The sequence below is a fragment of the Cydia pomonella genome, chromosome 19, assembly GCF_033807575.1.
Source record: "Cydia pomonella isolate Wapato2018A chromosome 19, ilCydPomo1, whole genome shotgun sequence".
NCBI lineage: Eukaryota > Metazoa > Arthropoda > Insecta > Lepidoptera > Tortricidae > Cydia > Cydia pomonella.
Window position 1 is genome coordinate 3,145,348 of NC_084721.1, and position 519,575 is coordinate 3,664,922.

General features: G+C 37.6%; 16 protein-coding genes across 18 annotated transcripts; 9 read left to right on the forward strand and 7 right to left on the reverse strand.

Annotated features, from left to right (window-relative positions):
- Nucleotides 1-24,045: 24,045 nt before the first annotated feature.
- LOC133528369 (uncharacterized) lies at nt 24,046-25,970 on the forward strand. Its single transcript, XM_061865737.1, has 2 exons — nt 24,046-24,269; nt 24,785-25,970. The coding sequence occupies exon 2, from the start codon at nt 24,786-24,788 to the stop codon at nt 25,968-25,970; it is 1,185 nt and encodes a 394-aa protein (XP_061721721.1). The 5' UTR covers nt 24,046-24,269; nt 24,785.
- Nucleotides 25,971-33,029: 7,059 nt separating this feature from the next.
- Nucleotides 33,030-279,942, forward strand: LOC133528081 (hemicentin-1-like). Its single transcript, XM_061865294.1, has 14 exons — nt 33,030-33,292; nt 191,925-192,102; nt 206,747-206,873; nt 221,699-221,895; nt 234,617-234,727; nt 261,775-261,975; nt 266,428-266,591; nt 268,950-269,103; nt 269,982-270,112; nt 270,382-270,541; nt 270,823-271,158; nt 271,649-271,921; nt 272,453-272,632; nt 276,429-279,942. The coding sequence occupies exons 2-14, from the start codon at nt 192,024-192,026 to the stop codon at nt 276,599-276,601; spliced, it is 2,286 nt and encodes a 761-aa protein (XP_061721278.1). The 5' UTR covers nt 33,030-33,292; nt 191,925-192,023; the 3' UTR covers nt 276,602-279,942.
- On the forward strand, nt 229,380-384,170 carry LOC133528077 (melanization protease 1-like). The gene is made up of 9 exons (XM_061865290.1): nt 229,380-229,407; nt 377,596-378,886; nt 379,417-379,547; nt 381,124-381,232; nt 381,322-381,381; nt 381,568-381,737; nt 382,514-382,622; nt 382,975-383,152; nt 383,880-384,170. The coding sequence occupies exons 2-9, from the start codon at nt 378,808-378,810 to the stop codon at nt 384,115-384,117; spliced, it is 1,074 nt and encodes a 357-aa protein (XP_061721274.1). The 5' UTR covers nt 229,380-229,407; nt 377,596-378,807; the 3' UTR covers nt 384,118-384,170.
- On the forward strand, nt 281,202-287,112 carry LOC133528079 (melanization protease 1-like). 2 transcript variants are annotated; one of them, XM_061865292.1, is made up of 7 exons: nt 281,202-281,379; nt 282,216-282,335; nt 283,161-283,220; nt 283,593-283,771; nt 284,593-284,701; nt 285,937-286,114; nt 286,761-287,112. In XM_061865292.1, the coding sequence occupies exons 1-7, from the start codon at nt 281,322-281,324 to the stop codon at nt 287,008-287,010; spliced, it is 954 nt and encodes a 317-aa protein (XP_061721276.1). In that variant the 5' UTR covers nt 281,202-281,321; the 3' UTR covers nt 287,011-287,112. The 2 variants fall into 2 exon arrangements, with proteins under 2 accessions (XP_061721276.1, XP_061721277.1); XM_061865293.1 differs by having other exon boundaries at nt 282,225-282,335.
- On the forward strand, nt 290,152-299,874 carry LOC133528071 (phenoloxidase-activating factor 1-like). Its single transcript, XM_061865281.1, has 8 exons — nt 290,152-290,311; nt 292,533-292,663; nt 294,711-294,831; nt 295,469-295,528; nt 296,240-296,418; nt 297,537-297,645; nt 298,109-298,286; nt 299,313-299,874. Exons 1-8 carry the CDS (start codon nt 290,245-290,247, stop codon nt 299,560-299,562), a joined length of 1,095 nt encoding a protein of 364 aa, XP_061721265.1. The 5' UTR covers nt 290,152-290,244; the 3' UTR covers nt 299,563-299,874.
- LOC133528073 (CLIP domain-containing serine protease B4-like) lies at nt 308,768-316,111 on the reverse strand. Of its 2 annotated transcripts, none has more exons than XM_061865284.1 (8): nt 315,852-316,111; nt 315,186-315,313; nt 314,210-314,327; nt 313,704-313,748; nt 312,371-312,567; nt 311,371-311,485; nt 310,689-310,881; nt 308,768-310,135 (listed from the first exon to the last, which is right to left on the reverse strand). In XM_061865284.1, exons 1-8 carry the CDS (start codon nt 315,919-315,921, stop codon nt 309,886-309,888), a joined length of 1,116 nt encoding a protein of 371 aa, XP_061721268.1. In that variant the 5' UTR covers nt 315,922-316,111; the 3' UTR covers nt 308,768-309,885. The 2 variants fall into 2 exon arrangements, with proteins under 2 accessions (XP_061721268.1, XP_061721267.1); XM_061865283.1 differs by having other exon boundaries at nt 313,704-313,763; nt 315,852-316,109.
- On the reverse strand, nt 318,366-325,203 carry LOC133528078 (CLIP domain-containing serine protease B4-like). Its single transcript, XM_061865291.1, has 7 exons — nt 324,450-325,203; nt 322,803-322,919; nt 322,013-322,072; nt 321,076-321,266; nt 320,258-320,357; nt 319,952-320,141; nt 318,366-318,780 (listed from the first exon to the last, which is right to left on the reverse strand). Exons 1-7 carry the CDS (start codon nt 324,517-324,519, stop codon nt 318,537-318,539), a joined length of 972 nt encoding a protein of 323 aa, XP_061721275.1. The 5' UTR covers nt 324,520-325,203; the 3' UTR covers nt 318,366-318,536.
- Nucleotides 329,977-338,702, forward strand: LOC133528074 (CLIP domain-containing serine protease B4-like). The gene is made up of 8 exons (XM_061865287.1): nt 329,977-330,179; nt 332,176-332,348; nt 332,593-332,722; nt 333,971-334,030; nt 334,307-334,446; nt 334,965-335,073; nt 335,551-335,728; nt 337,116-338,702. The coding sequence occupies exons 1-8, from the start codon at nt 330,107-330,109 to the stop codon at nt 337,360-337,362; spliced, it is 1,110 nt and encodes a 369-aa protein (XP_061721271.1). The 5' UTR covers nt 329,977-330,106; the 3' UTR covers nt 337,363-338,702.
- On the forward strand, nt 340,236-358,985 carry LOC133528075 (CLIP domain-containing serine protease HP8-like). The gene is made up of 8 exons (XM_061865288.1): nt 340,236-340,572; nt 341,513-341,685; nt 343,683-343,812; nt 347,039-347,098; nt 349,409-349,548; nt 349,985-350,093; nt 350,659-350,806; nt 358,716-358,985. Exons 1-8 carry the CDS (start codon nt 340,500-340,502, stop codon nt 358,960-358,962), a joined length of 1,080 nt encoding a protein of 359 aa, XP_061721272.1. The 5' UTR covers nt 340,236-340,499; the 3' UTR covers nt 358,963-358,985.
- On the reverse strand, nt 361,498-375,842 carry LOC133528072 (CLIP domain-containing serine protease B4-like). Its single transcript, XM_061865282.1, has 8 exons — nt 375,514-375,842; nt 374,254-374,375; nt 373,023-373,158; nt 372,179-372,238; nt 371,407-371,570; nt 368,018-368,126; nt 362,587-362,764; nt 361,498-362,177 (listed from the first exon to the last, which is right to left on the reverse strand). Exons 1-8 carry the CDS (start codon nt 375,689-375,691, stop codon nt 361,931-361,933), a joined length of 1,194 nt encoding a protein of 397 aa, XP_061721266.1. The 5' UTR covers nt 375,692-375,842; the 3' UTR covers nt 361,498-361,930.
- Nucleotides 375,940-378,829, forward strand: LOC133528070 (serine protease inhibitor 77Ba-like). The gene has a single exon (XM_061865280.1). The coding sequence runs from the start codon at nt 376,038-376,040 to the stop codon at nt 377,277-377,279; it is 1,242 nt and encodes a 413-aa protein (XP_061721264.1). The 5' UTR covers nt 375,940-376,037; the 3' UTR covers nt 377,280-378,829.
- Nucleotides 384,171-384,411: 241 nt separating the features above from the next.
- On the reverse strand, nt 384,412-391,089 carry LOC133528342 (uncharacterized). Its single transcript, XM_061865698.1, has 2 exons — nt 390,932-391,089; nt 384,412-387,628 (listed from the first exon to the last, which is right to left on the reverse strand). Exons 1-2 carry the CDS (start codon nt 390,950-390,952, stop codon nt 384,476-384,478), a joined length of 3,174 nt encoding a protein of 1,057 aa, XP_061721682.1. The 5' UTR covers nt 390,953-391,089; the 3' UTR covers nt 384,412-384,475.
- Nucleotides 391,090-392,124: 1,035 nt separating this feature from the next.
- Nucleotides 392,125-395,056, reverse strand: LOC133528343 (protein Fer3-like). The gene is made up of 4 exons (XM_061865699.1): nt 394,157-395,056; nt 393,568-393,661; nt 392,591-392,754; nt 392,125-392,437 (listed from the first exon to the last, which is right to left on the reverse strand). Exons 1-4 carry the CDS (start codon nt 394,199-394,201, stop codon nt 392,270-392,272), a joined length of 471 nt encoding a protein of 156 aa, XP_061721683.1. The 5' UTR covers nt 394,202-395,056; the 3' UTR covers nt 392,125-392,269.
- Nucleotides 395,057-405,452: 10,396 nt separating this feature from the next.
- Nucleotides 405,453-409,186, reverse strand: LOC133528076 (dynein axonemal assembly factor 10). The gene is made up of 6 exons (XM_061865289.1): nt 408,679-409,186; nt 408,320-408,447; nt 407,312-407,529; nt 406,685-406,807; nt 406,093-406,205; nt 405,453-405,676 (listed from the first exon to the last, which is right to left on the reverse strand). Exons 1-6 carry the CDS (start codon nt 408,960-408,962, stop codon nt 405,469-405,471), a joined length of 1,074 nt encoding a protein of 357 aa, XP_061721273.1. The 5' UTR covers nt 408,963-409,186; the 3' UTR covers nt 405,453-405,468.
- Nucleotides 409,187-409,461: 275 nt separating this feature from the next.
- On the forward strand, nt 409,462-423,275 carry LOC133528069 (CXXC-type zinc finger protein 1-like). The gene is made up of 10 exons (XM_061865279.1): nt 409,462-409,744; nt 409,824-409,945; nt 410,210-410,373; nt 410,991-411,114; nt 411,592-411,702; nt 412,151-412,340; nt 413,354-413,551; nt 418,836-419,042; nt 421,173-421,420; nt 422,218-423,275. Exons 1-10 carry the CDS (start codon nt 409,718-409,720, stop codon nt 422,312-422,314), a joined length of 1,488 nt encoding a protein of 495 aa, XP_061721263.1. The 5' UTR covers nt 409,462-409,717; the 3' UTR covers nt 422,315-423,275.
- A 4,352-nt stretch (nt 423,276-427,627) lies between these two features.
- Nucleotides 427,628-517,469, reverse strand: LOC133528082 (protein pellino). The gene is made up of 10 exons (XM_061865295.1): nt 516,997-517,469; nt 495,005-495,109; nt 470,123-470,354; nt 435,739-435,933; nt 434,930-435,109; nt 433,500-433,607; nt 432,572-432,728; nt 432,082-432,262; nt 429,042-429,178; nt 427,628-428,887 (listed from the first exon to the last, which is right to left on the reverse strand). Exons 1-9 carry the CDS (start codon nt 517,008-517,010, stop codon nt 429,052-429,054), a joined length of 1,299 nt encoding a protein of 432 aa, XP_061721279.1. The 5' UTR covers nt 517,011-517,469; the 3' UTR covers nt 427,628-428,887; nt 429,042-429,051.
- Nucleotides 517,470-519,575: the final 2,106 nt, after the last annotated feature.

Here is a 519,575-nt window from a genome sequence, read left to right on the forward strand (position 1 = left end):
ATAATACGAGAATTTGTTGCGTTAAGGGCAAAAATGTATGCGTATATATTAGACTCTGATGACAATAACGAAATTAAATGTATAAAAAAAAACAAAGGTGTTAACGCCGCTGCTGTACGTAGGTTAAATTTTAATAAATACTATACCTGTTTAGACTTGAGTAAAACTCTCTATGATAACATGTATAATTTGATTAGTGATAAGCACAATATGTACACTCAAATTAGAAGAAAGAAAATTCTCTGTGGTAAAGATGAAAAGAGATTCATTTTGAACGATGGTAATAAAACCCTTGCATGGGGACATTGTAAAATAGCTAAATGATTGGTAAATAAATAATTACTCATTCACTTTTAAACTTTTTTTTTATTTCAGTATACCTATCTATCTACACACCTGCGCATACATGATCATTTCTCCACATTATTGTTCAACGAGCGATAGGAAATTTCCCATTCCCAATTCAAAAAGCAGTGTATAGGTTTTTAAAGTGTTGGCAATGCGCGTGTAACAATTCTAAAGTTGCAGGCATCCATAGGCTACGGTGACAGTTTATCATCAGGCGGACAGTATTTGCCAACGACGTGGTATAAATAAGTTCACCAGTACCAGGAATCGGAATTAGGTCAGCTAAAAAATACCTATTACATAATATAGAGTGGTTACAACCGGATATAAAAATGTATTTTTCTTGAATACCTGGATATTCGATATTTATTTATTATTCACATACAGATATACTCGACTTTGCTAGTTAACGACATACTTAGGTTTAGAAACTCCCTTTTCTAAAAAGTGTGATGTAAATGTTACCAGATGTAACTAGAAATAGTTACAACTTTTAGATTAACATGAAACATCCCGTAATGTAAGTAAAAACATGTATGTTTAACATTACGACTAGTACCTGGATAAATATCGAATACCCAGGTATTCAAGAAAAATATATTTTTCTATCCGGTTGTAACCACTCTATATTATGTGCTCTTGCAAATATGCCCGTATGCATATTTTAAAACAAACTTATTGGGCAGTTGGAAAAGTACAAAGTCCATATATTTGCTGACCGCAAGCTCCAAAACCAACCGCACCGGGAGCGAGCCGAGGCCATCGACCTCGACCTTGACGCGTACACGTGCTCTGTGGCGTCAGATACATACAAAGTAGCGCCAATATATAAATATATATATGCATATTTTAAATCTAACTTATTCTCTCTCTTATCTCGATCGACCTCGACGCCCACGTAGGAATTTGCAGGTGGCCGTCGGCGCCACGGTGGCGGCTGATGCAACACGTCGGGAGATAAATACCTAAATTGAGCCAAAAACGAGAAATTAGGACCAGTTTCACCGTGACGGGGTGGCCTAGGGGTTCATGACGTTAACTGGCTAAAGACGCCCCCCCCCGGTTAGCTAAAGACGCTGGTTCGAATCCGACCTTCGCCACTGGAGGCCACCTCGTCACTTTTTGTTTGTCGTACACGTACAAAGTGGTGCCATCTATTTTAGCGAAGTTTTCCCTCGGGAGATAAATACCTTAAACATAGAAAGTAGCGCCAACTGGCGAGGATATATACACAACTACCAAGGGGCGCAGGGCCAGGGGCAGCGGCGGGGAGGGGGCGGGGGAGGGCGGGGAGGCGGCGGGAAGGGGGCAAGTGGCGCCCTCTAACGGATCTTTGCCGAACTTTTTAAATTCATCGATAACTAACTTACTTACACGTACAAAGTAACGCCATCTGACGGGGATCAATGAACAACTACCAAGTAGCGCCATCTAACGGATCTTTGCCGAACTACCAAGTGGCGCCCTCTGGCGGATCTTTGCCGAACTACCAAGTGGCGCCATCTAACGGATCTTTGCCGAACTACCAAGTGGCGCCCTCTGGCGGATCTTTGCCGAACTACCAAGTGGCGCCCTCTGGCGGATCTTTGCCGAACTACCAAGTGGCGCCCTCTGGCGGAATAGTTTTGAGATGGAACATACATATTTACACTACTGATAGTTCCATACATTAGAAAGGGACAACATGATCCGTCATTAATCGCTGTCAATCTTCGGTTTTGTAAGAAGTTCCCTTTCTGTACGGTAGCAGTGGGGCGACACTCCTCCTTTCGGTCATTCTCGGGTCCATCCGGCTCAGCATTGCTCCGAGAAATTATTAGGCTTGGCAAAACTTGACGTCCCTATGCGTGCACAACCACAGATAAGATAATCACTTGAATTTTGACAACCCTAAATAGCCGAAAGGAATAGTGCCATACATTAGAAAGAAACAGCACAATTCGACCCTGAATCGCTGTCAAACTTCGGTTTTGTAGGAAGTGTGATTTCTGTACGGTAGTACTGTTAATTATTCTGTGACGGTAGTACTACTTATTATTTATTCTGTGCCCTAAAACCGTCGGTCAATGTCACTGTGCGAGCGGGACAGCAATATACTTATACGCGTGCGATAGAAATAGGAACAAGCGTCTCAATGTACGAAATTCATCGTGATTTCGAGTTATTTGTCCTTTCTTTAATCGAGATTCAGATATAATCTTTATTGGCACACCTCAGTAAAAAGATACAAGAAAAGAAACAATTGATTAAATGTAAAGGCAGATATCTTCCAGACAACCTTTGGGTAGCGGAAACAGAGAAGTTAATCTATTTACATTGGTCTTTGTAAGACAACTGTTTGTAAAGCAGTTGGAATCCATTCCTTTTGAGGCTACACCACAATTTCTTTCCTTTACCTTATCTCCAGTTGTACGTGTTTCAACATTAGGTTCGTTATAAAATATAATAACAAAGTTAGTACAATTGTGAACAAATAATCGTTATGAACATCATAATTATTCCACGTGTATATTAAATCAATAATGTACATAAGTGTACACGTGGACGTTTTCAGTTTCAAACGAAGGTCATTGATGATCACCAGTAACGATTTGTCCTCATAATTGTTCACTGATAATAGGCTAGATGACAAGTTTTTTTTAATGATATCATTCGTTCACGTTTGTTTTGACGATCAAATAAATATTTTTGTACTCGCCGACTGTAATGCTTGAATTAAGATTTCGTATACCAAACTGTAATGGGGTACTTTTCATGTATGGGCTCCCAACTCAACTATAATATTCATTTCGAAACGGTTTAGTCAACTATAATGAAATGGACCAATTACAGCTCGCCGCGGTCAAGAGGACGAAACAAAACGATAGCTCAAATTAATTATTTATTTAGGTTGTATAATAGAAACAATTGCTACATAAGTCATAAACGCACATGTGACACCCTTAATATAGAAATATGTATACACTACGAAAACCGCTTACCATTGCATGGAGACTCCCTAGGCTACGGTGGCCAAAATCGAGAAAAAACTGTCTAAAAATTCAATTTAGCAAGGAGCAAGTACCAGGGCCTCATGAGTTACGAGAAGGTGTTGTCGTTGACCACCCAGCCGGGTCCGGGGGCCGGGGGGGTCGTAATATATATATATATATATTTAAAATATATTCTCCTTAAATCAAAATGGACTGCTCTTCTATAAAACAAAAGAATTGCTTAGGATCCTAATAATTTCGCCAGACAAATAGGACAAGGAGAACTTTTTCCCAATACACGTCAGAAAAAATGCCGTATCCAGTCGCGCAGTCTCTCGATAGGGTGACAATGAGTTATGGCGACAAAGGACCATTCTTCGAACATTAAATTAGTGTGGCCATAAACGGCCAATGAAGCCGCGTGTCCCTAATTAATTAGATGATCGTAAAGATATTAGGGTCATATCCCGCAATTTGGTGCGTGAATGATGGTAAACACAGTTTTTACGGGCTTTAGATTGAGTGGCTGAGGGGGGAGGCTATGTTTTTGTTAGATGACCAAAAAAGGGAGTAATTTGAGATACAACGGAGCTTGATAAGTAAAATAATGTAGAAAGATAAGTACAGTCAACCATAAAAACTAGTGTGTATGGAAAAAGTATAATTTATCAAACTTACTTTTAATACTATGTATATAAGTATGTGTTTATCTATATATGTATTTATATCGTCGCCTATGACCCATAGTACAAGCATTGCTTAGTTTGGGGCTAGGTCGATTGGCGTAAGATTGTCCCCACATATTTATTTATTATGATTTATTTAATACAATATTAGGTGAAGCGTATAGACTTCCGCATATTTGGAATGAGAGCTTAACCTCGATTGTATGGGAGCTTTATGACGGAGGTTTGATATGACTCCTAATAATAATATTAAAATAAGATATTTTCATATCTATATAAGTTTCAATCTTCAACCCCCCCTACACATACACCCGCAACTCGACTGGACAACTCCATTGCGCATCGTGTGACCGCATCTTCAAAACAAAGTTTGGTTTTGCGAGCCACATAAGGGCATTTCATAATCCGGACAAGAATTGTTGATGGAGTCGCCATTGCCGGATACGGCAAGGAAGGAGTATTAGTATTATTAAGTTTCAATTTTCAAACGGTGGTAGCCGAGTGGATATGACGTCCGACTTTCAATCTGGAGGTCGCGGGTTCAAATCCTGGCTCGTACCAATGAGTTTTTCGGAACTTATGTACGAAATGTCATTTGATATTTACCACTAGCTTTTCGGTGAAGGAAAACATCGTGAGAAAACCTGCACACATCTGCGGAGAAATTCAAAGGTGTATTTGAAGTCCCCAATCCGCATTGGGCTAGCGTGGGGACTATAGCCCAGGCCCTATCGCGCATGAGAGGAGGCCTGTGCCCAGCAGTGGGACGTAAATAGGCTGAATTATTATTATTATTTACTACAATATTGTGTTGACCATAACCAGTGGGGCGACACTCCTCCTTTCGGGCATACTCGGCTCCGTGCTAAAAAATTATGATAAAAAATACAAACAACCAATACTAAAATTCTTTAGAGATGTAAAAGTCTCTAAGTGTCAGAGATAAAATATAATTAAAAAAAATCTTAATGCGGTTCATAGAATACATCTACATACCAAGTTTGAACAGTATAGCTCTAATAGTTTCGGGAAAAAGTGGCTGTGACATAAACGGACAGACAGACGGACATGACGAATCTATAAGTACCCGACAAAGTATCTTCTCGGCTCCCTCGGGTACAATTCCTTGGAGGTCAGGCGGAATCACCAACTCCTTGTCATGGCTTGCCGAGCCTTGCGTGGGGAGTCAGACTGTCCCGAAGTTGTTTCTGGTCTCGTGCGCCTGTTTGTTCCAGACGTCCCGAGAATGGCCCTCAGTACAGACCACGACAACGCGACCTGTTGGCCGTATAATAATATAATTAATATATTAATAATATAATTATACCGCCGGCCGTATAATAATAATATAATTATACCGCCGGCGCGCACCGTATCGCGCAGGAACTCGCCGCTGCCCCGCGCCCTCTCGCGCTCCTGGCATCGACGCCTGAATGCGATCTATTTGCTTGGCGATGGGCGGCAGTGTATAGTGAATGCTTGAGATTCTGTGAGGCGATGGATGCTAGGTGCTCAACTGTTTCAATTTAATTCATCAATGTGCCATTATTGTTTTATAATTGTTAATACTTATAATTATTATTGCTGTTAGTCTAAGTTTCGTGACGCATTGGTTCAACTGTAATGTCATGTAAACATTTTTATCAATAAAAATAATAATAATAAGGGTGCAGTTTTTTGCCATTTGGCTACGGAACCCTAAAAAACGATCATTAACTTATCCTTAGAGATATAAAGGGTCTCCAAGACTTGAATTATTATAAAATAATTAAAAGACATGAAATAAATAGTGTTCCTCGAAAACATTATTAAGACTTATACGAGTATTAAGAACAATCACATGAATGGTACAGTCAGCATCAAAAGTAGCGGATGAAACAACGCGCCAAAAGTATCTGATATTCCGTATAACTTTTCCAAATGTAGATAATTTTCTATAATTCGCGTTCAAAAATATATCTTTTACAGTCTTAGTTGTTCTATATTAAAGACATCACTTTTTGTTAAGCTGTTACGGAATGGTAGATACTTATGAAGCGTTATTTGATCCGCTACTTTTGATGCTGACTGTACGAAGTGTCAAGTAAAAAGCTTGATAAGTATGACAAAGCAGTATTTTTGTTGGCTGACATAATAGGTACCTACATACATTTAAGATAACATCATCGTCTCCGGAAATACCGATGACGGGGTTCGAACCGGAACTCAAGTTCAAGAGAATTAACGATATAATTTCTTAGAAAGACTTTTGCGGTTACAGGGGGCCTACCGCGAACCACGTTCGACGTGTTGCGTCCCTGTCACACATACGTACGAATCTACAAGTGCGATAGAGAGGCAACACGTCGAACGTGGTTCGCGGTAGGCCCTTAGATATCGGTAACTACTAGATTTTAAGAATATAAGATTAGTTTTACTTAGAAGTAAATGGAAATATAATTGTTTTCCTATAACAATAAATAGTTTTTTTTTGCGTTCATTGACCAAGCGCTAGCGAAGGTCTGAGTTTCAGCTTGGACAAAAATGTTTTCGTATTTCCTCTGTAGGTCGTATTTCTCAACCGATTCTAGAGAAAATTTATGAGCAGGTTCGGTACCTAGTTAGATATAATTTTCTGTCGTTTTGTTTTGTGGAAAATTTTCAAATTGGTGGAAATTTCTACTACAGCTCACAGTGTCACTAGTCATCATCTCAACCGAAAGACGTCCACAAAAGACAGCCTACCGTGAATACCGAAATTCGCAAATTGCGGGGATCTTTATCTTTTACTCGCTAGTGCGACGAGAAAGATCCCCGCAATTTGCGAAATTCTATTTTTGCGTTAGGCCCCCAGTTTCGTCCCCCTGGTTATAGCCTGAGAAGATTCTATTTGCCCCTGACATCGTAAAGCTACAAGCAGCTTACAATATAGCAACAATGCGCATACGTCATGTAAAGTCGAATAAAATGTCAGAACCGTCATGTAAACGACTAATTACAAAACATTGTATATTGAAATGCTGCGCAATCCTTAGTCTTTTACAAGCTTTTATTTAACTTGCCCTGTTAGTATCTATGTATGTTAGTATTGTTAGTGTGGGTCAAATCTAGGAAGCTAAATTTGACCGATTGAGCTGAAAATTTGCATACAGATGTTAAGTCTGATCTGATGATGGAGACAGGAGGCCATAGGAACTCTGTGCTGAGACAATCCTATCTAGTTGTGTTTGGGGTTTTTAGAATTGTCTCGATGAGTATTAGTTGCCTGTGGTAAGAAAAGTACAGTCAGCGAAAAAAAAAATTTTACTGAATTTTTTTTTCATAAGAAAAAATGTGTTTCAAGATTTTTTTGGTAGCGTAGTAAATAACCTTAACGAACTGAGCTATACGATTCAAAAGTTTCGTGTTCTATTACTACCTTAATTTATGGGCAATAAGGTCGTATATGCATTTTTGTAACGATGTACGTATCGATATTTTCAGTCGTGACTGTGCCTTCCTTTTTATTCTCCCGATTGGAATCGCTTGGGAAATCTACGGGATTCGAGAACGGTAATAATCCAGTATAGAAATGTTAAAAATCGACGACCGGTTTGGCCTAGTGGGTAGTGACCCTGCCTACGAAGCTAATTATGGTCCCGGGTTCAAATCCTGGTAAGGGCATGTATTTGTGTGATGAGCATGGATATTTGTTCCTGAATCATGGGTGTTTTCTATGTATTTAAGTATTTTAGTTGCAGTCGTACAATACAAAAAAACGAAGAATACGGCTTTTGCTGAACCAAAGATTTCCTTTGGCAGGATTGATCTTTGGATCACTAAGATGGGTTTACGAAGTGGAGCCACCTGAATTTTTCATGCAGGTGGGGGGAGGGGGGATTTAGCCTTAACAAAGGCTGAGGTTAATAACTGCGTAGGGTTTAGGTATATAATCGAGTTAGGTATCATTTTTGATTCAATCGAATGTCTTATTGTCAGTTCTGGAATAATATTTAGGTCAATATATAGTAAAAATGGATTTCATTAAAAAAATTGTAATATGAATTTCAAATAATACGTAATTCTATTTAGGTATGTAGGTATATACCAAATTGCCTCGCACTCGCACTGATTGGGCTTTGCAGTGCCGCCCGCGCAGCCATCTCATCCCCCTCACTCGCCTCATACCTCACCCCGCGGCCCGCGTTTGCTCGCTTGCTAGTCGCGCGGAGCGCGGAGCAGGTTGCTGCGTGAGCTCGCGTTCGTTTGCCCTCAATCAGTTGACGCGGGTCGCGACTCTCGCGCGCAACTATTTAACTTGTTTTTTTTTCACAATGGCAAAACGAAAAAAAATGCTAGTGGTTGCTGACCCACAGTCCCTAACCGGAGAGTCTAGCAGTATAGATTGATCGAGGTGTTGTATTTGTCAAAGCTATATAGCTGCGCATGATTTGGCACATCATCTGGATGAAGAGAAAGCAGAAGCCACGAGAGGCTATCATGCAATCACAGGTTGTGCCACCGTTTCTGCGTTCTACTCAAAAGGGAAAACACTAACCTGGAACGCATGACAGCAGTGGCACATCAACTTTTAAAGCTCTTTCTAATCCTTTAAATGAACTGACAGATGACATAGTGATAGCTTGGAAAAGTATGTCATAAAGCTTTACTGTGGTGACAGAGAATTAGTTTCGGTGAATGAAGCTCGCAAGTTTTTGATCACAAAGAATAAGGCTTTACAGAATATCACCCCCCACAAGAGATGCTCTTAAAATGCATACACTTAGGGCAGCCTACCAAGCAGTTTATATATGGGGACAAGCTTTTGACTCCTTACCCGCATTCCCTCCCCATCGAACTGGGGATGGACTGAAAAAGAAGGACAATGGCAGCCAATATAGACAAACCAGCACAGTATCTGGGATGCGGCGCGAGAGCTGGTAAAATGTGGATGTAAGAACAGCTGTAGAGGCCGTTGTTCTTGTGGGCGAGAAGGAATGCCATGCACACTCCTATACAAGACCTGTAATGGCAACTGCGATAATTCCAGGTACATTTATGTTTGAATAACTTTCGGTTTTAGTTTTCTTGCTTGTTTGTTCCGACTTTTTTGGGTAATCATTGTTTTACATTTTGTTACAGTGTAATGGAGCGAAGCACTCATCGAAGATGATATAGAATTGGATCCAGAGGTATTGGAGGACATGGGCTAGGAAGAATCGTGACAACTTTGATTTTTTTGCTATCGATTTTTTAAAAATAAATACTGTAATGTTTACTTATTTTTTATTTATTTTACGTAGTTTAACATCTTTATCGTGCAAATATGAGTCCTAAAATGAATTTGGCATCATTAAGTCATACGAATATGGTACCAAACATGGAATAGTAGCACAATTAATGCCTCTATACAGATTGAGACTCTATTTTCCTCCAGAGCAGTAGATGCCAAAACCTCAAAAAACTAACATCCAAAATCGTGGTGGCTCCACTTCTTAAATCCATCCTTGGACCTTAAGGACCAATCCTACCAAAGGAAATCTTTGGTTCAGCAATAGCCGTATAATTTACCGTACAGATGCAACTATTTATAAATATTTATATATTATATATATCGTTGTCTAAGTACCCTCAACACAAGCCTTATTGAGCTTACTGTGGGACTTAGTCAATTTGTGTAAGTAATAATGTCCTATAATATTTATAAAAAAAAAATATATATGCACACAATACTTTTTTACGAATCATTAAAATAACATTTTTTTACTATAAAACCTAAATAATTAACGAAATTTGGTAAGCATCTCAGTAGACAAAAATGGAGTACATAAGACATTAACGCGCGATTATTTAGTACCACCCCGCGCCCGTTTAGTATTTTCTATGGGAGCGCGGGGGCACGTGATTGGTATTTTTTTGCATAGTTGACTACAGCGTATCGAAATGAATATTATAGTTGAGTAGGAGCCCTTACATAAAAAGTACGCAATTATAGTTTGATATACGAAATCTTAATTCAACCATTACACTACACGAGTAGAAAAATATATTAACAGTACATATGGATAGGCCAGACGACCGGTTTGGCCTAGTGGGTAGTAACCCTGCCTACGAAGCTGATGGTCCCGGGTTCAAATCCTGGTAAGGGCATTTATTCGTGTGATGAGCATGGATATTTGTTCCTGAGTCATGGGTGTTTTCTATGTATTTAAGTATTTATAAATATTTATATATTATAATATATCTTTGTCTAAGTACCCTCAACACAAGCCTTATTGAGCTTACTGTGGGACTTAGACAATTTGTGTAATAATGTTCTATAATATTTATTTATTTATATGGTGCTACTTTACCGCACTAGTGCCAAAATTTGCATATTACGTTACTGTGTCGAACATTTAAAGGGCCATATGTACTGTAAAACGTTGTACAATACATGTGCGAATAGGTAATTCGAAACTCGTGTCGATTTAAAACACTCCCTTCGGTCGTGTTTTAATTGATCGCCACTCGTTTCGGATTTCCTATTTTTCGCACTTGTATCGTAATGTACTATTACACGCCTGTTACACTCTAACCCCCTTATTCATAAAAAATTATGGGCCTGATTTAGTTAAATTCTGTTTTATCCCTCTCTTACAAATACATAAGTCAAAATGATAGATAAAGACAAACGATTCATATATAATTCAGGCCAGTAACGCGTTTATGCATAACGCCATAAGACGGTGTAAATATGTTTTTGTAACGTTGGTTTGTAAAGATGTTTGTGAATTCACGTACCTATAGTTACTCAAATCAAATTTCCAAACGTAAAAAAAAAGTTTTTTGTCCTTTTGAAAATGGTTCTTAAAAAAATCTTTTGCTTTAATAATAACTTCCAAATTTCAAAAAAACCTACGCTATATGCCAAAAATGTCTTACATCATTTTAAGGGCTGATACTCTTTAAACTGCTGGATACATTTCAAAAAAACTTAGCTAAGAACCACCGCAAGAAAACCCGCATTTACGTCAAAAATGTCAGACAGACATTGGCGTCTAACATATAAAGCCCCTCTTTATGGGTCGGGGGTGAAAAATACATATGCAAGTGCTAATGATTACTTTTTTGACATATCTTACCGGGAAAATACCGAACCGGTTCTTACCGGTTTCTTAATACAAACGTAGTTACGCTCACATTTTAAAACGACTAGCTAGATAACTCTGAATTTTTCTGAATATCTAGTCCTGTAATTCATTTGTATAGCTTCAGATACCACAGTTAAAAAATACAGCGAATTTAATTTCATACAAAACTTGTTTTTGCTCTATTTTGTTTGTTTTATAAACTGAAGCTATATAAACGTTTTATAAACTGAAGCTATATAAACGTTTTATAAACTGAAGCTATATAAACGTTTTATAAACTGAAGCTATATAAACGTTTTATAAACTGAAGCTATATAAAGCCTTATTGAGCTTACTGTGGGACTTAGTCAATTTGTGTAATAATGTCCTATAATATTTATTTATAAACTAATTACAGGCATAGATATACCTCATTTCATTATATGTGCAAAGTTTCATTACAATCCAACATGTAGTTTTAAAATGAGAACGACACTCCGTTTGTATGGGAACTAATTTTCCGAAATGCCTTTGACAAAACAAGTTTCGACTAAGTGCTCAAAAATGTATTTCATACAATACTAATTTTGACTGCTTACTTGAATAAAAAATAATTCTACTTTAGAACATTGCTCGTTTAAAATTCTTTCTTTTTACCCATTCTCTTTCGTAATGAACAGCCCCTAAATCACAATTAAGGGCCGTAAGATTTTTCAGGCTGGTAACACCGGAAATGGTGATCAGGATACTGAGGCAACGGCCGGAAATCGAGGGATAAAAAAGCTTTTGAGCCGAAATAAGTGGATGGTTTTGACCGCGGCCGGTTTACTGAAAATTATCGCTTTTCACCGCTATAACGTTTTGTTGGAAAATAAATAAAAAAGCCGATTTTCATTAAAAAATTATATAAGCACCTACCTTCGAGCAACACTGGGGAAGGGAGTCGGCATTCGCACTATTTCCCCTCTGCCGAAGCACATGCCCAACTGGGTATCGCGCGGTGCGTGTTATGACTCGCCCGTGCACAAAAAAGAGATCGAGGTGTGCAAGCTTTGTCTTTGACGTGAGTCATTTTCTATGTATTTATGTCGTCATTACAGATTGGATTTTGTGTGTAGTGAGTGAGAAGTACTATGTGGGAGAAATTTGCACACAGCATAATATCCCGCATAAAAAATGGCAGATATTCGCTTCGGTTTCTTCCTTTCGACGTGTCGGAAGTCGGAAGCCGTCGTTGCTCGAAGATAGCTCAATATTGCCTACTATGCCAATATATGACAATCGTACATCGATAAACGGCAAACAAATATAAAATATATATCGGTGTCGGATAACAGATGCTACGAAAAGTCACGTGAGCTCCATACATCAACTATTTAAATTTCCATTGGCATTTTCTATCAGCGATTATTGTCTTGGCTAGGGTCTCTGTCAACCTTCGCGATAGTATCACGCGCACAAGATAGGCTACCTATCCTTTTCTAATAAATACAGTTAGAAAAAGACGGGTAGTTTATATCGCACGCGAGATACTGTCGCTGTGAACTCGTGCTAAGCCTGCTGGCTTAAAAAACAGCGTTGAGATAAAAGTTACGCCACATACATTGGTGTGCAGGAGAGCGAAAAGATGCAAAAAATATATTTAGGAAATATTCAATTTATGTATCATTTAGGTACTTACATACCTATGTTTACTATATATTAATAGTATCTTGATAGTACCATACAATTATTTGGAATATAGTGGTAATCATGAAATAACAGCATTTTTATTATTGCCTTATCAGTTTTTGACGATTAAATATTAAACGTACAATCTAAAACCTGACACAAGGTTTTGGATCAGCGCTGACCTTCAGGTCAGCATTATGCTGAGGCGAGCCCATTTCGTGGTAAACTATTTCAATAAGTATGTTTTAATCTTATTTTATTGTAATATATTTACTTCTGTATGTAAATTAAGTTTAACCACGAAATAAATGATTTATGATATGATAAGATATGGATATGGCAAAATTTTTGTGATAAATTTTCTGTTAATTATCCAACAAATTTGGATATGGCACAATATTATTCAAAACTTTTTTTTAAGACGATAAGAGTCAATTATAATTTAATAATAATAATAATAATATTTAATTTTATATTTAATTTATTTGTTATTTATGAATTATTAAAAAACTACTTTGCTCAAAAATGGATATGGCATAAACGTATTCTCAGCCAACGCATTATTAGAAATTAGATATAGACTGCTGTTTCGCAGAGAATTGCTGTTTAAAACCAGGCAATGTTGGGAATTTTAGGGTACGAGTAAGTGCATGTAACACCTATGGAGTTGCAGGCGTCCATAAGCTACGGTGATTGCTTACCATCAGGCGGGCCTTATTTTTTTTTTCCACCGACGTAGTATATAAAAAAAGAAAAAATGTTACAATGACATACTTAATCTAAAACGGCAACGTTGACTAAAGGGCAGAGCACACAGACTGCGTGTGCGTAGACATACACGTGCGTCTGCGCTAAAATGTTGATGCATGCAATCACGCAAGCGGTGTGCCGGCTCTCATATGAATCTGTATATTACAATGCGTGCACGCACATACGCACACGCTTTCGATGTGCACAGGCCTAATAAAGCTTCTCTAAAGTGCGTGTCGATTGTAATTATGATGCCAGTTTGAAAGATTTAAAACTAACAATTATAACGCTTGTAAATCCTTATCTACCTATTATAATTTATTTTTCGTAAGAATATAATACATTGAATTAAATAGAATTAAAAATATTGTGGTTGAATTATTTGAATCTGTTATTTGACGAAATATCGAATTCGTAATTAATTTTAGCAGCCCCTTAATGAAGTGGATTGTGACAATTAATTGTGTAAAGTATAGCTTTATTTACTTGTTATATCGAACAAACAAATCCTACCTACTTATTAACATGTCAAGGCTTTTATTTTCGTCACAGTATGTCACGTTTATTAAAAATGGAAGTACGTACGACTTCCGGTTGGAGCGCCATCTTGATGATTAGCCTCGTGATTAATTCCTTTGTTTTTGCTCATTAATAATCTTGTTTAAAGTATGAAGCGCTGGTGGCCTAGCGGTAAGAGCGTGCGACTTGCAATACGGAGGTCGCGGGTTCAAACCCCGGCTCATACCAATGAGTTTTTCGGAACTTATGTACGAAATATCATTTGATATTCACCAGTCGCTTTTCGGTGAAGGAAAACATCGTGAGGAAACCGGACTAATCCCAATAAGGTCTAGTTTTCCCTCTGAGTTGAAAGGTCAGATGGCAGTCGCTTTCGTAAAAACTAGTGCCTACGTCAGTTCTCGGGATTAGTTGCCAAGCGGACCCCAGGCTCCCATGAGCCGTGGCCAAATGCCGGGACAACGCGAGGAAGAAGGAAGGAATCTTGTTTAAAGTATAATATCGATAGCTTATTATACAGTAAACTAATGTGGTGTGTGCAGTGAATGGAGAGTTAATCTTGAAACGCGTTTAGCCACCATTTTGGTGTCAACAGCCGGTTGTCCACGTCATCGTCATCATCATATCAGCCTTTTATCGCCCACTGCTGAGCATATGCCTCTCATCTAGTACGCCACTTATCCCGGTCCTGAGCCAATCTCATCCAGAAGTGACCCGCAATCTTCTTCCACCATTCCGTTAACATTTTGGCCCACCTGGCAACATACGCCTCGACATGCCATGCCATGCGTCATGCCATGGTAGTCCACGTGCTTCTTGTAAAGTCCAGCTATCGCTTTACAATAGCTAATAAAATCACCGTACACTGTCTTGTACTAACCGTACAATTTTAGTCGTATTTAAAGCTCCTAATACCTTGATCCTGGCGAAATAGTCCCACTGGACTGAAGCCATAATTTTAAATGAATGAATTAATGAACGTACGTGCGACGCCACCATAAGCAACTTGCACTGTATAAATAGACAAGGTTTAGTAGATAACTGTAGCAATCTGAAAAAAGTCATATACGGGTAAGAAGTGACCAAGGTCTCCAGTGCCCAGGGCTGGATCGAACCAGCGTCCCCCTGCTATCGCGGCAGATCCGTTTCCAGCCCTGGGCACTGGAGGCTTTGATCACAACTTCTTCGTATATGACGTTCATTTTGGTTTGTAATTTACATACTTAGTAGTATTTCTACTTGAAATACCACAAATTAAAATTTTCAAAATATAATTTAATTTGTTTCTAATAACGGTAGCAATATCGTATACCTGACTGTGAGTAAGTTTAGAATGGACTGTGTCAACAGCAAGTCACCAACATATGGCCAGTTTTTAAATTCAAATATACTCGTAAATTAGTATTTTATACAATCGTAATATAAAAGAGAGAAGCTGAGTTGCCTAAATCAGGTACGATATTGAAAAGCTTGATTATATCACTATGGTATACAATACTTTTTCTACGAGACATCTAAAATAATATTTTGTATACTATAAAACCTAAATAATTAACGAAAATTGGAAGGTATCTCAGTAGACCAAAATTTAGTACAAACTACATAAATGCGCGACTCCGAGCGACCCCGCGCCCTGCGCCCGTCTAGACTTATCTATGGGAGCGCGGCGGAACGTGATTGTTCAATTTTTTTCATAGTTGACTACAGCGTATCGAAATAAATCTTATAACTATAAGCTAGCTTATATTAGAGTGGGAGCCCATACATGAAAAGTACGCACTTATAGTTTGATATACGAAATCTTCATTCAACCATAGAGTAGAAAATGAGAAAAACTGGCACAAATATCATGGCCACCAAACGTAAGCAAGAAAAGCGCACGTCAGTACACACAAGTGCACAAAAAGAGGGTAGATTAAGCGATCAGCACCGGTCGCCCGACGTATGTCCTCTGGGGTATTCCAATCTCGTGACGACGAACCGACTAAAACTAAGCTCTTCGTATACAGTATAACAACGCTTTCAGGGTGCTGACGGGACTACCTCGGTTTTGTAGTGCGTCGGGGATGTTCGCGGAGGCCAGGGTAGACTGTTTCTACACTACAATGAGGAAACGCTGCACATCCCTGGTGCGAAGGGTGCGGGCTAGTTCCAACGGCATCTTGAGGGCGTGTGCGGAGAGGTTTGACTGCCAGAGCCTGAATAAATGCCATATGATTCACGTACTGGTGTCCAAGCCTCTCTAGATTAGGTTATAATATGGGTATATTTGATTTAATTTAATTTAATTTAGTTTAAGTTAAACTTTAATCTTACGTTTTAATATAATAACTTAAATGTAATATGATCCTAAGTTGGTCGAAATAAATGAATTTATTTATTATTTATAAGTAGTCACTGTATGGAAGGTAGGTGGTAGAGGCAAGGAACATAATCTCCATATACCAAAAAGTGTCCGACAAAAAAAACCATAAATAGGTAGCGCTAAAATACCTAGAATACTTAAGAAAAAAATCTAATCATAGACAGCGCACTTCACTCCGTCAATAACGCCTAGGTTCTTAGCTACTCTAGCGCTGGAGAGATTTGGAACTATTATTTATAGCTGACAGCTGGACACTTTTGCAACAGTTCTGCCTAAGGAGATTCTGTTCCTTGCCTCTACCTTCCATAAGGCACTGCTAGTACAAACCATTGGTACCTAATCTTAGTATTTTACTACCTATGTTTGTAAATAAATCGTAGGTATACATAGGCTTATTGCCTAATTATCGTGGATAACCCATGAAATCTGAGAAAATTAAAAAAGTAGAAAAATATATTTATAAGTTAAAAATATTTTAATAAATATTTGTTTATTATGTTGTATTTGTAGTATAAATATCTGCCTAAAATAACTAAAAACCAAAATCTAAGCAAATGTTTGAACATTTCAAGACTATAAAACAAATATATTTTTTTTCACAGAAGTTTGAATAACTCGTGCCCCGTCTGGGCTATCTTAATCGCTTTCAAAACCTTGAATAACGGTGTAGGGTATACGAGTATTAAAAAAACCGCCCTACATGGTTAGGTATCTATTTATTGCATTTATAAAACATTACGTATATCTGATATTTTTATGATTTTTAACTTGTATTATTTAGGTTATCTAATCTAATTTGGCTATTATATTATAATGTTTACTAAAGAAAGGCTGTTAGGCTGTCTATCGCGATTCAGCGTGGCAACGCGGCGAGCGTGATGGGCACCTTTGCGTCTGGGAGGGCTCGGGACGGTTTGTTTGATTAGTTTTTGTATTTGTGTCTTTCTTTTTGTTTACTTTTACTTCTATGTAGTTTATAATCCATTTTAATGTTTTTTTAGAGTATTTAAGAATGTAATAATTTTTGTATGTCTAAATTGAAAAATATTTATATTATAATTATATTATTATCCTTGGTTGTAGTGAATCGTTAATCAAAAATTGCTTACATATCGTTACATATCTTCAAGTCACTAGTAACTGGTTCTATTGAGGCAATTCGCAAAGGCATCTACATTGGGAACATATTCGGGTTGGCTCGACTGGACAGTAATACGTGTCCTTTCCGTCCTTGGCCGCCTAATTAGGTACGTATGGACATTCCCTTTCGTAATATTGGGACGGTTAACTGACAAGTCGTTAAAGCTTATTGCAAGTGACTTTGGTAATGTGAAATGTCAGTTGAGTCCTACTTTTGCTCGTAAATAAAAGTAGAACAAGTAGTACAATCATTATATTCAAAAAACCGACCCTACCCGTGAATAATCAGTTCTTAGATTTTTTTTTCGTAGGTCCCTCGGGGGGGTCACTGGGAGTGTAAATTCATTGATTTTCTACGAGTTTGGTCCTCACAATATTTCTACTAGGATAGATATTTTGGAAATTAAACCTGAAAAACGCGACAAATTCAAAATATTATCATTATCTCCTATGTTCCACGAATGTTGGAATGTATTTATTTGATATTTCAGGTAATGTCAGAAAGATGAATTTTGGTTTGATACTTATATGTGTTTTTAAGCCATGAATCATAATATTCTTATATTTAAAGAGTATATTATGCTATACGTGCGATTTGATCAAAATTGCTACGAGTACGAGAGTCTAATAGAAAGAGTTTTATTACTATTTTTATACATTTTAATGTAGTCATTGTCACATATGTAAAAAAAATCAATACACTTGTAAGGAAATTAATACATTTTATCTAGATTTACAGTGCGTAGGCAGAAAATGAACAGTTGTCATAACAGTTTCGCCCCTGGCTAGCTACGCTTATTCTTTGGCTTAGTGACAGACATCAAACGCCGAAAATGGCGGACATAATTTGTTCTCGATAGACTGTCTAGTACGTAATACAGTATTGCGCTGGCAAATGCTTTAGAGACAAAATATGAAATATCTTCTAGATGAAATGGAAATTTTTATAATAAAATACTAGAACGTGAATAAAGCTACAATAACCTTACAAGAGCCCGGAGTGTCCTTAACTGAAATTATTTCCTCGGCTAGATTTTCACAGAGTTAAACTTTTTACATTAATACACCGTTTTGTTTCTTGGAGTTTAAAAGCTTGAGCTATTTTCAATTTCGCAGAGCTACCTGCCTCAGGCAAGCGAGTATTGGCTGTGTCAGAAGAAAAACGCGTAAATCCAATATTTGTAAACTCAATGGTCATGTTGTTCGACGCGACGCGAGTGGCTACAGTCTAAGCTCTTCGTTATCGAACAAGTTTCGACTTAAAAAATGAATGACCCGTTTTTGATATTTTCTATTTACATAACTATACAATTTAAGTTATTAAATTTTAATTGTTAATATAACCCACATACTGTGTGAGACGTATAGGTACAACGCGTATTTTAAATCAACCACAAATCGAAAGGCAGAGGTTTCACTGATATGAATCGATTTTTTAATCTAGCCTTAACTCACAGAGTGCAGTCAATTTATGAAAAAAATAACGAGCGGCAATATATTTGTGACAGTTGTGATATCGCGTTACTAAGTGCGACGTTTTGAATAAAAAAATTCTGCATATTGTATAAATAAAAATAAAAGTCGTATATGTAGGAATTTTTTATTATAGCCTTTATTAACCAGTAACTACCCTTACATTATGCGGTCGTATCAAAAATACACGCAGCTTACGATAAGGGCTCCGCTAGCTGGCGCGGGTGCACGGAGCGAGCGGGCGCACGCATGCGGGTGCCATTGTAGGTAAAATCTTTCGCACGCGTCGACGCCAGCTAGCTTTGCTCATACTATTTTTGTAAGCCCGCTCACCCGCTCTGTGTCACCGCGCCAGCTAGCGGATGCCCTAAGGCGATTGCTCTGCGATCAAAGGTAATAGCAGTAGGTACTAGCTGATTCCTCAACTGCGCAAGTAATTTCACTTCAACAAACTGTTTCAAACTTTGGCTGAGTTCCCTTTCATTTTCCCGGCCTAGTCCCGAAAATGCTTATTTTCTTTGACCTTTTTTAAGCGGAAAAAACGAATCGAGTGGTTTTATTGCTAAAGATAATATTATAGCCGTAATATGTAATATTAAAGTCGAACGTCAATCATATGTCTGGAAAATATTAAATATATAATATTGGAGATATTTATTTATGGTTTTTGACATGGGTACTATTAGAGACTTACACATACTTACATTGTCAGTAAAGTTTGTATACATGAAAAATAAGGTAATATGTTACCAATTTCAAAACATGATTACGCATACTTTTATTAACCTAGCTTCACTGCGTATATTTGTATTAAAACTATTGAGAAAGTTGCATTTTATCCACATGTGAATCAGATGCAAATTTTGAGTTATTTCCTTATGTTAGCTAGTTAGACTTTTAAATTATTTTGGATGATACATTTTTATTACGTTCATTTGGATTTAATATTTTTGGTATTTCATTTTTAGTATTTTTCGTTGGTGTGGTGAAAAATTTTGTGTTTCACTCGGAGGCAAAGCTTGTTTAACCCTCGTGCCTTAAAACCTTAAACAACAACTTTGCTTCCCTGTAAAACAAATAACTATTTTTTTATACAAGCTCAACAAATGCCGTATATATCGTTGTTGAAACACAGGCATTATGTTTAACTGAACCAAATAATACATTTAATGGGAAACATACAGCATATAATAAAACAAAATGGTAAAAACTAATCTAAATTAAAATATATCTAAATAAGGCCCCCGCGGCATTGTGCCAAAGATGCTGGCAGCATTCCCTCGCTGAATGGCAATACTTATGCGCTGCGAGAGAAAGCTGCCAGCTCTCTGGTCACCGGTAGAGTCTATGAGCCAAATAATTGAAAACTAATACATATCAATGTCATTTCGAACATCGATAGTCTTATATGGTACTTGCGAATCTTAAGCGTTGCGATTCAAAGCTAGGTTAAACAAATTTTGCCAACGAGTGAAACACAACATTTTTTACCACACCAACGCGACGAGAATAATAAGTGTGAAATATTTAACAAAATCATACCTAATCCAATTCAAATGAAAAGAAAAAATATTTATTATTGAAAATCATCATTTAAAATTCAATTCTACCAGTCAAAATATATAGCGACTGACTGACTTTTTTCCTAATTTTTCTAATTCCCTTACTATTTATGCTAATGTCTTAATTTCAATTTTGTTATTTTTCAATGCTTAGATTTGAAACATTATATTTGCACGTTTGCTTGCAAGCAAAATACACATTTTACCTGAATAGTCCTAACACCTTATGTTACTGTATTTTTGCAAATAAATAAATGATTGATTGATTGAAAATTTGCATCAGATTACTTTGCAACACACGTGGATGAAATGCAACTTTCTCATCAGTTTTTGAACAATCAAGAGAGCCTTTACAAGTTTTCGTGGTAAAAAAAAAAACTTCTATACCTGCAAATCTCAAGAAAATTACCGTCACGATTGACCATTTCCTGGAATGCTACAAAATAAGCGATTGTACCAAAAATGTCTGCCCTTGTGCCTAAAGCAATTTCATCGGCCGACAAAGTTTCATCAAGATCAACTTTACGGCCTAACAATTAACAGGTAATTCTCAATTTTCCGGCCCCGATACGCCCTTCACTGACCTTTTAACAAATTAAACTACAAAACTAACCATATTTAAATTTAGAAACATCAATTAAAATAAGTAAAAAAACTGTAATATTTAGAGCAGGTACATATCGAAACAAAAGAACTTTTACAAGTTTTTCTCTATTATCTCTATGAATAATTAATACAGTTACATACAGTAATTTGGACCCGGGTATGTCATTAAACTACTTCTAATTATTAAGTTTACCATATCTATAATAATTCAATTTTTTTTAGAACAATAATAACTGCATCAATAAATTGCTCTGATATTTAGATTAAGATGGTATTTGTAAAATTCGACGATTTAAAAGTGCTTGTTGCTAGGCCTATTTGAATAAAGAATATTTTGACTTTGACTTTGACTTTACGTCCAAAAGAGAGGTAAGGGCATTGTGAATGTCATCTCGCTTTGTGTGGTAGGGCGCAGCACAGCGGATATCATTCCAGATCTAGAGCAGAGCCCAACTGGGGAAGTACATTACAGAAAACTGAAGCCAAATAACACTAGACCCTACTCATAGTGTTGTGTTCCTGCCGGTGGGTAAGGTTGCCAGAGCTGAACGAGGGTGCGGAGAGTTAGGGTCGGCAACGCGCATCAACTCCTCTGGAGTACATAGGCTACATAGACTGCTTATCATCAGGCAGGCCGTATGCTTGTTTGCCACTGAGGAAGTATAAAAAACAGTTAACATTAGTGTCCATGCAAATGAAAACCGTCCACTCAATGACAATTTCACTACTCAAAAGTCAGTCCTCTTTTAAATTAATTAAATTTACTCGTGTAATTTACCCGTGTACTTACTGATCGTAAGCACTCTCCGTAGCCTATTTATGGACGCCTGCAACTCCAGTGGTTGCACCCTGGTTGAGCTCTGGCAACCTTACTCACCGGCAGGTACACAACACTATGAGTAGGGTCTAGTGTTATTTGGCTGCGGTTCTCTCTAAGGACGTACTACACTACACTGCAAACATTGTAGATTTTCTTATCAGGCACGAAATTACAGCTAATTTAATTTTACGTAATGTGAACCAAGTTAAGTATTTGCCTTAGATCACGTAAATGTGTTTTTTATAGAATTACAAGAAAAAGGTTTTTAATGTTTTCCAATATCAATTGCGGACGCATTTAGACTACATTATTGATGAAATTTCGCTTTGCGTTCAAAGAAAACGCATGTAACAAAACGGACGCAATTATACCAGTTAACCATATTGACGTTTCAATGTTATTTGTCGTATCGAAAGATTTATTTTATATTTATTAAGGAGTTTATTATGTTGATAGCACTTGAACATACTTATTAATTGGCTTTTTGGATGTTACATGCGCGTTGTCGACCCTAAAAGGGCTTATTTCCTTGCTCATGTTAGGGCGCACCCTCAATATTGTTTTTATTTTATTCCAGAACGTTTATTTTCTTTTAGAAAATGGATTAAAGGAAGCCGACAGTATAATTGTTATACCGACTGAACAGTTTAATTGCCTATTTAAAACTTTTCGGCCGTGTCACTCCGATACCCTACCTTGAATCCTTTTAGGACGAAAAATATCAAATGCCAGCATTTTGTTTGTAATTTGTTATTCAGTTATTTCATGTTTGATGTAAGTTTAGGCTAAAATGGGGAAACAAACACATGTAACCCCTCTGGGCATCTACTCTCGCCGATCTAGAACCAATATTGTGCTTGTAAACATTATTTTGAACCGACCTCGCTTGACCTACAATAGTTTGGTTATGTAACGTTTGATGTGTTGGTTACATTATATTTTTACAAGCTTTTGGTACTGACATCTTTATTTATTTATAAGAATTTGTACATATGACTAAGTAAATATTTTCAATCCGGAGGTCGCGGGTTCAAATCCTGGCTCGTACCAATGAGTTTTTCGGAACTTATGTACGAAATATCATTTGATATTTACCACTAGCTTTTCGGTGAAGGAAAACATCATGAGGAAACCTGCATACATCTGCGAAGAAATTCAAAGGTGTATGTGAAGTCCCCAATCCGCATTGGGCTAGCGTGGGGACTATAGCCCGAGCCCTCTCGCACATGAGAGGAGGCCTGTGCCCAGCAGTGGGACGTATATGGGCTGAATTATTATTTATACTTATAAAAACGAAATATAAAATACGTCCCCAAAGCTACCCACTTCTGGAATGCTCCCTAGGATGCTGGCAACGTTGCCCCTTTGCACTGCCAGGCTCAATCTTTTGGGCAAAGCCCGCCCGCTCTTTGGCCGCCCGAGATACCCATTAGTCTGACCAACACTTCTTTTATGAATTGTTTTGTGTCGGTCGACCATGGGCCCAGTGTTTATTTTGTTGTTTTTGTATGCAAAGAAACAGTGGTGGTAAACAGTGAAACATGTGGTTCATACACATTTTATTGTATGTTTAACTCGTTCGCATTTTTCCTGTAGACATCGCAAAGTTAAGGTTATCTAAACCAAATTTTTATTCTGCATCCTTGCACGCGGGATAATTCTGCCTATTCGGAAAAGGGCTTTTTCTTATCTACTAGTAGCACTTTTCTTCCATGCTAGGAGGGATCAAAGTAACTCTTTTCTGTTCTAGGACACTAATTTTATATTTTTTTGCATACTATTTTTTAGTTTAAATAATATTTAGAACCATAATGATTTCCTCATAGGTAATGTCAAAAGCAGTATGTGTCACATGGTAGCAAAATTATTTTCATCTTGGGCGTAACACACTTGAATCCCTTACTACGCTTAGGATTCTATTTTATAATAGCTCGCTACTCTCGGGATTCTATTATAGAATCATTCGCTTCGTTCAGGATTTAATGTAGGCCCTCGCCGTAAATATGTCATTTTGTTCCCTTGTGACACAATCTACTATTTGAGTACTTGAGACTCAAATATGTTAGCCATTTATATTTAATTTTGTTAGTAGCTCGATTGATTCCCGACTTACTAATTTGGCGGTATTGATATTTTAATATAAGAGGTAGTTTGACATTTGTCATGATTCATTACGCTGTTGGATTTTGTAAAGTGAAGTTGGGGAAATAAAACTGTGATTCGTATTCGAGTGTTTTTATTGCAAGTTATCATATCAGAAGTTGGAAACGAGTCCAAAACGCCACAGGTAATTGAAATTTTGTTTTTAAATTCATAGATTTATGTGCATGATTTGGCTTTCTTGACGTTATTAATCGAACATTACAAGTAAAACTAAGAGGTAATTGAGAATATTTTCAATAATTCTGGAGATAAAATAGCTTGATAACAAGGTTTACGTTTATTATTAGAATTAGTAAACAATCTGATTAAAATAGCATATTCGTAATCGTAACCGTAATGCTACAAATTAGAATTTATGTTCACTATTAGATATTTGTTGTGGATGATACTTGATAATATTTAAGGAACTGTACAACTAGTTTTACATGTATTTATGTACCCATTATTCTAATTATGATTGTGATAGATAGTGTACTTCGTAATGTTATTATTTTAAAAGTCTTTTATTGATACTTTCTTACCACAAATAACGTGCATAGTTATCAATATAAAAACTAGTGTTTACTTTAGTTAGACACGTGTAAATACTTAAGGTAGTAAGTAAAACAGTTATGCTTGTGAAAATCATTTTAATTTCAGTATGGATGAACTTGATAGAAGAGTTGTACGGACGCCTCCGCTCCCACGTGACAATCCTGAGGGAGGCCAATCGATGACGCTGCAAGTACAACACAGGAATAGCAGGGCTCGCGACCGGGAACTGGAGAGGCGCAGCCGCGCAAGGCGAAGTCGATCCAGACACAGCCGCGGGAGGAGTAGCCGCATCACCTCTGACGGATCGAGAAGCAGCAGGCGCCGCAGCCGGTCACGTTCGCGTCGAAGCCGGTCGCGGATGCGCCTCAGCCCAGCACATGTACACCGGAGTCCTACACGTTCGCGCCGCAGCCGCTCGCGTCGCAGTAGGACGCGCTCGCGCCGCAGCCGCAGCCGCTCGCAGTCGCGCCGGCACCGCCGAAGTCATACAAGGTATGGTGATAATGAATTACTAGGCACTTTGAAAGATTTATTTAAAGCTGTTAGATCAGAGGACAGGTCAGATCATGTTGAAAGATTCCCCGTAATGAATGTGTTGCCTGAATTTGACCCAGCTAATCGTAGTCAAACTATTGACGTATGGCTAAATAAAGTAAATGAGACCGCAAGTATTTACAATTGGACTGAACGACAAGTTATTCATTATGCGTTACCTAAACTAGCCGGTGTTGCTCTAAAGTGGTACCAAGGCTTGACGAGCTTAAAACACACGTGGCTCGAATGGCAAGTTAAATTAAAAACTGCTTTTCCTAGTAAGGAAAATTATGGTTTATTGTTAACGGAAATGCTTGAAAAACGCGCGAAATATGGAGATTCGTTAGAAGATTATTATTACGAAAAAGTTATGTTACTTAATAGGTGTCGAATCACAGGTACCGATGCAGTTGACTGTATTTTATTAGGGATAGATGACAGAGCAGTAAAAACCAGCGCCGAAGCAGCGCAATTTACAGAACCGGATAAATTGCTAGTTTATTTACGTAGTCAGAAAAATACCAAACCAAGAGTCTCGTCTCGACAGACCAATGATAGCAAACAAGTTAACAGCCGGGGCCCTAAACCGGATAATAAAGTTGTTAAATGTTTTAATTGTGGTGAGGATGGACATCCTCATTTTAAATGTAAACAGCCAATAAAGAAATGCGAAACTTGTTCTAGAATTGGTCATGTTTCATCGGATTGTAACACTAAAAAGAATTTTGACGCGAAAAACGAGAAAACTGTGTCATGACTAGCCGTATCTAATAGTAAAGATCAAAAATTTTATAAAACTGCATACGTAAACAAAGCAAGTCTTTCGTGCTTTATAGATTTTGGCAGTGAGTGTACGCTTTTGAGATTATCTGATGCAAATAATATTTTTGATGATTGGTCTAAAGATAATTTACCTATTTTAAGAGGTTATCCACATTCAGCAACTCAGACATTAGGTAGAGTTTATACAAATATTATAATTGATTCGGCTGAAGCTACTGTAGAGGTATTCATAGTACCTGATAGCCATTTAAGTACATCTTTATTGATTGGACAATCGTTTACTGAACAGGATCACATAGAAACTTATAAAACCAGTAATAATTTAACTTTTTCAAATACATCGAAGGATTATGAATACAAACCTATATCTTTGATCTCTAAAAACACTATTCTAATAAATAATGTTACTGAGGTAGATTTTTATACTAAGCCAGTTTGCAATGGGTTAATATATTTGGAGTATAGTTTGATATCGCAACCTGAAAGAGAATTTGTAACAATACCGGGTTTAATTACTGTAACAGAGGGGCATGGACGAGTTATGGTTAAAGGTTTATCAGTTAACCCTTTTGAGCTAGTACAGGATAGTGTTATTACTCGTGCGTGTATTGCAAGAGAAGCTCAAGCATATACTGTTAATAGAATAGCTTTGAATTCATCACTTACTGTTAATGAAGAGATAACTTTAGCTAGAATCCAAGTGGGGCAGACATTAAGCGTGCAGGAGATGAATGAACTAGTTAAGTTGTTAAACGAACATCGCAAATGTTTTGCATTTAGTACCAAAGAATTAGGTTGTAGTAACTCTACATCTATGAATATTCAACTTAATGATAAAACCCCGGTAGTATACCGTCCTTATCGCCTGTCTTATGCGGAAAGGGAGGTTGTAAGAGACATGGTTAATGAATTGAAGGAATCAGGGATTGTTAGTGAGTCTACTTCCGATTATGCATCACCAATTATATTGGTAAGGAAAAAGACTGGAGGCTATCGTATGTGCATTGATTATAGAGCTCTCAATAAGAGAACAATAAAGGAACATTACCCTTTGCCCCGAATAGACGATCAATTAGACGGGTTAGCTGGATATTCATACTATACTACATTAGATCTGGCATCTGGTTACTACCAGATACCATTAGCTGAACCTTCGAAACATCTCACGGCTTTTATTACACCAGATGGTCATTATCAATTTAATAGAATGCCTTTTGGTTTAAGCAATGCACCTGCCAATTTTCAACGAACCATAAACAATATTCTAGGTAACGCACGTTTTAAACACGCATTTGCATATATGGATGACATAATAATACCATCTAAAGATGTCAATGACGGCCTGCACAAATTAAAACTTACTTTACAATTATTCCATGATGCTGGTATGACCTTAAATTTAGATAAATGTAATTTCTTTAAAAAATCGATAGAGTATTTAGGTTTTGAAGTTGATCAAAATGGTATAAGGCCTGGTGAGAAAAAGATTCAAGCAGTAAAAGACTTCCCTCGTCCTACTGATCAGCATAAGGTTAGGCAATTTTTAGGATTAGCCAGTTTCTTTCGGCGATTCGTGAAAAATTTCTCTATTATTGCGAGACCACTAACTCAGCTTTTAAAGAAAGATACTAAATTTACGTGGGGCGAACAGGAGGAAAATGCATTTATTCGGCTTAAAAATGACTTAACGGACAGACCTATTCTTGCCTTTTTCAATCCATCATATGAAATAGAGTTACATACTGATGCGTCTAAGTTTGGAGTGGCCGGAATTTTACTACAAAGAAAAGATAAGTCAAAACCATTCGAAGCTATTGCATATTACAGCCGACAAACGTCTCCCGAAGAAATGCATTTTACTTCTTACGATTTAGAGACCCTAGCTGTAGTCGCGTCTTTACAACGATTTAGGGTTTATCTACTTGGTATCCATTTCACCATCATCACGGATTGCAATTCTTTGAGGGCTACATTTGAAAAAAGGGATGTCATATCTAGAGTTGCAAGATGGTGGAATGTGATCCAAGAATATGATTTTGCAATTAATTATAAACCTGGAAAATCAATGGCTCACGTAGACGCATTGAGTCGCAACCCAATCAATGAAGTATCCTTTGAAATTAAAAACATTACAGTAGATTGGATAGCCACAGTACAACAAAATGACCCTGAGCTTCAGCGTACAGTTAACGTACTTAAAAATAATGAAACTCCTAATATAATTGAAATATCGAAGAATTTTGTTGTCAAAAGGGGTTTATTATATAGAGTCACTAGTGATGGTAATCGATGGGTTGTGCCTAAAGGTGTCAGATGGCACATCATGAAAAGCAACCATGATGATATAGGTCATTTTAGTTTTGAAAAGACATATGACAAAATTAAAGCCACTTACTGGTTTCCAAAAATGAGAAAATTTATTAAAAAGTATGTAGAATCTTGTTTAGAGTGCGCTCATGCTAAAGTTCCTGTTGCTAAAAAGGCTGGTCAATTACATCCTATACAGAAAATTGCTGTACCCTTTCACACGGTCCACATCGATCATTTAGGGCCGTTTGTCAAAAGTAAACATAAGAATACTCATATTCTGTTAATAATTGATGCGTTTACAAAGTTTATTGTTATTACTCCTGTTAAAAATACGAAGACAGCTAGTAGCATTAAAGCACTAACTGCTTACTTTCATACATTCGGAGTACCCAAAAGAATTATTTCAGATAGGGGTACCTCATTCACGTCACATAAATTTAAGGAATTTTTAAATGATTTAGGAGTTAAGCATATACTTAATGCTGTGTGTACCCCGAGAGCCAATGGACAGGTAGAGAGGTACAACAGGACCTTATTAGCTGCATTGACGGCATGTAACATAGGAAAATCCGAGCGAGTATGGGATGATAGCATATCAAAAATTCAATGGGGTATAAATAATACTTTGAATAAAGGGATTGGTAAGACACCTGCACAAGCTTTATTCGGTACGGAATTATCCGGTATGTCTGATGCGTTATTGCGGTTAGGAGTCGCTTTAGATGAAGATAGCATAGATAGAGATACTGTTAGAAACGAAATGACAGAACACATAGAAGTTGATCAGAAGAAGCAAAAGGATAGGTATGATAGGAAAAGAAAACATGTTGAATATAAAGTTGGTGATTTAGTGAGGATTGAGAGAGAAGTACAGTCTACAGGTCAAAGTAGGAAATTAATTCCAAAATTAAGAGGTCCATACCGCATAACTCGTGTGTTAGGATATGACAGATATGAAGTTGAAGATACGCCACTGTCCAGAAAGGGAAGTAGGCCATTTAAGAGCATATTTGCTGTGGATAAAATTCATCCCTGGCTAGTATTTGAAAGATCTGACTGTCAAAGTGAGAATGAAAATAAAGCTAGTGAAGATTATCTTGAGGTAGAATCTGAAATGTCGGAATGATTTGAGAAAGTGATAATTAATTTGTATTAAAATATGATATTGATACTATAAGTTTGATTAAATTGAATCAGGTACTGAAACAGGTATGAGGTTTTAGTACAAAATAATATATATATGTGTATGTGGAAGATATGAAGGAGGCTTCCATGTACAACATTTGATTTACATGCTAAAACAGGCAGGAGGTTTTAGTATTGAATAGGCGATGACTTGAGAATACATGGAAAATATGAAGGAGGTTTCCATGTGTTTAATTACTTTAAGGTACTAGAAATATGTATGAGGTTCTAGTATTCTTCCAAACTATAATATTGAAGATATGTATGAGGCTTCAATATTGAAATGAAATGTTGTTGATTATACATATAAGCAGTTTATAAATACGAACGAGTTAATATATTGAAACAAAGGATGTATTTGTATAATGATAATATTTACATAGATTAGTAATAATAGCAATTTATATTTAAGTTGTTTTATGTAATAAAGTATCAGTAAAAATTAATAATAAAGTAAATTTTGTTTAATAAATTTATGGTAATATCAAGTAAAATAGAGCTGAGAGATAATATGTTTCTTAATAATAATGATGTATTGACATTAAATTCATAATAACGTATATATTAATTAATTGGCCATGTTATTATGTTTTGTATTACTTAAAATTCAAAATTATTTTGTATGTTTAATTTTAATTCCCGGGGCGGGAATTGATTCAGGACGGCCGAATGTTAGCCATTTATATTTAATTTTGTTAGTAGCTCGATTGATTCCCGACTTACTAATTTGGCGGTATTGATATTTTAATATAAGAGGTAGTTTGACATTTGTCATGATTCATTACGCTGTTGGATTTTGTAAAGTGAAGTTGGGGAAATAAAACTGTGATTCGTATTCGAGTGTTTTTATTGCAAGTTATCAAATATGAAAAACTTTATGCATATTTACACAGGTCGTTTACTTTTATTGTATCATCCACAGATGTGACCTTTTTCTAAAATTTGTGAGCAACTTTGGAGCCCCGATATATCTGACGGCGAGTGTTCAGCGAGCTGCAAAATTGCAAGGACACATAATGAAACAATAGGTACAACGATACAAGTGCGAAAAATAGGAAATTCGAAACGAGTGGTGATAAGTTAAAACACGACTGAAGGGAGTGTTTTTAATCGACATGAGTTGCGAATTACCTATTCTCACATGTATCGTACAACGTTTTACAGTACATATGGCCCTTTAAATGTTCGACACAGTTACGTAATATGCTAATTTTCGCACTAGTGCGGTAAAGTACCACCATATGTACTGTAATAGTACATTACGATACAAGTGCGAAAAATAGGATATTCGAAACGAGTGGCGATAAATTAAAACACGACCGAAGGGAGTGTTTTAAATCGACACGAGTTGCGAATTACCTATTCGCACATGTATCGTACAACGTTTTACAGTACATATGGCCCTATAAATGTTCGACACAGTAACGTAATATGCTAATTTTCGCACTAGTGCTATAAGGTAGCACCATATGTACTGTAAATAGCATTTTTACCTTTCCTTAAAAAACATGTGACATATTTTGATAGCAAGCTGCTTAAAAATTTTAATTATAAATATTGGTACAAATAATCATTAAGTACAGATTACCACGCGCTGGTATCTTATTCAGTTTATGATCAAGGTCATTTATGAACGGTAATGGTTCCGTAAGTTCCATTTAGGTATCCTTTCGTCAGGTTCAAAAACCGTAGGCTTAATTCTTGGTTGAAATCACTTGCTTAACACCTAAAAACAAAAGATATTATTCTTATATAATCCGTATTTTCGTCCGTCGCCCATTCAAGCGACAAATTAGCGACACGCAAGCGACAGCAACCATTAATCACATTACGTCGCCCGTGATCGTAATCGACAGTTTAAAGATTCTTCAGATTGTTAACGGCACGTGGAGTGATTACAGGGTGTCCAGCGGCTGATTTCCGATTTCAAAATTTGTAAAAAAACATATACCTAAACGAAATGTTCATTTTTTATAAAAAGTAGATGAATATGGTTTTTTTTTCACATATTTCTAAATTAATGCAAAACTTACACATTGGGTAACTACATTAGATGAGCTTTTCTTAAAAAAACCACTGTCATAAATTTTGTATTTTTCAATAAACTTTGTATTTTTTCTATTCAGAATCGCGAGCTCTTTCGATCCTAAAGCGATAAAAAATGTCGCAGTTTTTTTTTCTTATTGTGTTACCATTTATTTCCCCTTTAAACTTTTTTTTTATACAGGAGGCAAACGAGCAGACGGATCACCTGATGGTAAGCGATTATCGCCGCCCATGGACACCAGCAACACCAGAGGGGTTGTAAGTGCGATGCCGGAATTTAAGACGGGAGTACGCTTTTTTCTTGAAGGTTTGAAGGTCGTATCTGTCCGGAAATACTGCAGGCGACAGTTCATTTCACAGTTTAGCTGCATGACGCAGGAAGTTTCTGCAGGAGGTTTCTTGTATAGCGGTAACAAAAAGGAAAGTATGAAAAATGTATGGAAATTTTAGAACACTTTTTTATAAGGATGAAAAGAGCTCGCGATCTTGACGAGAAATAACACAAAAGAGACAAAAAGGTCGCAAAAAAAAATGTGGCAAAAAAACGCTCAGATATGCCTCCATAGTATAATTATGCACGCTGCTCTGCTGGTCAACGATCTATTGTTACTAATCAATCCGCTACACTCATGAAATGAAGCACAGTTTTAGAACCGTTGGTACTGACTACTGACAAACATAGTGTATAGTGTGGTATAGTTGAAGAAATATTATTTGCACCAATGAATGTTATCGCTAATAACTTACAATTGGGCAATAAAACAAATAGGACCCTGTTTTGCTTAAAGTATACTTAAGCTAAACAATCTTGATCCCAGTTGATTTTCAACATTTTAATTTATATGTTTTAGTAGTATTCCAACTTTTCAATTTGTAGTCTAAGTATAAAAAAGATGTATGTAAAGAAACATTAATTTCAAAGTAAATATGATTTGTGTCGAAAACAGTTTCATTTAATCACGTGTCAATATTCTCTGAATAAAATGAAATTAAATTGAATTGATATTATCCCAGAAAATCAAAGTATCATAACTAGTTATTCCCACTATGTATGTAGATAGGACGTGTGGCAAAGCACGTTTCACCGCTTTTGTCCTTTAAATTTGTAAAAATAAAGTTTTAAACAATTTATATTTCCTCAACTATACTTATTTTATCTATTATTGTTTAATGTTATGTTGGTAGATGAAATTATTTTGAAAAAGACTCACCACTTATTCAAATTAATCTGCATTAAGTAAACTAATTTTTTTACAGCCAATGCCTTGTTTCGCATTGCCTTTAATATTATAAACAACTTTTGAAGTGTTAAGTACAAATTATACTCGTATCATGATTAGGTATCGCAACATCACAATGTATTTCTTCCACTACAAATACAACACCTACGCCGCAGATGTTCGGACCCATCCAAAATAATTACGGACATAAACATAATAATAAACATAAAAAGAAAACCGCCTTTACTCTATGTCCACGTTTGCTGCGGCTCTGCGGACCAGTCCCGAGAAGTTCGTCACGACCAACGCACGTCTGTAGCGTTCGTTACTCGCCTTCGAAACGAGTCGAAACAACTTTCCGCGTGTGTTTTAGTGACCAGTGGTTCTAATAAAAAAAAGTAGCCAGTGACAATTCGAAATTCGATTTTTAGTGGTTAAATTAAAAAAGTGAACAGTGACAATTTGAAATTGGAATTAGTGATGTGATAAGTGCGTTAACTTTTAAGTGGTTTTGTAAGTGAGCGATTTATTAAAGGTATGTTTATGTAGATAATTTATTCATAATAGCTGATGTCTATATTGGTAGTGGTTTCGATTATGGTGGGTATAATGTTCTACTGCGAAATAATAAATCAGTCTGATAAGTCACTTATAAAAATATACTTTACTTAATTAAGACGGGCGTTATACGATGTTATTTGTTACTTTTTAGATTTTTATTACTTACATAATCAGGTTTATGCAATAAATTTGGAAAATGAAAAAAGTTTTCCGTATTTCCCATGGGTACTTACAATTTTTATGGCTACATTCTAATTAGAAGAGCTATTAAACAGAATGAAAAATTTGTGGTCCCTTATTTGTCAATAAATTAATACATTAGCATCAATGTGAACTTTTTGGTGTAACATCGTGGAATTTAAAAAGTTCATATGATATTAACGCTATTTATTTAAACTTTATTAGACAAAATATATGAAATAATGTACAAATGGCGGACTTAATGTCAAAGGCATTCTATACTAGTCACTCATAAAGTCCAATAGACCAAAAAAAATACTTCTACACTAAAAACTTATCTAAACTCATTGGCAGGCAATTTAAAAAATAAATGAACTTAAGTAACAAAGAAATAAATTTTGCTTGATATCCTAAAACTGATTCCGAAACAGGTAGTTCGTACTTAACAAAATAATTTGCTACTGTTACGCGAAACATTACATTCAGTGTAATAGAAAAACCTTAAAGAACCGTGTCCCGGATAGTATGGGTCCTGGGCCATAACGAGTCCCGAAGTCACTTATAAATTATTAGATAGTGCATAGCCTATATCGATAGAATATATCGTTTTTATGAGCGTATTTGGTGGGCATACCTTGTTAGTAAAAAAGTCAACTGCGTTATATTAGGGTGGCATAAACCCATTTCATTTGTAAAAATATCGCCTATAATTTATCTGTGAAATATTAGAGGGCACTGTAATTCTCCTTGCAACCAGAGAATCTCTTAGTGGTGACACTGGTAGCGGTCAAAATATAAACTTTGACCGGCCAAGTCTCTGGAAACATGGCAAGGAAATTTGGTGATTTAATGCGTTCTGATGCCTCTGGAGTGCATCTTGGACAGGAAGACATGTGTACGACGGATGTATATCGAGGCCATCGAGGTGTTCATGCCAGCTCTTGGTACGGGATCAATCCAAAGATGACACTGGCATCCATAATAATCTGAAATGTTGTTTGTCTGCAATGTCACTGACAAGACACAAGAAAGCTGTAAGAAAATATGCTTTAACTGGTTCTCATTTTATTAGGAACTGGTATTTAGGGTATGCAAGGTATCTTCTCTTCTTACAGACCAATAACACCTCCATCAACACACATGGGAGACATATTTATAAGGTTTGAGAGTACTGATGAAGAATCTTCATAGATATAAATGTCCATTAAGTCACCAGTGTTGGGTTGCCTATAATAACAACCCACCCCACTTAGAATAACAATGAAACTATTTTTCCGTGAATGCACTCGTTAACCCCTACCTGTTAGTATGCGATTCATTAATGGACGCACCATGGCCCAAATCGGGACACGGTTCTTTCTCAATTACAAAAAGTGACTGATATATATATTTTTTTACAATAAAAAAAATAGAAAATACATTCATTATCGGCTCGGTAAGCTCTCGTATTACATGGGAAAAAATATTCAAATGGTTTCTTTGAAGTAACAAAAAGTCGTTATCGTTAACATTTTCCTAATGATCATAAACCTTGGGAAATTTTTAGCAATTTTCGGCAACGAAAAATATGCATATTTTATGTGTTTGAAAAGGCAAGCCAGTTTTGCTGGAAAACCCTATATTGTGTTTAACCCTACCAATTTCAAACCTTTGAAACTTGCATACGTGAAATGAATATTAAATGCCTAATATTACTGTGAGGCTTTTGTGTTGAAAAAAATAATAATTCGACGGACGTGTTTCATTGTATATTCTTTGTTTCTATACTAAAAAAAAAAACAGTTTTTTTATTAATATTTCGTCGGCAAATAATATTCTTGACCAATCTTTTTTTTAATGATTGATGATAATCGGTTTAAAAAGAATATTTTTCAAAAGTTTATCCGCCATTTACTATAGGATAATTTAAACTCTAAACAGAAAATTATCACAAAAATTGTGACATATCCAAAACGATGTGTCATGTCATATATTGTACGTTTAACATGCATATACTCATCAAAACGATATGACAAAAATATAAAAGTTTTTATTTCATGACTACTATATTCAAAATATTTATGACACTATAAATAGTAAGCATATGAGCCTAAATGATAAATATGTTGAATATGTCCTAAATATAAAAGAAAATCTAAAAATATATTTTTTTTTTCTTTTTGCTCTTATGCAAACCAATTTAAGTTGCGCATGGCACAAACGTATTCTCAACAGCGCGCAACTTCAGAGGTGTCACAATGGTGTTGTTGACGCTGTATGAAAATTAATTTGCTGTGACCACATACAAAAATATTTCGGTTTAAAGAATTTTATTCCTCATAAGAATTTTTTACAATTCTCTATATTTCGGTTTAAAGAATTTTATTCCTCATAAGATTTTTTTTACAATTCATTATATTTCGGTTTTAAGAATTTTATTCCTCATAAGAATTTTTTAACAATTCACTTACATGAGAATTAGAAGTAAATAAGTTATCATTGTACGGGTGAGCGTATGCATGCGTATTTACATTCACACAATGCAAACAAGTGCCTTAAACTAACTTAAAATATATACATATTTCTACAGTTTTCATTTAGTGTAACTAGTGTATTTTAGACAAAATAACTTAATGGTAAAGACACGGTTATAAAAATCGTTAGTCAACATGTGTCACTTTAGCATCAATATGCGAAAAAGAGCTTACATAAACAGGTACAATAAAAAGATTTCATTTGTGACACATTTCGGACCTTGTCACAGTGACAATAGTATGATTTTTTAGTGACTTTCATGTTATCACTGTGATAAGCATACATCGTTATCGCGGGAGCAAAAACAATCCTGTAACAGAATGTCTGTTTTGTATAAACGGAATATTCTGCCTACGCATTCTAAGCCTCTTAGATGTGCTTCATACCTAGCATGAAGTTTTCGTTTGAATCTAACTCGTATTTCAGTATGTAAAAGCTTATGAGTCTACGTGTCAACTTGAATAATAAGTCACTAAAGTATTTAATTTAGATTTTCATAATAGATGACCAATATTGTTCTAAATTTTCTACTACTACATTTTGAACTCCAATATGTACCCATGTACATATTAACGTATCTCGATAGAAGTGTCACCTTTGTTATTGTTTATTTGTCACGATCTATCAGTACTGTCAAATCGTTGTTACTCCCGTGATAACGATGTATGGCTGATAACTGATAAGGTACCAAATGGGTTACCAATTAAATCATTTGATTGTACCTGTTTATGTAAGCTCTTTTTCTATATGAATTGTTTTGAGTTGTGATGTGATAAGTTCCCATTTATCGCACAGTCAAAACAATTCACATATTTATGTTTAGGCCCCTGTAGCCTCATTCATGATTGCGTATTTTAAGTCTCTAAATTATACCGAAATTATATTGTTTCTATTCAAATATGGAAACACAGTCAAGTAACAATAAAAACCGGACAAGTGCGAGTCGGACTCGCCCACCGAGGGTTACGTACTTTTTCGTATTTGTTGTTGTAGCAGCAACAGAAATACATCATCTGTGAAAATTTCAGATGTCTAGTAATCACGGAACATGAGATACAGCCTGATGACAGACGGACAGACAGACAGACAAACGGACAGCGGAGTCTTAATAATAGGGTCACGTTTTACCCTTTGGGTACGAAACCCTAATTAATAATTATGAAAACCACTAAATATTTCATATTATTATGTTGACGCAAAAATGACGAAATTTAACATACAGGCAGTTTTTTTACAACACTACAAATTTAGATAAATTACTTTGACGCGTAGAAAAATAAATATTTGTTACGTGAAATACGCTGTTAAAATACAAAAAGATGAAAGTCAGTTAGACGTTTCTGTACTGATTGTCAAGTATATGTATCAGCTAACCAGAGAGGTTAACAAATGATTAATTATTACGAAAATACTAATTGGAATCATACTCTATGTAGCGTGACGTCATTTATCTGTCAACAGCATGAAATGTACTGGCTCTGATTATCACCGTGATAAGGTACAGAAATCATATTCCTTGACCGTACAATTGGTATTACATTTGTCTTAAATTTAAGTTTCCGAATGCAGTTAAATCTGTTTGTTTCTGTCATCAATCTCACGATTACACCTACTGGAAACGTGTGGTACGAATATTTCGGTAACCCGCCTACGCCACGAGAACTGTTGCTATCACTCAACTGTCACTTTTGGCACTCCTGAGTTTCTCTCCGAAATGTACTCAATAAACAGACATCGGATTTTAGGGGGTTAAATTTAATGACAGGTTCCTATACCGATGAATCCAACTATCGATGTTTTTCCCACACTGATCGCTTCCAGCTTTGTTTGTGTATTTCATATGTCAGAACTTAAGATAAGATAAGATAAGAAAAATAATTTATTACATTATTACAAGTGAAGGCGGCGGTGGTGGCCTAGTGGATATGACTTCCGACTGTCAATCCAGAGGTCGCGGGTTCAAATCCTGGCCGTACCAATCAGTTTTTCGAAACTTATGTACGGAATATCACTTGATATTCACCACTAGCTTTTCGATGAAGGAAAACATCGTGAGGAAACCTGCGTAGGGAACCAGCCCAGCGTGGGGAATGTAGCCCAAGCCCCCTCGCGCATGACAGGAGACTTGTGCCCAGCAGTGGTACGTTTATAGGCTGAATTAAATATTATATTATATACAAGTCAAGGTAAATAAAAGTGTGTCCTATACGAAATTATAATAAGTTTTTGCTAAAAATTTAATTTTTGGTACAATATTTTGTACATGCCTGTATTTTTCTTACCACAAGCAACTAATACTCATTGAGACAATTCTAAAAACTCCTAACACAATTAGGTTGCGTTGTTTTATCACAGAGTTCATATGGCCACCTTCTGTCTGCATCATCAGATCAGCTCGATGGTGCCATAATATTGCATAGTCCTCCAATTTACATATGTATGAAAATTTTCAGCTAAATCGGAAATCGGGAAGTGGGTCTTTAGTTTCCAATATTTGACACTAACAAAATAACATACATACCTACTAATGGCGTTATTCATAAACGCGTTACTGACCTAAATTAGCTATGAATCGTTACTTTGTCATTTTGACTTATGTATTTGTAAGAAAGGGATAAAACATAATTTAACTAAATCAGGTCCGTACAGTTTTATGAATAAGGGGGTAGGGCAAGTAAAAAAGCGGCCAAGTGCGAGTCGGACTCGCCCATGAAGGGTTCCGTACATTTACGACGTATTAAAAAAAAACTACTAACTAGATCTCGTTTAAACCAATTTTCGGTGGAAGTTTGCATGGTAATGTATATCATATATTTTTTTTAGATTTTTCATTCTGTTATTTTAGAAGTTACAGGGGGGGGGGGACACAATTTTTTTCACTTTCGAAGCGTCTCTCGCGCAAACTATTCAGTTTAAGAAAAAATTATATTAGAAACCTAAATATCATTTTTGAAGACCTATCCCATAGATACCCCACACGTATGGCTTTGATGAAAAAAAATTTTTTTTTTAATTTTATGACGTTTTAAAAAAAAAACTACTTACTTGATCTCGTTCAAACCAATTTTCGGTGGAAGTTTGCATGGCAATGTATATCATATATTTTTTTAGATTTTTCATTCTGTTATTTTAGAAGTTACGGGTGGGGGACACACATTTTGCCACTTTGGAAGTGTCTCTCGCGCAAACTTATCAGTTTAGAAAAAAATTATATAAGAAACCTCAATATCATTTTTAAAGACCTATCCATAGATACCCCACACGTATGGGTTTGATGAAAAAAGTTTTTTTGAGTTTCAGTTCTAAGTATGGGGAACCCCCAAAATTAATTGTTTTTTTTTTTTCTATTTTTGTGTAAAAATCCTAATGCGGTTCATAGAATACATCTACTTACCAAGTTTGAACAGTATAGCTCTTATAGTTTCGGAAAAAAGTGGCGGTGACATAATCGGACAGACAGACGGACATGACGAATCTATAAGGGTTCCGTTTTTTGCCATTTGGCTACGGAACCCTAATAAAAGCTTGTAAAAATCACATTTTACGATTCGGCCAATGTAAATTGTAAACAAGACGTAAACGTAATTAACCTGATGAGTAGGCGCTCATTTGAATTGCAAATTTTCGCACCTTATCTTCTATTCGCGTTTTAAATATTCCAAATACACACTTTGTATTTTGGATACAACCGCAAACTTAAACTAGACGTAGGTATTTAGTGCTACAAAACAATTCGGAAAGATTTGTTAATTTTTGAAAATGTTTTGAGCGGCAATGTATTCCTTACAATATAGTCACTTATGATAATTGGCTACTTGACTGTTTTTTGTAAATAATGTCAAACGATCTTGATTTTCCTGAGGATCAAATGTCTATGTAGGACTCATGGCATTTAAGCAACACAAAGGTCTGAAATGAGAGTTGAAGTCTGACGCTCGCACTCGACGATTAAAACGTCTCTAACAAAATGATAAGGTGATGTGACGTCACATCATATAATCTGTCCTAAATGTATGGAAGTTCAAGGAAATTGCCATTTTGACCCTGAAATATTGCGTTTATGTGTATAGTTGTCATACAATTTATTTTTCAATAAAATGTAAGGAATTGTATGGTACCATTTTCTTTTCTATTTTTGAAAGACAAAAAAAAATTTTTTTTGAGACTTAGGAGCCTTGTATTTTTTTATAATCTCAATAAAAAAAAATTCAATTCCACTTTTTTATAATGAATGGCTCATTTTCGATCCATTTAACTAAATTTTGTTATAATATTCAACATGTGTCAAGTACCCAATTGTGACGTCGCGTCATCAAATGTGATGTCAATAAAGAAAATGTAGGTACTTAAGATAAAGATAAAGTAATATAAGTAGTTTGTTTTTTAAGTCGGCATATTACAATGCGCTTATGAACGTCAAATAAAGCTACGCCTATAAACAAATACCTAATAAAAACCGATCAATCGTGAGTCAGCCGAAAAAAAAAACCTACAAATTTCCGTTCCGTGTTCCGTGAACAAAGTTTTGTACGGGCCATTAAAAATTTAAATATATATATTTTTTAGTTAATGTTTATTGCACAAAACATAAAAATACTGTACAATAGTTGGACTTAATGCCTAATAATATTGTACACAATTGTGTGACGATACGGAACCCTCAGGGCGCCTCCCACTCGCACTTGGACAATTTTTTTATTAACTTGGAAAATAAAGTAATGTTGAAAATAACAAATAGGTATCGATCGTGCCATCCAAGATGACGCGTGGATTTATCAAATCTAACCTTTAATAACATGACATTACGAGTTAAGGCACGCGTCTTTGGGAATGACACGTTCTATATGTATCTACTTATCTGGAAGATCTTTATCTGATGTTCTGTCAAAACCCAGTTTATTATTCTAAACGTCACTCGAATGAATGCTTACACAACTCGTTCGATCCTAAGATAATGGCCTTGAACTCTGGCCAGTATTCAACGAACTTGCAAATCAGCGTTTCCATTCTATTTCATTATTTGGAATGTATAGTCTGCCTTTTAGGGTTCCGTTTCCGTACCCAAAGGGTAAAACGGGACCCTATTACTAAGACTCCGCTGTCCGTCCGTCCGTCCGTCCGTCTGTCTGTCACCAGGCTGTATCTCATGAACCGTGATAGATAGAAGTAGATAGTTAGTAGATAGTTGAAATTTTCACAGATGATGTATTTCTGTTGCCGCTGTAACAACAAATACTAAAAAGTACGGAACCCTCGGTGGGCGAGTCCGGCTCGCACTTGTCCGGTGTTTTTGTTTTATTAGCCTGTTTGAGTGTCCCACTACTGGGCAAAGGACTCTCCCCTTAATTTCCACGACTCCTGATTTGGTATTTCCTAATTTTAATTAAATTTGTTATCTAAAAAAACGAAAATTATTAATTTATTTTACTACTACTACTACTTAATGGCGCAGCGACCCAAAATGAGTCTTGGCCTCCGACACGAGTACACGCCAGGTCTCGATCCTGTGCCATCTCCCGCCAGCCTACCGGGCGTCCCAGGCATGCCCTTTTAGCGCCGCGATCCTCCTCCATTCTCAAGACGTGGCCAAGCCAGCGGCGACGGTGAGCTTTGGTGAGCTTTTAATTTATTTTATTATTAGAAAATTATTTTATTATCAACGAAACCTTTATCGTTTTTCGGTCGGCCTAAGAGGAGATGGCGGGACGACCTGGACGCATTTCTCAGCAACTGGACGGATGCTGCACTTAATCGGCAAAAGTCCAGTGGGTAGGCCAAAGGCCAGCAGTGAGACCCTTTATAGGTTCGTTAAAGAAAAGTTTTAATCGTTTAAATGATAAAAACTATGTTGACACTGCGAGCCCTGATCCCATGAAATTGAGAATCTATAAGTATTTAGCAGGACTTTAAAACTCTTTTAACAACCGGCCCAGTGGGTAGTGTCCTTGCCTATGAAGCTGATGGTCCTGGGTTCGAATCCCGATAAGGGCATTTATTTGTATGAGGAGCACAGATATTTGTTCCTGGGTCATAGATGTTTTCTATGTATTTAAGTATTTATATATTATATATATATCGTTGTCTGAGTACCCACAACACAAGCGTTCTTGAACTTACCGTGGGACTTAGTCAATTTGTGTAAAAATGTCCCTATAATATTTGACTGTGAATTTGTGATAGATACGGGCATAGTTATTAATGTTACCATATAATTTAGTCATGACCTTCATAAAAATTGCCGTAACTTCCATGAATAAAATATAAACCACATTATATTTTATTCATGGAATATTTAATTTGATGTTTAGCCACGTACTCAAATGAGGCTAGGTTCTAAAAGCTGTATAGGTATACTTTAAATAATGACTAGCAACATAGGTAAGAAATTACTCCATTAAATTTATTAATACCTAACACTAGTTTATTACTGGGGTGACTCATTTTAAGAGTCATCAGTAAGCTCAGCCGATTTTCAAATTTCAACTTCCCGCACAAACGGAATTTCGTTCTCATTTTAGAACTACGTGTTGGATTGTAATGAAACTTTGCACATATAATGACATGAGGTATATCTAGGGCCGAAATTAGTTTATTATAGCTTCAGATTATAAAACAATCGAAAGAGAGCAAAACAAGTTTTGTATTAAAAACTTAAAGTCGCTGTATTTTTTTAACAGTTCTGAAGCGACATAAACTAATTACAGGCAATAGATATATATATACCTTATCATATTGTAAGTAAAAATTTTTGGAGAACTGAGCTTTTTGGGGACCTTTAAAACGACATGATTATATTGAGCGCATGAGCTGAAAACGAGCGCGCAATAAGAAAGCCGATGTGTGTAATCACCAATGCACAAGTGTTTTATACGACGTTTTTCAAACTAGCGATAAAAAAAAACATATTAATTAAATTCTAATTATTGAAACATTAAATATCTAAAATCTGTCATACTGCCTGCCAGCCCCTCGACCCTGTAGCTGGCGGGGACCCGGCACCCCCCATTTAGCGTTGTAAAATCTACTCGACCAATTTAAGAAGGCTCCGCTTTCATACATATTAGCAATCAGTTACCTTCTTAAGTCCGTCGGGTTATCATACATTACCGTAGAAGTGCTATAATACACTGAAAAAGCACGCGTGTTTAATATATAGGATTATGAGCCTAAAAGCGGTTCAATAACTTCCACGTTACGAGCAAGTATGTTGAAATAGGACATTATAATACAAGTGCGAAATATAGGAAATTCGCACAAGTATTGTACAACGTTTTACAGTACATTGGCCATTCACATTTTCGACATAGTTACGTAATGTGAAAATTATCGCACTAGTGCAGTAAAGTAGATATGTACTGTACAATTGATATAGAAAGAAAATAGTGCAATCAAAATACCAGACATAGATTTAGATTTAATTATTTCATAATATGAAATTACAATATAAATTATATTAAACTAATCTATATGAATTTATACTATGATCGTCAAAGAAATATTGATTATATACAATTATAAAATGTCTAAAAATATAGGTACATACAAGTCATCATTAAAAATAAATTCTTCGCAACGTCAAATAGTAAAAAATTATGGGAAAATGGCGGCATATATGTATAATATATGTTAGTTGAATGTTTATGTCAGAACTAATGTTATTTGATGACCGGTCTGGCCTAGTGGGTAGTGACCCTGCCTATGAAGCCGATGATAGATAGATAGATAAAGCGTTTATTTATTTGCTGCAAATACACACACTTTAGAAACACATAGGCAAACAGAGCAATACACAATTAACAAAATACATAATCAATTAAAACAATAAACAGAATCTTATATTATAATAAACATAACAGGAATAGTGGAATAGTAGTAGTTACAATGTGTGCATTGCAGTAACAACAAAAGGGTGTCGACTCAGCTATTCGCTTCACTCTTTCGAGCAAAGCACTGGTATAGGGACCGTGCGCGTTGGAGGGGTCTGCCATCTTGTGGCCTGAATCGGAACCATAAACATGCACATTTACACGTCACGTGTTTTCTTGTGCATAGTAGGTTCTGCCATCTTGTGGGCTACATCGGAATAAAAAACATCACATTTACGCCTGCGCCAAAAATCTGACGGCTCCTGTGCTGCCTCCTACAGTTCATGCACGCTCCCTATTCTGTCGGAACCCAGATGTGCGGTATTCGATGGTCCCGGGTTCGAATCACCGTAAGTTCTTCTTTTTCAAATGTAATGTGTTGTGGCATTAATACATTTATTTTCTTTCATTCTTTCTAGCTCGGGGTCGATTTGTGTTAAATTGTCCTCAGTATTTATAATATTACTTTAATTGTGCGGATAGGTTTGTATAACCGTCCTTGTGTAGCATACAAAATTGTTACTTCTACAAAAAAGTTCTGTATACAATTTTAATTCAGCAAGTAGTTAGCATGTCTAACTGTCGACCATTATGTATGTTATTACGTTAAACTCAATAATAATTCAATAGCATTCAAAGATTTCAAAAGTAAAGATAGGCCCGTTAATATAATTCCGACCGAACATTCTCGTTTGGTGTGCCTCGGTGGAATGCTACAAAGCAATGAGGGTTATGTTTAATTTCGTCGCTAGGGGCGCCAGTGTAGACCTGTAGACGGAGGTCTTTCTAAATGTCAAATGCATAGAAAGTTTTGGTGGTTACAAGCTTTTAAATCGCGAATTTTCACTCCTTATTCATATGTGTGGTAAATCTTTTTCGGTTTTTGATTATTCATGGTAAACATACGATATAGGTAGTTCAATAAATGTAGGTGGTTTTGGAAAATCGCCAATTAACATATATCCATAATTACATTAACCAGGTTTAAAAAACGAAACACTTACTAAATACGCAGGCTTGATCCTGCTCACGTCTCCTGAATCATCCTGTATATTACATGCCTACCTAGGGCAGTAAAGTAAGAAATGTCTCAGACCATATGTAATTGTCAGCCGAGGCGAAGTTGAGATCGACAAACATGCGATCAGAGGCTTTATATTTACTGCCCGGGGTTTGTTTGCTATTTTTCTGCTCGACGGAGCTGCAAAGCGGCATATTTGTTAAGCGCAGCGGGCCGAAAGTTGACGCTTTCTGGAGGGCAGCAAAATCATTTCTTTACATAATGTATTTACTATAAGTATTGTCAATGGGAGTAATATTTCTTGCTTTATTAAGCATGGATTTCCGCAAAGTAACGCCTGATTCTATTAATTATATGGGAGTGATAAATTTTGTTTTAAAATCGGGTATTCTCCATATACATTTTTTTCACTTTAGTGAGTATAAAACATGATAAGATAAAAACGTTAAAACCTTTCGGAAGCACCTTACTATCGAAGTTAATAATTTAATCAAAAATATCTATATAAAACCCATTAATTACCAGTGAAGATATTAAAACTCTAGACGCTTGATCTCACCGACACCCAAAGAGATTATTATTTAATGCATACGATCGGGGCTCTATTCCGTTTGTATTATTGACAGCTCATGACATGGCCTATGATAATGCGTGTGAAGCGCATTAAAGGTGACGTTCGAATGTCCAACCCAGTTGCATTTTTGTTGTATCTGTAAATTTCCTTGATAAAATGAGTGACAGAATAAACGTCATAATCGCGGCAGTGATGCGACGAGTATCATTAATTTCAAAGGAAATTGACAAATAGAGCGGCTGCAACAATAAAATCTCAACAGTAATGCCACAGAATAATAGTACAGTCAAGGTATTAAATATCGACACGAACAAAGTGCCAAAAATATGTACACACTACTTTAATGTAAGTAGGCAATAAGGTCGTGTATACATATTTTTGGCACTTTGTCCGTGTCGATATTTAATACCTTGACTGTACTACCGTATAGAAATGACACTTCCTACAAAACCGAAATTTGACAGCGTTTCAGGGACGAATCATGCTGTCGCTTTCTAATGTATGGCACTATCCCTTTCGTCTATTTAGGGTTGTCAAAATTCAAGTCATTATCTTATCTGTGGTCGTGCACGCATAGGGACGTCAAGTTGTGCCAACCGTAATAATTGTTCGTCGCAATGCTGAGCCGAACGGAGCCGAGAATACCCGAAAGGATCATTGTCGAGCCACTCAGTGTTGTCACATCTACCAAATTTTCGGTAGATCTACCTATTTTGCCTGCGTTCTACCTATCTACCTCCCTCAGCCTGAAATCTACCTATTTTTCAAAATGGTACAATTGTAAGCAATTCTCAATACATGAGACGGAACATTACTTAATTTCTACCAAATCTCGATTCGATTTAATGAAAGCTTGCCAAAGAAACAGATTATACAAGCAGGTTTATTACCTACAAACAATGGAAATCCTAACTTTTGTTTAAATTTCTTTAATAAACACGTGTACTAACGTCACAATATTAAAAACTCATAAATAATTTGAAAATTTCTATAAGTACACATTTTTAATCATAAAAACGTACTTGCTATTAAGTGGTACATCTACCTGTTTTTCATTTCAATACCACCCATTTCTACCTATTTTTGCACCCTGTTCTACCACTTCGGCAAAATTGTATGTGACAACACTGGAGCCACTGGTCATGCAGCTAATCAGTTGACATTGACACCCAAACGTCTCTAGTCAAGATTGCACACAAAGTTCTCCTTATAAATAGATAACATTACTTAGTTCGTAGACGTGACTATGAAATTTTTGAATTTCGAATTATAATCGTGCGATGTAACGATGCGACGTTCGAAATATCGGTATACATTAGTGTGTTTAGTTTTATTTACCGTAAAATACCTATGTTACCTACTATATCAAAGAGCTGTTTTCAAATATGTGGAATAAACCCCAGTCGACTAAAATATCCAAGTAAACAATGTTCTCACAAATATCTGAACACGACTATATTAAAGGCGTTAGCGTTAGAGTGTATAATTGTATGTAATAGCCATTAAATTTAATGTCTTCATCTGATGCAGTAAATATCAAATAGGTGACTTTATTTCCACTTTTGAACATTTTTAGGTTAATCGTTTTAATTTATAGAATTATTAAAATGTATTGTAATCGTTCCCTTTAAAGTTATCCGAATGTGTACCCAAGAGGTTCTTAATTTTTTGACGGGCTCTTATGTAGGTACCGACTGGCTGGAGCGCATTTTCAATGTGCCTATACATTATGTATGCCAGAAGCGATGGAGTCCATCCAGAGCCGCCGTACAAATACGAATGTGGAATGCGCTCCAACTCCGCCCGTTCGGAGGGAATCGGTAGTGACCCTGACATGTCTGTGAAGTTGGCATATCAAAGTCTAGCAGATCACATTTTTATTGAAGTTCTAACAGCATGTACCATAATTCTAGAGTTCCTGATACTTCTGGATAGTTCTGGCGTTTTTAACATAAAAACCAGTACTATGGATTTTTACCAAATTATATGTTAACGTCTTCACGATGTCTACGAGTTCGATGTTCGAATCCTGTAAGTCTATGATGGTCGTTGTTGTCTACGCGATAGCGTGATAAAGACAGTGTCTGTCACATTCGATCGCGCGGTGTTAAAAAGGGAAGGTCATTTTATCACTTGGATAAAGCCATCCATCAAAAGCCTGCTTAGGGGTCAATAACGTCAATAAACTTTTAGGCTTATAGACACTTCATTATTCCGCGTTTAATTGGGCGATGGTGTGTTGGTACACACACACGCATCTTGGCCGGCAGACGTAGCCATTTTTAGAGTTCCGTACCCAAATGGTCAAACGGGACCGTATTACTGAGACGTCACTGCCATCCGTCCGTCCGTCCGTCTGTCACCAGGCTGTATCTCATGAACCGTGATTGCTAGACAGTTCAAATTTTCACATATGATGTATTTCTGTTGCCGCTATAACAACAAATACTAAAAACAGAATAAAATAAATATTTAAGGGGCCTCCCATACAAAAACATTTTTTTTGCCGTTTTTATAAATAATGGTACGGAACCCTTCGTGCGCGAGTCCGACTCGCACTTGGCCGGTTTTTTCCACTCCCGCTGCGGGAGCTTTATTTCAAAATTAGCATTTAGCAGTTTTCTACATATTTTCGCATGACGAAATCGAGCGTTCGAAAAACATAAATCGGCCACCTGTCACGATTTATCACAAATATTTGTTCCTTCTATGTATATAAGTATTTAATGTCCGTGTAAAATTATCCTACAATATTTATTTAATAATAACTATTTTTTACTTTTGTTAATAAATTAACATTATTTCTGGTATAATGTTAGAAAATAAGAAACCAATTTAATTGTTAGCATACAATTATGTATACCTAAGAAAAGTATGGTATTATGCCTTACAGTTCCAACACAGGTAAAAGTACATCATTATTCATATACCCTGACATGTACTCACACACACACGTACATACGCACGCACTCACACACACACACACACACAAACACAAATGTAAATTAAATAGTTATTAGCTTAAGTTTTCTGTTCGTTATTTTACTTTAACCTACAACTTGGTGCATTCACAAATTGTAAAACCGCAATACCCATATAATTATATTACATACCCGACTATGACATTAGATATTGAATTTAGTTAGTAACTTGAAATACTGCTTATTGTGGGAAACTGATTTTTATACATAATAAAAGTTCCGGTCGTTTGACGTTTAGTTATTTTATGAATTTGTGTAGTACATGTAAGTTTAATTTTAAATCTCATATTGTGTTGTTACTAACATAGTTGTAAGTTCGTGTAATACTAATAAGTCTATGGATAACAAAAGTCTGAATAAATCAATTTATTTCATAACTTTAAAGATAAACACGGAATTGTAGGAAATCCCAGCTCACCCCGTAGTAGGGGTGAGGAGGGATTTCCTACTAAGGTCAGTTTTGAAAATTGTTGGGTCGACACTTTGGGATTATGAATGCTTGATATTATTATAATAGCTTGATTTCTTATTATAATATATATTTACGTAGCAGTAGCCTGTAAAAACATACTCGCCCCTCTTTCATCCCTCCTCACCCCATTCATAACACAACTGCCCTCGTAATTCCTACTACTAACGGTACATGCTTTTATCGCTGACTGTGCTTTTCTTTCCACAGGCAACTAATACTCGTCGAGACAATTCTAACAACCCCAAATACAATTAGTTTGCGTTGTTTTTATCACAGAGTTCCCATAGCCACCTCCTGTCTCCATCATCATATCAGCTCCATGTCATCATAATATTACATTGACATCCGATTTATATATGTATGCAAAATTTCAGCCCAATCGGAAATCATGAAGTGGGTCTAATTTAGCTTTCAAGATTTGATTCACACTAACATACATATTAACAGGGCAAGTTAAATAAAAGCTTGTCAACATATCACCAACCATCAAATCAAACATACATAGGTACGGTCTCGTGAGGTTATTCGGATCAAAGAGAATTTTATTATGTTATTTATGTTTCATACGGAAAGCCATTTGCCCAAATAGACCCACGTAGTTGTCCCACGAGTTTTGCGAGACTCGTGAAATATGTGGCTAGATTTAAAATAGTATACAATACTGGACTGAAAAGCTCTCTATTATATCACGATTTCAAAAAATACTTATTATAGTTGATTACAGCGTATTGAAATGACTGTTAGAGTTGAGTTGGGAGCACATATATTAAAAGTATGCAATTATAGTTTAGTATACGGAATCTTAACACATTCACTGCCAGACAAAAAACGGCGCACTACCCCAGAAACCGGGAACCCACCTGGTGGGCGCTCGTGAACTTTGTTCAGATGCCGGGCAAAAAACGGCACACTACCCCAGAAACCGGGAACCCACCTGGTGGGCGATCGTGAACTTTGTTCAGATGCCGGACAACCCGCTGAGCGGGTTGTTTTGTACGCAGCTATAGACCACCGGTTTCTGGGGTAGTGCGCCGTTTTTTGTCCGGCATCTGAACAAAGTTCACGAGCGCCCACCAGGTGGGTTCCCGGCAGTGAATGTGTTAATTCAATCATTACAGTCGACGAGTAGAAAAACATAAGTATTTAAATCGCGAATTTATTTTGTTAAATTTATTTCCGACATTTCGATGCAGGTTTCACTGGTCATGGTATAATTATATTTGGTTACGGGTCAAAGTTCGATAATTTACCTAACCGTAGAGCAAACTATGAGTTGCATCACTTTAGAATGTTTTTACATCAACATATTATTATAAATGTGGGCCTACAGTAGTTCAGATGTATCAAGTCGTGTCATCATTTTTATTCACACCCACTGCCCACAATAACCCGCGGTCACATTAATAGGTACATAATATTTATTTATTTATTTATAAATTTATAGGATTCATATTTTATATATTTTTATTTCTTAATTTTTGTTCTTTTATTTTTTATGTTTCAAAGCTTTTATAAAAAGAAAGGGCAATGACCTAATTTCAACTGTTTTTTAAATTAATTTATACTCACAAAATTACCTCAGTTAAAGTTTTATCGGCGCCTCAGAAGTGCCGCAACGAATAGTGTAAAAGTGATTAATAGAAACTAATAGCCTTTAGTATTTTAACCGAAGCTCGTAAAGATAAACAACGGAATTTGATACAGTTTATCTACACAGTTCGCGGCTGATTCTGTATTAACAATTCGATACAGTTTTCATCTCATTTTGATACGACCTTTACGGCTATCACAAGTTCGACATACTTGCTAGCGCCTGCGTAACTTACTTTCTTTGCATCTCGCTTGGAATACAGACGACCTGTCTGGCCTGGTGGGTACCCTGCCTATGAAGCCGATGGTCCCGGGTTCAAATCCTAGTAAGGGCATTTATTCGTGTGATGATCATGGATATTTGTTCTTGGGTCATGGGTATTTTCTTTGTGTTTAAGTGTTTATATATTATATATCGTTATCTAAGTGCCTAAAAGCCTTATTGAGTTTACTGTGGGATTTGTGTAATAATGTCCCATAATATTTATTATTATTTGTATCTCCTTGGATTTCACGGGCCCACAAATCCCGGTCTTTTGATAGGCTTGTGTGGGGATCGGAATAGATCCAATACGTAGAGGCCCCTTGGAGAGCTTTAATCTCATGTAGAACGCATGCTGGAACCCGTTTACAAGCGCAACAATATATTTATTATTGTTTGCGCTTGACGACCGGTTTGGCCTAGTGGGTAGTGACCCTGCCTACGAAGCCGATGGTCCCGGGCTCAAATCCTGGTAAGGACATTTATTCGTGTGATGAGCATGGATATTTCTTTTTTTAAATATTTATTTTATTTATAAATATTTATATATTATATATATCGTTGTCTAAGTACCCTCAACACAAGCCTTATTGAGCTTACTGTGGGACTTAGTCAATTTGTGTAATAATGTCCGTATCATATTTATTTATTTATTATTATTGTATCTCCTTGGATTTCACGGGCCTATAAATCCCGGTCTCTTGATAGGCTTGCGTGGGCATATAGATCCAACACGTAGAGCCCTTGAAGAGCTTTTATTAATATTATTAGTGTGAGCGAGATTTATAGAAAATAAGTTACGTAGACATTAGCGAATATATCTGTTTGAACCTGCTATGGCAGTCGGCTAAGGCTACTTGATGTCACGCGCACCAATAAATGCGAGCGAAATTACGAGACGACTTCTGAATGCGTAGCCAAGATGCCAATCGTTTACGCTCTACAGAGAACGCAACGCAACTGTCTCTGTCGCACTAATATGGAAGAGGAATTAAGAGATAGAGAGAGATTACCTTATCGTTTGCTACGGAGCGAACGATTGTTATCTTGGCTAACTAGCCACTTGATTTCATTTTCAGCACCAACCAACGTGAGCCACTAACGGTAATTGGTGCTCAAGGTCAAGTCCATATCGAGATAAGATGAAAACCAAAACAGTTTTGAATGTTTCACGGTTAGTTTCTCTAGACTTAAATCGACCGGGATATAAAGCGTAGAAAGCGAACGCAGCCGACGCGCACGAATGAGAGTAGACCGAGCGCGGTCTACACAACTTTGACACCCACCCGCTATCTCCAGTTACCCGTGAACAAGATGCGTGTAACTGCGTCGAAATATCGGGACCTCAAAACAATACAAAAGGTAATTACGGTTTATATCCCGGTCGTTTTAAGTCTAAGGTGAAAACCATATCAATTCGTAAAGACAGAATCGACTTTTTATCTACCTTCTTTAATTACTAGTTTACTACAACTTTTTTTACATATGATAGACAAAGTGTGATTAGAATCTATATATAAATTCAGATTTGATGTAAACGATTGGAATGTGACCAGAAAATAGGTGTGTTCTTACAACGGAATAATTTCACCATTTGTTTAACAAATGGCGGTGTAGACTTCAAATTAATAGCATGAAATTTAATATATTATGACATCTGTATACTTAGGTTTTGTTAAAGATGAAATGGTTAAAAAGTAATGCTCATTTATACTTCTGAGTAGATATCATTGTTAAGGAAACGGAAGAAATATTTTCTTGTTTTATAATTTTTCATCGATTTAAGCCTCAATGAATGATATCAAACACCGTGTTTTTTTTTATTTCTGTTAATTTCAAGGGTGCATCCCTGAGCTTAAATTAAGTAACTTTTTCAAAGACACCGGTATTCTAATTAACTCCATTTTGGAGGTAATCAATACTATTTTTTTATCTTATAAGGCTCTTACGAGCGTGTACATTTGCCTAAGGGCCTGTGTTATTTTTTGAAAATTAACTATGCCATTTAGTTTTTTTAAACGTACTTACCGATACCCCGAAGTTAACGTAATTCAATAAAAACACGATGTATCAGTAAGTAAATTGTATGTTCTTTTATTTTTCTTAATGAATTCGTCTTTATTTTCACTAAACGGGACTAAGTCGTACACGTAGCCAAACAGTTTAAGAGTAAATCAATCAAATATTTGTTTAAACGTTATTGCTACAAAAAAAATAGTACAAATGGCGGACTTAACGCTTTAAGGCATTAACTACCATTCAACAGTGTTGACCGAAACGTGAATGCAATTAACCATTAACCATTACAAATTGAACCGTAAACTGTATCCGTCCGTCACGGTTTACGGTTCAATTTGTAATGGTTATTGGTCAATTGCAATCAACGTTCGGCCAACACTGCCAGTCAACCATTGGGCTAAACAATCTGTACCAAACTGTCTCAGTTTGGTGCAGGATTGCAAAGAGTGGGCATGAGAATAGACACAAGAATATATAAATATTGATTATATTTCATAGTTTTTAACCGACTTCAAAAAAAGTGTTTGTCGTTATCTGCTTGTTATTTTGTTGTACAGTCGCATCACATATATCGTATATCGAAGCGGCCTGGGTGCTTAAAAATATCTCGGCCTTTCTACACTTTGCTTTATGTAAGTTTTTAGACACTTTTTCGTAAAATGCATATTTTAGAATACTTGGCTATTACTTTCATTTTCTTATTTGTGATAGAGAAAGAGGCTTATGAGAAAAGTACACTACAAGTATACATAAAGAGAAAACGTTTTTCCACATCTAAATATTTTTCAATCTCCATGATTTTTTTTGTATGTTATTGACACAATAAAAAACTAGGTTTTATAGATTTTCCTTTTTTTTTAAATTTGCAATACATTTTTTTTATAAAAAAAATGCGAAACCTATGAACCTAGAATGTATAATGCTGAAGTAACCGACTTCAAAATCAAAGTGATCTGTTAAGATTTAGCTAGTGGAAAACGTATATAAACGTTATATCTCCCGAAACGGAATTTCATAGAAAAGTACTCTTATTTCGCTAGGATTGCAAAGCTATTCTTCCCTCTTAATTAGGCTATCAATCCCGAAAGCCTAGTTCAATAAATACAGAGCTGTAAATATTCTTAATCACAGTTACTAACTCAGCGGTCCTTGGTTTTCTCCCGATTTGTACGAAATAAGGCGTTTACCACTGGGTTATCATCTTTTTACATTAGTGATTTTTGGTCAGCAAATTACTAACATTTGGCTCAGGTACAATTTGGGAATACAATTTTTTATACACGAATTTAGCTTTGCTTTTTGCACATTTTTTGGCAATAGATGAATGACCTGGCATGAAAAAGTAGAATGAGAAAATGACGCATCTGCACTTGGCTCTAATAAAGTCGCATAGATATATTGCTGGCAACTCCAATATATTTGGTGGCATCTGTACCATTGAAATATAAGCGGGGTACATTATAAAGAAAGATATCAACAATCAAATTATGTTAACTCAAATATAATGACACAGTAATAAGAGAGAAGTAAATACATGTCATACGCAATAATACGTGTAGATTGTTACGTTGCGTAACAATAGAAGAAAACTCCCACGAATAATCGTTTACTATAGAATTTCTGTAATTTGTGTCATAAAGGTAACTACATATTTAGTTACCTATAAATGTGATCGCGGCCGGCAAAACGTCCGACTTTGTCGCTTGCCATAAGGACGAGATTTTCTAGTATTGTCGGCACTAATAGTAGTGGATGAGATTATGTATGAAAAGTATCTAGCAATTGTTTGCTCAAATCCTGGTGAGGACATTTAATTGTTCTCGAGCTATGGATATAATGTGATGTTAATACCAAATTTTCCATTATTATTTACATTTGTATGGTAAAATAGCTTCTCAAATTCTAATTCTTCTTCTTTACGTGTCTTTTTCATTTGATGGATGCCCAGTAGGCAGTAGGAGGCAGCGGCGTTGACAGCCCTGGCACACATTAGGTACATTCTTATTCTATTATATACTTATCTTGACTCCATCTTATTAAGCCTGAAAATTTCTTTAAGGTCTAAACATACGCAAATTTTACGCAAAATTAAAGGTTTTTGGAAAACGAGGTAAAGTGACCCTTGAGCGTCGTAGAGCGTTATTTACCCCCGAAATGTGTTTATGGCAGGAAACAGACGGGGAGGCTTATTTCCTTCGGTTTCATTAATAAAATAAACAGGACAAAAATGAAATTGAAAGGGTGGTGCGAAAATTAAAATGTACCTATCACAGTCTGATCGTAAGTCTTATGACCGGTGCCTTTCTATGTAGTAGATACCTGATTGTTTTACAAAGGGACAAAGTTGTTCGTTAATCGCTTGCGCTAATTGATACCCGAGCAAGCGAAAAAATCGAAAACTGGAATCTTGAGCGTTGCGAGGGTTAAACAAATTTTGCCACCAAGTGAAACACAACATTTTTTACCACAACAATAAACGTTATTAAATATTTATTATTCTGAATCATCATTTAAAAGTTATTTCTACCAGCCAACATAAGGAAACAACTCAAATATTGCATCAGATTACTTTGCCACACACGTGGATAAAAATGTTAGTTTCTCATCAGTTTTTGAACAATCAAGTGAGCCTTTATTTATTTATTTTAACTTTAGTCCACGATATAAAATTGTACAAATGGCGACCTAAGCCTTAAGGCATTCTCTACCAGTCAACCATTGGGGCAAACAAAAACTTGTAGTTACCAGCTTTCCCCGCTGGGGCCCATTTTTCGAACGGTTTTAGACTAATATTATTAGTTCACGAACTGTCAAGTCATACACAACACACTAATAATATTAGACTAATACCGTTTGCGAAATTGGTGTGGTAATTTAACGCATATGCAGCTATATATGGCAGTTATAAAATATTCAACACAGCTATTAAAGTTCAAATTTAAACAAATATTTTTATGATATTCGATAAAGGAGTGTTCAATCTGAATAAAGAAGCGCTTTTTGAATTTTGAAGTCTGTAAAACATGCTCATAGTTATATGTATTTGTTTATATTCACCCGAGTTAACGGCAAAGCGCAACACCTATGTTTCTATAAACCTTAATACCTGATGTTAAATGTGACATTATCTATGAAAAGGGACCTTATTGTCGGTGGCGCTTACGCCATTATCAACGATGCTCCCATATTATAAACAACGCCGCGCTACGCAGTGCGGCGTAAGCGCCATCGACCATAAGGTACCTTTTCATAGATAATATCACAAATAGTACTTAGTTAATTGCAATTGACCATTACATTACATTACAAATTGAACCGTAAACCGTAACGGACGGTTACAGTTTACGGTTCAATTTGTAATGGTTAATTGTCGATTGCATTAACGTTTCGGCCAACACTGGTATAAATATATATATTATATTATATTGTATATATTTTATTAGTGTATTAGGTATTCTTTTAATACTTATATACGAGTAAGTAGTATGTAGTATGTGTGTTTGTGTTTAATAGTCTCTATATTTAGCTCCATATTTACTGGTACTTACAAGCCTTCAGCTCCAGGAACTGTCACTTTGCTCTGTACTCGTGGTTTTTTGACATTGATAAATTATTTTGGGTCCAAAAGAGCCCGTTCTTTACAGCAAAGGAAACCCAAAGGGCTAACCGCTAAACGATTACTCTTGAATTTGTAACTCGCATTTTTTCTGAGAAAGGGTTGAATTGCTTCAATTGTAGATATCTGTCGATTGCTATAGTTTCAGAAGTCATTCAAAAATATTACGGCAGTGGTTAGAGAAGAAACCTTAAACTACGTCCAAAAGAGAGGTATGGGTACTGTGAATGAAATCTCGCTTTGTCTGGTGGAGCTCAGAACAGCGGATATCTTTCCAGATTCAGAGCGAAGCCCAACTGGGGGAGTACCGCAGCCAAATAACACTAGACCCTACTCAAAGTGGTGTGTTCCTGCCGGTGAGAAAGGTTGCCAGAGCTCAGCGGAGGGTTAGGGTCGGTAACGCGCATGTAATATCTCTGGTGTTGCAGGCGTCCATATGCTACGGAGACTGCTTACCATCAGGCGGGTCGCATACTTTTGTTTGCCACCGACGTAGTATAAAATAAAAGTAATTAGGGTTATTATAAAATTATAAAAAGTAATTGAGTTTTTAGACACTTTTTCGTAAAATGCATATTTTAGAATACTTGGCCATTACTTTCATTTTCTTGTTTGTGATGGAGAAAGAGGCTTAACTAGGCTATCAAATCCGATTCAGTTCCACTTAGTTCAGTAAATAACTGCTCTAAATGTAAATGTCAAGCCCTGTATCTGTTTATTTCCGCAATAAAGAAAATAAAATATAACGGGTTAGCAGTAATTCACTAGCAACGTGCTAGTGAATTACTGCTAACCCGTTATATTTTAGTTCAGTAAATAACTGCTCTAAATGTAAATGTCAAGCCCTGTATCTGTTTATTTCCGCAATAAAGAAAATAAAAAATAAAATATAACGGGTTAGCACTAATTCACTAGCACGTTATTATTTCGCGGATTAGCGAAGTAATATTATTGTTTTAATTACTAAGATAGATAAAATACATTTATTCGTGACAATCACAAAACATGTAGGAATATGTACAGACAATAACAACAAGTAAGGAACAAATCATTAAGTGTGCATCAAGAAATGGACCCAATTTGGCATAATGCTGGCTTAACCAGCGCTGGTCATAGGGCCCACATAAACAACTAAGACCTTGCTTACAGTACGGACATTTTGAGAAGTAGCCCACTTTTCAAAATGTCTGGATGATTTATTAATAAACTATCACAGTTAGCCGGCACTGAATTAAATTGCGAGCCACAGATAGTGTACATACTTGATGAGTTGGTAAGGTAAAGTTTTCTCACGTAACCGTGGATACTGTTCCTAGTCTAGGCAAATATCCGTTGCTGAATTTAACTTCATTGAATATTTGAACAGTAGCTGTATTTACACATAGTTTTTGGGGCCTGTTTGACTCATGGTGTTATATGTACCCTTACCACGAGTTTGACACGGACATGTTCGCTAGTACATCTGACGTTGGTGCAAGCAAGATGCATTGCGTTTGAGTTAACACAGTCGCTAGCGTTAAAGGATGCGTAAAACTCACGAGTTTCACCACGGTTAGGGTTTTTATTTTTCATTTGCTTATTTATTTATTATTTTAAGTAACAAATTGCACCTTACAGCTAATGCTAAGCAGCACCAATTGCAACTTAAAGCAACGACACATGAACAGCTAAAACACAGGTATTCATAATGGTATGGTATTCTCAGGCATCTGTCTAATATCCTCTTGGATTTCATTATCGATCGCCCCGTCAAACTCACAAACAAATCGCACTGTGGCTGCGCCTCGACCTTTATACGTGATATCACCATTTTGTCTGATACCGGAAAGTCAATCTTGGCCTATTATTACCTAAATACCGATCAGTAGTCTGCCACCAGTAGAAAAAAGGGGCGCTAGTTGCGCTTTTTTTAAAGATTGACTTTTTATTACATCTTCCTATAAACTCAAAAGATGTTTAAATCATTGACAAATAGTTAGTTTTTAAAGATGATTATAGCACAAATAAGTTATAAGAATACATTTTTTTTTATCTCATTAATACGTCTTTATTGTTAATCTAAACACGTCACGGATTGACTGAATAATAATTAGGCAAACACCCAAAAACCCTTTTTTATTTATTTAAATACTTATGTGGGTCAATTAGTTGTATTCATAATCGTAACTATACTCTTTATAAAGACTTTATAAGTCACAATGCACTCTTTATAAATAGTGGATTAAAAATCTATATCATTTTCGAACATGCTCACAAAATTCACGAGAATCGATTCATAAATGCGACTTTGAAAGGAGTACAATAGGACATACGAAAGCGAAACCTATAAACCTGGAATATATTATGCTGAAGCGATCGACGATTTGTTAAGATTTAGTTAGTGGAAAACGTTTTCTCCCGAAATGGAATTTCATAGAAAAAGTACAGTTATTTCCCTAGGATTGCAAAGCTATTCTTCTCTCTTAACACAACACATTTAATTACAAATGTAAAATTCGATCAAAAGTTGCAATCCTTTCATTTCGTCGGACACTGTTGGTCAATCAGTTGTAACAAAAGGGATGGTGGCTACAATTTTCTTTCAATCAGTTTTTGAGTGGTCACTGTTAATCACAGAGCACTTGCTTTTGGACAATGCATGGTGAAGTCACGCATTGATACAAGATTGCATAAATAAGCGCCGTGGTATTAATTGTAACTTAAAATATTAAATTATTTATAATATTTCATTATGGTCCCGCCATAAAATATTATTATAATATTGTATGGTGGCTCTGGCTGTTATATCATGTTTATATAACATCTTGTGACATGATAATATTGATAGTGTTTTGTTTTTGTGTCTCTGCCACACAATATTAGATAATATTTTATATCACCAAAAACATTTTCATATAAAATGTTGTCAAAAAGTTGTCCGATTTCTTGTAGAGCCAAGCTTTTAACTCAACAAGCCCTTAATTCACAAACTTATATGTACCTTGGCCGATTCGCTCCGGTCACATGGGCATGGCGGTTTTAACGTAAGTATGGGGAACCTTATATTTCCAAAATATTTCATCATTAGAATCTAGGCCCATATGAAAAACACGCACTTTTAGATAAATTGCCAGTTTTGGTAATGATACCGTAAGATTATTAATAATATTTATCAATCTGAAATATTCTTGGCAATTACCCATAACTGTTTTTATTACGTAACTATTTATTATTACTTTATACACAGACTTTTTATTATTACTTTTAAAAAGACTGTGAAAATCACTTACAAATGTACCTACAGATAACTTCTTGAACGAACTCCTTGAATGCAAGTTAGCCGTTTTACTAAGTTTATCTCTAGTAGGAAAGCACTCGGATCGTGGTAAAGTATCGTTACTTCCTAAGAAATCTATCGCACTATCAACTTTGCCAGTATCTGAGTACGATAATCTTGCTGAGTTTTTTACCTGGAGCACGATTCAGATTCAACAACTGGTTTCGGTTTTGATCTTATCTTGACCTTAAGAGGAAATAAGTTTTGGAGGAGGAAAATGTCGAGAACAAAACCGCCTAAGCTACAGTTGTCTTTATCGCAGTTATTTTAGGAGCAGCTGCCGTCAGCAAGATATTTACCTACAATTCTCAAATCAGAGAAGCACCTCAACTGGTATTCTTCTTAAAGATATCTCACGCTGATAGGTGCATGTAAAATGAAGTGAAAGTGGTGCTATAGATGCGCGCCAATTGCCAAGACGATCGCCAAGGTCGTGTCAAAACCAGTTAAATGCTGTAACAAATTGTTAAATTAGAACCGACCTCCTGGAATGAAAGAAATTCAATATAGACATCAACAGTTTTTTTAGGTGGAGTTTCGTGAAAGGTTAAAGTTTTCAAAGGTCAGATATCCGCTCTGAAACATTGTTTGTGAAAAGAATGTTAACGACTGCTTCTTAATATTATAAACGCGAGCTGCCTTTTTATCTTTTGATATTAAATAACATTATATAAAATCGAATCGAAACTGTCGTCAGTCTAGGCACTAAATTAAATACGGTTTAACTCACGTATTTTACTCACTCATGCGATATATTTCGGAGGGTCTGGATCTCTTTTTTCATGCACTAACAGTGGCCGCGCTTCGCGTACTGCTGCACGCTGCGTCGCGCGCTGTGTGCGTGCTGATATAACCGGTTGGGAGAGGTCTTGCCCCGTCATTGTAGGCGGGCATGGTGGTGGGTTTGGTTCACCCAATACTTGTAGCGAATGCCCACTACCCTGTCATACAACACTCACTAGCATGCTGCAATTACAGGCTTCTATCCTGGCGGCACAGCCCAACCGCTATCCTGATTGAAATTAGGGCGCTGCCCGATCTCGATCGCTTCACGTATTTGTATTGAGTTCATGCTGGCCACCATGCCCACTAAGCCATGACTATTTGATAGGAAAACCCGTAGTAGGTGCGTATTTATTCCAAACCACTTCACGAACGTACGAACGAACCTAAAAGGATGAAATTGTAAATACATTCTCACCATTTTCCAATGCAGGTGAAAGCAAATTCAGGACGTATTGCGAAACGAAGCTGTAGTGCCAGTATAATACCAATCAAATGTAAATATGTAGGTACATTGCGCTAACACATGCGAGGATTTCTTTAAGTTACCATGATTTGACAAATTGCCCGTTTTTGCCACTCGTTAACGTTGTTCGTGTATCCTCTGACGAATGGTAGACTAGGGACTGACCAGTTGCAACTAAAATTAAAATTACTTACTTGTACTAATAATAGCACCCGATAAATACCCGTATTTATTCATTTAGGTGAGTAAAAACTAAAAACGATTTATAATAAAGTATTTAAAAAGTGAGATTTAAGAACTAAATTGTTTTTTATTGTTATATTGTTAGCGTGTATTAATTTACAATATAATAATAAGCATATAGGACGCTTAATTTTTGAAAAAATAAGTTAACCATCCGATATGCGTGATAATGCGTAGTCAACAATTATGTTTTAATTAAGAAGGTATTTACTTTAAAATATGGGACTTAATTTCTATCGATGTTCTAGATAACTGCATGTCACGCGATAATAATAACATAACAGATAGGTTATAATAATGGATAGGTATCCCCACTTATTAAAATTAAAATGGTTCTATGTATTTTATTGTTTCTGTATATTTACGTATTATCATAAGATTATAAATAATACCTAATAAGAGCACGAAACCAAAACATTTTCAATATAATTCTGACACGTCTAATGCATCTCGCGCAATAAGGCGTCAGGCAAGCCCATTTTCATGGTACACGATCATAACTTTCGCGGACTTAGGGGTGTCAGTGTTATCATACATTCTGGGGAAATGGGATTTTCTTTTCTCGTAAAAATTCGAGTGAGTGCCAAACCTCATTTTCGTACTTTTAGGTATATCTGTTTCATTTTCGAGTTTTGTTTTGTAATTTACTGATGGAGTTGAAGGTATTTTGAAAGAAAATATTTATTGAATGGCATTCCCAATGTGTTCATGCAATGTTACAGCTGGCTGTACACGCTAACTTTATGGTTTTGATATCACAAGCGATCTTCAAGGTCATATCAAAATACGATCAAAACTGTTACAGATTATTTAATTCTATGCTTTTTTTTATTTGAATGTCCAATTCGTCTTTAACGTTTTTATGTATTTAATGAAAGCTACTGCAATTGGTTTCAATATTATTAACCAATTAAAACTATGGTTTTGTGCTCCACTCATGGGATGTATGACGCCTTTAATTTTCAAACTAACAAATATCAATGAAAAATTAAACTTAAGCAGCTCTTTGGTTTTTGTTTATGGCAAATGTTGCCACAGATTAAAAACTGATGGTAAATACTTGTTTTACAGGATTTTTCTATACCATCCCATTACTGGTGCCTGTTCCATTATAGGGGTGTTTACTATAGCTGTATTTTGATACTGACAGATCATATCCACAACAAATCCCTATCAAATTCGTAGCCTGTTATAGCAATGAGAATCGGTCTCCGGGTGTATCGTCTCACAGACACGTTATGATGATGCTATCTCCTCATTTCCGACCAAACTGTTGTGTTCATTCAATTTACTACAAAATGCTACATTTTTGTAAAAGAATTTTAGTGAAAAGCGAGACTCTGGAGATATCGTGTAGTGGATATCAAATTAAAACGACTTTTTGTAGGTACTTGTCCGCTAAGATGAAAATACTGTAAGAGACTTCAAGCAACACTGCTTCCGACACTTCGAAAGGGAGGAGCCCAAATGTTACCATACAAATAATTCTGCCGTTTTTGCGGGGGAAACGTGCACACAGCCGCACATTTCACTCACTACATACAAAATCCAATCTGAAATGACGACACAAATACATAGAAAATGACACACGTCAAAGACAAATCTTGCACATATTGGGTTTGGAGTGGAATTCTACCAGGATTGAATAGAGTAAAACATTATATTGTCGCAGACAGCAAAACGATACGTGTATTCATTTGTTTGTAAACTGACAAAATAAAAAACCACAGACAAAACAAAATAGCTTCCAGCTAAGGAACATTGGGTTTAAAACCTGTTTGGTTTATATGTTCTAACACCTGCCCTTAAACCGAACAGTTTAAACCAAGATTATAAACACAATTAAAATGTTTGTCTTTGCCTAGAGGCTTTGTCAAAACATCCGCAGGCATTTGATCAGTAGACAAGTATTCTAAGTTAATAATTTTATCACTTACGACTTGCCGCACATAATGATGTCGAATGTCTATATGTTTACTTCTACTATGGTTAATTTGGCTGTTACAAATCTTCTGCGCAAATCTTCTCCTTATGAATGCAGCTTCTTTCGCTCCTTCGCATAACCCCATGTACTCTGATTCGGTTGAAGATAAGGCAATGGTTCTTTGCTTACGACTCTCCCATGACACAGCCGAGTTGCTTATCTTGAACACATAACCTGTATATGAACGTCGGTCCAGCGGGTTAGACGCCCAATCTGCATCTACATACCCTGTAACAGATAACGTTGATTTCTCATATTGCAAGGAATAATCCATAGTTCCTTTTAAATATCGAAGAACACGCTTGGCCGCTTTCCAGTGCGTTTCAGAATAACAGTTGTTGAACTGGCTTAATAGGCTTGCTGCATGGGCAATATCTGGTCTTGTGCACACCGCTAAATACATAATGCATCCAATCAGGCTTCTGAACTTAGAGTCAGGATCAGTCTGTTCTCCCGTTTCAAATTTCAAGCCGGTCTCTACAGGTGTGTTCACAGGCTTGCAGTCCGCCATATTAAATTGTTCTAACACTTTCTGTATGTAATTTTTCTGATCAAGAGTAATTTTATTTTTATCTTGAGTCAATCTCATGCCCAATACATGTGTAGCACGACCAAGATCCTTCATTTCAAATATTCTCATTAGTTCTTCCTTCAGCTTTTTCTTCTCTGGTGTGTCTTTACTGAAAATCAGAATGTCATCAACATATAATGCTAATATAATAAGATTACCACTATCATCCGATTTTATGTAAACACAGGGCTCGCTGAGTGATTTTCTGAACTTGAGGACCTTCAGGGCATTATCAATTTTATCATACCAGGCCTTTGATGCCTTTTTCAGTCCATATACTGCTTTGTTCAGTTTATATACATAGTTTTCTTTACCTTTGACTTTATACCCATCTGGCTGTTCCATATACACAGTCTCCTTTAAATCACCATTGAGGAAGGCTGTCTTCACATCCATGTGATCAACATTCATGTCTAAGTTGATTGCCAGGGCAAGTAAAATACGTACGGTTGAGTACCTTACCACAGGGGAGTAGGTCTCATTGTAGTCTATACCATATTCCTGGGTAAATCCCTTAGCTACTAATCTAGCTTTGTAACGAAGTAACTGACCTTCCAATCCAAGTTTCTTTTTGAAAATCCATTTACATTTTACAGCTTTCTTTCCAGCAGGTAATGTTGTCAATGTCCAGGCTCTGTTCTTTTCAAATGACTTTTACACATCCACAATTGCTTCCTTCCAATGTACTTTATCATGTCCTGACAGCGCTTCATGAATTGTCTTTGGTTCAGCACCTTGACATGCAACTGTCATTGCAATCTCTGCATTAACGGAGACTGTCATTTCCTCATACTCACTAGAGCCTTGATCCGTAGTCATATCAGGATTCCAAGTGACATCATTAGGATCATCTACAAAACTGGAACTAGAAGTGCTTGGTTCAGTTTCAGATACTTTCACAACAGGATCAGCTGACAAAGGATCTGCAGTTAAAGGATCTGCATTTCTAATAGTATTATCTATGCCATCACTAATTAAATGTAACTGGCCATCTGTAGTAGAATTTTGCTGATTCAGTTTTATATCTTTATACATTTTATCTTCAAAGAACTGTACATCTCGAGACTTAATACATTTAGACGGGTTTTCAGGGTCAATTAGTCTATATCCTTTTGATCCATCGCAATATCCCACAAATACATACATTTTGCTCTTTGCATCTAATTTCTTACGTTTTTCACTAGGGATCATTGCATAGGCGACACAGCCAAATACTCTCAAATTAGATAAATTGACTTTATTACCTGACCATAGCTCTTCAGGTGTGGTCCCTCTTACCGCCTTACTTGGTGACTTATTCTTAATGTATATTGCTGTATTCAATGCCTCGGCCCAGAACCTCGGGTCCATTCCAGCATCCTGCAGCATGCAGCGTCCTGCCTGCATAACCGTGCGGTTGGCGCGTTCTGCGACTCCATTCTGGGCTGCACAATATGGTATGGTTGTCTGATGCTGGATGCCGTGCTCTTTCAGAAACATCTGGAACTGTTTATTCAAGTATTCAGTGCCATTATCTGAACGAATCGCTTTTATTTTCAAATCAGTTTGATTCTCAACAAAACTCTTAAAGGTTTTAAATACAGACAATACTTCATCTTTACTTTTAATAAAATATCCAAAAGTCATTCTAGAATAATCATCAATGAAAGTCAAGAGATATCTACTACCACTGAATGATGAAACTGGCATAGGTCCCATTAAATCAGAATGAATCAGACCAAGTTTCTCAGTAGCTCTGGTATAAGACCTTTTGGGGAATGGTAATCGACTTTGTTTCCCTTCAAGACATGCTACGCAGGGAATATGTTTATCATTAGTGTAATCAATTCCACTAGCCATACCTTTTTTTAGTAAATCCATACTCCGTCTGTTTAGATGTGAAAGTCTACGATGCCACAACTCCTGGGATGACTTCATTTCACACAGATTAGCAGCTTCTTGATCCCTTGAAAGAACCGGTTGACTCGCCATGTCCAGTTCATAGACGCCGTTCACCTTCGTAGCACTGGCAATTACTTCTTTGCCGCAATAAATATCGCATTTCTGCTTCTTAAAATGCACTTCGAGTCCTTTGTCTACCATCTTGCCAACGGAAATAAGATTTGTTGACAATCCCGGTACGTAAACAACATCGCTTATTTTCGTAGTTTCACTGTGTCCTTTTAACAACAATTCGACGGTTCCATGTCCCTCACTATGCAACTTTTCTTTATTCGCCACTGTTACTGAACGCGGAGTTTCCAAAACATAATTTTGCAATAACGTTTTATCGTTTGACATATGACAAGTTGAGCCGCTGTCAATGTAAAAGGAGTTTGACTTAACGTCAACTGCCAAAGCGGTTAGCAACGTTCCGTTCCACGCTTTTTCAGTCTTCTCACTGCGTTTCTCACTTTTATTGGCTTTGTTTGGACAGTTTTTCACATAATGATTCGGTTTCTTACATATGAAGCACTTAACCTTCGATGGATGTTTGTTGACACTTTTTGAACTAGAACCCCGGTTTGTAAACATAGAACTTTCTTCGGTCTTATCGTCTCGTCGTAAATTTTCTTGTAGTAATTTACTTTTTACTGTTTCACTGCACAATTTAATGTTAGAATTTTCCAATGCCATAATAACTGACAGGAAATCATCATCTAATGGAGAATTTATGTCTCGTAGTTGTTGATCTAAATCAGTGATCTTCAAGAGATACGCCTCCATATCCTTAAATTGCTCTAGTTTCAATCCAAATAAAGTACGTAGCAGTCCTAGTCTTCTACATAGCCCTTTATCTTCGTAGGCATTTTTCAAATTGTTCCAAGCTTCGTATCCAGTCTTTGCGTTACGTACATGTGAAAACGATGACGGCTGCACCATCAGGCATATTTTTGCAAGCGTTCTCTGTTGTTGACGCTCATCGCTGACCTTGGGAACGCCGATAGACTCTTCCTGTATGCAATCCCATAGATTTTCGTGAATCAAGTACATACGCATCAAAAACTTCCAGTTTCCGTAATTAGCTATGCCACTGAGCTTTTCAAAATTGACTGCGATCCCGGAACTCGACGTGGCAGACGAGGTCGTCGTCGGCAAATTTTCATACGACATTTTCGAATTAATTTTTGAACTTTTTGCCGAAAACTATTTACGTACTAATTATTCACGTATCCTGGGCCCATAACCTATTGGGTTTGGAGTGGAATTCTACCAGGATTGAATAGAGTAAAACATTATATTGTCGCAGACAGCAAAACGATACGTGTATTCATTTGTTTGTAAACTGACAAAATAAAAAACCACAGACAAAACAAAATAGCTTCCAGCTAAGGAACATTGGGTTTAAAACCTGTTTGGTTTATATGTTCTAACAGCACACCTCGATCTCTTTTTGTGTACGGACGAGTCACAACATGCACCACCATAGGTACAGTTGTACCTATGCTTTGGCAGACGGGAAATAGTACGAATGCCTTCTCCCTTCTCGGTGTTGCTCGAAGGTAAGAGATAATTACTTTATTTTTAAAGGCTTAAGAACGTATAGAGAACCTATGTACACTGCGTGTTTCAAATAATTGAAAATCAGGTTTGGCAAAAGTACCTACGGTGATGTTAACTTCTCTGGTGCCCAACTTCACCTTAGTAAAATATTAAAATATTTTTTAATTAATAACAAAAAAAAACAAATAAAATAAATAAATAAATATTATAAGACATTATTACTGAGGGTACTGAGACAACGATGTATATAAATATTTATAAATACTTAAATACATAGAAAACACCCATGACTCAGGAACAAATGTCCTTGCTCATCACACGAACAAATGCCCTTACCAGGATTTGAACCCGGGACCATCAGCTTCGTAGGCAGGGTCACTACCCACTAGGCGAAACCGGACGTCAAAAAAAAAAAAAATATTAGAAATAGATAGGTATCCTCCTAAAATGTATATGTAGTGAGTATATGGAAAATATTACGTAAAATATGTTGATTCCCTAGTTGAATATATATTATTGTGTCTCTGTTTATCTCTATGGTTAGAGAATGCTATTTGGCATTGGCGCCATTGTACATTGTTGTATATATTTTGTGCAATAAAGTTTTAATAAATAAATATCCATCGAGTGTACTATAAAAAGAGCTGCATAGAATAGTTTAAAACTTTATTTATTTATTTCTATGAGCCAAGAGCCCACTGCTGGGCAGAAGCCTCCCTACTGCCTTTCCACGGTATTGACCTATCTCCCACCAGTTCCTGTCGAAGGCGTTAAGATCAAAAGTAAGAAAAGCTTTAGACTCGGGTATGTCCTTAAACTACGTCCAAAAGAGAGGTATGGGCATTGTGAATGTCATCTCGCTTTGTGTGGTAGGGCACAGCACAGGGGATGTCATTCCAGATCTAGAGCAGAGCCCACTTGGGAAGCACCTCCACCTTACAGAAAACCGCAGCCAAATAACACTAGACCCTACTCATAGTGTTGTGCTCCTGCCGGTGAGTAAGGTTGCCAGAGCTCAACGAGGGAAGGGGGGTTTAGGGTCGGCAACGCGCATGTAACTCCTCTGGAGTTGCAGGCGTACATAGGCTACGGAAACTGCTTACCATCAGGCGGGCCGTATGCTTGGTTGCCACCGACGTAGTATTAAAAAAAATGGGTAAAATGACCAACTACGAGTATTCCGCTATTTGCCATCGATATTTAAAATCTTTTTTTTTAAGTTTTTTAAATGTACACTTAGTATGACACTTATATTGTAAGTACATAACTAGATTATGTTATAACATGTGTCGTCATCCTTATAATTATTTAGATCCAACATTACAAACAGCGAACGACAGAACGACACAACGAAATCTAGATATGTTAACGTCAGATTTGACACGGGTTTGGTTAGATTTAGTACTGCCCAAATTTCTTGCTCCGAGTTACTTTGCTAATTTAAACCTAAACCTTATAAAAAGGGAATAAAGTTCAAATTAAACATACAATATTCAAATTTTTTTGTTGCCTCATCTTTGTTAGTGAGAGCTATTTCGTGTTATGTTAAATGGTTAGCCTACGGCGATGAAATAACAGGGGGCATAGCGAAGTGACAGTCGTTTATAGAAAATGTCAATCGAAACTTAAATACTTGTACTTTAGCGTGTAGCTGCGCTCTCTCGGAAAGGTTTCCACGGAAGACCAGCGTCGAGACCCTTAGGTGGTATCTTGACATTAAGCTGAGTGGAGACCTTTTCAGTGACGCTTAATAATAAATTGATTCTGTCGTCTCATGTATTAGGTACCTAAACTTAAGCGTTTTCTGAATAAATTTCTTCTATTCTATTCTATTCTATTCTATTCTATTCTATTCTATTCTATTCTATTCTATTCTATTCTATTCTATTCTATTCTATTCTATTCTATTCTATTCTATTCTATTCTATTCTATTCTATTCTATTCTATTCTATTCTATTCTATTCTATTCTATTCTATTCTATTCTATTCTATTCTATTCTATTCTATTCTATTCTATTCTATTCTATTCTATTCTATTCTATTCTATTCTATTCTATTCTATTCTATTCTATTCTATTCTAAATAATCTATCCGAATAATAAGCCGATGGTCCCGGGTTCAAATCCTGGTAAGGGCATTTATTCGTGTGATGAGCATGGATATTTGTTCCTGAGTCATGGGTGGTTTCTATGTATTTAAGTATTTATATATATCGTTGTCTAAGTACCCTCGACACAAGCCTTATTGAGCTTACTGTGGGACTTAGTCAATTTGTGTAATAATGTCCTATAATATTTATTTATTAATATTCATTATCTATGGAAACGATCAAGTGAGTTTTCGTTCGTATATTATCTTCCAATAATTTATTATAACTCAGGATAGGTTATAGGCGTTCCAAAATTGAAGCGCTTACCTTGTCCCTAATTGTACAAGTTGCCTTTAGTCCCATCTGGGCAAGCGAGTGATGTGCACGTGTTAACGCTAACGAGCTTCTGCTCACAGAAAGAAGAAAAAGAAGAGAAAGCATGAGTACGAGTAGGGTCTAGTGTTATTTCCCCAGTAGCGCTCTTCTTAAGATCTGGAATGACATCCGCTGTGCTGTGTGCCTACCAAACAAAGAGAGATGACATTCAGTGCCCTTACCTCTCTTATGGACGTAGTTTGAGATTCGAGATAGATAGACATTATTGATATTTATTTGACTTTTAAAACTATTAGTATATTTCTGCCAGTGACACGATTATAGTATTTTTTTCAATGAATAATTTACTTAGGTAAAAATTGTGTTATTTATGGAAAGGGCAATTAAATATTAGAATGGAATGACCCAAAAAATCCATTTAAAATCAAATTTTAGTTGCATATCGTAATTAATAAATAAATGAAAAGAACTTACTTGGAAAGTAAAACGCCCAAGAGCAGTAACATAAAACAACAAAGACCCACTTTTAGAGCATGAAACATGAGAAAATATTTAAGGAAAAAAAAATACTCATTCCAGAAATCTCGAAACTTCACCATAACTATGCTACGATTAAAATAAAATGGACACCTACATAAAATTGTACCTATTGTACAAAATTCAGGAGTTTCTAGGTTATTCGTTCAAAGTGACATTGCGTGATGTCTGGCTGATTACGTGATTACGTTTAGTGCATGTCCGCTTGACGGATTATAAAATTAAAGTCAAGTATAGAAAAGTGTTTCAAGGCCATTACAGTTACCTACATCGCCAGCTTTACAAGTATTTTAACTTCAACTGATTAACCCTATGCAAGTGTAAAAATTAGGAGCGAAAAACAGATTTCATAAAAATAATTAAATGCTCCGAAATTTTATAATTATTATAGATTCGAAAAAATCAAATATAGGGGCATAGATGTGGTTGATATACAACAAACTGTGTGAAAATATTGTTAAAATCTAATGTTCATTTCCAGAGAGGATAATGAGGACTACGTTTTTATGAAAAGGCAATTTCGAGCGGCCTCAGTGTATACCCTCAAGGGCTCAATATTAAGCTAATCAAAATATTGAAGAATATTTTTGGTTTATCTTGAGATTGGCAGTTTAACTTGCTAACCGTACGAAAAAAGAACACTATCTAATATCAAAATCTGGCAGTGGTACAATGGTTTTGTTGTTGTGTGCGTGACTTTACCTTCTGGCCATACCTATACAATCTTTAGCTGGATGGCTATCCTTATTTTTTGACCTAGAAATATAGGAATAACCCATTTATAATTTGTTTTTACTTTTTTTCAGGTAACTCACTGATGTTCATGACATGTTCAACCAGGGGGATGTACTGAGAGCAACACTCACAATAATTGATCAATAAACATTAGTAGGTTTTTTTCTTAGTTTTGTATTTATTTCAACACTCGAGACAAATAAATGGATACCTTCATCTGGTAGGCTAAACTTAAGCAGTTAATTTTATCGCATACGCACACATATATAAATTTATTTAATGTAAAGAATATTTACTTACTTATATCAGTTATAATATTCAACTCTATTGACAGCTGTTAAAATTGCTGTGGGGCCCTATCAGGGCCCATGTCAAACAGACTATTATGTAACACCTGTGTACCTACCATGGATACAATAAATATATGAAGATGATAGTTCAAATTTACTATGGCCCCAAATCTCTCCAAGCCATTTAAATTCAAATTTCAATTTCAACAGTAAATCCACAAGAATGTGAAATATTTACGAGGAAAAATACTGGTAACGTTATTTAAACTGTGACTCGTAATTTAGGCATAATGTGTTGTGACAAGGTTCAACTCGCCGTCGATTAAAGGCTTTGACAGATGCGAGTAACGACATGAGTAATGTCTTATTTTCGTCACAAGAGAATAAATGGGTTTTTGAAATGTCTTTATTAGTTTTATTTTACGACGCGAGTTATACAACATTTCCTCGTCAGCCATTTAGTTGGATTTTCATCGTATCGATATAAATGTTTTCATCGTATTTAATGGCTATAAAGCTGCGTTTCTACCAAGCGATGGTATATAATTTTTTTCAAGTTACTTTACCTAAAATATAACTTATGGAATAAACTCATCAATCTTAAAACCTCAATTTGGCATTAATTTACATTACCTTTAATGATAAATAAGTAAGCAAACTCTAATAAATCAATTTTCTATAATATATGCAGTTATGCGTAGAAAATATCGTCAATAAATGACTGATGACAAAATACACACAGACGTTAATTTTATTCACCATTTCTCTAAAAATATTCTGAGAGACGTTAAAGTAAACGCCTGTAAAATGTTTTATAGATCGAGTTTATTTGTACATAACTATTAATATGGCCTTTAATTAATAATTATTAATAAATACAAAAATACAATGACTACTCTGGGCTGTGAGGTTGGGCGTCAAAGGAGAATAACTTGGTCTTGACTATAAATTTATTGTTAAACCTTGATGTTACTTCCTGACTGCGCGCAAATAAGAACAACATCCCAACAGACAAGAATAAGAAAGAAGAAGAAGAGGCAGGACAAGAAGGAACATCAAGGTTGTCAATAGGGCCCGTACATTTAATGCCATTGAAGGAAAAATGACGTCACGGTACATAGGGTGTGATTCCAATTAGTATTTTCATAATAATTAATCATTTGTCAACCTCTTTAGTTAACTGATATAGATACTTGACAATCAGTACAGAAACGTCTAACTGACTTTCATCTTATTGTCACTCAACTAAGTAATAGATTATTAAATAATATATATTTTTGATTTTTAACAGTGTATTTTACGTAACAAGTATTTATGTTTCTACACTTCAATAGGTAAGTTATCACAATACAAGTGTGTTTATGAAATGTTTATGAAAAAAAAAATTGTATTGTTGTAAAAAAACTCCCTGTATGATAAACTACGTCATTTTTGCGTCAACGGCATGAAATGTTCGGGCTCTGGTTGTCAATAAATTTATGCTCAAGATCAACTAGTTCTCCTGCCCAACCTCACAAGCCACTCTCTACTCTCTAGCTACTATTCGCGGGTCATCCGAAATCCGATATCGGATCGGACAATGTGAAATCGGAATATTAGCGGCGTAAATGCGAATAACCTTATTATTTTCTTTAAGCTGTATCGTTTACTGAGGCGTGCCAATAAAGAGCATTCTATCTATCTAATTATATGAACTGACACAATAAAAATTTTCGCCTCAATTTCTTACACTCTCCGACGTTACACTTTGTTAGTAAAACTCTTATCAAAAATTGAATTTTTTCAACACGATTAATCTGAGTGGAGGATAAACCTATTTAATGTAAATGTATTTTTAATGTAAAAAAATGAATTTTATATTTCTTCGAAAGTAACGTTGAATATGAAAATAAATCTTAATCCAGTTAATCTTAAACTCGTTAAGAGGCCTCTGTATAGACGTCCAAATCCGTTTAATTGTAGATTGCCATCGTGGAACAATTGCTAATTACTTAAAATAATTAACGGAGAGTAATTGTAATTATTTAAATTTCATCAAGAAAGGAGGTCTGTAATATTTTATATTTAAATAAATTAACAAATTTAAATAGGTATAATTTTGTTAAAAACTTGGGGTGGAATTTAGTAGTTAGTAATAGATGTTTCATAATTATCAAAACATTATCACCGTTTTAAATATGTATGGCTATAGGTAAAATCGATTTTTGCTTCATATAAGTAATCGATTATTTGGTCACCTGCAATAATTTACGGGGTGAATAGGTCATACTGAGCGACTTTTACTATGGGACCAACCCCGAAATCGTGAAAAAAATAATTGGCTGTTTCATACATTTTGGCTGTCTGACCTTGACATTTTCTATGGGAGAGTAAATTTTTTTTCGCGAATTCATTATTGGTCCCTTAGTAAAAGTTGCTCAATATGACCTATATATTCAGCCCGTAAATTATTGCAGGTGACTAAATAAACATCCTGTATATCCTAAAGAACAGCTGCAAAAGGATTTTTCACGTCAGCAGCTCGAACAAGGGTAATTTTCTGCTTAAAAACAGTGAGAAAAATCGTATTTTGCTCACTGAGTGAGACAAAATAACATTCAAGTGACCTTTATATCGAATGTAATTTCAACGTGCGGAGCCTAATACAAGTTCGAAATATTTGGATTATATTGTCTTTGTCTCTTTCACGTCATTAGCAAAAAGAAAGAGACACAAAAAGTTCATACGTAATTCAACAGTCTATCGACGGTTTATAATAGACCCCTGAAATAAGTCAGACATCGTTCCAAAACATCCTACGAGTCTTCATTCGTAATAATTAATTAATGAACTAAAGGTTTAAAATTTATTAAAAACACAATCAAAACAATGAACTTATACAAATTTACTCAATTGTTACGCAAAGTAAATAATTCTACTTTTAACGATCACTCTAAGGTTGACAAATAGTAGTAAATAAGATAACTTCTGCATTTTCATTTACTTTTCTTCTGCATTTTCCTAACGGAGTAGTTTTGTTGACCTGTGATTTTAATCTCCACCAATGCCAACACTGTGGACCATATAGAAATGTTGGCAAGATAGGAAAGTGTCGATGTAGAAATATTGACGAATCAGAGAACATTTGGCAATTATAACAAGTTAAAAAGTTAATGAAATAGGATTGGAATGAAGTAGGATTGACGAATCGATCCTGAGCCAAAAATTTTAACCTAAAAGATTGATTTGAAGTTGTAGCCTATTTGTATTTTTGTTTAGGTTGAATTTAATTTATTTGAAAATTTAGAAGGCAAAAGAAATGCTCCTTTTTTTAAAGAAGGTTGAAAGTACATTGGAACGGAGTCAACATTGTAATGTACATTGGGCGGCACGTGGCAGACATTGCGTGACCGTGACGCGTGTCGTCACGACTTAGTAGCGACGTCAGGCTAGGTCTAACGTCTTCACGAAACTTTAACTGACTTGTGTCGTAACATGTTTCAAAACATGTCGAGCAAAGTTCGGCAACATTCCGGAGGAAAGTTAATAACCGCTTCTTCACACAAACTTAGTTTGAGATTGACAGTATGGTACATATTTTTTACACAATTTGATGAACATTAACCATAGAATATGCCCCTTCGTTGGATTTTTCGATTGTTTTTTTCAGAGTTCCGTACCTCAAAAGGAAAAAATGGAACCCTTATCGGATCACTTTGTTGTTCGTCCGTCCGTCCGTCCGACCGTCCGTCTGTCTGTCAAGACTCTTTATAAAAAAGACCGCGTTTATGTAGTGGAAATTAAAACCATATACTCAGGTGTACAGTCCCTTAAAACTGTGAAAAAACTGTACTTCTAAGTTAACGTAATAAAGATAACCCAAAACTTTATGCCGCAAAAAACGTATAATTTTGACACTCTCAAGGGACTCAAAATTTAAACGATACCTCCCGTTGACCTAGAACTATGAATGGCAAGTAATATCGTCGCACACTACAAGTACAGGGAAAAATCAAAAACTATAAATTTGTACAGAAATAGTTATATATATATATATATATATATTTTATCATAGGACATCATTACACAAATTGACTAAGTCCCGCAGTAAGCTCAATAAGGCTTGTGTTGAGGGTACTTAGACAACGATATCTATAATATATAAATATGTATAAATACTTAAATACATCGAAAACACCCATGACTCAGGAACAAATATCCATGCTCATCACACGAATAAATGCCCTTACCGGGATTTGAACCCGGGACCATCAGCTTCGTAGCCAGGGTCACTACCCACTAGGCCAAACCGGTCGTCTAATTTTATTATATATTTGTACGGACACCTCGAAGGGCAAGTCCGACTCGCACTTATCTGTTTTTTTTTCGTATTCTAAAAATAAGTTTGCAATCTTTTTTCACTCCTCATTCTTACAATAATTTAAAAAACCGATAAAAAGGGGCGTTTTTTCGTGCCATCCACGATGACGCGCATATTTGTCAAATATAATCTTTAAACACATGACATTACGAGTCAAGGCCTTCGTGAATAACACGGTCTAATGAAATCCTATCCAGAGAGATGTGTAATATCCAGAGAAGATATTGAGGATTACATTTGTATGTAAAGGCAACCTTCCACTTAGCTCTTAAAAGATAATTAGTTCCTTTCAGCTATTTTCTACTGATTATATCCTTATTTTCTTATGTTTTCTCCGAGAAAGCTAGCTCTATTCGCTTGGGGATTTATCCGTAATGTTGCTGTACACAAAATCTTACATTGTACTCCCTCCGCGATTATCCAATAGATTAGCCTTTTAACGTAACGAACTCTGTTGAATTCCAGGAAAAACTATTAGACAAGTAAGGCACTCAGCACACGGCGGGTAAGCGTAGTCGTCGCGTAAGCGTATGGTAATAACGTTACGAGTTCAAGCCACGTAGATTTCTGGGCACCAAGCGTCGCGTAAGCGTAAACTTGTTATAAGTGAAATCCTATTAGTTAAAATCGAGACTAATTAAAGCAAGAAATATTACTTTGCTAATCCGCGAGAAAAAAGCAAAGCGAAAACCTACGTACGGCGGCGGCAGGAGGGACCTGCTGATCCGACCGCAGAGTAGGAAGCAAGCCAGAGTCTTCCTTGAATCACACACCAGCTGACATCAGCGCTTCCCGAGACGTCCCGACGACCGACCCGGGCCCTGCTCGTTCACCTTGCCACGTCAGGGGAGTACCCTACAACGTCAGTGAAACCAGGCAGGTTTATTGATAACTTAACGGACCCTTAACACGACCTCCGCTCAGTTTTTTCTTTATTTTAAAATATATTTAGTAGTTTGAAAGCGTTTGGTGTTTATTTTGAATTTTTCCACACCCTAACCGCTTCATTGCTTTCGCGGATTAGCAAAGTAATATTTCTTGCTTTAATTAGCATGGATTTCCGCAAAGTAACGCCTGATTATATTAATTATTTAAAATCGAGACGTCACTAGCGTCAAATGTCATGTCAATCTTACATTCTCGTCATATGAAGATTTTTTTATTGTTTGATTATGTCAGAAGTTTTGTTTTTTACGCGTGTATTACGCTACGCCTGTTGTAATGACGACAGAAATCTCATACGCTACGCTACGACGACGCTTCGTGTGCGGACTTGTTTGAAGTTTTACGTGCTCGTAGTGTTCTCGTTCTACGCTCGTATTACGATACGCTTACGCGTCTCTTACGCGTACGCGCTATGTGCTGAGGGCCTTAGAGGGCTGGGAGGTCAAACCCGATAAATCAAAATTTTTTTCATTCAAATTAGAACTCCACGTATCACATAATTATAGTTCAAATTTCGAAAACCCTTTCGCTTGAGTTATCGGGTTTGACATCCACCCCTCGACTGTTGCAGTTATTAGACATGGCTTTGCACTGGTTACATAATATTGTAGCAAATGTACCACTCTAAAAACTTGTTTTATCGTATTTAAGACAGGTATGGACACTGTGAATGTCATCTCGCTTTGTGTGGTAGGGCACAGCACAGTGGATATTATTTCAGATCTAGAGCAGAGCCCAACTGGGAAACCTCCACCTTACAGAAAACCGCAGCCAAATAACATTAGACCCTACTGGAAGTGTTTTGTTCCTGCCGGTGAGTAAGGTTGCCAGGCTTCACTAGGGTGCGGATTGTTAGGGTCGGCACTAGCATATCATTTAGTTACAAATGGAATAAAAGAAGGGTCGTCTCAAGAGTCGGCAATGCTTAAGTGGCTCCACCGATGTTGCCTATGTCCATAGGCGACTGTGACCGCTTCCCATCAGGCGGCTCGTCTGCTCGTTTGCTGATTATATGCGTATAATTTACATTATACTTACTCATGTTAGTGCAACGTTAAATTCGCTGACACATACTAATTTACACATACATTAGAAGGTACTGAAATTCAGCCAGGAAGCTTAAGAGCACCCTGATTTTAATTAGGCAAATTATTTGGCACACGAGCTGGTGGTTTCAACAACTACCTAAAGGAAATTTTGTGAAGATCTCCCTATTTCAAAAAGATACTAATTGCTGACCCCCGCCAATTACAATCAACCTTAAACCGCTTCATTTAAGGTTTGATTTTGAAAGTGAGGGGTTTAGCATCAAGATTGGATCGGCTGAATAAATAGCACTTACATAGCGGCAAGATTTCTAATTTAAATATTCGAGCGTATCTTATTTTAGTTCGTTATTCCAAATGTAACTTTATTTAATGGAAAATAGAGTATATTATTAAAAAGCGGAATTAATTGTGATATGAGGTTTTAATAGTAATTCTCGTCGTTTTCTAGTCGGGTTTCGGGAACAAAAGGAAGGCTACATTTGTAGAACTTATTTGCGTAGTTCCAACGCAGCCAAACAATCTTCTACAACTAATTGCAAAAGTATTTTATTGGATTTTGGTAACGGGTCTGCGAATAAGTTTCACTTTAACTACTTTTAGACCGATTCTGTTTTAGCAATTTGATGTGGTTTTGATCTTATTTTCTTACTGTGGCAATGTGTGAACCGTTAAGCCCAGAAAGTCCGTGTTCTTCTCTCACTCTCACTGAGTGTAAGCGTGAAAGAGATGGAAGTGCGTGCCACGGATAAGCGGATATCATTTTTATTTTTTTATTTTTTGTATCAAATATCAAAAATTTATTCAGCAAATATGCCACAGGGGCACTTTTACATGTCCATTTTTTACAAATAATAAAAATTACAGAAAACAATTACAAATATGGAATCGATGAAATAATAAATACTTTATTAGAGATGTATACTGTCTCTAAATGTCAAATTGCACAAAAAAAAACTATGATAAAAAAATAAAACCAACAAATACTAAAATTCTATAGAGATGTATAACTCTCTAAGTGTCATAGATAAAATATAAAAAAAGATAGTAAATTATCCTTAGAGATGTAGAGGGTCTCCAAGGCTTGATTGTACAAGTTTGTGGCAAGGTTTGTACGTTTAGATATCATTATAAGTCATCGATAAGTTCCCTCAAGCATGTTGTTGCCGATTTTTAGAAGTAATTTTCATATTTTTAGCTATTGTGTACAATTTTTTAAAACGTTTTCTGTAACTTAACGCTGATTAGTTGTACGATTTGCAATCAGGAGGTCAATTCTAATTTAACAATATATTATGGTTTTGGTACGACTCGCATCGCACAGTATTTTTACTTATTACTGCAGGGTTTTAGGGTTCCGTGCCGAAAGGGTAAAACGGACCCCATTACTAAGACTCCGCTGTCCGTCCGCCTGTCCATCAGGCTGTATATCATGAACCGTAATAGTTAGACAATTGAAATGTTCACAGATGATGTATTCTGTTGCCGCTATATTGTGCTAATTGTGAAAACAGAATTGGCCTCTGTGGAGTCAGAATGTGAATTTACTGTTTGTGTAAGGGCTTCTAAAAGCAAATATCTCACAATTTATCTTCTCTCGTATTTTACAAACTTGTTCTAGCGCTGTCGAAATGGGTAGTGTACGTACATGTACATACCTAAACTTCGTATCTGAATGAGTTTGATTATTATAACTTCGGTAACAATGTAAAGTTTTGGCGTCTGGGCTATAACCGCGAAAATCAAAGTTCTTTTTCTACTATCTCTGTCACTCGACCTACGCCTTTATTGGAGTAAAAGAGAAAATGCCCGAACATTATAATATGCCGAATATTATTATTATATGCGGGAACTTCTGTGTTCGCGGCAGGCTCTCCTTTAGCTAGTTAGTCTTTTAGTTTGGAGAAAAGTGGACTACGTTACGTGACTGCTTCTCCATACAAACGTACTCTCAATCTACTCTAGATATTAACCTTATAAAAAAAATTGAGTTTAGTTTACATTGGGCATTTCATACTGTTAGTACAGACAACCAAATTAGCTTGAACCTTAAATGGCTCAACAATTAAAATCCTTGACTGTGCCTATATAATAAGAATTAGCGCATTTTAAAATTTAAAATTGTATGGAATTCGTTCTTTGATAGGTTCCAGCAACAAAGTAAGGCTTAAAACGCCTTTTATTTTATGATATCCACAATAAATACACTACTACTGGCCTTAGCGTCTATTTCAGACGATCTATGGTGCAATGTCCAGAGACATTATACCGCCTGGGACGGAGTTAAGGAAAACGCAGGAATGCCTAGCACCTGCGCCACCCTCTCGACCTCACTGGCCAATAAATAAATAATAATAATAAATAACTAAATAAATATTATAAGACATTATTACACAAATTGACTAACTCCCACAGTAAGCTCAATAAGGCTTGTGTTGAGGGTACTTAGACAACGATATATATAATACATAAATATTTATAAATACTTAAATACATAGAAAACACCCATGACTCAGGAACAAATATCTATGCTCATCACACGAATAAATGCCCTTACCAGGATTTGAACCCGGGACCATCGGCTTCGTAGGCAGGGTCACTACCAACTAGGCCAGACCGGTCGTCGTTAATAAATACATATAAATATTAAATTTAAATTATCCCTTGGAGTGGTAGGCCTTCGGCTCCCGACCGATTGGCATTTAAATTTCAAATTTGATTAATTGAAATAAAACTTGAAGAGTTATACTAAAAAAATGTCTTAAATGTTTTATTAACACACAACAAAAAAATGTGTATATAACACTGATACAAAACAGCTGCATTGTATGTCGTTATGTCCCTTTGAAGTCAACTAAAATGATGAACTAAATGTAAAACGCGTCGTCTGTCCATTACCGTCACCATTGAAAGGAAAGAGACAAAAAGCTACGCCTTCATTAATCATCGGCCTAATTGGCGTAAATAATTGTACGTCCATTTTCTTAAAAGCCCGTTTTTGACTCATTGTTTATGCAGGATTGAATATTTGAGTACATTCAGATTGATTAAGCGAATTGCTTTCTGAGTCTTGTTTAATATACTCCCGGTTATTCATTTTTAATCCCCAGGTTAGCTTTTTAACAACATGAATATAAAAATAAAATATAAAAACACATACATAAACAATACAAAAAGTATATAAACACATTATAAAAAGCCTATCTAGGGTGCCGCCAGCAGCGGGACAAGGCCCAAGCTGTCGATGGTCAGGGCCGCAGAGAGAGGAACCGCCGCCGCCGGACTATCCGCGCCGTGTCCAAGATAACTGTCTTCTGCATCTGACCCTTGATCCAACCACCCAGCGAAAGTCGCTCAAGGTGTTGGTCGAGACTCTTCGCTATGAGACCGTTCGCTGAAGCGACTTCCTTCTTCTTTTCCTAGCCTTAATCCCATCATTTGGGGTCGGCTCTCCTAGTAATGCTTCGCCAGGACTAGCGTTGAAAATTTCCGGAAAAAATCCCGTTTCTTTCCAAACGGCTCGTGTTTTTCATTTTTACCGCTTCAAATTTACCGCTTCAATTTATCCGAAAAAAACGTTTTAATCGTTTTTTTCATGAAGGTTTCAATCGGTTATTTTTTCTTAATACTGGTGTGTAGGTAAATGATTATTGACAATATTGACATCGGTGTCAGTTCAGTTCAATTGTCACAATCGTGTGGCTTCATTACGCTTATCAGTTGGATTAATTTGTAATTGAATACGGCACTTAGATTGTTATAGTATCTACCACTTACCTAGTACTCATATTGAAAAACAGTTCTTAGTGATCTTCAAAAGTGCGTTATAATGCCGCGTGCAAAAAGCGGTGTTTGGAGACATTGGGATACAACGGAGGTAAACAACAAAAAAATAGCCAAATGTGTATTTTGCTCTAAAGAGTAATGATATAAGAATAGAAATGATATTAAATAAATTGTAGTGACTTATTGTATTTTTTCTTTAAAAATCTGAAAAAAACGGAAAAATCGTATATTTCATAAATTCCCGAAAGAATCATTTGTTTTTTTCCGACATTTTCAACGCTAGCCAGGACTGTCTGTCCCGGGTCGTCTGGGCTGGTATTTTTGCCTTATTGAAGTCCCTTTTTATAGTGGCCATCCATGTTTGTCGAGATCTTCCTCGCCTCATCGACAGCGGTGGGTATATTTGCAGCGCTGAAGCGACTATAATACACAAATTGACCCACAACAACGTGCAACGTCCCATCGTCTACGAAGTCCCACCCACATCAAGATATTGAATCGGTGAGCTCCATCTTAGGCCCTGGCTTCACTTTCCATGACTATGGTCAATCGACGATCAATTTATTAAAAAAAACCTCAATAAGGCTTGTGTTGTGGGTACTTAGATAACGATATATACAATAAATAAATATTTAAAAATATCCTATAGCAGCATATGTAAATACCTAACAAACCGGGTTGTCGGGAGCTTAAATTGTTTTTAACCCCCGACGCAAAAATGATGATGTTATATGTTTGACGCCAATGTCTGTCTGTCTGTCTGTGGTGTAGTGGCTTTCCAAGGGATAGACCGATTTCCATGCGGTTTTTTAACGTGAAAGCGAGTTTCCTTGCTGTAGTTCTTAGCTATGATGATTGATAAAAATCGATCTAGCAGTCTGAACAGAACGAGTATCAGCTCTTTTCCAAAATGATATAAGGCATTTTTGGCATAAAATTGCTTTTTTAGCATAATGCGTGTTTTAATTTTTTACATGTTTACAATAGTTATATTAAATCTTTGGATTTATGAATCCAGTCTTGTTTGGACAATTTTACTGTACTGATCTAAAAATACGTTGACAAAGATTTTTTAGGAATATTCTTTTTCTAAGTTAAACGTGTTTTACAAAATGTCATTATTAATGAAAATTACATAAAATAAGTATGTTATATTTGAATGGTATACATTTTTTATTTCATATTTTTACACATGTCAAATATTAAAAAATTACAATGTCATAAAAATACAATAATTCATAATAGGTACCTAATGAAAACAAAAGCACAATAAGAAATCCATTAACATAATTAAACATCAATTTAAATCTAGCACAAATCCCAATATAAATAAACAAGTCCATCCGAATAAAACAAAATACATCAGTCATGTTATATCATTTCTTGATACTTAGGTCATACCGTTCCTTTTTTTTATCTTTAAAAAATCCCTTACGTATTAATTTCAAACAGCATTCCTATAATACTAATCATCGCCAAACAAATTGTATCTAAAAATAGACAATAAGTTATATTTTCAACAAATAAACATTTTCATTGCGTGACCTCTAAATGGCTCATTCCAGAACCTTTCAGTATTACCCACGTATATCTATTATACCTCTACCCATTATATTTTATGATAGTTCACCCACTTGCAATGGAGACAGTTTTATGATTAACCAGGTATTTTTTAAAAACTTTATCCCCCGAGACTGCCTGATCAAACCAGGCCTTCCACATGGACCAACTACGTATGCACAACTGGTTGTGCTATTAAAAATATGTATTCCTAATGGCACAACTACGCACAACTGGCACAACTAAGCACAACTAATGTGCTCTCGAACTATTTCTTATAACACAACTACAATCAAAAGAGGAAATAGATAGCTTTCACATTAATATGTGCTCCTCCGATGTTGCTTATGTCCATGGGCGGCGATGACTGCTTCCCATCAGGCGGCTCGTTTGCAGCCTATTACATAAAAAAAAATCCTCTTTAGATATTAACAGTGATAATGGCCACTTTTCTCACTTATCTTTGCATTATAATATTATTAATAATTGAGCGAAATTGGAACAATTTCGTCGAGGCTCCTAATAATTCTCTCAGGTTTAACGAGGAGTACACAAATGATTGATTTAAAGTTGGTAAATTACAGGTAGTTGTGTAATTAGGAACTAAAATTAAATCCTTGATAAACCAGTGGTGTCTATGGGAAGGATTTCGAAAAAATATTCCTTATGGCACAACCAGTTGGTCCATGAGGGAAGCCTGGATCAAATCATTAAACATGTAAACGTTTTTATCGATCTCTTTTAACAATTCCCTTAAACTCATTCATTCTTGTCCTATCTATCGCTCCAGCCAGTGTACGACGCTTGTCACTGACACATGTCAACTGTCACGCCATCGGGATCGATGCCGACAGAGAGATACAGCTTTCCATGGCAGTACATTCCGTTAAGTCAGCGATAAAGAATATCTCGTACCGACCGTTTGCCTTTTTCCGGCATAAATAGACACTTGGTAAAGTTTCCGGAAATAAACGGCCTCGAATAAAATTTCATCTTTATTTTACCCCATAAAGAGCTTGAGCTTAAACACGACCATCAACCTTCCGCGGAACCCATAAAAAAGTCATCGGATGCTCAGACAAATGAAGATGAAACTGTATAAAAATGTTAAGAGGCTCATTTTGTTATCCGATTTCTTACCTTAACATAAAAACCTTAAAGTATTCATTTGCATTTTATCGTCAGCTACGTGGGAATTTTGACAGATTGTGTTTTGTATTGTTTAGTCATTCGCAAAAAAAAGCAAGTAACGGAATATGCGAGTTCCGTGATGATCGGAGTTATGGATATCACGTCATTCGATCGACTGACATGTGTCTGTGATAGGTTTGGCCGCCATTTTTGCTATTCGCCATCTGCCGTGGTGTTTTAGGAAAATGGCCTGTCATTAGTTCGGGAGAATTTAGTGCATTGAATAACAAACATTTTTTTGTTTGTGTAGGTGGGGTAATATTTTTTAGTGTGGGTTGGCACGTAGCATGTAGGTATAGGTATAACATCCTTAATTCGTTTTTAGGGTTTCGTACCCAAAAGGTAAAACGGGAGCCTATTAGTAAGACTCCGCTGTCCGTCGTCATGAACCGAGATAGCTATCTCTTGAAATTTTCACACATAATGTATTTCTGTTGCCGCTATAACAACAAATACTAAAAAGTACGAAACGCTCGGTGGGCGAGTTCGACTCGCACTTATCCGGTTTTTTTAATGATATTTAAGGTAAACGAGCATCAATCGCCTGATGTTAAGCAATTACCGATGCCCATAGACATCTGCAACACTAGAGACTTTGCAAGAGTGCCGGCTTTGAAGATGGGAGTACGCCCTTATTTTAAGGTTTGAATGTCGTATAGGTCCGAAAATACGGCGCCGAAAATACAAGTTCATTTCACAGTTTTGCTGTGCGAGGCAGGAAGTTTCTGGAGAAACGCACGTTTGAGGTGAGGACTGGACGCAAGCGACGAGCGGGGCGGCGAGCGACAAATCAAGGCCATTCATACATTGCGCTCGACTAAATATATGAACGGTCTTCGTTTGCCCCTCTCCGCGCCGCCTGCCGCTTGCGTCCAGTTTGCGACCTGAGGACTGTCAATCATGTAGGCCGTAGACTGGACACGCGGCGCGTGTTGCGGTGAGCGGCAAATCAAGGCCATTTATACATTGTGCTCGACCAAATGTAATAAACGGTCTTGGTCGTTGGTCGTGCGCCGCTTGCGGCCAGTCCACTGATTCAAGTGGTAAAGATATAATTGTTGTCGTGATGAGCGATGGCGGAAAAAAGTGGCAGGGATTAAGTATCTTTCTCTCACATAAGTACTTCTGTCACCCGTCATCTCAACATTAACCTCCTTTTCATGCCGCCTCTCATACAGGCCGTCCACCCGTCCGTATGAAATGCCCAGATGCAACTCAGCGTTTTTCCGATATATTATTTTCTTTTTTCTTCGTCATGTGAGACATCCATCCACCCGTCTTAACATTCTCAACTCCGTCACAAGCAGATCTTTTTTTATCTATTTTAGAATTCTACACTCTGACTTAATAGCAATTGTAAAAGTATATGATAAATAAAGCACACATTTAATGTATTAGGTATACTTACATATGTGTACATTTTGAAGCTTTTTATATTGTTTATGTTTGAAATAAACATGATTAAAGCATGCGCATTAATAAAAACTTATAAAAGAAGTATTTTATTGTTTCTTATTTTCTGAACAAACATAATGTAAATCTTGTGTTTTATTTATGACACAACTAATAATAAAAGGTTTATGAATTTTAATTTATGCTAAATTGGGAAATGTAGTTTAATTCTAATGATTTTACGACTATAATAAAATATAATAGGTCAGAACCATGCGGAGTCGCATCAGATACTTTCCCTCCTTTGGAAATTATTTACGTGGTTAATAGCGAATTTATATTCAAGATTCATAATAAGATTAATTAAAAACGCATACATATTATACTAATAAAATAGCATATGAATTGGCAAATTTATGGTATTTCTTATCGTTGAAACTATCTTAAAGCCCTTCGGAATAGCAGTAACAGATCATCACAAAAAATAAAATTCCGGGCTATCAATAAAAATTTTCTACTATTTAAAAGTCGTAACTTCATTATACTATTTTAATTGGTGAGAGTCTACATTGATAAGTATTTAATAGTTATTTTCGATGCAAGTGCGAAAAATAGGATATTCGAAACGCGTGGCGATAAATTAAAACACGACCGAAGGGAGTGTTTTAAAACGACACGAGTTGCGAATTGCCTATTCGCACATGTATCGTACAACGTTTTACAGTATAGACCCTTTAAATTTTCGACATAGTTACATAATGTGCTAATTTACGCACTAGTGCGGAAAAGTAGCTCCATATGTACTGTAATAGTACATTACGATACAAGTGCAAAAAGTAGGAAATTCGAAACGAGTGGCGATAAATTAAAACACGACCGAAGGGAGTGTTTTAAATCGACACGAATTGTGAATTACCTATTCGCACATGTATCGTACAACGTTTTACAGTACATGTGGCCCTTTAAACGTTCGACACAGTAACGTAATATGCTAATTTTCGCACTAGTGCGGTAAAGTAGCAACATATGTACTGTAATAGTATTTTATGCAACAGTTGTATAAGAAGGGTCAAAAAAGGCGAGTGGCGTGAGTTACAATGTGAGCCGGAGCCGAAGGCGTAGGCGAACATTGTAAAGGAATACGCCACGAGAATTTTTTGACCTACTTATACAACGTTGCATACAATATTTTTCCTACGAGTCAACAAAAATAAATCTTAATTTAGGTAAACAAATTACAGCAAAAGAATATAGCCAAGACGCGCGAGCATACCTTGTTACGCGCCCGGCCCGCCCCGGGCCGCGGCCGGCCGGTCGGCGACACCTCCTCGTAACTCATGAGGCCCTGGTACTTGCTACTTGCTAAATTAATTTTTTGGACAGTTTTTTCTCAATTTTGGCCACCGTAGCCTACGAAGACTAACAAGCAACGCTAAGCGGTCTTCGTAGTCTATGGGTGTTGCTATATTACGGGTGTGACATGCGTGTTTCTGACTTATGAAGTAATTATTTTTACTATGCAACCAAATGAATATTTTGTAAGTTGGCATCAATGCACTTAGTTTAAAACTGTATTCGTTTTGGTTTTGTTAGGTTGGTAGCCATTAATCGCAGTAACGTTATAGCGTATAAAAGCACAAGAGCTTTTATGAGGAATAGACAATATAGACTTTTCTTGAAATCTTTTATGTATGTTCTTATATTCGTGTTAATGAATGCATAAATGACAGATAACAGTAGAGGAGTAGGAAAATACTATTTACAGTACATATGGGGCTACTTTATAGCACTAGTGCGAGAAGTAGCATATTACGTTACTGTGTCGAACATTTAAAGGGCCATATGTACTGTAAAACGTTGTACGATACATGTGCGAATAGGTAATTCGCAACTCGTGTCGATTTAAAACACTCCCTTCGGTCGTGTTTTAATTTATCGCCACTCGTTTCGAATTTCCTATTTTTCGCACTTGTATCGTAATGTACTATTTTGGGCCGTCTAAAAGAGGTGGATTCAACTTGTCCACATTAAAGAGGCCGCAGTTCGCGTACTTGAGGTCACATAATCTATTGCCTTGGGGCAAGATAAAGTCAGCCAATGTCACATAGCGGTGAATCCCTACTCTCTAGGGTGTAGGTAGAAATGCTATGTATTTTTTCTTAGTTTACATTTACAGTAAGAGGGAGTGACCTTTTTACACTAAGCGTCGGTATTTTACGTAGTTAGAAGATATTATAAATTCCAATAACATGAGAAGTCGGCTTTTTAATTAAAACAAAAAAACCAGTTAAGTGCGAGTCAGACTCGCACACGAAGGGTTCCGTACCATTATCCATAATCACTTTTTTGTATGGGACGCCCCTCAAATATTTATTTGATTCTGTTTTTTAGTATTTGTTGTTACAGCGGCAACAGAAATACATAATCTGTAGAAACTTCAACTGGCTAACTATCACGGTTCATGAGATACAGCCTGGTGACAGACGGACTACGAACAGCGGAGTCTCAGTAATAGGGTCCCGTTTGACCCTTTGGGTACGGAACCCTAAAAATATTACTTTGCTAATCCGCGAAAAGATAACGCGCTAGTCCGTGCTAACTCGTTATGCTTACTTATTTATTTTACATGCAATTAATGTTCCCACCCTCATTTTTTGTTCTTTTTTTCTGCAGGTAAAAAAAATAGGATATTTATTTCTTACTTTCACATCTCTATCTGTAATCACTTCACTACACCTTATAAAACTAAGTTTTTCGCCGCGGCTGTCTGTGTGTATGTTCGCGTTAAACTCAAAAACTACTGAATGGATTTTCATGCGGTGTTCACTTATGAATAGAGTTATTCTTAAGGAAGGTTTAGGTGTATAATTTGATCAGACAGGCGAAGCCAGGGCGAGTCGCTAGTAAAAATAAAAACTACCATAATTTAACTAAAACAAAACGTATTTCAACATATTCTCGTCTATATTTGATACATACGAGTAAACACAAATGTTTTTTTTAAGATTATCAAGTATGTGTCGCAGTAGAAAACTTGACAGTTTATTATAAGAGCCATCCTAAAAGGTTTTTTTTTGCAGTTAAATTATTATAAAATAAGGAGGGACTGGGCAGGGCACGTCTGCCGTATGACCTGTGGGCCAAAACAGCCACCTGTTGGGTCCCACAGGTTGTAAGGCGTCACGGTAGACCTCGTCGGAGATGGCGGGACGAACTTGATGCCTTCGACAGAGACTGGTGGGAGACTTCCGAGGATAGGGACACGTGGAAGAATAAGAGGGAGGCCTTTGCCCAGCAGTGGGACAGTGCACAGTGTGGGCTCATAATAATAATAATAAGGAGGTAAAGTAACGTTAAGTAAATTTAGATGTTGCGGGTTTCATATAAAATTGCAATTAGGCCGTATTTTTACAAGCTTTTATTTAACTTACCCTCTTATTGTGCGTAAAATTTTATCCACTTTCCGATTGAGCAAAAAATTTGCATACATATTATGTAAGTCGGATGACGATGCAATATAATTTATTTTTTATTTATTTATTTAAAATTTGATTCAGGCAACAAGGCCCATATTACAAATACCTTACAGACTAACATACATATACATTTTATAAAATTAGGTACTACTAAACACTATTAGGCGACAGAACGGCGTGGCTTCGGCAGTTTGCCCCGGAACCTCCGAAACACGACACCCTTCGGCCAGAAGTCGGCGCATTCGATGGTCCCCTGCAGCGGTCGCGGCACGGCACATAATGGTACCATCGAGCTGATCTGATGATGGAGACAGTAGGTGGCTATAGCGACTCTGTGATGAAACAATGCATCCTAATTGTGTATAGTTTTTTTTAGAAATGTCTCGATGAGTATTAACTAAGTTACATTAGTTATATATAAATTAAGTTAGATTATTTTTTAAACTTGTTTTTAGTGACAATAAAGCATTTTTTCTTTCTTTCTTAATTGCCTGAGGTAAGAAAAGTACAGTCAGCGATAAAACCTTGTACCTTATTTTTAAGCCAAAATTTTTTTAATCCTCTTTCTAATTTCACCAGATTCATAAGCCTTATATCACCATTAGTCTAAAATTAATGTCAAAAGCTGTTTGCCTAAATCACCCCACGTCTTGAGATAATAAGAATCACTTTCTGAATAATAATAAGCCTCAATTAAAGTTGTCACTTCAAAGACAGACTTAATTCCGACTCCTTTGTCTTAGCGTAGGTACTTTTTACGTAAGTTTTTAATAAAAGCCGATTTAGCATCGTTAAGCCTAATGGGTTTATTTCTAAAAAGAAGTCCTCGAAGATATATTAAACGAGCAATTCGAAGAGTCTTTTGAATGAAAACAATGTGGGGAAATGTTACAGGTTGGTATCTACCTAAATATTACGAGTGTAAAATGTTCATGATGATTAAAGTAATAAGTTTTTGGTACAAGCTTTTACCTAGAAACCATAACTTGGATTGTATGGAAACGGCTTTTTGGTGGAGCGTTCGGGAGTATGTCGTTGTTAGATTCTTAAATTTATTCGCAAACATGATCACACCTTATTTTAATAATAGTTTTGCCTTTTAAAACCATAAATCATTGCACAAGAACATTATGACATACGAAACCGCATAATATAGTAATTCCATCTTCCGTTGCCCATTCCTCGTCCATTAACGCAGACGACTAAATATCAAGTTACTTGTCCATCGGTTCCACAGATCTACGATGTACGATATTGCAGACAATACTCATAAATTTCGAAAATTCATTCATAACAGGTTTTCAATTTTAACCTCCAATAGAAAATGTCAAGGTCAGACAGCCAAAATGTATGAAACAGGCAATTTTCCCATAGTAAAAGTTGCTCAGTATGACCTATACATGGTGTTTATTTAGTCACCTGCAATAATTTACGGGCTGAATATTAAGTAGGTCATACTGAGCAACTTTTACTACGGTCCTAACCCCGAAATCGAGAATTTTATTTTTTACTCTCCCATAGAAAAGGTCAGACAGCCAAAATGTATGAAACAGCCATTTTTTTTCGCAATTTCGGGGTTAGTCCTATAGTAAAAGTTGTTCAGTATGTCCTATATATTCACCCAACTAAATAAACATCCGGCTTTTATAAAAAGGTCACTCTGGACAATACAATCAAAGTTAACAACTCTGCTATATAGACATCCCGTTTTTATTATTTGAGTCTCAAGTACTGAAAAAATTTCTTCCGCCTGTAAAGGTGCCCCGTAAATTTTTTTTTAGGTTCCTTTAACTTTGCGATATCTACAGGAAAGACGCGAACGACTTTGCAAAAAATGTGTATGACCCAATTATTTATTACTCAATGTTCACTGTTGACGACTCTCTCATTCTCTCATTTAAGCAAATGCGCAACAAAAAGTTATATCTTTTATCAACGTAACACCAAAATAAAATGTTTGCGTAATTTTTGTATGAAACAGTTTTTCTATCAATTTAACGCAAACTAAAATTCGAAAGTAGATAGATGCGCACATATTTATGTAGTAATAGTGTGTAATGACTTCATAAAACGCAATTCTTTTTTGTATGGAAAGCGAACCACCTTAACATTCGTGTGTTTTGTGCAGAAGCCCTTGTCATTACTTTAAAGCCAATATGACAATCGCTTGCGATACGATAACAAAACGCTTTGTGTCTCTCTATCACTCTCCCACATTAGTGCGATAGTGGCAGTTGCGTTTCGTTCGCTACGGAGCGTAAACGATTGACATGTTAGCTGCACATCCTGGTCACATATTTTGAGCAGCTTGGCCGCTCAGTTTACAATATATGACATTGTCAACATGCGCGTTATAGTTCAGTCTACGGAAGGTGGAGGTAAGGAAATAAATCTTCATGTACCAAATAGTGTCATCAAAAAACCATAAATAGGTGGCGCTACAATACCTAGAATACTTGAATAAAAAATCAAATCATAGACAGCGCACTTTACTCCGTCAATAGCGCCTAGGTTCTTAGCTACTCTAGCGCTACTCTGGACAGATTTGGAACTATTATTTATAGCTGACAGCTGGACACTGCAATAGTTCTACCATAAGAGATGTCACTCCTCTTAATTCCACACTCCATAGTTCAGTCGACAGCGGCACACTTCTTGCGGGGTCATTTTTGAGTTATTTATTATATTTATTACAGTTATTTTATAAGAAGTTAGTTGCTGTTAGTATATTTATCAAGTGTTGAAGTTTACATAATAATTCACGTATAACATAATTGATTAAATAGTTTATGGCTTTGGTTAAACTTGTGCGTTGTGTTAATGTTATGTGGAGTTTACGGGGCAATTCACTCAGAAAAAGACATATTCTAACAGACGGCGCATGTACCTCTATATGAATTTCGGGGTTATGTGTTAAAGATGCGCAAAACACTTCACTTAGTGGAAAGATTGATTCATATTTTTCGCTCGCGGAGATATATATCACTCAATTCGCTCATTTCGCTCAGTGGATCTATATACTATACTGTAAAAGAGATTTATAATACACACAGTCATAAGTGCGACCAAGATGGAGAATCACGACCATCGGCTCACCTGTTGGCTCGGCTTGCTCATTACTTCGGTAATCCGCAAAAAAAAACTACAAATTATTATATATATTTTTTTAAATAATATCTGAAAGTAACGCCTGATTCTATAAATTCGTTTGCAGTTTACTTGTAGCCATGAAAAGGACAGAAAAACAAATAAAGAACTTTCGCATTTGTAGTTTAGTCGTAGAACCTAGTAGATAGTAAAACAAATTACTTGTATGGACAAAACGAAAATAGGTAAAGTAAAAACTATCCCATGTCCTTCCTCGGACCTCAAACTATTCACATAGCAAATTTCATCTAAATCAGTTCAGCAGTTAAAGCGTCAACAGCAGGTAACAGACAGACAGTTACTTTCGCATTATTTTGATTTTAATACAATATGTAACTGCAGTATTAGGTACATATAAAGCTAAAAATAGTGGGGATCCATTTAGTGGCATATTCGGTATCGTATTTTGATTAGGCTAAAATAGCAAAAAAAATTGACGCCAAAAAAGTTTGGCCTTTCTATGAACGATTAGCCGACATGGACGCCCTCCCCATAGAACATAAATTTATTTTTCGCGTATATTTTTTTTTTACTTTCTCTTAATCAAAATACGATACCAAATATGCCAACAACAAAACAAACAAACAATAAACATATCCCGCTATTTTTGTTACATCCTGTATATTATACGTATATGCGAGAGGTGTTTGTGTTATAAATGTATGTCTACATATATGTGTCTGTGGCTCGGCCCCAATGTTGACATTAACAAATAACCGTACCGTAAACATTAACGTTTGGTTAAATATTGAACGCTCCCGTACAGTTCAGCTACTTCCTTTTGGTTCATACGTAACCGAATTGTTAAGACTTTCAACTGGGAGGTGGGAGTAGATGGAATTACTTTAAAAATACGAAAAGTAAGTCTAGCCAGATTTAATAATATAAATATTAACTCACTGCCTGAAATTCCAGAATTAAGAAAAACATATACCAAAACAATATCTTATTAAAAATTCAATATGTTATTATTAAGCAATATGTTATTTTTGGATGTTTAAAATAAAATATATAAATAAATAAAGTTTTATTTTCAGGCATCACGTACATTAGTACACCCATATCACACTTAAAATAAATGCTTAAAACTAAAATAAAAGTAAAACAAGTAAAATAATAAATTATTACTATTTTTTGTTCCCGTTTTCATGCACTGAGAGCCAGTGCCTAAACATATTACAAGTAATGTTGCGGTACACCGACATGAGGATGGTAATGTGGACCTCACACTATTGTCCCTGTGATCATAGAAATGGTAGATTGTCAAAGAAAACCACAGTTCCTGCCATCTTTCGACACATGATTAAAACTTTTAGAACGCCATTTGACTTTGATCCTTATTTGACCGTATTTTTTGACATTTAGATTTTATTCTAGAAAGGTTCTAGACTAGTATTTTTTATACAATTTTGATGTTTGACGATCCTTTTGTGAAATTCTTATTATTAAGTTTACCATATCTATAATAGTTCAATGTTGTTTTTAGAACAATAATAACTGCATCAATAAATTGCTCTGATATTTAGATTAAGATGATATTTGTAAAATTTGACGATTTAAAAGTGCTTGTTGCTAGGCCTATTTGAATAAAGAATATTTTGACTTTGACTTTGACTTATTCTTTCATAGATGTGTGTCAGATTTGTTAAATATCAAAAATTTGCTAATTAACAAAGGCCAAAGTTATGGCGGCATCGTTTCGAGCGATGGCACCACAACCTTTAGCCGATGCTCGGTAAGATGGCGCCAATTTTTGATATTTAACTAATTTAACACATATCAGTGAAATAATAAGAAAACACAGTCAAATGGCATTCTAAAAGTTGTAATCATGTGTCGAAAAATGGCAGTAAAACAGTGGCTACAAAATTTTCTTTGATAATCCACCTCTATTTCAACTTTGCTGTGATAAGGTACGAAATGGTACCTGGTAATGGTACTGGTTTAATTCCATGACCATACCTATAACATAACATAATGATCAGAGTAACTATGTAATTAATATCGCCCCTTCAGACCAATAGGTATTTTGGATGACTGACTTTGAACCTTAAATTGCGAGACATAAAGACGTTTGATGGCCGTGGGAGTTAGTTAGAATTGATTGTTGATTCAATTTAGATTTGACGGTTACTTTAATGGAAAGTTAACTCCATTTTTATTCCTGGTTTTTGTTGGTTTAAGCAACGAAATTGGTTTTTTGCGCTATAATTGTCACGACCTAGTTTTGTATAACCTTAAATTTACTGCAACCAATGTCAACGCAATTATAACGATAAAAATACTTGAAAACATTACCCGGGGGGCTAACTCGATTCGGCCATTTCAACATTTTATGAAAATATTTTAATTTGTGTTATTTAAAGTGTGTTTCAAGTAGACGCTACTATTTAAACTAAAATATGATTATATAATATTATTTCGGTATACCTTCTTACTTATTGACTTTACGCACCGCAAGCCCACATTAACTATTCACAACCTAAACGTATCTATATTCATTCATTATGAATGATTTCATAAATAATTTCGTTTTCGTGTAGACACATAAGAATTAAACTTGTGGTTCTGTGCTGTGAGCTGTAGAGCTCGCGCTAAGTTTTATAAATAAAAAATACTTATTTCCTTAAGTTATTATCACAGCGAAGTCACAGGTACTAAGTGCCATAGACCTTACTGGTACCTACTTAAGTGGCATAGACCATATTACTGGTACCTACTTAAGTGGCATAGACCCTACTGGTACCTACTTAAATGCCATAGACCACTGATATAGTCGTTCGATTTGAAGCTGGCCCGAAGCGGCTAACCTTTTGTCTATTGTTAACTAAAACCGCGCGTGCCACTACCTGCAAAAAAAGGTCGTATTATTCCAAATGGCACCTGAACGCGGGCTAGTCCAACGCTCAGAAAAACCAGTGTAGGTGTGCTCCCCGATAACACGCCTTTGTGACGCATATCGAGGACACATTTTAGACTGGTTCAGTAGCGTTCGACTCGCCGGCACTCAGTAACCGTATAGGGACTACACAAGAAATCGCAAATTATTTTTCCATTTGTTCATTTTGAATCTTATTTCAATTACCATAGGAGTTGTAATTAAATAACCGGTTAAAGTGGCCAGTGGGTGGTAAGAACATCAAGTCACGAAGATGTGTGCCTTGACTCCTATTGTCATGTTATTAAAGGTTAGATTTGACAAATCTGCACGTCATCGTGGATGACACGAACTGTGGAGTGGCTCTGTGAGCTGTAGACCTCTCGAGCATAACTTAAAACTCAATACATGTATGGCTTCGCCATTCAGCAAAAATTTCCTAAAACTTAATCGAAAAAAAAATTATAATCATCGAACCTGCTCACAAAATTTCACGAGAATCGTTTGAGATGATCTGTAGCGAAGAACATCTGGACATATGAAAGCATTTTTGCGACCTTCGCTAATACTTGGTCAATAAATTTGTTTTGCCCTAATCAGCCAGTTTTAGTCTAGGAACTGTCACTGCTAACATGCTTGCAGTTTTTCTTATATGTTGTATTCGAAAGCATGGTTTTATAGTTGTTGGTTTTTGCTTTTTTGGTACTTCGTACAGAAATATCGCCAATGTATCAGATTAGCGCTTAATGTGTTAAAATCTTTCAATTTATTCGAGCAACCTATATACTATATAGTGGTTACATCACGACCAGTAAATTTGATAAATCGAATGGGCCCTCTAGTAGAGTTTAATTTTTTAGAGTACTTGTAAGTAGGTTACAGAATAAATATTTGATTAAGTATTCAACGTAGAACGAAGTCGATATCAAGGTATAGAATTATGTTAAAAGGACACTTTTGACAATAAAGTAAAGCCTTACATAAATATAGCTTTTCCTGGTATTTTACCTTAAACAATATTGAAATTTCCCAATGCCTGTTATTATAATGAAGATTTCTCATTAAACTTTGCTGTTGTTAGAATATAAAGTAATTAATCAAAGATATTGATTATAGCCATTTACAAATTGAGGGTTAAAATGTATAGAAAGTTTTACTACTTTGCCTACTGTCGAGCCTCTTGATGCGGCTAAATCCGTCTGTGGGAAATTCCGTATTTGAGCGCTTTTTTAAAATAATAATTATAATTATGAGCCCGTGGGGCAGCTTGTGGCAAGCTGGCGTTGAGAGGTGACACCGCGGACTCTTATTCTAGAGGGCCCTTTTATCTGGCCCTCGCCTCTGCGCTTGCCTTCGCTGGCCGGCCAGAGTGGAGTCGCAAGTCGACCTATGCTCCAGATTGGAAATGGTTTGCTGTCTGTCTGCTGATCAGATCGCAGCACAAAAGTGCTGCTTCAATAGTCTTTGCACCTGGCGGGCGGGTCGATCTCCGGATGTATCATATTGTGCGCTCGGAGACGGTACACCACGTATATCCTTCTAAGACTAATTTGTCTTAAAGGGCCACTGCGCTGTTGGCTTCGGCTACAAGCACGTTGTCCAGAAATTCCCGCAGACGGATTTGGCCGCATTAACTTGTATCTTACTTACTGGCCTACAAAACACATACTAATAATTGTCAACTTATTTTGATATTCATATAACTAAAACAAAATATTTATACCAATTGCGATACAATGAAATAAGAATAAGTAGAAATTTTACATACCTACAAAACTTCTACTCGCTCTATTTTCTTTATTAAACAACGAAAACTAGTACCGGTACCTATGTACTTAGTGTTCATACCAAGTTTCATATAAATATTTGGAAAACCGAGCTTGGCTCGGAAAACATAAAAACTCAAAAATGCGCGTGTCCTCCGAAAGAAGAACTAGCTGTATCGATTTTTCGCCCCCGAAAACCCCCATGTAACAAATATCAACGAAATCGTTAGAGCCGTTTCCGGGATCCCCGAAATATATAAATATATACAAGGATTTCTCATTTAAATGTACAATAAATATGATAAAAAATCTGGGAGACCACATACAAAAACTCAGGAATGCGCGTTTTCCTCGAGATAGATAGAAGACTTAGGTAGATCGCTTTTGCACCTCCGAAGACACCCGTATACAAAATTTCTTCGAAATCATTATGGGAATTCAATGTGTTTGTAAGTTTAGCTTTTTTGAAAAAATATTTTTTTTTCATTATGTTAATAACATACAAAAAACATGGAGAATGGAAAAACGTTTTTCTTTTTGTATGGACGATCTTCCTTCTTAAATAGACTTCAGCATATTTGGAATGAGAGCTTAACCTCGATTGTATGGGAGCTTTATGACGGAGGTTTGATATGACTCCTAATAATAATATAAAAATAAGATATTTTCATATCTATATAATATAAGCCTCAATTTTCAAGCGGTGGTAGCCGAGTGGATATGACGTCCGACTTTCAATCCGGAGGTCGCGGGTTCAAATCCTGGCTCGTACCAATGAATTTTGCGGAACTTATGTACGAAATGTCATTTGATATTTTCCACTAGCTTTTCGGTGAAGGAAAACATCGTGAGGAAACCTGCATACATCTGCGAAGAAATTCAAAGGTGTATGTGAAGTCCACAATCCGCATTGGGCCAGCGTGGGGACTATAGCCCGAGCCCTCTCGCGTATGAGAGGAGACCTGTGCCCAGCAGTGGGACGTATATAGGCTGAATTATTATTTTTTATTATTATTAAGTATAAGCCTCAACCATAAAACTCCGAGTTTCGTTAAAGTATCGATCAAGTAATTAATTAGCTATCAAAACCTTAAAAGCGCTCCGTCAATCAACTTTGTAGGCGCGTCGTTGCAAAAGAAATACGGACTTTACGTAACTATTGCGTATTGACGAATCGAATGGATTTTACGAGTGCCAATGGATTTCAAGTTTTTATTGCTTAAGATATTTGACGGCAAATAAAAAATGACAATTGAGTGACCTTTTTTGTCTTGTAAATTGAGTTGTGACTATATCGATAATTGATTATTAGTGGCCGACCAATTTTTCGGTTTCGGCCAAAAAACTGCCGAACCATTCGGCCGAAGATTTGCAACGGCTATTCGGTTTCGGCAAAAATTCGATTTCGGTCAGATACATTTACTGCCCTTTATTTTAATATCATAATTTACAGCAGCAGACATGATGAAATAAAGTATTTCAAGATTATAAAATAGTACATTACGATACAAGTGCGAAAAATAGGAAATTCGAAACGAGTGGCGATAAATTAAAACACGACCGAAGGGAGTGTTTTAAATCGACACGAGTTGCGAATTACCTATTCGCACATGTATCGTACAACGTTTTACAGTACATATGGCCCTTTAAATGTTCGACACAGTAACGTAATATGCTACTTCTCGCACTAGTGCTATAAAGTAGCCCCATATGTACTGTAAACAAATATACGAGTCAATAATGTGTCGACAAACGGGTGTCTCCACTGTGAATATTATCGAATTTAACGTTTTGTACACATTTTTCTAAGCCTGTCATCATACCTACAGCTTTTAAGAAGAAGAAGGTTTGAACATGCCTATAAGTAATGGTTCAGCAAAACTATCTTGTTCAGTCGGTCCCTTAATGTTGAGGATCGTGACATCATCTCCTTCTGTTGAATACCAAATTCCTCCATAGGCTTCTATTCCTCGCCAAGCGCATGGCCTCGTGCAGTTTTAATTGCATAGGTGCAGTGATTTGAGCAAAACTATGCATTAGTCCATTAATTTCATGATTTTTTTAATACTACGTCTGTGGCAACTAAGCACACGGACTGCCTGATGGTAAGCAGTCGCCGTAGCATGCAACTCCAGGGGTGTTGCATGTGCGTTACCGACCCTAAATGTTCACAGGAAAGACGCAACTTTAACCTATACTACTTATTTTAGATTTAAGTAATCGCTAGTTATAGTAATCGTCTGTATATATTCATTATGTATATTGCTATTGTAAATAAAATGTTAATATAAAAAAAAACCTATACTTATACACAAAATATTTTTGACTCACATACCTAATGTTGATGGTCACCAACGACCAATTGTTGTCACCAATGTTTAACTACGTACGTTTTCAAATACAACTATTTGACGAAATCGCCAAATATATTAGGAATATTTTCCCCACGAATTAGCTCATTAATCCAAGTCGCTGTTGGTCTAAAGTAAATTACGCGTATCGCCCACCAGTCTCTTAGATGAATTGCACATTTCCCTTCCTCTTTACAAAAAACGTAGTTACCATGCAATCGGAGTCTATTTTTAACCTTAAAACAACAAAATAAGATTCAAATTTCAATGAAGAGGTGCTTAATTTTTGAATCTATGAGGCACATATCGAATCTCAAATGAACTTAGCTTTACATTCAAAATTAAACCTTAGCGTTGTTTTATTAAAATTGAAAATCATTTGTCTTGTTGTGGCTTAATTCAAGTTAGTTTGGTGCGTAAGGTTTTGAAATACACCTTTATTTTACTAACCTAGTTTATTCCAATTTAATATGTACCTACCAATTGTGTTTAGAAAATGTTTGTTTTCATACCTTTATGGCTGCGGCATTTAAAAAGTAAAATAAATACATAATATAATTATGAAATTGCCGTGTTTAAGGGTCCCCAGCAAGCTCGGTTCTCCATACAAACGTAATTACTGTACTGAAACTTTATACTTAAAATAGGATAAGATATATCCTGTAAGTAATTAGTTTATGTAGCTTCATATGCCATATAAAAAAATACAGCGAATTTAAATTTTTCATACAAAACTTGTTTTTGATTTAGTTTGTTTTATAAACTGGAGCTATATAAACTAATTTTAGCCCTAGATTATACCTCGTGTCATTATATATTCAAAGTTTCATTACAATGCCACACCTAGTTTTAAAATGAGAACGAAACTCCATTTTTATGGGAAATTTAAATTCGGCCGAACTTGCCGTGGACTGAAAACATCAAATTTAATAAATGTAAACACAAATCATCAAAATAAAACGGTTAGAGAGAACCCTGAAATTATTCAGTCAATGCGAAATATTATTAGACAATTGAATTAAGACCATTATTTATTAACCTTTAAAACGCCACGCCTATCGTGCGCAGTGCGTTATTGTGAACCTTGTTGGAATGCACGAAGGTTGGCATTGGGCTTCAGCCGCACGCGTCAGTTGATGTCTTTGGCCGTGAAAGGGTTAACAAAGTAACAAAAATATGAGTTATTTGCATTTTGCGTGTCTTTATTTAACAAGATTGCACCTAACCATCTATAATCTAATTACTTTCACTAAGATTGTATTGTGTTTGTGTTTCTCTGTTGATTTATGTTAATCAGTCCGTCTATTCTAATTTGCTACTTGAGTAAATAAGGAAATATTCTTTTCTCCAATATGCTTGGAAATGTTCACCTTATTATAGCAAAAATTGTATGGGAAGTTCTTCATTATGGCCATCTTATACTCGTATTAAAAAATCTCAAACCATTTTCATCTCATGTCTTTTAGCGGACGGGATATTATTACTGTATTGTTTTTTACTTTTTAAAAACATGTATCCACTAAGAAAAACCATTTGCTGTAGTTGCAAACAGCTGAGCTTTTGAGTCGTGCTTCCATACAACCACAACTGCTGGTATAACCTTTTTTGCAGTTACAGTTAGTTCCAAATTTTGAAAACCTTTGAGAAGCCTTAGAAACTATTTGGCTCACTAAGACTATTAAGAATAAGAATAAGAATAAGAAGAATAAGAAACCATTTAGACTATATTGTCAATTAATTGCAAAATTCATCTTCGTGAAAGTGTGCATAGTGACTTTTGCCGTAACTCCGGTTCTCCGTGGATTTGTTTTTACATAAACTGAAAAAGTCCTCAAATTGATTGGATTTTCATGTACTTTACAATGATCCCAAGACCTTTCGAGGTCAAAAACTTGGATTTGTTTTTACTATTTCATCACTACCAACATATTAAAAAAACAGAACTACCTCATTTGATGTTAGGTAAAATGTACCAATTCCATGGACTATATAACTATAAAGCCTAGATTTATTGTAATGAATTATCAGAACCTATTTTAAAATTTGCTTTATTTTGTTACAGGTACTTGTTTCATCGTCAAATAATATCGAGAGGCCTTGACCTAACTCACTGATGAAGGTTTACATATATTGAGGTACTCAAATCACTGCAGCTAGGTGGATAAATAAAACTGATTTGCATAATAAATTGGTTCCCGTCATATATATATACTGTTACATTAGGTACTTGTACTGTAGTACACAACTAAATTGGTAATTTATAATTACGTAATTTACATTTCTTTGTAATTTGTTTTCAAATAAAACAAATTCTTTATTTACAATAACAATATTGGATATGTACAGATGATTACTATAACTAGCTTATATCTAAAATAGGCTCTTGAGGCAAGCATGCTGGAGGAATTTCCTCGTTGTATCGCAATACTGATACGTTGTGCGAGGAAGCAACTCTTCGGTCACCAGTTACGTCAACCAGACTTGTCACGCTGGGACCCCATGGACCTAGAGTTTCAACGCCAAATGGCACAAAATGGTACTCTCTACCGAGGCTCTATTCTTTGAAATAGTTTTCTTAGTACGTAACATAGGAAGCTTTGGGCCTATTTTTAGTTTATTTATGTAAGACATATTTGTAAAAGGCTGTTTGTTTTCTATCTAAATAAAAAAAATCTTAAAAAATTCGTGCAGGTATTATTAATATCATTAGCAATAAAAGGGATTATTTTTTCATAATTATACTTAAAAGGTTAATGTACTCCGCCATTAGTACCGCACGATATGTGACGCTTTTCGTCTAAAGACCCGCCTAAACAATCATACATTTGCATTTGACGTATGATTTATACCTTATGAGTAATTGGCGTTCGTGCCGACAGGGTAGAATTTGCATAAAGACTCTTAAAGTAGCTAGAGTATATGCCTATATGACACATAATATTAAAAATAAACATTAAGTAAGTACGTAATATTTGTAGAAGATTCGAAACTGATCGAAACAGTCGAGCTATGTACGCCCTAATAGCTTCACGGGAGTTCACCATCTAAATCTTAGATAATCAAAGGAAGTTTACATATATTATAAGAATTACTCTCTGATGTTAAGCTAGACGATGAAACGATGAAAATAAAGCTTAAATTGGCAAGCTTTTCGTATATTTAGTTGCCTGTTGCCAGTGTTTGTAATGGTTCCTCTACACTGCCATCATACTGGGCCACTAAGATGGGCCAGCGTGTAGAGAGTAATGGTAATGGTGTCAGATGGCTTATGGCGCGACGGGATGGCGATGGGATGGCCACGGTGTCGGTTTTTCGTCGGCACATCAAAGATAGTAGGCCAGCGATGGTACATACGTATCTAGGTGTATGCTCTCAACCATCGCATGGCCATTTCGCTGGTCCAGCGCTGGATCATTGTGTATAGGCGCCATCATAATATATGATGATGGATGAATAAATGGTTTATCCATTAGGGTGGATCAAAAAAATTTTTTTTTGAATTTTGATTTTGGCTACCACAAGAAACTTGTTACCCACTAACATTATATCAGCTGAGTAAAAATTTTTAATTTATTCCAATGTTTTATACTGCCCCAGACCTGTTAAAGTTTTCTAAAAAAATCCATAAACCGCCACCTGTTAACTGAACTTGTGGGTAAATAAAAAGCAGGAAATCACTGTATATTATACTCTAATCGTTATTAAGGATTACAAAAACAATATGGAATGAAAATAAAGCTCATACTTAATAGTCCATATAAAAAAAAACAATCATGAAAAAACGTTAATTGTAGGTTTTTCACTGTAATTTAAAATCTTTTTTGGAGTTGAGAAATGGAATAATTTCGAGATTTCAACCTCGTTTTGATGAATCCATGCCTTCTGAATGAGCCACAAACTGCTGCAGCTGCCTCAGTGACTATTTTGACGCACCTTTCTGTGGCTTGAGTGTGGTAGCGATATTTTTTTATACGAGGTATAATCTGCGTTTCGACTAACAGTGGGTTTTAAATACAGTCAAGAATCAAATCTTTGCTTTAATTTTTGGTTAGTGATGGTTCTGTCAAAGTAACTTGGTTCCAATTTGTATAGTTTTCCGTGTAGTTTTCAGCTTCTAAATTAAGTTTTGGCAGCACGAAAACTCGCGGAGATGTAGTGACCGATTCTCGTGATTTTACAATACTTTGTAAAGTTTAAACTCTCACTTGCTCTCTTTCATCAGCTAACATGACCAATAAAATATTTTTGGGGTGCCCAAAATAGCCATACCGTTGGATAACACGGTCCACGTTGACTCTCATGTGCTGGGGAAGGTATCGCGATAGCATAATGGTTTTATGTAAATGTTTGGCTCCGTGAATGCAAAGTGGTTCAGTTTTAATCGAAAACCACATAGGGGCATAGAATTTAATTACAAAATTTACTAATAATACCAAATTTTCTGTCGGTGCAGACGTAGAAATATACAACCGCAGAATCCAGTTTCCTATTGTAAGCTCTTGAATGTACTATTTTGCCTGGGTTTTTATTAGCAAGACTTTCACTACAAGATCCCAAACTGAAACAAATAAAGCTGATCCGTACTCAAATCACTTTTATTTGTCATTACAGGCAGAGTACACTCCATTGCCTGAAAGGGCTTCAGTGGAAGTGTCTCACAATCTTTCAACGCTTTCCCTATATCGCCTGAAAAGCTGCGAGGTCCAGTCGTAGTGTCATCAATGGTTTCAAATTTAATAAACGACACAAATTAGTTTTGCGTGTAGTTGGCAAATAAACCATTACAACGGACTTCCCAGTTTTAACTCAAGGCATCTTACAATACCACCTTTGTGTCCGGCGTTTACTGCAGTCCTTTCACAACCAATTAAAATAAGTTTACCACAGTTAATTTCTTTCTGGACCAAGAACTCATGCAGTTTCTTGCTTACGTGTAGAGCTTTTCCGCTTTGCAAAGCTAGGTGACCCATGTATTCAGAGCCGGGTTCTTACAGCAAACTTATGTGTTCTTCTAACACGACCTTCTTGAGTCTTCGTATAATAAGGTTTTGTTTTTGCGTCCATCGCAATAGAGGCCGCACTCGTTATGCTCAAACGTAAAGACCAAATCGAGCACTCTGAACAATAGTTACTATACTCTGTATCTTTAGGTATTTAAATAGAAGTAAGCAAACAATTTGTCCATTTTCGGGTAGTTATAACATTTATTGGTTAACCAGCCAAATACAAAACCGCCTGGATCTGTCACTGAACGACCTGACTTTAACCTACATTATTTGATCATGTAATGTTTTCATCTACCCTGAACTGGCTTAAGGAGCCGTTTACTACGCAACCCGGCGTAGTTGTGAGGTGGGGAGGGGGGAGGGGGGATTTGTAGTGGTACACCACGGTATAATTGACCGATTTATCAACATTCGATGGTAAAATAATCGAATCGTATTAAATAGTGGGTAACAGAAATCACGCCAAATAAGACTATTTTGTAAAAGTTCCGTTAGCTTGGGGCAGTACTAAATATGAATGTAACTCTTTGATATTTTATATTATGAATGTTAGGTAGGTGTAACAACTTTTGCATAGCAGCCGAAAAGGACAGAAGCAAAAATTTTTTTTTTCATACATTGAATGATCCACCCTATTATCCATCTATCTATCATAATGGTAACGTTTGGATGTTTGGGCGTCTGTTTCTGTCAATTTCCTTGATAAAACGAATAACGGAATGAACGTCATAATTAACTACTTTTATCAGATAAAATTTACAGATACAGCGCCGGCATCAATGACGCCGCAACAGTAATGCAACTGACGTTGGCATCTGAACGTTACATTTATTTCACTGAACCGTTAAGTTGCTCCATTCGCTTCTCTCTAATTTGCGGACCAATAAGTCACTCTAAATTCGTTAATAAATCTCAGTACTACATCAACATTACCGTAAATAATAGAATCAGTCGGAAAGCGTAATTCGGGCTAAATCTGTATAATCTGATCCGGTTATCCGGAACCGGCTAATTTCCTCACAGAATTTATAGTTTTGCAATACCTACGCGGAATCTGTGTCAAATATTTACATGTTACATTATCTGGATAGTGGTTAACCAAATCGATTTTAGCAGGTTACCATACCACTACCCATTAATATTAATAGCCCAAACTATGCAAGTGTTATGGTATATTTCGGTACCATATTAGCGCAAAGAACATCGCGTCAAAAATATCTGCCACTACAGGTGGGCTCTGGCATATTCTGCACGCTTTGTGAAGAAACTTTCATAAGCTTTATAATTTTTTAATGAACAGTGTAGATTCAGGAGCAGTGTTACTACCGATTAGGTTAGGGCCAGCAAATTGTTGCGTATGATCCAGTCAGACCACTGTCTCATCGCCAAAATCTACGCCGTTCATTCCACCTTTTCGAATGGATTCATACGGATGACCAGTCAATGTTCCTAAAAGGGTACCGTGTCAAGTCAATAGTAAGATTCCATCCAAGCCGAGTAAATACCATTTCAATTTTGTATCACGCCAAAAACTTTTTAAATTTATTGTTGAATGATAACAGTGGTATAATAAATTTTACTTTATTCTATTCAACAACACACAAATAATACTTTCTAAATATTTCTTCCCGTGACTTTAAGAAACATTTTATACAGAGATACGAGCATTACTTAAATATGGAGGTAGAATTATTGAACATAATAAAAGCCTTCTTACTTATGTATGCTCACGTCGGACATGATCGCGCAAGAACTCGGATAAGTTATGAATAACAATGTTTTATACTCATATAAAAAAGACACGTCTTTTGAAAATTAGCCGATGTCTCTGTTGTTTTACTCGTAATACTAGAATCATATGAACCATGACTATACCCTATAAAGATACAGAAAAAGTAAGGGCAAAACGCCTAGGGTTAGCCAAAGCTAAATTGACAGCGATTTTAATAGCCCAAACTATGCAAGTGTTATTAAAACGTCTTAATTTCATAGAAGTTTGACGTTTAAAATAACACTTGCATAGTCTGGGCTATCAAAATCGTTGCTAACTTAGCTTGGCCTAACTTACACACTACGGGCGTGTGATGCGGAAGAATGAAAGTCAGGTGGCGAGAAATGTATTAGGAAGAAATGTTGGGGAAGTAAGAGGAAAAGCAAACCGAGGAAACGGCGAACTGTGATAAAAATGATATGAGAAAACACAGGTAAGTGATGAGATGACAGGCGACACAAGTCGCTCTAAGTGAATGAGATTAAGATTTAGAATTTATTTTTTCGAAAGTCACTTACAGTAATTATACTTGGTGAGTAGTAAGAATGACACGCATGCCGACTTTAAAAAACTGTAAATTTCTTTGAACCCGATGATACAGCTTGTCAAGAAAACTCCGACAAGGAGTTAATCCTGCAGCCAGACTGTTTACCGAAGTTATCTTTTTGTAACTGATATTATCAATAGAAAACACCAATTCTTCTATTAACTTCAATTTAATGCACATATTACAACATCGTTATTAAAATTATAAGCGCATGCACGCCGCATCGTATCTCTTCTTTCCAGTTCTCCATAGATTCTACAAACGTAGGGAACCACAGACACATCTAAAAGGGCTCTACACCTCGAACAGATTCTAGACAAAAGGGCTCCACATTACACAGTTTCATGACACTTTTATTAGATTTTCTAAATGACTGATGAATTTTACATTGGATGATAGTGAATGAATGTGTTAAGCCTATATTGTGTCTCACTGCTGGTAAAAGTCCATCTCTGTCTCCCGCCACTCGTCACGGCTAGAGTTTGCAATCCGGATCCGAAATAAATTAAATTATCCGGATCAGAGCTATAACCGCGAAAATCGAAGTTAGTCAAATGCGGGCATTTTTCTCCGTCACTCTAATTACGTCTTAGTGAGAGTAAAAGAGAAAGTTTCCCGCAAAATGCGAATTTCGGATTGTTAAATATAAATTTGATCAATGAAATAAAGACGGCAACCCTAGCTAAAGTTGTCTAACGACTTTGATTGTTCTACCGAAATTGAAAAGAATATCAAATAGCGGCAGCATTGTAAATATTAAACAGCCGACAATGGCTGTTTCATACCGCATTAAGGAACAAGCAACAAATGTTTGGATTGAGTCGGCCGAAGTTAATGTAGCGTTTTCGGCACAGCAACAACTTCATAGACAGTAAGCGAGAACTATTAGAGGCATTCCATGAGTATTTTCATACAAATGCATTTTAGTTCGTTTTTAAGAATATTTTTTTCAATGTTTAAGTCGATGATTATTTTACTCAGCATTTTCACATCGATTGTTGCAAAGAAAAAACTCGTATAACTGCAAATCTTATACTTCTATGACTTCTCATTCCGAAAGTAAAGCTTTTTTGAACTAAATGTGTTGGAGTAAAAGTTTTCATAATCGACTAAGACCATACATTTTGATCAAGACGGACTACTGCTAATAACTTTTTACTGTGTCCATTCGGCACCCGAGCAAACACGCCGTCCGATCGATTATGCAACGCCGTTATTATCGTGTGAAGATTTGGATTTGGTCGGTGAACTTATGAATGAATTAAAATGAATGAATAGAAATGTTTTGTCTTCTGGGCGTGGTGGTATCTGACAGTTCGGTAGTGTTCATTCTTTTTGAAGTGCGATAGTATTAAGCAAATGATCCTATCTAATTATACGCTACTACTGCTTGGAGCTCGAAAATTTACAGGTTCCATTGTCTCCTTGTAAAACTTCTCAGACTTACTCACCCACTTTATTTTACTTCACTTCATTTTATTTTAAAAACTGATCAAATCTCATTTTAACTTTTTAAATACATGGCACGCCAAGAATAAGTGTGCATATGGCACGTTTATTCCTAGAACATAGAGGTTGTAGAACGAGTTACCTCGTTCCTTTACGCTACGACATTGGGTTCGTCAAGAACGATTTTCATATTTTAAAACGTTTATAACAATAATATTATTCATTTTGTGGACAGAATACTGAGATTAACTGCATGTCGGCATCGTATTTTAAAGTCTTAATACAGGACCAATTTTACAGCAGCAAACACAATCGGTCGGTTATGTATGAAAAAAATGTCTTATGAATATGCTATATGATCACCCACGCAGAGGTTAATAATATACATAATAGTATAAAATGATTTATTGTTTCTATATCAACGGGGGCACTCTTACAATGTTACGTATAACATCACACATCATGGGGTCGACAGAAAAGGAAATGACACCATTATACGAATAGTATTTGATGGCGGACTGACAGACAATAACGAAAAAGGGGGTTCTTAATGATAATGGAACACATAAAAGCTTATGTTAGTTGGAAGTGAAAATTTCCATTATGCCATGCAAAATGCCAAATTGTAATTACAAATGGCCTCTAAAGGAAAAAAGGGTGAGGTTTATTTTACGCCTGTTTCTTCGACTCGATTAGACATTTTTTTCCACTTATCCTTCTGCTTGTCTAATTCCAAGTGATTTATACTATACGCTATAAAATATTAATGGAGATACCTGAAGAAATGTAAATGGGATAAATTAACTTAGTATGCTGAATTTGCCGGTTGGTCCCGAAAAGAAATTGTTTGGCTATTTATCCACAACAAAGTTAGAAAGAATCTAGTTATTTAATTATAAGGTAATATACGTAGATTTCGATTTTCTTTATTTCATGATAAGAATTAATTTACACGATAAATTTTCATATAATGTCAACATTATGTTTCTTTTCTCATGTTTCGTTAGATATTATGTAATAAAAAATATAAAATCAATTAATTGACTCTCCCAATAAGGATCGTCACGGATTGTACTAAGAAAATGTATAATTAGTTAGCTTAAATTTGTAGTTAGTTAATTATTATGATTAATTAATCATAATAATTGTGTTATACAGTAATTAATAGTAAACCTACACAGGCCACCTCCACTACTAGATTCAATTATGCTACGGCCACAGTATAGATGCTACGGCCGCGAAGATTCGTGGCGCGTTGTCGCGACAAAAACTTGGCGGTACAACGAACACGAACTACATGGCCACATATTGTCGCGATAAAAGCTTCGGGCGAACTAGATCGATCAATGTGGATCTGGTGGCAAGATGGAGGAAGCGTGAACTCTTGAAGTGTAGCCACTTGCACGAACTTTGTCGCGATAAAATTCCTTTGATGTGTGGCAAGAAACCGACAGGACCCCGAACACAGTTCGAGTTCGCCCAAATGATTCGCGCCACAGCGAACTACGTGGCTATACGTGTCGCGACAGGTCGAACATTCGTCGAATCCCGATAATGTGGCCGCAGCATTAGAATGCAACTAAACGCGATGTGTTTTTGTTGTTTTTCGTAAATACTTCAAACTTAGGTGTCTAATTTGTGATTGTAAAATAGCATGCCACCTGCCTGAACTATCAGGCGGGTGGCATGCTATTTTACAATCATTATTACATGATTACTACTAAGTAATAATTATTTTCTAACAACAAAGTACTCTTGTTCGAGCTGCTGAGGTATAAAAACGATAACGACGAAACTGACGATTACCTATTAATTAGAATGATCTAATACGCCTAATATGTTCCCATGCGTAACACGCACGTACATCTATTATGTGAAGTACCTACTTACTTAATACTTAGTGGTCATTGGTCAATGTCTACATAACATCCGTGTAGTTAAATACAATCATGTATGACTAGTCATAATGATGATTTAGTTTGGTTTCACGCCAACGCCAAAAGACGTAATTTAAAAATAATATGGATGACGAAAATCTGTTGTAAGAATTAGATTTATAGTCTAAATGTCAAACAAAAGGAACAGAAGCCTTCAAGAACTTTTGGGAATTAATTTGTTTACGATGAATGAGATTTCTCTTCTTTAAAATTAATTTTTAGCCGGTTATTAATATATCAAAAATTCTTAATTTGTTAAAATAAATAACCCTCGTCTGCAAATGACCCGCGTAGTCAACTTTTTAAACCATATTCAACCTTATAGGATAACACAAGAACTAGGTTTACTATAACATGAATAATTAAAATGTTTTTACTTATAGGTACGAACCTTAAATTATTTTTCTTTCCTAAAAGTTGAAAAAAAGCAAAAACATTTACTTAATACCTACCAAGCTCGGATCTGTCATTATATTAAGGGACCAAATTAGCATTTCCTCTAATGCCGTGTCCAGGGCTTAACGCGAACCTTATTTACGTAAAAAATTCAAAATGAAAGCTTAGATCTCGAAAATGGAATAAGATCGCGCCTTTCTTAATAAGACTAGGCAGAGACCAACGTCGATTTTCATTAAGTGTAGCATTTTCTAAATTACTAGTCATTTCCTGGGATCCGTAGAAAAAACTTTTAGGTCGATTTCAATTTAATAATTTTTGATACGACCGTGTACTGTCTTGGCGCGCATCTCACGTACGACTTTTTCATTCCAGCATACTCCAATCAACGTGAGCGATTATCATGGTCGTATCAAAATAAAATCAAAACCGTAAGAAATCGTGAATTCAGAATCGGGTTCCTGATTCAAACTATTATGCAAAAAATATATATAGTCAAAAATTAAAAATATGAAATAAATATCAGCACAAATATTTGCAGGACTCCTCAAATCATACTAAATGTACGAAAAGTTTGACGGAGATGAGGCTGACCGCAGTCATATAATTTGAGAATGACCCTGCACAGGTGTGAATTATGTACCTACCCCATCACGATACGAGTTGTAACAGACATTGGAAAACAATATTCAATTGTTTACAGTAGGTTACGAGTTTTCGAGCAATGAAATTCAAATTTGGTTTTCCCGTAGTTGCTACGGCTGAAATTTACGGAATTTCCACGTTAAGTTTCCAAATTTTCATAATTACAACATGCGTCAAAGGCACCGCTTTCAGGCTAAAGTGAGTGAAGTACGCTAACATTAACATGACAGCCGCTACAATCACAGAATTGTATTGTAATTCAGGAGATTATCCACAACCCGACGACTGGGGGAGGAGGGGGTCCTGCCATCCCAACTCCTCAAGGCATCCTATCAAACCTTTTATGTTGAGTAGAAGGTCTCTCGGGAATCCGAGATGCGAGATGTTTAGCCCTGTACGCTGCCACTTCGGTGCATTCCAGCTCCACGTGAGAGGCTGTTTCTTCTGTCTCCATGCATCCTCGACATAGGGGACTGCCTGGGATGCCTGTTGTAAAAAAGATATTTGTTAAATAGTCCATAACTCAGTCCAACCTTCCCTAGTTGAAGGAGAGCCCTTGCGAGCTTTCCGTTGATGCCAGGCATAGCTTCTTTGGCCTTTTTTTTTTTTTTTTACGGAGTGGGAATGCATTTACGCACAGTGTGTGGGACTCGCCGCTCCTTTCCCCTCTCCTGGCAAGAGGGGGGGAGAATTGGCCCTACCCACTAAACCCACTCCGGCGTTTCACCCACTTTGCCGTTTATGAGGGCGCACTGGGATCGATGACATTCCACCACGGCGCCCTCCGGCAGCCCCGGCTTATCGCCAAGGCACCCTCATAATGGAGGGGGGGATCAGAAACGCTTGATCCCCCTCCCCCGACAACGTCTATGGGGCCGTGCAGTGCGGGTTTGGTACCCGCTGGCCCTACTAAGGCTCGAGGCGAGCATGGGCTCTTCGCCCTCGACCCTGCCGCCTGCGACGCCTGAGGCGGGAGGTTAGCTTCTTTGGCCTGTCTGCATCCAGTCTGGTTTAGTCTGTGTTCTGTGTGTAGTTTCCCTGTGCGTGCCAGCAGCATTAAGCGTACCTTGCTAAACGGTATCGGGAGAATCGGTTCCGGGCCAATCGCCCCCACACTCGATCTTTGCCTGGTAAGCTCTTACACAGCATCGTTACCCCGGGATCCACTGTGTCCCTTGATGTACTGTAGGGTGATCTTGTTATTATAACATACCCCCATTAGACGTTCGTGGCATTCGTGTATAAATTTGGATGTAACTATATGGCTTTTTAGAGCCATTAAGACTGCTTTCGGAGAGTATGCGGATTGCGGATATATGCTAATATTTTCATATCCTTTTTACTGTGGGACGTACCACATTACAATCTATAAATTGTACACGCTTAATCACAATGAAAAAAATAATGATGATCGACTCTGGCTAACGTGGGACTCGAACCCACATCTGGTCCCACGTTAGCCAGAACTGATCATCGTTATTTTTTTCGTTGTGATTGACAAGTGCATTATTACAACATTAAACCACAAACTTTGCTATTGAGTGAAAACAGTAAAACATTACAAATCAAATCAAAAAGAACGTAATTCAATATGCATTTAAAATTATCACTTAAAAGTCAATTCTACCAGCCACTACGAGGGAATAACTCAAAATTGACATAAAATATTTTACTTAGACACTCCTGTGAATAAAATGTAACTTTTTATCTGTTTTTGAAGAATGAAGAGAGCCTTTACGAGGTAATGTGGTGAAAAAACTGTTTTAATTTGGAAATTCTTTTGTGAAATGAAATTAAGGTTAATAATTATGATGCTCAGTAACGCAGGATACAAATCCGCACGCCGCTCCGGTGTGCGAACGAGACATCACTATATTACGTAAGTAGCACTGTCTCACTCACACACGGGAGTCGCATTAGTGTAGGTAGTAACTGCGTAAGATACACGCGTAACCTCTATTTATATAATTCCATCTAAGACCCCACCTAAATATATATTAGATCCAAAAGATAATTAGCTATTAGTATTCTTGGAACTACGGTTGCGGTACATTATTATATGATAATTATCATACACATGTGAATAGTACTAAGTTGATAGCAACTAAGCTTAATAGGTTTCGGTATATCGACTTTTAATAGCATAAAGCTTAAGGAATATTATTGTGGAATTTCACGTGTACTAATATTTAGCTATCGTTAAACACAATATACGTAAACAGAGAGACGGTAAAGAGTATATAAAAAATACTGCGGCCTCCAGTAGAGTGATGTGAAGAGGTATTAGAAGAGAGGGGTTTTGGGGCATTTTCAGTATATGATTCCATCTCCATCTTCGCACTTAAAAGCTTTGATTTGTCGTCTTGTGCCCCTGACTCTTATGGAGACAGCTCTAATTACGGAAATTTGGAATTAACTTTCAGCCAGAAAATAATTTGTGAATACGCTTTTCCCCATTTATCATTTAACTGTGATGCTGTTTTTTTAAGAAACTATTGTATTCAGTCCCTACAGCTCCGTCTAAATGAGTTGACTAAAGGCGTAAAGGAGGCTCTTAGGTCCTATGTTGCTCTGTCGGTTTTTAGATATTTTTCTCAGCTGTGTCTCTGCGCTATTTTTTGCGAGGTGAGGTTACTGTAAGATGGAGCGGAATATTATTGTGTAATGATCTTGGTGTTATCTTCGCATTTCACATAATAACAATATAACTACAACAACATAACTTTTGCATGTATTCACTAGCCTTAAAGTTTATAGTTTTCCTTAATTATTTCTGTACATAGATAATTCTGCACATTATAATTCTGACTGAACTGATTATTTTTTTCTCAGTTACCCGTTGATCCCAATTGCTGAGTTCGAAACGTCGGGGTGTATTGTAAAATCATTATATGAAATATAATCCGTCTAAATAGTTTTATTTCAAGAATAACTATCGCGGTAACTGAAGACGATATTCGCGGTTCAAAATAAACATATTTCCCTATTTCCGCATTTTCTTAATCAACCTCTTAACTTCACCGAGAAAGGTGAGAGGTTTTCAACTTTATGTATTTGTAGCTAAAGTAGGAAATCGCTAATGTCCTCATAATTGTTTTACGAGGTTTGAGATCACGTCAGTAAATAGATTTTTAAAATTTGAATAGGCATCCAGTCCAGCGTGATAAAACGGTGTCCGTCACTTTCTATCCCGTGGTGTTAAAAAGTGACAGTTATTTTATCACTTGTCGCCACCTGGGCCGAATTTTATTTTAGGTTTTTTCTTTTCAGTTTCCGCAGATTACGATAAAATTTGGCGAATACCATAAAAATCTGCTTTAAGGGAAAACGGGTTTTCCCTAATCAAAACTCGTTTTCCGTATGGCCTTCGAGAAAACTAAAAAATACATAAATCCCCTTTATACGATAATCAATCTAGAACTTTAAAACTTGCATTATCTGACCTCCATCAATGAACTGCTGCCAGATGCCTGGATCCATTTAATACGGATAATCTTAATTTATATTACTGCTTACCATCAGGCGGACCGTATTTTTGTTTCCATTTTCCTCCCTGGATAATGACGTTATAGAAAATACATTTATACAGTTTATTATATACATGAACCATAGTAATTATGCCCCTTCGTTTAACTTTTTTATATTTTTTGATAATTAGGTATAAGAGTTAGGAGCGAAAAGTATACACGGTGCCGTGAGCATTGCGAGAGATTTTAACAGTATATTTCTGATCATATTTACGGATGCTGCAGTTCATCGGGAAGATTGGAAGTCTAGCGGGGAGGCCTTTGCCCAGCAGTGGGACACTTTATAGACTCTTAAAAAAAACATATTTAAAGACTAAAATGTCCTAAAAACGTTTCTGGAATTCGCCTAATTTCAAAGTTAAAGCCACTTGCAACAAATTTTTTTTATTGTTTCTTACTGCAAGACGCCTTTTTGATGGCTATATTGCCACTATGAGACCTAGTCCAAATATCAAAGGATATTTGGACTAGGTCCCATACCTAGTCCAAATATCCTTATTGATAGATGTCAAAAAATGTTTTACAAAAAAAGTTCAAATTCTTTTTGAGTTACAGTTTCAGTAACAGCTAGTGCGGGTGCCGCGGCTAAAGGGGCCGAAAAGCTTAAATTACAAAAGTACAGGGGTCTCGGCCCCGAATACATTTTTATGCCATTTGGGGTCGAGATGCTTGGCCCGTGGGGTCCTAATGCTCTACAACTTTTTAAAGAATTATCTAAAAGGCTGGTCGACTTCACAGGTGGCCGAAGAGCTGGCAGCTTTCTCGCACAACTTATTAGCATCGCTATACAGCGGGGAAATGCTGCCAGCATCTTCGGCACCATGCCAAAGGGGCCAAATTTTTTAGACATATTTTAATTTTATTTACTTTTAATTTAGTTTTATAAAATAATTGTATATTGTAATAAAACTTTATATGTTACAGTTTTATATATATCGTTAACATTTTATGTAAATACAAATACATCCAAAAATATTTTTTTTTTTTTTGTGAATTTGACCAAAAGTATACAACATTTTCTCCTTCTTTTGGCCTCAGGCATGCGCGGTTAAAATCTCTCGGGTTCCTCGTGTGCACCTATAGAAAAAATTTCGTTGCTTTCGAAACCGTGAAGCATTTATCGGGGTAAGCTCGTTCAACAGCTCTTGTTACGAGACGTCCTTATTACCAAGGCAATAGAGTTCACTGAAAAAGAGGTTATAGCAATACGAAGGCAATCCTCTGGCATCCTATTTACACAAATCACCCGGAATTACTCGTTTAAATTGACAGTATGAGACGAATTCATCTATTCCCGCCGGCTGAAAAGCGATAAATTTGGGAGTAGAGGCAATCGATTCAGTTTCTACTTCGAAGGAATTTGGGTAAGAAGTTCTTGCGCAAATCAAAGTCAAATGGCAATTCGAAATAGGTAGAAATAAATAGAAATACTTGATTATCTTACATAGACCTAGCCCTAAACAAATAAATACAACTCCGTATAAGATAAATAAAGTCTAAAAAAAATGTGTCTAGAAAAATCAAGAAAAAAATATGCTCGAATATATGGCAATATCTTGCTCTAAACTAGGCAAAACGTACTTGCTACTATTTGACAACAATATGACGTCAACTAGAGAACAACGCAAAAGTATTTTACAGTACATAATATGGTGCTACTTTACCGCACTAGTGCGAAAATTAGCATATTACGTAACTGTGTCGAATATTTAAAGGGCCATATGTACTGTAAAACGTTGTACGATACATGTGCGAATAGGTAATTCGCAACTCGTGTCGATTTAAAACACTCCCTTCGGTCGTGTTTTAATTTATCGCCACTCGTTTCGAATTTACTATTTTTCGCACTTGTATCGTAATGTACTATTATACAATCGTGATATAATAGAGACATTTTCAGTCAAGTACCGTGTTTAGACAACGACGCTTGCTGAGCTGCCTAAGTAAGGTACGAGATTGGAAAGCTTGATTATATCACTATTGTATTGTATACAATACTTTTTCTTCGAGTCATCTAAAATAATTGGAAAGTATCTCAGTAGACAAAAATGTACTACAAAAGACATAAACACGTAAAGTCCCCCACCCGCCCGTACCTAGTTTAATTTTTTTTTTTTAGTTGACTACAGCGAATCGAAATAAATATTATAGTTGAGTTGGGCCCCCTTACACGAAAAGTACGCAATTATAGTTTGATATACGAAATCTTAATACAACTATTACAGTCGATAAGTAGAATAAATATTTTATTAAATATTTTTTTTTATTTGTTTTTTTTTTTTTATTAGTCACAGGTTTAGGACGCCGGAAAGCTTGATTCATTTTTCATTAAAATTAATATTACACTTAAAGTTTAAAGCTTGTGCAAAACCTATTTATTAACATTATAGCAACATCGCGCACAAGTTTTAAAAAAATACAGTAACTATCCAGTTTGTATTTTAAATTCGAAATTAATTTAATTCCTCGACATTTCCCATAAAAGGTAGCTTTATTACACGCCCACGCTAACTCCGACTTTAAAGGTAATTTTAAATCATTACTTGTTTACTCACAATTATGAGACATACGTTAACGAATTTGTAATTACGAAATTCATTAATTTTATGCTCTCAAGCTGATTAGTGTACGGAAAATATTATCACAGATTAAATGTGTACTTATTTAAATAGAGACACGCTACTCTCATGCAACTTTGCAAACTTCTACAGTAAACGTTTGTCCATGTAACTTATGAAACAATAACCCAAACTACAAAAATAAATATATTTTTTTATATTACGTCGGTGGCAAACAAGCACACGGCCCGCCTGATGGTAAGCAGTCTCCGTAGCCTATGTTCGCCATGCGCGTTGCCGACCCTAACCCCCCTCCTCGTTGAGCTCCGGCAAACTTACTCACTGGCAGGAACACAACAGTAATAATAATTTTCCACTAATATATAATATTCCGCTTTGTTTGCCTTATCTATGGAAAGAAATAAGAATTTAAACGAAAGATTATAAGTAACTTACTGATCGGTGATGAAACGACGATGGTGATTTCAAGACAGTTCCACCAATAACAGCAAATAATCACATCGTCGCCATTTTAAGTCGTACAATTCTTGTGTGCACTCCCTAAATATCTACGAAAAAACTAAAACACGACAATAAAATTGTTGGTAGATAACCGACCGGCCAACCGTTTGACGACTGGTTTGGCCGAGTGGGTAGTGACCCTGCCTATGAAGCCGATGGTCCTGGGTTAGAATCCCGGAAGAGGCATTTATTTGTGTGATGAACATGGGTGTTTTCTATGTATTTAAGTATTTACATATTATATATATCGTTGTCTGAGTATCCACAACATAGGCCATCTTGAGCTTACTGTAGGACTTAGACAATTTTTGTAAGAATGTCCAAACGCTAATCAAAACTTAAATAATGTATTGCATAGCATCTGTCATCACGATACTTTTGTTATTTATGTTTGGCGTTTGTCGAGGTACAATTGTCATCTTGGTTAGCCCCTGGTAGAGAAAACAAACGATAAATAAATATTTTTATATTATAGCGCAACACAGTGCCCGAATCAAAGAACTTATCTCCAATTACGAGGCTGTCTTTTTGGGTCGTGGATGACCAGGGGCCTATTGCATGATAAAATACAAGCTAATACTGTTAGTAATTTTGTATGTAAAATTTATTATGCATTTAGGCCACTGGCAATTTAAAAAATTAGAAACTTTACGTAACGTTTTACCGCGATTGGTATATCTGCATTAGCATATTTTAATCTGTGATATTACTTAAATGAAATAACATCATTTGTCGATAAATGTTCCATTTCATTAATTTTTGTAAGGTGTCATCAACGAAAGTGATCATTATTTAAGTTTTGTCGTTATTTTCATCGTAACGTAACATCAAAGTAATTTTCCTTATTATTTTATAAATATTTGTATATTCCGCCCCGTCACGCATAACAACAGTAAGTGCTTTATAAGTCGGTTTGAAATTGTAATTTATTGCGAGAGCATAAGGTGCACAATTTAATAGAAGATTGTTAACCAGGGGATGATAGTCACCCATTTCTATCGAAGTAGTTTGGCGGCCGAACGCAGTGAGAGCACCAATAGACCGAGACTGAAATGGTGCCTTTCATCCGAATTAAACACTGCTTTTCATGCCCCAACGTTTCAACGCCAAACGCCGCAAACATGTAGCTGCTTCCTAGTGTATATTTGCGGCGCTTGAGGCTTTCGGCCGAGGATGCCGCAGCGCCAGCGGTAACTTTGGTGCTCGGGACATGGGACGGTGCCAGGGTATCAACGCATGTAGCGTCCCAATCTAGCGGCCGACCCATGCTCCAAGGCACCAGTGTCATTCCGTCGGGTCGCTTGCCATCGTCCCTGGCTAAACCGCTGGGCTCAAGTACTGCCGGCACTTTGGCACTAATAAGGGCCCGACGGATGACATCATTGATACCAGCGTGTCGGGGGATTAAAAGTAAAATAAAAGTAAAGTACGTGCGTTTGTTAACAAGACTAAGTAAAATTTTTAGATTCAGATTTATTTATTTCATAACATATTATTACAGTACAAATTACATCAATGTCAATTTATAAGAATCTATATTGTGATCGTCAGAAATAAACTTAACCCTTGTCTAGCGCCCTATTCTTCCTACGCCTCGAAGTTCCATCTTCATCTCTAATAGGCCCTAGAATCTTCCGCCAGATTTTCCTCTCAGCCACTAAGAGTTTGCCCTCTTCTTTCTGAGTCAGAGTCCAAGCTTTACACCCATATATTAAAATTGAAAATGATGATACCTACCACGATGTGGTGTACCAAAAATTGTGCTTATATTATTTATCCTAAGTAAACGTTCGTAAAATCACATCACCAAACAGCAGTAAACACCGCATGATCAATGGGCTACATTGATATGTGCGCCGTATATTTCTGTCACGAGACCCTCAAGAGAATAAAAAGACAAGAAAATACGGGGAAAAATGTTCACATTTAAGTACAAAAAATTTATTGTTACGTGCAAGCGCTCGCAGATATTGTAACACTATGGAAATTTAAAATGTTTTTGTTGTTGACTACACTTTTCAGTTAATAAAATGAATGTAAAATCATGATTCAACATGTTTGGAATCTAATTACTTCATTGAAGTAATTAAGCCAACTTTCGACTTCCTTGTGATGCAGCGTATTGACGAATAAAGAATGCCTCACGCTGGAACGATTCGGGTCCGTGCCGGGGCCTTAAATTGCGTTACTGTCATTGCCGCTTTGCTATTTGGATTAGAACTGGGCCTAGAAGTAAGGAAAACAATCTCTTATGAGAGAACTGTTGATAAAATGTCCAGCAGGCAGCTATAAATAATAGTTCTAAATCTCTCCGGTGGCGCTAGGGTTGCACAAAGACATGAAATTAACTCAGACATTATTGGAGTGAAGTGCGCTGTCAGTGATCTGAATATTTTATCTATGGAGTGTGGATTTAAAAGGAGTGAAATCTCTTATGGTAGAACTGTTGCAAAAGTGTCCAGCTGTCAGCTATAAATAATAGTTCCAAATCTCTCCAGAGTAGCGCTAGAGTAGCTAAGTACCTAGGCGTTATTGACGGAGTGAAGTGCGCTGTCTATGATTTGATTTTTTCGTCAAGTATTCTAGGTATTGTAGTGCCACCTATTTAAAATTTTTTGGCGACACTTTTTGGTACATGGAGATTTAATTCCTTAATTTTATCAATGTCAACTTGTACGCGATGTATTCTGGCGCCACCTAATTAGGTTTTTTGATGGATTCTTTTCATACACATAGATTGTTCTCCTTACCTAATCCGTATTTAGAACGTTCAATCCTTGACAAGAAAGTGACATCATCTTGCATCACTTTAAATTCTGAAGCGATTTAGATGTTTTGTACAAATATAGGTAGTTTTAGTTCAGGGAAAGAACAGAATATTTTAGCACGGAAATCAACATTCCACGCAGACAAAGTTGTGAGCAGAAGCGAAACCTTATCGGAATGAAAGAAGGTCTATATTACACTGTAACTCTGCGCGTCAGTTGACGTCGTTTTAAGTCAAAGGATGAAATGGACATGACTGTAATGAATTACCTGTATAAAAGGTACTTTACTCATATCTAATTCTACCTAAGCACTATCCCCGAGATTAAAGTGATGTTGTATCAGACTCGGTGCCGTCGTTACTTTTCGTCTCATATCTAGTGATGAAAAAGACTCAGTCTTTTAAGTATTTTTAGAAAAAAAAAACACTTATTTTCAAAGCTTTGAGTCATAAGACTCAAAGCTTTGAAAACTCATGTCTAATTTAAGTTTATCTTTTAGCCAAGGTCTTAAAGACTGTGTCTTAACTTAAAGCTTAGTCTAAAAGACGTAAAATAATCACGCGTTTAGTCGCGAGTCGTAAGAGGAAAAGGGATGAACGCTTCTGCATACAAACGTAGTCCCCATTTTTCTCTCTGAATATTGACATTATTGAAAATATGTTTACATATATTTGATGTATAATAGCTATGCCCCTTTGTTTGTCTGTTTAAATTATTATAAGAATTAGGAGCGATAAAATCAATCTGATGATTTTTAAATGCTCCTAACTTTTAAAATAATTAAAAATTCGAAAAAAAAATCAATCGATGAGGTAGGATCAAATTGTGTCAAAATATTTTCAATAATGTTAATCCTAATCCAGAGAGAAAAATGAGGACTGACTGCGACTACGTTTGTATGGAAAGGCGATTTAGCGCAGGACCTCCACTTTCATCTTACGCAGGGGCTTACGTGAGCGTATAACTCGGGAACGCGAAGCGGCGCGGCGCGGCGCGGCGCGGCGCGGCGCGGGTGAAATCAATCCATTGATTCATGTGGAAGTGTCCTACGTAGGCGATCTCGTTGTGAACGCGAATGCCGTCGGCCCACCGCGCCTCGTCGCATTCGCGAGTTATTCGCTCACGTAAGCCGCTGCGTTAAAGCGTATGTGCAATAAATACATAACTGAAAAGTCAAAAAGATTAATAAAAAGTTCAGTGCTGCAAAAGTGCAGTGGAAAATAAATGCTCAGTATTATTTGGGTCTTTTTTATAGGCCTTAAAAGACTGAGGCTCATCACTACTCAAAAAGACTGAGTTTCTTACATCATTGCTCATGTCCCGTGGGACTCGAGACAACCATACAATATACGACGTTCATAAACTTAAAATACAGGGTGACTTGTGTGTGATACAAGCTATGGTGATTTTTTTTATTAATTGAAAATAGTATTTTTTTATGGAGAAGTAGGTGCTCGCAATGTACCAAGTAGGATAATTCGCTTTCTTTATACTACGTCGGTGGCAAACAAGCATACGGCCCGCCTGATGGTAAGCAGTCTCCGTAGCCTATGGACGCCTGTAACTCCAGAGTTACATGCGCGTTGCCGACCCTAACAACCCTCCGTCCCCGCGTTGAGCTCTGTGAAATTAGCTAAATGAAAGTAAGTAAAACAGAATTTAGATCTGGAAAAAATGTACCAATTTTATTTAGTATAAGTAAAGAGTTTTGTGTAAGGAAGCGAAATAATTACTTGAGTGAGCGAGTCGTATGCATTGGCATATTATTGTATCGATTAACATATTAACTTTACTAATAAGTTTTGGTTTCTTTGTTCAGTATATAATATAATAAGTATTAATATTTAAAAATATTAGTGGTAGCACGTTGTAAAAAAAAAACAATCTAGTGCTAACCACCAATTATCTGTTAACCTGTTGCTACCGGTGGGAACCTATAATTGGCTCTTTGTTATTTATATATATAACTATTGTGCAATTTATAGCTGTTAGGTTCTCCGAAATATAAAGAAATAAATAAATAAGTAAGAAACTGGGTACCTAATTAAAATGTAGGTCTGCATCTGTATTACAATATTTAAGATTTTATGAGTTTTTAATTTAATATTATAGGAACTTATTATAATGATTAGCTTATTATTAGGATTTTTTATAACGATTAGCTTAGATTTGTAAGGTATTAGTATATTGTTGTTGTATGTCCTCACAGGGCGTCATGGACTGACTTACTGAATTGTATTGCAAGACCTTAATAATGTATGTACATGACTATACAATTAATAAATGAAATGAACCTGAGATCTGACCTGAGACAGACGAAATCATCAGAAAACAAAGTAATACAAAAAATCGAGGATTCTTTTCATTAATAATGCAAAACTCAAGTTTAAATAACCTGTCTTTTTAAACTCGAGTTTTCTTAGGATGCACTCAAAGTGCCTTCTAAAGGCGCCAAAAAACTGTTTGTATATGATAAGTTTTAGAAATTAGGTTACTTCGTTATACTTAAGCCAAGAACGCTGTTTTTACAGTACTCTTAAATAGCCACCCTGTAATCGTAAAATTTAGAAGTAAATGTAGGTGTCTTGTACTCTTATTATTTCAAAATAACCGCAGATTGCGAAAGGACAATTAATTGTATGAAATATGTGCCTGAATTTCACGACAGGATGCTAAAATTGTTTTTTTTTTAGTAGAAGAGTGAGCTGGAAGGGTTAGATCTCGGCGGACTTTCTCTGATCAAATCGGGGAAATCCTGGAGAAACGCCAGGTCAAGAGCGTATATGAGGAATGTCATGAAAGTGAAGGAAGCGAAAGAGGTATGTCAGGATTGTAACAAGTAGAAATCCATGGTCTCTGCCTACCCCTCCGGGAAATAGGCGTAACTATATGTATGTATGTATTTATAAATGTATGTTATTCAAGGTTTCCTTTTTTAACGTACTGCAAAACAACTCACCTATATTCCAATTAGTACTTTGACCCACAAATTCAACACTTAATTACGTGCCAATAATAATAAACAAATAATAATATAGTTTCTGACTGTTTTCCACCATTTATGAAACGAATATGTTGCCTCAGAATGAAGTAATTCATTTAAACCAATGATATTATAACTCTAGATAGGTTATAGGCGAGACGTTCCAAAATTGAAGCGCTTGACTCACCCAAGTTACCTTTAGTTGCGCAAGCGAGAAATGTGCACGAGCACATCGAAACAGAAAGAGACAAGCTTATATTTAACAGCGAGTATGAAAAAGATTGGAGAAGGCCTTCACCCAAAGAGGGGTCTTTACGAGTAAACTTAAAACATAAATAAATTTTATATCTATTTAACATATACTGAGAAAGATGAATGGTACCTATGCGAAAATTAATCATCAACACACCAGGTTAATTCGTAGGTAATGAAATAAATATGGAAGTATTTTATTTATGTGCTCCTTACGTACGCGTGCGAGTTTAATCTATCTATAGTTATAGAATATCATTGACTGATAAATTTATTGACAATAACAATATACATAATGGATATATACAGATGATTACTATAACTAGCTTATATCTAAAATAGGCCCTTGAGGCATTGTACCAAGGATGCTGGCGGCATTTCCTCGTTGTATCGCAATATTGACTTAAACATAGGTACTATTATTTCTTCTGTGGCCTATGCCAAAACCAAGACATCCGAGTAAGTTATAGACCATGTTAGGAAGATTTTGGACCATAACTGGGTCATTTCACGGTAAATAATAAACTACGGGCCACTCCAGAATTTAACGCAGCGTATATGAAATGACGTGTGTGGTGCGTTTTTGTCATTTTGCTTCGTAAACGTGCGTCAACGTCTTTTGAGCAACGGTATGTCCTATACTATCCTGTCCTATTTTAATTTTTAGAACCCAGCGGCAATCGTTATGCTGTCAGAAGATGACGTCAAAGGCGGTTCCTGGGTTAAACCCACTGGTTCGTTTAAGATAAGTACCTAAGAAATGTAACGAGTGATAGTTTAGTTTAGTTTATTTATCTCTCAATACAATGTTCAAAGTTAATGTAAAAGGATACATAAGCAATTACTTATCGTATAGTGATCGTCGGATACATGTGAAATTTAATATTATTACAATACAATATAATGTTATAGAGGTAGAGGTAGTTATATACAATGGTATATAAATCTATCATATAATATTTGCCATATCAAAATGTCAAAAATAATTAATAGGAATAAAGGATATGATTTGTAATAAGTCTTGTCCAGCAAAGACTATGTGTTGAATATCGTATTACATTGGAAGCCCTCATCATCCACGATTGAACGTTCTTATGTGCTGTTTGTACTATGAAAGGCCCACGATTCGGGAATTGTGGGCACATTGTTATTGCCTTGGTGGAACTACGTCTTCATTAGACGGGTTATACCTTCATTACAAATATTGTAGGTTATTTTTGTTGTCTACCTCGCGTTGTCCCGGCATTTTGCCACGGCTCATGAGAGCCCCAGGCTTGACAACTTATCCCAAGATTGGCGTAACATTAGTTTTTACGAAAGCGACTGCCATCTGACCTTCCAACCCAGAGTGAACTAGGCCTTATTGGGATTAGTCCGGTTTCTTCACGATGTTTTCCTTCACCGAAAATATCAAATGGTATTTCGTACATAAGTTCCGAAAAACTCATTGGTACGAGCCGGAGTTTGAACCCGCAACCTTCGTATTTCAAATCGCATGCTCTTATCACCAGCGCTTTTTATTGAAAATATTGTAGGTATCTATATAAAAAATTGTAAAAATTGCTAACTAATATTCTAGATATGAGTTAGACCAAGCTAAGCTATCAGCGATTTGGATAACACAGACTGCGCAAGTGTTATTTACACGTCACAATAGAAGTTTGATATTTAAAATAACACTTGTACAGTATGGGCTATCAAGATCGCTGCCAATTTAGCTTAGTCTAACTTACTTACTATTGCAAAACTAATTCCCATTCGGGAAATCAATCTCATTAATTTAGCAATGTATAGTTCGTGTCATACACGATGACGCGCAGATTTGTCAAATCTAACCTTTAATAACATGACAATAGGAGTCAAGGCATGCGTCGTCGAGAATGACACGATCTATACCTACATTACGTAAAATAGATACGCAACAGAGATCTGAGGGCCTACCGCGAACCACGTTCCGACTTGTTGCCTCTCTATCGCACTTGTAAATTCGTACATAAGTGTGACAGGGAGGCAACATGTCGAACGTGGTTCGTGGTAGGCCGTCAGATAGATTTCAAACACGTTGCTAACTTATTGGAGTAATTTCTTATCTAAATGTATTAAAGTTTTGGTTACCGATGGAGATACATCCCACATATATATAGAGGATACAGTAGTCAACCTTAATCGTAGATACAACTTGTATCGTTACAAACTTGGGTTATTCGTGATATTAATTCAAACGTTGGTGCAACTGTGACTATAGTAGTACTTGCACATAACATAGATAGACCAAATACGGCGTTATCTGAACAAAGGGTTTCCTTTGGCAGAATTAATCTTTGTGTTCCTAAGATGTATTTAAGATGTGTAGCGACCCAGATTTTTGACGCAGGTGTTTTCAGCGTCTGCGATAAGTTTAGGTTCTGAATCAAGTTTGGTACCATTTTCAACTAAATCAAAGAATGTAAACGTAGATTTCATTTAAACCGGTTCAGTGATTATTGATTTCCCATGCATACTTCCACTTCCTTTTTCACTTTTAAGAGATATTTTTGAGATAAAAACTCTCCTATTTTCTTTCCCGGAACTCTAACTATCTCTATACCAAATTTCGTCTAAATCGGTTCAGCGGTTATAGATTCCCCATACAAACATCCACCTTTCTTTTCACACCCTTAATTAATGACTTTTGCGATAAAAACTATGTTCATCCCCGAGACTCAAATTATATCTATACCAAATTTTAACTCAATTGGTTTAGCGGTCTAAGCGTGAAAAGTATTTTTTCCATATTTTATTTGTTAATACTTTGGAATGGTGTTAATATGATATCATAAATAAATTCGGCATCCCCTATTTATACGAAAACGATACCACACTTGGCCTAGTAGCTTAAATAATAAAGATTTCAAGATAAAGTTAGAGCTGGGAGAGAATGCTTTATAACATTAAGTCCGTTACTTGTACGATTGAATCTTCTTTTGTGAAATGTAGGTAAATAAATAAAATCTCCACTTCTTAAATCTATCCTGGGGTCCTAAGGACCAATCCAGCCAAAGTAAATCTTTTGATCACGAAACGCCGTATTTCATGAGCTACAGGTAGGACTATTACTTGGGGTCGAGAATCGTAATTAACTTTGCAGTTTCTAGTACCATGACGTGGGGTTACTTTGAGTCGCGAGGTAACATTGATCATAGATTTTTAATATGCAGTAGGTTCAGAAAAAATAGTTTTTATAAAGTCGTACCTAACGCTTTTTTGAATCACAAATGGCTGCCATAAATTTACTTAGCAACCTTTTGGCCTTTCTTGAGAAAATATTTTTACGTAATTTAGGAAAACCGAGAAAAAGCTATAATAAAGATGATCTGTATTAATTTTGTATGTGACTTTGATAATAATAGGAAAAACTTTTTACGTAAATAGATTTATTTTAATCTAAGTTATGTTCCTTTGTTTAAGTTTTTTTATTTATTTTAATTTTAAGCGATAGGAGTTTAAAAAAAAATACGGTATTTGGTTTATGTAGTTTCTGAGCATATTCATCATAAATATTGCTTCTTCCGATACAAGTGGGTTTATAATTGAAACAATAATAAAAAGTGGCTGTGACAGAATCGGACAGACAGACGGACATGACGAATCTATAAGGGTTCCGTTTTTTGCCATTTGGCTACGGAACCCTAAAAATGGAATCGAAACTGATTGTCAAAAAGTGGCGCTTATTTTATCACGTGGATAAAGTAATCCATATACGCTTGCAGAGTTCACTAACTTTAAAATTCAATTTGATTTATTTAACCGTTTATTTGTGTATAAATGCCGAAAAATAATATCTATTGAAGTACAATATAGGAGTAATTTTTCCCAATTTATTGACTGTCAAAATGCCTGTTCATAAAATTAATTATGTTATGTTTTGACTATTGTAACATACGAGGAGGTAACTATATGTTTATTGAAAACTGAAATATGATACTGACATATTAATATTATGTTATCATCTTTCTCGCGTTGTCCGGGCATTCTGCCACGGCTCATGGGAGCCTGGGGTCTGCTTGGCAACTAATCCCAAAAATTAACGTAGGCACTAATTTTCATTTCATTTCATTTATTGCATAATCATGAACATAATTACAAAATAAGATGTTAGTCAATTAATTACACCCTGTTAGGACATACAATATTGCTGTATGTAACATACTATCTAATATCTATTAAACCATTTCGTTCATCATTTTTACGAAAGCAACTGCCATCTGACCTTCCAACCCAAAGTGTAAACTAGGCCTTATTGGGATTAGTCTGGAATCTTAACAATGTTTTCCTTCACCGAAAGCGACTGGTAAATATCAAATGGTATTTCGTAAGGTAAGTTCCGAAAAACTCATTGGTACGAGCCGGGGTTTTGAACCCGCGACATCCGAATGGCAAGTTGGCCGCTCTTACCGCTAGGCCGCAAGCGCTTATTTAAAATATGTATATTAGTTTTAGGCTAGTCTGGGAAAAACATATTTTATTGGGCACTTTATGTGTCATAAATGACATTGATATTCTATTTTACGAATTTAGAGGTATGAGCTGTGTGGTCTCTAAAATAGATTTATATTATACGTATTTATATGTATCCACGAAATAATATAGCGAATATTGTCTTTCTATTTGCCGAAGACATATAATTGACCATACATATTCCTCATTACAGCGTAGTAACATCTAAGAGATAAATACTTTTGAGTACGACAGTAGGTACGGTACGAACAGTAGCAGATAAATAACGCATTCAAAAGTATCACACTCTTATTTTACATATAGAGCTGTATGTATTTATGTAATACTATATATAACAGAATAATTAGATAATTTTGACGGATAGTCTGAGGGCAACCCCACACTAGCGTCTTTTGAGCGTCGGCGACTAGTTAGCGCTATGCAGTTGCGCTAACGTTGCGTCGAACAGCAGCCAAAGAGTTGACTAGACGCCGACGCTCGGGAGACGCTAGTTGGTGGCCCTTATCCGCTACTATTAGAATAGAATATAATAGAATTTGTTTTATTCATAAACACACAAACAGTAATAGACATACATAAAAGAGAACATAGTGAGAATAAAGTGTCACGAAATGGCCTCATCTCAGCATATTGCTGGCGACTTCCAGCGCTGATCTTCCGATGAGACCATCCCTACACTATTGATACCTACCTACCTACCTATTAGCTATTGATACCTACTAAAGCACTCGGTTGTTATATGCGATAAACGCAGCATCAATTGCGATGCTTTTGCCGCACACCAATTTTAAATCAAATAATCTAATGACCGTATATTGTTTTACGCGATACACGCAGCGGTAAGCGCATTGTCATCATCACTACATTCCGTGTTCGCATGCGTTTAACGCAACGTCTGTCGCATAAAACAAACGCGAGCTTTATGTACGTATGTTATACGGTCATGGTCATGGTTTATTGCTGAGCCATGGTGTTTTGCCTTTTCCCCGAATTTTTATTGACCGAATTCCACTTGCCAACCAACTTTTCGAAGTAGATTTACTTTGGCAACCAAAATTCGGCAAACTTTCATTATGACAACGATTCACTTGGTAGAATTATTGTTTAACACATTATTATTATGTTATGGCATATAAAATTTGGAATACATTTCTTTGGAAAAATCTTTCATTTGGCAAAAAAATTATAATAAATACGATAACGTTTAACAGAGATAAGATAGGTGTGACGACGAGCGAAGCGAGGAGGAGCGTGTTAGGTGAACTGCGACCTAACAGCGCGCGAAGACAAGTGAGCGAAGCGAGGGTGCGCGTTAGCGACCAGCTAGCACCAGAACCGACTTTTTTTGCATAGAACGATGTTAGATTACAAAAATAAATAATTTCGTATTACTCTTGCAAAGTCATACTGCTACCTAAAACATTGCGTTTAAAAAAATTAATTTTTATGTTGTTGTCCAAAAATATAGTTGCTACCTGTTAGGTTTGGAAACAATACGAATTTGTTTGTGTATTGTTATCAATACGTTATCATTACATTAGGTATTTTTTATTTTCAATTTCAATTTATTCAAGTAACCACAAAATGTAACTATACAGGGCATAAGACATTACATTTCTTATAACTAAGGCCATTATAATTATATATGTTAAAATGTTTTTATGTTTTTAGCCTCCCATACCATCACAAAGGGCTTTAAAAAGCTAAAAATAAACTCTTCCATTGAAGTATCAATTCCAACCAATTGAAGAATACTCGAGACGCTGTTGGGGTGTAATTGGATAAATAATATTGCATTTCTGACACCTACTTGATCTCGTGACCACCCACTCCTAAACAAGGATAACAATAGCAACAGTCAAAAGTTTTGATGAAGTCTGGCAAACCAATTATGTCAGAAAAAAGAGCTGTACTCATATCTACTGCACTTATTACTTATTATTTATTTATTACTGTACTTATTTTATTTGTACTTGACTGCATGTTGTGCATGACATTCAATATTGTACACCATAAATGTGGTAGACTACGGACAAGGACATAAATTACCATTAACATCTTTTATATTTTTACCTGTGGTCTGACAATAAATAATTTCTATTTCTATTTCTTTCTTTTGGGTGCTAGTATGTATTAGCGTAACACAAATACAGTATGATTCTCTTTGTCAAAGTATTTTACAGATAGCGCCAGCATAGGTTTTACCTGTCAATCCTACGAATTGTACCAAAACCTGTCAGGTAAAACTTATGCTGGCGCTACCTGTAAAATACTTTGACGGGCCAACCCCATTTTCTCAACAGTTATAAATGTAATAACGAAATTATACGCTAGATGTCGCTAAGTCAGGTGGTGAGATTCCTGAAATGCGCTATTAAGGATTTTTAGAAATAATGAGCGCCAGCAGGTATTAAATACTGGATACTAAATTTAAAGTGTTGCCAACATTTATTAAGTCAATTTATGACTTTGTTAGTGCATATGCTACTTATATATGCCTACACTAACGGCTAAGTATCATATACATAATGATCACTAACCCTACTTTAATATTATAAATGCTATTGTAACTCCGTATGTCTACCTGTTACCTGTACACGTTTTAACCGCTGAATCTATTTAAATGAAATTTGGTATCTATCAGACTATCAGTAATATCATTATCATCGCAGACAAAGCTGACAAAGTCGCAGGCAAGAGCTAGTAATATAATAATACAATATTGCTAAACTTTTTGCTCCAAGATCCCAAAATTTTCTCATGAATAAAATGCGTGGGATAATATAAAAATTAAGAATGAGAATAAAAGTAAAGTTACAATATTTTTTTGACGGCTTTAATGCGTCTGGTAAATGTTACCACCGGTGGAAATGGTCTAGCAATGTTGAATATCAATTTTTAACAATATTTTCTTAAACATACATAAAAATCAGCCATGAGCATTTAAGAAAAGTTAGCAATATGTTTATCTACCTTTAGCACCTAGTACCGGACAAATCGCCGTCGGGCCAATATAGCAAGTATGCAGACATTAAAAGTACATACCTACTAACACTATGGGTTATTATATTATCTCATATATTTTAGTCGTGAGAAAATAAGTAAGGTCTGGCGGCTCTGGGATCTTGCTATATTTCCTTTGCAGCCTCCGAGTACTTTGAAATTCATTTCACGTTCGAAGTTCAAATCAAAACGCCTATTGTCCCCAGAATTCAAACACTTCTAACAAACTGAACGTTTGTGGCGTGTATCAGCAATTGCTTTTTTCCGGGCACCATGTTAGATTAAAAATAGTTATTTTATATATTTTCTTTTTTTGGTGGTCAAAGGATAGTCATATTTGGAGTAGTCAAACCAGCGATTCTTGTTACAAAAACTGCGATGAATAAAAAAGAATAGCAAGAAAATTACGATGATATCAAATGGCAGCTTGAAAATGTCAGCTTGCATATTTGATAGGCAAAATGTCCGCTTCCATATTTGATAGACAAAATGTCCGCTTGCATATTTGATAGGCAAAATGTCCGCTTGCATATTTGATAGGCAAAATGTCCGCTTCCATATTTGATAGGCAAAATGTCCGCTTCCATATTTGATAGACGAAATGTCCGCTTACATATTTGATAGACAAAATGTCAGCTTGCATATTTGATAGGAAAAATTGTTGAAAAAAAAACCCAAGTACAATCCTTTTAACTCATGATAAATGGAAGCAATTTCTTTTCCGGATATTGATAATTTAGGTTATAAAGGATATGCGGTTGCTTTGGAACCCTGTATCTATTTACGAAAATGATGCTTTATTGATGGTAAATACAGGATCATTCATTATTACCTCTATAGTACAGTCAGCAACAGGAGCAGCCATCAAATGTGGCAGCTACCTTGGAATACTTTGTCATCAAGAAATCTCTACAGTTCGCGTACGAAAGTAACTGTACCCCTAGTGTAAATTTATTCGATAGCAAAACTTGATAATTGCGTTTGCGTTAAGTCTCATTTTCTATGGGAATTTGAGTTTCCAAAACGTCCCGCTTGGCGCGCTATTTCTAAATCCCATACAAAATGAGACTTAACGCAAACGCGGACGTCACGTTTGGCTATCGAATAAATTTACACTAGGGGTACTGAAACATATCATTGTTATACTTACGCAACCTCGTATCTATATATTAGATACGTATATCAGATACGAGTTTTAGTAAGTACAGGGACGATATACAGGGTGTGAGCGTTAAGTGTAACCAGGTGATTATTTGTTCGAAAGTGCGTTACCGAATAAGTAAACTCCATATAAGTAATAACTTTTTTTAATAAAAGCAGAAATATCCCAAACATTAACTTCAAACCCTCCCATACATTAAGTAAGTACGTCGTTAGTTGAAAGACTAATATGGTCTAATCATTTCACCGTTATCAAATGATCATGAATTGTTTTATTTTATCCGCTTATCCATATCCATTTTATTGTTTTATTACAGTTTATTCATGCAAATAATGAATCTCAAGCAGTTTTATCTCTTACGACACCGACGTTCTTTGAGGGGTGAGTCGTCGTACTAAATGTATGGGAGCATTTAAACTTATTTTTTTTACTATTACTACTTTAATCAAAAATAAGTTATCAATGTAATTTTACTCATTGAGTAATGCACTTTCGATATCAGATTGAACTTTTCTGATATCAGTTATATTTACGGAATTATCGACTTACGGCTACACTTAACGATTACACCCTGTATAGACACATATCTTTATATTAAGCTATTAGAGATTTTCAGATACTTTTGATGCTGCGTATCTAACTATACAGTGTGTAAATTCAATACGGGCAAACTTTAAACGGTGTTTAGCATAGGACCTAAGATAGTAGATTGTTAACCAAGGGATGAAAGGCACTCGTTTCTAACAAGGTAGTTTGACGCTCAAACGAAGCGAGAGCGCCAATAGTCCGAGACTGACATGGTGCCTTTCACGCGAGCTGTACACTCTACTTTTCATTTCGAATACGAGGAAAGTAAAATACAAGTGTATTAAAAAAGCATGACTGAGTATAAACTTTTATAGTATTTCGTGAGAATATATTCAAATAAAAAATTAGGCAAAAGAATCGTGATTTAAGGGGGGGGGGGGGGGTTAAATATCACAATGGAAATTGTACAACGAATCCATGTAATATCAAATTTAAATTGCTTATTACACTTAATATAAAATAAGAAAACCTATTGGGAAAGTAAAATACTCTAGTGCCGAAACGTATCATTTTCTGCACACTTCTTAAAACAACAACGACCCACTTTCAAAGCATGAGAAATAAATTAAAAGTATATTGAGATAACTTTTTCGAGAAATACCATGAACATATTAATTGTAAAGCTACATACAAGTTACTAGATACGAGCTTTTTATGGTAAGGTAACTATCAACGCTTCTTGGCAGTTAATATAAAAAACTCGTATCTCGTTATGTCATGTCATGTTAATGTTTGCATGTACTGTTAGGTACATTTTCAAAAAATAATTACTGGGTCATAATTAAGTGTGACGTAAAAAACTTATTAAGAGGGAAGAATAGCTTTTCGAGTCTAACGAAATAACGGTATCTATGAAATTCAATTTTGGAAGAAAACATTTTCCACCAACTAAATCTTAACAAATAACTTTTATTTTGATGTCGGTTGGTTCAGCATAATATAGTTATATTCTAGGTTTATAGGTTTCGCTTTTTAAAACAATTTTTTTTTTGTTTTGCTAATTAAAGAAAAGGAAAACCTATAAACCTATTTTTTCATTGTGTCAATAACATATTAAAAAATAAATTATTTAGAAGTGGAAAAACGTTTTCTCTTTTTGGGCGGTCACGTGGTATATTTCCCTCTAATTCATAATTACACGCGTAAAATCCATGTCTGATATGAATATGATTTATGGCCCGTATTGGATTTACACACTGTATGTTTGAAGTAAACTGGAGAAAAGAAGCCGAAACATTCTTTTATACTGTAGAATTTTCTGCAAATCCTTGGACGCAATTTTCTTTAATCCTGAAGTTTCTCCAGAACGAAATATTAAATTCTTAGACGTATTGTATATTCCCAGACTTCTCTTTGAACTGAAACTTCTTGTAAATCCAACGGAAAACTGTCTAGGAAAAAGTTTTTTAATTGTTTAGGTTAGGTTACCCCTAGTGTAAATTTATTCGATATCGTGACGTGTCGTGCGCGTTTGCGTTAAGTATCATTTTGTATGGAATTTTAAGTTTACAAAACGTCCCGCTCGGTGCGCTGTTTCTAATTTCTGATCTTTTTCTACGAGCTTCGAGGCATATTCTGATTATAATAAAAGGTTATGAATTTTATTTGGGCCTGTTATGGATAAGATCTGTCAGTGAAAAATTAACAGTTTTATTAAGGGGCTCCTCGCGGTTTTCATCGATTTTTGACAAGTTTTGAGACGTTACTCCTACAATTGCACTATAGATATAACTATAAGACAAACGGCTATCGGTTCTTTAATATTTTCTCTCCATTCTTGTCTGCCGGATTTTGAAAGAAATCAACACTCATTTATTTTTTTATTTTTTTAATATTGACTATAAAAACACTTTTTTCGTTACTCGATTGCTGTGAAGGATTTTACATTCAGATTTCGACACATTTAGGGTGGAATATGGCATTTAGGTTCGTATTTAACGTTTCTAAAAACTGGTCAGAGATTTTTAATGAAATATAATTAACTCAAAAGTTATGGTTAGAAAACCAGTTTTTTGGCTGAAAATTGTTCAACTTTTATGTCAAATATCTCGAAGATAATGTTTTTTTAAGTAAATATGGGATACTACATTGAATAAAGCCGTTGCTGTTACTATGATAAGCTACAAAAAACAAATTTAGAAAATTAAGGGATTCAGATCGACGGTCATTGGCGCTAGGGAGCTACTTAAGCCAGGAACGTCATTTTTGACACGGACAAATCATATCCATAAAAACAGCTGATTCAATCATAACCTGTTAATACAATAAAATACACCTTTAGAGGTTGCTTTAACAGATAATATTCAAAAGAATTTAAACTTCATTTTTCCCTTCTAAATACGTACTGCAAAAAAAAATATTTTTCTGAAATAATCGCTCTGAAAGATCAAAAAAATCCTGGTATTTTCTTAAAAATGTGGATCCACACACACACGTCAACGCGGCCCTTTTTCAGTACTCTAAATTGACCTCTAATTTTATCACATGTCGAGTCACCCACTCTAACTGCACGCTTGTAACCTGTCAATATTTTACCCGATATATTTTCAGAATCTTTGGGTCCTATTTCAAGCAAGCTCCTATTCTCCTAGGAGTGAGTGACAGAACCCGGATGGATCAGGGAAATACCGACGTCAGGGGATTCTGTAACGTTTAACCGACGTATGTCAGATTAGCATTGCATTGGTTACGATTTTTCGCTTTAGGAAGAATATTGTGTGAAAACGTACGTACCTACTCTGTACCGACTTTGACAGAACAAAGTAAGGGAGTGACGTTTAACGTTATACACGTCATGTTTTTAGGGAGTCTGCTTGCTGGCGCGGGTTGTCGAAGCGGACGCAAGCACGCGTAGCTAAAATCCGCCGCACGCGTTCGCGCCGTGCCGCGACTGTTAGCGTTACTCGTACAATTTTTCGGTAGTCATTTTTTATATTAAATATGACGCTTTCTGAGCAGAAAAAAATAATAATAATCTACATGATATCAGCAATGATTTCGTTTTCCTGGAAATCTTTTTTAATTTAAATAAGAGATAAAAAAAAATTATGAAGTCACCTCTATTTCTTCCAGTTGTATCCTTATTACTACTGCAATTTTTATCAAAAATATATAAACCTTTACAATCTTTCACACAAAACACTATAAAATGATTTGGTTTTCTTGCTTTTTGCAAATTCATAGAACTATGCCTCAATTCCTAAAAAAACTAGCCCAAATCCCGCCTAGGTTCCTACCATTACCCCTGACTCGTCCTTAAGGTTAAGGGTTCGTGTAATTCCGGATCTTAGCTGAGCTTAAATACAAGGGTAAAAGGGTCGGCGGCGTGTAACATCTCGATATCCGTATGGAGAGCCCTGATATTTATCTACCAATCCGATCATTTATTTTTATTTCACAAGAAACCACCTGTGATGTTTTAAAACAACTGAAGTAAAACAAGTACCTTTTTACAGTAAAAATATCCTTGTACTTATAAATTTTCCGAAAAAGGCAAGAGATTAAAATATCTTAGATAAACGAATAAAATGGACAGTTTCGAAGTGTAAAATATCGATTTCTACTTAACAGTACTTAAGGAGTTTGACCTCTTTCTACAAAGCAATTACCTACAACATTAATGCGATTCCGTACTACCTGTTATCAATTGGTGACGTTTCCTCCATATCAGGATATTTTCTTATCTTCACTTAGTGGTTGGCAGTCCTCAACTGTGCGTTTCTCCAGAAACTTCCTGCCACGCATAGCTAAACTACGGAATTAGCTGTCTCCCGTGGTATTTTCGGACCGATACGACCTTCAAACCTTTAAGAAAAGCGCGTATACCCATCTTAAAGCCGGCAACTCACTCGCAGCCCCTCTGGTGTAATAGGTGATGGTAAATTTTATGATTCATCTGCTCGTGTGCTTTCTATTTTATAAAAAAAACTACTTATTCTATTTCTTATTTTATTTGGGGACAATCTTACACATTGATCTAGCCCCAAAATAATCAAAGCTTGTATTATGGGTACTAGGCGACGTTATGCATACGAATATACATAGATAAACGCATACTTATATACATAGAAAACACCCATGACTCAGGAACAAATATCTGTGTTCATCACACATATACATGCTCTTACCGGGATTCTAACCCAGCTCCATAAGCAGGGTCACTACCCACTTGGCCAGACCAGTCATCATACTTACTTCTACTATTATACATATATTAAGTATAGCATTTGTTTATTCCTATTACAATAGGATGATATCTATCCTGTGTATTTGAATAAGTAATCAATTGGATTTTCAATGTTAAAATTTTACTTGTTTCAGGTACATACTAGCATCAGCAGATTTTATCTTGGAAGCTTTATAATATTTGTAAGACCTGACATTGTAAAGGTAAAGAACGTATTGGGATAACGTCGATTCTATCAATCAATCATTCAGTATAAAGACCCGTGCACCCCGGATTTGTACGCGTAGCGTAAACGTGTACGTTATATTATACTAATCCTTATAAAAACGGCGCACCGCTTGCGTAACCTGTGCGTACACGGCTTCAAAATATTAGCGCATGTATACATCTACGCACACGCATTCAAAACATAGTCGGAGATTTGTCTAAGTGGCCATAACGTCGTGTCACGAACAACCATAGATACAAATCGAACGGCCTAAACGGCTAAAATAGGGTCACGGTGTCCCTTGCGTATCGTAAAATGCGGTAACAGGACCCATTGCGCCGAATGTATTTCCTGGCGGTCACATTTGGCGAGAAGATCGCTGTAAAAAACTTTAATATCCTCCCAACCGTCAATAAAACTGTATTTAAAATAAAAATAGAATAAAACAAACTTTTGCAGTCCAAGAAGCTAATTTTAGTAGGGTTGCCAGAACTCAACGAGGGTGCGAAGTGTTAAGGTCGGCAAGGCGCATGTAACTCCTCTGGAGTTGCAGGCATCCATAGACTACGGAGATTGCTTACCATCGGGCAGACCATTTGCTTGTTTGCCTAGAATATAACCGCCGCCATACAATTGATGTTATGCGCTCTCATTTTATAACAACATTTAAAATTAATATGATTTTTGACAAGAACATTTTTATGGAATTAAAAGAAGTGAAATCTCTTATGGTAGAACTGTTGCAAAATTGTCCAGCTGTCAGCTATAAATAATAGCTCCAAATCTCTCCCGAGTGGCGCTAGAGTAGCTAAGAAAGAGTAGAAAGAAGGCGTTACTGACGGAGTGAAGTGCGCTGTCTATGATTAGATTTTTTTTTCAAGTATTCTAGGTATTGTAGGGCCACCTATTTAAGGTTTTTTGATGAAACTTTTTGGTACATAGAGATTCCATTCCTTACCTCCACCTTCCATACATCTAAGCAATACAAAGTCGATAAGCAAACAGTCTGAACAATAAAACGGCTAAAAAAAATAGTACCTGTCAAAGTTATGGCCTTAACAAACGTCACCGATAATCGCATGCGATTTGCAATACCTACATTGCGGCATTAGATTCGATCGATTGATCGTTGTTCCTATATTGCCGGCAATTTCTAAAATCGTATGTCATTTGTTGCAAGGTGTGTATTAGAAGCCATTAGTTATCGGCTCAGCAGTTTTCCTGTTTCTTTTTCATTTGGTGGTTGGCGGTTTATGTAAACATGCATATGTCTTGAACTTTGCTTCGGCATCTAGCTTTAAGCTGGGGACCCAGCAAGCTCGGTTCTCCATACAAACGTAGTTACGTTCTCATTTCAAAACGATTAGCTAGATTGCTCTGAAACTTTGTACTTACAATAGGATAACGTATATCTAGGGCTGTCATTAGTTTATGTAGCCTTAGATACCATAGTTAATAAAATATAGCGAATTTAAGACTTTTATACAAAACTTGTTTTTTGCTCTATTTCGTTTGTGTTTTATAACGTGGAGCAATATAAACTAATTTTAGTCCTATATATACCGCATGCCATTCTATGTCCAAAGTTTCAGTACAATCCAACAAGTAGTTTAAAAATGAGAACTAAACTCCATATGTATGGGAAGCTGAAATTCGACCGAGCTTGCCGGGGACTCTTAATTGCTTAGAGTAAACATTTTTTTATAAATCCATTTAACATTATATAACAATTTTCAGTCCCCAACTAAACATACGGATAAGATTTATTCCACACACGATTAATAACGCGATTTTCATGTGTCGTTCTCATAACTAAAAAAATCGGCCTTTATTTGTACAAGTCTTAGGTATTTCAAAATATAATGAATTGTATAAAAATGTTAAAAAACAAGTTTTATTCACAATAACAGTATACATAATAGATATAGACAGTGGTGTTCCTATAACTAGGTTAAATCTAAAATAGGCCCTTGAGACATTATACCAAGGATGCTAGCGGCATTTCCTCGTTGTATCGCAATACTGATACACTCGTACGAGGAAGTCGCAAGTTCTTCGGTCACCAATTACGTCAACCAAACGCTTCGAAATTTCTACAAAAAACTTGTGCGTGCTGGGGGCCGACTTTTGAATTTCGACCACTCGATTTCGTGTATTTTGTTCAATAATATCTCCACTACTAGGCATTTAAATTCTCCTAATGGAATTAAAAACGAGTGGTCAATACCTACCACCCGATTCCTAATTTATATCGCTCATATTCAAAAAATAGCCTTTCGCCGTTTTCCACAGATTTTCGAGTGACGAAATCGAGCGCTCGAAATTCAAAGGTCCCTTATGATTCATAGAAATGGTTTTGTACAGATTACATAATATTGTAGTTATCTACTACCACTCTAAAACTTGTTTTATAATGAATTATTTTCATCTTACAATCTCCATAGTAAAAGTAATCTCACCCCCTTCTTATTTAGCAATTTTAGGTAAGCCTTTTCTCGTTCTCAAAAACACACGTTATGACGTTACGTCAAACAGATGTTGAATGTTTACACACACATTGCTATAAATTATAATATTCTAGTATCTAGAAGATTATAAAACGTTTCTTCGGTGTGCCAATATTAGTATGCCACATTGAGGCGTATATACAATTCCGTCTCATTTACCTTTGGCTGCAAAGAGATTGAACACAAATGTTTACCCAACTAGCCTTTACCTAAATTGGCAATTTTAAGGTCTTCGCTTTCGATTGGGATATACATTAACTTGGTTCTTATTCCAGCAAAATAGAATTAAAGGGTTCTTTATTAAATAACATTTAATTGGCTAAGTATGTCTGTTAATAAATAGTACAGTCAGCATCAAAAGTAACGGATCAAACAAGGTGTCCAACCGTGTACCGTTCTGTAACAGCTTAACAAAATGTGATGGTTATATAACTAGAACAATTAAGACTGTAAAACATATACTTATGAACATAAATTTTAGAGATTTATCTTTATTTAGAAAAGTTATCTGGGATATCAGATACTTTTGGCGCGTTGTTTCATCCGCTACTATTGATGCTGACTGTACATTGTGTATTAATTTGAACAAGTGTTAAGTAATTTTAATTAATTAATACGAATTCGTAATTCTTCTACGTATCGCCCGAGGTACACACAAAGTTTTTCATCACTATTGTGAGGAAAAAAAACTAAATTTTAAGCGAAATAATTCTTAAATACGGTTACATTTGAAACATTCGTCCGCAGCATTTATTTACAGCATTATTGCTCCTGCGCTGTCGCGGGCGCAGTCACTGACGATTTCTTTGATGAAATGAGTGACGGATAAAAGGTAATCGCAGTAGTAATGCGTAAATTTCATCAAGGAACTTAGAGCAGTAATGTCGCCATAGTAACGCTACTGCAGTCATTATCCTGTATACATTTAGGAGATCGGCAATGAATGAATATAATCAGACGTTACAATCCATACTAATTAAAATATTACTTTGCAAATCCGCGGAAAAATAACTAGTAGTAATAGTAATTTATGTTCCCACCCTCCCACTGAAACTGAAACAACAGTTCAATTGGGCGTCAGACCTTCAACATCTCCAGGAGAGGATCTCCGGATGAGGAGGCGAAACATGTGTCGAGTTTTGTACTTTTGGTGGTGGGTTGTTATATCGGGAATGATCGTTGACTCAGTAGTTGAGAAAAAGTCGGCGTCCATTGTACGGCGAATGTGGGCGAGCGGAAACGGGATCCTAAAGATGATAGCAGATAGGCTGGACTCTGCCGTCCTTGCCCGGTTCTCTGATCTGCATGTACAAGCTAATCGGAGAGGCGGGCAGGGAGGGAGGGGGCCAAAGAGGTCATTTATTTTATAAGTATAGGCTTAGGTCATAGTTTTAGTTTTTTTTGTAACATAATTATGGACCCTGTGTAACAGTGTTGTCTGAAATAAATGATTTAATTTTTAATTTTTTTAATTTTTAATTTTATATCTATTTGCGTATTTATTTTTGCGGTGGGAGGGTGGGAACATTCGTTTCATGTAAAAATACGCAAGTAAGTATAGCGAGTTAGCACTAATTGACTAGTAAGTTATTTTTTAGCGAATTAGCAAAGTAATATTTTTTGTTTTGATTGATCGGCATTGAGCTATATAACAGCAGAAAATCTCGTCTTTGTACAAAAGTGAAAGGGTAATGCGGTGTCTGTGTAGTGCGTGGACCCAAGTAATATGTGACCGCGGCTGGTAAAACGTCCCACTTTGTTGCTTGCCATAAGGACGAAATTTGCTTGTATCTTTATACGAATAACCTGACAGGGAGTCCTTATGGCAAGCGACAAAGTGGGACGTTTTGCCGACCGCGGTTACATATAACTGTTAGAATATGTTTAGGAGAACGACAGTGTGATAGGTCAGCAATCCGGGTTTAACGTGGTAATGGCATAATCCCTCGTGCCAAAGGTAAGCTCTTGGAAGATTAGCCGGTCGATTCATGACGATCTTGACCGACTGCGGGCGGCTTTCATACTATATGTAGTATATTGTAGATAGCTATAGATATACGTACAGATCAGTCAATCAGATCTGTCTGGTATATATTGCAGGCGGACAAATACGTCAATATATGTCACCTCCTGTGTCCATCGTTAGATCAGCTCGATGATAGAGCGTATAGATATAGATACCTATCGAGTCTGTTCGAAAAGAGAAGAGTCGTGGAATGTATTGGCCAATTTGGGCCCAATACATTCCACGACTCTTCTCTTTCCGCACACTCGATATCTATATCTATACGCTTGAATAGCGATTAGAATTGAGATCTTGACCGCTCGACCTTGCCCTTTTGGAGATTACGATTTGCGGTTTCTGATTTCGACAGAATCTGGTTTTAATGCCGAAAGGGAATGTATTGGGTAAGGTTTAAGTAAAATTGTTTACAATTTACAGATAAATATATATTAGAAGTCAAAAAGTGGTGAGCGCATTCCAAATGTTACCTTAAAGGTACTGTTTGGATTCAGACAACCTACACTAGCATTACTGCAGCAGTATTGCAGCGCGACATTACTGCCGACTGCTTAACCGCCACAAATGTCAAATATGATATAAGTTTCTAATTAAAAATAAATAAATATTATAGGACATTATTATACAAATTGACTAAGTCCCACAGTACAACAATTTATATATAATATATAAATACTTAAATATATAGAAAACACACATGACTCAGGAACAACTATCCGTGCTCATCACACAAATAAATGCCATTACCAGTACCATCGGCTTCGTAGGCAGGGTCACTAGGTTACTACCTAGTTGGTCAGACCGGTCGTCAATTATAAAATAAATTATTTTTAAAATGATTTTTATGACGTTTCTGACGCAGACAGCTGTATTACTGAAGCGGTAATGCAGTGCGACATTACTGCCGGTGTCACTGCAGTACTACCGCCAATTTTAAAATGGATGTTGCTGCCCGGAACATGTTATTTGCGGCAACAATGTAGTCTGCAGTAATGTCGCGCTGCAATGCTGCAGCTGTAGAGCTGGTGTAGTGTGAATATAAACGGCACCTTTACAAAACCGTTATCGATTCAAGCCCATACAGAGTATCCACCAGTATCCAGTATTATATGTTTTAGAGGTTTTTGTGTAAATAGGAAGTACTCACACCTCGGCCACGAAACGCAACATACGCTGACGCCAACATACATTGCAAAAAGTGTCAACAACCTTGTTAACTTTTATTTCTCCGCACTCAATTTAAGTCGTTATGCAAATGTTAGTAGAAAATAAATGGCGTGAGAATGTTAACCCCTTTCTTGGCATTGTATCACCCGTGATACATAACATAAAACATCTAGCAAATTTATTTTAATACCTAACATTAATTATAACTTCTGGAAATATGTCGAGCTATCCTCCATCATTTAAACTAAAAATAATACAAATAAGTGTCATTGTACATTAATTATTAGGTACTTAATATTATAATCAACATGGCGTTGCGCCACGGAAACAACATATATCGTTTGGTTTCGTAAGTTTGCAATTTTTTCGTCTTAAAGTAGATAACTACTTTGCCGAGCGATTAGCATTGTATTAAATATGATACATTGAATTTTATTTCTTATTTATTAATGATCAAATATGCCTATTAGGTGACAAAAAAGTAAAAAGAATGTTCAATGTAAGATATATTTTCCCTTTCCAAGGTAAGGGTTAAATACTAGGTAATAAATATAAGTTTTTTTTTTTCAATTTCTAGTGACATGGTATGCTTATTTATTTTTGTATATTAATGCCAAAGTACTATGTGCACCATTATTAAAGCTTTACTAAATTGAGTTAGGTACAGTCACCTCTGAAAATATCGATACGAACAAAGTCCCAAAAATATGTATACACGACCTTTTTGCCTATGTATTAAGGTGTATACATATTTTTGGCACATTATCGTTCGTATCTATATTTTCAGACGTGACCGTACCGTTGTTTCTGAAAACTCTTTTTAAGCTATTTTCAAACATATTTAAAACCGTGGCCTGTCTTATTTTGTTACCTTTATTTCGGACGTTTCGACGCAGGTTTCACTGGTCGCGGATAACTGACGTCCCAGCAAAATATCAAAACAGAGTTTGTATAACTACCCGACAAAAAGTTTATGAAAAAGTCTGGGGTAGGCAACACAATTTCAACACCACCCACCTACCTATTTGCATATTTAACTTCGTTTCTCTACTTTAAGTTACAAAGGCTATAAATTTGCTCTTTATCCCTCCATTGAATGCCTTAACGTCTAAGAACCGGCCTCAGGCTTTTGTATTTTATACCTAAGTTCCAGCACCTGATACCACTGATTTCTTATTAGACAAGTTAAAGTAAGTAGACGTTTTCTATTTTATTTTGTAGGTAGTCACCTATTATTTTAGATTCGTAGGTGGATTTAAATTTTGATTTTATTTTATTCTAATTTTATTGTTAATTAATTATGTTTTCGGTTTAAACAAAATACCCAAATAAATAGATGATAATTTTTATTTAAATAATTATACACAAAATATAAAGAACGATTTATTTTTTATCAATGAGTACGTTTCAAAAACGTGTGACGCGAATTCTTGTTTTTTAAAAGAACAGATTTCAACGCACAAATAAGATTAAAGTTATTGAAATTTTGCAATAAGGCCGCACCCGACATCAACGACCTCGCGCGTCTTGATGGAGCTTATACCCCTCATCGAACCACCCGCTGCCAAAGATCGAGCGCGCGAACTATACGTTTGAAATAGAATTTTGCTTGCTCGCGCACGCAACGCAGCACAGGTCCGTCTAGCAACACGATTTGCCTCGCATTGACTATTCGGACGAGAGCGGGGTAAAGGTAGGAACCTAGGCGGGATTAAGGCTAATTATTTTAGGAATTGAGGAATAGTTTTTTGAATTTGCATAAAGCAAGAAAACTAAATCATGTTATAGTGTTTTGTATCGATAAAAGTTGCAGTAAGGATACAACTGAAAGAAATAGGGGTGACTTTAAGATTTTTTTCTTGACTTATTTAAATGAAAAATGAATATCATTGCTCATATCTTGTAGATTCTTCTACCTCGCGTTGTCCCGGCATTTTGCCACGGCTCATGAGAGCCTGGGGTCCGCTTGACAATTTCGTTTTACGGTATGTTGCGGGAGGAGGAACCTTTTACCTACACATATTATAAGGTCGCGTCCTCCGTGAGCGATCTTGGCCTGAACGGGAAGCGGTGCGGCGCGGCGCAGCGCGGCGCGATCCCAACGCGTGTCGGCGCGGCGCGGCGTTCGTGTCTCAATCGTTCTCGTAGATATTGTTGCTCCAAACAAAGCTGCAAAAATTGTAGATATCTCAAATCAGAGACTTAGCCTGGCCTTTCAAAGATAGCATAGGTACACCGGAAAATTTGGGACGGGTACCGCCGTGACCGGGTGCTCTAGTGGTTACGACGTTAGCTGCATAATCTCAAGACGTGGGTTCGATGCCGCCTCGGCCACCGGTGGATTTGGTCACTTTTTCTGATATCTATTTCAGTTTATAATTCATATAATAGTAGTTTGCCTACTTGAAAACACAAATCAAAAAATATTGCATAAAATAATTTGACTTATTATAGGACTGTCGAAACGATAGACACTTATATTAAATACACTAAGCAGTAACGTCATTCGTCTGCAAAATTGTGTTAAAAAAATATTACGATTTACGATCTTCCAATAAATTTCTACTGCTTTATATTGTGCATGGGGTGGAATAAATTATTTTATACACAGTCAACATCCCTATTTGCTGAACTACTGTAAATGTACTCCAGCTATATAAATATACGACTGTTATTATTGGCAATAAATCGTTTGCAACGAGTTGTCCGATATACAGTGACTAAATCCAATACGAGCAATAAATTAAACCACACAGAATTTATACGTAATAATCATTAATCAAAGTTTTTTTTAAGTTACACTTCATACGTTACGGTCATAACCCCGTAATTATTGTTTCAAAATTTACCGAGCAACAATACCTTTTCTTACTGCAAACATTACGAGAAGGGTTTGCAATCCGGATCCGAAATATATGAAATTATCCGGATCTGGATCAGGATCCACGGATTTTCCCATACATTTCAGATCCGATCGTGCAAACTCTAATTACGAGACATGACATAACATTACGAGATACGAGCTTTTTTAAGTAATTGTGAACAAGCAAAAGATACTATAAAAACCTCTTACATTCGTATCTGTCTCGTAACATTGCGGGTCGAATTACGAGTATTTTGTATGGTTAATATTTCCATTGTATTTCTAAGCAAAAATCTCAATACACTTCTTAAATCCTATACCAACCACCACTTAAAGATTTGCCCGTATTGAATTTACACACGAATGAATAAAATGTAACATTTAAATATCTCAAAATCAACAGAATTAAAAGAACTGTATTTACTGGGACGTGAAATAACTTCAGCGGTATTTAAATACGGGTATGGACGGTTCTATATTTGGCCCATCCCGACCAGAGTGGCCATCAATTCATTAAAGGACGTGTGATAGTGGCAGGGGGGTCCGTTTCTCTTGTGTATTTCAGGACCAGTTGGTATTGGTAATCGATTCTGTTTTAGAGATTTGATATTGTTTTCATCTAATTTTGACACGACCCGAGTCGTGTTATCAGGGGGCCATTTTGATTGACAGAGCGTTAGCGAAGTCAGTTTCAGCTTGGGCTAAAATGATTTCGTATATCCAGATGTTTTCATCTGCAGGTCGCATCTCTCAACCGATTCTCGTGAAATTTTGTAAGCAGGTTTGGTAGTTGGTGATAATTATTTTATCGTTTCGTTTTTTTGGAAAATGTTGAAAATGGTAAGCTGGCACATAAAGTCTATGCAGTTTAAGACCATGGTAAGTACGCTGTGATAATGTATCAAGTATTTTTGTCTTTACGCTTATGAAGTTATGAATTTTATATTTTGAGAATAAATATCTAAATCTAATAATTTGACGACCGGTGGGTAGTGACCCCGCTTATGAAGCCGATGTTCCCATTCAAATCCTGGTAAGGGCATTTATTCGTGTGATGAGCATGGATATTTGTTCCAGAGTCATAGGTGCTTTCTATGTATTTAAGTATTTATAAATATGTATAAATTATATATATCGTTGCCTAAGTACCCTCAACACAAGCTTTATTGAGCTTACTGTGGGACTTAGTCAATTTGTGTACTAATGTCCGATAATATTTATTTAAATCATACGAAAATTAGTTGGAATTTTTCTGTCGTTTGGTTGTTTGTAAAATGTTTCTACTCGCTACTACTACTACTCGCTTGTTACTATTCGCTGTGATAATGAAGCAACGAAGTAAGTATTTTTACTTTTTTTAAGCTTATGACGCTTATAGCGAGGTCTACAGCTCACAGAGCCGCTAGAAAAAAAAATTAGCACGGTCTTAATCTAGATTTAGTTAGACCTTTAAGATTGCTTTTGTCGTTAAGGTCATGTCAAAACAAGATCAAAACTATAACGAATTTTAAGTCAGAATCTGACTCTAGGTATCTCACGCGGGCCAATGGCGATAACTGCGAGCGAAATGCCTGAGAAAATTCCTGGGTGCCTAGTCAAGATGCCAATCGTTTGCGCTACAGCGAAACTCTTTCTGTCTCACGATCACTCTTACATATTAGTGCGATAGAGACGGCGTTTCGTTGTAACTAGTACCGCATACGATTGGTATCTTGGCTAGGTCCCCTGAATACATTTCGTCAGCGCCAGTTAGCACGAACCTCTAATGCTTTATTGGTGCTCACAGTCCAGTCGTATCAAAATAAGACGGAACATCAAATCATATTTTGAAAACAGAATGTATTCCTTTTCAATTGTTTGTTTTGTTGTATTGTGTGTCAGAAGGTCTTCTATTATGTGTGGCTGTTACCATAGTTTGTTTCATATGCTTAATTTGTATGTCATGTTTCTTTTGATAATGGTGAACAATAAAGAATATTTGTATTGTATTGTATTGTATAAGCTGCCTCAATAGCCAATCGTTGACAAATCTATACGAAATTGCTTTAGGTTCCTACTGATTCATTCCTTTTAAATTCGTGTCCAGAGTTAATAAGAGTAGACTGACCATTAATGGCGTGTATTTTATGACATGTGATAAATCTAATACGTTTTATGATTTGAAATTACTTTTATTTACGTGGTCTCATACCTTCTTAATAGTGTCTGACCCAAGTTTCGGTTTCGACATGCTTCGGCCAAAAACCTGAGCAATCTTTCGGCCGCGCTGAAACTGTATATTTGGTAATAATACCCTACTGAATGCTGCACATTGTGTATCTTGAAGTTATAATATTTTTACGGCCTTAGGTATTTTTAGTCGTTATCCGTGACATATTTGGGTCCTAAATTAATGGAGACCTAGGGGCCGATTTTTGAAATTCGAGCGCTCGAATTCGTCACTCGAAAATCTGTGGAAAACGGCGAATTCATATTTTAGAAATACGTGCAATATAAATTGGGAATCTAGTGGTATTGACCACTCGTTTTCAATTATATTAGTAAATGCCTAGTAGTGGAGACAAATTAAAGGAAATCGAGCACTCGAAATTCAAAAATCGGCCCCTTAGGCTTCCCAAAACACGTCGTGCGTAGTGACCTTAATACGTGAGTAGAACCGTAAAATTATTATAGGATTTGTGTTTATATCGTAAATGACATATAAAAGGTACGGGCTTACCTACACGAAAGATAATCTGACTTTTCGTTCTTGCTGAAATTGAATTCGCCCGAATTTTGCCATTCACCCAGATAATAGTTTAGCTTGACTTACGATTGTACCCGGCTACGTCCTTAAACTACGTCCAAAAGAAAGGTATGGGCATTGTGAATATCATCTCGCTTTGTGTGGTAGGGCACACCACAGCAGATGTCATTCCAGATCTAGAGCAGAGCCCTACTGAAGAAGTATCTCCACCTTATAGTAAACCGCAGCCAAATAACACTAGACCCTACTCATAGTGTTGTGTCGACAACGCGCATGTAACTCCTCTGGAGTTGCAAGCGTATATAGTCTACGGAGACTGATTACCATTAAACGGGCCGTATGCTTGTTTGGCACCGTCGTGGTATTGTTTTATAAGATTTGTAGGTACAGTTACGTGTTACTGAAAATATCGATACGGACAAAGTGCCAGAAATATGTATACATTACCCTAATATATGGGCCATAAAGTCGTGTATACATATTTTTGGCACTTCAATCGTGTCGATCTTTTCAGGCATGACTGTAATATCTAAAATAAACCCTCTTGGGGGCACAATTTTTAAGCGCCTTCAAGCTAGAAAATATATTAAGACCTAGTAAATTCGTATTCTTCTCTCACTCTCACTGAGCGTAAATGTGAGAGAGATATATGTGCTGCCCGGGAGAGCGGATATCATGCTTCTGAATTTAAAGTTTTTGTAGTGTTAAATATTTTAAAAAAAGTTATCGATAAGTTCAAACGTGATAGTGCCGATTTTTAGAAGCTATTTTCATATTTCAGCTTTTGTGCATAAAGTGTTACAAAATTTTAAAGTGCACATCGAACGAATGTCAAAAATTCTGGGTGCGTAACCAACGTGCCAATTGAACGCTCCGCAGCAAACGAAATGCAACTGCCAGTGATAGAGAGAGATGACTACGCTACGCGACGGAACGTTAACGTTTGGCACGTTGCTAAGCACCCAGGATTCGAATTACGGTTCAATTTGTAATGGTTAATTTTCAATATGGTCAATTCTAATTAACGTTCGGCCAACATTGCCTCTTACCCCGGGCTGACCAGTGACCAGAATATTGACTGGACACTGTAAGTTGAACAAACACATGTTTCAAATTGGGAAGAAACAAGACGCGACATGCAGGTTCTGCAAGGAATCAGAGGAGACTGCAATGCACATTCTCTGTTCCTGTGGACCACTAATGTCAAAAAGAAGTACCCACTTAGGGCGGCACGTATTGCAACCCTATGAGGTACAGAACATTACGGCCCAAAGAATCTGGAATTTCCTGGATTCAACGGGCATCAGTAATGAACTTTAAAGGGCTGTCACAATAGATCACGACCTGGTCGACGTGGCACTCAAAGGCCCGAAACCCCAATAATAATAATAAATAATAATACCCCGGGCTGCAATGCCAGTCATTATTAAAAAATTACAACATTTTTTTTGTTAGTTTAATCCAATTCACCTCGGTCTACCCTACATGAGTTTTCCTATTCCTGTTACGGCTGTTGTGCGTAGAGCTCAGTCCTTATGTATTTGCAAACCGCCGTTTACCTCTTAAGTTGCGAAATCGGCTGGGGACTGCCCTCCAGTGCAAAGTAATCATAATGGCGCGTAAAGTGCTATATTACCATAATGATACTGGGCTTTTATGTGCAGTAGCCGGGGGCGGCATTCGCACTTAAGAAATTTATTTTCGATCTGATATAAAAATATAATCCTGAAGAAAGGCCAGGTCAAGAGCACCCTAAACCGACGAGCGTAAAAGTGAAGGAAGCGAATGAGGTATGTCGGGATCGTAGCAAGTGGAAATCCATGGTATCTGCCTACCCCTTCGGAAAATAGGCGTGATTATATGTATGTATGTATGTATAAAAATATAAAAACCGACCAAGTGCCAGTCGGACTCGGCCACCCAGGGATTCGTACTTTTTCGCATTTGTTGTTATAGCAGCAATAGAAATACATCATCTGTGAAAATTTCATCACGGTTCATGAGATACAGCCTGGTAAAAGACGGACAGACGGACAGCGGAATCTTAGTAATAGGGTCCCGTTTTACCCTTTGGGTACGGAACCCAAAAATGCATTGATACGAACGTAATAACATTGTGCCGTATGTCTCTTACCCTGCATCGTCAGTTATAGGCATTTTTTTTTTACTTTGATCCGATTCGATTCGGTACTCGTTTACTCTCAAGTTACGAAATCAATGGGGATGCCCTCTAGTACATAGTAATCATAATGGTACGGTATTATCATAATATTACTGGGAGTTTAAACGTGTTGTAGCCCGCCGTGGTTAAAAGCAATGCACGGATTGCAGAGTTTGCAGGTTCAAATCCTGCCATAAGTGTAAATATATATGTTTTCCTTTATCATAAAAATCCAGTATCAAATCAAGAACAGGTTTGTAAAGTTCGAATGACTCTCAGGTGTTAATTCCCAACGCATATCAAGCGTATTGCGGTATTTCCAATAGGCCAAAGGTCAGAAAACTATTTCAGAAAGTAGGCATTGCGGTAAAAATCGTCAGATTCAAGCATTTCAGAGATGATTTCCTTTACATATAAAATGCTGGTAGTTTTGATATGAGAAGGACCCGCAATCAAGAGCTATATTTTGACTTTGTTCAATTTTTTTTATATAGTATGAGACATGTTTAGAAACTGACTCACTCCTAATCCAACCTAATAAAACCGGCCAAGAGCATGTCGGGCCACGCTCAGTGTAGGGTTCCGTAGTTACTCTTCCGTCACAATAAGCTAAACTGGAGCTTAAAGTATAGTAAATTGTTAACCAAGGAATGAAACGGTACCTTTCACCCGAGTTAAACAAATAGGCAAATTTGCATAATCAGTACCTAATTAAAGTAAGTCTTTTTACTATGAAGGGGAAACTTTTTGCGATAACTCCAAAATAGTGAAACTGATCTTGTCCGCTATAGTTTTCGTTTAATGTGTTTCTTAAGCTCTACTTCCACGATTTTTTTTCATATTGTTTAGACCTATGGTTCAAAAGTTAGAGGGGGGGGACACATTATTTTTTTCTTTCGGCGATTATCTCCGAAGATATTCACTTTATCAAAAAATGTTTGTTGAAGACTCCTATTAGTTTTGAAAGACCTTTCCAACGATACCCCACACTGTAGGGTTGAAGCAAAAAAAAAATTTCACCCCCAATTTACGTGTAGGGGAGGTACCCTAAAAAAATTAAATATTTAGATTTTATTGTACGACTTTGTCGGCTTTATTGATTTATATATCCATGCCAAATTTCAGCTTTCTAGCACTAACGACCACGGAGCAAAGCCTCGGACAGACAGACAGACAGACGGACATGGTGAAACTATAAGGGTTCCTAGTTGACTACGGAACCCTAAAAGCATGATCTAAATTTAGTCAAAACTATAACTAAAACATGGGATACAAAAACATGCACATCAAGTTATTGTATAGCATTAAGTTAAATTTATATTCTCATTTTAAGTGAATACTTAAAATGAGAACTTAAATTTAACTTAATTATAAATTTAACTTAATAAGTTAAATTTAAATTTAACTTAAACCGTAAACTACAATGTCTTTAGTGTACAGTCAAGGTATTAAATATCGACACGAAGAAAGTGCCAAAAATATGTATACACGACCTTATTACCTATGCACTGAGGTAGTGTGTATATATTTTTGGCACTTTGTTCGGGTCTATATTTAATACCTTGACTGTACACAATCCTGCCAGCATATGTTAGTGACATATTCGTAAGCATTGATTGAAAATTCCTACATAGTTAACAAAGATACTTTTTTCATGGTAACGTATTGTATAAGAAAAATACACATGGGTTGAAATAGATTTTCGTTCTTATTTTACTAGTCATAGCTGTTCAGATCGCAAATCCACTGCTTGGTAAATAAATAATTATTTAATTTTGTAACTGTCAGTAACTTTCTCAAAGAAACCGGTATTCCAATTAGCTCCATTTTGGAGATAATCAATGATTTATTTTTATTTAAGAAGAGATTAAGTATTAAGTATGAGTTTATACATTTGCTACCAAATGGAAGTACTCTCGGATTATCGATATTCGAAATGTCGTTGATAATTATATGATAATTTTAAATTGTTTGGTGGATTTCAATATAATGTCGGTGTTAGAGTTATAACAATGCCATTATTTACTTTTTACGAAAGATTTAAAACAAAATAACAATACTATTCAGTTTCCTTAAATGTACTTAACCATACCTCGAAGTTAACGGAGTTTAAAAAATGTTCAAACGTGCAATGAGAGTTACTTACAGTTTTAAGAATTCTCAGCGTCACCGTTTCTTCAAAAAAGGTTTTCAATCGGACCGTAAACTGGTTTAGCATAATAATAACGGGTTCCATACGTGCATAAATATACCCAAGATCAATTCTTATGTAAAATATAACCCTATCACGCCTATCGTTCGCGGTGCGTCATCGTTAGGGTTGCCATAATTATTCGGAACAGTTACGGGACATTGGGATAGTAATGGCGCTATGCTATCCCATAACTTTGACTCACATAGGTATAGAAACAATGTGGTTAACCAGAGATAATTGTAACAATTTCTATACGTCAGAGCTCAACGAGGGGGGTGGGGTTAGGGTCGGCAACGCGCATGCAACTCCTCTGGAGTTGCACGTGTACATAGGCTACGGAGACTGCTTACCATCAGGCAGGCCGTATGCTTGTTTGCCACCGACGTAGTATAAAAAAAAAATACGTATTCTACAGTGGTATTAATATACGGGAAAAAACGGGACGGGTAAAAATACGGGACGCGACACTCAAATACGGTGATAGTCCCGTATATACGGGATGTATGGCAAGTTGGCAACCCTAGCCATCGTGAACCTTGTCGGAATGCACGAAGGTCGTTATTGGGTTGTAGCCGTGCGTATCAGTTGACTTCTTTGGCGGCCTAAGGGCTAACAAGGTATCGAATGGTAAATAAAAAGAGAAGCTGTTTATTATATACACAGTATGGGTGTATTTAACAATATATCAAAATCAATTGTGGCGTTCGTAGTGACAGAATAGTATTTTATACAATCGTGATATAATAGAGAGCTTTTCAGTCGAGTACCGTGTTTAGATAACGAAGCTTGCTGAGTACGTACGAGATTGAGAAGCTTGATTATATCACCATTGTATACAATAATTTTTCTAAGAGTCATCTAAAATAATATTTTTTTTACTATAAAACCTAAATAATTCATGAAAATTGGAATGTATCTCACGCGCGCCCCCTGCCCTGCGCCCCGCGCTCTTTTAGTCTTTTTCCTACTCCTCTACTGTTATCTGTCATTTATGCATTCATTAACACGAATATAAGAACATACATAAAAGATTTCAAGAAAAGTCTATATTGTCTATTCCTCATAAAAGCTCTTGTGCTTTTATAAGCTATAACGTTACTGCGATTAATGGCTACCAACCTAACAAAATCAAAACGAATACAGTTTTAAACTAAGTGCATTGCTGCCAACTTACAAAATATTCATTTGCTTGCATAGTAAAAACAATTACTTCATAAGTCAGAAACACGCATGTGACACCCGTAATATAGCAACGCCCATCGACTACGAAGACCGCTTAGCGTTGCTTGTTAGTCTCCGTAGGCTACGGTGGCCAAAATCGAGAAAAAACTGTCCAAAAATTTAATTTAGCAAGTAGCAAGTACCAGGGCCTCATGAGTTACGAGAAAGTGTCGCTGACCGGCCGGCCGCGGCCCGGGGCGGGCTGGGCGCGTAACAAGGTATGCTCGCGCGTCTTGGCTATATACTTTTACTTTGTTTACCTAAATTAAGATTTATTTTTTGTCATAGGAATAGTATTGTATGCAACGTTGTATAAGTAGGTCAAAAAAGGCGAGTGGCGTGAGTTACAGTACAGTGTAAAGGAATACGCCACGAGCTTCTTATACAACTGTTGCATAAAATACTATTCTATGGGAGCGTGGCGGCACATGATTGGTCATTGTTTTTATAGTTGATTACAGCGTATCGAAATGAATCGTATAGCTGAGTAGGAGCCCATACATGAAAAATACGCAATTAAAGTTTGGTATACGAAATCTTAATTCAACCAGTACAGTCGGCGAGTCAAAAAACTTAGTTAATACGTTCAAATCTGCCCCGGAATTTTATTATTAATTGAGCAAATTTTACCTGAATATTTTTTGTATAGTTTAGGTCTTAATATTAAACTAACTTTGAAACTATAATAAATATACCTAAATACAAAATATCTAAAAGTATTGTTGGTAACAAAAGTTAAGCTGTGGCCTTGCCCACAAAGCTGCCGGACGTTGCCGAAACAAGAGAACGTCGTTATGAGCATTAAACATGTATGGAATATTACGGGACGCCTTGCACTACATTAGTACATTACGATACAAGTGCGAAAAATAGGAAATTCGAAACGAGTGGCGATAAATTAAAACACGACCGAAGGGAGTGTTTTAAATCGACACGAGTTGCGAATTACCTATTCGCACATGTATCGTACAACGTTTTACAGTACATATGGCCCTTTAAATGTTCGACACAGTAACGTAATATGCTACTTCTCGCACAAGTGCTATAAAGTAGCCCCATATGTACTGTAAAATATGTTTTACGTGGCATTTGTTAAGCTTTAGACAGATACATACATATTTATAATCAGACAGAATTTTTTGTGGCAAGAACGAGTGCTTGCAAAAAATGAAACATCGACAAATAATAACATCGATAAGTCAGTCATAGACTAATAATTACAAGATGTACATTCTACTTGCTGTAAATTACCGGGAAGATTTGCGATTTCAAATTCAAATAATTTTCGAACACGAATTAAATTTTGCATTAAGTAATTTCGAAATAACTAAGTAACTAATAACATCCGGTCGATTAAATTCTAATTTCGAAATATCCGAAAAAGATCGGAGGAGTGCGTAGTAGGTCGTGTAAGGTCGATATTTAGAAAATGTGATTATCATAAAATGAAATCCGGGGTCATTTTCTTTTCATAAAAATAAATAGGTTTATGTTATATATTTTTTAATAAAATTTTGAAATCGGAAATATGCCGCCGGGCAACCTGTGTATTGGAGACGAATCTTCTTACCATTTCGTGGAACACGATATTTACGTGACAACCTGTGTCATTTTGTACCTTGTCACAGTCAATCAATCAATCATTTTATTTGTCGCAATCATGGTTTTACAGATTAATTGTCACTGTCACAAGTCACGTAAAAATTCAAAATTCGTTTATTATATATATAAGAATTTACTTATTTATTTATTTTACTTACTTACATCATGGGTTACATACAAAGTCAGTTTAATGAAATGAAAATCTTTATTTTAAGGCAAACTATTGACCCATAGATAAATACCTTATAAACTAGCATACATATTAGTTTAGGTAATAGGTCCATGGTCCATGGTGTGCCTTTCGGCGAACGACATAAAAACATAATTTTACTACCTACTAAAATCAAAATACCTAAAAGTACACGTTAAAATAATCTTAAAATAACTATAATGCACTTATAATACAAGGCCAAACTCACACGCATGAAATTAATCTAGAAATAAAACACATGTCCGAGGTGTGTTTCAAAATAAGTAGTTGCACATGAATCAAATTCTTTGACCATACAGCATAATTCATTATTGTGGTGTAGGTATTTTAAAATTACTTAGCTAATAAGATTCACAAAAAGCTTGGTGTCATGGCCACAATTTTATTCTAATAAAAACTAAAACCAGTGGATCCTGTTTCTATAATTTGCTCCGGTCGAAACCATAAATATTTTATGTAACTTATTTCTAAAACCAACTATATGACATTGAAATAACGTAGATAATTCAATACCTGTTAATGTTTTTCTGTGTTCGGGTGTGCTTTACTGATCATTAGCTGATTCATGCAAAAACTTACACGGTTTAATTTAGAATTAAGTGTCATACATATTGTTCTAACCTACACAGTTTCTAAATCCGTGTCAATACGGGCGATAAATTAAACCAGGTAGGTATACAATTAATCCGTGCAATAATTAATTAATTTTTTTTAGTAATATTATTTGTGACCCCGCCCGTAATTATTTTTGAAGTAAAAACTTCTTTAGCGGCGCTGTCCACTTTTTGTGATGGGGAAAAAAATGTTAAACTCGCGACAGGTCACGTGACCGACAGATTCGTCAGATTGAAAATTCGTAAGACGGTCACGTGATTTGATCGAATAACTCCATGATGGTTCTAGTAATGATGATCGTGTAAGAATCGTTGAAATTATGGATGGCAGTTGATTTTTCTGAGAGATTAACTTTTTATTCTACCACATAAATGATAGTACTTTTATACTGAAAATTAAAGCAATTCGTGCAAAATTATTCCCTAACCATTCCAAAATATCAAAAATGCACAACGTTAATATTCCAGTTTTTACTTCTGCCGGCACTGAGCAGCAATGTACCGCAAACATTACGAGATACGAGCTTTTTTAAAGTAACTGCCAACAAGCGTCGACAGTTACTTTAAAAAGCTTGTATCTCGTAATTATTGTATGTTACTTTACAATGCGGGCTTAATTATTTTGTTTGTTAATATTTTCATTGTATATCTAAGCAAAATTTATCTAAATACAGGTACTTCTTAGGTCCTATGCCAACCACCATTTAAATATTCGCCCTTATTGAATTTACACACTGTAGAAATCTGTCTTACATATTTTTTGTAATTTATTATTACTAAATATATCAGGTATGTCACAAGTTTGTATCCAAGGTTTTCAGCCATTGAGCTACGTCAGGAGTAAGTGAGAACAGGTCATCGGGGCTTCCAGGATAGGCTCTGAGGGGGCACTCCTGTACCACGTGTTGGACAGTTTGAGATTCAGCGCCACAATCGCATCTGGGGGATGAATGTTGCTCACGTCCGCAGGAAGAATACCCTTAGTCGCCCTGCACGTGTCCCCTGGGTGGTGCCAAACGAGCAACAACTCTTGGCCGCTGCACATTGTTTTCTCTAGAAGGACCTCGCAGCGCTTCACACGAATCGAAGATATACATGCAATCGGAATGTTACCATATGCGAACGGCTCTTTACAGAGCCACTCGACAAAAGACATCGGCCCATCAATCCGGATATGTCAGCTAAACGTGGAAGGAATTAGTAAAGCTAAGTCGGACTACTTGTAATTTATTATTCTTATTAATTACTTTTATATTCCAATTTCGATTGCCAAAAATGTGTCTGTAAGTTCATATATAATGTATTGACATATATTTTCATCTTATTTTTAAATTTCGGAATAATATTTGTTTCCACCATATTTTGCATGCCAGATGTTCGTAAATTGTGTGAACCTGTAAATATCTTTTAGATAATTACTTTTACACGTACGTAAAAGTAATCAAAATATGTGGAGTAATTATTAGGTATTTATTAATTACTTGTTGTTTTTTTTTAACATTGTATAAGTGCTTATCAACTAAGTTTAAGTTAGAAATGTAGACAAATGGCATATTATCCAACGGCCATCTTATGCAGCAAATCGTTTAACGATAAGTATATTGCTGTCAAAAGTGGAAAAGACGTCAAATCAGTAAAAACTGGATTAAATATATTACTATTGTTATTCTAACATTTCATTCAGTGTATCTAAAACCTTTTTACAAGAATTGGAAGTTTACTTCCGCCTGCCTTTCAGTATTACAATTTCAGTAATACCTCTTAAATATAATTGTATTATTAAAAAAAATTGAAGAACAAATCCTAGAGCCATTTTATTGACAAACCGCACCTATTGGAAAACTTTTTAATGCGTTCACACTATACTCTATATCTTTAAGTATTTAAATAAAAGTAAACAAACAATTTGTACATTTTCGGGTAGTTTTAACATTTATTAGTTATCCAACCAAATACAAATCCTGGATCTGTCACTGAACGACCTGACTAACATACATTATTTGATCATGTTTTCATCTACCCTCAACTGGTTTAAGGACCCGTTTGAAGTTTTGAAGGTAGTTTTGTTTACTTTTATTTAAATACCTGCTGATTTCTGTGGTTATACTCTGTAGAGTATAACCACAGAAATCAATACAATCGTGTCTGTTAAATAAGACTGACATAATATTGCCTACGGCTAGATACATGGAATATGTGTACATAATGTAATGTATCTTAAACGAGACAAGCCAGGTTTATGTTAGCCGTCAATCAATGTAACATGATGCTAAGGCCTAAGGCAATTAATTACTAATAATAATTGCTAATGAAATAGCCGTCATCTATAACATGCCTTTCATCTTGAACGGTATTGAAATTAAAGTTTCTCAAACTATAAAATAATAAGTTATGATTAAGGTAGCATTGTTATTACCTAATACTTCAATACATGGCGACCCTTACTTATTAGCACTAAAGGTACTGTTATGGTACTGTTACACATGCTGATTACTAGCACGAAAGCATGCCACTATTGAGCAATTGCTACTTAGTAGTATGTGTGTCGAAACAATGCTAATAATGAGCATGTTTATCTCGAGTTTCGAAAATCGAGGGTCGTGTGATTTTTGGGCATGCTACCTGCAGCGCAGGTGGAAGGGGGCGTGCTTTAGCGCGTATGAACAGGTTTGCTTATTGAGCATGCTTGTATCGTAGTAGTAAAATGTTAAAACTAGCATGCTTATTGCTAGCAAATGTAAACTGTTCATGAGCATGCTCATATTAAGCATACTGATATAACGCTCTTTAGCATGCTGTTGTAATAGTAGCTTTACACATACTACCTACCAGTGTTGGGCATAATGCAATTTATTTGTAGCATTACGCATAAATTTTTTTTTTTTAGTAATATGATTTTAACAATTTTAAATGTAAATCTTCGAATGGTAATGTACAGTCAACTGCAAAAGTGTACATATATGTGTCAGTCCTAAACAAAAGGGACCTTGTGGCGGAAATGGAGTTATCTAATGGATATAAATCTAGAAACTTATACCTAACTATATGAATACAACAATCAACCCACCTAAAAATACCGCCATACGGTCCCTTTTGTAAGACTGACACAAATAGCGTTCAAAGTTGAATGTAAGAACTAAAACACGTGCTAAAAAACTTACACAAGTATGTAAAAAAAGTAGTTGAAAATTTTGAGGATAACTTCCTTAAAATTGAGTTGCAAAATTTGGCTTTAACATATTATTTTAAAACACAAACCCACAAACACGTATAGCATGCTATATAAAAACAATGAAAAAGTTATACTAAGTGAGTGTAATTTGTAATGCATGAAGTAATGCATTACGAATTAAAATTACAAAATGTAATTCGCAATGCAGTGAAATTTTAATGCAATTAGAAATTACATTTCCGTAATTTCAATTCATAATTCATAATGCAATTACTTTTTGCCCAACACTGCTAGCTACTAACATGAAAGCATGCTACTATTGAGCAAATGCTACCACATCGGTGCATCCCCGCTACAGCCATCGCAGCCTAACGGCGGAAACGGGCTCTCATACCTCCCGTTAGGGAGGTATAGAACGACATCCAGTCTTAAAGAAACTTCGACCGGCCAACTCCATTAGGGCGATTACAGACTAGCGTTTTATACGAGCGTGTAACCTCGTATAGACCAAATGTAGAAAAAGCAACGCGCGTAAAAATACGGTAGTCTGAAACCACCTTAAATGCATTCTTGTTATTCTATGCTTAATCCAAGTACCTAAGTATATATGTGTAAGTAGCTCAAGGTGATTTTATTGCAACGTATTACTTTGTATCTAATGTATTCACAATATTTACACCCCGAGTAGCTATGTAAACTTCTTAAACTAGAGTTAGACCAAGCTAAGTTGGTAGCGATTTTGATAGCCCAGACGGGACGGGGCACGTTTATTTTAAACGTCAAGCTTCTATGACATTATGACGTTTACTTAACACTTTAACGTCTGAGCTATCAAAATCGCTGCCAACTTGTCTTGGTCTGACTATAGTAGTGGTGCTATGAGCTGTAGACCTCGTGTATGGTTCCGCCATGTACAAAACTGAAATGAAATGAAATGAAATGAAATCGTTTATTCACAATGAACATATGGTAACATAAGATCTCAAATTACAAGCATTGTGTCCCATGATATATTCAATCCATGTAGACATGTGAACAGTTGTCAGTGATAACTTGATTAGATCACTCGGTCAATTAAAATGAATTATATTTATATGATTAAATATAATTTAACATCAACTAATAAGAAATAATTTAATGAGGAGTCAATAGCATGAAAATATTAAAATTAAAAAAATAATAATAATAATAAATAGGATGCATTAATTATAAAAGATTTTCAGATATCAATTAACATTTAAAACGTATACAATAAAAATTCGTTTATACCGTAAAAACAATTGTCAATTAGTATTTTATACAATGTCTTTTTGAATTCATTAATAGGCAATATCTTTATTTCAGCTGGTATTTTATGAAGCGATAAAAACACCCTATATAGTTTGTGTCTTCGAGCAACACCGGCTTCTGCCACGTCGGAAGGGAGGAGCCTAAGCGATATCTTACCGAACAAATCATTCTGCCATTTTTTGCGGGGGGAAACGTGCACACAGTCGCACTTTTCACTCACTACATACAAAATCCAATCTGTAATGACGACACAAATACATAGAAAATGACACACGTCAAAGACAAATCTTGCACACCTCGATCTCTTTCTGTGTACGGACGAGTCGCAACATGGACCACCATAGGTACAGTTGTACCTATGCTTTGGCACAGGGGAAATAATATGAATGCCGTCTCCCTTCCCGGTGTTGGTCGAAGGTTTATGTCATTCACGATGACGCGCAGATTTGTTAAATATAACCTTTAATAACATTAGAATACAAGTCAAGGCATGCGTCTTCATGAATGACATGATCTATAATCGCTTCAGAAGTGGGAGCTTTAGAGGAAAACAGTCGGAAGACATACGTCAACATATTTGCCCAAGCTGAAACGGAAATTTTTGCTTGCTACTTGCTCATTCCACCAATAAAATGTCAGAAATAGTCGTATATCGTATATTTCTTACCTTAATTTAACAAAGAGAGAAATACTACGCAAGTAGAGTTAGACCATGACAAGTCTGCAACGATTTTGATAGCACACCACAGAACTATATAGCACACGCAGTGCAAGTGTTATTAATACGATACGTCATAATTTCATTAAAGGTTTGACGTTTAAAATAACACGTACACTGCGTATGCTATCAAAATCAATGCAGACTTATCATGGTCTATCTCAGTCTTCCGCTCGACTCAGACGTGACTCCGTAACGTACAGGCTAATCTATGAATCATTTAGTGGGGGTGTGGTGTAACAGTTATTTCTATACATAATTTAGGTACAGTCAAGGAATTGTATTTCTGGGTCACTTCGGCGGCCCTTTCCCTTTCACATCAGTGAATCTCAAAGCTAGGGATTTCATATTACTATCTTTTTCTCATATAATAATATTTTTTTGAACAATATAAATTAGGTCTACGCAAGGTAGACTTAGTCAGGTGGTTCCAACCATAAATAAACGGGTGTCGTCATTACACACAAACAAAAAAGCTTTGTTATTTTCCTTTATGCTAGTTATTCTAATACAAAGTCATTTAATATTATAATTACTGTGACTAGTACCCGTACCATGAGTCACTGACAGTATCAAAACTGACATATACGCTAAGCTAGACGCTAGAATGTAATTTACTTTCTATACATAAGGTACTGTTACACATGCTCCAGAATAGCATACTAAAAAGCGTGCTATTTATCAGTATGCTTAATATGAGCATGCTTATGAACTGTTTACATTTGCTAACAATAAGAATGTTAGTATTAACATTATATACCTACTACGATACTAGCATGCTCAATAAGCAAACCTGTTCACATATGCTAAATGTTCACACGGGCTGCAGGTAGCATGCCCAAAAATCACACGACCGTTGATTTTTGAGCAAACTCGAAATGAGCATGCTCATTATTAGCAATGTTTTGTCACACATACGACTACGTAGCAATTGCTCAATAGTGGCATGCTTGCGTGCTAGTAATCAGCATGTGTAACAGTAGCAATACATACTTTGGATGTGTTTCACGACAGTGAAGCCTCATTTAAAAACAGATTATTATCTGTTGACAACCTCAGCTAGCTCGGCGAACATAGTTATTTTTGTATGGAAATTTTATTTGTTAGTATTAAGTAGATGTTTTGTTAATTAGTATCATTTGTACTTATTCAAATTTATATTAAACCCTTATTCTAAATCTTAACTTAAATAATGCATGCTGTGATTGCTTTTAAGTGGGAGATCAATTATAAATGCCTCAAGGGCCTATTTTAGACATAAGCTAGTTATAGTTATCATCTGTATATATATACTTATTGTTATATAAAAAAGTGCCCTTTCAGTATGTAAATTATAGTATGTGAATTGTATCTTCTGTTGGTGATCCTAATAAACAAATACATCTCGCTCGCACTTATATCCAAGTACGAGCGAGATGCATAGAAAGCAAGTTACCTTCTCGATAGCGTTTATGTTACTGCCGAACTGGTGGTACTCGTAGCCACAAAGATATAATATGGTACAGTGAACAAAACTTTTTACCGTACTCATATTATCGCGATTCGGTTTGAGAAATTAAAACAAAAAATATTACTTTGCTTATCCGCGAAAAGATAACATGCTAGTCAATCAGTGCTAACCCGTTATACTTACTTGCGTATTTTACGCAATTAATAACGCATTTAATACGCAAGTAAGTATAACGGATTAGCACTGATTGACTAGCACGTTATCTTTTCGTGGGCAAGCAAAGTAATATTTTTTGTTTTAATTAATATAGATTTCCGCAACGTAACGCCTGATTCTATTAACTATTAAATTGCTCCTCTACATGATGGCCCAGCGTAGGCCAGTCCTAGGGACGCATTTATGCGTTAGAGGGAGCAAGTGATATTGCCATCTCACTTTACCGCATAGCTGCGTCCCTTGGACTGGCCTACGCTGGGCCATCGTGTAGAGGAGCCCTAAAATCGTTTTGAGAAGTTATCGCTATCTATGGCACTTATATAGAACGTGTAAGCGCATACACTAAAAACAGATCGTATAATATGTATGTATGTAAGCGCATACACAGAAGCAAGCTCATCGCATAATATACTATACTGGTTATGCGAGTCAGAAGCTTTTATGACTGTTATCGTACACAAGTAAGTGCTAGAAAGACAAATGTTTTATAGTCACGACAAACGCTGGAACACGACATTGTTCAAACTCAGTATTAGCATTCTATCCGTACTGCCACGTACAGTAAGGGCCACCCCACACTCCGAGCGTCAGCGTCTAGTCAATGATGTTAGCTCAACGGCACAGCGACGCCATTTTCCATAGCGTTGACTATGTCAATCATGTTTGCTGCTGCTTGCTGTATGTACTATTTATTTATTTTTTGCGACAATAAATTACTTTTTATTTTATTTTTATTCAATAGAAATTGCAAATAACGTAACTAATTTACCTTCAATACTTCGTAACCACGCGCTGTTTGACGGCAATCATGATCTTATCAACCATTTGGTACTTAAATATGTTATTTGTATTTTTTTTTGTAAAAATATAACTTCGTTAATAATATTTCAGTGTAATGAACCTCCATCAAAATTTTAGGTTAGATGACAAATGCCAACAAAAGCTGCCATATTTGTTTACATTATTTACTATTTCAATTGGACTTCGGTATAAACAACCCTATGATAGCACCAGTAATGGGATGTATACCATAAATCCTGGAATCATCTGTAATCAATATATCATCGCTTTTTAAATATCGGAAACATTTTACCATAATCAAGAGCTGGTTAAGTTTGACGTTTCATTATTTTTTAATTGACTTAAAATAAATGCCATCATACTGCCCATGACTGAAAAAAAAACCTAGTTTACATTTTGTGAATTATGTTAAATTCAACTGCAGTTTCATTAAGAGGATTCAATTAGTCCCCATTTTCTCCCTGGATATTGACATTATTATGAAATGATTTAATGTATATTAACCTCTAAATTTAATTTTTTTAGATTTTTTGATTATTGAAAAATTTAGGAGCAAAACCCGATTTGATTTTTTTTTAAGTGCTTCTAACTTGTGTAATAATAAAAAAAAACGAGAAAAATCAAACGTAAGGTCAAATTTTTTCAATAAAATTAATATCCAGAGAGGAAAATGAGGACTAAATAGTATAAGTACCTTAATATAGTCGGGCGACGCCTCATACAGGTATGTGGCGCAGACATTTATTTGTATTTGGTTTTGAGTTAAGTATATTAAGTCTAACATGAGGTTAAATTATTACTATTTAAAAATCGTGTGATTTAAAAACCCTTGGAACGCGAGTCCGACTAGCACTTGGCCGGTTTATTTCTCATGTAACATGAACGGTGGTGCAGTTTACTATAGACATCGACGCTCAAAATACGCCAGTGTGGGGTGGCACTAAAATATGATAAATATTTGCTTGCTGCATGCTGACCGTAAACATGCTCAAATATTGAAGATTCTCTCAAGATGGCGACGGCGGTAACGTAACAGCAAAGGTCGTTGGCAAATTAAATCGAGATGTTCTTCTATTTTTATTGGGCCGTGTTGCCAAATATGGATATGGCGGATATGGAAAAAATACGGTCCAGTGTGAGTTGCACTTAAACACCGAGGGTTCTGCGCCACATATTTGATTATCTGTATGTATGTAAACATTTTATTGTACATAAGACAGATTAGAAATTACAATAAAACAAAATATATATAACGTACAAAGGCGAACTTATCTCTTTAAGGGATCTCTTCCAGACAACCTTTGAGCAATCGAGAGTGAAAAAATAAATAAATCTAGATAGACAAACGAAAGCCTGATTACAAATACAAAACCATATCGTTTCAATTGAAAACACAAAAATCCAAAACCAATGTGCCATGTTTTATGTGGCATTTTTGCTACTTTTACGTTCTTTCTAGTCAGGATCGCGAGCCCTTTCATTCTTATAGGAGAAAAAAAGTGTCCCAAAATTTCCATACATTTTTCAAAGTTTCCTTTTTGTTACCACCATACAAAGTATATGGGGAAATGGTAACACAATGGAAAAAACTGGCACGTTTTTTAATCCATTAGGATCGAAAGAGCTCGTGTTTTTTAGTAGAAAAAAACACAAAATTTATAAAAAAAAAAAAACAATTTTTTCATTAGTAAACCATTACATCTGTACCCCTAGTGTAAATTTGATCGACATCATAACGTGACGAAAACGTTTGCGTTAAGTCTCATTTTGTATAGGATTTTGAGTTTCCAAAACGTCCCGCTTGGCGCGCTCTTTCTAAATCCAATACAAAATGAGACTAAACGCAAACGCGTACGTCACGTTTCGAAATCGAATTTATTTACACTAGGGGTACTGATATATTTTAAATTTAAACAGACAGTCATAGACAGTGTCTCGCTAGACAAAACAATGTATAGGTAAACTCAAGAAGCAAATAAACAAAATTTCGATATACTTAATGTTCGCTATGAAATAGACGAACTAACAATCAATGTCTCATATACATATAAAGACCTATTCAATAGAAATGGCAAATAATTAAAACAAATATGACAGATTTTGTTAGCTTATGACATGTAACCTAACATCTTTACGAAGGCTATTTTCACAGAAATATTAATAATAATCATATATTTTAACAAGGAATTGATATAAATAAATGTTTTAAATGTATAAACTGTTGATAGGATCATGATTTTGTAGGTAAATTGGATTGTTTACATTATTTACAATTTCTGTTGAACTCCGCTTTAGTATCGAGTATAGATTTCGGCATCTTTGAACTATAGACGGAAGCCTAAAATGTTCTCAATATTATCGACCGTCGCGTGGAAGTATTGGAAGACTATTTTCGTGACCTGCGTAAAATGTATAAAAACTTTTAGCAGACTGCTTTTGTTTCCTAGGTATTGTGTGGAGCGTTGCGTGTCAATATTAGTGTTAACAAATTAACAAGTTCGAAGAATAACACGTTTTTCTTTCTTTGTTTTGATTTGGGGAGTTTTATTAGAGGGTTTAACCCGGCGGCGATTTGTCGACCAACATTTTACACCTAGTATAGGCTTGAATCAAGATTGGTTTTCTAATAAATCGGCCTTGAAATTTATGATCTCATCATGTGTCTGATATTTTATTTATAATTGTTTTATCAAACGAACGTATTCTATTACTAAAACTTTGAATAATAAAATCGCATAGTTCACACTTACAAGGTTATGTTAATATTCAAAAAAGCTTACCTATCAACTATTTCGCTGACGATGACGGACCGGTTAAATAATGAGCTCATAATGTTATAGATGAACTGGTCTAAAATGTTATAATAGTGTCGCTCGTATTATTATAATAAACTCGCAGCGGCGGTATCGATTCCATTTTTATCACTTGTCACTATGCCCGTCACTTTCGCGCTTACATACTTATTAGAACGTGACAGGCATGGCGACAAATGATAAAGAGCCGACCATCTTAGCCCTACAGTGGCGGTATTATGGTTCCATTTTTATCACTTGTCACTATGTCCGTCACTTTCGCGCTTACATATTTGTTAGAACGTGACAGGCATGGTGACAAATGATAAAGAGCCAACCATCTTAGCCCAGCAGGTCAACTTATATAGGATACAACTGACAGATGTGTATAAATACTTTGTTGATAGTCAGTTTCGTCACAGATTAATGAATACCTATGGTAATCATAGTTACGCCGCCTGTCATTAATTCTACCTACGTTTTTATCATTGTCTGTGAAATTACTTTTCATTTCTCATGCTGTGAAAGTAGGCCGTTGTTGTTCTAAAAAGTGTGCAGAAATTTATAGTTTTCTGCTCTAACGCACTTTCTAAGTACGTGTTTTCTCTTTTTTTTGATAAGCAATTACAATTTTGGTTTTAAATTAAATGCATTTGCTATACAATTTCCCTTCTGATAATGAGCTCATCATTCCATAAATAACGATATTTTTACCTAAATTGTCAAATTAAAGTACCCTCAAGAAACGGCTAAGTATAAACTTCTGTAGTAACAGAAGTTTATACTTAGCCGTGTTTTTTAAATGCACATGTATTTTCTTCCTTGTATTCGAAATGAAAAGTAGTGTTTAACTTGGGTGAAAGGCACCATTTCATCCCTATCTATTGTTTCTAGTCTGTCTCTTGCAAGTAAAATTAAACATATGCCGTATGTCGAGACCTAATTAATAATCATCATCATCAAATTGCACAACACGCGGCGATGGTGCGGGAAAAAAATGATTAGAGGCAGATTGAGTCAAGAATAACATAATATTTCTAATTTCCTGGTACCGAATAGGGTAAACCGTCTATTACTGGCCACTTTCCAATAACTTGCCATCTTATAAAAGGGCTAACATAAGAATTATATTTATTTATTCACACATTAGTTCTAATATAGTAAATATTAAAAAGATTCCTTTTTAGTATAAGGTGGCCAGTTATTGGAAGGTCGCCAGTAATACCCTATGTAACTATTTTAGATAACTCGTAGAAAAAGTATTGTATACAATAGTGATAAAATCAAACTTTTCAATCTCGTACCTTACTCAGGCAACTCAGCAAGCTTTGTTGCTTAAGTATGGTACGAGACTATACCATATACTCGACTGAAAAGCTCTCTATTATATCACGATTGTATGAAATACTATTATCGTTATTGCTAAATTGTGTTATTTAAATATATACCTTAATCTATCTATTTTTATATAGACTCGTCTCGTACGACTGTTTACACCTAAAATTTCAAAATCGCTTTTGTAGTTCTTTAACCAACACTTACTAACTTTATCATAGAGAAGCATGTCATTCAACATCGTGTAACATGCCAGTACCTCTCCTTGCCTGTTACATATATGAACATAGTATTGATCTTTTTTAAGTCGGTTAAATAAACTTCCTTGTTTGGGTCTCACGGTAATAAATTTCTTTCATAACTGACATCGGTCATATCGTCTGAAATCTTAAACGCTTATTTGGAGGGCTCAGTGCTGAATAGTAAACCAATATAATAAGAAACTTGTTTATAAAATAATTTGAACTTTATTTCAATGTCGTAAAGCTTTTGCATTATAAAAATTTGTCCAAACAATATACTGGGAACCATTAGTTCAAGTGTTAGTTTTAAATATCAGCTCGAACCTTACGTCATCATAAAATGAAATGAAATATGTTTGCTATGGATAAAAATATTCTTAGCTAAATTGAACCATATTATAAAGAAATAAGAAAGGGCGGATCTCTAAACGATGTGCTCATATAGAAAAACAAAGGTGGTTAGAATTAAAAACTATATTGACATCCTACATGCATAGAGAAATAGTTTAAACCACACCCAAAAGTAGGTCAAATTTGGACCTTATGTTAATTAGGAAATAAAGTGTAATTTGTGTAAAATTGTATGAAGTTATAAATTTCAGTCTTGGTTTAAAGAACTACCAATGAGGTGCATTGAAACTGGGAGCGCGGGATTTTCAGGATCTCTGGTGGGGATGCATAAAACCGCTTGCACGAGGATTTCTCGTGGCCATTCGCAGTGACTGTTAGACAACGCTCTATAGTGGGTATTTAGGTTATCTAGGTTACCTGTATTGTGACCTGACCTAGACTTTGCTAGTATTTCCTGATACTGGTAGAGTTTGGATTGGGGCATAGTATAAGGTAATTTGTTTTGGGGTTTTATTTAAATAATTTTAAAGAAGTTCATTTAGTTTGTGTTAATTTATGTAAATTTTAGCTATTTGATTGTTTATTGATTTGTGGTTCAGACTAGCGCTAGTGTTTGAAATTATACTGGTGAACTCTGATTTATAAATCAATAGACTTATAAAGATTGTACAGTTTTGTTTTGGTTATAGTGTCATTTATAATTTTAGTGAATTTTAATTGTTTGATTATTGCTTTGTGATCCAGACCAGCGCTAGTGTTTAAGATTATACTAGTGAAGTCTAGGTTACAAAACAATAGATGTTTTAAAGGTTGTAAAGTTTTGTTTTGTTCACAGTGGAATTTATTAGTTGTGTTTTAATTGTGTTTAATATACATAGTGTTTTGGCTGGGATTATTTTAGTGATTATAACACTGAAATGATTTTGGTTGGAGAACTTTATATATTAATTTAGTTATATATTTCGTAGGTTCTTTCACAAATTATGGGGTAGAAGAGGTTGTCTTCTTCAGCATAGTGCTGGCGACTTAGTGATTCTGAGCGGGTAACCTAGCGGTGGATAACTACAGCTCTAATTCACTAAGTTGAGTCATAGGATCATACCAGGTGGGTCCTGGCAGTTACCTGCGTCTATTAAGACAGGTTTTTACCCCTGGAACTTGGACGATTTGGGTTGTCAACTAGACTTCTTAAAAAAGCCAAGTTCTAGACCAAATTCCGTATCTATATAATTATATATTCACTTTTATATTTACCTTTCCGACTTTACACTTGCTGTCCCAATCCCAAGCGTGAGTGTATTGTCAGCACACGGGGAACTAGGAAGTAGGACTAAATCGGAGTGTCCCCATCCGTCGTACTTAGCTTTAGTCTAGGAGTTTTCCATTGCACATCGGAAAACTACGCGAGTAAATTAAATGTGCAACCCGGGTTGCTAGCTTGCAATTATATCGGTAGAATAGTTGGATAGTTTAGCTGTTAGGGCTAGGGTTTTTATTTGTTTGGTCTAGGGAATTGTAGGATTAATACAGGTTTATAATTTTATCACATCAAAGCCATTAGATATTTGCAGTAGTTAGCTAGGTTACCTTTTGATACTTTATGGCTATTTTAATTACATATTTTGAGTTTAATTATGGGTTTAAGGGTTAGATTTAAAGTATAATTAGCTAGGATGTAGTTGGGGTTAGGGATTGTTAGGATTTTATTACATATATTTATTTATGACTTATTGACAAACCTGACATATTTACTTATGACTTTGAATATATTTTGATCCCTTGCAACACTACTGGTAGAAAATATATTGTGGGGAAAATACAATCCAATAACCACAATATAATGTAGTGCTGTAGAGTCAATTTGCTCATGAAAAGAAAATATTTGTTTTGCCTGTCTCTAGCAGTCAGTATGACGATTTCATTCTGTTTTCGACAGATCTGTAATTTTCACACCCGACCTTAAAAATACAAGGTCTTACTATCATAAAACCTTATTGAAATTATAACCCAATGAGTGATTTACCCGAACTGGATCGAGGCAGATGCAAGATCGTGGTTTATTTTGGTCCGAAAGGTGATTCAAAATGACTACAACTACAGTTTGGATATTATCATTTCATTGAATACTAAAATGTATTACTGAATTACAGTATTCTGGAGAATTAGAGTGGATCAAATACTGCTGCTCTACTACCAGTATTTTGTTATGTTAAATTGTCCCTTTGGATTCCTCTCATTTATGACGAAAATGTCACAACATAATGACATGGACAAATGAAAAAGAGTCCTGTTGTTATGAAAAGATGTCCCTTCAGGACCACAAATATAGTTCCTTCAGAACTGGGGTCGGAAGCCTGTCCAAAGCAACTGGGTGATGGCTACGGATATCGCGGAGGAGCGGGCGATGTCTATAACCCCAAAACCAAAATATTGTGACATTTGTTAGTAATTGACCTTTGACCAACTGACTATTACATTTGACAGACTTTACTTAGACAAACTTTACTGACATATTAACTATGACATTCTACTGACATGTTGAATTATGACATATCTACTATTGCCTTATCAATTACAACTTATTAATTATATACTTTATCTGCCAATAAACTTACAATTACCTTATTTTTACTCTGACACACTAAATACTGTTATATTTTACGTTTTATTAATTATTTGACATATTAGGTTTAATAGGCGTATACATTACATAACTCTTTCCTATATGCGAAAAGGATTTTGGTTACTATTAGCGGTTACAAAGTTGGGTCCTACATAAACACTAAACGATCATTTGGCCAATTTACTGATCCAATTCAAGATATTAACTTATTTAGTTAGAGTTGTTTTAGGTTATTACTTTATTTAATAAAATTAGTAAAGGTAATTACGAATTGCGGTATTTTAAAGGGTTTAGAATTTTCAATGTTTCTTATTGGAATTTTTAGGAAATAGGTATTTTAGTATTTTAGGCAAGTCTAGGTTTAGCTAGGTAAAGTAAATAGGGTTTATTAGAGGTAGACAGACAGTGATAGAGGAGAGGGGGGGGAGTGTTACAATTGCTGCCGTAGTGACCAGGATAATTCTTAATTTATATAATTTGTAATCTCTGTTTATTACATCAATTGATATATTAATATTATTTGTAGTGCCATTGTATTATTTAGACTACATTGGGATCAGAGTTTATTTAATTTGGTTTTATTATTTTGATTGACGTTACTACTTTCATTTATAACTTAATTTTGAGTTACATGTCTTGTTTTGGATCAAAGTTGTTGTTATAGTTGATTTGTATCGACGGTCGATTATAACAACACAATTGTTGCTGTGAAGACGGATAGCATATTATGGAATAGAGTTGTGCGTCAATTAGGAAACATTATTATGATTACTTGAAAAACTTATTTTATGCGTACGTATTCAATGCCAAGTTAGTAATAGATAATTTATATTTTAATGCGATTAAATATTAACTCTTATAAAAATTGTATGTAATGATTAAAGATTTTTATTCGAAAGTAGTTAGCTAAAGGTATTAAAGTTGTATATACGGGGAGGCGTACATAGTAATACTCTAAATTTAATTTTATATTAGATAGCTAATATTATTAAAGTTGTATACATGGGGAGGCGTAAATAACAATGCTAAAAATAGTGTACAAATGCGGTCATGTTATTCGTTTCTGATTTGAATTTTACTAGTGTGATGTAGATTTAGAAATTAGAGGCATAAGTCTATATATTTATTCTAACTTAGTTATTTTGTCTAATATAAATTAAATGTAAAAAGTTTCATTTTGTGTAAAATGATCTCAAGTTTAGTTTTGCCAGTTCTAGTAAATCAGTAAACTGTAATTAAATCAATTTTACGTTTAGTTACATTTTTACGTCAGTTTATATTAGTGTGCCTTATTTTATGTTGAATTTGTCTAGAAGTCGGTTGCGTAATTTCATGCGTAAATATAACTAGTTAAGGAGTAATTTAAGATGTTAGGCATACATGAAAGTACGTATACTTTAGTACATTTACTTGGCAATGATAATGTTTGTCTTTTGCAGTTTTCAGAACATGTGTCCAAAATTACGGTTTCATTAGTACAATGCTATAGGTTTTGTAGTATCAGTCACTTACTAAAAGTGGAAAAAAAAATACTGGTAATTTTATTCTGATAGAATTGCGTTTGAATATACTTAGGAAATGTACATTTACTCTTTTTGTAGTGGAAGCTAGGCGGCATTATTCTGTCATTTTATTTGCTTAGATAACTTAATCATAAATAAAAGTTTTTCCTAATAAAATACGACAGTAGTAACTACAGAAATAATAATTACAGGATATAATTAAATTAGGTATCAATCAAAGTTATATATATATATATATATATATATATCGGGTTTATTATTCAGGGTTAAATTGCCTTTATTGTACGAAGTACTTTACTCTGTAATTTTGTATCTCGTATTTCTATTTGTATGTAAAATAAATAAATCAATCACATACACACATACATTATTTAGTACACTTTTATTAATGCATTGTTTGGCATAGGTCCATGAATAAAGCGTAGTATTATAAAGCTTTAAAATTATACAAGAGTTAGTCATCCAGTGGCATTACTAGTTTACCTATCACATAGTTAATAGTACTTATTAGGAGACCAAAGGTTAGGATAGTGTGTTATGAAACGGATTAAATGTAAATACTGCAGAGTCCGTAAAATAGTCATGAGAAAATAAGTTATAACAAAGAACATTATAAATTTCAATGTTTATGGTCTCATTTGGCATTGGCGTCACTTCACGTCACTCGAGACATTCTTAAAAGTTACCACGAATAGTAAGATTGGTTTACAAAAACATGTCACGATGGCCACTTAACTGAGTTTGAGTTTGTTATGGTTTCAGGTTAAAGTCATTCGTAGAAGCAACAAAAAGTGTTTCGCCAGCTAGCCACTTGAGTGTAACATGAGTGTGTTTTTGTATAACAACGTTATCGCCCGAAGTTAAAGTTTGAACGTTTTAATTTTGTATCGTGTAGGGAATAACTTTTAGTGTGAGGTCAAATAAATATTAAGATTACTTACATGTTTATGTGCCCATATTTTGTTTAGTACTGTAGTCTAACATTATTTTATTAGGTTTACTAATATTGGCTACAATAAAAATAAGTAAAAGAGTAGGTAAATAAAAAATAACGTTAACAGCTTTATTCATCAAGGTATAATAATAATGTTGTATAATTGAACGTTAGTATGAATTATTTAGTTTACAAAATACAATAGGTCACTCATACTCAATCATGTTAATTTTGCGTAATTAAAAGAATTAGTATTAATAAAGTCCGGGTAGTAATTAGGTTTAGGAATGTGCAAGTTCCTCAGTCGCGTTTAAACAATTGTTTTATTTTATCTAGTGTTGGTTAAATTGGCAGTTTTGGTAGTTTTTGTTGAAGTAACTTGTTATTTTTTGTAATGAGCTCTAACTTCACTGTTTTTGATAATTATATATCGATCTACCATCTATTGTTTTCTGTATAGCTTGCGCACTTTCACTTTAAATATTACTTGGTTTTATTAATAATATATCTGTATAATATATTGCAACTTACGAGTAACTGTTATTGGCCTACTACTATGTAAAAATACCTATTTATGTAAGTTGTATATTTACGGCTGTTGTTGTTCTGAATACCAATACAATTAAATAAATTAAACTTCCTACGCGTAGACAAAGGATGTTAAGAATATTTCAATTTATAGACTAGAAATATTGAATACGTTGGACTATAATGGTATGTAAGAATTAGGTTACATCGTAGGTCGAATATACAATTACATATTCATTTACTTTGATAATTTATCTTTTCAGTTGTACATACATTTACAACATACATACATATTTACATATTAAACTATATATGGTTGATATTTATGAGTAGTAGTACAGCAACAACATTTTTTTTCTATAAGCCATATTGTTGTATTTGACTTAAATAGTTTCAGATTTATGATTTTTAAACGTTCACCTAATTTGTTACAATTTGTGATACATATAATGGGATCGGTTTTTGCAGTAAGTGATAAGTTTATATAGGGCTTAGGTAAACAGTCTGTATTTATGTCTATATTACGTGGGAACTTTATAAGTTTTGGCTAAAATCAAGATATATAATAAAATTTAAAAAGATAATTAATTTAACAGTAAGTAGATTAGTCTAAAAAATTTTATATTAACGTTTTATTGCACAAAAAGTAAGTTAGTCTAAAATAATAATTAATTTCAATTATAACTACAATATATTAGAATTTATTCACGATTAAAATTTCTAGATTCAAATAGAACGATTTTATTTTTGTAGTTGGTACTTGTACTTCATTACAACGTTAAATAGTTTTTTTTCATGTTTATGACATACATTTTTAATTTTATTTTGTTGATTTTAAATAATTGCTAAATTTTACATGTTTATTATTATTTTGCTGGGCTCTCCATACTTAGTTATTTTTTATAAAAATCAGGTGCTCTATAAGAGTAGTTGTTTTATTACAAGATAGTTTAAATATCAAAACTTTGATTTGGTAATTTTATTTGAAAATGGGTAAAAGAGTCGTTAAAAAAAAAAGCTAGTTTTTTTTTATATTAGATGTATTGATGGTATGTTTGCTAACAGTAAATTTTCATAAAAGATTGACGCATAATTAATACATTTTATTTCCTTTCAATTTTTTTATTCGCGAAAGTTTTGTTCGATTTTCAGGGGTGTATGAAAGTGAGAATGTTGATGCATAAATATGATTAATGGGTGTTGAAACAAAAAAAAATGCATGTAGGGCCCTGAGAAAATAACAAAACTAAAATGAAAACACTCTTTTTTTTTGACATTCTGACTGAAACACTACACTACACAAAGGAGGTAACACGGTAGTTTGGAGTTAGGTTAGGCTCGCTAAAAAACAACAAGAGCATATTTGCAGATTTATAAACTGCCGCCGTGTTACTTCTACACTACACACAACATCAGATCTAGAAATCACACACCTATCATTAATGTGACGTCATAGTGCTTTCTTCATATGGAAAAGCATAATGCGAAGTGAGTTTAGAAAAATATTAAAATATGATATGTATTATTTAGCTCATTTCGAATCAGATTAATGATTAGTTGTGCTTTTTTATTGGTCAGCACTATTTAGGAAATTTATTATATACAAAATAATGTCAATAATAAATCAATTTATTTTTTGCTTCATTTTAAAAGCAAAGGGGTTAAGCAGAGCTTAATCTTTTAATTATAACGTCCCGTTAATGATGTACATGCTCCAGACTGGGAAAGGCTTTTTGGAGATATAAGTTATGAGTTACGGTGTTGGAATTAAATCTTTTAAAGATGAAAGATAGCGACCCCTCGAGTGGCATCAAATGCTCCTTGGTCCAAAGGTTCAATCTTGTCTTAAAAAGAAATACGTTTGATTCCTTTCTTGGTCGCTAAAATATAGACTCAAGTCGGAAACTCTCGTATGTATCATTAGGATCGGTAGAAGGGTAGGACACTGGACTACAAGCACAACTTCTATTTTCTTGTTGAGGCAAGATTAACTGGTTGCGCCTTTGATTGTTTATTTTTAACATGGCTGAACTTGTAAACTTATTCTTTCAGAAATGTTCATTCTTTTGTTTGGTTTAAACACACACTACACACAGCCGCAACAAAAAAAAAGGCACACACAGAAGGGAAGAATGTTAAAAGGGGGTCTTATTAGAGTCCGTTTGCAATATTTTGATAACAATTATTTTTCTTATTTTGATTTGATTCGAAAATTTACTTTCGCAAATATATTATTAATATATTTAAGCTACAGCAAATTTTGGGAGGCGATTGTAACATGCCAGTACCTCTCCTTGCCTGTTACATATATGAACATAGTATTGATCTTTTTTAAGTCGGTTAAATAAACTTCCTTGTTTGGGTCTCACGGTAATAAATTTCTTTCATAACTGACATCGGTCATATCGTCTGAAATCTTAAACGCTTATTTGGAGGGCTCAGTGCTGAATAGTAAACCAATATAATAAGAAACTTGTTTATAAAATAATTTGAACTTTATTTCAATGTCGTAAAGCTTTTGCATTATAAAAATTTGTCCAAACAATATACTGGGAACCATTAGTTCAAGTGTTAGTTTTAAATATCAGCTCGAACCTTACGTCATCATAAAATGAAATGAAATATGTTTGCTATGGATAAAAATATTCTTAGCTAAATTGAACCATATTATAAAGAAATAAGAAAGGGCGGATCTCTAAACGATGTGCTCATATAGAAAAACAAAGGTGGTTAGAATTAAAAACTATATTGACATCCTACATGCATAGAGAAATAGTTTAAACCACACCCAAAAGTAGGTCAAATTTGGACCTTATGTTAATTAGGAAATAAAGTGTAATTTGTGTAAAATTGTATGAAGTTATAAATTTCAGTCTTGGTTTAAAGAACTACCAATGAGGTGCATTGAAACTGGGAGCGCGGGATTTTCAGGATCTCTGGTGGGGATGCATAAAACCGCTTGCACGAGGATTTCTCGTGGCCATTCGCAGTGACTGTTAGACAACGCTCTATAGTGGGTATTTAGGTTATCTAGGTTACCTGTATTGTGACCTGACCTAGACTTTGCTAGTATTTCCTGATACTGGTAGAGTTTGGATTGGGGCATAGTATAAGGTAATTTGTTTTGGGGTTTTATTTAAATAATTTTAAAGAAGTTCATTTAGTTTGTGTTAATTTATGTAAATTTTAGCTATTTGATTGTTTATTGATTTGTGGTTCAGACTAGCGCTAGTGTTTGAAATTATACTGGTGAACTCTGATTTATAAATCAATAGACTTATAAAGATTGTACAGTTTTGTTTTGGTTATAGTGTCATTTATAATTTTAGTGAATTTTAATTGTTTGATTATTGCTTTGTGATCCAGACCAGCGCTAGTGTTTAAGATTATACTAGTGAAGTCTAGGTTACAAAACAATAGATGTTTTAAAGGTTGTAAAGTTTTGTTTTGTTCACAGTGGAATTTATTAGTTGTGTTTTAATTGTGTTTAATATACATAGTGTTTTGGCTGGGATTATTTTAGTGATTATAACACTGAAATGATTTTGGTTGGAGAACTTTATATATTAATTTAGTTATATATTTCGTAGGTTCTTTCACAAATTATGGGGTAGAAGAGGTTGTCTTCTTCAGCATAGTGCTGGCGACTTAGTGATTCTGAGCGGGTAACCTAGCGGTGGATAACTACAGCTCTAATTCACTAAGTTGAGTCATAGGATCATACCAGGTGGGTCCTGGCAGTTACCTGCGTCTATTAAGACAGGTTTTTACCCCTGGAACTTGGACGATTTGGGTTGTCAACTAGACTTCTTAAAAAAGCCAAGTTCTAGACCAAATTCCGTATCTATATAATTATATATTCACTTTTATATTTACCTTTCCGACTTTACACTTGCTGTCCCAATCCCAAGCGTGAGTGTATTGTCAGCACACGGGGAACTAGGAAGTAGGACTAAATCGGAGTGTCCCCATCCGTCGTACTTAGCTTTAGTCTAGGAGTTTTCCATTGCACATCGGAAAACTACGCGAGTAAATTAAATGTGCAACCCGGGTTGCTAGCTTGCAATTATATCGGTAGAATAGTTGGATAGTTTAGCTGTTAGGGCTAGGGTTTTTATTTGTTTGGTCTAGGGAATTGTAGGATTAATACAGGTTTATAATTTTATCACATCAAAGCCATTAGATATTTGCAGTAGTTAGCTAGGTTACCTTTTGATACTTTATGGCTATTTTAATTACATATTTTGAGTTTAATTATGGGTTTAAGGGTTAGATTTAAAGTATAATTAGCTAGGATGTAGTTGGGGTTAGGGATTGTTAGGATTTTATTACATATATTTATTTATGACTTATTGACAAACCTGACATATTTACTTATGACTTTGAATATATTTTGATCCCTTGCAACACTACTGGTAGAAAATATATTGTGGGGAAAATACAATCCAATAACCACAATATAATGTAGTGCTGTAGAGTCAATTTGCTCATGAAAAGAAAATATTTGTTTTGCCTGTCTCTAGCAGTCAGTATGACGATTTCATTCTGTTTTCGACAGATCTGTAATTTTCACACCCGACCTTAAAAATACAAGGTCTTACTATCATAAAACCTTATTGAAATTATAACCCAATGAGTGATTTACCCGAACTGGATCGAGGCAGATGCAAGATCGTGGTTTATTTTGGTCCGAAAGGTGATTCAAAATGACTACAACTACAGTTTGGATATTATCATTTCATTGAATACTAAAATGTATTACTGAATTACAGTATTCTGGAGAATTAGAGTGGATCAAATACTGCTGCTCTACTACCAGTATTTTGTTATGTTAAATTGTCCCTTTGGATTCCTCTCATTTATGACGAAAATGTCACAACATAATGACATGGACAAATGAAAAAGAGTCCTGTTGTTATGAAAAGATGTCCCTTCAGGACCACAAATATAGTTCCTTCAGAACTGGGGTCGGAAGCCTGTCCAAAGCAACTGGGTGATGGCTACGGATATCGCGGAGGAGCGGGCGATGTCTATAACCCCAAAACCAAAATATTGTGACATTTGTTAGTAATTGACCTTTGACCAACTGACTATTACATTTGACAGACTTTACTTAGACAAACTTTACTGACATATTAACTATGACATTCTACTGACATGTTGAATTATGACATATCTACTATTGCCTTATCAATTACAACTTATTAATTATATACTTTATCTGCCAATAAACTTACAATTACCTTATTTTTACTCTGACACACTAAATACTGTTATATTTTACGTTTTATTAATTATTTGACATATTAGGTTTAATAGGCGTATACATTACATAACTCTTTCCTATATGCGAAAAGGATTTTGGTTACTATTAGCGGTTACAAAGTTGGGTCCTACATAAACACTAAACGATCATTTGGCCAATTTACTGATCCAATTCAAGATATTAACTTATTTAGTTAGAGTTGTTTTAGGTTATTACTTTATTTAATAAAATTAGTAAAGGTAATTACGAATTGCGGTATTTTAAAGGGTTTAGAATTTTCAATGTTTCTTATTGGAATTTTTAGGAAATAGGTATTTTAGTATTTTAGGCAAGTCTAGGTTTAGCTAGGTAAAGTAAATAGGGTTTATTAGAGGTAGACAGACAGTGATAGAGGAGAGGGGGGGGAGTGTTACAATCGACGTCAAAAGTTCACAGTTCTGTTGTGTGGCTATTATGAAATATTTTTTGATTAGTGGACTTGATCACTTTTTCTTTAGTTGTATTTCAGATTATAAGAATATGTATACTTTTCAAGTTAACATCTGTTATGGTTTTACGTAATCTATGACTATGCTGGGTGAAGTCAGACCATTTATCAACGTGTCGTCCGCAACAAATGTTAATTAAGTCACTCATAGTCCACTCTGGACTCCTATATTCTCGTTGGTTGAGCTTATATGGACCAGTTGAGATTTTTGGGATGACCAATATAACTTGAACTCAGTCTGTAGTTACGTGATAAAAATAATTCAAGAATGTTCGATTTATTTACAGAATTGACATTATCATGACGTATGTAAGGTCAGTGTAGGGAAGACCGACATATAAAACGTATTACAGGGCCGTCATAAGGCAAAAACTCTCATATTTGTCTATGTTATGTATCTACGTTGCTCAGACACAGTCAGGAAGGAAGAGCTTCACTCCATCTGCTCTACCGACCTTCTGTAAGTGGAGTATGTGTAGAAACGCAGGAGTTAAAATCGACGAGAGCGGTCTTCTCGTGTAGACGTTCTTGTCCACATTGACGTTACATAAATTAATTTTTGAACTTGGGTAACTCCCGCTAGGAAAATTACAGCCAACTAGAACAAAAGAAAAAAAAATTATTTGAGGTCCCCGTGGAACGCTTATCTAAGATTTGGAAGCAGCCTTAAGAGGAAAGTGGACGACTGCTTCTCGTATTCTCTCTCTCTCTCTCTCTCTGACTGACATTATTGAGAATATTTTTACACAACAAAGGGGTATGCTTTATAGTTAGTCCCATTTTCATTAAGTCAGAATCTGTTGAGGTAATCGTGAAGAAATCGAGAGAACTCTCTAAACATAATTTGAATATTTTTTTAAGGAAACCCGTTACTCTCGACCACAAAAACAAGGCTGTTTTGTGAATTTATTAATTTATTATTCCTATTTTTATTGAGGTGTGCAATAAAGGATATTTTATGTTACATCATACATCACTCTATGTTTCTGTTGTTAATAATGGCTATGAAAAAACTCCGAACTATCAACTTGCCCGTGCTCCTAGCGGTTGTAATAACATAGATACAATGTAAGCGGTCATAACAATATGGAAATCAAAACTATTGTTCCCGCTTATGAATTTATGGCCCCGACAGATTCACTCCAACGTCTCCAATATGTTAAGCCTGTCCACGTTCATGTGTTTATTTGTTCAATTACGGGCGGTATATATAATTCTGTTTTTAAAATCTGTCAAGATGCAGTGAGTTCAGTTCAGGTCCGGCCGTGCATGCCCGTGATCGCGAATATAATTGTTCTTGAATTATTATTTTTAACAAAAAAGTAATCAATACATTAAAAATATTACGGATTTTGAGAAGCAAATTGTTAATGGTGCGTTTTAGACCTACATATATTCGTGATTTTTTTCTGACACGCGCGAAAGTTGTTTATAGTTTCGAAACAAAAAAGTGATCAGAGAAAGCGGTATTGAACCTTTAAGTCTAAGGACTGAGGACTTGTTTGACATGATGCCAAAGGCCACTTTCTATCACCGCACCGCTCGCCGTCGGCAGGATGTTCATCCTCACACCCTAGAACCTAAATGGTCGCGTACTTGCGGTTAAAGAGGAATTTCCTCCCGCGGACACTCCGGCTATGGAATGAGCTCCCTTCCGAGTTTTTCCCGAGGGTCTACAGTATGGGGTTCTTCAAAAAAGGAGTGTACAGGTTTTTAAGGATCGGCAACGCGCATGTAACACCTCTGGAGTTGCAGGCGTCCACATGCTGCGGTGACTGCTTACCATCAGGCGGGCCGTATGCTTGTTTGCCACCTCCGTGGTATAAAAAAAGGCCTCAAAATTGCTTTTGATATACATATTTGGCAACCGTAATATGATCTAAATAAAAAAGCTCTGCTGTCTGAAGGCCACCCCATACTAGCGGCTTTTGAGCGCCGGCGTCTAGTCAGCGCTGTGGATGTGGAAATGGCGTCACTGCGCAGTTGCGCCAACGTTGCGTCGAGCAGCAGCCATAGAGTTGACTATATGCCGACGCAAGGGAGACGCTAGTGTAGGGTGGCTCTGAACCACCTTAAGATTCTGATATTGATCGCTCGTGTATTTGCGCGCTAAATGCACATATCGTAACAACAAACTGTAAAATAGAATATATAATTTTCATTAACAAATTTGTCATTACAAAATTGCCTTTTACAACACGCATTTGGGCGCAAGGTTGCTTTGAGAGAATAAATTCCACATGTGATAGTCGGAAATTGCCTTCAGAGTACGGCCAAGGCGCCAAGCTTTTCAGGATTACATACACTCAAGAAATTACGGCGGCCTCCGTCCCGCCGTGACCGGGTGGAATTGAGGATATGACGTCAGCCGCGACTGCACAATAGTTATTTGTGTCCCAAGGGAGGAAAAGTAGGCCATTGCGCGCCGCGTGTAAAATTGTCACCCGAACCGAAGGCGAGCGTGGTAAACACGCGGGATAGAATGTGTTACGATTCCTCCCGTGGTGCGCATACTATTTTTCTGCTCAACGGAGGCGGAAAGCGGCAACTTCGTTTAGCGCAGCGGGAGCAAAGTATATGTAATACGCCAGCTTGAATACATTGCAGGGCAGTATAGGGACAGGTTAACGCCTATTATAAATCGTGTCATTCATACGCGTGCCTAGACTCTTATTGTCATGGTATTTAAGGTTAAATTTGACAAATCTACGCGTCATCGTGGATGACACGAAATAAAGGTAAGCAAATCACAACTTCAACTTTAACATTTATTCAGCAAATAGGCCACAAGAGCATTTTTACACGTCAGCATGGATTTTATATACAAGCAAAAAAGAGCACATCAACAATTATAAAATAAAAATAAATTAATTGAAAATATTAATGCAAACTAAAGTATTATTGTTTAAAGAAAAAGTAAGTAAGATATTATTATTACTTTTTTTTTTATGTTTATTATTCTATTTATTGACAATAACAATATACATAATGGATATATACCGATGATTACTATAACGTGACGTCTGTGTAAACAGTCTCAGCTACGCTGACGACATGGTGCTGCTCAGCCCCTCCATCAAGGGTCTGAGAAAGCTGATATCAGTCTGTGAAAATTATGTATGTTCTCACGGGCTGATTTACAACGTAGCTAAGACAGAACTGATGGTTTTTAGGGCTGGAAGGGGTCCGGATAACATACCGGAAGTCAAACTGAATGGAGAGAATTTGCGTATTGTGCAACGGTTCAAATATCTTGGCCATATAATGACGGATGACATGAGAGACGACAGTGACATGGAACGAGAGAGAAGGGCTCTGGCTGTCCGTGGCAACATGATAGCCCGCAGGTTTGCCAGGTGTAGCAGGGGGGTCAAATGTACATTATTTAATGCATATTGTCTCTCCTTCTACACTTGTCAACTGTGGGTTAGGTACAGCAAGAAATCGTACAGCGCCATCCGTGTGCAGTATAATAATATATTCCGGACACTGATGGGGCTGCCGCGTTCCTGCAGTGCCTCCACCATGTTCGCAGAAGCCAGAATCCCTGACTTCTTCGCGGTGGTACGCGCGCGCATTGCTTCCTTCTGGGAGGGGATGCGCCGCTCGCAAAACACCATCCTCATGTCGGTGTATCGCAACATTACCTGTAATATGTTTAGGCACTGGCTTTCCGTGCACCAAAACGGGAACAAAAAATAGCGTGATACTATTTTAATTGTTCAACCTTTAGTTTATTTTATTATTAAGTATTCTTTTGGCATTGTAATTTGTAAATGTTTTCTGATATGGGTGTACAACTGTACGTGTTGCCTGAAATAAAACTTTATTTATTTATTTTTATTTTATAACTAGCTTATATCTAAAATATTATTACTTAGAGATGTATAAAGTCTCCAAATGTCGAATTACAAAAAAAAACTATAATAATAATAATAAAAAACACAAACGGATACAAAAAAAAAACTAAAATTATCCACTCCGCTCCAGTACAGTCCAGGCACGAGACAACCGTCCAGTTAGCGCCGGACATGTCCGTCCCAATGAATTCAATCTCTTTAGACTTGGAGCGGAATCTAAATCGAACAAACGAAGTGGTTTGTGGTCTGTTTGTTTATGTGATTCGATTTAGACGACTAGATTGAGTCTGCTGGCGTTTGTGTTCATTTTACAGTAGCTAATAGAATCAGGCGTTACTTTGCGGAAATACATATCTATTAATTAAAACACAAAATATTACTTTGCGAATCCACGAAAAGATAACGTGCTAGTCAATCAGTGCTAACCCGTTATACTTACTTGCGTATTTTTACATACAATTAATGTACCCACCCTCCCACCGCAAAAATAAATACGCAAATAAATATACAATCCACCACCTAAAGTATAAACTCGACACGTGTTTCGCCTCTCTACGAGGCATCCCCAGGAGATGTTGACGGTCCGACGACTGTTTTCAGGTGGTGGATTGTTATATTTTTTTGCGGTGGGAGGGTAGGAATATTAATTGCGTGTAAAAATACGTAAGTAAGTATAACGGGTTAGCACTGATTGACTAGCACGTTATCTTTTCACATCAAAGTAATATTCTGTGTTTTAATTAATATGGATTTTCGCATAGTAACGCCTGATTCTATTCGTTGTATGTGTCTACTATAAACTTATTGATTTATTTGACATTGACCACTCTATGTAGGTAAAAGTGATATTTGTTTACATATACTATGGTGTTATTATTGCATCTTGTTTTTAAGAACGAATAGTATAGGTATAAATATGGTAAAAAAAATATCCGACGCCAATTTGGAACTTTTACAAATGTCTTAACAAAACTGTTATACAATTATTTTCGTTTTTTTAAACTTATAACACTGTTTGTAGTAAATCTACTGTTTTTACATAAAGTGACATTAATATTGTGGCACGCTGACGACGAAAAGCGACCCAAGAGGTTTACTTAAGTCTGATTAGTCTCATTCTTGAGGCAACTGCTAATTAGTATGCATTGCAAGAGGAAACCACTTTAATGTCACATGAATTCAAATACATAATTCAATTATCCAAGTTCCTTGTCTCATGCGTACGTAAATTAGTTTTGCTACTAAGTACTTAACGGAATTTTGCTTTTGAAAAATTAATAAAAGGTTCGGTTTAACTCAAAAAATATATTTATGTTTAATATATCAGAAAAAAAAGAAGTTAGGTTCTATAGAAAAAAAAACCGGACAAGTGCGAGTCGGACTCGCCCACCGAGGGCTCCGTACTTTTTAGTATTTGTTGTTATCAACAGAAATACTTCATCTGTGAAAATTTCAACTAATTATCACGGTTCATGACACAAACAAGCCTGGTGGCAGACGAACAAACGGACGGACAGCGGAGTCTTAGTAATAGGGTCCCGTTTTACCCTTTGGGTACGAAACTCTAATTAAATTAATTAAGGCGTGTTCCCCGACTGATTTGCCCAAGGCACAATATCTGTGCATTTCGTGGAAGTTTTCGTTATGCTGCCACGAAGTGCTGGAACAACCTCCCTCCTCCCATTTGGGAGAGCACAACTGTTAGTAGCTTCATATCTAAACGGAAAACACACTTAATAGCTCAACAGGGTATTGCTGCCTAAGGGCATCATTCTACATAGCCTCATGTATAATATGTGTATCTTTATAGCTGAGTTTTATATTTATGAGTATTTTTATTTGATATTTCCTATTGATAACTGATTATTTATTATTATCTGTCACACAAGTCGCGCAGTATGCCGTTCCGCACACCTCGCGGGCTCCACAGAAAACCAGCGCCCTTGACAACGCTTAATCGTGCCAAGTGCAATGCTGAGTGGAGACCATTTCAGCCTCACATCCTTAATTTGATTAAATTTTCGGGCTTTACCCAAAAAGCTTGGGTAATACTAATTATACCCGGGTAAACTTTAGTTTAATTAAATGTTATTGCATGTCTTAGCAATAAGTTAAAAACTGTTTAACTAGTTAAGTCTCATACAAAATGAGACTTAACGCAAACGCGTACGTCACGTCTCGCTATCGAATAAATTTACACTAGGGGTACAGAACGAGTTTTAGGTTCGATAGTTTTAAATATAATGTTTGTAGGGTTTTTTATTTATTATTTATTTATTTATTTACACTAGGGCCTTAGCCAACGTGCCAATCGCTAACTCTCCGTAGCGTAGCGTGGTCATCTCTCTCGACAGTTGCGTTTCATTCGCTACGGAGCGTCAACGGTTAGCACATTGGCTACGCACCCTGAAATGTCATCTTTAATTTTTCCCTTGAAATTGATCATTATTTATTTTCAGTATCACTCGAAAGCTAGTGATGAATCATTGATATTTTTTCGTCGCACAAAAATCGAAAAAGTAAATGTCTGCTAATTAACACACGTAAAAAACTAGCCTTTTATATTTTCGCTAGTAAATGCCATTAAAAAACCTTTTACGAACTGACAGGGGCTGAACAGTCTCAACTCCCGCTGAGTTACCAAATTCCCCCAACTCGTTTTTCATTACATTTTCCTCGAAGTCTAAATAACCTTCAATATGTTCTAATTATCTGTTTTTCCCAGAAAAAGTACCTATACTGGGTGATTATGGCTTCGTGATCTCGAATGTCAAAAATGTATTAAGGGTACACATCAAGAAGGGTACAAAGTTCATCCTCACTTTCTCTACACGTGGCAAACCAAGAACAAGCGGGCATCTCGCTCGTTGGAATGAATGAATGCATTAATTAAATTGTTTATTATACAATAAATATTTTGAAACTGTTTATGAGATGTTAACAACTAAAGTTTTTTCTACATTGAAATGATTTTAAATTTTTGGTAATATAAATAAATTACAAGGAACGTAACATATGTTGGTATACATAAAAAGTATCAGGTACGTCCTTATTTTTTACGAAATCTTAATTTATTTTATAAGTTTATATTTTAGTACTTAGTCAGGTCACAAGTTTTACAAATAATAGTCACATACACAATTTTTAAATACACACAAGTAACATGCATTAATTAAAACAAGAAATATTACTTTGCTAATCCGCGAGAAAATAACGTGTTAGTCAACCGTTATACTTACTTGCGTATTTTTACATGCAATTAATGTTCCCACCCTCGCACCGCAAAAATAAATATAACAACCCACCACCAAAAGTACAAAACTCGACACGTGTTTCGCCTCTCTACAAGGCATCCTCAGGAGATGCTGGAGATGTTGACGGTCTGACACCCGACAACTGACTGAGCTGTCTAGAACGGTCGGCCATATTTATACCTTGACCAGTCCCCCTACTGTGCAAGTGTGAGTGAGATGGAAAAAATCGTAATAACGGCGATGACGCAACATTCAACTGTTCGTTAAGAATCGTCCCCCTATTGTTGTACCTAATTATAATTGTTGGACTTAAAATCCATAATTATTTTCACCAATCACATACTAAAATGCAATATTACAGGACTAGATATATCTCATGTCTTGTATGTGAGAACGCAACTCCGTTTGTATGGGAAGGTGAAATTCGGTCAAGCTTGCCAGGGTCTCTTAAGTTGGTCATACTGAACAATGTTTCCCATTGGACCGATAGGATAACCATGAAACAACCATCTAAATCATTTTTTTTAATTCAGTATCGCGATCCCAAAATCACCCGGTAAAATGTTGTAACGAACCTTTTAAATATGAAGCAGCAATTTTCCTAATTAGGACGACAAACATAACCCAAATTAACTCGTTAATTAAATATTTAATAATGAATAGATACTCGTACTGTGACAGCGGTTGTAGGTAATTACTGTCAATATTGCGTTACTGAAATTAGGCTACTTTGATTGATTATGAGCTGATTAGATGTGTGCAAAATGGCCGAACATGAAGTCTCGCTCGCGCTTTATTTCTTTCTCTTTCATTCATGCTGTAAATATTTATACTCTTCTCAATAGAGTCCATTATTAGGGCTTTAAAAGAATACTACGTCGGTGGCAAGGAAGCATACGGCGGGTAAGCAGTCTTCGTAGCCTATGTACTCCTGCAACTCCAGAGGAGTTACATGCGCGTTGTTACTAACACTCCGCACCGTCGTTGAACTCGGACACCCTTACTCGACAGGAACACAATAGGTACTATGATTAGGGTCTAGTGTTATTTGGCTGCGGGTTTCTGTAAGGTGGAGATACTTCCCCAGTTGGACTAAGAGCTATTGCAAACGGAGTTGAGTTGGACAAGGATGTTAACAAACAATACCATGTCGTAGTAGTGAGTGGATAAAATAAAAATAAAATAAAAAATAAATAAATATTATAGGACATTATTACACAAATTGACTAAGTCCCACAGTAAGCTCAATAAGGCTTGTATTGAGGGTACTTAGACAACGATATATATAATATATAAATATTTATAAATACTTAAATACATAGAAAACACCCATGACTCAGGAACAAATATCCATGCTCATCACACGAATAAATGCCCTTACCAGGATTTGAACCCAGGACCATCAGCTTCGTAGGCAGAAAACATAAAATAAAACAAAATAAGAATAAGATATACAAAGCCTATACAAGCTGATGTACATATAATTAATTAATTCATAACTGTATTTTGCACCAGTAATAAAATTAAACATGACCTATATGATAAATGTATTTTATACAGTGTTCACTACTCATAGATGACCTCACATAAGAATGTGTCACAATTATTCCGAAATCGCCTATAATTAATTTACATAAGTTTCTATAACCGTTACATTTTTACCACTATAACGTCTCAAAACTTTAGGAAAATCCTGTCGCTTAAGACCTTTTATATGAATGTATATGCTAAACAGCATTTTACAAACAATAGTCATGCTCGTGACTCGATAATCTAATTTGATCTGTGTCGTAATGCGGGTATAATCTGTATAAAGCCGTGTACAATGTTTTTTGAGCGTGTAACTTTGCTAATCTTAGATTATAAATGGGCAAAAAGGGTTCCGTAGAGTAGAGTAAAGACAAATATTAATGACGTGTTTTCAATGTAAACCTCAAGGAAAATAAGATCAACATCTTAAAATAAAGTAATAGTATAAAAAACACTAGAAAAACACGCTTTTATAAATGTGAAACCTGATCGTGTTCAAAGTCCATTACGTGACCTTTCTCACAAGTGCAAACACGACTATGATACGTATTCCATCATGGAATGCTAGTGCATATCTTCCGACTTCATCATCAGACCTTGAAACCTAATCTTGGTCAAAGTTCATTACAAGACTTTTCTAACAAATCCAAACACAGCTATGATACGATGTTCCATCATGAAGTTCCAGTTCATATCTTCCGGCTCCATCATCAGATCAGTTCAACAGTACCATATTATTGTATTGTCATCAGAACTACAAACAGCTGCCAATTTTCATGACGCTACGATTTTTGGAAGATGTTTAAATTAGTTACCTTAGATTCCATTACATATGTAGTTAGTTACATACAGGTCGACCTAATAAAAGCGTGTTAATTACAAAAACATTAAGTTGGTAAGTTTATGTTAACGGCACCAATCATGGGATATTTAAAAAGAAAAAAAAAATGAGTATTTTTGATATTTCACCGACATCTGTAAAATTCCTACCGCTTTATGCTTTTAAAGTTGAATGTCCAATTCGTCCTATATGTTTTCTATGTATTTAATGAAAGCTACTGCAATTTGTTTCAATAATATTAACAAATTAAAACTAACTACCATTAATTTTCAAACTAACAAATATCAATGAAAAATTAAACTTAAGCAGCGCTTTGGCTCTTGTTTATGGTAAAATGTTGTCAGCGTTTAAAAACTGATGGTAAATACTTATTTTACAGGATTTGTCTATACCATCCCATTACTAGTGCCTGTTTAATTATAGGAGTGTTTACTATCTTGTATTCCTCAATCGATAAAACTATTGTTAAAAATTCTTCTTCATTTTTTGTCATACAATATAAATATCGTCTTCAATGCCCGTTAACATTGTTTGATGTTACTTGTTACGCTTTAAACATAACAAAATTCGCTACTCGTTGCGTCTTAGAATAAATTATAAAGTGTACTAAAAATCAAAACACAAGTTCGCTGAACAAATGTTGGACAGTTTGAGGAGTACAGCTAGAGTGTAATTTATTGATCCTGTTAGTCCTATTACAGGCCACACCCGGTATATTATTACATATTAGGTACAAGTAGATGCAAAACAGGTATAATCTGTTTACCTATGTACAATGTTTTTGAACATGGTGTTTTGCTAATCTTAGATTACAAATGGACGTGAAATGGGCAAAAACAGTATTGAGAAGTACTCGGTTCCGTGGGGACAAATAAATAATAATTCCAAATAGGTCTCATGGGAAATAAATTGGTATTAGTTATGCAAAATATACTAAGTATTCGTCTGCGTAAAAATGCTAAAAGAAGTATTCATCAGCGCAAAATGATGATTACTGTGATAAAAAACCATCTTCAAACTATACTTTCAAAATTATAAAATTGTCTTGTTTTATCTTAAAAACGAAGAAGAGTATATTGAGTTATTATTTGATTATTATTATTACTTTTAATAAAAACGTATTTTTACAAGCAAACCCTTGAGTAATCACTAGTATATAGAACTAGCATCGATAGTCGAGTTTATCGATACAGGAACTCCCTACTTGTCAAACAATCTTGCCCCGCGGATTCCTATGTCTGGTTATGAACTAATGATATAGGTTTTTTTTTTATATTCCTTTCTACCTTTATTCCTTTTACCTAGAATTAATACAAAACGAGGCTCGTTATCAGCAATGGTTGTGTAATGAACCCTAAAAATATTAGTATGTAAATCCGTTAAACTGTTTATCACGTGTTAAAAGTTTTGATCATTATCGCTAGTAATCCTTCATCCAGACATGGTTATTAAGTTTAAGTGGGTGGACAAATGAGACTACTGTATTAGTTCGATTATTTGTTAAGATTATTTTTTACCCCCGTTGGAACGCAAACGATATATTTTAATACTTATAAATTTAGAGTAAACGCTTTTGATCTAATGAATAGAATCAGGCGTTATTTTGCGGACTAGTACCTCAATAATAATTAAAACAAAATATATTAGTCTGCTAATCCGCGAAAAGATAGCATGCTAGTTAATCAGTGCTAACCCGTTATACTTACTTGCGTATTTTTACACGCAATTAATGTTCCCACCCTGCCACCGCAAAAATAAATACGCAAATAAATATAACAACCCACCACCAAAAGTACAAAACTCGATACAATAGAACATAACATAAAATAGAAGATAACATGCTAGTCAATCAGTGCGACCCCGTTATACTCGTATTACCTACTTATTTTTTACATGCAATTCATTAATTGCATGTAATAAATAAGTAGGTAATACGAGTATAACGGGGTCGCACTGATTGACTAGCATGTTATCTTTTAGTGGATTAGCAAAGTATTCTTTTTTTATTGACTTTTGATCTGTTGGGCTTATTTATGATCATTAGAGTAATACGTTTTAGGTTTGATTTAAGGAAAATAAATAATTTATTTTATAATAAAATAAAGATATCTTATCTTATCTTTATCTTATATTTTTGTGCATACAAAATAATGTGTTTGTTTATCCTAAACGCGGCTTGGCAACTGGGTTGAGGTTTTTGGTAAAATGATTTGATATTTTTGTACAAAACTAACCAGCATAATTTCTTTACAGACCGCATCTCCTATCAAACAATGCTCAAAAGTACGTAGCACAACTTGTGCTAGATGCGCCCTCGGCGTCGACCAATGAGAGGCAGCCGCGGGAGCATGGATGGACCATAGGATGCGCGTCTCGGCGCTCATACTTCTGCTGATCTCTAATACATACACATTCTCACCTGAAATAGATGGTAAGTGTATATCCTTATTTATTAGCTGTATATTTAATACAATATATACCGGTTAATACGATCGCCAGACCTTCGTTCTCGTGCGCGACTCCATACATCTAGCGCGACTTGTACTAAGTACCTATGGGCTTGCGCGCGAGAACGCAACTTATGCTAGGTCAGACAGCAAATTTTTGAGGCAAAATTAAAAAGCAAACGGGGAGTTCCTGCATCGATAAACTCAATTATCGATCCATATCCTTACTAGTGATTACTGATGAGTCTAATTTAATCTATTGTAAAGATTTGAGGTTACTTGAAGGTATCTGAGGATACCGAATATGCCCTTAAAAGGATCCCCAGTATTTATGTTACACCTTGTAGTAATAATCATTCAATGCCATTACGACGAAGAAGGATACAAGCGAAGTTGCTGAAAAAAACTAGTGCTTGTTGAACTTTTGCATGCGATTTTTTCCGTTAGGGATTCTGTTTGATCGTAGAATTAATTATCATATTTTCTAGAATGTCCACCGTATTTCATTCAGTACGTATTTAAACCATTCATATGTGAAAAAAAATTGGTACAATAAAGAATCGTGTTGACAGATGGATAGGCTTTTTTCCTTAAACGTAGCGCTGCTCGCACTGTTAATGCTTGAGAAAAGAGACCTAGGCTCACCGAAAAATGTCGCACGAGTGACTAAAAAGTAGAATTAATTTAATGTTAGTATGTCTCACGAGACTTTAAATTCGATTAAACGGAGTGTTTCTATAGCTCATAGCCAAATTCTAAATATATCAAGGAGGCAAACGAGCAGAAAAAATTGAATGATGCATGGTAAGCAATACCGTCGCCATTGATTTGATATTATATCGAAGGACTGTCTTTACAGGCACTAAGAATGGTGATAATTCAGCGGTGTCACTCACGAATTCAAGCCAACCGTGCAGTCAAACGCAACTAGTTGCGACCAATCGCGCGCGTTATGCGAACTCATTAATTAATCGCGTTGTGGCGTTAGACTGAACGATTGGGTCGAATTCGTGCGCGTGACACCGCTGTACTGGACCCATTCTTATTGCCCCTGAGGCTAGTCCTTAGATATATGTCAATCTTCGCCCATGGAGATATTATGCAAAACTAGTGGGATTACAAGTGCGTAGCCGGTCGTTAAGTAAGAGTAAGGTAAGATGAGACTTACTTTTTTTCAGAAGGTTTGAAGGTAGAATCTGTCTGGAAATCTAAGTGGTGAGCGTACATTTTCTACTCGTACAGAACAATAGGTATCTGTATCTGATATTGACGACCGATGTGGCCAAGTGGGTAGTGCCCTGCCTATGAAGCCGATGATGGTCCTGGGTTCGAATCCCGGTAAGGGCATTTATTTGAGTGATGAGCACAGATATTTGTTCCTAAGTCGTGGATGTTTTCTATGTATTTAAGTATTCGTATTTTAAAAATATGGTTGTCTGTGTACCCACTGTTTTTTTTTCAGAAGGTTTGAAGGTAGAATCTGTCTGGAAATCTATGTGGTGAACGTACATTTTCTACTCGTACAGAACAATATGTATCTGTATCTGATATTGACGACCGATTTTTTTCAGAAGGTTTGAAGGTAGAATCTGTCTGGAAATCTAAGTGGTGAGCGTACATTTTCTACTCGTACAGAACAATAGGTATCTGTATCTGATATTGACGACCGATGTGGCCAAGTGGGTAGTGCCCTGCCTATGAAGCCGATGATGGTCCTGGGTTCGAATCCCGGTAAGGGCATTTATTTGAGTGATGAGCACAGATATTTGTTCCTAAGTCGTGGATGTTTTCTATGTATTTAAGTATTCGTATTTTAAAAATATGGTTGTCTGTGTACCCACTGTTTTTTTTTCAGAAGGTTTGAAGGTAGAATCTGTCTGGAAATCTATGTGGTGAACGTACATTTTCTACTCGTACAGAACAATATGTATCTGTATCTGATATTGACGACCGATTTTTTTCAGAAGGTTTGAAGGTAGAATCTGTCTGGAAATCTAAGTGGTGAGCGTACATTTTCTACTCGTACAGAACAATAGGTATATGTATCTGATATTGACGACCGATGTGGCCAAGTGGGTAGTGCCCTGCCTATGAAGCCGATGATGGTCCTAGGTTCGAATCCCGGTAAGGGCATTTATTTGAGTGATGAGCACAGATATTTGTTCCTGAGTCGTGGATGTTTTCTATGTATTTAAGTATTCGTATTTTAAAAATATTGTTGTCTGTGTACCCACAACACAAGTCTTCTTAGCTTACCATAAGACTTAGTCAATTTGTGTAAGAATGTCCATGTAATATTTATTATTATATTAGTTTTTGTTGCTAAAAATTGTTGTTAAGTATTATGAACGTCGTTTTTAAATGATAATTTCAATTATATGGCAGCGCTTTGATTAGTGTGACTCTCAATAGATCCACGATATAATACTGTATTCGTAACACGTCAAAACTAAAGTTTGAGAACCTAAGTCGATAGCCGAAAAAGTTCCAGAAAACAAAGAACGAGGGTTTGTTTCAAGTGGCTCCTTCAACTATTTGCATATCACTTGATACTCGTATTAGATCGGTTTATGAGAAACCTGTATTTAAGAAGCAATACTTATAAGCAGTTTGGTCAAAGGCCTTTTTTCGTTTTTAGGTACTGAAATCATAAATCGTTGACCGATACGACAAACTAACAGTTAAGTATAGGCAACTAAAAAAAAATATTATCAAATTTTCCGTCGATCCATTTCTCTTGTTTATTTCAGCGCTGGTCCTAGCGGTTAAGAGCGTGTAACATTCAATCCGGAGGTCGCACGTTCAAACCCCGGCTCGTGCCCGTGAGTTTTTCGTAACTTATGGACGTAATATCATTTGATATTCACCAGTCGCTTTTCGATAAAGGATTCATCGTGCGGAAACCGGACTAATCCCAATAACGCCTAGTTTAGCCTCTGAGTTAGCAAGACAGAGAGCAGTCGCTTTCGTAAAACTAGTCTCTACGCCAATTCTGGGGGTTAGTCAAGCGGACCCCAGGCTCCCATAAGCTGTGGAAAAATGCCGGGTCAACGCGAGGAAGATGATGTAAGCGTCTTTTTCAATGCTGGGTTGACCTCCGTCTGTTTAGGATGCCACAAAGCAATACCCTTGCGGCATATATTCCCGGCGCAAATATTCGACGGTCCCAAGCAGGTTGTACCACAGCCGACGTATAGAGCCAATGCTCGACGTAAGTATAGATTGTTTCAAATTCCGTCAAAAATGTTGTAACTGACACAACCAACATTGTATATTTAAAAAAGATAAGCATATTTAAAAAATAAAGAGAAAATAAGTTTTTGGCGAAAATTTCATTTTTGGTACAAGCTTTTATCGCTGACTGTACTTTTCTTTCCACAGGCATCTAATACTCATCGAGCAAATTCTAAAAACCCCAAACCCCCACAATTAGGTTGCGTTGTTTTATCACAGAGTTCCTATGTCCACCTCTTGTCTCCATCATCAGATCAGCTCGATGGTACCATAATATTGCATTGTCACCCGACTTACATATGTATGCAAGTTTTCAGCTCAATCGGAAACCGGGAAGTGGATCAAATTTAACTTGCAAGATTTGATTACAAACAGACAACGGTCAGGTGAAAGTAAATAAAAGCTTGTAATAGACTCATACTGAGTCTTAAGTAAGTTATAAACCACATAAAATAAGAAACAAGAAAAATGTTTTTTTTTTAGGTAAGTGTAACATGTGGCATATACGACGCTTTGGACTTGCTTCGTGTCCCTTCAATAAATTCAGTACTGTCACAACTGACATTATTAAACGGCATGATGTTCTAAAATCACACTTGGTTATCTTGGATTTCTCGGAAAAATAATGAAAAACTGAAAATTTGAAAATGTCTAATACGAACCGCACAAATTTAGTCGTATTTAAAGCTCCTAATACCTTGACACTGTGGAAATTGTCCCATTGGACTGAAGCCATTTAATTTTAAAATCATGATTGAATGAATGCAATATATTCCATTTAGACATTTGATCCTCAAAATAAACCTGATCGATTTATAACCATTAATAAAACTTGTCATCAACCCCATTTATCAATATAAGTCTTAGTAAACAAAGAGAGGGTTGGATTGAAGTGCCTTCAACTACTCGTATTTGCATATCACTCAAAGTTGAATGCGATCGATCCGTGTACGAGAAACGTGTGTTTTAGGAGCTGTTTCAGTTTGGTGCTTATTGATTCCGATTTAATGTTGGCAATACTGTGAGCGTTACAGATTTTAACCACCCGTGCAACAAAAGGGAGGTAGTGTGTTTACAATACATAGTATATCTACAATGATTGGTTCTACTAGTCAATTGAATCTCATTTTGCTTTAAAATTTACTAATACAAGAGAAGGTTAAAGGTTAAGGTTACTGGACAAGTGCGAGTCGGACTCGCCCGCCGAGGGTTATTATATTATAGCGGCAACAGAAATACATCATCTGTAAAAATTTAATTATCGCGGTTGATGAGATACAGCAATTCAATTCAATTCAAAATATACTTTATTCATGTAGGCCTAGCAACAAGCACTTACACCGAAAAAAATATTTTTCTACAATACTACCAGAACGTATAGTAGTTAAAAATATAGTTATACCTACTAAAATCCGGTAGTAATAACAAAAAATGTTGTATCGTGTATAACTTGTTTTTTAAACATCACTGTTTAATTCTAGTTAAATGCAATTTAGTACTGCTTACAATTTCGTTGTATATGTAAAGATGCAAGTGTTGTAAATATTAAACGTTTGTCTCGTTTAATATATGCATCGTAACACTAACTATTGATATGTAAAAATAAAGATACGAGTGTACACGTTACAAGTTATTATGTTATGGCTACTATAATGCATTGTATTCTGAACGAATCAAAAAGTTGTGCCAACACCATGGTGTATGCGCCGGTGGCGGGGGAGGGAGAAAGGAATTGCGCAAGTCACAGAACAGCCATTGCCCCAGCGTCTTTCGTTGCGACGGTCGGTGTTTTTATTTACTTAGATCCTGTCCATAATTTAACTGTAAACTAGTACAAGTGTATAGTATAAGTGTGCTTAAAAACTTGCCTGTTTTGTGAGCATGGACGAAGATCTAAGAAACCATCTAATAACGTGGAACCTGGAGGAATATACGGAAATTTTCGAAAGTAAGTAAAAAGCTGATGTTATGGTCGAAATTAATGTTTGTCATCACTCGCTTGTATTCATTATTAATAAATAATTATGAATGCTTTGTATTCAATTCCGCTGTAAAATAGTTTTAGCCATATACTCGAGGTGTGGTGTGTGGTTGTACTTACCTAGTTTGTGTTTGATACCTTTATAGTTATTTCGCGTGACGACATATTTATTGTAACAAAATGGCGTCATTTGATGGCTTTGCATTTTATCCATGTCATTTATCGACGAGAGTGATATTATAACTCATGTATTCATAAATCAAGTAGCTTGAGCAGTTCTTTTGCCTTTTCTAACTAGGTTGTTGCACATTAGGATTGACGCATATATACGTATTTACTAAGTCAAATACAAAAACTATGTTTTAAATTAATTATTTATTTGTTCTCAGGTGCAGCCACTACATTAAAAGTATAACCAAATCCCTCGTGGGGGCCAGTCATGTTAACCTAGCCTGCTAGACCCTTTTATTCATACTGTTCTTGTTATACTTTAAATAATTTGAAGATGCTTTATAATTATCATTATTTAGAAAACCAATAATAAAGCGTTTGATTTTATTTCTCGTATTATTTTACTTTTAAATTGTCTACGATTTGTGCGGTGTACTGGTTATACGAGGGTCATGCCAAAAGAAGTTAGATACTCTATGGTCATTTGATCGATACTGGCCAGTTATACACCATTGTAAAGGTAGGTTATTTGCTAATAAATTCAAATATGGAACACTCGGAAAATGTTAGGATTCCTTTTTTAATTATTTTTTTTCTGGGTAATTTTGGAGGGAAATTTTCGCAACAATGGAGCTCACTCGACGTGATTTTCGTGTTATGATTTATTATGATTTTAAAAAAGGTTTAAAACCTCAAGAGTGTTTTGAACTTTTAGTTTCAACTTTTGGCGAGTCTGCTTGTTCACGTGCAACTGTTTTTAATTGGTTTGCTGAATTTAAAAGGGGACGAGAGACCTTTGAAGATGAGGCGAAGACCGGACGGCCGCCAACCGCAGTCACTCAAGAAAACGTACAGGCTGTGGAAAAAAATGTTCGTGCGAACCGACGAATTACATATGCAGAGCTCGAGCGTGAGCTGGGTATTGGATCAGCAGCATTGCAAACTATAATTCATTATCATCTGGCCCTTCATAAGCGTTGTTCAAGATGGGTGCCGCACAAACTCACCGATTTGCAAAAAGACCGCCGCGTAGATTGGTGCAAATTTATGATAGATAAATTCGACGCTGGCGAGAAAAAAAATGTATATGATATACTTACAGGTGACGAAACATGGCTATATAACTACGACCCCGAAACAAAGCGGCAGTCCACAGTATGGTGTTTTGAAGATGAGCCGACGCCAACAAAATGTCGCCGAACCCGAAGTACACAAAAACAAATGATTGCCTCATTTTTCTGCAAGACGGGACATATTGCTACGATAGTGCTAGAAGATCAAAGGACAGTCAACTCTGAATGGTATGTGACAGTTTGTGCCCCCAGAGTACTGTCAGCTTGGTGTGACAAGCGGCCGAAATCGGGAACTCAGCACCTGCTCTGGCACCATGACAACGCTGCCCCTCACACTTCTGCTAGAACACTTGACTATTTCAGCTCAAAAAACGTGACTATCTTGCCCCACCCGCCATATTCCCCCGACCTAGCCCCTTGCGATTTTTACTTATTTCCCAAAATTAAAGAAAAATTAAAAGGAAGGCGATTTGAGAACAAAGAAGATGCCCTGGCTGCGTATAATTATGAAATTTCTGAGGTATCTAAAGAAGAGTGGTCATCGGTATTTTCTAAGTGGTTTAGACGGATGGAAAAGTGTATACGTGTTCACGGTGACTACTTCGAAAAAATAGATAGCTGTAATAAAGAATAAAGTCGGTAACTTTTGAGTATCTAATTTCTTTTGGCATGACCCTCGTATATTGTTCACGTAACCAGAACCCACTGTGCTGAAGGGACTTCTAAACGGGCCATATTTTTACTGCAATATGTGTCCGGCAACTATTAGTGTCCCTTTCTAACATGTGAGAGAGGACACCAATAGTTGCTGGCCACATATTGCAGTGAACATATGGCCCGTTTAGAAGCCCCATTAGCACAGTGCGTTCTGGTAACGTGAACAATATAAAACCAGTACACCGCACAAATCGTTCAGTTACACATACCAAATACCTTGTTATAACAACAGGATAGGAACGTATATGTTACTGTATTATTTAGTAACCATTAACAGACCGGCTAATTGGGTTTACTAAAAGTATTATACCCACTACTAGGGTGCATGAGTATACATTACATTTCTGCACTTTATGAATTACTATACGCTTCATAGAGTTAACAAATTTAATTTAACCAGAATGGTCTGGTTATGTTTACAAAGTGTCCTGTCGTCACATATACAACAAGACAAAATAGTACAGCTAACCAGATTCTGGTTACCAGTACCAGGTTTTTTTTTCAGTGTATGAATAGTAAGACGGTATTACATATAATTATCTTAATCTAATTATCAGAGCAATTTATTGATGTTGTATATATTATTCCATATATTATAATACAAATGAATATAATTCATAGATCAAATTTAATACAAAAAATTTCACAAAATATAGTCATACAAAAAAAAAATGTGCCAGCGTGGTAACAGACGGATAGAGGGACGGTCGGATGGACAGTGGAGTCTTAGTTTTACCCTTTGGGTACGGAACTCTAAAACCCGCGCAATATTTTTTTTTTTCAGTAATAAAATTGTTTTTTACCCCAGCAGCGGACCCCAGGCTCCTATGAGCCGTGGCAAAATGCCGGGACAACGCGAGGAAGAAGAAGAATAAAATTGTATTTTTATTTTCCAAATTGACCAAAACTGATATAACATAGTGTTGTGTTTCTCCCGGTGAGTAAGGTTGCCAGAGCTCAACGAGACGAGAGAGGGTTGTTAGGGTCGGCAACGCGCATGTAACTCCTCTGGAATTGCAGTCATACATAGGCGGGCCGTTGGCCGTATGCTTTTTTGCCATCGACGTAGTATAAAAAAAAAAACATATTTTGCTCCTTATGACCCCAGGAATGCGTGGAAAAATCTGTCATGTTTTACACTCGGTGTATATTTAAATTTGTATAGTATCGCTCGAAAACCTACTAATATAATGATTGATAAAAAGTTTACTGTTATTTTTCACAAACAAAATCATAGTAGGAGGCTAGTTACATATTTAATAATTTACATTACGTAATCATGAGCCACTGTCTAGACAATGCTTGACTAACCTAATGACCTAGCTTGTATTTTAGTTTAGTCCAAGGCACGCGATATTTAAATTACTTACTACATACCATTGACATATATCTAAGGACGGGCCTTACGGGCACTAAGAATGGTGCTAGTTCAGTGGTGTCACTCACGAATTTGAGCCAAGCGTGCAGTCTAACGCAACTAGTTGCGAATTGCGACCAATCGCGCGCGTGATGCGAACTCATCAACCAATCGCGTCGTGGCGTTAGACTGCACGATTGGCTCGGATTCGTGTGCGTGACATCGCTGTACTGGCCCCATTATTATGGCCCAGTAAGGCCCGTCCTTAATTATAATGTCAATCCAATGTACTTTTATACATCAACCTCATATATCAGTTACGTTTTATATTATGATCATAGCCCGGTTTTTCAGTGGCAAAAACGTACCAGTGCTAGTGATTAAATACATATCGATGTAAGTGTTATCAATATGAATATTAATTGGCAGCAAGCAATTTTTAAATCATAACAAAAAATGTGAGTAGAAAATAAGAGCAACTTTCAATCCGGAGGTCACGGGTTCAAATTCAAACCCCGGCTCATACCTCACTACTACTCACAAGTTTTTTCGGAACTTATGTACGAAATATCATTTTATAATACCAGTTGCTTTTCGATGAAGGAAAACACCGTGAAGAAAGCGGACTAATCCCAATAAGGCCTAGTTTACCCTCTTGGAAGATAAGATGCCAGTAGTTGCCAAGCGGACCCCAGGCTCCCATGAGCCATGGCAAAATACTGTCTTACGTCGTAATTTTATCGTCATTGACTTATAGTAAGTTTCACTTGTCCTTGAACTTTTAAGACGTCAAACCAAATTGCACCCGTCAAACCGGGTCGTGCTTCTAAGGCAGTGACATAATATATATAAGGACGGGCATTACGGGCAATAAGAATGGGGCCAGTTTAGTGGTATCACTTACGAATTATAGCCAATCGTGCAGTCTAACGCCACAAAGCGATTGGGCGATAAGTTCGCATCATACGCGCGAATGGTCGCAACTAGTTGCGTTAGACTGCACGATTGGCTCGAATTCATGAGTGACACCACTGAACTAGCACCATTATTAGTGCCCGTAAGATCCGTCCTTAGACATGTCAATGTTCTGCGGTTTTTACTCCTATTTTCTACTAAGCACAGAAGCTCTTACTTACCCAACCAATCACAACGATCACCCATTGACCGGCCTAAACCGTTACTATCCTCGCAGATTCATATCAATAGATACCGCAAGACTATAAGAACCTCGCAGATCTTATCACAATGCATTAATTAACAATCATTTTGCCTTGTTTTCAAAATCTCAAATATCATAGAAAAACAAGTCAATAAAATGAACGGTATCAGAATGTATAATTCAAACTGGAGGCCGATTGTGATTTAAATATAATAAAATAAATAAAGATACGGGAAAAATCTTACAGAGTCACCTAGCCCCAAACTTAGCAAACTTGTATTGTGGGTACCAGGGCGCGTAGCCAACCTGCCAATCTTTAACGCTCCGTAGCGAACAAAACGCAACTGTCACTCTCGCTCTTGCATTAATATAGAAGAGTGATAGAGAGAGATAAATACGCTACGATTTGCATGCTGGCTCAGCACCCAGGCGACGATATAAATATTTATATTGATAAACGCATACTTATATACATGAAACACTCATAACAGTCATAACTCAGGAACAAATATTTGTGATAAACATACAAATAAGTGCCCTTACCAGGATTCGAACCCGATACCTCCTGCTTCATAGGCAGGGTCACTACCGACTAGGCTAGAAGACTGTTGAATATATATAAGTACTTATATTGATGTCCTAATGTATCATTTTTAGGGTTGCGTACCCAAAGGGTAAAACGGGACCCTATTACTAAGACACCGCTGTCCGTCTGTCTGGCTATCTGTCACCAGGCTGTACCTCATGAACCGTGATAACGAGACAGTTGAAATTTTCACAAATGATGTATTTCTGTTGCCCTATAATAACAAATACAAAAAAGTACGGAACCCTCCCTCGGTGGGTGAGTCCGACTCGCACTTATCCGGTATTTATAAAAAAAAATGCAAATATTAACCCCTTCAACCAAGACCTTTCGGAACACCGCTCCGATAGCTCTTAACCGACTGACTTACTGAAGCTTACCAGGATCATGCGAACCTTTCCATTCTTTCCTTTTTTGTTGACGCGCCTTGGGGAGGCGCATAGCGACATCTACCGTAAGAATATTTTATCTTAACGGCACCGGAGTCCCAAGATATTTTGAGCATTCAGTAGCAATTGTAGTATCGCTCACAGACGTATCTTTTTTTTTATCTGCTCGATAAAACTTTGTTTGTCATAAGGCATCTCACCCACACCATAAAGAAGAAACATTAGTGGTCATTTTAGTGGCTGGGATGGTTAGAGTAGCGCTACCTCAATTTTCACGCAAAATATGCACAATGGTTGTCGATTTGCGGAAAATTCCCAGAAGCACTAACTAGTGGTCACTTTCCAATCAAACGTTTTCCACATTTTCCTTTCTGTATTTGGGCCCTAGATGATTTTTTATATAAGTTCAATATTACTATTACCTTTGTCTGTATTGAAAAACCCTAGTTTAGGCTATTTAGCAGAATAGTGGAGCTGATAGTTAAAACACTAGTTCTCGTGGCGAATATTATATTGCATGTGATTGACATCAGACAGCTGTACAAAAATATAACAAATTCAAACGGGTGTCATATATGTGTCGTAATAAGTTTACTATTGTGCCATAGATAATTTAAAATTTGTTAAGTTTTGGAGGAGGCAAATGTCGACAATGAAACCTCGATTTCTAAGATTTTTACGCAGGGTTTTGCGCCTAAGCTGCAGTTGTCCTTATCGCACTAATTTTAGGAGCTGCCCCCGTCAAAACGTCGGAGATATTTACCTAAAATTCTCAAATCTACGTCAAAAATAAGTGCGAGCGAGAGGTCTAGTTACACAGACTTGCGTATTTTGCGCACACAAATCAGCGTGATCATCAACAAATAATTATCTTTGTCAACAAGGTGGTATAGGTTAGGTTAGTACCGTGCGCGTTGGAGGGCCTACCATCTTGTGGCCTAACTCGGAAATATAAACATGTACATTGACACTTCACGCCAGCAAGTGCTGTCATCTACCGTTCTCGTACATTTTCTTGTGCATAGTAGGTTCTACCATCTTGTGGGCTACATCTGAAGCATAAACTTCACATTTACACCACGCGCCATAAATCTGACGTCTCCTGTGCTGCCCCTACAATTTGTGCACGCTCCATATCAACACAAGATCAAAACCTTAACAAATTATATTACAGAATCAGCCTCACGAATTAAATCTCGTGATTTTAATGAGCTTTGCGATTTCAATCTAAACAATTAAGGCTACGTCGACTCGGCTAATTGGTGTATTGATAGAATTGTGGCCATTGACACGAATATTAATGTAAATACTGATGAATGACGAAACAATTAAAATAGTTATTCGTGCAACAAGAGACCAAAGTTTGATATTTCTTCGAGTGCTTATTTTGAGTCCCGTGCAAGTGAAAGATTCTATAATTTACAAGGTTGAGTGTAGTAAGGGGCTCAAAAGCGCATAAGATGTAAATAACTTACTCTGTAACTGTGTTTTTCGTGTTTTTATTTCTATGTACAATAAAGAATATACATACATACATATAACTTTGATCTCGTGTAGTACACAAAATCTCGAATATTATTATTTATTAAAATACAGTGATATTCTTAAAAACAGTTGTAGCCCCACAAAACTCAACTATGAGTTGACTGTGGGATCGCCAGTCTCTAGTTATATAACTAAAAATAACTTATAGTAGGTAATTAATGACTACAATCTATGAAAATGATTTTTAACATAGATTTAAATTTAGTTTTATTATTTTCACGTCTTATGGCTTCAGGCAAACTTTAAATAAGTACGGAATTCTTTTCCCAAGGGTTCTATCCCCGTAGTAGTTATTAATTCTAGGAACGGATAGTTTGCCTGAAGTCACAGCCTTTGTGATGTAAGCATGATTAACTGGTGTTAAGGAATCCGCTGAGTTAAGCTCTAGGCAGTTATGGTTATTTATCGCAAGTAGGTATTTATTAGGAAGGTACTTGTTTCGGTTGCTACAAAATGTAATACAAATAAATTAGAGCGTAAGTACATAGTTCAACTCCCTCTATTAGGTTCGTTTGATTCTTAATCGAATAGAAGACGTTAAAAAAAATTAATCGAACAACATTACGGGACACTTAGTCAATTTGTGTAATAATGTCCTATAATATTTATTTATTTATTATTTATTACAAAAATGTTACAAAATATCGCGAAGCGTCTGGTTGACGTAACAGAGGGCCTACCGCGAACGACGTTCAACGTGTTGGCTCTCTATCGCACTTGTAAATTTGTATGTAAGTGTCACAGGGAGGCAACACGTCGAACGTGGTTCGCTGTAGGCCCACTGGTGACCGAAGAGCTGGCGATGGCGGCTTCCTCGCACAGCGTATCAGCAATGCGATACAACGAGGGAATGCCCCCAGCATCCTTGGTACAATGCCTCATTTCATTCTAGATTTAAGCTAGTTGTACACTGTATTATCTCTGTATATATCTATTATGTAAATAACTCATAGTAATTTTACAAAATATTGAGGATTTATAATTTTTGTATTGATTTGGTGTTGTTGAACGTGTTCAATGAAGAAACGTAAATAAATTATTTAGGTGACAGTCCATTTCCGACCGCACCTGCACTACTGCTCGGACACTACTGCAGCGGCCTGAACGCGTCGGTATTATTGTCAATTTCCATAGTAAAATGAATGACTTACTTCTTATATCTATGGACGATACCGTCTGCACGTAATCTGGTGATTTTAACGTATTTCCGACCGCAGCTGCACTACTGCACCGACACTACTGCAGCCGCATGAACGCGTTGGTGTAAATGTCGATTATACATACAAGGTGTAACAACAATAGTGGGGATCCGTTTAAGGGCATATTCAGTATCGCGTTCTAATTAGAAAGCAGTAGAAGAAAAATGGTTTTGACGCAAAAAAAAAAGAGAATTGGAGGCTTGGCCGTCTTGAACGACTTGCCCCATAAAAAAAAGAGGTTTTCCCGAGGGTCTACAGTATGAGGTTCTACAAAAATGGAGTGTACAGATTTTTAAACGGTCGGCAACGCGCATGTAACATCTCTGGAGTTGCAGGCGTCCATAGGCTACGGTGACTGCTTACCATCAGGCGGGCCTTATGCTTGCTTGCCACCGTCGTGGTATAAAAAAAATCGTGACTATAAATCCTAGCGACCGTCTAGAAAATGTCATTTTTAGGGTGAATTCAGGACTTTTGTCAGGATATTTAATTTTTTCATCTATCAACCCTGCGTACAAACTAAAAGCGCAATTTTAGGCACCTACATGGTTAACGACTACACGATGAAAGACTAGAATAATAATTCTGGAATAACGTGAAGACCCATATTTACATTAAACTTTGGCGTTCCGACTCAGTTATGCAGTTTGGATTACGGACGGTTAAATTAAGCTTAAACCGTAGAATCCACAGTTTAACCCAGAGCGCAGGGCGTAGACGCTTCGCAGTTTTGCAAAGTGTAGCAATGACGTACAGCTTACACTTTCTAAAGCTTATGGTCAGTCTCTTTATGCTTGCAGCCTTTGGACCGGCTTCTGGTAGCGATGGTACAATGCCCTGCGCGTGCAATATAATAATGCGTTCAGGACACTGATGGGTCTGCCTCGGAACTGCTGCGGTACGTCGGCAATGTTCGCCGATGGCCGTACGGATGACTTTTACGCTATTAAGCGTTAAAGAGCGGCATCCCTATTGCACAGATTGCAGGGTAGCACGGTTTCCTAAGCGCATTTGTCCTCACAGTGAACTGCCCACTGATGGGGCGTTGGAACCAATTATGGACATGGAACTAACGCATCATGGCAATAAATAGTATTCGTTAGTTTTGGGTATACGGGATTGGTACCTGAATTAAAAAACTTCAATTTCAATTAAACCGTATATTTCGGGTTAAATTGTATTTTAAATTACAATACAAAAATCTTAACATTTTGCAGGCCCGGTAGTGAGCCAAGAAGCCATCGAAGGCCGCAACACCTCGCTCCACTGCGACACCTCACTCGAGACATCCACCGACGAGCTGATGCTGCTTGTGTGGTACAAGAATGACGTACCCATTTACAGGTATGTATTAGAAATAAGTGCTCCCTGAGACGTTTTTAAGCAGTGCTAAAAAAAGTACATCCTAGGCCTTGTTGCATAACATTCAGGCGCACAGTTTGCACTCACTGTTAATTATTTAGCGTCCCTTTAGTTACGGTCACAATGGGTTTTTGGGAAGGCTCTACATTTTTATAACAAGTTACAAAATGACGCAGTTTTTTTAACTTACCTATATTGAAGTTCGATAATTCTTCGATCGAATGGAATGATCAACGATGAATCAGTTTGTAAAATCAAATAAAATCTAAAACTTTTAGGCTCTTTCCGTTAGCTTACCTCCATTCCCCTACTGTTAAAAATAGAGCGTTCACAATACATCAGGTACGGTCGCCATCAGATATATCGGAGCGGCTGAGTTGCTCACAAATATCAAAACACGCCTCTATTGTCAAGGCGTTGAAGTGCGTGTTCAGATATTTTTGAGCAGCTCGGCCGCTCCGCTATATCTGATGGTGACTTTACGCCACTGACTGTTAAGTTTTGCTAGAAAACGAGGTATTTAGTCCGTTACTAATAATGAATATGCGCTAAATATGAACGACATATTTGTGTTCGTACTAGAGTTTAGTGTTGGGTGACCCAAACTCGCCGCCTACAACGACAGCGCAAGACCTCCCCCAACCGGTTGTCTTAATGCGCGAAGCGCGCGGCTCAACGCGCAGCAGTACGCAGCGCGCGGCTTTCGTGAACGCTACTCATCACTGCTAGTGCTTGAAAATGGAGACCTAGCTAGGCTCTCCGAAACATGTCGCGCGAGTAAATAAAAATAAGTAAGTTAAACCGTTTTATCAGCTTAAATTAGTGACTCACGACGGTTAAAATTCGATTAAATGTGAACGACCCGTAGAGGGACACTAGGATCAATCTACCTAGTTTTCCTTCGATATTGCAACCTATTTTAGATCCCAAGAATGCCTTAAACAATTTCACGCCATGTTACCCGGGCATGTTTATTATGCAACCGGGAAAATCTTACGTTGCACAGATTTTTGAATCGATATAACGTCGACTTAAGTGTATTTAGATTATTACGTAGTATACTACGTAGAATATATTGAATGTGCCATTATATGATGAAAAATGTCTACATAAAAAGCAGTTTCTTTGATATTAATCCAGGGGTGAAAATTGGGTTGCAATTGTTTAATACCTTCTACGCAATCGTCACGTCGGTCGTGCAGTAACTGTTTGCAAAAATGAAGACAGATCAAACCGTCAAATTTGGCATTTTTATTACAAGTTACAAACGAGATTAAGTTAGCATAAATAGTGTACACGACACATGCAAACCACTAACGACTCAAACAAACAACAAAAACACTCGAAAATATTTTGTGTTTAGCCATAAACCACACTGAATAACAACAATTAAGCAGAACAGTTGCTTAATTAAACGTATAAAAACTAAATTAACCGTCTCTCAAAAGTGGAATAGGTTATAAATTCAATTTTGCAAGCAGTAATCGAAATCAAATATAGTAAATAACAAACACATTCTTCATTTAATCAAAATTAAGCATTGGACAAATTCATATCCACAACGCAGGCTTCGTCAGGAGGGTACAACCATAAATCAGCAACAGACGTCGTCTTTGCGCACAAACAATAAAGCTATCGGCAACAGGCTTCGTCATTTTTAATAGTAAATTGATGTTTACGTTTGCATAATTCATGAGATAACAACGTTATGGTATTTAAAAATCAAATACATTTTATGAGTTAAATGGTCTTGCACTACTTATTTATATAGTACCTAAGGAAAAAATGCCGGAATCACAAAATATATTTTAAAAGTGCCAAGTCTTCTTCCTCGCGTTGCACGTTGTCCTGGCATTTTTGCCACGGCTCATGGGAGCCTGATTGGGTCCGCTTGCATTTATATTTTCAGTTAATTGTATTTTATAATTGTTGATGTGCTTGTTTTTGCTTGTATGTAAATTCCATGTTGACGTGTAAAAGTGCCCTTGTGGCCTATTTGCTGAATAAATGTTGATGTTTCTTGGCAACTAATCCCTAGAATTGGCGTAGGCTCTATTAGTTTTTATGAAAGCGACTGCCATCTGACCTTCCAAACCCAGAGGGTAAACTAGGCCTTATTGGGATTAGTCCGGGTTCCACACGATAGTTTCCTTCACAGAAAAGCGACTGGTAAATATCAAATGATATTTCGTACATAAGTTCCAAAAAACTCATGGGTCCGAGTTCCGGGTTAAAAGTAGCTCGCTCTTACCGCTAGGCCACCAGCGCTTATTTAAAAGTAGCTCGCTCTTACCGCTAGGCCACCAGCGCTTATTTAAAAGTAGCTCGCTCTTACCGCTAGGCCACCAGCGCTTATTTAAAAGTAGCTCGCTCTTACCGCTAGGCCACCAGCGCTTATTTAAAAGTAGCTCGCTCTTACCGCTAGGCCACCAGCGCTTATTTAAAAGTAGCACGCTCTTACCGCTAGGCCACCAGCGCTTATTTAAAAGTACCTCGCTCTTACCGCTAGGTCACCAGCGCTTATTTAAAAGTACCTCGCTCTTACCGCTAGGCCACCAGCGCTTATTTAAAAGTGACAAGTAAATTTTAATAGGTACTAAGGTGTATAACTATATTGTAAGTTTATATACATTTTATTAGTATAACCATAATACTTAAATCGTAATGAAGCAAGAAAAAAAGTCGGTTTTACTCTTATTCTCGTTTGATATTCCATTATGAGTACAACTACCTACTTATTCCCAATCTCTATATTTATCCATTACTGAAATCTTCAATCTTTAGATATACAGGGTGACCTTAGCCATTGGACAAACCCTGAAATCCCACGAAGGGTTACTTCTCAGGAATGCTCTGACGTTAATATTTTTTTAATTAGAACAAAAGATAAAAAATAGATATTTCGAACAAAAGTTATTTGCAATAATCGACAACAAAAAGAATCACACTGTGTTAATCTTTGGCAGTGTTTTTGACAATTTGTTCGAAATATTTGATAATGATGACATTTTTCAAAAGTCAGTAGCTTATTAGTGTCATAAATAAAAAAGATAATCAAAAAGGTTGTAGAAGGTTCCATATTATTCTTTGAGGATATTACCTTAGGAGCTACTAACACATACAGGCTGCTCCAAAGTAAAAATTGGTAAATTGTTAATTTCTTCGAAACCGCTACACCGGCTGTTATAATAGTTTGTGCACTAGTTCTAAATACCTTTGCATATGTACATTTCGGCTTTGTCCAATGGCTAGGGACACACTGTATAAATCTAAACAACACGCCGTCTAATTATATTATTATTGTCGTAACATTTATTTCAAATATTGTCTTGAATTGATTGAATATCACAAGGTCATATCAATAAGTTTTGTTTTCTATTTTATTTTTCTTTGGGCCGTTAGCTCTCATTTAGTTTTGATATCTATTTAATTGTGAACTAATTGTAGTTAATAGTAATTTAATTTATACTTGGTTTTTTCAATTTTTTTTTTATATATTCGTCTCAATAAAGACACACTTAGATATCAGATATAAAATCTAATGTCTAAAATCCATTGTTCGTTGTAGGACTTGTATGGATGGGTGAACAAAATTACAAATAGGTGTGTATTACCTATTAAATACAAGCTCTTCCTTCCACGAAGATGCAACGAAGTGTATAGCACAACAATATCATATTTTCCCAGCAAAGCACCTCCAGAATTTGCCTCGACGGAAACCGGCGGGGCCTGAAATACGAGTCAGGCAATTCTTTACTTTCCGGAGTGTGCAGTAATGTACAATACAAACACTTTATTGGACGCGTCGTAAGGAAAATTAGACGTAAAAAATGTGTATACTTGCTTGAAATGATGTTTATTTGAGCATCTTAGGCCTTAATGTAACTTGTGTTATGTGACGATCCTCTTGAGAAATGGAAGTGAATTTCTTAACAAAATGTTTTCCATCCTCATTTATTTGAGCGGATGTATAACATAAATTAATAAGTCTAGGAGTTAGCTTTAAGAAAGCATTTAATGTTTGAATAAATGTATATTGAATAACCTGTTGAGTGAGTAACCAAATGTCAAAAAACGGAACCCTTATGGATTCGTCATGTCCATCTGTCTGTTTATGTCACAGTCACTTTTTTCCGAAACTATAAGAACTATACTGTTCAAACTTGGTAAGTAGATGTCTTCTATGAACCGCATTAAGATTTTCACACAAAAATAGAAAAAAAAACAATAAATTTTGGGGATTCCCCATACTTAGATCTGAAACTCAATTTTTTTTTCATCAAACCCATACGTGTAGGATAGGTCTTCAAAAATGATATTGAGGTTTCTAATATTTTTTTTTCTAAACTGAATAGTTTGCGCGAGAGACACTTCCAAAATGGTAAAATGTGTCCCCCCCCCCCCCCCCCCCTGTAACTTCTAAAATAACAGAATGATACAACTAACAAAAAACAAAAATTGGTTTGAAGTTGAACGAGATCTAGTAAGTAGTTTTTTTTTAATACATCATAAATGGTACGGAACCCTTCATGGGCGAGTTCGACGACTCGCACTTGGCCGCTTTTTTTGGAACACTGAGCACGCGTTATGGCTCAGTTTCATTCGTCGATAGGGCCCGCATTCGGGAAACTGTTTTCATTGGGGACCCCGCATACGGGGTCCGGGATATTTCTAAAACGCATGCCATTATGAGTTTCATAGTCGGTACACCACCTTACCGCCTACGGGGAGTCCCCGCATGATTTATTTCGACTGAGTTATCGATCAATGAAACTGAGCCATTAAGGAAAATAACACTTCAATGAAACTAATGTTCTTAATAGTACAAAAAGCTAAAACACATAATTATAGGCTATTAATGTTACCATAAAAAAAAATTATTCATTGTATGAATATTTTAGTAAGCGAACATACAACGTTGTTCATACCTAATCATCAGAACAACTATCAAACCATTTTTGTTTTTAATGTGCTAGTTGACTTACAAAGTTACTTTATTTGTGTATTTAAACTTAAACTTATTGATAGACAAAACGAGCCCCGATTTTTATTTTTTTGAGGTTTTCCTATTTGTACAAAAATAACGTGTTTTTCACAAAATCACTTATGTTTAATGTTAATACTAATGTAGTTTAATTTTATATGGAAATATTTTACAATAACTAAATCCAAATATAAGAAATACCATTTGCACCAAATAACGTTTTTTTTTTTGTTTTTTCGGGTACGAAAATAAAACATGTGAAAGCCCTTTTACCGAATAAAGCAACCTGGCTCCGCCAATATACTGCAAATTAAATATAATGCTTTGAGCTCATGCATGCAAGTGCTGTAGGAGAGTAGAACATTTATTTAAGGTTCTTTTTTTCACTATATAAAATTTTTTTTTTTTTTAAAAGCAATGTCTAGCGCGAGTAATCCTTAAAGGTGACATTTGGATAACGGCAGCAGCTGCGTTACCGTTGCGGCATTATCTCTTGGATAAATTGAGTGACGGATTGAAAGTTCTAATCTCTTCAGAAATCGGGTAACGACTGACAATCATCTTAAAATTCCTGCATAATATCAATACTGCAGCAGCAGCGGCTGCATTCGTCATCCAAATATCACCATGTAGGGAATCGCAATCATGGAGGGTAGAGACACAGTATAAGGTAGGTGTATTTTTAGACCCAGTAGCCCAACTTCGATCATTTTATTTTCGTCGTTCGAAATTCAAATTCACGGACGCATTCGCTCGCCGGCGACGGTCCGCCCGGGCGCGCCGCTTAGCAAACATGCTCACTTTTTTTAACCCGAAATCCGCTTTTTTTTCGAGGATTACTTGGTTATCGGTGTACACTGGTAGAGGGTAAGGAGAAAACTCTCTTATGGGAGAAGAGTTGCAAGTGTCCAGTTGTCAGCTATAAATAACAGTTCCAAATCTCTCTAGAGTGGAGCTAGAGTACCCGTTATTGACGGAGTGAAGTGTGCTGCCGATGATTTGAGCTCTGGCAACCTTACTCACCGGCATAGTATCTAGTGTTATTTGGCTGGGGTAAGGTGAAGGTACTTCCCCAGTTGGGCTCTGCTCTAAATCTGGAATGACATCCGCTGTGCTGTGCCCTACCACATAAAGCGACATGAAATTCACAATGCCCATACCTCTCTTGTGGACGTAGTTTAAGGACGTACCCGGGTCCAAAAAGTCTATACATTTTATTCGTGCTGCTCGAAACCGGGCGGCGCGAGCGGTGATTCGCGCGGTACGATCAAAAAGTATTTATTTTCACCAAACCTCCATAGTAAGTGGGCTAAATCGTTCTATTTAAAGGCCTTTCTTTACCCACTTCCGCCATTCCTGAGATCTGGAAGACATCAAGCCGACAACCGATCTGTATCGGGGCTTTTCTTTATTTCTTATTGATAGAGGTATTCCTTTTACTTCTTTTACACTCACGGGCAAATAAAATGGAAGTCCAATAATAAAGTAAAGTAAATTTCTTTATTTGCGTTAAATGTGGTTAACAAAAGATCAAAAAAACGGCGTGGAAATACTATACTTCGATTATATTGTCTATTGATTTCATTTTTATATTGTTATTGATTCTATTGTTTGTTGTATGACGACCGGTCTGGCCTAGTGGGTACTGACAGTGACCCTGCTTATGAAGCCGATGGGCCTGGGCAGTGTTGGCCGAACGTTAATTGCAATTGAATATTAACCATTAGTAAATAAACCGTAAACAATAACAGACGGTTACAGTTTACTGTTCAATTTGTAATGGTTATGGTCAATAGCGTTAACAATTCGGCCAACACTGGTCCCGGGTTCAAATCCTGGTCAGGACATTTATTATGGTGATGCGCATGAATATCCGTCCCATGAGGATGTTTGCTATGTATTTAAGTATTTATTAATATGTATATGTGGTATATATATCGTTGATTAAGTACCCACAATAGAAGCTTTATTGCGCTTACTGTGGAAATTAGTTAATCTGTGTAATAATGTCCTTTAATATGTATTTATTGTCAACACTAACAATAGAAATTATGAATTAAGTATTTCGGTTAATTATCATTTTAGGTAAAATATATTTTGTTCCACTTTACACCCAGTAGGTATAACGATAAATGAAATCACTTAGGATTATTCACTTATTAATGTATTTACTTACTTTTTACCGTTTTATCAGCAGCCAATTTTTATTGCCCCGCAGTGTACACTCAAGCTATCTTTGATCTCGTCGCTTGACACTGCCCTAAGTAGTTTATAGCCGCCAGACCTGATGGCGAAACCCGTATTATTGAGATATATGTAAACGGGAAACAAGTTATTTACAGGTTAACTTGGACACATTTTATAATTAAGAAGATGTTTTATAGAAAGGCAAAAAAGAACACGATATTTTTTTTAAATACTACCTAAACTAACTAAATAACAAGTTACATGTACATATAAATTAATACTAAAATCGCAATATTCGAAAGTTTACAATACAATACGATACAAATACTTTTTATTGCACACCTGAATAATAAACGTTAATACAGAAATAAAACAACAAAAAAAGTAGAGGTAAACAACAGGCGGTCATATCGCTAAAAAGCGATCTCTTCCAGACTACCGTTACGTAAGTTGAATGAAAAAAAGTTTGTACACAATGCTTATTTATTTTTTATTTATTAAATTGCCAAGCCAAGTTAGTAATTACGTAGCCAAAAATACTTAAAAATAAGAATACATTTTAAAATCCAATCATTATAAAAAATCTAAATTAGATACACTTAAGTTTATAGCTTCTGATGGCGAAACCCATATCACTGAGATATATGTATACTAACGCGAAACGAGTTTCACAGGTTCATGTTAATATTCCAGCATAATTAACTTGATAAGCTAAAGGACTAACGGTTGTTGAACTCCAAGGATAAGTTTGCGGCAGTTCTTATACGAGATAGTAGTAATGCAGTTATTTTTACTACTTATCGTGGTAATTAAAGGCGGCAAAGATTTAAAGTAGTAATGCACCGTATGGCAAAATTATCTGAATGTTTAAAAATGTCCAGTTGAGTTCGTAAATATCTTTAAGACAGTGACAATAAGGTTGTGTAAGTATATTTTTTAACTTTGGCTTGTTATGGATGTTTGGGAGCCCGAACGTACTAATCGGTGTTTTCAAAAGCGGCCAAGTGCGAGTCGGACTCGCCCATGAAGGGTTCCGTACCATTTATGACGTATTAAAAAAAAAAACTACTTACTAGATCTCGTTCAAACCAATTTTCAGTGGCAGTTTGCATGGTAATGTATATCATATATATATATTTTTTTAATATTCATTATGTTATTTTAGAAGTTACAGGGGGGGAAACACATATTATACCACTTTGGAAGTGTCTCTCGCGCAAACTATTCAGTTTAGAAAAAAAAATGATATTAGAAACCTAAATATCATTTTTAAAGACCTATCCATAGCCCCAGATACCCCACACGTATGGGTTTCCGGAATTTTTATTTTTTTTAATTTTATGACGTGTTAAAAAAAACTACTTACTAGATCTCGTTCAATATCAACTACAATACTGGCCCAGCCCCACAATGCATAACAGCAGCAATAGAGAATTTGCAAGAATACTTGTACCTAACAATTGAATGAGTTCTCCAATGGCTGTTAAGGCTGTTATGCGTAGTGGGGCGTAATAATAGATATAGATACTGCACAACGAAGCGCGCTAAAATGTCCGACACAATCTTATCTGTAAAGCCATAAGAGCGTATCATATCCTCGTAAGGCCGTGGACTGGACGCAAGCGGCGCGCGGCGCAGCGAGTGACAAATTAAAGCCATTCATACATTGCGCGTTTGCGCTCTACCAAGTGTATAAACGGTCTTGATTTGCCGCTCGCCGCGCTGCGCGCCGCTTGCTTCAAGTCCGCAGCTTAAGAGCGTTTTAACATTAATCGAAAAGTAAACTATCAAAGAAATTTAACTTACTAAAATAAATCGAAAAAGATTTATATAAAACTCAACAATACACATTTTCCCATAGCTAGACCGATTTTTCGTCCCCGAAAACCCCCATATAGCAAATTTAATCGTAATCGTTAGAGCCGTTTCCGAGATCCCCGAAATATATAAATATGTATACAAGAATTGTTCGTTTTAAGCTATAAATAAATAAATATCTGGGAGACCAAGCTTTGTTTGGAAAACATACTACTACATACTTAATATTCCAGCACAATTAACTTGATAAGCTAAAGGACTACTCCTCTCTTTGTCTCCATATAGCAAATTTAATCGAAATCATTAGAGCCGTTTTCGAGATCCCCGAAATATATAAATATGTATACAAGAATTGTTCGTTTTAAGCTATAAATAAATAAATATCTGGGAGACCGAGCTTTGCTCGAAAACATAAAAATGAATGCGCATTTTCCCAGAGATCTTTTTTTGCCCCTGGAAACCCTGATATAGCAAATTACATCGAAATCCTTCATTTCCGAGATCCCCGGAATACGAGTATATATAAATTGTTCGTTTAAAGGTATAAAATATATATCTGGGAGACCGAGCTTTGCTCGGAAAATATATAAAAACACAAAAATGCGCGTTTTCCCATAGATAAGATTTAATATCCGAAATCTCCGAAATATATAATTATATAAGATAATAATTGTTCGTTTAGGTATAAGATAAAACAAGGAGAACTAAGGGTATAAAAAAATATTCTGTATTTTCCACGCTGCGTGCAAGAATTGCACATTGTACCTCAAGTAAGTAAAATTGACAAGTATAATGCGTCTAATAAATCTTGGCTTACGGTCGAATAAATCTTGTTCGACGATAGAATATTCTGAATGAGGGATGAAATAATAATGAACTATCGCTTGACGTAATGTCGCCAGGACACTTACCCATTTTAAATATTCTAGGCAGAGAATTTAGCTCAAAGGAAGTTTTAAGCCTTTGACGTTTAGCTTCGTTTACATTATGTGCTGTGTGCATTACTGCTTAGTGCTAGCAGTGTTGCAGGTTGAGGTAAGACCCTTTATACGCCAGGTGACAAGGTTAAGTGATTCTCCAAATTTTATGTTATAGGAAAAAATAGAAAAAGTTACGCTTTCGGCAGGACTTGAACCTGCAACCTCCGCAATCCGTGCGTTTGCTCTTAACCAATTGAGCTACGAAAGTCTACCAGGATCTCGCAAATCTATCTATTCCTTCCTTTATGTATACACGCCTTAAGGTCACAGATTAATAAATAGTTACTACGTAAGGTGTTCAGGTGGCGTATTTTTTTTGTAATATAAAATTTGGAGTATCGCTTGCAGACGTATCTAGGTGTTAATTACTTTAAGTTTAAGTGAAGTATAAATTGCGTGTGCAATAAATATTTTTAAATTCTCTTGCTCTGAAAGTGAGTCATTGTTGTTTTATAAAGTGTGCAGTATGTGATACGTTTCTGATCTAGAGCATTTTACTTTCCAAGTACGTTTAATAAAAATTAAGATGAGCAATTAAAAGTAGGTGTTAGATTTGTTGTACAACATCCATTACTTTACTTTTTCTTAAATTTTTAATTGAAAGTACCCTCAAGAAATACTATAAAAGTTTATATTTATTAAAAAAACCGGCCAAGTGGGAGTTGGACTCGCGTTGCAAGGGTTCCGTACATCATACAATTTTTCTCCCTCTGCATCTACGTCCGACTCCGAATCTAAAAAAAATCCGCGCCACGTATTATATGAGGCGTCGCCCGACTATGTTAGGTACATACTACGAGACGAGCGAATCGGATCTGGAGCAGAGCGCCCTGTAAGTTGCCCTGTTAATATGAGGGTGCCTTTGATGCCCAGGACTTTACGTCGGCCTTCGCCCGCCTCTTTGAGTAGGTATGAGGACGCCGTAGGTGCCTGACACTGGTCTGCACTGAAACGCGCGCCCCAGGACAGGAGCACTCGCAGCGGGCTTAGTTCAACACTGTAGCATGTGGGCGCCGCGCCGCACAGTAGGCCAAGAAGTAGCTATATATGCGCCAGCGGCCCGTGGTTGGAAGACAATATCAATATTAAAACATGTAAAACATGCTACGTTTAATTATATAGCTGTAAACAAAAACCATAATACTTATTTTGCTTTATCAAAATCGGATTACGCGTATAGGTATGGTACAGGAACTTTACTACGACGATTGCGGATTCAAAATCAGTATGATTCTTTAATTATTAGAGTCCATTTGAAATAATTTTGCACCGTCTTTAATATCACATAGAGTGGGAGTGTTATTATACCTAAACATCATATTTTCTTTAAAAAAATGCCATACGGAGTTATCTTGGTCCGACTTTGTTTTCTTATTCATGACAGACTTAGGATATCAGAAGGGCAAGAATTGTTCAATGACGTTATTTATTTAGCTACAATCAGGGGGGCGACACTAAGAAATGTAGTTAACAATAGTAAAGATGGCAGCGGTTTCTATTAATGGGATCCGATAACCTACTTTTGCGTAAAGTTGACTACTGATTGTGCAAACTACATCACCAGATTTCACTATAAGATAGGTACAATTTAAAGGCATTTATACAACATTAAGAAGGTTGCACATACCTCATATCAATCAAGACCTATCTTTATTCATAATGTTGTTTACTGTCAAAAAATGTATGCAGATATAATTGATATGAACTTATTATTTCTCTATTAATTTAAAAGTGCAGAGCAGAGCAGATTAAATTAGAGCAAGCGTTAAACACAAGTCAAATTCAAATAGGTAAATTAGAATCCCAATAGTTCCTATGTTACAAAACCTGGAGGTTTAAAATTTAACAGTGTTCAAGGCAATGCCGGGATGTTCACATATTTTAGAAGGTAAAAAGAAAATACAATCCTCCTTAGCGCTCAAGCAGCGATGCAAAAAAGCGATGATTATTTTAATTTTGTTTACGACAAAGATGGCGCTGACACTCTGCCAAGGTTTGTACAATTTGATTCCGCTAAGTTAGACGAGATAGAGTGCATCTATGGAGGTACGTGCGTAGACAAGACATACGTCCTATGCCTGAAATTCATTAGTACAAGAAGGACCCGAACCACCATATCATTACGTCCCGGATATTCCTCGAGTGTTCTTGAGGCCGCGAACGCGTCCACTGTTGGCCGTACCGGCGGCGCGCACAGTATCGCGCAGGAACTCGCCACTCCTCCGCGCTTTATCGCTGCTCAATGCACTCTTGACATCAGCACCAGAGTGTGACTTGTTTGCGGGGAGATGGGCGAATGTGTGCCAGGAGGTTCTGTGAGATGATGGATGATAGGCTTTCCAGCACTTGCATTTGATTATTAATGAATATCTGTTTTTTATTTTATATGTTTTGTATTTGTAGTCTAATTATTCGGTGTGTTGGCATATGCTGTAATGCCGTGTAAATATTTGAAAAAGTAAATAAATAAATTACTCATGTGTTTATTTTAAAGAATATCTGGAGCGAATTGTTTACGGAGCTACAGAGCGAGACGAAATTACCAGGAATTATCCTAATGTGCGCTTTACCTGTCCTTACTTTACCTCCGGAATATCTTGAATTCAAGTCCAGTTGGATGTTAAGGTCAAAGAAGAAACGCTCAGTTGAGAACTAGGCAATTTAGTTATGCGCACATGAAAGAGTTCTAGGTCAGACTGAGACACAAGTCACAGAAGACGAAGCAAATGCAGCTTTGTACACAAAGATGAACAAACGTAAAAAGAAGAACAATTCAAGTACTTACAACACCTAGTCTATTAAGGTTGATGTAGACGGAGACTATTTTGAGACGCCTAAATTACGGCGCCAGTGTCTCCTGACAGCACATCTTCAGGCCGTTTACACAATGACTATTTTAAGCCGCCTAAATCTTTTCCAGTGACCAGCAAACCGACACTATTTACTATATAGGTACTGTGATTAGGAAATAAAAAAGTAATATGACTGCAGTAAGACAACGTTCTGCGACGATGATTTTTTTATGTACCGCCATATTTAGTTTTAATTTAGTTTGTTTATCGTGTCGGTATTTTGTAATCTACATTTGATGTGTGACTTGTCACTCGTTTAGTTTTAGTTTAGTTCTAGCTTACTCACAGTTTTATTTCACTTTATTCGAAACAGGTTTGGACTATTAATAGTCTTGCTTACTTATAGTTTTAAGTCAGGTGCCCACTGAAAATCAGCGCCATGGCTTGCCACTGGTCTAGTTTGTGTTGTATGTGTTTAATTTTATAATATTGTAGCCAAATTATGATGTTAATAAAAGTATTTTGTTTCTTTCTTTCAGTATGAAAAAAAATTGCAATTCAGACAATTAAGGTAATCTCAATATTATTGTGCCTAAATTCCCTCGTATTTGCGAGAAGATTTTTTTTACAATTACATACAATTCGTACAATCGTATAATGGGGTGACGTAATCTGGATTCCCAACTAATGAACTGTTTTGTATGTGTTTGAAAGGGGCTCTGCACTGGCTGCATATAATTGGATCCAGTGGAAGCGCGCATTTAGGATTTCAATAGTGGAGTCCTAAACGGGTCCTCAGCAATTAAGTTCCAAGTCTCTCATGTAGGCATCAATTATCAAACTGATCTTATCCGCTGAAAGTGGTATTTCTTTCTATTAATATATTTTATTTAAAAAATACCTTTAATTATACACCGTGGGCTCGAATAACCTGACAGATTTTAAAGGTGTATTCTTGACTCCATTTAGAGACTAAAATGTCATACAAAGTTTTTTGAAATAGGCCTTGTTTTAGATATATACAATTCATGTGAAAATTTGTTTTTGTAATAACTCAGTGAAAAATGTCTTTTTGACTGTGACACTGCCACTATGTTAGACATACCTACCTGCTGAGTGCTGACAGAGAATAAAGTTTTATAGGAAAAACAAAATTTAGCTGTGTACTAAAAAATTACTTTACTTATAAGTTGTAATGTAATTCGACATAAAAAAAATAAACATGTTTTGCTTTTCATGATCTCAGGCGTTGCGTGATTAAAATCTGTCGGGTACTCGAGCCCACGATGTATGTACGTACAAGCTGTCCGCGGGAATGACAACTTTTGTTTTTAATTTATAATATGTCTATAAATCTTACTGTATGGATATTATAATTTTTTTGCATCTAAGTGGGTTTTATTCATAACACATTTGACTATTCAACTCAATTTATTTGCATCAGACGTCCATAGAATTGCATATGTACTCTCCAGACACTACTCCAGACGGCTACTGTGACACCAGATTCACGAGGCTGTTGGTGCTCTACAGCACGCAGGACCTTTATGGCCTATAGGTATATTATGTCCCGCTGCTGGGTAAAGGCATCCCCTATCTTCCATCATTCATCACGGCTTTATGCATACTCCTGCTCCATTTTCGAATTTCAAGTCCTCGATTTCGTCACTTAAAAATCTGTAGAAAACGGCAAAATGCTACCTACGTTTTAAATAGCGATAGGAATTAGGAATCTAGTGGGATTGACGACTTGTTTGCAAGTCTATTAGTAGAATTGAAATGCCTAATAGTGGAGATATTATTAAAGGGAGGACACGAAATCGAACGATCGAAATTCAAAAATCACACCCCCAGGTCGTCTCGCCATCTCCTTTTTGGCCTGCCTGTGCCTCGGGTGATCTGTGGTGCTGTGACGCAGGAGTTAACAGGAAAAAGAAAGAGGTTATTCTCGATGGGCCGGTATCCCAAAGCTGCAAGAAAATAACATCTCGTTTCCATTCTTCTTTCATGTCCAAATCTCCATCTCATCTAATCTGTTTGTTTCAGTTTCGACTACCGTTCCCGCTCCGAATGGTCCAACGACCTATTTAACAGCACCGGCCGACTTAAGGCTGATCTTGAGCATCAGCCAACCATCCTGACAGTGTCGGCCCTGAGGGAAGATGACCAGGCCCTGTATCACTGCCGGGTGGACTTCCTTCAGGCTCCCACGAGGAATGTTGGAGTCAATTTAACTATAGTTGGTGAGTTGAATGCTTTAGCTTCCTTCACTTTGTCTGCCATGTGAATGTGTCTACCAGAGTGACTATAAAAGTAGGGTAAGTAAGTATATAAAGGCGACCTCGAAAAAGTGTTGTCCGACGTTTTATTTCGCAACAATTTAATTTGACCGAACCCGACCTCGGTTAAATTATTTTTAATAACTATTAAATTACCAAAAACCTCCTACGCTATGCGATATAAAATAAAAGTATGCCAAAAATGACTTAGAACATTTTGGAAGCTGTTGTATTGATTTCTCTCAAACATAGCTAAGAACCACCGCAAGGAAACTCGCTTTCAGTTTAAGAAAACGCATCGAAATCGGTCCATCTGTTGGAGAGCTACGATGCCAAAGACAGACAAACAAGACAGACAGACATGAAACATATAACACTCCTCTTTTTCGTTGGGGGTAAAAAAAGACATCCTGCAGAAGCCATGAGGTTAGCTTAAATTTATCCCGAGGTTGTGATGAGTAATAGCAAAATTTAGAAAGTTTACATAGCTTTTGTAAAAGTTTTGACATTTTTCTTAAATAAGTTTTAGTTTCTTTGTATGTACTAGTGTCCAACTGATTTTTTTTACCAAAAACGTCTGAAACAAAAATCAGGCCAAATTTTTTTAAGGTGCGGTAAGTTCAGAAAACGGGTTTATAAAAGTCGTAGCACTTTTTGGAACACAATACGACTGCCATAAATTTAATAAGCAATCTTGAGGGATTTCTCTAGGGACTTCAGCGATTCGAATCTTGAGTTATTGACTTCCGTTGGATAGAGAAAAATCACGAACATAATTATACGAGTAATCAATTTTGCACAAAAGCTATAGATAGGTACATATGAAAATTATTTTTTAAATGAACAATAGTATGCTTGATCGAACTCAGCGATAACTTTTTTATTTTTAAAACACACAAACAAAAATCAAAAACATGATAATAATATCCGCGTTCCCGGGCACGCGAGTATTTCTTTTCGCAGAGCCTACGCTACGCCGTGTTAATGCAGTTCACATACAAGTTTACAGAAGACCATATTTCAATAATAAGTACGAATGTTTTCTCAAAGTTATAGGATATTCAGGCTCCGAAAATATCCCTTTTTGTAAAACTTATGCTGTTTAAAATGTTGAAATATTATAACTTTAACGGCTTCTTAGTCTACTAATAGTTACTCAAGCATGAATCACAGTATACATAAAACGCGAAAGCTATTCTGTTCAAGAACATATGAAATATGAATGAAACTTAAACTTTATGATCCATAGCATGAATAAGCAAGAGCTCTCCTGGAATATTCCAGACAAATAAATCAGTTTTGGTGATAACTAATTGTATTTTATGTAGCAGTTACCGCTAAGGATTCTTACACCACGACCACATCAATGATATAATTATTCGCTCCGTGTACTCTCTTAATGTGTCGACACCAACGGCTGCCCGGCATCGGCACCCAAGCCTTCGGGCATAGATTACTATGATTTTCAAGAAGGGACCTAGATAATAAGCATCATTACGGAATTCTATTTACAGACGGATACAACTACACATCAGATATTCCGGATTATGATCGGTGACAATACAAATAACTTATTGCTTATTTGCAACAGCAGTTGTTGTCTCCGGATTACGGAGACAACAGCTGCCGTTAACACGTGGCACTTGAAAGGATATACTAACACTATTAACTGATCACTATGGCCGCTGAAGGCAAAATGGCCGAGCGCTTGGTTGTGCCGGAAATTAAAAGTATTCTCCTACCCTAGATATTATTGATTCTGGTTGCGGCTTACTTAGAGATGCTCTGGAAACAGTGAAAACATTAATCAACATTAGTTGGTCGATTTTATTGATGCACGAATTTAAAGCTTCATTGTACCGTTTAACGTTTGTTTCATATTCAACCAGTGTACCAGACAATATAATTATAGTGTTTTCGATATGCGGCGGCAGTGTGACAACCACCTTATTGTGTAGATCCCGTACCACAATGAAGTTGGGCACATTTTATTGCTGGAGAATAAAAACGCTTTTAAATAAATAAATATTATAGGACATTATTACACAAACTGACTAAGTCCCACAGTAAGCTCAATAAGGCTTGTCTTCTCAACGATATATTTATATAATATATAAATATTTATAAATACTTAAATACATAGAAAACAGACATGACTCAGGAGTCAAATATCCATTGCTCATTACCAGGATTTGAACCCGGGACCATCTGCTTCGTAGGCAGGGTTACTACCCACTAGGCCAAACCGGTCGTCAAACTTTTGATATTCTACAATTTTGTTTAATCAATACATATTTAATTGCATGCCTGGATCCTAGAAGTGAGTGTTGTTGACACTCCAATAATAATAAATCACGACAAAAATATGAATGAATTCTATTCTTTTATATTTTTTTGTTCTCATCTGACATTTCCGCAACATGTTTAATTTCTTTTTGTTGTTATTACGCAGCGGTTTTTGTAATTACGTTTAACAAAAACTGTGTTGATTAATATTAGACCATCTTTACAAGTCATGCTTATTCTGATGCCGCATGATTTAGAGAGATATATTTAGATATTTATTCTCATAAAAAATACACTATAAACTATAGACTTCTACATGAATTTAACAAATCAGTACCCCTAGTGTAAATATTTTCGACAGCGAAACGTGACGTACGCGTTTGCGTTAAGTCTCATTTTGTATGGGTTTTTGAACAGCGCGCCGAGCGGGACGTTTTGGAAAGTTAAAAATCTCATACAAAATGACACTTAACACAAACGCATACGTCACGTTTCGCTGTCGAAAATATTTACACTAGGGGTACTGATCCGTATTTGCAATAGGTATGTTGCTTGAATTTCAAATAAATTATTCCACCCCATGCACGAAATAAAGCACCAGAAAATTATAAGAAAATTGTAGACAGCGGTTACGTTTTAATACAATTTCTATATAATAAATCGGATAGACATAAAAAGCTAGGCGACTTGACCGTGACGTCACTTACACATGCTCTAAAATAGCATGCTAAAAAGCGTGCTACTGAGTATGCTCAATACGAGCATGCTTATGGGCAGTTTACATTTGCCAGCAATGAGCATGCTAGTTTTAACATTTTACTACTACGATACTAGCATGCTCAATAAGCAAACCTGTTCACACGCGCTAAAAGCACGCCCTCCTCCACCCGCGCTGCAGGTAGCATGACCAAAAATCGCACGACCGTTGATTTTTGAGCAAACTCAAAATGAGCATGCTGATTATTAGCAATGTTTAGACACACATGCTACTAAGTAGCAATTGCTCAATAGTAGCATGCTTTCGTGCTAGTAATCAGCATGTGTAAGTAGTACCTTCATCTCTACTCTGTACTCTGTTTTCATATAAATTCCATAGTGGCTAATCGTTATGACAGTTCGAAAAAAGATACTGAATTGAATAGCAGCACGGAACATGCAGGCAAGTTTCTGCTATGTGAATAGGTATAGCTAACCGGTTTTTTTTGTAATTTGTCCGAATTAGTACAGATATCAATAATGAATAAAGAAGAAACATGTATTCGTATCATTGACAATTCACATACAATATAATTATACATATATGTCGGTGGCTAATCGTCAGATTAGGCAGGTCGGGAAATTCTTAGGCATATCGTGAAACGAAAGATATTTGTCTCGTTCCCAGAGTCGACGAAGAGAATTCTGGAAAGTTTGCCCTTCGGGCATCTGAGGCAACCCAACGAACCTATCCCACCTATCTATTGGTTTAATGTGATCGTTAAAACATTACACAGGAACATTACGATTTGATCTTACGATTAGCCGCCAACATATTCAACAATTAACAAAAAAAAATTTTAGCTAGTATATTCCTCCGCAATGCCTACCTAATCACTACTAATATAATACATAAATGCGATAGGTAGTAACTTTGTCTATCTGTTACCTCTTCACGCTTAAACCGCTGAACCGATTTATATAAAATTTGGTATTGAGATACGTGTTGGTTGAGGCCCCGGGAAAGACGTGGGATAGTTTTATCATATCAATTATTATCATCATTTTACGAAGACGAAAACGCGGACAGAAGCTTAGTATATACATAATACAGCAAAACAGAATTCATTCACCCAAAAAATGTGTATCCGTGACATTCTTGTTACTTAATGACAGCATTGACAGCCTGTAGGGCTAAGATGGTCGGCTCTTTATCATTTGTCACCATGCCTGTCACGTTCCAATAAGTAAGTAAGTGCGAAAGTGACGGGAATAGTGACAAGCGATAAAAATGGAACCATGCTGCCACTGCTGGGCTAATCATAATGCTTATCCATTTTCGCTCCATAAATACAATGCAGTTTATATGTAACTTTACTTTTTGCATACTTTTATGGACATAAGGGTAATAGTTACAGTGGATAGGTAGGACGTCTTTGAAGAATAGAATGTTATGTAAAAAGATTTTGATTGAATCAGATTTAATCGGTTTTTATCAGATTTGAAACTGCTCAATTAGGCTTATTCGGGGTCATCGGGTTTGTTGACCTACTGCTAGTGATTAATCATTTATTAAGTTATTTATGGCTTACTGATGATTAATTTACAATTTTATAATTAAATTTGCATTAAGCGGTAGTGGTTTACTTCTTAGGACGAATAGATCTTCAAATAGGCCTTTGGATGTTTTTGAGCCAATTTTTATTTCGTAATCATTTTATTCCGTTAGCTTATTATAAAATCTGGTAGGTTTGAAGGGCTCGTCATTTTAGGCGGAATAAATGTACATAATTCCGTTGATCACAAAAATTCAATTCGTAGCTCAAAAGATATATTCGATACGATAGACATACGATGAAATTGCACTTAACTGTATTGAATACTTGTAGAATAGTGAACTCTTTCTATCCACCATATTTTATCAAAATCTGACGAAAAAGAACATAATAACGCGTTAGTAGCGTTTCGTAAACAAGCGACAGCATCGCTACAAAAAGTCGCCGTGGACGAGCGGCCTAAGTAGTTGTATTTTTTCTTATTTAATGCATGGCGAGATGTGTCCCACCGAGTTTCTTGCCGGTCCACATTGGGATACCCTCCTCCAATTGAGGAGGCATTTAAATATTCTCGGGTCAGACCCCACAGGGTTAGAGCCGGTGTGGCTTTATTGACGTTCATAAACGCATTGTAATATGACTACTTAAATAATAAACTTTATCTTAACCGAATTAGTATTGAATCGTTGTTAATAATAGCGTAAGTGCCAACCGCCATAAGGTACCTTTACCTGTGGAACGTCACATTATCCCCATTTGGATGATTATTGGCGTGACAGGGTATTTAATTTTGGGAGTTAAAATACAAACAACATAGCGGTGTTTGATGCTGGCTTTAACTTTAGATAGCAATTCTAAATTAAATATCGTTTCCGCTAAAAGCCTTTTGTATCATTGCGTCACAAAGTTTAATCAGACATCCCTTTTGACAAAAACCATTAATTCATTTCCCTATTGTTTAATTATTAATTCAAACCAACTCTATAACACCGGTAGGCTTCCCACACATTTATTGCGTAGAATGGATTAAAAGTTTTAATTAATAAACAGTTTCTTACCTGAACGTTATTATAATTCCCTTTGGTTTCGTTTTAAGTACGGTACGGGTATACAAGGGTAATGTTATTTAAAGTTGTAAGGCCAGTCTAGAAGGAGCAATTTTTCGCCCAGCCCGCCCAGGTGGTGTGGACGGAAAAATGAAATTATGAAATTGTGTATGTGGGGACGCTAATTTTATCTGATCAAATTTGTGAATTTGGTCATCCTTTCACACACGCCACTTTTTTATTATATTTAAATAAATCTGTCACGTATTTTTTTTCCATTACGCTCCAATTTTCAATAACTCTGTATGACGGGAACATGACGGAATAGATGGTACGAAGCATGTATGAAAAATTTAGAGTTTTTTTTTCTTATTAAGATCAAAAGACCTCTTAATTCATAGTAAAAAATAATAATAATAATTCAGCCTATATACGCCCCACTGCTGGGCACAGGCCTCCTCTCATATGCGAGAGGGCTCGGGCTATAGTCCCCACGCTAGCCCAATGCGGATTGGGAACTTCACACACACCTTTGAATTTCTTCGCAGATGTATGCAGGTTTCCTCACGATGTTTTCCTTCACCGAAAAAAAATATATTAAAAAAATGAAGTCAACTTTAAATAAATTGGCTCACATAACAACGTACCTACAATTTTAATACCGGTGACGTTTGAAGTTTTAAAATTGAGGTGTTTTAAAATTACATAAGAGTTTCGCGGATATTGCTTGTTATGCAATCAATTACCTTCTTAACTCAGTCGGATAATATAATGAAAAAGCACGAGTGTTATAATATACTGAAAAAGCACGCGTGTTTCATATCTAGGATTATGAGCCAAAAATCGGTGGAATAAATACGCCGTTTTGAGCAAGTGTGTTGAAAAGAAAATTAAAACGAGAATTATTATCGGGAAATCGAGCAAACAATAACTTCGTCTATCGCTATACTTCAATCCATCAACATATCTCCTAATAGGACAATATTACCAAAAAAGCTTACCTAAAAAAGTTTAAACATAATCCGTAGCACTCACGAAAGCTTCAATTACGCGCGGCGCGAAAAACATTAATCGTACAAACCAAACACATACTGCAAACAAACATCAGTCACATGGATGGATCCAATCAGTTTCCGAGCATTCCGACACCTGCCCGTTTAAATGCGGCCGCACATGAACGACTAAGGGCCGATACAGACGGAATGCAATCCGACTGCAATTGTAAGGGAACTGCTCGCTGACTGCACGCCAACTTCAACGTCAGCGTGCAGTCGAGTGGCAGGCCGTCTGTGCCCGTCCTAAAGAGTCACACGAAGCAGGTGTAGGCTTATAATCAGTACCCCTAGTGTAAATTTATTCCATTGCGAAACGTGACGTACGCGTTTACGTTAAGTCTCATTTTACATGGGATTTTGAGTTTCGAAAACGTCCCGCTTGGCGCGCTGTTTCTAAATACCATACAAAAAGAGACTTAACGCAAACGCGTACGTCACGTCACACTATCGAATGAATTTACATAGAGGTTCTGTTCACACATGATATCGAAGATACACGCTCATTTGAAAACGAAATTGGTATTTAAATTATATAAAAGTTGGCATGAACATTTACGAAACCTAGCTGCTTTGACCTTTGACATAATTATTGAAAGTCATAATGTAATGATAGATTATTATTAGTCATAACTCTGAAATCGTTAACTTTTCAGGATTTTCGTAAGGTTAGCTTAGGTTAGGTTTGTTTCGTGCCAATGAAAAGTTACGCGTTTATAAGAAAACCAAATTATGACTAAGGAAAATGCGGACATAGCGGACAAACAATACAATACAAATATACTTTATTGCACACCTCAATACAGAAACAGTACAAATAATACAACACATAAAGAAGAGGTAAACAACAGGCGGTCTTATCGCTAAAAAGCGATCTCTTCCAGACAACCTTTAGGTAAAGGAATTAAAAAAAAAAATGTTATGTCAGTAGCATACATGTACATACATTACATTATGACTTAAAACTTTATGGGAAACAATAGAGACCCGTACCTGCTACTAGTTTTCGTTGCTATATATATATTTTTTTTTTTTCAAAAATAGAGCGACTACAAGTTTTGTATGAAAAACTAGATACTGCTCGCTCTAAATTCTCTGTATTAAAATCACGATTTTATTTTGCGTTTGCATTTCGTTTCAACGAAGCATGTGGCAGATTACCTTTGTTTGATTATGAATAAAATCTTTTTGTCTTTTCCAATTTTTTGGAAGATTTCCAATCACCTAGGTATTTTTTTAAACTATGTCAGTGGCAAACAAGCATACGGCCCGCCTGATGGTAAGCAGTCTCCGTAGCCTATGTACGCCTGCAACTCCAGAGGAGTTACATGCGCGTTGCCGACCCTAACATCATAGGTAGAACATCAGTCAATCGCAAGATATTAGTCGCCAAAAAAAAAGTATGCGAAAGCCTAAAAAGTTGATATTATCAATATAGATAATAACTTCCGAGAACGGTATAATTATGAGATTACAAATGAGCTATTACAGTAAATTTGACGGTTAATTGGATGTTTGGACGTATGTTAAACGGTACATTTTATCTTTAATATTTAAAGCCCTAAGCGACGATAGCCCTTATTGCATTGAAATAAGCTCGAATTTATCGATATTTATATGCATAGAAGCGTTTTGGTGGTCCACCTTTGTTAGCGACTATAGTGGCTGACATTATAACAGTTAATTATATGTATATTCAAAGTAATAAATGAGAGAATCGAGGAAATGTGACACATTCATTTGGTGATAGTTGTGATGATATGCGTCGACCTTTATTTCTAAGAACTATGTTATTGATTATGGTAATCTGATTACGATTATAAACGTAAAAGTTGCAATTGCTTGCTCTTGTTCAATTTAAAATTAAGATTAACAGTAAAAAAATCTTAAAATTTGCCAAATATATAAAATTAACCATTTCATTTTTGATACAAGCTTTTATCGCTGACTGTACTTTTCTTACCGCGTGCAACTCATCATTAGGTTGCGTTGTTTCATCACAGAGTTCTTATGGCCACCTCCTGTCTCCGTCATCAGATCCACTCGATAGTACTATAATAAAGGAAGAATAAAGAATAAAGAATATTGCATTGTCATCCGGCTTACGAGTATATTAATTTTCATCTCAATCGGAAATCAGAACTGGAAGTGGTGAAATTTAACACTATCAAAACGACATATATATACTCGTATTAACAGGGTAAGTTATTTAACTTTTATTTAAAAGCTTTTAAAAGTCACTTGTAGCAGTTCTGAAAACAATGATGATTATACACCGTGTTTTTATTGAATTCCGTTAACTTCGGGGTATCGGTAAGTACGTTTAAGGAAACTAAATGGCATAGTTAATTAAAAAAAAAATGTTTTTTGTTTTTTTTTTTACTATTTTTTTTTATAAAAAGTAACTAAATGTTGCATATAGCGTTGTTGTAACACGGGCATTACATTTAACTCAACCAAACAATTGAAAACTGTGACATATCAATATCATTTAGTACTTACGTTGAAAATAAATCTATTTATTGACAATAACAATATACATAATGGATATATACAGATGAATACTATAACTAGCTTATATCTAAAATAGGCCCTTGAGGCATTGTACCAAGGATGCTGGCGGCATTTCCTTACGTTTAGTAGCAAATGTATGAACTCGCACTAAACACTAATCAATAAGTAAACAGGCCCTAAGGCAAGTGTACACGCTCGTAAGGGCCTTATAGGGTAAAAATTAATGATTGATTATCTCCGAAATGGGGTTAATTAGAATATCGGTGTCTTTGAGAAAGTTACTTAATTTAAGCTCAGGAGCACCTTTGAAATTAACGCAAATAAAAAAAAACACGGTGTATAATTGAGATACAAAACCAAGAAATGATAATAATACAATTAAAGACAAAGGACTTTACAACTATGTTAGCGAGCTAATAATAATACGTAGCATTTTTGTTGTTTTTGAAAACAAAAATAACCATTTCAATTACGATTTAACTTTACCAACTACACTTACAAAAAAAAAAAACCATTTACAGCTTAAATGTATTTACATTACTTTCAAAGCTTGGCAAATTTACCCGAATTGGTGGCCAATTCTGTTTTAACAATTGGATATGGTTTCATCTTATTTTGTTACTGTTAGCGTCAGCGACTCATTCACTGACGAAATCCAATTAGAAGTCATCTTATACGCTCGTATTGGAGTGCGTATCCCTTTTCTTGGCAAATGAAAAAACGTACGGTCAAGCCTCGTTTGCGCCTTATATAACAAAAAAATGCATTTAGAAAAAAATACAAAAATAAGGTGTAAAATTATGTATCTTATAAGAAACATTGCCAAGAAAAGGGGTATGCTGTCTTATACAGATGACATTGACTTATTCACGGTTAAAACTCGAGTGTCTTTTAGTCATTCGCGCGACATGTTTCGGAGAGCCTAGGTCTCCTTTCTCACGCACTAACAGTGCGAGCAACGTTCACGTCGGCCGTGCTTTGTGTATTATTGTGCGCTGTGCTGAGAGAACCGGTTGAGAGAGGTCTTGCGCTGTCGTTGTGGGCGGGCATAGTGGTATGTGTCGGCGCGCAACAGTATGCGAAGCAGTATTAGTGCTTGTGAAAGGAGACCTAGGCTCTCCGAGTGACTAAAAGACACATACATTAGGATGTCTCAAAACAGTTTAAATTCGACTTTGACACGACTTAAGATCGTATCAAAATAAGATAAAAACCATATCAAATTGTTTAGACAAAATCAGCCTCCCGAATTAGAGTATTTTTACACATACGGATTTGCATTTTGTACCGAAATGTTCTAAAACTTTAAAGGACGGTGGAAATGTTTTGCATTTTAAAACATCTGAAAATTGAAATGTCCGGTTTCGTTACGAGTCTGCGGATTTTAATATGTATTTTAGAGTTTTGTTACTTTAAATATTTGATTCTGTGAAGTTTGGTGTATTTTTTATTTTATTTCCCTGGATGGGAGGCAGATGAGAGTTCATTTAGGGCCCGATCACACTGACGATTTCCGAGCGAGTTGAAAGTGACTTCATTTGAGTGTTTTTGAATTTGGAATTTTCTATTATTTTTATAAAAGATTATGACACATGTTGAATTGTATAACCTAATCTAGTTTTATTTTATTTTAAGTCTAGTTTTATTTATTTTTAGATCTAGGTTTTAAGTTTTGTAGTTTAGTTTTTAGTATATTTATCAAATTTAATAGCTGTTAAATTAATCAAATTAAATTTTAGCTATTTTATCTAGTAAAATAGATAGCAAATGAGCAATTTATCACAATAATATGGATATTTATATGATATATGGAATTGCTAAAAAAAATACAGGACCGGTAAGTTACAAAATGTAAGGTTTTGTTTAATTTCCAAAAAGGAATAAACTAAAAGGGTAATATTCGATTCCTTACATTTTATCCAATAAAAAGATTGTATAGCAAATGTATACAAACGAAATATTATCCCGACAAAATCGTATTTTCTTATTTTCCATACTTCAAGATGGGCTCTCAGTGACCGTGACGTCACGTTCACTTATCGTTTTGTTAGAAGAGTTGCGCGAGTGAAATACGACTGTCGGACTTTGCCTATCATTTCTGACTTTTGTATTGCTTTAATGCAATGTGTCTTATATACATTTGATCCTTAAAACATACCTGATCGATTGATACCATTAATAAATGTCAGATAGCTTATTGTCCTGGGTTTTACAAGGCTGTAGTATGTATTTAAACAGTTGCCCGAGAGCCCGAGCCACCGGTAAAATCGGATATTATACTTGCAGCCAATTAAACCAATTACGAATATGAATGTTCGAAATATAAATATTCCGAGTTGCGCTGAAAATATTATTTGAATTCATACGCTGATTGATTCATTAATATGAGGGCAGTATTTTTACCTTTTTACAGGATATTTCATATAAAGCTTAATTATGAAAGTTGTCTTCGAAATTAGAAAAATATATTTTTTATTTATTATTGTTGGTATAATATATGATTGGGCTGAAATATATCTTTTTTTTTGTCGACCTGTTTGTCCTAGTCGGTAGTGACCCTGCCTACTAAGCTTTTTTTCTTGTGATGGATATTTGTTCCTGAGTCATAGATGTTTTCTATGTATTTAAGTATTTATAAATATTTATATATTATATATATCGTTGTCTAAGTATCCTCAACACAAGCCTTATTTATCTTACTGTGGGGCTTAGTCAATTTGTGTAATAATGTCCTATAATATTTATTTATTTATTATTATTAATTTGTAAAAGAAACAGTGACAATGCAACCTGCGCAGCGCTTTTTTACGTTTTTTTTACTAAAAAAGGAAGACAATAACGCAAAAACAGCTGGATCGATCATTTTCGCTACAGTTTTAATTGAAAGTATTTATTAAGCTTTTGTTTTATAATTTTTTTTTCTTCATATTTTTGGGTTTAAGAAGGGAGGTTGTTGGAGACTTTATTTGTTTTGAAAGACCTCTCCAACGATACCCCACACCACTGGGTTAAACCGAAAAAAAAACATTATGTATGGGATGGGAGGTAACCTAAAAAAAATGGTTTTTATTTTATCGTTCTGTCACCATGCATGATTTATGTCTCTATGCCAAATTACAGCTTTCTAGCACTAACGACCACGGAGCAAAGCTGCAAACAGACAGATGGACATGGCGAAACTAGGAAGTTGACTACGAAACCCTAAAAAGTGTAGTGTATAGCTATAAGAAAGGACCCATCAACTCCTATAATAAAATAAAACAACGCAACCTCATTTAATTGGGGCTAGTTTGAATTGAATCGATAAAGTGGGCTTACCGCTAAAACCGAAATTCGCAAATTGCGGGGATCTTTCTCTTTTACTCTCATTAAGACGTAATTAGAGTGACAGAGAAAAATACCCGTAATTGACGAACCTCGATTTTCGCGGTTATAACCCACCTGTTAGTCGATGGTTGTACAGTCGGTAATAAAAGCTTATACCTACTTATTATATTTTTACATATAAATTAACGAAAAATAATTTTGGTTTCAGTGCTGCCAAGCAAACCGTTCTTCTTCGATGAGTTGGACAACAAGGTGGAAGATAAAATCGGGCCCTACCACGAAGGAGACACGCTGGTGCTAAAGTGTCTCGTCATCGGAGGTAAATCTTTTTTTTATACTTACTACGTCGGTGGCAAAAAAGCATACGGCCCGCCTGATGGTAAGCCGTGTCCGTAGCCTATGTAAGCCTGCAACTCCAGAGAAGTTACATGCGCGTTACCAACCCTAACACTCCGCACCCTCGTTGAGGCAACCTTACTCACCGGCAGGAACACAACACTATGAGTAGGGTCTAGTGTTTGCATTCATCATTCATTTGCAAAAATATATTCCTAATTATCTTTGAAACCAACCAATTTAGCTGCGGTTTTCTGGAAAGGATTTGTTATATAAGCAATACTTTTGAAACAAGTCAATAGTCAATTATGTTTACTTCTTGTCAGGGGTTCGTGAATTAAAAATATAGAATTATTTAAATGCTTTTTGTTACTTCCTTTCTTTCCATCCAGTCAAACGAGTCTTTCAATCCAGTCAAAAATCAATTTTAGAGATAAAAACAATATATGTACAGTATATATTGTTTTTATCTCTAAAATTTATGAAGTAGCTTCTTAGAACTATTTTTCTTGGTTCTTGTAATTTACAGAGCTCACTTCTTGCAAATTATACTTATACATATTGATGGGTCGTTAGTCGTTGTCGTTACTCAAGTTGACCGAATATTGATCGACTGTTGTGACATTTATTATTGAAATATCATCACATACGGCCTCAACACACGTTCCAAGACTTTCATTCATAAAGTCACAGCGGGTGGTCTGAACTCAACCGGTTTTGTAGATATCATTAGTCATTCACTAGCAAAAACATTCTCATTATTTCAATCATCAAGATATTGTTATATTGTTGTAGATTTAGTATTTATAAATATTTTCTTTAGAGCTATGTAGTTTCCAATTTAGTTTTTTTTGCACCTTCTGAATAGTTTAATTAATATTATAATTTCTCCACTACCTAAAGGTTGTCTGGTAGAGATCATTCTTTAGCCTGTTGTCACCTCTCTCTTCATGTATTATATATGTCTCTCTCTGTGTCAATGGTATTTTGAGGTTGTAAGAGGATGTGTATTGTATTGCATAAAACCATTATGAGATTTCTGTTCTGATTTCAACAATTTCATTATTTTAATGTATTTTGTATACTTTTCTCTTAGTCGTTTCACTCTTGACAGAGTGGTCGTGGACATAATCGGATGGTTACGTGGTTCACAACACGCAACCATTCGTCTCTGTTGTATACTTTATAGATCGTTCTTTAGCCTGTTGTCACCTCTGTCTTCATATATTTTATGTGTCTCTCTCTGTGTCATTGGTATTTTGGGGTTGTGAGAGGATTTGTAATGTATTGCATAAATAAAACCATTATGAGATTTCTGTTCTGATTTCAATAATTTCATTATTTTAATGTATTTTGTATACTTTTCTCTGAGTCGTTTCACCCTTGACAGAGTGGTCGTGGACATAATCGGATGGTTACGTGGTTCACAACACGCACCCAGTCTCTGTTGTATACTTTATAGATCGTTCTTTAGCCTGTTGTCGCCTCTGTCTTCATGTATTATATATGTCTCTCTCTGTGTCAATGGTATTTTGAGGTTGTAAGAGGATTTGTATTGTATTGCATAAAACCATTATGAGATTTCTGTTCTGATTTCAATAATATCATTATTTTTATGTATTTTGTATACTTTTCTCTTAGTCGTGTCACTCTTGACAGAGTGGTGGTGGACATAATCGGACGGTGACGTGGCTCACAAGTTTCACAACACGCAACCATTCGTCTCTGTTGTATACTTTATGCATAGTTCTTTTTGAGCAGTTAGCCATATTTAATATGTCAGTATAGATCAGCAGTACAACACATTTTTGAAAACAAAAGTTGTGCTTGACTAAATTTTAATATTTTTTGTGTGCTAATAAACACTTCAAATACATTTTTCTAGACATAATTACGACTCTAATGAAGAATCAGACATTTTTTTAGGAGTAACATCTCTATTTCTCACCGTTTTCAGTTCGTAGTAGACCAAAGTTTGGCAACAAGAAACAACACTATCAATTAACTCTTGTATTGTATTGTAAGGGTATCTGGAAGAGATCGCTTTTTAGCGATAAGACCGCCTGTTGTTTACCTCTTCTTTATGTGTTGTATTATTTGTAATGTTTCTGTATTGAGGTGTGCAATAAAGTGTATTTGTATTGTATTGTATTAACGATAATTTGTCAACTACTTCACTGTCACTGTCACTGTGTGTGTGTGTTTTTTAGTTTACTTTACACTAATTACAGTTCTAATCAAAGTCGTCCTATTGGAAATAGGGAAGTAGTGAATTTTGTATAGCCACTGTTTCAAGAACCTACAAGTAACTTTGCAGCTTTGTCACATATTAAGGAGTTCAGTTGTGTTAGTTTAAAACTTGAGGTCCTATTTAATAAGTTGCTGGAAACTTATACGGGTGCCGCGATGCCGCTGTAACCGAGTGGCCTAGAGGATGTGACGTAAGTTGATTAAAACATATGTACCTACGGATATTTCTTATGCCATTGATTCTAAAATCTAATTTTTGAAGTTGGTCGTGGATTGTAAGACAAGTGAACTAGTAGTGTTTCGTAAAAAACTAGTGTCCGTGAGATTAGGCAGCTGATCAGCATTGGGATGCAAGATGCAAGCTTATAGTGGTTAAGGAATGTACAGGTTTCTAATGAGTCCGCAACGAGCATATAAGATCTCTTGGGTGTAGGGTGTGCTTGTTTTTCACCAACATGGTTACCAAACACTTCAAATAGGGGTCATTTTAGCTCCAAATGCGTCGTTTCTAGCGCAGAATCAGCGCTCACTCTGTCAGCTGCACAAGTAGTTCCATAAAGGCTACTTTCCTCTATACATTGACATCACAATTATATATTTATTTATTTATTGTTACGTACAAAATTTGTACAGCACTACAGTGAAAACTAAGGCACTATACAAATTAATTAATAGAAGACAAAGTATATACAAGAAATAACAGGAACATAATAAAATCAAGTGACATCCAGAGTTTCACAATACATCTGACATGTCCGAGATATATTTGCCCAGGGAGTTGCAAAAATATCACTTTCTGGTGCCCATGACAGAAGCGAGTTCAAGAGTCTTAGTGCTCGCACGGCCTGAGAGTTTCTGTGCGCTACAGTTCGTGTGGTTGGGACTGCCAAGAGATTGTAAGTTCGCGGCCTCGGGAGAGTCTTGGGCACAAATGGGATGGCAATCTGAACAATTCGGATAGTCAGCGTCAGCACATAAGACACTGCACGTTATACGGAGGAGGCTGGAATTCCGCCGTACCTCAAGGGAGTTGAACCCAAGCGATCCTAACAGATATTTGGTCGGATTTAGGAAGGGATAGTACGTATGATTTTTTTTGTAGAGGTACCTGAAAAGTTTTATGGACTTTTTCCAGAAGCAGAGCGTAAGTATATATAGGTATTGTAGTTGCAAAGATATAAGCTACCGCGCCATAACACTTTCCGTTATATCTAGTTTTTGGTCCAATCCCCCTTCTACGGGTTTTTAAACACTTCACAACAACGTTTCACGTCAAAAGACAATAACAAGTGCAAAGACAATAACAAGAAACTGCGTTTATTAATTGACGTGGGTAACTTAAACATTAGGTGAAAATGATTTCTAAAATTTCGCTTTGAAATTCTGAGTCGTCTCATTTTTAAGCTTTAGCCTAGTCGATCTTTTATTCCACTTGTTAGTGGAAGTGTTTGTTAAAAGACCCGTTCGAAAACTTTGCTTTAAAATGGCCGCGTATTCTCCTTGGTTGCGCGAGGGGAGGCGACACTAGTTTTAGGGCTCCAGGGTGCCTAGCCAACAAGACAATCTTATATCGAGAAACGCCAAATAAAAAAAAATGTATCGAGATGACAGATGCAAAAGAAAGAAAAGTCCCGTGTTTCGTACATTATTTACAATTAAATAAATAAATATTTGGGGACAATCTTACACAGATTAACCTAGCCCCAATCTAAATAAAGCTTGTACTATGGGTACTAGGCGACGATAAACATCTATATACATAGAAAATACCCATGACTTAGGAACAAATATCTGTGTTCATCACACAAATAAATGCCCTTAACAGGATTCAAACCCGGGACCATCGGCTTCATAGGCAGAGTCACTATCAACTAGGCCAGACCGGTTGTGTGGTTCGACTAGAGAAGAATTGGAGATCCTTAGCAAATAAATACGTAAATGGTACGCTCTTAATGTCTGTGTGCTCTACTGTGGGGCCCGCTGAGCAGCTATGAGCTTTGATACACATTTTGTCATCTCCTATGTCGTTGCAGGTCACTCCGACAACACCGACAACATATGGGCCGAAGGTATATATCGTCCAATCCAGTAAAGACACTATCGCTAAAAAGCGATCTCTTCCAGACGACCTTCAGATATCGATTCAGTGGCTAGAAATAAAGTTATTGGGCAGTACAAAACCACAAAAATGTAAAGTTTAAAAATTAAGTAAATGGAAACTACAAACAATGAGAAATAAACTACATAAACTACATATATAATTTAAGCAACACTAATACACCTCATGTACCTGCACAAAATACATACATAAATATATAGTGAGAATTCAAGTAAGAGAGAAATAAGAACCAAGTAGCCAACAAAAAGGAAAATATATGAGTAAAAGGCAAATAAATATTGATACTAAGTATCACCGGTATTTTTTTTTCCCTAGCCTGTTTTAGTGTCCCACAGCTGAGCAAAGGCCTCTCCCCTTGATCTCCACGAATACTGATCTAGCGGCTCTTCCGGCCACTTGCTAGGGAAGGTGTCTAGGTCGTCCCACCATCTCCGTCTGGGCCTACCGCGTCTGCGCCCATCTTCTGGCTTCCAGACATCGGCTTCGTTACATATCGACCTAGAAATGGATAGGAAATTGTCGGTTAGATGTCAATTGTCATCCCGGTGAAACTGACTCCTGTTCCAACTGACATATCAACTCGGCAAGCGATTGAAATTAACATTACCCCAGAAATGAATGCCTTCATTACTCACTCTGGCAAAGGCTATGTGTAGTGAAACAACTTTTTGTAACAGGAAAGTTTACGTTCAGTGTTTTAGCTTCGTTAAAGGATTCTAGGGAATCCTCGTTTAAACTTGTATGTCGCTATTGACAGCGATAAATGTGACATATGCCTTATTTGTATTGAGTTAAAGTTAAAAATGCTGTAACTGTGTGTGGTCGTTTCTAGTTATAGATTAAGGCTCACAAGATCCCACATTTAACATGTACGAATCAAATGCTAGTAATATGCGACATGCGTTGCAAATGTGGTTAGGTCCTAATACCTATGCAATGCATCTTTCGGTATGCAATGATAAACTTGATTATTATAGGGTGTCTAGCCAACATGCCAATCGTTTATTTGCGCCCCGTAGCGAACGATACGCTAAGTCGCACTAATATGGGAGAGTAATAGAGAGGGACCAAATCTATTTATTTTTACAAAAAGAATATGAATTGTTTTTTTGAAAATCACATTCTAAATTCTAAATGTTAACCTTTGCTGTGTAAGTACGCACTCCTACAACATTTTCCGCATAGTCTGAAGTTAATGCAAAACTTAATGAAAAGCCGTTGGATAGGCCTCTATAGCATATGCAGGCTGCTCTGCTGTCCAACGATCCGTTGCCACTAATCAATCCACAACACTGACGAAACTAAAACACCCCCTCGCGTCACGTCGCATTCGAAAATGATTTGAATTTGAAATCGGTAATCCGCCGCTGGACGTCCTGCATATCAAACTTGTTAATTGGGTAAATCAACTTTTTTTGTTTTGTTATCCTGTCCCGTTGTCCAAGGGACAACAGTGGCACAGTTTGTTTGAAGAGACGTTGTATGCCGTTCTATTAATATGCTTAGTAGGGGGCCCATTATGGACATTGGTTATAACGACCACAAAAACGCAAGTTTAATACATTTAAGTACCATAAAATCAGTATTTCAATGAACTTTTGTCCCCTGGACAACTAATCCTAACCGTGGCAACGAGTGACGCTAAAAAGTTGATTCTCCCAATTGCATCCAGACTATTCATACGGATTCTAAAGCTACATACAGTTCTAGGGAAAATGTGTAGGGTGCAACTGGTAAAGAACACATCACATCCACGATAATGATGGAACACGTTGAACACGTCATCTGACATTAGAAATCGACAACACCTCTGGTTAAGAGCCCTTAATCCTTGGAGCGTTCTCCGATTTCACGAAATAACGCTCGATAGATGGCGTTGGCGCTCGGTACGCGAGCGCCGGCAACGCGACGCGCGTTTCAATGCAGACTAGAATAATCTTGATAGTTTTCAATATAATTTCAAGCAACATTAATTTTAGTGTCATATGATATCATATGGGCACTCTTTATTTTATTGTATATGCACAGTAGTTTTTTTTTTATGTACACTACTACTAAGTGTACAGACTACAGAGTGTACTATAACCCTTGCTCTTTATTCTGTCTCTTTCACACCAATGGAAAATGAAGAAGTTACTAAATGACTGCAGGTATAAATAAAGTATATTAGTGCGATAGAGAGACAGATAGTGTTTCGTTGTCGTATCGTAAACGATTGGCATGTTGGCCACACACTTGCTTAGTGCCTAGCCAAAATACCAATCGTTTGCGTATATTAGTGCGATAGAGAGAGAGTAGTGTTTCGTTGTCGTATCGTAAACGATTGGCATGTTGGCTACGCACCCATGATACCTAGCCAAGAAGCCAATCGATTGCGCATATTAGTGCGATAGAGAGACAGATAGTGTTTCCTTGTCGTATCGTAAACGTTTGGCATGTTGGCTACGCACCCATGCTGCCCAGCCAAGATGCCAATCGTTTGTGCATATTAGTACGAGAGAGAGACAGATAGTGTTTCGTTGTCTTATCGATTAGCATGGTGGCTACGCACCCATGCTGCGTAGTCAAGATGCCAATCGTTTGCGCACATTAGTGCTATAGAGTTTCAGTGTTATTTGAAATCACGTTAGGGTTTGTATTATTATTTTTGACCCGAATGAAGTCCATCCAGGTTCTTATGATGGAGTCAGGAGTTGGTCACCAGAACTCCTAATCTACTCATTATAATTCCATCGTGCTTGGGCTCAAAAGATTTGCCCTGACGAACACCATCGATCTAGATGAGGTCCAGGGTCTCATGACGGAGTCAGGAGTTGGTCACCAGAACTCCCCAGAACTCCTAATCTACTCATCATAACTCCATCGAGTTTGGGCTCAATAGATTTACCCTGATGAGCACCATCAATCTAGATGAAGTCCAGGGTCTCATGATGGAGTCAGGAGTAGGTCACTAGAACTCCTAATCTACTCATTATAATTCCATCGTATTCGAGCTCAATAGATTTGCCCTGACGAGTACCATCGATCTAAATGAAGTCCAGGGTCTCATGATGGAGTCAGGAGTTGGTCACCAGAACTCCTAATCTACTCATTATAATTCCATCGTGTTTGGGCTCAAAAGATTTGCCCTGACGAGTACCATCGATCTAGATGAAGTCCAGGGTCTCATGATGGAGTCAGGAGTTGGTCACCATAATTCCTAATCTACTCATCATAACTCCATCGTGTTTGGGCTCAATAGATTTGCCCTCACGAGCACCATCAATCTAGATGATGTTCAGGGTCTCATGATGGAGTCAGGAGTTGGTCACTAGAACTCCTAATCTACTCATTATAATTCCATCGTGTTTGGGCTCAAAAGATTTGCCCTGAAGAGTACCATCGATCTAGATGAAGTCCAGGGTCTCATGATGGAGTCAGGAGTTGGTCACCAGAACTCCTAATCTACTCATTATAATTCCATCGTGTTTGGGCTCAAAAGATTTGCCCTGACGAGTACCATCGATCTAAATGAAGTCCAGGGTCTCATGATGGAGTCAGGAGTTGGTCACTAGAACTCCTAATCTACTCATTATAATTCCATCGTGTTTGGGCTCAAAAGATTTGCCCTGACGAGTACCATCGATCTAGATGAAGTCCAGGGTCTCATGATGGAGTCAGGAGTTGGTCACCATAATTCCTAATCTACTCATCATAACTCCATCGTGTTTGGGCTCAATAGATTTGCCCTCACGAGCACCATCAATCTAGATGATGTTCAGGGTCTCATGATGGAGTCAGGAGTTGGTCACTAGAACTCCTAATCTACTCATTATAATTCCATCGAGTTTGGGCTCAAAAGATTTGCCCTGACGAGTACCATCGATCTAGATGAAGTCCAGGGTCTCATGATGGAGTCAGGAGTTGGTCACCAGAACTCGTAATCTATTTATCATTACTCCATCGTGTTTGGGCTCAATAGATTTACTCCGACAAGCACCATCAAATTAACAACTACTGAGTCCATCATGAGACCCTCGACTTAATCTAGATCGATGGTACTCGTCAGGGCAAATCTTTTGAGCCCAAACACGATGGAGTTATGATGAATAGACTAGGAGTTCTGGTGATCAACTCCTGAGTCCATCATGAGACCCTGGACCTGATCTAGATTGATGGTGCTCGTCAGGGCAACTCTATTGAGCCCATACACGATGGAGTTATGATGAGTAGATTAGGAGTTCTGGTGACCAACTCCTGACTCCATCATGAGACCCTGGACCTCATCTAGATCGATGGTGCTCGTCAGGGCAAATCTTTTGAGCCCAAACACGTTGGAATTATAATGAGTAGATTAGGAGTTCTAGTGACCAACTCCTGACTCCATCATGAGACCCTGGACTTTATCTAGATTGATGATGCTCGTCAGGGCAAATCTATTGAGCCCAAACACGATGAGGTTATGATGAGTAGTTTAGGAGTTCTGGTGACCAACTCCTGACTCCATCATGAGACCCTGGACCTCATCTAGATCGATGGTGTTCATCAGGGCAAATCTATTGAGCCCAAACACGATGGAGTTATGATGAGTAGATTAGGAGTTCTGGTGACCAACTCCTGACTCCATCATGAGACCCTGGACCTCATCTAGATCGATGGTGCTCATCAGGGCAAATCTTTTGAGCCCAAACACGTTGGAATTATAATGAGTAGATTAGGAGTTCTAGTGACCAACTCCTGACTCCATCATGAGACCCTGGACTTTATCTAGATTGATGATGCTCGTCAGGGCAAATCTATTGAGCCCGAACACGATGAGGTTATGATGAGTACATTAGGAGTTCTGGTGACCAACTCCTGACTCCATCATGAGACCCTGGGCCTCATCTAGATCGATGGTGTTCATCAGGGCAAATCTATTGAGCCCAAACACGATGGAGTTATGATGAGTAGATTAGGAGTTCTGGTGACCAGCTCCTGACTCCAACATGAGACCCTGGACCTCATCTAGATTGATGGTGCTCGTCAGGGCAACTCTATTGAACCCAAACACGATGGAGTTATGATGAGTAGATTAGGAGTTCTGGTGACCAGCTCCTGACTCCATCATGAGACCCTGGACCTCATCTAGATTGAAGGTGCTCGTCAGGGCAACTCTATTGAGCCCAAACACGATGGAGTTATGATGAGTAGAGTAGGAGTTCTGGTGACCAACTCCTGACTCCATCATGAGACCCTGGACCTCATCTAGATCGATGGTGCTCATCAGGGCAAATCTTTTGAGCCCAAACACGTTGGAATTATAACGAGTAGATTAGGAGTTCTAGTGACCAACTCCTGACTCCATCATGAGACCCTGGACTTTATCTAGATTGATGATACTCGTCAGGGCAAATCTATTGAGCCCGAACACGATGAGGTTATGATGAGTAGTTTAGGAGTTCTGGTGACCAACTCCTGACTCCATCATGAGACCCTGGGCCTCATCTAGATCGATGGTGTTCATCAGGGCAAATCTATTGAGCCCAAACACGATGGAGTTATGATGAGTAGATTAGGAGTTCTGGTGACCAGCTCCTGACTCCATCATGAGACCCTGGACCTCATCTAGATTGATGGTGCTCGTCAGGGCAACTCTATTGAACCCAAACACGATGGAGTTATGATGAGTAGATTAGGAGTTCTGGTGACCAGCTCCTGACTCCATCATGAGACCCTGGACCTCATCTAGATTGAAGGTGCTCATCAGGGCAACTCTGTTGAGCCCAAACACGATGGAATTATAATGAGTAGATTAGGAGTTCTAGTGACCAACTCCTGACTCCATCATGAGACCCTGGACCTCATCTAGATCGATGGTGTTCGTCAGGGCAAATCTTTTGAGCCCAAACACGATGGGATTATAATTAGTAGATTAGGAGTTCTGGTGACCAACTCCTGACTCCATCATGAGAACTTGGACTTCATCCGGGTCAAAAATAATAATGCAAACCCTAACGTAATTTCAAGTGAAAATGCGTTTTTCAGAAAATCGCAGCCAAATAACACTAGACCTTACTCATAGTGTTGTGTTCCTGCCGGTGAGTAAGGTTGCCAGAGCTCAACGAGGGGTGGGAGGGGGTTAGGGTCGGCAACGCGCATGTAACTCCTCTGGAGTTGCAGGCGTACATATGCGGGCCGTATGCTTGTTTGCCACCGACTTAGTATTAAAAAAAAAGTAACACTGAAAATCCATCAATAAGCGAGTCTGTTAGGCATACTGTAAAAAATGAACTTTTATTAAGATTTTCTAATCGCAGTATGTAGCACTTCTCGGAACTCCGTAGCTGATTACGATCGCAACGAATGCCTGACAATCGAGCACAGGTCCGTCCTCTAAGCGCGCTCCGCGCGGACTGAGAGCGGGGCGTCGCTGCTGCGTGATTTATACGTGTTTTAAAAAAATATAAATTTACGGCAATGTAGGTCCCATAGTTACGATTTTTTTTTTATAGGTTAACATAAAGTTACAGTTTGCTATAATATTATTTTTAAAGCAAAATATGCGTACAATTTGCGGAAATAAAATATAATAAAACCCTGTTTTCGCCAAAAAAATGAAGAAAACTCGGAAGGTATTTTATCAGTTTTTTCAAATGAATCTTCGATTGTTAATCATTCCAGCCCCTCGTACGAGATATGTTGAATCAAATTGTAGTCATTCATGTACCAAATGATTCTTGTTTATAGCAAAATTGAGAACCGAAACGCCACATCTCACTGCAAAATTTGGAAAAGACTCCCAAAAAACCTCATTAAAAAAGAGGTTTAAAAGAGAAAATGAAAATTTGAACTGTTGGAGCCGCTAGTTTAGGAAACGATTATTTAAGTACGTTACCAGTTTTTGAATAAATACTAATAGTTACGTCGTAATCTTTAATGAAAAAGGAAGCATTTTACAAAATACGCTCGTCTGTAGGAATAAGGACTCTTAACTGTTTATAAGGCACGCTTGGATGTTATACGGCAAAAATTACCATTCACTAACATACTCTTGTTATATTTTTTCTTATGCATTTTTTTTTTGTATTTTTTAAATAGTCGATGAGGCTTGAATCGTGTATTATTTTTTAATCTGGACCGTTAAAGAGTTAAAGTAAGTCAAAACGCACCAGCAATATTTTACAGCTGACAGCATTATCATGTCATGTCAGAATCAATGTCGATCATTGACATATATCTAAGGACGGGCCTTACAGGCAATAACAATGGGGCCAATACAGTGGTGTCACGCACACGAGCCAATTGTGCAGTCTAACGCCACAACGTGATTGATTGATGAGTTCACATCACTGGCGCGATTGGTCGCAACAAGTTGCGTTAGACTGCACGATTATCTCGAATTCGTGAGTTACACCACTGAACCAATACCATTCTTAGTGCCCGTAAGACCCGTTCCTAAATATAAGTCAATGATGTCGGCCTTTATTTAGATGATTTGCCGTAACAGTAGATCGCAACACTGCAGCATTCATTTTGAATAAGATTTATATATTTTTTTTTTTTGACGTTTCCTGCAGCAATGCAGTTTGAAGTATTGCTGTGCGGCATTACTGTTTATACTATTTTATAATATTAATCAAATAATTGCTACATTACTATTTTTTGGTTAAAATACGGCTAAAGCATGGAATGCGCTCCTGCCATCTGTATTCCCTGATAAATATGACCTCGGTCTCTTTAAGACAAGAGTGAATAGGCTACTACTGAACCGGTGAGCTCAATCTTAGGCCCTGTCTTCACTTTACATCAGGTGTGACTAGACCCAATCGCCGATCAGTTTTTTATAAAAAAACCTATAAAACTAATTCGCTAAGCGCCACTTGCACCATGTCACTAACCAAGTTAACAGATTAAACTTGGAGTTTCCACGGTTACCAGTACAATTTTTACACTGGGTTAACGATTTAACCGGTTAATCTCGGGTTAGTGGGATAGTGCAAGTGGCCTAAGGAAACCAGGTTTAATTTCATTATCATATATTTCTGTACCGTAGATGTAAACAACCGTTTGTTTCTAAATAAACAACTTTATTATACACCATCTAGTGGAAAGTAATCTATGCCTTGCTGCACTGGCTACCAGTTTAGGAATGTCACTGCGCTTAAAGAATAATCACTATTTATTACAGAATGACGCATCCTGACGAAGATTGAAGTTAATTACTTCTGAAATGGACAGTTGGTCATCTGTGGTCACAGCCAATTAAAAAGTTGTGTAAATGTTTTCTAGCGGTCATTTTTGATCTTAAATGCACTTACAAGCAATGGATTCTTATAATTAGGGACCAGTTTTAATTGTATTTAAGTGTAAATGTAATGTTTGAGAATTTATAATATGCGACATAGGAAATTACGTTTCCTACAATATATTATAATGTAATATACTCTTCACGCTTAAAACGCTGAACCGATTTAAATGAAATTTAATATATTATGGAGATATATGGGAGATATGTATTTTGAGTCCCGGGGAAGGAGATAGGATAGTTTTTATGAATCATCATGATCATCATCACGCAGACAAAGTCGCGGGTAAATGCTAGTTATAGATATAGTGGCCTGGCCTTTTCTCGAAGTCTCCTAGAAATCTATTTTCGCTCATGTCGTCTCGGTATATTTGGTATCAGTGCAGTATGATGTCCAGCGGTGGCATCATGGTTCCATTTTTATCACTTGTCACTATGTCCATCACTTTCGCGCTTACGTGACAGCCGACCATCTTAGCCCTACTGAACACAAATATATGAGATGACAAACGAGAAAGTGGTGAGGGTAGTTGCTGTGACGTTATAAAATCTTCAGTAGAAACTTTTTTTTTTCTTTTAAACATACCATGAAAGTTGTGTGTATTATACTGAATGCATTAACACCAAATTTACCCATATCCGAGATAGACCGCGGGCTAAATAGTATAATATAATATAATAAGTAGTAGTATATAAGTATAATATATATCGTCCGACATCGCCTCCCGGCTGACGATTTTTTTATTAGCAAAAGCATCTGAACTATCATCTGACAAAGTATCAAACGGGAGGCGATGACTACTTTTTTTACATGTTTCGGTGGCTGCCATTGTAATAGGCAGAGCGCCGGGGTTGGAGGGGCTGAATCACTTAACACAGTATACAGGTTAACAGATGTATTGTGTCCCAACTTGTACACTTGAATCTGCTAAATACTTGCTATTCTATCATTATATGTAATTATTGTACGTGACAGAAGAGGAAATCCCTTATCGAGTGGAGGCGCAAGATCTATATTAAATGTGCTGATCACTCAATATGCACTGACGTGCCAATATGAGTGTCTGCCTATCGCACCTCCCCTGAAAAGGTAGGGGTTCCCTCCCCTGAAAAGAACACTATTGGTAATACAACTTTACTCTATTCTTATGTCCTAAATAATCTATATTATTTTTAATTACCTTTAAATTTGAACCTATTATGTCTTTTATTTTATATGGTCCTAAATATAGGTCATTTAATTTATTGTAACATTCATTCTTAATTAATACCAAATCACCTTAAAATTAACAATGCTTGATTTACAATTTCCTTTTAAAATTAAATTATTTTTAACACCACCATTGCATTTCACAAGTAATATTTCACATTTAAAAGTTACAGCATATTTATATCATGTTTTATCCAAGTCCAACTAATCTAAAAGTTCCTCCTCAACAGATGCTGTAGCTGTGATAGGTAGTTATAAATTATAACCATAATTATTACCTTCCGCTTGCTAAACTTCTGCTCCTGACAATCTTTACATCGTTTTACATAATTCAGTTTTCCCAATAATACTCGTACCTCTTCTGGATACCGTTAATCATTCTAGTTCTACCAGTATATCCACTAGTTAGTAACAGTAATAATCCTTTAAATCATTTCCCGATCGGTAATTTCGTTTATAAGTAGGTAAAAACTAGATAGTTCCTACATAACCTAGGTAATTCCTCATGTCCCGCGCGATAGACATTAATTAATCAACATTGTAACATCCTTTTTACTTGTGCTCATTTTAATATAGAACAACTCTACTATATTTAATCTTTTCCACAAAGAGCCATAAATAATCCTAATGTCTACTTTGGGACCTTTCCATACCATGATCAAGTCTCGTAACGATACGTCTATGCGTGCCTTCGTTCATGGAGAATCTTGATTCATATAAATTGTAGAGTTCACACAACAGCATTATCAGTATCATATTTTAAACTTCTGCACTGTATAACCAAGTCTCGTAACGATACGTCTAAGCGTGCCTTCGTTAATAGAGAATCTTGATTTATGCAAATTGCAGAATTTACGTAACAACATCATCAGTGTCATTTTTACCGGGTCGTTCCGAATATTCTATCCATCTTATCATTATTTACTCGACCAAATTATTAATTCTGTAACTTCCTGCGTCATTTTCATGATATCTACTACTCTAGGCTGGGTAAGCTCCAAAGACGTAGTATCATAGTGTCGTGTCCAGTTTATTTGTTTAAGTATAATCCGTTAGATTCCTCAACCAGTAATCCTTATCTATTTATAATCCGTAAAAAAAACAAAACTTGATAATTCTCTTTCTAAACAAGTTACATCTATGTGATAACTAGTATTATAATACCAAATATTTACATAATCTTCGTTAGACACGAAAAAAAACAAATTCATTACCTACATATGTCATCCTCCTAAATCACGTGCTGACTAAGATTGACATTACACTATCCGTCTAACGTACAGAAACTACATGATTTCTGCCTACTCGCGAAAACACCCGTCCTCGACCTTGCTGACTCGCACTAATCGCACCGCGATTATAGTTTGAGTGTGCAGAAATAAATTCGATACAATCATTTTTAGAATGCACAGAAAGAGGCATCTCTAAATAAACATCGGTAATTTTCGATACTCGTACCGTATCCGACCTTAATAAATTAAAAATCCCCGATTTGCTAATCGCCGAGAATATCCGCTCACCTCAACATCAAAATCCACAGCTGCAACTTCTTTTCCTTACAATATTGCTCTACTAAGGACTCCAACTTTTAACACTTGGCCCCCCTAATAACTTATCTAGACTACTCATTAAACAAAATAAACACATATATAACACATGAATATAAAAAAAAACTAATCATAAACATATCACCTAAACATTTTCACGAAGAATCGCTCGCAGTACCGCACAATCCAGCACCCGGCCGCAATGCGAACCAGACGCGTAGCCGACGACATCCCGAACCTCCAACAAATCCAAACCCGCCGAAGCCAATGAAGCAATACTGATACTGGCAGCGGTTACCATAACATTGTCCTTCCTTTATTATTATGATCTCATTCTCCGTTTCAGACCACCCATCTTGGTACGTTGATTACCCAAATTAACAAAACAATAAATCACTGGGTAAGCTCGACGCCGCCGACTCGTCCTCAAAGTCCTCTTCATTGTCGTCGTCCATGATGATTTTATATCCGCAGTATCCTCACACAGGATTCATGTCCACGGTCGCCATGTAATAGGCAGAGCGCCGGGGTTGGAGGGGCTGAATCACTTAACACAGTATACAGGTTAACAGATGTATTGTGTCCCAACTTGTACACTTGAATCTGCTAAATACTTGCTATTCTATCATTATATGTAATTATTGTACGTGACAGAAGAGGAAATCCCTTATCGAGTGGAGGCGCAAGATCTATATTAAATGTGCTGATCACTCAATATGCACTGACGTGCCAATACGAGTGTCTGCCTATCGCACCATTCCTCAACTCACCAACGGAGCGGTAACTGACGTCCACGAGGGTTCATCATACATAGCCATAGGTTAACCACTATACGAGTTTTCGCCCGGGAGGCGATTGATCATGGAAATCTGTTCCTGGCTCGCGGTCTAAGATGACATGAACGAAAACTAACCTAAAACCTGTTCCGCCGCCATACTAATACAACAATACTTGCTATCATAGATAATATAACAAATATTGTTGAATAATGTTACATAAATCTATTTATTGACAATAACAATATACATAATGGATATATACAGATGAATACTATAACTAGCTTATATCTAAAATAGGCCCTTGAGGCATTGTACCAAGGATGCTGGCGGCATTTCCTCGTTGTATCGCAATACTGATACGTTGTGCGAGGAAGCCGCCAGCTCTTCGGTCACCAGTTACGTCAACCAGACGTTTCGCGATTTCTCCAAAAAACTTGTGCGCGCTGGGACCCCATGGACCTAGAGTTTCAACGCCAAAAGGTACAAAATGGTACTCTCTACCGAGGCTCTTATATTTATTACGTTTCAAAATTTCGGCGCTTTCCGCCGCTGCGCCCGCTTTTACATTAGTCCGTTGGAGGTGGGAAGGTGCCAGTGTGTCTACGCAGGTAGCATCCCACACTAACATCCGTCCCAAGCTCCAAGGAACCAAGGACACCCCATCAGGCCTCTTGCCATCATCCCTGATAATGCCAGTTGGCTCAAGAAGAGCAGGCACATTGATGGTGGCAAGAGATCGACGGATTATGTCATTAAGCGACGCATGTCTTGAAAAACGACCTGCACTTTTTTGACAAGATAATCCGTGGTGTCCCAGTCGGTCCACGTCCGTGCCACAAGAGCATATATGTGGCGTACATACCGAAACCCCGAGTCGCAAACCAGTCGCCAGTCTTAGGGAGGTCGGATCCAAGAAAGTACCAGTATTAGGTGAAGGATGGGCATGTAGCCAGTAGCCGGCTTCCCGGGCTCCGACCGCCAAAAGTCTCGCGTGATCTGGACCCGTACAGTTGTTTAGAAGAGTATTGTAAGTTAAATCACAGTAAATATTATCCCAGCTCCTTTGTGATTTTGGGTTGTCTGGAAATTGTTTGCCCGGGCAAGCAATTTTAAAAGCATTTTTAGCATCCTCAAAGCCCGTAATCTCATAGTTTGTGGGCAAAGCCCTTAAGATATTTCCTATGAGACCAGACGTGCTATTAATGGATGCCAAAAAGGCTGGGGAAGCCACACTGGAAATTTTGCGAATTCCTAAACCTCCGAACCGAATAGGGAGGGACGCTTGAGACCAGGAAGGCTCACTCAGCTGAATGTTTAGAATCGTCTCTATACTAATTTTGATCAAATCGTCTATAGGCGACAATAAATTTTGATGTTTCCAAAAAGGACAGCAGCGGAGCACATATGTAAATTTAGGGACAAAAAGACAGAATTTCAGAATCACAAGAGCATAATGAGGGCTAATTTCGAGTAAACTATTCGTGTGACTTTTGAATTTAGATATAGAGTTAGAAACATAATCAGGAAAAGATTCTTCAAATATAGGAGAACCCAGGAGGCAAAGAGAATCCTTGTCTACCAATTTTATATTAGGAGCCAGATCGTCAAATTTGGGTTTTAAGTCGGTCAAAGTACAAGAAGATTTGTGAATAAAGAGTTTGCATTTGCTGAAATTCAAATCTAAACCAATATTTTCGAAACTGCTCCTAACAAAAGACAAATCAGAGAGCACAGTATTCACGTCACCTCCTAGGGTTCCGTCGTCTAAGTACCAGACGTTGAATTTTGATTTTAAATTTTTAATAATTGGATTTATAGCCAAACTAAAAATTGCTGGCCCGAGAGGGTCACCCTGCTGACAACCAACCTCAGAAGATAATTCATGTGATTTGTACATTAATTTAGACGAGTCTGAATAACAAAAGAAAAGGTAATTGTACAGTTCCGGAATTTTGTCCTTAACTTCTGTCAGCAAAGTGTCCCTATTAACCGAATTAATAAGCATTTTTAACGTCAATTTTGACTACAATTTCACAATCATCGAATGAAAGGTAGGTCCTTAGGGCATGGACGGCTGCCTCGCACCCACCTTTCGTGCCAAAACCTAGCTGTACTGGTTCAAAAAGGGACTGCAATTTTGATCTAAAGTGTCTAACCGCAATTTTTGATGCCAGACGTCGTAAAGTAGACCCCACCGCAATGGGTCTCACCCCTCCGTCCTTTTTGGTTAGGGCAATCAGGTTTGCACCGTATAGGATAGGAACAATTTCGGTGTTAATTTTGCCTGAAAACATAAAGTTTATTAATTTAGTAAGGGAACAGATAAGCTGCTCACCTGAGTCGCCCACCGAATGACAAATTAGGTCCTTCAAATGTTGGGGCGAGATCCCATCCAGGCCAGCCGCCGAACCGGTTTTGAATGACATTATAGCGTCAATAATGTCCTTGCCTCCGATTTGGAGGCAGGCCTGGTCAGCCGTAGGTAGGGCAAATGAGTGTGGTGTTGAAGGAGCCGGGGGATGTTTAGAACGTAAGGCCGAGAGGGTATCAGGTGTATCTGGCGATAGCACATCGTTTGTGAAAAGAATACGAGCGGCACCTTTAAGATCGCCGTCGCTAATTTTACTTTCAATTAATTTGGTTCTATTGAAGGGGGATGGGGCGCACCCTTTAGAAGGTCGATAAATGTGTGGAGTTGTATTCGAAACACAATTGTTTTTGATTTTTTGTGTTAAAGAAATTGCCCCATCCTTTTTGGCATGAAGGGTATTGAAAGAAAAAAGGAAAAGTTTATGCCAATCATCAATTTGATTATTTTCCACACATTTTGTAATTAGTCCTGAAAGGTGGTTAGCGACTGTGATCCTAGCGCCGCGCGGAACTCTTTTAACAACGGGAACATTATTTTTAAGTTCGCTGAGGTATAAATGGAAAGGGATAGAATTAGGTGGATAATTATGATTATGATATGAAGGAAGTAATATTTTGGCAAACACGAAAACGATTGAATATAAAAATTGATCCGCTTGTATTTTTACCAGTTCTAAAAATAGACGGCCATTTTACGAGCATAAGGTTATAAATCTTATAGGAAAGTGCTTGATAAGCAGTCGTAAAATTGCAATGCCTTTGTCTGGATTCAGTGACCTACATGGAAAATGGGAAAGGCTTTTATTCGATTGTCTGGCACGGGATTAGATTTAAGAAACGATATCTACGATCAATTTTGTTAAATAACGTTTTCTGGGATCATAAATATTTATTGTATAAACAAGATTTCCGGCCTCTGATAATTAGACTTAAGCTTACTTTCACCTCGTTTCATATACCCACATTCTTTATGTAGCAGGCACATTTTTTTGAATATTTATACTACGTCGGTGGCAAATAAGCATACTGCCCGCCTGATTTGTGCCATGCGTAATAATAACTTTATTTAAAGCCTATTGTCAAGTTTTCTACACGTGCAGCTGGTAGACTAGTTCTACGCAGAAGACCATCAGTTCCTTGCGTGTCCAATATAATACTGGTTTCGGGATGTTGTTGGGGCTGCCCCGTTTCTGCAGCGCAATAGGCATGTTAGCACAAGCTCGCACGGATGACTACTATGCCATAATACGAAAGAGGATTGCCTCGTTGCTCTGCAGAGTGCGGGCCAGCTCCAACCCCATCCTGGCTACTGTAGCGGGCCGGTACGAATCACTCAATCACCTGTTGTGCGACATTTTGAGTGTATCATGACCGCTACCTACGCTACGTGTTTTTTTTTTTTTGCTGTACTGTTCGCTTTTTGTATTTGTTCTACTAACGCTTAGTTTTAAATCTTAAATGTTACTAACCATTATGGACGTTGTCTATTAAAATAAATAAATTGAATTGAAATTGAAATTGTATTGTCCACCGTTGCCGATCCTAATACTCCGCGCCCTCGTTGAGCTCTGGCAAGGTTAGGTAACCTTACTCACCGGCAGGAACTCAACACTATGAGTAGGGTCAGTGTTATTTGGTTGTACTATTTCGGGACAACATGTTTCGTGAAATCACAGTAAGAACCTTTACGTAGTTCTATTATATTATTATTCTGTGACCGTATCCTATCCCGCCGATCCCGCGCGGTTCGGGGATAAGGACTTGTAAGTAAGTAAGTAAGTAAATATTCTTTATTGCACCACAAAGAAGACAAATTAAAAAAAAACAGACTTACAATGTAAAGAAAGGTAGCAACAGGCGGTCTTATCGCTGTAAGCGATCTCTTCCAGTCTTTTTTTTTTGTAGATAATGCCTCACGGCATTAAGAGGGAAGGATACCTTAGCGATCCTATCGAAATAACAGTATTTTTTCTAAGAAATTTCCATTTCTGGTAAAAATTATTTCCACTAACTAAATCTTAACAAATCACTTTGATTTTGATGTCGATTGCTTCAGCATAATATATTCTAGATTAAAAATAAATTATTTCGCTTTTAAAAATTCTGCCGCCTCTTAAGAGGGTAGTATACCACGGTCGCCCATGCAAAAAATAGAAAACGTTTATCCACTTCAAAATATCTTCCATTCTCCATGATTTTTTTGTATGTTAATTACAAAATTAAAAACTAGGTTTATAGGTTTTCCTTTTTTATGTGTCTTTGTGAAAACTCATATGTGACGATCTACGGTAAAAGGTACCTTATGGCGGTTGGCGCTTACGTTGCATAGCATGGCATTAGTATTGGAGCGTCGTAAATAACAGCGTAAGCGCCAACCGCCATAAGGTACCTTTTACCGTGGATCGTCACATATTAGTCAGTACAAAATTATGAAATCTAATCCTAGGTCAACTTCTAAATTCCATGGACTCAATATCAGTTACCCATGTCATAACTCTGCTCATTTTGAAAAATCTATTTTTTTCATGTCTGTCAAAATCTTCAACCACTTGCCAAATGACCTAAAATCCCTGGATTGTCAAGGATTCAAAACCAAATTATTTAAGTGGTGTTTACAAAAAATGTTCTGCTCAGTTAATGAATACTTTGTATGGCCACCAATGGTTAAAAAAATATTACTTAAATATTATAAAAAAAAGGTATCTGCCACTTTTCTATATGCATGACACTAACCTATTGTTTTTTTTTTCTTTTTTTACAATTAGTATTCTCTTTTTTATAATTAATACTTTTTTTGTTTGATATCATTATACTTTTATTCTTAATTGGTTTTAATGACATGCATATTGAGAGTCCGAGTATTGTACGCCAAATTCTGGCTGATTGTGATGTAACCAAATATTAAACCTGTGGTAGGTTTATAACCACTCACATTCAAACAATAAATAATTTGTATTTGTATTTGTAAAATAGGCCCTTGAGGCATTGTACCAAGAATGCTGGCGGCATTTCATTTGTTAAGATTAGTTAGTGGAAACAGTTCTCTCCCGAAATGGAATTTCTTAGAAAATGTACCGTTATTTCGCTAGGATCGCCAAGCTATTCTTCCCTCTTAAGGTGGCGACTGACTTGTAACATTTCGGTGTAATGTAACGTGATACAACCCGAGCATTACAACAGTCAGTGCAGCGAGCCGAGCCGCTCGACGCGAGCACCGCGTGCTCCACTCGGCTGTCGGTTTTTACGCGAATCCCTTTGAGTGTTACAAAGGTGGCGACTGACTTGTAACGATCGCCGTGAACGATACATTACAAGCAAATGTTACAAGTCAGTCGCCACCTTTAAGTACGCTTTTTGTACGATAAGATTTTCTATTATGCAATAAATATTAAACAAACTTCCATAAAGCCAACCAAAATTGTCAAGTTATGATTATCTTCTGACATAAATCAATGCGCCTCAATCATTTGTGCGCTACACCACTCATCATTCATGTATCCATAATCACTGTCAGATTAGATTTGAAGAACCAATAAAAGTCACGACTAGAATAAGTAATGGTTAGAAAGAATTACTGACGAGTCGAATATTCGTAAGCCACGACCCACCAGCAAGCCCATTTGGGCATTGTATATGATTGGATGTAATAATATACAACCATAGAGGGAATACGTGTATGAAACCGTGTCGTTGTAATTGAGGACACTGATGACCAAAGATGGTAAGGTGGCATGGGGTAAGACGAACACCGGGACAAGAACAACACTTTATGTAATCGTCATTGTGTTTGTCTTGCTTCGAGCAAATAAACTATCCTATTCTAACACCAACAAAACCTTGTGTCACTTCAACTCTCTAGAATGAATAACCGAGAAGCTATATATGACGTTGACACTTTGTGCAGTGAGCAAGGACATCCTTTAAACACTTCCAAAGTTACTGCCGGAGGCGGTTTTTTAGATAACCTTAAAAAACTGATAGACAGGCCAGACGCTGCTGCCGCTAGCTTACCGCAGCATGATTCGATTTGCAAGTAAACACTCACTGCTAGCTGTTCCTGACCTCAGACCAATTCAGAGAACCGCAGCCAAATAACACTATACCCTACTCATAGTGATCTCATAGTGATGTGTTCCTGCCGGTGAGTAAGGTTGCCAGAGCTCAACAAGAGGGTGGGGGGGTGTTGGGGTTTAGGGTCAGCAACGCGCATGTAAGTCCTCTGTAATTTATAATAGACAAATAAGAAAAATAAGCCTGATGCTGCAAAGAGTGTGCAATAATAAGTATCGTTTATGTTATGATTCAACATTTCGGGCAGTTTTCCTACCGATAACACCATGAGCAATGGCATGAACATAGGTTTAATTAAACCACATAGTATTTCGCCCTTTAATATTACACGATAAACACATTACAAGCACCGGATTACTTAGAATACTTTGATGCCCTAAGCATTTCTATACCATAGTGCCCCTCTCGCTAGGGTTATCCAGATTAGCTACGACTCACATTACCCTGTGCATCGCGCAGTCTAGTAGTAAAATTGATTTGTGTCTTGTAATACCTGTTGTCATCGTTTTTGGTTATTCATACTCGTATATGTCACAGCCAACACACATTATTCAACCTACTCAATGGGTAACTGAAAAAGATCCCATAAAGGGATAAGCACGTTTTTACACCCCAAACATCTATAAAATGTGTTTAATGTTTATGTGCCTCAAGTGATAAAATGTTAACGGACATTTAGCAGCGATGTAATGTCGACGGAGTAAGCGCAACAAATATAAAATGTAGGCCTTTAAGGTTATGCGACAATTATGACGTGTGGCAGAGTGCCTTGGTAATAATGGAACATTTCTCGGTATGCCTTTAATTTAATATAAACCCAGGAACGAGGCCGCCTACACTTTTAACATATGTACACTTAAATAACACGCTGAATGTTGCTTGAAATAAATACAATACAATACGATACAAAGCAATACAATACAATACAATATAATACAATACAATACAATGCAATACAAATACAATTTAATACGCGCGGGTTCGCACCTGGTGCAAAGGTTGGCCATCGCTATCCAGCGTAGTAACACTAGTAACGCGGCAAGTGTGATTGGCACCTTTGCACCTAGTACAGCTCGCGGAGGTCTTTTAGAATAAGATAGTTTATTTAGCATTGTACTCGTAGTTTATTTATATGTTATTTTTTTGTGTGGTTTTTTTCCAATTGTATATTTTATATAATACATATTTTAAATATACATATATTAAAATTAGATTTTCTTAACCTATTAATAAATTATCTTATTCCTATAAATAATTTGTTACATACTAATTTCATTGCTCAATTCTTTAGTGTCAGTCAGCTTACAATACCGGGCTGGCCTAGTGTAGGGGTGTTTTTGTGTTTTTTTTACTTTATTGTATGTTTTTATACATAATAAATTCATGTTCATGTGCCCCCTATTCTACTCTCTCTAGTTTGGTGACCAAGAACAAACCTAAGCAACGTACGTGAAAAGCTATAGAGACGCTATCCACATACTTTCCGACAGAAGAGCAGTCTTAATGGCTCTAATAAACCATATAGTTATATCAAGACTTATACATGAATACCACGAACGACTAACGGAAACCATTGAAGGGTAACCTTGTTATTATGACACATCGAGGGATACAGGGGATCCCGGGGTCACGACGCTTCCAACGAGCTTGCCAGGCAAGGATCAGGTTCGGGAGTTATTGGCCCGGAACCACCCCGATAGCCTGTAGAAAGTTACGCTCATAATGCTTCTAGGACGTACAGGCAAACAACACACATACTGGCTAAACCAGACTGGATGTAGACAGGCCAAACAGGTCTTGCTTCGCATCAACGAAAAACTCACGAAGTCGCTACAATTCAATACAAGCTACGGTGACCGCGTAACATTAGGCGAGCTGTATGCTTCTTCTTTTTCTTCAACCTAGAGTATTCCCGGTCTAGCGCCAGGGTCCACTTTCCTACTTAATCTTCTCTTCTTTACCCGGTCTTAGGCATCCTCAGGTGTGAGATTGTTCCATTCCATGTCCGCTGCCACGACGTCCAGCCAGCGCTTCTTAGGCCTACCGCGGCCGCGTGATCTAGGAAAAAAATACAGAACCAAAAACACAGTAGAATGACGCACGACGCATTCCTATCATCACGTATGACTTTTCAACAATTGGTTTAATCTTTTATTTGTATCTAAGGTGTGAAAGTGAAATATCGATCATATAGTTAGAACAATGGACCGAGAACGTACGATAACGATCAGAAGATTGCCTTCAATATGTGCTTCATCATTGAAGCTCGAGTATCGATACAATCAATCAACCTGACTCTTAGGCCGGTTGCCCACACACCTGCCGCAGCCGCAGTGCCGATATAAGGGTTTATGTCTATCCTATTCCTATCGCTGGACGCTTTCGGATGAGAGTGATGTAAAAAATCCGTAGATATAGGGCGTGCGTCGGTAAAACAAATTTGGGATATCTGTACACAAACACACATAGCAACACGCTTAACCCACCATTACCACAGAATAAATAATAGTACCACGCTACAGAATAATACATTACGATACAAGTGCGAAAAATAGGAAATTCGAAACGAGTGGCGATAAATTAAAACACGACCAAAGGAAGTGTTTTAAATCGACACGAGTTGCGAATTACCTATTTGCACATGTATCGTACAACGTTTTACAGTACATATGACCCTTTAAATTTTCGACATAGTTACGTAATGTGCTAATTATCGCACTAGTGCGGTAAAGTAGCGCCATATGTACTGTAAATGACATTTACACTTTATTCGCTAATTTCCTATTTTTCGCACTTGTATCGTAATGTACTATTCCTACAAAACCGAAGTTTGGCAGCGATTCAGGGGCGAATTATGCTGTCCCTTTCTAATGATGGCACTATCCCTTTCGGCTATTTAGGGTTGTCAAAATTCAAGTCATTATCTTATCTGTGGTCGTGCGTTGATAGAACGTGCGAAGATAGGACGTCAAGTTGTGCCAACCCTAATAATTACTCGGAGCAATACTGCGCCGTACGGAACCGGGAAAACCAGACCTTACAGAAAACCGCAGCCAAATAACACTAGACCCTACTCATAGTGTTGTGTTGCTGCCGGTGAGTAAGGTTGCCAGACGCGCATGTAACTCCTCTAGAGATTCAGGCGTACATAAGGATGCCACCGACGTAGTATAAAAAAGCCAAGAGGAGGAGTGTCGCCCCACTGTCATTACTATCAAGATTGCCAAGTCGATGTCTTGCGCTTCTGTCATAGGGCCGATCTAGGAAATGGCCACTGTCTACACACATTCCAATTAATGAGACGATCTAGCGTCGACTTCTCAAACTGTCTACACACATCCCAATTAATGAGACGATATAGCGTCGACTTCTCAAATCGCCGCTAAAACAGTTGTGTGAGTAGCCGGCATTACAGACGATATGAATTTGAACTTTACATTAGTTACTGACAGGTCAAAGTAGGTTAAACTTTGTTCAAAACTTTCAAAAGGTTCTCCTTTGAAACAATGAGATGCTGAAAATAGAAGTTGGTTAAGTAAAAAAGTTTACCTAAGGGCCTACGCTAGCTGGCGCGGACGCCCGCCGCGTGCGGTTTTTGTAGGTGAAATCCGCCGCACGCGTCCGCTTCAGTTAGCGTTGCTCATACTATTTTTCGTTAACCCGCTCGTCCGCTGCGTGCACCCGCGTCAGCTAGCGTAGGCCGTAGGCAGGAGGATAATGTGTTGATTTTGTTAAATACTGTTCACAACAATGGGTGTTATTTTTATAACGGTATACTAAACAAAAGAAACTGATTAAGTACACTTAAGTGAATGATGATTTATGTTACGTTATATACAAATCACCTAATACCCTAGCAAGTATAAAAGTATGAAACGTAGCCCTTCTTTTAAATCCCTATATACATGTTCTTATACTAGTCTATTATTTTTATCGACGTTGATTCTTAATTACTTCCCCCTGTTTTTAGGGTTCCCTTATAGTTTCGCCATATATATCTGTCTGTCCGCGGCTTTTTCAGGGTGGCCACGAAAAGTTGGGATTTTTAGTTTCGCTTCAACCCTATCGTGTGCGGTGTCGTGTCGTTGGATAGGTCAACAAAAAGAACATGGGTTTACAAGAACTATTTTTTGATAAACGTAACATTTTCGGAAATAATAGATAAATGATTGTGCGCCCCAGCCCTCGAACTTTTAAACCATGGGTCCAAAATATGAAAAAAAAAGTGAAAGTAAAGTTTAGTTATACTTTTAATGAAAAGTATAGCGAACCTGATCGGTTCGACCGTTTTTGAGTTTTTGCCAAAAGGCAAACCCTACACTGAGCATGGCCCGACATGCTCTTGGCCGTTTTTTTTTAAAGATTTCCTTGCTCAGGACTGTGAAATGTATACAATAAACTTTGTTTGTTTTTTACAGGAAGCCCTCCACCCCGTATCAGCTGGTACTCCGGCGAGACGCTCATCGACGCGTCAGACGAGGACAGCGACATCCCGTTGATGAGGGAGAACGAGCTATATCTGCCTCTCACTCGGGACAACGCCGCAGGGCTGTCTTGTCGCGCGACAAATACAAAACTCGCGGCGCCTGTCGTCGCGACATTGCAAGTCAAGTTGTATTGTAAGTTGGACAGTCATTAACTTAACTGTCTAGTTAAGTCCACCGTATTCTCGGTATATACTGGCCTGAGAAGTTTTCTGATGCCGACCTTTGGAGATGCTGCAATGAGACCCCGGTTGACCAGCAGATCAAGCGCCAGCGATTGGGCATACACTCGGAAGAGATCCTGACTACATACCGAGGCAAGCCCTAGACTGGAATCCCCAAGGAAAGAGGAAACGTTACCGTCCAAAGCAGATCTGGCGCCGGACTGTTATTGCAGAGGCGAAGGCTATTGGGAAGACTTGGAACGAACTCAAGCACAAAGCTCAAGACCGATCCAGATGGCAGCGCACTGTGGTCGCCCTCTGCCTAATTCTATTAGGATTCAAGTCCTAATTCAAAACTTTCATCAAAGAACCTAAATATGATTTTTAGTGTTCCGTACGAAACCGAGTTTAATGCGTTTTTTCCCAAGAATTTCATAATTCATAATTCATACATTTACTGCATCCATGGTTGTTACATTAGGTGCTACATAGTAATAGTAAGTTTCATATGGACCCTGATAGGGCATAGCAATAGTCTTAAGAGGAATTCCTAGTTGCGATTTTTCCATACAAACGCTCTCGACTGATTCCTCCCTGGATTTTTAACCTAGAGCAGTGATTTTTTCAAATAAGATCAATATCATCAATATCTGTGCCGCTATGTTTTGCTTTTTTGGATTATTTTATTTTGAAGAAAGATACAGCGCCTAGAAAATCGCAAAAACGGCTAAATTGAATTGGCTGTAAAAAAAGGCACAGTATACAAATATGACAAAAAATATCCAAAAAATCAAAACATAGCGGCATAGATTATTTCTTCCTCTTGCAATTTCCAAAATTTCATAATGATTAGTTGCGTTTTGGAGGAGGAAACAGTCGAGAGCGAAACCTCGATTTTTGAGTTTTTTGCGAGTGAATTTCGGTCCGAGCTGCAGTTGTCCTTATCGCACGAATTGGAGGCGGAGACAGTTTCTAAATATACGTACACAGAAGGAATAGTGATGGGCATAACATCCTTATTAGGGATTGCAGAACCGGTACTGTTTTAAAGAACCGGGATTTCCCGGTACTTTCGGAACTGGTCTAATTATTTCATTATTTTAAATAAAACGACAGCATTTTGCGATTTGACCACCTTTCGTATTATAATTTAATAATCACATTTTCTTTTATTACGTAGTAGGCAATTTTTTTTTAGAAATATAGTATTTTACATTGCCCACACTTGTGCGTCACAAGTAAAAGATAACTACTTTGATGTTTACCACTAGATAGCAAATTTAATGAAATTACATTGACGAGGAGATTTATATATAAGTATCGCAGTCGTATTGTATAATCCGCCGTATTACATTACGGCTAGCCGATATTAAACTAAGGGCCATTTTGAAATGCGGCGGTTCAACGATTAAGGTATGTTGGGTAAATACCGGATGCGGGTGAAGAACGTAGGACATTCATTTCCCCCTAATTTGGCTTTATTTTTTAATGTTGGCAACATTGTGTGAGACGCCATTTCATTGCGCCTCGACTGTCAGTGTCCCCGCGTCGCTCAGGGAGTCGGGCTTGTGCTATGTGCAATCACAGAGAGCAAGGTAAATTTCGCGAATATTCCTTCTATCCGATCTTCGCTCTGTAATTTATTTTGCGTATTGTGATGAAACTGTGTTTGTTTTTGTAATTATGTTAACAGACCTAGCACTGCTGTAGACCGATATCCGATCTTGACCCTTCCAGGTAAAGATCGGACCAGAAACAATCAGATCTTTACCTATTTAAAAAACAGCAGTGATTATCAAACTTTAAATTTTCTTCAATTTACCTACTGACCTTAATTATCACATTTATTGTTTTCTTGATCACACTTTCGTACCATTATTTTTATCCAGTACCACTACCAGCGCGACGGTTACTGACAATGTAATTTTTTTAATTTCCGCAACCCAAAAGTTGCCTTTTAGCGATAAGACCGCATGTTGTTTACCTATGCTTATGTGTATGTTTTCTTTTTTATTGTTTTCTTTTATTGAGGTGTGCAATAAAGAGTATTTATATTGTATAGGGATGATGATACATGTTGAAATTTATAACAAAATCGAGTAAAATAAATAGCAAATGAGCAATTTTTCGCAATAAAGTACCTACACATACGGATGCATATGTAGATGTGCACGCATACATACATTGCTAGTTTCGGATAAAAAAAAGAGATAGGGCTTCGAAATTAGTTTCCTTAAAATGCTTCAAGAGGGCTCTCTTTTACTATATATTTACTTTACTCTTTACATACGATCCTTACATTTTATAAAAAAAAAGATTGTATATCAACTATATATATATACATGCAAAATTAAACTAACAATATCGCAATTTTAATTATTTTCCATACTTCAAGATGGGCTCTCAGTGACCTTGACCTTTTTAAAGAACTACTTAGTCTTTTTGATTTCTAAGTTTGATTCTTATTTTTTTGGTGACCTTCATTAAAAATGACTGGGCACGATTATTTTTTATTTTGATTTTTGTCCCTCCTACTTAAGTACTTCATATCTTCCAGTACATTCCATTCAATAAACAATACATTTACACTTTCCCTAAACCTGCACAGTTCACGAAATCTTAAATTGTCAAAACTACGCAACGTATCTATTATTTTAGTGTTTTTTTTTATTACTTCGGGTAAACCTTACAATAAGAGGTTTCTTAGCACATTGTTTACTTATCAAATTGCCTTATGACATAGGTATCAATGTTTGAGAGCCACAATTTTACCAATTTTTGTATCCGGGTTAAGATCGGATACAAAAGGGTAGACACCGGTACCCCTAGTGTAAATAAATTCGATTTTGAAACGTGACGTACGCGTTTGCGTTTAGTCTCATTTTGTATTGGATTTAGAAAGAGCGCGCCAAGCGGGACGTTTTGGAAACTCAAAATCCTATAAGTACAAAATGAGACTTAACGCAAACGCGTTCGTCACGTTATGATGTCGATAAAATTTACACTAGGGGTACAGACCTATTTCTTTGTGATACCTTATTCTCTTTCCATTAGAAGCAAGTTTTTTTCACCATCCAATGTTCTCCCTTGATGGCAAAACACTCGTTACCCTAAAAAAAAGTATGTCTCATCTTTACACAGGTACAAAACTAAAACCGTTCTATATTGAAGATTACCAAAATTCAGGTCGAATCTACGGTTATTATTTAACGATTCGCTACGTACTTCAAGAATCTGTCACGTGTTGAGATCTCGAAAAAATATTTTTTCACGAGTTCTCTCAATTGGTTCCAAAATTGTCCGGCATTATCCCAACATACTTTACCCAGATTGTCATTGCGATACGTTCTTCAATAAGGCGGCCCAAGTTTAGCCCCATCGTACTACAAGTTAAATAGATTGTAGTTGAACCATAGGTATATTTATACCTACTTACAAAATTTCACAACACACCATGATCACTCCCAACTTACTGGTACAGTCAAGTGTAAAAATATGGGTGTACACATCTTACTCAAAAATATGTCCCATAGCATCTTATTCCAGTGTAATAAGAGCGTAGTACCATATTTATGAGACGATTCTTTCGATACATATTTTTGCACTTGACTGTACGACGACAACCGAAGCTGAGACATCATTCTTTTTTGCAGTTTTTACCTATATGGTAATTAATATCAATCAATCAATCATTTATTATTTCGTCATCATAGGTGTAAAATACATTTAGTACAGGTGATAGGGTGTTTGGTATTAGGGTATAATAGATACAGTATAATATAAAAATGAAAAACAATATTACGTGGTAACAACAAAAACAACTTGCGTCGGGCAGCGCAGAATAAATTCCGTCTGGCTCGCGGGCGATGTCGACGGAACGGCGCGCAATGAGCGAGCGCACGAGTCTCGCGTCTGTGTGCGCGCACTCACACTTAGATAGCTCCGGCTCCCGCCCACCGCAGCGCGACAGAAACATAGCTTCAAAAATTCGAGATTTGAAAAGTTGCTCAGCTAGGAATTGCTCTTAAATCTAAATTATGCTAGGTATTAATATTAATAAAAAATAGATCTAATAATATAATAATGGTTAGGCAATTTCCTGAATATTGAGTCAAGCTCAGTTCTTGATGGTCATCCCTACTCTTCACAACCTTAGCTCTCTGACAGTGGCGTAGTTAGGAGTGGACGAACCTGCCCCTCTCTCACGGCCTCGCATGAAAGGTAGGCCCTTTTTTTTCCTTGGCAATAAACATGGCAAGAAAAGGGCCTCGTAAATGCGACTTTGCTCACGGCTAGATTAGTTCACGCTACACAACTGCTCTGACACTAAAGATAACAACTCTTAATTTTTCCTGTGGTATTTATGTTGAGCAGTATATCAATAAGATTCATTACATAAAATGTATATTTATTCTCATTCCAGTGTCAGCCTACAACGTGTCAATCCACTGGGTATCAGGCACCCTTGGTGACGCATTACAAGCAGGCCGACCAGCTATAGTCCAATGTACTGCCCATGGCTCCAACCCACCCGCGGACCTAGCCTGGTGGTTGGACCATAAGCATCTCACACAGCATAGTAATCATGTAAGTTCAGTCAGGCACTCTTGGCGACGCGTTACAAGCAGGCAGGCTAGCTCCAACCCACTCGCCGATTTAGCCTGGTGGTTAGACCATATGCTTCTCACACAGCAATCAGATAATCTCAATCAGATAAGTCCAGGTAGTTTCAGGCTGGTCAGTGTACTGCTCATGGTTCCAACCCACCTGCTGACTTAGCCTGGTGGTTGGATCATTAATATCTACCCTAATATGCCTACATCATATTAATTCGCTTCAACCGTATTTCTACCCCCGAGACTGAACAGGTGCCGAAGTAAGAAGGATGATACAATATTTTTCCTAATAGGCACTTAAATTCTACTGACAAATGTCCGGGTGAGTGAAAAGTACTCAAAAATTAAAAATTACCGTCCAGATAATATAAGTCAATAATCAAAAAAGCATGAAAGTAAAAAAATATTCCGAGTAACTTTCACTCATAAAAGGTAAATCTGAACGGGTGCACTGCTTGCAAATTAAACTACCATGCGTTTTAAAATTATATAATACGAGATAGTTAGTACCTAGGATAAGTTATTAAGTAGTAATTATGATCTATATTATAATAAGAAAAGTAGCAAGCAAATTTTTGGTACAAAAACCTTTTTTTAATCCCATCTACCTTTTTGTGGTAGTTCCCCGAATATCTTACACGTTTCAAAGAAGAACAACGTTTCTACGAAAGCCAGGAAATGTAGAACCTTACAAAAATCCTTTGAATAGAATAGGGGGCGTGTATGAACTGTAGGAGGCAGTACAGGAGCCGTCAGATTTTTGGCGCGAGGCGTAAATGTGATGTTTATTGTTCCGATGTAGCCCACAAGATGGCAGAATCTACTATGCACAAGAATACACGTGACGTGTAAATGTACATGTTTATGGTTCCGATTCAGGCCACAAAATGGTAGACCCTCCATCCCTCCAACGCGCACGGTCCCTATATTCATTCGAATCTTTCTATAATCGCTTAATTGTGCCACCTAGCGCAAAAATAAGGAACTACTTTCAGAGCGTGTCAGGAACTTCGCAACTCCCCATAGAAGTCATAGAACTACACTTAACTCTGCGACTTCCCCACAGATGGCGTGCCTAACGAAACACATGGTCGTAGGTTTTTATTATAAGTTGTTCATCTTTTATTATTATCCATTAGCACTATGATAATTAATGTCTAATAATTTGTGTCAAATACTAACTACCTACTTACTACATGATTTATTGTTTGTTTCCTAATGGATCATCATAAAATACTTACTCCCACTGAACACTTTTGTAATAGATCAAATAAGTATAACAAATGACGTGTTTTTATCTTGTCTGGCGCTGTGTAATATTGCATAGGATGTAATAAAATATTTAAAAGTTATTTAAGTACTTACTACGGATACAGAGGGCCTACCGCGAGCACCAAATCGCAAATTGCAGGCATTCTCTGTCACTCTAATTACACTTTAATTGGAGTAAAAGAGAAAGCCCGCAATTTGCGAAGTTCGATGTTGGCCGTAGGCCCTCAGTTAATATTTCGCACCTTGTTGACGTCCGTAAGTACCCATAGGGCCTTTATTTTAATTAATTAATTATTTATTTTTTGTAGCACACAGTGCCTGAACAACATTCTAGATGTGCCCGACTAAACTTTAAAAAATGCATTGAACTAAAAACTACAAGGTTTTTTTGAAAAAACACTGGTGTACCTGGGGGTATATTATGAAAATAAAGATCTGTTAAATCTTGTCGTATGTTTTTATTGAAAACACTTTTGGTAAATAAGTCACAGTAAATCTGTAACAATAATAAATAATATACGATTATTAACATTATTTTGCTATTTTTAAACTACCTAATTTTTAAAATGCGTCTTCTTGCGCAATATTTCTCAATAAAAACACAAATCAAAAATCTCACCAAGTTTACCTTTTAATGCAAAAATATATATAATTCAGTAACTAAAGACACGAAGGCAGGCACGTTAGAGATACGTACCCCTAGTGTACATTTATTCGATAGCGAAACGTGACGTACGCGTTTGCGTTAACTGTATGGGATTTAGAAACAGCGCGCCAAGCGGAACGTTTTGGAAACTCAAAATCCCATACAAAATGAGACTTAACGCAAACGCGTACGTCACGATTTGCTATCGAATAAATTTACACTAGGGGTTAAGTATACGTATAAGTATAAGGATACGTACAGCAATACATAGAAGATACAGTCTTCTATGTATTGCTGCGTTCCTGTTCCCTGTCGTTAGTTATCTACAGTATTAAGCAAGGTGACTGCCTTGGTACCTGTGTATTAGTTTAGTAGGTACTTACCTAATATTTGTATTATTTACGTCCACAGACCTTAATAAACTCGACGGGCACCGCGATATCTTTTCTGCAGCTTTCGCCCGGAGTTTTAGACGACGGCGCCACTCTCGCCTGCGTGGCGACGAACGTCGCGATGGCACCTAGTCGAGGCGCCAAGGCCGATTTAGTCAAGCTCAACGTCACTTGTGAGTAGACAGTGTCAAATAGACAGTTAGAGAGAGATATAATTTCTGCAACTTTCGCCCGGAGTTTTAGACGACCGCGCCACTCTGGCCTGCGTGGCGACGAACGTCGCGATGGCACCTAGTCGAGGCGCCAAGGCCGATTTAGTCAAGCTCAACGTTACTTGTGAGTACACAGAGTCAAATAGACTGTTAGAGAGAGATATAATTTCTGCAACTTTCGCCCGGAGATTTAGACGACGGCGCCACTCTGGCCTGCGTGGCGACGAACGTCGCGATGGCACCTAGTCGAGGCGCCAAGGCCGATTTAGTCAAGCTCAACGTCACTTGTGAGTAGACAGACAAATAGACAGTTAGAGAGAGATATCATTTCTGCAACTTTCGCCCGGAGATTTAGACGACCGCGCCACTCTGGCCTGGGTGGCGACGAACGTCGCGATGGCATCTAGTCGAGGCGCCAAGGCCAATTTAGTCAAGCTCAACGTCACTTGTGTGTAGACAGAGTCAAATAGACAGTTAGAGAGAGATATAATTTCTGCAACTTTCGCCCGGAGTTTTAGACGACCGCGCCACTCTGGCCTGCGTGGCGACGAACGTCGCGATGGCACCTAGTCGAGGCGCCAAGGCCGATTTAGTCAAGCTCAACGTCACTTGTGAGTAGACAGAGTCAAATAGACAGTTAGAAAGAGATATAATTTCTGCAACTTTTTGAAAACGAGTGGTAATTGCCACTGGATTTTCAATTTCTATCGCTCCTACTTCAAAAATATCATTTCGCCATTTTCTACAGATTTTCGAGTGACGAAATCGAGCGCTCGAAATTCAAAAATCGCCCCCTGGTTCTCTAACTGCCGCTATTTCTATCGATCTTTCTATTACAGATAGCCCAATCGTAGAAGTGTCAATGGCAGGCGACGAGAACGGCAACAGAGTAGTAGAGCTAGACCCCTTGCATTTAGAGTGCGAGGTCAAAGCCAACCCGCCCGTAGAGCGGTTCCTATGGTATTTTGACGTAAGTATACCTGTAGCACTTGTAAATTCGTACGTAAGTGTCACAGGGAGGCAACACGTCGAACGTGGTTCGCGGTAGCCATATCATAAACGTTTCATAACAAGAAATTCAAATTTGAATCTAGCTGCTGATAAATAATTCTTAGACACAATCGGCCATCCCGTTCGTGGCCAGACCCTTTGTCATTCCTTAGCATTAAATAAACTCGATTCAATCTACCTCTTCTATCTACCTCTTCTTTTAAACAAATTTTTCTTTTTCCATTTCAGGATGTGGAAATTCAACCTGGTGATATTTGGGGTACAAACACATCGTCACCGACTCTACTGGTGGAGGAGGTTTCGAGACACCATGCCGGGCGATACGCGTGCGAGGCCGTCAACAGTGTTGGCCGGACAAGGGCACAACATATCACAGTTATTGTACACTGTAAGTATGATTGCACCAAGTGATACTTTGTCTCTGCTAGTGGAGGTTTTGAGGCACCACGCCAATAGTATTTGTTCGACCAGTGCACAACATGTCATAGTCATAGGATTTTTTAAAGAAACAAGACGCCATTGGTACGGCGGTAAAATAGATGCACATTTTAGACACAACTTACTTCCAGTTGTCTAAGATCTAGATTGGTCAACTCTCCAGGCCTGATATTTTCACCCGCATCCTTATTTGTCGAGACGCAACTAATGAAAATCTTTTCTCCCTTCTAGACCCACCAGAATGCGATAACGGCGTCGTCGTTGTCAAAGAAACCCTCCACTGCAGCGTCAAAGCGCTCCCCACTCCAGACACATACTTCTGGCACATCTACCCCACCGGCTTCGATATCCAGCAGCTCACGACCGGCTCGGCCATCCTTCCACTTTCCCAAGTCACGGCCCCACTGTCCGGGACAGTGCGGGCGACGTGTGAGGCGAGCAATGGGGTGGCGTCGCAAGAGCTGCCGTGTGAGAGGGTGCTGAGCTTGGAGCATTTGAGGCCGCAACAGCCGCAGCAATGTGATCTGGCTTATGAATATGAGGAGTTTCAGATGAGATGTGTGCCAGGTGAGTTAAATGCCTCTTTATTTATCTAAACATTGACTGGATTTAAAATACACGTAATATACTAACAACATATAAATTTTGATTTGACTTAGCTATTCCTTGGTCGTTAGAGAAGTAGTACGAATCTTTGATTTTCGTTCTGATAATAAAAAAACTCTAATGCCTTTAATTTAGATAACAGATAGAAAGATACAAAATATACAGTAGTGTAAAACTACAGCGAAAGAAATGAAAAATCCTCGTTTACACATTGCAATAACTCGTATATGATTTTCGTTACCTCGCCGACTACTGAGGTGCAACGAACCCGATAAATCTATCAAATGCCCTAATGTATTTGAGTTCGCGCAACGTCTACAGTGGAATTGGTTCACAAAATGTTAATGATTTTTATTCACAACCAATTATATAATAGCCAAAATTAACTTAAGTATTCACTACCCAGTTCAGATGGATATCCATGTAACAGTGTCCTTCTATTAATTTCCAGTGGAAAATGCCACTCACTATGAAGTATCCGTCTGGCGTATGTCCACCTCCAATACTTCCCTCGTCCTTGAGCACCGAGCGGCCATGGGTTTCGGCTCAGGCCAGGCCATGGCCCAGGGCGAGGCTCCCTGGCTGCTCCGCGGGGCCCTGGGCAAGCTGAAGGCGGGGGATGAGGCCGGGGCTTCGGCGTGTAATCGCTATGGATGCTCGAGGGCGCTGCTGTTGAGGCCGACGGAGAATCTTCTGACGGCGTCCGCGCCGCCTTGGTGGGAATGTAAGTTATATACCAAAATTTTAGGATTAAGACACAAGGTCACATCTCAGCTTACATGTTACATCACACACAGCTTAGCTTAGTCAAAACACCTTGGTAGTGAAAACGCCCGGTCGGCTCGGTTACTTGAGACCTTTAGAAGTTGAAGTTAGGGTATTCAACTTTAGATACCTTAGAGAAAATGTACGTATTACTAGGATTTGTAAAATATAGAATTCTTACTATTCTATGTTATAGTTAAATCTGGCTTATCAACATTTGCACAATTAAAGTATATACGTTATCTAAAAAACGGGCTTTTGTTTTTGTTTTAACTACAAGGGGGCAACGTTGTTGTTTGATTCCCGAAAAAGCGAAAGATCCCAAAATTGAAAAAGAATACTTGAGCGTTGTGAGGTTTCAAGGCACGAGGGTTAAACAAAGTTTCTACCGATTGAAACTAGGAATAAACTGGTGTGGTGAAAATGAAATTACATAACTCTGGCCTCTCAGGTCTTAACTGTTTATAAACAACCTTCTGTTTTTTTCCAGTCCTCGTTGAAAAAGACGTAGCCATATCCGTCGGCGCAGTGGTCCTGGTCGCCGCGTTTCTCATCTCCACATTCCTCGTGGTCCGGCTGGCGCGGCGCACGCGCAGCAAGCCGCCGGCGCCTGTCATTCAGGTGCTACAGCTGGACGACATAGCGAGGGACTATCTGGATACTATTGGAGGTTAGGAGTTGACTGGCGATGGCGTTGTGTTACGAAGACGTTCCACGAGCGGAGATCAGAGATTTGTGGGAATCAAACAATAGTGATGGTTCTTTTCATCGCTCCGTTGGTGTACAAGTATTACAACCAATGCTATGCGGTAGTTGATTTCACGTGTGTTCTATAGTTGTAGCGTTCTCGAGAACGGTCACAGTTTACATACAAAACTGAACGTTCTCGAGGGGCGCCATTCATTTATTACGTAAGACAATTTTTACCAGTTTTTACCCCCTCCCTTCCCTAACTCCTGGTTGGCGCTTATGTCGCGTAGCACCGCATTAGTATTGGAGCGTCGTTAATAAGAGCGTAAGCGCCGACCGCCATAAGGTACCGTTACCTGTGGGACGTCACATTTATCACGTAAGAATCTAAATCAACTTTTATTTTTTGGTAATAATCATTTTTTTGTATATTTTTTCCATATCATTCATCTTTACATACGATGTCGATCAATCCCACTCAAACCCTCTTGGAAAGTGGGATTTGAGCCCCTGGACTGATTAAAATATCACTGTATCTGTAGGTTTTCAAAGTATAATATTAACTTTGTCCATCTTTGTGATCTTACGTAAGAACCATCAATACTCCCTCCCACCCCCTTGTTAGAAAAAAATAAGACATGGTCGTACCCCCTCCTCCCCTACATCGTCTTAAGTAATGAATGGCGCCTGAACGACACAACTATACGCACGTCTTCTCTCATCTCCGTGGAAAGGCAGCCTTAGAGATTGCAGAGAATAATAAATGAGTGAATCAACTTTTTCAGTTATTGTTCTGTCCCGTCAGCCAGGGGACAATAGTTACACAGTAAATTTAGTAGCCCATTATGGAGGACATATTACATACAACTACAAAAAAACATGCATGGAGATTTTAAATACCATAAAACCAGGATTTTAATAGTGACCCAGGAACGTAAACGTAACCATGGCAACAAGGAACAAGAACAAGTTGATTCATCTTAATACAAACATTGATATATTAATAGCCTCACGTATGTAAAGTCGATGATTGTTGATCATGTTTCGCTCCATCGTCTGCGTCGGACCAAAGCTCCATGAAAATGCTCCACGTTATGGAGCGAAACATATCGAGCAATCATCGACTTTATACACGTGAGTGACCGAGTTATAAGAAATCCGGTTTAATATATTTATTATATCAGTGTCTCTCTGAATTTTACTCATATTATATGTAGCGAAAAGGTTCGTTCGTAAGTCCAAATACACCTTGGACTCGAGGCACTATGTTTTTTCGACCACGTGATTCGTAAGAAAATAAAAAAGTACTATTGTACTCAAGAAAATAGAAAGATATGTGTTAATCAATTGGCAGATTTAACCCCATTGATAATATTATCATCTCAAAAACAATATTTAACACACTATTATCTATAATAGTTTCATAATGAACTTGAAGCAATAGTTATAATTGATTCTGTGATTCAGGTTCATGGTGTATATGTGACTTCGACTTATGTTATATGTATAATGGCTGTCATACAACACATTGCCAGTTGAGAACCTAATGCTAACATGACTAATATGTCAAAATGTCCCAAAATCGGGCATGGTGCTGTTTCATATCATATAATTTATTCATGTATCATAGAATTATGCTTGTGTTAATACAGTATTTATAAATCATGCTCTAGTTTCATTGGCTTTCGTACAGTTCATAATCGTTTACATTTATTTTATTCCATTGGAATAAAGTCGAGAATTGATACGTTTATGATAGCTGTACGACGCTTTTTCTTACCCATTGCACGATCTGGTCTTAAAATATGTGTGTACTATTTTCAATCTCTTTCCATGTTAAATAAGGTCAAAAATGCATGCATATTATCAGACAAGGTTGCATTGCCCGCTTCCGTGTTCATCCTTCATACACCAATTCATCAAAAAGAAATAAAAATTTAGAGAATTATCAAGGAAAAATGCTTATACGCACCCAGGGATCGGAAACCGGTATTTTTTGTATGGGAACGAAAACGGTATTTTTTCGTTCTTTGTTAATTATTTCATTCCTAATCGGGCAATCTAATAATACGAAGTCGTTATCTAAAAACACAACTGACTCCTACATTTTGAGTATAAAATAAACCGAAATATATGGTTATTTCGATTTTGCAAAAAACCGGTTCCGATCCCTGTACGCACCTAGTTTTAAACCCCTAAGTCAACATCCCGACAAAAAGCGCACGTTTTGCGGTGGATTAACTATTTCTTGCTGTTATTCAATCATGTTAGCCAGGAGACATAAGTAACACAGTTTTTTAGAAAAAATGTTGCATCTCGTTTTACCAACGTGCTTGGTAGATGGCCCACGCAAAAGGAGCTTATAACTACCACAGTAATGAATAGTTTCATTTGAATACTAAAAACCCGGGTTTTAAGAGTGACCCAGGCGAATGTAACCATGGCAACGAGTTATAAGAAATCGTTAATTCACCCTTTTTTTCAGAAACATGGGGGCGATTTATGAATTTTTAGTGCTTGTCACACCAAAATCTATGGCAAACGGCAAAAAGCTAGTTTTGAAATACGAGCCAAAATAAACTGGGAATTTTAACTCGTTCGAGTAGTGATGTAATTTGCGCTATTTTCCTTGAAATGAATCAATAAAAAGTTATTATTATTACCTACTCGTATTTACGTACGAAAAATTCCATGCAGATAAAATTTACTTTGAAACTTACACATAAATAATGAATAAATACTAATGGTGCAGTTAACTAATGGCGGTAATAAATCCACATACGTCAACAGCTGCTTGGCTAATATTATCCGTTTATAGATCGTGTGATTCACGAAGACGTGTGCCTTGACTTGTATTTTCATATTATTAAAGGTTAGATTTGACAAATCTGCGCGTCATCGTGGATGACACGAACTATAGTTCAGAATAATTGAAAGTATTCAAACATCGTCGTAATCGTATATGTTTTGTAACTGGTAAATTATTTCTACCTAATGTAATAGATAGATGGATTTCATACATTTGATCATAGTATTTATAAATATTTATATATTATATATATCGTTGTCTAAGTACCCTCAACACAAGCCTTATTGAGCTTACTGTGGGACTTAGTCAATTTGTGTAATAATGTCCTACAAAAAAAAAAAAAAAAATTAAATACCTTGAGACGAATATGGAGGATCCATACGAAATCGCAAAAGTTCTCATTTTCCTTTCTGGATATTAACATTATTACAGATATTTTAACACAATTAGTTGTATATTAACCACAGCATGCGCCTACGTTTGATTTTTGTAGAATTTTTAATTATTATAAGATTTAGGAGCATTTCAAAAAACGTATGAAATCCGCTCTTAATTTTTATAATAATCAAAAAATCTAAAAATTCTAACGTAGGAGCATAGTTATGGTTAATATTCATCAAATTATGTAGAACTATTGTCCATAATGTCAATATCCATAGAGGAAAATGGGGACTACTTTTATATAGAGAAGCGGTTGTCCCTTTTCATCTTTAGTCAAACAGTATTACCTAAGTGTATATTTACAAAAAAATTAACACAATACTACAACATGTTGCCACATAGTATAATAGAAAATAAAATCATCTTTCACTCACAAACTATAGTTCTTGATTTGAATTAAAGGTATAAAATTTTCATCCCCTCATCTCTTTTAGAATCATCTAGACTCTTTGACATAAAGTAATAATATTTATTGTTCTTGCTTATCTAAACTCCATCGTCCTATAAAACCCAATGTCCTTCTCAGAGAACAAAGTCCGAGCATCCTGCAGCCTGCGTTCCTGCTCCAGCGTCTACTCCGAGGGTTCTGAAGCGAGCGCCCCCACAATCGACCGGAGAAGAAAACCTCTGTGGATAACTCAATATGAAGCCCCACCGCCAGATGTCACTTTAACGTTGCATAGGGAAAGTGCCGTCTGAAATGAACTGTCAAAGTATTTTCTAGTTTTAAATGCAGTTAGTGGGTTGTCGTTGAGATTCAAGATGGCGAACACGTCTCTAGATTTTTTTTTTGTGTTTTGCTCATTCATGTAGTTTAAAGTGTAATATTGATAGCTTATTATGCAGTGAACTATCGTAGAAGTGTGCAGCTAATGAAAAACTAAACTTGAAACGCGTTTAACCATATTTTAATCAACACCCGGCAATCCATCGTGGCTTTTAGTAAAGTCCAGCTATCTCTTTACTAAAAGCAACTACCGAACAACGTCATGCTCTACGAGCACACTTAAAACTTACAACGAAACTTGACATTGGCAAAATCATCATAGATTTGATGGAAGCCATACTTTAAAAGAAGAAGAAATGCAGTTAGTAAATCAGCAAGATCGTTTAGCTAGTGGTATTTATCATTGATAAGCGTGTGTTTTGACGCAAGAGCCCCAACAGTCATTCGAAAAGGAAATCCTTTATGGATATACAAATATAAAGCCCTACCACGATGTCACTTTAAACGCTACATAGGAAAATTGCTGCCTAAGATTGTCAATAGTCCAAAGCTTAATTAAGTCCTTATCAGACAAAATAATCTACCAAATGTTACGGCCCTATTCGAAGAATGATTAAGACACGTTTAAGATCCCGGAAAGATCTTTAAAAGATCGATAACTAAATGTCATATCAAAATTGACGTTTATTTCGATTCCGCTGTGATCCCTATAAGATCTATCTATGATATTTCTAATGTCAATGTGACATTGGTTGCCCGAATCGAGCTGCTTCTGTCAATTATACGACATACGAACGATATTTTAATGAGAACTTATCTAAACCAGAACTTATCGTTATCGTATCTCATTCTTCGAATCGGGCCGTTAATTCCACCGAACAGTAGACCAAATGGAAGCCGTTGTGAATACAGCAAGCTCCACCAAAAAATGACATTTCGGAGCGCAGTTAAAAAATATTCAGAACGAAATATTCTAGTTATCTTTTAACGCAGTTGGCAAAGCAGCGAGATTGGATCAGTGAATCATATCGATAATAGAATTTACATAAGTAAGAAAAAAAGCCCGAAAAATTGGAAAAACTTATATGGAGGATCAAATAATAGAAAAGTATCGCGTGTTACTTAATTTCAGTACAAATTCATGATACGCAACGTTATTAGAATTTATAAAACAGCTTTTTATCGTGCCAATTTTAGACGCATTCACACAAAAAAACATAGAAAAGACCTAAAACTCTTATGGAAAATTCGTGAACTATGACATGTTTCCCACATTTCCCCTGTCCCCTAATATTTATTCTATGACATTTCCCATTCCAAAATATTAGTGGATATTGTAGTTATAATTCTAATTATAATGATTATACTTATTTTAAGATACTTGACACTATCACGTCGAATTCTTACCAAAGTGTCCAAAAGCTCGAATTAGGTGTTTTAGATCCAAACTTACAGGTCACCTCTAGTAGCCCACCATACAAGAAAAATTGTCAGAGAAATTTGAATCAACGATATTATATAATAGAGTTGAATTTGTAATGTTTTAAAATCAAAAAAAGGAAAACAAAAGCAAGTCTGTTCCATTTAATTTTGGTACAAATTTTATTGGGGGTATTTTGTACTAGTATCAGGACTTTGAACCCTAAGAGGATAAATAAAAGAGTTAGTCAAGAAATGTGTCGGGCGCGTGAAGATATTTTTAAGAGATGCAATAAATAGTGGCTTGGCCGAATACCGAATATCCGGCAGAATATTCGGCCGAATAGCCGAATATTCAGCCGCCGAATATTCAGATAGAAGTTTTACCTGAAATGAAGTAAATTCGAACGCGCGTTTCTCGCTGTCTTGGATAGAAATTGCGCATATTCTGCACGCAATGCGTATTGAATTGCGGACATTGCGATGCGTTCGTTTTAGTCGTGTGTAAAAAAAAATAGTATTATTTTTCTCATGGTTTTGTACTATCTATAAATGTAAAGGTAGTCTAAAGGATTATACTGATTTTAATAATTGATTACTTGTAGTTTGTTACTTTGAATACACCTCGTTTACCGTTATCTACGTGTTAACTTACTATTCGGTATTCGGCCGAATTTTATGCCACTATCCGGTATTCGGCCGAATAGTGAAAATGTAGCCGAATAGGCCGAATACCGAATTGTGGCCGAGTATTTGTTGCACCTCTAATATTTTTTAACACTGCTTATCAGAAAGCTATTAAGCTAAGAAGATATTTCGCGTAATAACGTTTGGTAACTTACCTTTAAATTTAACAATACGAGTATATAATAGGGACCGTGCACGTTGGAGGGTCTGCCATCTTGTGGCCTGAATCGGAACCATAAATAATAATAAATATGTACATTTACACGTCACGTGTTTTGTTGTGCATAGTAGGTTCTGCCATCTTGTGGGCTACATCGGAACAATAAACATCACATTTACGCCTCGCGCCAAAAATCTGACGGCTCCTGTGCTGCCTTCTACCGTTTATGCACGCTCCCTAGGGTGCCATGTGTTTCTATAATTTAAATGTAATAACTATGTACCATGGCTCGCAATAAACGATTTCTGATTTCTATACTTACAGAGTTCTGTAGGTTATTGAGCATCCGCAGCAAGCTCGGCCGATCATCATACAAACGGAGTTTTGTTCTCATTTTAACACATTGAGTACCAGGAACCAGCTCGGCGGGTTCTCTGTTCGTAATCGCTTTCCTCTACAAAGCGGGAAAACGCTGGGATCGGATACGAGCGTAGCGCTACGAAAACGTTTGGTAGCGAATGTGTTGGGTTGTATTGAAACTTTGCTTATATAATTATACGAGTTATATTTATGCCTGTAATTAGTTTATACAGCCCCAGCTTATAAAACAGAAAAAATAAAGCAAATACAAGTTTTCAAACTTCAATGCGCTGTGTTTTTTAACCAAAAACAAGTTTTGTATGAAAAACTTTTTAATTATGGTATCTGAAGCTACATAAACTAATTACAGGCATAGATATACCTTATCCTGTTGTAAGTACAAAGTTTCAGAGCAATCTAGCTAGTCATTTTAAAATGAGGGTAACTACATTTGTATGGAGAACCGAGTTTGCAGCGGACTCTTAAGGTCACGTGACCGACAAAGTAGACCTTTTTAGGAATTCCCCAAAATTTGAAATTTATTTTAAGGCAGTTTGACTGAGCCAGCGGAAAATGCATGATTTCGTTAATTTTGTCATGTTAAAATTAATATGATGTAAATTCTATATTTTGAATCTATGAAATGAATACGTGTGTTGATTTAATAAATTGGATGAATTAAATAAAGTTTATTTCATTGTTATACCATAGGGGCTGTCCATTAATCACGTCTAAAAATCACCAATGATCACCATGGGGGGACAGAGGTCTAAGGAAATATCACGTGTATTTTTTTCTTATATTGGGCCAACCTAAAAGTGTACAATAAACATACGTTTAGCGGTATTATTAGGTAAAAATATTACACGTCATATTGGATGGACGCAGAATATCACCTGGGGTGACAAAAACTAGCTAAAAAAGTATGACTTGATTAGTGGAAAACCCCATATTCCTTTTAACACGCCTATTACATATAATAATAAATAAATAATTTCTTTATTCAGACAAAGTGGTCCACATTTGTTAATTTGAGTATCTTATAAGCTATAGTTATTTACTACTTGTACAAAAAAAATAAACACTAAAAATAAAAATAAAACGACTACAACATTTTAATTTTAATAATAAACAACCCCAGAATGGGGGTTTATTAATGCGGACATCCAATGTCTTTGCAAAAGACTGTCTGGCCTATCCGCTAACATACTTAGTATGCTGTTGGGACTACCCTGGATTCTGCTTCTTATGGACATGATTTTTTTGCGCATTATGGCGTGGAAATCCTCTACGTGGGCGTCGGCAAACGCGCTATACTCGTATAACCGTATCGTAATCTTTATTGAAATGCAAGATTCATAATTATAGATCATGTAGAATTTGTATTTCATAAACTTGATAAATTTATTTTGAAATTTATTATTGTAGAAAAATATTGTAAGGAAACTTGCATAGAAGTAGGTATCAAAGAAAAAAATTGGGTGCATATATAAAGTACAAATCGCGTATAAATAAATAAATCTTGGACTTCAATGCAAAAGTCAAGACGAAATTGACGCATAACACGCAGACAGACAAAAAAAAACATGGTAAGTTCGCAAAAAAAAAAAAACAACTATACTAACTACTACGGGATGAACACTCATCAAAACATGATTATTCTGGAACAAAAAAAACCTTGCGACTTTTGTACCTATTACAAACAACTTCTAGATACTTAGGATGTCTCAAGACATAAGCAATTAGTAGAGGGACGCCACGCCGGTCTATATGTGCGTATTGATAGCAAATACTTCGCCCGATCACAGTCTAGAAACTATACACCGTAGAACTTTGTTGCTGTAACGCTTAATATGCGACGGCATGTTAATTACGTAGGTTGAAAATAAGACAAAGTTCTAAATTGTCCAGCGGCTTGAGATTAACCGTAGGTAGCTATATTACATGGAGCCGGTTGAACTGACCAGTCGCGAGACGCGAAACGGCTAATGCGGACGTATTTTTAGTGTTCCATACAACACTGTTCACGGAACACTTATTTTAAGGAAAATTATATCAATAACAAAATGCATGCACTTTGTGTAGTGTTTGCTTGTTTAAGCTGTGCTCTGGCTAATCAAAAACGTACGTTTTATATTATTATTTCGAATTTCTTAAGTTTTAGTTTGTAAAGCTCTTTGCACACTCTCGTGCAATGACGCTAAAGTCCGCCATAGAGCAAAGGGTGCCTGCCGCCCGGCTCAAGTAAAGTCCTTTAAAAAAAAAAGATGGCAAGTAATGAGCATGAATACAATTAAGGGATGAATCGTGCTAGACCGGGCCGAGACCGGGTTGGAGCGTCCGACACGTCATTTTCTATGAAGGCTGATCGGTGATAACGTGGTGCTTTCATAGAAAACGAAGCGGCAGAAGCTTCGGTTCGGCCCCGGCCCGGTATAGCGTGAGACATCCTTAAGGATGTTTTTTGGTAGTATTTAGGTAAACAAGATTTTTATGTGAATGATGATCTTCACGGGTTTGGCTATAATATTAAAGTTCTTGCTATAGTAATAGTCTAATTAAATTCCTGGATTAGGCATTTAATTAGACTATTACTAACTTTAATTGATTAGATCATTAAATGTGAATCACTATCTGTATCAATGGGCTTCACTTGCCTGATATTTTTTTGTTTATTAAATGTTTTTTGGAAAACTTGAGGCTTCTAATTGCGTTAAATAACAGTTTAATGCTAAAACTGAAAAACTATTCTGCTCTTATTATTAACCAAACCATTGAATCACGACCTAATAGAACAATATCCCAGAGCCGCCAGACCTTACTTATTTTCTCGTGAATAAAATGTATGGGATAATATAGTGTTAGTATGTACTTTTAATACCCATACATTTTATTTATGAGAAAATACATAAGGTCTGGCGGCTCTGGGATCTTGGAGTATATTCGACTAAATACTATAGTTATCTTAGAGTTCAACTTGACGGCAACAACACCTAACAGCGTGGAAAGCGTGGAAAACCACCCAAATCTCGGCCTGCTTCCGGACACTTGTGGAATGATCAAAGAGACAAAGCTCTTAGGTAGGTATTGCCTGAACATACATCAGAGATCCTTAGCAGGACTATTTGAGAGCTAGCCATTTTGTGTTTATATGGTTCCGTACCAAAAAGGTACAAAAGGAACCCTTATGGTGCGACTCTGTCCGTCCATCCGTCCGTGTGTCTGTCTGTCTGTCACATCGCTAAATATCTCGAGAATCACTTAAGCTATCGATTTGAAATTTGGAATAGTTATGAAAAACGCTAACTCAGACACATAGAAAGTATTTTTTTTTTATTAAGTATGGAAAATGACCAATTTGAAGAGGGGGCAAAATTTCAAAGTCTAGTGACTAGGTCAAGTGACCCCACTTCATCATTTAAAAGTGCTCAAATCGTACATTCCAAAACATTTTTAATTAGATAATTTGCCGATAGATGGCTCTGTACACAAATATACTTACTAGGTACACGAGATAATTAAAAGTTTGTACGGAACCCTCGGTGCGCGAGTAAAACGAACTCGCACTTGACCGGTTTTTTAAATACGTGGGTCGCGATGTGGATAATCGAAACTTCTAAGGTGAGGGTGGGTAAACGAACATAGTTTATTTTGCTCGGGGAAAAACAAATAGCATGACGATTCCATACACGTGTTTGTCTTGCCCCGGTGATAGTTTAAAAGGTAAGGTATCACTCTTCCATATACGTCCGACAGTGACAGGTACCTATTGTCACTGTCGGACGTATATGGAAGAGTGATAGAGTGATAACTACGCTACGCTACGGAGCGTAAGCGATTGGCATGTTGCCTTAGCACCCGGTTTATCTCTAGGTACTTATTATAGTTAATTAATGTATTCACAGGAGGCCGTTCCGCGGAACTTTACGCGTATCCTTGGATGGCGCTAATCTCTTACAAAACACGTAAGTTAAAATAGCACACACACTATAAAATATAATTTATAGTGTGTGTGTGTAGTGTTCTGCTTCCGAAGTTTTCAGAAATCAGAAGAAATTCAAAGTTTTGTAAAATGTGTTCAAGTTACTTTGTACAAATATTTTTTTTTTCTAATACCAGTGGGGGAACTCCAGCACTCCCTTTACGTGCATAGCCACAGATAAGAAAATGACTTGAATTTTGACAACCCTAAATAGCCGAAAGGGAAAGTGCCATACATTAGAAGGGGACAACACAGGGACAACATGATTCGACCCTGAATCGCCGTCAAACTACTGTTTTACTGGGAAGTTTTCTTTCGGTACGGGAGTACTATTACTTATTCTGTGCTAATACAGGACTGGGGCCTCAGTTCGAATGCAGCGGCAGCCTCATCAATGAACGCTACGTGCTGACAGCAGCTCACTGCATCTCCAACTTGGAGCTGCTCGGCGTGAGGATAGGAGAGCACGATGTGGACACCACCTCGGACTGCCAGGGAGAGCCTCCCACTCTCACTTGCGAATCTAAGATACAGGTAAGATCTTCTGTTCCTTTCTTGCGCTCCGTGTTGAAGCAGTTCACTTCATCTCCAACTTAAAGATTCTTCGTGTGAAGATAGAAAAGAACGATGTGGACACCATCATGGACTGCCAAGAAGAGCCGCCCACTAAGATCTTCTGTTCCTTTCTTGCGCTTCGTGTTGACAGCGGTTCACTGCATCTCCATTTGAAGCTGATTGGCGTGAGTATTGGAAAGAACGATGTGGACTCCACCAAGAACTGCCCAGGAGAGCCTCCCACTCTTACTTGCAAATCTAAGATACAGGTGACCTCTCTATATATTCAGTACATGATGATGATGATGACTTTCTACACTTGACTGTAAGTATTTACCCCGATTTTCTGCAGTTTTCCTCCAACCTACGGCTTAGCCGAGTTGCGCATGAACGAAGCATTCGTTCCTTGTTCATTTTCTACTCAGATATACCAACCTTTTTTTTATCAACTTTTTTTTTGTATACTGTTATTTATAAATGGATAATTTTCTAGTACTGTAAAATAATATAGTGTAGATAATTTAAGGCGATTTTTGTAAATCTAAACATACGCATGCATACGCTCACCATATCATAGTTAAATTAGTGTTAATTTCTCATGTAAGTGAATTGTAAATATTCTTATGAGAAAAATTAATTTCTTTAAACCGAAACCGATATATTTAACCATATGTGTTCCTGGATAATTTAGTAAGGCTATCCATAGGTGATAAAATGGAATATAAATTATCGATTTTTTTTCATCAACAGGATATTCATATTGAGAGAAAATTTCTTACCTTTTCATCATTTATTTGTAGGATATTCGTATCGAAGAGGCCATACCCCATCCAGAATACCACGGCAAACCCAACATCAAAAACGATATCGGTATTATCAGGCTTAAAAAGCCAGTGGACTTATCCTTCAGTAAGTACATCCTACTTCTTTCGAGCCCACATTTAGGCTCTCCAACTTAATTCAACAGTTTATGTTTTTACACATTGCAGTATTCAATAATAAAAATTTTGTCTTAACTTTTGATAGTTTTGCGTTACATATACCATTTCCTGATTCTTGTAATAATACGAGTATAGGATACGGATACAGGATGAGGCCACCGACACTTATTTTTCTATGGCAGGTGATTGGTGATTATGTTGATGCTTTCTATAGGAAACTGAAGTGTCGGGCTCTTCGGCCCGGGTTGTAGCATAACCAGCGTGAGTCATTCTTATCAAGCAGAAAAAGGAAAAGTAAAAGCCAGCCATTAATCAGTCCGAAGCTTGTTTGCCGCCAATGTTCTACGTAGTTGCCAATGTTCAGCTTTCTTAACCGTCATACTTTTTACAATCTTTTATTTAACATGCAATGTATGTATGTTCTAGTCAAATATATTATTGCAAGCTAGATACACTTACCACATTCGACTGTTGTCGCAAGTTGGGCGACAATGCAATATTATGGTACCGTCGAGCTGATCTGATTATTGACACAAGAGGTGGCCACAGGAAATCTATGATAATATAACTGAATTGTGTTTGTTTTTTTAGGGCTTTTTTTTTATACTACGTCGGTGACAAACAAGCATACGGCCCGCCTGATGGTAAGCAGTCTCCGTAACCTATGTACGCCTGCAACTCCAGAGGAGTTACATGCGCGTTACCGACCCTAAACCCGCCCCCCCTCGTTGAGCTCTGGCAACCTTATTCACCGGCAGGAACACAACACTATGAGTAGGGTCTAGTGTTATTTGGCTGCTGTTTTCTGTAAGGTGGAGGTACTTCCCCAGTTGGGCTCTGCTCTAGATCTGGAATGACATCCACTGGCTGTGCCCTACCACACAAAGCGAGATGACATTCACAATGCCCATACCTCTCTTTTGGACGTAGTTTAAGGACGTATCCGGGTCCAGAACAGACCCGGCTAGAGTCAGACCAAGATAAATTGGCAGGGAATTTGATAGCCCAGAAAGTGCAAATGTTATTTGAAACGTCGAACATCTATGAAATAATGACGTTTACTTAATATTTGCACAGGCTGGCCTATCAAAATCGCTGCGAACTTAGCTTGGTATGACTAGTTGCCTATTGAAAGAAAAATACAGTCAGTGTTAAAAGCTTGCATTAAAAATGAAATTTCTGACAAAAACCTTATTTTTACAGAGAACGCCGGTATAATCTGCCTGCCGGTATCCAAAGACCTACAGAGCCGTAACCTCGGAGGACAGCACGCCACCGTCGCTGGCTGGGGCTACACGGAGAAAGGCTATGTCTCATCTAAGCTGCTTGCAGTAGATGTGCTAATACACACTGCTGAATCTTGTCTGGAATTGTTCAACAGGTAAATTAACGTGAGGAACTTAGAATTATCAAGGCAAACCATGAAGGAAGTACTCTCACGACGTACCAATGCCGATCTGAGGGCCGGTTTTTGAATTTCGAGCGCTTGATTTTGTGTGGCTCCCGTCAATTTATTTCCACTACTAGGCATTTAAGCTCTACTAATAGAATTGAAAACCACCACTAGTGCTATACCACTAGATTCCCAATTTTATTTCCGAACTATTACTCGTATTTCAAAAATGTCAATTCGCCGTTTTCCACAGATTTTCGAAAGACTCTGTGCCTGTATAAGACATGTGTTAAAAGTAGAAAATATCTGACTTTGGCATTTTGTTTTCACTGGGTTTAATTTGCCCAAATGGCTCATTAAGACATTTATATTACGACATTTTTGGTCATAATGTAGTAATGGAAAATGTAAAGGAAGCCTTATTCAAGTTCGAGCCCTGTCTATTTAATCCTTCATGGAGTAATAGTAAGGGTTGACCCTTAGCACGTCATTCTTTGCAAAACCAGTGAAATATTTTTTCTATGAACTCCAACTGTGATTTCCATAGTAAAATATATTTCTTACACTCATACCTACATGTACGAAGTCCTACTAACTAGTCTTCCCGTAATAATAATTTAAATTCTTACTGTAGAGGCCGAAAACCAGGTGAAGAAGACGAGACCATCAACAAGATTTGCGCCGGTGAGATCGGCAAGAACTCATGCATAGGGGACTTAGGAGGCCCATTGATGGTCAGAGGGGCCTACAAGAACAACGAAAAACGCTTCATTCAGCACGGCATCATGTCCTATGGACCCAGGCTTTGTGCGTCTGGCTTTCCTGGAGTGTACACCGATGTTCCGAAGTACATGAAGTGGATATTGGATAATATAAGGCCGTGAGCATATAATGGTGGTGGGTAGAGTTAAGTCTAACCGCGCGCCCTATGGCGCCATCATTTTTGTAACCGTTTCTTTAGTCCGGTAATAAACCCATGTACTAACGCACGGTCTTCTAATTTACACTTCCAAGAACCCTCCGTATCACCCCTTGGCGCTTATACTGTATAAGTATAAGTATAAGTTATACATACCAGTAATAACTCCTCATCTCGAGCGTTATAGAAGCCACTAACTAAACTGAAGACCAGGGTCATATCATTATATCTCTCGCTCTACCACGACCACGCGAGTATGAATGAGAAGTTATACAAACCCGGTCGTCAGTTTGGTTTGCGGATAGTATATGTAGTTGAAGCGTTATACCTATGTCATAATATGCTTTTGGACCTGACCACTATTAGTAAGACAGTATATTAAGTTTAGTAGCAATAAATCGCTTGAACCATCAACACGTCTTCAACCTTATCCTATCCTTACAGGACGGTGACAAACTATCAATGGTTAGTACTGTTAATAGACTTCAGAGAATAGGTAGGTAATTACCTGCCGGTAGTACCGGCTCCGGAACTGCGGCTCTACAAGGAATGGTAGAGTGACAAAACTTTAACGCAACAAATGTTAGGTCAAAAGAACTTGTCTGCGACAAATTATTAGCCGTCGCACATGAGTTCGACGAACGTTAATGCGACAGTCGAAGTAACATTTGTGGAAAATGTAACATAACAGATTTGGGAGCGCAGCAAACGGCCGGGACGAGGACGGGTATGGAGACGGTCACCGAGACTAGATAGGAATAGGGAGAATATGGGTAGATAGGAATGGGGATGGAGACGGAGACAGAGTCGGAGTCGATCACAAGGACGCGGATTGAGGACGGGGAAGGAGACGGAGCCGAGACTGGGATGGGAGTGGGGATTGGTATGGGGATGAAGACGGAGACGGGGATGTGGACGAGAACGGAGACGGGGGCCGGGGCTGAGATGGCGGCGGCGATGGGTATAGGAACGGAGATGGAGACGGGAACAAGGACGGGGATGAAGGCTCTTGGGAGTAGGAGATGAGGCATATCGCACGGTATATTTTGTGTATTCACATGATGGTTTCAAATGAACGATTTTTGCCATGGCTGTGTAAAGAAGCCATATAATAGTCAAGTCTCAAATTTCGTTTTAATGGGAGGCTCAAGTTTCGAAAAAAAAATACGGTAAGTGCGGTTTTCAGGAGTGGCTCAAACTTCAGTACAGTGGCAGTCTTATCACCGAACCTTATGTGCTGACTGCTGCTCATTATATCCTTGGACAGGAGCTGTCGGGCGTGAGGATCGGAGAGCACGATGTGGACTCTGACACAGACTGCGAAGGCTTGGTGGAACATGGCTGCGAGTTTAAAATACAGGTACTTCTCTTCTACACCATGTTTCCACCTAGGGATCCTAGCCAAGATGAATAGTTGAAAAAAAACTCCAATGCCATTATGGGCACTTCTACCGGAACTGAACTACAAGCTCACCAAAATACTACTCAAAACACCTAGACACCAACTACGTAAAATAGTAGGATTAATTACAGGACATAACACACTAAACAAACACCTACACAATATGGGTAAAACAGACAGCCCCATGTGCAGAGCGTGCATGGAAGAAGAGGAAACAACAAAACACATTCTCCTAGACTACAAACAGTTATAAGTATACAGCAAATACTTAGGGACTCCGTGCACACTAAATGAGGCAGTTAGCAACCCGAAAACATTGCTAGGCTTCGTGAAGGAGCTGAGGAGTACGGGGTTCTTCAAAAAAGGAGTGTACAGGTTTTTAAAGGGTCGGCAACGCGCATCCTGGCGTCCATAGGCTACGGTAACTGCTTACCATCAGGCGGGCCGTATGCTAGTTTGCCACCGTCGTGGTATAAAAAAAAGTATAGCGCTACCTCGTTTCACGCAAAATAGGCACAACTGTTGTCGACTTGCGGAAAATGTCCAGAAGCACTAACTAACATGGGCACTATTGCATATTTATTTATTTGTAATCGATGTACTATGTAAATAGGTATCTTTATTATTCAAAAAAACGTTAATCGAAAGTTAAATTAATGTATGGAAATAATCACGTCAGTTTTAAAAAACCAATGTATTTTGACCCACTGTGTCTAATTGTTATACTTACCTACTACCTACTTCAGGGGGCAAAAAATAATGGCAAGTTAACCGCACTTCCTGTGCCTTATATTTGACTAGTTAAATCCTTACATTAGTTGGCGTTACATAATATTTCACAAGTATGTAAAATTTAGAAATTCCATCATGTATGAGGAAAACCGGCGGTTTCCCCAAGTTATTTCTATAATACCGGTCATCCAGTTATAGTCTGGTAGCCGATCGTAAAATTTACCTAGATCATAAGATAAAAGCTGCAGTTAAGTGGATATAAATATTTTTATGTAGATACTGCATAACATATTGATTGAAATTAGACCAAAATTCAATATGTACCACTAGCTTATCAGTGTAGGAAAATATTGTGAGGAAACCTAAATAAAAGTACGTATATCAGAGAAAAAAATAAGATCCTTGATTATGTTCACTTGTACAGTCAGCAATACAATTAGCTTAGCCCCTTTGCATACAAATTTCTATGCAGGGGGGGAGGTACCTTTTCTCCGAGACAGCGTGTAAATTACAGACAAAATCAAATCCTGGATCATGTTGGACTTCACTGGAAATGACATGTCTAAATGAACACATTTTACTTATTTGAAAACCTGATCGTACTTAGGCAAATAGATGACAGAAAACACGCTAAGTTCGCAAAAATAAATAACGACTATTCTAACAGCTACGGCCGGAACAATCATCAAAACATTTATTATTCTAGAACCAAAAAAGCCTTGTGATATTTTTAACTTATCACAAACAACTTGTATATAGGTGTCTCAAGACGTAGCAATGAAGCAGCGGGACGCCGGTCTACAAGTGTTGTTATTTATTATATTAGCAAACCTTTCATACGATTATACACCTTAGTAGTTTGTTGCAATAACGCTCAATATGCAACGACATCTTAATGACGTAGGTTGAAAATAAGACAAGGTTTTAAATTGTCCAGCGGCTTGAAGTTGACCATAGGTATATTATATGGAACCGGTCGAACTGACCAGTCGCGAGTCGCGAGCCGCCAAACGGCAGACGCGGACGTATATAATTTTTAAAGGAAAATATATAAATAATAACAAAATGCGTGCAAAAATTACCCTTTGTATTGTGCTTGCTTGGTTAAGCTGTGCTGTGGCTTATCAAAGACGTAAGTTTTAAGTGCATTTTTAATTTTAATTGTAACGAAAGATGAGTTTAATCGCCATATTTATGACATGTGTTTTTTTCGTAGTAAACAAGCTTTTAATGTGAATTGTGATCTTCACGGTGTTTGCACTAATATATGCAATAATGTCGTCTAATATATTGTTGTCGTAGGTATAAGAATCCGTACTTAATGTTAGTATTCAATAAGACTTACTAAGCTAACGACATGCAGAACTCTCTGTATCTAATGTCCTTAACGGGCCTAACGTGATTCATATTCATAATTTTACCTTTTATCCGAGGATGCAGCTGTGGTCACGGAAGACAGACGTCTCAGCAAAATGTCAATGGAGATATTGGCCGTTAATTACATTGAATAAAAGGACATTAAATGTACATGTTTTAAAATGTTTGTTTGTGTATGTTTAAAAACCTATATGTGTATAAAATTTCAAAATATTAAATCAATATAAATTTAATTTGGAACTAAAAAATTGGCCTAGAATCTAACGAACATATATGTAGGTACCTACAAACTTTTTAACCTTTAAACAAATGTATTCCGAGCGTGTTAAATAATTACAACAATTAGAAATAAGGGACACCAGCGGTAGCAGCATGGTTCCATTTTGATCACCTGTCACTATGCCTGTCACTTTCGCATTTACACACTTACATACTTAGAACGTGACAGGCATGGTGACAAATGATAAAAAGGCGACCATCTTATGCCTACAGTAGTAGATACTTTGATTCGATGGAAAGACATAGCATGAAGTCAAGTATAACTAAAGCAAACAAACGTAGATACGGTTAATAATTATCGCTTGAAATTAACATACCGACACGTGTTTGCTAATTTTAGGAAAATCCATATTGGACATACTTACTCGTTAAATCATTATCACATTATATTTTTCCTAGAAATAAAATATCTGCAAAAATAAAACACATACCCAGTATTTATTATGGACTTATACAGCGTGTATTCTTGATACGACCGCATGATCAAAGGGTAACTAGTTTATGCTTTAATGAACTCACTTTCATAGCTTTTATAAAAAATAGACCACTTTTATTTTTCCATATAAAATAATTGAGCAAGCAATGTATCACTACTTTGTTTTAACTCAAAACATCGCAGTCAGTGACCATGATGTACGAAATACATTGCCTCTGATGCATTGCATCGAAATATTTTCAAAAATTAATTATGCCTTGGTTAAGACTAAATTTTAAAAAATCCATTTTAGATAGCACTAAAATCTTCGTCAAAAATACAAACTGTATAAAATGTTGTTTAATGTTTCTGTTAATTTAATTTCTAACACCGACAACAACAATTGTAAATACTTATATCAAAAACTAAAGTACAAATGAAAACCAAACAAATTCGTTACGTAATTTTAGTAATTTTACACTATTTAGTGTTGGTAATAATACGAACAGGAAAAACGACAAAATAATCCAGGTAAATGATATGCAGTCACTGTGTGAGTCAGCGTAGTATCCAACTGTGATTTAAATTTGATTGATTAAGTCATTAAATCTTTAAAAAAGAGCTCTAGGCTTCTATTTGCGTTAAATTATATATATGTGCTAAATCCTTTTATCAGTGCTAGAACCTATTAACCAAACCATTGAACCACAATTTAATGAATATGAAATGAAATGAACGAATTATTTTATTTTATAGATACCGCTGCCTTTTCAGAATAAAATTTAACACAACTATTATATTAAAAAAATGAAAAGGCATACGCGTAGGGTAGCCATATCGTGCGAAAAATGCCTTACATCATTTGGGAGAAGAGCTTATACTCTTCAAACTGCTGGATATATTTCTATCACACATAACTAAGAACCACCGTAAGGAAATTCGCTTTCACGTCAAAACAACCTCATCGAAATCGGTACATCCGTTGGAGAGCTACAATGCCACAGACAGACAGACATTGGCGTCAAACATATACCCTTCTTTTGCGTCGGGGATTCAAAACAAACTTAAGTTAAATTATGATCCATATTTTTTTTTTATTCCTTAAAGTTAAGAGTAGTTTCAAGTTGTTACAACCCAAACTACGATGGGAGTGGTTTTGGGACTAGAAATCTAGCAATCTCTGCTCTGACTTTCAGTGAACAAGAAACACTACTATTTTCTTAGTTTAGGTATATTACCCACATAAGTTTACACGTTCCGTAAAATGTTGTCTATTTTGCAGAGAGCTGTAGTGACTGCGTCGGCTACCGTTCTTGTGACGCTGCCGTGGCCCTTCTTAACACGAAGACGAAAGCAGCAGATGAAAAGTTCAAGAGCGCTTTCTGTGGTTTTGATGGAGCCAAGCTACCAATGGTTAGTATCTCATCATCCTAGTCGGCTTCGACCATGGCGGCATCGCGATTTAGCGTCGTTTGTGAGCTGACAAACCTTTTTTTACTCTTCCGGCAAAATGGCAGTTGATGACCGCAGGGGGTTGGGTGAGATTTCTTGTCGAGTTCCATGAGCTCCAGAACTGAGAATACTTGCACTTTGTTCCTCACTCAAATATCAAAAATCATCAAACATTTATTCAGCAAATAAGCCACAGGGACACTTTTACATGTAAATTTTTTACAAGTTACAATAACAATCACCAAAAAATACAAAATACAATTACAATTATGGTATCAATGGAGTATAAGATACTTTATTAAAGATGTTTACAGACTCTAAATATCGAATTACACAAAAAAAAAACTATGTTAAAAATGAGTGCTAATGAGTTTCTAAACATACCAGTTAGATTACTAAAAATGAGTGCTCCACTACACTAATGAGAAACCTCATAAACAGACAATGGGGACGATATCCATTAGTAAAATAAGTACTCGTATTACCTACGTACTAAGGTACATATTTGATGATGATGAAATCCTGTTATCCCTCATTAGGGACGTAGGACTCGCAGAATTTTTATTCCATTAGTCGTGATCCTGAGCAGCTACTTCCAGCTCTTTCCAGCCGAGTCCAGTTGAGCCAGCCTCCTTCTCAATTGGTTTCCTCGATGTGGTACGAGGCCGCTCAGACCGGCATATATTTATTTTTGTTTTTCTTCGTGTTTATGTTTTACAAAGCTGCTATATCACATCAATCACATCAATGAGGTTTCCGGACGCGGTGTCCCTGTGATAATAGCTTTATATATAGATCTAGGTGTATTATATAGCCCTATCTAAGGATTTTCGGATTTCATAAAACCGTGAAAAAGAATCTGTAGAATAGTTTCCCCATAGACATAATATACCTAGTGTTGGAGTCTAAGCCAGCTGTCACCATAGCCTCACATCGAAAGATATCGAAGCTTCAATTAATCGCTATTCGGTTCCGCTGTGTAGAGATTATCGATATATGTATAACATGATTAAAATCGACAAGTCCACATCCCTAAAAACGTGCTTAAAACACACACATATACATTTATACGCACACATACAAGGCTTGCCCGCCACCAAAAAGACTACGGCTTGAATATTAAATTGTGTACTGAGAACAGACAACGGGGGGCTCTAGTTTCCCTGTATTTTACGCAGTCGATAATTTAATAGTTTTAATACGCAATGGCGGACAACCGGTCCGTTCGAGGAAAGGTCACTGCATCCTTAAACGCTGTTTAAGTTGTTTGTGTTGTATTTATTGACAATACTGTCTGTATATTAGTGTAGGCAGAATAATCGGCTACATCCTTCTGATTCGATTACAACTTATACTCCGGCACATCAACTTTGTCAGTAGCAAAAGGCGTGAAATTCAAATTTTCTATGGGAGGTCCACCCATCGCGCCTTTTTTTCAAGTTTGCCGCCTTTTTAGGGTTCCGTAGTCAACTAGGAACCCTTATAGCTTCGCCATGTCCGTCTGTCTGTCCGTCCGCGGCTTTACTCCATGATCAGTATTGTCAATAAATACAACACCAATAACTTAAACAGCGTTTAAGGGTGCAGTGACCTTTCCTCGAACGGACCGGTTGCCCGCCATTGCGTATTAAAACTATTAAATTATCGACTGCGTAAAATACAGGGAAACTAGAGCCCCCCGTTGTCTGTTCTCAGTACAAAATTTAATATTCAAGCCGTAGCCTTTTTGGTAGCGGGCAAGCCCTGTATGTGTGCGTATAAAATGTGTATGTGTGTGTTTTTAGCACGTTTTTAGGGATGTGGACTTGTCCTGGGATGTGGACTATAAGGAAACTATAAGGGGTTCCTAGCTGACTCCTGAACCCTAAAAATAACCCTAACGGAAATAAAGAAGGCAACCGTATGTGAAACATAAAATCATTCGTTTAGGTTTTGATAATAAAGCTGCTATTTATTAAAAGAGCTTCATCTGAATGAACTTTGTGTTACAATAAAATATCTTGCCCAGGTGTGCTGCTCTCAACTCTTGACGACATCAACACCCGATAAAGTGGAAAACGTGGAAAACCACCCAAACCTTCACCTGCTTCCGGACGCGTGTGGAAAGATCAACGGAGACAAGATTATAGGTAGGTGTTGCCTTCACTAACCTGGAGAGTTACCAAAATTGCGAAATTTTCCATTTCCAAAAAGAAGCTTTCCTTTGAGTCTGACGTCCTAGCCTAGTGGGTAGTGTAGTGCTCTTGCCTTTGAAGCCGATGGTCCTGGGTTGGAATCCCGATAAGGGAATTTATTTGTGCGATGACCATAAATATTTTGTTCCTGAGTCATGGGTATTTTCTATGTATTTAAGTATTTATACACAACACAAGCCTTCTTGAGTTTTATGTGTGAGTTAGTCAATCTGTGTAAGAATATCCTCATTTATATGTTTCCTGTGATTTTTTCTGATATTCCCGAGAACTTTTCCAACTTTTAGGAAACATCCGCACATCTGCACTTGCATCAGTGTTTTAATATGTTGGTCGCGAGCTCCTGGAAGCCTCTGTAAATGGGTCTGGGTCAGGAAACCATACTAAAAAACAAAACAGCGCACAGCCCTCATACACAGCCTAAGCAGCTGGAGGGGGGACTTGGAGGTTTCAATTGCTATTTTTCTCATGCCATTTCATTCAAGGTCATGAAAAACATTAAAAAAGCACTAACGTACGTGAATGTCAATGAAGTGTTCAAGTAGGTACTTATGATGATTGATTTTATTCACAGGAGGCCGAACCGCGGGACTTTACGAGTATCCGTGGATGACGCTCATCTCTTACAAGACTCGTAAGTATAAACGTTTCCTTCACCTAAAATAATTACAAGTTCTCCCCGGTACCTACCTAAATTCAATTTTAAAGTTAAGTCATCACACGGTGAAATTTCAATTTAAGGATGATTCACGTTGGAACGGCCTGGGTCCGAGCCGTGGCAACCGATACTTCATTTTCTATGACTGGTGTCGGATGCCTCGGCCCAACCCGAGCCGTTTTAGCGTGAGTCAAACTTTATTCATGTTGGGACCTTATTGAAAGACATGTGGGGACCTCATTGACACACACTTGATCACGTTACGTTTGCGGAAATCCAAAGCAATTTATCCTACAATCATATTTCTTTGTCAATTCGTTAAATGCTATAGTATAAGTAACTAACATTGCCCGATTCAATTTTCTTTTATGTAAAAGTGTTCTGCTTCCAAAATTACCCTTGAATGGGAAATTTCCACTATAGCGATAGCGTTCTTATAGAAACATTCAATAAATAAATGTAAATTGTGTTCATATAATTTGCGCAAATGTTTAGGTCCCGTCTAATCTAACTTGGCACCGAATTGAACAGTACAAAGTGAGATAGTGTCGTTATAAACGTCATATAATCATAGAAATTTGACATTGATGATGATATGTCCAAACCTTGTCATTGTAAATCCCATACAGAATTAGCTTGGTCCAACTCCAAATTTTTTTCTATGAACCTAACCAGAAACTATTCCAGGACTGGGGCCCCAGTTCGAATGCGGCGGCAGCCTTATCAATGAACGTTACGTACTCACTGCGGCCCACTGCATCTCCAACTTGAAGCTGCTGGGCGTGAGGATAGGAGAGAACGATGTGGATACCACCACGGACTGTCAAGGAGATCCTCCGACTCTTACCTGCGAATCTAAGATACAGGTAAGTCCACACTCCCTTTTCTACAAAGTCTAGTACCTATTAGATTTGCTGTAGTTCGCCCCCAGCCCCAGACTGGCCCTGAAGGTCTCATCAATGAACGCTACGTACTCATTACGGCCCACTGTCTAACTTCAAGCTCCTCAGCATGAGGATAGGAGAGAATGATATTGGTACCACCAGGGACTGCCAAGGAGAACCTCCCACTCTTACCTGCGTGTCTAAGATACAGGTATGTCCACACTCCCTTTTCTGCAAAGTATAGTGTCTATTAGATTTGCTGTTCACCCCCAGGCTGGCTATGAAGGCAGTCTCATCAATGAACTTTGCGCACTGGCTGCAGTCCACTGCATCTCCAACTTGAAGGTGCTTGGAGTGAGGGTAGGAGAGAATGATGTGTATACCACCACGGACTGCCAAGAAGAAGCTCCCACACTTACCCGCGAAACTAAAATTTAGGCAAGATCTTCTGATCCTTTCTTGCGTATTGACAGCAGTTCACTGCATCTCCAACTTAAAGCTACTTCGTGTGATAGAACATGTGGATACCACCACGGACTGTCAAGGAGAATCTCCCACTCTTACTTGGGAATCTTAAGATTCAGATCTCTCTTTTCAGCCCTGTCGCACTTATGTCTATTCGCCTCTAAATTGCTGCTGGTATGTTGTTTGGATAGATAGGCAAAAAAGATGTGGTTACTACCAAGAACTGCCAATGAGATACAATATTATAAAATACGACAGAGATACAGATAAAGGTAAAATACAGAGTATTGTCTTCTCTTTCTTTTCTGAAATGTGGGTACATTTAGCTCGAATTGCTATAGTTCACTACCAGACTCGTCTTGAAGGTTTGCCGACTTATTATATGAATAAATTGACAAATATGTGAATTCTACGAGGCAATGCCAAGAACAGAATCCCATTAAGATACAGATACTGTGTCAAGTATCTATTACATATTGGAACTTTACTTTTTTGAGACAAAATGATCAAAACTCGAGCTAGTTAGTTGCTTAGACAATCGATTTACATAAAGTAGATTAAATTGTCCCTTTGAGTTATCCAAGAAGTTATTATTTAGTTCATAGAAGTTATTCTTTTTCATTTTTTATTTTTAGGATATTCGTATTGAGGAGGCCATACCCCATCCAGAATACCACGGCAAACCCAACGTCAGAAATGATATCGGTCTTCTCAGGCTTAAAAAGCCAGTGGACTTATCCTTCAGTAAGTACATCCTTCTTCTTTAATACCCACATTTATGGCTCTTTTTACACATTTTACTAATGTCACTATTACATCTAATTACATTACGTTACAAGTGCGAAAAGTAGAAAATTCGAAACGAGTGGCGATAAATTACCGGACTAGGGCGGTAGTAATAGAAAGAAGTAGGCGGTAGAAGTACAAAGTAGCACCATATGTACTGTAAAATGTTGTTAACCTTTAGTTTTGCGTCAATTCCCGTTTCTTGTAAAAACACAAGTACCACACAGTAAAAAGAAAAATAAAAGCCATCAGCCAGTCTGAAGCTTATTTGCCACCGATGTTCTTAACGTAATGAGACTAATGAGTTATACTCGTTGACCGATGAAATATATAATAATATATATAAAGATATAAAGGTATAAAGAAATTCTTTTTGCAACAGCTTCCTTATAAACCTCTTTCAATCGAACTTTTTTTACAGAGAACGCCGGTATAATCTGCCTGCCGGTATCCAAAGACCTACAGAGCCGTATCCTCGGAGGACAGCACGCCACCGTCGCGGGCTGGGGCTACACGGAGAAAGGCTATATCTCAGCTAAGCTACTTGCCGTAGATGTGCCAATACATACTGCTGATTCGTGCCGAGAATTGTACAACAGGTAAAAAAGGAACTTGATTTACGAAGCCAAATTTAGATCCTCTCCAGTAAAGGATGACGCTCGGTAACTCCCAATCGTTAATACGTGCTGGGGTCACGTCAACTAAAAAAGAGAATGAAAGAGATGAGAGAACGTGTTATGTGGAAGGGGCAACACATTTCTTACAGCGCTTTTTGTTTCGCAAGTAGAATTGCATAGACGACACATTTGTCGCGAACGTATTGCGAACCAGCTAATATTTGCCAACGTCATGGAGTAGATGGCGCTAGTAGTCACGTTTAACTTAAGTAACCGCTTCTAGGTTATTGGGATTTTTTGAGGGAAGTTGAGAGGGTAGATGAGAACGACAGTAGGAAAAAAGGAGGTTGTGTGCGAACAGATCGACGCGGAAGTGATATTTGCTTTTAGATCAAGTCAAGAACGTTCTTATGGTGTTATTAGAATAATGATGTGTCTCTGGTATATTGTGACCAACGTTATCAGTACTCAGAGTGAACAGTGATCCAGTGAGGCTAAATGAACTTAAGGTAAACTTTGTGTGAGGAATGGGGTCGCTATAAGGGGAGGTTTGGAGGCGACAATTAAGCTCAAGAAACCAGGTGGATAATCATGTGATACTCATGTTATATGTAGGTAATAAAGTCGGACACCAGCACAACTCATATCGTCATCTCACTAACATCCAGGCCTCGTATAGGTATGTAGTACATTTACATATCGCTTTCCAGTATCCGTAAAAGCATTAGCTCATAGGTTAATAAGTATGGTGAGCTTGACGACAACATTGTCAAAAATAAACAGATGACTGTTTTACTAACATTTTATTTTTTTACTTTGCATTCCAGTAGGCGTGTTTAAACCCACGGGTGGGCTCGGTATATAATAGTACACTACACTAACCAGAAAAATCTGTCATGTTCAGGATCCATCATGATCCATATACCTAGGTAGTAAAAGATATCTCTAACAAGTATGGTACCACACTTAGAATGGTAGAATTGATTACAGTTCACATTCTTATTTCAGAGGCCAAAAACCAGGTGAAGAAGACGAGACGATCAACAAGATCTGCGCCGGAGAGAACGGCAAGGACTCCTGCGGCGGGGACTCCGGGGGCCCACTGATGGTCAAAGGGGCCTACAGGAACAGCGGTGAACGCTTCATTCAACACGGTATCGTGTCGTACGGACCTAGGCTTTGCGGGTCTGACTTTCCGGGAGTGTACACCGATGTTTCGAAGTATATGAAATGGATATTGGATAATATTAGGCCTTGATTTAAGATCGTATTAACTCCTCGTCATCTCGAACGTTACTTGAAATTTTTTACGCCATTATATACTTTTGAAGATGACCACTTAAGATATACAGCCTTCCTTAAATTCATGGTAAAAGCTAAGTTCATAATATATATCGGACTGACAGTAATGATACTCATTCACTTTATCCTTTGTAGTGATTAATAATTAGGATGTGATTATTTGCTAAGATAAGATACTTAATGTTACTAAGTGCCTAATACTTAGATAAGAAATACTCTGTAATGGTGTTGTAAATAAATAAGTACGTATAGTACTACTTCAATTTTATTCTTGTTTTTTTTTAAGATGTCCGAAGATAACCCAGACTTAAACGCCTTAGGGCATAATTACTCAAGTAAATATGAAGCCTTCCCTTCTCAAGAAAAGAAGGGTTCGTAGTCAGTTTCAGATATAGTTTTACCGATTGTTCTGTGATCTAATTTCCTACCGTAAGTAAGTCCATAAGACAGTCGGGGCCTTATTCGAGATGCACAACTGTCAAATTTCGCGTCCACATCAAATCAACACTTGATTCTATCGCATGTTGATTGTATCAAGTGTTGATTCTATCAACTGTGGATATTATCATTTGGAACAATCAAAACTCATTCATAGAAAAAATTATCAAACAAAAATCAACTTTGTTTATTACTACTATATAGTTTGAAATGGCTCTGAACTCGAAGTGGTTCGGTTTGATTTGTTTGTCACCTGACTGTGGATTGCTAATGTCAAATTTTGACAAGTGTTGATTTTATTGCTAGACTTTATTGTCCATGGGCTTGGGCACCATCTTGGATTTTTTGACGTACGACAGGGAATACCCTTCCTTTCCTACAATATATGGCATAGAGTAAAGCGTCTTTTTTTTTTAAACAGGAATCAGCGACATCTTGTATTCGATAGGATAAGTAATGCGCTATGAACAATGCGGCGGCGAGTAGTGAAACTGTACCTGACAACGTCAATCAATTAAAAAGTGACCACACAGTTGATGGTCGATAAAGGCGATTATTAATTGAATTTTAACGACAATAAAGAACTATTGACATGCGATCTTTTTGTTGAACCCACACCTACACGTCGAATAATGCTCGCTCCACATATTCTCCTATAAACGCTCAAAATTGTAAAAAAAATTGATGCAATTTACTCCGCACCCAATCTCAAGTTGCTTCTAAACCACGTTCACGAACCAAGTTGTAACCTAACACATCTGTAAATATAAGGCATATGATTTAGAGATAAAGTCCGTTTTTATTAAATTACGAGATGGTTCATGAATAACCTTTATTACTATAAAAATAATACTACATTTGTCAATTTTTTTTTTCTGTATTGCGCTATTACATAATGCATAAAATTGATATAAAGATAGGTACCATAGTAGCTCGCTCACTTGGTCTATCAACAACTATTTTAATGCTCTTTGTACTCGTATACGCGACCCCATTGTATGTACAGTCGCCATCAGATATATTACTTACCAAGACCTAAGTACCTATTATTTATATGTACCTACACAAAGAGAATTCCTATGTTAAAAGGAGATTAAATACATATTTTGTTATTCAACTACAAATAAAATAAAATTTATCTTTTTCAGTTAACACATTTTTTTACCGATTTCTTTAATAAAATAAAACATTAAAATATTATGTGACTATATTTCATTGTCTTCGGTGTAGATTATTTACTGATGTTCCAATTTCCTGTATCAGTTTGGTACCAGGAAATATAAAAACTACACCTCTTCAAAAACTTTGCTGGTAGTTCGACATCTGTAAGTTTAAATATAAAACATGATAAAAACACTTAAGTCAAAAACGTATACATAATATATTTGCCCTATATTCTGGTCGCTCGGTAGGGTGCTCAGAAGGCTGGGTGCATTTCCGCGCTGGTTAACAATGCTGATCCTCTGGTCACCAGAAGCCTATATAAGGCGCTCTCATAGAGCCACACTAGTGCCCTAGAGTTTCAAATTCAACCCCAAGTGCCACAAATATGTAGTAAAGGGCTTAAATTCTGGATCAAGAACATGGAATACTGTTCGCTAGTAAGGCCATAGGTATTAGAAAAAAATAATAGTAGGACACGGCCGTGGTCATGGTAGGTGGTACAGGTGGGCCAGGCAAGCTCTGAAATTATGCACCTATTTTACTATAACTTTGTTCACCTGTGTATATTTACTGTTTCCATGATAATCATTTTTAATATGTAGCCCGTGTAATCGGGCTGTATCATTGGTCTCATATTTTTTAACACAAAATCATAATATTAATTCAATAATTAATGGTGTTTTACATATTAATCATTAATGTACCTATTTTGCAAAATTTTCTTGCATATAATAATATTGTTTACTTCAATTGACGTGTTTATTATTTTCGTTACTATGTCAACGTTAATACTTAAAAAAATATAACGTGAAGGTTGAGTCCGCAGTACAGTTACAGTTTACGTACATAGTGGCATTAGCACAGTCGGATTAGGACCAAACTCGAAATGTCTGAACAGTCATGAAATTTGGTATGTATATACGTTAAAGGCTCCTTTTTCATGCCCACACCATTTGACATTTGGGGACGTCGAGGAACCGCAGCCATCTTGGAAAATGTGGACCATCCAGGAGAAATTAGCGTTTTACTCTAAATCTACGTTCTTTATTCAATAATCGTGTAAGGCAACATTCAAGCTTATAAAATTCTACATAAAATAGTTTTAGACATCTTTGCGAAAAAAAATGATCTTGCTTTAAAAAATACTTACTAAACCCAGATTTAGCCCTTATACCCTTTCATGGGATATTCTCTTAATAGGAAACTTGGAAGAATAAAAATTCCACTTTTAACTATACATTGGTACATAATCTACCCCAATATCAATATTTTACTTGACTGCAACTTAACCAGAAAGTAGGGTTATGGGTATAAGTACTGAGGATTCAGGACACCCTGTAGCTTAGGATACTGGACGGATTTTTTAAATGACGTATTATTTAGCCCTAAACCTTTTTCTTCCGTTAATTTTAGTAACTTTGTATTGCATAGCACTTGTATACTAACTGTGGATCTACTGATGTCTGTTTTACTGTACTCCGCTCAATAGTTTAGGCGCTAGAAGAAAAAATATGATTTAATATTCGGAGTCCTCTCAAGGCGGCTGTATTGATTGTAAAGTAGGTTGTGAATGGCAAGAGGAATCTAACGATACGTCATTTAAAAAAATCCGTCCAGTATCCTAATACCTAGCTACTGGGTGTACTGAATCATCAGTACTTACACCCATAACCTTCTTTCTGGTTTAGTCACAGTAGAGTAAAATGTTAATATTGGGGTAGACCACGTACAAATGTATAGTTAAAAATAGAATTCATATTCCTCCGAGTTTCCTTTTAAGAGAATGTCCCCTGGAAGTGTATAAGCGTTAAACTTAGATTCAGCAAGTATTCTCTATAACAAGATGTATTGTTCTGCAAATATATCGAGGACTTTTTTGTGTAGAATTTAATAATTTATTAATAAGTTTTAATGTTGACTGTTGTGTTGATGGTACACATTTTCCAAGATGGCTCGGATTCCTCGAGGTCCCCAAATGTTAAATGGTTTGGGCATGAAAAAGGGGCCTTTAATTTATATACATAATAAATTTCATGACTGTTACAGAGATTTCGAGGTTGGTCCTAATCCGATTATGCTACATTGTGCGTCCGCAGCAAATTCGGTTCTCCATACAAATGTAGTTACGCTCTCATTTTAAAATGACTTGCTAGATTGCTCTGAAACTTTGTACTTACAATAGGATATGGTATGTCTATGCCTATAATTAATTTAAAACATAAATGTGAAATGAGAGCCAATTAAGTTCAATATTAAGAATATGTGTCGTTGTTGACTCGCCGACAACGGAATTGAGATCTATATGGGTGCCATGTTCTGTGCTGTGTAGAAAATCCTGAAATTATAAAGGATTTGTCTTGGCTAGTTTTTACGTATAGGTTACGTATCACCGAAACGTCACAAACACCACGAAGGTTCGGCTTGTACGGGCCCTCGTTTTTCCTATATTCTTATACGCTGCGGAGACCTGGACTATCCGAAAGACAGGAGAAGACGATAGACGCCCTAGAAATATGGTGCTGGAGGAAAATGCTGGGGATATCCTGGACCGAGTTTCGGACTAATGTCTCCATCCTTAAAGAACTCCGTATCAAGCAGCGCCTTTCGACTCTCGTAAAGACCCGCATACTCAGTTTTTTCGGTCACGTCTCGAGGAGGAACAAGGACTCCATAGAGCGTCTAGTGGTGCAGGGTAGAGCAAACGGAAAAAGACCGCGCAAAAGGCCACCTATGCGATGGACTGACCAAATCAAATCTGCCATGAAGGGTCCCCTGAACGCATTTGCCAGAATGGCCCCCAACCGCGAAAAATGGCGAGAAATCGTACGGCAAGCAACATCTGCGCCTGATATCAGCAGTTGACCACGACGCTCTGCAAAGAGTACAACGACAAAGAAGAAGAAGACGTATCATATTTGTCTAAAATTTGGTTTGTTGGTACACACACAAGGGATAGTCTCTAGCTAGGTACGGGGTGCCACACTCGTCAGCGCGACGGCGATATTTTTTACCTTTTACCTAAAAATTTCAAATTTGTGTACGGGCTCAGCTCCTGTTTCGTCTTAAGCCTGAATTTAACAGATTCTGACTCACAGGGGGCTTTGAGCATGCTGTTGCGTTCGTTTTCAAATTTTGAAAAAAAAAAGAACTAGCCTAACAACACAATAAATGCTTGTTTTTCCGCATTCTTCACTATATCTCCCTGTCTCACTACTATCTGACCTTCTAACCCAGAGGGGAAAATATACCTTATTGGGCCTACTCCATCTTCCTCATGATAATATATTTTACTTTACTGAAAAGCAATCGGTACATGTTACAAGATGCACATTGTTAAGAGCCGGGGTTAGAACCCACGACCATTGGTTTTAAAATGAAGCTTTGTATATAATTTGTATTTTTATAATAAATCTGTTTTCTTGTTGTCATTTTGTGGTATTGTATTGCTTTATGTTAATTGTCAAGATATTTCTTTCATCCTGGACAATTGTCACATGCGTCACATGTACGTTTTTATGATAGATCTACATCGACGCAACTGCATGTCATTGTCAAAGAGCATATAATCACTACGTTTTAAGAGACGGGACTTCCATACTAGCGAGTGGAATCAGTTTGTTTCGCAAATCATTACCAAAATGTACGACAAAGAACTGTCAAAGAATCATAGTACCAACATAAGCGATTTAAATAGTGTAGTACGCTACACGCTTACGATTCTTATCGATATCGATAAAATGGGGAGGGTTGAAACATAGGCTCCTGTCTACAAATTTTGTACTCGAAATCAGGTTAGCATCGAGTCCACATTTAAGTTGTATGTTATATAGTGGATAGTTCTTAATTGGACTACTATCTGGTCGGGCTTAATGTGGACCCGAATTATTTTAATACAGTTTTTAAGTCGTGTTTTTTTATTTTATTAAATGCTTGATTTTCATAATGATGTGCACATACATGTTGAATAAATGTAACTTTTCTATGGGAAGATGTATCAGGTCTTCGTTCCCAACAAATTTGGCCCACTGCCTGCATCTGAAAACATACAGCCTTGGAAAAACATGACTTTATCTACAGTTTATATTCCATGTGTTTGCTAATGAGATGATCAACTGATTATTTCGCGCTAATATGCATCTATAAATCATGTTTTTCGGCATCCAGTTATCAACAACCCTTTATCAATGCTTTAACTTTTTATGTATTTATATGTCTGTTAATCAAGAGAACGGGTCTGGCCTTGTTGGCAGCGACCCTGCCTATGAAGCCGATGGTCCCAGGTTCAAATCCTGGAACGGGCATTTATTAGTGTGATGAGCATGAATATTTGTTCCTGAGACATGGGTATTTTCTATGTATTTATAAATACTTATAAATTAGGTCTATGTACATATATATATATATACATTATTGCACAAACTGACTTAGTGTGTTGTGGGTATATATATATATATATATATATATCGTTGTCTAAGTACCCACAACACATGCCATTCATACTTTAGTACTAAGTCAGTTTTTGTAATAATGTCCTATAATTGACAAAAGATGTTAACTAATGACCATTAATGCATAAGTAATAGATAATTTATGCATTATTAATCTTCGACGAATTAATTATGGTCATATTGCATGCTAGTTCTAAGGAAATTTCACATATTTAATTTAATTATTTACACTGATATACAAATAAAACTACAGTTATCGATAGTTATAGTATATCCCTAGTTTACAACAAAAAATAACGTAAAATATCTAATTTTCGATGTGTTTATAGCCTGCTGACCCAAAATAAGGTCAAAAGTATCTAAAGCAATACTTACCAGTCTTCATCCAAGGGAAATTTCGCCATAAAATCCCTTTTTTCGTGATTTTCTCGAGTGGCTCGCTTGCCACATATTTCACACTTAGTAAACCGTTTTCTCGCTGGCATTGTAACAAACTCGCTCTTTACTCTGATCACGGTTGACTATTTTCGATTTTTGCACTAAATAATAAAGAAATTACACGAAATACCCGAACAAAACATTGAAGCCTTCAAAACAAACAAAGCAATTAGGCTGACAGTAGACTTGATGTAAACTTGACAGAATAAATAGCACTGACGTTTTCTTTTTCTTCGTTGGCAATGATTTGCGAAACAAATTCCATACAAAACTTTTTTCTTCCTAGTTGAGTCAGCCTGATCGGAATTTGGCAGCTAACTCCATCTTGCGTCCAGTAGAAGAATCAAAATCGTACAGGTAAAACTACTCTCTGCCTTAGGATCCCCTTTTAAATGTCATAAATCCAAACATGGCAGCCATACCCATCGACAAAAAAGTCTACCGTTGATCTAATTTCATTTGACAGTTAACTAATACGTATTCGACACGCTTATATTTGACAACTAGAATCCTGACTAGAGCTGGGACTGCGTACCAAAAGTACGTCTCTGTTACTCGTACCAAAAGTACGTCTAAAATACCAGTTTTACGAGTATGACCCCCAATAGGCAGTTTACGTATTTGCCGTGCTTAGGCGTCTTACAAATAAGGATTATTTATACAAATATCGACTTATTATTTCGGTAAGGGTCGGAAATATGGTGTCGTTTTGAGTGAAGGCTATGAATCTATTGTCATATTTTTGTTATACAGGGTGATTCATGAGACGTGAGCTGGACTAAGCCTACACAATCAGTAAATGTTAATGAATCGTTCACCATCATATTTAAGTAAAACAATCACGCTTTTTATCTGTTATTTAACTTTTTCTTAAGCACAAATTTGATTTTCTACAATCATGGACACCCTACAACACTTAATTAACAAAGATAAAACCTCTTTAACCGTTATGACAGCACTTTGATTATGAAGAAAATAAAATGTCACACTTGAGTGAGATACGATTTTATAAAAGTAACCAGACTCCGATGACATTCAATTTGTCACTAATTATGGATAAAACAAAGAGGGTGACCATAAATATCGTAAATAAAATAAAACTCTTTTTTTTGAACAGTAAAAATTAAATTAACGTTAATCTCACAAATACTGGTACGAAACAGTTGCTGATAATTTACCGAATATGCAGGCTTGATCCTGCTCACGTCTCCTGAATCATCCTGTATATTATTACATTATTTTTAGATACAACAGACACCCAGACGACCATCTGTTAACAAAATTTTATTTTACCTAAAGTAACGGTAAGAATGGAGGTACGAGGTGATAAAAGTTTCATATTTGTTTTATTTCAGAAATCAAAGTCCGTACTTTTAAATACTCGACAAGCTAAAAGTAGTCTATTACAAATAACCTGTTCCAAAAACTATTCCGGTACAACGCCCCGCCTCTAGTGTGGATATTGTTCACTGACAGGTGGAGATAATAGCAATTCGACAAGTCACAATATTTCTCACATCAAATGGAAATCAACACGAAACGTCACTTTTAGCATGTCGAATAAGGGCCCTGGTCTGGCACATATGGTAAGATATTTAGTTTATGTCTTCAATATTTTGATAGTGCAATACAAGATCTATGAAACGGCCAAGCCATAGTTTTTAAACCAAAGTGTATTGTTAGTAAAGTCAGAGCTCAAGCCCCTAGGTTTGGCTTTTGCTGAGACCTGATAACTATTTTACAGTAAAAGCTAGTGAGTCTTGGCCGCCAATTTTACACGAAATGGTGCGAACCTATATCTTTACATTATTTATAAACACCAAATAATATTGTACCACAAACGGGAAAGGCACTTAATTTGTTTAAACTAATTAAGGGCACCACTGAAGTAAGCAGACAACTATCATACCCAATCGAATATCATCTGTGATTTTAACCAATGCTGTGGAAGCACTGTGACCTGATCGGAATCCAGACTGAAATGGATTAAAAAAAATTTACATACCGTTTTATTAGGCAGGCGTCCGGTTTTATATCCCATAGCCCAGTATTTGGTCCATCGCTTTCACCCAATAGCCGAGTTCATTTTAGATTACATCAACTCTCAAATAGTCCTTACACCCTGGCGGGTGCTGCCTCTGCGTGCGTCCCATGACACGGGCAAGGGCAACATCCGCTCGGTATACTCCTTACATTTCATTAAAATGTCCCTTTTGACATTCTACGTGTCGCGTCTCTACGTGTTGGCTTCGGCTCCGCGCACGCCTCCCAAAGGTCCGGAACACCATTGTTCCGTGATGGGAAAGACATACAGTATACATAATGGATATGGATGGATACAGAGGATTACTATAACTAGCTTAAATCTAAAATAGGCTTTTGAGGCATTGTACCTTTGTACCAAGAATGCTGGCGGCATTTCCTCGTTGTATCGCAAATGTATTATGTTGTGTGCATTTATTTATTTGTTCGGTTAATGTGATCGTGCAGTAAAGAACTAAAAAACATATTATGATTATGATAGTCAACTCACATCACAGATTGTTTCCATGCCATGCGATTAAATAAATAAAATGAGAAAAGTTGAGCCTCGAGTTACCACAGACGATATTTGTAACATGTTAAGAGATGATAAGACATATAAGGTAGGTTAAAATGAAATAAACAAGAGGGTCAATGGACCATTACCATGGTATTTTCTTTACACTTTATTGCGCAAAACAATTAGGTACATAACACCGAGAAGATACAGTAAATATGTACAAAAGCGAACTTATCCCCTTAAGGGATCTCTTCCAGCTAACTTTTAAGCAACTGAAAGAGATACATACGAAATGGTATTCAAACTAAGAACCTAAAAAAACAATTAAGAATTTCATATCTAGATAAAACGGGTAAGTAAAACTAAATAATCATTAAAGAATAACAGAGACCTGTTTTAAAAAGAACGGGAACTTAAGCAAAGTAAGGGTAGTCTAATAGACACTGAAACACATTTAGTTATGGTAAATATTATAATCATTATCTTGCAAGTAAACACAGAATTTACCTACAAAAAATATAACTAAACCTTTTGCTAAACACTTTTCATCCATAATTATAACAAAGATCTCTAATAACGGCTTTGCAGGAGACGAATCGAGCACAAGTTGTAAAATTAACAAAATACGTTTGACCGAATCAGAAATACTACGGGCTATAAAAAACTCGACAATTAAAAAGGGGCATACCGCCCATTTTTGTGAAACAGTGTAGTCCGGCTTTGACTCTACCGCTCTATCTTATATTTAATCGGTCACTCACTGAGGGCTGCTTTCCTGATGAAGGCTCGCCTGAAAAAGTCTCGAGTTGTGCCAGTTTACAAGAAAAGCGCGAAGCCGATGTACAAAACTATCATTCGAGTCCGATAAGGGTGCACATATTCAAGTTGATAAGGGTGCGCAAGTTGACACTATATACACCGATTTCAGTAGTGCGTTCGATAAAGTTGACCATGCAGTCCTATTGCGAAAGCTCAGCCTTTTTGGTGTAGGCTATACTTGGTTAAAGTGGTTCGAGTCGTATCTTGCTAAGTGACCGCAAAGTGTCACTGTCCACGGCTACAAATCGCTAACATATTACGCCGAATCGGGAGTCACACGAGGGTTGCATATGGGACCGGTGCCTTTCCTAATATTCAATAATGATATCACCGACCACATAAAACATTAACTATTTTACGCAGATGATCTAAAGATCTACAAATCAGACGTTCTAACTACATCGCTTGTTTCTTCATTAGTGATTCTGACTCAAGGTCTGATTGTATCCAGAATCCAGGTCATGTATTTAGTGACATCTGTGTAGATTTCGGGAAGTGACAATTTTCCACAGCCTTTTGGTCCGTACGACTGGACCCCGTACTGGACGAAGCGATCGCGGTCCCCGAACAGACTCTGCACCATCAAGGGGCTTCCTGCAACGGGGCAGGTGTCTGCGCCGTCTGGATAGGAGGCGCAGATCTTGTTGTGCACGTCATCGTCTGTGTAATTTGTTTTTAGTCTGCGGGAAAAAGGACACCATTGTATTGCATGTATATATGGTTGTATCCTTGTATTACATATATATTCGACATTGTATGTTCGAACAGTATTATAGACTAGCAAAAGGAGCAACCTAGTTCAATAACAGTTTGATAAAAATTAAGCCAAAGTATACGACTTTCAATGCTCTTTCGGAGCGTTCGACGTCATTTTCTATGACGACTGATGGGTCATAACGTGGTGCTTTCCATAGAAAACGAAGCTCCGAAAGCTCTGTCCCGGCCCTGGCCCATTCTAGCGCGAGGAGAGCGTTTAATCTCCTGAGATCCAGATTTGTTTTATCGTGGAATATTTATTTACAATTAGGATTACGCAGGATTTTAGGAGGATGAATTTGAAGCTGTCAAATTTCCGTTCAGTACAGTTGAGGCGCTCGTGGCACAATTCCCGTGGGGTCATTATTGAGCTCTAGTCAGATCTATAGTTATAATAATAAAAATCATATCGTTCTTAGGTGGTAGTTTAGTTATACTAGTTCGATGATTTCAAATAAGAATGTCGCCTATACTTACGTAATTGTGTACTTATTGTACTGCTCCTTGCAGTACTCAGCATCTCTTATTTTAACATCCGCATATAGCATTTTGGAAAAGGCGTAATAGCCATCCCGCGAAACTCTCCAATGAGTGACGGTGGCACCCAAATTAACGAGGTCCCGCGTTCGCAAATAGCGGGTCACTGGCAGGCAAACTGTACCAGCATTCTCTACAAAAATATACGAATTAATGATGTTGATTAAACACCATTTAAAATAGGGACCGTGCGCGTTGGAGGGTCTGCCATCTTGTGGCCTGAATCGGAAACATAAACATGTATATCGACACTTCACGCCAAAGGAAGTGGTTCTGCTATCTTGTGGGCTACATTGGAAGCATAAACTTCACATTTACAACTCGCACCAAAAATGTAACGTCTCCTGTGCTGCCCCCTACAGTTTAAGCACGCTCCCTATAGCATAAATAGGAGCAGATGAGACTACGCGTCCAAAGTAGAAGAAAAGTATCTACACTTTTGAGGATTGATGTGAAAGTGGCAGAATGTTTAAAAAAGTTGTAAAATTTTCAGAAATTTCAGAAAAAAATAGGAAATTAAGGAGTTTCTTTGCAATTTTGTTCCTCGTACAAAAATTCGAAATTGTCCAACGGCACAGTAATAGAATTCAGCCTATAGTAAGCCGAGAGTTACAATACATACTTAAAAACAAATTCACGGGAGTTTTCAGCCTAATGAGCCCGATGCTATTATCATAGGGGTATTTGTCTTGATGGGCATCGATTACCTTGACAAAGACTTCTTCAATGCCTATGTCCTGAAATAATAACAAAACATTATTTTACTTATAGATAATTTTGCCTACGTAAAATCGCGCAGCGCTTATGGGGAATTTCGTTACGCAATTTGCGTCATACGAGTATCATCATATGTGATCACGTTTCTTACTTGACTGCCCTAGGTACGTAAAATATACTATACAGTTTCTCTGTAAATTGTGAACCGTTATTCCATCAACAGCGCCCTATCAATTTAAGTTAGGTATATTTTCACGAAAGCAACACGTTATCCAGTGTCGGATTAGCCACGTGGCAAAAGTGGCAAATGCCACGGGCCCCGCGCACTAACGCATTGTTGTCGTAAATAGTATATTAATACAGAGGCCGAGAAGTAAGGAATTGCCGGCCAAGCGTATAAGCAAGACTGGATAGTTATGAGACCTGGAGGCCTACCGCGAACCACGTTCGATGTGTTGCCTCTCTGTCGCACTTGTAAATTCGTACGTAAGCGTGATAGGGAGGTAACACGTCGAACGTGATTCGCGGTAGGCCCTCTGGGCTATAACCGCGATAATCGATGTTCGCAAATTGCGGGCATTTTTCTCTGTCATTCTAATTCCGCCTTCATTGGAGTAAAAGAGAAAGATCGGTAGGCTCTCAGCGACCCCTTTTGACGCCGATATATGTAGGTATAATGCTTTCCCCAAGCGTGCAATTAAATAAATAACAAAAAATTCAAAACTTAAGCTTAGAATAAATTTAAAAGTAGAAAAAATTTGACTGCGACTTGAACTCACGGCCTCTGGAACCTGTTTCTTTTCGTTCGACAAAATTAAAGCAATCCAAGGGCCCCTTGATAGAATTTGCCACCGGCCCCGCGCTGGCTTAATCCGGCACTGACGTTATCCGAGTGTTTCCCTTACCTGTACATAAGATTCACACTTGGGAGGATCTCCCACACAATCCGTAGTCGTATCCACGTCATATTCACCCACTCTCACGCTGAGCAGCCTCCTGCGAGCGCCGCCGGAGACACAGTGGGCCGCGGTCATCACGTAACGCTCGTTGATAAGGCTTCCACCGCAATTAAATGTGGAATCCTCTTCGCTGTTGGAAAATCCTGTTGGGATTAGAACGCTCAATGTTCAATTCGTCATTTATTTTACACCATACGCATAATCCACACCAGGGATGTTGCGAATATTCGCATCCGCATTATTTTCCGCAAAAATCCGCATCTGCATAAAATAGATGAGGATCTTAATGCGAATGCGGATGTGGAACAGGTCGGTACAGGAACGTGTTAGCGGCGGCGTCTAGGTAATTTCATCATTAGTCAATAGGAATCTCGTTTCCTTAGCCTATGACGGACAGCGACAAGAAGTGACGAGTTTCACTGGATTTAAATTGACCAAGATGTGGACCATGATTACCTTTTGTATTTTTTGAGCTCCCCATATTTCGACGCAGTTACATGCATCTTGTTCAAGGGTAACTGGAGATAGCGGATAGCTCTGCTATATTACCCGTTTATAAAATGAAATATTTGAAGTTTCATGTACCTAATCTTGACATCCGCATCCGCGAAGCCTTTAAATATCCGGATGTCAAAGATCGAAATCTTCAACATTCCTGACCCACACATAAACAGACACACACATGCCATTTTAAATTGTAGGTAGTAATAAAAACGTTTAACGTTATTTGGGCTCGAGCACTACCAGTCTACCAGTTCTTTGCAAAGCTGCAAGAGCATCGCAAATTAATTATTTAAAGACCATTAATTGCCATTAATTGCTATTATTGGTTTAAAGACTTTAGATCTTAGGACTACAATAGTTATTTGTTTTACAAGGGGGCAAAGTTGTTGTTTAACCGCTCGTGATAATATTGATATCCGAGCAAGCGAAAGATACCAAAATTGAACCAGTGGAATGTTGAGCATTGGGAGGGTTCAAGGCACGTGGGTTAAACGGATTTTGCCACCAAGTGAAACACAAAAATTTTCACCACACCAACGGGAGGAAAATATTTACAGTAAAATATCAAATAAAATCAAAACCAAATCAAATCCAAAAGAACGTTATTAAATATTTATCGTTGAAAATCATCAATTAAGTCAATTCTATAAGCCAAAATGAGTAAGCAACCCATAATTGGCAATAAATTACTTTACAACATTCTTATCCGTTTTTGAAGTAGGTACAAGCTGGTGTAGTAAAAATATACAAAATAAATAAAAATGACAAAACTCACGCGACAGGTAGGAAATGAGCACCATCCAGGGATACTCGTAGAGACCTGGGACCGGAAACGCTATAAACATTATTTTTTATCAAACAAGTTAAATAATAGAACATACGAGTGCGAAAAATAGGAAATTTAATTTATATATTAGCACACGTATCGTACAAACCTTTAAATTTTCGACATACTTACGTAATGTGCTAATTTTCATACTAGTGCGGTAAAGTAGCACCATATTATTATGTACTGTAAAAGTTATTTTCCACTGAATAAACACAACATTTTTATCACACCAACGCGAGGAAAATACTTGCTAACTGTAAACATCACAAATCAAAATTTTCTGTAATAATGTCCTGTAATATTTATTTATTATTTATTCTGTCAGCCAACACCAGAAAATTAGGTACTCAAAAATTGCATCAAGTAACTTCGCCACGCCACTCTGTGGATTTAATGCAGCTTTCCCATTATTCATTTTTGAACGATCTGGTGAGGTGAAATATCAATTTTACCTCCTGCAAGCCTGAATCCATAGTCCTCCCCTCCAACGCCGCAGTTGTCCGGCAACAGGCGAAGATTTGGATGGTTATCGGCGGCGTACCCCAGCTCAGTCAACTCGGAGCAGCATACCTGGAAATTGTAATAGAGAATATGACCAAAATTTATTTATATGATTTTATTTGTATAATCTATAGGGAGTAAAATTAAATGCCATCAAAAACATAACTTGTAAAAAAAAAACAAGTTTCGCAACTCAGTTCTTCTACCGTAAAAAGTATTGTATTGTATTTGTATTTGTATTGTATTTATTTATTGTATACATGTACAGTAATGCATCAGGATACATGGTGTTAAATATAATTTCTTAGGAATAGTACATGCTACCCTGTGAGGGCATTACAATGTCTTACTTCTATACTTATAGAGTAGTAGTGAGATCCATGTAATACCACGTCAGTTAGTCTATTCAGACCCTACTTATGGGACCTTCTGTCTTAAGTTATCAAGTAATTAGCTAACCTAACAATAGCTTATAGTGACCATATGAATATTAAAAATCTTTTAATGTTTTAAATAAATAGATTGACTTGGCATAGGTACTGTATTTATACAATGCCTGTTTGGTTACTGAAAATTCAGGCTTCCAGTTTTATCCACAACGAATTTATAGGGGAGGGGAGGTCGAAAATGGCCTGAACTGCTTCGAGAAAAGGATGGTACGGCCGTGCCGCTTTAACGCTCGACTTGGCGGATAATACAGATAATAAGCTCATACTACTAGGTACTTCCAAAATAAAACTTTTCATAAAAGAAAATACAATTATTAATGTATATTTCAGTTAAGAAAATTTCATCGTAACGATGTTTGAGATGAGTAGAGCACACTCTGAAGCGGAATCTGATTGTAATTTTTCCGGTAAGGAGCCCTGAAAACCTTCCAATTTCGTAACTGACTGTCCTCAAAAAAAATTACGAAATTCTACTAACCATTGGTCGCCCGCTCTCGAACCCGCAGAAGGCATTGTTGAGCTGGGTGTCGATGGCTGGATCATTCTTTTCAATGGGCTCTACAGCAGCATCACATGATTTGTAGGCAATGCAGTCCGTACAGTTTTCTGTAAATACACACATTATTGACGTTTCACTCGTATGGCCTAGGAATTTCACCAAGGATTTTCACTGCGACAAGGTACGAAGTGGCTCGAAATGAAATTCCTTGACTCTATAAAACCTGTATGTACTTCTACTAAAGAGTACACGGCGAGAGTTATAACCACCTTTTATTTTGTAAATGTATATTTCATCGAAATATAGGTTAATTTTGAACAACGAAGATTTTTCTGTATTCGAACTTAATCCTTGTCACTTTGACATAAAGTGCCCATGTCGGTGACTAGTGCAGCATCGAGCACTAGTACTTCTACCTTATATATGGGCAATAAAGTCGTGTATACCTATTTTTTGACACTTTTTCGTATCGATATTTTCAGACGTGACTGTATGAAGGGACTTGGACGACTGTCCCATAGAAAAAACAAACGCGTAAAAATGTTTCTTCGACTTTTCCTAATCAAAACTCGATACTGTTTATGCCCTTAAACGGATCCCCCGCTATTTTTGTTACATTCTGTATGTGTAAACATAAAAACTTACTTATTTCCGCGTAAACCGATGTACAACTTAACACAATAAACGTAAATAAAGAAATAACTATGTCGCACATATTATTGTTATTTGAAATATAATACTCGAAACACTGATGCGTGGAAGCCGATCCTCGGATGACTAACAACTGGCTCTTTATCCGGTTTGAGAAGTTTGTATTAAAACTGGTGGCTCTATGAGCTGTTGACCAGAGATAGGTGCAATTTAGTATTTTATACAATCGTGATATAATAGAAAGCTTTTCAGTCGAGTACAGTGTTTAGGTAACAAAGCTTGCTGAGTTGCCTAAGTGTGGTACGAAATTGAAAAGCTTGATTATACGAGTATCACTATAGTATACAATGTTTTTTATACGAGTTATCAAAAATAATATATTTTTTACCATATAACCTAAATAAGTAATGAAAATTGGTAATTATCTAAGTAGACAAAAAGACATTAAGCGCGCGAGCCCTCGCCCACCCGTCCCCTGTTCTATGGATTAGATGATTTGAATTTAAACTAACCGCTACGACAACATTCCTATTTAACAACCAGCCGGCTCCATTCCTATTTTAGGCGATCCTACAATCGCGGCGGGTCATTGATAATGGTGAAACATAATTTAAAAAGTAGACAGCGTGAAGATAATGTTGACATGTCTGTGGAACACTTATGTAGAACTTTCTTGTGTTGAGTTGGAACAATTGTATGCGTGTTCAGGCCCCCATCGGCGGACTATAACTTATTTGAATCGGTCATAGATGAAGTACTTAGTAGTGTTATTAGAACTAATAATATATAACAGAATAATAAATGGTGTGTGGCGATTTTAATATTAACTTGCTTGAAAATTTGCCATTAAGTGGAAGGTTGCTAAATACTTTTATATCCTTTCATTAAATCAATTTATTTTGTGAGCTGACTCGAATCACAGCAACCCGTTCTACATGGGGCCATATGTACTGTAAAACGTTGTACGACACACGTGCGAATAGGTAATTCGCAACTCGTGTTTTAATATATCGCCACTCGTTTCGAATTTCCTATTTTTTGCACTTGTATCGTAATGTACTATTATATACCATATATGGAATAGAGGGACTAACTTTAAATTAGTTTTTGGCAAAAATTTCATGTTTGGTACAAGCTTTTATCGCTGACTGCACTTTTCTTTCCACAGGCAACTAATACTCATCGAGCAAATTCTAAAAACCCCAAACACAATTAATTTGCGTTGTTTTATCACAGAGTTCCTATGTCAACCTCTTGTCTCCATCATCAGATCAGCTCGATGGTACCATAATATTGCATTGTCACCCGACTTACATATGTATGCAAATTTTCAGCTCAATCGGAAACCGGAAAGTGGATCAAATTTAACTTGCAAGATATGATTACAAACAGACAACGGTCGGTGAAAGTAAATAAAAGAGCTAGAACTGCAGAAAAGTGATTGGAATCTAATGTTCGTAGACAATGAAACTCAATTGATTTGGTGAAAATATATTGCAAGTCACAACACAGAATGTAGGTATATACAGAAATTTTAAATCTCAACGAAACAAAAAAAACATCGCTTTTAAAAATATAATAAATTCGGGTAACAATGAACACGACCATATCATCTGTCAACGATTGCTTGTTGCAGCTAGCGCCAACGGCAACTTGTGTAACTAAAACTGATTTTCTGATTTTCATAAATATAATCCACTAAACACTTCTACCTCATAAGGCCAAACCAGTTCAGCCACTAGTTTTAAGTTTTATACACGGTGTACCATGAGAAAACCGAAAGATTTTAACAGTGTATTCCTGATCACATTTAGAGACTAAAATGTCATATAAACATTTTCTGGATTTCGCCTAGTTTCAGAGTTAATACCAATAAAAAAAAACTTATTGTAACTTAGTGTAAAACGCCTTTTTGATGGCGATAATGCCATTATCGTTGCATCTTAATACATATGTATGTTCGGAAAAACATCCACAAATTCAACCTTCCTTCCGAGGTTTTCCCGAGGGTCTACAGTATGGGGTTCTTCAAAAAAAGAGTGTACAGGTTTTTAAAGGGTCGGCAACGCGCATGTAACACCTCTGGAGTTGCAGGCGTCCATAGGCTGCGATGACTGCTTACCATCAGGCGGGCCGTATGCCTTTTTGCCACCGTCGTGGTATAAAAAAAATATGGGGCGTAATCTCAATATCCATATTGAAAGATGTCAAAAAGTGACAAGTAACCTTTTTTAAAGCTATGGAGTGTGGAATTAAAACGATTTAAATCTCTTATGGTAGAACTATTGCAAAAGTGCCCAGCTGCTAACTATAAATAATAGTTCCAAATCTCTCCAGAGTAGCGCTAGAGTAGCTAAGAACCTAGGCGTTATTGACGGAGTGAAGGGCGCTGTATATGATTTGATTCTTTTTTTCAAAGGTTTTTTGATGACTCTTTTTCCATTGTTAAAACTAGGTTTTACAAAAATTCATTTTCAGTGCCAGTTTCATCATAACATTAACTTTTTGTGTACTATCAGTACATTCAAAAATTTAAAAAAAAATGTTTTTTAGCAAAATTTACTTCAACTCGTATACATAACATTTTTTCCTTCTGTTGGTCTCGAAAGTGTGTGGTTACAATTTTTCGGGTTCCTCGTATTACATCGTGTAGTTATGAGTTCGCCCAGTGAGTTTGACTCAAGGTCTTATTGTATCCAGAATCCACGTCATGTATTTAGTGACATCAGTATAGATTTCAGGACGTGATAATATTCCACAGCCTATTGGTCCGTGCGACTGGACCCCGTACTGGACGAAGCGGTCGCGGTCCCCGAACAGACTCTGTACCATCAAGGGGCTGCCTGCGACGGGGCAGGTGTCCGAGCCGTCTGGATAGGAGGCGCAGATCTTGTTGAGCATGTTATCTTCTGTGTAATTTATTCTGTTAATGAAAAAGGACAACATTCGTGTAATATACTGATGTGCAAGTTGCAAAAAGCTTCCGAAAAATTGGTAAAGTTCGCACAACTTTCCGGAAAAGTTCGCAAAAAATAAAGGAAACTGTCATGTTGGAAATAGAATTTTTCAATTCCTATTCAAAAATATGAGAACATTCCGAAATTTTTACAAACTTTCCGACAGCACATCCTCCCCATTAATTAAGACTATATTCGAAGAGTAATATAGACTAGCAAGAGTAGCAACCTAGTTCCATAACAGTTTGTTGCAAAATTAAGCTAAAGTTCGTACTTGACGAGCGGTCTGGCTTATTGGGTAGTGACTCTGCCTATGAATGCCGATGCTGATGATCCCGGTTTCAAATCCTGGTAAGGGCATTTACCTATTCATAAAACGTCATATTTTCAAAAGAATTTAACATTCAACCACATAAGTACAATTAGAGAATGTTTTCACTGCAAAATTAGTACAGATTAACTTGGTCCCTGTCAGACATGTATTAAAAACAGCGACTGATTGTATATTATACAGACAAAGCTCTCAGTACATTTTTGACTTCGAAAGACGGACCATATGACTGACACTTATGTGACACAGTATATCACGGAAAGCTATCGCTTCTCAATACCACACCATTATCCCTATTTAAAAACGAGTTGTGATTGTCAATTTCATTATTAATTTACTTATTATTCGGAGAACCTAATAGAGCTATCAATTGCATATAATTGCAATTTTGGTCTCTTGACACAAGTGTCATGTACGCTTACAAAGAGGCACCAGCACGGTACGTTTGTTTGTGCTAACTCAATAAATCATTATTTTATTTTATTTTATTATTATTATTTATTTAATTTCACAACCTACAACTTAGGAGGGATTTAAATCTTCCTTGGTTAGAGGTGTAGGGTTAGAGCCGGCGTAGATTTATTTCACGTTCATAAGCGCATTGTAATATGCCTACTTTACTTGGAGCTAAAATAAAATACATAATGGATATATACAGATGATTACTATAACTAGTTTATATCTAAAATAGGCCAAATAAAATTATATATGTTAAACCATTTTCGCGACATTAGGGTAGAATATTTGACATTGTAGGCATGCGTTCAGTACAGTTCAGTACGTTGATTCCAAATAGAAATACTTACTTGGTCGCGTTCTTATAGTACTGCTCCTTGCAGTGCTGAGCATTATTTATTGTAACATCCGCATATAGCATTTTAGAAATCGCGTAGCCATCCTCCGAATACCTCCAATGAGTGACGGTGGCATCCAAGTTGTCGATGTCCCGGGTTCGCAAATAGCGAGTCACTGGTAGGCAAACTGTGCCAGCATTCTCTACAAAACAAAAATACTTTATAAAGGGATCCAGTCAGCATCAATGAGACTGCCCGTCACCGGTAGATACGGTAGAGATTTGAGCCCATGGTGAGCAAAAAGTATGAATTACATACTTAAAAACAAATTTACAGGAGTTTTCAGTCTAATGAGCCCGATGTCGTTCTTAAAAGCTTGATGGTCTGGATGGGTATGGACCTCTTCTATGCGTATGTCCTGAAATAATAACAAAACATTATATTACTTACTAATGGATAATTACCTACATAAAATCGTTCAGTGCTTATGGAGAATAGGTATTGTATCATTCCGCAATTTGCAACGTAGCGAGATCCATTGATAAGCTGCCAGTTGATCCCGGGTACGTCCTTAAACTACGTCCAAAAGAGAGGTATGGGCAATGTTAATGTCATCTCGCTTTGTGTGGTAGGGCACAGCACAGCGATATCATTCCAGATCTAGACCGGAGCCCAACTGGGGAAGTACCTCCACCCTACAGAAAACCGCAGCCAAAAATCTCGTCTAGCTTAGTGTGGTAGGGCACAGCACAGCGGATGTCATTCCAGATCTAGAGCAGAGGCCAACTGGGGAAGTACCTCCACCTTACAGAAAACTAAAGCCAAATAACACTAGACCCTACTCATAGTGTTGTGTTCCTGCCGGTGAGTAAGGTTGCCAGAGCTCAACGAGAGTGCGGAACGTTAGGGTCGGCAACGCGCATGTAACTCCTCTGGAGTTGCAGGCGTACATAGGCTACGGAGGCTGCTTACCATCAGGCGGGCCGTATGCTTGTTTGCCACCAACGTAGTATAAATAAAAAAATAAAAAGTTTTCCTAATCCAGTAACAATGATAGTAAGGTACAGTAGCTGGATTTAGTTGCTCCGTTATTCCATGTTATTCCGTGGACAGCGGTCAGCGGATGTTTCCCTTACCTGTACATGAGATTCACACCTGGGAGGATCTCCCACACAATCCGTAGTCATATCCACGTCATAATCGCCCACTCTCACGCCGAGCAGTCTCCTGCGAACGCTTGCGGAGAGACAGTTGGCCGTGGTTATCACGTAACGCTCGTTGATCAGGCTTCCACCACAGTTGAAGCTGCGACCCTGCTCAGGATTTCCTGTCGAGATTTAGTAAGCTCAATGTTCAATCCCTCACTCATTTTATCACACCATAGGCATAATCCACACACACCCATTTTAAATTGTAGTTAGCACGTAGTTAGATACTGGGCCCCAAAAGTTCACACTCCCCATGAACAGCGAAATTGAAGACCTAATGGCTGAACCTAACATCTTGGAGGAGACTAAAGCTCACAGACTCCGTTGATTAGGCGATCTTGAAAGAATGGATGAAGATCGAAGTGTGAAAAGAGCGTACCTGGGCTGCCTAGCGGTAAGACGTCCTGTTGAGCGCCCCAGGTATTGCTGGAGCGACATAGTGGAGGCGGATCTGTGCGAACTCCGAGTCAACAATTGGCGAGAAATAGCGAAGGACCGAGAAAAGTGGCGCTCTCTTTTTTTGGAGGCCAAGTCTCATTTTGGGTCACTGAGTAAGTAAATAAGTTAGTAATGAAAATGTTTAACGTGACCTGGGTTCCAGCAGAATACCAGTGCTTTGCTCTTTTGTTTTGCATAGCTGCTGCAGTCGTTATTAATCGGTCTAAAGATGTTAGATGTTAGGACTACACATATACTTAATAAAAAATTTCATCAACAAATCAAGCATTAAAAACACAACAATATAATACATATAAAACTTAAAATCTAAATCTAAAAATAAATAAAACTAATCTTAAAAAAATAAAAAAATAAATAATTTAGAATTGAATACCTTAATAAAAAAATTGTCAGTCACAATACTCACTCGTCTTATAGGAAATGAGTACCATCCAGGGATACTCGTAGAGTCCTGGGACCGGGAACGCTATAAACATAACTTTTCGTCACAATTTTAAACACACTTTTCTAACAAGTTAATATTTATTTTCCACAAAAATGTTCATCGCACCAACGCGAGGAAAATACTAACAGTAGGTAATACATCACAAATCAAATCGAAATTAACGTTATGAAATATGTATCATTTAAAATAATAAGTTTTAAAGTCAATTCCATCAGCCAACACCAGAAAACTACTCGAAAATTGCATCAAAAAACTTCGCCACATAACTAGCAAACATCAAACATTTATTCAGCAAACAGGGCACAGGGGCAATTTTACATGTAAAATTTTTACAAACAATAATATAACCAAAATTACAAAATACAATTACAAATATCGAATCAATGGAATATTAGATAATTTATTAGAGATACAGTCTCTAAATGTCGAATTACACAAAAAAAAACTATGATAAAAAAGTACAAACAACAAATAGGTACTAAAATTATTTAGATAGTTTTCTGTAGAAAGTTCTCTAAGTATCAGAGAAAAATATAATTTAAAAAAACGATCATTAAATTATCCTTAGATATGTGAAAAATAATTAAATTTAAAGACTGGAAATTAAATCAGAACAACAGATAAGAACCGAATGAAGTGTCTCACTAGCAAAGTTACATACTTATAACATAACATGTATCCCATGTAAAAGCTTAAACAGACCGGTCGGTTTCGTCTTTAGGTGCTGGTGAGGTGAAAATATCAATTTTACCTCCTGCAAGCCTTTGTCCAATGTCTTCCCCTCCAACGCCGCAGTTGTCCGGCAACAGGCGAAGATTTGGATGACCATCGACGTCTATACCAGCACAGTCAACTTTGAACACCAACCCTGGAACGTACGTCTGGTTGACGTAACTGGTGACCAAAGAGCTGGCGGCTTCCTCGCATAACGTATCAGTATTGCGATACGAGGAAATGCCGCCAGCATCCTCGGTACAATGCCTCAAGGGTCTATTTTAGATTTATGCTATAGTAATCCTCTGTATATATCCATTATGTATATTGTTATTGTAAATAAATCCATTGAATAAATCCAATGATGATTCACATAATCTTTTTTGAATAAAAGAAAATACATCACAAAAGGCGGAATTGAAGTCATAAGGCATTCTCTTAAAGTCAACCAATCCGGTAAGTTTTAAGCGGAGTAACATCATGCTGTATTTATAAATAAAAATAAGATAATAGTATTTTAAAATAATATCGTGATATTAGAGAGCTTTTCAGTCAGTACCGTGTTTAGACAACGAAGCCTGCTGAGTTGCATAAGTAGGTAAGGTACGAGATCAAAAAGCTTGATTATGATTATAATCACTATTGTATACAATACTTTTTCTACGAGTCATCTAAAATAATACTTTTTTTACTATAAAACCTACATAATGAATGCAAATTGGTAAGTAGGTATTTCAGCCCTTTAAATTATGAGATGGAATGGGTGATTTGCTAAAAATCCTGACATATGTAATAAAGAGTCCGTGTCCATTTTCAGACCCCTTGCATCAAAATTTGTGGAAGTCTCATACAAACTTTCATCCCCTAGTTTAAGTGATTGGGTAGTTTCATACTAGCTTACAAACCAAATTTTGGCTTTCTAGGACTTTAGGAAGTACCCTAGAATTTTGACGATCATCGGTGAGTGAGTGAGTGAGTCAATGATGAAATCGGATTATTTTAGATGTCAATAAAATCTAAAGAATAAGAGCTATGCAATTGAAACTTTTTGTGTTTAATAAATCCATTATCGACATCATATACCGAGAATTTAGTTTATCTGGTATAATCCAAACCCAAGTTATGAGGGTTCAAAGAAACAACAACAAGTGCTTCGAGAATAGATATATAGTACAGCACACGCACACAAGTAACACGCTATAAACGTCACATTTTCACAGGGATTTTACTGTTATAAATAAATAAATAAATAATAAATAAATAAATTTTATAGGACATTATTACACAAATTGACTAAGTCCCCCAGTAAGCTCAATAAGGCTTGTGTTGAGGGTACTTAGACAACGATATATATAATATATAAATATTTATAAATACTTAAATACATAGAAAACAACCATGACTCAGGAACAAATATCCATGCTCATCACACGAATACATGCCCTTACCAGGATTTGAACCCGGGACCATCAGCTTCGTAGGCAGGGTCACTACCCACTAGGCCAAACCGGTCGTCAAATGTTGTGCACTTCCACACTCTGTCCTGTACCAAAACTGTGCACCGTTAGCTTTGATGGATTGTTCCAAATAATACCTATTTACGCGATAATCTTATTCAATACACGCCCACAAATATATAAAATAATAATACTAATAGTCTTAATCTATACACATAAAAACTTACTTTCTTCTGTGTAAGCCGATGTAAAACTGAACACATTAAGCAGAAATAAAGAAGTAACTGTGTCACACATATTATTGTAATATTTAAAATGTATTATTTTATTACAAATATTGACGCGTGAATGCAGATCATCTGATGACTAACAAGTGGCTTTTATATCCGGTTTGAGAAGTTTTTATCAAAAATATAGCAAAAGTTATATGACGTGCCCGAATAAGAAGGATATTTAGTCCGGTATCATATCACGTATTCGGAGCTTAAAACGCCATATAAAGTTTTTTGAATTAGATTTACTTTCAGACATACCTAATGCCAACTTTTTCAAAACATTTTACTTAGTAATTATTAGGCTCAGGACTTTGGTATTATATTGGTATTATACCGTGGTTCTAGAATCCATGGAGTCGCAAAACATTTTTTTTTTTCAAAGTCAAAGTAAATATTACATTTATATTTATAAATTAAGTTAATGCTGGTAAACTAAATTAACAGTTGGGGTATGGGGTAGGGGTCAGGTTTGGGATAGAACTTTTTTGATGAAAATTTGTTATTTTTCACTTTTACCATCGTAAAGAATGTGTTTTGTTCACATATGTTCGCCAATGAATATTTACCGAGATATACTTAAGAAGCCCAATATTTTATTAAATATTGATTTGAGAAAAAAAGAGTATCTAACAAAACACACTTATTTAAACACATTCTTTATGATGGTAAAAAAAAATCATCAAATATTTTATGTTTCAAAAACGACGAAGTTACAGGGGGGGGGGGACACTTTTTTTCACTTTGGAAGTGTCTCTCGCGCAAACTATTCAGTTTATAAAAAAATGATATTAGAAACCTAAATATCATTTTTGAAAACCTATCCGTAGATACCCCACACGTATGGGTTTGATGAAAAATTTTTTTTTTAATTTATGACGTATTAAAAAAAACTACTTGCTAGATCTCGTGGAAGTTTGCATGGTAATGTATATCATATATTTTTTTTTTGATTTTTCATTCTGTTATTTTAGAAGTTACAGGGGGGGGGGGGCACACATTTTATTTAGTCACCTGCAATAGTCAAAGTCAAATATTCTTTATTCAAATAGGCCTAGCAACAAGCACTTTTAAATCGTCAAATTTTACAAATATCATCTTAATCTAAATATCAGAGCAATTTATTGATGCAGTTATTATTGTTCTAAAAAAAACATTGAACTATTATAGATATGGTAAACTTAATAGTAAGAATTTCACAAAAAGATCGTCAAACATCAAAATTGTATAAAAATACTAGTCTAGAACCTTTCTAGAATAAAATCTAAATGTCAAAAAATACGGTATATATATACATTGAATTATCAATTTCATCATTAATAACATAACAATAAATAATTCATTCTTTACAATCACACTTAATCCCACGGTGTTTCATCATTCATGTAGTCTTGTGTGCTATAATAGGCTTTAGAGATAAGCTTACGTTTTACATAATTTTTAAATTTACTAACAGACAATTCAGTTATAATATTAGGAAGTTTATTGTAAAATCTTACACAATTACCCATGAATGATTTCTTAATTTTATGGAGCCTAGTGAAGGGCACTGCGAGCTTATGCTTATTTCTAGTATTAATATTATGTATTTCACAGTTTTTCTTAAAACTGGCAATGTTTTTATGTACATACAGAATATTCTCATAAATATATTGACAGTGCACTGTCATTATGTTAATGTCCTTAAACTTATCTCTAAGTGTGTCTCTATGGTACATTTTATATATTGCACGAATAGCGAATAATTTACGGAATGAATATATAGGTCATACTGAGGAACTTTTACTATGGGACCAACCCCGAAATCATTGTCACGTGTCGTGTCTTTCTCAATCAATGGTCGTTTATGGATTCCGAGATAACGATAATTTTATAAACCAAGACGAAACTGACGAACTTTTGTTTTGTTCAAAAACAGCCTCTAGACACTTAAAATAATATGTGTATTGTACAAAAGTTGCAATTTCCAGCGGTAACAAAAAAAACACGCATAAAGTTTAATAACTAGGGTACCTCATTGTCGATCATCTGTGCGAAATTTTGAGTTTCAGTTGTAAGTATGGGGAACCTCCAAAATGTATTGTCGAGGGTTCCGTACAAACTTTGAATTATCTCGTGTACTTAACTATAAAGGCTAAAGACTCTTGAACAAAAGTACCTATACTAAGTATAATTGTGTACAGCGCCATCTGTTGGGATATAGTCTAACTAATTTGCGCGATGTAATGCACGTATGTTGGTATTTCGAGGATAATTCTCATGGAACGTGTCACATGAAACGGATTTTTTTCACATTTTCCTTCATTAATCCATTTTTTCTTTATGAAAAAAAAAATGTTTTGGTATGTACAATTTAAGTTCTTTCAAATGATACCCTACTTGACCTAGTCTCTTGACTTTGAAATTTTGCCCCCTGTTCATATTGGGCATTTTCTATAGTTAATAAAAAAAAAAAAATACTTTCAATGCGTCTGGATTAGCGTTGTTCATAACTATTCCAAATTTCAAATCCATAGCTTAAGTGGTTCTCGACATATTTGCCGTTGTGACAGACGGACGGACGGACAGAGTCGCACCATAAGGGTTCTTTTTTACCTTTTTGGTACGGCACCCTAAAAACGTTCTGAGTATAAAATAGTATACAAAGTGAACATTATTCCGGTTGTCATTAAAATACATTATTATGCTATACTAAACTATAATTACTTTCCAAATTATGCAATTCTTTTTTATTTTATTTATTTTTTCTGCATTTCTATATTATACTATTCAAATTATGCAAAATGAAATTCCGCAAAGAAAATCTCGGAATCCATAAGCAACAATGTGGCACCTCTTGATTGAGAATGACACATAACCTTATAGAATACAGAGACGAGTTTTAAAAAGAACTGGAACTACAGCAAAGTAATGGTAATCTGATAGACAATGGAACACATTTTGTTGGTAAATATTATATTCATTATCTTTCAAGACGCCGAATGTACCTACAAAACATATAAATAAAATTCAAATGGACAACAAACGACTGACATAGTATCGTAATGAGATCATCATTATTATTTTTAAAAACCGACCAAGTGCGAGTCGTACTCGCGCACGAAGTGTTCCGTACCATTATCTATAAAATCGGCAATAAAAATCATGTCTGTTGTATAGGAGCCCCCTTAATTTTTTTTCTGTGTTTTAGTATTTGTTGTTATAGCGGCAACATAAATACATCATCTGTGAAAATTTCAATTGTCTATCACGGTTCATGAGATACAGCTCGTGTGAGGCACGACGGACGGACAGCGTTTTACCCTTTGGGTACGGAACCCTAAAACCAATATCTGAATAATGAGTCAGGTCAAATTTCTGTCGAATCTTCTCGAAATTGTTGTGTAGGTTAGAACCGGTAATTTTTGCCATCCGCAAGTGCATTACGTAAGTAAATTATAATATACCCAAATAGAAAAAACTAATATAAACCACTAAATACTTGTATTTCATTTAGGACAGAGTCAGATATTCTGACTCAAGGTCTTATTGTATCCAGAATCCATGTCATGTATTTAGTGACATCTGTGTAGATTTCGGGAAGTGACAAATGTTCCACAGAGTTTTGGTCCGTACGACTCGACCCCGTACTAGACGAAGCGGTCGCGGTCCCCAAACAGACTCCGCACCATCAAGGGGCTTCCTGCGACGGGGCAGGTGTCCGAACCGGTGGGATATGAGCCGCAGATCTTGTTGAGCATGTTATCTTCTCTTGCATTTTTTCTGATAGAGAAAAATATCGTATCGTGGTCGCATTATGAATTCCTGCCCGCGTAGGCAACGTGCCGAACGAAGCGCAACTGTCACAGTCGCACTAATACGGAAGAGTGATAGAGAGAGATGACTACGCTACGCTGCGGAGCGTTAACGATTGTAACGTTGGCTACACGGCCTGTTCCTGAAAAGTGAAGCGCTTTTCCTTTCACCTTATAACCTTTTTGACAGATACTCTGTCAAATTGACATAGTTAAAATGGATTTAGGGACTCATCTAGGCTTTATCTTTTAATTCCAATGGGGTTAGCCGTTCGAAGTATTTTACAGATGGCAACAGCATAGCTTGACCTGTCAATTGTGGATGGTAGGCATAAGGAGAACAATCTCTTATGGGAGAACTGTTGCTAAAGTGTGTGTGTGTGTGTGTGTGTGTGTGTGTGTGTGTGTGTGTGAGAGAGAGTGTGTGCAGCTGGCAGCTGTAAATAATAGTTGGAAATATCTCGGGTGACGCTAAGGTAGCACAAGGACATGACATGAACTTAGACGTTATTGACGAAGTGAAGTGCGCTGTCAGTGATTTGAAATGTCTTATCTATGGAACCTTCCAGAGGCAAGGAACAGAATCTCCATATACCAAAAAGTGTCCGACAAGAAACCATAAATAGGTGGCGCTACAAAACCTAGAATACTTGAGAAAAAAATCTAATCATGGACAGCGTACTTCACTCCAGTGTTGTCACATACAATTTTGCCTAAGTGGTAGAACAGGGTGCAAAAATAGGTAGAAATGGGTGGTTTTAAAATGAAAAACAGGTAGATGTACCACTCAATAGCAAGTACGTTTTTATGATTAATAATGTGTATAGAAATTTTCAAATTATTTATGAGTATTTAATATTGTGATGTTAGTACACGAGTTTATTAAAGAAATCGAAACAAAAATGAGGATTGCCATTGTTTGTAGGTAATGAATCTGCTTGTATAATCTGTTTCTTTGGCAAGTTTTCATTACATCGAATCTAAATTCGGTAGAAATTAAGTAATGTTCCGTCACATGTATTGAGAATTACTTACAATTGTACCATTTTGAAAAATAGGTAGATTTCAGGCCGAGGGAGGTAGATAGGTAGAACGCAGGCAAAATAGGTAGATCTACCCAAAAGTTGGTAGATGTGACAACACTGCTTCACTCCGTTAATAACGCCTAGGTTCTTAGCTACTCTAGCGCTACTCTGGAGGGATTTGGAACTATTATTTATAGCTGACAGCTGGACACTTGCAACAGTTCTGCCTAAGGAGATTCTGTTCCTTGCCTCTACCTTCCATAGTTTTATCAAAGTAAAAAAATTGTTCGCGATGTATTGTGGCGTCACCTATCGGGGGTTTTTTGATGGACAATTTCACACACATATATTATTCTCCTTACTTCTGCCTAATTTTATGTCCTGGACGCCAGATCTTCAAGCCAAATCTCATAGAACAAAGCTAGAAACGGGAAAACTATGATGACGCCATCTATGCAAACGTTTGACAGTCGCCAACCCCATTTAAATATTTGGGTATTTAGAAGCACAAAATTCTGTATTTTTACAGCCCATGGACGGTAAGACGGACATGGTGAAACCAAGTATAATCAACTATAATTTAACCATGATTCATAAACAAATACTGTCTTCTCAAACATGCGCGTAATTTTGCTATACCTACGTATTTATAAACGCATAAACGCAAAACCGGATCTGCTCCACGACGGGACACTCTGACCAGTTACAACAACACAACTGACATCTACACATCTACACTGAAGTAGTACCTAATTAAGTGCAGATTATAATAAAGTATAATATAATTAAGAAAATGAATGCCAAAGTTAGTATTTTATGTGTACTCAGTTTGTTAAGTTGGAGTCCCTCTTACACATCAGCTATAAGTAAGTTTTACGATTTATTTGAAAATTTAGCCTCTGCCGATTATTTGTTCTATTTAATCTATACCTAGAGATTTTCCTAGCACGAACATCGTGTTGTTAGTGCTTGACAAAATAAAAACATCGACAATCCTGTTATCTATAAGTAACCCTACAACCCTAATCATTTTCGCTATTCCCGCATTTATTTATTTATTCATATGGCTTCCGGTGTACTCCCATTACATCAGTGGAAGTTGAAAAATCTTTTTTTAGTAAATAAAAGTGGATGTTTTCAAAGACTCAACGCAGTTTCACGTCTGAAAATATAAAACAAATTGATAGATTACCTCGAGAAACCTGGATGGCCATTTGGAGGGCAATTTCGTTATATTTGTGTGTCATGGATTTTCTTTTAAATATAAAGTATGTACTTACGTACATTATTACTTATAGCTTATGCTTATACTTATACTTATAGCTGGCATTTATTATATATATATATATATATAGCTCGTCTACAATGCCTTAGTAAGAAGTAAGCTAGAAACTTCCTCAATCGTTTGGCATCCCTTTGAGTCGACGTATGCACTGCTACTTGAAAAGGTTCAAAAAGCCTTCTTGAGATTTTTTTACCGTAGAACGCATGGGTACTACCCCTTCCTATACCCGACGAAGTACCTTCTAGGGACTCTAGGGTACAACTCATTGGAGGTAAGACGCAACTATAATTTGTTGACGTTTGCGTGTAAGGTGCTGCGCGGTGAGTCGGACTGTCCGGAACTGGTGAGTCGTCTGGTGCGCCTGCATGTTCCGGACGTTCCTAGGCAATCACTAAGACCGCGGCGACGCGATCTGTTGGCGGTGCCGGCGGCGCGCACCCTGTCGCGCATGAATTCGCCATTGCTTCGCTCTCTCTCACAATTGAATGCGCTCTTGACATTAGCACCGGAGTGCGACTTGATTGCGTGGCGATGGGAGGCTGTGAGAAGGGAATGCCTGAGATTCTGTGAGATGATGGATGCTAGGCCCTCAACTGTTGTTGTGTAGTTTTACGCTTTTAATTTATATAATTTCATGACGTATTGGTTGCGACTGTAATGTTATGAAAATATGTTTGAAATAAAATAAATAAAATAAAATAAATATATATATATAATATGTATTTTAATATATGTATGTATATGTATTTATATATCTTTTTTATTTATATTTGTATATGATATATTGTTTAGTTTTGTGTTTATTCTGTGCTAGACTTCTTCTATTGCATCTGGAACACCTACTGACATAACATTTTTTTTTTTTTAATTCCGGTACCTAAAGGTTGTCTGGAAGAGATCGATCGATTTTTAGCGATAAGACCGCCTGTTGTTTACCTCTTCTTTATGTGTTGTATTATTTGTACTGTTTCTGTATTGAGGTATGCAATAAAGTGTATTTGTATTGTATTGTATTGTATTATTCATAAATTGGTAGTTTCGTAATTCTTGTTCATTTATTTCCAAACATGCCACATTTGTTTAAGACATATTATTATGACAGTTATAAGATATTGATAATAAAATATATCGATAAACTAAATAACGGAGGGAAGTTTCTTGCGTTGCCTTGTTCGTGCTACAAAAATCTCTAGGTCTATATTACACTATCAACACTAAAGTAAAAAAAAAAATTAAAATAGTTTTACAGATTGTCTACTGTTAAAGAAACTACTGAGGCCTTAAGATCCGTGAAGTAATTTAAATTAAATTAAATTACTGAACGATACGTTCCGTGTCTAAAAAAAATGTATGACCAACAGTTGCCATATATTAATGTCTAAGTATACCTATAAAAAAAATCTACAACATCTGTTCTGATCCTCATAAGCCTTAGATATTAGATCGACCTGGTCACCGGACCCTTTCTCCTAAGACAGAGGAAGGTATAGGTTATTTCTCTGTCGCACTTATTAGCAAGATAGCAGAAGTAGCCGGATAAATCTAATAACCCCTTAAATAAAAATTAATCGTTACAGAAAACTGTACCGATTGTACTAGTTTCAACGCATGTGCTGCCGTCGCAACAGCATCAGAAAATCTGTCAGCGTGCGGGGCAAAGCTGCCATCTTGCGTTCCAGGGATTGACTTCCAAATTAATGATCAGCTCTTGAGCAACGCCTGCGGGCTCGACGATGCCGGGTTAGGAATGGTTAGTATTTTTTTTTTTCATAGCCTATTCTGATGCCCATATTATACAGTGTGTCCCCAGCCATTGGACATACCATTTTTTACTTTGGAGCAGCCTGTATGTGTTAGTAGCTCCTAACCTACCCACGATATAAGTACCTTTGATTTTGAAGCCTCCTCACCGTTACCAGGAGAAGTTAATATCCAATGCTTGAAAGTCAGCATAACAGAAACATAATTATTTATACCTAATATATAATTTCCAGATTTGTTGCGCCGAGCTGACAGCTGGACTAGAGAGCGTATTAGCGTCCGCTGACCATCCAAATCTTCGCTTGTTACCGGACAACTGCGGTATCGGAGAGGATGACCATATTAGATACCGAATAGCAGGCGGTACATAGATGGTTCTTTAACAAATTTGAATCCCTGCCGCTTCTTTCCGCCATCGCTTTACCCGACAACATTTCCATCTTCATCACTTAGATGGTTGGCACTTGGCAGTCCTTAACTGTGCGTTTCTCCAGAAACTTCGAACGCTATGGATTGATCTTGCCTTCCTTCTGTACCGATACCTTCAATAAAAGAGCGTACTCTCATCTTATAGGCCGGCAACACGCTTGCAACCCCTCTGGTACTGCAAGTGTCCATGGGCGACGACAATTGCTTAACATTAGGCGATTCATCTGCTCATTTCCCTCCTATGTTATCGTCGGCTGAGAATACGTTTTTGCCATATCCATTATTGAGCAAAATCGTTTTTTAATTATTCCTAAAATAAAATAAAATGCTATAAATTGACACTAATCGCTTTTTAAAAAAACTTTTTTTTAATTTTGTGCCATATCCGCATCCGTATTTTATAGGATGATAAAGTTAGCTGGAAGAGATCCCTTTTAGGGATAAGTTCGCCTTTGTACATTGTCAACATTATTATTTTTTCCTTTTATTGTATCTTTAACTGTCCCTTATGTACAATAAAGTGTTTACATAAATACATACATTAATGGATAACTTTAGAGGAATAATAATATACTTGGTCCCTCTGAGAAAGCTCAATTCTGTTGAAGCAATTGAGAGTCAACAGTAAAACATAAAAGACAAACGAACACTATGTACAAAAAAGTAAACTATGGTTCAATCATTACACACGTAAATAATTGAAACATGTAGCCTATATAATAATATTACATATGTGACATTATCTATGAAAAGGGACCTTATTGTCGATGGCGCTTACGCCGCACTGCGTAGCGCGGCGTTGTTTATAATATGGGAGCATCGTTGATAATGTAAGCGCCACCGACAATAAGGTCCCTTTTCATACATAATGTCACATATAATAAATATATACATTATCACAATTAAATAAGAAATACTTAGTACTCAACCAGAACACAAGTCATTGGAGAGCCATAACTTATGCATGTTTATCTTAAGTGATGCTACCGACTGTGACTGTCTAAGGGATAATGGCAACTTGTTCCACAACTGTACAGCACGCACTGTGAAAGACTTAGAATATGACCGGGCCTTGTTACACGCTACTAAAAGAGTCAGGTTCGCACTCGATCTCAAGCGATGAGCGACGATTTATATCGATTTATATTTAATTACGTACTTAGACACTTTTTTTGTTTTCAGCGGTCCCAGTTTTAGGATTCAACGACTATCCGTGGATGATCTTCATTTCTTACCAGACTCGTGAGTTTTCGAGACGTTTTATTACTAATTAATGACCCATAATTTTTATAATGATTCGAGCGTTTCTTCCAAATCACTTTCATGAACACATTTTTGTAGAAGTAATAGATTTTTCACCAATAAAAAGACGTAAATTTTAGCGTGGTCGGTAAGTAATCGGAAATGTCATCTAGACATTTAAGAATATAGCCAATTCACCAAAAAAGTGTCGACGGAAGTGCGGCGTAAGTAGCGTAAGGAACCAAACACTTGAATGACCTTTAATTTGTATTATAGAGGCAGGACCCCGATTTCAATGTGGTGGTAGTCTCATAAGCCAGCGCTATGTACTGACCGCGGCCCACTGTATCAAGGTTGCGCTTCCGCTTACTGTGAGGATACGAGAGTACGATGTGGAGACTACTGGGCCCCCAACAGTGAGTAACAATTAGGATATCAATGAATGATGATCTTAAATAAGCCGGGCGCCGCGCATTCACTGCCGGTGAAGCTCCTGTTGCGATCCTCGAAACAAAATGGAACTGTTGGAACATACATACATACAAATACATATACATCGACGACGTCGTGTTCGACATAGAAACAGTGAAATTGGCACTCTAAGAAACAGTGACGTTTGCTCTGACGAGAGCAGTTTCGAGTTTGCCCTGACAAGGGAAATTTATTCATATCCGGAGCATCCTCCTCGTGTTTTCTACCAGCGAGCATCATGCAGCGGAGCGGGATACGGCGCACCAACGACACGATGTGCACCCTACGGAGGCCAGCCGAGAAAAGGACGAGCGCCGTCGGCGCGCTTTATTTTATAGCTGCGCGAATGCCGAATTTAGTGCCATTTTAAAATGTTGAAGTCTCTTGGAAGTTTTATAGTTGGTGATTGAAAATATATTGTCGTTTTAATCAATTTAAGGAATCTAACTTCTTGTAATTTCAGGATATACCCATCGAAGAGGCCATTCTGCATCCGGGGTACCGCCGTAAACCGATCGTCACAGATGACATCGGACTTCTGAGGCTGAAAAATCCTGTAAACTTATATTCCAGTATGTAATTCATGGTCTTAGAGAATACATATTTAGTTTTTGTTGAACAGCACTTGTTTGACAGAACCTCTTTAGTATGTTCATCATAGTTTTACAAACCATCTGGCATCTATGTTTCTAACAGGCGTTTAACTTAGGCTATATAAGGGTGGAAAGAAAATAATTCTGATTTTATCCTTTCACGAGGACGGCATTCGAAACATGGGAGGTAATTTAATTGTACGCGATCGAAATCCCGTTTTAAACAGTAAATAATAATAATGTAATAAGAAAATGACTGTGTTTGTCTAAAGCATGCAAAGAAGGTACGCAAAGTCAGTGCAAATCTATAATAACTTAGAATGCCTCTTGTTGTGAAAATGAATAAGATCAGGACTAAGTAAAGAAAATAGCAAAAGTCGGCATTTACCTATATGCTACTTTTTGGGTACTACTGAAGACTTTCCACGTGTTCACATTTATTTTATTTTTTTCTAGAAAACGCTGGTACAATTTGCCTGCCTGTGACCCGGGACTCACAGAACCAGAATATAATCGCACTGGGCGCCACCATCGCACAAAGGAGGAAAGCAGAGGAAAACTACGAATCTGCGACACTGCTATATGTCGATGTGTACATACACAGTGTCGAGCATTGCCGTGAGCAGTACAACAAGTATGCAATCAAATTTGTATAGTCGATTTTTTACAAGCTTTTAACTAGCAATATTTGTATATACTCGTATGTTCGAGTTTAATCTTGCAAGCTACATTAGATTAAACCACTTCCCATTATTTATTAAGCTGAAACTCTAGGTCCATGGGGTCCCAGCGCGCACAAGTTTTTTGGAGAAATCGCGAAACGTCTGGTTGACGTAACTGGTGACCGAAGAGCTGGCGGCTTCCTCGCACAACGTATCAGTATTGCGATACAACGAGGAAATGCCGCCAGCATCCTTGGTACAATGCCTCAAGGGCCTATTTTAGATATAAGCTAGTTATAGTAATCATCTGTATATATCCATTATGTATATTGTTATTGTCAATAAAAATATTATTACAGCTGAAACTCCACATAAATATTATTATGTAAATTGGGTGACAAGAAAATGGAAAATTACAGTACCTATCATTGAACTGATTCGTGATAGAAACTAACAACCTAATTGTTAGTGTTCGGGTTCGGGTTTGCGTTGAATGATAAAAGTCGAGAGAAAGCAGCGAAAATGTTTATTAATGTTATATGAATGTTAATGTTATATGTGACATTATCTATGAAAAGGGACCCTATTGTCGGTGGCACTTACGCACGCCATTATCAACGATGCTTCCAAACAACGCCGCGCTACGCAGTGCGGAGTAAGCGCCATCGACAATAAGGTCCCTTTTCATAGATTATGTCACATATAATCATTATCTCAATGAGTATTAGTTGCCCGTTTAAAAAAAGTACAGTTACTTTCTTTCGGAGCGCGATTTTTTTTCTGAATGAGCCTAGGGTCCGCTTTTGGTAATGTGCTGAGAATTAGGGCATTAAGACACTAAACAAAGTGGAGGACCAGTGCGAAATCACCATTGCATATAAACGTAGTCGATATTGACATTATTGAAAATATTTCGACACAATTTGTTGTATATCTACCACAGCTACGCCCTACATTTGATTTTTTTAAATTTTTGTCTTATTATAAGAGTTAGGAGCATTTAAAAAAATGTATGAAATCTGTTTTTCGCTTCAAATTTTTACAATAATCAAAAAATCGAATAAAGTCGACGTTGGGGCATAGCTATGGTTAATGTACATCAAATTACGTAAAAATATTTTGTATAATGTCAATATCCGAAGAGGAAAATGGGAACTGCGTTTGATTGTGAAGCGGCTGTCTGCTTTCGCCTTAAGCTACTGCCATTTCTTATTGCCTTATTTGCCTTTCTGAGCACAGCATGTTTACAAAGGGGTCATCATTTGGGCAATCTTTTTAGAAAAAGAAGTTGTCATTTCTAGTTAATTGATAGTAGACCTCTAATATGAATGACCCAAATACATTTAGTATTTATTTCAGACACAGAACGCATGGCGAAGAAGACAAGATGATCAACAAGATTTGCTCCGACTCCAATATCAAAGGTGCTTGTCGAGGGGTCTCTGGAGGCCCCTTGATGGTGTGGGTCCCTTTTGGCGATCACAAGCGCTTTATCCAGTACGGACTCGTATCGTATGGACCAAACCGTTGTGGCTCCCTTTTACCTGAAGTTTACACTGACGTCACGAAATATATGACATGGATTTTAAATACAATAAGACCTTGAGTGTATAATTAATATAATTATGATTTAATTTATTTTGTGTACTTACCTAGGATGTAGATGTAAAGGAACTGTAAAACTTTTTTTTTTATATATACAACAATGTACAAATGGCGGACTTAATGCCAAATGGCATTCTCTAGCAGTCAACCGTAGGGTCAAACAGAGATACCTAGAATTGGTGCAGAGAAATAAAATATATTTAATGAATAAAAAAGCAAACTATACTTATAAACTACATAAATAAATAATAACAATAAACTACCACATATTTATAGAATACATACTGTAAATATTATAATGATGGATATTATTCGAGCTCTTGTTTTAGCAAATGCTTACGTAACATTCGCTTGAAAGAAAACTTACTTGGAGCTTGTCTAATATTTAGAGGGAATGAATTCCAAAGACGACTAGCCTGGACGGCGAAAGAGTTAGTTATAAAACCAGTACGGTGTAATGGTACGGTAAGTTTGAGAATGCGGGAGGTACGCAGCTCTCATCCTAGACGAGGAGTATCGAAGACGAATTTACTTTTTAGATAGCCAGGAGCAGAAGGCTCAAACAGGATAGAAAATAGGGCACAAAGGATCCGGAAGGACCTACGACGACGGATGGAAAGCCAGTTGAGCTGCCGGCGATAGAAGGAGACACGATCATATTTACGAAGTCCAAATATAAATCTAATGCAGTTATTGAGGAGACGGTCTAGTTCATTGAGTGATTCCTGAGTGATATTGATAGTGCACACATCCCCGTAATCAATTATTGTAAAAACTAAGGACTGCACTAACATCTTTTTCGTGTTTACAGGTAGAAAGTTTTTAAGTTTATAAAGAGTTCTAAGTGTTCCAATGACCTTCCGACTTGTCTCCGATAGCTGACCGACCCAGGAAAGGTTGGAATCTAAACTTAACCCAAGATTCTTAACACGACTGCTCAGCGGAATTAGAGTATCCTCAAAAAGGATTGGATCAACAGGTACTGAACTCAACTTAGACAATTGCCGCTGGCTACCTAAAATGAAGAAGGCGAAGGCTGCGTTCGCTCAATTAAAGGCTGTTTGGGAGTCGAATGTGCTCACGCGACGAGTTAAACTTTCCCTCTTCGAATCCACTGTGAAATCTGTGTTGCTTTTTGAAACGTGGAGAGTGACTAAAGGCCTAACTAATAAACTTCAGGCATTCGTCAACAAGTCCCTTAGGTCGATCATTCGCGTTTTCTGGCCAAAAACCATTCGAAATGAAGACCTATGGAGTATATGCCGGCAAACACCCATTGACGAAGAAATTCCGACACGGAAATGGAGATGGATAGGACATACTATTCGAAGAGGGGAAACGAATAATGCTAATAATGCTAATAATTTCCACGCGAAATATGCTTTCGCGTGGAAACCGCCGGACGGAAGCCGTGGCTCCGGGCGTCCTGTACACTCTTGGCAACGGTCCGTCCTAAGAGAGTTACGAGCGGTCGGGTTGAGCTGGAGCGAGGCCAGAGGACGAGCTGAAGATAGGAAGGCGTGGCGCGAGCTTGTGAAGGCCCTTTCCACCTCTGGGGTGCTTTAGGACAACAACAACCTAAAATGAGGGCTTGGCATTTCATCATATCATCTTAGAGAGAGATTATTTTATAAAATATTATAAATAAACGATGATTGCTCTTATTTTTGTATTATTTTATTGACACTTTTAGCTGCAATTGTGGCTCATACATTTTGGAAACGTACTAATTCACAATTTCCAAGTAAAGTTCTGAATTTAAGCTACTTGCCACTTATCTGACGAATAAAGTCATCGTTGGCGTTTCACAATCTTCAAATTAGCTTAACCTTTACAACTTAAGGTATTTTTATCTAGCAGTTAATTTATTAATTAATTAGATATCCAATACATTCCTTGTGAAACAGGCTCGGGACTGTAGGGCTTATTTAGACGATGCGAGAACTTACATGCGAGTTTCATTCATTACATTGCGTTATTTGATCGGTCGGCTGAATTGAGGTTACCTCAATAGTCCGCAATGTAACAAAAATCGCATGCGAGTTCGCGTGCCGTCTAAATCGGCCCTTATTATACTCTTTGGGGCCGTCTAAATGAGCCCTTAGTAGATTAGAACCAAAGAGTAAAGTAATTATAAGTCAAATTTCTATAACGAAACGTTGCTACTGGATGTAATTGCATGATTTGTATAGTAATCTGAATTGCATTTTTTTTTCTTATTTAATGCATGTTTAATCTTTATTTACAATAACAATATACAGAATGGATATATACAGATGATTACAATAACTAGCTTATATCTAAAATAGGCCCTTGAGGCATTGTACCAAGGATGTTGTGCGAGGAAGCCGCCAGCTCTTCGGTCGCCAGTTACGTCAACCAGACGTTTCGCAATTTCTCCAAAGAACTTGTGCGCGCTGGGACCCCATGGACCTAGAGTTTCAACGCCAAATGGTACAAAATTGTACTCTCTAACGAGGCTCTTATATTTATTCTTGCCATCATCCCTGATAATGCCAGTCTGCTCAAGAAGAGCAGGCACATTGATGGTGGCAAGAGATCGACGGATTATGTCATTAAGCGACGCATCTCTTGAAAAACCGAGCAACTGCGAGTCAGACTCGCGCACGAAGGGTTTCGTACCATTATTTATAAATACGGCAAAAAAAAATTGTTTGTTGTATGGGAACCCCCCTTAATATTTATTTTATTCTGTTTTTAGTATTTGCTGTTATAGCGGCAACAGAAATACATCATCTGTGAAAATTTCAACTGTCTAGCTATCACGGTTCATGAGATACAGCCTGGTGACAGACGGACGGACGGACAGCGAAGTCTCAGTAATAGGGTCCCATTTGACCCTTTCGGTAAAAACGACCTGCACTTTTATGGCTAAATCTATTACTTATATGGCTTTGTTTAAGACGTAAGTTATAATAAGGATCATTCATAGCAAATATAATGTTTCCTCAAACATGCGCGCGCGTAATATTACTATACGTATTTTTAAACACAAAACCGGATCTGATCCACGACTTACCACTCTGACCAGTTACAACAACACAACTGTCATCTACACATCTACACTGAAGTAGTAATTAAGTGCAGATTATAATTAAGCATAATAAAATTAAGAAAATGAATGCCAAAGTTAGTATTTTATGTGTACTCAGTGTGTTACGTTGGAGTCCCTCCTACACAGCAGCTATGAGTAAGTTATATGATTTATTTGAACATTTAGCCTCTGTCGATTATTTAGTTTTATTTATAATTACAGCTTTGTCAACACTAAACTAAAGAAAAGCGGCCAAGTGCGAATCGGCCTCGCCCATGAAGGGTTTCGTACCATTTGTCACATATTAAAATAAAACTACTTACTAGATCTCGTTCAAACCAATTTTCGGTGGAAGTTTGTAATGTAATGTACATCATATATTTTTTTAGTTTTGTCATACTCTTATTTTAGAAGTTGCAGGGGGGGGGGGCACATTTAAGCAAGTTGGAAGTGTCTCTCGCGCAAACTATTCAGTTTAGAAAAAAATGATATTAGAAACCTCAATATCATTTCTGAAGACCTATCCTAAATTTTGAGTTTCAGTTCTAAGATAAAATATTAATGCGGTTCACAGAATACATCTACTTACCAAGTTTCAACAGTATATAGTTTTTATACTTTCGGAAAAAAGTGTCTGTGACATACGGACGGACAGACAGACAGACATGACGAATCCATAAGGGTTCCGTTTTTTGCCATTTAGCTACGGAACCCTAAAAACTTAGAATAGTTTTACAGATGGTCTGGGGTTAAAGAAACTACTGATAACTTAAGATCCGTAGAAGTAATTAAAATTAAATTAAATTACTGAACGATATATTCATTGTCCATAAAAATTTATGACCAGTAGTCATATATTAATAAAATAAATATTGCTGTAAGTATATAAAAAAAATCTGCAACATCTGTTTTGAACTGCATTAGCTTCACCTTATATTATACGTAGATATTAAATCGATCTGTTCGCCGGACCCTTTTTTTTTTAGCACAGAGGAAGGTATAGGTAATGTCTCTGTCACACTTAGCTTAGCAACAAGATAGCAGAAGGAGCCGGATAGATATAATAACCCCTTAAATAAAACATTAATCGTTGCAGAAAACTGTAGCGATTGTACTAGTTTCAACGCATGTGCTGCCGCCGCGACAGCAACAGAAAATCTGTCAGCGTGCGCGGAAAAGCTGCCATCTTGCGTTCCAGGGGTTGAGATCCAAATGGTTGATCAGCTCTCGAGCAACGCCTGCGGGCTCGACGATGCCGGGTTAGGAATGGTTAGTATATTTTATTAATAATAAGTATCACTATTAGGGATCGGAATAGAACGAATCTCGAAATCTTTGGGACAGTCCTGAAATTTGGTATGTATGTAAATTAAAGGCCCCTTTTTATGTCCACATCATTTGACATATGGGGACCTCGAGGAATCGCAGCCATCTTGGAAAATGTGTACATTCCTGGAGAAATTCGAATTTACTCAAAATCTACGTTCTCTATGAAAATATGGTGTAAGACAACATTAAAGCTTATTAAATTCTACACAAAAAAGTCTTACATTCTTTTAATAGGAAACTCGGAGGAATATGACTTCCACTTTTATCTTTACATTTGTACATGATCTACTCCAATATCAATATTTTACTCGACTGTGACTTCACCAGAAAGTAGGGTTATGGGTTTAAATACTGATGATTCAGGACACCCTGAAGCAAAGGATACTGGCCGGATTTTTTAAAATGACATATTGAAATGTGTCAAATTTGATTACTGTCACTATTGTTTGAACCCCATTTAAGACCTAAAATCTGTTTATGCAATCACAATATTTTGCCCTAAACATTTTTCCTCCGTTAATTTTAATAGCACTCGTGTACCAATTATGGATCTACTGAAATCCGCTCAATAATTTAGGCGCTAGAAGAAATAATATGATTTAATATTCGGCGTCCTCTCAAGGCGGCTGTACTGATTTTTCTTTAATAAAATAATTGTAAACAGGAATCTACCGATATGTCATTTTAAAAAATTCGGCCTGTATCCTAAGCTACAGGCTGTTCTGAATCATCAGTACTTAAACCCATAACCCTACTTTCTGGTGAAGTCGCAGTCGAGTAAAATGTTGATATTGGGGTAGATCATGTACAAATGTATAGACAAAAGTGGAATTCAAATTCCTCCGAGTTTTCTATTATGGCCTTACCTGTAAACTTAATTTTTTCATTTTAATTTTATTTTTAATTTATTTTATTCCTTAAATTAACACTTCCAGTCAAGCTACACATGTTAAAAGGAGTGACATTATTTATTATTGTCGTGTTTATTAAATACGTTTTGTTTTTTTATTTTAAAGTTAGCTGAATCTGCTAACAGTCAGTCAGTAAAAGTCAAATGTCATCTATTTGTGGCCAGTGGCAATTAGCTGTCAGAAAGTTCGAATATAAAAAGGGTTTAGCCGAGGAGTCAGGGGTAAGGTTTTTCTCCAAGGTTTTCCCTTACCACAAGCTGTATCCAACCGCTTTGTGAGGATCGTAGCCATAGGCACGACCTGCGCGGATGGTTTGGACACGAGCTACCTAGAATAAGGCTGACTGTAGGAGCCTGGAATAGGTAGGAGACTGTAGTTAGGGTAGAATAGGATAGATTATCAGAAATCTACCTTGATCGTTTACATTCCCCACCTCAGATAGACCGTACTCTTTACAGTACACATTTTCCGAGATGACTGCGATTCCTCGAGTTCCTCAAATGTCAAATGGTGTAGACATGAAAATGGGGCCTTTTATTTACATACATACTAAATTTCAGGACTGTTCCAGAAACTTCGATTCTGCTATATAGTGTCATAGTTTACCGCTAAGAAAACCCCATTTACTGTGGTCCCACAGTTCCAAGTCACAGCCCTTACCATGTCAGGGAGTATTGGGATCCTCGGTGTCGCCATCTCCAGTCACGTCCAATTCCGTAGCCACCTGGAAGGGAAGGCTACGCTGGCATCCAAAAAACTCGGTGTGCTCAATAAAGCGAGGCGATACCTTACTTTAAATTAGTTTTTTTCTAATAATTAATTCTCAGCAAGCTAGAAATCGTTTTAATACCTTCATTTGGTCCTCAAAGCATGTAACCCGTGTTTGCGCAATCCCAGGAGCATTGCACCAAATTAAGGTATTTAAACGATTTCCAGCTTGCTGGGAATTAATTCCTCAAAACGCTTTTTTGGATCTATGTAATTTAATTGGCCTACGGAAACATAATTATAATTTATAATTTCCAGACGTGTTGCGCCGAGCTGACAGCTGGAGTAGAGAGCGTATTAGCGTCCGCCGACAATCCAAACCTTTCCCTGTTACCGGACAACTGCGGTATCGGAGAGGAAGACGATATTGAATATCGAATAGCAGGAGGTACATTTGATTCGTTAGGAATAAATCTGGGGGCACGGTAGTACGGGCGAGGTTGGAAATCGAATAGCAGGCGGTACTTACATTTGATTCATTTAGAATAAATGTTTTTTTACCGAGTAGAGAGCGTATTATCGTCTGTCGACTACCATCTGAACCTTCCCTTGCTACCGGACATGATGTGCGGTGTCAGAGAGGACGACATTGGAAACCGAATAGCAGGGGTAGATACATGGATCATGAACAAAATTGAATCCCTACCGCTCTACGCGAGAACAGTTCCATCTTCATCACTTAGATGGTTGGCAGTCCTCAACTATGCGTTTCTCCAGAAGCTTCCTGCCTAGCACAGCTTAACTGTGGAAGTGGAATACACTTTTATGGATCATTATAATGCGATATTTACTTCAAAATCGGTCGTAGTTAGTGGTGCATCAGTTTTTAGTGAGTGGGCTACTGCGGACTTACATCAACGAAGACGTGAACTGTATGCCTTGTATGAGGAACGGCGGTTTAACACGAGTGATGAATTTAAAGAACATGTCAAGCAATATTCGAAAAAGTTTAAAATAGATTGTCATATAGCTAAGCGAAATTATCTAAGTCAAAGAATAAAAAATAGTCCCAACATTATTAAAGCAACCTGGAAAGTAATCAATGTGGAGACTGGTCGCTCGAAACACAGAGTGAATGATTTTAAACTAAATATTGATAACAAAATTATAGATTCCAATTTAGAAGTAGCTACAGAATTTGAAAATTTTTTCACTGACGTACCAGTTTTCACAACTAAGGATTTAAATTCATCACCCTCATCCGCTGTTACTCTATTAAAAGATAACGCTCCAGAGTGTTGTGGAGATTTTCATTTTGAACGTGTTTGTACCTCCGATGTAGTAAAGGCGTTTAATTCGGTTAATGTCAAAAAAACGAATGACCTCTGGGGAGTCTCTGTCCATGCTGTCAAATCCTTAGTAGAAATTATAGCGCCTGACTTAGTAATTATATTTAACAACAGTGTTGATTGCGGCGAGTTTCCTGATTTAATGAAACATAGTAAAATAACTCCTTTATTTAAATCGGGTAGCAACTCTGACCCCACTAACTTTAGACCGATATCTGTGCTACCAACGTTCAGTAAGATTTTTGAAAAATTAATTCTTTCTCAATTAGTACGACATTTTAACGTCAATAATTTAATGCATAATAAGCAGTTTGGTTTTACACAGGGTCGCTCGACAACCGATGCTGGTGTTGAGCTAATTAAGCATATCTTCGATGCCTGGGAGGAGTCACGAGATGCTATAGGTATCTTCTGTGATTTGTCTAAGGCCTTCGACTGCGTTTGTCATGAAACATTAATCAGGAAACTACACTATTATGGAGTTAGAGGAGCGGCACTGGATTTACTTAAGTCCTACTTAAATGGTAGAATACAAAGGGTCGATGTGAATGGACAGCGATCACCGGGGTCATTGGTCTCTATGGGTGTACCACAGGGGTCAATATTGGGACCTTTCCTGTTCCTTATCTACATAAATGACTTGCCATTCCTTGTAAAGACCCACCATGATATAGTATTGTTTGCAGACGACACTTCACTTATTTTCAAAGTCAAACGACAGCAACAAGCTTACAATGATGTAAACGATGCTATTTCAAAAGTAGTAAATTGGTTCAATGTTAATAATTTATTGTTAAATGAGAATAAGACTAAATGTATTAAGTTTGTCACTAGTAATGTAAGGCATGTAAAAACAAGTGTCATTGTGAAGGATGAGGAATTGGAATTAGTTGATAGTACAGTTTTTCTTGGTATAACTTTAGATTCTAAACTCCAGTGGGGTCCCCATATTGCTACTCTTTCGAATAGACTGAGTTCTGCAGCTTTTGCAGTAAGCAAAATCCGTCAGTTAACTGATGTCAAAACAGCTCGATTAGTATATTTTAGTTACTTCCATAGCATTATGTCATATGGTATTTTACTGTGGGGTGGTGCTTCAGATATAAATACCATTTTTGTTCTGCAGAAGAGGGCTATTCGAGCAATATATAAAATGAACCATAGAGACTCACTGAGAGATAAATTTAAGGAAATTGACATCATGACAGTGCACTGTCAATACATTTATGAGAATATTCTGTATGTGCATAAAAATATTGCCGATTTTAAGAAAAATTGTGACATTCATAATATTAATACTAGAAATAAACATAAGTTCGCCGTGCCCTTCACTCGGCTCCATAAAATTAAAAAATCATTCATGGGTAATTGTGTGAGATTTTATAATAAACTTCCAAACCATATTACTGAGTTACCAATTAATAAATTTAAGAATCATGTAAAGCGTAAACTTATTTCTAAAGCTTATTATACCACACAAGACTACATGAATGATAAAACAACGTGGGATTAATTGTGATTCGAAATGATTAATTATTTATTATATTTGAATAATGATGATGAAATGGATATTCCAATGCATGTATTTCCTTTGTTGTTTTTATTATATTTGTTTGACATTTAGAATTTATTCTAGAAACAATCTAGACTAGTATTTTTTATACATTTTTTTTTTTGCATGACTATATTTTGTGAAAGTTTTAGTATTAAATTTGATCTATGAATTATATTCATTAGTATTATATATGGAATAATATTTACAACATCAATAAATTGCTCTGATAATTAGATTAAGATAATTATATGTAATACTGTCTTACTATTCATAAGTGCTTGTTGCTAGGCCTACATGAATAAAGTATATTTGAATTGAATTGAATTGAATTGACACTGTCGCCTGCGGTACCGTTTCCGGACCGATCGATACCTTCAAGATTCTACTCCTATCTTATAGGCCGGCAACGCACTCCTCTCCGCAACTCCTCTGGTATTGCAAGTGTCCATGGGCGACGGCAATTGCGTGTCATCAGGCATTTTCCTATTTTGCTTCCTATGATCATCTTCCTCGCGTTATCCCGGCATTTTGCCACGGCTCATGGGAGCCTGGGGTCCGCTTGGCAATTTTCCTCCTATATCATAAAATGATATAACTGTCATAAACCAGTCTAAAATGCCACGCCATTTTATTGTCTTCAGTACCAGATCAGTAGAAGCTTCAACAGAATTGAGCTTTCTCAGAGAGTCCAAGTATATTTGTCTAAGGTCATCCATTAATATCGATTTATATTTAATTACGTTGTATGTAGACGCTTTTTTTATTTTCAGGGGACCCAGTTTTAGGATTCAACGACTTTCCGTGGTTGATCTTCATTTCTTACCAGACTCGTGAGTTTTTGAGACGTTTTATTAAGTAAGTAATGTAATGGCCCACATTTTTTATAAGAGCCGGGTACGATGCAGGGTGGAGGCGCATATTAGATTAACGACACATAGTTACTAGTTCTTAGTTAGTTTAATTTATTATTTTCTATTTATACAAAACTATGTTTATCAAACACAATTAATACCTATATGATCATAAATCTAATCCTAAATTAGCCTGAGGCATGGTTCCCAGAACACTGGCCGCGTCCCCCCTCTGATGAAAACTATATTGTATATATTTGTGATGTAATTTAACTTATAAAATAAATAATTTATTCGTTTTTATAATGATTCGAGCGTTTCATCCAAATCACTTTCATGAACACATTTTTTTAGAAGTAGTAGATTTCATAGCGTTTCTAACTATGCGGTAGAGTCCGACCACATTAAGAATACATGCCAAGTGCTACATCAAAACTCCTAGGGGATATGCATGCGTTGTCAATGCCAGATCGATGAAAATTTAACGTGGTCGATAAGTAATCGGAAATATCAGAGACATTTAAGAATATAGCCAATTCACCAAAAAAGTGTCGACGGAAGTAAAGCGTAAGTCGCGAGCTGAACCAAACACTTTAATGACCTTTAAAACCCTGAAAGTTGCAGGGATATTTCTCGATTTGACAAAGGCCTTCGACACCGTAGACCACGCATTACTTCTAAAACAGTTGGAAATATACGGTGTCAGGGGTCAAAGCGGAGAATTAATCAAATCATTCTTATCAAATAGAAAACAATCAGTTGAACTAAAAATTAATGGAATGCGAAGAAGATCTTCCGCTAAGGATATTGCGATTGGCGTACCACAGGGATCCGCATTGGGAAATACACTATTCCTCATATTCGTCAATGATTTATTAGTTTTGAATATTGATGGTAAGATGATGTTATATGCTGATGACACATCGATCACAGTGAGTGCTGAAACATATGAAGAACTAGAAATTAAGATCGCTAAAGCCATATATCTGTGTGAAGATTAGTTTACTGCAAATGGCCTAAAACTGAACTCCGATAAAACGAACGTAATGTTATTCCAGCCCAGAAGACCAACATCATCAATTAAAGTTACTCTAGGAAATAATAGACTCCTGCAGACAGTAAATGAAGTTAAATTACTGGGTTTTCAGTTAGACTCTGAACTAAAGTGGAATAAACACATAGAAATGGTGTGTAATAAAATGGCAAAGGGTGTTTATGCATTGCGACAGTTGAAAACTTTGGTATCGGATGATAGCTTAAAAGAGACCTACTATGCTTACGTTCACTCAATAATATCATATGGAATAATTCTGTGGGGGAGCTCTTCTAATAATGAACGCATCCTGAAGATGCAAAAACGAGCAATCAGAGTACTTGTTGGTGCAAAGTTTAGAGATTCTTGTAAACAACATTTTAAAGAAATGAGTATTTTAACATCTATCTCAGTTTACATAATGGAGGTAATCATGTATATGAGAAAGAATATCCACGAATTCAAGATACGGTCTCAATGCAACCCTCGCCATACCAAACGATCCCTTGATATTATACCGAATGCGAATAGGCTAAAACTTGCAAAACGCTAGCCAAATGCAATGGGCTGTGAACTTTACAATAAACTGCCTTACCATATGAAGAATATCGAAAGTGAGAATTCTTTCCGCAAACGCTTGAAAATGCTGCTATTATCTCGCACACTGTATAGCGTTAAAGAATACCTCACTAATGACTACTCTGAATTTAACGTTGATATAATAAATGAAAAACAATATAAATCAAATGAAAGAATGTAAATTTTATTGTAATATTCAATGTAAATATGTACATAATTATAATGTTTGACGATAATTATTTAAAATACGTATAAGTTTGAAGTGCAAATTTATATTGTGTTTTTATAATGAATAAACTATTCTATTCTATTCTATTCTATTCTATTCTATTAATTATTATTACAAGCTTTTTATTAACTTGCAATGTACCTATGTATGTTGGGTCAAATCTTGCAATTTCAATTTGACCCACTTCCCGGTTTCCGCTTAAGCTGAAAATTTGCATACATATGTAAGTCGGGTGACAATGCAATATTATGGTACCATCGAGCAGATCTGACAATGGAAACAGGAGGTGGCCATAGGAACTCTGTGGTAAAACAATGCAACCTAATTGTGTATAGGGATTTTAGAATTGGCTCGATGAGTATTAGTTGCCTGTGGAAAGAAAAGTACAGTCAGCGATAAAAGCTTGCACCTAAAATGATTATTTGCCAAAAACTTATATGTATTTTAGAGGCAGGACCACGATTCCAATGCGGTGGAAGTCTGATAAGCGAGCGCTACGCACTGACAGCGGCTCACTGCATCAAGGTCGCGCTCCCGCTCAGTGTGAGGATACGAGAGACCGATGTGGACACTACAGGGCCCCTAACAGTAAGTAACAATTATGACATTAATTAATGATGCTCTTAGATAAGCCGAGCGCCGCGCATTCACTGCAGGTGATGCTCCTGATGCGATCCTCGAAACAAAATGAAACTGCAGAAAGAAACAACAAGGTCAGTTGTATGTTGCCATGAGAAGGGCAGTTTATTCATATCCGGAGCCTGAAACATCCTCATCGTGTCTTCTACCAGCGAGCATCAAGCAGCGGAACGGGATACGGCGCACCAACGACACGATGTGCACCCTACGGAGGCCAGCCGAGAAAAGGACGAGCGCCGTCGGCGCGCTTTATTTTATAGCTGCGCGAATGCCGAATTTAGTGCCATTTTAAAATGTTAGAGTCTCTTGGGAGTTTTATAGTTGGTGATTGAAAATATATGGTCGTTTTAATCAATTTAAAGAATCTAACTTCTTGTAATTTCAGGATATACCCATAGAAGAGGCCATTCTGCATCCGGGGTACCGACGTAAACCGGTCGTCACAGATGACATCGGACTTCTGAGGCTGAAAAATCCTATAAACTTATATTTCAGTATGTAATTCATGGTCTAAGAGAATTCATATTTAGTTTTTGATGAACAGCACTTCAACTACTTAGGAAACAAATTTAATCATTTTTATAAACAGCACTTGTTTGGAAAAGGGTGGAAGGAAAATTATTCTGATTCGAAACATGGGAGGTAATTTAATTAATACGCGATCAAATCCCGTTTTAGTAAATAATAATGTAATAAGAAAATAATTGTCTTTGACTAAAGCATGCAAAAGAAGGTACGCAAAGTCAGTGCAAATCTACAATAACTTAGAATGCCTCTTGTTGTGAAAATGAATAAGATCAGGACTAAGTAAAGAAAATAGAAAATCTCAAACACCCCGCTACTTTTTTGGGTGCTACTTCTTTTGAAGACTTCAAAAGAAAAGAGCGTACTCCTATCTTAAAGGCCGGCAACGCACTTACAACCCCTCTGGTGTTGCAGGTGTCCATGGGCGGCGGTAATCGCTTACCATCAGATGATCCGTCTGCTCGTTTACCTCCTGTATCATAAAAAAAAAGTTTCCACGTGTTAACATTAAAAGTATTTTTCTTTTTTTTCTAGGGAACGCTGGTACAATTTGCCTGCCAGTGACCCGGGACTTACAGAACCAGGATATAATCGCACTGGGCGCCGTAATCGCACAAAGGAGGCTGCTATATGTCGGTGTGTCTATACACAGTGTCGAGCATTGCCGTGAGCAGTACAACAAGTATGCAGTCAAATTTGTATAGTCGATTTTTACAAGCTTTTAACTTGCAATGTTTGTAATAATAATATAATATAAATTATTTATTCACGACCAACTTGGATCATTATGTGTTAGTGACAAATTTTATCTTAATGCTAATGTTAATATATAAATATGTATTTAATTATAGCAAACTATATACTATATTTGAGTTTCTTATAAATAAATAAATAAGCGGATTCAAGAAAATCCGCCTAGGTACTCACTTATTTGTAATGTTCGGGTTTAATCTTGCAAGCTGAATTAGACCCACTTCCCGTTATTTGATTGAGCTGACACTCGACATAAATATTATTATGTAAGTTGGGTGACAATGCAAAATTATAGTATCATCGAACTGATTGGTCATATAAACTATCAACCTAATTGTTAGAATTATCCCAATGAGTAATAGTTGCCAGTTGAAAAAAGCCCAGTTACGCAGCGGCTTACTGCTTAATAGTTATTACTCGCGAACGCGAAACGGCGCGGCGCGGCGCGGGTGAATCAATCCTTTGATACCTATGGAAGTGTCCTACGTGGGCGATCTCGTTGCGAACGCGAATGACGTGGGCGTCTGCGCCGCGCCGCGACGCTTCGCGTTCGCGAATTATTCTCAGGTAAGCCGCTGCGTTAGCGATAAAACCTTGTATCAAAAGTTTTATTTTTGACAAAAAAACTTGTTACATTTCATTCCGAGCGGGTTTTGACTGGAACTCGTGTCAGGAAGCCTTAATAATGTGTAGCAATGAGCAACCCATTCGAATCATAAAAATAAAATTAAACCATCTTCCTCCTCGTCCTAAGTGATTTCTACAGTAAACACCCCTATGATGGGACTGGCACCAGTAATGGGATGATATGGCGCCATACATCCCATGGCTGGAGCAAAAAAACATAGTTTTAATTTGTTAATAATATAGAAACCAATTGCAGCAGCTTTGATTAAATACATGGAAAACATAAAGGACGAATAGGACATTAAACTTTTAACGCATAAAGCGTTAGAAATTTTACAGCTATCGGTGAAATATCAAAAATACTCCCTTTTTTTCTTAAATGTCCCATGATTGGTACCATTAACATAGTTGCGTTCTGAATGAGCCTAGGGTCCGCTTTTGGTAATGTGCTGTGAATTGGGGCATTAAGACGAAAATGGCGGACTCGTGCGAAATCGCCTTTGCATATAAACGTAGTCGATATTGACATTATTGAAAATATTTTGACACAATTTGTTGTATATCTACCACAGCTATGCCCCTACGTTTGATTTTCTTAGAATTTTTAGTTATTAAAAGAGTTAGTAGCATTAAATTTTTCTTATGAAATCTGTTTTTCGCTCCTAATTTTTACAATAATCAAAAAATCGAAAAAAGTCAAACGTAGCTATGGTTAATATATGTTCGCGATGCAAAATACTGTCTCATTAACAGCGTCAATGAATGTGTAAGAGCTGAGAGAGGTGCGGGGAGCAGGGGTGCATCTATTGCATGTCCGAACAAACCCGATTTGGTTCCGAATTCGATTCCGCGCCAGCCGCACGTCTCTTGCGCTCATTTTTTTTATATGTGTACCTACTTTCCGTTTTTATTTCGAAAAATATAATTCTTGTGCATTTTTCGGACTTTTCACTAGTGTTTTGACTCCCAGCCGTTACAAAAGCTGGTCCTTCGAACCGGATCGTTTATGTTCCGTACGCCTATTAAGATGTCAAACGTTAAAACACGCAGTGTTGCTAAGCGGGAACAATTGCAACAGGAAGGTACCGCCAACGAAGAAGCAAACAAAGAAGCGACCAGTACCGATGTGCCGCAGGATAATGAAACTAAAGAAGAACAAAATGAACCTTCAACATCACACAAGCAGATATTGGATACGACATCAGTGATTGCGAGTACCGTCAAGACAAAAAAATCTCGCAAATCTGAGCGCGCCGTTAGTGTGTCGAAAACGAAGAAATCTTCTGTATCTTCTATAGAAGCGCGCAGAAAAAAACTGGAGCTAGAAGCGGCGGAAGAGAAAGCGCGAATTACGATGGAGTTAATTGACAAGCGTTTGGAAGCCGAGATAGCGGAATTAAATAAAGATTACAGTCCACATTCATCGGAGACCGACAGTTTAGTTTCCAAACAGAGTGAGGTTGCTAAATGGGTGGAGCGAAGTCAGCAAGAATTGGAGTCACGGCCAGTCACTGAGCGGAACGAGGGTACCGAGGGACCAGGCTTGCCGTGCCCGCCAGCGTTACAGAACGACGCTAGCACCGACGGTCCAATTCACCAGCTCGCTAACGTACTTAAAGATTTCCTCACAACTAGCATCACTGAAAAACAGAACTCCAAGCTTTTAAGCCGTATCAGTACACCCAAGGACCTACCACTATTCACTGGTGACGCAATGGAATGGCTACAGTTCAAGATGGCATACGAAGAATCGACTCGATTGTGTCAATTTAGTGATTCCGAGAACTTGTGGCGGTTGCGAAAATGTCTCCGTGGCGCAGCTAAAGACGCGGTCCAGGCGTTACTCATCACGGCTACTTCTCCCGAAATATTAATGTCTACGCTGGAACTGCAGTTCGGCAACCCAGACAATATTTTGTCGCGTATAAAACAAGAAATAAAAAAATTAAATTCAGTGGCTCCAGAATACCATAAAGACATTGTTATGTTTTCAAATAAAATTAAAAATTACGTTGCCGCTGTACTCGCACTTAACCGTCAAAACCACCTCGAAGACTCGAGTCTAATCACAGTTGTGTTATCTAAACTGCCTACTATTCTTTTGTCTAAATGGGCGGACTACCGGTATTCACACAACACGGCAAGTACCACGACTAGACTCGATCAACTATCGGATTTCCTCAACGAAGAAGCTATCAAAATATCAAAGTGCAGTGTTACGTTAATTAATGCTCCAAAAGACAATTTTAAGCGTAAATACACGGACAATACTATGAACGCTAAGACTATTCTACTACAAAGTGAACAAAGTTATAGTAAGTGTCGTTATTGTCACGGATCTAATCACAATCTCACAGACTGTAAGAAATTTAAAAAATCGTTAAGAAAAGATCGCTGGAGCTATGTAAAACGGTCTGGACTTTGTTACAAGTGCCTATTACGTCATCATGATAAACAGCTGTGCCCGGCGCCGGTATGTGATATTGATAACTGCGGCGGAGCACATCACCGCTTACTGCATTTCGTTCCGCATAATCGTAATATATCAAACAGCAACCCCGTAGTAGAAGAACCGCCCGAGACTGAAAATACGGAAACTCAAGTCGTTACTCATATTGACTGTACCTCCGATAGTGTTGTGTTAATAAAAGTCGTGCCAATACATGTACACGGCCCTAATGGAACAATTATAAACACGACCGCGGTCCTTGATGACGGTGCTAGTGTGTCGATGATAACAGCGGGTCTGGCCGCCCGGGCCGGGCTGCAGGGACGACGCAAGTGCATGCGTGTGCGTGGTGCATGGCACAATTCTGAGTTAGTGTGCGAAACGGAGCAGATAGATAACATTACGGTGTCTAATTGTGACAAAAAACTGTTTACTTTGAGCGCGCGCAGTGTGAATGAACTTAATTTACCTAAACAAAATATGAACTTAGTTAATTGTGAAAAGTTTGCGCATGTGCAAAAGTATAAAAAATATTTGAGTAACGGACAGTATAAAAAACCGGAAATATTAATTGGACAAGATAATTATCATTTGATATTACCTTTAGAAGTCATAGGTGGGAGTACATACGACGAACCATATGTGACTCGTACTCCGCTGGGCTACTGTGTACACGGCAGGGTTCCCTCTGGTGCGACTCCATCGCACCGCGCACTGTTTACAACCCTGCATTTAACTACTTATGACGACGACGCTGACGTCACCGAGAACAAACGGTTGCTTAATGACTTACACGAGAAGGTTCGACGTAACTTTGCAGTGGATTCTATGGGAATTTCTACAAAACCGCGGCTGAATAGCGAAGATGAACGAGCTCGTGAACTGCTGGAGCAAACTTCTACTCTCGTTGACGGCAAGTGGCACGTCGGCTTGCCCTGGAAGGACGTGAACTGTGTTATGCCCGATTCACTCCCCCTTGCGATGTCACGCTTAAAAAGTGTCGAACAGAAGATGTCAAAGAACAGCGCATTCAAACAGAGATATATGGAACGATTTCAACACTTGTTCGAAAACGATTATGCGCACGAACTACTCGATACTCAAGTTACTCCAAAAACTTGGTACTTAGGACATTTTGGAGTTGACAATCCAAATAAGTCAAAACTGCGGCTTGTTTTTGACGGCGCAGCTACCACGAATGGTTTTTCTCTAAACGACTATTTACTAAAAGGACCCGACCTACTTATGTCTCTCTTCGGGATAATGCTCAGATTCCGTGAGCACCCTATCGCCATATCTGGTGACATAAAAGACATGTTTTTACGCATAAAAATAAGAACCGAGGATCAAAATGCTTTCCGATTCTTATACAGAAAGGAACCCGAAGAACCCGTGAGAACTTATGTGATGTCTTCCTTAGTATTTGGAGCCAGCTGTTCGCCATTCATTGCTCAGTTTATCAAAAACAAAAATGCTCAACGCTTTGAGTCATCATATCCGTCAGCCACGGAAGCGATATATAAGCAACATTATATGGATGACTGGATTGACAGCGTGCCAGATGAAGAAACAGCCATCAAGTTGATACGTGAAGTAAAAATGATTCATAAACAGGGAAACTTCGAAATACGCAACTTTATGTGCAACAGCCCAGCGGTACTCGATAGCCTACCGAAAGAAGCCTTAGGTGAGACGGCCGTAAAGTTCAAAACCGGCGAGCAGTACGAAGGCGAGCGAACTCTCGGCCTATTGTGGCGTCCAGATGATGATACCTTGGGGTTTGACGTATCGTTTAAAAAAATACCGGAATGTATTATAAATGGACAACAAAGGCCAACAAAGCGTGCCATGCTGCGGGTTGTGATGTCAATTTTCGATGTTTACGGATTTTTATCGCCTATTACTATCATAGGAAAACTGATTATTCGTGATACCTGGCGATTAAATATATCTTGGGATGAAGGTGTACCTGACGATATATACGACGAATGGTGCAAGTGGACGAATCTACTTAAATCACTAGATAATGTGAGACTGCCCAGGTACTATAACCACGCCGCTGCAACGAGCCCCGCCAGCGCAACGCACACCGAATCGGTACGGAGTCAGCCGTTGCTAGGAGGCGACGCGCCCGCCACGGCCTTATCGTTATCTATGCTTGCGCCGCCGCTGCAATTGAATGATAATAATAAATATACAAACCTGCAGTTGCATGTATTTTGCGACAGTTCATCTATAGCTATGTGCGCGGTGGCTTACTGGAGATGGGAATGTAATGGATTAATACACGTTGCATTTATAGCTAGCAGAAGTCGTGTGATGCCAAATAAAACCTTATCAATTCCTAGGGCGGAATTACAAGCTGCTGTTTTATCTGCTCGCTTAGCGGATACTATCACAAAAGAACATAAGATAAAGTCCGAGCGACGAACCTTTTGGAGTGATTCAAGTTGTACCTTGCATTGGATAAGAAATGCCGCGCGTACCTATAAACCGTACATAGCACATCGTTTAGGCGAGATTGACGAGATGTCGCTCATTAGTGAATGGAGGTACGTGCCTACAAAATTAAACATAGCGGACTTGGGCACGCGAAAAAACTATGACTGCCGCATTTTGGAAAACGAATGGCTCCATGGACCTACCTTTCTCCGACTTGATGAGTGTGACTGGCCAGCCGATGTACTGAACCCTGAAATAAAAAATACAGATGATTTAGAGTGTGTAAATATGATACAAAATAATGAAATTTACTTACCTGTGCCGGACCCAACAAGGTTTTCGTCGTGGCTGCGCCTACTTAGGTCTGCTAATATGGTACTTACCTTTATAAACAAATGTAGAAAACATACCGTTGAGAAAGATGTTACTATCGAGCAAGCTGAAAATTTACTTTTAAGAAATTCTCAAGCTGAAAGTTTTGGACAAGAAATAAGTGACCTTGAACAAGGAAAACACATTAATAAAAATAGTAAAATACTTACTTTGTCTCCATTCCTCGACGAATTTGGAGTCTTGCGCGCAGCGGGCCGCATCGATGAAGCTGCAGATGTTTCGCCGGCAACACGGAGACCTGCAATCCTAGATGGTCAGAATTATACGGCGCGCCTGATTGTGAAGTATTATCATACTAACGCTGCGCATGGATATCAGGAAATGGTTGTAAATAATATAAAACAAAAATACTGGATTACAAAATTGAGACCGACCGTTAAAAACGTTGTGTCAAAGTGCATGACCTGCAGACTTAAAAAATGTAAACCAGAGATACCCAGAATGGGAGACCTACCTAGTGCTAGATTGGCTCACCATCAGCGTCCCTTTACCTTTTGTGGCGTAGATCTGTTCGGTCCCATGGAGGTAACTATCGGCCGACGACGAGAAAAAAGATATGGCGTTCTTTTTACCTGCTTAACGGTAAGAGCTATACACATGGAAACCGTCGCATCACTTACCTCAGATTCCTTCATCATGGCTCTGCGCCGCATGGCAGCAAGACGAGGCTGGCCTCAGCAATTGTTTTCGGACAATGGGACGAATTTGCGAGGTGCCGATACTGAACTTAGAAGGTCGATTCAGGAATTGGACGAGGAGAAACTCAAAGATGGAGCGATGAACCACGGGGCAAAATGGACTTTTATTCCCCCTGCTAGCCCGCACTGGGGAGGTGCATGGGAGCGTCTAATACGAAGTGTGAAGGTGTCTCTAAAAACCATACTAAAAGAGCGAGCTCCTAGAGAGGAGACCTTAAATACTTTACTTGCCGAAGTTGAAAATATAGTTAACAGCCGACCACTAACCCATGTTTCTGTCGATCCAAATAGCCAGGAAACTCTGACGCCTAACCACTTTCTTGTGGGTACCTCATGCAATCTACCACACATTGGAGTCTTTGACGGATCAGAGTTTTTTCTACGAAAACAATGGAGAATAGCTCAGCTCCTTGCTGACCAATACTGGAGGCGTTGGGTGAAGGAAGTTTTGCCTGACCTGGTGCCGCGAAAGAAATGGCAAGCCGAGGCGAGGCCATTGCAAATTGGAGACCTCGTACTTATTGTAGAGCCAGACGGGCCTCGCAATGTATGGCCCAAGGGCATCATTCAAGAAGTTATACCAGGAAAAGATGGGCGGATCCGAATGGTGAGGATTAAAACCAGAACGGGGATACTTACCAGATCCGCCACACGCGTCGCTCACCTTCCGATAGGCGATGAGTGCTGCTAGTGCAGCACTAGGGGGGGGTATGTTCGCGATGCAAAATACTGTCTCATTAACAGCGTCAATGAATGTGTAAGAGCTGAGAGAGGTGCGGGGAGCAGGGGTGCATCTATTGCATGTCCGAACAAACCCGATTTGGTTCCGAATTCGATTCCGCGCCAGCCGCACGTCTCTTGCGCTCATTTTTTTTATATGTGTACCTACTTTCCGTTTTTATTTCGAAAAATATAATTCTTGTGCATTTTTCGGACTTTTCACTAGTGTTTTGACTCCCAGCCGTTACAATATACATCAAATTACGTAAAAATATTTTCTATAATGTCAATATCCAAAGAGGAAAATGGGAACTACGTTTTTATGGTGTAAGCAGCTGTCCGCTTTCGTCTTAAGCTACTGCCATTTCTTATTGCCTTATTTGCCTTTCTGAGCACATCATGTTTACAAAGGGGTCATCATTCGGGCAATCTTTTTAGAAAAAGAAGTTGTCATTTCTAGTTAATTGATAGTAGACCTGTAATATAAATACAATAAGTATTTATTTCAGATACAGAACGCATGGCGAAGAAGACAAGATGATCAACAAGATCTGCTCCGATTCCAATATCAAGGGTAATTGTCGAGGGGTCTCCGGAGGCCCCTTGATGGTGTGGGGCCCTTTTGGGGACCACAAGCGCTTTATCCAGTACGGACTCGTATCGTATGGACCAAGCCGTTGTGGCTCCCTTTTACCTGAAGTTTACACTGACGTCACGAAATATATGACATGGATTTTAAATACAATAAGACCTTGAGTGTATAATTATGATTTAATTTATTTTGTTCTTACCTGTGTTGATGTGAATGAACTATGAATCTTAACCCTTAATAATAATAATAAGTGTAAGTATATTGGCAGAGATTATTTTATAAAATATTATAAATAAATGAGGATTGCTCTTATTTTTCTATTATTCTATTGACACTTTTAGCTGCAATTGTGTTGTGTAGGTAAGCTCCAAAATGGTAACAACCAGGGTTTGAACCCGCGACTTCCAAATTGAAAGTAGCACGTTCAGAATACTGCTAGGCTACCAGCTTCGCACGAGAGCGGTTCCACAGTATCTCACGTGCGAGATATTATCGCGGCGCTTTCATCTCGTGTTGATATGTTATACCTATTTATACTCTGGTAATTCACAACATTAATTAAACTTATTTTATTAACATCAAATTGAACTAAGAAGTGAAATGGAGTGTCCATGTATTCATAAAATTCCAGGGCCTTTTGACGCCAGTCGTGGAGTTGGAAATATTTCTTTCATTTTTTTGTTAGTTTGTTCAAGTTTTTACTTTAGTGTCCCACTTCCCACTGCTGGGCTAGGCTGCTGCTGGAAATTAAAATACACAAACAATATATTGTATAATTTAATAAAATCACTTTATTATTTTTGTATTTTATTTTACTATCACTGTTTCTTTTAATAATTATCTATGTATACATATAAGCCACTAATAAGATGGTGTTTATTGACTTCCTTCCTTCATATCAAATTCAGTGTTGATTGACGTTTTTAATCGTACTCAAAATTCATGTCAGTACTTAGAGACGTCGGTGAAAAAAAAAAAAAAAAAAATTGAGAAAAGGGTGCCGCAATGATTCGGTCCTTACGACACGATGCCATACTTGATAAATCTGTTGCTGTCTTCAAATCAATCCTACACCATTATAGAGGCTCCGGAGAACCCAATCCAATCCGATGGATCATGGATTGGATCAATGTTTTTACTCACTTTCAGAACACTATAATAACTGTAGGGCTAAGATGGTCGGCTCTTTATCATTTGTCACCATGCCTGTCACGTTCTAACAAGAATGTAAGCGTGAAAGTAACGGGTATAGAATAGAATAGATTTATAGTGACAAGTGATAAAAATGGAACCATGCTATAGTAGATACCCCTATAATGGAACTGGAACCGGTAATGGGACATAAAACTTTTTGTAAAATAAGTAACTAAAACTAGTTTATAAACACTGGCAACATTTTACCATAAACAAGGGTCATAGAGCTTCTTATGTTTGATGTTTCATTAAATTTGCTTTTTTCTAAAGAAATTGACGCCCAGCCAAAAGTTGTCGGGAAACTGAAAGACTAATCAGTAAGAATTCTTAACAACTCCGCTAAGAGAGGAGAGTACGTATTTTAATTATTTTAAATTATAATAAATTATTTACTTCGTGTAAATTAGAATGTGTTTTGTTAATTGCATTTACCATGAGATTAAATAGGTATACAACACATTATATATTATGTTGTTACTCCAGAGATGTAAAAAATTAATATTTTGCCCAATCCCATTATAGGAGCTGTAAAACTGCATATCTCCTATGATGGGACACACATACGTAAAATTTAGTTAACAAACATGTCAACTATTTTAAAATTTCACGGTCTTGTTTAGACGGGGCGGAAACCCGCATCGAATTTTAGCTACATTACGGAATATTGAGGATATAGTACACTGAATTCTGCCGACCGATCAAATACCGCAATGTAATGAACCTCGTATGCGACTTCTCTCATAGTCTAAATGAGCCCTAATATATTGAATTGTTGAATTAAATACATTTATTTTAAATTAATATCGATGCTCCCTATTCTCATTCTAATATTTCAGATCGCTAGGGTCACCGGTTCCTTTCCTTTCCATTACCGGGGTTCCATCACTGGAGCTTTGTGATCCATGACTGGAGATAAAAAACAAAGTTTTAATTTGTTGATTATGTGGAAACGAATTGCAGTAAGTATCTTTTGTATAATATGTCTGAAACATAAAAGACGGATAGAGGACATTCAACTTTTAACACGCTAAGGAGTAGAAGTTTTACCTGTATCGGGGAAATGTCACAAATGCTACAAATTTGCTCTTAAATGTCCCATGACTGGTGCCGTTACCCTAGGTACCATCGCTTGATAGCAGCAATATAGACCATCAACTTATGTGCCTAAGATAAAATTTAATAAAGTTCACCTATTAACTTATTAACAAAATCGTGTGTACAAATACTTCATTACCTCCCTCGTCATCCTTTTACCTACGGTTTTATCGTGTTCAAAATCCATACCATATACTTGGCGTCGTCAGTGTACACTTCAGGAAAAAGGGTGCCGCACCGATTGAATCCATACGACACGATACCATACTGGATAAACTCGGTTACGGCCTCCAAACCGATCCCACTATTCTCCGGTGAAGCCAATATCCGATCCTCCGTGGATCATAGATTAGATTTATACTTTTACTCAATTTCAGAATACTACAAAAACTGGACAGTAAAATACATCATCAATTTATGCTTAATTTAATAAAATTCACCATTTCTGTTTTTAACAATACTTATTTTGCCATTAACAATAGTGTCTATAAAAAAAATATTGCCTTCCTCACCTTCCCTCCAAAATTTGTGCTGATTTACGGTTTTATCATATTCAAAACCAAGCCATCTACTTAGTGACGTCAGTGTACACTTCGTTCGGTCCATACGACAAAATTCCATACTGGATAAATCCGTTAGAATGTCCAAATCTATGCCACACCATTAAAGAGGCTCCGTAGAACCCAATCCGATCCATCCATTGATCGTGGATTGGATCTATATTTTTTCTCATTTTCAATATATATAATATAAAATACACCATCAACTTGTGTATAATTTAATTAAACTATTAACAAAATCGTGTTTATAAATAATTCATTTCCTTCCTGGCCATCCTTTTATCTATGGTTTTATCGTGTTCAAAACCCATGCCATGTACTTGGTGACGTCAGTGTACACCTCAGGAAAAGGAGTGCCGCAACGGTTTGGTCCGTACGACACGATGCCATATTGGATAAATCGGTTGCGATCCCCAAATCGATCCCACACCATTAAAGGGGCTCCGGAGAACCCTCGACAGGAACCCTTACTGTTGGAGTCAGAGCAGATCTTGTTGATCATGTCGTCTTCTTCGCCATGTTTTCTGTTACTGAAATAAAGGACATCATGAAAACATTGCACGGCAAACGACTTTATCATATTTATATTTTTACTACATAATGGATCCACATGGGGACGTTAATGTACATGGTAGAAATATGTTTCTGGTACCTAGGTACAATGTACGATACAATATACACTCCATTTTAATGAAATGAAAGCTTTCTCATATGAATAAATAACCAAACCCTCTAAGTAATACGTGAGACTGGATTTGGATCAGCGCCTACGTTTCAATTTCGGCGCATCCGTTTCAATTTCTCGAATATATGCAATCTTTGGTAAAATCACATATCACCTAACATACATGTAAGGTTCTATAATTCTTGAAAATTTTGCCAGTAACATCTTACTTCGAGAGGAAAAATCGACTTCACGAGTTAGTTGCTCAATATTACCTGTTGTACTGCTCCTGGCAGTACTGGGCAGTGTAAATGGACACGTTGACATAGAGCAGTGTTGCTGACTCGTAGCTTTTCTCCGAGCGCTCCCTGTGGGTGACGGTAGCTGGCAATCCGACAATATTCCGGCGTCGCATGGACCGGGTCACTGGCAGGCAGACTGTGCCAGCGTTGTCTATAAAAATAGAAAAGAAAAACGTTTATTTAACCGTTCGTCACCGGCCAGTGCGCGCGGTGACTGCACCATGCAGGTTTGTCATGTTACAGAATAAGCAGTACAAATGTAGTACAGTGTACAGTACATTGGAGAAGGGTTCTTATTGATGATCAAACGAACTTCTTGAAGTGAAGTTCGATCGATATTATATGAGTCACTTCATTTGAAGATATAATTTTATATTAACCATGTATTTTCCCTATTGTACAGATAGCATCGCACACATTTAAGAGTAACTATTTTGATTAAAACTGTGAAAACCAATTTCCGCCCACTTCCGCTTACTGGTTACCTGCGTGCGGCGACCGCTGCGCTCTTCATTATTTTTAGAGAAGGCAGGAACCAAAACTTATATCAGGGCTCTAGGGTGGGTGGGACCTTATATTATATCTTCAAATGAAGTGACTCATATAATATCGATCGAACTTCACTTCAAGAAGTTCGTTTGATCATCAATTATATTTCGTCACTTCATTTTTCAGATATAATTTTATATTAACCATGTAGATGTTTAGAGATATAAGTTTTGGTTGAAATAAGCCGAAAGCTTTGGCTGTCTGAGTATCTGGTTTAAGTTAAGACGTTCCTCCTAACTAGCACATGGACGCCGGGACGTCCCAAAGAGAGAGAAAAAACTTCCCAATTTATATGCCATGCCAATGACCGCAGGATTTTATTTTATTTACTGTACGTTACGTATACACCGTACTAACATTAGAAATATATTATTAAAAAACATCATAGTGAGACACTAAAAACATATATCTATCTTAGTCCGAAGTAAAATAAGTCATTCGGGTGAAAATTATTTGTTAATGTTAACCATGGTGATAAAACGAAATATTTAGTATTTTTATTTATTTTTTATTTATCTGAACTACTGTATTTGCAGTTAGGCCGTTACTCATATAAAGTATCCTTGGTATGAGATATTCATATTATAGTTTAATGTTTCAAATTATTAGATTATAAGTTAATCGCCATCTATATATGGCTAGAATTTATTTATTTTCAGGTGCTAAAGATTTATTTTGATCAGAATTTATTTATTTTCAATTTCTAGAGATTTATTTTCATCAGTTGTATTAAGTTAGTGTCCCAAATATACCATATTTTGATGTTTTGAGTTATATTATTTAAAATCGTATTTCAGTCGTTTAACTTTAACCAATTCTATAATAAAAGAAAACGATCTGATGATCCTTTTTTATGAAAACACATGATACTATTTTAATTGACTGCTAAAGAAATCCAGAAGTATGGTAAATGAAACTGAACCAAAATTAAATCAATGTTTAGCGAACAACTGTGTAATGGGTTGTGTTTTAAGCCATCAAGTAATTGAAGTTATTATCACTGTATCGAACGCAGAGTAGCCCACCTGCGTAGACTGCAGACCAAGTTCAGGACATAATATGTGTACACAAGTATACTGTGGCAATTGAGTTATGAAGCCTTGTTTAAAAGCATAAAGAAAGTTTAGGTATGTAGGTTCAAAATAAAAAGTACATATTAGGTATGTACACATGATACATATATATATGTATATATATATATATATATATATATATATATTTTTTTTAATACACCTTTTAGGATATCAAAACAAAGCCTAATAATCCCGTTTCAATTTGTTGTTCACAATGAAACATAATTCACTAAGATTCTATACACTTTGTGGTCTCCTTTACATTCAGTTTAATTCGATTTCAAAAAGTAGAATTGATTCATAAAACGTCCATTTATGAATGTATGAAAGTTCACTAGCGGTCCTTGTCCGCGATACGGAATTAAAGAAGACAGGCGGTACTACTATTGATATCAACTTCAGACTCGTCTAAGAGTAATAATAACTAAAATAAGACGTAATTTATGTCAACGATACAACCCAGCGTTACCTCCAGACAGGGTAGGATACGTTGTATTCATTGAGCAGATGGCGACAATGAGAAAATTCAGTTATTAGGCTCATGCACACGCATGTCGGCTTACAGCAGCTCCTGCTGAACGAATAGTGACACAACGAGTCTTTGTAGATACAAAGACTCACGCGGCCTAGCGCGTTTTAAGATTTTTAATTTAAAAATAATAGTTTTTTATTTTATTTTCTCCAAAACGTGTCTAACGTCATTAAAATGCATTAAAATCTCTGATCTATTCAAGAAGAAATATATTTTGGATTTTATCAAATGCAAAAATCCATCATGTTCTTGAAATATAAGAAATATATGAACGTGCATAAATCCATATGCTTTCGGTTAAGATATGAAAAAATAAATTTATAAGGCTACTATAACTACTACTCAACTTTCGAAGTTATTTCTTATATAACATTATAATTTACCCAAATTGAAATGTTTATTATTGCGCTCATATTGCATATAATAAATAGGGCAAGGGCCAAGGCCCATTAATGACATCGGAATATATTTATAAATTAATTTTATATACCTAATGTATATTCGAGCTACTCGTATTACGGTGCTAAGTTAATAATAACCAGTTAAACCTGAGTAGGTAAAGTCAGCGTACAACATACATGATCAGTAATTAGCTTAATAAACATATGTACATGACTCCATGTGACAAGTCTTTTCATTCGAATAAAGATAAATAAGATGACCTTTTTTCTTTTATTAAATATTAATGACAGCATGACACGATTGACCATATTTGCACAAATATCGGTGCTGTAGCTTCTATTCTCTCAGCGCAAACTAAACTAGCACAGCAATCAACCACGATAACAATCCATAGTTTTTCACGTATTAAGCATCAAATCTCAAATGCCCTCTATTTTTATTTTATCCAAATATTCGCTCTGTCGGTAACGAAAGACATAGACGTAATGTTGTATATTTTTATAATGTATAAAAAATACACTTATAGAATAACTGGCATAATAAAATAAAAAAATGTATTGCTACTGTGGTTGTATTGCGAGTTTAGAAAACAAATATTATATTTAGTGATTCGGTCTTAATTTTATGAATGACTATATTAATTATACAGTAGTATAATTAGATTACAGATACTAAATGTATATGTACATATATTTCAAACTTAGCAAAAACATATTGCATAACCGTTTTGCGTGTTTTAAGTCTAGTGAACGTATTGCATAGTACCATCGCAATGGCTGAAAGAGTACCGCGACAGACACATGAGAGTTGAACCATACATTTATTTATTTATTTTAGGTATACGATTTCTATTACCTAATTAATTATTTAGTTATTTAAGTAGTAATCTGAGGGGTAATCCTTTAAAGGATAATCAGAGGGTAATCGTCTTGTTGTTTTAATACAATTAAATAAATATATGAATAGGTATTTACCTAGTTACCGATTATTTACAACCATAAAAATAAACACTCAATGTCTGTGAGAGATGCGAACAAAATATCTTAATATGTGCAACTCGCCAAAATGAAGAGAAAACCATATTCTGATTAACTCGGATGGATGGTACTCTAGTGGTGCTTGACACTGAGCTCTTGCAAATTGTTCTACTAAATTGTCCTCTAATTCAATTGAAGTAAGTGTACTTATTAACAGATAATAAGTACTTACTGGCATCGCCAATAAGCGACCATGACAATTACTCATTTATATCAAGTTTTGTTATATCTTATTTTGAGAAATAAAGATTCTTAAAACTGATATTATAAATAGGTATATTTTGATATAAGTATTCATTTGGTTGACTCTTTTTTATGCGATTTAATATAGGAGTAAACCAAAGTTGCCCATAACATTATTGACGTACGTAGCCATATTTTTATAGTTCGATTTATGAATGTTTCTGCATATCATAATGATTTAAAAATCGACACCAAAAAGTATGCACTGTCAGGGCACCACTATACATATTAACAAGATATTTTATCAAGATTAAGTTTAGAAATTGCTTTCAAATCCATTACAGGTCTTTTATGACATATAAGAGTTTAAATATTGTACGTCAGAAAGAATATACTTTAAATAATACTGTGACGTGATGTAGGTACACGTAGCAATTCCCACTTTTAGAGACAAGTTATACCTACCCAATGTATTAATATTATATTTATGTGGGTAGTGTAGTATAAAAACAATGTACTATTGTGTTAAATACAACATTTGTGAGTCGCTTGTTGATTTACATTCAACCTATGGGCGGGGCTTCTTTTTTCATTTAATACCGTACTATGGGTTAGGTGTGAGTAAAATTTGGATATATTCTAAGTGTTGGGCCGTCTAAAACCAAATAAAAAGAAAGCCTCCCTCGGCTTTATAACACAACATTATTCCCATTTTTAAGGCAATAAATTTCCCACAAAATATATGGGTATTATGAAAAATGCACCAATATGAATGTCTAGGCCCTTTGTTTCGTTGTGCGTTGTGCATTATCCGATCTTTTGGTTCACGACCAATCGCCGCGCCGGGCGAAATCGGTGTTCGAAATACGAACAGACTTTCCTTCGTGTTGGTTCACGACCAACCCCCAGGATGATTTTTTTTATGCCTTTGTTTCGTTGTGCGTTATCCGATCTTATACCTCCGTGTTGGTTCACGACCAACCCCCAGGCGAAATCGGTGTTCGAAATACGAACAGACTTTCCTTCGTGTTGGTTCACGACCAACCTCCAGGATGATTTTTTCCATCGTGTTAGTTCTCGACTAACCTCCAGGATGTATGTATGTCCTTCAAGTTGAAGGATTGCACAACGATTTTAAAAACAAATATATGTATATTGCACAACGAATTCAATGAAATCTCACAGCTAACACCATAGTAGGCAACGAAGATCGTTATAAAAAATGTGGTCTTGTGCCGAAGTGTTCGGCAACTAGACCGAGGTGTGGACGCTACCACGCACAAATAAAGAATGAAGAGCGCAGCGGTCGCCGCACGCAGGTAACCAGTAAGCGGAAGTGGGCGGAAATTGGTTTTCACAGTTTTAATCAAAATAGTTACTCTTAAATGTGTGCGATGCTATCTGTACAATAGGGAAACTACATGGTTAATATAAAATTATATCTGAAAAATGAAGTGACGAAATATAATCCACATGGAGCATAAGGACTCTTTACAGAGATAGAACGCTACTAAATAATCTTCCTGTAAATACAAAATTAAATATGATCCTCGAAACTGAAAAAGGTAAACGCTTTTCTCTAGGTTTTTCGAAATGACACACATAATTTTAGAGAGCATGATACATACTGAATAATATATTTACAGGATTTGTCAGCCTCAGGAGTCCGATGTCATTTCGTATGACTGGTTTGTAATCGTAACCTGGATGAAGAATAGCTTCTTCTATGAGTATATCCTGAAATAAGATAAAAATTGAGAAGTTAATTTACTGACAAAATTAAAAGTATAATCATATCGTGATAATCGTGTAAAATGTAAATAGATCTCGTATAGGTACTTCACCATAGAGATAAGCTTCACACGCGACAACAGTCATAAGCGATCATGACTATCAGCGCCTTTTTGAATTATGACAAATTCGTCCCCTAATTAACGTAAACACAGCTATTAACGACCCATCGAAAATCTGCAGGTACTACCGATCTATTATAGTATTTTATGCAACAGTTGTATAAGAAGGGTCAAAAAAGGCGAGTGGCGTGAGTTACAATGTGAGCCGGAGCCGAAGGCGTAGGCGAACATTGTAAAGGAATACGCCACGAGCATTTTTTGACCTACTTATACAACGTTGCATACAATATTTTTCCTACGAGTCAACAAAAATAAATCTTAATTTAGGTAAACAAATTACAGCAAAAGTATATAGCCAAGACGCGCGAGCATACCTTGTTACGCGCCCGGCCTGCCCCGGGCCGCGGCCGGCCGGTCAGCGACTCCTCGTAACTCATGAGGCCCTGGTACTTGCTACTTGTAAATTAAATTTTTTGACAGTTTTTTCTCAATTTTGGCCACCGTAGCCTACGGAGACTAACAAGCAACGCTAAGCGGTCTTCGTAGTCTATGGGTGTTGCTATATTACGGGTGTCACATGCGTGATTCTGACTTATGAAGTAATTATTTTTACTATGCAACCAAATGAATATTTTGTAAGTTGGCAGCAATGCACTTAGTTTAAAACTGTATTAGTTTTGGTTTTGTTAGGTTGGTAGCCATTAATCGCAGTAACGTTATAGCGATTAAAAGCACTAGAGCTTTTATGAGGAATAGACAATATAGAGTTTTCTTGAAACCTTTTATGTATGTTCTTATATTCGTGTTAATGAATGCATAAATGCCAGATAACAGTAGAGGAGTAGGAAAAAGTAATTTGATATGTTTTGGTGACCAGAACCACTTAAGAGGTAGGTTGATAATGTTCCACAAGCGTTTGTTCCTTGAGTACCGGGTACTTTTACGTTAGTTTGAGTGGTATTTCGAAAAAAGATAAAAATCACCAAACAAGGCGCGGATGGCGTGGACGCAGTTCATTCTCAGTTCAGTACATGACTTAGCTGTTTAGAGCATTTACTTTAATAATTGATTACAGACTTTACCTTTCATTACTAAAAGTATTCATTAAATTGTAAAATTCTGATTTTGTATCACAATTTATTAAAAAATTGTAATTTTAACCATTAAACATTAAATTAAAATAGGACGGCGATAGCTTCATTTCGTTTAGTTGTAGTACCTATCAACGACCCGTAAGTCGCTAATGACCACAACGTAATGTTTAGTTTTTCTTTACTTTATATTATCATATACTAGTTAGTATGACTAGTTAGTATTTACTCGTAGTTTTAGCCTAGATTAAGTTACCTATAGATTAAGTAAAATACGCTCCTATCACTTTTTATATCAATTCGCGCCAAATTGTGAAACTCGGATGTAAGCTGGTTTCCTACGGGACAGGCCTCGCCTAGTGTATAGGAAGCAGGCCAACTGGAAGGCACACACCCTGTTCTTTCAAATTATGTACTGTAGGATAGTTCTTTATTGTTATGTGTAAGCGTCAACTTGAATAAAAAAAAATATCATGGCACCATAAGCATTTTTATGGACCCATTTAAACTCAAATAATAAATCTTTTTAAAAAACTATTACCGACCTATTATGTATGTCGTCGTCTAGTTTTCTTCTTTTAACGTTGTAAAAGTACCCACAGTTATGATATTTCTGGAGGACCGATGTTGTGTAGTAACAACATTTATGAATATTTTTTTATTACTTAAAACTGTGTGAATTGCTGTGTAGTCACAAGGTCAATTAAATAAAAATAATGTTTTTTTTTATAAGTCGGTAATACATTTTATGTTCATACTTACATATTGTATCACCGACTCATAGGAATCGGTAATACAAACCATAAGAAGGTATAACCGATCGTAGGTATATGATTTCAATGCATACTTACTTTTGTAATATGTATACGTTTCACTGCTGGGCACAGACCTTCTCTTACATACGATCGGAAATAGCTGCTTAAAAATCGTTAATAGCTTCACAGCCATTATTATCGGTCGGTAATAGTAACAATAGACTCAGTAACTTTATTAATTATTTTTTACATCAAAATCCTTTATTTTTAGTACAGGTACCTTTTATAAGTAAATTTGAGGGCAACCTGTATGCTTAAAAACTATATTTACCTTATATTGTTCAGTTCAGAACTATGAATGAAGCTGGTATTCAACAGAAAGTCCTTTTGGGCATGATGTCACGATCACGTCACACCAGCAGCTAGCATTGAGTTTACGAATCAAGAGGAACTCTTCATATTTATCCGTGTGTCCCATTCATTCATCTATCATTCTATTTGCCTCTTTAAATTTCAAGACCTATCCTGCGTTCTATTCGAGCGTGTCCAGAGGTACTAACAGAGATTACAATTGTTGATAGATAAAACCAATCAAGAGTTAAATGATGTATGGACATATTCACGTCACTTTTCTCTCATCCCGATACATTTTTCTTTTCGTTTAGCGTTTGTTGATATAAGATTGTCATCTAGACCTCCAGAATACAAAAATATTCGCCAAGCAATACCAAAACTAATTAGGAATTCGACATTCATGCTACTACCGCACTTTGTCGCTTGTCAAGACTGCCTGGACTAACTCATTCAATTTGGAATCGTATAAAGTTATCTTCTTCCTCAACCTAGCGTTTTCCCGGCCTGGTGGTCGAGTCCGCTTTCCTACTAAGTTTTCTCCACTTTGCCCGGTCTTCGGCATCCTCAGGTGTGAGATTGTTTCCTTCCATGACCGCTTTCAAGACATCCAGCTAGCGCTTCTTAGGCCTACCGCTTGAGCTTTATAAAGTTATACATATTAATAATCAAGTTATACATATAAAGTACACTATATAAAGTCAGGCTCACTCATATATATACCGGTATATTTAGTAGCTTCATATCCGAACGAAGCTCCCTAGCAATCCATGTCCTCATAAACTTGTATCCTTAGCCCGACCACCTCCAGGCCTGAGAGACAGTGGGCCGCGGTCAACACGTAACGATCATTGATAAGACTACCAGCGTACACAATCACAGTCAAGCATACATTCAGTACCTTGGTTTTCAATGAATACTATATAAATAAATAAATAAGTAGCTGTGAGTGTCAGTAATTCTTTACCTGTATAGTAGCTTCACATCCGAATGAAGCTCCCTGGCAGTCCGTGTCTTCGTAAATTCGTATTCTCACGCCGACCACCTCCAGACCAGAGAGACAATGGGCCGCAGTCAACACGTAACGATCATTGATAAGACTACCAGCACACTGAAACTGGATACCCTCCGCTGGAATGAAGGGTTGGAGATCGGTTAGTGGTCAAACTCCCAGTAAGCAGTATTGTCAACAAAGTGGAGTGTCATTACAAATGTCATATTTCAGATATATTCATAGACATTTGATATTAATGATGACATAATTCTCACACTGTTTACATTTTACACACTTTTCTTTAGTAGCACACTTTTGTATATTATAGATGTATGAAAACATATGTTCAAAAAATACCAACTTTAGCTGATGATTAAGTATGGTTGACGAATAAAGACGTCACTCCTAATTCATTTCTAGTGCAAAGGCACTTCGTGGCCGCGCTGAAACTCAATGGCCAGCCTCTGCACTAAGAATGAATAGGTGAGAGGATCAACCTCTCTGCTGAAAACGACAGTCCACTTCCCCAGGGAAGGTACTTCCCCCTAACCTGAAGTTATAATATAACTCATATAATCTGAAGTTAAAAGTTGGTATTCATTGGATGTGTTTATTATTACAATGTATTCATTATGCCTAATGTTTGTGTGAAGTTTTGTGTACCTATGCATTCATGTCTTCAAAATGAAGTTTAAGACCTACTACTACCTACAGCTTATCTTCGTATATTTAGTACATAACTCACTTGTCTTATAAGATATGAAGACCATCCATGGATATTCGTAAAGCGCCAGGACGGGAACTCCTGCAAATAAATAGAGTAACAATGATGGATAGATGGATGGATGTGTGGATGGTTTTCAGACTATATTGCGGAAAAATAATATAGTCTTATTACTAAGTCGTATGAGATGTAGTCCCAACAGCATTTTAAAGGAAATTGCTAATATATTCGATTGTCCGATCATAAGGCACTTGACCGAGCAAATTAAAAGTGTATCGCAATTTATAATATGGATACTATGCTGTAGTAGCTTGAGAATGTGTATATAAATTAGCACGACAAATCTAATTTCTATTTATAAATACTAACACTAGTTTAAGAAATTTTCCTGCTGTACTAACACTCTATGGATACATTGTTTGTCGGAAATAAAGAAAATTTATTTATTTATTTAATATAAAATGGAAAATATTATGTGCCAAAAAAAATGAAAATAGTCAATTGTCCGATCAGTCGCAAAACTCCTCTGGTAATGAAAATGAACAATGTCTGTCAAAGAAGGTACTTGCGGATAGATTAAGCTACCCGATAAAATGGTAGCTTTTAAGTTAATGTAACTAACAAATTATGGTTCAAATCAAATTTGCGGCCTGCGATTTTGCCTGCATAACCGTCTTCCTTCTCGATGCCACAGTTGTCCAGTAACAGTAGAATGTTTTGGATGGTAATGATGGGTGTTGGCTAATGCGGTTACCGGTTATCCGGTAACAGTAGAACGTTCGGATAGTAATGAAGGGTGTTGTCTGATGTGGTTTCCACGCCAGCTGTCATCTCAGAACTACAAATATGTTCATATTAACTTTACCGCCTGCGATTCTGTTCGCATAACCGTCCTCCTCCCCGATGCCACAGTTATCCGGTAACAAGAGAACGTTTGGATGGTAATGAAGGCTGTTAGCCATTATGGTTTCCACTCCAGCTGTCAGCTTAGCGCAGCATACCTGGAAATTATAGGCAACATGGGAAAATAATACTATTAACCGTAATTGCCTTTGAGGGTAATTCATCAATTGAAACAAATATGTATAAGTACATCTCACTCTGACTCGTGTAGTAGGTGATATGCACAAATCTCATTTTGCTCTTGACAGTAGTTTAATGCGTGGCGACACTTAGAGATGACTCGCGCTGGATCGGCCCGGGTCCGGGCCGAAACAACTGACACTTCATTTTCTATGACGACCGGTGATCACGTGATGCTTTCTATTGAAAACGAAGTGTCGGATGCCCCGGCCCGGGCCCGAGCTGTTCTAACGTGAGTCATCCTTATACTTGACAAAGTTGACGGTTTTACTGTAAGAGTATAGATGAAAATGAAAAATGATTTATTTGGGTATCTAAATTACAGTTTGTTAATGTAAATAATATATGTGTAATCTTTAGGTAGAGTCGATTGTCATATTCTGCGCTCCTTCGTTGGTTACCTGCCGAGGTTTTCCCCAAAACTATTTTTCAAGGCTTTGTATCGATATATGACACCCCGGTTATTGCACAGCTCGTCATCCACAGGCTTACAGCTTTTTTTATATTAGGAAAAGGTAAGCATTTGACCACAATCGCACCTAATGGTAAGTGCCGATGCAGTCTAGGATGGAACATGCTTACCAAAAAGATGTATATTCACTCTTGATTTAAAAAGATTCAAATTATAGAAGACTGGGAATAGATTTTCAGGAAGTCAATTCCACACTCCTTAGCCTTTGGCATGATACAGCTGGATGCATAACGTTTAGTGTGAATCAGCGTCAGAGTAATGACGTAAGGGTGAAACGCAACTCCACGTCCACTCCCATGGTAGCAGAACGGAGATGGGGGATTAGGTTATGTAATCCCATCGCACACTCCCCGAAATGTATCCTGTACAATACCGATAAACAGGCTACCTTTTTACGGTGTTCTAGGCTCTGTAGTCTAGCCTCTACCAATCTCGCATCTCCATAAGGTTCCTAGTGCGTTTGTCTATTGAAGCTTTACATCAGGTGGGCCGTGTGTTCGTTCCACTGTCTGTACTATATAAAATACCTACTTAAACTAACCTTCCGTAGCCTGACGTCGTCTAACCCGCAGTCGGCGCTCCGGAGCTGGGTGTACAGAGACATGTCTGTGGCTACCACAGCAGCGGTACATGATTTGTAGCCAATGCAATCGCTACAATTATCTGAAACGATAAGTATTCAATAATACAATTAGATGACCGATCTGGCCTAGTGGGTAGTGACCCTGCCTATGAAGCCGATGGTTCCGGGTTCAAATCCTGGTACGGGCATTTATTCGTGTGATGAGCATGGATATTTGTTCCTGAGTCATGGGTGTTTTCTATGTATTTAAGTATTTATAAATATTTATATATTATATATATCGTTGTCTAAGTACAGTCAGCATCAATAGTAGCGTATGAAACAACGCGCCAAAAGTATCTGATATTGCGAATAACTTTTCCAAATATAGATAAATCTCTCAAATTTACGTTCAAAAGTATATCATTTATAGTCTTAATTGTTCTACACATAGAACTATCACTTTTTATTAAGCTTATACAGAATGGTAGATACTTTTGAAACCTTGTTTGATCCGCTTCTTTTGATACTGACTGTACCCTCAACACAAGCCTTATTGAGCTTACTGTGGGACTTAGTCAAAGTGTGTAATAATGTCCTATAATATTTATTTATTTAATACAAATAAGTGTGTAGGTATCCGTATTGCACATTTCGCGCCTCGTTCTCGAATTCTTGTCGTTTTTATATCCTGTGATAAAAATAGTGAAAACTCTACTATCATGTAATTGTTATCGCCCCTTCATTAGTTCGTTCGTGTCTGTTGCCGCATGATTCACGGTGCTTTTGAGATATCAAGATATAATAAACATTTCTGTAGGGCTAAGATGGTCGGCTCTTTATCATTTGTCACCATGCCTGTCACGTTCTAACAAGTATGTAAGCGCGAAAGTGACGGGCATAGTGACAAGTGATAAAAATGGAACCATGCTGCCACCTCTGTTCATCAGTATTTATTTCAAAAGTGATAACAACCTCAATCATAATTAGCATTTTAAATTAGAATCATATACAAATAAAATATACATTTACAGAAAAAAAAAACTTATTACACTTTAGAAACTATTAGGTGACGTGTACCTACATTAAGAGAAACATTTACACAACAGGGAAAATAACTCAATATTCATCGCAAACAAAACAGTATCAGTAAATATTATAACATTGTGATGCAATCGTATACTCGTAATCCAATGACAATTAAATGATTAACATTAAGCCATAAATGTTAAAACTTACTTCTTATAACTACTGTGTACACTAGATCACAAATAAAACAAATAAACACATATAAAAAAGCAACTTTGGCGCACATTTTCTTAACAAGTAGCGCCAGTAGCAGTGTATCGAGTCGATCGTCTTTTTCGAACTGGTTAGTATCTGATCCGGTTTTCAATCTATAAATATAGTCATACATGTAATACGAGTATGATATTGGCAAGGCCGATATTGATGTTCAAATTGCATGATAATCTGCAAATAGGTAAAAACTGATTTCACGAGAGTTTAAAATGCCATAAAAATAAAATAACTGCTTTTCTCATGCTTTTCTTGACGACTTAACGATTAGCCCAAATATGCGTAGGATATACCTATACTTCATTATTGTTTTTATGATATCATTTTCCTCCTAGCTCATATGCGAAGCGCCAATGTGTGACTCAGTCGCCTCTTTTGTTGACCCGCGACAAAAACTGTAACAAAATATACCGTTTAAAAAAATGGTAAATATATACTTTTAAACAGAGTTTAATGTAGTCAATATGATTCTTTTTGTGCTCGAATTGTGCGCGTGTTTTGTGCTGTGTTTAGGGCAGAATCATGGAGTTAAAGAACCGGTATATCGAATGAATTTAGCTAAATTCAGTGAGTCGACGGGCAATTTTACAATAGAGTTGTTATATCACGTGGCAAAACGACAACCGGACCAAAACTTCGTTGTGTCCCCGTTCGCAGCGTGGACAATGCTAGCGGTGACTTATGAGGGCGCAGTGGGTAATACCAATGAAGAACTGCTCTCGGCCTTACGATTTCCCCGAAAAAGCCCTCGAACAACAGTTAGATATTACTATCAAGAAATCGCGCAATGGCTTGTCGTCAACAGAACCACGGCCCAATTTACAAAATTCAGCGGAATATTCATGGACAGGGTATGGACTGGAATGCATATTGACTTCCGTCAAATTGCGGAAGAGATTTATAATACAGAAGCAGTTGACTTACCGTTCAAAAACAAAGCAGCAGCGGCCACCATCAACCGAGCAGTATCTCTAACTACCGAAGACAGGATTCCCACATTAATTGATGAAAGTCATTTGAATAACACACAGCTGATTATCGCCAGTGCTGTATATTTTAATGGGCAGTGGACTGCACCATTTAATGTTATTACAGTTAAACGAGATTTCTATAACAGTATTGGGGAGAAAATTGGTGAAGTGAATATGATGTATAATAGATACACATACCCGTTTGCGAATATTAGTGAACTTCAAGCAAGTGTGATCGAGCTGCCTTATGGTGTTGAAAACCATATGTCTATGATATTAATTCTGCCAAACCCTGGTATGACTCTAAAAGATATGTTCTTAAACTTCCTCAAAGCGAATCTTAAGACAGTATTTCAAGAGCTGAAAGTCTCTCAAAAAGACCGTGGTGATGTTGAAATTGATTGTTTCATCCCACGCTTCAAAATTGTATCAAATATTGAATTAAACGAAATTTTAAAAAATGGTATGAGAATACATGACCTTTTTGACCCAAAGAATGTCTTCTTGCCTCGCATGTCCCGGTGGCCCATTCGTGGTACAAGGGTCATACATAAAACCGAGATTGACGTAACTGAAGAAAGCAGCACACCATCGGGAAATATAGCTCCAGAATTTGCAAATGACAGTAAAGTTCTAATTTTTGAAGCTAATCGGCCATTTAGTTATTTTATTGTGGAAAAACACACAGACACTGTTATTTTGGCAGGAGTTTACCGAAAGCCTATTTTATATTGAGTTGTGAAAAGAATTGATTATCAAAAATACCCAAATAGTCATATTAGTATATATATTAGTCTAATTATAAAAGAACACCACTGATATATTTTACTGTACGATGTTTAATCACACATGTATAATGAGTTAATGAGAATAACACTCACACATAAATATAAAGTGTGCTAACAAATTAGTTACCATATATTTACAGCTGATAGTATTCGGGTCCTGGAGTATATTAAGTATGAAACATTACAATACAATACAAATACTCTTTATTGCACACCTCAATACAGAAACAGTACAAATAATATACCTAACATATAAAGAAGAGGTAAACAACAGGCGGTCTTATCGCTAAAAAGCGATCTCTTCCAGACAACCTTTAGGTAGCGGAATAAAAAAAAAATCAAACAAACATTATAGGTTTTATGATGTTCTTTTTTGGAGAAAATTGGCAAACAAATTTCTTACGTAACAGGGTGTCTGTTAATCAGTTATCTGATTTAAATGAGACCTCATTTAACAGATTCTGCAACCTTTTTTGCCTAATGTTTAACTGGCCACTTCACGTTGATACGTTAAACTACTACTTGACTGACGGACTACGTGACTATGTGTTATAAACAATGTTAAACACGGTTAACATCTTGTCAGTTAAATCATAGTTAAATAAATGCACATGATTATAAAACTAATTCTACGGATTCCACTCACGTGTTTAGTCACTCGCGCGACATGTTTCGGAGAGCTTAGGTCTCCTTTCTCTAGCACTAATGGCTCCTCTACATGATGGCCCAGCGTAGGCCAGTCCTAGGGACGCATTTATGCGTTAGAGGGAGCAAGTGATATTGCTATCTCATTTCACCGCATAGCTGCGTCCCTTGGACTGGCCTACGCTGGGCCATCGTGTAGAGGAGCCCTAACAGTGCGAGCAGCGTTCACGACGGCCATGAGTGGAATCCTTAGAATTACCTAGTTTAATGTTAATATGTCTCACGACAGTTTACCTACAATTTATTTTGTTGTTTGGTAAATTAAAACAAAAAATATGAAAAGTTTTCTTAATTTATATTTGAAGTTAAATTAAATTAGTTTGAAGTTAATATATTTAATGTTAATTACCATGTCTTAAAATATCGGTAACTAATTTCATAGCAACTTAAGTACATATAATGGGAGTGGGTAGGTAATTTTTAGATATTTGAGACTTTTAAAATGTTACCGCATTTTGACCTGTTATCACATTTTTTTATTTTAATAATTTAAATTGTTACCGCATTTTTAGATATAACTAAAACAGCTTAACGAATATTGAAGTCATGTTCCAATTTCTTTGGTTATTTATATACCTACCTAACAGGTATCGAGGTATATCCGCATTGCTCGGGGTTCCCCAGCTTTTAAACTTTTATGGAATTTCACATGAATCAACTGCCCAGTATGCTTTTTTCATTTAAATTCGACATAACATTCGGGCCCACATTTCTTTGGTCAGTTTCTATCAGAGCTCAGTTTGCACGGATACTTTCAAGAAAATAATAAAATGATAAAAACTATTGCACAAATAAGTGTTTATTTAGTGATTAGTTTCTCTTCTTTTGCATCACCTGCCACATTAAGAAGTAAGTAATAATGTTTATAACTAAACATGGAGCCACGGGTATAATTTAAATTAACAAATTACTTACAGTTTTCTTGGCTCGGTATATTCTTGTAGATTATTTACGCCTAAAAACCACAAAAAAGTCCTAACCCTTGATATGTTCTGTTTCCCTTTTTTTAACTCCAATATTTTTTATCATTTAATGACATCGGTCTCATTTTGTAAGTTTGTTTAAACTAATTATAAGGACAATTACCCTGTCGGGGTCCATGTGGAACTTTCCAAATTATTTGTAACACCTATGTACAGTCACCATCAGTTACATCCAAGCGGCCGAAGTGTTCAAAAATATCTGAACACACAGCGCCTTGACAATAGAGGCGTGTTCAGATATTTATGAGCAACTTGGCCGCTCCGATATATCTGATGGCGCCTATACATACCATGGTTTGGAATAAAGATTTACTTACTTAAATACCCGTGGTTCCATCCTGAGAAATAATATAGGTACACAAATATATTAACGATGGTTATGTATATTTATCATAGGGAATTGCAACGATTGCGTTGTCTACAACTCATGTGATACTGCCGTGATGCTCCTCAAGAAGAGAGACCCAGCAGCGGACGCTCAGCTCAAGAGTGCTTTTTGCGGGTTTGATTATAATAAACTACCTATGGTAAGTAAATACAAGGTGTCCGCGAGTAAACGGAAAAAAATAACCACGTATTTCTGAGGTCATAAGAAGGAAAAAATGAATCGAAAATCAAATAAATTTAAGTCAATTCCCTATTATTATTTTTTAATTTTGTATGTTTTTATACCTACATAACAAGATATTCTATTTATTGACAATAACAATATACATAATGGATATATACAGATGATTACTATAACTATAGCTTATATCTAAAATATAATAAATAATATAATATCATAACAAGTACATGTTCTTAGAAAATGTATGGATTAATACGAATTGGTACATTTTTGTCTCTAAATATGATCCGGACTATACTGTTAAAATCTTTCAGTTTCCTCGGTGCCCTTGTATAAAACAAATATCATTGATTTTTGAGGATTTATTTTGTTGCTATTTACTGTAGTGTAGGCATTCTGATATAGCTACAAATTGACTTACCCATCTGAAACATTATTTTCACGCGTATGGCGAATAAATTTGCTCTCTACACCTGTGCAATCTACAAAATTATACAAGGTGTAACAAAAATGGTGGGGATCTGTTTAAGATCTGGAGCAGAGCCCAGCTGGGGAAGTGCCTCCATCTTACAGAAAATCGCAGCCAAATAACACTAGACCCTAATCATAGTGTTGTGTTCCCGCCGGTGAGTAAGGTTGCCAGAGCTCAACGAGAGAGGGGATGCTAGGGTCGGCGACGCGCATGTGGCTCCTCTGGAGTTGCAGGCGTGCATGGGCTGCGGAAGCTTCTTGCCATCGGGCGGGCCGTGTGCTTGTTTGCCACCCACGTAGTATATAAAAAGCGGCCAAGTGCGAGTCGGACTCGCCCATGAAGGGTTCCGTACCATTTATGACGTATTAAAAAAACTACTTACTAGATCTGGTTCAAACCAATTTTCGTTGGAAGTTTGCATGGTAATGTATATCATATATTTTTTTTAGATTTTTCATTCCGTTATTTTAGAAGTTACAGGGGGGGGCGACACACTTTTTTTCACTTTGGAAGTGTCTCTCGCGCAAGCTATTCAGTTTAGAAAAAAATGATATTAGAAACCTAAATATCATTTTTGAAGACCTATCCATAGATACCCCACACGTATGGGTTTGATGAAAAAAGATTTTTTGAGTTTCAGTTCTAAGTATGGGGAACCCCTAAAATTTATTGTTTTTTTTTCTATTTTTGTGTAAACATCTTAATGCGGTTCATAGAATACATCTACTTACCAAGTTTAAACAGTTATAGCTCTTATAGTTTCGGAAAAAAGTGGCTGTGACATAATCGGACAGACAGACGGACATGACGAATCTATAAGGGTTCCGTTTTTTGCCATTTGGCTACGGAACCCTAAAAAGGGCATATTCGCATATTCGGTATCATGCTCTTATTAAGAAAAAGTAGAAGAATAAAATTTTGACGCTTAAAATTTTTGGCCTTTGTTGTTATTGAATATATCCCCGCCATCTAAGAGTAAACTATCCGTGGCTCCAGTGCTGCAGTATAATTAATTACAATCCGGTAGGTAAGCCTTTAAAATGTCCAATTATTCCCTTCGCAGGTATGTTGTTCCGAGCTGACAACGGAGCAGGCACCGGAAGCCGTCGAGAACCATCCTAATCTGCTCCTAATCCCGGAGATTTGCAGAAACAACAAGAAAAAGATAGGCGGTAAATGTATTGAAATATTAACATTAACATATTTGGAAGGAAAATATGTTCCTAAATACATATCTAAATTTAATACCTGTATCCCACAGGTGGCCGGCCGGCGAAGCGATATGAGTTTCCGTGGATGGTGCTTCTTGCCTATGAAACACGTGAGTTTTAAATACCTTTATCGTTAACCATCTTGTTGAACATAATGATAATGAAGTATTTCTTGGGTACGCATGTTTCATATGGTTAATAAAACTTCATAGCAAAAATACGCCTATATACGCTTAAACAAGAAATCATAATCATAAAGACAATCTAAATTTAAGTTCTAACTTCTTCCGTTTCAGCCTTGGGACCCCAATTTAAGTGCGGTGGCAGTCTCATAAATGAGCGTTACGTGCTCACCGCAGCCCACTGCCTCTCCGACTTGAAACTCATCGGCGTGCGAGTCGGAGAGTTTGACATAGACGCCACCACAGCTTGTGCTGAGCTAGATAACTGCAGTGATGAGATACAGGTATAAAATTATTGATATAAACTTACGTCTTGATCATTGAACCCATGGGCGTAGGCAGGTATTGGCAGGGGGGGAACTGAAACTAAAATTTTACATACAATTTATGCTCCTCTGCCCCCCTAGTTCACTGGCTGGCTACGCCCTTGATTAATCCCGCTAAACTTGACGTGAGCTCGTGAGACCCTGAACACGATTATGGTGTTCTTGAGATGACAACAACCTTGCCGGGATGTGTTGAATGAGAGTTGGCAGCGTCTTCTGCAAAATCCATCATCCCATCCAGTATCAGCCAACATAGCATCAGTGTTTGGTCGCTGTGGTACTCCAATTTGGACACACATTTCACATCTGGTTAAAATACTAAAAGGGGCTCCTTTAGAATCAGGATATTTCTGCAAGCCACTACAGATATTTTTACAAGCGTTTATTTAGTTTCACCTGTTCCGTTGTTTGTATTCAAATCTTGCAAGTTAAATTTGACCCACTTCCCCAGTTCCGATGAAGCTGAAGCATACATATGTAAGTCAGGTGACAATGCAATATTAAGTATGGTACCATTAAGCTGATCTCGAGATGGAGACAGGTGGTGGTCATAGGAACTCTGTGATAGAACAACGGAACCTAATTGTGTTTGGGTTTTTAGAATTGTCTTGATGAGTATTAATTGCCTGTGGAAAGAAAAGTACAGTCATGATAAAATCTTGTACCAAAAATGTCTTTTTTGCCACAAACTTATATATACAAGGATTTGTAGGAAGGAAAATTTATATTTGTAGGACTTGCGCGTTGAAGAAGCCATATCTCATCCTGAATACCGTGGCAGGCCTAATGTTAGAAACGATATCGGGCTCCTAAGGCTCAGGAAACCTGTAGACTTGTCTCCAAGTAAGTATCTCACTATTTAGATCAATTATAAGTACGTTCAACTCTTAGTGTTTGGTTCAGCATATTATTTATTTATTGAACGATATAAAATTTTACAAATGGTGGACATAAGGCATTCTGTCAACCATTGGGTCAAACAGAAACAAGTAAGTGCAGTGCATAAATTATCGATAAATTGGGTCATTTTTTGAAAAAGTACTAAGGATGGATTTTCATAACAGGTGCTACTTTCACTTGATCCACACTACGTAGTAGCTGCCATACGACCTTTGTACTTTATAATCTTTATATCTTATTTGTGTTCTCCAGATTCCATAATATTCTCACTAGGCCATTATTTTTTTGTCACCAGAAAACACCGGCGTAGTTTGTCTGCCAGCTACCAGACAGCAGCAGAATCTTGATCTTGGTAGACAGGTCGCTACGCTTGCTGGGTGGGGCTACACGGATCAGGGCTCCACTTCAGCTATACTGCGCACCGTTGTGGTTCCAGTATACACCGTCGAGAACTGCCGGCAGCTGTATAATAGGTTGGTTATCAAGCAATGTCTACAGTTCGAGCAGAATTTCCTAGCAGGCGCGGATACAAGGGGGGGGCCATAGGGGCAATGGCCCCCCCCTAAAACCCTGGCTCTCACATTACTAAATTGAGTAACATTTTTTTTTACCTTATTTTCTGTGCAAAAATATATGATTTTCTCAAAATGGCCCCCCCCTAAGCCAAATCTTGTATCCGCGCCTGTTTCCTAGGCAGTGTAGAGGGGCCCCTCTTGCCCCTACGCCTCCGCCCCCCTCATTTTCCTTTTGACTCATAACTTCTGAGCAAAATATAAATAGTAAGCATACCTTACAAGATTATCGAACTCATATTCCTGTAAAAACTGGAACAACTGCAACTGGGATATCACCATCAGGTAGGCAATCCAGACTCTTTAAAGTAACTTATAACGAAATATATTATACTTAAATACTCTATGGAGCACAGTTAGCAGCGCACACGTAGATGCCATCTTTTCATCACTGTATCAGGCATCATCAACAAACTGAGAGATACATAAAACTTTATTTTTAAGTAGTGATGGATTTCGTTAATTAAGAAAAAATTAATAGAAAAGGAAGCAGGAGATCCTCGGACATAGGTAAATATTCTTTATAACTCTTATGCAGATCAGTTATCCAATACAATAAATATTCTCAGTAAAGTAGACAGGTATTTGCAAGTATGCTGTTCCATTTATCATTGGTCTTCTATTCCAGAGGCAGGAAACCAGGTGAAGAAGACGAGACGATCAACAAACTCTGCGCCGGGCAGAAAGGCATGGGATCGTGCGAAGGAGATTCTGGCGGGCCCTTGATGCTTATGGATCAAGCAGGCCACTTCGTGCAGTATGGTGTGGATTCGTATGGACCTACACTCTGCGGCGCTGACTTCCCTACTGCTTACACCGATGTTACTAAATATATGAAATGGATCCTTGATACTATTAGACCTTGACTCCTGTTTTTTTAGTAAGTTGGATTTTATTGCATATTAAATGATAAGGGACATTCGTTTATTTGTATTTTACAATATAAAAACATTTTAATGAACCTCTACTTCATCTTAGTAATTTGTTGTTTAGATACAAATACAAGAGTACATGCTAACTTCGCAACCAAATTAATAAGCCTCAGGGTAATAATAAGAAGTTGTTTGAATTGATTATTTCAACGAAACTCATATGCAAGTTAAAACTAATGTAAGCTGAAAAATAAAAATAGGTAAGGAATTTTAAACAAAAACCAGAAATAAAATAAATATGATTTAATTTAAACGAAGATCACATTACAAATAAAACACCTTATCATTCTAATCACTCGCCCTCAGGAATGTCTCCTCTATGTACAACAGGTTTCTTTTTTCTAACAATGCGTCTCCGAATCGGTTTGGCATGGCCTGACACAGGACCTTCCTCTACTGCAGGTGCAGGCGTAGCTTCTTGCAACACTTGCGTTCCAGGTGGATAGTTGTCTATTCCCGACATTGTTGGTTCTTGACTTACTGCTTCAGTCCTGGTCGCGTTCTCAAGCTGCACAGCTATGCTGTTGTGCCCGTCATCCTTAAGTGTTATAGTTGACCCATCAGGATTGCTTGACTTGAACGAGAAAGTCGAACCGGGAGTGGAATCTGGTATTATAATCGGGTTGTTGGCTAAGGTATCCTGGCTGTTGAAAGTCGGCCCAGGTGAAAATGGCATAGGGTTTGATCGCACTGGCATTGGAATTGTGGGATTTGGCGTAGCGATTGTTGGGCTTGGCATAACGTTTGTTGGGGTAGACATAGGACTCGAAGGCATTGGCACAGCTGACGGCTTCTGGTCGATGTGGACATCCCCAAGGTTCTCTTGCGGATTCACTGCGCTTGGAGAAAGATTAGTCTTAACGCCGTTTGGAAACTCATCAGAGTATTCATATACGCCGTCGTTTGTTACTTGCTTGTACGAGAAGGAAGAAGGGGCGTTGTCCTTTTGAACTTCTGGCTTTTGCAAGTTAATCATCGGAGCTGAAGGCCTAGTATGTCTGTGCTCCATGAAGTTAACGGTTGGCTGAGTGGGCACAAGAAGCTGATTTTCTTGGCTTGTAACTTGCTTGTAAGAGAAGGAAGAAGGTACCGTGTTCTCATGAATTTGTGGCGTTCGCGAGTTGATCATTGGAGGTGGAGCTGATCGCCCAGTATTGCTGTGTTCCATAAAGTTGAGGGTTGGCTCTGAAGGTAAATGAGGCTGATGTTCTTGACTTGTAACTTGCTTGTAAGAAAAAGATGAAGGTGGCGATGCTTCTATTGCTGCTTGTGGTGTTGCCATGGGCATAATTGGGGCTGGTACAAATGGTGCCGGCTTTAATTTAGTTGGCTTGTGTTCTACCACGTTGATAGAAGCAGATGGCAGATGAGAAGACGTTTGATCCATCGAGCTGACTTTTTTTACATCTCTTACGGGATCTTCAACATTGACAACTACGAATGGATTAGGATTGCTATGACTGATTTGTTTGTATGAATAAGTCAGTGGCACGGGCGCAAGTGGATCTACTACGGTAAAAGGACTATCAATGTGTACTGCGGGATGAGCACTATCTTCATCAATGCACCCTTGTACCGGGACTGGGGCTCGCATGGCTAATGGCGGAGGAGGAGCGAATGTGTCCACAACTCGCTCATCAACAGGTCCAACTGGAGGATGGCTTCCCTGCCTGCTGTTCGAAATCTTGTATGAATATGAACCAGAAACAGGCGTCGAAGGCTTGACAGCATTAAGGTTTACCGGATTCATGGGGAAAGGACCACTGTACATCGGAGATTCAAATACGCGAACTTTGCCTTGTGGGAATGGCATTGCCATGTTAGCAGAAGGAGGTAGATGTGGTTTACCTTGTTCAGTGGTTAAACTAGAGCCACCGTAACTTGTAACGGAACCGTCGCTATGAACATGTTTATAGTTAAACGAATCCGCTCCTGGTGCTGTCAGTACATTCACTGGCTGAATTGGTGGAATGCTTACAAATTCATTTGGAACTGGAACGGCAAGAAGAGGTGGTCTGTTATATTTTGCTCCTGCGGCCACTTTCTCTATTCTGTCGGTAATGTGCGGTGGTGGGATCGGGTGGGGCATTCCATGCACAATGACTGCAGGACTCGAACTGCGTTCTTCAAACATACTCGATCCAGTGTACGTAGTCATTTTTCCGGCTCCAATTTGTTTGTATGAAAATGAACTGGGAGGAGGCGGTACACCTGGCGAAACAGAAATAGGCACAGGATTATATTCAACTACATTAACCGATTCAGCTGGAACACCTGCATCAATGTTCATTCTGCCGTCGGCATATGAATGGCTAAAAGAATACGCTCCTTGACCAGTTGGATGTCTAAAGGGATTTTTCTCTGGTAAACTGGGAACGTTAATTGGGGCGGTGGATATTCCATTATCCGTGACTATCACAGCGCCATTTGCTCCAGATGATAAATGCGTAGTAATTCCGCCATTGACGTCCATTTGTGAATAAGAATACCCTGTAGGTACTGGTGGTACAGGCTTTACCACTGCGGCATTAATTTTGACTGGTGTTGGTGCAACATTTAGATAGGGACCTCTAGGATTAGATGCGATTGCAGCTACTTTCTCAATTCTGTCCATTAGAAACATAGGGGACGGAGGGATTCCTGTCTCAGTTACCACCACTGGTCCTCGTTTCATAAATATAGGAGACAATCCCATGTAAGACGTCATTCTACCATCTTGTATTTGCTGATAAGCGTAAGTAACGGGTTGAGCTACTTCTGAAACAATAATTTTCGATACTTCTGGCAATACTGGAACTGGTAAGCGCACAGGAATTTTTCTAACTCTATCAATGATGAATGGCAGCGTCTTGCCGCTCTCTGTCACTCTCACGCCGTTCCCTAACTCAAGGGAGCTGGTGTACGTCGTCAGTGATCCGTCTTGGTTTACCTGCTTGTACGAATATTGGGTTGGAAAAACTGGGACCTTTGGGGGCTGTACCAGGACTGGAACTGGTTGAATAGGCAGGCTGACAGGAGGCGCTAAGCAAGGCTTTATTGGTTTAGCGATGAATTGAGCCTTAGAGGGTAGTAGACCTACTTCTTTTAGCACTTCTGCTTTTCCGTTCAGAATTCCCGATGTTAATAGATTCTTAACTCCTAAGAGCGCGTTGTAGGTTTCGTTTAAAGTGTTGGTGCCCAGATAAGACCCGACGATGCCTATATGTGAATTAGGCGGTATTTTCTCGTAGACAGCTGGTTCGAGGGTTCCTTTAGGAACAGCTTTGATGACAACGTCGTTGAAGCCAGGAATGCTGTAGAACTTAACATCAGGGGCTTCGGGCTGGATGCAGTTGGGCTCATTGCATCTGAACAGCTTGTTAATGATCATGTCTTTGATCTGGTGGAGGTGACGACGCGGTCGGTCTTCCGCCAGTGCTGTGGCTAACCATGCCAGAAATATGCACTGAAAATAAATACCACCATTAGATTTAGGTACATGAATAGATAAAAACCTATATACTTAATATCAATGATACGATCAATGATGTTTACCAACGAACATGAAAGAAATAAAGAAGTATCTATCTATACCTATAGGTAAGTAAGTAAAATTCATAGATGAAATAATATAGGTTACCCACCCACTTATTGACTGAGCGTTACTGAAGGTCTAAGTTTCAGCTTCGTTCAATGATTAAATAGTTTTTTATCGATTCAATTTTGTTTTTTTTTTCAATATGGCGGATCTATACAATTATTTAGTTTAAAGCCCTAGCTTTAAGCTTAATAAATGTATTAATCCGCCATATACCTATATCCTCGCGAGGTCTACCTACAACTCACAGAGCCACTAATGTGGTTTTGGTACCGTCAACGTGTTAAATATCGATTCGAACAAAGTACCAAAAATGTGTACACACTACCTTAATGTATGGGCAATAAGGGCGTGTATACATATTTTTGGCACTTTGTCAGCATCGATATTTAATACCTTGACTGTACAATATATTACAGTACTCTTTACTGTACAAGCTTTAATATGAATCTAGTCCATGATTGTTTCCGCATTTTTGACGAGGTAGGTAATTACGTATCTAAGCCTGACAAAAGGTCTATGTCAAAAAATGCCTGTTTCCAGCGATGTATACCTACATACTATACATATATATAGTGCTTTTCTCAAACGTGAGGAAATACTAAAAAATAGCAGAAAATAGGAAATTCGCAACGTGTGGTGATAAATTAAAACACGACCGAAGGGAGTGTTTTAAATCGACACGAGTTGCGAATAACCTATTCGCACGTGTGTCGTACAACGTTTTACAGTACATATGGCTCTTTAAAGATTCGACATATGCACGGAAAGTGCTCATTCCCGCACACTTGCGGGTAAGTAGCACCATATGTACTGTAATATATAAGGGGTGTTTATTTAGTCACCTGCATTAATTTACGGGGTGTGTATTAGGTACTAAGCAAATTTTTGTATGGGACCAACCCCGAAAACGCGAAAAAAAATTTAATCTCACATACAAAATGTCAAGGTCACACAGCCAAGATGTATGAAACAGACAATTTTTTTTCACGTTTTTGGTGTTGGTCCCATAGTAAAAGTTGCTCAGTATGACCTATAATATACACCCCGTAAATTATTGCAGGTGACTAAATAAACACCGTATTTAGCGAATTTCGTATACGGAAAATACCTTAAATATCGTAGATAGGATATTTTGCTGAACGAAGACTTAACGTTATTTTTAAAAGTCAGTAATTCTGCATTTAAAGATTTTCTAAGAATTACTTGCTTCCTGCTTGCTTCATCTGGGAATCGTACCGTCTTAATAATTTTCTTGAAATTTGACTCAAATATTTTACGTTGTTCCTTTCTTTTAAAATACTATATTACTTAAGAAGAATTATTATTTTTTGTCTATTCTTTCGATTGGCATCATAAAAATAGGGGTGATTATTTTTTCACATTTCAGTGGGTTCGATACCCAGACGAAGCAAGTAATTCTTAGAAAATCTTTAAATGCAGAATTACTGTCTTTTAAAAATAACATAAAGTCTTCTTTCAGAAAAATATCCTATCTTCGATATTTAAGGTACTTTCCCTTGATGTCCCATAGTCTTGGGACGCCCTGTATGTACAAGTACCTTCCGCGATATTGCACGCACCCAGGCTCTCGTGCAGTTCCCCTTTAATTTACAATTTGCATCAAAATGCGACCATCTCTGAGCATGTTTGAGAAGAAACAATATCTACTACATTAAATAATTTACTTAAAAATAAATACACAAATCTGTTGTCAAAAAAAACCTTTAGGTAGTTTCGTGGCAATATATAAGGATCATTAGCTTTCGCCGATTATTCACCACAACTTAACATAATGTTAAGTAATTAAATGGAATTTACGTAATTAGTTTACTTGGCAACAACTATTTTTTTTTAATTTAATGTAATGTATTGGCCTTATATGCATTATTTGATTGTTTGTATCGACATACAATGTAATGCACATATTACTTTATGATGAATAAATAAAATAAAAAAACAACTGTTATGTTAATGCGAAACGTATATAAAATCACAATACAGATTTTTGTTTTTGACTCAATTACCCATATTTTACAGGTAAATATGAATACGATGGCTATACGTCCCGTATGTAAGTATCGCATCCCGTATTTTCATCCGTCCCGTTTTTATCCGGCATACCTATGTGAGTTAAAGTTATGGATATATGTAGGTATTTCCTCTTTACTACAACATCCCCCCCCCCCCATCATGCCGTATCCTTCCCGAATAGAGTCAGACCAAGCTTCGTGAATGACACGATCTACAGTCCATCTTAGGTGACATTTCTATGCAAATAAAATATGACGTTTATAATGGCACTGCCTCACTTTATCCTGTTCAAGACGGTGCAAAGTCAGCTTACACTCTGTCCCGGCAATATTCCCGGATCGGATTCCCAGAGAAAACGATATCAGGGTGCGTAGCCAACGTGCCAATCGTTAACGCTCCAGCGTAGCGTCATCTCTCTCTATCACTCTTCCGTATTAGTGCGACAGTGACAGTTGCGTTGCGTTCGCTACGGAGCGTTAACGATTGGTACGTTGCCTATGTCATTGGTCAAGTTAAATTTCCAAAACAGCCAATGTTTTTCGCGATCCCGAAGTTGATCCCATGGTAACTGTTGTTCAATATCACCTAAATAGGTATTCACCTCGCAGTATATAAGCTAAGGGTTGAAAAAACCCTGTATAAGTGTAGGCATAGGTCTATATAATAAAGAGGTTAATTCTGTCGGGCAAAGTTGAAGGCACCACAGGCCCTCACCCTACTAAGATGGTGTGCTCAAATCACTGCACCTATGCAATTAAAACTGCACGAGACCATACGCTTAGCGAAAAATAGAAGCCTATGGAGGAACCTGCTCTTCGACAGTAGGACACGATGCCTCGATCCTAAGCATTGAGGGACCGACTGAACAAGAAGAGTAAGCAATACAATAAAAGTTAACGACTCCAGTCCATATAACCTAAATATATCCTGTTTTTATTACTTGACATTCAAATTTACCCCGCCTGTAAGGGTGCACGTAAAAATAAGCTTTATGTTCCCCGAACTTTGCCATATCTACACAGGAAAGATGCGAACGAGTTAAGCATACTATAAAATGTGCATGTCCCAGGTCACCCAGGTGATATATCCATGCCGGTAATTTGAATCGGTAAAATCAATTGATTTATTTTTACTTACATTGATCACCATCAACCGCATGATGCCACTTGTCACTGTTCACTGACCCCTCGCTCAACACAAACTAACTAAATAATTTACCGACCGCCCCTTTTGTACCGAAGAAAGCTACTAAAATAAATTAACTAATCGCATATTATAATCACTTATGATTCAACGCTCAATACATCCGATCTCATCTAATTAGAAGGAATTCCAGTAATGAGTTCTTGCGAAGAATAATACGAGATATGGTTCAATATTTATTTATTTATCATTCTTAGAATTAAGTTATGATTAATGGAAGACTGGTATACATGACTAGATTTTTACATGAAATCAACATAATATTGTGTTGCAATATTTTCTTAAGTTATAATAATAAATATTAAACTTATGACTAAAGTTATGAATAGATTTTAAGACGAATGTGGAGGACACTCGCGAAATCGCTTTTTCATACAAACGTAGTCCTCATTTGCTCTCTGGATTTTAATATTATTAAAAATATTTTAACACAATTTGTTGTATATCAACCACAGCTATTCCCCTAGGTTTGATTTTTATCGAATTTTTAATGATCATAAGATTCAGGAGCATTTAACATTTGTTTGTTTTCCGCTCCTAATTTTTAAAATTATCAAAAAATCTAAAAAGTCAAACGTAGGGGCATAGACGGCATAGTGATGGTTAAATTATGGAAAATATTTATTACAATGTCAATATCCAGAATGGGAACTGCGTTTGTATGGCGGCCGTCGTCTTTTCTCTTAACACGAAAGAATCACGCTTTTATGGGTTAATGCTAATAATATCTTAAACCTAAAATGCTTTCATTTAACTATTTCAGTCTATAAGTAACTAAAAATATGCTGAGAGAGTTATACAATTTTCAAATCAAATCAAAGTAATTTTTATATGCGGATCTGCATTGCCATCCGGGCACCCTACCGAGCGACTTTGACTTAGGCCAAAATTTATATTTCTAAGTTTTTAAGTGTTTTTATTTATTATGTTTTACATAAATCGTTTATTTGCCTGTTGGCTCATAGTAGATATCTAATTTAATTTAGGTAGATATGCCATTTATGGTAAGGTCCTAAGTTAAGTTATCTTGGTTATAAAATAACTTTAATATGCAAAATATATCCTCAGGGTTCTAACAGCATTATAGTATAGAACCATACTATGATTAACATTTACTGAATACGTGCTTCTATACAGGTTAATCATAGTATGGTTTTCTAGAGACCCAGTTCACGTATATTTTAAGCTATGTGAACCTTCCGTATGCTCTTAGTTACATACTGGTATATACACAGACACGATACTGATACAGAAAACTAACTTCTCGATATTTTAACCGCACCAAGGCACATCTCCATCAAAGACGTGCCTCTGAATAGGCGGCGCATGGTGTGGTTGCGGAGATCCGTGCAGCAGTTCGCACATGAAGCTGATGTATGTGATGGCAAGCCGGAGTGTCTCGATGCGGGAAAGCCGTTTTTCGTAGGCAAAGGTCGGGACCTGGGGGAGGAAAATGTTAAGAGAAAATGTTGCGTATCAAAAGTTTCACTCGGGATGAACATGCTTATCCTTTCCCGTAAGTTTGCCGCGCGGTGTTACGCGACTGACGCGATACCACGAGTTCTTTATCATAAGGTCATATCGAACGCCTACCTTTCTCCTCAACTTGTCAAAAGCCTCATTCAGGTTGAACATGCGACGCCTCTCCCGTATATTTGCCGCGCGACGTTGCGCGACTGACGCGACGCGACGCCGCGGCTTCTTGCCGCCGGAGGACGAGCGCGACGGGCCACGTCCACATCCCGCCGCCGACCACACTGTTATTAGAATTAACACTCGATTAGCATACATATTTAAAAGTTGCAAAGTGAACCAGACCTTTCCCTTCTCAAAGTATTTGATAGGCTACATAGAGAACCAAGGGTGGTTATACATACTTAGTTATGTCACCCCTTTGACTTGAAATAGTTAATACTTTCGGAAAACGCCCTTGCCCTAGAAAACGAACTAACAGGCTTAAACCTTTGCGGAAATCGAATATGTATAGCAGGGCTGAGCAGAGGACAGTGACTTGATCACTGTTGTGGCCACTACCCACTACTATGTGTCATAACGTTTGTAATATCATGTCTTATCTTACCCAGGTCGGCCGGCGGGAACACCAGGATGTCGGGGTAATGCACCGGCGGGGGTGGTGCGTCCCACAGCGGGCAGTGACTTGAACATTGTCTGCTTTGTGTAGTGTCTTGTCTTATCTTAGCTTAGCCAGGTCGGCCGGCGAGAACACCAGGATGTCGGGGTAATGCACCGGCGGGGGTGGTGCGTCCCACAGCGGGCAGTGACTTGAACATTGTCTGCTGTGTGTAGTGTCTTGTCTTATCTTAGCTTAGCCAGGTCGGCCGGCGAGAACACCAGGATGTCGGGGTAATGCACCGGCGGGGGTGGTGCGTCCCTCAGCGGGCAGTGACTTGAACATCGTCTGCTGGTTGTAATGTCTTGTCTTATCTTACCCAGGTCGGCCGGCGGGAACGCCAGGATGTCGGGGTAATGCACCGGCGGGGGTGGTGCGTCCCTCAGCGGGCAGTGACTTGAACATCGTCTGCTGGTTGTAATGTCTTGTCTTATCTTACCCAGGTCGGCCGGCGGGAACGCCAGGATGTCGGGGTAGGGCACCGGCGCGGGTGGTGCGTCCCACAGCGGACCGTATGGGGACACCTCACTGCCCTGAAAAGCATAATCCCTTTAAACATTCACCAACATCCGAACACCAGTTTTAACTCATGTTTCTAGTGTCTGAGTCATTTTTATGCTCAGATTCTCTATGTAGAAGACTAAGACTTACCTAAACAGGTATTTCTACCTAACAGTCGAGGCGCGTCAAGCATCCCTGTTGGGTAAGCTGAGGCTAAAGTTCGGTTAAGTTACACCAAAATGTAAATTTTGTTATAGTTATGAGAAGTTTCACAGTTATTTCTGAAGTGACAATGATTAGTCCATCGATTATGTTGATGCAACTGGCCCTTTACCTGTACAATAATGAGCTTAATCCCCTAAAATTATAGACATTAGGAAACGAGTTCTGCGCGCCGCTACTAGTAATGTTTGTGTGAGAATTCCCGTTTCTCACTCCAGTAACATTAATCTAGTTTAGTGTGACAGTCTCATCTAATTTCTAACAACTGACAAATAAATAACTAAAGAATTAGCTAAAATACGTACTGCAGATCCGCTCCAAACGTGCGACGTGTCGCTGCCGTAGGACATCAGCGGGAAATGAATCTTGATACCTGGCACCCTCACTTATCTAGAAAACAGCCCCTGCTACCACAGCACAAGCTTTTAGAACCACTAGCACACTCTGATCAGAACCAGAACCAACCGCGTCACGAACTATACTAAATCAAAATACACATTCATATTTTCATGCTAACATTTTATTAAATTTACTCACCTCTCAAAACCCAACCCTCATACACCCTATTTAAGTCCATTTTTCAGTATCTGTTGAAAAGCGCACCCCTAACCATAGTGTCGCCAGGTTTCTGATCGCTGATTGGTCGGGGTAAGGGTAACCCGAGGGTGGCTGGCTGTGATTGGCTGCAGCGGGTGCATGGGCGGGAGTATTGACTGAAAATGTCTGATCTCGAAATTAAGATTTCTGAAATCAGGTTGCCGTACAAATAAAAATATAATGACATATTTTGTTAAGATATTCGCGCTATAATATTCATTAAAGACTTTTGAAATTAAAATGGTTTAATCCTGTTAAATCCATAAATACCTGTAAAATACTGAAACTCATTCCTCTAGCTTCGGTATCAACATAATACTTCTGTCTCTTATCTGTCAGTTATTTTTGGGAGAAAGCATTTCTGTCGTCGTGTTCCATCTTCTATTCTACAAAAAAATTAACATTTGCGTGGAAACTGGAAAGACATAAATTGTAGTTAGTTACATTTTTGACTGATGACATATACCTATCGGCAGACCTACGATGGTCTCCCTATCTATTGGCAGACTGATTTACAAAGGTATCTTGATTCGACTTGATTTACTAATATTATAAGTTATGACTCTTGGTGTGTGTTACTTAAGCACCCATTAAATCATGAGCTAACATAAACAATAATAAACATAAGCTGGAATAACCTTAATTATACCTACCTAATTTTTTTCTTGGGATGTAAATAGGGGTAAACTTAGTACTGACCGTACCGTAATACCTACACCCGTACCCGTACCTACCTGTATCCGTCAGTACGGGACACTACAAGTTGAACCAACACATGTTTCAAAATGGAAAGACAGAAGACGCGACATGCAGGTTCTGCCAGGAGTCAGAGGAGACACGAATGCATATTCTCTGTTCCTGTGGACCACTAATGTCACAAAGAAGTACCACTTACCTTTAGGGCGGCACGTATTGCAACGTTATGAGGTACAGAACATTACGGCCCAAAGAATATGGAATTTCCTAGATTCAACGGGCATAATAATAGTGAATATTAAAGGGCCGCCACAATAGACTGCTTGGTTGACCAAGCAGTCTATTGTGGCGGCCCGTGGCACTCATAAAAGCCCACAATTACAACAATAATAAAAATGATAGTGAGAATCTCGTGAAAGCCGAGAAGGACAAGTCCAGTAAGTACCTAGACTTGGCTCACGAGATAACCGCCATGTGGGATGTTGATTCGACGATCATTGTCCCGATAGTCGTTTCAGCGAATGGTCTCATAGCGAAGAGTCTCGACCAGCACCTTGAGAGACTCTCGCTAGGTGGTTGCATCAAGGGTCAGATGCAGAACGTACATCTGTAACGAGAATATAATCGCGGTCCAAAGACTTTTATAAAATGGCACGTTTAATTTGTGGGGCTACCTACATTGAACTTCGAGTGTTCACTATACCTGATCGAGCTACAGTTATTACATCATCTAAGTGACTATAAGTGCGTAGTATCTCCTGGCAGAGCCAAGCCTCTGATACAGCAAGGCTGTAGGTAAATTAATTTTCACCACACCAACTGGTAAAGGGCCTCTTGATTGTTCAAAAACTAATGAGAAAGTTGCATTTTATCCACACGTGGGGCAAAGTAATCAGATGCAAATTTTGAGTTGTTTCCTTATTTTAGCTGGTCGAATTGACTTTTAAATGATGATTTTCAATAATAAATTTATTATTAAGTTCATTTAGATTTGTTTTTTTGGTAGGTATTTCATATTTTCTTCGCATTGGTGTGGTGAAAAATAATGTGTTTCACTCGGAGGCAAAGTTTGTTTAACCCTTTGCATTGAAATCCTCGCAACGCTCAATATTCTACTGCTCGAACCACTCGCTACGCTCGTGGTTCAATTTTGGAATCTTTCGCTTGCTCGGGTATCAATATCAGCACGAGCGGTTAAAAACCAACTTTGCTCCCTTGTAAAACAAATAACTAATATTGTTCTTTGCCATGCGCCATGTGCCTAAAGTCAGCCACTCAATCGTTTAATCGTTATGAGGAGTATATGGCTGTTCTTATATTCATAAATATGGTAACTAACACTTTGCCAACTTTGATAACAAATCTGTAATACACGTCCATATGGTCCATAACGAGCAATGTATTTTCGAAACATGATGTCTACTGTCTGCTGGTTTCGTATAACTTATAACTTGCTGTTGTAGCATTTAATGATAAAAAATCATACGTAGGGAGGAATTTTCCTCCTGAAATCGTATTTTGTTAGTGCCCTATTTATTTATTACAAAATGAAATTAAATGTGTCTATATAGATAATATAGGTACAGTCAGCGTCAAATACTTTGTAGCAACCAAAGTAGCCAAATAGTTCGGTACACCCTATATTTAGTATTACTGTACTGTACTTATGGCTTCTACTAGAAAATAAAGTTACCTACTTGTTTCATATCCAGAAAATAAGCAAAATCCCAAAAATCAGACCTTTTACCATCAGCAAACCGCTTCTAAATGACCATATCCCGACAAAACCATGCACCTGCAAACCGTGGCAGATCGCTAATCTGAAATTGATCGCGTCACAGCATACAGGGTAAGGCGGGACAGATGCCTCATTCGATGCACATTGCGCCGAATTAGGGCGAATCCGTCAAATTGACAGAAATCAGCGCCGATGAGGTAAAGTGGGGTAGCGACCCCATTTGACAATGTAATTAACACTTTGCAATAAGTTCGTAAATAAATTTGTCGCGGCAATAATAACTTTATTACAAATAGTGAAAGCGTATATTTTGTTGTCGGTCTGTATCTGTATGTTGTTGTGAAACAGATTGTACACTTGCAGCTGCTGACTAAGTAATAACACACCTGACGTTTTTGTATGACATTACAGAATTAATCTCTAATTGTCGCTAATCTAACAAAATATTGACAGATAGACGAGTAGACCTCGCGTTAATTCATAAGGTTAAAAAAAAATATTGTAGAAGCTTTTATCGCTGACTGTGGGTACTTTTCTTACCACAGGCAACTGATACTCATCGAGACAATTTCTAAAAACCCCAAAAACATTAGGTTGCGTTGTTTCATCACAGAGTTCCTATGGCCACATTCTGACTCCATCATCATTAGGTGGTCAATGATAATATTGCATTGTCACCCGACTTACGTATATAAATTTTCAGCTCAATCGGAAATCGGGAAATAATAAGCGTTTTGGTACCAAAATCATCGAAAACGGACGCATGGAGTGAGCACCCTATGTACTTTTTATTTCTCCATTATTTTACAGAATAGAAAACTTTATCAAAATAAATCGTTAACAAAATGAATCATTCTAAGTATCAATTTTGCACAAACTCTACATGATGAATAGTTAAAATTAGTTACTAAAAGGCTAAGCTAGAAAATGATATAATTACTTAATTGTCAGTAACTGCATTGTTACATGCCTGATATATAGGTAAATAGACACAATTATCAACAAAGTTAACAGACCAGCAGGCGTCAAATTAACTAATGGGTCGGTGACTAATCCAAATGGAACGGAACATCGGAAACTAAGAATATGTAGTAGGTTGTTAAACACTCTACTTTTCATTTCTAATACGAGGAAAGTAAAATACATGTATTATCAAAAACATGACATTTTTTATCACTTTTACGCACGCAATGTTCTACTTTTCCTCACTTGGGACACAAATAACTATTACTAATCAAAAATCAAATTTAAGAAACCTTATTATTGATTTGAAAGTGTTAATTGACCGAGCGTTAGCGAAGGTCTCCGTTTCTGCTTGGTCAAGAATCCTTTCGTATGTCCGGATATTCTCCTCTACATAATTCTCAATCGATTTTTGAAATCAGAAATCAAAAATCATAGCATATACAATATATATGTATCTATAGCATATATATGTGTTTTGGTGACACTTATAGTCCGTTTAGCATTAAAAAGAAGGTAGGTAAGCGATTTTCACGTGTCTTTTTATTGAAAAACACTTTTGATAGATAAGTCAAGGCAAATATATAAAAAATATAAATCATATATGATCATTCACAATCTTTTGCTTTCATTAAGTAATAGTTACTGATGTTTAAAAAGCGTTCAACAAAAAGACATGTCAAGATTGTTTGACGACCGGTTTGACCTAGTGGGTAGTGACCCTGCCTACGAAGCTGATGGTACCGGGTTCAAATCCTGGTAAGGGCATTTATTCTTGTGATGAGCATGGATATTTGTTCCTGAGTCATGGGTGTTTTCTATGTATTTAAGTATTTATAAATATTTATATATTATATATATCGTTGTCTAAGTACCCTCAACACAAGCCTTATTAAGCTTACTGTGGGACTTAGTCAATTTGTGTAATAATGTCCTATAATATTTATTTATTATTTATTTATCATATCAGCCCTTTATCGCCCACAACGGAGCCTCTTTGTAGTACGCCATTTGTCCCGATTTAATATCATCCAGAAGTCGTAGTCTAAGTACCCTCAACATAAGCCTTATTGAGCTTACTGTGGGACTTAGTCAATTTGTGTAATGATGTCCTATAATATTTATATTTATTTTTTTAATATTTATTATTTACCTTTTTAAGGTTCTGTACCCAAAGGGTCAAACGGGACCCTATTACTGAGACTTCGCTGTCCGTCCGTCCGTCCGTCCGTCTGTCACCAGGCTGTATCTCATGAACCGAGATAGTTGAAATTTTCACAGATGATGTATTTCTGTTGCCGCTATAACAATAAATACTAAAAACAGAATAAAATAAATATACGAGTATGAGTTGTATAACGATATCCCATACAACAAACATATTTTTTTGCGGTTTTTATAAATAATGGTACGGAACCCTTCGTGCGCGAGTCCGACTCGCACTTGGCCGGTTTTTTCTAATCCTAAAAACAAACATAATTAGATTTTTTTCTTTAATCTGTATATGTATTATTTTCAAAATGGCGGTGCCTCACTTTTATTCAGTTTTAAGCTATGCTCACAAGGTCTACAGCTCTCAGAGCCACTAGTAATAAAGGATACGTAATTTAGTATTGCTACGCATCTTGACTTCAAAGCTTAAAATGGCTTAAATCATTCCAAAATAAACGAGGGGTCTTTATCCCCGTCAAATTATGAGATTTAGCAAAACATGTCAACTAAATTACACGCTTCAATTACGAGGGGCACAATGGGGGCATAACCGTGCCCCTACGGGGGCTGACCGCACGTGGCGACGCAATATGCTTCGTATGATAACTGATGCTAAAATCTTATTGTTCTTTAATTGTTTTATAATAAAACCTTTTTTTTAAGCGGGACGAATAAATAAAAGGGTGTTTTGATTTGGATAATGTCGTTTAGCATAATTTTAATCGGTAATAGAGAGGAGACAAGTGCAAGTGCATAATAACATGTTGCTCATATGGTACCATTTCATAAGCATATTTGTAACTTATATATCAGTACATTCAAATCATTCGTCTATCAACGATTAAAAAACTCCAAAAAAATCTAAATATTCCCAAGTTTTCGAAAAACATCATATTCACTTCTTTTATCCGCTTCAGTCCTTTTGGACGTTCTAGTATTTTGCTACTTGGTAGTACTCTCTACAAACAATAAACATGTGCTGCGGAGGTTGTGGTTGCCGTGGAGGCTGCTGCGGTGGATGCTGCTGCCCTTGCATCACCATCTACACATGCTGCACCAAGATCTGCTGAGTAGTCGCCGCAGAGGTGCCGGCAGCCGTGCCAGCGCTTCTGATGCTTCTACCAAAACCCGTGTTGTGTGGATGTCATATTCTCACAAGTGTTGTTGCGTGAAATAAATTATGTATTATGTATTTTCTCGACTTTACGTAGGCATATTTATTTATTACGATACAAGTGAAAAAATAGGAAATTCGCAACGACTGGCGATCAATTAAATACGACCGAAGGGAGTGTTTTAAATTGACTCGAGTTGCGAATTACCTATTCGCACATGCATCGTACAAAGTTCTACAGTACATATGACCTTTTAAATTTTAGACATAGTTACGCAAAGTGCTAATTATCGCACTAGTGCGGTAAAATAGCACCAGATATACTGTAAAACATTTAAATTTATAGCTTAGGAAAGTACCTACGTATCTCATAATACTTAATTTTTACTAAAATTTAATTCCTAATTTTTTTTAAATGAGAACCAAGTGTAACGGTAACTTTATTCTAGGAAAAACTACAAGAAATAACCTAGTGGATTGTACAAGGTATCTGTTACCACATGGCTTATTTCACGAAATAGTCTAGTTATCGCTACAAGTAATTCGAAAAAAGTTACCAAAACTAAGCTAAGATATAGTAAATTTTCTGAATACCTATTTTACATTAGAAAATAATATCAGCTCCAGTGTGTGATTGAAATTGAATTTATTATTCCGTGTTAGACACGCTCTAACACTTGCGTCGGCGGCAAACAATATCAAGTTTGAGCGACGAAGAGTGACCATGCGACTTGTCGCAAAGACGGATTTTATTTTTTTAAATCATTTACTTCTAGTAACTTTTAGACGCATACATGTTAGTTTGCACTTATAGCTATGTTAATATGTACAAACTTATCACTTAATAATTACTCAGACAACTATGTTTCTAGAAGTACCTAATTACTAATTAGTGATTAGACATAATAAGTACTCCTAGAAACATTTGATGATATCACAATGCCTCAAATATGGGCAGTCGATCCTCTACGCAATCGAACGTAGGATTGGGTATTGTATATCTGGTGCTATTCAAAACTAACGTAAACTAAACTGAAGTATACGGGCTTTTATTTAATGACAATACCTATCAGTAACAGGTTATGTAAAACCGAGTTTCATGCCGGTCCCATATTGGGATACCCTCCTACAATTTAGGAGGGATTTAAATCTTCTCGGGTCAGACGTGTAGGGTAAAGGCCGGCGTAGCTTTATTTGACGTTCAAAAGCGCATTGTATTACATATGCCTACTTGAAAAATAAACTTTATGGTGGTGTTAATCTTTTTTTTCCTAATTCAATCTTTATTCAAAAACATCTTTTTAACGAATTAATTTTTTAGGGTTCCGTACCTCAAAAGGAAAAACAGAACGCTTATAGGATCACTTTCTTGTCCGTCTGTATATTCGTCCGTCGGTCTATTTGTCAAGACCCTTTATTTCGGGAACGCGTGGAGGTATCGAGTTGAAATTAAATCCATATACTCAGGTCTACGAGCCCTTGAAGCTGTGAAAAAATAAAACTTCTAAGTTAACGTAAAAAATAGATATGGCCGATTAAGCCGCAAAAAATGTATATTTCCACACTCTCAAGGAAATCAAAAATTTTAGAGTACTCTCCGTTGACCTAGATCTATGAAATTTGGCAAGTAATACCGTCTTATAATACAAGTATAGGGAAAAATCTGAACACTATACATTTGTAATTAAATCATAAATTCCTAAACTATTTATAATATGTAAAATAAATAAATATGTACCTACAAATTTGTACGGAACCCTCGGCGAGCGAGTCCGACACGTACTTGTCCAGTTTTTTTCATGGTTCTAATCCTCTTCATTTATATTCCTAAGAAAATGTCTATATAACAAAACAGTTTTCTTTAGTTAATCCTGAATACGACCAATGACTAGGTTACCGTATAACTTATTCATATAAGCTTCATTGAACATCTCGGTGAAGCTATCACTGACCGCTGGAACAGATCCCTAAGTATCGTAAATGGCTGGCTTAGATAAAAAATCGCAATTTCCATAATAAGAGCCACAAGCATGAGCATTCGTAAAAAAATCCTAGGCTTTTACGACGAGGCAGCCCTGCCCCAGAATCCCAACATGTATTGCTGTTCCCCTTTTTGGTTTTCCTATTTTGGTTCATAAACTTACTGCGACATGTTACATTTCTAAATAAACAAACCTATTCATTTAAGTACTAATACAATTAAAAGTACTAACATAAACTTTATGAATCGATAATAATGATAATGACTTACTCATTTATTATGATAATTGACAAGTTATTTTCAAGTTTTGGCACGTAACGCTTTCTCCAGTAATGAAATAGATACTTAATATTGTATCCATTAGCGGAATTTGCAATTAGTGCAACAAACGGTTTTTATCTACAGTATTTACTATGATTCATGATACTAAAAATAACATTAATTTTAAACGTGTGACAAATTAATTTATATTTAATAGGTATTGAATAATTCGGTGTGTAAAAGTTAGTAACTAGTGTAACTGCTTACACGAGAAAGTAAAAGTGTACAGTTTGCAGAATTTTTTTAATCTGTACAATCTAATGTTAAAGTAAATACACACTGTCGCAGTCGTTATTGTCGTTAATTTAGTATATAAGAAAATATGCCCTAACAGTGTATCATTTACTGACTATAATTTATATATCATCTGTATACAATGCACATGATTGCAATAAATAAATTGAATTGAATCGAATAAGTTCTCGATTCGCCAGATTCGTGTTTTATCCGATTTTTTAAATTTAAGTACAGAAAATGTCCCATTGTGCAACAACAATATGGCATACACTAATAAAATATAACCAAACGGTTCTATACCAAATTGATTTTATTGTATATATAAATATTTCCGACTGATTAATAATCCAGTGAAACGGGATCGAAGGCAAATTTCAACAAAATAACAAAGATACTTGAACTACTAACTAGATTTAAATCACAATATACCTATACAATACAAGGCAACCTAAATAAAATCGTTTATTTTAAAAATAAAAATGTTTTAAAGCGTGGTCATCCCACACCAATGACACCCTAAATTTTGCACACAAGGGAGCTAAACGGCGCGTTATCTTCGGTTCCGTTTCATTAAAAACGTATTAGCTGTTGCAGTCGGAAATATTCAGAGTGTGACTGTCCACTGTTTAGTTCCTTTTGTACAATGATTGTAATATTTCTCACAAAGATTAACAATTTTAAGTGAGCGTTATTAAATTACTTTCTTGATAGTTTTTAAACACTTATGTCCTCGTAAGTTCTGGGCTATAACCGCGAAAATCGAAGTTCGTCAATTGCGGGCATTTTTCTCTCGTCACTCTAATTACATCTCAGAAAGAGTAAAAGAGAAAGATCCCCGCAATTTGCGAATTCCGGTTTTCGTGGTAGACCCCCTGGAGTACTTGTGCAGTCAACGTCAAAAATATGTTTGCATTTTTCGCCTTATTGGAAAGGAGTAAGGTGCAAAATTTGTAAACATATCTTTGACGTCGACTATACAAGTACAAATTAAATTCGAGTTTTGAACTCTTATAGAAATGAAAGAAAGCTCCAAATTCAGTGAGAGTCAGAATGGCGGGTGTACCTAAACAAAATTAAATGAAAACCATACCATATTTTTGTACCTACTTTGTACTATTTAGTACCTCCTTTAAAAAAATTGTACCTCACGGTACTTAAAGTTATCACCATAAAACAGGTCACCCGCCATCCTGACAGTCAGAATGGCGGGTGTACTTTATTACGCTATGTTCCCGTGGTTATTGATAAATTCTATAAAAGCCTAATTTTTGTACCTTTTTTGTACCTTCATATTCAATTATAATACGAGTCATTTTATTTTTGGTTTCCAAGTTTTACTCATTTTATATTTTGCTTGCTATTACAATTTTGCAGGCGTCAAATCATGTCTTAAAAAAGGCTAGGCGCCAATTCAAAGAAATCTTCCTAAGAAAAATCATTTTTAAGACATGATTTTCTGAGCTATTAGAACTTAACAGATTAAACATTAAAGGTACTAAATCCTGGCGTAATAAAAATAATTGTACCTTAGCGTGTAAAAAGGCTAGGCGCCAATTCAAAGAAATCTTCCTAAGAAAAATCATTTTTAAGATATGATTTTCTGAGTTATATAAACTTAACAGATTAAACATTAAAGGTACTAAATCCTGGCGTAATAAAAATAATTGTACCTTAGCGTTTTTTCTTAAAAATTAAATCGATAACTTGAAAAATTATAACGCCTGCAAAATTGTAATAGCAAGCAAAATATAAAATGAGTAAAACTTGGAAAGCACAAATAAAATGACTCATATTATAATTGAATATGAAGGTACAAAAAAGGTACAAAAATTTGGCTTTTATAGAATTTATCGTAATAAAGTACACCCGCCATTCTGACAGTCAGAATGGCGGGTGACCTGTTTTTTGGTGATAACTTTACGTACCGTGAGGTACAAATTTTTTTAAACGAGGTACTAAATAGTACAAATTAGGTACGAAAATATGGTATGCTTTTCATTTGATTTTATTTAGGTACACCCGCCATTCTGACTCTCACCAAATTCAAAAGTGCAATTTGTGTTTGCTGCACACCCATTTTAAAATCAGATAATCTAATTTCATTTAATCATTTATTTCAGATAACAAGACCCATACATTACTAATTACATAATATAATAATAATAAAAAAGAAACACTTAAAAATTAATAATAAAAAAATAATCATGAAGTAATTAATTAATTAATGACGGGTCATCTTTTTACGCGGTAAACGCAGCGGCAGCGGCAAGCGCATTGTCATTTTACCTACATTCCGTGATCCCATGCGTTCAACGCTGCGTCTATCACCGCTTCAGACTGGCTACATAACTTGCGCTCTTGTAACTTGGGTTCTCGTGGTGGGTAAGTCACGCTAGGTGTATGGATTCGCGCGAGTACTCAACTCATGGTATCAGAGACTCCGGTAATCCCGGCGCAGCGGCTACAGGTAAACGACGCACAAGGGATAGGCAAGCTCACGCTAACCCCGTGTCACTAACGTCAGGTGTGAACTGCAGCTATATTCGAATTCCAGCATACCACTGATCCTACGTGACCCCACACTAGCGTCTTCCGAGCGCCGGCTTCTAATCAAATCTATGGCTCGACACAACGTCGCATAGCGACGCCATTTTGTGTGCCGCTGACTAGACGCCGACGCTCAAAAGACGATAGTGTAGAGCGTCTCTAGTTTTTCTACTAGCGGGGTAACAAAAACAACAATGAAATAATAAATAGTTTATTGTATATTGAGCTTAGTCGTCACAATAACGCGCACGTATTGGTCGTAGGCTGTAGCCACGGCCAGGCCAAGATGGTCGCGATTCCAGTCCAGTGAGTTGATCGGCTGAGTGCTTACTACCATGCGTTGCAGTCGCTTCAGGGTCCCGGGGACCCCGACGGACACGCCTTGCTGGTCCATGCGGAACCTCTGCTCTGGGTATTCGCTGAAAATTATTACTTCTCTTGAGTCACTTTTGTCGACGCGACTCCGGATTAGCTTGTTTCATCGGAACGGAAATCGCATTGAATTGAACGAATGTGTTCCTTGACTTAATCCAGCATTATTAGGCCCCGAATGTCAAATTCACTCGATAAATATCTAGACTCTGACCACCCTAACTTTGCACAAACTTGGCAGTTAGAATGCATGCATATCCCCATATAATAAAATAGGTAAGCTCCATACTTGTCGTAGCACTTGACATGAAAACTTAGCGTGGTCCGACTTTATTAACCCTTTGAATGCTTTTTGTCATGAACACAAACATCATACATATACCTAGTTTAAATCGATTTCTAAAATATAAACTGTATATAGGTAGGTACTCAAATACTTATTGCCACAAGAATTAAAACTTACTATTTCCAGAGAGTCGCTTGGCCGTTTCCACAACACGTCACAAACAGGTCCCGATTTTGTGGCAGATGTCGCGCCACCCAAATTGTACCGCTTTTCACTGCATTTTCTAATACCTGGAAATGTGTAACTATTATAAAATGTGGACCCGGGTATGTCCTTAAACTACGTCCAAAAAAAAAAAGTATGGGCAATGTGAATGTCATCTCGCCTTGTGTGGTAGGGCACAGCACAGCAGATGTCATTCCAGATCTAGAGCAGAGCCCAACTGGGGAAGTACCTCCACCTTACAGAAAACCGCAGCCAAATAACACTTGACCCTACTCATAGTGTTGTGTTCCTGCCGGTGAGTAAGGTTGCCAGAGCTCAACGAGGGGGGTGGGGTTAGGGTCGGCAACGCGCATGTAACTCCTCTGGAGTTGCAGGTGTACATAGGCTACGGAGACCGCTTACCATCAGGCAGGCCGTATGCTTGTTTGCCACCGACGTAGTATATAAAAAAAAAAAAGACGGTAGCTACCTAATTACCTATAGGTATTACAATAATAATAATATAAGTTCTGTAAAAGCCTCATAGAAATCAGAGAAAAATTACCTGCGCAAATCCCTTAGTAGGATTTTGAGTGCGCACGTCAAACACGTGGAACTTCCCCTCCAACGTGGTGGCTACCAGCTTGTTCATGGGGATGTCCTTACGATCAAACTCTGCGTGGCATACCTGAAATAAAACACAACGATGCAATTATAATTCCAAAGGTGCAAGTAACTTGTGCAAGATAAGGAACTTGCGCAGATTTTATGAATAATGTAAACAAATGTATAAATACCCAGCAACTCATGCATATACCATCGCAAGCTACTTGCGCACGTAACTTGCGTGTGTGCGACGCGCAAGTCCGTGTTATTTGCGCATTACCAGCGCGAGTGGGGCGAGGAACAGGCGCGTTCTGTCTACGCACGCAAGTAACTAGCAGCAACTCATGCATATACCATCGCAAGGTATTTGCGCACGTAACTTGCGTGTCTGCGACGCGCATGTCCGTGTTATTTGCGCATTACCATCGCGACTGGAGCAAGAAACTGGCGCGTTCTGTCTACGCACGCAATTTGCACACGCAAGTAACTAGCGCATCTTGCCTAAGCACTCTACACGCGCAAGGAACTTACTCTATTCAGTTTATGTCTTAATATATCATATCAAACAAAGAAGTCTGTATCTCACCCCATTCTTCAAGTTACATTCCCATCTGAGTGACATGGTCCTCAGATCAAACATCTTCAGGTCTCCATTATCATAACCGGCGACAACAATGCGCTCCGAGTCGTTGAATGAGTTCCCAAAGCAAACAGACCAGCAGTCCCGTTTGCCCTCACCTTTCACCGGCTGCATGTTTGCCACGGGCTTGCCCCGCTGTCTTTGATCCCAAACTTTTACTGTGCCTGTTACACGAAAGGATAATTTGAGGTCTACCAATTCAGCATTGTCCAAATACATGGAAGGATGGGTTGTGAAAGTTGTGATATATAACCAACTAAAGTCAAAATGCAAGCCAAAGTTATACTTTAGAGGAATAAGAAGACAAGTAATTTAAGTACTTTGGTTTCATTGCACCTAAATATCATCTGTCTTTATTTGTCCTATATTTCATAACAACTTTGGCCCAAAGTGCTGAAATTACAAATTGTTTTTTTCTTCAAATAGTGGAATCCCATATAGACTCTTATTCATATCGTCCAAGTCTCCAAAAGTATGTTAAGTAATGCCGAGTTTCCGATGGGATTTCTTTTTTAAATATGTTAACCCTTGTAGTGGTAGGCCGTTGACTCCCGACCGATATTGTCATTTAAATTTCATATTTGATTAATAAAATTCCAATAACTTAAAACGAAATATACCATTTAAAGAGTTAAGTTAGCTATGTCTTAAGTGCAATTTTATAAACTTCTTAGCATTAATTATTATTTTTTAACAGTTTGCTGGAACTAAAGATGACAATATTGGATAAAATAGCACTCGATAATTTAGGTATTTTGAGATTAAGTAATTATGACACCACGTCGATTTGAACTTTTAGAATTGTGGGAGTATGGTACTTTGAGAAAGAAAAATTGGCATGTAAACAGGTCATGACGTATAAAATTACAAACATTTCATTACTCCTGAATAAATTAGACAGTGTAACATTTAGAGGTTTAAAATTAGACATAATACAATGTTCACAAGTTGTACCATCTCTGCTGCCGGTGACAATTTCTGGCGCCCCACAGCCAACTGTGTTGCCGCCCATGCCATCTATCGAGTTTATGATATCTGTGTGCTCCTTTGTTATGTACACTTGACAGCTCTTCTCCATATCCCTGAGAAAAAAAAATTATTTAATATTACAGTTTTATATTTGGTTGTTCAGCTGATAATAGTTTCAAGTACCCGAAAATGTAAAAAAAAAATTATTTCAATTTATTTAACTACCTAAAGATACAGACTTTATAGTCAATGCTGCGATTTACACGCATCAACTCCAAGAGCTGCTAGTGTATCAAATAAAATAATAATAATAATGACGGTGATAGTTTTCTGAGCATTCTTACCATATTTCCAAAGTACCCTTAAAATCGCCTGTAGCCAATCTTCTCTCTACATCGCTGGTCGCACCGAACGTTCCACATTTAAAAGAATTCGGCCTTTCAATCTCCTTTATTTTTTTCACTTCACCTGCAGTTATTTCGAAGATTTCAATCGTTCCATGCCCTTTGGGTATGCAACCAATAACAACAAACTTTGCAGAACACGGAATCCATTTGCAATCAAATATGGAGTGATTGATATTGTGTTCAATGTGTGTTATAATTTGAGGAGTATCTAAGCTTTCCATTTTAACAGATTTATTATATAGTTTTCCTTGACCCCAATCACTTATTTAACGAATAAAAACAACCTCAAATTCCACCAATCTACCATCGAATAAACACATTTCAGTTGTCATGGTAACAAAAGTGACGTTTAACGTGTTTTTTTAATTATCTGGCACTTTAGATTGAAATATTTGCCAGCAAAGTCATCGAATAAAAAAAAGGTTTTACAAATTTGCATGCAGTTTTACTATTAGTACATCTCAGCAAGTTATTAATCTTAACGATTATTTTTATGGTGTTTATATCAGAAACAATTATATTTTTCTTAATTTACCTTCGTATATTATCTATAATTTATTGTCTATGATTTGACAGCACTTTGACGTATATAGTGATGTACTCTTAACGCATAATTTGGAATGTCGATAAAGTAAAAGACGGCAGTGGAAATTAAATATTCATTAAACTCAATAAACCCTTAAATTAATTATATGACGCTGATAGAATTGATAGTACAAAAGTGTTGTAGTTAAATGATTGACGACTTAGAGTAATATCTATTCGTTTTCGTTATTTCGTCTCGTGCTATAAACCAATAGTGCTATTGTATTATCGATAAAAGATCTTAACGCTGACGCTGCTAAAGGCATCCTTAATCATTGCATTATAAAAAAAGATTATTGTAAATGCGTGCAAAATAAGAAATTAATGAATTTAATCGTATATTTAGTGATATCATTTTATTCATTGCAAAAATAACCTATAATTGTTCAAAATGAGCGAAAGGAAGAGCAAGAAAAGCGTACGTTTGTGATCCAAATCTGTTCATGATAACCTTTTTTGTTCTTATCCTCTTTACCACTAATTACTTGTATTTACAGAAAGCGGACATCGCGAAGCAGTTTGACTTGCCAGAGAGGCAGTCGAAGATCACATCGCTGCTGAACCAGGCCGGGCAGGCGTATTGCATATGCCGGTCTTCAGACAGTTCGCGATTTATGATGTTCGTATTTTGGTCACCTTTTAATCTTGATTAGAAACTAAACTTGCTATAATTATCTGTCAGTAAGAAAGTTTTATATGGTACCTGTACGTTGAATACTATTCAATATAAATAAGCAATACTTCTCTGTCTACATTTCTGAATTTAACGTTCAGGATGGCACTTCCACATTCATTTGCCGAGTTGGTTCCGATTTCACAAAGACAAAAATGGTTAGTAATAGACAACCATCAACAAATTTAAACTGTGGTACGTCTATTTCAGAGCCTGTGATGCCTGTGAAGAGTGGTACCACGGAGATTGCATAAACATATCGGAGCGAGAAGCAAAGTACATAAAGAACTATTTCTGCGAGCGCTGCCGGGAGGAAGACCCTACTTTAAAGACTCGCTTCAGGCCGCAGAAGAGGGAGAATGATGATGAGCCGGGTAGGCATGCTATAGTAAATTGACATGTCTAATTTTCTTTAGTTGTTTGATTAGGCATTTGCAGAAGTGCATTTTTGCTCTCGTTAAACCTTAGACTAAGGGGTTTGATTATGATCAGAGTGGTATGCTCACTCTGTGTGGACCCGCCTAATAATGTTTATACTAATATCCAGATTTACTGCATTATGATATGCAGATTTTAAATTTTATGAATTAAACTTCCTTTTTTGTTACATGTTTCTGTATCTTCTGTCATATTTTTGCATAAATAAGCTGGGCTCAAAGAAAAGTATAGGCTAAAAGTATGCAGCTACTTTATGCTCTTAATAGGTACTTGTGTTAGCCACTGAAACAAATACTATAAGCAAAGAGAAAGTCTACGAAAAAAAAAGGTACCCCTTAGTTTGACATCCACAACAGATAGCACTGTACAGCGCCATATGTTTTGCGTTCACTGAATTGTCTAAATGTCAACTTCAAAATTTATAGACCTGTACAGTTTTTTACCTGTCTAATTCGAAGCACGAAATTGTGTTAGATTTTAAGCATGTGAATCAATGTATCTTTGCTTTAATAACTCATTTCTACTATACACCATAATTTGTTTTTACCACCAGTTCGAGATGACAGAAAGAAGAAACGCAAGGAGAAGGACCACTCGGAGAACAAGTCCAAAAGAACAAGCAACAAAGATGGCTGCGGGGACTGCCCAGGATGCTTGCAGTTACAGGATTGTGGACAGTATGTTTTTCAAGCCAAGTTTTTACTGTTCTGAACAGCAAAGCAATCATTCGTTTGGTAAAAGGGCAATTGTTTGTTTGGTATATTGGAAACATTTGCTCCATTAGTAAATGGGAAGAGCAAATGTTTCCTCAAAACAAAATGCTTGCTCAGAACACTAAATGAAAACACTGTTTTCACATATCTTTCTTGTTCTATACATTAATAAATAAAATGCTTTGGAGATGAGTAATCTTAAACATTTCCGTTTATATAGAGCCCTAAAACTTTTGCCATTTGCAATTTTATTTCAGTACTTGTGATATAAAGAAAGATGGAATATTACTGCTTTGAGCATGATAAGACATCAAAGGTTTGAAATATTACCCCCTCCCCCCCCCACCCATGTCACGCAAAATAGGCGCCAGTCGTCGAGTTGCGGAAAATTGCAATACAATGATTAGACTTCCAAAAGTTAGAATACTTCTTGAATTGCAGCTGTGAAGCATGTGAGGACATGTTCAAATTCGGAGGCAGCAACAAGCTGAAGATGAAATGTAGGCAACGGGTCTGCATACTCAAGAGTAAGAAGCCATCACGGCAATCCAGGTAATTTGTGTTAATAACTGAATTTAAACTATGGTCAATTTACATCAGTCTTTCGTGTGTTTGCATGATGTTCACAGACCCGAATTGACAATCATAGTATTATTATGTGGATATAATACTTCATAGACATATTAGTAGAATGCGAACTCTGCTCCAAAAAACATGCCAAGCGAGATAGCTTCAGGGAGAACTGTCCCTTTCTTTGAATATACGTACATTTTACTTATACTTTTTGGCAGTACAAAATTGCCTAGTAGTATCAAAAAGAATTCGAAATAAAGGTTGATTGTCAAAATAAATTTTGTAGCCACAGTAAATTTACTGCCATCTTTCTACACATGACAAAAACTTTTAGAACGCCATTTTAGTTTGATCCTTATTCTCTCACTGATTGGTGTTAAATTAGTTAAATATCAAAAAGTGTTAATTATTATTATTTTCCCTACAGCAGCAGCAACAGAGTGAAAAAGAAGCATCACGAACGAGAAACCTACGAGCCTGAAGAATCTATAGCGCACTTGCAGACCATGGAACCCAGACAATGCTACGGACCCCAATGCACCCGAGCGGCGCTGTATGGGTCCAAGTATTGCTCGTCGCAGTGCGGCATCAGGCTGGCCACAGCTAGGATTTATCAAGTGAGTAATATTGAATCTATTCGCTATGAGCACGACTGTCACGCAACCTAGCGTCCGCAAATCTAGGGGAAAACGTTAATTCACATCTTATAAAACTACTCCAAAACTAAAAACTACTGAACGTATTTTCATACGACTTTCATCTATCAATAGAGTGATTCTTGAGGAAAGTTGAGGTTATACAAAAGTTATACTACTTGCTAAGGTTTTGTGTAAATTCTAGAAAAAGATCACATAATATGTGTCATTTGCAAAGCTATTTACACAGTATTAATAATTATCAAATTAAATATGTTAGTTATATTAAGCATTTCATACAAATTACGATGGTCCCTTACACCATACAATTTAAATGAATATTTCAGAAGTAGTCGTAAATTAAAGTTTCATTTCGAGTTCTATAAATTCTAATGTTTACCACCTTATGCGCTGGGATCGCTTTACTTCCACCATGCACTTCGCTCGGTCCCAATAGCCCCATTGCACATGGAGTCTAGGCAATGCTATGGACCCCAAGGCACTCGAGCGGCGTCGTACGGGTCGAAGTACTGCTCATCGCTGTGTTGGATCAGGTTGGCTACAGCTCGGATTTTTTAGGATGAACTACTATCCTGTCCTCAATAACTTGTCTTTTAGTCCAGGAAGCTCCCCATGCGCTTCACCCAACTTTTATATTAGGTACATAACTAATTGAGGCTTGTAAAGTTTTATGAATAAAGGGGTAAATTTGGAGCCTTTCGCAGCGCCCCCCATGGAATCACTACGCCCCCAAGGGCGTGCCTGCCTGGGACGCGCCTCACTTGTTGAGAAAGAAGTGTAAAAATTTCTATTAAAGTACTTATAGTTATGCAAATGTTTTGTAATTTCTTCGCAGTAATCACGAAAAGCACTATGTAATGAGTCGGTCGGAAACGCTAAAGATGGACTGACGTGTCTCAAACTCACTCCTCCATCTTTGAGCGGTTTTCCAGCCTCTCCTAGAATGTACTATTAGACCTATATCGTATCGGCAGGTGCTCCCCCAGCGCATCCAGGAGTGGTCGCTGTCCAGCTGCGTGGCCGAGCAGCGCAACCGCAAGGCGCTGGAGGTGGTCCGCGGCGGGCTGGCGCGCGCGCAGGCGGCGCTGCGGGCGCTGGACCAGCAGCACGCCGCGCTGGACGCCGCCGTGCACCGGGCGCGGCGCGCCGCCGTGCAGGACCAGCCCGAGAAGGTGAGAGGCGCAGGCGGCCCTCAGGGCGCTGGACCAGCAGCACGCCGCGCTGGACGCCGCCGTGCACCGGGCGCGGCGCGCCGCCGTGCAGGACCAGCCCGAGAAGGTGAGAGGCGCAGGCGGCCCTCAGGGCGCTGGACCAGCAGCACGCCGCGCTGGACGCCGCCGTGCACCGGGCGCGGCGCGCCGCCGTGCAGGACCAGCCCGAGAAGGTGAGAGGCGCAGGCGGCCCTCAGGGCGCTGGACCAGCAGCACGCCGCGCTGGACGCCGCCGTGCACCGGGCGCGGCGCGCCGCCGTGCAGGACCAGCCCGAGAAGGTGAGAGGCGCAGGCGGCCCTCAGGGCGCTGGACCAGCAGCACGCCGCGCTGGACGCCGCCGTGCACCGGGCGCGGCGCGCCGCCGTGCAGGACCAGCCCGAGAAGGTGAGAGGCGCAGGCGGCCCTCAGGGCGCTGGACCAGCAGCACGCCGCGCTGGACGCCGCCGTGCACCGGGCGCGGCGCGCCGCCGTGCAGGACCAGCCCGAGAAGGTGAGAGGCGCAGGCGGCCCTCAGGGCGCTGGACCAGCAGCACGCCGCGCTGGACGCCGCCGTGCACCGGGCGCGGCGCGCCGCCGTGCAGGACCAGCCCGAGAAGGTGAGAGGCGCAGGCGGCCCTCAGGGCGCTGGACCAGCAGCACGCCGCGCTGGACGCCGCCGTGCACCGGGCGCGGCGCGCCGCCGTGCAGGACCAGCCCGAGAAGGTGAGAGGCGCAGGCGGCCCTCAGGGCGCTGGACCAGCAGCACGCCGCGCTGGACGCCGCCGTGCACCGGGCGCGGCGCGCCGCCGTGCAGGACCAGCCCGAGAAGGTGAGAGGCGCAGGCGGCCCTCAGGGCGCTGGACCAGCAGCACGCCGCGCTGGACGCCGCCGTGCACCGGGCGCGGCGCGCCGCCGTGCAGGACCAGCCCGAGAAGGTGAGAGGCGCAGGCGGCCCTCAGGGCGCTGGACCAGCAGCACGCCGCGCTGGACGCCGCCGTGCACCGGGCGCGGCGCGCCGCCGTGCAGGACCAGCCCGAGAAGGTGAGAGGCGCAGGCGGCCCTCAGGGCGCTGGACCAGCAGCACGCCGCGCTGGACGCCGCCGTGCACCGGGCGCGGCGCGCCGCCGTGCAGGACCAGCCCGAGAAGGTGAGAGGCGCAGGCGGCCCTCAGGGCGCTGGACCAGCAGCACGCCGCGCTGGACGCCGCCGTGCACCGGGCGCGGCGCGCCGCCGTGCAGGACCAGCCCGAGAAGGTGAGAGGCGCAGGCGGCCCTCAGGGCGCTGGACCAGCAGCACGCCGCGCTGGACGCCGCCGTGCACCGGGCGCGGCGCGCCGCCGTGCAGGACCAGCCCGAGAAGGTGAGAGGCGCAGGCGGCCCTCAGGGCGCTGGACCAGCAGCACGCCGCGCTGGACGCCGCCGTGCACCGGGCGCGGCGCGCCGCCGTGCAGGACCAGCCCGAGAAGGTGAGAGGCGCAGGCGGCCCTCAGGGCGCTGGACCAGCAGCACGCCGCGCTGGACGCCGCCGTGCACCGGGCGCGGCGCGCCGCCGTGCAGGACCAGCCCGAGAAGGTGAGAGGCGCAGGCGGCCCTCAGGGCGCTGGACCAGCAGCACGCCGCGCTGGACGCCGCCGTGCACCGGGCGCGGCGCGCCGCCGTGCAGGACCAGCCCGAGAAGGTGAGAGGCGCAGGCGGCCCTCAGGGCGCTGGACCAGCAGCACGCCGCGCTGGACGCCGCCGTGCACCGGGCGCGGCGCGCCGCCGTGCAGGACCAGCCCGAGAAGGTGAGAGGCGCAGGCGGCCCTCAGGGCGCTGGACCAGCAGCACGCCGCGCTGGACGCCGCCGTGCACCGGGCGCGGCGCGCCGCCGTGCAGGACCAGCCCGAGAAGGTGAGAGGCGCAGGCGGCCCTCAGGGCGCTGGACCAGCAGCACGCCGCGCTGGACGCCGCCGTGCACCGGGCGCGGCGCGCCGCCGTGCAGGACCAGCCCGAGAAGGTGAGAGGCGCAGGCGGCCCTCAGGGCGCTGGACCAGCAGCACGCCGCGCTGGACGCCGCCGTGCACCGGGCGCGGCGCGCCGCCGTGCAGGACCAGCCCGAGAAGGTGAGAGGCGCAGGCGGCCCTCAGGGCGCTGGACCAGCAGCACGCCGCGCTGGACGCCGCCGTGCACCGGGCGCGGCGCGCCGCCGTGCAGGACCAGCCCGAGAAGGTGAGAGGCGCAGGCGGCCCTCAGGGCGCTGGACCAGCAGCACGCCGCGCTGGACGCCGCCGTGCACCGGGCGCGGCGCGCCGCCGTGCAGGACCAGCCCGAGAAGGTGAGAGGCGCAGGCGGCCCTCAGGGCGCTGGACCAGCAGCACGCCGCGCTGGACGCCGCCGTGCACCGGGCGCGGCGCGCCGCCGTGCAGGACCAGCCCGAGAAGGTGAGAGGCGCAGGCGGCCCTCAGGGCGCTGGACCAGCAGCACGCCGCGCTGGACGCCGCCGTGCACCGGGCGCGGCGCGCCGCCGTGCAGGACCAGCCCGAGAAGGTGAGAGGCGCAGGCGGCCCTCAGGGCGCTGGACCAGCAGCACGCCGCGCTGGACGCCGCCGTGCACCGGGCGCGGCGCGCCGCCGTGCAGGACCAGCCCGAGAAGGTGAGAGGCGCAGGCGGCCCTCAGGGCGCTGGACCAGCAGCACGCCGCGCTGGACGCCGCCGCGCTCCGGGCCCGGCGCGCCGCCGTGCAGGACCAGCCCGAGAAGGTGAGAGGCGCAGGCGGCCCTCAGGGCGCTGGACCAGCAGCACGCCGCGCTGGACGCCGCCGCGCTCCGGGCCCGGCGCGCCGCCGTGCAGGACCAGCCCGAGAAGGTGAGAGGCGCAGGCGGCCCTCAGGGCGCTGGACCAGCAGCACGCCGCGCTGGACGCCGCCGCGCTCCGGGCCCGGCGCGCCGCCGTGCAGGACCAGCCCGAGAAGGTGAGAGGCGCAGGCGGCCCTCAGGGCGCTGGACCAGCAGCACGCCGCGCTGGACGCCGCCGCGCTCCGGGCCCGGCGCGCCGCCGTGCAGGACCAGCCCGAGAAGGTGAGAGGCGCAGGCGGCCCTCAGGGCGCTGGACCAGCAGCACGCCGCGCTGGACGCCGCCGCGCTCCGGGCCCGGCGCGCCGCCGTGCAGGACCAGCCCGAGAAGGTGAGAGGCGCAGGCGGCCCTCAGGGCGCTGGACCAGCAGCACGCCGCGCTGGACGCCGCCGCGCTCCGGGCCCGGCGCGCTGCCGTGCAGGACCAGCCCGAGAAGGTGAGAGGCGCAGGCGGCCCTCAGGGCGCTGGACCAGCAGCACGCCGCGCTGGACGCCGCCGCGCTCCGGGCCCGGCGCGCCGCCGTGCAGGACCAGCCCGAGAAGGTGAGAGGCGCAGGCGGCCCTCAGGGCGCTGGACCAGCAGCACGCCGCGCTGGACGCCGCCGCGCTCCGGGCCCGGCGCGCCGCCGTGCAGGACCAGCCCGAGAAGGTGAGAGGCGCAGGCGGCCCTCAGGGCGCTGGACCAGCAGCACGCCGCGCTGGACGCCGCCGCGCTCCGGGCCCGGCGCGCCGCCGTGCAGGACCAGCCCGAGAAGGTGAGAGCCGGGAGCCCCGGGTATGTCCTTAAATTACGTCCAAAAGAGAGGTATGGCCATTGTGAATGTCATCTCGCAGGATGCAGCACTGCGAATGTCATTCCAGATCTAGAGCAGAGCCGAACTGGGTATACTTCCCCAGAAAACCGCAGCCAAATATCACTAGACTCTACTCATGGTGTTGTGTTCCTGCCGGTGAGTAAGGTTGCCAGAGCTCAACGAGAGTGCGCAGTGTTAGGGTCGGCAACGCGCATGTAACTCCTCTGGAGTTGCAGGCGTCCATAGGCTACGGAGACTGCTTACCAACGAGCGGGCCATATGCTTGTTTGCCACCGACGTAGTATTTAAAAAAGGGTAGGAGAGTAAAAAAATACTTTTCCAAGGATCAATGCTATTGCATAAACGTGTGTCTTAGAGGAAATTGTACCCCCAAATTTGACAACCGAGAAAAATGGTGATGTACGACGCCTTACGTTTTATGTTAGGTAAACTAGTGAATGGTCAAACGTAAACTTTTGTCAACCAGAGTTCACGCAATGTACGGAGGAGGTAAGTATTAAGCAGTCAAGGTTGAAACACGAATTTATCTTAGACTCTAGATACACATTTAATACAATATATGAATATCAATCAATAATTTATTCAGCAAATACACCATAGGGACACTTTTAAATGTCAAAGTTTAACAATAAATGAAAATAGAAAAATACAAATATGGAATCAATTAAATATTAGATACTTTACTGAAGATGTATACAGTCTCTAAATGTCGAATAACACAAAAGAACTATGATAAAAAAAAATACAAACAACAAATTAGAGATGCAAAAGTCTGTAAGTGTCGGAGACAAAATATAATTTTAAAAAAATCGTTAAATTATCCTTAGAAATGTAAAGGCTCTCCAAGACTTATTTATTTAATCGTGGCAGCTTAGGCCGGTATAGTCACATAGGCAAAATTATACATATACACATACAGTATTATTTATAAGGCAACATCCAAGGTTTGCAACCATTGCACAGCATCGGGCGTCAAGTCTAATAGATCATCCGGGCTACCCGAGTATGCGCGGAGTGGGCACCGCTGGATGATGTGCTCCATAGTCTGGTCCTCGATGCCGCAGTCGCTTAGCGCGGAGTCTCTCCTACCCCACTTATGCCGGATCATCGTTGCATCGTCCGTGCCCGGTTCTTAAGCGGTTTAAGCGACACCATAGTTTCCTAGGAAGGTCGGTCCCCTTGTTCATCATAGTCGGGTCGATATTCCCGGCCGGGGTGCCGTCAGCTTGCCTCATCCATTCTTGTTTCCAGAGCTGCTGTACATCGAAGGAATTTTATGTGAGTGTTGCAGCGGCTGCGTATGCCGGGCGACGGGACTTAAGTCTCGCCATAGGCGGGTTGGTAAACTCCTGATGCATTGGGAGAGAAGGACATGCTCTAATTTTGTTATTCTCCCTTAGCAGTGCTCTCCAAGACTTGAATTCTTATATAAATAATTAAAAAACAAGAAATTAAATCAGAAAAACAAATAAGAACTGAAAGTAGTGTCTCACAATATGTGCCTAAATATGATTGTTATAAATGCCATCATAGATTTGAGAAAATCTAATTTTCACCAACCAATCTCGGAAACCGACTTTACACAAACCATAACATAAACATAAACTGTTCCACCAACAGGAGGCCGACGACGAAACCTCCATGTACTGCATCACGTGCGGCCACGAGATCCACTCGCGCACCGCCGTCAAACATATGGAGAAGTGCTTCATCAAGTACGAGGCGCAGGCCTCCTTCGGCTCCAGGCATCGGACTCGCATCGACGGACAGAGCATGTTCTGCGACTACTACAACCCTGCTAATGGGACCTACTGCAAGAGGTTACGGGTAAGTTCTTATATTAACCGCCTGCGGAATTTGCTATAGTAAACCTATTGAGATGCATCGTCAAACATTATGGACAAGTGCTTCATCAAGTGCGAGGCGCGGGCCTCCTTCGGTTCAAGGGGGGCTACCGCGAACCACGTTCGACTTGTTGCCTCTCTGTCGCACTTGTAAATTCGTACGTAAGTGTGACAGGAAGGCAACACGTCGAACTTAGTTCGCGGTAGGCCCTCAGGCATCGGACTCGCATAGACAGACAGAGCATGTTCTATGACTACTACAAACCTGCTAATGGGACCTACTGCAAGAGGTTACGGGTAAGTTTTTATATTAAGAGGCCGATTTAGCCGATGAAATTGTACATCTTTTGTTAACTATTAGAAATAACGATTTGTTAGATGAGTTTCCCAAACGCAGTTATTCCTTGCAGCTAATTTTCTTTTCGCCGTTATTCATAGTCGCAAATTTTCCCACTTTTTAAATTTCCCTGTCTTACTATTTTCCAGTAGCGACTTTCATGACCGCATTTGTTCATAAACGCATTTTTTCAGATTCGTTTTATTACTCTGTAGTTTATTTATTGCTCGCAATATTTCCCTAAAGCAATTTTTAACATGCTTGCATTTGTTTACAAACGTGTTTTGTTTTATTCGTTTTGTTATAATTCCTTAGAACATATATTAAGTAAGTTTCTCGGTAAATATAAAGTTATTTAGTTATTTTGTCCGGAATCCTAATAGAATAATTAGATCAAGATTATCTAACTGCAAATATCATAACCTGTATACCTATCTAAAAGTTTTGTTCAACTTTTCACATTTGTATTTCCACAACAATGATGTGTTGTTAAATATATTTATTTTCATAACAAAAATCAAATCCTGTACGGTCAGCTGCAAATGTTATATCGATACAAAATATCGACGTGTCAAAAATACACTACCTTAATGAGGACAATGAGGTTGTGTATACATATTTATAGCGTTCTGATTGTATCCATATTTTTGTAATTGACCATACCTCTTGTTCTTGTCCGCAACAACATACATTAGAAAATTAATACTTATGGATTCTAAACAAATTAAAAATAATGATTCCCTTCCCTTTATTCATTTAAAGTATTATGATTATTTTTAACATTTTCAAATCGACTATTCGACCCCACACACCTCTGGTGGGAGAAAACGTTTAGGAAATATAGCTACGGAAAAAAACACAACAAGGAAAAAAAAGAATTCAGAAATTAACTGCAGGTTAAAATTCAGACAAAAAAATATCAGAAAGAGAAGCAAAGCGACTGTAAAAATAAGCTGCCGGACAAAAAAGTGACTAGGATAATCGCTTTCGGGAAAAAATGCGAAAAGAAAATTAGCTGCAAGGAATAACTGCGTTTGGGAAACTCATCTAACAAAGTACTGGTTTCTAGCACGTCTTGTTATCTTTCATTTTAATAAATAAATTTTTAGAAAACAGACTCTTAATTAGTAATGTTTTTTTTTTCTGATGGACGTTTAGTCAAACGCGTGTAAAGCAGTGATTTTATTTGTAAATTTCGTAAAGTTTGGACTGCTAAAAATGGTAATTTCGTATTACACATATCCTGTACTTCAACTTTAATAAACTACATTTTTGTTATTTTAATTTTGAAGTAGTGTAAATGAAAGTTAGACGAAATCAATTTTCTCCAGAAATTATTAGATTAGATTATTTTATTTCATGATATAAATTTCAATACAATTTTTTTTTTTCGAAATAAGTGAAATTTTTTCTGAAAATCGACTTAACTTCAACGTAATTTTTATACATAACAATCTTCAACATTCGCTGAAACTGTTCTTATACATCATTTTGTATAATTTACCCCCATCATTTTTTGATGAATTTTTAAAAACTGTCCCTTCTCACATATTACCGGGGACGCACGCTTGCTACATCATTATTATAAAGCAAGATGAGAAGACGTGCTAAAAGAAACTAATACTTGTTATCTAGATATTACGTAACAAAAGGTGTACAATTTCAACGACTAAATCTATCAATTTTAAATTTTTTCTCTTAAATCGTTACCGGATTCTCCGCATTTTCAGTTAAATTCGCAATAGTAAAAATCATCGAATCATATCGTAATTCCAGGTAATGTGCCCCGAGCACTTCAAAGACCCCAAAGTGAGCGACACGGACGTGTGCGGCTGCCCGCTCGTGCGGCGCCTGTTCGAGCCCACCGGGGACTTCTGCCGCGCGCCCAAGAAGGCCTGCCTCAAGCACTACCAGTGGGAGAAGCTCAGGAGGGCGGAGATCGACATGGAGAGAGTCCGGCAGTGGCTGCGCGCTGACGAGCTGGTGGAACAGGAGAGGAGCATCAGGCATGCCATGGCTTCTAGGTATGTTTTTATACGGTGTTTTAAGAAATCCTGTCTCAAACATGACCATGAGATGCTTAGGAGGGCGGAGATTGACATGGAGACAGTCAGACAATGGTTGAGGGCTGATGAATTAGTGGAACAGGAGGGGAGCATCAAGCATGCCATGACGTGTAGGTGAGAACTTTATATTGATTTCTGAAAGTATTTTAAGAAGTCTTCTTAAAAACCAGTGGGCAGAAATTGACGATAGAGTGATTATCAGGAGGTGGTTGATGGCTAAGGAGTTAGTGGAACAGAAAAGGAGCATCAGGTATTCTTTAACTTATTAAATAGAGTTAAAATATCCATACTCGGTTATTACCAATTTAGAGAAGGTGAGGACCTAGCTGAGGAACTGGGACGAGAGTGGAGCCTCAGGCACGCTTGTTGCCAGGTGAAAATGACAGGTTGAGCAATTGATCCCCATAAAATAAAATGGTAAATATCGAAGTTGAAACACTAGTTCCTCGCTACAGATTCCTTAAATAAAGAACCATTAAAAATTATACTGCATTCACACACACACAAACAAACAAACAGTAAATATTCTCTCAGCCATCCCATTGAATGAATGAATTTATTTCATAATCACATAAATGATAAATGACAGTCTTAAAGACAGCAATATTTGCCCCAAAATACTAATTTAATTGGAGAAATAGGGGATACTTGCCCCACACATGACATTTGTCCTAGCAGCGAATTAACTCGCAATAAAGATAAGGATGTGGATTAACATTAGACATTTATCGAAAAAAAATTGTAATATTGTACAGAGCGGGCGTGCTGGGGCTGATGCTGCACTCCACCTACAACCACGAGGTGATGGAGCGCATCACGGGCAAGGTCAACGACAAGCCCAAGGACTCCTGACACAGGACAAGGCACAAGAGGAGGAAACCGATCGAATCATTAGAAACCACCACTACTAATGCGAATGTAAAGTAATTTATTTTTCTCAAATTTGTAATGAAATTTTCTTTTTTGACTCTTGACTTACTTCAAATTAGGTCCGGAAATACGATGACATGACATCAGGTGCGATGAGTGAAGATGATATGTAAAGGAATTTCATACAGCCTTACACACCTAGGCCTGTAAAGCAACCTTTTGTTTTTAAATGTCAAATTGTGACACGTCTTGGCATTCAACCATCAAAAAAACCTATAAGCAATATTTTTGGTTTGACTACTTCCCTAGAGAAAAAAAAAGAAATCTTTATAGGGCTGTATCTCCTAAAGTATACGTCGTAGCGCAAAATTAAGCAAATTTGTATTCCCCATGGACACCCCACGCCCTGAATAATGTATCACATTACGATATGAAACAATCATCATCATCATCATATTTTTATTATTATTTCATTGCAAGTTTAAGAAAAGCACTACAAATCTCGGCGAGAAACAGGGTTGCCGACCGCGCATCCCTGCCTGACCGCGCTGCGCTCGGCCGCCTATATCTATTTGGCCTGCAACCTATCGTTTCCCGGCCTCTATAGTAATGTACTATTGTTGTAATTTTCTACTTTCATTTTTAGAAATAAGGTACAAGTAAATGTGTAAAGAAAGCATTAAAAACTGACTGCATCGTCACGTTACGCAACCAGTAACGTGACGATGATTTTGAGAGCCAGATGAATTTGAAAGAGATTAAAGCAATACCTTTACAGTTTTCATAATATCTTATGATATTATAAATAAGTATAGAAAATAATAATTGTAAAATACTTTTATACCTAAGTGAAAATTGACAAATTCAAAATTCTTCCATTAATACTTACAAATCCAAACTGTATAAATAATCTGGTTAATAAAATAAATTGTGTATCAATGTACCTAGTTTGTTTTATTATGTTCGTTTATTAACTATTTTGGCAAAGTTATAGTGTTCCTGTATATTCTGTCACTGGCTGTAACCTGTATCTATAGATCGTGTCATTCACAAAGACGCGTGTCTTGACTCCTATTGTCATGTTATTAAAGGTTAGATTTGACAAATCTGCCCTTCATTATTTGATGCTGACACATCTTGCTACCAGCAGAGAATTTGAAATAGAGGTGGATTGTCAAAGAAAATTTTGTAGCCGCAATAAATTTTACTGCCATCTTTCTACACAGGATAAAAACTTTTAGAACGCCATTTGACTTTGATCCTTATTCGTTCATCGATGTTATATCGATGTGTTAAATATCTAAAAGTGGCGCCATCTAATAGTTCAAAGGCCAAACGTATGGCGGCATCGTTTCGGGTGATGGCGCCACAACCTTTAGCCGATACTCGGTAAGATGGCGCCACTTTTTGATCAAAGTCAAATGGCGTTCTAAAAGTTTTAACCGTGTGTTGAAAGATGGCGTTCAAGTTACTGTCGCTACAAAATTTGCTTTGACAATCCACCTCTATTTCAAATTCTCTTGCTACGAGTCAGTCATAAGACATCGCGGAGTAGATCAAATAAAACAACAAATCAATTTTCTAACTCAAAAGAGCGATTTATTATTATCCTAGCACTTATTATAAATAAAATTAAGGCTAGCATTCAGTTCTTATTACCACTAGTATAGTAATGTTAGAACGATTTAGTAATTTGTGCACTTCACTAAAGCCTCGGCGTGTGTCTCTTATTTCTGATGTACTTACGCCCTTTTCACGGCATCGTTATGCAAGTCTCCGATTTCTTGGTCCAATGTGCATTTGCATCTCACGTTTTGCTTAATGAGAGAGTGAAACGCAATGCACATTGGACAGGTGGAATACCATCCTTAGCCCCGTTTCTTAAAAATACAAGTGGTAGTATTTTCCAAAAAGTATGTACTTTCAGATTGCTGTACATACATTTTGATTTTTTTGTATATAATAAATTGATCAAATGATTTAAAAGGCGATACAGGCTTCATAGTGAAGTGCAGTCAATAAGCGTCTCTACTCTCCATAACCATCTCCTAAACAATGCGTACGGGCGCGTCAACGCGCAGTATTGTCACAACATATACCGTAGCTATTTGTGGCAGTTCAATACTAAAGGGACCTTAAATCGCCTAAGCAAGACATAATTACAGCTTAGTTCATAAATATCTATACATTTATTCGCCTAATTGCAATAGATAAAGGTGAAGAAATGTATACATATTTATGAACTAGACTGTACGTGTACAAGCCTTCACAATACCTTCACTAGTTGTATCTAAAGCGAAAATAATCATTCGAATATCAGTATAACTTACGTCCTGCGTATTTATAAGGTTTTACCGTAATTCTTTCGACACAAATCCATTTTTTTTTCAAACAGCATGATATCATTCGGTCAAAATATTAGCTTATCGTTTTAAGGTCCCGTTAGGTTTGAACCGCCATTTGAGTTACAATAGAGGGTAAGAAAAAGTGCAGGTCTTAACGGGTTACTCATAACGCTATACTACGGGTGTTAAGCGATATTCAACTCATGTCGGATCTACACTGTAACTACCTACGTATTCGAAACAATTTGATATCTTACCCGAGTTGTATGTTAACCCTTCAAACGTCACAGACTTGTTAAAATGCGTTGACGTCTTGCGAAAGGGTTAATACTAAAATAAATATAATATTACGTGCACTTACTTGCATTAATTAATTAAATAAGAATTATCTTTGTAAATCTGTCTTGCACTTTGTCGATTCGAAAGGCAATATTAAGTGTAATCACTAACTAGTGAATTCGAATTGTACAAAAACTAAATTTCATAGTATCGTAAGCTTATAATCGTTACGTTTACAAAATTACATTATTTTTACAACACTCCCGAGGACAGGGTTTATTATAGAACATACCTACGCTACACGACCAAGTCACATCTAATGTTTTTATCGTGCGTTATACAACCAGCCAAAGCGCATAATACATACACGTGTTCAAATGAGTTTCTATGAAAGTGGTTACTTTTCTCTGCAACTGACTGCAAAGTAGCAGAATGAAAAGATTGTCACTCTTGGACTTTAATGTTAAAGAAATAAAGTCGATTTTTTTTTCATTGCTTGACTTAACTCACTGTAACTCTTAATTATACAACACACCGCACTGCATCATACATTAGATGTAACAAAGCCTTTAAAACTGGTTGTACACGAAAGATATTTGAAAGAGAGGTAGAAACATGGGCCTATTCCTATTTGTCCCCACTCTTAATTCCCAGTTGTAACCACTCACAATTATTACTTCCTAGTTGTCCCCAGTAGGAAGGGACTTTTTTTGCATTATTTCCCACTATGAACTAATGAGAATAGGCCGAATATTTTCGAGTATTTTACGTTTTTCGCTGATCTGTCAAACATCTATAATAAACAACCATTTTTAATCAGAAACTACGTTCGAAAAAGCTACTTCTATTTCGTCAGATATATTCAATTCGAATACAGTCCAAAATAACTTCCGACGCAACTAAAGAGACTTTTTTTAACACAAAAAGCGATAGTTGAATCGTGTGCCAGCAGGTTCGGGACTTACATTTACTATATAAATGGCATGTCTAATCACTCGTGTGATAACCGTCAAATCGTCAGTTTACAACCAAATACCTGATTAGGATAATTTACTAAAATGTAGACAATACTAACAAAAGAAAATTGAGTATAGAGGCTTATTCTCAAAGTTACTTTTGTAGTCATATTTTAATGCTATCTTTCAACACGACTAAAACTCTTAGAATGACATATGGCTATTTGACCCATGTTCTTTCACTGATATGTGTTAAATATCAGTGTCGCCATCTACTCGAGTAAAGGCCTACGGTATATCGTCATCAATTAAAGGATACATTTTTCTTGATTTGTCGAAGCACGTTTTTTTTCTTAAGACTTTATTTATCTTATACGGAGTCATATATATCTTTGATATTATTAACCAATACGGTTACGTAAACGTTTTGCACGGGATCATGAGGAAAATATGTTTTCAAAAGAATTATCTCTAAATCTCAGCCGAATCCAGACAACATTATGTATTTTCGGATTCCTCGCGACCAGCCTATTTCGATTTGGATCTATATGTATAGATTGATCAATTGGTGCACAAGCAAATTAAATACCAACTAAAACCAAGTATTATAGTATCAATATCGAGATACAAGTTTTGGTTGTAAACGGACGAATTATCTAAGTTTAACCTGTAAATGAGACCACTGTATGTGCAGGGTTCCAATAAGCCGATACGAACTCACACTATGGCCTATGCTACCGCTATGGCTCTTAGGTATACAAGCAACCCACACTACAAAACATAAATTACTTAACATTACAAAGTAATCAGTATTTACAATCATAACACAAATTAGAACTTAGGTTAGTTACATCAATATAATGATAGTTATAGCTGCGTTTCTGGGCCGATTTTTTATTTTATTGACTTTTTTTTTGCATTACATTGGGCGGAAACCTAAATCCCAGGGTAATTTGTATCGTTTTTAATTTGCCACCTTTTATTCCAGTTCGGAATTTAATTTCATTTTGTCCTTTTAAAATGTAATTTTCTGGTGGGTCACGAAACCATACTTTGAGTTACGAAACCATACGTTGGGTTACGTAACTATACATTGAGATAACTATACGTATAGTTACGTAAACATACGTTGAGTTACGTAACCATACGTTGAGTTACGTAACCATACGTTGAGTTACGTAACCATGCGTTGTGTTACGTAACTATACGTTGAGTTTCGTAACCATCTAAATCACGCTTATATTGTACAAAATAAGGAACTCTATCCAACAAATTTTAACGAAATCTGACGAAAAACATAAGTCGAAGACAAAATAAAAATCAGCCCTTCTATGGACTAACATAGGTTAGTCTTGCCAAAGATTAGTAATGATAAAGACTGGAAGTTTCCTTTGTTATAACCTTATAACACTATGCAATGAAACTCGCAATAACTTTTACGTCATACACGATAAACGTTTCATTAGATTAGTAGTCTTTATCCTTTACTTGTCTCTAGTCTAACATAGATTGATATTTCAGTTATACAATAGAATGTGTCGATTGAGTTAGCCTCAGGTATATGCTCAAATATAAGGATTTTTTTCTTCTATTGCTGTACTGTTGTTCCATTATAATCTTTCTTATATATTCCATTCATAATCATTTTAAAATAATAGACAGAGCAATGTACAAAGCATTAAATACTTTTTTTGTAGTTTCTCGTTTTCTCTGCATTATTATCATACATCTTGACATTAACAAATAAATATTCTTCATTAGCCGAACATTTTATAATACCTATTTGTGACGCTTTCAGGCAAAAAGTAGCACTTTCTCGGATGCCAGTAAGGACTATTTCACATTGCATGTTTCTTTTAAGCCTTTTTGGCAGTTGACAAAGTGGTACCTTAAGGACGACACATTAAACATACAGACACCATCAACACATCGATTTATAAACGTAACACACTTTATAAATATTTATTTTGAACAAATTAAATCATTTGATTTTACACAGTTTTACATTAATTCATGTAGCGTTTTTGCAGAAACGATTAAATAATAAAGACCGCTAACTCTCTACCGTATGTAGAGACCTCAAAAGACCTTCCCCATAATCGAGTACTAGAATTTGATTGAGATTGACAGTCTTTTATTCATCTCGTCTCTGATTTGAGTAAAGCTGCGTTACAGCTATGTCGAAATATGGAAAAAGATAAAAGTGAGATTCCATTTAAAAAAAACAGCGTATTAGGTATAAGTGCATAATTTAAAGATCATGAAAACATTCTCAACTCATCGAGGAGCACATAACCTTGCTCGGCCTCAGGTCATAAATATGTGTAAACGCCGGTTCCTATCTCTATGGCTCGCAGCCGCCCGCTCGCCAGCATCACCGGCGGGACAGGAAATTAAAAGGAAAATTTTGTAGCCACAATAAATTCACTGCCATATTTCGACAAATGATTAAAACTTTTAGAACGCCATTTGACTTTGATCCTTATTCTCTTACTGATATGTGTTAAATTTGTTAAATATCAAAAAGATGCCATTGTATTGCGTGTGGCGCCATCTAATTATAGGCCAAAGGCGCCACAACCTTTAGCCGATGGCGCCACTTTATGATATTTAACACATATCAGTGAAAGAATAAGGATCAAAGTCAAACGGCGTTCTAAAAGTTTTAATCATGTATCGAAAGATGGCAGTAAATTTACTGTGCCCACAAAATTTTCTTTAACAATCCACTTCTATTTCAAATTGTCTTTGCAGCAATAAAATTATGTGCGTGCGATAGAGACAGGAAATGGCAGCTCCATGTACAAAATTGTCTTTACTTTAGGTACATTGTAAACATATTTATGACCTCTGTGACCGCTCATCTATATAACTTCCTCGCGGCCTGACGTCGATGCCTGCCGCTCCGTATCATATTTGTTAATTATTAAATAAAAGGCCCTTTTATTTATAATCAAAAACGCCTGCTGCAGGACCTGTAACAAGATAAAGGAAAATTAGTACTTAAGTAAAGATTTCTTATTTGATTATACTGAATGATTTTGGGGTCGTTATCCCGAATGTCAAAAATGTCCACGCTCGCCCAGCATCTGTACCTAGTAGCTGAACACATAACTAGTGAAGCAGTACCTGTGCAGGTTCAGTCGAGGTTGTCCTGGAAGATGAGGCGCACGTAGCCCGGCGTGCCCTGCAGCGGCGCGGCGCAGAACGGGCAGATGGCGTGGAAGCCGTTCGTGCCGTGCGGGATGTCCACGCTCGCCCAGTATCTGTACACATTACATTATAACTTGAAACTATCTCAATCGGTCACACGAACTGAGAACGAATTAAGACGTTCAAATTAGTTACCACATCACGGCGTCATTCGTTAAAGAAGTAAGAACAATACATTAAGAGTTGTGTTTGACGCATCCGCAAGTACTGTACGGTGTACTAAAAATACCGTAGACATAAAAATAGTCGTGTAATGCAACGGTCAGTATCATTCTAAAGATTAGCATCACATTTATTTGGAAATCTTCTGTTGTTATTAAAATTTATAGGTGTTTTAGAGGTCTATTATTTTGCGCACGGGCCGTTTAAATATTTGGATTCCATTATAGTGGCACAAAACCAAGATAGCCCGTCGCTGAGCGAGACGAATTGAGTGAAAACTACTCATAACATGGAAGGACGATATCCGTCAATAAAGCTAGCAAAAGACTGGATGCCCCGGATCGGCAGGCGTGAAGAAATGGAAAGAAACACAGCGCTCTAAACGCTTCTATAGATATATTTCGTCAACTGCCAGAATTCACCCCGGTTGACGTGACGTACAAATGACAGATGTCGTTCCGCATCCTCGCTTGTGATGGGCGGGCCGGGACTCACTTGACGGTGCGCTCGGAGGCCATGTGTCCGCAGGGGTTGAAGGCGTAGGTGGGCGGCTCGGCGTCCACGTAGAAGGCGGGCTCGATGCCCATGCACACGTGATGGGCGGGCCGGGACTCACTTGACGGTGCGCTCGGAGGCCATGTGTCCGCAGGGGTTGAAGGCGTAGGTGGGCGGCTCGGCGTCCACGTAGAAGGCGGGCTCGATGCCCATGCACACGTGATGGGCGGGCCGGGACTCACTTGACGGTGCGCTCGGAGGCCATGTGTCCGCAGGGGTTGAAGGCGTAGGTGGGCGGCTCGGCGTCCACGTAGAAGGCGGGCTCGATGCCCATGCACACGTGATGGGCGGGCCGGTACTCACTTGACGGTGCGCTCGGAGGCCATGTGTCCGCAGGGGTTGAAGGCGTAGGTGGGCGGCTCGGCGTCCACGTAGAAGGCGGGCTCGATGCCCATGCACACGTGATGGGCGGGCCGGTACTCACTTGACGGTGCGCTCGGAGGCCATGTGTCCGCAGGGGTTGAAGGCGTAGGTGGGCGGCTCGGCGTCCACGTAGAAGGCGGGCTCGATGCCCATGCACACGTGATGGGCGGGCCGGTACTCACTTGACGGTGCGCTCGGAGGCCATGTGTCCGCAGGGGTTGAAGGCGTAGGTGGGCGGCTCGGCGTCCACGTAGAAGGCGGGCTCGATGCCCATGCACACGTGATGGGCGGGCCGGTACTCACTTGACGGTGCGCTCGGAGGCCATGTGTCCGCAGGGGTTGAAGGCGTAGGTGGGCGGCTCGGCGTCCACGTAGAAGGCGGGCTCGATGCCCATGCACACGTGATGGGCGGGCCGGTACTCACTTGACGGTGCGCTCGGAGGCCATGTGTCCGCAGGGGTTGAAGGCGTAGGTGGGCGGCTCGGCGTCCACGTAGAAGGCGGGCTCGATGCCCATGCACACGTGATGGGCGGGCCGGTACTCACTTGACGGTGCGCTCGGAGGCCATGTGTCCGCAGGGGTTGAAGGCGTAGGTGGGCGGCTCGGCGTCCACGTAGAAGGCGGGCTCGATGCCCATGCACACGTGATGGGCGGGCCGGTACTCACTTGACGGTGCGCTCGGAGGCCATGTGTCCGCAGGGGTTGAAGGCGTAGGTGGGCGGCTCGGCGTCCACGTAGAAGGCGGGCTCGATGCCCATGCACACGTGATGGGCGGGCCGGTACTCACTTGACGGTGCGCTCGGAGGCCATGTGTCCGCAGGGGTTGAAGGCGTAGGTGGGCGGCTCGGCGTCCACGTAGAAGGCGGGCTCGATGCCCATGCACACGTGATGGGCGGGCCGGTACTCACTTGACGGTGCGCTCGGAGGCCATGTGTCCGCAGGGGTTGAAGGCGTAGGTGGGCGGCTCGGCGTCCACGTAGAAGGCGGGCTCGATGCCCATGCACACGTGATGGGCGGGCCGGTACTCACTTGACGGTGCGCTCGGAGGCCATGTGTCCGCAGGGGTTGAAGGCGTAGGTGGGCGGCTCGGCGTCCACGTAGAAGGCGGGCTCGATGCCCATGCACACGTGATGGGCGGGCCGGTACTCACTTGACGGTGCGCTCGGAGGCCATGTGTCCGCAGGGGTTGAAGGCGTAGGTGGGCGGCTCGGCGTCCACGTAGAAGGCGGGCTCGATGCCCATGCACACGTGATGGGCGGGCCGGTACTCACTTGACGGTGCGCTCGGAGGCCATGTGTCCGCAGGGGTTGAAGGCGTAGGTGGGCGGCTCGGCGTCCACGTAGAAGGCGGGCTCGATGCCCATGCACACGTGATGGGCGGGCCGGTACTCACTTGACGGTGCGCTCGGAGGCCATGTGTCCGCAGGGGTTGAAGGCGTAGGTGGGCGGCTCGGCGTCCACGTAGAAGGCGGGCTCGATGCCCATGCACACGTGATGGGCGGGCCGGTACTCACTTGACGGTGCGCTCGGAGGCCATGTGTCCGCAGGGGTTGAAGGCGTAGGTGGGCGGCTCGGCGTCCACGTAGAAGGCGGGCTCGATGCCCATGCACACGTGATGGGCGGGCCGGTACTCACTTGACGGTGCGCTCGGAGGCCATGTGTCCGCAGGGGTTGAAGGCGTAGGTGGGCGGCTCGGCGTCCACGTAGAAGGCGGGCTCGATGCCCATGCACACGTGATGGGCGGGCCGGTACTCACTTGACGGTGCGCTCGGAGGCCATGTGTCCGCAGGGGTTGAAGGCGTAGGTGGGCGGCTCGGCGTCCACGTAGAAGGCGGGCTCGATGCCCATGCACACGTGATGGGCGGGCCGGTACTCACTTGACGGTGCGCTCGGAGGCCATGTGTCCGCAGGGGTTGAAGGCGTAGGTGGGCGGCTCGGCGTCCACGTAGAAGGCGGGCTCGATGCCCATGCACACGCGCACCACCAGCCCCGGCGTCATGCACATGGGGCACTTGCGCAGCCCCGTCTCGCTGCTCTCCGCGCCCCACGAGTGCTCGCCTGGAGTTACGATATCACGGATTAAAACAGAAATACTCGAACCTTTTTCAAAGGTGCCATAATAGGACATGTACATAAAACATAAATAAAATATAATAATCATTTTTTAAGCAGACCCCACTACCTTGGTTGACCTTCACAGTCTTTTTTATGCGACCTCTTTCTTTAACTTGGTATTATAACTTTAATGCGAACCAACCACATTGACATCATACTATCCGCCGTGTGCAGCTGCAGCGCTTGGCATTTTACCGCATTCGTCCTAAACTGAGCGTCCGTTTAGTTTCTAATAGTAGTTCTAATACTGACCTTGCACATGCCCACAGTTGAGGTACACGTAGGGTTGATTGAGATCCTGTTGAGCTGAAGACAACTTGCGTGGAATGACCAGTGTGTTCAACCCTACAGGACACTGTGGCCGACCCGCGTTCAATGCGTCTACTAATGCTTCCAGGTCACGTTTTGTCTGTAAACGAACATTGGTTTTTCAGTATTTCAAGTGCACTATCTATTTTAATAATACTAGATCCTGTAGTCTTTCGTTAGAGACACACATATACATAGTAATAAATATAGGCACATAGTGCTGAGAACAAATAACAAAGAAATAGGAGACCGAATTTAAATGGTGGATTTTGCACCCATCAGTCACACTTAACAATCCTTGTTGAAAATATGAACAGACTCGAGTATGTCCTGTTTACAAGGGAAAAGGTGAAAAAACTGCTGTGGACAACCATAATCTAGTCTTTTATAGTTTCCAACATCTCTAAATTAGTTGAATAAATTGAGTCTAATAGTTTAATGCATCACTTGGGACCAGTTGTACCAACCACCGTTGACAGACTGACTAACGTCACTCATCAGTGAACTATGAAACTTCTCATATAATTAAAAGTGAACTCTTTAACAGTGACAGGCGGTTTCGTGCAAATGACGCCCCACGGTCCTACTATATGTAGATATAGTAGTACTTATTCAGGCCGATGAAATTTAAATCATAGTCAATTGGAACAAAGTTGCATTTCTTTTGTTTCGTTCAGTTTAAAGAAAAATACAACTATTCCCTACAAATAAATTTTGGATTTTTTATTTGTATGGCTGGGCCGCAGGAGCTTAAAGACGAATGAACAGAACGGAACAGACACAACTGGACCGAGATCAGTGGAGAAATTAGGTGTGGCCCTTTATCCAAAAGTGAGGCACGACAGGATCTAAATAATGATGAGATTCTTACAGGTGAATTCTTGAGTCCCTCGGCGCTCCTCCATAGCAGCGTGGCTCCGCACAAGTCGATCATGGTCCCGTCCCGGAGCACGTTGCTTTCTGATTGGCATGGGAGACCCTGGAAAACACGATGGTTTTAAATTACATGCGTATGATCAATCGGAGGGAAAGGACCAACTTAGTACTTATGTCTTTTTTTTTTTTTTTAAAGACAAACGAGCGTACGAATTGCCTAATGATAAGGAATTATCATCGCCCATGGACCTCTGAAACGCCAGAGGGGTTACAAGTGCGTTGACAGCCTTTAAGATCGGAGTACGCTCTTTTCTCTCAGGTTTCAAAGCCGGTTGGGTCCGGTAATACCGCGAGCGATATGTTATCTATTTGTTTTGTGCAATAAAGTTTTTTGGAAACAGACAATGTCTTTTATAGAGTATACGCTATTAGCAGAGCGAACAGTACGAAGGAGCAATATAATAAAATACAGTCAGAAATTTTGTTTCAATAACGCAAGCTAGAATTCACAAAGTGGTCAGTCTAACTTTTTTGTGCAACCAATTACTTAAGAAACAAATTTCTAGAATCTTCAAATTTCATGACAGCGGTCTAGCACAAAAATATAGCGCAATTGCAAGACATTACGTGAGTACTCAACAGCATACGGAGCGTTAATAATGTTAATATAATACTTCAGCATATGCCACATGCAACGACGCAGGTTGCAAACCAGATGGTATTGCGTATATTGAAAATTGAAATTGCGTTATCTGTCTCTCTATCGCTCTTGCATATTCGAGCGATAGAGGCAAATAGACGGAGGAACGAAGTGATTCGTGGTAGGCCTTCTGATTACGGTAATGAAATATGGTTCCACTGCACTGAGTTTCTTGGTCAACCGATTCACATCATGAGTTATGTGATTGTGTTTTTTACGAGTTGGCAACTGTACTTGCTTGTACATCATTGGTAGAGCGACCTTGCATGGCGTTCTTAGATAAGTTTACTTAACGTCGAGGACACACAGTTTTTATTTCCTAGGTTAACTAATAACGGAATAATCTAATATGTAAGTATCTATTTCTAACAGCAATACTCTTAACTAACCAACCGTTATTTGTCAGTTAACAGTACTTCCCCTCCTCGTCTGGTACGATTATCCAAGAACATAACATGCAGAAAGATTTGAGCGAATTCACAAGGGCCACGCTGTATATATTGTGTTACTGTAGTTTGTAATACTTAATCTATGTACTGTATACCTATGTAATTATTTGATTTTGTGTGTCAAATTCCATACTGTCGAATTAGGATATCCTGTAACGATGGTTGTGTGTATGTAATAAATAAAAAAATAAAATAAAGAAGTCTCCGCGTGGGTGGATCATAAGCGTCATCACACATCAGACCATCGACCTGGTGATTCTAGGTTGTACAGCTCACCTTCTGCTGCGCGGAGCGACTCTCCCTGAGCGAGAACACTGCGCCGCCGACTGAAGTCTCGCGCCACGGGCCGCAGGTGGCGCTGCCACCGCAGAAGTCACCGCGCGGGTGCATCATGAGAACGCCGTTCGTCGTCAGACCGTCGATCTCGTGGTTCTCTGTCCATTTGGTTGCTTTTTCCTGAAATTAATGTATCGGTGGTTAGCATTTCCCGTTGTGTGATGTTGGTATTTATTTATGTGTTTTCCTGGTTAGGTTGTTTTAAGGAAACCTAAAATGTTATCCGCGATTAAATAACATAAAAACCGTTTTTATATTGTGGTTTTGAGTTTGAAATGTAAGTGGTGAATTGCAACTATGGAAAACACTACATGAAAAATATAATGATGCATCGATAAAGTCAATTTGTGTTAAATTGTCCTTTGAATATTTATTTATTCATTTGTAGTTTTACATGTATGTAAAATGTATAATTGTTGGTGCAATAAAGAATATTTACTTACTTACTTACTTACTTATTATTTTATTATCATATTTACTATAAACAGCAATATACATTGCATCAGAGGAAAACCGATATTCCTGCTGAAATATTTAATCTAAATAAAAGAATCGCTGCTGGAAATAAACCCTTCCATGTTGCACGACAAGTAAAGCGTCATAACTTGGTCAAGATAAAGTTGAAGTCGTTCAACAACTTTTTACGATGATATATACCGCGAGTTTCTGTTAAAGCTAATAAAACGCATAGCTATAAAAGCATAGGTATTGGTAAGTTAACTTATAAAAAATAAACATAGTAGACATACCCCAAGGAATATATTTCTAGAAGAATCGAACCCAGCAGCATATATGCGACAGTTGTTGACGTCCTCTCTGTCGGCGATGATGCGACACGCGAACCGCGATATAGTGCTCTGTAGCACTTTCGTGTCGCCACTTTTGTCGCCTGCCACTGTGTCCATTACCACGAAGTCGATCGGCGATTCTGACGACCTACCGATCTGTGAACAAAGATAATCTCGGTTAGTGAACGAATAGAGGAATCGGACGCTTTTCAGGTTGTAGTAAAGCGAGTACCTATCTATTGGATGAGGCAATAAGACCTTTTATTGAACCTCGCGATGGCAGTATTTCCTATTCTAAATATAAATTGTACGACGAAAATTCACTCAACAAGTATGGGTAGTATGGGCAAAGTTACAAGTTTACACTTGAAGAGAATGAACTGGTAACAAATATATCTGAAACCTTACCATTAAATCGGGCATTCATTTACAATTAAATATATAATAATTTAATATATATTTGAATATTCATCATCATTGGGTTGTAAATCTTTACAAAAGAACAGCCTTGATCATTTTATCACGGTTCACAACATAACAACAATTGCAATTCCCACCGAGAGCTTATCGAATCAATTACGTACGCTACACCTCTAATTCATTTCAATATCATTGATATCGTACTTAAATACAAGTTTAATAAAATTTTACTCTTAATAATGATCAATTTCAGGTTATTTCCCCGATATGGACTAACGGAAAATGGATTTACGTTGACTGCAAAGGTATGTTTGGCGCTTCGCCACGTAGCTATTTATGTTTAGGAATGGGAATGTACGCAAATTCAATCATATATCTGTTATTGGATCATGCCCAGATTCATTCCTAATAAAATCAAAATCAATCGGAATGGCATCACGAATCTCTAATAAACAAAATTATTTGCATTCCGAAGCTAATCAGGGAAATTGTTAAGATCAGCTTAGTAAACGCCAATAAGTTCCAAGGGCACGAAAGTAGAGTATTAGTAACGCTATTCACTATTCAGTTCAGTTGAACTTGACCGGTGACGTCAACAGTTATGCTAAATACCAAGCTGTACAGCGAGCTGCTTAAGTACACCTTTGCAGTTGTGATTGAAGTTGAGATTAGAGTTCCAGACAGCTAAATATCAATTCCCTTTCGCTAGCTTTGAGATTCGCGTTGCAAGAGCCCATTGCCGTTCTTTTAATATCATTCTACTACCCTATGTATGAAGTCAGGAAATATGACTTGCAGTTTATACCACAGACACGTGTTCTTGTAATCTAATTTCGTACGTGATCACCGGTGACCGGTGGTCGCGAGTGTAACTTTAGCGTAAGCACTCATTGCCCTTCGTAAGCTTTAAAATCAGTCGAGGTAAAGCTGGTAAAGATATGTTCCCGTACCTAATCTAGACTCGTACGTGACCATTAGTGATCGCGAGGTGTGTGAGTTGTGTAGCTTAGGAACCACCTATTTCCATTCGCAAGTTTCAAGATCACAGGGTAGTCGTTAATGAGATGTGCTCGTAACTCTTTAAAGAAGTACGTGAATGGTAATCGCGAGGTGTGTAACTAACGTAAGCACCCATTGCCCTTCGCAATTATCAAGATCAGTCGGGGTAATATACATATGTTCTCATAATCTAGACTCGTACGTAGGAACCTCCCATTGCCATTCGTAAGTTTCAAGATCACAGGGTAGACAACGAGATGTTCTCGTAACTCGTAAAGGAGTACGTGAGCGGTGGTCGTGAGGTGTGAAGGCTGCGTTACGTCACCGTTCCGCGGCGCGCCCGCGACGCTCTGATTGCTTATCGCCGTCCCTGTCGCTTCTACACTTCAAGAGTGTTGCTACAGCTATTGGTTTTCAAATTATTTGAGGATTGGTGGCTTCTGGTGACTGATGTGAAGGCGGTGTTGTCTGAGAACTACGTCTACTATGGCGACCTTTTAGTTCTTCCCTTTTTAACCCTTTGAACGCCACGTCTATAGTGCGCGGCGCATCATCGTGAACCTTGTTGGAATTCACAAAGGTTGATTATTGGGCTGTAGCCGCGCGGGTCACCTGGGCTATAACCGCGAAAATCGAAGTTCGTCAATGGCGGGCATTTTTCTCTGTCCCTCTAATTACGTCTTAGTAAGAGTAAAAGAGAAAGAACCCCGCAATTTGCGAATTTCGGTTTTCGCGGTAGGCCCCCTGACGTCTTTGTCGGAAACGTTTTTGTGGCATTAAGTAAAAGAGCAAGCAGACCTAGTAGCAGACCTAGAACAAGTCGGTTCTGTGCAAGTCGGCAAGTGGAATTGCAAATGCATCAAATGTGTAATAAACTCGACGAGTATATACCTCAATACTAGTAAATCTAATTCCAATAATCCAGCAGAATATAATTTACTCAAAAGATTCCCAATCTAACAGGCAACAGCGAAGACATACACAACAAGGTTGTACAACTTCAGTTCAACTGAATCTTTGATTTCATATCGCAATTTAGTGTTTAAAATAACTGTTTCGAGAGGGAATTCGTACAAATGATCTTGGAATTAATTTTGAGAGTACGTAAGCATGGCTGGATTTCAATGGCTTTCGAAGGTTAAGGGGGACCGCGAAATTAAAGCGGGCCTATAGAAATCTCCCTGTGGACACACGTGAATAATTCCAAGGATTAGATGTCTTTAAAGATTTGTTGGTACGTGGAGCGCATTATTAGTAATGCTTTTGAGCAGGTTGTTGGGTTGCGCCATACATAATGTTAAGACTTGCATAAACATGTCACGCTGTCTTGTTGGCCATGTCGATCACTGATCAATCTTATTGTTGGGATTATGAATACATAACTACCTACAATATGTGGCGACATTGGTGACTGGTGATTGTGATTATATGTACAGTCAGCGTCAAATACTTTGTAGCAGTCAAAGTGGCCAAATAGTTCGGTACACCATACTAAATATATGGTGTACCGAACTATTTGACTACTTTGGTTGTTACAAAGTATTTGACGCTGACTGTACTTCAGAAAAAGAGTAGAAATAAGCAATAGGAATACGAGTGTGCCATTTTCTACCATTTGGCGTTGAAGGTCCATGTCCCAGCGCGCACAAGTTTTTTGCACAAATCGCAAAGCGTCTAGTTGACGTTATTGCTGACCGAAGAGCTGGCGGCTTCCATACAACGAGGAAATGCCACCAGCATCCTTGGCAAGTACAAATAGTACAATGCCTCAAGGGCCTATTTTAGAATGAAGCTAGTTATTAATTTAGTTTAGTATTTGTTGTACAGCACATAGCTAAAAGTTAGCATTTGATCTGTATACATAGGAAGATTAGGTATGTATATACCTATTATTTTTTGAGCAAACACAAGAGCCTCAGTTACGCCTCAAAAGAACAGCATACCACGGTTTTCAGATTGGAACTCACCTTACGGTAACCGTAGCATCGAAGAGGTTTATTTTGCTTTTAATTTAGATAAGGATGCCAACATGCTTTGCCGAAGTAGCTAAGAGCAAGAATTGCTAAATTTACTATCTGAAGATCATTGCTGCGGGGAAAGGTCTCACGTTGCAGAAAGGAAACCAACACGAAACTTCATCGCTCAAGCCCTTGATCCTCCCAAATATAGCGCCAAAACATTACGATCAATTCTGGCTGGAAAGGCCTCAAGTCGCCAAGTTTAAATGGCAGGCTTAGTGCGGATTAGCGTGTCCGAGGCCGCATTGCCGTGGTTGGGTAACGTGACGCGTCGAGCTTGCGTCACGACGTCATACAGTTGCAAGGGCATTGGTGCATGCCCTGCTGCGTTCCCACTGCCCCGGCAGACCAAGGATCAAAACCAGTTTAACTAGGGCCATAAGATCGGTTGCAACGGAGTGTGCACTGGTTTACTGGTTTCGCCTGAGCACTTTGTAAGCCATAGCAATAATAATGCTAAGATGTTATTAACCATCGCTCACGGACCGCAGGCGAAGAATTGCTTATGGCAGAGTTGTTACGAATCACGCCACATCTAAGGTCAATGTGGATCTATCAGGTAAGACCGTCTACCAGCTCTTTCTTCACTTCTAACTCTTGCGTTTGTACATACTCCAATTATAGAAGGTCGGTAGCAGAAGGAGCGAAGCACTTCCTTTCTGACTGTGTCTGAACGACATATACGTATGTACACTCTCTTCCCAACCAAAACTTTTACATCTTCCTTCCTTCCGAACTTCTCCAGATTGATCTTATATTGTTCGTCCGAGTTGAACACACGCCGGCACTTGGTAAGCCATACGAACAACCCGCACCGTTCGTGCCATAACCGTGTACCGTCCACATGTTTGTGGTCTTGATACCGCTGCCGTATGCTTAAATATACCATCTTCATATCCTAATCCAAATACGAGTAGCTTAGTTATTCGTGGTCTAGACGCTCTGACGTAGCTTTACTTTCCGCATCGTGCAATGAAATGATAATCGCGCTTGGCTGTAAAGGTCAAAGACGCGACAAAACGTTGTCGCCACCGAATGTGAACATTATTTATGAACCCGACTTTAAGTAGGTTTCTAAGAAGGACATTTTCATTTTAAGTCAATTCAACCTTAGTAGGGTTTTCTAAAGGTATCAAAAATGGATTTCATCTGTCTTACGAATGTAGTCCACACGAGCTGGAATATTTGCCGCATATAGAAGATCAGAAGAATATTTACAGTCATTACCGCGTTTCCGATAAAATGAGAATCTCGGTCATCACCGTGTATGCTTTGGCATGATAAGTACTGTAATAGATTTTTTTGTACTTGAATTTGAAATGACAGTGACTCTCCCCGTTTTTAGTCGGGGTTATTATTTAAGTACAGAGACGACCCGGGCTGTGTTGAGTGCGAGTGCGAGGTTATTTCATTTTATTTATTTATTTCATTAAACAATACAAGATTGTGTTTGATATTATATAACACAGAACACATAACAATAACAATAAAAGACAAAGTTTATACAGAGTTTATCAAACTACTGTTTAACAAGTACAGAAATATCCAATTCAAATAAAAAAACAGGTCACAAGTAAGAATTAACATATTAATATTCAAATTTAAGCATGCACAAATTACACTAGATTTATATAATTACTCAAATTCAATGAAACCTACAAATTTAGATAATCACTTAATATTAACATAAAATGTAAAAGTTGCTATGGCATGTCAATCATTTGCACTAGTCATAACTTCCTCTACTGAATACAAGCACTGGTTTAGAAGGATTTTTTAAAGTTTATTACCAAATATATATGAATTTGCTACAGACTTTAGGTCTAACGGCAACTTATTGAAAAGAGCTATTCCCTGATATGTTTCAGCTTGTTTCACAACTTTTAGTCGAGTTACAATAGAATTAGGCAAGTTTTTACGTCTTGTGGCCAGTCTTAGATCCCTTTCCACAGGAGATTCTATTTCATATAATTGTTAAGGGTTTAACCTTTATAAAATTTCTCCGGCGCTCGAGAGTCCCCCTAATAAAGCGACCCTTTACCTTTAGCCTCTTTGAAATATTGAATGGTTAGTCCAAGTGGCTTAGGACGGAAAAATAAATCGCCATGACCTTTGGTAGAATTATGCGAGCGGAGATGCCCAAGTATAATTTATGTAATATTCAAACCTATATAAACAACGTATTTCCCAGTAAAAATACGATAATATAACAACGAATGTCGTTTATTTTCTTTAATTATTTTAAACAAATATTTTGAATCGAGGCTTGTATTAAACTATGATGTAATAGAAACGTGTTTTTTCACGGAACTATTATATGTCAAAGTATTGTTGGAAGCAAGTCATACCTAAGAATAATTCTTTATGTCATTGTCAAAATCTTGTAGAGTGCTTGTAGATGCTCCGTTAAAATGATACGTACCAAAATATATTTTAAAAATGGTAAACATATTTTAAATGTTTGATGTATTTATATAAGTAATTCAAGAATCGAAATAGCTCTAGTGGTTCAAAATAATAACTCACACATCCGCATCACACAGCAGTACTGATAAGTGATAAGAAGTAGGTACCTATTAAATATTTTATAGCATACGAAATACAATCAAGACGTCATTTTAGATCTATTGCGTAAGATCAATCTACGAAGCGACAATAAACCCATTTCGAAATAGCAGCAGTAACCGGAGATTTTTTCTAAACCACAGAATTGGGGCAGAGACCGTGACGAAGGCAAAGATGGCCGAGATTACACGCTAACCGATTGCGTCCCACAGAATACAAGTTGACATCAGTAATCAGACAGACAGTAAGTAGACATCAGAGCTCAACGCATGTAGCTCCTCAGGCGGTTGCAGACGTACATAGGCTACGGAGACTGCACACCTAATGTGTGTATGTCACGCCTTCGCCAGAAAAAGAATGAAGGACTTTGAAGCAGGCTATCTGGAACCAAAGGATTTCAAAGCAAGGGTAGCCTTGAGCTCCATTATCTGACACATGGGGTTGGTTGAAAAAGCTCTTGAATAGGCAAAAGGTTGATCTTAAGGGGGATTGCAAAAAAGATCCTAATGGATCGAAGCAAGGGCCAAATTTTATAAGTTCTATACAAACTAGTAAATAAAATGCTAGTCTCTTAATTATTCATTTGCACATCATGTTTTACCAGATAAATCTTTTTCACCAATTCACAAGAAATGTCTGATAAAGTGAGCCCACAACACAACACCAAGCATAATTTTAATTAATTATTCATTATTCTTACTGGAAATATCCAGAAAATGCTACTGCAGCTTCCTTTGAATATACAAGCTGCATTTGATTTGTTTGTCCACCAACCACCTATGGTTTTATTGACGCGGTAATGCGATTACTTACTACAGCCTGCCTAATAGTTTTTCTGATGACTGTCCAACTGTCCATATACATATAGTCTGGCAAACACAACTCATCCCTTTCTTTTGCATGCTAGTATCGTAAGACAAAGACATTATGATTAACTCTGTCTCTATTTGAAATGAGACAGTCCAGGGCCAAACTGTAAGTACCGCTTAAATTAAATAAGACAATGGTTTGACTAATATTACGCGCTGTTTTAACACGGGTGCTGTATGCTGTCCCGTTATTCACGCGGTTACGTTCCTTTAAACCGCGTTTATCAAACTACATATGCTACCTGCATGTATGCGTAGAAAAGCGATCACGCTACGCTGCCCGAAATACGCTGGCTTCAATTTCTAAAAGCATAACTCGCGGATTTCAGTTTTGTTAAGATTCAATAACGTAGCGTTTATGTGCCAGTTATTATGCAAATATGCACTTTAATTAATGAAACTATACCGCGCATATTAATGTGTGCAAAGTAGATACCTAATTCGGAAGTAATTTGGGTGTAGAGAGAGAAATATACATAAGACTATCCCGTCCGGGCATTTTCCCCCACCGCTCATGCCTGATCCAGTTATACTAGACTCATGTTTATACCTAATTTCGGCAGACACGGCATTATTTTTGACCTAGCTGTCAAACTCAGTGTCGTTTCGTCAACTTTTGTATGTTAGTTACTTTTTGAGGTTAGTAAAAATGAATGTCTCTGATCTGATATAAATCTCACGCCTGCTCTTAAGGAAAAAACTTAAATTGCCTACGTGTTGGAATTTCAAGGGAATGTAGATTATATTTCGGGATATCATCGTTAGAATTGAACGATATTGCTTTGCCACTAAACTCAAGCGTGATATGGATGGCAATAAACATTTTTCAGTGCTGTAAAAATATGAATTAGTGCAATTGATGAAGTTCGCATACTTTCCATTGGAGTGGGTATGTTCGGTATCCAGAAGCGTGAAGCCAACTTGATAATTGTTTGCGATAAATCTGGGTATTAGGATACCTATAGGCGTTAAATAATCATTACGAGGAGAAAAATACCTGACGGTCGTTAGGAAGTGCTCCAGCTTTGTTAACGCTAGGTCACGGTTACGGACGAACCTCAAAGAAAAACTTTTTTCATCATAAAAAGTCTGAAGTTCAGTAGAATAATGTAGCATAAAAGTGGCAAGTATTTTAGTTTTCAAAATTAATATAATATCTTCAGAAAACAACAAACTTGGAAATACCGATACATCCAAGCTTCTCTGTACATCTAAACCAGCGGTGAAGCGTCTCTAGAAACCGAATCCCCTATCACCACAGGTCCCAAAAAATTCGAACGGTGTGCCAAACGCATAATTTTTAATTTCGATGCACCGTCACTGTTTTTATCGCCAAAGAGAACTCATGTTATTTTGAATTAATGCAAGTTCCAGAGGCCTTCATAGGGGAGAACGTATCTATGTCGACCTCCTATGCGTGTTGTATCAACATACGAATCGTTACGTACGTGTTTACGTTTACGGCATTTAAAGTCGGTTATATTCCCATTTCATTAGATGTGACCCGGTAACGAGCAGAAACTAATTGAAGCGATGCACCCGGCTAACGAATGCCTGGAATTATTCAAGCACGTTTACTTAGAGGATCACGGCCGTACGTGGGAGGCGGAACACATGGCGCGCATATTTGTTTTGGTGCTCGAAGAAGTGCACAATACGTTGCCTCATGCCTCTTACTGAATTATCGAAGCTTTTAATGTTATGGATCCCATGGAAGGAGGGTCGTCACCATCACATTATTTTCAAACGATGTGTATCTACAGTCCATACTATTGGACTGATCTTTAGTCCTTGTAACCCTATATTCCGCCGCAAACGTATTTGACTCCTGTATGCGTTTGTCGAAGCTGCATTAGCAATGTGACGGCATGTAACGGAATATGGCGGTAGTCGCAACTCCAACCGCAGGTGCAAGATGATCGTTCTGAGGGCGCCGGACCGCTTCTGCGATACAACATAGTACACTTCTGGGTTTGCATTGCAGCCCGTAAATTTAGGGTTCCTTTTGTAGTCTATGTTTATTATTCTACCGGCTTCTTTTCTTAACTTAACTTGTTTTCTATTCAAGTATTCATCTTGTTAATTTAACACTTGGTATTCCAAATCTATTATTTATAGGCCGTACCAAAGATCATATTCAACAAAAACACGTTCCGCTTCGACAAAAACGATCTTATACATTTTTCAACGCCCGGAGGAGAATTTTCGAGAGTTGCTTTTAAATTCCGAACGTATCTCGTAAAATCTGTAACGTACAAATGCCGGAGGGTTTCAATGTGCTTAAATCTGGATACAGGGGTGCCGTTGAAATCGCTTACCGAACGCGGGCGAGTCAAACTATCTGCGGATCCAAAATATAATTGTATTACGGATCACGAAAATATGACAATTCATAAAAGGGTTTATTTTAGTAACTTGGCGTAGTGTCTATTAACTATGGCACAGTTTAACATTTGCCCCATCTTTGGCTGAGTACGTTTTTCGTAACGGGAAAGTTAGAGAAAAGTTAAAACTGCACCATTTGCACCAATTAACGAAGAATGGCTTTGATTGACTGAATGAGAATTTGCGAGAAATGAGGTGCTGTCTTAATCCTATATCTAAAATACCTAATGACCACCGTAAGGACCACCCCACCCTAGCGCTAACGTCTTTTGAGCGTCGGCGTCTAGTCTTCAGCGCTATGGAAAATGGCGTGGCTACGCTGCGTATAGCAGCAGCCATAGAATTGACTAGACGCCGACGCTCGGGAGACGCTAGTGTGGGGTGGTCCTTAAAGTGAAACGGACGAAGAAAAAGTTACGGATCACGAAGTCACGTTATGCTGGTTCTATCATAATTCCGACTCTCCCGCGCACGCGAAGCTAGTACGAACTCACGGCCTACGGTATTCTCACCACAATTTCCGACACCCAATACCCCTTTTATTATACTGTATTTGTAACAAATACTTTTAGCCTGGGCCGCCTGGCTGGCGCCTTACCTGCTGAACAATATGGTGTTCATTGTGCTCGACGGTTTCCTGTTATTTGGAAAGCGGGATACAAAGCAAACAATTTTTTCAAGTGCCGGCACTTGTATTGTGTGGTCCATGGAAACAGTGCGCGCGTATAAAATTTGCGTGCACGCACATTCGAAAGCTCTGGTTTAAAAACTTTATCGCATCTATGCGAAGTATGCGGTAGTATTTAAATATTAGAAGAACATTTAAACGATTGGTGTAACTTTCAGAAACTATTACCTACGAAGCTTCCCATTGTTTTAATACCTAACAAAATTCTGTTGTGTTTAAAAGTCTAACCCGTATTTGATTATTGCATGGTATTTAAATACTTTCGTGCAATTGACGGTTTTGTTGCAGTATCACGACATTTTGGTTTAATTTTGAGTAGCAGATTTTGATAAACAAGCAAATAAATCAAAACATAATTACGTTTTGTCATTAAATAATCCCCCCAAATGATCGAACATGACGGCAGAGGTCGCAGAACAAGACAGAACCTTATTTATCTCACTGGCGGTTCTATATTTTTGGATATGCTTTTACAGAGTCTCGTATTTTCACTGACTTAAAAATCCCATTCAATATTTTCTACGAGTAGTGTTATCTTTGTGGGTGAAAAGACGACCAGCTTTCGTATATCTCGTTTCTAAATAGGCAGAGCAGGAGGGAGTCATATAGAAAGTTTTTGTTGGATTGCTTTGGCACTGTACCCTAGTTTACAAAGGACTCTTTTTAAGATGAATGTTGCACCGCTGAATGGTTTATAACATCGTCGATGCTTTTAACTACTATATTGAAATGTGATTAGCGATGCGTTATATTATATCATTAATTTTTATTGTACACTTTCTCATTCACATTTGTACGATTACGGCACACTGCTGCCACGTTTGTTTTAATTCAATTGCGACTACTGCTTGTAAGGTTATTTAAGTCCAATTGTCTTGAAACAATATTTTCGTTGAGACATGTAAAAGAATCTCAATGGGTTCCCCAGTTTCTAGCAGCCTGGCGGATATAATTACCAAGAGTAAAATAGCCAAATGAATCCTTAGAACTTAGAAGCATCAGTATCAGTGATTGCGCGAAAATCTGCCATAATACATGAATGTTCACGCTAAGTACATCTTCAGTAATAGGTACACCAACAGGAGCGTCAACAAAGACCAGACCGTCCAACAGGGCATCGACACAAGCTGTCGCAGAACCGAGATGAATGTGGTGCTCGCGTGACAGCGACCAAGATTAATTTTGGGTCACCGAGTAATTAAGTAAAGTGGTGACTGTGCTTTGATCGGGCTACAGCGTTAAAAGGGAGTTAATAGTTATGATGCAGGTTGGCGTTCGTCTTTTGTTCCTCCGCGTCTTCCGCTTTGTCCCCGCTGTTGCAGTTGTGTTTGGATTTTGCACCTTATTCTATTGTAATAAGCCGAAATGCGTACATATATTTGACGTTTACTGTACGCCGCGGATTCAAGTGCCGCTCTCTGCTCTTTCGGCTTTTGTTGAACGACGACAGCGACAAGCAATTCAATAGCACACAGGAGAAGGGTAATATACTGCGGGTTTATTATGGTCGCGTCTTTGTCGTTTATAGCTGTGGTTAATATATGGGTCACTCTCGCACTTGTCAAGATGAACCGTATCTTATACCCAGCGATAAAAGGGCACGTAGGAAATTAAGGAGTAAAAGCCAGTAGACTATATACCTGGAGTATATATACCTAATCGAGTCAAAACAGAATAAGGATAAGAGAATTGTATGTAACTTAAAACAATTCCATTCAATAATTCTGGTAAAGAACGTACGGTTCCAGATAATTCAATAGAACTTTCGCCATGGCATAACTGAAAGTATAACTATGTAAATCCAACATAGACGTTAGACAGCCAGCCTCTTATCAATTTACATATGTAACGACATGGCACTCTGACAATTTGCTCGACCTTGAAATAATCGGCAATGGGGGCGGAGACCCAAAATTCTCTGCACATCTTACAACTGAAAAGTCTTAAGTGTATGGGAATTTTAAAGGACGTAGTCTATTGTAGCTACTGTAGGAGTGTAGGCGTAGCGTGGGTGAGATTGAAAGCCTAGGTGAACTAATTCTCATCGCTGAACTAGCACACGTCTCACGAGCCAGTACAGCTTAGGTCTCTGAATACGCATATTTGTTATTGATGTAGGTTATTCTAACGTTGGATGATGCTTGGTAAGTGATGTGAAGAACATTAACAAACGTTTGCCAAGTTATACACTTTGAGCGAGTCTAATAAAGTACAGTTAGTACAATTAATGTTATCGAGCACTGATACGTTTATGGTTGCTTCTAGTGTTTTATTGAGGTTTTTGTGTTAGTATGTTCTCATTTATTAATAATGACTGATTTGGATTTTGCAATAAGTATATTCAGGCACTATAGCAGAAGACTTAATTTATTAGGGTATCTGAGCTATATATGTATTTATGAATGACATTTTCTTTGGTTCGCCATAGGTTACAACTTAAAACTTATGAGATATAGTATAATAATATGAGTAGTATACTTAGTTGAAGAATAAGGGTATCCGATTTTTAATTTCGAGCGCCTGATTTCGTCACTAAAAAAATCTTTGGAAAACGCCGATATCCTATTTTTAAAATACGAGTGCTAGAAATTGGGAATCTAGTGGTATGCCCCAGTCGTTTTCAATTCTATTAGTAGAATTTAAAAATTGAATGCCTAGTAGTGGAATAGAGCTTATGCGGAAAGAGAAGAGTCGTAGAATGTACGGCCTCCCTTACATTCCACGACTCTTCTCTTTCCGCACAGACTCTAGTATTGAAGGGAGCCACATAAGTGTTCGATATTCAAAAATCGGTCCCCCATGGTGACATTTGTTTACAACAGGGACCGTGCGCGTTGGAGGGTCTGCCATCTTGTGGTCTGAATCGGAACCATAAACATGCACATTTACACGCCACGTGCTTTCTTGTGCATAGTAGGTTCTGCCATCTTGTGGGCTACATCGGAACAAAAAACATCACATTTACGCCTCGCGCCAAAAATCTGACGGCTCCTGTGCTGCCTCCTACAGTTCATGCACGATGCACGCTCCCTATCACACGACTTATTATAGTCGACGAAATTGCGTCTTTGATTCTAAGTAGGTAGTTGAACAACGGGCATTTCACGGTTACATTCAATTGTGCGTTTGTCCTTTATTTTTTGTGTTTTGTGACAAAGAAACAGCTATTTCCCACGGCACTGGACCTTGATTGACTGACTAACTGTGTCTAATAAAACTACACGCCTGTCGACGGCTTACTTGTATTGGTTTAAGTCCGGAAGTAAAAAGGAAAGGTATTCATTTCGTTATTAAAATCGTAAATATTCAAAAAGTTCGACCACGCTAATGCTAATACTCGGCTCGGGTATTTTGTGATGGATGAGTACTCGGCCGAGGGCATTCTCTCGCCACTGAACTTGGTACGTGTAATCAAGGTATAAGTTGCAGGTACTTCACATAAAATAGGCAGTCGATTACTAAATCGAAACTAATCTTCAGACTCTAAGTAGTTCTAAGCCAATATACCAAAGAGGAATAATTATCAGGGGCCTAGCCGAGATTCAATCGTACATCGACCAACCAATGCCAAACGAAAAGATACAATGTGTCGGGATGACAGAAGCTACGAAAAGTCACGTGGCCATGCATTATTAAGTTTCGATTAGCTTTCTATCGATTGTCATCTTGACTAAGCCCTTTGAAGCGCTCGTAGCCTTATCCAACAATTTACGCACTGCTAGCTGCAAAAACCTTCTTGCTAGATTTGATCGTGTTTGTCTATGAAAATAATCGTGATACTTTCAAGCTCGAAAACTTTAAACACTGAAGTTGTTTGCTCGCTTCAAAAAGTCACTTCCTACCTAAATACGGTTGCTTCCATAACATAACTATCACAGCTCTTTCTCCAAGCAACACTACTCAGCCCAGAAAGAGCCAATGATGATCGTCATTCAATAAATTACAGCTATACTCATCGAAAGGCCGGTTGTAGGTAATTATTATAAGCATTATAACTTTAGTGTATCGGCCGGCACTTATAATCCAATAATGGGTATTGAAAAAACCGATAGTATCATTAGGTTGTACTCAATCTAAAAGCTCTTGTGAATGACTTACATAATTATACAAAATAGAATACACTTAGATCATGAAGAGTAATTTTAGTGTAACATACGGTTTCAGAGATACGCCCTTTTTAGTTTTATACAATTAAGTAGATTTGGTTCAACACCCAATTATGTCACTAATTACTTAGAGCACACATCCTACATTGGCGTAAACGTTGACGAGGATTTGCGACGCTTTGGCATTCAGTTACGGGACAGCTATTCCTAACGAGCGCAGACAAGCGTTTACGTAAGTTTCAAGAGAACCACTAAAATTGAGTTCTCTAATTCTGATCTCTTGTCAAAAAGACCCTCCTAAGTTCTTAATCCATGACATAGATAATGTCACACAAAAAAACATCTTTCATGCATTTTCAGAATTAGAAAATTTACAAGAGTAACCGTTCGTAATTACAACTTGTGGAATGCTCACAAAATACCAAGATGCTAAAATGTCATAAATGTCATAATTCTATGTGTTGCATTCGATCGGAGTAATAAAATAAGGTTTATACATAGAGCTACTCCAAAAAGTTCTTAAATCCTTTAAAAATGGAACTTTAGCCTTTTTTATTCTTTACAATCCGCAGCAATTAGGCCGAATTTCACAAGCTCCAGCTTATAAAACAAACGAAATTTTGTATAAAAAACTTAAATTCGTTGTATTTTTTAACTATGATATTGGTATCTGAAGCTACATAAACTAATTACAGGCATGGATATACCTTATCCTATTGTAAGTACAAAGATTCAGAGCAATCTAGCTAGTTGTTTTAAAATGAGAGCCTAACTACGTTTGTATGGAGAACCGAGCTTGCTGTGGACTATCTGTTGTCTGCCTCTACTTTTAATCAATTGTTTCTTTTCTTTTCTTGTATCTTTTTACTGAGGTGTGCCAATAACGAGTATTCTATCTATCTATCGAGTCCCCTAAGAAATGTAGAAAGTACAAGCGGCACGAGCAGAAAAATCAAAACATATCGCAATAAGAATATCGAGTTAACAACTATACTGGTGGGTAGCCGAGTCCGAAATGCGTTGGGAAGGTTATGAGTTCTGACAGAAAACATACCCATGTTTTATGTCGCCTGTCGATATGAGTGCCACGGATACGCGTTGAAAAGGTCGACGGAATTGGAATGACTACACTTGTCGTTTGCCGTTGACATATCTTTATTTACCCGCTACGTGTCCCGCAGACGGCTTCCTACAGTGGAGGTGGAGTGGGTACTTGTAGTTTAGAAATAGGTTCAGGACTATTCAGGTCGGGGTATACAGCCCTCGAGTGGGACACTGGGGAAAAAATCGTAACAAAGTAGTGTACAGTTCAGGGACTTTAATTGTTGAGCCATTTAGGGTTCACTTTACATTAGAAATGTCATAGCGTTAGTCTTCTTCCTTGCGTTATCCCGGCATTTTAGGCCATGGCCACGGCTCATGGGAGCCTGGGGCCCGCTTGACAACTATGAACTTGTCAATTAGTATATTAGCTTGACCGTGACCGTACCTTGGAGATTGGCTCTTAAACAGTTATTACAAGGAAGCATTCTCATTCACTGGGTATCTAAAGATTATAAAGATATATAGATAATTATTGCAAATTAGCAAAGACAAGGCCAGTTACATAACAAATGTCCGCATTTTTGTATGTTAGTTAGTGTGGGTTAAATCTTGGAAGTTAAATTTGATCCACTTCCGAATTTCGCATATGTAAATCAGATGGCAATGCAATATTATGACGACATGGAGCTGATCTGATGACGCGAGACAAGAGGTGGCCACTGGAGCTTTGTGATAAAACAACGCAAACTAATTTTGTTTGTGGTGGTTAGAATTATATCGACGAGTATTAGTTGCCTGTGGAAAGAAGAGTACAGTCAGCGATAAAAGCTTCTACCAAAAATTACTTTATACCAAAAAAAAAATTTGAAATGTCACATCATAACTACGACACTCAATGACTCGTCTATTCGTAGTATTCGTTAAACTTTTTTCTCATTAACATAAAGTAAATGTGTTGCTGTTACTTAAGCATGAAGTCTTTTCAAATATTGAATTGCGCAGTTGGCAAGGCAAATATAATCAATTAAGTATTATTGAAGCAAAACACGGTGCTTTAAACTACGTACCCTTCAACCGTATGACCCAAACGAACTATCAAAGACGAACGAAGTTTGTATTTGATTTATTAACGATCAAAGAGAATTTATAAAATATTTATTTTGCAGTTTAATAACATTTAGACGTTTCAAAAGCTCGTCGATTCAGAGAACTCATAGTAGATAAAAAAAAATATAAATATTCGGGTAATTCAGAAAAGAAAAAAAAACACTTCAAAAAGTGGCGGATGTTCCGAAAAGGCACTCTTATTACAACGGAACATGAGTGGTTGTTTTTTAATGATTTTCGGGATTAACCAATTTCTTGTATGAAAGAATATCAGCCTCCGAATTTTTGATAAATGCATCTCGTGTGTGATGCGTCTAAAAAGGACAAAAGACACCTATGATGTTATACACATATACTTAAGGTAACTAGTGTAACTACAGTAGCTAAGGTACTACGGGGATAGAACCTTTAGGGAAATAATTCCAAAATTAACAGTTTGCTTGAAGCCATAAAACGTGAAAATAAAAAGTCTAAATTTAAATCTAGGTTAAAAGAAACATTACCATACATTGTAGTAATTAATTACCTACTATAAGTTATTTTAGTTACATAACTGGAGACTGATATAACCCCACAGTCAAAATCATTGTTGAGTTTTACGGGGCTATTTTGACTATATTGAATAAAATAAAATAAATAACTAATGTAACTATGTTGTCAATCACACGTGAACCGGTACGCAATAGGTACAATTATTACATATTCATAATTTATTTATATTTACTTAGTTTTTTTAGAATCGGAAACAACTTCGTAGAAGTAAGCTTGTTCTGCTTGTTGTTTCAAATCGGGCACATTTTGCGGTAACGTTTTGCAGTAAATTATAAGTACTGTACTGACATAGATAATTTCATTATTACTTACAATTAAAGAGCCAGATAATTACTGCACGCTTACTTCTATGGAGTTATTCCTAATGCTAAAAAACTAAATTTTATAGCAGGTAGCCCAGATAGGTAATAATTCCTTGCTTATTTTAGGACAATGAATTTATTTTTTTGCACTTTATCCAGATTACCTAAGTCAAATTAGTTTTATCTTACGTCTATACTATGCCTTAGCTTAGAGTATGAGTACCTACTTTTAAATATCTTTTAGTTATTGCTTAATGTCAAAGCTGGTTAAATGTAAAATTATAAGAAAATATTCTAAGCGTTTCCTACGTACACAAATTTAATATCGTGATCTTATTGAATAACCAGGGCTGCTCATTAGCTTTAATGTGCACTCAATACCTTAAAAAATACGGAACTAAAAGTCGTTAATAAGTTTAATAACCAAACACCGTTTATCCAAGTTACACTACACTGTAATACAAATTTATCGCAACTTCCTTCCCTGAGGAACTGCTGCCCTATTTCTTGGTCCTATAAAATTTATTACTTGGCTAAACGGGCTCCTATGTTGTCTTTGTTTATAACTTTGGAAATTAAACATTACGCGAGTAACACATTACTTATAGGCCTTCCAGCAGTCATTATCACTTGGAATTTATGCTAAAAGACTTTAAAACACAGTAAGTTGGGTGACCATTGAATAAAACTCAATCCCTAGGTGTGGAATTTGTAAAATTTAATAACCTTAGCCGTCGGAATTTTCAATCGCTCCCGGACTCGCATAACAGTGGTGACAGTGGTGTGGTGTCCGGTAAAATAGGAATTTCACTATCTGCCTCTCTATCGATCGAATATACAAGAATCTCTGGACAAAGACCCAACCCAAAATTTCCAAGTTATCCATTTGATGCAAACACATCTCTTATTCATTCTCTATCAGTTATTGCTCGTTTAAAACTGGACATCGGTCTCTTATTATTCTTTGTGCGAGGTTGTCAAATAAATTCGTCACAATAACACCATTAATATAATACCTTGCCGAAACTAATTTAAAAATGATGTTATCGCACGTATCGAAATGGAAATCAGATATAAAAAACAAAACATATTTGATACACGTTTTAGAAATGTACATTTGTGTACATTCCTGTCAGTCACGTGGTTATGGAAGAGCACTAAGCATATAAGAAAATATGGACCTGTATCGGATGGCAAGAATATTCGAACAATGTAAAACTTATTGAATATCTTTGAAAAGTTTGTTCCTGAACTTGCTCCATATGTTTGTATATAAACTTCGAAATGTAGCGTTGCGAACACAGAGATTAATACACACGTTTGATTTTGAGTCCGAAAAAAAGAGGATCACCATCACTAAATATGATCCATGTATTCATACAAAAGGCGGAGCCAACAATGATCACTGAGTTAGGTAGGTACTCTTATTTCCATTAGGCCTGATTTTTCAAATATCAGATAAAGCTATCTGTCAGATATATATAACACGCTCCCTTTCTTTCACATGCAAGAAGAAAAAGAGTGACATATTTATCAAACAGATAACTTTATCTGATATTTGAAAAATCAGACCTTAGTTAGGTATTTAACTAAACTATCTTAAGTTAAGCTTAATTGTGCCCTTTCTCAATTAAAACACAGCAAAGTTAAGCGAGAACCAGGTTCTCAAGATAAACATTTTAATCAAAACATCAAGTGTGGGAATTCTATATGAACCAAAAAGTAGAATGACCCAATATATGTTATCATAATCTTATCACTATACTTATGTACGTATTTTTTAGGGTTCCCTATCCAATACAGATATGATCACTACCTAACGGTTGTTTTATAAAATGACATTGTGTAAACGGGAATCCACACTTCTCGCTGGGAAAGCCCGATGTGAGTAATTCATAGAACTAAGTATTCCCGGATCGAGAAAGAGGAAAGTGTAGCAGGAAAATATAGCCACAACATGCTTTGATTTTTTTATAATGAGTTTATTGTTACAAAAATTTTCAGTGTTTTTTCCGGAAAAAACAAGTAGGTCCGCGATTAAAAGCAATTACTGAAGATAATAAGCTGAAACATATTAGCAAGAGAATATTTACGAATATCTTGTCTAGTCTGTCCAGAGGGCATACCGCAAAAAAACGAAATATCGTTATCTGCCTCTCTCTTCGATATCCTATCTATCGCTCTTGCAGAATTGCAGATACGAGCGACAAAGAGGTAGATAGGGAATTTTAAGATTTTCGTTTTTCGCAGCAGGGTCTCAGATAGCTTTTTACCATGATAATTAACGTCACCTAAAGAAGATAATGTTAACATATGAATATTCAATTGTTCTTATGTTATCCCATTGTATCGCGTAAGTACGGGCGGATTCACACCGTGTTGTCAATCGCCTATCCCAATTTCGGCCCATTGTTGGTAGAACAAAAGGACTTTCGCTACTGAACATGGACAAACACTACAGACGCTATTTAGATAGATGTCAGTGTCACTACAAATTATTAATGGATATTAAAAACTTCGGACAAAAATATCTGTCCGAGTGGGTTTATGCATGAGGTGTTATGCAGTCCGTTCCTTCTGATATACATATATTAATATTCAGGAGGAATAGTCATTTGCATTAGCTTTAACGCAATTCTTAAACTAGTCTACATCATTGGGGAATAATTGAACAGTCGGGTAGTCTAGTTCCACATAAGTCTGTGTTTATGAGCGTTGACAAAATAAACACGCATTTATACTTTTGTTTACCGTCGTAGCGAATTTAAAAAGTTGAAGAACTTCGTGACATCGTGACCCAATTGAATGTCACTGAGGCGCCAAATAGCGTCGTTTTCGGATATGATTCGCTCCGGGCCGCAAAGGAATTGCGATTTAAACCACTTTGGCTGTCTTTCGAAAGCTTTCATGCATTGCTTACTTGATTTTCAGATTTCCATCGCGCTGGCAGCGAGGGATGACATAGGTGACATAGGTCTTACAAAAGACCGAGATGCTGCAGACCGTGGGAAGTAGAGGAAAAAAGTAAGAAAACGGATTTTGGACTCCGATGCAAGAGCTGGGAAGGCTAAGATGAGAGATAGAAAGAGATGCTTATTGGACGCAGACGCATTTTACTGGTTTCTAAACAAATAATACAAAATTCGTCGAGTAAGGTACGTCAAATCCTACCTAGGTATGCGTGTACTGTGAGAAATGTAAGAAATTAAGAAGATTATTCATTAAAAAGTTGATTAGTCCAATCAACATATTACGTTATTAACCCCGTGTGGTAAATGAAGCCGCAAGCAGGTCACGCCATCTAACGGTGTTATAATGGGTAACGTGCCGTGAATACATTACGGAATGTCGCCGTTTAATGATATATTGGTCGTATATGGGGTTACATTCGGATGTAGGAGCTACCGAATGTAACACGGAAGACATCCGTCTAAACAAACTGGCTGCTATGCTAAGTTGGTGGAATAGATACCTGTGCGGCCAGCACGACACCCTAGTAAATAATGTTAGAATACATGAAGCTAACACTAAGAATACCTGAACATATGTATACCTACATGGAGATCATCTCTATAGCTTACCTAAGGTTTTTTCGCCATCGCCGATGTATTACTGTTGGGTTTAGAATAGGTATTTCTTTTTTACACAGTAACAGTTAATATTCATTGAGCGACAAGAGAAGAAATGTCTTCAGACATGGAATATATTGCCTGGGGTATTTCCGATTGAAATTTAAATTCGTGGTCGTTGAGCGGGCTTGACCGTCTGACCTTGCGTGAAAGATCTTCTTAGTCGCGAAAGGCAATCGACCACGCGTTTACTGCCGTAAGCAAAACATTTGCATGATTCGCATCCGGAGACCGTATCGTGAAACGACTAATCAGTGATCACGCGCATTTTTATCATCCATTTAAAAGACAAGAATATTTCGTTGAAAAAAAGACCTTAGGGAGATGGGAGTTCATTTACGAAGCCTGGTTTTGTATTGGATATCGTCGAAGAGACACAGCAGCTCGCCTGAAGATAGGAAATGTAATTAATGTTCTATGGAGTCTTTCAAATATGTATAATTTATTAAGGAACAGCTTTTAATTCATTCCGATCATAGATAATAAGATGGTTTTTTGTGTTTGATTGTAAATAATTGTAAATTTAATTTTTATCTTATAATCGGTACAAAAAATGATTTAAAAAGATAAGAGTCAGCTGAGTCAGCCGACATACTTTAATTTCCTTCGCCCATCACGATAATAACGTGACGACACATTTGTCACTCGCAAACTACAACAAATCGCAGGTATTACATGCGTCAGCTTAGTTTAATGTTATTGAAGACTATCGACGGAAACAACACTCAATACTCGACACATGTTGCTTGTCGGAAGTGCGCCGAGTTCAACACGGTGTCAGTGCTGAAACTATACAAGTTAGTAGAACGCGTGTCAGAGTTAGTTTATCTCATAATGAGTTCTAGGGATGTGCATGTACGGGGGCACACTGAGAAATTATTGATTTGTTGGAAATGAGGCAACATTACAAGTAACGCGGGGATTGACATCTGCTTTTATGTGCTCGTAATATATCTTTAGAAGGTGAGAATTAACAAATTTTTAATTTCTTAGCCCATCGCTAAAACATCGTAGACTCATTTGTCACTCAAAAATGTCAACAAATGGCAGACTATTTACGGTAACAACGTTCAATATTAGACACTCGATACATTTTGCTTGCCAAAAGTGCGCTAAGTTCAAACCCGTATTTATCTTGTGTGAGGAAAACTTAGCAATAATCATAATATTGTTCCTTACCACCCGTTACCAAGAGCTACGCAGATATTGATAGACATTTGCAGCGCGACATGGCATTTATCTATTTGAATCAAAAGTTACGGCTACACGGTTAAAATTGTAAGCCTTTTTGCAATTGGTATTCCAAGTTTTCTATTTTGTATTTAAAATTATCACATTATCTCATAAAAAATTACGCGGCTTCTGAAATTTCCATCATTTTCGCGATTGGTTTCTATTCTGTAATTTAAAATTAGCACAATTCAAAATACGCGGGCTTCTTTTGAATCAAAAGTTACGCAGTTACTGTTAAAATTTGGAAATTTTAACAGTAACTGCGTAAATTTTGATTCAAAAGAAGTTTTCGCGATTGGTTTCTAGTCTGTATTTAAAATGATCACAATTCGTTATTTATCTTTTTTTGCCGGCAACATTAAATGGCCACAAATTGCTGCCATCAGCCGATAAATGGGAACACTGTTAACGGCACGTCACTAATACGTCTTGTCGTTATCTTCCCGTGGCAACGTACCGTACAAGAGCATGCAAATTGGAAGTGAAATGTCGTGACAGCGTAATTTTAGGCACATTCATCTTGTCTGAGACGGGTGTATTGATTATACAATACATTAAAATCGGTTTAGCATAATGTGTCTGTCGAGCGAGAAGAAAAACACGCTGTATAAGTCTGCTACACTATGAACACATTACGAGACAATCCAAGTAACTCATTTTGTCTTATTTTCTCGTAGAAAGATTTATTAATTCCATATTCATATTGAGGGTAATTTTGTACGAAACCATGGCAACACGAACGTCTAGACTTAATAAGTAGCTGGAATCTCGGATCGTGTCTCAACCATAACTCCGGGGACCGATGAACTGTCTCGACTCCCCCTCCCTGAGCCCTAGTGGGCCCTGGGGAGTCAACCAAATAAGTTTGCGGTACTTAACTAAATGGGCGCAAAATAATGCCTTCAAGCGTTTCCTGGACTTTGAACGGTAACTAACGTTTTTTGAGAAATCCTTTGTGGAAGAGATCCGTTACAGCCTTCGTTAATAGATAAAAGGGAAAGTTTAGTATCTGTTAAAGTTTCCTACTTTCGACAACGCGAAAGCAAACTTCAATTTCCTTTGTCGAATTTGCTTTGGCGAAGACGTTAATAATCATCATCATATCAGCCTTTTATCGCCCACTGCTGAGCGCAGGCCTCTCTTCTTATATGCCAATTGCCACTTATCCCGGTCCTGAGCCAATTTAATCCAGAAGTGACCCGCAATTTTCCCAATGTCGTCCACCCAACGAGCCAACGGACGCCAGGCACTCCTTTCGCCTGAGAGCGGTCACCATTCCGTCAACATTTTGGCCTACCATTTGGGTTAATAATGTGGAGTAATATGGTACCGCCGCGTTGCGGTTAGCTGGTAATATTTGGCAAAGGCTCCAAAGAGCAATGGTTAAAGTTACATATTTATAACAGGACAAACAGGATATCGATTTGAGCGTAAGCGTGAGCGAGATGGAAGTGCGTGCCCGGGAGCGCGGATATTTTTTTTTTTTTAATTTTGATATTTTGTACGTTTAAATAAATGAAAAAGTAATCGATACGTTTCCTCAAACCAACTCAAACATAATACTGCCGATTTTAGAAGCACTAAGCAAGCTAAAGCTTTTGTGCATAATTTGTAACAAATTTTTAAAGTACATTTTAAACCAATGTTCGTGATTTTTTCCATCGAGCGAAAATGAAACACTCAAGATTCGAATCTATACAGTCCCTCGAGAAAAGCTTCAAGATTGCTAATTAAACTTATGGTAGCCGTTTTGTGATGTGATTAAAAACGCGCTTCGACGTTTTAAAAACTCATTCTCACTCACTTTCTGTACCTACTGCACCTTAATTCGCATAAATATACGTGTTCTTCGCCTAATTAGAACAACGGAAGTTCAATTTTTCCTGGAATATAACACAAAATTTAATGATTCAATCTCGACACGTATCTTCACAAGAAACCGCCCGGATAAGACTTATTTTCGCAGATCCACGTCAAAACAGATGTCACTTCCTCCTCCGCGGTGGTCTCGTAAAACAGTATAAAAATATCGTTCTTAAAATTATGCGGCACAAAAATTCACAACAAACAATTAGAATTTAAAATACTTTCGCTCTGGTATTTGCATGCAAAAGAAGGATATTTCGTTGGAGTTCAGCCAGCACTTTGGGGAAATAGCTACTGGTTTCCGGGGCCTGTACCTATTGCAGTTTTTTTGTTCGCTACACAGCACGATATACAGCAGCACACAAAAGCTAGATCGATACCTGTTCCACGATCCGAGCAAAACGACAGAACTAAACATTACATCGGGGTTAGTAAAAACGAATACATCCCTGCAATGTTGCGTTGGTTATGAAATGTCATTATGACTCTAGCTATGTGGGAAGTTGCGCAAGAAAGATAAAAGAAACCGGGTTATCGCCAGGACTATGTGTGTCTACAGCTACAGGGCTTGTCGACGAACAAATAAAGCACGGTGAGAAATTTTGCAATAACTGTTATTGTCACCAATAATTTCTGGTACGTATTAGCGATCACACATATCTCTGATACGGTTTATGAATCAAATAACGTCGTATTAGATATTTTTGCGCGTTTTGTCGAATTATTACAGACTTTTCACTGTTGTTTTGAATATTTAATCATTTTTATTACAACTTTAGACGGTTCTCTAAGTAGATGCCAAAAGTTTTCAGTACTTTGTCTCCGGGTGTTTTAGTTCCCCCGGCTTTATAGCGTTGGGTAAAGCGAGGAATATGAAACTATTTCGACTAACTTTTCATAAATAAAGTCCCTATTTTTTAAGACAAACATTTGTATTCTCTACCTAACTGACACAATATCCAGCGGCAGTAATTAACAGTGCCAGTTAATTTGCCACTCGTACTTATCAAAAATAATAATAGTAAATTCATGAATTGTAAAAGTTCTGCCTCACCGTCAGAAAAAGCAGAATTTTCATTAAATGGGTAGTAAATGCAACTCAAGTCTCACTAATTCCAAAATTGGCCTTTACGAATATATAATAAACAATAGACTTACGCCTGTTTCCCAAAGATGAAATCATAAACTTTTTAGATCCTTAAGTAGATAAGGTACCTAAAATTTTTCATGCAAGTTTGTTAGATTAGGATACTCATGAAGTCATGACCTAGCTTTTCCTTAGCTAGGTTGTCCCCGATTTGGCCGGAGTTCGTTCACTAAAGCACTTTCCAACTTTCCGATCCCCACTCGATACATCATCCACTTTACACTCCCTTGATTCTATCTATGTCGCAGGTTTTAGTTTATACGTTTCAACCAGAATCACTCATTTGTTTTCCTCGCTCAGCGTGCAGTGAGTCTATTGGTTCTTAAAAACACATCCCTCGCAACGCATCCTCGCACATCGGTTGAAACGCACCTTTATGGTAGTTATGTGGTAGTTAATGGTTCCGATAAGAGATACAAAGTATCTGTCACTTTCTGCCAAATAAATTGTCAGCTATGACCTAAGTTTCATTGTCTTTGTCACGCGATAAAAACGCTTATCACTTACGTGACTGCAGTTAACACTATCATCAAAAATATTCTCAGAGTTAGCTACTTTATGATTGATACCTGCACGGTGTACCATATTACACGATTAACATGATAGACCATCGTAGTATATTGTTGTTTCGCCTGGCAGCGTCTGTAGTCATACCAGGATAAGTTGGCAGCGATTTTGACAGCCCAGAAAAATTATGACGTTTACTTAACACAGACTGCGCTATCAAAATCGTTGCCAACTTAGATTGGTCTGACTCTGCGAACCTAGCTTATACCAGTGACTTTGTCAGCGAAGAGCTCGTTATTTGCAATATTTACATATCAATATTTAACCCATTATTTTCCAAAAGAGACTGTATATTTGTACTTTTTTTAGTAAAACGTGTTTAATAATGGCAGTCCTAGTCTAGATCAGCAGGCGGTTGTCAGGCAACCGTATTGATTGTTCGGGTGTTGCGGGGCGGTCGGCCCGGCGACGTCCTTGGCCCGAGCCGTCTCGTCTCCCTCTGACGTCACGGCCCCGTGACGTCGCGGACCCCGGTGCAACGAGGTAAACGAACGAGACGAGCCAATTAAAATGGGATGCAGTGGCGATTACGTGTCCAGTGGAAAATTGACGGTTTCGTTAGGGATTTTGGGCAAGCGTAGAAATATATGATCAGCTTGCATAACCGGTACCTACCTTAGCTTCTAATTGACGCCGTACGCTATCATCTTGCCCTATCTAGGCCGACTTTTTATTGTTGTTGACTCTTATTTTCGTTAGTTTAGATAAAATTTGGCTGGTTTGAAGAGCTCCTTATTTTGGGTAGAATAAATACGAAATACTATTTGGGATAAAAAAGTACCTAAATATTACATAGTAATTTTCCATCGAGTTGGGAAAACACCAAACGTTTTTGTAAGCAAAATAGAAACGGGCCCATCTATCATATCTAGCAGCACGTCTTAACTGACGCGACTCCATATGTCAAGTCGTGCTTGAGGGCGACTTTTAAAAAGATGTTTGACGCTGAGTGACAAACGAAGCAACGTGACGATATGCACTCTACAAAGACCTGTCTATGTCACTTGTCCTACATATCCAATACCCGCTTAGGTTATAAGCATTCCTCACGCCGCACATAAAGTCTGCATTCTCGCTCTATAAGTACCTACTGGCTTCTTAGGGCGGTTTCAGACTAGCGTGATTTTCTGCGCGTATACCTACGGTCGTTTCAGCGCTGTGAGCTTACACGCGCGTTTTATTTCCCTACATTTGGTTTTACGCGCGTTACATTTCCCTGCATTTAATCTATACGATTGTACTCGATACGACGTATACTCGTACGCTCGTATAAAACGCTAGATTAAAACCGCCTTTACTCATCTCAAAAATCTACCGCCCCTAAAAGGTGATCTCCTGACATATGTAATATATTAACCACTGTTTATAAATGCATAGGTCGCATCATTACGAGTATCTTCTCTCAATGAGGGAAAGACGGAAGCACATAACGGCGCTCAATACGCACAATTGGGTCGATTGTACCTTTCAAGCGCACCGTAGAAGAATCAATTTCCATTTTAATCCAAACCGAATTTGAATTTATGTATCTCAGCTGCTCCGCAATGGTTCCGGTTTGCAGACAGTTACAGAGCGATAAAAAAGCACTTTTAGCCGGAAATAAACTGCTAAAGAAAGGAAAGACAGGGGTGCCATTTAGATATCTCTTCCGTCTCTAGGATTACAATTTACAGGCAGTGGTGGTTCTCCTACCTGTGTCAGTCCTCTCGTTGATAATTGATCGTTTTTCGTTTTCGGTTCTAAATCAATACCTTTTATTTTATTTGATCACAAAACCCAATTTTTATGTGTCCCATAAAAATGAATTTTCTGGCGATTATTGGTAGTAAGCGTCAACTTTCGGCCTGCTGGGCTAAACGAAGTTGCCGCTTTCCGGCTCCGCCGTACAGAAAAAAAGTATACATACCTCGATCAGTAAATAAGAAAGCCTGACATATGTAATATACTGTTTACGGGCCAAATCTAAAAATGCTTACAAACTAATCAGCAGCTTATAATGAAGAAACACACACTATAGTATTTTTTAAACTCGATGGGTACGCTGACACACCTGTCATCATATAATTTATAACCTAAAAACGCAACCCATTTCAATACAATTTTGCGAGATTACTACAGTACAGGGCAGCGCAAGCTTTTAGTATGCAAACAGTAACAGTGCCTTTGTTGCAAACAGTAACTGAAATATCGCGACCACATAGTTAGACTATACCTATACCTACAGTGCAATTTGCGGACTCTACGACCAGCGAACGTGTCGCATCAACCGCGTTTTGTGCATCAGTGCAAATCTAATAGCTCATCCTGCACTTAATAAGTGATTTGCAAAAGCAATCTCGATATATGGGAATAAGGATGACATTTGTAAAGAATGAAATGATGGGATAAGAGGTTCCGGAGGTTAGTTGGGACGCATTGAACCAAACAGTCCTCAATGAATGCGGAAACGGAGGCATATAACGGTACATACCTATTTGAATAGGCGATCGTTCAGTAAACGCTCGTTGATATTTTTGTTTTAAAGTTGATGAGCAATGCAATAGGCACCAATTAGGTGATGAACATCAAAATATTGAGGGTAAAAATGACTGATAAATTACTCAATATATAACATCAAGTCAACTCATATGAAGGCGATAAGATTGTGTATCAAATTTGAAAATCTAACCTCATCAACGCATAACGAGTTCTGTATGTTACATTTAAAAGTCATCGAACCCATCAGCCCCTAAAACACCCCTGATTGAATCAATATGTATAGCAGTGAGGTCAGTAGGTCAGGCTCTTCGCGTTGATCCATTCATCAGCCGCACCATTCAACTCCACCTTATAAAACGTATTTGCATATAAATCAGATCCTAGGTCAATAACCGAGGTCACCTCAATATTTAATGGCATCACCATTGATGACAAGTTTGTTTTGAGATTTAAATTATTTTCGTTTTGAAAGTGACTTCAAAGTAACCTTTATGACTTTTTAAACTGACAGGTGTTTTGATTTATGAAATTTGGCGAGCCGCCTCTTGAGACTTTGTGTTTCGCGTTTAGAAACTTGCGATCGATAAAAGGTGACTGACATTTGTGCATTCCCCTATGACGACACAGAATGTCTATTTATAACCTGACAATAGACCCAATTACTACATCAATCCTATAACCAAACATGGCCTACTGTGATGGCTGGTGTAGAATTTTAAGTAGGGAGCTGGCAGAGGTGTGAAAACTGGGCTGGTAAAATTGTGACCCAAAACGGGTTTCATTATCAATAAAACCTTTTGCTTATCAATTTTAATTTGTAGTCGGTCCTTTGAATATTTTTGCATTTTCACCTTGCATTTTCAGACCAAGCTGTCGTTTTAATTTCCTGGTACCTACGAACTTTCATGGACTGTTTTCTCCGGAGTTTTTTTTTTAACTTTTTTGCTTATGCCAGAAAATGATAAGATTCCTAGAGCAGTTTTAACCGATTTTTATTATACACGCACCACAAGCCCGCAAACCCCTCTACGGTCTATAAATACCGAAATTGGGTTATTTGTAGGAAACACCTCGTCTGAATCGGTCAGACATTTATCTCCTGCCCGATAATGTATAAATCGTGGCAAAACGTCCGATACCGACTATACCAAGGCCTTACAAAGACGCAAAAGCTGCGAGCAATTTATTTTTTGTTTACGAGTTTATTGTTGTATATCATTCAATGCATAGTTTATAGTGGATATGAATTATTATGAATGAGAAACAAAGATCGTGCTTTGTGGCTACGAGAGACATTAAAATTCATCACAAAGCTGTCGCCGAAAATGCTAATAGGTGCTTCTTGTTTCGTTGCTTCCGTTGTTGTTACGTTTGAATTAAATGTTTATTTAGGCGAATATGATAGAGTTGGCGTGTGTGCGTAAGTGAAAACAATGAAATGGCGTCCGAAACAGGATGTGGAGTGGAGTGCGCGTCGGCCGGCGGCAACGAACTTGCCTCCCCATAGGAACTGCCAGCAATTGAGCAAAAAGCTAATAACTCCAACGCATATATGCGCGCTTAGCGTTTACCTATACTTTCCAGCAAGTTAGAGAACATTGGTAAATGTTAATACATCGATTTCTATACCCCACGCGGTCATGCTAAATTTAGACAAGAAGACTAACGTTAGACGATCCTAGTAAAATTCCGCGTAAAAGTAACGTATCAATTAGCGTTCAGCATACCAATCATATCTCTCTCGTTCATTAGCTCTCGGGCAACCTTTATTTGATAAGGGCGTTTTTGTTGTTGTATTTGTATACCCCGCAAGGTAATGGTACAAGCAGACAATAAAGCAAATGCTTGACGAACCTTGTTAAATTCTGCGTAGAAATGTACCTGTACGGAATAAGTTCAATGGCTTCAAAGCGTCCTTTATCAGATAAACAGATGTGATAAGAGTCATTCGTTTGCAGCCGCGCTTGTTGTTGTTTCTGTACACCACGTGGTAAAGTGAATGCTAAAAGCAGACAAACAAGCGCTAGACGATTTTAAATTCTGCGTAATAGTGGCATTTGTCCCGTTCAATGGCTTTCGGGCATTCTTTATCAGATAAGTCAACAGATGTGATAAGTCATTGGCTGTGTAGCTGGGAAGGGACCAACGCATTGTTCTCGCCGGGGGGCAGTCACCCAGCCGATTAGATACGGGCGGCGCCGGGACGCCGGGTAAACACTCGTTGTACGATGCTGCACTGGGAAACATTTACAGCAATCTTGAACCTTGAGCCACTTGAGAAGTTTGCTAGTTTAAAACGTGACCGGAAAAAACATCACAAAGTTGAGGTTTACTTGAGAAGCCTGCTTTACTTGTTTTAGACATGTCACGAAATTTTGAAGTCAAAATAAATATTGAAGTCTAAGAATTTACAACGATCTTGAGAATTGAAACCATTTGAAGTTTACTCCTTAACCTCCTGAGTCCTGGATATAAAATGAGTACGCTCGCATAAAAGCCGAGAGTCCTTTTTAACACCATCAGCGTCAAGTCCTGGATAAAAAACGAGTCCGCTCGCATAAAAGCCGGGAGTCCTTTATAACACCATCAGTGTTGAGTCCTGAACCTTCTGTTGCTTATTTTAAGGTTTAAAATGAGTTTGTCAGATTTTCGTTGGAACAAAGTTGATTATAGACTGTAAGAGGAATACTTTAAGCATATTTTTTTTTACAAATTATTTGGGCATTATAAAGGCCTCTCGGCTATAATTATGAAAAATAACAAAAAACACAGAACCATTCTGTTAAAAAAAAACATAAAAACCTTTATTTTAAAATCCAATTCAATACAAAACTGTTGTAGTTAAATGAGTCTACTTCTCACATCACAATAGTTTCCTTATAAAGTAACTTACTTACGTATTTTAACAACAATTGTGATAAATCTTTTGTAACATTATATAACTTATTAATTTCTCAATACAAAATAATGTCTTTGTGCGCGTAACTATATAATTAGAAAATATTCATCTATGTGTTTCAAGGAACCAACTTCAAGTAGCCACTTTGATACACACGGTTCAAACAGAGTACCTCTCCTTTTTAGAAGTCGGTTTAAGTACTAAAACCTTCTTAGTGTATCAAATACGTCTTTGAAAATCGATTCAGCCAAACGCAAGAAAATCAAGAACAAAACAAACATACATAAAAACATAGGGGTCAAAGAGAGCCCCTTTTTTTAGTCGGTTCTAGTACTGAACCCTTCTCCTAAATGTAACGCATACCTCTCTGAAAACCGCTTTAAAATTGATTTAGCCAAACGCGAGCCAAAAGCCAAACAAAAGTAACAAACAAACATACATACATAAAAACATACGGGTCAAACAATTTCTTGTATGCTTAAAATCACTACTCAACAATAATGTAAGTATAGCATAGAGTCCGTTAAGACGCCAGAAACATGGCGACCTATACTATAAACTAAGTCCGAGAGTGCGTTACAAAGGTCAAATTAATTTAACACGTAATTGTACTTCAAACATCATATATACAATAAAACTAGTAATCAAATTATAATAAATATATAAAATACTCATTAAATACATAAAAAGGCAAACAAAAACAAAAAGGATTAAGCAAAAAAAAAATGGATTGGACTCACCTCCACCTGCGCGACGTGACATCTTCCTGGACTTGTGACGTCGTACTGAAGGGAATATTCTTGATTACTAGGCAATAGCCTTTGCTAAAGAAAGATAGGTACATTTCGGATTGGACGACGGCCATTGGTTCTCAAGAGCACGCCACTATCACCTGATTTTAAGCGCGAAACATTTAGACCTTTATAACGGACACTCGGCGTTTATGGATAACTTTATTTTTTAGCGCTCGGTCTTTACAAATGTCATGATTTTGGCCGTTATAGCGGACTCTGGGACTTTATGGATAACTTTATTTTTTAGCGGCCGGTCTTTACACGTGTCATGATTTTGGCCGTTATAACGGACGCGGGGACTCAGGATATACTACATCTTTTATTGCGTGGAATTCTGACAGCTGTCATAATTTGACGTTTCAGGGATAGTAAAACTTTTTTTTACTGTACCTATTATTGTCAACAATTTTTATATGAAGTTAATATATCTTGCATGAGTTATTCAACAGAAAAAATTCAAAAAGTCGGCAGTTCCCGTAAACGAGATTTCTTAACAAACTATAACAACGAAATAACAAAAATAACACGGACTAAGGAGAGCAAACATATTTGCACGTTCAAACTGTTGAAAGCCGGATGACATGAGTCGTGACATAAACAATTTTGCAATTTATTTTTTCACCCCAGAAAAATACCTAATATTTTCTCATATCCAAAGTGCACTTTAAAATTACACTATCTTTGTTTTCACGAATAAAGAAAGTATAATGATGGTTGTATGTAAAAATAATTATGTCAAAATGTATTTCCAATATTTTATTTTGGCTTGTAATTCCTACCACAAATTTAAGGAGTATTTTTTTGCCTGGCATCACCAGGAAACGTCAGAATCCCACGCAATAAAAAACCAAGGTTTATCAAGTAGAACTTGTCTGAAAAGTTGATGAAACCGTTAGAGAGCGAATAAAGTAATTATTACGAGGTAAAAATAGAAAATAACAAAAAATGTGGCATAATTGGGTTAGTGCCGCCGTTTCGCCACAGACTTGTTAGTTACTTTTCTCGATTGTTTGTTGCCGTGAAAACTGAAGTTTACTAGTTGAAGTATAACGCGTAAAAGAGCGGTATCCCTATTGTAAAGATTGCAGGGTAGCACCAACGCTCTCCTAAACACATTTGTCGCCAGAGTGGACTGCCCACTGATGCGTTAGAACTTAGAACCAATTAACCAACGCATCGTCGAAATAAATACTATTATAGGTAAAAAACTTAAGTAAGTCACCTGTTGTATCAGTTGTATGTAATTGTGACGTGTTCGAATAGACATTTGTTTTGTTTGTGTGTGTTTTTCAAACATGTATTGTCTATTCGAACACGTCACAACTACATACAACAGGTGACTTACTAAGTTTTTTACCTATAATTCGTTTTAGGTATTTATTGTTTTTCATACTGTACACTAACATAGTAGCTAAATAATTTTTGTACTAACACTATATGGGATTCGTGCCTGAATTAAATAATTTCAAGTTAAATAACGCGATATGATACAACTGTTAAGCCATTAAATATTCGATATCAAAATAGAAAATGTAAAAATTTCAGCCCTAATAGTTTCAGTCCCGGCAGCTTAGCTCGCATCACGCAATTTCGCCACAGACCTGTCAGTTATTTCCATTAGACGACACGTGATCGCGCTACGTTCCTGGCACGAAACCAAAGTTTTTAAGAGAAAAAAAAAACACCTTCAATCAAAACATTTCGTAACAAATACTTGGCGCTTTTGAAACGTTAAATAGCGGTCGGCTGGGGACATTCCGGAGATTCTCAGTATTTGAAGTATGTATTGATTCCAGACGTTAGGTACTACTTAAATGGAGAGAGGCATCCCTCATTTAGCAACCGTTGTTTGCGCTGTGGCACTTTGTTCTGAGGCGAGCAGACACCGCCTGTTGGCAGATAAGCAATCCCATTTTGAGGGGAATGAACACCCGCTGAGTTTACGTGTTTTCGGTGCTGACATAATTTCGAAACGGGGCAGGGGATTCATTCATGGTGTAACAATTTAACGTCTAACAAAATTAGGTAATAAACGTAATGTCTGTTTATTTTTCCGACACATTAACCCGGAGCTTGGGCAGAATCACTTTATGTGCGCCTTTTCAAAGAATTAACAGTGAATAATGTATTGCAGTATTAAGGTGTACGTGTAGGGAAAACCGTGTGTGGCGGATTATAAGAGACCGGTCAAGGTGCGTCGTGGAACAGCCATTACCTACGATTTACGTTCACCTCTGTAATTTAACGCACGTTTAAAAAACGTCGACAATTCCGCTTACATTTACATAGTCATTTAAATCTAAATATCTGTGTGGGAAGACTGGGAAGAAAGAGGTATGGATGGGCCTACTACCTATCCAATTTCCTAATATGTTTTTCGGATCCCTGTAGATTCCTCCTAAGTTTAAGACTGACTGACTATGTTTAAGAGATGTAATCCTATAGAATCCTTTTATCATAACCATTTTCCTTCAAAAGTATTGATGATGATAATAATTTAGACAGCGTCCGTAAAAGTGCGCACTATAGGGTGTGATGTGACTCGTAAGGCTGATACCAGAGCGACAGCCTACGTGACAGTCAATCCTATTTTATAATTTGACATCGTTCATCGGTGGCACCAGGTCTTCGAAAGACTCTTTCGGTGGTTCCAACTGTCTCTTTATGTAAGACTCACCTGGAACATATCAGTGTCGGGATCCTCCGTGTACTCGACGATGACCGCCTGGCTGCGGCTCAGCGTGTAGGAGATAGAGTGCTGGCTGGCGTCGAGGATGGCCTTGCTGCTGTGCGGGGTCTTGACTACGTAGTGCTTGGAGCGCCGCACGCCGTTAGCCTGCGGCCGTCGGTACAGCACGAATTTGCTCCGGCGGCGGCCGCGCTCGCCAGCGGGTAGGTAACCGTTGTATCTGAAAATAATTGCGAAGTTAGGGAATCTATTGGTAAATTCCTGAGTTTGTTAACTCTCCTAACACTTCGCTTCTTCAAAACAAATTTGAGGTTTAGAGCCTAGGAAAAGAATCGGTCCACCGTGCCTAGCTTGCTCTAGTGTAATTACGTAATTATATATTAACCTAGCCAAATTGCAAGACCAAAGGATGCATATATTTACAAACGAAGGCACGGTAAATTGCGCTAGCCCAAAAGGCTTAATATGTCATCAACACGTTCTGCTGTATTATTTTCAGAGTTCGAGGGTTTCGAGACCATAATTGGCAATACGGAACACGTCAAGCGCATGGGATTGCCTCGACTTCAGCTGTCTGTCACTGCCGTTTTTGTTCTCAGTTTGACTCACGCGGCGTAGTTGCATATTATTATATGATCCGTATGAGTTTTGTAAGGTGCTCATATACAAATTTAATTTCTTATCTTTATTCCACACACTTCCTTATATGTTTGTTGTATGTGTGGGACACTTCTGGATAAGTGGCGTACACGACGCCTATGCTCAGCAGTGGGCGACTGGAGGCTAAAATTATGATTTTTTTTCCTGTTCCCGAAAATAAAGAACATCGGTGAGAAAAATACCCAAAATATTGGTAAAGCCACTAAAAGCAAGGTAAGTCACAAGTGTCACAACTAGAAATTAGATTCCAGTATCCTTAACTTTCGGAAGAAGATACAAAACATTTTTCCACGTGTCTAGTGAATATGTCATAGTATTACATATTTTGTTGTATTGTATCGTCATATGAAAAATGCATATCACTTCACTTTTCATATATCCTTCGTTTTTAAATCCTATCATCAGAAACGGATTATTTTGGTACAAAAACTCCGATAGAACGAAATGAGATCAAAAATATAGCGCAATAAAATCGACTCATTGAAAAGGAAAACGTCGATAACCGATTCTATATTTCGTGGGCCGGTAAGAGTAAAATTCAGGTTTAGTTTATGAGAAACTAGTTGGAAAACTTCTCCGGTTCAGGGGCCACAATGACAAAAGCATGAAATTGCTTTGCCACGCCAGAATTACTAACTTTATTACTTTCCTCCAATTTAGACGTTGAGCGATTCCGGATAATACTCCGGAAAACATTTGCCACAAGTTTCGGAAACATAGACTTCGTACCAGACTCCAAATTATAAAAATATCGAAGATATGCAATCGTTATACTGTATACAGTTTGTACGGTACGGTGCTTTATCGCAAGCCGCATCACTCATTTACATCCCACAATATTTTCTGCTAGATACGCTTTAGCTCTTATTATTACTAGCCGAAGTTTATTCTTGTAACTCGATTTTGATTTATATTTTTACATTTCAGTAACAACTAAAACAAGCGGTCGCACTGATATGTTAAATTAGTAATTTAGTATGGAAGAATTGGAAGAACCAAAGCAGGTCTCATCTTACACACACCTCTATACTATAAGTGAAATACAAGAAATTTTTGTATTCCCGCTTGCTTCCACACTTCCCAAGTGCGGTACACATACACATTCTCAGCTCTTCCAAACTCTCGTGCTCAGACTGTGTGCTGCATCCATCTAAGAGTGATCTGTGGTTGGGAGCTTAGGCCAAGTTTGTAGAGCAGCTCCGGACGGCGTACTTGACAAGTTGGAGCGGATTTCCCGGTGTTACCTTACACGCTTGTTCCGAGTGTTTTATTGAATATCGTATACATTTACAATCCAAGACTAAAACATTTAAAAAAGAAAAATTCGCCGTCCCGGAAGAAATTCAAACTCGCGGCTTCGGGTCACCGCTCATGGCTCTGCCTGTGCCTACCGCGAACAACTTAAATCGATTTTTTGTTATACTCATATGCCTTCCGATGGTTCTTGAGTTTTTCATATTCGAAGGATCTGCAACGGAAGATCTGATAAAGAGTGTTGAGTTAGTAAAAATCTTTCTGTCGCTTCAGCATCATGTTTTTTTTCTAAATATACATAATATTATATATATACTTACATTGGCTTTACTAAACAACTTCGGTCTTCGGTGCTTGTATGTAACTGTATAATTAATGAATATAATGTTTTCTGAAGTAGCTCTAAGTCATCAACCATAGTTTTTTTTGTTCGTACCAGAAAATGAATCTCTATTATCACGTATTCAAGCTATAAAATCGGTATACCACCCGGTATACGTATTTAAACGGCGATAAAAAATGTGTGGTTGCAGTAGGCAGTTGAAAGTCGTATAACTATGGAAAGACCAAGGCCAAAACATGCCGGATCAAGTATCAAGTTCAAATTAATTATTGTGGAGTTAATAGCGCTGTGTTTATCTAGGAATACGACGTTTAATTCAATTTTAGTCAAGTATAATTAATTAATTATAAACAGACAAACACGCAATATGTGGTAATATTTAATAATACCTAGCTGTTTAAAGAGATCCTTAAGAGCATCTTTGCACATTATTCTAAAACACAGACGCTACGTTTTTATACAAATCTGCTAGAATAAAGTACAGAACTATGTGTCACTTTTATATTTTACATACTATTAAACACAGAATGCCTTATTTTTAAATATGAGGTTTTATTTGGGATGCGCGAAATACTACAACTACTGTTGTAAAGTTGAATTCAGTTTTATTTTAGGGTTATTGTATAAAGCTATGTTCCGATTGTTCCGAGTGTTATGCGCCTAACTTGCTAGGTATCTCCCCTGACGCTGACTTCTAATACCTAGTCTGTTCGTAATATACCAAGTTTTGGAACATTTTACAAAAGTTTATCTATTACATAGTACTAGTTTTCAGTAGGTATAAATGTAAAATAAACCGCGAAGCCCTTTAGCGCGGTTATGTAACGCGAGCCGCTGAAGCTGAACGCCCGAGTAATCCTATTAAGCTGCTCTTGTTCCAATCGCACATCCAACACAAGCGAACCGTATAGCGTTTAACACGAGGCTATAATCATGAGCCAAGTCAGTAACCTAATAAAATTGGTATAGTTCTATTACAATGAGTTCTAGCTTATATAAATATAATTGCCCTTATTTAGACGAGTGGCTCAACTAACGCGGCACACTGGGAGTCCATGGAAGCACCCGAAGTAGTCCGCAAATTAATAAACAGAACCCATTGCTGACTTTATTCAACATAATTATTAACTTTCTAACAGTTTGTGTAATGCCTAGCAAACTGTCATTTTTTTTAACAAGACCCTTTTAAGTCCGAAGCTCTCAAAAAAAACGCAAGCACTTATGCTAAATCTCACAGAACAAAACTAGAAACAGGGGAAACCTATTTTAGCGCCATCTATAGTTAATAGTTAAATTTCCGTGCATATTGATCCGTTTTGGTTAGGCCCCGGACTGGACGCACCATCAAATTGTATAGACTTTAATAAATCTGTTGTGGAAGTCAGCGGCGGCCGTTTGCCGCGCCGCCCGCCGCCCCGCTCGACGCGCCGCGCTCCGCGTGCGTCCAGCCCGTGACCTTCCGTGCGAGTATTCGTAAGTACGTTGGTATAATGCCGCTATCGTTAAAGTTGACAAATCTGTGTTAAATTCTGACCTGACCATATTATCAGTTCAGAAGTGTGATTGACTCCAATGTAGGTTCTCGACCCACTGACAGATGGTTCTAGTGTACCCCGACGTGCAAATATAGCCCACGACATTTGTACCAACTATAGATCTTCCTCAACTCATTAGGTAGTACATCAATATTGATTATCTAGGCTGTAACATAGACGAGTACATAATAAATACTTCTAATCTTCGCACAAAGACTTAGTTCTTCCGAAGTAGTGACTTATAGGTTGCTATATATTGGCGAAGTCTTGAATCTTGGACCCATGTATGTATATGGTATGCTAGCCTATGACCACAGTCACCTGCTATAATATTTTGTATAAGGAAGCACGCAAAAATATATGATACACTATGGTTCTACAAATAAGATAAAATGTTATAGGGACATTCTTTATAGGACTCTCTCGCATCTATCGCACTTACACACTTGTTAGAACGTGACAGACATGGTGATAGAAAGGCGACAATCTTAGCCCTACTGCTGACTGTACCTTTTTCAATAAGGTCACTTTATGGGCCTCTGTAAATAGCTCCATCTACAACAGTGACAAGTACTAACTATCGGCCTGATTCTAATTTTAATAACGTCAAAAATTTACGTTTTTGTTTGATGAAACGTCACTTGACACTGTCAAAATCCGATCCATATCGTATCCAGCGGTGGCGGTATGGTTTCATTTTTATCACTTGTCACTATGCCCGCCACTTTCGCGCTTACATACTTGTTAGAACGTGACAGGTATGGTGACAAATGATAAAGAGCCGAACATCTTAGCCTTTAGATCGAATTATTGACGTATATTAAAATTAGAATCAGGCCGCATGTATGATGCGCAGTCTCTGTTATTTGAGCGTCTCCAGTAGTCTGAGTGAGATATTGTTGTTTTCGACTAATAATACAACCTACATTCATCGGTAATTTCACGACCTACTTGAAGCATTGTGCGCAAACGGAATATTCTATTGTTTCCATGCACCGGACACCACAATACCTACTCGTTTCTGGAACGTTACTTTCACCCAATTTATCTGCTTTATTGGGCATTCTTAACTCGCTCTGTGAGCGCAGAAAGTTTTATGTAAGTACAGGGTGCTTAGCCACCGTGCCAATCGTTAACGCTCCTTAGCGTAGCGTAGTCATCTCTATGACTCTTCCATATTAGTGTGACAGTGACAGTTGCGTTTCGTTCGCTACAGAGCGTTAACTATTGGCTACGCACCCAGTACTACTACCACCAGTTTGACACTGACATACTCGCTAGAGTGTTCGTGACTTACTTTCTATGCTTCTCACTTGTACGTACTCGCTTATTAGGGATCTAGGGATTGTCATTAGAACAGCAGTATTAGAGGCGTCACAATAAGATGCAAGCATAGACAACTGCTTTGTAACGATTTCCTCCATAACAAACAAGGCTAACCCCTAACTATTGTGTTAGTTCGTTTACTTACCTCTATCGGTCGGGGATATACCTCTAGATAGTTAAACAAATTTCGATTTTCAATGTTCGCTGTAGACTCCCAGAGTTATAAAAGCCGTTGGACCGGTGGAAAGCTGAATGGTCGACTGCTACGATTGGAAAAGATGACCATCTTTCAGATCCGACGAGAAAACCAAAAGGGGTTTCATCTGCCTCGTAAGATCTGGTGTCGCCTGAACAGGTTGAGAACGGGTGATGGCCGCTGTAATTATTTCCAACATGAGTGGGGTTGGAAGGAGTATCCACTCTCCGAGTGCGGCGAAGAAAAACAAACCATTGAGCACATATTTCGGCGCTGTGCCCATGATGCTCGCTGCATTTCCACGCTGGATTGGACAGTCTTTACACCAGGAACGACTCGGAGCGTGGGTCCTCCCCCTTCTGCCGGAGACGACGGCGGCTCGCGTGTAAAACTCTTCGCATCAGCTCCCCAGCAACCGGCCGTTTCTACCGCGAAAGAGACGAATATCCTTTTATTATCATAACCTAATCTATTTTCTGTAACAGCGCACTCTTCAGTATACAGTAAAGCTTCTGTATATCTTCTATGACCAAAGTATTCTTATTTATTAGCCTATATCTATTTGTTCAAACGGCTCGAGTTGTATTGATTGTTTGCGCAACCCAACCAAATATTTGGGTAAACAGAGAAGCGATATACGAGTGGGTTGTTAAGAGGTGTAATCAAACTTTCGATGTTCGGATCTATTTCTGTTTAATGAACGTAACCTGAAATTGAATAGTTTATAGATACTATTGCATTTGCAATAGAGTATCAAGTTATAGCTGAACGTGTTAACTGTACGTAGTTATTTAACAATTGATTAAATAGATATAGTGAATAGGAAACCACGACTAAAACCAGATGTATCTACGAGTATCTAGTAAATGAAAAAAATCGCAACGAGTGGCGATAAATTAAAACACGAATACCTACTTACTTTTTCAGTAGATTGGCATTACATACGTGTTCACGATTTCAAACTTTGATTTGTATTTCTGAGTCGGTCATATTTTAAGCGCCCTTAGCGGAGCAAAATTATGGACGAATAGACTAAGTTTTATTTTAGTCTCGGCTGGAAAGTGCCGGAAGGAGCCGCTCAAGATCGCGGCAAATGAAATACTCTTTTGCAAGTCCTATGTCCCCAATGAGGGTTTCCTATTCGGAATACATCACATGTGTTTTTATTTAAACTGTCACCCGCAAAACCAGAAGACGCTGGTTTTCTTTCGTGTTTGACTGATCTAATTTTAATTCGTCTAGTCCCTAGATTACGTCTATATCGATAGAACACAACAGTCGCTAGACATTACATCATTATATGTTACATTATATAACGACACAAAGGCCTGCTCTTCTCATGAGACCAGCACAACATTGTCCAACTTCTTGCTCTCGTAAAACAATGTACAACTCCATAAAACCCAAGGTCGTAAGCGACATACTCGCCAATGGCGGTTACGACATTCGGGTGGAAGGTAATGTGGTGTTCTGTGAAATATCAGCGGTTGATGATTTAAGTTACGTAATTGCAGTGAATGATAAAATTACATTTGTGGAGTTCATGGGAAATGTCCTTCCGAGTACGGATGGTTGGTTAATTAATCATTACAATGTTTCGCGTAACGTACCCTAATTGTGGTCCGGTAATTGGATTTTGTTTTCATTTTTTTCTGGTAACCCTGCATCCTACGTCTATCCAACGTCGTCTCAAATTGCTGAGCACTCAATTCAGTGCTCCAAAGTTATTATAGAGGCTCGTAAGAACTCATTTTGAAAGCATAACCATTATTTAGGACCCATTTATTTAATTTAATTTAATCATTTAATCATTTATTTCGGATAACAAGACCCATACATTATTTATTACATAATATAATAATAAAAACAGAAACATTTAAAAATTAATAATAAAAAAAAAGTCATTAAGTAATACAATAAATTAAATTAACCTAAGTCTTATAACTAAAATAGCCCAACAACACCTCTATTGCTCAATTTGTTCATGTGCATAGCGTTCCACTTTGCAACTATTGGACAATCTAAACTGTCAATAACAGTGTTCAGAAGGCTGTTGGGGCTGACTATAACACGGCGCATCAGGGAGGCCACTCTCTTACGCATTATGGCTTGAAAGCTATCTACGTGAGCTTCCGCAAACATCCCCGACGCACTGCAAAATCGAGGAAAAAATTTATGAGTCAAAAATATTCGTTCAGTCTACAGACGTCATTGGGGAATATTTTCGAGAAATCTATGACATCGGTAAAGGAAATCACTGTTGTACGGAGCATTGTTTTCAAAATGACGGGCGTTTTTCCGAACCTTGGTTATTATGCGTATTATTGTGACAAACTGTTCTAACGCGCATTAAAAAATCCATACATTCTCGCTCAACATATATTAGAATACACAACAGCGATAACAGACTTTATTATTATCTGAAAGTTAGACGCATTAGATATACGCGTAGTACTCTAACACGTTCGTCTTGGAAATACCCGGTCGCAAAATTTGTTTATCAAATATGTGAGAAAAATGATAGATACAGGGAAAAAATAGCAACACAATTCATGGGGCGCTGTTTGTTTGACCTCATTGGGTCATGTAATGTAACAGTGGTTAATGGGTAATATATTACGGTTTAAAGTTAAACAATTAAATACATATTTAGCACCGCGATTTCGTAGTATACTCGTAGTAAACTAAATGCAAAACTCAAAATCGACGAGAGAGAGATGAGAGTACAAAAATCCATACAAGTCATACGATCGAGTTTTGCTTGCAACTGTGTTTGTATGTATTTCTATGAATAATAATTACACGTTGGTGTATTGTATAATTAAATTACAGGAGCGGCATTATATGCGCGTAATTAAAAAAAAATACTCGCAGCGTATTTCGCTCGCACCAAAAAGGAGCCACTTAATAGAGACCAGTGCCGGATTAAGAAATTTTGATGCCCTAAGCATTCTAGATCTTGGTGCCCCCTCTGCCTAGGCTCATCCAGATTACATTGACAACATTGATTTTTTTTGGTAAACTAAGTGACGTTCATGGTCGCATTACTGCTGCAATTTGTATTTTCAATCCATTACTTATTTTATCAAGGAAATTGACAGTGCTGCAGCAGTAACGTTGCAATAGTAATGCTGGTGCAGTCGCCATCCTAATGTCCCCTTATCAAAGCATGCGTGAACTAAATGACTGAAATTACCTATATCTATGATTGTGTACTTGCCTTTCCGGCTAACTATATGATTAAAACCTGCTTTCGTTCACTTCACAAATAAACCCTAGAAGTAACATGACCAAAAGTAACCCGAAAGTTACATAAGGACTGAGGCCCAGAGGCAATTGTACATTCGTATGTGCGACAGGGAGACAACACGTCGAACGTGGTTCGCGGTTGACCCTCAGTTGTTTCTACCGTGGCGGGCAATCGTGCGAGGCCGAAGGCCGTACTGCAGGATAGCAGTGCTTGGAATTGAACCAATGGTGGCAATACTCAAAAAACGAATCCAACGGCCATGCTCATAAGGTTGAAGATCCGGAGGGCCCACTTGGCGATTCCGAGCAAGACCTAAAGGCGGAGTTGCGAGAGAGCTGGGTTTTGTGACTGAAAAAATATCCAGTGTAAGCGAGGACTAAGGTCGAGCTCCACACAGGGTTGAAAAGAGAGCTTTTCTGAGAAGCGCATTCATGTGAGGCCTAAGGTTGAGCTTAAGCAGGGCTGAGCTTTGGCAAGAATCTATGGCCAAGTGTCTTAAAAAACTAAGTCGAAAGCTGAGCTCTTCATAAGGCTTAAAGCGCGGTCCGATCGGCGCTTTTACGTATGAGGCCAAAGGCCACGCTGCAAGAAAGCAGAACTTGGAATTGACAAATTGTGTGAATGAGGCCGAAGGCTGAGGTCCTCACAAGGTTAGACGCCCGGAGAGTCTGATGGCGGCGCGCTATAAAAAAAACCAATGGCGAATTGTACACAAGGCATAATGCTCAGCCGCGAGAGACGAAAGCCTGGATTTGGACTCATGGCCAAATTTATGTGAGCCTTAAGGCTAACTTTTGCATAAAGTAAAAAGCCGAGTATGCATAAGGCCTAACGAAATCGAACCAATGTGATCATGGTACTTCTGCTGCTCCGCATTTGGCCTCGCTCAAAAGGGCACTTGATTAGAGTTAGTTGCAGCCGATGAAATAGGCGTTTCGAACCGAAGATTTCCTTTGGCAGGATTGGCCCCTAGGAGTTAGGACCCAAGGGTTGAGATTTAGTTAAGAAGTGGAGCCACCAAGTTTTGTAGTGTACATTTTTAGAGGAGGGGGGGGGGGGGGGGGGCTCTCCACTTTATGTAGATACATCAGTTAAGCTAGTAGGCTATGTTTGGTATCGTTTTCGTATAAATCGGGAATGCCGAACTCATTTACGAGTATGGTATAACATTGACACCATTCCGAAGTGGAAACATGTAAACTTTTAATTTTTTTTAATATTACTCTTCACGCTTCAACCGCTGAACCAATTTAGTTGAAATTTGGTATAGAGATAATTAGTTTAGTCCAAAGAAAGGACAGGATAGTTTTAATCTAAAAAATCATCGCTAAGGATGTGTAAAGGAGGGTGGAAGTTTATGTGGGGAATCTATAACCGCTGCACCTATTTGAATGAAATTTGGTATGATCTACATTTTAGATTTTGTCGAAAATGATACCAAACGTAACTTAGAACCTAAACTTAAACAGTTATTGACCTCCGACTGACCGACTTCGCCGAAGCTGAAATAAACCTGAATCAAAAATCTGGGTGGCATCACTTTTTAATTACATCTTAGGAAAACAAAGATTAATTATGGTAAAGGAAACCTTTGGTTCAAATAAAACCGTATGCTTTTGGTTTTCGACCTTCGTGAGGCCCCGAACCTGCACTTTAGCCTTTGATTCCGTCATCAGTTTTTTTATAATAATACTTTGACAATTAGTTCGCACGATCGCGGCTCTGCAGCTTGGCCGTGTGCAATACGTCGCAAACCAATCTGGTGTGCAAGAGCTCGGGCAGCATGAGTGACAAATTCCGATCCTCGAAAATCTGTTAAGACTTCGGTGCGAAGCCGAAGGCCGAGTTGCAAGAGAGCGAAATTCGGACACGACATAATTATAAATTTAGACAAAAGTGTAGATCTACTATTAAATCCGACACTCCGAGAAGGCTGAAGAACAAACTCCACGTAGGGTTGAAAACAAGTAGCTTTCTGAAACTGAGTTCTACGTTGGGTGTAAGGCCCTTTGGCCCAAAGGCTGACAGATTTGCAGAATACTGGAAATCAAAAATCAACCACGAACCAATGGGTAAAGTATGAGGAAAAAATCAGTATCGTCGTTGCGCTTTCCAAATCTGATTAGGGCGCGATTTTAATTAAATGAATTAATACCTTATATGTATTGTTGCTAGGTAACTATTTGTCAATCAAAAATCGAGCACATATCAGCTTCGGACAGCGCAACGACGATATTGCAAGCCTGATGGAATGGGCCTCCTCGTAGGGGCAAAGGCTTGCGTTGGAGACGCGCTTACGTGCCCGACACACAAAGGTTCATGTACAAACTACCCGTTTTTTTGCCAACGATTTTGGTGCCCCCCTAGATGTGGTGCCCTAAGCAAGTGCTTATTTTGCTTAATGGTTAATCCGGCACTGATAGAGACAGATGCATCTAGATGGAGTTACGTAACATTAAACATTAAGAACAAATTCTACTCAATGTTTAAGTCCGAATAGGCCGACCGCTGTTCCTTTGTTTTTGTTTTTGCATGAAAACTCAAAAAGAAATGTAAGCTTTATTCATACCGCTTCAAAAAGTTTTCGTGATCTTTACCTAGAATGGAAGTAAGATAAGATAAAGATCGATAAATCAGTGGCAGTGAAGCCTGTGTGACATAATAGTGCTTGTGTGAATTCAGTATCGGCAAATTGCCTAGTGTGCCTAGACTGTCTCACGGAAGTGTAACCTTTCCCACAGATATGTATTGATTGCGATGTCTACCTTTGAGTAGATGATATCAATAAGTTAGTACTATTGAATATTTAACGATATACATGGTGTAAATTTAGTCACCTGCAATAATTTACGCTGTGAATATACCTACAGGTCATATTGAGCAACATTTTAAACATTTAGTATGGCGCTAGCCCCGAAATCGCGAAAACAATGTCTCTCTCATAGAAAATGTCAACGTTAGACCCGCCAGAATGTATGAAACAACCAACATAATTCATGATTTCGGGGTTGGTCCCATAGTAAACGTTGCTCAGTATGACCCATATACATATACACATCGTAAATTATTGCAGGTGACTAAATTTACATCCGGTATTGTAAAGTAGCAGCTACCTCGCTCAACGTATCAGCCTTTTTTTTTATACTACGTCGGTGGCAAGCAAGCATACGGCCCGCCTGATGGTAAGCAGCCTCCGTAGCCTATGTACGCCTGCAACTCCAGAGGAGTTACATGCGCGTTGCCGACCCTAAACCCGACCCCCCCCCCCCCCCTCATTGAGCTCTGGCAACCTTACTCACCGGCAGGAACACAACACTATGAGTAGGGTCTACTGTTATTTGGCTGCTGTTTTCTGTAAGCCTAACAATCCAGCGAGGAAATGCTGCCAGCATCTTCGTTCCTATGCCGCAGGGCCAATTTTCGGGTTGGTTTAATTTAGTTCTATTTTAGATTTATTTAATTATACTTATTTTAGTTTTGCCCAAAGGGTAAAACGGGACCCTATTACTAAGACTCTGCTGTCCGTCCGTCTGTCACCAGGCTGTATCTCATGAACCGTGATGGTTAGACAGTTGAATTTTTTACAGATGATATATTTCTATTTCTGTTGCCGCTATAACAACAAATACTAAAAAGTACGGAACCCTCGGTGGGCGAATCCGACTCGCACGTGTTCGGTATTTTATTTTTTTATTAAATCAAAATGTTTTTTTAAAATACCTATTATTTAAATAAATTAAGCCTTTTTTCGTCAAATAGGTTACATTTTACTTAACTTCATTTAATGACATGAAAGAGCGGTATATTCTGTCAAAAAAAAAAATTCCAAACTATGTGAAACACAAAATAAAATACGTAAATACATATTTTTTGTAATAATTTCATTAGGCAATTATCATTTAAGGCGACCGGATGTCTTTGTTCTTTTAATATCTATTTGTAGATAGTCGGAACGTTTAGTTGCCTAATCAAAAAATCATTCACATATCAGACTCGATGCTTTGACTGATAAATTCGGTGTTATGCAACAGTAGAAGTATATACATATATACTATAAATTTGACGATCGGTCTGGCCTAGTGGGTAGTGACCCTGCCTATGAAGCCGATGGTCCCGGGATCGAATCCCGGTAAGGGCATTTATTTGTGATGAACACAGATATTTGTTCCTGACTCATGGGTGTTTTCTATGTATATACTTAAGTATGTATTTATAGATGTACGTATTTATATCGTCGCCTAGTACCCATAGTCCAAGCTTTGCTTAGTTTGGGTCTAGGTCGATCTGTGTAAGATTGTCCCCAAATATTTATATACCTATGCCCACCCCATTCCCAATACACCCAACTCTTGCTCCACGGAACGGCGCAAAGTTAGGGCGACCATGTTTCCGTTTTCCGGGCCAGGTTCCAGGTGAGGGCCTTGGATTTCGACAGGACTGTCAGGCCTCCTGAGGATATGCCCAATCCAATGCCATTTGCGCGTTTGGATCTCCTTCTGTGCGCTTCCTTGTCCGGTTAGATTATAATCTAACTAATGGAAAGTATTTTGCCACATCAGAGAATAAAAGATATTGTTTTACAATTTCGTCGATATTAAATTTTTGGTAGTTTTGTACAATGGTGGTGTGTTAGCGACATTACGTAGTTTCGTTTTAATTTTTAATAATGTATACGTGAAGCTAACAGAAAATGTGTTAATAAAGAGCAGTCACACCCCCGCATGTCTAAAAATATTACAAAGTGTCATTGACAATGGCAATTTGTCTGCTCCACACTGTACAGTCGCCATCAGATATATCGGAGCGGCTGAGGTGCTCAAATATATCTGAACACGTACTCTAACGCCTTGACAATAGAGGCGTGTTCAGATATTTGTGAGCACCTTGGCCGCTCCGATATATCTGATGGCGAATGTACAATTGGTAAACCTTATTGCAAAGACATAAGGCGTGGACCTTGTCTTTGGATGGTCCGCTGTGTGTTGTTGCCATTGTTGCTATAGATCGTGTCATTCACGACGACGCGCGCCTTAACTCTTATTGTCATCTTATTAAAGGTTAGATTTGACAAGTCTGCGCGTCATCGTGAATGACACAAACTAGTTCGTGGATTTTGACATTAGGCTGCCTTTCCACTGAGGCGGAGATGAACGGAGATGAGAGGAATTAACCAATAGGATTGGTTGTAATCGACATCACTTATCTGCTCTACTGGATTACAACCAATGCTTTTTTTTAATCCTCTCATCTCCGCCTCAGTAGACCCGACTTACCCACTGATCTTAGAGGATGACGAAGACGAGTAAAACTATACAGTACTATAGAGTACATAGGTATATAAAATTAATTATATTCAGACATTACGGATCGTCGCGTAGGCGGTCGTAACACAAATTATATTAACTGTACATGTACCAGAGATATTATCAGATTGTACAGTCCCGTCAAAGATGTTTACACTTTTGCACCTCACTCCTTTGAGGTACAAGTTGGAACCCGGCGACGTGAGGCGAACGCAGGCGACACGTCGTCGCGTCACGACACTGGTTTCTATTTATTTCTATGAAATACCATCCGATGTGCCGAGCTACACGTCGCCCAGCCCGACCGCAGATCAGTAGTAGTTTACACTTTTGCACCTCACTCCTTTGAGGTACAAGTTGGAACCCGGCGACGTGAGGCGAACGCAGGCGACACGTCGTCGCGTCACGACACTGGTTTCTATTTATTTCTATGAAATACCATCCGATGTGCCGAGCTACACGTCGCCCAGCCCGACCGCAGATCAGTAGTAGTTTACACTTTTGCACCTCACTCCTTTGAGGTACAAGTTGGAACCCGGCGACGTGAGGCGAACGCAGGCGACACGTCGTCGCGTCACGACACTGGTTTCTATTTATTTCTATGAAATACCATCCGATGTGCCGAGCTACACGTCGCCCAGCCCGACCGCAGATCAGTAGTAGTTTACACTTTTGCACCTCAAAGAAGTGAGGGGCAAAAATGTAAACATATCTTTGACGTCGACTGTACAATCTGATAATATCTCTGGTGCATGTATAGTTAATATAATAAGCAAAAAAATATCCTAACTACATACTAAGGTTTACAATGCAATCCCTCCAGCAACTAAGCAGGCTTCAAGCTATAATTCTTTGTACGTCAAATAAAAGCAAAACTTGAAATAGACGCTTTGTACTCGATTGATGAGTTTTTTGGTAGTACTCAATGAATAAATAAAAAAGCGGCCAAGGGCGAGTCGGACTCGCCCATGAAGGGTTCCGTACCATTAATGACGTATTAAAAAAACTACTTACTAGATCTGGTTTAAACCAATTTTCGGTGGAAGTTTGCATGGTAATGTATATCATATATTTTTTTTAGATTTTTCATTCTGTTATTTAAGAAGTTACGGGGGGGGGGGGGGACACTTTTTTCCACTTTGGAAGTGTCTCTCGCGCAAACTATTCAGTTTAGAAAAAAATGATATTAGAAACCTCAATATCATTTTTAAAGACCTATCCATAGATACCCCACACGTATGGGTTTGATGAAAAAAGATTTTTTGAGTTTCAGTTGTAAGTATGGGGAACCCCCAAAATTTTTTGTTTTTTTCTATTTTTCTGTAAACATCTTAATGCGGTTGATAGAATACATCTACTTACCAAGTTTGAACAGTATAGCTCTTATAGTTTCGGAAAAAAGTGGCTGTGACATAATCGGACAGACAGACGGACATGACGAATCTATAAGGGTTCCGTTTTTTGCCATTTGGCTACGGAACCCTAATAAATGGATATGTAAAAATAATACTATTGTAATCTGAATGATTGAGAACAATATGTACCTACATTATACTTATTGACATAATAACATAAATATGTACCCATTTAATTATATAACTACATATGTTGTTTGTTACAAATTTGACGTGTAAAATGTGTATTATATGAATAAAACCTAATTCATTATAGACTGATTGTATGCAGTCACCTCTCTGTGCATCTGATTGTACTTGATATACTTGAAACGTTACATATTGTCTGGTTTTTTTTGATCACCTGAAATAATTTACAGGGTGAATATATAGGTCATACTCAGCAACTTTTACTATGGGACCAATCCCGTGTTTGTTTTTTTTTAATACTACGTCGGTGGCAAATAAGCATACGGTCCGCCTGATGGTAAGCAGTTTCCATGGCCTATGTACGCCTGCAAATTCAGAGGAGTTACATGCGCGTTGCCGACCGACAAACTAACGATGTTCGTTGTTTGTAACAAAACATCAACATGAGACCATCCAAAATGTATGAAACAGCCAATTTTTTTTGCGAATTCGGAGTTGGTTCCATAGTAAAAGTTGCTCAGTATGACCTATATATTCACCCCGTAATTTATTTCAGGTGACTAACAAAACCTGTATTAATTAGGGTCATCGACATTGACAACTCAATAGGACAGTGGAGCTGCGGGTACGTCAGCTCCAGACATCATTGTCGCCCAAAAGGTGAACATACTCGTGCTATTTCTGTTGACGCTTCCGTGTTATCGCTCGGAGTATTCTTGTTTGCACGTCTGCGGTCATTCCAGTAACATAGCGAACTCGGTCGAATCGGAAACTAAAATATAACTGCGCCACATATAGAGTCTGTCTACGGACCCTACTATAAAGATGTATGCCAAGTGCTACGTAAACACATTTTTTTTTTTTATTACATACACACAACCATCGTTACAGGATTTCCTAATTCGACAGTATGGAATTTGACACACAAAATAAAATAATATAATACATAGCAAAGGCGACCGCTGAATCTATGAAAAGGGGCCTTATTATCGATAGCGCTTACGCCTGCGACGCGCGGCGTTGTATTTGTATCTGAGCAACGTTTATCGACAATAAGGACCGTTTTCAAAGATAACATCACATATGGCTGCATTTACACTAAGGCGGCAGCGGAGATGTGGATTACAGCCATACTATTGGTTGATTCCTCTCATCTCCGCTTCAGTGGAAAGGCAGCCTAATGCAGGGTTGCCGAAGGGGGTTCATTGGGGCTGTAGTCTGGGCGTGCTGTTGCCAAATCAAACTGTCTTGTAAGTGGAAGCGGACATGGGTTGCAAAATTTTCCATGATTTAGGGGCGTTGAAGAGACACCATAATCTAAGCGCCTTGTGTTATTGGATCGATATTAGGTGGCACGATTCATCCCTTCAGATGTAACCAAGGCTTTGGCGTTTACTACGCTGTGTACTTTAATAGAAAATAACGCTGTACGAAGCGTTCGGTGCGGCGTCATCCGTAGATCAAAGACTTCGGGATCACGTTACACTAGTCCGATCGAAACTAGACTAGTTGCGCTCGCGCCAGTCGCGTAACGCAACCAACTCGAACACATGCAGTCTGCGTCGAAACAATGCGTCGAATCGCTTTCGTAACGCGCGGTTATAAAACGTTAACGATTTTAATATAAGCTCGGAAAGTCATAAACTTGCTCATGATTTTGAATTAGGAATGCACGTGTTTTACAGACACGTGTAGCGAACAATTATTCTAATTATTAAGGCCGCATATCGTTGTAATAAGGTTTATTTAAGTTGGTCGTTTGTCAATAAAGGTTTCCTGTAAGGTAACTGAGCCTTTACAATGAAAACGAGCATTTGTCGAATGTATATATGGAATGTAGGGGCTTCTGTCAAATGTACTTTATTTGACATGTCTATGCGACGACAGCTGTGAAGTCCTTTTTGAAATGTGGTCGATGTGTTTCCGTGACAGCCTCACCCCTATTTTTTTTACAAAACTGACTACCCTCTATGTTAAGTGACAATTCTCCTAGCTTTGAATAGGATTCCCAATATTCCCATTAAGGTTTAATTTGTGCGGTTTTTAACAAGAAAAGGGATTTTAGCGGCTCTCATTGTATTATTAACGACGCTTTAATACAAATACGATGCTTTGGACTCGATGCTTAAGTATCATCGCTCCATAAGGTCTCTGTTTATATGGAACGACACAATCAAAGAAACTGTCATCAATCGATGTTTCAATAAACGCCGAATAAAATCACGTCAACCGATTGCTCGGTTTAGTAGCTTAATAAGATTTAATGCCGATCCTTAAGTGGTTACAGTAAACGATTCGTTAACCTTAATTTGTCGAGAAAGCGGGCTCGGGCAGCCGAAAGCTTGATGACATTTAGGTTGGAAACACGAAGACTGCGTGGGGCGGCGCCGCAGTTGATGATGAATATAACTAGTTCAGAATAGGTCTCCTGTTAAATCTTATACAACAAGGTGATGCATACAGAGTTCTCTGGATGTTAGGAAGAAAAAACCGTCAGATTACAATAAGAGAGACCCCAGAGTACACTTGCACTAGTCACTAGCGTCCCCCCGTCCCGAGCGTCGCACTGTGGCGTCACACTGAAATTCGGCTTTCATTGACATAGAAACCGAAGTTGTTATTTTTACGTTTTTTTTATTAAAATAGGTTTTACCCAGCATTGTTATGGTAACCTATGAATTTTAGACGATTTGGAATGAAAATTGTGGAGTTACGATTTTTTTTCAAAATAAATGTATGGAGCAGGAACAAGAAATCATCATTACTCAAGAACCGCAAAACAAACCGTAATATCCTCGCAGGTGGTTATACTACGAATTATTTGTGATTTTTTGGCATACTACATATATCCGCCACGGGTGCGGTTTTTTTTTTAAATCATTAATTGTTTTTATGGAAAAAGCACAAAAACCAAATTCAACATTTTAAGATTTTTTTGATTGAAATGGGTTTTGCTCAGTGTGTTTTGCTAAGTTATAAGTTTCACACGATTTGAGTTGAAAATGGTATAGTTATGATTTTTTTTCAAAAAAAATGTATGGAGCCGAGCAAATGATGTTCACTTTTATTTTTAGGTGTTAATCAACTTGTACTGTATATAGACAAGCTGTAGATATTTGTTTAAAGTATTGTAAAAATCGTTTGCATTTATATACGATATTTTTGTATTTAAAAAGTGCATTAGCTTCGTATTTTCATATGTAAATTAAGGAAACTATAGGTCAATTTACTGCTGCTTAATCTACTGTTCAATGTTATTGAATGACTGTTTGTTTCTGAATAAAAGAAAAAAAAAAAAAAAAAAAACAATGCTGGGCAAAACCTATTTTAATCAAAAAAAAACGTAAAAATAACGACTTCGGTTTCTATGTCAATGAAAGCCGAATTTCAGCCCACAGTGCGTCGGCGTCTAGTCAACTCTATGGCTGCTGCTCGGCAACGTTGGGGCAACTGCGCACTTGCGCAGCGACACCGTTTTCCATATCGCTGACGAGACACTGACGCTCAAAAGACGTTAGTGTCGGGACTGTATATGGTTGCCGTACATGGATAGACTGGTCAAAGTAGCCACTAACTGGCATCCTCAGGATGATCGGTCGTGGCGCGGGCAGAACGAGAAACAGATCCCGGGACGACCCATTGCGTTTCAGCAGGATAGACTTGTTTTTTGTGTAATACTTAATGCTGCAAACATCACCGACTCTATCCTATCAGCGGCATTTTTATAGTTTAAATGCAGAGCCAACGTGACTTGAGACGAAAGATTGACAAATTCGTGAGTTTCGTGACTGCGAGATACCAGAATTGTACTGGAATAAGAGCTTTTAATAGTGAATGAATGAAGATCAAAACTTTTTGCGGTTTGTTTCACATTCATTCAACAAACTGCGCTTAAAAGCATTTAAATATTTGAGTTGGACTCAAAGAAAAGATCTGCGGTCTACATTTCGACGTAACTGACGTAAGTGGTGTACGGTTTCGAAAGTTTAACGACAAGAGAAATAAATGTCATTTGCGTGTACAGTACAATCAACCAATTTAAAATATTAGGCCACGGGCGTAGCAAGTTTTATAATATCATAATGATCTAAGTACAAAAATGACGTTTCGTTGACGTGCTGCGACAAGGTTCCCATTGGCCTCCAAGTGCCGAACAAAGAAGATAAGATGCTACTTTATGGCTGGAAACAAAACAAAGCCGTTTGTAAGAATGCAAGACTGTATTGTGGGATTCATTCATAAAAGGCGTATCTGCCTTAATCGTTTGAGCACATAGGACGATTTAGACTTAAAATGTAATAGTAAGTATGCATAATATGCGTTGCCCGATAAGCTAGTGTCCGTAAAGATTAACGAAACAAGGACGTTGATGAGTTTCTGCGGATAAAGAGACAACATCTATTGACCGAGATTATCTGTCTGTAAGTACATGATAGTTAAAGTATTTTGGTATTTTGCAGCAGTGGTTCCAAACCTTTTGTATGGCACGGGCACTTTAGATTAATGTGTTTAGGGTTTCTTTTGGGGACCTCTGCTCAAGGTCTCAGATCATAGACCACCGCTTAGGAACCACAATCTTGGTCTTTCAATCACCTGTCAATTTTATATTTAGCAGTGACTTACACTGAAATAAAGGTAAATTAGAACGAAGAGCAGCGGTGCGAATAATAATATAAAAAAATAACTGGAATGATTCATATTAAGTACTCCTATCCTATTCGTAGACCCTAAATAACTTCCGCTGATTTTCATCACAACTCATATAATAACAATTAAAACAAATATAATAAATATACTGACCTTGTGCATGCCACCTAACGGACGCATCTTTTTATTTACGTCTGTATATGCGGAACATAAGTAAAGCACAGCGAGCGTAGTCTTTTTTGCTAAAAACGCATTATAATTACTAAAATTACTGCTCGATTGGCCAATTGAATTATCCTGCTAACTAAAATGGCATATCGGAAGGAGAAATTGTGGTAATCAATTTATTTTAGTATCCGGGCATTAAAAATAATTACTTTCCTTGCTTTATTCAAGGAAAACATACACGGTTTTTTGGGCCAACCCAAGAGCGTTTAGTAGATTGACAAGGGAGCAAAATTATATATTTACGGCGTGGGCGTATATTGAATTGTATCAAAGCGAAGGATTCTATTATAAAATCTCAAGAGTAGCGAGGAATTCTAAAATATAATCCTGAGCTTAGCGAGGGATTCAAGATTTAACGCCCAAGGTGAAAAAAAATGCTACCATCTGACACACATATTGCTATGAGGAAATTATTATGTTTTAAAATATTATTTCAGCTAAACAAATAATATGCAAATAAAATTAAATATAGTGCCCTAGAACAGGAAAGTGCGACTTTGATCCCTCTTAGGCCCTCCTAGTTCCCTAACTAAAAACCGTTTTCCGAATATGTGATATGAAAAATAATTTAGCTATGACTAAGAAATAAACTAGAACACATTTACACGCTGCGATTCCAATAAACGGCACAAAGAAATTCCATGAATCGTGAGTGCAGTGATAACTTTGAATAAGAATTGAACTATGTTATTGGTCACATCACGTATTATTTTATGTTCGGAGACGAAGTGACTTAAACAAATTTAATATTAAATGCACTGGGAATATCCAGTTACTGAAACCGCATTTAAATATGGAATTACCGAGTAATAATAGGAGCAAAGGTACTACTAGGTCCACATTGTTTGCGACTTCTGCCATTTTTAAGTTCCTTGCCAGGAACTTAAAAATGGCATACCTTGAGTTTGTAGTGGCTTTTACTTAGTACGGTCACCAGATACTGGAGCCCTACCGTGAAAAACGAATGTGCAAGAGCGATCAGAGGGAGATAAAGAAATTTCGATTTTAGATTTTCGCGGTACGCCCCTGTTTTTAACATTGAATGGTAAATCTAACATGATTGATTGACACTTTGCGAAATAAATTGTTTTACTCGAATGATCGTATTCGATAGATACACTATGATAGATACCTACGTAGTGTGCAAAATTGCGTCTGCATCACAGTATCGCAGTCAATATGCTCTCGTATTGACTCAAGAGAGCAGTGTATGAAAAAGGAGTATGTCCTGCGGCTGTATCATGCTTGTATTTGCGATTTTAACTCGTTCCTGTATTTGTTCGTATTTATATTGTAGCTTCAACTACGGATATCGCCGTCAGTGATTGTTTCGCGAAAGTATTGCTACAATCGTGAATAAGGTTGGCTCCAAAAGGCCCTCCTATTCCTTATATAAGATTTTGGGTATTAAAAAAAATGAAATTGTCCATCCGGTGTACATATTTTTCTATTGTATTGTTCAAGTATAATTTGACATGTTTTTTTGACAGGAATATTTTGTTTTATTAAAAATGTTTCTACGACAAAATGCTGTTACCAAAAATTAACACTTCCAAGCCCGAATTTAATTGTGTTTTGTGTTAAAGGGTGGTTGCGGAAACCCTGCAAAATGTGTATCTGACTAGGAAGTACATAATAGTTCACACATAAAATATTGAAGTGTTTCTACTTATGTGAAGCTAATCACGTTTACCTGATTACTGGACCTTCACACAGATAGTTTGCCAAGGGCAAAACTAACTGCCGGTCGATAGTTCGTGGAGTATGGACTTCCATATTGCATGCACGCAACGCAGTGGTCATTTTAGATGCAACAAATATGCTTAACATTGATCGTGAACTAAATTTGCTCAGACGGACATTTTATAGAAGAATTTGTAAAGGGCATGACACACACAAAGGTCTGACTACACCGCTAAGTGGGGGGAAAACGAGGCGGACCAGAATCCCTCCCGCTGGGTTGATCAAGGAAGTCGGTGGGAGCCCCAAAGCTCCATAAATAAATAAATAAATAAATATTATACGACATTATTACACAAATTGACTAAGTCCCACAGTAAGCTCAATAAGGCTTGTGTTGAGGGTACTTAGACAACGATATATATAATATATAAATATTTATAAATACTTAAATACATAGAAAACACCCATGACTCGAATAAATGCCCTTACCAGGATTTAAAGAATGAAGATTGGCAAGCGTGGAAAGCACCAGGCAACGATTCTCAGACATGAGATGTTAATAGTATTTTTTCAGTGGCTTCTACTAACAGTAAGACTCTTAACTGACTATCGGCGTAAGGTTTGTAATTTGTCAGTTCACAGTGTGAATGATGGTAGATACTCGACCAGAATTGTCATAGTATTTGGTACTTGGATTTGGACATGTTAAACATAGCGAACCCGACAATAGCATTTTTGAAAGCGGTACAAACAAATGAACCCTGATAGTCCCGACTCAAACAAGTTTTTCTCCACGCCACACGTCGGGTAGAATATCAATATAACCAATAAGTAACGATTATCCTACGATAATAACCCGACCGGTTACAAAAATGAACGGGCGGAAAGGCAGACGTATTTTATTACGCTTTCTCTTCATAATCGGAATCAGACAATCGGGGTCTTATCGTTAGGAAGTAAACTGGATTGACGAGTTTATACTAACAATGCTTTTCATGTTAAAAACGGAGTGTTCAATGTTTTACCTCAGTTTGGATATTCGGGATTGGAATAATCAAAACGACGTATTGGACAAAATTATGCGAGTAGATAAAAAAAAACATTTCTAAACAACAAACAGTTCGATACACTCGATCGTGGCATACCTAGTACTGGTCCCTGGTACTGGTAGTAAGGCGTCCATAAAATTTATTCCAGCTTGAGCCAAATTGAGCGTTAAGCTGAAAACCAATCGGCGGCGTACTGTGAGTACCCTCTTCTCATAAAGAGGACATAAGGCATTAACAAAATTACGTTTAGTATTCACTAGCGACCCGGCCCAGCTTCGTCCCTAAAACCTTCCTCAAGAATCCCTCCACTGAAAGGTGAAGACCGCATGAAAATGCGTTGTTTTTGGGTTTATCGCGAACCTACAGACAAACAGATGCGGCGCGGGACTTAGTTAGATATTTGAGTGCATACAACTCTAGCTCAAACACTCGTGTAGTGACAAAGAACCGTGAACTGGTTTAATTAACAAAAATTCTTCGGTACATCGTTATCGTTACACAATAATGGATTCACACGCATCGCATGCGCATGTATTACGTGCGCGGGGGCTGCATTATTCGCATAAAGACGTAAGCGCCTTTGATTTACTTGATTTGTTAATACGATGCATAATGCGAAGCAAAGTAGTTCGACATGCATGCGTTTATATGTATTTATAACCAGGGGTAGTTTCTGATTATGAGCAGTAGTTTCCACCTAATTCCAAATAACTTCGTAAAATGAAATGAGATGTGATTAAAATGATATGTCATAGGTACACTAAATAAAATACAGATTCTTCGGCTGCCCGAAGAGCGATTTCAATTGAAGCTGCCTTTAGTTTTTTTGGATAATGCGATGATGATATAACCAGACCTCTTGGCCAGTTACACATGTTATAAGACTCATAAAATAATGTAACAGCGAATTTTAGAAGTTTCACGAACCTAAATTACAAACAAAAAGCAAACCGTAATACTACATAAGACGTTTATAAACGGAACATCAAAATGCATAATAGTCTCGATCGGAAGCTACGTCAATGCGCGCTCAATGGTTATCACCACTTACACCACTTTGTAACCGACCAGTATCAGCATGTACTCTATCAAGCACAGCTAATACGGAGATCTAGACCTCATTTGGACTGGTTCTTCAAAAGTGGAATAAACCTTGTACTAACCTTGCGTCGAACCGTTTGAGATTAATGCCGGCTAATGATCATGATCTGACCCAGAGAGCAAATCAAATTGTGATGCCTATTAATATCTGTTCAATTAACACATAACATACTGTGGAGTTGTGCTACTAACCAACGTTTCCGCAGCGCTGTCATTGCAAGAATAAGAACGGGAACTTTGACGCACACCTGGCAGAACAGGTTTATGCAAATGCATACCATCCTAGATGTTTTTGCCTAAAAACTTTTGTCGACTAGATTAAAAGAATACGGTAATGACTGATTTAAGCATATCTAGGTTTAAATCATCCGTATCCTCATCATCGTTATTACTTAATTTCACAAGCATCAGTCATCAACTGTCATATAATACCTAACTAGTGTCCTACGGCCAGGCGAATGCTATTGTTGCGAAAACAGCCCCATAGGCCATAACGTTGAATAAGGGCCAGCTAGATAGGTGTAGATTGTTTTAAATGTCCGAATCTCATAAATTCTGATTACGTTAACTTTGCGAAAACTTGGCAGTAAGAACGCATACATATCCCTATATGCTCCATACTTGACGTAGCACTTGGCATGAAAAAACTTCGCGTGGTCCGACTCTAGCCTGATATTTGTAATAAGGCTCTCAGTCGCTTGGCGTCGGTCACAACAATATGTAAGATGATTAAGATGAAATAGGTAGTTACCCAAGTATGACGAGCTCTCCATATTTGACGAGAGGCTTTGGCTTCTGCTCAGAACCGCTCTCGCCTGCTTCCTCCAAAATAGGTGATTCCGCACTGTCCGCAGCACTGTAACAAAACAAACATACAGTCAATAACAATCAGGTCATCTGCACATAACCACTATGCCTCGTGTTCAGTGTACCATTACCATGGAGATAATGATATGTTTCGATATATTTGGCCGAGACTCATGAAGTCGTCTTAAGTAATATTAAGTTATTTGTAGAAAAATTTCTATAAAACATTAGTAACCTAATGATACTAAATGAGATTATTTTGGCATAAAATAAGTGAACTTGAAGCTAATTTATAGGCGGTTTTAAATATTTTTAATAATGTAAACCAACAAAACCACTTGACTTATGTAAGCATTTATATGTTTAGTTATATTTACGGCTATTGTTATACTGAATACCAATAAAAAAAAATGTCTAGTCTATTGGTTTTTTAGTGTTTTTTTTTTTACTTTTTATTTCGTCTGCCACGGGTACAATAAAACAATGTACGGCGCCGTGCTGCACCGCCCACGGAATCCTATTCTTCGCCGAACGGAAGATTACATTTAATGAATGCAGTAAGTGTTGCTTAGATAGGGACAAGAAATGGTTCAAGCACTGAGGTGAGCCGAGTTCTAGAGTAAACCAGTATAAGAAGAGCCTGAGGCCAGAGCATATCGGTTGCGTGTGAGTAGACGTGCACGTGCGCTGTCGTTACAATGTTTGAGCCGCACGTCACGCAAGCGATCTGTCGTAAGGAACCGTATATTACAAAGTTCAAGTCAAGTCAAATCTTTATTGCGCATCACAAATCACATTAGATGGAACAGAAGGTGTAGAAGTACACGTGACACATGTGTAAATGTGTGCAAGTACGTAACACGTGCACGTCTCCGCACTCGCATCCGGTGTGCACGGGGCTTGATAGTTTGACGTGTAGAGTTGTAAGAACTGTAGTCATTCTCCGGAACCACGCTGGAGATGTCAAAGGTAATTTTAGTTTACTATAAGTGATTGTTGTTTTAGTAATAAAGTTGGTAAGAACTAAGAACATAAGTCTAAGGACTCTTAGTTTACTACTACAAAAAAATTGTGCGAGTTGAGTTATTCAAGGAATGTAAATTCTAAATAAGAGTCCCTTAATAAGAATTACCTAATTTAAAAAAAGGTGGACCATGATTTTTTTAATGTAAAGACAACGCCGTCAGGTCAGCGTCAACGTCGTCGGAAAAATTGCAAATAATTTGAGTCTCCTCAAGAACTTGAATTTTTAAAGATATAAGTTAAAGAACTCTTTCATTTTCATCTTAAGATACTACAAACTCAAACTTCAAGATTCTAAGGTAGGGCGTAACCGAAATGCAGTATTATAGTGGTTCGCTGAAGCAATTGACTCACTCACGATTGTAATGATATCGGCCGGAGACAGCTGTGGGTCAAGATTACGAAGTATACTAGCCAGTCATTTACAAAGCTTATCAACTCAGCCACTGGCCAATGTAACTCCAACTTCCTCTATGCACAACCTTTAACAATCACGGGATCAAGCTATACTAGAAGTTTTTAGACACGTAAATGATTTGTGAATAGACAGAACCGGTCGGGACCGATGCGTTTCGCAACTCATAAACGAAATATAGCTAATAAAAGGACCCAATAACTAAGTTATGTTCTAATATAAGTTCAGTTATTACACCATCAAAACACCGGCTGTCAGCTTCGTAAAAGCGTTTAAGGCGTTGTATTCTGGGGACAATTGCTTATCACACAAATACGAACACAGATTAGACTAAAAATCCTAAAGCCTGGAATACGGCCACATCTAAATTATATCTAGCCCTCAGTTATTACACCACGCGTTAAAAGCGTTTGAAGAGTGGAAGTGGGTTGGGTAAACATTATGCTATGGGCGAATCTTTGGCGGTTGTCAGTTCTTGCGCTCTGGCGGTTTGAGTGCTCAAATGATCATCCGTATGCTTCCAGAGTTGATTGCTCCACAAACTAGCGTAAGAGGGCTCTTGTATCTGTTATGGATCTATCAGGTAAATTTTAGAACGGTCCACTCAAGCCTTCGACTCGCTGAGCAATGATAATATAGAGCTTTTATCGATCGTCGATAAGCTATCGGTCCTATGCTCTGTTGGAGAGAAATGGGCCACTCTATCTGTAACTAGCTACGACGCCTACTTGCTTTGTGTTGGGAGCACGATTGTTACAAAATCGGTCAAGTGCATGGAAGGTGCAGTTTTCCCTGCCCTGATAACTGGTGACAGACAAAAAAATACCTGTGATATTTTCAACAGGTATTTTTTTGTCTACAATAGGGATGCCTCTAAAGGTCACATACATTTAGAGGGCACACATGTTTGCTGCAGTGCTTCTCACAGACAAAGGTAAACAAAAAGTAACGGACAGTAAATAGGACCTCTTTGACATAAAAAAAAAGACTTGTTGCATTGCGAACTACTGTGTCATTACCGGCCTATTAACCAACCTGCAGAGTACTCTTGCTTTTATTTCAGTAATACATACCTATGTACTGTATACTCACTTTATTGAGAATAAAATTGGGTGCAGTTTGTAAAAAACAACAAATATAGGTAAACAAATGTATTCTTTTTCATTGCTCTATCAGTTAGGTGGAGCCACTATTCTCAAAGTGTTTCATAAACCGTTCTGCGAGCCTTGAAAAATAGCTAAAAGGTAAACAGGTTTAGTAAAAAATTTAAGGGATACTGTGTACTATAACTGTAAGATTGAGTTGTCGCCAAAAAAACATTAACACCCCTATTCATAAACTTTGCAACCTCTTACAAATATTTGTTAAATTGTATTTTTTTCTACCAAACAAAAATGTCAAAAAGAGGGACAAACGATAATCAAAGGTTAAATAGAACTACCATTGGTTTGTTAGTTACAAAATCCAAAAATAGGATCAAACATCATTAGTACGGACCGTGCCCACAATGTCTCCTTAATAAATAATAGCTTGCGGTCCCTGCAGGGCCGAGGGCTTTGACCCCGGCCGTAATCATAGATGCCCGGCCCACTTCCACTGTTTTACTTTCTTTTCACTAAACCCGATCATGAATGCTGGATGCTGGGCTATAATTTATTTGGTTTCTGTGTAAATGAAATCTAACTTTTTCAGAACGAATGTTTTTAAAATGAAATCAAACCACACCGGTTTGTAAAATAATAATTGTTTGTTTGAAAATTCATAATATCCAAAAATATTAGGAATGTAGCAGATTTATAGTGTAATTTTCATCGTGAAATAAAGAAATCTAAATCTAAATTAAAAACGTATTCGTATATATTTGCCCCTAATCTAGCATCATATGAAGACCGTCCCCTTAGTAATTCCTTTACAATCCGCTTTAGTTGGGATTAGGATGAATAAGAAATAATAAAATTTGGATTATAAGGAACAAAACCAACAACGGAACAAATTATATTATAACCAAGTCTATAAGTATATGCGAAAGTTAAAAAGCCATCTAAATGCAAATTAATAAATTTACTTGCACGTTTATATACAAGTTTTACACAGTTTTGGGTGCAAGCTAACTTGGTTGTTAATACTAAAGGTATGAAATGCCCAATGTAAAGTAGACACAAAATGGCTCAACAATTAAAGTCCGTAAAGTACACATTATTATTCCTCTAACTTTCAACAGCAAATAATGGCTCATAAATTAAGCGGAAGCGTTTTCATAATAAAAAGTAAGATTAGTTTATTATTTGCATGTCTCGACATTTCCTCTTCTGTCTACAAAATACGTAATAAATTTTCTTACATGCCCTTATTTCATTCTCACAAGGTTGACTTTCACCTGGCATGCAAAGATACACTGCACCTTCCTGTCTCGTCGTCGTCTCGTTTCGGTTTTTATTTTAGTATCGGCGGAAACCGCGTGACGATTGCGTTCCAAGAATGATTACTACGCGATACTACGTGTGAATCATTGCGGAGTCATTGAGGGGTTAGAAGGTTAGAACTGTGGGGAAGGGGTCATGTCGATATTTCCCCGGGTGACGAAACTTCCCTACTGAAATTACAGAGTAAATACATATATCCAATAGTAGGTAAATGATAAGAATTGTGGGTTTTCGTTTTTTACCCAGCTAACAAACAGGGAAAGACATGTTTTCGAATAGGTATAATGATGCAGGGATCGGAACCGGTTTTTTGGAAAAACTTTGAAATAAACATATATTTTGGCTTATTTTATACTCCAAATATAGGACTCGGTTGTGTTTTTAGATAACGACTTCGTATTATGAGATTGCCCAATTAGAAATGAAATAATTAACAAAGAACGAAAAAATACCGTTTTCGTTCCCATACAAAAAATACCGGTTTCCGATCCCTGTAATGATGTATGTACGAGTATGTGTATTTTAATATGTACCTAGTGGAAATAGGCATGGATATGCATTGTATTAACTAATAATCGTTGCAATTCCAGCACGTGAAAGATTGAAAGAACTGCCTCTATTTATATTTAATAAAGTACGGAGACGCCAATTTTTTTAAAACTGGATGTTATGGATTTAGACAACCTAAATCAGTCTAAGATAAAAAAAACTTGGAGCTTTTTAACCGAATGTTCATAATAATTTGATCACTATTAGTCAAACGACACACGTGGGGAAATAAAGGCTCTAGCGGCATCCGGTATAAAGGTGGGAAGGACGGAAGTGTTCGAAGAATCGCCTACACGACGTGAATTCCGCAGTTGTGATGAGGTCCGTACAATTCGGATTTTAATGCGAAAAGTTGTCCACTGTTTCAAAATCAAATGTTCAGTACATATGGTGCCACTTTACCGCACTAGTGCGATAATTAACACATTACGTAACTATGTCGAAAATTTTAAGGGCCATATGTACTGTAAAACGTTGTACGAAACATGTGCGAATAAGTAATTCGCAACTCGTGTCGATTAAAATTTCCTATTTGCTGCACTTGTATCGTAAATAACTATTTTTTTTACATGATGAATTGGTATCATTAACAAAAACAAAGCTTAACTAATCTAATCTACGTGCGATGTAATGATTTATTTATATAATTAATTCAAAGAGACTAAAGATAACACAAGAGTTGCATTTGCTTGCCCAACATGAAGAAATTAGGGCGGCAAGGCGCCAAGATAAAAGAACGCATCAAGAAGTAGTTATCTATTTTTTCTTACATCGTTACTATGAGAATTTATGACGTTTCGCTTAGCATCAAACGAAAATGTACTTATCTTTTTAATAGACTCTATCTCATTGTATTAAGGTTAAAAGTTATCATACATTTTTCATTCATAGAGCGCTCGCGATTCTTATATGTCGCGGTAGTATAGTATAGCTGTAGCCATACTTGTGGTACACATACTCATACAGGGGTTATTTCGTAATACTGTTTAAATTGAAAAAATCTTTTAACCACCACAATTTAAAAAAAAGTGACCTCTTTCGGCAAATTGCTCTAGTCTAGTTGGAATGCAATAAAAAAAAAACAGGAAAATATCTGACACAATCCAATTTGCAGACATAAAAAGCGTGTCATATATTTTGCTTCGTTATGCCGATTACTCGATGTCACAAATTTCGTTCAATTTCATAAAGACAATGTCTAACGAAATTGAATGATATGTGCGTTTCTTGACGGCCGAATGTAAGGCGCGTTGTATGATAATGATAACCGAACAATGTGGTTTTAGTGAGAACGTCAGAATTATGATTATTAGATTATGAAAACGATGTTGTAATGTTGATAATTCGGACCACATACAATGGCTTCAAGTACACCAGTTATACAATATACAGTCCCTTGTTCTTACTTTCACCGTTCGCACGGTCACGATCTCGGCTGGAGTCCGGGCACTTTCTACCTTTGCTAGCCTCGGTGACATGAAAGACTTCGGGCTGATGGGTTGGTAGCCGTTATATTGGGATTTCGAATTTTGAAATAATTTAGTCTACGTCAGGATTTATGGACGAGGTTTTTCGTAGAGCACAAAGCAGCCTCAATAAAATACCAACCTAAAATCTCAAAAAATGTTCAAAGTAAACTTTTCGAGATAGATCACCTATTATTTTTGTTTTTCTTTGGGACTATGGCAGATACCAAATGCTTGAACTTTTATAAAAAGAATAAAATAGTGCAATGTCCATTGTTAAGTGCTTAAAATGCGTAACCGATAGCAAGCTGCCAACAAACAATCATAACAATTCGTCAAAAACAATCTTTCTACGGGATTATCAAGATAAAGAAAACGCATTCCGCTGATGCTCCATATTATGATAATCTTTCCTGATATTACGCTTCACTGAATCTTTCAATTTCATACTCAGCTATAATAAGATCAAATGGAGGACAAGTATCTCTTTTATACTTATTCTTCGAAACGTTTAGGAACTGTACGTTAAATGAGTCATTAACGGTCGTAATACATTTTAGTCAGCCTTGCATTCAAACCCGGTTATTACCTAAACCGCCGAAATTACAAAAACAACCGCACAACTTGAAATTAGAACAACGACGGTCAATTTTCGTTAAACGTGCGACGAAAAAGATGAAGACAAAAGAGAATCGTTAAAATTAAATTAACACAGTCAAACGAACACGGACGCTAATGGAACGAAATGGAAGAAATGAATATTCGAGTATTTCGAGTTGCCGGAATCTAGAAGCGAGCAATAAACGCTTTGTGAGACAAACAGATGAAAATCTAAACCGTGCCGAATGAACACCTCTCTTATTCCAGTTTTGAGTCAATATTTACAAAATAAAAGAGCACCCTGGTAATATTCTTGTGTGTTATTAGTTTTAGAGCATAACGTTAATAATGATGCTTAACATAAGCCGTGGACTCTGAAATCGAACTTACGATCTCTTCCAAGCATTAGGCATATTAGGCGTGCCGAATGAACACCCCTCTTATTCCATGCAGTTTCGAGTAAATATTTACAAAATAAGAGAACACCCTGGCAACATTCTTGTGTGTTATTTTAGAGTTTTAGAGCATAACATAAGCTTTGACTCTGAAATCGAACTTAAGGTCTCTTTCGAGTATTAGACATGCATTATTAGGGTTTCATACTCCGGATAAAACTCGTCTATTAAACTTTACTTCTAAAGCTTTCCTTTATCCAATAAAAAAAAGAAGTTCAAGTATCTTCCTTAGCACCTGATTTTGGTGTAATGGAAAACAGAGAGCATCTAATTGCATGCCACGGTTCACTAGACACGAGTTGATAGCCCGCTTGATGGTCCAACGGTCATTTATTTTTTACCGAGCCGACGCGGAAATCGACTTTGAATCGACTTGATCCGGGTAGAGTTCAATGATTTTAGTGCTTCTTAGAACGATAGCTTTTCTTAAGCTTGGGGGATTTAAATGTTTGTTATCGCCTTTCCTCTTTTTAACCAACAAAATTAAAAAAAGGAGGTGCTTAATTCGGTTATAAGTATTGATATAGTGATTGTTTTATAGTTACAAGCATACTCATAGTGATTTCTTATTTTTATCGAAAACCAAGCATTTGCATTTAAACAGTGCTATTTGGTGAAATAGAACTGCTTATGAAGACCAGAATGGAATCCCTCCATGATAACTATGTTTCGTCTTAGGGCAAGGTAATTGTAATTGTTATGAGATGCACAATGGTAAATAATGTAAAAGGAATTTCAAACTGTTTTGTGAAGTCGGTTTTTATATATATTAAAGAATATCTGTGATGTTGTCGTAACGTAATATTAACTAATAGTAATGCCATGCAAAATAATCTTAAAATAGTAATAGACTTATTAAGACGAGTAAGAACTTTTTCACATGACTTGGCTTATTCTGGTCCATATAAGAGGCCACCCACTCTAAGCTTAGTATTTTCATATGTAGATCACATATAATATAGTACTATAACTATCACAGGAGCTGACTAGTTGTTTTTTGTTGAGCTGTGTAATTAATGAATACGCCTGCGGTGAAGTCGATTGCTTGTGGCGGTGTTAAAGAATTTCCGAATACCTTCACAATTACTATGCGGCAGTTTTACATTAATTAATGTCATATTTTTCCTTTAAAATACCTATTAAAAAGACCAGTACAGTAACTATGAATATTGACAGTCTTAAGACAAGAGTCATAAAATGTATTGAACGGGTCATTCGTGAGTTTTTTTATCGAATGTTGATCAATTTAATACATATATGTATTTCGCTCAACAACAAGGAATTGTATCGTCAGCGTTGTGTCTGTGTAAGCCTAACCGATAAAGATTTATTATTGAAAATGCTGAAATACTATTCTGATGATATGCATATGCGCGTAACTGTCAGCGTTAACGATAAATTAATAGACGAAGTAGGGGCTTAATGCATGGGGATCTATGGAATAACAGTAGGGATTATCGGGCGCACCAAGTATTTATTAAGGTTCAAGTTGATTTGGTGAATGGGTTACTTTTTCCATAAAGATGCATACTACTCAATGCTAGTCAATAAAGTTCAACAGCAATGTTTATATTTAGTGAAGCAGTCCCACTTTAAGTTCCAAGTACGTGTGAACCAAACAACACGCATAACGATAGATTGAGTAATCTAAACGAATACTTAACACCAAAATCCAATGGCGCAGTATGTTTACATTACAATGCAGAGCACGTTGTGTCCAATTGTTTCTTCCGTCGTAAAAAAATCCTAAATTGTCGCCGGTAAGTTGAAGGAACAATTTATTGCACAGTGAGTTTCCTGCGGCTGTCTTTATGCGGCTTGTCCATGTTTCTGACATTCAAAATTCGAATATAACGACATTCGACAATCGAACTGAAATGAGAGCCTACGAGCGAAATAGGCAATCGAAATTCCGTCATTAAATACGTTATCACTTTTGGATATTCGAGCGAAAGAAAAAAGCAAATAGACGAATGAATGAACAAAATGTTTTGTGGTAGGTCCTCTGAAATATGGCGCTCAAGACGGCACCTGTCATCCCACAGATTTTCATCCATACAATATTAATGATTAACTATAATTAAGATCACAGACAGAGTCGCACCTCACCTTACTAAGAGACAAACGAAATTGAATGCGAATAGATGTGAACTGTACAATACCTACTTAGATATCTCTTTTCTTTGAACCAGATTGACGAGTATTGAGTGATAGGCTTTTGGCAATGCGCAGCGACAGACGAGGCCGTATTAATCAATGTTACACAGTGAAGTCGTGCAAATCAATCAGTATACAATTACATATTAATGATCTCGTATTACGCATAGTTCCTACAGACCCAGAGTTCAAGTTTAAACTGGTTTTTGAGTAATGCTCGATAAGCTATGAAAATAGCAGCATGGGTCACTGAACCCGAAACAGTGCAACATGTTCGCACTCGTATGCGCCCGCGCGTGGGGTGACCTTCCGAAAGACTAACCCCTGTAGACTCCGGATTATGGAGCATTTACGATTCGCTGCAAACAAAAAAATTGGTAGCTCTGTGGCAGAGTGGTGCGCTGGGCTAATATAATTACTACCGGTCGGTCGCTGTGTGTGCTGGTAGACAAACCTACGTATTACACAAGAAAACTACCGCCCGCACGCGCGCGTACGCGCACGCCCGCGGACGACCGGCGCCGGCGGTCCCGCGCCCGACCCGCGCCCGCGGCCTGTGTGATGATGTTCATAATTTCATATAAAAACTAGCCTCTAGCTTCGTTCAATCATGCCTTGATATTTTCAATTTAACCGGCTAATGTCGTTCCAGAAAAACGCAAGAACGAACGGATTTGTCATGAAATGGTATCTCAATAAAACAGTACTTTAACCGATAATCGCAAACGGAAACAAATCCTTCTCGTTCCCGGGTTAATGAAAGAAAACGGTTTCCAAGTCCTGGCTCCATCTAGTAAGCATGTGATCTGTGCTCTTCAAATACCCCACCAAATTAAGGAGGCCCAACCGAAGCAGATGATGTATGGGGTTATAGACTTCTGAATTGGGTGGGGTTGTGGTCGGCGCGTGCCCAAAAGTAATGCAATCGTTACAGACACAGTTAATGCGTTTTATTTAATGCTATTGCGTTTATTTACCCATCGATTTATACAATAGAGGTAAATAGCGACTCTGTGAGAGAATTCAAAAATAACTAAAATAATTAAAACAAGAATATTACTTTGCTAATCCGCGAAAAAGAGTTTTATGAGGGTTTTGCGCGGATTAGCAAAGTAATATTTTTGGTTTAAATTAGAATGGACTTCAGCAAAGTAACGCCTGATTCTATTCATTGTATCTAAAATAAATAGATTAAATAAATAGATCATGAACTTAGCTACGGTCAAACAGGGCTTCAAGAACAACATACAACATAGTTACATAATAGACACACTTACTCATATGTAAGTCCATTAAATTACATGTTTAATCGCTACAAATTATATGCTTTCAACTATACGTATATATTGAAAACATTCCGAAATTAAACTTTCACGCCAATTCGAACGTAGGTACACTGACACAGAATGATATGAAATCTGAATGATGTAAGTTGTCTATAGTGCTTTTGCTCGCGCCAATACATGTACGGACAAATACGAGCGTCATTCTGATATCAGTGTAGGTTCTAATTGGCCTGTTTCTCTTTAAAAGCTAACTACTGTTCTTCAAAAAATACAACATACCAGAAAGTGTACACTTTTGGGTGGAATCTCCAATGCCCAATACCCGTCATCCTGACGCTCACGATATTTGGTCAATACTAATGTAATATATAACACTGTAACGTTATATATATCATAACATACCTATTGTTATTTTATTTTTATCGGTTACTGGGAGGCGTAAAATCCAATGGACTTCCCATAATTAATATGCCTATACCTACTTCTGGAAACTATTAGGTACCAAGAATTGTTTCAAATGGGCGGGCCCACGCATTACTGTACTTTTTTTTATTATAAAAACACATAGGTTGCAACTTGGGACACAGGTCTGTCAGTTTAACCTGATAAAAATAAAAGAAATATTAACTATAATAAGATTAATTCGCATTATAAGATATCGGAACCGTAGGCAGAGATTTTAATATTCAGACATCTTTAATTCGAAGTTTCGAACTATACATACACAATTATTTACTTTATTCTTGATAATTATTTACAACATAATATTGTACAGAAACAGTAAATCAAAATAAAGCTGACTAAAAACAAAAATGTTAATATTAGATTATTATAAATGAATACAGAAATAAAATAAAAATACCCCACAAACTATTAGCCCCGTCAAAAATTAACTTTTAAGCCCCGAACTGTTCCCTACCTGGCCCAAACGTTCCAAATATGCCGGCTGCGTTGCCACGCTGAATGGCTAAGGATATTTGTTGGACCAGATAAGATCCAGCCCGGGGGTCGCAGCCTCTGTCCCTCAACCGGCGTCCAATCTCTCTAACCAGCTTCTTGGCCTCGGCGCACCATGGCCCAGCCGTTTCGACAGCGACCGGAATAAAGTTATACAATGGTCCAAGGTTGGCGTGAGAAGCAAAAGTACACACACATGTGGCATCCCGCAGCAGGCTCCGGCCTTTTGCCCACGGGACCAGTGTTAGACCGTCCGGCCTCTTGCCATCTATACGGCTTAAACCAGGGGGTTCCAAAATACAGGGTATGTTTGCCGAGACCAAGGCGCGTCGAATCAGTTCATTAATAGCTTCGTGCCAAGGTATTCGTCCCACACACCGAACACAACTGAGACCGTGGTACAATACATAACATATAATTTAAGAGCCATGGAATTTCATCTAAAACGTTTCAATTTATAATTAAAATATACTTTTAATAGTACTTATAATTAAAATTAAAACCACCCAGACCGTATTGTCAAAAATTTATCTTATTCTTGGAGCTTAAAATTAACGGGAACACGAGGCATGAAAGACATCAGGTAAAAGAACCCAAGGAACCTTTTAAAATCCCTGCGGCTGCGTAGGTAATTACAGATTTTTTATCTCGCACATCTGTTGGCCAGGCACGAGTTCAAAACCGAACGAAAATTAGGCCTACGTATGAGCTTGTTACTTTCAGATTTGTGAGCTCAGACAAGGATGGAGAGAGATGGGACTGGTGGGAGGAACTGGTTGTGTATTCCGTTTCGAAAGACGCTGGCAAGACGATTTGTTAGGCACCAGTGTCGGGCATTAGAGGCAGATACGTAACAACTAAGTTGAATGGGAATATTGGTTCTTTTGAAGCACGACTCGGAACACAGGCGAGCGATACGAACGACGCTTGGTATTTGACCAACAATGGGTCTTATATCGTAGCAATAAGGTTTAACTAAAGTTATGAGGACGATAGGTTGCAGCCGGTTGGAACCATTTCTGTGGGGGTTCGAAAACATCTGTCATGCAGGTGTGCTGGCAGGTGGAAGCCATATCGTTGCGAGAGCGGCAACCGAGTAATTGATTAGTTTGGAATTTACTGCCTTTTGCGATGATATAATCGACAATGGTACACATTTTTGTGCAAATTGAGCAGCTGATTCTTACAATAGCTAGATTAAGTTTTAAAAAATACGACTCAAAACTTGCTGAAGATGCAGTAGAGAACAAAATGTATTGTGATTTCTTATTAGAATGCTGCAGTTAGACAACAAATCTGTTTTAATAGGTAGTCATCTTACAGAAACTTAAAGAAAACCAACAGTACCTACATCTTAAAGTATGCATGGTACATATGGCCCGTATAAACAATGAGAAGCGCAGTTTTGACAGTAATAATGTATGTAGTTTTAAACCTTAAGTATCATTTAAGCAGTGACAGAGTGACACACAAGTACAGCCTCTCATCGCAGTTTTCAAAATGACAGTACAAAAAAGTCTGTCAGTTGCATTGCGGCATCTGAAACACATTAGCAGCCACTAATTCTTGAAGAGACGAAAGAACTTTTGAGGCCTTAAGCTCCGTCTAATGCTAGAGATAAGTAGCGCCTACTACGGGTAGATAGCCACATGTCTATAGAATATGCTGGCAGTGGTATTGACTACAGATATTTTTTTCTCACATGTCCCCAGCTCAGCGGTAACAAAATCACTGTGAAAAATATTTCTCAATAGTTACCAACAATTTCTTTGGTGGTAACTAGTGGTCAAAAGTGAGAAAAAATAACCCAATATGCTTAAGTACAGGGTCAATGGCATACCAATTTCAGGAATCTTAGGACACGTTAGATTGGTTGATTTTCGATTCGCCTCGCGTTCGAAACCACACCAATGACGGACGGCTAAGAGGTCCTTGGCACTCCTCCCTAATTGGTCCAATCCAAACAAAGGCCCTCACACCTCCGGGAACCCACTTGATCGAGTGCAGATACCAAATTAGGTATTATATACTTCAGACGTTACGTATCTGATGACGACTAGATACATTGGAGCTGCCGAGCTATACTCGTAAGTTGCTCACAAATATCTGAACACGTCCCTATTGTCAAGTGGGTGTTCAGATATTTTTGAGCGCCTTGGCCTCTCCGATGATAGCGACTGCACACACTGCACTACAGTATACACAGCAATTTTAAAGGGACATATACAAACTTGGGCAAAAATAGTACATACAGAAAATAAATACGTAACTCCATGGTTTTCATTTTTTTTAAGTATAATATTTTATTTTATTTATTTGTAGCATACAATTAACACTTACAGTTCAACCTTACGTGCTAATTTATATTTTAGTAAGACTAATACTACCTAAAGCAATATATATCTAAATAACCATGAAAATTTACACAGATTTATTGGTTTTAATTGGGTATAATTGAATGCGGCCAGGTCTGAAGAATGGCTTGGTTTTTACTTTTGACCTCAACGGTTTGAAAATGTGGCAAGTAAAATTGCAGTGCTTTTTAAATTAAAATGCGTTCGAAACGTCAAATATACGTAATAGAGACAGCTGACACAATTGACTCATGTATACAAGCACTACTGCCTAAAAATCTTCTGTAGGTATGTACAAGCTTCTTTAAATTCCTATTTGAAAAATCTACTAAATAAACAAAACCCACTAGCTTTATAAATGCATGTCCCATTATTGTAGTTATATTTCTGTTGGTTCACACCTACATTGCCACCTACGTACATTTTAGTAACAAGAAAGGGTGCCAAATACTTTTCATTGCCTCGCCTTTCAAATCACTCCGTATTTAGAGCACTTGGGTTTTATTTTTAACGTAACCTTTATTGTACAGTGCAGGGACGTTTATCTGAAGTTGAAGATTGCACCTCATAGATGGCGCATTCTCTCCGCCTCATAGATTCTGATGGATATCGTCGGCTAAAGCCGCACAAGTCTTATCTCCTTTCAACTGACAAGGAAAGGTACCCAACTGTCCGGTTCCGATTTGATTGATATTTATATGTGTTATAGAGTACTCTAAAATAACAGACACGTATTTTTTTTTAGCTGCCCAAACTCAACCTATTGGGAGAAATTGTCCTCCAAAGTACTAAAAAAATACTAAATCTTCTAACTCCTATAGAAAAAGTGATGCTCAAGCAACTTGCTAGTTAATGGCCGGTTTGAGTATATTTCCAAAAATAATCGAGATTCGAAGTTTTATAATATTTTATCGCTAAAGGTACACATAAAGACGGGTGTTGTTTAGGAAAACTTGAGTTTAAGCAGATATTAGAAAACACGTGTTCATTATTTTTTCCTACTCTTAAATATATACTCAAACCAGCCATTAACTAGCAAGTTGTTTGAGCATCACATTCTATAGGAGTTAGAAAATTAAGTATTTTTTTAATACTTTGGAGGACAATTTCTATCAATACGTTTCCGTTATTTTAAAGTACTCTATAACATATATAAATATAAATCAAATCGGAACCGGACAGTTGAGTACCTTTTTTTGTTAGTTAAAAGGTTTGCAACTCAAGGTATTATCGGTTTAAGTCGCATCACTCATTTAAATGGAGTTGAGAATTTTCGGACTTAAGAGGACAATATACGAAGATAGACATTGTCACAAATTATAAATCGCAACAATCTATGGAACAATCTTCTTTTTAAATGTGTGGACAATTTTATTTACAATAACAGTATACATAATGGATATATAAAATGGTATTACTATAACTAGCTTAAATCTAAAATAGGCCCTTGAGTCATTGTACCAAGGACGCTGGCGGCATTTCCTCATATGTTGTTCGAGAAAGCTGCTAGCTCATCATTAATTAGGTAAATAAAATAAGATTTAATTTAAAACATACTGGTTGTACACTTGTGTGCATTGCAACTCAGGCAAGCAGCGCCCTACACTTATGAGCGAGAAACTTAAAAACCGCAGCGCAGCACCGGACGCCGCTCCGAAGTGCGGAGCAGTGTAACTGTTACTAGTTTCCCCGCCGTCGGGACAGCAATATATGCTCTATCTAGTTAGTCTGTGATCTGCGTATGTGAAGCCCTCTTTTAACCCTCTTATTAAAGTTTAATGGACGCGGGCCTCAAGCTTCAAACCGACAGACTGGCTTCCTTTTGACCTTTCGTTGTCGATGGGGGGGTTAAAAAATACCTGAGCTGTGAGCCGTGTGTTGGTAACGTTGGTAATACAATTGACTTTAAAAGGGGGTGCTATTTACCTGTAAAACGTCATAAATGTCTAAGTTCAGGGGCGTCGTTTGACTTTACGAAGTGATAGAATGTAGACTCGGACCAAGCTTACTCTGCATGGCAATTTCAATGACAAAGTGTGGCAATGTCATCATTGATTACAAATTTATATGAAAATATGGTATCTGTCTTAACTTAGCGTTGCTATCAAATTGTAACTTGTGTGATAGGAGGTAATTGAAAACAACAATGCAAATTTTGACAGACACCTATTCCAAAAGTGGCTATACAGTATAAACGTCACATGCCACTTTCTTGAGTTAAATTGGGCCTCAGCGTATAACAGTACTCGTCATCACAAATATATGCAAGAAAAACAAAGTTATTATAGCATTAAGGTCGTCGATCGTCAGTTTAAATTTATGGGAAAGTTGAACGGACTCATATATTTGAATTCGACTGTATCATTACGATTATCTCAAGATGAAAACCGATTGGGACGCTTCATTCACAAATACATTTTGCAATACTCAGAATACTTATCAATAATAAACCACTAACGAACTTGAGATGAATTGAAAGAACATGAAATGTTACCTACAACATTTTTTTTCAGTAACTTTTTCATTCAAAAATACGGCCCCAACGTTCTTAGAAGGCCAATTTTTTTCTGATTCGGGGACTTTACAAGCTTTTATTCGTAACACGAAACGAAACTCAATATGTTTTGATTTGGTACCAAAGAGGCCATCACTCAAGCGAGTGCTTCCGAGCATTACCGATGAAATGATGGATGACATGGAATTCGTGAAGATCACTGCACTCTGTTTCTAAGAATAGGTAGAGATACCGGCTAATGTCGTACAGCGATTCTGAAACTTTTGGCGTCGGGCTTTTTTACCTGGACGGAACGGATGGTAAATATATGCGTTTAGGGTGAAAGTCTGATTAGTTTTGCGTGTTTGTGTGTTAACAGTATCCGGCCGAAGTGTCGGTTTCGTTTTCGGCAGGTTTTGGCATAGTCATATTTAGCCGAAAACCCGGTTTAGGTTAAAAAACTGCCGAATCTTTCGGCCGCACCGAAACTGTATTTTCGGTAGTGTCCGGCCGAAGTTTCGGTTTCGGTAGGTTTCGGCATAAAATACTAGAGCAAAACCGAACTTTCGGTTACGGTAAAACTCCGGTTCGTGTTTTTGCATGTTGACGCTGACGAATATTTTCAATTATTTCCAAAACGGATTCGGATTTATTTGGAAAGGATTTGTGATACAAGAACGATGGGTTTAAATTTTAATTTAGATGTAATCTTGTCGGGGAGTCGAATATTAAAAATCTAGGTATATGACAGAACAACAAACATTAGACAGTATATTTTAAGAATGCTGAACATATTGCTCTATTAAAAAGCAGGCTAGTTATAGGCGTTAAGCTTATTTTGGCCAAAACCATAAAAACCCTAACGGACCTCCAGGAGCCGCTCACTTTGTGAAGAGCAAAATTTGATTATACAGCTACAATTCTATCTATTTAAACGTCGACTTAATTAACTAAGCAAGAAGATTCAGAATGTAGCAATTGTCCGTTTTCGTTCATCACAAATAACATAAACCATAAAGTCCATTACTTACCTGCTGACGCCGGAGGCTTCGGCAAGGGTCCGTGCCCCTTGGCTTGCGAGAAATGCCCATTCACTAAATGGAGTGGCCATCCGTATAATTATATTAACACACTAAAGTAGAGGGCTGAGGGACGATATGAAACATTAGTTTGGCGTAAAATATATGCCTATGTATCAAATTTGTTACGGAGTCCCAAATTTCCGGAGTAAGGTGGGAGCTTTATATTTCATAGGTATAGGCATCAGAATAATAAAGCATTAATAATGTGTACTGGAAAATCCATTTTTACTGCGTCATCATAGTAATAGTACCTATACATCCATGCACTCAGTCGATTATGGTAACTGCGCGGCCACACAGTCGATGAGTGGTATGGAAAGTAGTGAGGGAAGTATGCAGGGCAGGGCAGTATGGGGTCTGATGACGAGTAACGTGTCCACATACGACTCTGCCTAAGAGCGAAATAAGTGAAGGTGAAGATAATCATATTTTGTATTATAGAACTATGTTTTTAGGCTGTAATATTTTTAAGATAAACTTCAGAAAATCGAATAAATGACTTCCTCGTTATAAACGCAGCCGGCTGCCGCAGCAATGTCGCAACAGTAATACAGCTGCAGTTGACAACCGAACGTCATCTTTAACCTTCGTCGTCTGCTAGTTGGAGCCGTGCACGCACAAGTCACGCATGCGGTGTGCCGCCTGTCATAAGAATCTGTAAATTACTACGCGCACGTGCACGTCAGTGTGCACAGGCCTTTAAGGCCACTTAGTGAGAGAAGTTAAATTACTTCCGTAAACTACCTACTGTCATACATACTTCAAAGGAATTATTGAGGAATTTTATTGGTCATAATCGTAAAACCGAAAAAGTACCTATAAAATTTGCCAAGATTTGGCTCAAGTCAACACAGATAAGCGGCACCGATCTTCCTCAATTTTTGTAGATTCATGAAATTTTTCTCAGTTAAATTCTGGGAACTAGTGATAAGTGGACAATAAGAAGCAAATAGAGAAACGGTACCGTTAAGGGGTAAAACAGATAAAAACAGTTTCTAATGGGCCTACTAGATAAAAATTGAAACTACCACGACTAATGACCGCGTAGGTACTTAATAAGTAGGTAGGTTTATGGGTACATACCACGGCCGGTTTAAAGGTATCCTATCCACAAAAGGGTAGGTACCTAAATGACCACATTGCACAAACGGTTTTTTTGGGCCAGATGGCGTATTTACCCTAGCTAAGCCCTAGGGCCAAAAGGGGCGGCTCAAGCCCAACCTCGCGTTCACTTGCACTCATTGATATATATCTAAAGACGGGTCTTACGGGCACTAAGAATGGTGCTAGTTCAGTGGTGTCACTCACAAATTCGAGCCAATCGTCTTTTCGCGGATTAGCAAAGTAATATGTTTTGTTTTAATCTCAAATTCGAGCCAACCGTGCAGTTTAACGCAAATATTTGCGACCAATCCCGCGCGTTATGCGAACTCATCAACTAATCGCGTTGTGGCGTTAGACTGTACGATTGGCTCGAATTCGTGTGCGTGACACCGCTGGACTGGCCCTATTCTTATTGCCCGTAAGGCCCGTCCTTAGATATAATATGTCAATGCTTGCACTCCAATGACCTACTAACACAAAATACCTAAGATAGTATTAAGTTATTGTTTATTGAGTATATATAGTCCTCATCGTTTTCGATAACGGCGACCCTAAATAAACATTATGGACGTTGTCTAGCATGAGCCCTAAATTTTATATTATGATTGTCTTAATTTTTGGATATTTTAGATAGGCCAATGAATATAATCGCGAACTACTTCTTTTGCCTATTTGCCTCTTTATCGCTTGAGCATATGCAAGAGCGATAAAGAGGGAGATAATGAAATTTTCAAAGTTCGCGGTGGGCCCTCAATCGCTCGGCAATCTTGAAACACCTACGCTGTGTTGTGGGCTGTTCTGAAATGGTCGTGCACTTACACTTAGTCAGGTACAGTCACGTCTAGAATATCGATACGAACGAACTCCCAAAAATATGTATACACGACCTCATTACCCATATATTAAGGTGTATACATATTTTTGGCACTTAATAGTTCGCGTCTATATTTTCAGACGTGACCGTACTCAGGTAGCGCTTCTAAAAGTACCCGAATGGGTAAAAGTTTATTGTCCAATTATGCAGAACTGGACTGGGTGGCTTACACGTTTTAAATGAACAGCAGTAATCCCTAAGCTTATTTTATTAGGCATTAGTAGAAATTGTTAGAGTGGGACCAAGCTGACTCTGCCATCACTTTGTTGTATACAAGTTGGTACAAAGTTATCTTGAGCCGGATCCAGGCTGGTGTAACGTGTAATGTAACATTACGTGTAATATAGCGTCAACGTGTAGATGGCACTGTGAGGGCCTTTGCCAAAACCGACAGCAGATGAATCAGGCACGAGCGTTACATGTAATGCTCCTAGTGCCGTCCACACGCAGAATTCCTGTTACATTATACAATGGATTACTTAACACCTTACACCTGTCTGAACCCGGCTTTAGGCAGACCCTTTATGGACTATTTTGGGTTATTTAATTCTCTATCTCAATGTTAGTTATGTATTTTTTACAGGCTTTTACTCATTTCACTGAGTTGCCAATTTAACAAAATAGTCTTCCATTTTTAATGAAAAAGAGTATTGATTGAAAATATCAACTTAAACTAAAGACTGATTGAACCAGACTACATGCAATTTATGTGCCATCTCTCATGTAATTCCATACATTACAACTGAACACCGGATGGACTCCATGTACACATGTGCTTCCTGCTGGAAATATAGCTGATTAATAGTTTTTAAGAAGTTTCATTGTCTTTCGTAATTTAATCCGGAAATATAAATGATATCAAATGACCTAAAAATAAATATGCATTTGACCAAATGGTGTTATTACATTAATTAACTTATCTGCTTGGCAAGATGACATAGCTACTTAATTAAAATAATTTTAATTGGTTTACAATGTCCCATTGTTTCACAAGTAATATGACAAGCTTTAGGTAAGAAAATATGTAAATAAAATATTAGGGTGGACAATATCTAGTTAGTGGGAGTTAAGGGTCAAGTAGATTCACTTGTCAAAAATATCACAAATACTTAAACATTAATTTTTTTGAAAAATATGTCTCAGCAAATATGTAACAATTATAAATGATATACGATTATTTACATTCTTTTGCTTTCAAAAAATATAAAAAATTCTTAAAAAGCATTTTTAATAACTTTCAATAAAAAGACACGTCAAGATTGTTTACCTTTTTTTAATGCAAAAAAACGAGCTACATCTTCATAGGACTGAGTACTAGGATTGAGTACTATACCTATGTGTGACGGTATGTCCGTCAACAGATTGTTGACACTGATTAATGACAATGAACTCGGAAAGACTATTAATGGCTCTGATATCGTCAGACAGCAAATTTAAGAAATCAACCAGAAGAAACACCTTAGATTGAGGGTTATTAACAGCTACAAGTACAAATTATATGTTCGTAATCAGACTTCAAAATTTTAAGAAGGTTAACACTTTTGGTTCTGGGCGCCCCATTCCCAGTACAGAATGAATACACGTACATGTCCTTGGCACTGAATATGTTAATGACTTCTACCTGTATAATATTGCAGCCAGAGTACTAAACAGCCCACCATTTTTAATTTTAAGCCAAGCTCCCTAATTTTGATGGGTGAATCAACTTATTTAGCGTTTATATCCTGTCCCGTTGTCCAAGGGACAATATTGGCAGATTGTTCAAAGAGATGTTGTGTGATGATTTATTAACATGCTCAATAGATGGCCTGATATAGATATGTATTCAAACTACTATAAAAATGCATGTTTGATACATTAAAATACCATAAAATCAGTATCTCAAGAGTGGTTGTCCAAAGGACAAAAAAACCGTAACCAAGTGACACTTAAAAGTTGATCCACCCTGATACATAATAAACTGACCTAGTGGGTCCTGGTACCAAAAGTATTCAGGAAAACTAAGTCAGTTAAATGTAAAAAAACTGTTTAATTTTAATACATAGTAAAGTTATTTTTTCTAAATAACCTATTTTACTAATCAGCTTATAAACGAAATTGGAATCCAAGTGCAAGGTTGAAGTTAGTTAATTTTTACAATTTTTAGAAATTCTTATCTCAGTTACATCTATGAAACATGAAATCAAGTTTGTAGGCCAATCATATGCATAAGAGCTAATAAGGACACGGATGAATTTAATTAAAAGCATAATATGCGCACTTAGATTAGTTAGTGGCATTGATTTTTTTTACTAAAGGCGGTTTAAAAAAAATACAATAACAAAACACGCCAGCCAATCCGCGATGCGTAGTGATCGATAACAATGGCGACAACGAAAACAACACATTTTTCGTAAACAAAGGGATATGTTTTACCTCAATATATTGTACCATTAGGAAATTACGTTGGAAATACCAAAAATATGAGTACGTTGAGCTATAAACAACGTAAACAACACAGTTTTAGTATACATGTAAGTCACGTACAAACTTTGACGATGCACCAACAACAGTACTGGTACTCGGTACGTGAAGACAAAATGTAGGTATTATAGTTCTAGCACTAGCCGTTAATGCTAGGAATAGATGTAGGAACTAGGTATAGGTATTAATAGTTTATTTTATCTTATATAAACACCACGTTGTATGATAACTTACCGTTTTACGACCATGATAGAATCCGTCTGCTCGTTTATGGTCCCTATGATTCGAAATATACTCTATAAATGACACTAATTTTATTGGATACACCATGAATTTTGAAATCACAATCAACTTAATGTATTAAAACCACACATCGCTACAAAGCGATAAAAGCACTGCTCGTCATTATTTCACCAACCTAGAACATTTGCACTTCACTTCCGAACATGAAATATTACGATTACCCGCGACGTTAAATTAACTTATCACTTCGATAGCTAAACAAATATCCAGTGACGACACCTTTTAACAAGAAGAATGCCACAGGTTTTAGGACCCGACAAATCTAAACACAGTCGTGAACTCGCTTACTACAAACTAAAAAAAAATGTTACTTGTATAGCGTGGCTAACTTCTCTCTTAACTCCAACGAACGTCACGAACTTCACGTTTGTACTACTTGCATGTTGTGATGTTGGTGAAATTGATTACGTGCCAACCAAACAACGCCAACTTTCATTTTGAGCCTTGAGTTCCTCTATTTTGGCCACAGCTTAGTATATTTAATATAGTTTTCAAATTCTAATTTGTTAATATACAATATCATATTCAACATTCTACTATGTCGACTATTATGTCGTAAACTTTCATAAATATGTTTGTAATTTAAAAGCAGTTTAGTCAACTAAATTTCTGATGCCTTAAGTGATGCGTGTATTCGAACGTAGTATTGCTATGCGTTGAAACAACATTTGCTCTAATTAGCAATTTATTCTTAGATGGAAATTCCTGCTACCACGTTCCTGTGTTTAAAGGCAAATAGGCGGGTCCACAGAGAGCAAGTATATGCGCAAGGCAATTTCCTCGCGCACAAAACGGCCAGTGTAGACGTGCCTCGGTCGAAGCGGCGTGCTCGGGCGAGGAAAACGACCAAACAACACACCAACCAAGACCAAGACAAGAGGACTTGGAGATAGGGTCAGACCAAGTTACTTGGCAGCGAGTTTGACAGCACAGACTGTGGAAGTATTAATTTAAACGTTATAATTTCATAGAATTTTGACATTTAAAATAAAACTTGCACAGTCTATGCTGTCAAAATCACTGATGAGTTAGCTTGATCTGACTCTATTTATTTTTGTTTGCACCTAAATTTATGTTGAACAAAAATGCGATCACTGCCCAATTATTACTGTGCCATTCGTTCTTGGTTATTATATAACTAGGATAACATTTTCTCTAAGTGTTACTAATGAAACCCCACTTTGATGGGTTTAGTAAAAGCATGGCAACATTCATTTCAAACAAATGGAGGGAAGAAAAGGGCGGGAAAACTTAAAATACTATTTTAACAAATAATTGCCATTTAAAATATTATTAGTCTTTCACACAATAATGACTTGTTGTGTTATGCCTAATTATAGTGTAGATTCAATTATCAAAATTCGAAAATGTTTACGTACTGAATAAATAAAATACTGATATGTACCTACTGTAAATACACAAACGAAAATCTAAAAAAATTATGTACATTATTTGTCATGTGATATTTAGATCCAGTATTTCAATGATAATACCTATTAATTTTTATTAAAGTTACAAGTGTTACAACAGTTGTGTCCGCCATTACTACGTAAACAAAAACTTAAAACATATTATTGAGTAAACTTACCTGTTCAATTTCATTGAAACGTTGAACTGTGACGTTCGAAAAGCATATTTTCCGTATTTCTTCAAAAGTTTCTTCAGTATTATTAGTTGATTTTCCGTTAATTTTGTTCGTCGCGCTTGTCCATTACACATAAAACCCATAGCACAATATTATTAAATTTTATTTATATAATATGATCAATATATTATTTTGTTCTTTGTTTACAGAATATCACTAAAATTGACTAGATATTTTTAACGAAACTGTTGACCAGTTTATTCAGTCGAGTTGGCAAGGTAAATACTGACTGTTTTGCTTCTGTCTGACATCGACTCAAGTGGGTGCAATGGTAGGAGCGTTCTTGTACCGACAAGTCGGTTCTCAGATAGTGCTGTCCGAATTAGAGTTCTGTGAATCACTTTCCAATTTGAAAAAAAAAATGGATAAAGATTGTCTATAGGTATCTTATCTTAAATAATTTATTGAATGATAATGCGGTATTATATTTAAGATAAAGATGATTTTATATATGATTTCATTTCCATTGTTAAGATTTTTTCATAAAAATACAAATGGAAGTGAAATCATGTTGTAAAAATTTGGTTAGCCCTTTAATTTCTTTTTTTTTGTTTTCAATAACAAAATCTTAATAAGTAGGTAGCTACCTAGTCTGTATAAATAATAACTTGGCAGAAACTTAAATAGAGCAAAGTGAGGCCGGGCCATAATCATGTTTTAACAGAAATTTGACAATAATTATGACATTACCAGTTACCACCCCACGCCACATTGCCATGCAAAGTTAGATTGGTCCGACTCTAGATACTCAGGTTTCAAATCTCAAAAATAGGTAGGTACCTAATTAGGTCCACTAGGTATCTATAAACTTATTTAAAAAATAAATAACCTATTCCAAACAAACAAATCCGAGTTTGTAGAATCC

Excerpts from the sequence above, each read along its gene's own strand:
- LOC133528369 (XM_061865737.1), top strand. The coding sequence starts at position 24,786 with ATGGATGAACTTGATAGAAGAGTTGTACGGACGCCTCCGCTCCCACGT.
- LOC133528081 (XM_061865294.1), top strand. The coding sequence starts at position 192,024 with ATGGACCATAGGATGCGCGTCTCGGCGCTCATACTTCTGCTGATCTCT. Across the intron at positions 261,976-266,427 it reads ATTGCAAGTCAAGTTGTATT|TGTCAGCCTACAACGTGTCA; the intron begins GTAAGTTGGACA and ends TTCTCATTCCAG. Across the intron at positions 271,922-272,452 it reads CGCGCCGCCTTGGTGGGAAT|TCCTCGTTGAAAAAGACGTA; the intron begins GTAAGTTATATA and ends GTTTTTTTCCAG.
- LOC133528079 (XM_061865292.1), top strand. The coding sequence starts at position 281,322 with ATGCATGCACTTTGTGTAGTGTTTGCTTGTTTAAGCTGTGCTCTGGCT. Across the intron at positions 281,380-282,215 it reads TGCTCTGGCTAATCAAAAAC|TTATCTTAGAGTTCAACTTG; the intron begins GTACGTTTTATA and ends TAAATACTATAG. Across the intron at positions 283,221-283,592 it reads GCTAATCTCTTACAAAACAC|GACTGGGGCCTCAGTTCGAA; the intron begins GTAAGTTAAAAT and ends GTGCTAATACAG.
- LOC133528071 (XM_061865281.1), top strand. The coding sequence starts at position 290,245 with ATGCGTGCAAAAATTACCCTTTGTATTGTGCTTGCTTGGTTAAGCTGT. Across the intron at positions 295,529-296,239 it reads GCTCATCTCTTACAAGACTC|GACTGGGGCCCCAGTTCGAA; the intron begins GTAAGTATAAAC and ends AAACTATTCCAG. Across the intron at positions 298,287-299,312 it reads TGCCGAGAATTGTACAACAG|AGGCCAAAAACCAGGTGAAG; the intron begins GTAAAAAAGGAA and ends TTCTTATTTCAG.
- LOC133528073 (XM_061865283.1), bottom strand. The coding sequence starts at position 315,921 with ATGTGCGACATAGTTATTTCTTTATTTACGTTTATTGTGTTAAGTTGT. Across the intron at positions 315,314-315,851 it reads ATCGGTTTACGCGGAAATAA|AAAACTGTACGGACTGCATT; the intron begins GTAAGTTTTTAT and ends GTGTATTTACAG. Across the intron at positions 313,764-314,209 it reads TGGATTCAGGCTTGCAGGAG|CGTTTCCGGTCCCAGGTCTC; the intron begins GTAAAATTGATA and ends TAATGTTTATAG.
- LOC133528078 (XM_061865291.1), bottom strand. The coding sequence starts at position 324,519 with ATGTGTGACACAGTTACTTCTTTATTTCTGCTTAATGTGTTCAGTTTT. Across the intron at positions 322,073-322,802 it reads TGGACAAAGGCTTGCAGGAG|CGTTCCCGGTCCCAGGACTC; the intron begins GTAAAATTGATA and ends TTATGTTTATAG. Across the intron at positions 321,267-322,012 it reads ACTCATTTCCTATAAGACGA|GAAATCCTGAGCAGGGTCGC; the intron begins GTGAGTATTGTG and ends AAATCTCGACAG.
- LOC133528074 (XM_061865287.1), top strand. The coding sequence starts at position 330,107 with ATGAATGCCAAAGTTAGTATTTTATGTGTACTCAGTTTGTTAAGTTGG. Across the intron at positions 330,180-332,175 it reads CTCTTACACATCAGCTATAA|AAAACTGTACCGATTGTACT; the intron begins GTAAGTTTTACG and ends TAATCGTTACAG. Across the intron at positions 335,729-337,115 it reads TGCCGTGAGCAGTACAACAA|ACACAGAACGCATGGCGAAG; the intron begins GTATGCAATCAA and ends TATTTATTTCAG.
- LOC133528075 (XM_061865288.1), top strand. The coding sequence starts at position 340,500 with ATGAATGCCAAAGTTAGTATTTTATGTGTACTCAGTGTGTTACGTTGG. Across the intron at positions 350,094-350,658 it reads TCCTATAAACTTATATTTCA|GGAACGCTGGTACAATTTGC; the intron begins GTATGTAATTCA and ends TTTTTTTTCTAG. Across the intron at positions 350,807-358,715 it reads TGCCGTGAGCAGTACAACAA|ATACAGAACGCATGGCGAAG; the intron begins GTATGCAGTCAA and ends TATTTATTTCAG.
- LOC133528072 (XM_061865282.1), bottom strand. The coding sequence starts at position 375,691 with ATGTATGACTATATTTATAGATTGAAAACCGGATCAGATACTAACCAG. Across the intron at positions 374,376-375,513 it reads GTACACAGTAGTTATAAGAA|ATAATTGTAGCGATTGCATT; the intron begins GTAAGTTTTAAC and ends TTATCGTTTCAG. Across the intron at positions 362,178-362,586 it reads TGCCAGGAGCAGTACAACAG|TAACAGAAAACATGGCGAAG; the intron begins GTAATATTGAGC and ends CCTTTATTTCAG.
- LOC133528070 (XM_061865280.1), top strand. The coding sequence starts at position 376,038 with ATGATTCTTTTTGTGCTCGAATTGTGCGCGTGTTTTGTGCTGTGTTTA.
- LOC133528077 (XM_061865290.1), top strand. The coding sequence starts at position 378,808 with ATGATAAAAACTATTGCACAAATAAGTGTTTATTTAGTGATTAGTTTC. Across the intron at positions 381,233-381,321 it reads CAACAAGAAAAAGATAGGCG|GTGGCCGGCCGGCGAAGCGA; the intron begins GTAAATGTATTG and ends TGTATCCCACAG. Across the intron at positions 383,153-383,879 it reads TGCCGGCAGCTGTATAATAG|AGGCAGGAAACCAGGTGAAG; the intron begins GTTGGTTATCAA and ends CTTCTATTCCAG.
- LOC133528342 (XM_061865698.1), bottom strand. The coding sequence starts at position 390,952 with ATGCGGTTGATGGTGATCAAT. Across the intron at positions 387,629-390,931 it reads TGCGGTTGATGGTGATCAAT|TGCATATTTCTGGCATGGTT; the intron begins GTAAGTAAAAAT and ends ATTTATTTTCAG.
- LOC133528343 (XM_061865699.1), bottom strand. The coding sequence starts at position 394,201 with ATGTCCTACGGCAGCGACACGTCGCACGTTTGGAGCGGATCTGCA. Across the intron at positions 393,662-394,156 it reads ACGTTTGGAGCGGATCTGCA|GGCAGTGAGGTGTCCCCATA; the intron begins GTACGTATTTTA and ends TATGCTTTTCAG. Across the intron at positions 392,438-392,590 it reads TTGACAAGTTGAGGAGAAAG|GTCCCGACCTTTGCCTACGA; the intron begins GTAGGCGTTCGA and ends TTCCTCCCCCAG.
- LOC133528076 (XM_061865289.1), bottom strand. The coding sequence starts at position 408,962 with ATGGAAAGCTTAGATACTCCTCAAATTATAACACACATTGAACACAAT. Across the intron at positions 406,206-406,684 it reads CTACTAAGGGATTTGCGCAG|GTATTAGAAAATGCAGTGAA; the intron begins GTAATTTTTCTC and ends ACACATTTCCAG. Across the intron at positions 405,677-406,092 it reads CAAGCGACTCTCTGGAAATA|CGAATACCCAGAGCAGAGGT; the intron begins GTAAGTTTTAAT and ends AATAATTTTCAG.
- LOC133528069 (XM_061865279.1), top strand. The coding sequence starts at position 409,718 with ATGAGCGAAAGGAAGAGCAAGAAAAGC. Across the intron at positions 409,745-409,823 it reads AAAGGAAGAGCAAGAAAAGC|AAAGCGGACATCGCGAAGCA; the intron begins GTACGTTTGTGA and ends TTGTATTTACAG. Across the intron at positions 409,946-410,209 it reads GACAGTTCGCGATTTATGAT|AGCCTGTGATGCCTGTGAAG; the intron begins GTTCGTATTTTG and ends CGTCTATTTCAG.
- LOC133528082 (XM_061865295.1), bottom strand. Across the intron at positions 435,110-435,738 it reads CTAGAAATATATTCCTTGGG|GAAAAAGCAACCAAATGGAC; the intron begins GTATGTCTACTA and ends CATTAATTTCAG. Across the intron at positions 432,729-433,499 it reads AGGGACTCAAGAATTCACCT|ACAAAACGTGACCTGGAAGC; the intron begins GTAAGAATCTCA and ends GTTCGTTTACAG.